This window comes from Triturus cristatus, chromosome 3_1, assembly GCF_964204655.1.
Source record: "Triturus cristatus chromosome 3_1, aTriCri1.1, whole genome shotgun sequence".
Classification (NCBI taxonomy): Eukaryota; Metazoa; Chordata; class Amphibia; order Caudata; family Salamandridae; genus Triturus; species Triturus cristatus.
The window spans coordinates 1007027446-1007604161 of record NC_140583.1 but is presented as its reverse complement, the minus strand read 5'-3'; positions in this window follow the sequence as shown (position 1 = coordinate 1007604161).

Sequence of the window (576716 nt, the reverse complement as noted above, 5' to 3'; positions counted from 1 at the left end):
GCCTGCAACTAAGAGAAAATAAGATAAAGACATATATATTTTCATCTTGTCTTCCATAATTTTTACGGTGTAGTGTCGTTTTTGGAACGGATGAGCGCATGGTTATTGTGAGGGTGTGACGTACGCTTAACACGGTGCCTGACCCCCAACCGCTCGAGCCAAGCTACCACTGTGCTGGGAACCTGGTGACTGCTAATCCGGTTGCCCGGTTTCCAACAGGCATTAAGTTGGATTTAATGCCATGATTCGTTTTATACCTTGAACTACCCATTTTAGTCATCCCTTACACAAGTGAGCTGGGCTGAGTGGTCAGCCAGTAACTCTGTGTTAGCCCATGGGGCTTGTAACTATTTCACAGCAAAACGACAAGTTGGATGTTTTGATTTTGGACATGTAAATAAATACATGTCCTACACAATAATATGCAGCTCACTGCTTTAGGACTCAGTCTGCCTTCTTTAAGGGGAGACTTACATCAGTGGCATAACAAAACATAAGGGGGCTCCTCTGCAAAGAAAATGGCGGGCCCCCCTTCGATTTCAGCCCAGTCAGGAGCTTTCAGTCCCACCTGTGCATAGTGCTAGAGGTGTCCCCCCAAAGCTCAGGCTCCATGGACCACAGGGGCTAGCTATTTAAAGACTGCCCTTTCAGTCTGCAGTGGTAGGCTGGGAGCCAATATGTACTTTGGCACACACAGGGTGACACAATCAGCACAACAGACTGGGGGGGAACACTCTGCTTTGGATGCCCTAAGTACCCTGGGTACCATATACTAGGGGCTTATAAGTAAGTCGGGCTCAGCCAATTGGGGATAGCTAATTCGACATAAACTAAGAAAGGGATTAGAACACTGACACTGAGGTCTGGTTAGCAGGCCTCAGTGCAGTCTTAGAGTGGAGAAACCAGCAGCTTCCGTCCAAAATTGTGAGGGTGAACATGCAATAAGGAGCATTTCCTTACAGATTAGTCTCTGTGTCCTGGTTGTATGTGATTTCACAGGAAAACGATTTCACGGAATACCATTACTGAGAAACCATTTACTTTACATATTTAATGGAAATTTTTGGAATGAATGATAATTGCTTTTTTTGATAGTAATCAATTCATAGAATATCTTTTTGATTGAAACTGGCTTTTGAATGCTTTTATTTTTAAGTGAAATTCAATAGTTTCAGGTCTTACTTTCAGAAACAGTTTTGTCAGAGATATTTAGTTCAGTGCTTTAATTCAGGGACAGGATTTCATATTTATATATTATACATTGTCAAACAATTACTTTGGATTCTTTTGTTATACTGACTCCCCCCATAAACACCATCAACCCCTGCCCCCTAAAACACATCAGCACACCAAAACTACATTCATCACTGAGGCCTAAAAGCCCTTTCTACCCCAAAAATCCACCATCCCTGTACCATAAACTGACTGACAGCCCCAAACTCCACCCATTCCTGAACCCTAAATCCCCTTTTATGCCTAAACATCCACCCATCCCATACCCATTAAAACGCCTCAGCACACCCAAACTCTACCCATCCCTGAACCCCAAAAAACCCTCACTTCCCTTGAACACTGACAATCCATGAACAACCATAACTCCTCATCACCCTAAACTACTCATCCATGAACTCTGAAAGCCCCTTTCTACATATAAAGTCTACCAATCACTGAATTCTTAAAAGCCCTCACCACCCTAAACTCCTACCCATCCTGAAACCTAAAACCTCTTCACCACCCCAAACCCCTACCCATAATGAACCATAAAAACCCTTCACCAGCCCATCCAAGATCCCCAAAAAAAACCCTTACACTCCATCCCTGAAACCTAAAAAGACCTTACAACCGCAAAACACCACTCATCCATGAACCCTAAAAACCCCTCAAGACCCCTACACTCCACCTATCTCTGAAACCTAAAATATCCTGTACATGCAGAAATCCAATTATTCCTGACCCCTAAAAATCCTTCAGCATCCTAAACCCATCCCTGAGCCCAAAAACCCCACAGTAGTCCTCAAACCCACCCAGGTTTATTGTAATTTTGGATTTTTCCTTACAATGATCATTCCTTTCAAAAAGTTTCCTTTACTTTTTTTTAAACTATTTCTTTGTATTTCTGGATTGTAATTTGTATTGTCTTTCCTTAAAATTGATTTGGTTTCCTCCATTGGGTTTTCTCAGCTTTCATTTTCCATTAATTCACACACATCACTGTGTCCAACCTTTCCTCTTGGCTACTGGCATGGGCAACAAGAATTGTGACATCAGAACTCCGCTGTAATTTATTAAAGGTTAAATGAATTTGAGATGGGCTTTTATACAGGGTATGATAATCCCCATGTATTATGGTACGCCCAAAGCAAAGTACCAACACTGGAATGCTGCAAATTGCACCTTAAGCTAGGTATGGTAATGGTATTACATTCGAGCTTTTTGCACAAGGGTTCTCTGTAAAATTCAAGATAAAATGAAGATAATGAGGCTCCAGATATTAAAATGAAGATGTAGTTTAATCCAGTAAAGTGATCCCATCCATCAAGCATGAGAAGTCAGGTGCAACTGACAGCATGAAGCAGAAGCATCACCACACCAGGTTCTATTACCATGGTGCTCTTTTAAACATAAGCATAACATGTGCACAGACTACAATAATAAACCTATATGTGAATTAAGTAACTCTAAGTAACTCAAGGATATTACATTCTCCTCACAAGTTTCACAACCATCACTGGGAGCATGTATGTCATGTCAGCCATCACGCCTGCCCAACTGTTATACACTCAAATTCTTAGCACAAGAGGTATTTGCACAAGCTACCATTAACAGCAACTTTACTATACCAGCCATCATGTCAGCCCTTCTGTTAGGCGCTTCCACTGCAGCTGTTTGCACAGTGTCCTCACAGCCAATACCTTCTAGCTCAAGTAATATGCCAGCTATCATGCTATGCACCCAAGCGTCTTGCATAAATAATATTCCCACAGCCCATCACCCACACTATGCCACCCATCTGGCCTGCCCTACTCTTGAAATCTAGAGCATTGAACCTACCTAAGTGCTCTGCCACTGCCATGGCGGTGGGATATGTAGACCACATTCAGGAACTTTATTCAGCGAGCATTTCCCCCCAGTGTTAAACGGCTTCCTTTTGCTTTCCTAATCTTATTCCACTGCAGGCAGCTTTAAACTTCACTTGCTCTTTCACTTTTTAATTTTTTTCCCCAATCACTGTCATCCCCGAGACCTTCATCCTCACCTCCACAGAGGGTTTCACGACTAAATCAGATTTCGAAATATTTCATCAAAATGATATAGGAGGGCAGCTGATCCCAGCGCTGTTGTCCTCCTGGCTGCGACTATTTTATTTTTTCTGCCCTTCCATCTGCACGCCTGGATACTGGTGGAGTCCAAGTTTAACAATGCAAAATCCAATTACAATTGGTCAGCTGGTGAAAGGCAGGCACAGAGTAGGACAACAGGCCACTGCCGAGGGCCTACATCACGCGTTAGTGGCAACAGAGCTGAGAGGGTGAGATTCACCCTGCAGAAGTCCCACCAACTAGAGAAAAAAAAATCCTCTCAGGAGTCCCTTTATAATCAACATGAACAAACATTTAGGTTTCACTATCATTTGCTGCGAATCACACGACAGGTCTCTTGTGTTTTTGTTGGGTCCAATAAACATGGAAGCGTTTCAATGTAGTGGTGCAAATATTTACCTATGTACACTACAATAGAGACCTTTTAAATGGGCTATATTAAAACATTATTCCGAAGCCCCAGCCTTGCTTCCAGGTAGATTTTTCCATTTGGCATCTGAGATCTGATTTTCAAAAAATTGGTGTGTTTGCAGAATTGTGGAAAGATTACTCTATATTTAGATCAATATAAGGCCACTAGCATCCAGTGTCACTATTTCTAATGATCGCATTCTGCACATGCTGAAGAAAGTAACGAAAACTATTACCATCTGGCCTTATTCTAGAAGCCCATGATAATGGATTTAAATGTGTGTGTTATCAGTCACTCTTCTAACCTGGGAGCCGCAGGGAGAATTCTAACCAATGTATGTGTGATCCCATTTTATAATAAAGTTTTAGGTTTTCCGGTTAATAATAGGTATAGTTCCTTGGATGAGGTGGAATGACTAAGGACGCAAGGTAATTATCATCTACCTTCCATTTCTCCTGTTGTTGAGAATAGTGATAATGGTGGTCATGGAGTCCCAATGGTGATTTCACCTATGGGTATAGAACCATTGGACGCTGGGGTTACTTCATCTACTGGCGTAAGCATTAGGAGGGATGACTCCATCCAACCTCCTGATTGGGTGGATACACCCAATAATCTACCTGTAATTATTGATATTCTACCCACCCAGATCAACTCTGCAAACAACTTGTCCTGTCATGATAGAACGCTTAAAATTCTTAGTTGGAACATCGCGGGCCTGGCTACCAATATCGACAACCCAGAGTGGTGTTCCTTTATGGACCTCTTTGGGATCTGTTTATTACAGGAAACGTGGACAGTGGAACCCACACATAGATTGGGGTGCACTACCTTTATGCAACCAGCCCTAAAAGGTCCAAAAGGCAGACCCTCGGGGGGTTTGTGTGTTTGGGTGGGCACTCACCTTGGCTTCAAGATCAAAAGGGTTGAAACCAATAGCAGAGACTTAATATGTATTCTTTTGTCCCACAGGAGGACCCCTAAGATTGCACTTATTAATGTTTATTCGCATCCCACTTGTCGGGGTGGTATATCATCTACTCTCGAGTCTTTGTCATCTCTTTTGGAATCTCTCCCAGATGATGTCGTCTTGATGATTGGAGGTGATTTCAATTGCCACTTCGAGCCCCTGAGTGGAGAAACCCCAATTTCACATGAGGAAGATGAGGTTAGATCTATTCCACCCACCAGTATGTATACAGTTAAACGCTGGACTCCCCTGGTCCTCCAACTCACCTCTCTCACCTACTCATTCTCCTTGAGAGCATGTAATGGCCGTTTCAACGGGGATACGCCGGGGCAGCCAACTTATAGGGGAATGGGACATGAATCTGTAATTGATTATTTTTTGGTTAGCCTAGATTTGTGGCCCAAAGTGCTGGATTTTAAAATAATTAGGCGCATGGAGAGTGACCACGATCCCCTGATAGTAGATCTGAATTTCCAACTGTTGAACGCAGGGCCAGACAAAGATACTCTCCCAGTAGGGAATACAAGAGTCATCCAAGGGGGGAAGCGGATACGCTGGCTTACTGTAAAACAGTCTGACTCAGTCATTGCCAGTATGTACCAAAATATTCTTTCTCTACTTGAAAGGGTGTTTAAAATGGAAGCTAATAACCCTGTGACTGGAAGAACTATGGATTTGGCTAAAACTCATCAGGATCTTGTTAATATACTGTGTGGTTTTTTTTACAAAGTAGGTACAGTAAACCCAAAGAAGCAAGGGAATACAAACCCGTGGTTCACAAAGGGCTGTAGGGTAGTTAAACAGCAACTATTACAGGCCATCAAGGCAGGCAATCGCCAACATATTCTGGAAGTAAGGAGGGCCTATAGAAAGATAATCCTTAGTGCCAAATCTGAGTGGGAAGAGGGAAGATGGGTTGCTATTAGAACAGCCCTTATGGTAAAAGATTCAAGGTCCTTTTGGAACCTTGTTCACACTGGGAAATCGGAAGGTAAAACCACGATTGACCCCAATGTTTCCGAAGATGCATGGGCATCGCATTTCAAAAAACTCTACTCCAATAACACAACTAGGAGAGATGATCCCCCTGCAATTTTAATGACCCTGGATCCATCCTGGGATGCTCCTCCATGGACGATAATGGAAGTGGATTTGGCACTGGACAATCTTCAACCAAATAAAGCCCCTGGGCTAGATAGGATTCCTGGGGACCTTTATAGAGAGGAAAGGATAGTTTGGGCACCCTACTTCCTAATTCTCTTCAATGCTATTCTGCTGGGCTTACCGGTTCCATCTACCTGGTTGGATGCGGAAATTATCCCAATTTTTAAAAAGGAATCCCCCCTCGACCCGGGTAACTATAGGCCTATAAGCCTTATAGATGTGAGTCAGAAAATGTATTCGAGACTTCTCCTGCAACGGTTGCAGAATTGGATGGAGGAGAATAACATCTTAACCCCACTTCAAGCGGGATTTAGGTCCAAAATATCAACTATGGACCAACTATTTAGGCTCCAGATCCTCTACTGGAAACACGTTGTATTAGAGGGGGGCAGTCTATATCTGACCTTCGTGGATTTGAAATCTGCATTTGACATGGTGGACCGCAATCAGCTTTGGAATTTATTGCTAGCTATGGGGGTTCCACCTTATCTATGCTACCAGTTGAAGATTCTCCACGAAGGGACATATGCCAGAGTTCGCTATGGGAAACATGGTCACCTGACCGGCCCTTTTCCAGTAGAGAAGGGTGTGCGCCAGGGCTGTGTCCTTGCCCCAACCCTATTTTCACTTTTTCTCAACGGGCTCATTGATGAACTTTTGGGAACTGTAGACATTGATGCCCCAAAATTGGCCTCTCGAAGATATCCTGCACTTATGTTTGCAGACGACACCTTGCTGTTGTCAAAATCGCCGATGGGCATGCAGCGGGTGTTGAACCAGTTTACCAACTTCTGCAACAAAAGGAATCTGGTGGTCAACATAGATAAAACAAAATATATGGCCTTTAACGTAAAACCTTCCAACTATCCACACCCCATGATGGAAGGTATCCCTTTGGATCGGGTTTCTACTTTTGAGTACCTAGGTCTGACCTTGAATGATAAAATGGGATGGTCCCCTCAAAAGCTTAAAGCAAACCTAAAACTCAACCAGGCCATAGGGGGCATCCTTAAAGTTCATAAAAAATGTAGCTTAAAAATCATAAGTGCCCCCCTCGAAATTTACACTGTGCAATCCAGGTCCTCGACACTCTATGGGGCTGAATTATGGGGCCATACTCCTACAAATGATATGGTCAGTACCGAAAACAATTTTATTAGGAAACTCTTAACCCTTCCAAATAATACGCCGCTCATGCCATTGAGGTTGGATCTAAATATTCGCCTCATTTCAGAGGTTGCTGCTTCAAGGCCTTTGATGTATTGGAGGAGGATTTGGAGCACAACCGAGTTGGCATGCTATAGAGACGAACTGAAAGTAATCCTGGGTATACTAGGAGCCGATAAGATCCCCTGGCTCCAGTATGTTAGGCAGATACTTAATCAGATTGGTCTTGCACACCTCTGGGACAATCCAGAGGATTCAATCTCAGGCATTACCAAGAAATATCTTGCCACAACACTCAAAGATTATTTTTTAATGAAAGCTTACAGCTCGGCTAAACTATCAAGTTTGACTGATGCTTTCCTTGATGTTAAGCCATATTATGCCTTTGTACCTGAACTTGATATTATCCAGCCAACCTTAGCAAAGAAGCTATATGTACAATTCAGATATGGAACCCTCCCCTTATATTCATTTACAGATCGATGGGCGGTTGGATTACATCATGCATGCCCTGGTTGTTCAATTGAACAGGAATCCATGATTCATGTTGTGCTTTTTTGTCCGGCTTATGCTGGTATCCGGAAAAAATGGATTATACAGTTATGCTTAAATCTGGGCGTTAGGAGCTACCTTGATTTTTTCAGGATTCTGAGAAGCGACAAACCCACTTATTGTGGTTTCAGTCTCCAAGTTTTTGTTTTCAATGTGGTCAATTCGCAGGAAATTAACTAGCAATATTATCCACTGATATCTTGGTATCAAGCGTGGCTAGCATACTGCCAAACCACATTGTTATTTCATTATTATTCACTGACATTAGTACCTTCAAATTGACTGGAATATGTATTTATTATGAAAATTGTGATATTAAGACTGTACTTTTATGATTTTAAACAATCGCAATAAAGTTTTTGAATGAATGAATACAATTTGCGGACACTACCCAAAAACTCAGATTACTTAAGTTTTCTTTCACAGAGAGCACTTACAAAATCTTTGGGTTTGTGACTGCAAAATGGCTTTTTCTGAAATGTACAAAACCCATTTTATGATGTCCTCCTGCTCATGTAGGGATCTTGCTGTATCTTTGATATCCCCCGTCTTTGGAAGCCTTCCGTTGCATTTAGATATTTGCTTGATAAAGAAGGTATCTTTGAAAGATGGCCTGTTCATGAACCACCAATATTTGAGTCTTTCTAGCTTTGATTACCAGAGCCAAAACTGAAAATATATTGGAAATGTACCATGTCAGAACTCAATATGAGCCATGAGCTCCAGTATACTAATGTACTGTGATGCATTTTGTTCTAGTGGGGTTAGCTCATTTGGACTTCTACTAATGAGAAGCTGTGTTGTGCTGTAGAAGATAAAACTATGGCGTGTGTTCGGAAATTCAGTTCATGGTCCATGTGTACGTCTCTGTATGCCCAAACCTAGGGACATATGTACAAGCCCCTATCGCCATCACAATCTCACTTTCAGTGATGTTGTGGTGGCGATAGGGACCTTGCCTTATTTACGAGGCAGCGTTAAGCCGCTTAACATGGCTTAATGCTGCCTTGTAAGTAAAGCATCCTTTCACGCTATACATAGCGTGTAAGGGGTGGGCAGTGGGTGTTGCGGAGGGCATTCCACCGCAACACCCATTGATTTTGATGCTGCCCCCTACTTACAAGGGCAGCGTAAATATGAGGCAGCACCAAAGTTATGCCCAGGGAATACCTGGTCTTACATTGGTGAAACAAGGCGAAATGCTTTATTTCTCCTCATTTTTGCTATTTCCATGTGTGCTGCCTTGTGCAGTACACATGGCAAAAGCAAAAAGCCTTGAATTATTTATGCATAGGAAGTTCCCCTTTCCTGCACATAAACAATCTTTGAAAATGACATTTTGTGACTTTCATGTGTACTGCATTAAGCAGCACAAATAGAAGTGACAAAATGGCATTTAAAGATTGTTTATGTACAGGAGGGGGGAACTTCCTGTACATAAACAATCTTTCCCCTGCACGCAGACACCCTTGCACTTGGTGCAAGGGTGCCTGCGTGGGCGCTACACTGCTAAGTGTAGCACCAGCGCAGGGGGAAACACAAGGCTGCACCACATTCTCGGAAATATGGTACAGCCTTGCTTTTCTGCAGTGGCGGAGTGAGGAGTTAAGCCATGACGGCCAATGCCTCACTCCACCACTTCAGTTGTAAATATCTCCCTTAGTGGGCAATGCTCTCTATGGGCGTGTGGCCCACTACCAACAATAAGGTGTATTCCCTTGATCAAATACCATGAGTGCTTAGCCAAGGAAAGATGCAGCCGACAGAACTGAGGGTCAAATATCTTTAGAATTTGTGCAGTCCAAGGCTTTGCCAACCACCTTAGTGGCCTTAAGGGACTCATTAAAGGACAGGTCAGTGCTTAATTTGAGCCGGTGGTTTCCAGCGCTTTCACCGCCACTTAATCGGTTTCTGGAGCTCGGCACCGGCACTTAGTTGTCAACACTGCACTTATGACAGTCTGTCACATGGTGGCGCTGCTCATCTAATGTAGAGATGAGGAGAGCAACAGGTCTTTATGAATACAATACACATAAAAAACTTCATATACCTGCCTCCCAGCCATTACTTTAGCTTTGGGGACCTGGAATAAACTAAACTGTCGCACTTGCAGGCGAGAGAGATGTTCACAGCGATGACAGGGGCAATGGGTGGTGCAAGCTGCATTGGGCTCCTGGTCAGAACCCTGGCACTTATTATTTTACAAATTAAGCACTGGACAGTGGGTAGCGTTTCCATGTCAGTAGCAGTAAGAACAAGGGCTTGAAAAATGTATGGTGCAGATCTCAAAATAAAGTATGATCAATTAAAACATGAGCAACTGTACATTTCATATTCAAAGGGCAGAACCTGAGTCTTCCCCTATCTATAATCTTACCTGCCTCACAAAAGAACCTAAATATGGGGTTACATCCTCATCTAAACTTTCACAAATGTTGGCAAAGTGCAGCGTCTGGCAGACAAAAAAATATGGAGACACATTGGTATAATCACAGCAAAGTTAACCTAATCCAGGGTTTTTGGGATAAACAAGGCATATCCTTTTGTAAAGACAGTATTAATACTCTGTCACTTAGAGATGTTTTGATGTGAAAACAGGCCCCAACCATCAAATGCCCCTCGTGAAAAAATTATTTTTCTTAATAACATTCGCATTTTTCAAAAGAGCCATGTTCATTTATGCTCACTCCATTGTCCTTCCAGTCAGCAGATCTGGGATAATTTAGTTACTCTACCATCTGATGAGAGTTTATTTAAAAATGTTTTAAAACATATATTGTATATGAACACGATAATAATTTCACTTCACTGGTATTCTTTGGGCCATTGGGCCCTTTGGTAGCTTTCATACCTTTAAAACAATTGCTCTAAACAGGGCCTAAAATATCACTTCCTTCTTTACAGAATATTTCCGATCCATAAAGTGACAGCAGTTGGATTTTGTGAAAAAAATGCTTTCTGAAGCAGTGTGAGTGACAGCACTCTATAAATGTAGTTGAATGAAATTCACAAGGGAACTTTTCTATAAAATTGATCTATATTTAATAGTTTTTATGTACTCATTACAATTGAAATCTGTGGAGAACAGCAGTCCAAAATATTGATATAGTCTAGCTTTTTTAGACCTATCTTAAAACCAACTAAAATGGGATACCAATTTCCCAAAAACTAACACTTTTGTTTTCCCAGATTTATCTTTAAAACAATTACTGTACAGTAATCTGTTAAGATGTCAAGTTTCTTCTGAAGACCCCTTGGTGTTTAATTTAATTTAACAAGATCATCAGCATCTATTAAACATATGGGCAAGTCCTATTTTTGGTGAAAAGGAGTTTGTAGTATTTAGTGAAGCAGGTAAACATGTAAACTAACATGAATCAGAGCTAAAATTCACCGTTGATGCAGTGCACGTTGTTTATGTCAATATTTTTAATAAGGCGACCAGGGAAATCCATTTCTACTCTAATCCAATTCCATGTATGTTATGCTTGTACTAAGGTCAATAGGCTCCGTGGAACGTTCCAGGATAGCATTTTTTCCATAACCTCCCACTGTCAACAGTATCAAATGTTGTATACAAGTCAACGAAACACCAGCATAGCCTATGATTCATCTCAATGGACTTCTTCGCAATTGCGCACAGGGCAAAGCAGTGATCGACTGTGGAATGGCCGCTCCTAAGCATCTATCTTATGTGAGTAAACAATTCATTAGGAGACCCATTCCTCGTGCTTAGAAAGCAAAACGTTTGAAAACATGATCTCAAAAACATCTAAAAGGCTGATTAGCCTCTGATGTTTCGGGCATGCTTCCTTCTCCTTCTTCAATAGAAGTTTAATATTGGACCCCCTCCAAGATTCAGGTATCTTTCTCATTTATTCTATCCACTGGAATAAAAATGTAAGGTTTTCCACCCACCAGTCAGTGTTAATTTTTATTGTGACTGCAGGAATACTGTCAGGCTCAGTTGCCCTACTCAGTTTAAAAATGTTATTTGATCTTTTATATGTTTCAGGAAGAATAAGTCATTTATCTCTTTATCCATTGTACACTTATGTTCTGGTGCATTTAAATGGGAGGATCACTTAAATTTGTATATGTGAAGTCCAGTCTTCCTCGGTTATCATGTGTGTTGAAGACATTCCATGTGTACCAAATGTTATTTACCAATCACCAAACATTTTTCTGATCCCCCAACTGTGTCACCTTCTATATTTCATTCTATTTTTTTTTTAATAAAAAAGGGGCTCTTTCTTAGTTCTAAAAATGTTCTTAGACTGCCTTTTCAGGTCCTGCATTTCACCTAGATTTACAGTCCTGGAGACTCTCCTGTGAACAAGCTGTGTTTTTCGGAGTGCTTTCTTACATTCCATACTTGCAGTCTTGGTCAAACCACCCCAGAAATCGAGTTCTGGGCTGGACAATCGTCTAGGTACTTACAGCTCATGTCTTTGTTTGTAAACATGCAAGCACGTCATCAGTAATGGAGGACACCTAGGCAAATTTAACTTAGTAAGTGGATAATTTCTTAAATGGGTCATAGACCTATTGGAGTTCATTCAAAACCTGGGGCTGTCTTGAAGCAAGTTGTGTTCCTAAGCTTCTTAGAAAGTCAATTTCTATTAATAGTTCGTTATCAACTGCATCTGCTTCTTGCAGGATATGTGCACCTTTTAGTACCTATAATCACTACCTTCATGTTTCTCCACATTAAAACCATGAAGCAGTTCATAAACCTCATATGAAACAGAACAATTCAGACCCAGACTAAAAGGTTTCTCCTGTCAGTCAAAAATGAATATTTTGGCTACTAAATCCATTTCTGCCTACCCAGAGATACATAAGACATGCATCATTTGAAGACGCTCTATAAGGAAAACTGCATTTGGGTTATTATATTCAAGAATTTCCTTTAACCCGTCACCTACTTCCCTCCAATCAATTTCCAAACTGAAGTCACCCGCAATGTGAAAAATGCCATTCAACAGTTTCATTGCCTTTCTCTTTTTGTGTTTCGTATAAACACCAGGGTATAATGGCTCCATCCGAGTGGAACTTGTTTAGGAGTTTTCATTGAGAGTGAACTATTGAGTACTTTGATTCTGATTGCTTTCCTTGGGGTTTTTGGATTTTGTAGCAATTTTTTATCAGCTTATTATTTGATGCATTTTGTCCATGCGTATTCTCACTAGCACTATTGGACATTCTGTACCCATTCTCTTCCTACTTATGCTTTTCGCTGTACTATTGTACCTTGTCCAAATCACCTTTTAACATTTATGAGTTAGGGCTTTAGTAGGCACTGCTATGTATTTCAATTTCCAAAATACTTGCTGACGTTGGCTCTTCCAAAAAGCGTCCACACTTGAAGTGTACTCAAGAACAGGCAGACCCAGCTAAACTCACAAGATCTTTATTTAGATTGAACCAGCAGAGTCCTCTGGAATTTTCTCCTAGCCCTACGCGTTTCGAAGCTTCAATGCTTCTTGTTCATGGGCTGTGAAAAGGCGGCAGAAACGAGCACCAGGTGTTATGATGTTTTTACCTCCCACTGGTCGGGAAGTTGCACCGCCACCGAAATGAAATGTGGTCTGCCGATCGCGGATACACGAAATCGGAATCGGCCCCTTAGTATCCAAATCGTTCATATACTCCACCATAAATGGTTTAAAGTGCACATTGCTACAACATGATAATAATTTTTTTATATAAATGCGATAAAATGGAGTAAAAAACAATGTTTCTATAAATTCGTTATTTAAAAAAAAAAACATTGTAAATGCATCTTAATAATCTATATTGTTTGAATGCAAAAAACTCCTAGATTTGATTGTTAAAAAACATGTTTGTCAACAAAGATAAAACCATAAAAGTTCATATTATTTATGGCAGAAATCTTGCATACAAATGCATATCTTTATAGAAAAAAACAATTATGCTTATCCTTTTCTTACTAATAACTAACAGATAGCTCACTGGTTATTCTATGAGCCAAATGCAAAATAAACATGTGCAAACCATCGCATGACATGAAGTAAATTTTTAACAAATGCAAATAATATGCTATGTTAATTCCATATCCAGATAGTATTATCACTGCATAAATGCAGCTATTGTTGGGTTAATCCATACTCAACCGAACTTCACCTATATATTGATGTAGTTCTCTATTATTGGCATAGTGAAAACATCTCATGATACATTAAAGTGCTATGTGCTAAAGTGCTACCCTTTATCACTATTAAACTAATAAAGTGCAAGTGCTGAAAATTCAAAAAATACCATCATTAAAATATTTAATATCAAAAAAGAATGTGCATAATGCAAGCCTAAAGAATTGGAAAGTCCGCAGTGGGAACTACCTAATATTTAGAAAAATCTAATATACAAAATCATCAAAGAGAACTCCCTTACTAATCACTGGGGTGAACTCTGCTTACTTTGTCCTACTTGATTAACTTATAACAGAAAATGATGCAAGTCCTCTGTGTTATTGAGGCCATATGGAAACTTCCTGTCCAACTCTAAAATCATTTTGGACTCCATCTGTCTTAGCATTTTTTCTCTGTCTCCCCCTCTATGATGTTTGGGAATGGCTGCCACTACAAAGTATCTCAAGCAGTTAAGATTGTTATTATGTTCTTGCTTGAAATGGCGAGCCACCGGATAAGTAGAATCATTATTCACGATGGCTCACAAGTGCTGCAAATTTCTAACATGCACCTGCAGCTTGGTGCTACCCACATATCTTAAGCCACAGGTGCATGTCAGAATATAGATTGCAAACTCAGTCCTGCAACTGAAATTCCCCTGAATCGCAATTCTGTCAGGGCTGAATGGGGTAGAGTAGTGTGTGGTATTTTCCCAAAACTTGCACACTCTGCAAGTAGAACATTTTGGGAATCCTTGCTTTGGTTGTAGCCACATTTTGTCTGTCGACAACTCAGGACTGGTTTTAACAACTTGTGTGCTAATGGAGGGACCTTTTCTGTAAGTGACGACCGGTTGTGTTGGTAGTCTGGGAGACAATACACCATCTGTGAGGACAATGGGCCAATTGCGTCTAATAATGGACCGAATCTTTCTCTCTTGTTTACTGTAGGTGGTTATTAACCTGGGAGTATTGCTAACTTCATTAAATGTTTCCTTGTCCGTATTAGTGGCAAACAAGGATTCCCTGGTTCTCTCACTCATTTTCCTTACTAGCTCTCTTTGAGGATGCCTTTGCTATACCCTTTTTTCCAAAATCTACAAAGTGCCTCTTCTATACAACTTTTAAGATGATCTTCTGTACTACAAATCCTTTTTAAGTAATATTCCTTATGAGGTGTTTGGGGTGTGCACTGCTGGCATGGAGTGTCAGATTCCCAGTAGTGGCTTTTCCATATAGTTTAGTCGCCCTTTGCCCCTCTTTTATGTAAATTCTTACATCCAAGAATTCAATGCAGTTCTTGTTGATTTATGAGGTGAATTTAAGATTAGCAGTATTGGTTTAAATCTGATGGATAAAATCAGTGGCACTTTTTTCGTCACCTCGCCATACAATAAAAACATAATCTATGTATCTTAATCAGTATAAAACATGATTATTGTATTCAATGCCATGAGTGCTTTTGAGGACCTGCTCCTCCCACCAACCCACATGCAAGCATGCGTAACTGGGGGAGAAGCAAGCCCCCATAGCCACCCCTCTTTTTTGCAAAAAAATGTTGTTTCCAAATGTAAAATAGTTATTGCGAAAACACCTTAAGACTAGACTTAAAAGCATCTTATTATGATTGTAACAATCTATAGCCCTAGAATTAAGAAAATATTTTACTGCATTTAACCCAGTAGTGTGGTCAATACTGGTGTATAATGATTCGATGTCCAAAGTAATGAACAACAAATCATCTGACCATTTAATGGTTTGTACTTTTTTAAGGAAGTCACCAGTATCTTTTACATTACTTGGCAGTTGTTTTACATAGTCCTGCAGAAATAAGTCTACACACTGTGTTATTTTCTCCCCCACACTGTTGATGGCCGATATAATGGGCCTGCCCGGAATGGGTGTTGTTTTTTGGAGACTTTTGGGATAAGGTATACTCTTGTCAATACTGGATGCTCAACGTTTAAAAATGTGAACTCTTCCGGGGAAATCACGCCTTCTCGTTTCCACCCGAGTAGATCTTTTTTCATATTTTCTTTGGTCAAATTGTATTGCTTGTGGTTGGTCCTTTCATAACATTTGAGGTCATTTAAATGCCTATGTGCTTCAATTAAGTAATCTTTTTGTGGCGAGATCACCATATTCCCGCCTTTGTCAGACTTAGACACAATGATCTCATGATTGTTGCTGAGCTTCTTTATCAATTTTGTATACTCCATTTCGCATTTTTTTTTTATACCGTTTCCTGTGTTTTGTTTGGTGATGCAACTTTTTTATACCTTCTGTAACTACCTCATGAAAGATATTGATTGCATCTTTCGGCATTGCTGGAATAAATTTGGACTTAGGTTTAAAAGGACTCATACCAGCTCCTTGTTGTCTTATATTAGCTTCTTGCAACCTCACTTGTGTGGACTGTTCCTCGGTGTAATCCTGTTCACCCATTCTGTCATAGTTGTTGAGATCATGTAGAGTGAGCCAAGTAGGCACATCTGATGCTCGTAATTCAGTGTTGGGCTTGCTCACAATGCAGTTATTGGATTCGGCCTCTTTTAGTCCCTCCATATTGGCAAAGAACTTGCGGAGGTTCAACTTGCGAATAAAACAGAAAACATCGGGGCAGATTTATGTTAACTGGCGCATCCCTGCATATCAGCAGGGATGCGCCAATTATTATGCGCCACAGCTGCGCCACCATGGATGCGCCGCATTTATAATGCGGCGCACCATGGGGCAAAAACGGCACAGATGCGTGACGCATCTGTGCCGTAAAAGCGGCGCATTGCTGGAGTTGCGTCGCAAGCGCGACACAGCTCCAGCAATGTTCTGGGGGGCCCTATCTGTATAATGCTGCGTCAATCCTTACGTCTGCTTCAAGCAGGCGCAGGGTTTTGACGCAGCATGGGCCTAAAAGTGACTGAGTGAAATCTTGTAGATTTCACTCAGCTACTTTTAGGAGGCGTTCCTGCGCCGGAACGCCCCCACCTGCCCTGGAACGCCTACATGTGGCGCAGGGCTTTACAACGTGACGCATCTCCCAGATGCGTCACGTTGTAAATACCCCGCACCATGGCGCAGGATTTGCGCCGCTGCTGCGTCACAAAAATGACGCAACGGCGGCACAAAAGTGGCGCAAGTGCAACATAAATCTGCCCCATCAACCCTAGTGCGAGCGTAATTAAAATCATTCACAGGACAGAAAGTCAGTCCCAAAGACAATAATTGCTTTTCTGCTTCCGAAAGTACCGTCGTAGAATGGTTAATAATGGTGTTATCGTCTGCCATTACTTTCTGCGCCAATATGTTTTTTACGGTTTCGTGTTTCCGTTTCATGCGCCTTTCCCTTCTTCTTGCGTTTTTTCTGGTTCTGTTTTCCTTTTTTGATTCCTCGGTCTTAAGGTTCGGCGACGGTCGAACGCTAAAAAATCAAACTCCTCGACTAAATCTAAGATTTTTGTTTGTCGGAATTCACGTAAACTGCTCGTGCTCCCACTATCTGATGATAAATCGCTTGTGAGAGAATCGCCATCCACAGCTGTACCAGTTTCGTTTTCCCCAGTGTTAGACTTTCCTGCAGTTGCTGTTCTAGTCAACGGTTTTTTACTCAGTTTTGCTTTCTTAGCGTTTTCATATTTTCGAGCAAAGGTGAAAATACGACCTTGTTCATAGTCCCACTTATCTCTGGAAAACTTGTAAGCTTTGCGGGTCTTAATTTTGTACTCTTGTTTAGTTAGCCTTTCCTGTATATCTATATATACTTGCTCCTTTCTGTTTTCCTGAATGGCAACATGATGCCTGTATTGAAATCTCTGTCTTGGGCGAGTTCACATTCAGCTATCACGTTATCCCTGGTGCCCAGGGCCATTTTCTCCAGGCCAGCTTACTGGTCTTACTCATATGGGTAAACAAGTAGTCGCTTTTTTATCTCCCCTGTTATACTCTACAGTAGGTTTAAATGGATTTATTTTTGTTTACCATGATTAAGGCCTCCAAGATATCTTTGAGGGTCCCTTACATCAGCAATAATGCTTTGAGTCAGGCTGTCAACATTGTATAATTTGTAATAGTTGTTGATAATGACGGTGGCCATCAAGGATCGAATGAGCTCTATTTTCAACGCCCCCTTTCGAAAACAGTTGCCGATTTGTCGTGCAAGGGCTGTCTCCAGCTGTGATTTAAGTATACCCTATAGTATTATCTAAAGTTATACTCTGAAAGCATGGGGACGATGATAATCTGGGCCCCATTAATCCATTAGTCAAGCTTGATGATATTGAGACATCCATATCACACATTTCTCCCAACTCTAGACTCTCATTGCTGGCATGGGTATTGCAAACAGCTACTTCTGAACAGTTGTCTAATGTAAGATGACCATTTTACGTTTTACTCCCATTTACAGAAAATAAATGCCACAAATTTTCAGATTCTCAGATGGCCTCTGTTATCCATTTCCTTTAATGATCGACTTTTCTTCTCCTTTTGATCCTCTCTGTTTACCGATGGGGCTTCTGACCCCTTTACTTGCTGCTTCACAGTTTTTCCCTTTACTTTAAGGTCAGGGTGGGCTTTACTTGACCTAAGCATGCAAGTTTTGTTTTTCCATTTGTGGTGCTTAGAGAATATGGGAAGCAGTAAATTGAGTTCTGGTCATGGGATGGAGTTCCCAAAATGAGCAGATCCAAGGTGGAGTTTCTTGAGATAGTGGCAAGCTGCACTGGAGGTGACTTGACTGGCGGTGGACCATTCGCAAAGACTACCGAGAAAGCTGACTTCCTACCTCACCGTTTCCGACCAAATCACGTCGGCAACTTAACCAATGGAGCTATCAAGGAGGCGCAGTGTGTACTAAGCTTGCTAACTGGGAGAAGCGGCAGCCTTAACCTCCAGGGGCGTGAGCATTCTGGCTGCTTCCACCGGGTTCTATACCTCCTCAGTCCTCTCTCTTCGATAACACCTCACCAGCACGGAGGTCACCTCCAGAGGGCTTCTTCACTCCAAAGTTCACGGATGTGCCAATGCCTTTGTTCACTCCCAAGAACGAATCTGATTGGAAAGAGGATAATGGTGGACAAGCTCAATTCCTTGTGATGCTCTCCCTGTTTGAAGTTAACATGAAATCAATGGCACTTTCAGGGCTGCCAAACTTTTGTTGTACTGGAATTTACAGAAGTAAAGGTTTTGAGTTAGTGGCTTGCCCTGTGCTGCAGATAGTTCAAGAAGACACAAAGGAGTGGATTATTTGAAGAGGGTGTGCCAATAACAAAGAAGTGGGGTGATGCTTTGTAGGTGTTTTAGGAGTGCTTTATAGGTTGCCACAGACTTCATTAATTACCACTTATGCCTACATCACCTCCATAATCACAACAGGCAGTGGACAGGATTCAACAGCAGAGATCCACCATCTGAGGCAACACGGGAAGAATGGAGAATAGAGGGTCAAAGAGGCTAAGAAACAGGAATCACTGACTGTGGCAGAACTAGCCGCAGCCCATGCACCCCTTTGCTTCACCAGATCTACCTTTCATGTACCACCTCATGATGAATCTTTTGCCCCCGAAAACTGCAACGGCGATGACGACAGATGAAGACAGTGACAAAGCGGAATGGATGGTGGACCACCAGCAGAGAGCAGTTACAACTAGAGGAAAAGGATTCTCCCATACCTTTCATCCGGATTCATCACAGCCAAACTACGACCGAAAGGTGAACACGCCTGTAGCCACAATCAGCCTACCATCCTCCACAACAAGCATGGCACGATCTTGTGGCAGAGGTGCAGAGGGGTGACCCTTCCGGGAACCTGTGTAACAAGAAGGATTACGTCCCTTTTCAGAATAGAAAGGCAGCACTCTCAAAATGGGGGGGGGGAGTTAAGAGTGCCAGCATGGTATTTACTGACTTAGACATAAATATCAAGTTATCATCAGTAAATAAATCTGTTTGCATTGTTATCTGAAGAATGTATGTTCTTATGACGCATTATTTTTCCCCGCAGGGAACCACAACGCGGTCGTTACAATGACCGCGTTGTGACTCCGCATACCATTACTCCGCAAGTCGGAACAGTGACTTGCGGAGGGGGGGGCGCTGGATGTTGGAATAGAATAATTTACTATTCCAACTCCAGTCTGTGCGGACAATAGGGAAGGTGTTGGATTTTAAATCCAACACCCCCCCCCCCCGCAAGTCGTTGTGCCGACTTGCGGAGTAATGGTATGCGGAATCACACCACGGTCGTTGTAACAACCTTGTTGTGATTCCCTGCGGGGAAAAATATTTGTGGTAAACGTTGTTTACCTTATCTGAACAGCATTGTACTATGAATATCAATTATACCGGTAATTAAATTTGTGTGGGGCTCCAGAACCAGGTCAATTAATGAGGGTCAAAGCAGACATCTCTTGCTAGTCTGACAGATGAAAATAAATCTGGTTGAAGCACATCAGTCACACCACTGGCTTTAGACCTATTGTAGCCTTTTCCTACCAACAAACAATAAAATCCACATAAGTTAAAGCCAAAGTTCCTTCATCATTTGAGCATGTTCTTCTCACTAACCCTACTTAAAGGCCCTTCCAACATTGGAATAAAGAGTTGCCACTAGTTCAGGAGCTACTGAATATTTGGAATCCGTGTAATATTTCTCGCACCCTTCTTTATGGCACCCATCTGATATTGACCTATCAGAGTTGGTGAGACACTTTCTAACCTACTGGCAGCAATATTGGCAAACAAGAATTTATTTGAATACCGGACTATAATTGAAACAGTCTGCAGCAGAAGGATGCCTTTAGGACTCAATGTAGCCACATCTTTGAGGACCTCAGTCATGCAGACACCCTGTAGTAATTCTCTCATCACATTCCAGACATAGAATACCCACAAGAAAGTGAAAAAAGAAAAGAGCCTACAACCCAACTAGGAATCCATCCCTAAGGGCAGACTTCCCCTTTCATTTTACCAATCAAACTCGAGATAGTCTCTTTCTGCTGCTAATTCAGTATTTTAGTTATTAAAAAGAAATCAAAATCTTCTTGCTCTGCTGGTATTGGCTGAGGGTTGAAGGTCGGAGGTCAGAGTTAGTTGCAGTGTTTGGGACACTGGTCAATAAACTGCACACATAAAATGATGAATAAGCCACCTGAAAATGTGAAATGTAACTTATTTATTTATGCCTTTATACAACTTGAGGTGGAGGCAAATGGGAATTGAAGTGGGAATTGAAGCGAGCTCATTACAGCAGCATTTATATCAGAGCATACACCTAAGTGACATTAATTACCAAAGCCCTGTGTTTTTTAGAAGGTGACTTAACAGAGGAGCAGCTCCTTCACGCATCCAGCAGCTCAGAGCCTAAAATAGAGATGGAAGAAACAGAAGCATGCTAATCAGCAGCTAATGCTAATAGATATTTATGAAGAGCATGTTCAAAGCATAATTAGCTAAAGCTGAAGGAGAAAACAGAGTTAGCAATCTGTATTTAGGGAGCAGTGAAAGGATGAGGGGATGGCATGCCTCAAATGCTGTCCAGCCAGAGAGGCCGGGATTGATAGCCTTCAAGCAAATACAAGTATTGGCAAAGCCTGTAGGTTTGGCTAGTGCATAGTGAAAAGTTGTTGATAATGTACTAGTGTTTGTGGCTTTGTGAAGCTGCATAAATATATTACAGTCACCAGGGGTGGTTGTAGACACATTACAGTCACCAAGGTTAGTTGTAGACAATAGCTCAAGAGTTGTGCAAAGTTGCAAAGGGCTCTATTATGAGTTTTATGGTCCACAGATCGCCAGACTCGTGGGGTCCCGGCGGTGGCAGTCCTGCGACCGCCCTATTTCAATTAAAGTGGTAGAACCGCCATTGCCTCGCCACAGCCGCCAGGGAACCGTCATTCCCTGGTCGTGTTGCGGCAGTCAGGAGGCCGCAATATGCTTGGCTGAACGGCGGCAGTCCCACTAAGCATATTACAAGTTTCTTCACTGTCACGGTTTCCATGGTGGTTTTGCTGCCATGAAAACTGTGGCAGAGAGGAAACAAAAAGGGCCCTACAGGTCCCTTGGTGCCTGACGCCATGTAGATGCACACAGGGGGGCATAACATGTGCTCGTCTTATACAGAGTTCACAGTCCATGCTGTGCAGGAACTGTTTTGGCCGTTCCCATTGCGGTGTCCATTTTCAGGGCACCACCGTGAGAACATAAAAAAAAAAGCGCACCAGACACGAGAAATACTCGTAAGCTGGCGGGTGGCCCGATCACAAATTTGACGATGCAACAGCGGGCGGACCCAGCTCCACACGCCATTCTTGTAATCAGGTCCTAAGTTAGATTACCAACAACTTTACAATTCTTTGCATTCCTTGAGGGCTTCACGAAGTGCAAAACTACCATGGGTGAAAAAAGGAGGACCGCTTTTGCCCCTTAGAAGCAGCACGTGGACTGGTGCCTCTTGTCAGGTGTGCTCTCCTCCAGACGACATCTACGGTAAAAGTATGGCGTCCTGTCGCTGCCTGGCAGTGTCCCCATCGGATCCCCGGAACTGTCCCCAATCAGTGCATCATAAAGGGTAGGTACGTAAGTCTGGAAAGAGGAGAAAGACGAGTTTTTTCTGTTGGAACACTGCGGACGCAATAAAGCCTGTAGCTTTACCTTTGGTTTTGTAGTAGGCACCCAAGGCCCAGAATGAGAGAGAAAAAGTGCTGCTTGGCTAGAAATAGGTGGAAGTCCTGCGGCCAACAGTGGCTGTCATAATTCAAGGGGACACAGGTGTCCCTCTAAGCAGTGCATCTCGCGCATTTAGCCTTCAATGTGTACTGTCTTCTGTCAGTTCAGAATGTTTATTAAGCCAGGGATATGCTTGAATTTTGTATTATGCAATAATTCAAAAATATTCTGAGAATTTCACAGGTGCGAATTTTCTCACAATTGTGAGCACATACAGTGAGTGGTTTGAGCAGAAAATGTCTGTTGGGAGACTTTCTCCTCAAACCAGTCCCCTAGCTTGTATCTCGCTTTTGAATGTGATGTACGCTCACGCATTCAATTTTCACTTACTGTAACCGTGAACATTTCTTTCCGTGAAATTTCCTGAAACAAAATGTTTCAATTTCACACAGGCCTAGTTTCTATTTCCCCTTACTCTGCTGAAAACTCTTAAATATAATTTGGCAAGTCACAAGAACATTTGTTCTCGGTGGAAGCTGTTCCCGCTCAAATTGACATTTATTTCATCTGTGCTACTATTGCCTGATCTAAAACAACTTTTTCTGTCTGGCGCACGAGCCTCCCATAGGATTATTAAATAACCTTTGAATTTCACATCCCTTTAAAGATTGCATGGAGATCTATTTTTATGTTAAATGGTTGTGTCTCACCAAAGGTTTAAATGATAAGCCATGTCTGAGTCTGACAATTCAATATGTCATGCAGTATTGTTTGAAATATGTTCATACACAGTTTCCTTGCACACCATCTCATGTACCTGTGTTATTGTGATTAAAGCAAACACAAGGGGATGAGGGACGGAGCGCTGAAACTTTTCAGACACTCACCCCCAGTCACAGATCTGGGTTGAATCCATCATCGTTCTTTAGCTCACTTCGCCACCCCAGTTGATTGCCATAGCTCCCTCTGGGTCCACTGTGATCATATTGTGTACGGAGAGGGCTTGATGCCCAGCGGCAAAGTGTGGCCAGATAATGATGATGGTCAAAATTAGTAGGTAGAGATGGCGGTCTTTAGTATGTGCCATCTCACAGCAGGAAGGACGGGTAATGAATCAGAAGGCAAGGTGATGGAGGGATGGCAATTGGAAAGGATGAAAATGAACGAGAAAGTAATGAGGGACAGAGAGAGGGCAAGGACAGGAGAATGTTTGCAGAGAGTGAGTGGGAAAGATAACTGAAATGTCTTGTAAAGCATGTGAAACAGAAAGCATAGGCCATGGGACAGGATATCTGGGAAAAAAGTTTGTAAGATAAAGAAGGGGGACCTGAACCAGAGGAGGGTGGAATATGGCAGGAAGTGAACGAATCAGCTGGCATGAAGTTAAGGGTTCATTGGTCATGAAGGGTAGGACTTTACAGACAGGAAAAGTTTGAGTCTAGAGACTGGTATGATAGGATTCGGAAGAGAGGAAGGAGAATATTCAAAAGAGAGGGAACTGCAGAAAAGGGTGCGAATGGAGAAAAAGGAAAAAAAAAGAAATATCAGGATTGTAGATGATGAGGAATCACAAGTTAACTGGGGGAGAGGTTGTGTTTAGGAACACGAGGAATCGGTAGATATAAACTGGCACACAGGAAGGCACAGGAACCCGCAAAGAGAAGAGCAGGATCAGCAGACAGAGAGGCCACTTGGCAGTTTCTGAGAGGTGATAAAGATCTCTTCATGACCTGGTGCTTTTCAGATCCATCCACTTGCGTGATTTTCCTGATTCTTTCTAATGCCACGATGATCGTCTATGATCCCATTCCATCACATTAACTGAGAGGTAAAAAAACACAGTAACGTGGGTGAGATTCTGTCTTGTTCTGGGAATGTCCAGCTTTTGACTAACTCTACCCTATCATTTGGACCTATTTGAATATTTCTTCCCCATCATTTTGTCTTCCTTTGACTGATTCCCCCCCAACATTTTTATCTCTTTTCTCTGACTCTTCCACATACATTTAACCTATTTTGGCTGACAATACCCTCTTTTGACCAACTCTTTCCCATAATTTTGACCTCTTTTGACTGACACTTCCCCATCATTTTAACATCGAAAAAGTCACCACCTGTTAGGAAATTCCTCGATTTCACCGCAGGCCAGTCTGCCCCTGGATTAATTTCATAACCATTTATTGCGGCACCTGCAGTTTTAAATGCAGACATTAAAGTGAACTGTAAGGGCCACAATAAGCTTAATAAAATACACATGACCCTTTTGGCAATGTGTGCACTTCTTTGGCCACAAGGGACCAGATGTACGATCATTCATTCTTGTGAATCGCAAATTGCGTCAAACTGTGACTTACAATTTGTGACTTGCAAAAAAGAATGTACAACAGTGTCTCGGACACTGTTTGAGATTCCCAATGGGGTCACAAATTGCATGCCTCATTATTATTCATGAGGCTGTCCCAATTTGCGACCCCATTGGGAAAGGCTCGCACTCACAGGGATGGTGGCCTGCTGGGGTCAGCAGACCACCATGTCAGTGACTGCTTTTAAAAAAAAGCAGTTTTTTTAAATGCAGCCCGTTTTCCTTAAAGGAAAACAGGATGCATTTTAAAAATAAAAATGAAACTTATCAGTTTCATTTTTTAAGGGCAGGCAGCAGTCTTAAAAAATATTTGCAAACCCATTCACAAAGAGGAAGGGGTCCCCCGGTCGGAAAACAATCATACATAAGTTTGTGACTCGCCATTAGGAAGGTATGCCCTTGGCACGCCCCTTCCGAATAGCGAGTCGCAAACCATATTTTGCGAGTTGCTAATAGGTTTGCGAGTCACAAAATATGGTTAGTACATTGGGCAGACCTATTTTGCGGTTGCAAATGGGCAAAATGCCGGTTTGCGACTGCAAAAAAACGGTCTTATATCTTGCCCAAGGTTCCTTTTTGACAAGGAGTTTTCTGCCTTTGTGTTAGTAATGCACATTATGTACGTCTCTCATGGTGAGCCTCGATCATTTTTTCAGTTTCTGAATCTCATAATGCATTGCTATGACATAGCAACAGTTGAAACAAAACATTTTACCCACTGTTGTGATGTCATAAAGGCCTTCCAGCGGTACAAAAGGGGGTGGTGATGGACGGAGCATCAGAACCAATCAAACACTCACACCCAGTCAACAGATCCGGGTTTGATCCATCACCGTTCTTTAGCCCACTCTGCCACCCCAGTTCAGACATGGCCATATGCAAATCAGTCTGACCCTGTGCCTCATGGGAACAGTCCAGCCCGAACTGCCAAGCCATGCCTTCCCTGGACCGGAAACAAGCTTCCTAGGACCGGTTTCTGGCATTTCAGCCTTCTTCAGCCAGACTTGCTTGAATCCAGTGGCAAAGTGAGCAAGGGACTCACGTCTGAGCATACCCTGCCAACTTGTGGCGAACAAAGCGGTACAAAAGGGGGTGGTGATGGACGGAGCATCAGAACCAATCAAACACTCACACCCAGTCAACAGATCCGGGTTTGATCCATCACCGTTCTTTAGCCCACTCTGCCACCCCAGTTCAGACATGGCCATATGCAAATCAGTCTGACCCTGTGCCTCATGGGAACAGTCCAGCCCGAACTGCCAAGCCATGCCTTCCCTGGACCGGAAACAAGCTTCCTAGGACCGGTTTCTGGCATTTCAGCCTTCTTCAGCCAGGCTTGCTTGAATCCAGTGCCAAAGTGAGCAAGGGACTCACGTCTGAGCATACCCTGCCAACTTGTGGCGAACAAAGCGGTACAAAAGGGGGTGGTGATGGACGGAGCATCAGAACCAATCAAACACTCACACCCAGTCAACAGATCCGGGTTTGATCTATCACCGTTCTTTAGCCCACTCTGCCACCCCAGTTCAGACATGGCCATATGCAAATCAGTCTGACCCTGTGCCTCATGGGAACAGTCCAGCCCGAACTGCCAAGCCATGCCTTCCCTGGACCGGAAACAAGCTTCCTAGGACCGGTTTCTGGCATTTCAGCCTTCTTCAGCCAGGCTTGCTTGAATCCAGTGGCAAAGTGAGCAAGGGACTCACGTCTGAGCATACCCTGCCAACTTGTGGCAAACAAAGCGGTACAAAAGGGGGTGGTGATGGACGGAGCATCAGAACCAAACACTCACACCCAGTCAACAGATCCGGGTTTGATCCATCACCGTTCTTTAGCCCACTCTGCCACCCCAGTTCAGACATGGCCATATGCAAATCAGTCTGACCCTGTGCCTCATGGGAACAGTCCAGCCCGAACTGCCAAGCCATGCCTTCCCTGGACCGGAAACAAGCTTCCTAGGACCGGTTTCTGGCATTTCAGCCTTCTTCAGCCAGGCTTGCTTGAATCCAGTGGCAAAGGGAGCAAGGGACTCACGTCTGGGCATACCCTGCCAACTTATGGCGAACAAAGCGGTACAAAAGGGGGTGGTGGTGGACGGAGCATCAGAACCAATCAAACACTCACACCCAGTCAACAGATCCGAGTTTGATCCATCACCGTTCTTAAGCCCACTCTGCCACCCCAGTTCAGACATGGCCATATGCAAATCAGTCTGACCCTGTGCCTCATGGGAACAGTCTAGCCCGAACTGCCAAGCCATGCCTTCCCTGGACCGGAAGCAAGCTTCCTAGGACCGGTTTCTGGCATTTCAGCCTACTTCAGCCAGGCTTGCTTGAATCCAGTGGCAAAGTGAGCAAGGGACTCACATCTGAGCATACCCTGCCAACTTATGGCGAACAAAGCGGTACAAAAGGGGGTGGTGATGGACGGAGCGTCAGAACCAATCAAACACTCACACCCAGTCAACAGATCCGGGTTTGATCCATCACCGTTCTTAAGCCCACTCTGCCACCCCAGTTCAGACATGGCCATATGCAAATCAGTCTGACCCTGTGCCTCATGGGAACAGTCCAGCCCGAACTGCAAAGCCATGCCTTCCCTGGACCGGAAACAAGCTTCCTAGGACCGGTTTCTGGCATTTCAGCCTTCTTCAGCCAGGCTTGCTTGAATCCAGTGGCAAAGTGAGCAAGGGACACACGTCTGAGCATACTCTGCCAACTTATGGCGAACAAAGCGGTACAAAAGGGGGTGGTGATGGACGGAGCATCAGAACCAATCAAACACTCACACCCAGTCAACAGATCCGGGTTTGATCCATCACCGTTCTTAAGCCCACTCTGCCACCCCAGTTCAGACATGGCCATATGCAAATCAGTCTGACCCTGTGCCTCATGGGAACAGTCCAGCCCGAACTGCCAAGCCATGCCTTCCCTGGACCGGAAACAAGCTTCCTAGGACCGGTTTCTGACATTTCAGCCTTCTTGAGCCAGGCTTGCTTGAATCCAGTGGCAAAGTGAGCAAGGGACTCACGTCTGAGCATACCCTGCCAACTTATGGCGAACAAAGCGGTACAAAAGAGGGTGGTGATGGACGGAGCATCAGAACCAATCAAACACTCACACCCAGTCAACAGATCCGGGTTTGATCCATCACCGTTCTTTAGCCCACTCTGCCACCCCAGGTCAGACATGGCCATATGCAAATCAGCCTGACCCTGTGCCTCATGGGAACAGTCCAGCCCGAACTGCAAAGCCATGCCTTCCCTGGACCGGAAACAAGCTTCCTAGGACCGGTTTCTGGCATTTCAGCCTTCTTCAGCCAGGCTTGCTTGAATCCAGTGCCAAAGTGAGCAAGGGACTCACGTCTGAGCATACCCTGCCAACTTGTGGCGAACAAAGCGGTACAAAAGGGGGTGGTGATGGACGGAGCATCAGAACCAATCAAACACTCACACCCAGTCAACAGATCCGGGTTTGATCTATCACCGTTCTTTAGCCCACTCTGCCACCCCAGTTCAGACATGGCCATATGCAAATCAGTCTGACCCTGTGCCTCATGGGAACAGTCCAGCCCGAACTGCCAAGCCATGCCTTCCCTGGACCGGAAACAAGCTTCCTAGGACCGGTTTCTGGCATTTCAGCCTTCTTCAGCCAGGCTTGCTTGAATCCAGTGGCAAAGTGAGCAAGGGACTCACGTCTGAGCATACCCTGCCAACTTGTGGCAAACAAAGCGGTACAAAAGGGGGTGGTGATGGACGGAGCATCAGAACCAAACACTCACACCCAGTCAACAGATCCGGGTTTGATCCATCACCGTTCTTTAGCCCACTCTGCCACCCCAGTTCAGACATGGCCATATGCAAATCAGTCTGACCCTGTGCCTCATGGGAACAGTCCAGCCCGAACTGCCAAGCCATGCCTTCCCTGGACCGGAAACAAGCTTCCTAGGACCGGTTTCTGGCATTTCAGCCTTCTTCAGCCAGGCTTGCTTGAATCCAGTGGCAAAGTGAGCAAGGGACTCACGTCTGGGCATACCCTGCCAACTTATGGCGAACAAAGCGGTACAAAAGGGGGTGGTGGTGGACGGAGCATCAGAACCAATCAAACACTCACACCCAGTCAACAGATCCGAGTTTGATCCATCACCGTTCTTAAGCCCACTCTGCCACCCCAGTTCAGACATGGCCATATGCAAATGAGTCTGACCCTGTGCCTCATGGGAACAGTCCAGCCCGAACTGCCAAGCCATGCCTTCCCTGGACCGGAAGCAAGCTTCCTAGGACCGGTTTCTGGCATTTCAGCCTTCTTCAGCCAGGCTTGCTTGAATCCAGTGGCAAAGTGAGCAAGGGACTCACATCTGAGCATACCCTGCCAACTTATGGCGAACAAAGCGGTACAAAAGGGGGTGGTGATGGACGGAGCGTCACAACCAATCAAACACTCACACCCAGTCAACAGATCCGGGTTTGATCCATCACCGTTCTTAAGCCCACTCTGCCACCCCAGTTCAGACATGGCCATATGCAAATCAGTCTGGCCCTGTGCCTCATGGGAACAGTCCAGCCCGAACTGCAAAGCCATGCCTTCCCTGGACCGGAAACAAGCTTCCTAGGATCGGTTTCTGGCATTTCAGCCTTCTTCAGCCAGGCTTGCTTGAATCCAGTGGCAAAGTGAGCAAGGGACACACGTCTGAGCATACTCTGCCAACTTATGGCGAACAAAGCGGTACAAAAGGGGGTGGTGATGGACGGAGCATCAGAACCAATCAAACACTCACACCCAGTCAACAGATCCGGGTTTGATCCATCACCGTTCTTAAGCCCACTCTGCCACCCCAGTTCAGACATGGCCATATGCAAATCAGTCTGACCCTGTGCCTCATGGGAACAGTCCAGCCCGAACTGCCAAGCCATGCCTTCCCTGGACCGGAAACAAGCTTCCTAGGACCGGTTTCTGACATTTCAGCCTTCTTCAGCCAGGCTTGCTTGAATCCAGTGGCAAAGTGAGCAAGGGACTCACGTCTGAGCATACCCTGCCAACTTATGGCGAACAAAGCGGTACAAAAGAGGGTGGTGATGGACGGAGCATCAGAACCAATCAAACACTCACACCCAGTCAACAGATCCGGGTTTGATCCATCACCGTTCTTTAGCCCACTCTGCCACCCCAGTTCAGACATGGCCATATGCAAATCAGCCTGACCCTGTGCCTCATGGGAACAGTCCAGCCCGAACTGCAAAGCCATGCCTTCCCTGGACCGGAAACAAGCTTCCTAGGACCGGTTTCTGGCATTTCAGCCTTCTTCAGCCAGGCTTGCTTGAATCCAGTGGCAAAGTGAGCAAGGGACACACGTCTGAGCATACCCTACCAACTTATGGCAAACAAAGCGGTACAAAAGGGGGTGGTGATGGACGGAGCATCAGAACCAATCAAACACTCACACCCAGTCAACAGATCCGGGTTTGATCCATCACCGTTCTTAAGCCCACTCTGCCACCCCAGTTCAGACATGGCCATATGCAAATCAGTCTGACCCTGTGCCTCATGGGAACAGTCCAACCCGAACTGCCAAGCCATGCCTTCCCTGGACCGGAAACAAGCTTCCTAGGACCGGTTTCTGGCATTTCAGCCGTCTTCAGCCAGGCTTGCTTGAATCCAGTGGCAAAGTGAGCAAGGGACTCACGTCTGAGCATACCCTGCCAACTTATGGCGAACAAAGCGGTACAAAAGGGGGTGGTGATGGACGGAGCATCAGAACCAATCAAACACTCACACCCAGTCAACAGATCCGGGTTTGATCCATCACCGTTCTTTAGCCCACTCTGCCACCCCAGTTCAGACATGGCCATATGCAAATCAGCCTGACCCTGTGCCTCATGGGAACAGTCCAGCCCGAACTGCCAAGCCATGCCTTCCCTGGACCGGAAACAAGCTTCCTAGGACCGGTTTCTGGCATTTCAGCCTTCTTCAGCCAGGCTTGCTTGAATCCAGTGGCAAATGTGAACTGGGGTGGCAGAGTGGGCTAAAGAATGGTGATGGATCAAACCCAGATCTGTTGACTGGGTGTGAGTGTTTGATTGGTTCTGATGCTCCGTCCATCACCACCCCCTTTTGTACTGATAAAGGCCTTCCAGGCCAGGCTGACAGGCCTCGGTGAGAGCCTGTTAGGGCAGCTCTGCTTGTTTGCTTTGAAAGATAGAAGAATGTGCAGCTGCAGGAGGGGGAAGGAAGGGAGGAAAGGTGTTGGGGGCCGGTCAAGGATGGCAGGAAAGTTTCTTTTTTTTTTTTACCTGTGGGACAGGAAACATAACAGAGCCCATTTTATGTATGGCTCCACCATTATTCCTCTGCCACTGTGTAGCAGTTGAAAGCAGGGGCAGTTCTTAAATAAAACTGTATAATAATTAAATCTCCCTAATCCAATCTTCTTCTTTAGCGCCCCTCAGATCTTAAAGGCAGCTATCAGCGTCTTAAATTTTGTCCGCTTGTAATAGCTAGGCTTTGTGAATTTGAGGAAACAATTCTCAGCATTTTCGCCCATTAATAATTTATAGACATCCGGGAGGTCGCCTTCCCCTTCTCTTTCCCCGGGACACGACCCTACCAATATCCCCATATATTGCAAGGCTGCCGCCCAATAATAACTATGAAAATCAGGAACCGAGAAACCATCTTTTCCCCGTGGTAAATACATAAACCGAAGAGCCCGCCAAGTTTTCCCGTGTGCCCAGATAAAACGATTAATTAAGCCTTCTAAAATAAGAAACCAAGATTTTTGAAATTCTAAAGGGATTGCGCTAAACAAATACAATACTTTCGGTAAAAACATCATCTTAATGACGTTACATCGTCCCACAAGAGAAAGATGGAGGTTATTCAATCTATCAAGATCTACCCTCGCCTTCCTGATTACTGGTTCCATATTTGCAGCCACCAGTTTCCCTAAATCTGAAGTAAATCGTATACCCAGATATACTGTTGAATCAATGACGCGGGATCTTCAAAATTAATAAATCGATTCTTTATAACTTGAGTCTTGGATTTATTTAGTGCATACCCAGTAAAGATACCAAACTCATATGACATTGACTCAACCGTTTCCAATGCCAATTGTGGATCTGTGGTGATAATAGCTACATCGTCGGCATAGGCAAGGACTTTAGATTCGACCCCCTGACACACAACTGGGCAAATTCCGTTGTTAGCCTGAAATAATCGTATCAGGGGGTCCATATAGATGGCAAAAAATAGCGGAGAGGAAGGGCAGCCCTGCTGGGTCCCCCTCTGTATATTAAAAGGAGATGTATAGTGCCATTAATCTTCAAGCGAGCTGTAGGGGCCGCGTATAGCACTTGAACAGATTTAATAAATCCCTCCCCTAGCCCAAACCACCTCATGGCTTCCCAGAGAAAATCCCAGGAGACCCTATCAAATGCCTTTTCAGCATCTAATAACAATACGGCCATAGGGTCTCCTGAGATCTCCATCGCATCAAAAAGGGTGATCACCCGCCGTATATGTTGTGTTGTCCACAGCCCATGATAAACCCATGTTTGCACAGGTGAATAGTTTTTTTTAAGATACCATTTAATCTCGTAGCCAAGATTTTAGAATTTTTTTTAACATCACTGTTTATTAGGGTAATTGGACGGTAAGAGCCGGGTACTTTAGCTGGTTTATCTTTTTTCAAAAAAACAACAACATCTGCCCCCGCCCATGAATCAGGGGCGGGATCACCCCTTTGTGCTGACAACATAACCTCTATAAAATCCTGTCTTATTGAGTCTTTAACATTTTTATAGAATTCCAGCGGGATCTGGTCGGGGCCAACGGCTTTACCAGAAGGCAGATCTTGTAAAGCACCCATTATTTCTTCTTCGGAAACACCCTCTCGAGTTCCTCCTTGTCTATAGGATCAACCTTCTGGGTAGATACTTTATCTAAATATTCACAGATACCCCCAAGTGTAACGGCTGGTCCGCCAGTGTATAGTTGCTGATAAAAAAGCCTGAAGGCCTCCCGAATACCTGCTGTGTTTGTGATGACCTTCCGACTAGCATCATATATTTTAGATATCTCCCCAGCTGAGACTTTTTGCCTAACTCTGACAGCCAGAGTATATCCTACACGCTCATTAAATTCATAACAGTGTTGCTTTTTAGACAAGTAGATCTCCGCTGCTTTTTTAGCCAGATGGTCACCTACCTCGGCCTTTTTAATAGCCAACTGCAGAAGTATTGTATCTATCACTTCTCCTGTGCTGATGGCAGTAGCTAATATTCCCTCAAGATTATTTATCTCCCGTTCCCTAAGTCGCTCCATCTTTTGACGACGCAAACTGAAACTTATAGTCTCCCCTCTGACCCCCGCCTTAAAAGCGTCCCAAACAATTCCGACCCCTGTGCTCCCCCAATTAAAATCCCAGAATTCTTTAGCCCATCCCTTCATTTAAACAATATAGTCAGGATCATATAATAACCTTCTTTCAAAGGTCCAACCAACATTCTTTTTTTCCATTGACATAAAATTAACCGTCAAAACGAATGGGTTGTGATCTGAGATAATACGCGGGTGCTTCTCGATACCTAAATTAGTAATAAATTAATTGGATACAAAAAAAGAATCCAGGCGGGAGACAACTTTATGCGGAGCAGAAAAAAAGGTACTACCTGAGTCTGTAGGTTTCAAATGAGCCCATGCCTCAGTCAGACCATTATTACAAACTAAATTAGATAAGGCAATACTAACTTTTCTTTTTTTCCTAAATAATTATTTCCCTGGGTACCCCATTTTACCCCCAAACCATTAATATTAATATCCCCACATAGGATTGCGGGAGCAGGCCACAACGCCAAGCTAGAATCTAATTTCTCTAACAATTCCGGGTCATCACAGGTTGAGCCGTACACCGAACAGAGTGTGAATTAAAAAATTATTAAGCAAGCATTCAATCATTACCCACCGACCCCATTGATCAACAGACTTTCGAAGAACCCTCACATCATTTCTCCGAGTACGAATTGCCACCCCGAGTTTGGGAGCCCTGTATGGTATATGCCAGCAATCTAAAACCAAGCTGTTCCATTATATAAGCTCTGTTGCCCTCTATATGTGTTTCTTGAATACATAATAAGTCTACACGTAAGGATTTCAACCAAATTGCTGCCTTATTCCTCTTATTCTGGTCGTTCAGCCCACATATATTCACTGTCAAAACCCGTAGATTCATGTCTTAAATTTTTTTTTCCCCTTTAGTTTCTTACAATAGACCCATTTTGCTGCTAATCCATCAAACCCTACCTTGCCATTCATGCTCATTATTCGAGCCTCCTGAAGTAACCTAACCAGGTCATCTTGATTACAGTTCTGATGTCCCTTTACTTGCCTCACAAATTGAAACACCTTAACCTTTTCTGATCCCCCCTCACCCCGAATGACCTGAGCCCCAAGCCTCCCAGCCCCCACCCCCACCCCCTTTACCTCCCTTACAGGCAATTAGGTCAGCTGAGACCTAAATATGGCCGAGACAACTCCTGCAAAGGCAGCGCCAGTGCCCTCCCCCCCTCCCCCAAATAACCCCAAGACCAACCACTTCGAATACTTCAGCAGAGAATATCCCTTCTCAAAACTAACAAACAGTAATGTACATCACCCCCAGACCAAGCCCCATCATTTTAACAAGAAAAATCATCATATTTTATCAACATTTTTGAAAAGACACATAAGTCCTTCCCTGGATCACCCTTATCCCTTTCGGCTGTGTTGGCCAGTGCCCTCACCCCTCGTAATTCTGTTAGATCGGTGAGAAACTCTTGGGCTTTTATCTCCGAAAAAAAGATTCTAACCCTGCCCTTATGGATAACCTTGAGCCGTGCATGAAACAGCAGAAAGGCATCACAGCCTGCCCCTTCGAATGGGGTAATCATCTGACATAGCCTCCATCTCCGCTCGACCGTAGTATGGCAAAAATCCGGCCGAGCGAAGAAGGTATGCCCCACTACTGTTCTCTGGGAATCAGGTCTAGCTCGGTCGAGAATTGCCTGTCTCAACAAAAAATTACCAATGAAAATAAGAATCGCTCTGGGACAATCTCCCTGATTATTGGGCTGGGTTTTCCTAAACATTGGAAAGCGGTGTGCCCTCTGCACTTCTGTCTCCCAGTTCCAGTGGGCCAGGTCTGGAAAAGCCGCCTTCAGTAGCTTCACCACAAACGCCAAAAAGTTTTTCCCCCCCACTTTTTCCTCAAGGCCAAGTAGCCGGACATTATTTCGGCGCTGCCGATTTTCAAAATCCTCAAGTTTCCAGTCCACATCCTGTGAACATTTTTCCTGAACAGCTTTAAATATATGCAGTTTCTCAACTTCTTCCTCCACGGCAACAGTTCGTGCTTCTACATGGGTTATCTGCTCAGACATGTCAGAGCATAGCTTATTCGTCTTACGAATTTCCCCTTGAAGCTTATTGGTAGAGAGTTGCGATCTCTTGCTCTCCTACCGGGCCTCACCCTGCATCTGTTTTAAAGTTGTATAAAGTAACTCCAATGTTGGCGGTTGAGGCACGCTACCTGGATCGTTGGTTCCACTCGTACCATTGTCTCCCCCAAGCCCGCTACCCGAGCAAGCTGTCAGAGTTGAAGTGGAGTAATCCCATTCAAGCCGTCTGCTAGTTGAATCTGAGGATTGGCCTTTGGTCCTAGCCCGACACCTTGGAGTCTTGGACTTAGACTGGGTGTGGTATTGCTTCTGCACTGCCCGAGGCTCTTCTCTCCTATGACGAATCCAGCTCACTATTCTGAGATGTGTCAGAATCATCATTCAGCGAAAAAAACGTATTGCCCTCCGGTGAGAGCAAAGGCACACATGGCCGGGCAGAGCCAGACCCTTGGTTGTCTAGCTCGTAGGAAGTGTTATTCATATTTCCAGGCTCGAGGTCAGAAGGTCCCCCATTGCGATAAATCTGAATGGATGTAGAAAGTTTATCATGGATTATCTGGGGGAGTGACACCGCAGCCTCGCATACGCCTTCTATGCTCGTGTCACCTATCAAGATATTATTGTGACATCCGTTTAAATCCTTATTTAACGTCTCCCCATTGCCACTGCCCTGGATGTTATTGTAAGCGCTCGTGTCATGGGGCCTTAGCAAAGGATTCTCTCCCTCCAGCGTCAGCGCTGTGTGCGAACCAGCTAATCCAGGTGGCCCGTCAACCCCTGCACCCACATGCTGCCTCATACTACTGGGCTCCGAATCAGTATTATCAAAATTGTTGCCCCACTGGGGGAGAGAAACAACAGAGGAACTACCGGTCCCACAATGCACTAGAGCGGCAGTAGGTATAGCCAGCTTGCCCATTGATGGAACCGAATTAAACCTCTGTGGAGTAATTTCAGATCGCAGGGATACAGTCAAAGCAGGGGGGCAAACAGATAAACTCATATTAGTCCCAGGGGATGCCGCTGTCATACTTGATATACCAAATGCCTCAATTACTGATGGCTGACGGAGAGCGCCCTCGCTAGCATTAGTCGTCCGTAATCTTGTCCCAGCTGCTACTCCAGCTGCACCATCATCAGCCACTCTGCCCACCTCACCTTTCTTTTTAGGACTGCCATATTGTGTCTGTCCTTGGTTTATCCCAGAGTCCATAGCCGCCCCCCCTGGTCGCTCTCTCCTCAGTTCCCTCTGACTTTTAGATCCTCCGGCAGCTTCTTGTGACTGAAGATTCACGGCACCCTGCTCTTTAAGGTTTTTTGCTGTCTTTGGAGCCATTCTCACCAGCAGCCAGTGTTGAAGAAATACTGCAGTATGCTGCACCAGCCCAATGCTTCCAGAGATATTTTCGGATGAGATCATGGCCGGATGGGCTACTAAGGGTGTCCGCCAGGCTGGGGATGTAATTGGAAAGCAAGGGTTCCGCCAATTTAAAGATATAGAGAAGGATTTTGGGCTGGAAAGAGGCAATTTTTTCAAATATTTACAGCTTCGTAGCTTTTTCTGTAAAAAAATTGGTGGGGCTTGCAGGTTCGCCAGTAATATAATAATTGACATCATGCAAGGCAGGACCAAGGGGGCGATTAAGTTGATCTATGCAGAACTGATTAATCTGAAACAAGACGATTTAATTAAACACAAGGTTAAATGGGCTGAGCGTGTGGGGGCTGCCCCTGGAATTCTCTTGAAATCCTTAGAGATGGGTCAGATGGTTCTATTTTTGGCTGGGCTTCAGGCACAACATTTTAAAACTGTTTTTTCTTTATATTACACGCCGGCCAGATTAGCACAGTGGGGTGGCTCAACAGCAGCAGCGGTCCGTGGAGAGAGTTCCATGGGGCGGAAAGGCAGGGCGGGGTAGGGGCAGGGTGGGGGGTACTAAACACCGGAATATGGATAATTGGAGGTAAGTAAACAATTAAATAAATAAAACGAATTGCGTAGCGCGCGCTGCACCGCATTTTGTGATGAAAGGCGCGCTACGAAATTCGTTTTAGTTATTTAATTGTTTACTTACCTCCAATTATCCATGGTCCAGTGTTTAGTACCCCCACCCTGCTCCTCCCCCACCCCGAATTTCCGCCCCACGAAACTCCCTCCACGGACCGCTGCTGCTCAACAGGCACTACATGCCCTCGGTGTGGGGGATTGGAAGCAGATCTGGTGCATATGTTTGCTTCCTGCCCTCGTTTGCAGGTACTGTTGGATCTAATTATGGAATATTTAGATTATGTACTTGGGCTAAAAATAACATTAACCCCTGAATTAATCCTGTTAGGAATAAGTGGTATAAATCCAAACGAGATTGCCTACCAATTTCTTTTAATCGCTATGGCTGTCTTAAGGATTAATATCGCCTCTGCTTGGTTAGACCCCCTCCCCCCCACCTTTCAGCAATGGTTGGCTCGCCTACTTTCCATATATACAATGGAGAGAGCAATCTATGAAAGAAAGGGAAAGAAGGCGATATTACTGGGCAGACATATCTGGGCACCCTTAATAAAATGGATGGAATCTGTATAATTTAAGGTAATCGGTGTGGAAAGCTATTTGTTGTTGTTAAGAATCGATAAACAGGGTTTCGACAAATGGCTCAGCGGAGATTCACGGTATCTGCTGCTAATCCTATTCAATTTTTCTGTTTATTTTCCTAAACTGATTGTATATTTCTTTGTCTTCAGACATCTGCTTTCTGCCTCAAGTACTATAATTTTGTGGTTTTTGTTTGTTCTTTGTTGATATTATGTATCTGTGCTGATTCCTCTGCAGGGAAAAAATGGGGAAAAATCTCAATAAAGATATTAAAAAAAAAAATGAAAGCAGGGGCAGGTGATTTTGGGGAGCAATACATAACATAAAATTATAGATCAGTAAAAAGTGAATTAACAGGAATATTTTTCAACTCGGGGTTTTGAGTGACATCATGGACAACTCGAACTTTGCTCTCGTTTTCTATTTCATGTCACTCAGAACGCCTCTGTGAAAAACATCCTGGTAATTCATTGTTACCCATTTAATCATATTCCATATTTTATTGCACGAAAAGCCTTTAAAGACAAAGGAAACATTTTAGAACAATGAAGGGAGATATGAAGATTCTTTGTTTATTTAAAAAAACAAAAGAATACTGTGCATAATATATATTCCACATTCAATCCTTTAGAAGCAGGTAAAATGAGTTCACATTTTGCAAGAACCGGGGGGCGGAAGACAGATTCTGAGAGAAAAAAGCAGGATTGTTTGGAACTCAGCCTGGGAACACAACCTGTCACTTTGGTTCAGTTTCCCTTCTTTGAGTGATGTTCGCAGGAGAGTACATCTCTAAAATCCTCTAGCATTTGCATAAAAAACACCTACACAGCATTAACCTTTCCTTTTTAATTACCTCAGTCATTTTGCTCAAATTGCTTCTCATGTTGCAAAAAAAGGATCAGAGTGAGCTCCATTTTTCCACACTACTAGTTTTTTTCACCGCTTGGTTTTGTGTTTGCAGTATCCTTGTGTGCTGGCAAGCTATTTGAAGGCCTCTGTGACTGCATCTCCCCTAGAAGCTAATCCTGTTTTTTATAGTAACCAAAGATCACTGACAGAAAGTTGAGAACATAAATATCCAGTGGCCAGAATATCGTGTCAAAAATATCGAGGACCAAAATATTGAGAAGGTAAGTGCAATGAGGTAAGTATAGATTTACTGTTCTTAACTTCACAACTACATACCTGGAAGATATATGCATTGTCAAGGTACATCTACGTGGAGCTAAGAGAACTAAAACGTTCCTTTCCCATAGAATCTTACCTGCACGATGTTCTTGTCCTCAATATTCTTGACACAATATTTTGTCCACACAATGGGGCAGATTTACAATAACTGGGGCCTCCCTGCATATCAGCAGGGATGCGCCAGTTATTGTGCATCACGGCTCTGTCACCATGGATGCGCCGCATTTACAATGCGGCGCACCATGGGGCTAAAATGGACAGATGCGTGACGCATCTGCTGCCGTAAAGGCGGCGCATTGCTGGAGTTGCATAGCAAGCGCGACGCAGCTCCAGCAAGGCTCGGGGGTACCCTATCTTTAAAACGCTGCATCAATCCTTACGCCTGCTTCAAGCAGGCACAGGGTTTTGAAGCAGCGTGGCCTTAAAAGTGGCTGAGTGAAATCTTGTAGATTTCACTCAGCCACTTTTAGGAGGCATTCCTGCGCCGGAACGCCCCCCCCCCCCTGCTCCGGAACGCCTACATGTGGCGCAGGGCTTTACAACGTGACGCATCTCCCAGATGCGTCACGTTGTAAGTACCCCGCACCATGGCGCTGGCTTTGCACCGCAGCTGCGTCACAAAAGTGACGCAACGGTGGCGAAAAAGAGGCACAGGGGGCTTGTAAATCTGCCCCAATATTTGGACTCATTATTTTGCCCAAACATAGTAACTACTTGAAAATGAGCCCCATTGCTTCACTTTACCTTTCACCTGCAGCCCACACATCTCATTACTCTCCCCCAAATATCTCATGATGTCTGGTACGACACTGTTGTGCCTCAGCACTTCCTGTCACATGTTGTCACTGCCTATCACTTTTCATGCCTAGCGGTTGCTGCCCTACTCCTCAAACTTTCTTATCGTCCCCTTGCTTCACATCACTTGACATATTTTGCCACCCCTTCATACACCTTCCCAACCCTTCCTCTTACTTTCCATTGCTTCACAGTGCTTCTTATGTCTTCAATTTGTTTTTACCACTTTACAACTCATCCCACTGCATAGAAGCTTGTTGAGCTAGTAGGCACTATACAACCCACTCATTTATTTCAGTGTTGTATTTTGCACCAATATGCAACGTTTCAGTCACTTAAGAGTATCATGAATTAAAATGCATCTCAGTGGTAAGTATAACATGGCATCCTAATGTTAAGAGTTATGGGTAGTAAGTCTGGTAGCTAATAGTTATCCACAGTGCTCATCCATAAATAAAATAGAAAAAGATGAGGGTCTTTGGAAGATGGCTTCGGGGTCCACTGTGCATAGAGTGTGAATTTGCAGGCCAGGTACATTTCCGCCATTGGTATGAATCCATCAGTTTTTCTTGATAGATGGTCTTACTTTCTCACCAGACTTCCCATGATAGTTCATAGGCTCATTCAAGAATGTCAATCTAAACTTCAGAAATGAGGCCAGGAGATGACTCACAATTCGAATGGTAGCCTCCTGGTGAGATCAGCACCAAATGTCTGACCCATAAATGAGGTTGAAGAGATCTGCTGGAGTCCACCAGTCAGGGTCAAATTTATAGAAATTAGAGAGGACAGCATCATTTTAAAGACTTCAGTCATGTTGTCTTGACTGTACCCGTTCTGTAAGTGTCAGAGAAATAATGGTGTGCCTGTTTTGTGTGTAAGAAACACTTGCACTTGGGCTGTACCAGCCATCTGTGTGAGAAAACTTACTGCTGCCGATTTTCTTGCACCTGTCATGTACATGTAAGAGAAACTTGTCCTGCTGCTGTCTGCTCTACCTGTTCCATGGGGTGAGGTGTACATCCTCAATGCTACTACTGCCTATGCTGCACTGCTTATCGACGCCATATTTATTAGAGACACTTGGATTGATTTTTGGCTGTGCTATACCTGATGTGAGTGTGTGTCATCCTATAATTATATGAATACATTTAGGCGTCTGCAGGGTAGACCTCGTGAACCATTGCCCTCCTTTCACCCATAATGTTTGCAGATTTGGGTAGGAAAAAACAAAGTAGCAGAGCAGGTGAGAAGATTCTGTATTGTGCATATATTGGTGGGCCCTGAGCCTACCACTTATGCAGATCTTTTTGTGACTTCCATAAAGGCCAACTAGAGGACCTGAACCTAGGGGTAACAAATATTCCCTGGCATTCCTAAGAAGGTGACAAAATATAAATCTTCTGATACCTTGGCAAGCAGCTGGAGAGAAAGAGTTGGCCCCATCCCCTGAATATATTTTACAACTCCACCTTTTGTCCAAGTTTTGGTGGTTAATTTACAGCCACTCTGGCCTTGGTTACGTGCCATGGAGGGGTGTGCCCACATCGTATGCTTTACCATGTGCTAGCGGGTACTAAGATAAAATCAGGAGCCTCTCACGGCTGATCCGATGGTTTTTATGCCACCCCCTGTTGTGTATGGGGATTTGTTACACCCTTAAACCTTGTCCACAAGACTGAAAATAAATGCCACCCCTTATTATCTTACTGTTGGTAAGAGCATTATTTACACCAGTCACATGCATAAGGCCATTGACTAAATAACAGTCTGCCCTACATCTGCCATGTGAAATTTCGGGGACAATCTGTTCAACCCTCCCGCCCCTACCCCCTGCCTTTTCCCAGGGTAGGCTAAGTATATTGTGAGAAGTTGGCCTGGTATATGCTGTCCACTAGTTAAAGGGGGCACCTTGCACCAGTCCAAACAACACTTATTGATGATTAGGTTAAAGACAACCTTTATTGAAAGCTACCCTAGTAGTAGCTATGGAAAGCAGCCTTCAGGCAAAGTCTCGAAGGAATGTAAAGCAGCTTGGTTTACCAGATTATAACCTCCTGAATGACCAATTGAAAGGTGAACCACACAAAGAATATATAAAATATATGTATTTATTACTAAACACTCTCTACTAACCTCTTTATAAGATTAGAGAACAAGGCACACAAAATTAAAGCACTAGAACAACAGTAAATAGCACAATACACAGCGGGCTCCAGGGGGAAACCGAACCATATACTAAGAAACGGGTATCACAACCACGACTTGACTAGACACAGTGCCTAGAGCACGTAGAATCGCTGGGACCCCAAGGAACCACCCAAGGTAGTGACACAGGGGACCCACGGAGGCTGGGTGCAGTGTGAGAACACAACCGCGAGCTCCGTACAACTCTATGGGAAAGTCGCGGTTGGAATTTTAAAGATTAAGGACACTTAGGAGAGGACTTCAAGCAAACCCTTTGGAACATAGAAGGTTCTAAGGCCAGCACCCTTGAGAGTACCGAGGTGCGCACAGGGGTCAAGTGGTGTCGGAAACGCTTGAGAAGTGTCCGGTGTGATCCTAGCCTTTATCAGAGCTGAGAAGAACCTGAAAGCAGAGGGGACAGAGTCTGTGTCACTTCATAGTGACGAGGGGCACGATAGACGATTGCCACCGATGTCGGGTGTTTCAGGTGAGAAGAGGTGAACCTTGACTCTGCAGCCACGGGGACCAGGAGACGTTGACAATGACCAAAGTCCGGAAGTGAGCTGTCCCACGAAGGATTTTGAGTGCTGGGAGTCAGTGTCCGGATTGAACACCAACAAGCCTTGGCAACTGCAACCCACGTGGTCAGAGGAAAGATGCTTCAGTGAGGACCAGCAAGGCCCTGGGGACTCTCCATGCTATGGAGAGTCAGGGCACGTCTGGAGCAACCAGGAAAGCCCACTGAAAGTTAAGGATACCTTCCACAGGGACCCACAGGTCGACGGACCAGGAATCGCAAAGGGATCTCGAGAGGAATCACACAATACCAGCTCACGGAACACTCGTGGAGTGTAGGCCGGAAATCTTCAGTGGAAATACTGCTCGGGTCAGGACTACAAGTAGCCCAAAGCACAGCCTCAGGGGTTGCCAAAATGCATATGCTGCTGCAAATGGATACGGTGCACAGGGGTACAGGTTGCACGGTTCCCACGAGGACTGCCGGTCTCAGGATTGCTGAGAGCAATCTTCGGAGTCCTCAGGAGCTCGGGAGATGCAAACTGGTCAGATGCATTTAAGGTGCCTGCCTTGCAGGGGAGTAACTCCTTCACTCCAAGGAAGATTCTTCAGTCTTCCAGCGTAGGGTAGATAGTCAAAGTACTTTTCTGTAGCAGAGTTTCGTCCAGCTAAATCCAAAGTCCTTTATACCCAAGGAAGGGGTGGGTCAAACTCTGGGGACCCACCTATGGGAGGGTCAGGACAGAGGGGTGGCTACACCCATGTCCTTTGTCCAGTTTCGCGCCAGAGCAGGAGCAAATGGCTCCTGCAACCGCTTTGAGCTGGACTATGCACAGGGACAACAAATGTACCCCCAGTGCAGACATCAAAGCACTCTCAGAGTGCACCCACCCAGCCCCAATACACTAAAGCCTGTCTGGGAGGTGGTCACACCTCCCTGTGACACGAAACCTATTGTCCAGCCTTTCCCTGCCAGAGTTTCGTCCAGCAGCAGGAGGGCAGACTCGTGTCTGTGGCTGGCAGCATCCATCTTGTGATGCCAGGGTCAAGAAAGCTGGTAACAGGTGTACCGGTGTTGTCATATTTCTCCCTCTAGGAGGGTGGAATCATACCTCCCACATCAGTTACTGGTGGGGAGGTATGATTCCAAGGTGTTTGACACCAAACACGGCATGTTTCCAGCCGTTTTAAAGTTAGCATTTACCGCGAGTTTATAATGCACTTAAGAGTATATGGTTGGCTGCATCACAAACAACCCCGGAATAGAGGTTCTGAAGGCTGAAGAGGGGATCTGCTCATGCATGAGCACCCTCTCACATAAAACTCAGCACCCTGCCTTCAGGATTTATAAGGCGTGCTATTGGGGTGACTGATAGGTTTATACGTGCAGTGATATGGAGTAGATATAGTGAACCTATATCTAAGTAAGGGGTGCATGCACCACCCTACACAGGCTGCTGTAGCAGACCTGTTGTGTTATTTTGAATGGTCTCCCAGGGGTGGCATAAAACATATTGCAGCCCCTGAGAGGCCTCTGGGGTACCTATGCCCTGGGTACATAGTATACCATATACTAGGGACTGATAAGGGTACCCCAGTATCCAATCTGGAGTGTACCTAAAGTACATGCAATCAATTTAGAGGAGAAAGCAGCTAGGCTGGTGTCCTGGATAGCAGGATGCCAGCCAGACTAAGTCGAAAACAGTGAAACATCAGCAAAAAGTGGGGGTAACTATAAGAAGCAGATCCTACTTTCCTACATATATCACAAAAAAAACCTAGCCTGCCTTTGTGATAGATACATGAAGAGGGCAATAAAGTCAACTACCAAAGTGTGGCGTCATAAACTGGAGCTGCCTCCACTGTTTCTGCCCGAGGCCATCTGTGCTTTCTTAGTGAGTAGTGGTGCTCATGCTACAAACAAAATAAGCAGTTCTTTATTTTTAAAAATATATATATTTTTCAAAGTGTCTAGAGCCTGCAACTATCTCTCTCAGCAGCCCTAATATCAGCTATATGCAGTCAGCCTGGAGACTGAGCAGCATGAATACCAGCTGCGAGAAAAAGCATTAGACCTAATTTCATTTCCATTGTGGTTCAATGAACGGGCTGCCAAAGCGCTACAAGGGTGAAATATTGCACTTGCGGCTGCTCCTGTGAAGCAGTAGTTAGGCGGGGAGGGGGCAAGGGGGTAGAAGGGCGAGGGGGGAGAAAAATAAGTTAAAAAGAATCACTCACCTGTCAGTCGGCTGGCTGGCAGGCTGCCTCCTCTCTTCCATCCTCTCCGTCCTATCTGAACAGGAAGCAGGATAGGCTTCCCTAAGTCAACCACAACACTGCAATGCAGCATTGTGATTGGTCTGAGCAACGTGGTTCGGTGCACAGATGAGGAATGGGAGCCTGGGCATGTTCTCTACCTAGGCTGTAATGCAGCCTGGGTGGAGAACATTCATGGGCACTCAGGAGGGTACCACCACACCTCCCCTCTGTGCAGCCTAGCCCCGCCCCTCAAAACTGCCCCAACATACCATAGAACAGATCATTCAGGTGGTAAAAACATCAGGCCCCTGTACTTACAAAATATTGCACTTGATCCCCACAATTTCTAGTGAACAACTAGGTGTAGTTTGCAACGGGATAATTCACTCAGGCACCTTCCCTGAAAATAGCATCAATCTTCCACCTTTTTAAAAAAAAACAATTTCAATCCAGCAGATCCTAGCAGTTATCAACCCATCTCCAGACTACCGTTTCCGGCTAAGGTACTGGAGAAAAAATTAAATGCACAGCTCACAGCATTCATCTCTTCCACGGACCTCCTAGATCCCTCACAATACGGGTTCCGGGAGGGGCATGGATATGAAACAGCTCTGGTCATGGCGGCAGAAGAATTAAGAGCAATTCGGGACACTGGGGGTAAGGCCGCCCTGATTTTGTTAGAGCTATTGGTGGCCTTTGACACAGTAAACCACACAATATTAGCCAACAGGTTATCTGAGCTAGGGATCAGAGGCACTGCTCTTATGCTGCTGACATAATTTCTCTCCAATTGGACTCTTTCAGTAGAGACCGGAGCTTTTTCATCTGAGTACCTCAATCTCCCCTGTGGCGTGCCACAGGGATCGTTCCTGAGCCCCATGCTTTTAAATCTATATGTCACCCCGCTGGCTACAATCGTTAGACAGTTCGGCTTCTCAGCTGTCTCATATGCTGATGACACCCAGTCAGTGGTGTCAGTTTGAAGTAACATTGATGAGACAGCTGATGGTTTTAATAGCTGCATGACGCAGGTAAACCGGTCTAACTGCCTAAAATTGAATGGCGTAAAGATGGAGTTTCTGTTGCTTGGTTCTGACACATCCTTCTGGTCACCTAGATGGTGGCCCCCCAGCTTGGGTGAGTTCCCAGTTCCAGTGCAAAAGGTTAAAAACCTAGGGTTCATTTTTTATGACAAACAGACATTCAAAAATCAGATCAGTACCCTCACTTAAACAATTTTTTTCATCCTAAAAATAATCGGGAAAATTTGCCCTTTTATCCCGCCAGATTCCCTAAAATCACTGATTACAGCATTAACCTTGTCCAGACTGGACTAGGGTAACACTTTGTACATGGGTATCCAATCACAGCATCTACAGAGGTTGCAGCATCATCAGATCTCTGCAGCTAGATTACTACTGGTATTCCTGGGTTCCAGACTGTGTCCCACTGTCTAAGAGCCCTGCACTGGCTCCCAGTGGACAAGAGGAACAAGTTTAAATCCCAATGCCTAGTGTTCAATGCACTGCACGGTAACGGTCCTCAATTCTTGAAGACACATCTGAACTGGTACGTGCCTTCTAGAAGTCTAAGATCTGCACATATTAAACTTCTACAAATGCCTAGGTTCAAGATAGTTCGCTGGGGCGGAAGTAGCTTTCTGTTAGGGAATGTCAAGATATGGAACTTGATCCCGGTCGGCATGAAGAATATACCTGCTATATTTCAGGAAAGCACTAAAAACGTGGCTCTTCATTAACTAACATGTCATCTACAGTTACACCGGCACCTTACTTGACTCTCAGGTATCAGCGCCTAGACGCCCCAAGGCATTTGTGCGCTTTATAAATGCACAAATCAAATCAAATAAAAAATAAAATGATAATAATATTGCGTTATTATCATTTTTATTTTTCCTTTTTTGCCGTTTTGAATGGCAATGGGGTGACGTTCCTCCGCCTTAGCAGAAGAGCCGCTCCTGAAAGATTGTATTGGCTTCTGTTTCTTTGCTCACTGGAAAAAAGGAAGGACTAATTTGCTGCCCCTTGCTTCTTAGACAGGGACCAGATTAGTGCAAGAGGTGCCAAAGAGTCCCATTAGCCTGAGATAAGTTTCATTGGTGCTCACCAGCAATCACAGGCACAAATTGATTGCTAAATGGAAGGCCCTGCATGACTTTTGTGAGATGGGTCAAAGAGAAGCTTCTGGTAGTCCAGAGTGCTCCTTGTCCCTTTTTAAAAAAAAGCTCTCTATGGCTCACATTACAAGCCAGAAGCAAATAACAAAGGGAATTGGGGAATGCAAAAAGTGGCAAAGATACAGAATCCTTCAGTGAGTACTACTTCAGAAAATGTTAAAACACTCCCCATCCATCATACAACAACCTAAAACTCTACTGTATCTGGGATGAATTTGGCTCTTTGTAAACTTATATCTCATTTCTGAAATTCCGACTGTCTGTACTAATAAAACTGCTTTACCAGTCAGAGCATCCCTTGTTTGCAACTTTAGCATAACAAAAGATTGAAAAAAATACAATTTGGTTCTAAACCTATGCCTTCCAGTTTGCATTCTGCTCTTTGATGCAGGTTCCTAGCTCACTGTGCCATATTAGAATGACTGTAACTTATGAACTGGAAGTATCCAAAGGATCTTTGTGCAAAAGCAATAATACACAGAACTATAAAGATAAAATAAAAATCTGAGATCAGCATGGGCTATTCGTGGAAGGGGTGGAATCTTCACTCAAAAAATAAACAGAATCCTAGTCAGGGTGAACCACAAAACTCACTAAATAAACATATGTTTAATCATCTGGTAGCTTGGCACAAAGCATTCAGGCTTAACTTAGTGGCAATGTATAAAGTAGGGATGCACTCAAATAGTAACTAAGTAAAAACACAACACAAGAAAATCCTTAAACAACTTAAAAAAATAGAGCAAAATGTATTTAATAAAATTACACAGACAACAAAAATCCAATCACTAGAACCGGATATATGGCTCTTTAAAGTTTTAGGTGCAAATAGCGACAACAAGTGCTAAGCAGTCCCCACAGCTATCTGGTCGCACTGGACCTGGGAAAGTCACAAGTTCAGGTGACTGTGGTGGAGCATGGATTGGATACAGTGACCAGGTTCATCCTTCTGAAGAATTAAATTCTCAAGTCTTCAAAGAGTGCTGTTCACTTTGGCAGTGGCTGCAAGGATGTTGTTGTTGACATGAGGAACAGGTTGGACATTGTGGGCTGTCATTGCCATAGCAAGAAGAGATGGTTGCTGATGGCCCTTTGAAGTGTTATCAGGGCAAGGCACAATTCCTTTCAGTCATCCTGTGAGGAAGCCCCTCTCCCATCTCACCTATGACCCTTTTGGATCAAGATTGGAAAAGAATGCACAACTCACAACAGAAGAGCCATTCACAGTCATGTGGCCCAGAACACTGTCAGAAAGGCACATCTAATATAGGCAGAAAAATACCAATATTCTAAAACTGGCATTTTTAGAATAGTAACTATAAAAATCCAACTTTACCATTAAATTGAATATTAAATTACAATTCGTTTGGGTGGAAGAAGACTTTCTCTATTTGTTCTGAATCTGAAGTTACCACTTATTACAAGCCCCTTGCACCACCAGAGCATCACTTTTTTTGATGCTCCGGTGGCCACTCAAAGTCACGCTGTGTGCTTCTTTTTAAAGCCTTGGAAATATGGCCCCCTTTCACACATCACTCTGCCATGGGTGTTGCTGTGAGTGTTCCCATGTAACATCCATCAAGTCTGATGCATTTGGAGATTTACAAAGTTTTGTAAACCTTGTAATGCGTCCGATTCTAATGCCTCCCTAGGGGTGGGGTAAAAGTGGCTCAACAGCGAAAAATACCTTTATTTTCTATCCGTGCTGTATTCTGGAGCACAGATAGAAGGAGAAAAATACCCTCGATGATTGCTTTTGTGCAGAAAGGTGTCCCTTTATGCACAAAAACAATCATCCCTGTAATAATGGGTTTTGAGTAGAAAAGTGACCTACACCCACCGGATGTGGTCACTTCAGGTGCGGTTTAGCCACAGGACTAGTAGCCCATTGGCTACTAGCCATCACTCCCCTAAACACCCCCAAAATCCAGGATTTAAGGGGCACCCTTGGCACCAGAACGCCAGATCTGCTCTGAAGAAGAAGGAGAAAGAAGAGCCTCATGTCTGCACAAGGCAGGACTCAGCAAAGAGAAGGCATGAAGCTCTGCACCTGTGGCAGGCCCCTTGCACTCACTGGACTACGACTCTTTCTGGACCAGAGACCAGTCCCAAAAGTAAAGTGAACCCCTCTGCAACCGAAAGACTTCACCAGGACTCCCTAGTGCTGGAAGCACTAGTACCCTGCAGTCGGCAGCCACAAACCACACTTCCAAGACCAAAGAAGGACTGTCCGTTGTGCTCCGCTGTGGACCAGCCCAAAATTAACCAGCCAGGTGCCTTCTGGGAAGCGTAGTCCTTAACCGCACAAAGTCTCAGCCCTCTACAGCATTCCCAGGACCTCTGGAAAAACATGTGCTGCATTACTGCATTTGTCATGGCCATGGTTTGTTGGTGGTCTGGCTGACTACTGACTGCTTTACTTGACGCTCCAAGAAGAGGAAAAGCACCTGCATTGTTGACCCTCAACTTTTGTGGTACAGTTGATGACTAATTTCATCCCAAACCTGTCTTTATTGGCAGGTCTGATAAAGTCAGCCCCTGCAGCTCCCATTTAGCTCCAAGGATAGCCAGGTACACCTCTGAACTCGAGAAGCCCGAGCTGGGTAGAGCTTTTTTGCTTGGTGAATCCTGGTCCTGGGTCCCCTCTAAGCTTTTCCTACAAGGGGCTCCCCTGAACTCAACCTGCATGTGACCAATTGTCATTTGTGTTTTGACAGCTTATGCAACTCACCGTGTAGCACCAAGTACAGCCACGTCACCTCTGCAGCCGGATTCCCTGGGCAAGGTGAAATTGTTCTGCCTGCTGAGTCTTCATCTCTTTAACTCGAAGTAGGTTCCATTGAAGTCACCCTGCAAGTGATCGAGTGTCACATAGTGTTTTCTCCATTGAGAACAAGGGTAAAGTTTGACAGCTCTACAAAGTACTGATTTACTGAACACTTCAAAATCAATAACTCCAGTTATACACTTTGTATTGATTTTGTTATGGTGCCTAAATTTATATAAAAATAAGCTCTATTTTTATAAATTGGTGTTGGATTGCTCTCAAGTCATGTAAATTACTTATCGTCCATGTTGGTGCTCTAAAATGCTTAACACGTTCCTCTAAGTAAGCCTGACTGCTTTTTCCCACTCTATCAGGACACAACTAAGGATTACTAATGTGAATCTGAGGTCCACTTTTGGGTATTGTATTAATATCACATAGCAAGGCTCCCCAGGCATTCCACATAATATTTCCATGTTTCTACAGTAGATACCTCAGATCTTTATATCTGGGATAGCAGCTTTGTAGAGATTACTGAATCACGAAATTCCCAGAATTTGAGTTGTTCTGCTGATCAAACAAAAAGCAGCATCACCACTGGGGGTGCAATTGATCAACTGCACCCAAACTCTTTTGAGATCAACTTGATCAAAAGGAAAATTAAATATTGAGTGATTTTACCAAAAGGAGTAACAAGAAAGAGCTACACCAGAAGAAATGTATCATGATTCCCATTGCCAACTAGAGACTATAGAAAAATGAATGAAACCTCAAACTCAATATTATGAGTGAAAGGTACCTGCCACCACCAGGGGTGGCAATTCCTGGCCTCACAAGCAACAACAAAAAAGGCTACATGTTGAGATAGCATTTCAACATTATCATTGTAAAAAGTAACGTCAACATACTGAATTATTACTAAAATAAGAAAAAAAAAATGAAAACCTTCTGCAGAAATTCTACAAAACAAGGAAGAAAGCTTCTGAGTATAAATATGTGGTACAATAGCTGCACACTGGTGAACAGGGTCATAAGCCATATAGTAAAAGATATGTGGCTTTACTTCAACAAGCGCTGGCAAAGCTAATAGATCTCGCCTTTTGGAGCTACTGGTTTTGCCAATCATGTTTGATGATACTGTGCATCACCAGCAAAAATATTTTTTTTCCCAATCCAAGATAAATGAGTAAATAAAAATCATTAAATTTGACTAGAGCGAAATTGCTTTTCTAAGCTGTTCTGTTGATAAACAAACACGCAGCATCACCAATGGGGGTGAAAATGAACAACTTAGTCCATACTCATTAGAGATCAACTTGATCACAAAATATCAGCATCTCTGGCTTTCTCTGCGAGCGTTTTCTTACCAGATGTTCCCACTGGGAGCCCTGATGAGGAAACCACTGAAGTTTTGGGACAGCAGCAGCACAACATTTGCCTGACCTTATTTCAATATTTTCGAGACAGCAGACAACGGCATCTCATTTAATCTATATCCAATTTACCGCACCCCGGATGTGGGTATTTCCCTTGCCATCCAATTCTGTGGCTTCTCCTGCTCAAGAGCACATTTTGTTCCTATTCTAGGTCATATTGGAGAGATCTCTCATCAAATATGTATCTTTGTGCTTGTTTCAAAGACTCCCTCTGCTGTGTCTCAAGAGATGGGGAAGGCGCGGCAGACAAGGAGCAGGTGAATTATTTATTGAAATGCAGCTGTAGTTTGTAGATTGTCACAGGTAATGACAGAGCAGCTGTTCTGGCCTGCTTTGATAATCCACCTGCAGTTTTTCATGCTTTTGTTTTCATTGACAGAAAATTGCTACAAGCCTCGGCAATCATGTTACCTGTCCCCTGACAAGAAGGGTCATGCTGTGCCTGCTGCTGACGGAGCAGGCACACTAAACAGGAAGAAATCGGGCTCCTGTGCATTTTAAGAGATACACCTCATTCATGACAAGCAAAAGTTCCACACTTTGAGTAGTGGGTGTTGATACAGCTGCAGCAATACACCTAGGGGCAGATTTACTAAGCCCTTCCGTCACACACAGCAACACAAGGAAATGCAAGGGCTTAAGTGGGATGCACTAAGCCACGCCAATGCCAACTCGCTTAGCTTTGCTTAGCTTAGTAAATCCAGAGTAACGCAAGGTAGAGTAAATCACTGTCTTGTGCTACTATACACTGGGAAGGTGTTTCATGGGTGGAGCATGGGTGTTTCCATGCATCCACCCATGGATTTTGATGCAATCCCGGATTTACTAAGGGTAGTTAACCGGGGATTGCATTAAAATGGTATGCCTGCCTAACACAGGAGTAACAAGGAGAAATATCGTAATTCCTCTTTCTATGTTTGCTGCATTCTGCACCACACTTAGAAAAAGGAAAATGCCTCTAAGGATTGTTTTTGTGCAGGATGGCGCAAGCACCCGACACCATGGCGCAAGGGTTTACCTGTGTTGGCACTAAGCAGCACTCAGTGTGCCAGCACAGGGATGGAGCAAGAATACATCACATCTTAGTAGATATGGTGCATTCCTGCTCTCTCCCTGTCACGCAGCTCAGCACATCAGGTGGTCTAGCTGTGTTTTGCTTTGCATGACTGATTAGTAAAACTGGGCACAAATTCAGAACTACCATGTCCTCCTCCTTCTAAAATAACGGGGCCCTTGCGTGGCTCCGCCAAGACACCTCCAGTTTGACCCAACCGCATCTAGGGTTTCCTCTCTTGTGTTGAGCCTTATTTTTTCATTGGAAAGCTAAAAAAGTTCACTCAACACTGTCTTATTTTGTAAAAGACCGACAGTGAACAGGGCGCTGGTCTTCTCTTGTGAAAGGACATGAGGAGGGAGGCATTCATCTAAAACACATGTGCAATGCGACTGCTAACGAAAGTGCACGTCCAAGATACAAAGACACAAAGACACAACTGCAAGATAACTAGTCATGAGGTTTATTTACATTTTTTGTTGCGGTAGCACGATCCTTACCCCAGCTGGTGAGACAGAATCATGGGAATCAGACAGTATGTATCAAACGTGATTAACAGAACTATTTGTCTGTTGACTGCTACAAATTTTACATCCTATTTTGTAAGATATAATCAATGTTTAGACTTCAAAAATGTTTAGGAAAGCATTCTGATCAAGAGAGGCCAATGAAAGCTAAAAGCAAAGGCTAGAGGCATGTATGTGTGTGAGAGAGAGAAAGTGTGTGAGGGTTTTTGTGTGTGTGTTTGTGTGTGTGTGTGTTATGAAGAGTTCACATGTAATCAGTGAGCTGTGACAATATATTTTTGTCCATAAGAAGCGTCCGATGCCAGGCCATATTTAATAGTAGCTGTTATAGTAAGTGATAAAATAGCTTTGATTAACGGAAGCCAGTGTCTTATGCGCTGCAAAGCACCAAAATGCTGACAACAAGGAGGAACTTGCATAAAAAAAAATCAGTGAATTGAAAGAGAGATGTCAAACTTCTATTGTACCTTATATTTGGAGTACACATTTATTTCCTTAATTCCATTGTCTAACACTCGTGTCTGGAATCTGTGAGAGGTGTGGAAAAGGCAGCATAGTTTCAGTGAATGAGCAAATCCTCAAATCATCTCACGCTCAACTTTATAACAGATCACTTTAGTTCATATGGCGAACTGCAGGATAAAGGTGCGTATGCAGATACGGCAGACCTCATACATTACTTGGGATCTTGTTATCCATCCATGCTCTAATCACTCGAACTGTACGATGTATACTACACTACCCCAATAAAGAAATGTGCAGTATTGTAAAAGATACAATTAAGAGGCGGAAAACAGAACAAATCAAACATTCACCCCCAGTCAAGAGATCTGGGTTAAATCCATCATTCTTTTGCTCACCATGCCACCCCAGCTTAGACCTGGCCATCTGCAAATCAGTCTTGACCCTGTGCCTCATGGGAACAGTCCAGCCGAACTGCCAAGCCAGGTCCTCCCTGGACCGGAATCAAGCATCCTAGGACCGGTTTCGGGGTTTCACCCCTCTTCAGCCAGGATAGCTTGATTCCAGTGGCATGGAGAGCAAGGGACCCACGTCTGGGCATACCTGGCGCACTTAGGGCGAGAAAGCAAAAGACACACAATTTATGGACGGAATCCAGATCAAATCAAAACATTCACCCCCAGTCAAGAGATCTGGGTTAAATCCATCATTCTTTTGCTCACCATGCCACCCCAGTTTAGACCTGGCCATATGCAAATCAGTCTTGACCCTACTCCTCATGGAAACAGTCCAGCCCAAACTGCCAGGCCAGGTCCTCCCCGGACTGGACCAGAACCACGTATCTTGGTATGGTTTCAGGGTATCACCCTCATCAGCCAGGCTAGCTTAAATCCAGTGGCACAGTAAGCCAGGGCCCACATCTGGGCATACCCAGCACACTTAGGGCGAGAAAATAAAAGACACGAAATTGATGGACGGAATGCAGAACAAATCAAACCGAACAAATCACACATTCACACCCAGTCAAGAGATCTGGGTTAAATCCATCATTCTTTTGCTCACCACGCCACCCTGGTTTAGACCCAGCCATATGCAAATCTGTCTTGACCCTGCTCCTCGTATTGAAGCACGGCCTGCTTTTGATCTCTCTCTGGCTAAAACAAACACTTGTACATAAGAAGACAGTGATTAGTTGTCCTGGTAATGAATAGGCTACGTTAAAAAGGGGGTCATTACAACAACCTTGTTGTTACATCGCATAGCATTACATTGCAAGTCATTACAATGACTTGCTGTAGGGGGGCGGTAGATGTTGGAATAGTATAATTTACTATTCCAATTCCAGTCTGTGCAACAGTAGATAAGGTGTTGGATTTAAAATCCAACACCTTCTGCACCCTACAGCAAGTTGTGTTACGGGCTTGCATTGTAAAGGCATGTGATGTATCAATGCGGTCGTTGTGACTGCCTTGTAATGGAATGCGTTGTTTCACATGCGGGGTAAATGATGTTTCCTCCTGGCAATGCATTGGTTAAAGGTGGTCCTAAAGGCAATATTTCCAATTGTGTTCTTTTGCAGACTCTCTAAATACACAGCACATCTCCCTGCCCTGATTCGTCCTGAATGCTAACAATATCTTTGTTGGTTTCTGTTTGAGACCCACACTGCAGTGCAGACAGGCTCCCAGGCAGTGGACAGGAGTGCACATTTCCACTCTGCGGAGGCTGAATTGAATTCTTAATGCCTGTTTGAAGCTGGTAGGCAGAAGTCAGAGAGGTCCTGTTGGGTGTCCGGGTGGAATAGAAAATAAGAATAACAATTCTAAAAGGGTGTGCAGGAGGCGACAGGATGGATCCTCAGCCCATACCTATTTGACCTTGAACCCCTTCCACATTTTAATGCGATTTAAGCCGAGAGTTTTTAAGAGCATGTTAAAGTCGTACCTGCCAAATAAAGCTCTTGATGGCAGTGAAGATCTCCTGAACAATTGTGAAGAAACGGACAAGTGATACTCGTTGTGATTGGCAGATGTTGTATTGTGTGTTCAGTTTTTGATGTCGAGTAGACGTGAAGGTTTGAATAAAATTACGCACCTTCCTGAAGGTTGCATTATCTTTGCTTTGCTGCATCTGCATGAAAAGCATGTCCTTTGCGACAATATAGGTTGCAAACATCCCAATTTAACACTGCACCATTACTCTGCAGGAGCAGTGCTTTGTTCTCATTCTATCGGCTGCAGGAATAGGGGCCCTTATTTACAACAAAATGACGCAGCGCAGCAAGCCATTTTGCTGCACCCAGCCACGTCATTTTAAAAACACTGGGATGCGTTGTATTTACAACAATATGATGCATTCATGTGCTTTCTCCAGCGCTGGTGCACTATTGTCTGTCAGACACCAATTCAGGCACCCTAGCACTATGGTTCAAAGGTGCCTGCATGTGGGGATAATTCATTGTGTGCAAGAAGGGACAACGTCTTGCACAACAACAACTATTTATGGTGTTTTCCTCTTTCTATGTGTGCTACAGAATACTACATGCATTTCTCCCAGCTGCACCTTAAAAGGCGTAGGATTCTTATGCATTCCCAGGTTTACAAAATGTTATAAATCTGGAAATGTGGCAGAATCCATGGGTGTTGCGTGGGAACACCCAAAGCAACACCCATGCTAAGCCTCTTTCATGCAAAGTGATGCATGAAAGAGGCCGTATTTACAAGGCATTGAAAAGCCACACAGGGTGGCTTTGCTTGACCTTGGAAATATGGGCAGGCACACTGCGCCACCGGAGTGACGCACCGACAGCAAAAGGGGTTTGTTAAAAAGCCCCTACATGTTGGATTGATGGATTACTCAAAATGCTACACAATGCCACAACATAATCCTGTCCTCAAACACATTTAGCGGTATTGAGCAGTAAACAGTATGTCCCTCAATATATAGCCTGGCCATGTACATGTGGGTCCCGTGCTCTCCATGTCACTGGAGTCAAGCTATCGTGGCTGATGAGGGGTGAAACCCTGAACCCGGTCCTAGGATGCTTGTTTTCAGTCCAGGGAGGACCTGGCCTGGCAGTTCAAGCTGGACTGTTCCCATTGGGCGCAGGGTCAAGACGGATTTGCATGTGGCTGGGTTCAAACTGGAATGGCATTGGGAACAAAAAACAATGGGTTTAGGCCCAGATCTCTGTACTGGGGTGAATGTATGACATTGTTCTGCATTCTGGCCATCGATCGTTCTTTTTGCATTTGTCATACCTAGTGGGACGGGTATGCCCAGACGGGGGTCCCGTGATCTCCATGCTACTTCAGTCAGACTATGCTGGCTGATGAGGGGTGAAACCCTGGAATGGGTCCTAGGATGCTTGTTCCCAGTCCAGGGAGGATCTGGCCTGGCAGTTCAGGCTGGACTGTTACCATTGGGCGCAGGGTCAAGACTGATTTGCATATGGCTGGGTTCAAACTGGAATGACGTGGGGAGCAATAAAATGATCGATTTAGACCCAGATCTCTGTACCGGGGTGAATGAATGACATTGTTCTGCATTCTGTCCATCAATCGTTCTTTTTGCATTTGTCACCCCGAGTGGGGCGGGTATGCCCAGACGGGTGTCCCGTGCTCTCTAAGAACTGGAGACAAGCTATCTTGGCTGATAAGGGGTGAAACTCTGAACCCGGTCGTAGGATGTTTGTTTCCAGTCCAGGGAGGACCTGGCCCGGCAGGTCGGGCTGGACTGTTCTCATTGGGGGCAGGTTCAAGACTGATTTGCATATGCCTGGCTTCAAACTGGAATGGCATGGGGAGCAAAAAATGATGGATTTAGGCAGAGATCTCAGTACTGGGGTGAATGTATGACATTGTTCTGCATTCTGTCCATCAATCATTCTTTTTGCATTGGCCATGTACATGCGGCATAACAACCAGCATGTAAAATCACTTCCACAATATATGACCCTCAGACATAAATCTAGTGGTCTGAAAAAGTGGACAGTATCGTTCTGCATAGCAATTGCAAAGTTCTAGGGAAATCTTTGTCACTTCATGAAGGTGTAACCTTTTACTCTTCGCATGCACATTGCGATTTTTGCAATAATTTATGTAAACTTGCTGAGAAAAACTGTGCATACATCCCCCATTGTGCACAAAAAAATCTGGAAATGTTAAACTTACAGAGAAAAAGTATGCTTCCATTTTCCGTCCGGGTTCATTATTTGAATAGAGTGAAAATGATCCTGCAATGCAGTCCACGTTGTCAACCTATGACCATAAAAACTTTTCATTGTCAAAGTAAAACTTAAATGTGGAGACTGAAAACAATCACAAAAGGCAAAATATGGGAAGGTTGCAAACTTTAATTGGGGGTAAAGACAACCTTGTATACTCTTACATAAAGTAATCAGCGACGGTCAGCACAGGTAAGCTCGGTGAGGCGGGGCAGGGGTGGCGGGGTGGAGCGGGGCTGGGCGCGGCAAGGGGGAAGCTGATAGAAGACGGAATAGGTCTTATTTATTTATTTAATCATACCCATTCCATCGTCTGTCAACTTCCTCCCTCTCCCACCCCGCCACACCCCAACCACGCCACACCGCTGCACTGCATTCACCTGTGCCAGCCGTCACTGAAAGTAATGTGTCTCTCAAAATAAGGCAAGCTCCCCTCATGAAGCCTGATCCCGCAGTCAATGCTAATACTTTGCTTGAACCCTAAACTCTTAGGGCCATATTATCAAGAACACAAACAACAGTTTGATGGACAGAATGCAGAACAATGTCATACATTCACCCCAGTACAGAGATCTAGGCCTAAATACATCGTTTTTTTGCTCACCATGCCGTTCCTGTTTGAACCCAGCCATATGCAAATCAGTCTTGACCCTGCGCCTCATGGGAACAGTCCAGCTCGAACTACCAAGCCAGGTCCTCTATGGACTGGAAACAAGCATCCTAGGACCGGTTTCGGGGTTTCACCCCTCTTCAGCCAGGAGAGCTTGGTTCCAGTGGCATGGAGAGCATGGGCAGTTCGGGCTGGACTGTTCCCATGAGGCACAGGGTCAGACTGATTTGCATATGGCCATGTCTGAACTGGGGTGGCGGAGTGAGTTAAAGAATGATGATGGATTAAACCCAGATCAGTTGACTGGGGGTGAGTGCTTGCAATGTTCAACACTCCGTCCATCATCCCCTTTGGTTTTGCCTTGTTCGCCCTAAGTTGGCAGGGTATGCCCAGACGTGGGTCCCTTGCTCACTTTGCCACTGGATTCAAGCTAGCCTGGCTGATGACGGCTGATTAGTCAGAAACCGGTCCCAGGATGCTTGTTTCCGGTCCAGGGAAGACATGGCTTGGCAGTTCGGGCTGGACTGTTCCCATGAGGCACAGGGTCAGACTGATTTGCATATGGCCATGTCTGAACTGGGGTGGCGGAGTGAGCTAAAGAATGATGATGGATTAAACCCAGATCAGTTGACTGGGGGTGAGTGCTTGCAATGTTCAACACTCCGTCCATCATCCCCTTTGGTTTTGCTATATTATCAAGAACGGCACAAACATTATCGCCACTTTAGCGGCAGGAAACTGCCGCTAAAGCAGCGATAAGGGGCATGATAATATGCCGTAGAGAATTCCAATAGAAGCCCAGGTTTGATGTCCTTGGCACCAGAACCTGGGCTTCTATTGGATTTCTAAAGGGCATATTATCAAGCCCCTTATCGCCGCATTAGCAGCAGTTTCCTGCCACTGAAGCAGCGATAATGTTTGCGCCGTTCTTGATAATATGGCCCTTAGCTTGTGGAATGACTCTACAGGAAGGCAGGTATCTCAGTCTGTTTATGCATGATGGACATCATTCACAATTGCCTCAAAAATTATCACTAATTATCAACGTATAGAAATAGAAAGAAAACGCTCATCCCTCCTTTAGCTAACACCCAATCACAATAAACATAGCAATACCTGGAAACACAAATATGGGTCTGATTTCCTTTCTGTCTCACTCCATCCCTGCCCTTCACACCCCATCATCTCTCATCGGCCGGTGCCATGTTTGACTATCGAAACATTTCAGATCAAGCCTTGGAGGCAGGGCCAAGTCTGTTGAATCTTTAATAAGTTCCTGCTGGAGATGGTTGGCGTGTGTGGTGAGGGCTATAATCACACAGAGGAGAAGGAACGGTCATGGACAGAATTTGCTTGATAATTTTGCCGCAGCTCATTAATTCAGCACATTTCAGAAAACCAGCGGGGGACCTCAGAGGAAAAAAAATAACAAAATCGCAGATTCTAGCATATTTTCATGTCAAAACCATGTTTTTATTGCATTTATTCATTTTCTTATTTCGGGTGCAAAAATGGTTTTCACTAATGAGTGCAATTAAAGAGCACATTAGCCAGGCATGTTGGTAGATGAACATGTGATGTATGGATGTACTTACATACCGCAGATATATTTATTTTATGATGAGCCTCATTAAGAGAGCAAAGGGGAACAGAGCCAGACAGAGAGAGAGAGAGAGAGAGAGAGAGAGAGAGAGAGAGAGAGAGAGTAAGAGAGAGACGAGGTCGTAGGGAGGGAGAGAAAAAGCAGGAAAAACAGAAAGAGATAGAGAGGCAAGAGAGGGGAAAAGTGGGGGATAGAGAAACCGAGCAAGAGGGAGTGAGAAAGAGACAAGAAAGCGAGAGAGAGGATGAGATGGGCAGAGAAAGAGACAGAGAGAGGGGGCAACACGGAGATGAGGGGTAGGGAGCAAAAGAAAGAGAGTTGGAAAAACAGAGAGATGGCGTAGAAAGAGAGATGCGCTGAGAAAGTGGAAGAGAAGGAGTGAGTTAGAATGAGAGAGAGAAAGAAACAGAGGGAGATGGACAGAGAAATGGAGCTGAACAGAGAGAGAGAGAGAGAGAGAGAGAGAGAAAGAGAGAGAGAGAATTTGAGACCAAGAAATTGTAATTGTAATATTTCCAGAGTGTGTAAAACCAGAAGGCATCTAAGTGCTGAGCTGAATGGGACAGTGTGACGGGTGAAGACCCATAGCAGAGAGAAGCAAAACAATCTGCCGAATCTGAGGGAGAGCTAGTTTGAGAATAAGCAAGTTTTTACCTGTCTAGGAAATATTAGGAACATATTTAAACTCCTGGTGCATTCCGGGAGGGAATTCCACAGCCTGGCGGTCGCCATTGTGAATGCCAGTTCCCCCCCTAGCTTTCCTGCATCCTAGGAACAAGCACCTTCCATCGCCTCACAGATCTCAGGAACCTCTTAGGGGCATACCAATTAAAGGCCGTCCTGAGGTAAGATGGCCCCTGCCAGTAGAGAGCCTTGTAAACCGAACAAAGAGCTTTAAAAAACACCCACTTCTGAACTGGCAGCCAGAGTAGAGACCTCAATCCCTCCCTGACTGAACTAAACGAGCAGCCACATTCTGGATAGTTTGAAGCATGTATAGGGAGAACTGGATAACATTTAGATACAGGGCATTGCAGTAGTCTAAGTGAGAGGTGATAATGCAGTGGCCTCTGACTCCCTAAGCTCTTTCAGAAGAAACGGCTGATTAGGTCTCGCTGAGACAGCGAAAGCTGTCTCTTTGATTAGGTCTCGCTGAGACAGCGAAAGCTGTCTCTTTGAGATATTTTGTATGTGGGTTTTTAAAGTGCTTCCCGTGGCATAGAGCTACAGTGCACGAGGCGTGCACGCGCGCAAAGCAGCCATATGGCTTTACGTCGCTCTCCCTCGTAGCCCCTCTCCGCCCCCTTCCCTGCTGCTATTTCACACTCCCGCTTCTCTCCCCCCACCCCCCCCCACCATCGCGTCTCGCGCGTCCAATGCTTGTTAGTCCGGCCTCACGCCGAATCGCCGACAGCTGCTCTTGGTTCAGCTCCCTATGCCACCGGTCACGCCCTCCAAAGTTTCCCAGTCACTTCCTCGCAGTCTCCCTACTGAAGTTCCTCGGCCCCCAAGCCCTCTGTGAGCGCTTGTTTACCAAGCTCGGTTACCGTTTCTGAGCTTGGTTGCAGTTCTTGAGATGGCTGTGGCTCGTGTACTGCCGGCTTAGAATGCTTTGCTGCAGTTGATGTGCTCTTAAAACCCCCACTGCGTTTGTAAACTGCATGTTTTAAACCAGCCTTTGTGTGCTTTGTGTTACTGGTACTCGGTTACACAGAGTGTTGGCAGTAATCTTCCTGTAACCTGCGTAGAAGTGCAGATTTGTATGCATGCTTCCAAGGTCCCCCTTAGTTCTTGTGCTTCGCAGCTCGACTCCTACGCGCTTTAAAGCCCAGCGACTTCAGTTTGTGTGCTTAGAAACTGCTGCGGTGTATGTTTAGAAACCTGCTTACAGTCAAAATGTAGATCAGAGAAAATGTGTGCACATTATAGAAGAGCTCAATTCAAGCTGATTTGATGGTTCTGAACAGTTTAAAGCAGACAGCCACACGCAGCTGATGCCAGCCCTGCCATATTTTGTAGTTTCTTTCTTAACCTTTTTCAGCCCACAGTGGAAGGCTGGCTACAGACCCACCCAGAAAATCAAATACAGCAAAGCTGTTTCAAGAAGCACAAAATGAAAAATGCCGTTCCTCACTCACAAGTTGCAATTCCAGTACCAAGTAGAATTTACTTAAAAGTGCAAATAGTGCTTTTGGTTTTAAAAAAAAATGTACAAAGTCGGAGGAACAGTGCATGCATTGGTCACTAGTAGAAGGTGCGGTTAATGTACTTGCCAACTGTTTGATTAGCAACATGGGAAGTTTCTGCACGATTATTTCGGGCGTCAGGTACCAGTAAACTAGCCTCTTAAAAATAATACATTAGGTTGATTTTTTTTCAATTGCTTGCTTTTTTTTTTTGCATTACACGTTAATCTCAGAAGTGTAGTCTGTATGGCCAGGACTCAGAGTTGATATTTTTTTTTCATCTGTAGAAAATACGATATGACTCGTGTGTTTGCCACATTTGAATAATCCACCGCCTTCCCTACCAAGCATTATCTTTACGGGAGCAAATGGGCTGGGCAAATTAATAGATAGAGGACCTAGAAACCGGCAGGAGAGGGTGTAACTTGTCATCCCCTGCCGACCCCTTTTCCCACCGGCATTAGCTGGTAAAGTGTCTTTTCTGGCTCCACTCATTACTTTTAAATGCTGGGTTCACCATAGCCTTCCTGACAGATTACTTACTCATCGAGGTTCAATCTTCGGGCGTTTACCTCACCCTCACTGCTTTAAACTCGGCATTACAGCTAATTTTAGAGTAATTTATAATGTTGCAGCATGGGTAGTCCAGTGGGTAATATTACAGAGCGCCATTCGTTGTGGTGGTAAACAGCCAGGCGTGGTCCCCTGCCCGCTTCTTTCGAACTAGAGGTGTGCTGCCTTGTGCTGTCTTCCAGCCCGGTTGTTTATCTGTACACACATTTCAGCTGGCAGAGAGGCAGTCCTGATTTTGTGTCCGGAAACGTGTAGTTTGGGGCACTGTGGGCACGGCTTTAATTAAATTAAAAAAGTGTGTGGGTGGAGGGGGGTACCTAAAAAGATCGGGTCTTATGAAGCAAAACTCGGAATCCTTTCCTATAGGTCAGACCTAAGTAATTAAGAGCATGACTTTAAACGTGTACATTAAAAACCTGTGCTTCCCATTGCAGCCATCTGACGAGTATTTATTGTGTCTCTGTGAGCTTTCTGTTATTACCTCCGGACATATAATTTACAACAACTGACATAGGCTTAAAATACGCTGGATCTATTGGCTTTGTCAATGCTTATTCACTGTATAACATAAATAAGTAACAATGATTTTATTGTGACTAATTAGAATTACACATTTTTGAATTTTGAAGTTTGAGTGTGTGAATTAAACATTACTGAGGTCTGTGTAAGGGGTAGAGGTCTTCGGAGTCTTAATCGTTCCCGGTCTTCACTTCACACCTCTTTCCTTTACGGTTTCTCTATTAAAACACTTTATGCCCCTTTTCTCTCCCCATCTTTCTAAAACCCTCCGCCTGCATATCTCACACAGCAGTTTCTTTCCACTGACTCTCTCCTGCACATACTTCCAGGCATCTCCTTCACTTCACCATTGCCCTGCACACACCCATCAACCTGTAAGCAATCCCTTTTCACCTTTTCTTTTACTTTCGCAAAATGCAGGACTCTAAAAGCAGTTCACACTGTACAACGGCATTTATTCATAGTGTCTACAGACAGCAACAAGCATTTACAATGCAATTGGTCTCGCATTTACGCAAGTTTGAGCTATTGGCATTGTAAATGACAATGCCTTTTCTTTATGTTTTTGTTTGTAAAACATAAATAAAAGGCATTGTCATTTACAATGCCAAATAGCTCAAACTCGCTTAAATGCGAGACCTATTGCATTGTAAATGCTTGTTTTTCTTTAAGATCTTGATGTTTCAGAAGCAGGATGATAGCTTGATGATAGGGCAGGGCAGACTCAGCCATTATATACACCTTCCATTGGATATCATGGCTAAGTCAAACTAAAAGCAGGTGTAAGGAAAGTAGCGATAACTAAGGTTAGCGCTACTTTTCTTATCGCTATGCTTGTTAGCGTGCCCATTGATAATTGGAGAAATGTCGGTTAGCGACATTTCTCCAGTTATTTTGGGATTAGAGATGCAAAGGTGGGCGTTACGGGAAAGGGCGCTAAGGCAAGGATTCACGCAATAGCGTGAACTTGCTGATAAAGCGATAAAATAAATATCGCCGCTTTTCGTCCGAAAATAGCCGCAAAAGCGGCAATAATTTTATAGCGCTGCCTTGCTGATATGCCCCGAAAATCTCAGATTTCTCCCCATTCATTTTGAGCCAGTTCTCCCTCATCCACCTGCTGATCTCCATCATGCAAGCTCTGAATCTGTCAGCTAACAGAAAGAAAACTCAAGAAAAGAGGCTTAGTACATCCTACACTATCTACTGCAAAGGAATGATACATAAATACAACATGGAAAAGTAGCTCAAATAAGATAACATGGATCCTATCAGGGTCAGTGGCAGCTCAAAAATGATTAATCATTTTCCCAAATCCCAATTTGAGATTAAGAAATTACTCTCTCATCAACACACAATACAGTCTTTTCAAATGCACAGGGCTGAGAACTTTTAGTGAACATATGCAATATAGAACACGCCTTGCACACACAGACATACAATATCTTAACAAGAAGTGGTGACAGAGCAAGGCCTGGAACCCTACGTGATTTTACCAAAAGAAAGCACAAGAAAGTGCTACACAAGAAATTCAGCAGAATCCCCATTGCAGACTATAGAAAAAAAATGAATGAAAACCCTAAACTCAAAAGTATGAATGAAAGTTACCAACAACCACCAGGAGTGGCAATCCACAGCCTTACAAGTAACAACAAAAAGGCTTCTAGTTGAGATAACGTTTCAATATTATACATTAAACAAGAAACATCAACATAATGAATTAACAAAAATAATGAAAATAAATTAAACTCTCTGCAGAAACTCCACAAAACATAACAAGGAAGAAAACAGTGGAGTATAAACATCTAGTACAAAACATGCACACTGGGGAACATAGCCATTAGCCATATAGTATGATGTATGTGGCTTTACTTCAACAAGCACTTGAAAAGTCACAAGGTCTCACCTTATGGTTCTAATGATCTTGACAATCATATTCACCGATAGTGTGCAGCATCGATATAAAAAACATTTTTTGGTGATGCTGTGCAGCATTGGCCCAAATAAAATGGATAAAATGGCATGCATGCATCACCACACAAGCACATCTATAAAATTACTTTTTATTGCCAAATCAAGGATATATGAATGAATACAAATCTTAAAATTTGACTAGAGCGAAAGTGCTTTTTGTAACGTGGAGTTATCTAGAACCACTTTCCTGCGAGTTTCTCTTTAAAAAATTAAATCAAAAAAAGACCATGGGGGTGTGGCAACCAAGCAGCAGGTGGGGGAACTAACAGAGAGGGGGCTAAGTAAGCAATGAAGGTCTTAGGACTGGGCTGAGGGAGCCCCACATTAAAAAAAAGACAGGGGTGAGGAAAGTAATGGGCTAGCTTGGGGAGGGAATAGGGAGATACATGGAGTATGTGGGGGAGGGCAAGACATTTTGGGAGAAGCAAGCAGTCCCCAAGGGAGAGAGCTATAAAACACATGTACTCCCATGGGGTACCAAAAGGAAAAATGTAGTTTCCTAAATGTGAGCACTGAAAGATACAAGTCACTGAATCAAAAGTATTGGACTCTTCATGGGAGGGACAAACACAAGATGGAAAAGGAAGGTCATCAATTAAAAAGCAAGCAAATAAGAGTGACAACAAAGGCAACCAATGGTAAGCTATGGTTTGAGTCTACGCTCATTTTACGTTTTTGGTATATTCGATGGCTTTCACCTACAGCCAACTAACCACTCTTTGGTTGGCAAAACCTAAAAAGAAACAGTACTTTATCTGTGTTTATGACAGAGATTCCCAGCAGCTGCATTCCCTATTAGAACAAGGAACATTTGCACATCAAAGTGAGAAAAAAAAATCACATTTTCCAAGCCAGTGGAAAAAGTGCCAGCATAAGGATTTTTCAAGGCACCAGTGTAAACATTTAATTTGGAATTCATTCTCTAGAAAACTTTGAATGTGATCCTCATTTCAGATAATTCAAGCACCTTTTTGCCTAAACAATATTAATTACTATACTAAACAATCATAAATAGGGCCATTTAAAACAGCCAAAATCTCAAACTGCATGGTGTTCTTCAGCAACATAGTTCCAAAATAAAGCTTGGACAAACATTGACAAAGCCAAATATTTGGGTCTTTGCTTACGCATACCGATTTGTTTTGCCCTGCAACAGCAATTTATTTAAGGAATTAAGGGCATATTTACATGGACTTAATGCCACCGTAGCATCAATTCCTTGACGGTACGGTAGCTTGTTTTTATTCCCTTATTTACAAGTTGCCACTAACTGCAGTTAGCAGCACTTTCCCAGCATAAACGTGAATTTTCAATATCTCCACTTCTGTTGGCGGGACTTAACGAAAATGAGATGCAAGGCAGGCGTTCCCATGTAAAAACTGCAGCTAACCACACTTCGGTATATATACAAGAAATTCCTTGTACGGTGCAAAACCATAAAAAAAGACTCTAAGTCTAGTTACAGCAGTTTTTTAAGACCAAAAAATAGCTGGTCTTAAAATTGGTGCAAACACTTGAGTTTCTGGACAGCGCTGCAAGGAATATTGCTACTTTGCGCTGCGCCAAAACCAAAGATCAGAAATGCACCCTATCAATAAGATAGGGCGCATCCCTGGTCCTCATTCATGAAAAGTTTTGCATCACTGCAACAAAACAGCGTTGCAACACTTTTTACTGTGCCCTCCTTGCGACACCATGGATGCGCTGTATTTATTGTACGGCATTCCATGTCGCAATCAATGACAGATACATCTGGAATCCTGATATACCTGTCAGTGCTAAAATCATGCATTGCTGCAGTTGTGTCGCAAGCATGACGTAAGTCCAGCAATGCATGGGACAGGAATATCCCTATGGCACTGCGTCACCCTTACGCCCGCCATGAGGCAGACGTAAGGTTTTGATGCAGTGGCGTCCTAGAATTGTCGCAGTGAAATCAAATAGATTTCACTGCGCCACTCCTATGAGGCATTGTTGTGTGGGAATTCCCACCCTGCATACATTATACCTGATGTAGGTAAAATATAGCGCATGGCTTTACAAGGTCTCGCATATGCCTAGGTGTGTAACTTTGTAAATATGGCACAACATGGAGCAAAATTGACACTGCAAGTAAGTCAAGAAAATGACTCACCAGCAGCTTTAAACTGTCTGAAGGGGCTCATGAATAAGCTCCCCTGTATTTTTCTCCAACTTTGATGCACAAAGGCTGCCATGCGCCAACACAGGCACCCTTGCGCCATGATGATACGGAGTTTAATGATGTTGTGCAGGAAGGGACGCCTACCTGCACAAAACCTATCAATCCAGGGTATTTCCTCTTCCTCTGAGTAGATTGTAGTCGGTGGATGGGAGAGCCTGATGTGCGATGAGGTCTATGATGGCATCAGTGAATGGGGGTTCATGGGCCAGGGGGCCTGTAGACGAGGGTGCCATGGTTGTGTTGGGGTTGATCCAGATCTGGAAGTGGAGATGTACCATGGTTGCCGTTGGTCCATTAGAGTGCGTGGTCAGTCAGAGTGTGCTTTTGTGATGATGGCAATGCCTCCTACTGGAAGGTTGGGGTGGTCCTGGTGGGTTATTTTGTAGCCGTCGGGGATGGTGATGGTGATGTCTGGTCTGGAACAGAGGTTGGTCCAGGTTTCCATGATGAAAGCGATGTTTGAAGAGGTGGCATTGAGGAGCTCCCAGATTTCTGTGGCGTATTTGTGGAGGGACCACACTTTGAGGAGAATGCAGTTGAGCCGGTCAGGTGCTCTGTTGGTCCGCTGGACTGCAAGAGGCGCTCGTGTGCTGATGTGGCAGAAGGTGTGTTTGCGGTTTTGACAGGCACAGGGTCTAAGGGTATTCTTTGGTGATGCTGGATGGCAGGCGGCGTGGTGTCCAGGGTTGAGGTCGAGGAGGGTTCTGGTGTTGTAGCGGTGGAGTGTCCAAGAGGCAGGGTCCCTGTTGCTGGGCGCAGTACAGAGGCAGATGGATGCAGACAGGCTTGCCTTTAGCTTGCTTTCCACACACCAGCGGCAAGACCCCTGCACATGGCCGTACAGTGTCCGCCCTTAAGTAGTGCTGCGGGGGGCTGGACAGCTGGGAGGAGGGAAACGCCGGAATGGACACTGGAGGGGGCAGGGATGCAGGGGATTGCAGCAGCAATGAGGCAGAGGACAGGGAAAATGGAACTAAAAAAAGCACAGGAAAAATAAAGCCAAACAAAGCTAAGATACTAAGATAAAAAAAATACAAAGGTAGAAAAGCAACGGAAAACAGCGGAAGGTTGGATTGGAACAGCAGAAAAGAGGGCTAGGAGGGCAGTCAAGCTACAGAGCAGTGACGCTCTACCACTGGACCTCCAGGATGAGTAGCAGGCAGGAGCCTGCGGGTGGAGGAGGGTCTCAAACACCTGACCTTTGGGTCAGAGGAGCCAGCAGCAGCAGATGGGGACAGCAGCAGCAACCAGACGGCGCAGCGCTGTGGGAAGAGGAAGTTCACTAAGGGATAGTCCCCCGTACACCTAAAAACAAACTAACAGGGAGCAAGGAAAGGCGGCACCACCCGGTTGCCTCTTCCAATCTAACAGTGGTGACCAGATTCCGTGTTCCCCAGTGAGTAGCGGTGGATCAAGCTGCATACCCAAGGGCCTAGACCCGATACGGCCCCCGTACACCTGGCACCCACTGCAACCAATTGCCGATCTCAGCAACTTGAGCCAGTTAGTGAAGTTCCCCACCCATCTTGTGCGGTGCCCTCAGTGATGTAGGTCAGCCACAGCGCAGGGATTGCTCAGGGCACGGTGTGCGTCACCCAGAGGGGCTAGTCCTGGGCCTGACTCAACCCCTGGGCCTTCTCCGCTACACGTCTCACCTTCTCCTCACCAGACACCGGGGCTCAATGCACTGCACTCTCTCCAAATTTGTGACTCAGCCAGCAGCAGCCTCAGCCAGATGGGATTTAACAAGCGTGGGTACAGCAGTCACTACCATGTCTGCTGGGAAACAGCCTGATGCAAGTGATGCAACAGGGCCCCCTTAGGCATGAAGTTGCTGCGCTCCCGCCACACAAGTTCAACACAGCTCAGGGGCCTCACCTTCCAGAGCGTTCGGCCAGCGCAACATCCCCTGGCCTGTGATGCAGAGAGGCGCGGCCCACCATTGGTTATCACCTCCATGCACCCCAGTGTAGTGGTGGCATGTGGTATGCGATGCAGACCTCCCTACATTGGTGCGCAGGAGCGCCTCTACCATTTACAGCTCCAAGGGGCACCAGGCGGTCTCCTCACACAGGTCACCAAAGTGTCTTCATGCGACCTGCCAGACTTCACCACAAGGTAAGGGTGATCACCAACGCCTCAATGTCTACCGCCATGGCCCAGCAACTCCACAGCACCTCTGCCTCCCACTCCAGGACACAGACGCAGGCCCAATGAGGCCTCCAGGCCTTGGGGACTATCCGCGCTTTCAAGGTTTTGGCTTCCATTGTGTTGCAAGGAGGGCGCTATGAAAAGTGATGCATCTCTCGTTTTTCCCAGCGATGTGCCTCTTTTCATAAATGTAGCCCTGGATCTAAATTTCCTCTGCCCCTGGGACTCTGGCTGGTCATCCTGGCTGTTGGGGAGTTTGGGGGGGGATTGTTGATCTGTGCTGCCCTTGGTCCTGGCTGCTCCATTCTGCATTCCATTGTTTTTATTTTCTTTTTTTCATTGGAGGTGGACTTATAGGCTATTTTTGCCTCTACAGGCAAAAAAAGTGACGTTGGGCTGACTAACGTGAGCTTTTTTGCCGCTATTTGCCATTATCTCACTTTTGTCTCGGTAACGCCCAAAAATGTTATCGCCTTGACGCTAGTGTTAGTGGCAGTTTTCACCGTGGCTAGCTGATACTATCGCTATGTAGTGACGTGTTGTAAATATATCACCAACAGGGCGATAGTTTTCGGTAATAGGCTGCGTTAAGAAAACTGCAGCTAGCTAATGCTAATGCTAGTTAGCTGCAGTTCTTGTAAATATCCCCCTCAGTGTCTAGCCCAGCTGTTCCTTCCATTATAGAAAAGACACAGAAAAGGTGATTTGGTTCCATTGGATGTTCAGAGGACCATACATCTAATAAGAATAAGACATATGCACTTAACCCTTCAACTTATATATTAAATTGGTAGATATCCATAATCATAAATAAAAACCTCTTCACAATTGAACTACTTAGTGCAACAATACTCCTGGATTTTCACCTTTTCATTCTATGAAATATGTGAATGTTCTCTCTGCCTTGTCATTTCCCTCCTTTTAATATGTGTACACTTCTCTGGTTAGACAATGATTCAGTGTGTATATGGAGAAAGGAGGAAGAGGATTAGAAACAGGAGATGGACAGAAATGTGAAAAGAACGGAGTCGGGAGAAAGGTGCAGTTGGCAGAAAAGCGAGGCAGATATACCAGTCAGTTAGGGAGTGGTATAGGGTAAAGAGAAAAAAGTGAAATAATTAAAAAGAAAGGTACAAATAGGTAGGAAGAGGAAGAGGTAGGTGAAGAAAACAAGGTAGAGAGATAGGTGGTGATTTAAAATGAGGAAGATGGAGCTGGGGTGATAATTAATTGAAAAGGGATGGAAAGGGCGTGAGACAGAGAGAGAGAGATGGTGGAGAATGAGAAGTGAGTTATTATGAGGTAGAGATCAAGAAAAGCATGGGTAGACTGGTAGAGAGGTGACTTAGTGAGAGAAGTATAAAGAGATGCAAGGTAGAAGAAAGTGGTGGGGTAGACAGAGAAGTAAAATGTGAAGAGGTATAGAAAGACAGGTTAGGAAATGAGAGTATTATAGCAGAAGCTAAGGTAGAAATAAAGGGCTGAAGGCTAGAAAGAGAAATGAAGTGAAATAGAGGGACAGAGGATAGGTAGAGATGTCTGTTTAATTCAGAAATAGAGATAGTGAGGTAGATAGAGTTGTGGTGTAGAGGGAGTGAGTTGAAATACGGAAGGGGATGCAGAAAGTGATGAGAAAGTTAGAGAAGATATAGAAAGAGAGGTAGAGAAAAAGGTGCAAGTTATCGCCAGTGGTGAGGTAGATGGAACACTAATAGAAATGCTGAAAGGAAGGGTGGAGGTGTGGAGAGTGATGTAGTAAGCAAGTGCTCATGTAATCTTAGAGATGAGGTAGTGTGTGAGAGAGAGGTGGAGCAAGAGGGATGAGTTAGTGAGAAGTATTGAGGTAGAGAGGGTAATGACAGAGAGAGAGGAAATAGAGGGCTGAGAGAGCAGTAAAAAGAGGTGAGTTTGAGAGTGAGCAGAAGTAGAGGTAGGAGAGATACACAAAAATGAAAACAGTGTACTAAGTTGACAAAGAGAGAACATTTTCACTCATAATTGGCAAATATCCAAAAGTTGCAAATATACCACAAAATGTAAAAATAAATCTATATTTATGTGAATAGGGCCTCCCTTATTTCAAACAACAATCTTATATAAATGTGTGCATTATTCACAGTCTTCAACCCATTCCATGGAAGAACCCCAGTTCTACTAGATAGTCAAGGAAATTAGTTCAGCGTTCACAGCTGGAGTCTGAATGCAGGTATATGCAGACCACTAGAAAGTTTCCATATCCCATCAATTTCAAATGCTGTCCCATCACATTGGCCAAGAGCCACTTCATTTCAAGTATATCCACATTTGTGACTATCAGAAGAACAAGGAGTATGAGTTGTTCATCCACCGTTGCGCTAGCACCAATTTTGCATCCCTAATAATTTCTAGATCAGTGTGCAATCTGCAAATTATTCTGGAGGCCTAGTATCAAAGTGTCCGGTTATTTGGCATGAGCTGTCGATCCCATTATTCTTTGACTTGCTCCCCTAATATCCTTCCAAAATGATTTAGCTTGAGGCAGTTTCACCAGGAAGGCTCAGCATTAGCGCTTTGGGCATCCCCCATTTCCAACTTGAAATTTGCTTTGGGGTAATGTATGGCAGATCTTGTCTGGTATAAAATGCTGATTAAACATAAATTTGTAATGCGGCCTTGCTTCCCATGCACATCAAGATTTGCCTATATCCAGCTATTGGTTGCCCACTCTTTGTCAGAGATCTTGGTCTTCAGCATGCATTTCCATTTATCCATATCTGTGCTGTGGTGTGGAGCTTTAATATCTTGAAGTATTTTATAGCAATTAGAAATAATCCCTTTGCCAGATGTGATTTGCGACAAAAGTTATTCAAACATAATTTTATCTCTGGTGGTCTCCTTCCGCATGAGTGGAGTCATCAACCATTGTCAGATCTGTGCTTAATGCATACGCTCTGGTTCCACTAGGCCAAAATTTAATTTTCATAGTGAAAAATACTTAACAGAGGTCTTCAGGAGCATGTCAACTATCACTGTGCACCTACTTCCCTCCATAAAGTGATTGAACTAGCAAGGATTGCCGTGGAATATTTTGGCTTCAAGTCAATTGGCAGGTAAGAAGATGAACAGCTCTGACACCCTGTTCTGTGGCTGTGTTGTTGCAGACAATGATCACAGTCAGAAATGATTTGGGAGGTCTCAGGTCCATAAGCAGCCAGATTGCATCCCAAACGGGAAAGACTATGGCTGCTCTATTCGCATGGCACCCTATTTTGTTCATCATCTCTTTTAACCATTCAGTCACCAGTTTCAGATGTGCAGCTTGGAAATGTGTTGTCAGGGTAGGCTGAGCCACCATGTCTTGCTCCTTCTTACCCATCTGTATCCACTTAGAGAAGCTTGGCTTGGCATCCTTTCATATAAACTTACAGATCGATATTGCAGCCACCGGCGTGAAATTGTGCCTACGTCTCGGTCACCTGCAAACTGTTGCTTATAAAATCCGCTGTTCTAGGCATTTTCTTTTGCCTTTAAACTTTGAAAAATGTATACCTTGGTTTCTTCTTATCCTATTTTAATGAACTTGGGATCTGTTTCCACATTACACTTTTGTCTATTCTTCCAAATAATTTTGGACATTTTATTGGGTAATGATCTGTTACAATCCTCTTCCTTTTCCCTTCCTTTCCCCATTCTTCGACATTGCAGGCCCTTTCAATCATATAATGCATGTTTTGCACTTGTGATGGTTGATTACCAATCTAAATGGCCAGAGGTAAAATTTGTGGCAAGTGCCACTACTCAAGTCAATTTCGTTTTTGAGGCCATTGTATTCCTAGTGAATGTGAATTTTATTTTTATTGTTTTTAAGCATTTAACAGTTTATACATGTGCATAGTTGCTTACTCTATAAATTATATAGCAACATATAGCTATTTAGCATATCACATGGTTCATTTCCGGATTTTTATTTAATTTCTACTTAATATTAGTTAACTGACATTTTGCTTAACAGACTGAAAACATCAAGAAAAACCACAAACACACATTGAGCTCATTTCAGACATAAACAGAAAGGGGTCAAACACTCAGGACACATACATTTAACCCACAGAAACACACATTGTAACCCACAGATCAACACTTAAGACAGAAACAAAGGACAGCCCACAGATTGTACTTAAACCAAACCATTTGTAAATACTAGTTGCAAGTCATATTTACAAGAAACGCTTCTTAATAGTGTTCCAAAAGACTGCAAAAAAAAACCAGCCCAACAGACTGCTATATGTCCAAGAAGCCAAAATACACTCCATTCATAAAATTGCGCAGAACAAAGGATCCTTGTATGTATTATGTCCATATTTTAATTCCCTGGGGATACAGAATCACCAAGGAAGAAATATGTTTTTATACCTAAACCTATTTAGGTATTCCCTCAAGGGAGCCGGCTAATTTAATTCACATAGTTCCAACCGGAGGAATTGGACAAGAGTCCTCCAGCCGGGAATCCCTATCACAACCAAAACAACAAAACTTTCTAAACTTACTCAGACCAGGCATCGTTATTTCACTGGACTGTTCACAAACATCAAGGGGTTAAATCAAATAACACAGCACAAATGTACTCACCCCTCGGCTTCGGCTTTTGCAATAGCCGAATCAAAACCCAAATCAAACAAAATTGTGGGAGCTACCCACCAATACTTAACAAAGTGTCTTCTTACGCCAACAGAGGCCCGTCTAACGTCTCGCATTACCATACATCACCAAAAAGGGCCAAAGCAAGGCGGCAGTCAGGGCAGCAGTCAGCAGCCGTCAGGAAGGAGAACCGCGCTGAAAAAGACCTTCGGACCACTTTGACATACAGGGGTCGCTTGACGTGGTTCGCGATTCCTCCAGAATTTTCTTGCGGGTTCCTCACGACCTTCAGGCAAAACCGCTACCTCTGAAGCCGCCTCACAGAGGGCACCATTTGAAGAACCAGACCTAACGGGCCTGGCGGCGCAGGGAAACGCCTTAATCTCCTGAGTTCACCTGCTTTGTTGAACATAGACATAGGACACTCTGTTAAGCGTAGAAGATCAGGTTTATTAGCTGCAGCTAAGTACAGTTGTCCCAGAAGTACACCCGGTATGTTCTTAGGAGACTGCCACTTTACTCCCTGACGCACAATCTTTTATAGCACATAGATTTACCAAGAACACACCCAATGCATACATGTTTAGCCAATGGAAAGAGTTTGAAAACAAGATATAACCAATGAGAAAAGTTTGAAAACAAGATATCAAGTAACCCAAATAAACCTCTCTTCCAACTGTTTTTGTCACCCCTCCCCACAGGTTAATCAGTAGTCGTCTCTACAACTCAACTTGCAGGTGGCAGGACACTTGTATGCTTTGGAGGACAGTTGTGAAATGAGAGAATACAAGTAGAGAATAGCGAAGGCCAGAAGATAAGATACGGCATGAGAAAAATACTAAAGGCTAACAGATAGTTGATATAGAGATTAGGTAGTCCAGACAAGGATTAGATTAGGCCGGCTGGTGTCTGCGATGGGTTTCAAGACAAGGACGGAGGGGTTTTTTGACACGTTGCAGTCCAAGGGGCAGAGACACTTTGTGAATCGAGCAGCCTGTGTAAAGGCAACACAAAATGGCGGTGAATGTAAAATGGAGTCGAAATTAAAGAACCTCACTACCCATGATTTGTGTGTCAATGATGGCCGTGCCTTCATCAGCTCAACATTGTCAAGTAGATCAATGTTCAAAAGTGCAGCAACGTCCCAGCAGATGGTGAAGTTGCAGGGTTACTGTTTTAGTCAAACTCAATGCCGAAAGGAAATTTCCATGTGCACTGTATGCCGTTGCTGCACAAATTCCCAGGTACACATTTGATGTATGTCCTCTTCTTTAGTTTTACCACTTAGACATGCTAAAATACTTGGCATGTACGATGATGAAAGGAGGCCACTCCTTTGCTCCTTATTAGTCTAAGAATCCCCTCATTCTTTTGAGAAATAGAAAAACTAGGCCAAAATGTATTTTCCTCTGTGAGCATGAGATGCTCCTCAATGTCCCACTCTGTATACTCTATTGAGTCTCACTACCTCCTGATCATGACATCAAATCGTGGAGAGCATATCAGCTACAAAGGCCTCCATGTCTGGGCCTTCAACTCATTCGGCTAGGCCTGAATTTTGACTTTCTTTCTCTAGGACTTGTCCTCCACGTCCTAAACGTTTGCTAGTGCCAACTCTGTTGTAGTTTGCAGCATCCTCATCTACCTGAATGTGTCACATTCTGACACTACGTGTTGCTCAAATTTAGTTGTATACTCAGTTAAGCCTTACAACCAATGAGTCAACATCCTTTCCAATGGAGTTTTGGGCCAGGATTATGCCATTGTTCCTGGATCTCCTTAGCCATCTCAGCCTTGAGATTTTCCTTTAGTAATTTATTGAAGGAAGCTGGTCCTCCATAAAGACAGATTTGGAGAGTATTATGGGGTCAGCTGAGCAGTCTGTGCATGCCATCAATTCCCAACATGTGGAAAACCCACTGGACATGCCTCGGGGTGCCTCACTTGCAAAGAAGGCCAGTAGTTCCTGTTGATTCTGATCCTTAGGCGGCTTTTAAAGTGGGCGTGGGTTACGCTGCCTCTCACACTCCTCACATTTATACTGTACTTCTTGCCCTCATTGTCATTTTCTATTGAATGATCACATTTTGAGGGTTACACAGTCACTTAAGGCTGGTTACTTCTCACCAGGCATACGTCTTTATATTTAATTTGTGATGGCCCCAAGTTCTCCTTCTGGTCAATCTGACACACCATTCTTATCCCAATATTAGCATCCCTCCCACCTCCTCAGTATCACCTGGACAAGGAGGACTTGGGCGGTTCAATTTCAACTGCCAGAGGTTATGTCTTGGTGAGTCCCTATCATCTTTCTCGTTAGTGAGACCTTTAAACAATACCTGGTTTCAAATTCCTCAATGGGGCTCCCTTTCCACTGACCAGCATGCATTCAAGTATCAGCCACCCTAAGCAGTGCACCCTCAATGTCTTTCACAATCCCAGGCATTTACCTTGGGACTCTAGCGTTAGGCCTCCATCTGGAAGTGCCCTTACTTATTTACACAGCCGACATGAATCGCTTCTTCAAGGGCCTCTGCTGGCCTGCACAGATTCATCCACCATCTTGGGCTGTACCTCAGCAAGGACAGGCATCTCTAGTGCAATGAGAAATCTCAGATGTACATGGGTTCAGCTGTGGTAGTCAGGGCCTCCTTGTTGGCTGATACTTCAGGGAGGCATAGCTATAGCCTGGACTCTCTTTCTTGGTGGAGTAGTCCAGTCTCTTTATGGTCTGGCATGGAGCAGCAGGAGAACATGTCCTCTCAGCTCAGAGTCATGCCCTGCATGTGCTTTAAAGAATGGTTCTTTACATTTTTCAATGGCAACAAACACTTTCGGAAACTTCAATCATGAATTTGCAAATTTAAAATACATACTGTTGAATTTCATATCAGATATAAGTATGCTAAATACGTTGCAACATTTGTTTTATTCAAAGAAGTTGATTCACCATGATTCGCCATGACTTCCCCTCTTCTGGCCTTCCCTCCCCACTCTTTTCTACTTGACTTCTTATCTACTGATTCCATCAACTGGATCACTACTCCTGTGCTTGTTTGACTACTAGGTTCCCCTGCTCCCCAGCTCTGTTTGTTGTACCCTGCACAACTTTTTTACGCTTTCTAGGCATTTCATGACAGAGCTTACAAGCTACTTCTGTAGGTGGCACAATCAGTGCTGCAAGCCCACCAGCAGATTTGATTTACAGGCCCTGGGCACTCATGGTGCACTGTACGAGGGTCTGACAAGTAAATCAAATAATCCAATCATGAAATCACTAATCCATACAACAATTGTCAAAGAGAGCACTTGCACTTTGGCACTGAACAGAAGTGGCAAAGTGCCCAAAGCATCTAGACCAGCCAAAACAGATGAGGCAGCAGCAAAACAAATAGAAGGATACCCATGCCAATGGTGCCAAGTCTAACACGTTGCATTATTTGATTTATTCAAAGAAGTTGATCCACCATGATTCACCATGACTTACCCTCTTCTACTGATTCCTTCAACTGGATGACTTATGTGCTTGTTTGACTACTAGGTTCCCCTGCTCCTCAGCTCTGTTTGTTGTACCCTGCACAACTTTCATGACAGAGCTTTAGGTTTCTGCCCGACCATATTGTTAGGGTTGTATGGGGATTTCATTGTTCTACTGGACAGTTCCATTGTAAAAAGCATATCAGATTCCACAGTTACAAGAAGCCAGAAGTAGGAGCATGGAAACCATGTAAGCCCATAACCCGTTACAGGCGAAATCTGATGTATTTGCAAGTAGTTAGTTCCCTTCCCATTTCACTAGAGCACCTGCTTCTCAATCCAAGATGACATAAGTAAGTACTTCCAGGTGGGAGTGTGGCAAAGTCAAAATGGCCGATTTGATGTATGAGGATGTGTTCCTGCTCCATCTGCTGAAATCCTGCTGCTGAGCATGTGGCAAGTGCTCCAGAAGACAACTAACTGGCCCTAAATTGAGAAGAGATCTTACAGGCAGACACCAGCTGCACCAAAGTAGAAAAAATGACACCACCATGTGCGACCATGCCTTGTATAGAGTGCCTGATGGTAGAGTGATTCCCTGTAGTGGTCATGCTCTAAAGGCCTTGCAAGTGATCTGAGTATGCCCTGGGTGGTGGGGGGGGGAGGTGTCTGGTGCGGGGGACTTTTCAAGTGGTGGGCCTGCTGGTTTGGAGGAGCTGAATGGTTGCCTCACCAGGAAGGCCTGGCCGGTGCACTGGAGTGCAGTCGGTTCAGTGTGGGAGAACACATGCAAAGTAAGTGTTGCAGGTGTCGGGGTGGCGCTCGGTAGAGCAGACCCCGGAGGCCTGGTGATGTGTGGTGAAACAAAAGAAGCTCTTGACGGCTGTGGTGCCCTCCTTCTTCCTCTGAATCCAAAGGCAGGACGTTAGACCATACGGGACTGGGACCTGGGGACAGTGGTCCCTTCCCCTTACTACAAACTGTGCCACTCTGGATCCCAAATTAATATGTCATAATACCACAAACACAAGGTCTTGTGAATGTATATCTGGCTCTCAACATCAGACATACTAAGTCTCACTTGTTAAGACCCCTGAGATATATAACTAGATCAGTGCCTGAACGTATATGTGATTGTTGCTTGGTACCTGCAGGCGCCAGTCCATAGACACAAACACAGGGAATTTTGCATGCCCTGGTGAGCCCCATACTGTGCGCGCAACGGATTCCACATCACTGGCAATATGATGGGACACTGGTGTGTCTGCTAATGCGGACAAACTTGAACTGTATGCACATCATAGTCAACGTTGTGAACGGCTGCAAATCTACAGATCACGAGGGGAGGACATGCTTTTCAGACAACTCGGGCTGGGCTGTTCCCATGAGGCACAGGTTCAAGACTGATTTGCAGATAGCTGAGTCTGAACTGGTGTGGCAAAGTGAGCTCAAGAACAATGATGGAGTCAACCCAAGTCAGTGACTGGCGGTGAGTGTCTGAAAAGTTTCAGCACTCCAGCCATCATCTCCTTGTGTTTGCTTTGTTCACCTTAAGTTGGCAGGGTATGCAGACTTAAGCTACTGGATTCAAGCTAGCCTGGCTGATGAGGGCTGTTACCCTGGAACCGGGTCCAGGATGCTTGTTTCCGGTCCCGGGAAGACGTGGCAGTTCCGGCTGGACTGTTCCCATGAGGCACAGGTTCAAGACTGATTTGCTTATAGCTGGCTCTGAAGTGGGGTGGCGAAGTGAGATAAAGAATGGTGATGGATTCATCCCAGATCTGTGACAGTGCTCAGTAGGGCCTTGTCTCAGCAGGGGGTTTACCTCATGAATATGAGCAGAGCAAAATTCAAGTCACTGCCGGCCTATTTCCTAAATCAGGCAATAACTGTATTGGTCCCCAAGGCGGGACATAATGGGGTGTATTTACAAGGAAATGGCAGAGAGCAGAAATGCGTCAAAATTTGCAGTGTCGCACTCCACCATTTCCAAAATGCAGGAATGCGCCGTATTTACAACAATACGGCACACCACTGTGTTTTCCGTAGCACTGGCACTAAAATTATCTGCCTAGCACCAACATAGACACCCTTGCGTCATAATGCAAGGGTGCCAGTTTTTCAGGGGGATTATTGTTGATGTGCAGGAAGGTGTGCCTTCCTGCACATAAACAATCAATAATGACGATTTGATACTTCTTTTTGTGCTGCATTCTGCAGTACACAAAGAAGTAGCAAGTCATCTATATTTAATGACTGTTTATGTGCAGGAAGGGACACCTTCCTGCAAATGAACAATCATTAATGAAATTGTGCTCTTTCTATGTGTGCTGCAGAATGCAGCATGCATAGAAAAAGCAAAAACAAGGAGAAATAAAAGTATTTCTCCTTGTTTCGCCATTCTAACACCTGCTCTTGCATGGCATTAGTTTTTGGCACTGCCTCAGATTTACAGATCATTGTTACTCTGGGGCAGCGTCAAAAAGCAATGGGTGTTGGAGTGGAATGCCATAACAGCACCAATTGCACATCCTTTTCACACAGTTAACTGCGTAAAAGGGTTCCATATTTACAAAGCGGTGTTGAGCCACAACAAGCATCTTAACGTCACTTTGTAAATATGGAGCAGGGCATTGTGTCACAGAAACTTTGGTAAAAGTGACCTTCCTGCGGCGCAATCCCCTTATAAATATGCCCCATGATCTGTTAAAGCCTGGGGCATATCATCCCTTATCGATGCACTGTCTGGACTTTAAAGTCCTACCCAAAGTACTAGCCAACTGAATAGTCCCCTAGATGTCCGCTCTTGTCCACACTAACCAGACAGGTTTTGTACATTCAACAGATGTACAACTATGAACGAATGGCATTTTATACATGTAATGGATGAATGACCACTGGAGGAGATGCACGCAGTGGTATTGTAAATAGGCATAGAGAAAACATTGGACTCCTTGAAATGAGAGTGTCTCTTCAAAGGGCTGTGGAAGATGGGATTTGAAAGGGAAATGATGAGCTGCATTTGCCTAGTTTAGGGTGGCCAACAGCCCGGGTTAAAACAGGAAAGGTGATATCTGTGGCACGGAGGAACCTGGCTGTAGTGCTGGCCAAGCGTCAGATAGCAGTTTGTGGGAAATCAGATGACTCTCCACCTCTTAAGAGGTTGTACTTGCAACTACGCAAATAGTGTCAGGCAGAGATTGCAACACTGGCCATGCTGCCTGGGGTGTGACAAATATGCAGAGATGTGACTAATGGTACTGATATCAGGCAAATCTGGAAGACAGGGAAGACACAAGGCCCCCCGTAAACAACCCCAATCAATGAATGTAACACAAGATCAAGAGACGCTGATTGAAAGCCATAACGGAATATAGCAACCCAGGAACAACCTGAGCAGGTGGTGCTTCCCAAAATGAAAGTATGACATATGTTGGGATTCTTGGTCATACCACAGGAGAATGCGTACTACACTATGTATCACATGGTGGATTGCTGGAGATTCAGATTTTGTAAGCTGTACACATCCAGCTAGTAATGTCTCTAGACTGAACACTGGAGGTCATAATATATTATTTGTTATGCCACCATAAGCTGAAAGTGCTAAATACTGCATACTGATTTGAAGGTACTACTACAACTGTTTTATAAAAAAAATAATTAAAAAGTCAGTAATTCAACGTCAAGTGAGGAAGATATAATATTTAACCTAGGGCAGTTAACAAGACCTTGCCTGGTAATCAATCAATCAATCAATCATAGTATTTGTAAAGCGCGCTACTCACCCGTGAGGGTCTCAAGGCGCTGAGAGGGGGGGGGGTGTTTTGCTACTGCTCGAAGAGCTAGGTCTTGAGGAGTCTTCTGAAGGCGAGTAGGTCTTCGGTCTGCCGTAGGTGGGAAGGTAGGGTGTTCCAGGTCTTGGCGGCGAGGTAGGAGAAGGATCTGCCACCAGAGGTTGTTCGTTGGATGCGGGGGATGGTGGCGAGGGTGAGGCTGATGGAGCAGAGCTGGCGGGTGGGGGTGTGGAAGCTGAGTCTGCTGTTCAGGTAGGCTGGTCCGGTGTCGTGGAGTGCTTTGTGTGCGTGGGTGAGGAGTTTGAAGGTGATCCTCTTGTCGACGGGGAGCCAGTGTAGGTTTGTCAGGTGGGGGGGTGATGTGGCTGCAGCAGGGGGACGTTGACAATCAGTCGGGCGGAGGTATTTTGGATGCGCTGTAGTCATCGTAGGTGTTTGGCTGGGATTCCGGCGTAGAGTGCATTGCCGTAGTCCAGCCTGCTGCTGATGAGGGCATGTGTCACCGTTCTTCTTGTTTCGTTCGGAATCCACTTGTAGATCCTGCGAAGCATGCGGAGGGTGTTGTAGCAGGAGGAGGAGAAGGCGTTGACCTGTTTGGACATGGAGAGGGAGGAGTCGAGGATGAATCCTAGATTGCGTGTGTGGTCGGTGGGTGCCGGTGCTGTCCCCAGAGTGGTCGGCCACCAGGAGTCGTCCCAGGCTGAGGGGTTGGGTCCGAGGATGAGGACCTTCGTCTTGTCCGAGTTCAGTTTCAGCCGGCTGCTCCTCATCCAGTCGGCGATGGCCTTCATTCCGTCGTGGATGTTGGTTTTGGCGGTGCGTGGGTCCTTGGTGAGGGAGAGGATGAGCTGAGTGTCGTCAGCATAGGAGATGATGTTGAGGTTGTGGTGGCGGGCCACTTGTGCGAGGGGGGCCATGTAGATGTTGAACAGCGTTGGGCTGTGGGAGGAGCCCTGGGGGACGCCGCAGATGATGTCGGTGGCTTTGCATCGGAAGGGTGGTAGGCGGATGCTCTGGGATCTGCCGGAGAGGAAGGATGTGGTCCAGTCGAGGGCCTTCTCTTGGATACCGGCTTCTTGGAGGTGTGTTTTTAGAGTGCGATGGCAGACCGTGTCGAAGGCGGCTGAGAGGTCCAGGAGGATGAGGGCTGATGTTTTGCCGTTGTCTAATTGGAGCCTGATGTCATCTGTGGCTGCGATGAGGGCAGTCTCGGTGCTGTGGTTTCGTCTGAATCCGGATTGGGACGGGTCCAGGATGTTGTTGTCTTCGAGGTGGCGGGTCAGTTGCATGTTGACGATTTTCTCGATGACCTCCGCTGGGAACGGGAGCAGGGAGATGGGCCGGAAGTTCTTGAGGTCCTTGGGGTCCGCCTTGGGCTTCTTGAGGAGGGCGCTGATTTCGGCGTGCTTCCAGCTTTCCGGGAATTTCGCTGTTTCGAAGGAGATGTTGATGACCTTCCGTAGTTGGGGGGCGATGGCTGCGTCTGCCTTGTTGAATATGTGGTGTGTTATTATTATGAAAAATAATGGGGTGACCCTGTGTCCCTCAGAACCTGGGTATTTGTATTATATGGCTACAATGGTTCTGTCGGGGAAATACAATTGCTTTGGGACGTTCACAATATAAATACATTACATGTAACATGTATCCATGATTCAGGAAGAGAAAAGAACAACACCCAAGCGAAAGTACAATCAATATTTTAAGAAGTAACAAATAAATTGGGCTACAATAGTACAATTGAAAGAATTGTGAAAGAGGGGTGACATGTAGAAGTAAATACAGACAATACACTTAGTACACTTAGTATAACAAATAAAGGAATAGTTGGGAAAGTGTGATTTTTGGTAAAGTCCACATGATTGATCGCATACGCCTCCTGTTCATATGTGAATAGGCTTTTGAACTGAGACGTTGCGTAGACTCTTAGTATGCATCGACGTTTCGACCCTATGTAAGGCGCAAAGATTTTTAATAAGCGTCACGGCGGGTCTTCTTCGGGACGGAGGAGTGTATGTAGCCCTGTGCAAGAGTCATTAATCACTGCACGTGTATTATGCTTCTATTTACAAAAAACGGGGTCGATTTATGTTTGACCTCACAAGAGACACGAGTCAAAGAGGTTTGGCAAAAGTCCAAGTAGTTAATTCTTTCAGTCAGTCGGGTGATTTACACGATCTGCTGAAAATGACATCTCTCCAGCTCTCAGTGCGAAACGTCGACGTTAAAATATTGATTGAAACTTTCGCTTGGGTGTTGTTCTTTTCTCTTCCTGAATCATGGATACATGTTACATGTAATGTATTTATATTGTGAACATCCCAAAGCAATTGTATTTCCCCGACAGAATATGTGGTGTGGGCACGGGTCTGTCGGAGATCCTGAGTGGATGGAGTTCATGACCTTGCGTGTCTCGTCGTCGCTGACGTTGGACCAGGAGGTAAGGCGGTTGGCGTTGTTGGTGTTTGGAGGAGTGGTGGAGTCTGGCGTGGTCGGGTCGGTCGTGGTGTTGAAACTGTCGTGGATGTCAGCGATCTTGCGGTGGAAGAAGATGGCCAGTGAGTCGCACAGTTCCTGTGAGGGCGGGATGTCGTTGGTGTTGGCGCTGGGATTGGAGAGTTCTTTAATGATGCAGAAGAGCTCTTTGCTGTCGTGTGCTTTGTTATCCAGGCGGTCTTTGAAGGAGGACCTCTTGGCTGATCTGATGAGGTGGTGGTGTCTGCGGGTGGCGTCCTTGTGGGCTGCGTGGTTGTCCGGTGTACGTTCGTGGAGCCATTTCTTCTCCAGTTTCCGGCATGCGCGCTTGGAGGCCAGGAGCTCGTCGGTGAACCAGGTGGCTCTCTTGCTGTCGTGGCTGTTGGAGGGTTTCTTCAGTGGGGCGAGGGTGTTGGCACAGTCGTTGATCCACTGTCTGAGGTTGCGGCTGCGGCGTCTGGGTTGGTGTGGTCGGTGGGTGAGTTCTGGGAGAGGGTGGTGAGCAGCTGATCTTCGGTGACTTTGCTCCAGCCGCGGCGAGGCAGCTGTTGGGTGCGTGGTTGGTTTTTTGAAGGTGAAGTGAATGCAGCGGTGGTCGGTCCAGTGGGGTTTGGTGGTGTGGTCGAAGGTGACATGGGTGCTTGTGGAGAAGACGGCGTCCAGCGTGTGGCCTGTGGCATGGGTGGGTGCAGTGACGAGTTGTCTGAGGCCGAGGTTGGCGAGTTTGCCGATCAGCGTGGTGGAGTTGACGTCGTTGTTGTTCTCGAGGTGGAAGTTCAGGTCCCCGAGGAGGATGTAGTCCGTGGAGGCGAGTGCGTGGGTGCTGGTGAGGTCAGTGATGGAGTCGCTGAACTGGGCCCGGGGTCCGGGGGTCTGTAGACGAGCGTTCCTCTGACGGTGGTGTTGGGGTCGGTGTGGATCCGGAAGTGCAGGTGTTCGGCGGTGTTGAGGGTGTCGTCTGCCTGGGTGGTGACCTTGAGGGTGGACTTGTGGACGATGACAATTCCTCCTCCGATGCCGTTGGCACGGTCCCTGCGGGTGATCTTGTAGCCGTCTGGGATGGCAATGGCGATGTCTGGCAGAGGAGTCGTTCCACCACATCTCGGTCAGGAAGGCTACGTCCGGGGCAGTGGCGTCGAGCAGGTCCCAGAGCTCGATGGCGTGTCTGCGTGCGGAGCAGGTGTTGAGGAGTATGCAGCGGAGGTGGCTGGGGCTGGTCCTTGATGGTTTGGTGGTTCTGTCGCAGGTGAAGCTGCAGCTGCGGCAGGAAAAGGGTCCGTGGGTGCGTTTCAGGGCGGCCTGGTTGCAGCATTGGTCTCGGCCGGTGTTGAGAGCGTGGAGAGAGTCGGCGTCATAGCTGAGTTTGGGTATGGTGCGGTGGGGTGCATGGGGTCCAGGGGTTGTGGCGCGGGCGCAGTCCAGGTGCCGATGGGCTTGCCTCTGGTGCGCCGCCGGCGCGTTTGCGGCGCGGCCGCGCGGCGTCCTGCATTAAGAAGGGGTGGAGGGAGAGAGGAGCAGCTGGGAGGAGGGTGGCGTGAAGCTAATGGGAGAGGAGGGGGCGGGACCGCAGGGGACGTAGCGGCGGGAAAGGAATGCAGGGAGTGCGGGGAGCGGGACGGCGAAGAACTTAAGGCACAGCAGAAAGGAAACAGGCAACAGTTATTTAAGCAGCGCACAGAAAAGCAGGCAACAAATACAGGCAACAGTGACTAAAGCAGCGCACAGAGAAAACAGGCAACAAATACAATGCAAATACAGGAAACAGGCAGCAGATCAGACCGAATACTTACCACCCACCACTGGGCCACCAGGGATGAGGCGCAGGTGGGAGCCTGCGGGTGGAGGAGGGCCTCGATCTCCCAGCAGCAGCGAGGGGCAGCAGACAGAGGACACAGCACCAGCAGGGAATGCTGGAGCGGTGGGGGGAGCGTCCTGGCCTGAGAACAGGTCAAGGTTCAAGGTAAGAGTGCATTTTGTTAGGTTTCTACACTCTAATTAGTTCACTCCTAGCTCACCCTCTTTATGCACCGTTGTTGTTTTAGTTGCTGCTTTCGCTTATCTTCTGACGATATCCTGCCTTACCTTTATACATCAGTATATCAGTTCTCTATTGTTCTCTCAGGAGTCTGCTCCTGAAGCCCTGCTGCACTCTCTTCTTGCTCTCCTCTAAGCACGCGGAGTGGAATGAGGTGACGCTTTACCCTTAGCATCAATAAAGCCATTTAGAGGTTGCCAGGGGTCGCAGCTGCGACCCCTGGCTTGCCCCTTACGAGCCCTGGCACTGTGTTTGAGACCCCTGGCCTCAAAGGTGGCAAAATCACTGCCAGGAACACAGTGGCAGCTCGTTCTCATGGACGTCAGTTGAGGCTGCACTCTCTTTGTTGTCTGGAGGTAATAAGTTGGGTAGTTGGCCCCCAAGGACATCCTTGGGGGCCAACTACCCTTCCTGTTACCTCCAGTAGGTCCCACACAGTAGGATTGCTGAGTACTCCACCACTCTGCAAGTGTGCCTCCCGGCGCACTACTAGTTGGAGGATAAAGTCCCCTTGGCTCCAGAGGAACCTTGGGCACCAAGGAGCCCTCCTGGTACATCCTGTGAGCCCTACGTAGAGGAATTCCTGAGAGCTGGTTTGAGACCCAGCCCCCTTTCTCCACCACTCTGCAAACCTGACTACTAGTTAAAAAACCTTAGAAATTCACTACAAAAAACAAAGGTTACAGGGACGTTACAGCTAAGAATTTGCATTTAAAAAACCTTAGAAATTCACTGAAAAAAACAAAGCTTTCAGGGATGTTGTAGTTAGGAATTAACATTTAAAAAAAGCTTAGAAATTCACTGAAGGGGCGTGGTCTGGCCACGAACAAAGATGGCCGCCTGAATGTGAGGCTCCACTGCGAGAAGGACCCTTGATGGAGACGGTGCACTTTACACCTCAGCTAGGATCATCCCTGTGACAGCTATGCCTTCCTACAGCAGTGCTTTTACTTGTGGCTGAATTTCAGAGTCGAACAACCCTTCTTAGGGTTAAATATGACTGAAATACTTTCTGCTCCGGCAAGCACGTCCTAGGCCTCAGAAGCCTCGGCTCTTGCGTAACCGGAGAGCTCCTCTGGCTGCATTCCTGAGAGGGTTTTATTACCGGGAAAAGGCTCTGTTCGTTCAGCCGGTAAGAAGTATCTTTGCCTTCTGCTTCTGTGATTAATTCCTGCAATGACATGACCCTTTTCAAGGTTATCTCTGACTGAAACAATTATTCTTTCACCAAATACTTCTGAAGAATCGGAACTCATCTGTTCTATTGAAACTTCACACACAACCTTTTGCGCTTCGATTAATGTGTGAAATGTTAAAGTTCTTCACTGTTTTTTCTTTTTTTTATATTCTCCAACCTTAGTATGCCAACACCTGCAGAGAGTAAAATTCAAGAATGGAGTTCACAGGTCAACTAATACTTTTTTCTTTCCTGTGACATTCATTTCTAACATGCTTTCAGATAGACTGTTACTCTTCATTTCAAAGCACCCTTTCATGTTGGTAATGCGCAATATCTTGACTTAATACCACCTCACTGTCCAGTGGAAATATCTTTCTGCCTATGAAGTATTATTTATGAGGAATTTCTATGGCATATTATGCGTTTTTTCGCTTAATGATGTGAACACACTGTCAGCCTTATATTGCATGTTATGAAGGTCTAATGATTTTACACACAATGCAGTAGAAGATTGAGCTCTTTTTTCTTATAATTTGTATCTTACTAGTTTCTTATGCTGATGTTGTTTTTCAGTGACAAACACTAAATATTTTATGTCATAGGATGCCATACATTGTCATGTGTGACTGATTATTTTTGTCATTATTATCGGTAAGAGACTAAAATATTTATTTACGTGAGCCTACAGGATTAAGTGTGATAAATTTACTCTTTCACCCTCATATTAACCCCTACGTGCTCTAATTGTTTGCATCTGATTGTTACTCGCTTCATTTGTGTCTGGTTTTTTCAACACTCTGCGGACACATTTTACAGATGTCTAATCACAAAAATTACAACCAAAATTCTAAACTGTCTCCTCCTGTAGACACACATAAGCAACTGCGCACTATGCCTACTAAAGGTTCACCCCCATCACCACCTACTTCATCTTTGGTCAACTCAACAGCTGAGTCAGCAGCAACTATGAATCGTATTTTGCAGGAAATTTCAACTATTAGTTGCCGTCTGACAGAAATGGATAATAACATTTCCTCCCTCACGACAGAAACCAAATCCATTAGAGCGAATATTGCGCAATTTCATCAAAAAACTGATGGGCTGGATCGGCGATTAACTGTATTGGAAAACAGGCTTGGCTCAGTACAAAACAGGGACCAGGATTTTCTACTTCTTCGCAGTAAGCTTGTTGACTTGGAAGATTGCAATAGAAGAGACAATGTTCGCTTCTTTGGATTTCCGGAGAAAATTGAAGGCCAAAATGCTCGGTTATTTCTATGTAAAATTCTTCCCAAATTACTTGGTACTACTTTTGACCCACCATTGGAAATTTAACGTGCTCATCGTATTGGTTCTCCACGACCAAACCTGGATTCTCGACCACGCCCTCTAATTGCTTGTTTGCTGAGACATGAGCAAGTCAGACAGATACTAATATCAGCTCGCACGCAAAGATCTTACATCTATGATGGTCATCAAATACATATGGCAGCTGACTTCTCGAGAGAAACCAACGAAAGAAGGAAACTTTTCTTAGCTATGCGACCACAACTGCGGAAGTTGGATATCAAGTATGGCCTGTTTGACCCAGCTCGCTTCCGCCTTACTAAAAATGGTGAATCACAAGACTTTTACAACCCTGAAGACTTACAGCAGTTTCTAGACAGTTTAACAATTCAGGATATGGATGTACAACATATTTCTCATGAGCAGTCTGGTCAAAGTTCTACACAACCTCAACTGTCGACAGGTAAAAGGCGTCGCAACCATGGGGATGTGCGTCCTCGAGGTAGAGAAACATAGCGACCTTTTTCGTACACACAAGGATCAAGCGTTCGCCTTGCAGACTGTAATTACTACCACACAAGATCAACGTAGAGATAAGTCTAGATCTCCCTTAAAATCTGCTCCAGATGGAGAATGAGTTGAGTCCCTATTTATTATCCTCATAGTTACGGTCTTAGTTAATATCATTTTATCAACTTACCTGACTCTTTAAGTTCAGTTAGCTTACTCCTTGTGTTTACCTACATCTTACTCTTCAGCCAGAAAGATGAAAAAGTTCTACTTATATTTATTATAGATGATTATAATATATTATATTATATATTATATATTATATGACGGGGGTGGCGTCGCGGTCATTGCCCGTTCTGATCTTCCATTTCAACTGCTCTCTCTCCCCGATATTGCCACCACAGAGTATCTTGCTATTCGAACCACGTCCACATCCCCCCCTCTCACCTGTCTTCTCATTTATCGACCTCCCCAGTCGCCTCTACGATTTCTCCCTGATTTCCAGGAGGTGTTAGCCACCCTCTCTGTCAATAACTCTTCAGTGTTATTACTGGGTGATTTTAATTTCTGGCCCTCCGACCCAGCAGAGTGTTCATCTTCTAGAGAGTTTTCAGACACACTTTTATCTCTTAATTTTGTTTCTCACGTATCTTCCCCAACTCACGTCAAGGGGCATATCTTGGACCAGATTTGGTCCTTGAACTGCCCTGTCGACTCCCTTCTTATCTCTCCTTGCACTTGGTCTGATCATCACCTGATTTCTTTTGTTCTTCCTATCAGTTCTTCAGTTAGGGCCCCCCTTCCTAATAATGTCTGGGTCCGCTCGTGGAGTAGAGTTGACCCGGCGAACTTATCAGCTCTTTTAAGTGCTTCCTATCCCGTCTTACACGGGCTTTCCACCTCGGCTCAGGTTAATAGCATTGAACAATGGCTCTCCTCAGCCAGTGAGTCCATTGCCCCCTTGAAACGTCTGACTTCCAAGCGAGAGTAAGATGCCAACCTGTGGTTTACCGATGACTTGAAAACCATCAAATTATCGGTACGCCGTGCTGAGAGGGCCTGGAGGAGAAACTATTGTCCCATCTTAAGAGCTGATTTTACCACCCTTTTAGCTCAATATAAGAATGCCATCTTGGCCGCTAAAACGGCCTATTTCTCCTCCAAGATCCTCACAGCCGAGAACCAATCTAGGGAAATTTTCTCGATTGTTCAGAACCTAGCCTTTTCAGATCGTACCTCTCTTAAGCCCTCTCCTTCCCTTGCCCTTTGTCACTCTCTGAACAGCTTTTTCATTGACAAAATTGCTGCCATTAAAGCTAATATCCCTGCACCTTCCCCGTCTTTTGTTGATCCTCAGTGCCCTCCTTCCCAAGGACAATTAAACTCTCTCCCTCTTCTGACCAAGGAATCCTTCACATCCTTAATCCCCCTTGTAAAATCTGGCTCTCCCCTTGACACCTGTCCCGCTCAAATACTTCGTCACCTTTACATTTCTTGCCCTGATCCTCCCCTTCACTTACTAAACAGTTCACTCTCTCAGGGGGTTGTTCCCAACCCCTTGAAATCAGCTATCATTTTACCCATTTTAAAAAAACCTGGCGCAGACCCCTCGATCCCAGCCAACTTTCGCCCCATTTCTCTCCTACCATTTTTGGCTAAGGTGCTCGAGCGCCATGTCACCAGGTCTCTGAGCACCTTTGTGGAAGAAAATGGGGTATTGGCTGCCCGCCAGGCTGGTTTTCGCCCCGCACACTCTACGGAGTCCGTAGTTCTTTCGGTCCTTGACAACCTCAGGGAGGGGAGGGACACCAATCAATTCCAGGCACTGGTCCTCCTCGATCTCTCTGCCGCCTTCGACACGGTGGATCATACCATCTTACTTTCCCGTGTCGCGGCGGCGGGGATCGGGGGTACGGCCCTGGTTTGGTTGTCCTCCTTCCTGAGGGACCGCACCCAGGCAGTTCGCCTGGGTGACTTCACTGCGGACTTTCGGAAAGTTCTGGGCAGGGTCCCCCAAGGCTCCTCCCTTTCACCTCTTCTGTTTAATCTTTACATTTCTCCCCTCATTTTTTCTTTACAACAAATGGAGGTCTCCGTATACAACTATGCGGATGACCTCCATCTTGTCTTTAATCTGTCCTCTTCTTCTGCCTCTATCTCTAATTTCCAGTCCACTATGATTTTCATCAGGGACTGGATGGATTTCAACCACCTGAAACTCAACCCTGATAAGACCGAGTTGGTGTTGACGGGTGGTTGTTCCAGTCCCTGGTCTTCACTCTTTTGGCCCCCTTCCCTTGGTCCCTCTCCGGTCCCCTCTACTTCGGTCAAAACCCTTGGTATTAAACTCAACTCTCACCTTACCCTTCACTCCCAGGTTAGTTTTGTGGTTTCTTCCTCTTTTCTGTCTCTTCGCACCATCCGCAGGGTCTCTCGATTTTTCACCTTTGAGGCCTTGAAGTTGATCGTCCTTGCGATGGTCATCTCCCGCCTGGATTATGGCAACGCCCTATATGCAGGTATACCTGCATATAGTCTCAGGCGGTTGCAGATGATCCAAAACCAGGCGGCTCGGCTGGTCTTTAACCTTCCTAAACCCTCACATGTCACCCCCCTTCTGAAACTTTTACATTGGCTTCCGGTTCGGGAACGTATCCAATTCAAGCTTGCATCTATCACTTACCAGGCTCGATTGGGTACGGCCCCTGCATTCATTTCTTCGGAGATTATCCCCTACTTGCCAACTAGGGAGCTCCGATCTTCTTCCCAATCCCTTCTGATAGGTCCCCGGTTTCGCCGGAAAAAGTGGGGGGGCTCAAAATTTGCGACCCTTGCCCCAACCCTTTGGAACTCATTACCCCTTGATCTCAGATCCCTAACCCCATATTCCCAGTTTCGAAAGAAACTTAAAGCCTACTTCTTCAGCAAAATTTTCATTTAATCCTCTGTTACCCGTCCTCCCTTCCTTGCCTATTGAGGAGATCTGCCAGTTACAGCGCCATGAAACCGCTGGTGTAAGAGCGCTATATAAGAATTTTTAAACTCAAACTCAAACTCATTACTGAGTGTTTTTCCTTATGGATATACTTACCATGTATTTTAATATGTATCTTATTTCAGTCCATTTATCAAAAGAATTTTATTCTAAACATCATTTATAATTTTATTTCACATTGGTCATATGTTATACGCTATGATATGTGCTTTTAATGTATTACTCTCTCACTTTTTAAGAACAGGCTCTTTATCCATCTTTACAATGCAGACATTCTTTCTTAAATAATACCAACGTTTTTTCTTATAGTTATTTATGAATTTAAGTTATCAAATGTCGTTTATAATGTAAATATTATGAGAATTGTATTTATGAATGATAATTTTAATAGTTTACTTTAACTTCTGGTATTCATTCTCATTCATTTATTGCTTTTAGACCCGTTTAATGCTTATCTATGTTTCTTAATTAAATGTGCTTATCCTCCTAACGCATACTATTATATGTATTTGGGTCACAGGAGTTTTCACTCTCTTTACAGCTTTTCTAATGTATTGTCCTGGCTGATATTCATTTTAATTGTCCACCCTCCTTAAGGTGTCTGTACTCGTAGTGGTGCTCCAGTGAGCCCAGACCCGCGGTTAAAAGTTAAAAGTTGTAGGTAACAAATCTATATCAATGTTTTTGATTCTCTTTTATATTTTAACAGCCAAAAATATACTGATTACATAGAACATGTTGATCCCTCTAATATATATCAATAAGAACCTTCTTTTACATTTTCTTATATCTTTCTCTATTGTTCTATACAATACTTTAATATATTCTTTATTTGCTTCTTTATCACGTTTGTCCACCATAAGTCTTTTTCTTTTCTTCTCTTTTTCTTTTTCTTTTCATATACTAAACTTTCTTAACCTGTAAAACTCTTATTTTCTTACACTTTTCTATTTCTTATCAACCAGAGTACTCTCCATTCCCATACAGCCCTATTCCCTCCCATTGTATTCCTACCTCTTATTTTTCCCATTTTTGGCTAATACATTGATTCCCAATCCCTTTTGATTGTTTCCCATCATGGCTAATATTCATCCTTTATCTACCATTACTTGAAATGTCCATGGCCTCACTCATTACATTAAACGGAAGAAGGTACTTTCTTATTTACAGTCCAAACATGTAGACATAGCTTTATTACAAGAAACGCACCTCGATGAGATTGAATCTAACAAACCTTGCATAGATTGGGTGGGGAAGGTCATTCACAGCAGCATTCACAAAAATTACCCCACAGATACTAATCCTGTCCGCAAATGTGGAGTTGTAATTCTTATCCGCAGATCACTTCCAGTCACGATCTCCAAGTCTTGGTCAGATCCTGACGGTCGATATGTATTTGCCAAATTACGTATCAGGATTTCTTACATCTGTCTTGGGTCTATTTATGCTCCGATTGGCACTAAAAAGTATTTTTTCCTTTCAATTGAATCGCCTCCTCACAGAAATTGATGCCTCGCAATACCTCAATGGTGGGGATTGGAATTTGGTACAAGATCCTATTTTAGATAAAACTGGTTCGTTTGATAAGGCCAATGCAGCGGATAGAGTGGAATTAAATGACATATTTTCGGATAACGGTTTGGTTGATCATTGGCATCTTAGTTATCCACAAGACAAAGAATATACGTTCTTCTCATCCTCAATTGGTACATTTTCCCGCTTAGACTATTTTATGATATCGCACAAAGCGGTTCAATTAGTCACGGAATCACGTATCCTAGAAGCAGCCTTGTCTGATCATTCTCCTGTCCTTTTATCTTTAGATTTAGGTCTATCCCGGCCAGGGCGTAAACCAAGGCGTATGAGCATTCAAAGACACAGGACGCCCAAGGGTAAACTTCAGTTACAATCCCATCTACAGGACTATCTCTCTATTAACCAGGGTTCTGTCACCTCCAGCAGAACTCTTTGGGCAGCGGCTAAAGCCACTATTAGAGGGCAACTAATGCGCGATGCAGCACTTGCCAATAAGAATAATATTGCAAAGCAGACAGAATTAGAACGAGATATTCAACTCCATTCCCGTTTATATACGTCGGATCCTACCTTACATAATCGCAAGTTATTGGAGCAAGCACGTATGTCTCTTAATAGTCTCTTTACATCCAAAGCTGAATTTGCTTTACAAAGGATGAAAGGAAGACATTACGAGCAAGGGGAGAAGGCCGGGAGGTTGTTAGTTGCACAATTACGTCAAAGGGAAGCAGCAATGGCTATTCCAGCTATTCAATCGACTCAAGGTGACATACTTACAAGGCCCCAAGAGATAGTTAATGAATTTGCCTCCTTTTATCAATCCTTATATACTCCAGGTAGTCAAATAGACCTAGGTAAGATGTCCTCTTTTTTAGAGAAGGTGAGTCTTCCGCGTCTTTCTGATGATGGTAGAGCTCTGCTTGATGGTGAAATCACAAGAGATGAGATCTCTAAAGCCATTACTGCTCTGCCTTATCATAAAGCTCCTGGGGAAGATGGCTTCCCTGCTGAATTTTATAGATGGGCAGGTCATAGTATGATTGATACGTTACATGCTGCATTTCTTGAGGCTGATAAAGAATCATCATTGGGCCCTCTCTCTAATAAAGCAGTTATAGGTGTACTACCTAAACCTGGCAAAGACCCTCTTTTGTGCGGTAGCTATCGTCCCATTTCTTTATTAAATTGTGATATTAAAATCTAGGCTAGCATCTTGGTGTCTCGACTCCACAAAGTACTGCCTTCTTTAATACATTTCACTCAAGTAGGTTTTGTACCAGGGCGTTCTTCTCTGAACCATCTCCGCACCCTGGCCCACACCTTGTGGTCTGCTAACCATCTTTCAGAAGATACCTTGGCCCTTTCGCTTGATGCAGAAAAAGCGTTTGACTGCATTAAGTGGGAATACCTTTTTACCATTATGCATAGATTTGGTTTGGGTGATCAATTCATCAATAAAGTGCGTTTATTATATGACAATCCCTCAGCTCAGGTTAATTGCGGTGGTTTTTTGTCCAATGCATTTCCAATACGGAGGGGAACACGTCAGGGTTGCCCGTTGTACCCCTTCTTTTTCTTTTAGCTATGGAACCACTTGCTGCTGCTATCCGTCAATCTGATGATATTATAGGTGTGCCTCTCCCAATTGGACATTTTAAAATCTATTTATATGCAGATGATATTCTTCTTACTCTTACTAATCTTCCTCGATCTCTTCCATCCCTTCTTCAAATTATTAATGATTTCTCCTCTTTTTCGGGTTATAAAATAAATTGGGACAAAAGTGAAGCGTTACCCATTTCTATTGGCACTACAAGGGCAGTGATTCATGGATTCCCTTTTCATTGGCAGTCCTCACATCTTAAATATCTAGGAATTTTGGTCAACAAAGGTTTGGAAGATATGGTTGCAGATAACTTAGCTCCTTTACTTTCTCAAATGCAGAGGGATTTTGATAAGTGGAAATTTCTGGGTTTATCTCTTTGGGGTAGAATACAAGCTATCAAAATGGTCACCTTTCCTCGTTTCATCTATGTTTTAGGTATGCTTCCCCTCCAGATTCCTTTAGCTACCCTTCGATTAATAGATTCTAATATTAAGATTTTTATATGGGGCTCAGCTAAACCACGTCTAGCTATAACAAAATTAAAAGCCCATCAGTTATGTGGAGGTATGGGTCTTCCATCCATTGAACACATTTCCCTTGCTCTACACATCTCCCAATTTTCTTATTTTTTGCCAGGAACTAAAGATGTCCCACAATGGGTTTCCATTGAGCGTCATCTTTTATCCAAGAACTCAGATCTTTCTCTTTTATATGGTAGTGGCACTAGTTCTTCTGATCCCAAGAATCTGATCTTATCAGTCATGCACAAATCTTGGCAAAGGGGGCATCGTATACTAGGCTCAAACGCGCGTATTCATGTTAAGGCTCCTCTTTGGAACAATTCATCTATCCGTATCAATGGTCGCAATTTATCCTGGCCTTTATGGCAAGCAGCTGGTATTTACTCCCCAGATCAACTTCTTCATGATGGAGATTTTAAATCATTTTCTCAATTATGTGAGGAATTTAATCTTCCTATACAACACTCCTCTAGATACTCTCAACTTCAACAATGTCTGAGGAAACACTTGGGATCTCCCCCTTGGGTGTTGCAGGTGTCCCCAATACTATCTTACCTAAATCTGTGGGGAAAGTTTAGAGGAGTGACCTCTGGTCTTTATAAAACCTTTATGTCTCCTTTATTTTCACAATCTCTCTCGTATGCTCTCCAAAATAAATGGCAATCTCTATTTCATATACGGCTTCTGAATGGGACAAGATACTGGAGGGATTACATAAAGGCGTTTGTGAAGCAAGGCTTAAATTTTGTATATTTAAAATCCTTCATGAATGGCACTGGTCACCAACTAAGTTACATAAAGCTGGATTGCTTTCACACACTGTTAGATCTGGGGGTCTCTAGTTGGCAGGGTAGGTACCACTGTCCAAGTAGGGACCCTTGCTTCTAGTCAGGGAAAGGGGGATACACTGTTAAGATAACCCCTGCTCACCCTCTAGGTAGCTTGGCCTGAGCAGTCTAGGCTATCAAAGGCAATGTGTAAAGTATTTGTACCAACACTCACAGTAACACAGTGAAAACACCACAGATTTACTCCACACCAGTTTTAGAAAAATAATGTATCTTTACTAAAAACTTCACAAGACCAAATACTACAGACAAACCAACATATAATTCCAAAAGGTTACTTTAAAGATAGTTCAAGAGTTTGCAGAAAGTACTCCAGGATGTAAAAGTCAGTGTCCTGCACAATGCGACTCTCAATGCACAAAATGCGACACTCTCGTGCCCAACAGTACCTGAATTTGCGATAAGGTTCCCAAAAGCTATAACAAGGAAGATGGCAAAGGCGATGCGATACTCCTGAGATCTTGGGGAGGCTTTGCAGCAGCCCTGCTTCACGCAGCAGAGGTGGATGCGCCGGCTCCGATCTGTAGGGGGAGGATGCGATGATTTTGGCTTTCGTTGCGTAGGTTTCTTAGGGGGAAGCTTCACGCACAGGTTCAATGCGACACTCTTCGATGTGGCACGATGCGCGGCGCAGCGTTGACTTACGGCGCCGCAACTCTCGATGCGCCACGGAACGGGACTCTGCGTCGACGCACGCAGCGACTGGATACTTTCACGCACCGGCAGTGGTGCGGCCCGCAAACTGGTTCTGCGACGACCCTCGCAGCGTCAGGAATCTTCTCGCACCGGGACGATGCTCGACGCACTCGGCGATGCGGGGACTCCGGGTGCTGCGATGACGCCGCGATGAAATTCTCCTCGCACTCTCGTTCTTGCGACACGCAATCGGATGATGCGTTGGGTATCAGTTACTCTTTTTCACGCTTCTGCTTCCCAGCTCCCAAAACACAGCAAAACGACCTCCTGAGGCCCCAAGACAGGGCAAGCACTCCAAGGCAGGTCAGAACTCCTTCAGCAGAGTGCCAGGGGAGCTGGTGGTGAAGTCCTTTTGTTCCTGGGACTTCTTAACAGGGAGCCAGCTCTTCTCAGGCCCTTGGAGATCAGATTCAAAAGAAGGGGACAAAGCAAAGTCCTTCCCCTCTCCTTGGCAGCAAAGCAAAACAGCAAGCAGGCAGTCTTCTCCTCTTCAGTCCTTTTCAGCTTTCTCCTTGGCAGAGGTTTCTTCTTAGTTCCAAAGTGATCTAAAGTTTAGGTGTCTGGGGTCTTCTTCTTATACCCCTCCAAGTCTTTGTCTCTCTTTGTTCCAGTGGGGGGATTCCCCTGCTCAAACCGGTTCCTGGGTGTGCTCTGCTCTGGAGCACCTAGTTCCTTTCAGAGTGAGGGGCAGGGTCGTTAGACGCTCAGCAGGAGGTGGAGCCTTCTTTGTGCTGGCAGAGGCAGAGTCCTCAGCCTGGCCAGCAGGGGGTGGAGCCAGCATTGTGCTGGCAGAGGCAGCCCTATTCAAACCCGTGGGCTACTCCTCCCACCCATCGAAAGCAGATCTCCCTATTCACCCTGCTGCTGACTCATCCAGACTCCTGGAGCCACCTAGCCCATCACATGACACCAGTCAGCCAACCAGCACACAGGCACACAGGAAGGTTAAACAGGAGAATAGCTACTTTCTAAAAAGTGCTATTCTCACACAGAGAATGTAAAAACCATCTTGCTAAAAAGATGCATAATTAAATTCTGAACACAAAGATACCAAACTTGGATTTTCTATCTTGTCCTGATGGGAAGATAGGCATGTAAACAGCCTCCCCCATTCTGTCCTATGGGCAAGATAGCATCTCAGCAGTGAAAAACGAAAATGTCTGTAATTCACTACCAGGGCATGTTACACACCTCAGTACATGCCCTACCTTTCAGATACACTGCACCCAGCCCAGGGGGGTACCTAGGGCCACCATAGGGATGCCTGACATGTACAGAAAGGGAAGGATAAGGCCTGGTCAGTGGGTGCACTGGCCAGGTCGACATGGCAGTCCTGGACTGCACATAGGCACCGCAAGCAGGCCTAAGACATCATTTTAGGGCTACTCCTGTGGGTGGAACAATCAGTGCTGCAGCCCACTAGTAGCATTTGAATCACCAGCCCTGGCACACCCAGTGCCCTTTACTAGGGGCTAACAGGTGAAACAAATATGCCAATCATGTATAACAAATCAATATAACAATTTATACAGAGAGCATATGCACTTTAGCACTGATCAGCAGTGGTAAAGTGCCCAGAGTCCTATGGCCAACAACCACGGGTCAGAAAAAATAAAGGAGGAAGAAGCAAAAAGTTTGGGGATAACCCTGCAAAAAGGGCCGTTTCCAACACACACTAATTGCTGGAGATGTTTCACCTCTGGTTGTGACATAGTTCATATCATTTGCGATTGCCCAGCAACAAGGTCCTTTTGGTCCTTTGTTGGCAAGACTTTACATTCCACAATGCCATTATCCTTACCATTTACACCTGCCATAATCCTTCTACATGATTTTCGACACTTCCAAAACTTTCTAAATCACAAATACGTCTTCTACACACTGCATTGGCTACAGCTAAAATCTGTATTTTGCGTCATTGGAAGTCTCCTTCTCCACCCTCTCAGGAAGAAAGGCTGGTGGCAATGATGCAAACAGCCCTACATGAGCGCATACTTTATAACCTTCAAGATCAAGTTGATGTTTTTCTCCAGACCTGGTCTTCTTTTTTAAAAACTGAAATGCAAACACTTGAATTAACTAATTCATTATTTTATATTTTGTGTATTTCTTTTCTTTTTCCCTTTCCTTTATCCTTCATCAATTTATTTCCCCCACTCCCGTCCTTCTTCTCCTCCCTCCCTTCCTCTGGCTCTATTATCTCTCACTGTTCTCTTATTCTCTTATTCACAGTTTATCTCTTTTCTCTTCTTTTCTTCTTTCTTCCACTTTTCATATCAATTTTCTCCTCCCTTTTTAATTTTTGTGCTCTGATCTAATTATTTTAATTTTCTTGTACAAAGTCACTCTCTTTTATATTTAGATTTATTCATATTTTATATATTATAATATGTATAATATTCAGTTCTTATTCATGTTCTTTATACCATATATCTACTCACTGATTTATTCATTTTAATATTTATATATAATATGATTTCTTATTTATTCATTCATATTTATCATCAACATATGTATTTAATATTATCAATAATTCATTGTTTTAGTATTTCTGTGTTACTCTGTATTTCATGATAAAATTCAATAAAAAATTTCAACACGAGAAATTCACTGAAAAAACCAAAGGTTTCAGAAACGTCATAGTTAGGCTGACATTTCAAAATCAGAGAAATTCAGCCGTTGTAGTTACCTGAGTTAACTATAACTTGCACCCCCGCAATGCACTGCTTATGACCTCACTTATGTCACTCATGACATGTTCAGTGACATCACTGATGACATCTCAAATGTCATCACTGATGACATCATCGACAAAATTATTAACACACCCACTCACACCCCATAGAACCTTTCACCTGCTCCTACTCCTACACAGTCATTCACAAACCCATTCACAGTCCCAAACCAGTACTTACTACTCACTCAGTGATTCATAAATCTACACACACATCCACTCACTGACCATACAGCAACTCATACAACCACTCACTCATTAATTCAGCCACTGACATACCCACTCATACAGCCACTCACACACGTAGTCAGTCACCCATAGAGCTACTCACACACCTACTCACTCACCCAAACAGTCAATCACACAAGCTACTTTCTCACCCATACAGTTAGACACCCCCACTTACTTACTTGTACAGATACTAACACATACTCCCTCACCTATACAGTCACTGACACAAGCATGCACTCACCCATACAGCCACTCTCACATTCACTTGCTTACCCAGTCGCTCAAATACTCCATCACTCACCTATACTGCCGTTCACATACCCAGTTACTCACCCATATACAACTGACACATCCACTCACCCACATAGCCACAAACATACTCACTCACCCATACAGCCCCTCATACATGCAATCACTAACCCATACAGCCACTGACTCTCCCACTCACTCATCCATATAGGCAGTCACACACACCCTCACCCACCCACACCCTCACCCACCCACACAGACACTCAGACACCCATACAGGTACTCAGACAATCAATCAATCACCAATACAGCCACTTACATATCCTAACACACACCCATACAGCCACTTAGACACCAGCTGACAGACTGATACAAACATTCATACAACCTGTCACTCACCCATATATTCACTGATACACCTAATAACCCACTTATACAGTCAGTCACGCACCCACTGAATCATCCATACAGGCATTCACACACCCACTGATTTATTTTTTATTTATTTTAGAGGTTTTATATAGCGCTGGCTGGACCAGAGGTATCCGAGTGCTTTACATGAGTATAGGATAGTTACAGTAAAAAGAACACAAATCAACAAAAATCAACACAAATCAACAAAAATCAACACAAATCAACAAAAATCAACACAAATCAACAAAAATCAACACAAATCAACAAAAATCAACACAAATCAACAAAAATCAACAGCAGGGAATTAGAACAGGTTACAAAGAGAAACGGTTTGTAATTATACTAAAACAGATATAAGAGCAAGAGCTATATACAAATGTACCAAGTAAGATTGGAAAATGGGTTCAGGTTAAGACCCCCAATATTTACTGAGGAGGTGCACTTTGAGAACCTTTTTAAAGCCGAAATAGGAAGTGTTGCATCGCAGGTTTTTGGGGAGGGCATTCCAGGTGATTGGGGCATTACCGGAGAAGGAGCGGGATTGTGTGGATTTCTTTTTTAGCAGGGGTGGGACAAGAAGGAGAGCGTTAGTACTTCTCAGAGGTCAGGAACTGCCCGCTATGCAGAGTTTGTTGGCGAGGTATGGCGCAGTGTTTTGGTGGAGGGCTTTGTGTGTAATACAAGCATTTTTGTAGGCAGACCTGCCTTCGATGGGGAGCCATTTAAGAGTTTTGAGGTCTGGGGAGATGTGGTCGAAACGTTTGAAGTCGGTGATGAGTCTGGCTGTAAGGTCGAGTACAGATTTGAGTGGAGCTAGGTGGACCTTAGGGATTCCGGTGAGGATGGCATTGCCGCAATCAATTCGCGAGAGGACCAGGGATTGAACTACTAATTTAAAGTCTTCTCACGGAATGAAGGGATTGATTTTTTGGAGATGGCGGAGAGTGAAGAGGGCTCCTTTTGCCGAATGTTTGATGTGAGCATTGAGATTAAGTTTATTGTCAATGGAGATACCAAGAGATTTGACGCGCTTTGAAAACCCTCGATTCAGCAACACTCACCCTGACATTTTGCCGTGAGGGGAACGGCCTGTAAGGGGGCGTATTCAGACTCTTACCAGCAATCACCCAGCCCGCCGTGAGGGGAACGGCCGCTCGGGACAACATCTACCAGGAATCCAGTGCTCAGCCCAGGCGCCTGCCTTAGACGTCATCAGGCAGCGCCAGGGGGAGCATAAAAGCCCTGATAGCTCTCCGCAGCACGGGACGGGCGCGGGACGTGCGCGGGCAGCGCCCGGGCAAAGCCCGGGCCAAGGGCGGGCCCGTCCTTGCCCGTCGGTGACCGGAGGAGGCCGGGCAGGGCCAGGACTTTTGGCTGCATCCTACTGAACTGCCTGTGTTAAGGTATTGTGCCCCCAAATGGCGCTGTAAAAGTGTAAGGACCCCAACGAACTCTGTTGTTCGAGGAGGTGTATTCCTTGACTCAGGAGTTATAAAATTATACATGGTTATCATAGAGTTAGGGTATTGGTGTGGTCAGTAAGAACCCTCGCCGTGTCTTAGTCATCTGTAAGCAAGGGACTTATACTGATTCATACTGGTTTTTTGAGACGTTGGGAAGGAAATATAAATTTGAAACATCATGGGGAAGAGGAAAACATCTTCTATTGCATCCTCTAATGCAAACAAGAAAAAACAGAGTAAAGAAGAGGGAGGGCCTTGCCTGTCATTATTGACTTATTTGACAGGTGCTATGGTCGCAATATAAAAACAAATTTTAATGGTAGAAGAAGCAATGAAACCTGATAAACCTGATAAACCTGATAAAACTGCTCTTGATGAGGGCATGGTCCGATCTTACTGGGTAGTGACAAAGGAGTAACTGACCCCCCCGGTGGACCCATTAATGGACAAGCTCAATGGGATAGGTAGAAATAATGGTTGCATGGTGAACACTTCCGACCATATTATTGATAGTGATCCAAAGAGTGACCCTCAACCACCCTCAAAACGCCCTAGAAATCCTGACTCTATATTTAAAAAGAGTAAGGAAATTGGAATAAAGAATAAGACAAATATGGGCTTCATACAAAAAAGGTCTTCAAAAAAGGTCAAGGCAACCACGGTGAACAAACAAATTGGGGGTGAGATAGCGACAAACAGCGTTGGTGATTTTATGCAGAGTGAAGTACTAGATTTGAAAAACAAGTTCAATGCCCTAGACAACTTTTTAAGGGATTCTTTAACTGACTTAATAAGAAGGGTGGGGGAAATGGAAAAAGTATTGTCAAAACGTCATAAATGTGAGCTCCTACCTGAATCTAAGGATATTCAGAACAACAGTAAAACAAACACTAATCCTGTCACTCAGTCAAATATCTCCACTTTGAGAGAACATACGCTAGCTGGTGAAAATGTTACTAGGATGCATTATAATCTAACTGACCAATGCAGGCTTAAAACTGATCCTAAGGAGGGGCTTACGGAGAGGGACAAAAGGGGTCCCGTGGCTGATGTGGTAAATGAGAACTTGAACACAAATATAGATCTACCCCCAGCATCAACACCGTATACAATAATACTAGCTAATGTCCCCAGATTGCAACAGGGAATGAGTGAAACTTGTGAGAGTCTAAGAAATAAATCGATATCTTGGCTGTGGAGCAGGACTGGGCTAACCGAGAGACTTTTTCAAGAGTTCAAAAAGGCAAGAAGGGTGAGGTGGGTAGGCAGGGGGACTAAGGATCTGGCAGGTGACTGCGTTATATTAAATTTTTAAAAACCCCAATTAATTGATTTAATCCTAAATAGGGTTGGAAGTAATGAGATCTCTGCACATTATATCAATATTGTACCATTAGGTTTTTTCTACAAACCCAGTTACCATGGCCATAATGGACAAGGTATGGACGTTACACTGGTGACACAGAATTTAATGACTGGTGTAAGCACATATAATCGCTTTCAGGCTCTAACAAATTTGGAAGAAGTGGATTGACCGAAGGAACTTGGTACTAGTATAGATAGGCCCAAACCCAAAAGTAGTGAGGATGAATTAAGTATGGACAGAGAAGCTCCTGATTTTATTACTGGGAATAATAAAATTAGGAATTTTAGAGATGAGAATATTGCAGGTGGTAGTGACATACTGGGCCCACATGAATATATGGGGCAAAGGGATATATCGAATTTAATTATTACAAATACTCCTAATGAAATTGTTTCTTTAGCAGCCTGTGCAAAAACGCCAATTTTATCTCTAGTATTAGGCGAAGATGCCCCAATACCACGTTCAACACAGGGGGATAGACAGCCGTTACTCAACAGGGAGGAGAGCTTAGATGATATTGAAAATAACTCTGACACTGATAGCTGTAACTTCTTGTTCTGGAATGTAGCAGGTCTAAAATCAAAAGCAAGGAACGTGGAATGGAATAATTTTGTACAGAGGTTTGAATTCATCTGCCGGCAGGAAACTTGGATAGTGGAGCCGATACATATAAATGGCTACAAAACCATACATACGTCAGCAATAACCTCACCACATGGTAGAGCTAAAGGGGGCCTATGTACCTATGTTTCGAATTTGCTGAATCTTGGTAATATTTGTACGGTAGCGGAGGACTCATTCTATCATATTATTAGTCTATCTGTGGAAAAAACTCGCATAGTAATATTAGTGAACTATTACAATAATGCGCCCCATGACCAAATAGAAAGGATTATTAAAGACATATCTTGCCATCTTCATAAAATACAGGAATCCGTAAGTAGGAACGTACTGATAGTTTGGGGAGGGGATTTTAATTCCGGGCTATGTCACCATTCAGAAACTGGGAATTGTGGCATGGTTTACGAGCTGGAAACAACATTCCCTCACTTCCCTCACTCAAGGTACGGTGAGAGTCTAAATGATATAGCGTCCGATTTTGATTTGGGTTTTGCGAATACCTTGTATTCTCCTTCTGTTGCATTTGGTCCAACTTTTAACGGCCGTGGAATTTTCTCAACAATTGATTTTATCTTGGTCTCCAATAGGTATTGCTTGAGAATTTCTAGTTTTCATACACATAAGATCGCTAAAAGCGACCATTTCCCCCAGAGTGTAGGTATTTTATTGTCTAGAAATAAAGGTTTGAGATCTAAAAGCCCTAATCCCATATTGGGGGATATTTGTCTTTTGAGGCTAAATCGTTTTGCATTAAGATGGGATAAAATAGATCCAAATGATGTAATGAATAAGGTCCTATTGAAATGTAACGATAAGATAATGGCCTGCCTGGATGAGAACTCCACAAGCAATGAAATCATTAATGGTTTTATGGTAATCACAAATCAAATTAAGGAGGAGCTCACTGGTAAAATCAACAGTAAGAATGGTAATCAGAAGAAAGAAGGTTGGTTTGATTCTAACTGTACAAGGGCCTTTAGAAATCTTAAAAACGTCCTTCATATGGAAAATAAAAACAAGGTTAGGATCAGAGAGGCTCGCAAAGAGTATAATTGTGCTCTTAACCCCTTCCCCGCTCATGACGGAACCGCTCCGTCATGAGCCACGGTTGCCGTGTGCTCATGACGGAACGGTTCCGTCATGACACGACCGTTGGCGGCCGCTCCGCCCACGCGGCGCTGTTTCCCCGCCTGTGCGGGGGGACAACGCAACTGGGCGGAGTCATGACGGAACCGTTCCGTCATGAGCACAGCTCAACTGTGGCTCATGACGGAGCGGCTCCGTCATGAGCACCGGGCCACCGCGCTGCCCCCCCGCACCCCCCAGCGCCGCGGCGGAATTCCCGCCGCGGCGAAGGGGTTAAAGAAAGAAAAAAGGCTTTAAGATCGGAAGCATGGTCGGCTTTACGCGAAGCCTCTCAAAGCAGAGACTCTAGCGCCTTTTGGAAGGCTGTTAATGCCCCTTTCTTGATTTCAAAAGATACGGCTACAATAGAGGTGGCAATAAGTGAGCAGGTGTGGATTGAGCATTTCTCTGCTCTGTATAATGATCCTAATGTAGGACCTCAGACTATTCTCGAACATGAGAGAGATCAGCTAAACATAGGGGGCCAGGGTTTACAATTGCACTTTGAACTCAGTGAGGTAAACCTTGCCATTGCCAAAAGCCTGGGGGGAAAGGCCGCCGGCCCAGACGGTGTTCCGGTTGATATTTTTAAATTTAGTATGGAAGTATGGGCCCCATTGCTGACCCAAGTTTTTAATGCCTGTGGCTCCGCAGGTTTCCCTTCTACATGGTATGAATCCATCTTGGTACCTATTTTTAAAAAAGGCGACAGGTCTGACCCGGTCTGTTATCGGCCAATATCCTTGTTGGATTCTACCGTAAAAATTGTGGGTCGAGTAATCCTGAACAGATTACAGGATTGGGCGGAGGAACAAGCAGTGATAAGTGACCTGCAATACGGTTTTCGTAAAAAGCTAGGCACGATTGAGCAGGGCCTCAATCTTAACATTTTAATGAATAAGTATATTAAAGCCAAAAAGGGTCCCCTATACATGGCATTCGTTGACTTATCGTCAGCGTTTGACTGTGTAATTCATAATAAACTATGGCTTATACTTGAGGAGATGGGTGTGGATGCGGTCCTGATTTCCTATCTAAGGCAGCTATATCAAGGGGCTAAGGCGCAGGTTCGCTATGGGGTAAGGGGGGAATGCACTAGACACTTTAAAGTGAGGCGTGGCGTGAGACAAGGCTGCGTCCTTGCACCATTTCTTTTTACATTATATATAAACAGTTTGGATAAGGTTTTAATACAGGAATGCAGGGATTTACCAGTAGCTGATAAACGATTTATCCCTGCATTATTATATGCTGACGATGCGGTTCTGATGGCACGTACCTCACAGGGTTTACAAAGGGTTGTAAATAGTTTCGCAAATTTTATGTCTGAGAGGGGCTTAACCATTAATTCATCTAAAACACTTATAATGAATTGTGGGACAAGATGTATAAAGCCCCGGACTATTTTTATTGATAAAAAGCGGATTGAAAGCACTAAGACTTTCTCCTACCTTGGAATTTTATTTGAACGTACGGGATCCTGGGTGGAGGCAGTCAAAACAAGAAGATTACTGCTTACAAGAACCCAGACTGCCCTATCTAACTTTAGTAGGAAATTGGGCAGACGCCCGACGGTGGAGCTATTAAATATATATCAAGCTAAATGTGTCACCGTAGCCACATATGGAGCAGGTGTATGGGGGCATGTGGATGTTAACTCCATCCAGGTAGCTGAAAATATCTTTTTAAGGTTTTTATTAATGGTCCCAAACAGCACTTCCTCTTTTATCTGCCACACAGAACTAGGGTTGACATATTTGGAAGATATTATAAAGATTCAACCGGTTCTGTTGTGGCATAGGGTTTGGACAATAGAGGAGATGAAGCTTAATCGCCTGATCATCACAGACTGTTTGGGTTTAGACGGAGTGAAACAAGTTAGATGGTTGCTCTATGTTAAAACATTTTTATATAATTTGGGCCATCAAGATTTTTATGATGAACCTTCTTCTATGCTCAGGATAACAAGGAAGGACCTCAAGAAAGAGCGAACAGAGGTTATGTATAAAAATGAATAAAATAACGGTCCAGGCGCATAACCTAATTTTAACATCTTTCAAATTGCAACCATACCTAGACCTGATAGCATGTGATTATGATAAATTTCTTTTAATGCGATTTCGTCTACGTGTTCTACATAGATCAATAAGCTTCCCTAATGCCAATGATTGGTCAAAAAAATTGTGTAACTGCCCATGTGATGACATTTCAGGACAATCAACCATTCACGTGATGTTCTTTTGTAGATTTTATTCAGTACAGAGGAAATTGTGGATCATCCCTGTGTTAAAATCACTTGGTAGGAGGCAATGCCGCCCAGCTTTTATGGTTTTACAACAGCTAGAGACAGTATTTGTGATAGCCTCTGTAACAACCTTTTTAAAAAATGTTTTTAAGTGTAGGAAATCGATTCAGATGTAAGAAGAAATTAAATAATGTCTTTTTAACTGGCTAATTGTTTTAATTAGTAATGTAAATATATGAATTTAATAATTTTGATCTGTACCTTTAGAGATGTGACACTTTGCACTTTTTTGCCATAATTTTGCACATCTACGCATTAGCACTTTCCCCCCAAAGATGGTCGTAATGCTCCTCGAATAGTTTATAATGTATTATTGTACTTAGTGTAATAGGGGGTATAATGGCCTCCTTATTTTAACTATTCTAAAAACATACTCCATAAATTCCTTTTCTGTATTCATATGAATCAGTGATGCATATGAATATATAGAAATGTTTTTTGTGTGTATTCTTTTATGGTGAGATTTGTTCCCACCGAATAAAGATGATTTTGATTTGATTTGATTTTTGATTTGACTGAGTTATTTATTTATTTATTTGTGGGTTTGTATAGCGCTAGAATCGACTCCAGCTGGAGTATCTCTGCGCTTTCTGGAGCCGGTAGAAACAGAGGAATAATAGGAGCTAGATCTCGTTTCTGAACAACACAGTCTTCAGGAGTTTCCTGAAAGTGAGATATTCTTTGCACTGTCTCAGATGAAGAGGAAGTCTATTCCATAGGGTAGGGCCTACGATAGATAACGCTTTACCACCGTGTCTAGATTTCTTTGCACGGGGAATCACCAGAAGAAGACAGTTACTGGACCTAAGTGAACGACTTGGAACATAAGGAACAAGTTAGAAAAGGAGAGTGAGTAATTGAGGGCATTGAGGTCGGAGATCCAGGTTTGGATAGCGAGAGGGTTAGTTTTAGGGGAGAAGAGAATGATCTCAGTTTTTTTAGTGTTCACTTTGAGATGATTTAATTGGAACCAGGATTGGATCTTAGCGAGGGTGTTGTTAAGGTGTAGGATGTCAGCGTGGGTTTTGATCTTATAGTAAAGTTGAGTATCATTGGCATAGAGGTTGTAGTTGATTCCAGCTTGTTTAAGAATAAGAGTGTGGGGTTCCATAAAGAGGTAAAAGAGAGATGGCGAGAGAATAGATCCCTGGGAGACTCCTAGGGATACCGGAGTGGGATTAGATAGACAGTTGTGAATTTTGATTTGCTATGTTTGATGTTGTAGGTAGGAGACAACCCATTTATGGGTAGTACCATTAAGGCCAAAGCGATCTCTGAGCACATATAGGTGCCGATTACGATCCTGGAAAAAAATTCCCCGTACGACTCGTATCCGGTCTTTTTACCGTACGAATCGTACAAGTGCCGTACAAACTGCCAATCACGATTCGCATGGTAAAAAGTCCATACGAATCGCATTGGGAATTATTCCCCACACGTCCTTGGGTCGGAAAATGTGTCCGACACGTCCCCGGACGATTTACCGTACAAATGTGAAAAGTGAAGTCCGACCGCGGAATCACGATCCATCCCGTGCGTCCGATGTCACAACCGTATGGAAAAAACACCATCCGCACCGAACTCCCATAGCAACCATGGAGACATGTTCCCGCATACGCGCCCAACACCCCCCCAGCCCTCCTATGTATGTGTCGAATCCCCACCCGTGAATGTACACCCGTGTATGTACGAGACGTACCCCCACCTGTGAATGTATGGAGCGTACCCCCACCCCAACCGTGTATGTATGACCCGTACCCTCACCCGCGTACGTATGGAGCGTACCCCCACCCCAACAGTGTATGTACGACCCTTACCCTCACCCGCATATGTACGGACCGTACCCCCACCCCAACCGTGTATGTACGACCCGTACCCCCACCCGCGTATGCATGGAGCGTACCCCCACCCCAACCTTGTATGTACGACCCGTACCCCCACCCGCGTATGCATGGAGCGTACCCCCACCCCACCTCGTACCAAGCCAGACACAAGGACAGCACTGTACAACTAAATTCCCCAAGTACACACCGTACACACGCTAAAAACGCACGTACACAACCAGGACCAAGCAAAACAACACAAGAATACACCATTCGAATGGCACAAAGCCACAAAACATGTCCAACAAGCACAAAAACAACACATTCACTGTCCTGCAACTGCCAAAATCCCAAACAGAGGCCCAAAACACAACCACTCCTTATAACACACCCACCCAAACTTCAAACACAGCCACACCCACCAATGGACCTATAAAAAGGGCACACACACACAAACCATGAGCCTTTGCAACAGACTCACTGCTGCCAGACCCCACAGACAACCTACAGCACCATACTAGAACCTTTACTACACCTTACATTTGCACACCTTCAGAAACACCCCCTCATCACATTCACACACACACCTGCACAACCACACCCACACACCCACAACCATCCACAGCCCCCCCCACCATCCACACCCACACCCCTCACCATGCCCACTAACAAGAATCCAAAGTTCACTTGCTGAGAGTTGGAGGTCCTTGTCGATGAAATCCTCAGAGTCGAGCCACACCTCTTTGGAACATTGGTCAGACAGACCAGCATTTCAGAAAAAACAGCCATGTGGCAGACGATTGTCGATGCTGTGAATGCTGTTGCGGACACCAGAAGGACCAGGCATGAATGCCAAGCCAGGTGGTACGATCTGCGGAGGAGGGTCCGAGCCAAAATGACCGACGAACACAACCAGGCCAACGTCACTGGAGGAGGGCCGCCCCGCAGACGCGTAGAATACCATCCCTGGGAGGAGAGGTCGATGGCCATACTGCCGGTGGTGGCAGTGGACGGATTAGAAGGACTCTGAGACCCGGGTGAGTACACAAACAACTCACCTCACATGGGGGAACGTCATCCACAACCAAACTCACAAACAGGCACGCAACCACCCCAAGCTATCGCATGACTCAACCACACTCCATGAACACTGGCGCCACCATGCCCCATTCACCCAGCTGGACAATGCCAAGTCACAGGCCACAGAAAACACCAACACAAGACACGGTAAGCCAGATGGCGGGAGTGTGGGCCCCAAAAATCACATAGTGCAACTCAGAAGCAGACAACAATGCCCCCTGCCCATATGGCCTAGGTCACAGCCAGACAAACAGTGTGTCCCCACACAGGAAAGACTTGCCAGCAAATGGCGGACGCCTTGCATTAACACATGGGGGTGACCGCACGTTCTTGCACATGACAGCAGCTAATGAACAGCCATCACTGTGAAAGAGTGGCAGCACACACCACCACAGCAGCAGCGCAGACACAGACACTACACCCAATGGGTGCCTGGAGATCAGAAACAAACTCACATCAACAATCCAAGGGCCATTCAAAGATATGCTAACAGTGTGTGCCCAGGAAGCTGGGCTGAGGTGACAGAGGGTGACACACAGAGGGAGGGAGAGGGGGACAGAGAGGGAGGGAGACACAGGGAGACGGACAGAGGGAGGAGGCTGACACACAGAGGGAGGGAGAGGGGGACAGAGAGGGAGCGAGAAAGGGACACACAGGGAGAGCAATTCAGCCTTGTGGGTGTGGGAATGTCTGCTCATCAGCAGGTGGACTGCGTGCATGTAGACAAGGGAGGCCAGTGCCAGAACCCCCCCTCTTCTCCATGGCAAAACACAGGGCCATGTCACAACCTGTGCACGAGCACAACGACAGCTACCTGCATTATCTAAGTGTGTGGAACCACTCCATGTGCCCACGTACAGTGCAACACGGAAGGCGCCAATGCATGGCTCGCCACACCTGCCCACTCCACTGCTGACTGCAGTCACAATTGACGCAGCAAGTAAGACTGTGCCACACATAGGTAAAGTCGCAAAAGCTGTGGCCAAGGGACATACCCATACACAAGTACACTGTGAGTGGAATGCAAGACATATCCGAATTCCAAGAGGAAATGTGCCAACATAGAAACCAATGAAACATGGATGTTGCATGGAACAAAATTAACATTGTCTCTCTCACACACAGGTCAACGTCGTGGATCACCCCCCAACACTGGGGGGGAAGACTCACAGGACCCGGCTCGGCGGGATGACGGAGCCACCGGCAGCGACGACTCTCACCACTCTGTGGACCAACCCGACCCCGACCAACCTGGCCCCTCTGGTGTCCAACGACCTGCAGCACCTGCGTCAGGTACAACTGGGCCAACCACCACCCCCACTCCTGCCACATCCCAGGAGGCACCCAGGATCCCTGCCCCACCACCACAATGCAGCCAGGCTGGCCAGGAGGGACACGGTGTACCGGGCACCCGACAATGCCAATGCCACCCCTCAGGGGTCCCGGAGACCAGATGTGCCCACAAGGGCAGGCCAGGTGCAAGTGGGCAGGGGTGGTGGGAGTGGAGGACGGCGGAGGCACGAGCCTGACCAGTTGGCTGCAGAACCGGTATATTCCCATGTCCGAAACATCCTGGACACATACCGGCAGGACACCACGGGCATGGCCCAGGTGGTGTCCACCCTCAACGAGATGAAGGGGACCCTCGATGAGATCAAGACCCAGCAGGCCCAGCAACATGCGGAGCAACATGCCTGTCTACTGCGACACCAAGGGCGGATGGAGGACAGACAGGCTGAGCTCGTGACGGTGTTCACAGGAATTCACAGTACACTCCGTCAGATAGCCGACAACATGGGCAACCCTCCCTGTGCCACCAGGCGTAGAACATCACCACCCACAGGGAGGGATCAGGAGGAGGAGGAGTCATCCGACGGAGCATCCCAAACATCGTCACGGCCTGCTTCTGAGGGTCCCCGCAGGAGGGCGGGTCGTCCACGGAAAAGACCGTGAGGGTCGGCGCAACAGCACCATCTCCCAGGACACCTGGCCTGGCACCTGGCCCACTGGACCAACAGCAGCACAGCAGCAAAAGACATTCTCTGCCACATGGACTTGCTGGTCACTGTCTGACCAATGTTGACAAAGACTGTGGCATGGACTCTGAGGATTTTCAATGGCAAGGACACCAACTCCCCTAGTGAACTTTGGATTACATACACCCGGAAAGCCCCTCATGTCATACCCCCCCCCCCACGTACCCCAAACAAAATAAAAAGTTACACGATAAAGAGATGATGCCTACATTTTGCATTATTACCTTACATGTGTCTTGTAAAGTCTAACCATGCCTGAGTTCTCATTTGACTTCAACCATCCACACACTGGGGCCTGAGTCTGGCACAGGACACACATGGGTCACAATGTATTAGGCAAGACGGACATGGAGCACCATACACACCCGTGATGGGCCCAACCAGCTGAGGGGGTGGCCGCACAACCGTTCCGACAGACATATTGAGTACAGCGACAGCCATGCGCAGTGGTCAGGGATCATGTGGAGTGTCCTGGGGGCCCCCAGGTATGTGTGGACAGGTGGCAGAACCATGTCCTGCAAGCTTGAGTCAGGTGGATGCAGAGAATGGTGGCCTGGCCAACGTTGGATGCATGGGGATGGCACATGTCACAATACCCACACAGTCATGGACATCATGCACAATACACAGTCTAATCCCACACAAACAGCATGCATCTTGCTACTCGACACATAGACACATAGCCACTATCACGGAAAACCATGCCAGACATGCCTAATGCACTGTGGCAACACACCAGCATTGACTGAAAATAGGCACCTTGGAGGCATAGGGACACCTTTATTATTCATGTATGTGGGAATGCAGAGGCAACTCGGAGTACACATGAACAGGTCATGTGGAGTAACATGTGGGTCCAACACTGGAACCCCCCTTCTGCAGCACAAATGCGTGATAGCCATGGAACTGGCACACAAGTGTCGGCTAACAGCTAAACACTCCCTGCTGCTCACGGAGAGGCTGCCATACACCATTGATCCTCTGATGTGGAAGTCCCACACCATGTCAAGCCAATGCAAACCGTATGTGTCCGAGGGCAGTGTAACACACATTGATGCCATCATCACAATCCACAATCCCATCACTGATGACTGTCAACAAGTCTGACCATCTATTCAGGTGTACCCAGCTGCATGTCATGTGTCCCATGGTGATGCGACATGTCTGCAGAGGAACCAAACATCGACAGGGGCAGTGTGCACACATCGTAAACAACAGCCACACCCAATACACCCCTGATGCATCCCTTACCCTAAGGAGACTTCCAAACTTGTCCGTGCGTGTAACGCTGAGTCAGCACACGATGACGTGTCCATGAGGAATAGCAGTGCCACAACAATGCAACCAGCAGACGGCATGCACAAGTACCTGGGGATGAGAGACACACATGAAGTCAGCCACAAAAAGCACAGCCACTTGCATGTGCATGTACTCGACACTTGTAAGGATGACAACATGCTAGGTCACTATTATGACTGGGGAAATACACTCATCACTGGCACCATCACTCCAGTGACACATCCACACACACCTCTGACTCACGTGGCATACATGCAGATGGACACACACATGGCAACACATGCCACACGGGGACCAATGCGTGCACACACAGACACTGGTACTCACCACTAAGCAAAGAAGTCGCGTATGAGCCGACTCCGGATGTCCTCTTGCGGAACCACATCCTCCACATCACTAGCCCCATTGCCAAGACCTTGGTCCTCCACGGGTGGATGGTCCTGATCATCTTGATCCAGGATGAGTGGCACAGCTTTCTCAACTGCCATGTTGTGCAGCATGCAGCAGACCATGAAGATTTTGCAGACCTTCGCCGGGGCATATGGGAGGGCGCCGCCGGTCTTGTGGAGGCATCTGAATCAGCTCTTCAGGAGGCCAAATGTCCTCTCTATCACTCGCCTTGTTCGGCCATGGGCGGTGTTGTAGCGGAGCTGGGCAGGCGCGATGGGGTTGCGGAGAGGTGTGATCAGCCATGGCATGTTGGGATAGCCAGCGTCCCCTACATGGAAAGCACATGGACATAAGTAGGACAGGAGAAGCGGTCGTGCTGGGAGTCTACGCAAAATACAGGACTGACAGAGTGTACCCACCAACAACACATGCTCGTTCGTTGCGCAGCTGCGTCATCATTTCAGGCACCCTGCTACGCCTCATGATGTAGGCATCGTGTGCTGATCCTGGAAAACGAGCACAGACATGTGAAATCACCATGTTGGACAGACACACCACAAGGGCATTGATGGAGTGGTAGTGCTTGCGATTCCTGTACGCTACCTCCTGTGCCTGTGGTGGTACCAAAGCCACATGTGTCCCATCTATGGACCCAATGACATGGGGCATCCCTCCCAGGGCATAGAATCCACGCTTGACCCCAGTCAACATTTCAGGGGTTGGGAAATGGATGAACTCATCCAGGTGAAGCAACATGGCCTCTAAGAAATCCTGCAGCACACGGCAGAACATGCTCTGGGACATGCCACCAACATGAGCTATGGTATTTTGAAAGGTACCTGTGGCAAGAAAATGTAGGGCTGCCATTACCTTCAGCTTGGGTGTCAGTGCCGTAGGATACCTGTGCAGCGGTTGCAGGTGTGGTGCCAGCCTCGCCGTCAACTCCTCAATCAACGGTTGGGGGAAGCGGTAGCACCGGATACAGTCATTCTCCCGCATGTCAGCCAAGTCCGGAATTGCTCGGGGAAGAGGTGGCGCTCTGCAGTAATTTGGAAGTGACAAGGAAGAGTGAGTGCACTACAACAACAATTTTGTGGTGCTGAGCACATGTTAATCTGTCAATACACATATGCGACATACGGAGTCAGGTATGTGCCACATGCCCTGGACACGTATGGCTGCCAGGTGACACTCCTACCAAGACCCAGCCACACACGGAGATTGTGAACCTCCACATGCCATGGCATGGGATTAGCTGTGTCCCAGTGTAAGTGAACAGCCAGACGCAACACAGGAGGGACATACGCAAGCACACCCATCGTGATAGTGAGCGTACAGGCGTGTGTACGGTCCGTACCACTATGGGTACACATACGCGAGAACACCCATAGTGAAAGTGAGCGTACGCAGGCGTGTATGGTCCGTATCACTATGGGAGTTCTCGCGTATGCGTACTCATAGTGGTACGGACCGTACACACGCCTGTACGCTCACTTTCACTATGGGTGTTCTCGCGTATGCGTACTCATAGTGGTACGGACTGTACACGCGTGGGTACGCTCACTTTCACTATGGGTACGCATACACGAGAACACCCATCGTGATAGTGAGCATACAGGCGTGTGTACGGTCCGTACCACTATGAGTACGCATACGCGAGAACACCCATAGTGATACGGACCGTACACGCGTGCGTACGCTCACTATCACTATGGGTGTTCTCGCGTATGCGTACTCATAGTGGTACGGACCGTACACACGCCTGTACGCTCACTATCACTATGGGTGTGCTTGCGTATGCGTACCCATAGTGAAAGTGAGCGTACGCACGCGTGTACGGTCCGTACCACTATGAGTACGCATACGCGAGAACACCCATAGTGATAGTGAGCGTACGCACGCGTGTACGGTCCGTATCACTATGGGTGTGCTTGCGTATGCGTACCCATAGTGAAAGTGAGCGTACGCACGCGTGTACGGTCCGTATCACTATGGGTGTTCTCGCGTATGTGTACCCATAGTGGTACGGACCGTACACGCGTGCGTACGCTCACTTTCATTATGGGTACGCATACGCCAGCACACCCATAGTGATACGGACCGTACACACGCCTGTACGGGCCGTTGCTATGCATTTGTGGTGCCCTAGGGCCCCGGGACGCACCGTACCTGTGTGTGAAACTCCAAATTACATAGGGGACACATGAGGGACAAGTAGAAAGGCCTACATGCATGCTGATTGTCATGGAGACCAAGTTTAAAGTTTGAATTTTTTTCTGCAGGTGCACAGCAGTAGTCAGTTTGAATGAATCTACTTTGTTGCAATGTGGTTCTGGAGTTGACATCATACTCAAGAAAAAAACACAATAAGAACCCACTGACTGTGCTAGGTTTGAAGGGATTGGAGGAAACATAGGATGCAAATGTGAGTGACCAATCACTCTGTACTCCTGTGCATGAAACAGGCCAGCAAGGCAGATATAAGGCAGCCAGGTCCCATGAGGGAGCACTTGCCTGCACATCTTAGGATTCGACGACCCAGCTGCTGCTACTGATTCCCTGGAACCATGTCAAGGTCTGTGGAGAGGTCACAGCCTTTCACCCTGGAGGAGAACCTGGCTTTGCTGGATGTGATCCTCCCACAGTACCCCCTGCTGTATGGGCGACCAGGGTATCAGGTGAGTGCAGAGTCTACTAGCACAGACTGTGTCCCTTGTTTGTGACTGTGACTTCTGGCATTGTGTCCAGGTGTGACACACATGCTATGTACTGTAGGGGGGGTCCCAGGGTGGGGAATGCCTGATGTCTCCCAGCCAGTGCATGCTGTGGTGCATGTCTGCCGTCCTCACTTGCATTGTGTTTACTGTGACAATCACTGCATGGTGCATGCCACATTCTGCCTGTCTTGTCCTCCTGGGAATGTAGCCTCTACAGTCCTCATTTAATTATGTGGTCAGCCCAGTGTGACAGGTGACTGTACCCACAGATGTGTGTTAGTTCTGTGTACCTGTGCTGAGAGTGTCCACATGATTTGTTCGTACCCTGGACATCGGTGTGTGTGTGTAAGTCCCCTGTCATGTGGGTGGGTGCATATGTGGAGTGTGGCCCCCGGCCTGCATGAGGGATGGATATACCCTGCCCATGTGATGTGAGCAGGGAGCAGTGCTGTGTGTCTGACGTGCAGAGCCAGCCCCACACCTGTGAGCCCCCCCTGTCTAGTGGCACATGTGCAGAGTGAGGTTTGTCGCTGCATTTGGCAATGGCAGGTGGATGTCCTGTGCCTGTGTGTGTCTGTGTACTCTGCTGCGGTAGCGTCAGTGGCCTGTGGCATGTGACTGCTTAGAGGTGCTGCACATTATCCTGGTGTACCTTCTGATGCACAGTGTGAGCATGGATCATTGATTGTGTCGTTGCCCTCATTCCACCTGTGTACTTTCAATGGCACGTACTGCTTTTGCCCTTCCCCAGAGGATCATGTCCCTATGACAAAGGTGCAATGCGTTGGATGCATACTATGCCTTGTTGTAAACAGCTAATTTGTTCTAATATGTCTCTCTGTGACATGTGCCTGGTGTATTGATGTAGTGTCACTTGTTCATCCTCACAGGTAGGCGCCTCTGCCAAGGAGCAGATATGGATGAACGCCGTCAGTGCCGTGAGGAGGACGGAGGGTCGCAAGCGGCGCCTGGCCCAGGTGAGGAAACGCTGGCAGGATATCCGGTGCTGGACGCGGAGGATCGCACGGGTCCTGCTGGGGGACTCACCTGAGACCCATAAGAACCGCGGGCGCCGCCGTCTGACCCACATCCACAAGAGTGTGCTGGCGTTGGTATTTCCAGACTTGGACAGGCGCTTACAGGAGAAGCAGCAGCAGGAAGGGGGTAGGTACATGTGTGTTTGTTGTGTGTCACCAGCATTTGTAAGTGCACAGTTGCATGGATACACTGCCAGGGTTTAAGGGTGCTGTGCAGATCCAGTTACCCACAGTATAGCGGTGCTCTCCTGCCTCCCTTCCCCTCCTTGCAATGTGTTCCCTGGTCTGTGTGTAGTCACTCCTTCACAAGGTAATGTAGGCTGGCGCTTTCTCCACGTGAACTATGCCTGTAGCATCATGTGTGGGGGTGGTGTGTAACAGGTTTTGGGACCTTGCCTGTGCCCTGTCCAGTTCAGTACATGTGGGTTCCATGTCAGTTGGCACTGATGCTGAGTCCAGACATGGGAGTTAGTCTCTCAAGTGTCATGCCTTACAGCACGCATGTCCTATGTTGTGGCCTGTGACATGATGTGCATGAGTGTGCGATACGCATAGTGCAGGGGTGGTGGCGTGTGTTGCAGTCATTCCCATTCAGGACCATGGAGTTGTGTGGCCACTACTGTCCCCTGGGGCATATTTTCCTAGGTGTCATGTGTGTCATCACAAAACGTGGACACCCTCAGTGTCTACAGCATAGGTTGTGCTCTGTGCCATTGTCCCCTGGCACCATGTATATTGACGTAAAATGTAGTACAAGTGTCCACTGTACAGCCTGACCTGATTTTCCTTCTCCATACTCACGGGGGCCAGTGCCTGTGTGTCTTGTTACAATAATCTGATGCTGCCCATTTGTACATGATTATTTGGACAGGCGCACCTTGGGTATTTGGCGTCCAATCTTGCATTTATGCAGCCCCTGTGTATTTCACCCAGACTAAGAGATGTAAGTGCTTCCTGTGTCTCAACAAATTGTCTCATGCAGGGGGGGGGGGGGTTGGTGCGGGCAAAGCCTACATGTCAAAACCTGAAATCTCCTTGCTAGGTCTGGCCAGTGTGTGATGTTTGTCTGGACATACACTCAAGGTGCAGTGTGCCAGTCATGGTGGGCATGTTTTCAGTATTACCTATGCTGCATGTGCCTCAAGTTCATGGATATGGTCCCTGCTCATCCCTATTTTCGGCAACGCTGTGTGGTGCAGATGCAGTGCTGGATTGTCCCCAGGGCCTGGCTCCTCTGTCAAACTCCATTTCATGTCATTTGCTATTGTGTCATGCTCTCCATGGTTTTTCAGTGGCATGGTGGGTCAACCAACTGTGTGTTGCATGCCCTACATCTGTACCTTGTTTTGTAGATGTTACTGATCTTTCTTTTCAGGCTATGCACTGTAACCTATGTAGATTGGACTCATGTGACATATGTATACAGGTGTATGATTAATTGCTGTCTCTTCACCTTGCCCACAGCATCGTCGGGGGACACGGAGGGAGACATGAGCACAGACGGAGCGGAGGGACCGAGCACCAGTGCCAGCGTTGACATCATGGCTGGCACATTGAGTGGAACTGAGGCGGAGGAGAGTGAGGCCGAGGACCTGTCCACTGGCACGACAGAATATGAAGCTGACGGGTCCGAGGATGATCTCTCCGAGTGGGCGGAGGCTGCACCAGCAGCTGACAGCGGCACAACATCTCAGCCCGCCCCTTCCATTGCCATCAGCCGCCTCCCACTTGCTCGTGTCCCTTCCCAGCGTGCCCGGTCACCACATGTCTCCTTCCTGCCAGGCACCGCACCCCCTGCCCCTGTCTCCACTGCTGCCGCCAATGCTGAGTCTGTGGACATCCAGCGGCAGTTGCAGGTTGGTCAGGCTGCGATGCTTAATGTCCTCCATGGCCACAGCCAAGTGCTGAACAACATGGAGGCATACTTGGAGGGCATTTTTTCATCACAGGCTGACCAACGCAACTTGCTGAGGTCCATTGACTCGACACTGACTGCAGCAGTGGGTCTCCTGCAGTGCTACGTCCAACCCCCTACCCCTGACCCATCCACACTTCCCACTCCCATGCCTGTCCCACGTACACCCAGACGTCAGCATGCACCCACCACAACAGACACAGGCACCACACCAGCAGGGAAGGTCATACGCACACCTCCTGGCACGCACACACAGGGTGAAGTAGGCACACCCACTGGGTCGGGGGGCAAACGTAAGTCACGCAGCCAGAGTGGGAGTCCGCATTCCACCAAATCCACTCCCTCCAAATCCCCTCCCCTCAGCTCTCCTGGCCACATATCCGGCAAAGACTCCTTCATGGCCGCTCTGTCCCTGAGCCCCACTGTGACACCACCCCGCAAGCGGTCAAGGGAGTCCCCGGTCAGGGTGGTTGAGTCCCCCCCTCTGTCCACACCCTCCCCCTGTGGCGCTGCGACCCATCCCTCCGCCCCCCCCTCCGTGGGGCCTGTGGTTCCTTCGGGTGCAGGGGAGTCGCTGGAGGCCTTTGGCCCTGACCCACCCCCTGTGGTGGAGTCCTCCATCCCTGCACCCATGATGCCTACCCTTCGCCCTCATGTCCCTGCGGTGCCTGGTCCTTCTCCCCCACATGGTGCCCTCCCCGCTCTGGAAGACGAAGGAGTCTGACTGTGCAGGCAAGCCTGGGGACACGCGTCCCACTGTGTCCCCCACCTGGATTGGAACTTTGGTTTGCCCTATGGGCATTGTACTTTTTGAACTTTGAAGGGACAAACATATTTTTGGATGCTGATTAAAGCCATTTATTTTTCCTTAGTACACTACTGTCTGTCTGGTATTGCTGTTGGTCGACCTGCCCCATTATTTTGGGTGGTGATTATGTGTTGGGTGTGTGGGAATTGTCGTCTTGTGCTGGTCATAGGGTGGATCCTGGTATCTGTGTGCCATCACAAGCTGTTGGCTACATAACTTTGTTCATGTAAGCAGTTACTGCATGGTGACATCGTCCCAAGGTGTGTTCCTTCCTCTGTGTAACCTGACTTCTTCCCTGCAGGGTCTTTCCAATATGTGGGGCTGAGGTGTGTGACGGACTCGTTAGACTTGGCCCATGCATGCTGAGCGATGTCTCCACCTGCATCATTCGTGGCATCCTTGGTGGTCACTGTACTTGTGTATGTAGACTGTTGCCATGACTTCATGGGTACATGTATTCTTTTAGGCGCTATGCATATGTATACTTCCAGCCTCGCACACATGTGGTACATGTACTGCAGGATCTTTGTGCACCTGACTGACATTTGTGGGCATTGGATCTGTGGGTACTCCACCCTTTTCTTTGCAGGGGCACTGCTGTGAGTGTTAGGCACCCACCCCTCCTGTGTCTGGGCACTGCTGGGAGGACTCTGCACCCACCCCTCCTGTGTCTGGACACTGCTGTGAGTGTTAGGCACCCACCCCTCCTGTCTCTGGGCACTGCTGGGAGGACTCTGCACCCACCCCTCCTGCATCTGGGCACTGCTGGGAGGACTCTACACCCACCCCTCCTGTCTCTGGGCACTGCTGGGAGGACTCTGCACCCACCCCTTCTGTCTCTGGGCACTGCTGGGAGGACTCTGCACACACCCCTCCTGTCTCTGGGCACTGCTGGGAGGACTCTGCACACACCCCTCCTGTGTCTGGGCACTGCTGGGAGGACTCTGCACCCACCCCTCCTGTGTCTGGGCACTGCTGTGAGTGTTAGGCACCCACCCCTCCTGTCTCTGGGCACTGCTGGGAGGACTCTGCACCCACCCCTCCTGTCTCTGGGCACTGCTGGGAGGACTCTGCACCCACCCCTCCTATCTCTGGGCACTGCTGTGAGTGTTAGGCACCCACCCCTCCTGTCTCTGGGCACTGCTGGGAGGACTCTGCACCCACCCCTCCTGTCTCTGGGAACTGCTGGGAGGACTCTGTACCCACCCCTCCTGTATCTGGGCACTGCTGGGAGGACTCTGCACCCACCCCTCCTGTCTCTGGGCACTGCTGGGAGGACTCTGCACCCACCCCTCCTGCTTCTGGGCACTGCTGGGAGGACTCTACACCCACCCCTCCTGTCTCTGGGCACTGCTGGGAGGACTCTGCACCCACGCCTCCTGTCTCTGGGCACTGCTGGGAGGACTTTGCACACACCCCTCCTGTCTCTGGGCACTGCTGGGAGGACTCTGCACACACCCCTCCTGTGTCTGGGCACTGCTGGGAGGACTCTGCACCCACCCCTCCTGTGTCTGGGCACTACTGTAAGTGTTAGGCACCCACCCCTCCTGTCTCTGGGCACTGCTGGGAGGACTCTGCACCCACCCCTCCTGTGTCTGGGCACTGCTGGGAGGACTCTACACCCACCCCTCCTGTCTCTGGGCACTGCTGGGAGGACTCTGCACCCACCCCTCCGCACCCACCCCTCCTGTCTCTGGGCACAGCTGGGAGGACTCTGCACACACCCCTCCTGTCTCTGGGCACTGCTGGGAGGACTCTGCACCCACCCCTCCTGTGTCTGGGCACTGCTGTGAGTGTTAGGCACCCACCCCTCCTGTCTCTGGGCACTGCTGGGAGGACTCTGCACCCACCCCTCCTGTCTCTGGGCACTGCTGGGAGGACTCTGCACACACCTCTCTTGTCTCTGGGCACTGCTGGGAGGACTCTGCACCCACCCCTCCTGCATCTGGGCACTGCTGGGAGGACTCTACACCCACCCCTCCTGTCTGGGCACTGCTGGGAGGACTCTGCACCCACCCCTCCTGTGTCTGGGCACTGCTGTGAGTGTTAGGCACCCACCCCTCCTGTCTCTGGGCACTGCTGGGAGGACTCTGCACCCACCCCTCCTGCATCTGGGCACTGCTGGGAGGACTCTATACCCACCCCTCCTGTCTCTGGGCACTGCTGGGAGGACTCTGCACCCACCCCTCCTATTTCAGGATATGTACGCTTAGAACATACACGGGTGTGGGTTCGCTACATGCATACGAGGTGGGGGTACGGTCCGTACATACACGGTTGGGGTGGGGGTACGCTCCATACATACGCGGGTGAGGGTACGGGTCGTTCTTACACTGTTGGGGTGGGGGGTACGCTCCATACGTACGGCGGGTGTGGGTACGGGTCGTACTTACACTGTTGGGGTGGGGGGGTACGCTCCATACGTACGCGGGTGTGGGTACGGGTCGTACTTACACTGTTGGGGTGGGGGGTACGCTCCATACGTACGCGGGTGAGGGTACGGGTCGTACCTACACTGTTGGGGTGGGGGTACGCTCCATACGTACGTGGGTGAGGGTACGGGTCGTACTTACACTGCTGGGGAGGGGGTACGCTCCATACGTACGAGGGTGAGGGTACGGGTCGTACTTACACTGTTGGGGTTGGGGGTACGCTCCATACGTACGCGGGTGTGGGTACGGGTCGTACTTACACTGTTGGGGTGGGGGGTACGCTCCATCCGTACGCGGGTGAAGGTACGGGTCGTACTTACACTGTTGGGGTGGGGGTACGCTCCATACGTACGCGGGTGAGGGTACGGGTCATACTTACACTGCTGGGGAGGGGGTACGCTCCATACGTACGAGGGTGAGGGTACGGGTCATACTTACACTGTTGGGGTGGGGGTACGCTCCATACGTACGCGGGTGAGGGTACGGGTCGTACTTGCACTGTTGGGGAGGGGGTACTCTCCATACATACGGGGGTGGGGGTACGGTCCGTACATATCCGTCCCCACGCTATGTGATGCTTGTGCGGGCCGTACCCAGGCCTTTGCCACGTGGGTACAGCCGTCCCGCCATTGTTGGGATGACGTAGGTGTGGGCGTGGTACGACTCGTACCCACGCTCTTAAGGCGTGGGTACGGGACGTACCTGTATTGTTGTGTTGCCGGTTTGCGTCGTCAAGCACTTCCGTTGTGGCGGACGCTGGCTTTGCTGGACACGCCCCCACCCCCTCGTAGTGACCAGGGCCTGGGGGTCAGGTATGTCCAGGTCATGTGTGCTGTGTGAGTTTGGTGGGGGGTTTGTGGCCTGGCCCTGGTCCTGCCCCCCCCCTTGCCCCCCCCTTTGTTGTTCTGACCTTCTGCGGCGTCTGCGTCGTAACCTGTAGAGGTGGTCGACTGCTATGAGGGCCGGGATGACACGTAGGTTCGGGTCCATGTCTGTCCGTCGCGTGCAGGTACTCCTTGTTCGCGTCGTCCTGATTTTCCGGCAGTTTTTGGCTGCCGGAAAATATTCACCGTGCGGGATGACGTCGGTGCGAATCGTAATTCCTGGTTCGTGAATGGCAGGCTGCGTGCGTCCCGACGTCACGTCGGCGCTTTCCCGGATCACATTTGTATGTTTATTTTCGTCAGTCGGGGTTTTGTACGATTCGTACGGAAATGGGATTTCCGTGCGAATCGTAATTCCATGTTTGTATATTTTTTCGACCGGGTACGCGTCGGACGGAGAATATGCTCCGTCCGACGGTTCGTACCCGGTTTTTACAGGATCGTGATCAGCACCTAAGTAGGGCTGAGTGGTTGACAGTATCAAACGCTGCGGAGAGATCAAGTAGGATGAGAGGACACGTCTCGCCATTATCAAGAGAGTGATGGATGTCATCAACAATATTGAGCTATGCAGTTTCTGTGCTGCAGCTTTTTCTGAAGCCTGATTGTAGGGGGTCAAGTAGGTTAAAAATGTTCAATGTGTTTGTCTAATTGGAGCAAGACATATTTTTCGAGGGCTTTAGAAAGAAGGGGGAAGTTAGAGATTGGGCGGAGATTGTTTAGGTAATTGGGGTCGGTATTAGAGTTTTTAACAATGGGGGAGATTTGACCAAGTTGAAGTGAGATAGGGACACATCCTGTGGCAAGGGAGGTGTTGATTGTAGTCCAAGATGGTGCAATTATGTGTTTTAATTCCTGGATAAGATTTGAGGGGAGGGGGTCTTTGGTATGGGAGGATGGTTTACGTTTAGTGATGATGTTGAGAACTTCGTGTTCTGTAACAGGGAGGAAATTATGCCAGGATGCTTTGTTTTTTAGTTGTGAGTTAGGGTGGTTGGGAACAAGAGGAGAAGTTGTGGGTAGGATAGGGGAGTAATTCTGGGGGGTTTAGCAGTGGGTGTGTATGTGGGGGTAAGGAGAGGTGGAGAAGCGGGCAGGTGTGAGGGGGTCAGGGGTGTGGAGAGAGAGGTGAAAAGTTTAGAGGTGATGTCAGGAGTAGGAAGGGGGCTGGTTGGAATCAGAGTTGAAGGAAAGGATTGATCAATTGTGGCAATTTTTTCCGAGAAGAAGTGGGAATTTCTTCACATCTAGCAGGTGAGGACATCATGTTGGGCAGTGCAGAGGAGGTTTGGTTACGAATAATGTTGAACAGTACCCTGGGTCTATTTTTGGCCCGATCGAGTAGAGTACGGAAGAAGGATGCCTTTTCGTTAAAAATGTGTTTCTTGTATGTAGATCTAGCTTCTCTAAGGAGTGTCATATTTGCAGGAGAGGGATGTTGTCTCCATGTTATTTCCATCAGTTGAAGCAAATGTCTTTCATTATTGAGCTCCAAGTTAAACCAAGATTTGGAAAGGATATTCCTTTGATTTTTACGTTTGGTCGGGGCAAGTTGGCCAAGGACATCAGTGACGTCTTTGTTAAAATGAAAGCATTTTGTGAGAGAGGAGTGAGGAGCAGTTGGGCTTGGAGTTTGGACTCAAGGACACCAGAGGGGATCTGTTTAAGATTTCTGGTCAATTTCTTGGGTTTAATGGATTGAGTCTGGGGGAGGAGACGTGGTAGTAATGGTGAACAGTATGAGGTGGTCGTCAGATCAGTCAATTGGGATGATATTGGTCAGGAAGGCAAGGTCCTTATTGGAAATATTGGCGTCTAGGATGGCTCTTTTGGTGTGTGTAGGGGTCTGGCAAAGTTGCTTGAGGTCATTGATCTCGAGAAGATGGGTGAGGAGGGTGGTTGTGGGATCTTTGGAGTCGTTTAAATGGAGGTTGAGGTCTCCAAGGAAAATAATTTTAGAGTTAGATATTGAGGATTGGGTGAGAAGGTCAGATAGTTTATCAATGAAGGGATGAGGATCCACCAGGAGGGTGGTAGATGTTATGCAGACGAATTGGGTGGGAACCTTGAATTTTGAGTTCAGCTTCAAGGTATTCGAAGGTGGAGTGGCCAGAGCTGTTAACAAGGGAGAGTTGAAGTTCATTTTTGAAGATTATGGCTAAGCCACCTCCTGTTCTGTCGGGTCTGTCTTTCCTGAGGATAGAGTATCCGGGGGTGGAGAGTAGGTCGAGCATGCTCGTAGAGTAGTCATTGAGCCAGGTTTCTGTGAGGAACGCAATGTCAATAGATTCGCTTAGGGTGGATTCAGAAATTTCGATGGCGTGTGGGACGGCAGATCAGCAGTTCACCAGCATGCAGGAGAGGGGTTTGGGATAGGTTTTTTGGGGGAGGCAGGAGTGTATAGTGGTGAGTTGAGGAGGGGGTCTAGGGGAAGCGGGAGAGGAGGGGATTCTGTTGGTCCCAAGGATAACGGGGATGTTAGAGTAGTGGGGTGGGGGATTATAGATTGCTAAGCTGGGCAGGTATGAGTTGCATAGGTCAGAAAGGTCGGAAGGGGAGAGCTGGTTCGAAGTGCGGTGAGGCCTTTGCAAATGGCAGCGGAGAGGGGTAGTATTCCGAGGAAGATTATAGTTAGGGGGTGTTTTCGGTTGGGGAAGGAGGACCTTGCACGGATGAGTGGAGAACTAGAGGTGAGGGAATTGAAATCTTCTGTAAGTCGAGAGAGTTTGTTCATTAACTTAGAGAGATCGCGTTCAATGTTGCTTAGAGTCTGGGTTATAGGAGTGAGGGGGAAAAAGTTGGGGGGTGGGAGGGGAATATGGGATGCTTTATGTTTGCGCTGGAGGGAGATCTGTTGTGTTTTGGGTGTGTGGGGCCAGTGAGGGAGGGATGAGCAGTGATTAGGCTGTGGAGTGAGAGGGGAGGCAGGAAAGGGGACAGGAGATTAACAACCTCGGGGTATGAAGATAGAGATGTTATAAGGGCATGAAGAGCATGGAGAAGGGTTGCGTCTGGGGTTAACTGTAGTGTGAATGTGGGTGGGTGGGATGAGGCATTCAGAGAGGCTGATGGAGGGTCCTGGGAGGCATGGACAGGGAGCCAGGGGGAGGGTAAGGAAGTAAGTTGCGTTGGAAAGGATGGAGGAAAGGGGTTAGGAATATTATTAGGGGATGGGGGACAGGTCATTGTAGTACGTGAATGATTGGGAGAGGTGGTGTGCAGTGGGGATGTCAGGAGGTGGGGGGACTCTAGGGGGAGGGGATGATTGGGAGAAGGTGATTGGGTGATAGGATTGGCACTGGAAGAAACAGCGGAGAGGGAGGGGGGTGACAGTGGTTGGAGTATGGTAGTGGTTGGAGGAATGATAGGGGGGAGAAAGGAGTTGTAGGTAAGGGGGAGAAGGGAAGGGGGTTGAGCTGATGGGTGGATGGCGGATTAGGAATAGTTTTGCCTAGGTAGAGTGTTGGACCCGGCCTCGTGGCGTGGTCCTGGCCCCCTTTTCAGGCCGACCGGGGACCCCTTCACCCTTCGGGGTCCCCCCTGGATTGTACACATCCACCCACACCAGCCAACATGACCCGGCCTCCCCCCTGCCGCGGCCCCAGCGAAACCCCGACATCGAGGCACCAAGATCCAGCCAGGGGGCACCACGTGACCAATCCCCTGATCCTGGAGGAGGGGAGTGTCGATGGGACCCCCTACCATCCCCCAACGCCTGGGTGCAACCGCTCTCCGGCCTCCCTGGGCACTGGCGCCTCTCCCGCTGGGCGTCTGGCCTCTCCCATCCCGGCCTCTCCGCCCCCTCCGGACGCAAGGGTCCGGACATCAAAGGGCTCCAGACCTATATCTGGGGCGAACCCGCACCAGGACAGTAGTTGTATCCTGGAGTCGAGAGCCCTGCTGATCGGATCGCGGCTGACCCTACGGAGAAAAGACTCTTATCTGGACCTGTACCTCGAGCCCTGCTGACTGCGTCGCGGCTCCACCTTGCTGAGAACAAGACCCTCACGGAAACATCGGAGCCCTGCTGACGCCGTCGCGGCCCAACCTCGCTGAACGACCATCGGAACCCTGCTGACGCCGTCGCGGCCCAACCTCGCTGAACGACCATCGGAGCCCTGCTGACTTCGTCGCGGCTCGAGCTAGTGGAACTGACCCGCCGAGCCCTGCTGACTCCCTCGCGGCTCAACCTCTTCGAGCTGCCCTTGTGTCCGGCACCCGACGCTCCAACTCCCGGAGCCCCTCCCAGCTTGAGGCTTAATACCTGGGCGCAGGGTACCACCGTACCAGGCTGAAACTGAGACTGTCCCGCTACCCCTTCCCCACAAAGACATTGAGACTCTCTTGCGGATCCCTCGATCCACCTGTACATATTGCCAAAGAAACCTACGATAATTACTGATAAAGATATATGAGAACTGATACTCGTGTCGAGTCCTGTGTGGTGGTGTTACTGGGCTAGTACGATTATAAGGGAAGGACCTCTCCTCGGAGGCTTCTCAGCGGCGCTCGGCTACTTCCTTGCAGTAAGGAGGCCCACTGGGTGGTCCAGCCGACTCCCCAGCGGTCCGCCTTCTAACATAGAGAGACATGGTGCAGAAGTGGTGTTAAAAAACCGGAGAGGTGGGATTCGGTAGCTTGAATGAGGATGTTGCTAGTTTTGAAAATGGAGATGTCAACTTCCCCTGGGAAAACTGGAGAGGGAGTGGTGGATAGTTTATATCCGTAAGGAATTTTAGTTAAGTTAATGACTGGGAGATGTTGAAGAAGATGCTTTTCCATTTGGAGGGGCGTTTAGAATAGAAGATGTAGTTAGTTTTAATGGGGGTAGTGAGGCTGAGGTAGTTATTAACAGTAAGTGTTTCAGGGTTTCGGATTAGTAGTTTGTGTTTGAAGTTTTTCTTAACGTTTTTAGATAGATTGGGTGGGTACAGTATGGTCTAGGAGTTGGGGATTCCCCAATATACCTTGGAATATATATTTAACACTCATAAACTTTTTTAAAACACTCACAGTCACTGGACGATGTCATCAGTGATGTCATTTGAGATGTCATCAATGATGTCACTGACCATGTCATGAGTGATGTAATATGTGAGGTCATAAGCAGTGCATTGAGGGGGTGCAATTTATAGTTAACTAGGTAACTATAACGGCTGAATTTCTCTGGTTTTGTACGGGTGAAATGTCAGCCAACTATAATGTTCCTGAAACCTTTGTTTTTTGTTGCGAATATATATAAATATATATATATATATATTTATCTATATGTATTTTTATATATATATATCATATTTTTATTTTTGTTTTTTTCACTATTAGTGTTGTAAAAATCGAGTTCAATTAGCTGAAATAGGACCCTCTCCGGCAGCTGAGGTAGATAAAAAATGCTTTTAAATGTACATTGTGTGGATGCTTGTCGGTGACAGTGTGTTTAAGTGAGATTGAGTGTGTGTAAGTGTGAATGTGTATGTATATGTAAGCATGTGTGAGTGAGTGAAAGTGAAGGTCAAAGGGCATGTGATGTCACTTCTGCTACCCCTAGTATTTTAGTGAATTGACTTTGCGTGCTTAGCCTACAGTGGTGAAGGAAAACTACAGAGAGTGTGGAGGTCCTAAGAAGTATGCAAGCTGCTTCACTTTATTCCCATACCTTACCCTTCTTCCCTGGTTCCCATAGAGTCTTAAATGTAGTGCTTGTTTTATTAAGTACTTGGAGTCAGGTTCCTAGCGAGGCATGGGGTTGGCATCCATACTACAGAGTCCCAACACTAAAATACTCTGTACAAAGATACAGACAGAGGCAATGGGGCAGAACTCTTAAGACATTTCTTTTTGCCAGTGCCATTCACAATTTGTATCAGTCCAACAGTACCGCGATTGGGAATTTTAACTGTCAGTTATGGTGAATGGTTGACTATATGTGTAAGTCTATACTGGGAAGAACACTTCCCAGAGGAGTTTGTCTTCTACAGTTTCCTGGCCCTGTCCATACTGGCCCTCCATGGAGAAGTGAGGCTGGTGTGTGGAGAGCCCTTTGGTAGTGAGGCCTGACAAGGCCCTTGCACACTAACAGTAACGAAGAAGACAGTGGATCCAGGTCCTTTACTGCTCCAGAATAGACCTTTCCGCTGCTCCAGAAGTCATTCCTAAGCTGATGGAGCTTCAGTAGCTGCACTTGCTGAAATCTGGTGCACCTAAAGGCAATCCTAGGCCACACAGGAAACGATGCTCAATGCGGTGCCTGCTGTGTCAGATGAGTTTATTTGTGGGGTTTTCACCGGGGCTGCATCCAGGTGACTCTAGTGAAGCAAGAGGGAGAAAATCCATTAAGGTAGAATGGAACTGAAGCAAGGGGCTCAGACCATGTTTGACAAGCATTCCATCTCACAGTGTGTGCCTTCACTCGACCCACTGTGAAGGCCCAAAATGTATTGATAATATTTCAATACTGGTGCTGCGGGTCCTATGGACCACTGCCTTCTCTTGAAAAATTAAACTCACACTTTTTTTAATGCATTCCATTTTCCATTAAGGAAAACAGGATGCATTTAAATAAAAATATTGCTTTATTTGCAATCACAGACGTGGTGGTCTGCAGAACGAAGCTGGTCCACCATCGCTATGATGGTTAACATTCCTAACGGTTTGCAAACTGCAACCTACCTTATTAATATGCATGGGGTAGGATGATTTGTGGCCCACTGGAAATTGCTAGTTTAAATGTATCACTTTCATGCATAGGAAATGTGATTTCCAAATAGTTATTCTGTAAAAATCACAATTTAGAAATCCCAATCCCCAGAATTTGCCCACCTGGCCCAGAGTTGGGTGTTCTGGTTCTCTCCAAGCCGCTCAGTAGTGATTCTTCACCTTCTAAATGCAATTTGTTTCTCTACTTACTGTTAGAGATAAACCAGCTGAGCACCATTCTCCTGTTCTGGCTGCTTGGTGATTCACCACAACGCTAAGAGCTTGTATTTGAATTTGAGCCCAACACTGCACATATGTTCTTTCACATTGTTTCAAACATTTTATTTTATTTTGTGAATTTCAAGTTTCTACAGAAGATGCTTCGAGGGTGCAGTCTTGGTGCACATTTACTTTGTTGTAATGCTTCAGGTGACAATAAAACTCGCTAGAGTGAGATGTTTTTGTCCTGTAAGAGTCCATGGGACCACTGCCTAGTCTTAAAAAATAATTGTATCAACTTTCACAAAGGGTTCCTTTGGGGACTCCTACCCATTTGTGAAAGGGGTTACGATTACTTTTGTTCCAAATCACTATTTGGAAGGGACGCTCTTAACACACCCCTAACCAATACATATTTGGCAGGTGTCTGCAACCCAAATTGATATTCAATAAGATGTTCCGGAATCACAATTTTTGTTTGGTAACACCAAAGGCCATTTTGCGGTGACAAACGGTCCACATTTGCGAATTAGATCCTTTTTGACAAAAAAAGTCCTTATTATATTTACCAGGATAAAACCAAGGTATTAAGTGCAATTTAAAAATTATGGTAACAGTCCTGATTGAGTCCAGCCATCATTTGGACTAGATTGGAAATGGGTGTTCTGGGGGGCAGTGGTTAGCAGAAATTAAGTTTTAGAGTATTCCAATTGGTGGAAGGACAAACAGTACTGTACATTTTCAAGAATCAAATTCAAGGGTGAGATGCAGTTTTAAGAGTTTTTTTGTCAAAATATGGAAAACAAAAATGTTGACTTTTTATATAAGCTATGTAAAAAAATATATATAAACAAGAGAAACACTATCATTTAAATTATTGCCAGGGATGGCATCCTGCCAGCCAGTAATATGTTTGAGTGTGGGCCAGAGCATGTGGAAACAGATGACGTAGCCTTAAATGCTGTGACTGCTGGGCGTGACTCTGGACACTGAGCTGAGCATGAATCTCATTGGTCTCTTGGTTGGGGCCATGGTGGTGAAGCCTCTGCTGTGGGGCTGCATCTATCACTGACCCAAGTTGGATACGTGTTTCTGTATTTCCAGTTGGACTGCCTGCTGTTAGACTGGCTTTCTTGAAGTACTCACCTGCCCGTTGCAGCTGCTGAAGTGGAGCTCTGCCCAATCAAAGCCAAAAGGCAGTGTCACCTTCTGGACATCTATCCTGACTCTTGTTTACCTCGGGGTTGGTATTACGTCACTGTCTCACTTTTTTGGGGCTGACAGTGCTGCTCTCTCAATGTTTTATTAAGAGTATTGTTATTATAATAATATCCACATACTACATTTCTTCGATTGTTCTCGGTGGTCCATGGAGAGCTTATTATCCAACCGATACCAAGGATTTGCACAACTTCCTTAGGAGGTGAGTGAGGGCTTGGAGAGTTGGGTGACCAATTTAAGGACCACAGGTTGGGCTGGTTACCAGCAACCATAACTTCAGTGTTTTCACCGTTCAGTTTAAGGCCATCTTACCCCTGCTAGGAGGCAGTTTCGGAAATTAGTAGAATTAGTAGGGGATTCCTGGGTGAGTGAAACACTTAGCTGGGTGTCACAGCATATGCAAGGAGGCTGAAGCCAAAGGACTGTATGATTCCTGCCAGAAAGCATGGGGCTCAGAAATGAACTTTGTAAGACTCCACATAAGGGGTTAGTGGAGGAAGAAAAAGGTTTTAAAGAAACTTTAAAAGACTGATCTTGCAGAAAGGATAAAAAACATTTTACCACATTACTGCAGATCCCTATCTCCCTCAATGAGAAAGGTAAAGTATGGTGAGAAGCAGTATCGATAACTGCCAAGGAATCTAAAAGAATGAGGGTAACAGAGGCACATCATGATGTAAAGCTAAGCGCAAGCCCACTGTGACAGTGAGAAGGGTGGACTCAGTGCTGTGCTTTGGGCAAAAGCCTGACTGAGAGGGTCCAAAAGCTCATAGGGGTCTCGATAGTGTGATAGTTGTCTATTTATGAGCTTCTCCACAATTTTTGCTGGAAATAGGAGGAGAGAAATGGGGCAATACTTTTCTAGTGCCCGGAGATCTAGTGTATGTATGTATGTGTGTAGGGAATTTGTAAAGCTCAGGAATCACCCCCACAGGGGTATCTCTGCGCTAGCATAGAAAACAGAGCAGACTGGGATAAATTTCCATAACTCAGGCCTTGAATAATTCCGTCTTCAGGGGTTTTCTGAAGCACGTGAACCTAGAACATTTACGAAGCTCCTCTGGTAGGGAATTCCAATATTTTGGGGCCAGGAAGGCAACTGTTTTACCTCCAGTTCGAATTTTCTTAAAATGTGGGTCCGCCAGCAGCCCTTTACTTTCTGATCTAAGACACCGGTTCCGGCGATACAATTTAAGCTTGTTCGCCATATAGCTCGGGCATTTGCCAAAAACAGCTCTATGGGCAAAGCAGCAGAGCTTAAACTTTAATCTCTGGCGAATAGGAAGCCAATGCAGAGACTTCAATAGTGTCCCGGAGGAGGTACGAGGTGGCTTGTTAAGGACTAAGCGTCCGAACACATTTTGAACGATCTGCTAAGAAGGGCCTCATTCGCAGAGGCCTGTAGGGCATTACAATAGTCGAGGCGACCTATAATCAGAGCCTGAACTAGGGTTCTACGTACTGCAAGGTGCAGCCAAATGTACACTCTGCGCAAAAGGCTCAGGGTGCGATAGCAGGTCCCAGCGGTGGTCATTCTTTGGTCTTTCATTGATAGCCGTGCATCCAGCTGGACTCCTAGATTTTTTGCCACCAAGGTAGGAGAAGGGGTGGGGCCTAGCACAGTCGGCCACCATGCAGGCGACCAGGAGGTAAGTGCAGGACCAAAGAGCAAGATTTCGGTTTTGCCCGCATTTAACTGCAAGAAATGATCAGTCATCCAATCAGCTAGGGCAGACATGTCTTTAGCAAAACGCTGATCAACTGACTCCATATCCTTATCAAAGGATACGAGTAATTGAGTGTCTGCGTAAGAGAATGGCATGGAGCCATACTTTCGGATGACTTTAGCAAGGGGGGCCACATAGATATTGAAAAAGGTCGGACTCAAGCAAGAGCCCTGGGGCACCCCCTTACTAAGCTTCACAGTTCGAGAGCGGAGAGAGGCCAGATTGAAAGTTTGCGTTCGCTGGTCCAGAAAACTAACAAGCATTTTATGCGCCAGCTCCTGCAGACCGTTCTCTCTTAGTCGGAGTATCAATTTCTGATGAGAGACCGTGTCAAAGGCTGCGGTTAGGTCCAACAGGACCAGCATCACTCCTTTATTGTCATCTAAGGCCGTTTTAATATAGTCCGTGACCCTAATGAGGGTTGTCTCCGTAGAGTAGTTAGATCTAAATCCGGACTGTGAAGGGTCAATGATGCCGTTAATCTCAAAGTAATCCATTAACTGCGTGTTAACATGGCTCTCCGCCGTCTTACCCATTAAAGGAAGAAGCGAAATGGGGCGGTAGTTGGAGAGCACTTCGGCGGACAGCTGATCGTTCTTCTTAATGGGTATATTTACTTCCAGTCTAAAGGAACACTGCCTTCATATAGTGATGAGGTTAAGATCTCAGCAATGGGGGCAGCCAGAAAAGGGGCTAAAAGGGCAAACCTATGTGCAGGCATAATATCCAAGGGAGATCCAGCTTTTTTAGCATGGCTTCTAGTCTAGTCAAATTAGTTCAAAAAATGGGCTAACCTAGAACTAATTGCAATACAATTTCTGTGAGTGGATTGTTATTGAAATTTTTCCGTAGAAAACGATGGTGAAAAGTCTACCACTCTATCAAGATGCTTTAATCCAATATGGCGGATTTTTCAAAATGGCTGCCCATTATTTGAGATATAGGGTATAACTGTTTATATGCCCATGTGTGGTATTATTTTATATGTTTTTAGGGACGGGAAAGTCAAAAATAACATCAAAAATTGTTTCTGATGACCATAATATCAAATTGGAATTAATACAATAAACAACGATAATTATATGTTAATATGCCAAACATAGTTTTGACATTATTTTTTATTTATATTTTTTTAACATCATTTGAAAAGGATAAACACATTTCAACTAGATAATATAGCACTTCTCAATATGACACTGACAAATGAAAATTGTTAAAGAGATAAAGTTAAACAACACTCCTCAGTATAAGAATAGTATGATTTCAATCGTCGTCCATGTCCACTTCCATGGAATTGCAACAGCTTATTCCTCGACAATCCGTGCACGCATCTGTGCACACTATTCCCTGTCTTTTGCATATACATTGCAGAGTCGCACATTGACTCTTGCCACAGCCACATTTCACAAATTTTAATAAATGATCTGGTGCTGGTGCTTGACTCATTCTAATGGGAGCTGATCTTCCATCTTTCACTTCAAATCCCCACTGTAATGGATCCATATGAATACCCATCCACTGCTGCACCTGATGATATACTCTGAGTGAATGAAATTTGCAGGCATCCTCTGTAGGAGGCAAGATTTACGGTTTCACATGTATTGTTGATTTTGTTGCCTTTGAAGTGAAAGTTCGAAGTCTCATATCATGTAGTGTGCTGTCTCCTGTTATTCCTCCATACAACTCTATAATAGCATTAAGACCAGCATTTTCAATTTCTTCTGTTGATTTTTGTGAAGTTTGGAATACGGCAGCACTTTCTTTGAAGCTGCCTGATTTTCTTAGCAACTTTATGGAGTCACATTTTTCTAATCCAAATGGTTTGGAGGTGGTGTCACATCCTAATATGGCGTAAGCAAATAAGATGTGAGAGCAGACGTCATTACCTAAAACTTTTGCTAATTTCCTATTATCATACACAGTTATGTTTTTGGAAGATTTCTTAGGTTCTGGGCAAAGGAAAATATCAAATTGGTTTTCTTGAAAATGATGAAGGAGTAGTATGAGAAGATCGGTGTCCTCGCCAACAATGGCTGTAGGATGAGTTTTGGCTGACTCAATAGCCTCCAAAACGACCATGAAGTCTGCATCACTATGAGCTTGCCTTGTTTTACACCCAGCTTCTTGTAACTTTTGCGATAATTGATCAATGAAGGCTTGTTTATTTTCATTATTACTCAGAAATAATTGTTTCTGGATGGCGATGGAGGTAGAAGTTATGAAATTTACTTTAGGTCCAACAATATCTCTGTTTCTTTTTAGATGGGCTTCTGATTTTGTTGAAAACGTATCTCCATGTCCGTTGAATACTATTATTGCCTGGCCATACTTTGTTAGCACATATCTCTCATAGGCACAAAGCAGCTCATGGAATGTCTGATTCGGACTCCAAGGAAGGCGATGTAGTAACCACCCACCATCAATGACGAACTGCATATTTTCGGGCATGTTAGCAACGGCTGGTACTTGCTAACTTGCCCGATGCCTGGTCAACTGCATATTGAACGAATTTCGGAGGACTTTCAGAAGGTTCCACAAGGACAGGTATAGTATTTCCTGCTGCAGCTGAACATTCAAAATGAAGAACTTCTGAATAGGAGCTGCAGAATCCCATATGATTTACTGCTTCAACTACAAATCTCGAGCTTGTGTTGTTATGTAAATGAACTGCCAGCCCTAACTGCAACGGTGCAACTAAGACTCGTGGGCGCACAGCTTGCATAATTGCCTGTCCTATAGAAGCTACTTTTCTCTCTCTGTTGGTTTTATCAGTAACAAAAACTGATAATAAGAGCCTTAACGAATCAGGAATATAGCTCACATTATAGTCAACACTACTCATGTTTTCAATGGGTGGATATGTTTCTGGTTCTACAGGGATGTCTTTAATATAATTTCTTATTATTTCAGCAGCTGCCATAAGGAGATTGTTTCGATCCTCTTCAACATCTTCATGGCTATGACTGTGGTACTCTTGCAATACATGAGCAGCTGTACTTTTAAGAGTAACGACATCAGCAGTCCCTGCAACTGTTCGGATGAAGATTTCATCTTCAAAATGCTCTTTGAGTTTTTGTTTCATATACTTCGAACTGTATGGTTCGCTATCTTCTGGCAGTAATTCTCGCATTTTATTAACAAGTTCTTTAACAGTAGTTTGTTCTTCATCATTTGCCGCCATATATTAAACTACTTGAAGAAAAGTTTCCTGGCAAACTGAGTCCTCTGGTCGACCAGAAGATACTGGAGGGTTATCAGTGAACTGCCCAGGAATTAATTATCCAGTATAAAAATTGACGTAACACTGTTTGTGGTAGCGTGCATCTACAGCATGTAAATCAGACACATTTTGGATACGTCTCTTAACTTTGTCTGCCCATTCATCATTGCGTTCGTTGCATTTTTGTAAAACTGATGATTTGAATTCAACTGTTTGTGCATTAAACCACGCATTTTTTTTCCTCTCCCTGAAGTATAAACTTAACTCAGTACCACAGAAAAAACTATTTTTTCTTAAAATCAAACGGGGTTTCACATGACCGTAGAACACGAGAAGTTGTGAGATCTGATTCTTTCTCCTGGAACTGAGTTTTCAAGTTAACAAAACGCGCTCTACATTTCTTGTGAACTTTCTGCCCAACACAAACGTGAAATTTAGATATTTTTCTCTCCTTGCATGTTTTTTGAATTCCAGTCACTCCTCTTTCAGTGAGTACAGATACATCGTCATCTTCTTGAAACACCACATCACAAATGAAACACTTTTCTACATCCATTTTCACTGTATCTCACAGCAACGTGCAAGAACCTGTAACACATAAATGAATCATTTTTGATTAACAAAAAAACAAACAATAACAACAAAGTTACAAAACAAAACACAAACAATAGCAAACTTTTTATTTCAACAGTTAATTGTAATATTTACGTTCCTTCCCACTTTGTCATATAAGTCAACGAAAAAATTATACAAACATTGTCAATCTGACATATTCCGCGATTATTTGATATTATGGTTATCAGAAACGGTAAATGGACATAATATCGAAGTTAAAATATCGAGATGACATTATATCGAGTTCATAATATCGAATGTACCAAAATATCGTTAGTCAGTATATCGAATGGCAAAATATCGTTATTTTTTTTTATTTTAAATATCGAATGTCAAAATATCGAGTATAAAATATCGAAAGGACAAAATATAGTTATTTAGTTAAGGTAAGTAATATCGAAAATGATAATGTCGAATTATAGCAAAAATTAGAATTAGAAAAAATTAACATTTTACTAATGTTTTAGTAATAAATACTAAATAGTATATATAATAATAGATTGAAAATATGTATAAAAGTCTTTGTATTATAAATTTTAGGAGCGGGATGTTGGGTTATTAGGAGATAAGGGTGGGGAGTATTTTAAAAAAATATATATAAATAATATGTTAATTATAAATTGTAATTCTTGAGAGTAAATATATATTTATGAGATAATAATAATATATTAATTATTTAGAAAGGTTATTTATAATATAAATAGTAGGAGTGGGATGTTGGGTTATTAGGGGATAAGGGTGGGGAGTGTTTTAAAAATATATATATAAATAATATGTAAATTAGAATTTGTAATTGTTGAGAGTAAATATATATTTATGATATAATAATAATATATACAATTTTTAGAAAGGTTATTTATAATATAAATAATAGGAGTGGGATGTTGGGTTATTAGGGGATAAGGGTGGGGAGTGTTTTAAAAATATATATATAAATAATATGTAAATTATAATTTGTAATTGTTGAGAGTAAATATATATTTATGAGATAATAATATAATAATTTTTTAGAAAGGTTATTTATAATATAAATAATTCGAGTGGGATGTTGGGTAATTAGGGGTAAGGGTGGGGAGTTTTTTTAAATATATTTTTTTATTATATGTTAATATAAATTATTTATTGTTGAGAGTCAATATATATTTATGAGATTAATATATTTTTAATATATAAATATATTATGAGTTATGGAAATTTTAGGAGTGTGATGTTGTGTTATTAGTGGGTAAGGGTGTGTACTGTTTTCAAAACTTATAAATTTCTAATATGTTAGTAATAAGTAATATTTGTTTAGAGTTTATAAAATATATTTTAATGTTAATAAATATTTTACTATCTTTATAATTTTGAATATTACAACTTTTCAACATTGATAGACAATTAGTATATTTAGTTTTTTTTTTGTTAATTTTTCTTGGTTGCTTGTGTTGTGGTGTTTTACATAAATGTTCTATGATTCATATTGTTATGTCTAATTTTGTAGTGGTTTGTTGTGTTGTAAAGGTATAAAGCTGGCCATGGTAAAATTATAGACAAAATATTACATTATTTACTAATAATTAAATATTTGGAAATTAAAAGATATATTTACACATAAAATAAATGACTGGTGAAATAATTAAAAGTTTTAGAAATATAATCAATGTTTATTTAGATAAAATTACTCATAATGGACATTTATAACTTTTCAGTTTCTATATGTAAATAAAATATTTAGAATTTTGATATGTTAGAATATTTGATAGTAAATTGTTATATTAGAATGTAGTGGGAATAGATATATAACATATTTACTATTATTTTAATTAAAATTCATACAGACATATGTTTTTTAATTATACAGAATATTGTGTCATTTAAAAGTGAGTGGAGCGGGAATAGTAAATTATATTTAGTTACTATCCAGCACCTTTCCGGATTTTATATTTATTGGAGTTGGAATAGTCAATTATATTTATTTACTATCCAGCACCTTCCCTAAATTAATACTGACTGGAGTTGGAATAGTAAATTAGATTTATTTACTATCCAGCACCTTCCCAGATTTAATATTTATTGGAGTTGGAATAGTACATTATATTTATTTACTATCCAGCACGCTCCCTAAATTAATATTGACTGGAGTTGGAATAGTAAATTATATTTATTTACTATCCAGCACCTTCCCTTATTTAATCTTGATTGGAGTTGGAGTAGTAAATTATATTTATTTACTATCCAGCACTTTATTTGATTTAATACTGAGTGGAGTTGGAATAGTAAATTATATTTATTTACTATCCAGCACCTTCCATGATTTAATATTGATTGGAGTTGGAATAGTAAATTATATTTATTTACTATCCAGCACCTTCTCTAAATTAATACTGACTGGAGTTGGAATAGTCAATTATATTTATTTACTATCCAGCACCTTCCCTAAATTAATACTGACTGGAGTTGGAATAGTAAATTATATTTATTTACTATCCAGCACCTTCCCTAAATTAATACTGACTGGAGTTGGAATAGTAAATCATATTTATTTACTATCCAGCACCTTCCCTGATTTTATCTCGATTGGAGTTGGAGTAGTAAATTATAGTTATTTACTATCCAGCACTTTATTTGATTTAATACTGAGTGGAGTTGGAATAGTCAATTATATTTATTTACTATCCAGCAGCTTCCATGATTTAATATTGATTGGAGTTGGAATAGTAAACTATATTTATTTACTATCCAGCACCTTCTCTAAATTAATACTGAGTGGAGTTGGAATAGTCAATTAAATATTTATTTACTATCCAGCACCTTACCTAAATTAATACTGACTGGAGTTGGAATAGTAAATTATATGTATTTACTATCCAGCACCTTCTCTTATTTAATACTGACTGGAGTTGGAATAGTAAATTATTTAGATTTACTATCCAGTACCTTCCATGATTTAATACTGAGTGGAGTTGGAATAGTATTGATTAATACAATATAGCATTTTTATATAGTAGTTTAGAAAATGATCATATTATCATCTAACATTTAAATATATATATAATTAATAGAGTATTAATATTATTTATAAGTGTATTATTAATAGTATTAATAAATAATTTGGTTATATTTTCATTATTGTTGTAAAAGTAATATGGCATTTTCATTTAATTGCACTTAACAAAACATAATATAATTTAATTGGATATATTTTTATATATAGTAGATATGTTGAATTAATATTATTAATATTTTTTTTAATAATAATAATATCTACATTATTTAAATGTTTAGTATTTTGGTGTCAACTTATGTATTTATTTTATATTTTGATATGTAGAGTTCATAATCCTATTGATTTTTAATAATAAAAATGAATATATGTGTTCTATTATTTATTATTAATGTTGTACTAGTTTTACTAAATTTTGGGAAATTAATCCTTTTTTTTAACCTTTTAGAAAATATTTTGGTAAAAGTTTTGGTAAGTGTACTGTATGTTTTATTATATTTAAGTGTAACCTTTTTATTTATTCAATCCTTTTTGTTGAAGGGGACTAATTTTGTAACCGCTTAGTGTCGTTTATGGGTTATTTCGCCGGGATGAGATCGCGGTAGGGAGCTGTGTCGCTTGGAGGCAGGTAAGAGGTATTTATTATTGTTTAAATTAGGTTTAAAGGTAATTTGGATGTAGTTTGTTGGTTTGTAGTGTATTTAGAGTTTGGTGGTTGTGTTTCTGCTGTAATTTAGGTGTGTGTTACGTAGTGGGAATTTTCGAGTAGGTTACGTGTTTTAGGACTCGTGTTTCTGTAGTAGTGTTTGTAGATATTTTCATGTGTATTGTTATTAAATGTTATTAAACCTTTTTAGAAGTTGTGTTTATGTATTTTTGTGTGGGTGGGTATGTTTTTTTTTGTTTTACAGGTTTCTCTTTGACGACGTCACTTTTTGGAGAATATTGCCGTTTTTTTTTTAAGACGTGTGTATTAGTTTAGTGAACTCATGTTTATTAAACACACTCTTAATTTTTCGCGTTTTCATAGAGTGTTTTTTACTTTGTAAGCGTTTTCTGGTTTTTGAAGGGTTTGCCAATTGGATTTATCGCCAAATGATGTTTTTTTGGATCAGTTGCTGTTTTTTTTTGGAGAAGGCGTGTGTTCGTTTTGTAAGCTAATCATTATTTAACACACTCTTTATTTTTGCCATTTTCTTGGAGCGTTTTTTACGTTTTATATTTTTTCGGGTTTTTTATGCCATTTAAAGGTGGAATCATCCATTCGAGGAATTGTTTTTGGACATGTTTGCATTTTTGCATTTTTTTGGGGCTTATTTAACGTTGTTTGGGATACATTGACACCTGGATGGACTTTGACCTTCTCTTTCATTGGATTTGGTGCTACAACAACTGTAAGTAATTGTTTTAACGGTATGTGGGAGGGAAATGTCATTTATTTCTGTTCTGCTATGTATTGTATTTTGTTAATTATTATTATTTTGTCAATATATTTTTAATATTTTATAAATTGTATATATTTGACAAATTAATTATGTTTCATGAAAATATGAAGTATTTTATTCATGCATATGTTGTGATGTATATGACAATGTTTTCAGTTATGTTTAAATTGGAATTAAAGGATGCTTTTTGCAATTAGTGATAAGTATTCTAAGCCTCGAGTTGTAGGATAGAGTGTAACTTGGCTTTGGAGAAGTTCATACATTTTGGTGCCGATTACGATCCTGTAAAAAAATTCCCCGTACGACTCGTATCCGGTCTTTTTACCGTACGAATCGTACAAGTGCCATCCAAACTGCCAAGTACGATTCGCATGGGAAAAAGTCCGTACGAATCGCATTGGGAATAATTCCCCACACGTCCTCGGGTCGTAAAATGTGTCCGACACATCCTCGGACGATTTACCGTACAAACGTGAAAATTGAAGTCCGACCGCGCAAGTACGATCCATCCCGTGCGTCCGATGTCACAACCGTATGGAAAAAACACCGTCCGCACCGAACTCCCATTGCAACTGTGGAGACATGTGCCCACATACGCGCCAAACCCCCCCAGCCCCTGTAAGTACGCGCCGAACCCCCGTGTATGTATACCCGTGTACGTGTCGAACCCCCCGTGTATGTACACCCGTGTACGTGTCGAACCCCCTGTGTATGTACACAACCGTGTACGTGTCGAACCCCCCGTGTATATACACCCGTGAGTATGTGTCGAACCCCCCGTGTGTGTACACTCATGTACGTGTCGAACCCCCCGTGTATGTACCCCCCGTGTATGTACACCCGTGTACGTGTCGAACCCCCCGTGTATGTACACCCGTGAGTACGTGTCGATCCCCCCGTGTATGTACACCCGTGTACGTGTCGAACCCCCCGTGTATGTACACCCGTGTACGTTCGAGTCGTACCCCCACCCGTGTATGTACGGTGCGTACCCCCAGCGCGACACGTACACGGGTGTACATACATGGGTGGTACGACACGTACACGGGTGTACATACACGGGGGGTTCGACACGTACACGGGTATACATACACGGGGGTACGACACGTACACGGGTGTACATACACGGGGGGTTCGACACGTACACGGGTGTACATACACGGGGTGTTCGACACATACACGGGTGTACATACACGGGGGTTCGACACGTACACGGGGGGTTCGACACGTACACGGGTGTACATACACGGGGGTACGACACGTACACGGGTGTACATACACGGGGGGTTCGACACGTACACGGGTGTACATACACGGGGGGTTTAACATGTACACGGGTGTACATACACGGGGGGTGGACACGTACGTACGGGGGCTGGGGGGGTACGACTCGAACGTACAGGGGCTGGGGGGTTCGGCGCCTACATACGGGGGCTGGGGGGGGTCGGCGCGTACATACGGGCGCTGGGGGGGGCGGCGCGTACATACGGGGGCTGGGGGGAGTGTTGGGCGCGTATGCGGGCACATGTCTCCATGGTTGCTATGGGAGTTCGGTGCGGACTGTGTTTTTTCCATCCGGTTGTAACATCGGACGCACGGGATGGATCGTAATTCCGCGGTCGGACTTCACTTTTCACATTTGTACGGTAAATCGTCCGTGGACGTGTCGGACACATTTTCCGACCCGAGGACGTGTGGGGAATAATTCCCAATGCGGTTCATATGGACTTTTTCCCATGCAAATCGTAATTAGCAGTTTGTACGGCACTTGTACGATTCGTACGGTAAAAAGACCGGATACGAGTCGTACGGGGAATTTTTTACCGGATCGTAATCGGCACCTCAGTGTTGACTTTTGGAGAAATCTCCAGAGGCATTGATTAAAATGATAGTAGCATCCTTGTATAGATGTATGGGGGTATGTTTTTAAAATTGCATGAATCATGGCTATTTCAAAATCCATCATTATTTTATGTGGGAAGTAATTTGGAATTTCTGATTTTATTTTGTTGAGAATTTCTAGATAGGTACTTTGAGTTTTATTTGGGAGTAAGCAGTAGATGAAGGGAATGTTAGTGTTTTGGTACATAGCGTGTACTGTGTACAGTTGATAAAATGGCTTAGGACATATTTTAAATGTGCCATCTATCATCCAGGTGTTGCATTGTTGGAGTTTAGTTAAGTTATTTGCAGTGGCAAACATTATAATATGCTTTTCACTGTTTTTATTGTCAAAGAAAATAATTGGCTCTTTATTATGGGTAATGCTTAGTTCTTGTGGGATGTTTACTTCTTGGAAAGTTTTAGGGATAGGTATGGGAGCTGTGGTTATCTTTTTTTGTCTAATGATCATTTTTTTTAATGCATCAATGGATGGTAATTGTCCAGATGCATGTTGGGGTATTTGTAGTAGCTGTTCTTTTAATATTTCACTAGTGGGTTTTTCTGTGCTAGTGCTTGCTTCTTTGATATTTTCTATTGCTCCTCTAATTTCTATTTCAGTAATATTTGGGGGGTGGTTGTGCTCATTGACAGATAATACAGTAGTTTCTTGAGTTGTGGCTCTTCCGTAGCATTTGTTAGAATAGTACTTGCTACATTTCCAGAAGACTTTTAAATCTTTCTGTTTTTCTTGCGTATAGACATAACCCATGTAACATAGGAGCATTTTTCCTTTTTGTGATTGGATGAATTCTGCGCCTTCAGTCATGGTGATGTCTTTATTTCTAAAGAAAATGTAGATTTAATTAAGTTAATATCATGTTATGAAATAATGTGTTACAAAGATATATATTTGTTGACATATACTTACAATTTCGATATAGATGTGGAAAAGATTTTTCTTTTGGTGGTTGTTGGCTGTTAATTTTCATATAGAGTTGGTATATCTGTTGATAAATAAAATGTAATGTTAATACATTTTACATTATTTGTTGTAGGTGATAGGGGAATTGGGAAAAGGTTTGTTTTAATTAGTGATAATATCCATTTATTTTAAAGTCATTAATTGAAATACTTACTTTTTGATTAGCTTTATTTTTTCTGTTGTTGTAGATAATTTTGGAGATTGCTGGAAGTGTCTGTAGTGGAGATATAAATACATGAAAGCATTTAGTAGTTTAATTTAATTTGATAGTATTTCTTACGAATTTTTTCCATTATTAATGTTTTATAAACAAAAAATTACTTACTTTTTGATTAGCTGACTTTCTTTATTTGTAGAGGAATTTTCTTGTGTTTGGAAGTATCTGTAGTGGAGATATAAGTAAATGAAAGTGTATTTTAGTTACATATAAATGGAATGCTTTTTTTACAAATAGTTAGTACAATTAACATTTTACCAAACATTATTTACTTACTTGTTTCTGTTAGAGGTTTTGTTTCTTTAGTATATCTTGTTGTTAGGAACGAATCTGGTAGCGTTTTTCTTTAGTTTTCTTGTAGTTCTGAAGTGGAGAAGAGTAAATCATTTTTTTTTTATACTGTTGTATTAATTGGTTACTTCGTTTGATTGGTTGGTTTAGTTAGTCTTCCACTCTGATTTGTTGTTGTGTTCAGTTTGAATTTTTTTTTCTTGGTGTTTCCATATATGGAAGATGCGAATTAAGTAGTAGTCATGTATTTTAAGTATATTTCTTTGTTAGAATGTTTGTTATAATTAATTTGATGTTTTGTATGCTGGTGTTTGTTTAGTTTAGTCTATCTATTTATAATTTTATGAGTGGTTTTAGTAAAAGGTATTTTATTTGGTTTTCATGTGTTTGTAAAATGGATTTATATTAATTAATTGTATTATGTATGTTTATGTTGGGAAAAAGTCAGCTTTATATGCATTTACATGTTGTAATTCGTTTTATAATTAGTCGATATTATGGTAGGGTCGATATTGTAGGCAGTCTATATATTGATTTTCGATATTATGATGCTTTGTTAGTTAATTGTATGTATATCGATATTTGTAAGATCGATTTTTGGGGTTTCGATAATGTTAGAAACGATATTTTGTTTAGTCGATATAGTGGGTTCGATATTTTGGTGTATTATTAATTAAGTATTGGAGGTCGATATTGTGGTATACGATATTTTGTCGTCGATATTGTGTGTAGTCGATATTCTGTCTCTCGATATTAAGTCACTGATCCATCAGAAACAATTTTTGATGTTATTTTTGACTTTCCCGACCCTAAAAACATATAAAATGATACCACACCTGGGCATGTAAACAGTTATACCCTATATCTCAAATAATGGGCAGCCATTTTGAAAAATCCGCCATATTGGATTAACGTGTCATGATAGAGTGGTAGACTTTTCACCATCTTTTTCTATGGAAAAATTTCAATAACAATCCACTCACAGAAATTGTATTGCAATTAGTTCTAGGTTAGCCCATTTTTTTAAATAATTTGACTAGACTAGAAGCCATGCTAAAAAGGCTAAATCTGGATCTCCCTTGGATATTATGCCTGCACATAGGTTTGCCCTTTTAGCCCCTTTTCTGGCTGCCCCCATTGCTGAGATCTTAACCTCATCACTATATGAAGGCAGTGTTCCTTTTGACTGGAAGTAAATATACCCATTAAGAAGAACGATCAGGTGTCCGCTGAAGCGCTCTCCAACTACCGCCCCATTTCGCTTCTTCCTTTAATGGGTAAGACGGCGGAGAGCCATGTTAACACGCAGTTAATGGATTACTTTGAGATTAACTGCATCATTGACCCTTCACAGTCCGGATTTAGATCTAACTATTCTACGGAGACAACCCTCATTGGGGTCACGGACTATATTAAAACGTCCTTAGATGACAATAAAGGAGTGATGCTGGTCCTGTTGGACCTAACCGCAGACTTTTACACAGTCTCTCATCGGAAATTGATACTCCCACTGAGAGAGAACGGTCTGCAGGAGCTGGCGCATAAAAAGCTTGTTCGTTTTATGGACCAGCGAACGCAAAATGTCAATCTGGCCTCTCTCCGCTCTCGAACTGTGAAGCTTAGTAAGGGGGTGCCCCAGGGCTCTTGCTTGAGTCCGACCTTATTCAATATCTATGTGGCCCCCCTTGCTAAAGTCATCCGAAAGTATGGCTTCATGCCATTCTCTTACGCAGACACTCAATTACTCCTATCCTTTGATAAGGATATGGAGTCAGTTGATCAGCGTTTTGCTAAAGGCATGTCTGCCATAGCTGATTGGATGACTGATCATTTCTTGCAGTTAAATGCGGCCAAAACCGAAATCTTGCTCTTTGGTCCTGCACTTACCTCCTGATCGCCTGCTTGGTGGCCGACGGTGCTAGGCCCCACCCCTTCTCCTACTTTGGTGGCAAAAAATCTAGGAGTCCAGCTGGATCCACGGCTATCAATGAAAGACCAAAGAATTACCACCGCTGGGACCTGCTATCGCACCCTGAGCCTTTTGCACAGAGTGTTCATTTGTCTGCACCTCGCAGTACGTAGAACCCTAGTTCAGGCTCTGATTATAGGTCGCCTCGACTATTGTAATGCACCATCGTTTTCTATGGAAAAATTTCAATAACAATCCACTTACAGAAATTGTATTGCAATTAGTTCTAGGTTCTGCAACAAATTGACTAGTCTATTCCACTTGTGAAACATCAATATGTTTGAACTGTTTCATACCATCTCCTTAGTCCAATCTCAATACTAATTCTAAATTGACAGGTAGCCCCTGGTCCATTTTTTGGGGACATTTTTTATAGATCAAATTGATTTTGTCATCAAAATATGTAGCTAGATTGTCACAAAGACCCTGCGAATGGGTGCTCAACTGCACACATGCAGTAGGATGGGTAAGGGTTTTAAGAATTTTATAAAGGTCTTTTGATGTATAGCCTGCCTGGTCGAGTTTGGTTATAAAATTGTCTTTATGTGCCTTTTTTAGTGAAGGCTTCTTAAGAAGTAGAATTACAACCACATGTTTCCAGTCCCAAAATATGGTGGTAGAAACATTGGAAAGGGTGAGAAACGTACTGACCATGCAATTAATGCAGTGGCAGCTGGCACGAATGGGGGGTGGCACTGGGGGGTTTGGGAGGGGGAAGGGAATGTAAAAAATTAAAACAAAAAAAAACACTTACCTTATCTCTGTGTCCCACGCCTCTGCTCAATCTCTCCTCGGTCAGACTTAGGCTAGGAACAGGGTCTAGAACCAGGAAGCACAACAACGCTCCCCTGACCAATCTCAACACTGCTATGGAGTGCTGTGATTGGTAAGCACACAGACTCCCCTGACCAATCACAGTACTGCAATGCAGCGTTGTGATTGATCTGAGCGCTGCAGTTCGATGCTGAGATGAGGACTGGGTGCCTGGCTTGTTGTCCACGGAGGCTGTAATGCAGCCGGCGTGGAGAACATGCAATGTGCGCATGACTGTTTGGCCAGACCAGAAAGGCGGCCAAGCATTCATGTGCACTTGGAATCGGCAAACCACTCCTCTGCTGCCCTTCTCTGAGAGCAGAGCAGCCCCACCCACCCTCCCTCAAAGCAGCTGGAAACAATAAAATGATGATAACATTGAGTTATTATCATTTTATATTTCCTTTATTTGCGCTGCTTAAAAGCAGTGGAGTGACGCACCTCCACCTTAGCGGAGGAGCCACATCTGGATTGATGATCAAGGCACCTAGGATCAAAGTATGAGGGGCGGGGTCGTCTGTAAAAACAAATTTGATGGAACTGGTGATGCTAGCTAAAGAACGTGCATCTATTGGGGTAAAGTCTGCTAAGAACAGACCTACGGGGTTGAGAGAAACAAAAGAGATGGGACACACAGCAGTGTGGGTGTCAGGAGGGAAGGTCACATAGATATTACTAGTTTTTTAAGAGAAAAAGGTCGCAAGCTTATTACACACATCTCTGAGGGCGAGATGATGGAAGTGCTGGCTGCCATGTCCATGAGTGATTTGTCTATAGAGGAAATTTATTTGGGAAAATCAAGGATGCCTTGATCTTAGCTGCATAAAAATCAGAGCGAACAGTACTAATGGCTTTGTGCTAGACCTTAACAGCCTGTTTATGCTCCAATTTATTCTTAGAGTCATGGTGTTTTCTCCATGCACATTGGAGGGCTTTCGTTTTTTTAAAGAGAACTACACATAAAGGGGGAGGGGGGAATCAGGGGCCAAGAGGATTCAGGGCTTTATTTATGAGGCCCGACGCTGTGGCAGTGCAATAAATGCACCATATTCACAAAGTGAGTAGTCTAGGCAGAATCGTCACTTTGTAAACCCCTCTGCTAAAATTATACCTGCGACAGGTATAATGTATGCAGGGTGAGTGTTCCCACGCAGAAAAGGCTTGTAGAAATGTTGCAGTGAAATCTAGTGGATTTCACTGCGCCACTTCTACAGACTCACTGCATCAAATCCTTACGCCTGCTTCTCCTTAAGCCTGCTTGAAGCAGGCATAAGGGGTGAAGCAGGCCTTTTCACATGGGGCTTGCCCCATGTGAAATGACACATTGCTGGAGTTGAGTCTGTTTCCAGACACACTCCAACAAAGCGCCATTTTTGCGCCCACAGATACGTCAGGACTCCTGACGTATCTGTAAATCCTTGCAACATGGAGCACCGTACAGTAAATACGGCACATCCGTGGTATCGCAAGGAGGGCGCACTGAAAAGTGTTACATCACTGTTTTAGCGATGCAACACTTTCCATAAAGGAGGCCCTCATTGATTGTGTTGCTGGCCTGTGTGATGTCAGAAGGCAGCATGGATACCAAATTACAAAAGAAGCACAGAACATCGAAAGTGCGAATTTCGACCAATGACGCGAGGGAATAGCATTGGCCTCTAATGCGGGAAGGGCAGTGTCCAAGAAGAGGTGCGCAGGTACAACATGCTGGACTGAACACATAAGTGAAAAAGGTCGATCAACACTAAGATCGTGAAGATTTGTATATAGAGGGTCCAAAATGTGACCGTCTTTATGGGTGGTTCATTAATCAACTGGGAGAGCCCCCAAATTGCCAATGAGAGTAATGGCAGTTATGCTACTGGGGTTACCTAAATGGAAGTTTAGATCGCCCATGATGGTAAAGTTGGCGAGCATTAACATATGTGGTGCAATGGCCTCTCTGAGATTTGGGGTAAAGTTATGCTCTGTCTCTTGGGACAGTAAACAAGTGATTCAGAGAATGAGAAGGGGAGAGATAGTTTCAGAGAAAAGATTGGGCATTTGCTTGGCGGAATGTACAATTCAGAATTGAAACAATAAAACGCAGTTGAAAAATACACACAAATTTAAAGCATCTTCATATTTTCGATAATGATTGGATCAGTGACTGAGAATGCACACTTGGTCTATTCGAAGGCCAGGTGCCCCCTAAATATATTTATATTGTGGTTCTGCGGACTCTTTTCATTCGAAAAGTTTAAATTAGGTCCCGTTATGTATGTTTTTTAAATGTAAACATGCGGGCATATATTTGATAGAGGAATCCCTTGTCTCTAGCCATGTTTTAGGGGAGGATGCCCGTCGTAAAAACTGAGGAATATGGGTAAACTAACAGCACGTGATAAAGGGGGCCTGCAGGGCCCGACGGGTCACGACTAAAGGAAACCGGAAGTGCAGTAGTCGCCGACCAGACCTCACCAAGAGCACCGGGTACCAAAACAGCGGCGACATCTAGAGAACAAGGGATGAATGACTTGGGGCAGCTACGGACATGGAGCAGGGTTTAAACTACAGACCTCTGGACACTGGACTCAAATATTCGCCCCCTCTCTTAACTGGATTAAATAATCTTAGTTTGAGAACTGGTATATTTATCTTTCCTAAAACCTTGACCTCATTCATATGGGCACTTCGATTAAGAAGAGAGGGGGGTTACAGGAGAATACTAGAGGGGAGCAGGGCAGACAACCAGAAGCGAATGTGGCACTGTGAGAATTCTTTAATACATAATTTGAAGTGAGCAAACAGGTTCTGAGGATGGTATTCTGAGGATGGTATTATTTTGAATATATCACTTATTTTTAACGACAACTGAGAAAATGATTATTATAGTAATTCGTTTGAAGGCGCCCGTGGCTTCACAGCAGCGCCCGAAGCAGTATCCTGGGATTGGAACATTCGAGATCTCAGAGGCCCTGCAGTGTGACGTCACGAGGGTCCGAGTACATGCAGAGGGGAGGCCTCCTCTGCAGCAGAGAGAAAGGGAGTGACCACTGTTGAGGAAGTATGTCAGAAGCATGAGGTCTTCTTTTCAAGTCATGATGTCGGGATCATTTTTAGTGACAATGGACTGACCTCGTCAAGAAATCGGATTGTGTCCATGCTTGCCCTGCTGCCCCCGCTAACAAGAGATATGTGGCCTCGCCCACGGTGGTGGTATGAAAACGTATTCAAAGGTCTGTATTGTGACGTGTCTTCGGTATAAAAGGCTGGTAACCAGGGAGCTGAAGCATTGAACACAATGGCGCCAGACGTGGAGGACATCTGCTGGTAATTGGAGCTTGGGACGATGAGAGGCCAAAAGCTGCAGGGTCCGAGGAGGCTCCAAAAAGGACAGATAGGGGGTGGGGGCAAAGAAACAAGGCAAGTGAATGAACCATGAAAAACCAAACTGAAATCTGAACTCGAAACCAAACCAAAACTGACTTGAAATCCCAATTGTTTTCTTAATTCTTATTTCTTCAACCCTGTTCTTCCAAATCCCAGACCATCCAACCAAATCCTTACCTTCTCAACTTAATCAGTCTCTGTTACAATTGATTTCCTTATTTTCTCTCATGCCCCTTTCTCTACACTCTCATCTCTACTTTTCTCTGTCCAACCCTACCCCGTTTTGATTTTCCTTTCCAGCTCCTGTCCTTCTCTCCCAACCACACACATTCCTCTAAGGCCTTTCAGTCTCTTCCTCCCATATCCTTTCTTTTCCCTCTCCTTTTAATTCACTTAATGTGCCTTTCCTTTTCTTGCAGTCCTCTACAATCACTTGAAGTTTGCTCACCTGCTCTTTCACTACCTCTTCCTCATTCATCTCAATTTTTCCTTTCTCTACTCTATTTGCTTCCCTCCCATTCTTTCATAACACCTTCTATTTCCCCTCTATTCTCCCATTCCCTTCCACCCTCTTCCAACCTCACGTTTGACATTGCTCCCCTTCTCTCTCTACCTTACCCTCTTTCCTCCAACCACTTCCAATTTAATTTGTCGGCCCTTCGGTACCTAACCCATCCATTCAACTTCTCACCTCCCTTTTCTTCACTTTGAATTCCAGTTCTTGCCTTATCCAATATCAATTTCTTCTCACTCGTCACTTGTCCTACCCCCTTGAACCTCCCTCCCTACACTTTCTACTTGCGTTCCTTCCCCTACTCTCTTTCACCATTCTATTTCCCTTTCCCTTCTCTTCCTTCTCCCCTCCTCACCTTCACTGTTCCATTTTCTTTTGCATCCACTTCTTTCTCCTTTCCCCTTCTGTCTATGGCAATACACCCTGACTTTCCCTTTACCGCTCCATCACTTCCATGCTCAACCTCTGTGTCTCTCAACTTCCCAACAATCCTTTCCTTGACATACCCGAGCCATCCATTCCTTACCATTTCACCACCCCAAATCCCTTCATCTTCCCTCCCCTTCCCCTCCCTTCTATAACCTACCCCCTGCCATATCCTCTGCTATAAATTCCCTTACCTTTGCTACTCCTCCCTCCTTTACCTTCCCTTATCCACTCTTCTTTCTCTCATCTTTATCACCTATAACCTACCTCCATCCATCTTTCCCTCATACTTTAACCCCCCACAACTTCACTTCACCTCACCTCTCTTTTCCTCACTTCCCTTCCTCTCTCTCCTTCCCTTCCCTTCCTTTGTTTTTTCTTGTCTTTCCTTGCCCTGCCCCATCCCCTTCCGCTTCCACATCCCAGTCCCGGTTTCTCCTCTCCTCTCTCTTCATCACCTCACCTGCTATCCCTCTACATGTACCTCTCCTCTCATGCCCGCCCCTGCTATTCCCCTCCACATACCTCTCCTCTCCTGCCTTCCCCTGCTATCCCCCTTCATGTACATCTCCTCTCCTGCCCTTCCCTGCTATCCCCCTCCAAGTACCTCTCCTCAACTGCCCTCCCCTGCTATCCTCCTCCACGTACCTCTCCTTTCCTCTCCTACCGTCCCCTGCTTCCCCCTCCACATAACTCTCCTCTTGTACCTTCCCCTGCTATATCCCCTCCACATACCTCTCCTCTCCTGCCCTCCCCTGGTATACACCCTCCATGTACCTCTACTCCCCTGCCCTCCTCTGCTATCCCCACTCCACGTACCTCTCCTCTCCTGCCCTCCCCTGCTATCCCGCCTCAACTTACCTCTCCTCTCCTCTCCTGCCCTCCCCTGGTATACACCCTCCATGTACCTCTCCTCTCCTGCTCTCCCCTGCTATCCCTCCTCCACGTACCTCTCCTCTCCTGCCCTCCCCTGCTATCCCTCCTCCACGTACCTCTCCTCTCTTGCCCTCCCCTGCTATCCCCACTCCACGTACCTCTCCTCTCGTGCCCTCCCCTGCTATCCCTCCTCAACTTACCTCTCCTCTCCTGCCCTTCCCTGCTATGCCCCTCCACATACCTCTCCTCTTCTGCCCTCCACTGCTATCGCCCTCCACGTACCTCTCCTCTTCTGCCCGCCCCTGCTATACCCCCTCCACGTACCTCTCCTCTCCTCCCTTGCTATACACCCTCCACGTTCCTCTCCTCTCCTGCCCTACCCTGGTATACCCCCTCCACGTACCTCTCCTCTCCTGCCCTCCATTGTTACACCCCCTCCATTTACCTCTCCTCTCCTGCCCTCCCCTGCTATCCCCACTCCATGTACCTCTCCTCTCCTGCCCCCCAGCTATTTCCCCTCCAGGTGCCTCTCCTCTCCTGCCCTCCCCTGGTATACCCCCTCCACGTACCGCTCCTCTCCTGCCCTCCACTGCTATACCCCCTCCATTTACCTCTCCTCTCCTGTCCTCCCCTGCTATCCCCTCTCCATGTACCTCTTCTCTCCTACCCTACCCTGCTATCCCCACTCCACGTACCTCTCCAGCCCTCCCCTGGTATCCCCCTCCACGTGCCTCTCCTCTCCGGCCCACCCCTGCTATCGCCCCTCCACGTACCTCTCCTCTCCTGCTATCCACCTCCATTTACCACTCCTTTCCTCTCCTGCCCTCCCCTGCTCCCCCTCCAAGTATCTCTCCTCTCCTGCCCCGCGAACCCCACTCCATGTACCTCTCCTCTCCTGCCCCCCCTGCTATCCCCCTCCACGTACCTCTCCTCTCCTGCTATCCACCTCCATTTACCACTCCTTTCCTCTCCTGCCCTCCCCTGCTATCCCCCCTCAACGTACCTCTCCTCTCCTACCCTCTTCTGCTATACCTCCTCCATGTACCTCTCCTCTCCTGCCCTCCCATGGTATCACGACCGTACTGGCTGTAGCGGGTACCGGCCAATCCCCGGTGCGCCGCATGGGTGGGGGCCAGTTTTGGGACCCTGGGGCCGTTTTTGTTACAAGGCCGTTTTTGCAGCACAGCTGCAAAATCTGCCCTGTCACAAAATCGGCCGAAAACTGGCCCTGGCAAAGAGCTCGGTGGCACCCGCCTCCCCCCTTGGGGGGGAGAGGCGAGGGGGAGCAGCTGAGCACTTTGCCAGGGCCGGTTGTCAGTCCCAGTTTGCCCCTGCATGGTATACACCCTCCATGTACCTCTCCTCCCCTCCCCTGCTATCCCCCCTCAACGTACCTCTCCTCTCCGGCCCTCCCCTGCTTTTCCCCCTCCACGTACCTCTCCTGCCCTCCCCTGCTATTCCCACTCCACGTACCTCTCCTGCACTCCCCTGCTATCTCCCTCCACGTACCTCTCCTCTCCTGCCATTCCCTGCTATCCACCTTCACGTACCTCCCCCATCTGCTGGCCACTCCTCCACCATTTTTTCCATTTGCCTTTCATTTTCCTTTCCCTCAACCTTATATTCAATTCCGCTCATCTTCTCATGTCCCTTTCCTTTCTAAACATTCATTTCTATTGTCATGAAATGAAATAATATATTTGTAAAGCGCACAGATACTCACACGGAGTGTCCCGGCGCTAATCTCGTAACAGTAGACCTTAGACCATACTCCCCTCGCCCATCGTTACTGTTGGAATAAGCACGTTTTCAGTTGTTTCCTGAAAGACAACCCTTCCCAAACAGCTTTGTCTTTCTCTTACCTACCCCATCCATTTTCTTCTTTACCAAAATCTATTGTCTCCCAAGCAGATTCGATTCCTCTCCTCTCCTCCCCTCTCATTCCTTTTCCTTTTTATCCTTCCCACTCCCTCTCCTGCACCCTTTTCTGTTTTCACTTTTTCCTTTCCCTCCTTTTTCTTTTTCTTTTTCCCTTCTTTCCTTTGCCCTTTCACTCCTTTCCCTTTCCTCGCTTTCCCGTTTTCATTTTCTTCCTTTCCTTTTCCCTCCTTTCACTTTCCTCCCTTTCCCTCTCCTCCCTTTCTCTTCTCCCTTTTCTATTTCCTTTCCAACATCCTTACATTAAATTTCTCTCCCTTCTGTCCTGTCCCTTTCCTTTCCAAACATACCTTCCATTGTCTTCCTTTGGCGCCCCTTCCCAACCAACTTTGTCTTTATTTTCCTCTTCCTCTATCTTCTCCTCTCCTCTACTGTTCCCTTCTTTTCCTTCCTTCTCCCTCTCCCCCTCCCTCTGTGTCTCCTGTTGCCTCTCCTTTTCCCTTTCCCTTTACCCTTTCTCCTTTTTCCTTTTCTTTTCCCTCCGTTTCCCTTTCCATTCCAAACACCTTTCCATTCAATTCTTCACACTTCTCTAGTGCCCTTTTCCTTTACAAGTATACTGTGCATTCTCTTCCATTGTCTCCCCTTCCCAACCAGCTTCATCTTGATTTCCCTTACCTATCTCATACATTTATTTCTTCCCAGTCCCATTCCCAGTCAGTTAACAAATCTCTTAAGCACTTATCTTATGTGTAAGACAAATTGACACTTTTGTGGTTTTAAGAAAGAAACTCTGGGCTTGATCTAGAGTTTCCTTCCTGGTCCATCATTGCTCCATCATTTTAGCTTTGATCTGTCCTTCAGATTACCTGATATCCATCCTTTGTATTTAGGGTTTGGCTTGTTGGATCTCCATCCGTCATATGGAAGAAGGTCTGTCGGCTAATTCAGTCCTCCATCGTCAGCTTATCCGTCTACCATCAACAGACACCACTCCATCAACATTGTTATGGCACATCTGTCCTCCATACTTGAAGTCGTGCGTCTTCAGAGTGGGATGGAGGGACCATCATGTTGAAGGGCCGCAATGGAGCACAGTTTTTCTCACAGCATACTCATCTGTCAACACACACCTGAACAAAATCTATTCAACAACTGCAGCTCCCTTTCCAAGAAACAATCTTCAGACCACATGAATCCTTTACCACTCAAAACAAAAACCCATCAGCATCAGAGTGACTTCTTCGTTATTGGGTAAAATGTCTGCAAGAATACAACCCATATTCTCTGAAAATGACTTCAGTGTGATGGCAGATGAGATACTTATGGCTGAGCCCCAGTTGTTTGGCACACTGACCTAGACAACAACAATGAGCCAGAGAAGAGAAATGTGGCCCTGAATCAAGGCTAAGGTGAGTGCTGTCTCCAACACCAGAAGCTCACAGCAGGACATTCACAAGAGGTAGAACAGCCTGAGCCCCAGGCAACTGCTGATGGATCTCGCAGGGACCTCAACCTCATTCTCTAGCAGGAGAAGATGTTGTATATATTCCAAATTGAAGGCATTGTGGAAATTGCTGGCAGAGTGGAGACTGGTAGTTACAAAAATTAGCTCTATCACAATAACTAATTCACCCTCTATGGACGCTTGCACCCTTAATCCAGAATGCAAAAATACTTGAATGACAACCTATTTGCACATGTAGGCTACCTGATGTCTCTCACAAATACCTACATTCTGTGTTTATTAATACTCCACCATTTATTCACTCTGGCCCAACATTCTTCTTAAGCCAACTCATGTAGGAAACTTGATCAATTTCGATAACAAATCACCCCCCTTTGTTGCAAGAACATCGATCAGGTTATTTATAACAATATAAGGTTTATCCACTCTTATAATATTCACATAACACTTACTATCCCTCTTGAGCTGACACAATATCATATTTAATTTGCAGTAATACAAGTTAGAACAGATAAATTCATGTCACCTGGGCAAAAATGTTCCCAGTTTGTTTTTTGAATTTTAAGAGTTTATTTGTATTCAATTATTTTTACTCTTGAATACAAATGCATTATTCAAATCACAGATTAAAGCTAGAGAATGTAAAAGTAGAGATAGTGTTTTCTCATTTTGACAATTAAGTAACTTGGGGGCATATCAACAACAACCGGCGATAATTATCGCTAAGCGCACTTAGCGCTAGGATAATTATCGCCGGCTAGCGTTGATTTTTATCGCTGAGATAGCGTGCTATTAGCAACGCTTATCTCAATGGCGATAAAAATCCTCACGCTAAGTGGCTAACGTGAGATTATCGCTGGAAACCCAGCGATAATCTCACGTTAGCTTGTTGATAGGGACAGACAAACTTAGCCATGATATCCTCCTTCCATAGGATATCATGGCTAAGTCAGAAAAATACCAGACGTAAAATAGCAGCGTTAACCACGGTTAGCGCTGCTTTTTTTGTCTCTAACAGGGTTAGCGATATTCTTGATAATAGGAGAAATGTCACTTAGCGACATTTCTCCTATTATTTTACTCTGGAACGCCCCCTTTGCATCTCATTAGAGATGCAAGGGGAAGCGTAGAGTAAATGGGTGCTAACATGCAAATTTGCATGTTAGCACCCTGTTGTTGATAGGGTGCTAGTTTTATCTCTGCTTTTTTGGCTTTTAAAGCCAAAAAAGCAGAGATAAAGCCCTTGTTGATATGCCCCACACTTCTTTAACAAACATTATCCTCACACATAATATTGAGTAGATTGGGTCTTAAAAAGTTCAAATCCACTAATTTTTATTTTAAAAACAAACACACAACCATCAGCACATCTTCATTGAAGTAGCAATATAGTGATGTATTTATGTGTCACTCAAAAACCCTGCTGACGAGAGGGGCTCAGCTGTCTCAACTGTTATACAACATACCTCTGCTACCAACAAATTATCATTGGATGGGACATTGCTGCTAGCTGATAATCAGAGATTGTTTGTCAGGCTGCAGGAAATATTCGCAGAATCTGCCCCTTTGCCACCGGTATTTTTGCTTTTCGTATGCGTCACCCCAAATGCAAAAATCGCAATTTAAGTAATCGCTAAAATGGTGATTACTTAAATTGTGATTGCATTTAGGGAATCGCAAATTGCGATTTCCTAAATGCAATGCATGATGCAATCGCAAATAGCGATTTTGCTATTAGGGGTCACAAATTACCATCAATTTGAAATGATGGTAATTTTCAAACACTTTGAAGAATGCACTAAAGTGCATTTTTCAAAGTTCCATGCTACACACACATGTCGCGCAACATCTACACACATGCATATTTCAGGGGTGCAACAGGGTGTCCTTTTGGCACCCTTGCACCCTTGAAATTGCATGCGCAATTTTCAAGTACCTATTGGGTACTCGCAAATTTCACATGCAATTCCCATGGGCCTATAGGCCCATAGGAATGCATGGGAAGCCATTCCTTAATTGCGACTCGCAAAGTGTAGGAACCGCTGTTTTTTAGCGATTCCTACAGGCATAGGCTTTTGCGATTCCATAATTGTGATTCCTTAATAATCGCAATTAAGGAATCGCAAAAGCCTACCTTGATGTATGTGCCCCTAAGAGCTGAGATTTAGTGTGGCACCTGCTATGTGTATCTAGCTAAAAGACCCAATTCTACAAACGGGTGCTGGTTAAGTTACGGGGAATTAGGTAATCTAGTTGTCTGTTTATGACACCTGCACATTGTCTGTCAGAAAACTTTAGAGGTTTTATTGCTTTATAAATAATACAATATAGCTGTGGTGTTGGTTTAAAAAGCAGAAGAAATCACAGTGAAGCTACATATTTTAAATGGTTTCTAGTTCGAATGGTGGAATCAGAGTGTGTTGTATGTCCACAGTAACTTCCATAAGAAATCTTAAATTGTTCAACATTACTAATACTGACAGTCAAGTGTTTGTGGGTTTCTACTTTGCACTTTTTGTTACTAAGGCGCAGTAGGATGAACAGGAGAGCCAAACAACCCTAGGTTTCACAACTCACACACATTAGGCTAGCCCTGCCTGTCAATCACTAAATAACTTCACTCTTTATCAATCTTTCTCGCAATAATTATTTGTTACATGTCATCATTTCTATTAAATGCCCAAAAATTAAAGAATATATTATCAACTATCATTGTAAATTTTTAATTGTATTTTTTAAGATGTTTTTATAAGTTGGCGCAGCAAGATCTCACTCCATAGTCTTAACTGTTTTTGTCACTCTGCCTGAGAAAAGACAGTCACAAGCTTTGAGTAGGAACATCATTCCTGATGATGAAGATGATCTTCAAGACCAGCCTGGCCCATCACGTTTGTGTGGCCAGTACCGTATGCCTCTCTCTCTCACCCTAAGGACACCAGATCTACTATAATCAGCAGATTCCTGCCCCCATTACCTATATCAGTGCCCCCACAACTTCCCATGGCCTCAACCCCCATGGCTACTCTTGCCATGGTTCTGCAAAACCACAGCTATAACACCTGCAGTTCTGCTAGGACACACTACACCTGTGGCCACCTAGTCAAGGTCACATGCTAGTGGGAAACTGCTCGGGCAGGACCTCCTGTGGGGACAGAAGCCCATGGAGCCATCACTAATGTCACCACCGTAAGTAGAGACCTCATGGGTGCAGCTATATAGCAGGAGGCTCAGTTGGGCCAGAATATTGCTTCCTTTGGGCCTCAAACCTTCTCATGAGGGCCTAGAATCAGATACAGAGATCCAAAATAGATGTCTTAGAGCATCACCTGAGTGTCCAAACTTTATATTCAAAGGTGGTGCATGATGATTTCATAACTAAGGGCCAGATGCATGACCATGACATTTTGAACCTGGAAAATTGCGCTTGATTGCGAGTTGCAAAATGCCATGTACAACCGTGTTCGAGACACTGTTTGCGATTCCCAATGGGGTCGCAAATTGCATGCCTCATAAATATTCATGAGGCACTTGCAATTTGCGACCCCATTGGGAATGGCTGGCCTTCCCAGGGATGGTGCCCTGCTGGTCTCAGCAGACCTCCATGTCTGGGACTGCTTTTAAATAAAGCAGGTTTTTTTTAAAATGAGGCCTGTTTTCCTTAAAGGAAAATGGGATGCATTTAAAAAAAGAAAATGAAACGTTTTCGTTTCATTTTTTAAGGGCAAGTTGTGGTCCCTGGGACCACTGCCTGCCCCTAAAAAATATTTTCCTCCGCATTTGCAAAGGGGAAGGGGTCCTCTGGGGACTCCTTCACATTTGCGAGTGCATTACCACCCTCTTGAAGAGGGGGGTAAATTGCGAGTCTCATTCATACATGGGTTAGAGAGACGCTATTAGGATGGGATGCCCTTGAAACGCCCCTTCTTAAAAGCGAGTCGCAATTCCTATTTAGCGAGTCACAAATAAATTGTGACTCGCTAATTAGGAATTGTACATGGCCCTATTCGTTTTTGCATGCGCAAACGGGTCGCTAACCCGTTTGCGCACGCAGTTTAGGGTCGTTCATCTGGCTCTTTGTCTGCAGCAGTGTCTGATTTAGCTACTTTCCATGGCCAAGCACCTATTGCTGCCAGTTTGGTCCCAGGAATAGCTACAGCTTGCAGCTCTTTAGAAAGCTGGATAATGTTGTACATGGATAGACCTGCAACTCCCCACAGTTGACACTGCTTCAGTGGCCCTCAGGAGAGGTCGTTCATCTGACCCGGTTGAGGACAATACCAAGGGACCAACTACAAAGAGACACTTAAAGTGCCTCCGGACTAATCTCTTTACCTACCGAATGGCCACATATTTCCCATCTGCTTATTGACTTTCTGGGAAGGGACTCTAAGCAACTGTTGGTTCATCATTAATATCTCATTCAACAATCAAGTTAATTTATTTTCAGAAGATCTGAAGGGTGTCAAAATTATTTTTTTACATTATACATTTATAAAATAATGAACAAATATAATTTTACAAAATAATACTTTCTCTTATAATTATCAAGCATTCACATTGTTTTGTTATCAAACTTTACATACTTCACTTTTAATTTGACATATTTGCCACTCAGTCTGCAAAAACAATTCTAATTTTATTAAAATGCAAAATGAAAATTAATAAAATCTCGGTATGTACAAGAACAGAAATTGTGGTTAGACATTCAAAAACCCATCAAGGAAGGAGGACATGTCATCAATGTGTAGAAACGTTTGTCTACATACAAACCATGGCAAGAAGAAACAACATTCCATACAAACTGAAACATAAAAGTTGTATAAGGCACAATGACAATGAAAACATGATTTTACAAGACAAGGTGTACAATGAGCCCACCTATTTTGAAGATATAAATTCAATGTTACAGTTTGGTACCCACTGGTCCTCTAAATACATTAGCGATACAAATGCTAATATTCTGCCACACATTGATCTGTTCTGATGTTTTACACAAACATTATGCTCAGACGCATTTATAAACTACTCCAAATTTCCACAGATACCTACAGCTGTCACCAAATCAGAGGTCTAGACCTTGATATACACACAGCATGTTATGGAATGGTGCACAAAAGATCTTTATTTGTTCTCTTGATATCAAGATAATGAGTCCAACAAGGTATCTAATTTTATCATCCGTTTTATTCAATAAGCATAAAAAAGCATCAGCCAGTCAACGCGTTTTGTTCAGATTGGTTACTTGAACTTCATCAGGGCTAATTGTCAATGATCCGTGGGTGCGATATCCAATGCAGTCTTTGGCTTCCTACCAGGAGAAACCATGCACCAGGAAGATAAACTGGAGCATTGCAGAGGTCAATGACGTGTGTATATTGGTAGTGAGCAAATGGCCACACAGAAAGTTTTCAAAAAGCTTTGTGAAAACTTTCTGGAGTTACTTCTCCAGTGGGTAAAAAAATAAATGTACAGTTTATCAAACCAGTGGCCTTATTGTGTGAGCCTTATGTTTACACACTATTTTCCAACTTCTAAAGCAGTTATCAAACTTTAAATTAATTTCTCATTCAATATTAATATCGAATATTTGATTCACCAATAATAAAATTAAAATAAAATATAGAGAAGCAGAATTAACAACTCAAATAATATCATTAAATCCTTACATCAGCCATACCTTTCTGTATATATTTTGAGTAAACCAAGGAGACTGATCTCTAATGTATCAGGATACAAAAGCACAACACCGGTGAAAATTGACATAATGTGGTAATTCCATATCATTGGTTCTTACTACCCAGTGGAAAGGGTAATATTACTCTGTCAACTCTACTTAAACGACATCACCAAATTACTTAGTCTAACATAGTAGATCATTCAATTGCATGGATCCGTTTTCCTATCCTCCCCGGTTGTAATTCGGTGAAATTTTTTTAGAAAACATAGCAGTCCATATTTAAAAACCAGCTACAAACAATGGCGGCATTACAAGTGTATATACATCTCTTATCTCGCTGAAACGCATTGCTGCTGTGAACCTGTACTTTTGCACTTTGCACACATTAAAAGATTTGAGCAGCTTCTGGAGTCCAGTGCTCTTTCTTTGGATGTCGGGGAGAATAGAAGCGATTTAGGTCAGCACAAGTCTGAGAGCAACACCGGCATTCTGGAGCCGGTTGGCAAATGCCTGACATTTGATAGAAGATATATATTTGTAGTTCACAACGATCTGCTGCCTGAAATATTAATCTGGGCCTGGTTTATATTTTTTTAACCATAGTACATCGAGATTTGGTACGGAATGTACTTCACAACCATTATTAATTTCAAAACAAACTCAAACCTTAATTGGGAGCTACAGAACTTAACCAGCCAGGTATGTATTTATTTATTTATTCATTTATTTATTTCATTTATATAGCGCACAAATCACCCCATAAGGGTATCTTAGTGCTGGAGCCACATAAGTGAACGAGGAGACTGGGAAATTAGAGAGATCTTCAGCATTTTCCTGAAAGCCAGGTAATCAGTGCATTGTCGCATGCGGAGAGGAAGATCATTCCATAGGCGCGGGGCAAGATGGTAGAAGGCCTTCCCGCCCTGGCGAGCCTTTTTAACACGAGGGACCGTGATAAGGGCTTTGTCTCCTGAGCGAAGGGGCTAGGAGGAACATAGTTGACAAATTTGGCATTAAGATAGCTTGGGCCTAATCTGTTTATGGCTTTGAATGCCAAGCAGCATATCTTGAAGTGGATCCTTTTACGAATGGGTAGCCAATGTAATTTCTGCAGCAAGGGGAGGGAGGCTGTTCTAGGTGGGGCATTGTCAACTAAACGGGCCGCTGTGTTTTGGATAACCTGTGTTCAATTGTGATCAAAATCAAATCTGTGAGTCATTAGTCAGGGCATGCAGACACTCCCTTTGCACTGGAGAATCTGTTTGATCCACCAGTTAAGCAACAATCAGAGGGACAAATTGAATGATGCACATTTCCCTTGAATGTGTTTTTAATAACATTACTGATTTAAAACATGGCTCTAGCTGAGTCAATGGTGGTCCTGGCTGTGGACGATACAGTTACAACAGACAAGCCAATGGTGGTCATGTCTTATAATATTTAGCAGTGCACTTGACTCTAAAGATTGATAATGTTGTTTTTGTGCAGAGGGTACTCCTGTCATTTGGAATGGAGTACAATCTAGGTCAAACCCAAAGGCCCTGAGTTTCTGTGTGCCATTAATGTTATCCCATCACAATGTGACATATATCCCATACAGGACGTGGCAGCCTTTTTTGTGAATTGCAGGTCTCGGTCCCCTATGGATCCCATACCCCCCACATCTTGAAATCCATTTAGAATATCATTACTCCAATATATCAGGACCTATTTTACATTTTCCTCCCGTCAGGTGACTGGAAGAGAGCCAACGTGATTCCTCTACCTAAAAAGGCTAATGCCGGTCCTGAATCCTTAGCTAATTTTACACCAGTCTCACTGCTTCCAGTAGTCTGAAAGGTGTTGGAAAAGTTGGCAATCCAACAACTCACCACCTTTCTGACTGAGAACAGCCCACTTGACCCCTTTCAATCAGCGTTCAGAGCCTGCCACAGCATCAAGACCATTAGAGAATTCTTAGTCCATTAAGTTTAGCTTGGATTCTGGCATAAATGTGGCTCTGATGCCTTTGGACCTGTCAGCAGTATTTGATACTGTTAATAATAACATCCTGCTGCACAGGTTAGAACAGCTGGGAATTACAGTCTCCTTCCTTGAGGGATGTGAGCAGGCGGTCTGGATGAAGCTGTATGCTTTAGAAGCAAAAGAGTTGAAGTGGGGAGTGCTGCAAAGTTCCTCCCTGATTCCCACACGCTTCAACATTTACATGTCTCCTCTGGCATATTTGGATGAATCCTATATAATCAAGATAATCTCAAATGCAAATAATACCCAACTCCTGCTCATGTACGATGGAGATCCAACAAAGGCAATGGTCGCATTTGTCCACTGTATGTTGGTACTGCTCGATTGGCTGAAGGTCAATAGATTGCAGTGCAAACCAGACAAGATGATTATCGCAATGTCTGGGCAAAATCCCCTTCCAGGCTGGGTTGGTGCCTGGCCCAATCGTGTTACCCCACCCCCCACCTCCTCCAACTGCAGGGTGGGCGAAACTTGCGTAGTCGTGCTACGCAAAGGTCCGCGAAACGGTAAAAAATCTCCGTGAACATGCAGAAATTCCGCGAACATGCAGAATTGCTTGTTCGTGATGCTATTTTCCTGTTCGCGATCGCTGTTTACGTGCTCGGGGGAAAATATCTTGTGAACACGCATTTTGAGAACGCGAACAAGCAAAAAATTCCGTGAAGCCGCGGAACACAGAATTTTGGGCAATTCCGCGTTCTCCGCGGAACGCGAAATTACCCAAATTCCGCAAATTCCGCGAGCGGAACGGAATTTACCGCCCAGGCCTATCTGCTGTTTGACTCCCAGCTCTTGTTTAGGGCACAGGTGTCAGCTGTGGTGAAAGCCTGTTTCTGGATTCTTTGCATGCTGAAGAAGTTCCTTCACTTGCTTCCTCATGAAGCCCAAGTTACAGTGGTGAAGGTACTGATCTAAACTAGGTTGGAGGTATGCCAATGTCCTGAACGTAGGTCTCTAGGAATACCTGACTCAGTAGTTACAAGTTATGTAGAACATGGTAATTCAAACATTAAATTCAGAAATGTACTTCAGTATCAATATTTAGGTAAAGACTTCATTGGCTGTCAGTGTAACAACGCATAATGTATAAGTCTCTGACCATAACGCACCAAGCCCTCCATAATAGGAGGTCCTTCGTACTTTAATGAATGCATTAAGGATTACAGACTTGGTAGGAACTTGAGTTCTAGCACTGCTGGACTTATTGTGGTTCCCGATTTTCAGAGACATCAGAGGGGAGGATCTTCCTTTACTGTCAAAGCAGCAGGATTGTGGAAACCTGAGTTTCATCTTGGATGAAGCTAAATTAAAAATAGAACTGAAAAAACTCCTTTTTAGACTTTAGTGGTGGTTGGGGGCTGGCGGTTCTCTGCTCTACTCCCAATGGGTGCCTAAAAGCACCGGGACACTATTTCAAGTAGTCTTGCACTATAGAGGAATCCTTTATTCATTCATTATTACATAATTACAAGTCAATGCTATATTAATATATGATGCACTTATAATAAGGTGGACGTCCTATGTATCACATCGTCACTGAGTCACTTGTCCAAGAAACTAATAAATCATCCCTGGTGTATGGTACTTAATGACATCACATAACATTGAGTGATAGCCAAAGTAAAACAAAGATGTTGTGTTTTAAGATGATTGTTAAAAGTGTATGTTGTTAGAATGCAAACAAAACTGGGAAATTTCAACCACATGAATTAGTACGCATACTGAAAGGAAAAGTGTCTTTCCTTCAGTTAGATTTCATCAAAAACATCAACACTCGTGGAATACAACACAAATTTGAGGGCCCTTTAGTAGTTTTAGTTAATGGAGTATCTATAAAAAAAACAAAGTTTGGTAAGCATTATTAAGTATCCAAAAACTTCAAAAAGCTATATCTTACATTCAGAAAAGCAACATATACTATAAAGCTTTGGAGATTGATAAATGTATCTCTTCTACATACTTAGCATTCATAAATGAAAGGGCTACTGGACAATTTTAGAAGATCAATAATGAGAAAACTGAAGAATTATATGCACAATACAATATCCACCCATTACATTCTTGAGGTATGATGGGTGATTCTTTAGAAGGCTATCAAATAAGGGAAGCTAAGGGAAAGCCAATTAATGTGTGGGGAAAAACTCAAGAAGCAAGATATTATCTGCATTTGTTATCCACTTGCAAAGGTGGGCAATATGATTTTCATCCAGTACAAATTTCTGCATCGGAGAACCGAGCAACAAGAGTATACCCAGAGGATCCACGCTCTCATCAAGACATTCCTTACATCTTCACACTATTATATGAAAGTAAACTTTCAGTCACTTCTTATGATGTTGTGCATTTTTTGTGAACTGAATTCACTAGCATAACAGCAAAATATTTTGTTCAAGAGGTGCAAAGAAAATATTCAACTTGATCAACATTATGGCATGTCAGCAAGAAACAAATGAATATTGGCTACAAAGACATGGGAAATTGAAATGTATACTCAGAAACTTAAGTCAGTCTACTTGGTTTATTACTCTAAACTGTGCTAAGTACCTGTGGGACAACTTATATACATTTCTACTTGAAGCAAATGCTGATATTCCAGACATTGCCTGCAAGACAGCAGGTGAATTATGTTCTTTGGATCCTGCTAATGTTTGCAGATATATTATTCCCAAATTTCAAACTATGCTTAACAAGCAAAAAGAAAAATCCAGTTGGAGAAGTACTTGAATTCTTTTAGAAAAAAGAGTCTCAAGCAAGAGGTGCACCACACATTCATGTGCTTTCGTGGATTAAAGATGCACCTAAGTTTGGAGACATCTCTGATGAATCCCATGAGGACGGATGACTTCCCAAACCTGACACCTCGGTGGGAGAACAATATAGGTAGATCCTTTTGGGGTAAGTAATCGACACGTATTCTCGAGCATACCTACTCCACCACGCGTAACAACAGATTTAAATACATACAGTTTAATTACTTGTGCTGCACTTGTATCGCTTCTCACAGACTCAATATTATGCTGCATATAGCAGACCTGAGGTGTCGCCAGGGATCTAGAGCGCACCCTCAACTGTGAGCATTTGTATACATGAGAAATTTGTCTTGTTGGTTTACACAAATGGCGACCTATGCAAAAAGTGAACAATAGATTTCTGGATCTGGCACTGGGGTAACACTAAGTAATATTGCCCATAATTGGTAGTCCCCTCATGGGCCCCCTCATAGCAGATGGCAGACTAAGGTGCAAAGCTGGGCGATGGCAGAGGGGAAAAAGCTACTAGCTGAAAACTACAGAGGGTTGTGTAGGCGGGCTGCTAGTGGATTTGTCGGGTGATATGGTCGCCAGCTTCATAGAGCTTGAGCAGCAGTGATGGCTTTGCTCAAAGAGTGCGGCCCTGTTTACCAGTGAATTGCATACCGTAATCAGATTGAGAGGAAACCTAGCAGCTCTACGTGACAGGGATGAAATGTAGAAAAAGGAAATGGGTTTGTGAAGATTCGCCCAATTATGCCATAGTTATTACCTATCAAAAATCAGAGGAATTCCTGTCTCCCAAAATCCTAACTTTAACTACAGAGTGGCTACGGCCACTCTGTAATACATATTGCTACGATCAGGGTCTTAGGTGTGTACTTCTGGCAGACATTTCCACTCCACTTTGTGTGCTACATACATACAGACACACACACCAGTGTAACACCTGTCTCTTTCTCTTGCTTTTAACTTCATCAACACACCCTGATCAAATGGCTTTTCCTTCATATGTTGTGAAGAGATCAGCAGATTTAAATACTTGACTTCATTATGTTTGATTTGCGTACCGCCCGCTTTCTATGAATCTGTCTCATAAGCTTGTGGAAAGGTTGTTTCACTAGAAAAATTATAAATACATTGCTTAGTATTGTATTGTAATCACATTTATTCATTATTTAGTAGCTCTGATGAGGTATTGAAGTGCTTTAGGTAAGGAGCTTGCTTCTCAGTAATGTTAACCCAGTGATTTCAGTTATTGTTGTAAATCAATGTATTAATTGATTAGTCTTGTGCTGTGAGGAAACTATGAAAGTTTCTTCCAGTTTCTGATGGTGGATTAACTTAATAGGAGTTAGGTTGGAATATAAGAGTGAGTTCATGTAAGTGGGCAATGAAGGAGGTTAGGTATTGTGAAATAACAAGGAATGGCTACACAAAAGGAGACATTGTGATACATGAGAGTGTGATGAATAGATAAGCTAGAAAAGAGACCGTATTTTAGAAGTGGTTTCTCAGATGGAGAGTTTATGATTTGTAAGGAGGGATATAGTTAGTTTACTGATGTATTTTAAAGAGTGGGCAGGGAAGCATGTGATAGAGTAGGGTACACTCACAAGCCGGAAGAACTAAGGCCAACAGAGGATGGTGTGTAAGAAGAGTGTCATTCAAATACAAAGGCAGGAGGGAGAATAATCCCTAGTTACAGAATAGATTAACATTTGAAGAGTAGAATGACAGGTTAAAAGTTGATTACCCTTAGGCAGGTGGTACATGTTGTATCTGTGATTGTTCTTTTTGGCTGTTGACGGTGTAGATAGAGTCTGTTCATTTTTTACATAGCTATAGAGCATTATTGAAATTGTTTGACATTTTTTAATATGAGGTACTGAGTCATGAGGTATGTGTGGATTGCAGGCCCTATAGGTTTCTCTAGTAAGATTTTGAGGAGTGGGTAATCCATGGAATTTGCATTGATCAGTTTGGTATGCAGTTTCTTAACCCCTTCCATGCTCATGACGGAACGATTCCGTCATGAGCATCGGTTGAGCTGTGCTCATGACGGAACCATTCCGTCATGGCCCCGCCCGCGCTCGAACCCTTCAGCACCGCGGGGGAATCCGCGCAGCGCTGAAGGGGTTATACAGATGCATTGATGGTATGTTTTTAGGGGGGTGGTTTCCCTTATATTAGGGTTGCTTGAAATAGATTCTGCTGATTTAGCTCTTCCTTGATATCAGGAAAGAGTTTTGCTTTCTGTAGCACGCCAACAGCATCAGGCAGCCAAGCAGAGATTCTGAAGTGGTACCAGGGGAGGCTCATTTCCATCTGAAACTTGGAAGCCGTGACCCTGCTCCGCAGGGTTTGGTCTTTCTGACACTTCCTGGCCCTCAAGGAGTCATCTGCTGATATCTGGGTTGTTGGGTGCAGCGAGAAATCGATAAACTACTGCCCTGTGCTCCTGACTTCCTGCCACCTCCTCCAAAAACAGGACAATACAAGGAATTATGCATCCCAAGGCAGGGACGTTTTGCTGCTGTGCCATACTCCTCTTGCATTGTGCATAGTGACCTGCTAATGCGAAGCATGAGTGAATACATAGGGGCAGATTTATGTTAGACTTGCGCCACTTTTACGCCGCCGTTGCGTCACTTTTGTGACGCAGCGGCGGCGTAAACCCTGCGCCACGTTGCGCCCCATTTACATCGTGACGCATCTATGGAGATGAGTCACGGTGTAAAGCCCTGCGCCACATTAAACCTGCGTCAGGTTTAATGTATGCAGGGTGGGCGTTCCATCGGAAAAAGCCTCAGAAAAGTGACGCAGTGAAATCTACAAGATTTCACTCAGTCACTTTTCCGACGCTGCTGCGTCAAAACCGTGCGCCTGCTTGAAGCAGGCGTAAGGCATGATGCAGCATGTTAGGTATGGGCAGCCCCTAAACATTGCTGGAGTTGCGTCGTGCTTGCGACACGACTCCAGCAATGCGCCGCCCTTACGCCATCAGATGCGTCACGCAACTGTTTATTCTTGCGCCTAGATGCGCTGCATTGTAAATGCGGCGCATCTGTGGTGGCGCAAGGGTAAACTTGCGTGACGCATCTTTACTGGCGCATCACTGCTGATTTGCAGGGATGCACCAGGAAACATAAATCTGCCCCATAGTGCATGAACTCCACGCACAGTCACGTAAATGGGTCTGTACTGCTCTTGAGCATAGGGCGTGGGAGGGCAGAGAGCTACACACAGAGCTCCACTGCCCTGCCTTCTGTGGCTCCTAGTGAAATATATAGCTAGTAGCTTGCTGCCACGCCTGCATGATCCACTGGCAATCTGAGTTACAGCATTTTCTGATCTTGCCATACAAGTAAAGATCAGTTTTTCCTTAAGACCCTTGCACTGTGAAGCAGTCCACTAAGATGCCGGTGAGATGGAATCCTGGAAGGCAGAGCATGCACTTTAGCTCAATAGTTTCAAACCAGAACTCCTCCATCATCTTTAGTGTTGAGTTAAAATCTTCTCTATCCAGCTTATCCCATCCAGAAAGCTGTGGGCAAAAATAACAGTTGCAGAAAGCGTCAAAGATATAGGAGTCACTTTTTTGATTTTGACTTTTTTTTCCAGTAAATAAATCCATCCTGTTGTTAGCACCTGCTGCCACCAACTGAACAAATTAAGATGCATTCTGTATTGCTTTGTATTTGTACTGGGTGCTTGTGGTGGGAGTGGCTGTTAAACTCGTGTCAGGATTAATGCATTATTCGCTGGTCTTCTGCTTTTTAGTTTCACAATATACAGAGAGTTCAACACGTGGCTGTCTGCTAAATCCAGAGACTCTTGAGAAAGTATGCCATCACAATAACCCGGAAAACTCCACAGCGACTCTAAGTGAAATTAAAATTTCCATTTAAAGTAGTTCATTAACTTGCAAGTTAGTCCCGGATGAATTTTGTGTAATTTATTTTGTGTGAACTACGTGCAATGTCCCAAGTAATTATGTGAAATTATGCGCTATTACTATAGATACAACCTGGTATTTAGAACAAATTGTAGTGCGAAATAATTTCTGACGTCTATTTTGGATGTGACATGAAGAACAGTCCCTCAGCTTCGATTCATTCACATTGTTACTGTGCTCCCGTGATACGAAATCTCATTTTATGCGAAGTGCAGTGCTTTAAATGCGAAAACATAAGTGCAGGTACTCATTAAATAGAGCTAGGGGCATGGCTAGTGGGCGGGGTTAGAGGCACAGTGAGGCATGATGGTACAAAAACACTTCCATTGAGTATTCATTTTGCCCTGGATAGCGGTCTCAAACTTTCCATACATGCAGATTAACAACTAAAACACCTGAATGAGTCAAACCATCAACAGTACTTTTAGGACTTTCAGGCTAATAATCAATGTGCTCTAGGGTGAGAGAGACTTTGGCACTTACATCAGTTGCGGGACAGAACAAAACATGTGAGAAATGTATCAACCTAAACTAATAGTCAGATTTACAACTTTTGGCGTATCTCTGCAAATCAGCAGGGATGCGCCAGAACAGATGTGTCACGTAATCCCCCCCTTGTGCCACCACAGATTCGTCGCATTTACAATGCGGCGCACCATGGTGCAAGGAGGGGAAGATGTTTGAAGCAAAAGTGACGCAACGGTGGCGTAAAAGTATCGCAAGGGGCTTGTAAATCTGCCCCTAAATGTGTTAACTTGTTACACAAAATGAAGGCCAAACACCAAATGTTCATGTTTCCTTATTTTGTAATATTTGCAGCTTCTTACTATCATAATAATTCTAATGTTCCTACTTGCACACACACAAATAAGCATTCCTCACATTTCTTTTAAAATACATCCTCACCTTGACGAAAGGGTGACTACAGGGAGCCGTCCTCACTCCCTTGCCAGTTCGAACAAGAGTACAAATTAAACACGGATATTTTCCACAGAATGAGTTACGATACCTTCACGACCAGAGCATTTATACAGGCTGTGACAACTTTCTACTACTCAAGGTAGGAGATAGAGAAAGTTTCTACGGGATCTTGTTTGTTTGTCCTGATGAAAGCTGGGGAAGACGCAGTAGCTGGCAGAAACATGTCGACATTTAGCAGAGTGGAGGGGTTGTGGGCTCATTATAGATCAGCATACCACCATCCACAGGGTGATTAGAACATTCTTAACATAACCAGGGAGTCCACTAATAAAGGGAAGATTGGATATCCTTGTGTTAGTTTTAACATTGTTATTTCTGCACCTTTTCTCTGATCCCACATTTTTTCTTTATGTTTGTCTTGTCTCCCCCACCCTATTGCTCCACCTCTGTCGTTGGCTTGAGCGGAGGTGTCATAGCAGCCCTATGATGAAGCATTCCACAAATATTTGTGGGTGAGGGCAGTTTTAACAACGTGTGTGTTTTGTCTAATCACCTCTCTCGATGAGCGACATACCTTTTTTCGCCCCTCTTCTCTTTGTGTGGAGAGTCTTGCTATAGGAGGTCAAACTGGGGTGCTCTTCCTACCCCTTATTACTGTGTGTGAAAAAACATCCCCTAGCATGCCAACAGTGTTCAGACAACCTTGAAAGCTTCTTGTCCCCAGAATCAAGAGAGCTAGAAGTGGTGGCAGGTCTTTTGCTTACCTTGTACCCCAGCTTTGGAACTCTCTGCCTACCAGCCTCCAAATGGAGGACAATTTTGCGAGGTTTATAAAAAAAACTTAAGACATATGTTTCTTCATAAGTCTGTTTTATTCTTTTTAACTCACTCACTTCACTCAGTCAGACAGCACTGGGAAGCCTGATTTCTGGTAGCTATGCTCTCTACAAGTTCTGAAGAGTAGAATAGGGTATTTTTCAAAATGTCTTCTTTTTTAACACACTAGCTTACATTTGGAAGTCACAAATGCAATGAAATCCAATAAGTAATAACAAATGTTCTACTATTTTATGCTCCCCATGTGTTCTGGTAAAAATGTTTCCTAACTTGTGTGGGTAGGCCTAGTGTCCCAAAATGCAACATGGACACAACACATTTTTCCACTGAAAACTGACCATTTTTTCCATTGTGGGTAGCCATGGATTTTGGGCCCTAGCTCAGCAGGCACTCACGGAAACGTAGTAAACCTGACATTCTTTTTAAAACTAGTCACCTGGGGGAATACAGGGCCAGGAGAATTGTGTGGCTCTCACCAGGATTTACACCCCGAATTCCTTGCTCACCTCAAACTTTGACTAAAAAAGCACATTTTCCTCAAATTTCTGTGATGCACGGTTCTGGAATATGTAGGAAGCCACAAACTCCCTTTTGGAACAGATAAAACCAAGGTCAATAGCAGCCATTGCAAGGGAACATGAATTCCCATTCATGTTGCTTGCACTAGGCCCAGCCACACAAGTCAAGTGGCACAGTGTTCTTATTGGTGCGAGAGAGTAACACTGTGTGCAAGCAAAATTGGTGATTTTAGGCAAAATTTGAGGTTTGAAGGGCATTGTAGGTAAGAAAGCTTTATGGGATCTGTGCATAGCACACCACCCTGGACTCCACTTGATATCTAGTTTACAAATTGTCTGGGTCTGTTAGATTTCTCCAGGATGCGGCCTACCCAAATCCAAAAGTGCAGCCATTCGCCATTTCAAGTGGGAAGACATTGGAATGTAGCCCCACTCTCCTTGTGTATATGGAAAAACAACACCCAAAATAATAAAATGTCCTCTCTCTTGCTTGTGGGATGTCATAGTCCTCAGGAGGCAAGAAAGGCTGTTAAGTCTTTAGGGGTGGAGTGAGGCCTGATGTTAGGATGGGCCAGACCAACCCATTTCTTTCATTAAAAAACATAGTCCTGTCATCCACTGGGCTTTCTGCTCCTGGGAACAAATTGGAGGCACATTGCTAGACAAAGTGAGCGGGAGGGGCAGGAAGATTGGGTCCCCCCTTTTGGGTTGGGGGTGAGGCCTATACCAGAGTGCAATGCCACACCTCTTTATTTTGCTCCAAATGCAAAATGCCCGGGAACTAGTGGGCTTTCTCTCCACCTGAGGAGGCAGATTTGGGGAAACCTCCCCAATTGGCACAAACTTTGCATCAGCCCCATGTTTTGTGACAGAAACACTCTATTGTCCCTTTAGAAGCAGGGGAATGGTTCAGTGCCAGGGTAGGCCGCCAACTACTTTTGTTTGTTTTGGCTCCTTTTTAAATCTCTGTGTTTATTGTGATTTCTGCCTCCCGGGGGGGCATATTTGAAGTGAATATCCCTATCCTTCCCCTGAAATGGCAGAAGGTCTATTGGGCCCTGGGGTGGGGGGAGCACAAGCCCACACCCTAAGGGGACCCTCCCTCCAAACAATACCGCATAAATGCAGTCCCTCTTATCTAGTGGGCTTTCTGCCCGCCCGGAGAAGCAAATTGGAGGATATTGTCCCATCTACCTCCAAGGAGTGGCAGAAACATGATTGAGCCCTTTATTGAGGTATGGGGTGTCACCCCACCCCTATGTTTTTCCCTGCTGTCTAGTGGACTTTTTCCCCCTAATGGGGAGCACAATGAGGGTAATCACTCCCACCCACCACTCAGGAGGGGATGAAAGACTGTCTGTGCCCTTCCTGTTGTCGGGTATGACCATCTCCATGGTTAGCAGCCTCCACCCCATGTTTTTTTTTAAAGAAATTACCCTGGTGTCTAGTGGGTGTCCTGCCTTCCCCCACCAAGGGGGCAGATTGGGAATAATCACCCCATTTTCGGCCTGGGGGCAGAAAGACTGTCCCATATACATTGTGGATGGGGGCATGGCCATGTCCTAGTAGGCACCCTCAGGGGGAGGTCAGATAGAGGGTAATCACCCATCTACCCCATTAGAGAGCAGAAAGACTGTTCCATATATATTATGGGTAGGAGCATGTCCATGCCCTGGTGGGCAGCCCCCACCCCTATATTTGTATTACAAAATAAATACCTGGAGACCTATTAGGATGGCGGGCGGACTTTCATCTGCCCGCCAACCTGGCGGTGCTGAGACCGGCCGCTAGTGGTGCGGTGGACCCGCACTGGCAATTAGGATGACACCGCTACCATTGCGGTGGCATCCTCTATTCCCATCATTGTGGCAGGCGGTGTTCAGAGCACCGTCCGCCGCAGTGCTGGGAATGCATGTTGTGCATTGTCATGCACAAGGTGACAGGCACCGCGCGGTGCCTGCCACCTTGTCTGTGAAAATGTAGGGGAGTACCATGGGTACCCCCCATGTGCACCCCCTACCCCACCAATACCCTGGGGGCCCGCAATGGGCCCCCGTATGCAGAATCTGCACGGCTTTCCATGGCGGGGTCTCCGCCATGGAAAGCCCTGCACCGTTGCCCATGCTAATATGGATGGCAGTGTCTAGCAGACACCGCCACCATATGCAGCTCCTTTTCTGCCCGGTCGACTGGTCGACCAGCTGATAACCGGCAGACGGTCTTTCCGTCCGCCGGGGTCCCCCGCCATATTAGTAATGGGTGGCGGGTGGGGTATGATGTAGGGCGGATCGCCACCACCATGTGGACAGTGTCGATCAGCCCTACATCATAATAGACCCCCTGGTGTCTAGTGGGCCTTCATTGCTTGGGGAAGCGGTGAGATATACCCCCTAGGAATGACTCAGTGAAAGTGAAACAAGACGTTTGGCGTGTTTTACTTTCACTTTAGAAATGCACTGACATCATTGCGCTCTCCTCAGCAGCCCGAGCCTGGGGGAAAAAAGGGAAGATCTTTCTAACCCACCTCAATGGCTGACAGATAAACTGGGGAGTGGTCTACCTGTATGCAAGCTGTGGGATCAGAAGACCTATTTAGTTTGCAAATTTTTGCAATTCACTTCCATGATGTGTTAAAAAACTCCTGCAAATAATTCTGGTTTCTAAGTCAGATGAAGGCAGTTATATTAACATTAAAAAATACTCTAACTTTTCTCGTGCTTTTCTTTTTTACTTAAAATACTTCTTGTCTAGTAGTGGTTTAACATGTGAATCATGTCCATTACTGTTAAATAGGAGAGAGAAAGAGATATCAGTGGGTGACCTGCACAGAGAGTGATTGGAAATCCTGGACTCAAATCCTAGCCCACCCACTTAACTACATAGTGTGATCCTTGGCAAACGATTCAACTTCTTTGCATATCATAATTGGAGTATCAAATTTTAGAGCATTGTGAATTAATTCAGTTCAGGATGTGTGCAATACAAAAACCCTCACTTTTTATAGTTAAACAGACCATAATGTTAATCAATGTATAATAATATTTTGCATACAGTTCACATGACAAACATTGTCAGGACACAGAGAGGTCATGATTTTTGTAAATACATGTTAAACTATTACCTTTTAAATTTCATTCTGCCAGAACCCCTTCCAGAGGGCCAAGGCACACGCAGGGGTTACTGGGCCTAACTGTGGGGTTTGAGGCCTTTTACTCCTGATGTCCTGGGGACCGACTTACCATGGATTCTGAGCAACTGGGCCAAGTACCCCTTCTGCGTTTGACTCTCAGGTTAAGCGTGGCCAGAGCAGTCGAAAAGCTTGCTTGATGGGGAGAGGGTTTGGGTACAGGGGAGGGAACACAAGCTCACAACTCAAAATGCATGCAGCTGAAGTAAATCAGCATCCAGCCAAATACTCACTTTTATGAGAAAAGAGAAGTATATTGTATTTCTATCCGCTACCCACACAAAGGAAAAATACAGCATTCATAAATGATTACACAATCTCCTTGAGGTCAGGGCTCTAGTGTTTTCTTAGTGGTTCCTTGTCGTACTTCCTCCTCACATTAGCAATAGTGGTGATTTCCGATTTTCTATTGGCAACATCCAGGATATGCCCACTAGTAGTCCGGGTCTCAAGAGCCCACTACAACTCTATTCTTCAAGTCAACAATGTTCCAGCACTAATTAGCAGTACGTTCTTCTATAACCGAATAGCTAGTAATCAGCCTTACCCACACCATGCAGGATCACAGTAACCGGAGTCCCTGAGTATGCCCCTTCTGCGGGTGCTGGAGTGGCAGTAGTTGGTTCAGATGAGTTTGCTGCACGTGGCTTCAAGCACGTTACATTCAGCAGTCAGCGAATCTTTACTTGTGGTTGCGCCTCTGTAGTGACCCGGAGGTTCTCAACCGCTCCTCTTCATCGGGCCTCTGGTTCCTCCAGCAATGGGTGGAGTGATGATACATAACTTCTGGTGCGCATCCTTCATCCTGGGAAGATGTGCAGGGTCTACAGCAGTCTCACTCTTCTTATCTCAGACCAGGTCACACGACTTGCTGGTCCCTGTAACCACTTCTGGCATAGTCACCGTAATCTCACAGTACACAGCTCTGGTCTGACCAGCAGAGAGAAGTCCTTAGCAGTAGCCCCTCCTGTCCTGGAATACGGGGTCATAACTTACTACAGAGCATGGACGAAGACCCCCACTGCACAGCAGTCTTCTCACAGTTGCCCTTCCTGACACATAGTGTCACCACTTTCCCACTATGCATGGCGCCTGCCCAATCGACGCAGCTCAATTCATGGCAGACCTCCTCTGGCATATAGGGGTCACCAACTTCAGTTTGCACACAGGCAATGATCATATCGGTGAAGCAGTCACCTCCTGACACCTTGCAGATGGAGTCCACTCAACAGGGCTCCTAACTAGATCTCAAACTTTCCAATGCTCTCCTCTTCCTCACAGGCCACACTGGTCTTGGCAAGCAGGCAGGAGCTGGTGCTCCAGGATCCAGGGCAGGTGATTTTGGATTCCCTGGGGGATGTCCCTACACCCAGCAGGGTGACTATCAGGCATTGGACTTCAGTCCTGGTAACAGGCAGACGTTTTGCAGAGCTTCCCCTCCTCACACAGCCCGTGTGGCTGCTTGGCACATGATAGTTTTAAAACCTCAAACTCCCCTTTTTTTAGCTCATTTACAGACACCAAATAAGATTATGGTCTGAGTCTTTGAAGTGTTAATGGTGGGCCGGTTCTTTTAAAGTGCCTACTCCTCTGCCCTCTTCAACCTCCTTGAAAGCAGTCTTCCAGATCAAGGGTTACTCCAAACCTGAGAGCCCCACAACACAAGCTATGAGAGTGACTGGAGTTCCTACCTGAGCGTCAGCCATAGTGAAATGTGTATCACATGGTTATTCCAGTGCCAATAGCCCTACTCTTTGGTATTCTGTTATCAGCCTTGTTGGAAATGACCCTTTTGCAGGGTTATCCCCAAAAATGTTGCTTCTTCCTCCTATTTTTTCCTGACCTGTGTTTGTTGGCTATATGACTCTGGGCACTTTAACACTGCTGATCAGTGCTAATGGGCATATGCTCTGTGTGTAAATTGGTATAGTGATTGGTTCTCCCTGATTGGCATGTTTGTTTTACCAGTAGGTCCCTAGTAAAGTGCACTGAGTGTGCCAGGGCTGGTAAATTAAATGCTACTAGTGGGCTTACAGCACTGATTGTGCCACCCACATGAGTAGCCCTGAAAAGAGGTCTCAGGCCTGCCACCGCAGTGCCTGTGCGCAGTTTGTTAACTGCCGTGTCGATTTGGCAAGTGCACCCACTTGCCAGGCCCTACCCTTCCCTTCTCTTACCCATTGGACACCCCTATGGTAGGCCCAGGGTACCCCCCTGGGCAGGGTGCAGTGTATGTGAAAGGTAGGACATATACTGGTGTGTGTAAAATGTGCTGATAGTGAAATACAGCCAATTTCGCTTTTCACTATTGAAAGGCTATCTTGCCCCATAGGACAGAATGGAGAATGCTTTGTAACATTTTACAAGCATATCTTCCCATAGGGATAAGATCGAAAAATGGAGTTTGGTATCCCCGAACTCAGGATTTAATAAGACATCTTTTAGTAAAGATGTTTTTTATATTGTGTGTTTGAAAATACCACTTTTAGAAAGTGGCTATTTTCTTGTCAACCTTCCTGTGAACCTCTGCCTGTTTGGGGATTGACTGGCTTTGGAGTGACAGGCGCTGGGGAGGTGCAGTTAATCCAGGAGTCTGGATGAGTCAGCACTAGGCTGAACAGGCCTGATCTGCATTTGGAGTGGTGGGAGGAGTAGCACCTGTACCTGAATAGGGCTGTGCCTGCCTTCCACAATGCTGGCTCCGCCCCCCTGTGATGTGTCTGGAGCCAAAGCTCACACTGACAAAAGATGTAGTTGTGGACTTGCAGATTGCCCCCCAGATCTGGTTTGAACTGGGTTCAGAGCCCCTTGCAAAAAGAGAACAAAGACATTTTGGGGTTTCATTATTAGACCTAAAACCGCTGAACTTTAGATCATTCCTGGAATTCAAGAGGAACCTTTGCCAAGGAGAAGAGCTGGAGAGACTGAGGAGAAGTACTGCCGTTGATGTGTGTCTGGGGTTGGCCTGCAGTTGCTGTTTCAGCCAAGGAAAGGAGAAGGACTTTGCTGTGTGCTGTGTCTCCTGCTTAAAGGAGATCTCCAAGGGCCTGAAGTGAGCTGGTCTCCTGTTCAGAAGTCTCAGGGACACAAAGACTTCAACCCCAGCTCCCCTGAACTCTGCTGTTGTGGGTTCCGACCTGCCTTGAGATGCCTGTGCCAGTTTTGAGCCTCTGGAGGTTGTTGCTGCTGTTTGGTAGCTGGAAGAGAGAAGAAACTAAAAAAACTACAGAAATCGATGCATCGCTCTTCTTGTGGCTGTTTTCCGACACATCTTCACGGCGCGAGAAGAATTTCCACGCATTGCTGCGCCGCTGCGAAATCTGTCGCAGCGCCTGTCGTCACTGCAAGAATCGGCGCATTGAGGCTTCGCGGCTGAAGAGGACCGATGCAGTGCCGTGCAACACCGCCGCATCGATTGCCAATGCATCCTGGATTTCCACGCATCGTACCTGTGCGACAGGTTTTTCCGATGCATCACCTGCGTGCCGGAACCGGCACGAAGAATCGACGCATCACCCCCCATACAGACCAGAATTTACGTAACCCTTGCTCTGCGTGCAGTGGGACTGTCGCATCGCCTCCACAAGGTCTCAGGAGTGTTGCATCTCTTTGTTTTCAGATGCTGTGGCTGTTTGGCTTGGTGAACTTTGACGCAACTACAGATACTTTGGTGAAAAGTCACGCATCCATAGTTTTCCATGGTACAAGTTCTTGAAACCTTTTGAAAGTCATATTTTTAACAGTGTATGTTAGATTTTTGTTGTATTGGTCTTGTTTAGTTCAGATAAAGATATTTTATTTTTTTAAACAGGTTTGGTGTCCTTTTGTGGTGTTTTCACTGTTTTACTATGAGTGTTAGTGCTAATACTTTACACATTGCCTTTGGGATGAGCCTTTCTGCTTGTGCCAAGCTACCTAGGGGGTGAGCAGAGGTTATATAAAGTGTGTATCCCCTTACCCTGAATAGAAGCAAAATCCCTATTTGGACAAACATACCTACCTCTGGCAACTAGAGACCCCCATTTCTAACAAGCCTCATCTCCTTCCTCAGGCTCCTTCTTTCTGACATCTCACTGAACCAAAGAGCACCATTTGAAGTGTGCAGGAGATATCTGGCTCTCCCCTCTCCAGTGTGTGTCCCACCAGGTCTACAGGAATGCATAAATACACACATCTGTCTGGAAGGTTTTCCTATCTCTCACATTCCGGGCCTGGGTCTCCCAAACTGGAACTCAGGGCTCTCCATGTTTTTTACCATCCACAGACATGCATAAAACCAGTGCAGGCACACAGCCTACACACACTGCACAGCACTGTATCCTTTATGTACTGTATCACTCATAGGCACACATATATGCATGCAGCCCACACATTTAAAATGCACAAACTGCACAGACCGCCATTGTTCATGTGCTGTACCACTCATATGCACCCTTATCCAGCACATACACTTACCAGGCATGCATAGCACTGCATCGTCCATGTATTATACCATCCATAGGCACACATGCACCCAGCACATGCATTCACCATGCATGCACTGCTCAGAACTGTACTACCCCTGTATTCTACCCTTCCTACGCATACATACACCCAGCGGAGATACACCACTCCTGCTCTGCGCACCAATTCACATCAAACCAGTGTAGGCCAAGGGTGAGTTAAGCACACAGCAGTGGAAATCAGGTTAAAACTGACCTTTTCACTCCACCGTACTCATGTTGCTTGAATCATGGTGAAGGAAGTAGCCTCTCACCACTATGAGTGTTGAGCTTTGGGTGCCCTTCCTGTCCCAACAAGACCTAAAACCTTGAGACAGGCATATGTCATGGCAGGCATGCATGATCCGTGTTTGCCTATGACACCAAAAATCAGCATGAGGGATCCAGACATCAGTTCATTTGGGCACTCAGGGTGTAGGTGTGTGTCCATCACCATGCAGAGGACTTTTCCATCCCAACACATTCAATGTAGTGGTATGACCTAATGTGCCCCATTGAAACAAAAATCTTAAAGAAATTAACATTTTTTTAATGTCAATTTAAAATGATTGAAGTACATGCCAATTATCGTGATGGCTCAGCTCATACTTTGGCTTTTCATGCCAATCTAGACCCAAAGCTTGCCTCCAACTGGGTTCTCTCACTATTAATTGGCTCACACGTCTGCCTCTGTTAGAGCCATAGTCCAACTCATCTACTGAGTTTGCAATATTGCTCCACAAATGTCCATATTACTTCAATAATGTCCATATTTCCTTCATTCCCCATTCCTAGGCTCCAAGTGGTCTTAGGTGACAAAACGCTGGTGTCAAGTTCCTTTGTGAGTGTTGTAGAGGCAGCCTTTGGAATGTAGGTGGGGCTCCACCACGCCCATTCTCCCCAAACCTAGTCCTCTTTGTTTCACTCTTTGGAAGGAATAAACAAATGTGGCACAGGACACAGGCGGTAGCCACCAAATTGTTAGGACAGGAAAATTCCAACTATCTCATTTTCAGAATTGTGACTTAAAATACGATTTTAATGAGCATGACATTTCCACAAAATTGCACATATGACACTGGAGGCTTCACACAGCAATATAAAGAGAGAAAGCCCTTTCAGCCTGACAATGGGTGCGGAAAGCACCATGTAATTACTAAAACAATAAAATATACAGAGCCAACAGGTTCACTGTTTGAAAATGTTAGATTGACCTCACCTTGATTGTGTGTCTTCTGTCAGCACAGGTCTGTTTCCCTCATATTTTCCAACTCTATCTTTGTAATCCCTATCCCATGCTCTATGTTCTTTTAGAATGCAAGTACTTAAATACCAAATTAATATTGCTGGCAAAGATTTCTGACCTCAATGCTTTAAAAAAAGCATACATTTGTATTCATTTTTGTTTCTTGTCATTCATTTATTTTAGGCCTGGGCGAAGCACTACGCTACGCTCGCGTAGTTTGCGAAGTTCGCGCTACTTCGCACTACGCAAACTGCACGTAGCACAGTGCGAACACGCGTAGCGTAGTGTTGCGTAGTGCTGCGGTCATTTTTTGCTTGCTCGCGGTCCTCAACGTCAAGTTGGCGACCGCGAGCAAGCAAAATGACTTCCCGGCGAGACTTTTTCCTTGTTCGCGATCAGCAACTGCAAGTTGGCGATCGCGAGCATGGAAAATAAACCTCCCGGCGAGATTCCCAACGCGAGGAGGTCAGGTTTCTCATTGCGAGTGGTCGCGTATGCTCGCGACCGCTCGCGATGAGAAACTACCAGTTCGCGTTGAGAAAGCTGAAGCTCGAGTAAAAATCTACTCGAGCAGCAGAAAACTACAGCTCGCACTGTGCAAGGTGCCATTTTCAATGATTGCACAGTGCCGGTTGCTTGTCCGCACTGTGCAATCATTGAAAACAACATCTTGCACAGTGCGAACATGTTACTACGCAGTTCGCGAAGTGCTACGCGTAGCTCGCGTAGTGCGAACTTCACTTTGCGTAGCTTCGCGAAGTGCTACTTCGCGAACTACGCCCACCCTTAATTTATTTCAACCAAGCATACTTCCGAGCAATTAGCATCCTACTTTGCCAACTGCAAACTATTTTTAGCTAGTCTGGAGGACAGTTTCAGAATGTACCGTGCTGTTTAACTATGATGTAATGGCACATTTCTGCATGTCTTTAACTTTTTCCCCCCTTACATCTACATTTTAAAATCTCTAGACTTTGAGAGCGAATGCCTTAGTAGGAAAGCATTTATGAGGGAAATAGTGAGCAAAATAGAATGTAAATTACAAAGTGAATAAGAGTAAATGAGTAAGAGCGCAGTGGCAGGAGTGAATGTATAAAAGCTGTTATGCCAGAAAGCAAGCAAGGCAGACTTCCAAGAAGTAAAGGAGTGACTTTGGGAGGGGTTGCCTCTGTGACATAGAAAACATGTCTGGGAGTGTGAAAGAACAGTCAGCTTTCAACAAAAGTATCAACAACTTTAAACATGAGCAACAGCATTGCCACACATGCACCAAAGACAGGGTCCCCACCCTGGAGGTGGGTGCCTAAAAGGACTTGTGAGGAGGGAGTAGAAGAACTGGACTTTACACATAGTGCACACAAGACTAACTTTACATTTGGAGGTGACTGCGTCTGGGGGTAAAAGATGTAATGCATGGACACAGAAATCTGATCACTTTAGTCCGATTCCTCCTAGGATCCTCTGTTTGGCCATCAGCTTGAGCCATTTACCAACAATTTCCATTACCTGTACCAATGGAACAAGTGCAGCACGGTTAGACCTGCCAGCCCTTTGGCTGTCCCCTCCTCATTTTTCTTCCTTTACCCTCTAATTTTTCTGTCCACTAGTTTTTTTTTGGTGTTGACTGTCTCTGGGGGCCCCATTATCACTAATTGATGGTGTGGCGCAAGGTACTTCCCTAAAATGGAGGGAGAGTGAGAGCTCCTCTACAAAATGGTGGCCTAAACTATCACCTCAGAGACTGGGCCATAGGCTGACATGAGGAGTTCCAGAACCTTCTGGGCCACTCTGGACAGTCAGGACCCAGGCTATATATAGAGGTGAGGTGCGTCGGCCATTTTGGTGTGAAGTGAGGTAGTCAGGAGTAAGGCACCTGAGTGGGGAGGTAGGTGCGCTGGTGGGGGAAACTGACTGTTCTTAGGGCCTGCTTTCTTCCCCCCTCGGTTGACACTGCCCCCTACCTCGTGACCTAGCCCTGCCGTCAGCCTCTGACCCTGGGATCACGTTAACCTTTCTGTGCTACCCGCCTAGCCAGGACCCCTGAAGAGAACCGGGGAAAGGAGTTAACACCTACGACCTTATCTTCTACTTCCCTGACTGGGCCTGGGCCCCCCCTATTTTGATCTGCCTCTGGCGTGTGGACTGCCACCTCCCAACCCACCTGCCCTGAGCCAGGGCATCGCTGTGAGGAAGAAGGGAGCGCTAGGCGCTGAGAACATCGCCACCCCTTAATTTGTGTGAGGAAGAAGGGAGCGCTAGGCGCTGAGAATATCGCCACCCCTTAATCTGTGTGAGGAAGAAGGGAGCGCTAGGCGCTGAGAACATCGCCACCCCTTAATTTGTGTGAGGAAGAAGGGAGCGCTAGGCGCTGAGAACATCGTCACCCCTTAAATTGTGCCACCCCCGTTGGGGCTGCCCCAGAGGGTAACTTAACGCCGTGGCCCTGGGCCTTGTCGCCTGTTCCTGCCATCCCTGGGCCCGCGGGGAGGACCGGGGCCCCGCCGCTGCCGTCGCAGCCTCATTGACGCGGCTCTCTGTGAGGAGAGGGCCGCCGGAGTTCAAAGAAGGCCGCGTAGGCCTGAAGCCGTGATCCACCGTCACGTGACGGGGCGGACAGCGCGACGCCGCCCCCGCCGTTGCAGGATTCAATCTGTGAGCCGCGCCCCCGCAGTCCGCACTGCCATTGGCGGCTGCGGGCGCGCCTCTGCCGGATCCCTCCCCGATGCGGAGCTGACGGGGAGATCTGCCGGAGTCCCCGCAACGCGGGACTCCCAGCTGACATCTGTGGGCCCGGGCCCGAAGCCTTAGAGACCGGCGCAAGGGCCTGAAAAAGGCCGAAGACACAGGTAATCTCCGGGGAGGAGGGCGGGAGGCCCACGAGGCCCGGAGCACGCCCCTCTCTGGGGAGATCCAACGTGAGGCCCCCTTCAACCCCAGAGCGTGACTGAACTGGACCACGGTCCCCCTTCACGAGGTGCCCCACGGGGAGAAGGGTCCAGCAGGTGCCTCAAAGACTTGCCATGTGTTAAAGCGCTATTGATTCCTGGATCACTACGTTATGCTGTAGGGCCACATCTGACGTGTTATTGATTACATAATTGAAGTGCGAATGTTCTGCCAGATGCAGCGCTATGTGCGGCACTAAGTCTAATAGCTCTATTTAAGGTGCTATGAAATCGCTATGTGCAGCGCTAAGTTTAATAACTCTATTTAAGGTGCTATGAAATCGCTATGTGCAGCGCTAAGTTTAATAACTCTATTTAAGGTGCTATGAAATCGCTATGTGCAGCGCTAAGTTTAATAACTCTATTTAAGGTGCTATGAAATCGCTACGTGCAGCGCTATGTTTAATAACTCTATTTGAGGTGCTATGAAATCGCTATGTGCAGCGCTATGTTTAATAACTCTATTTAAAGCGCTATGGAATTTGCTGTGCTGTGTTTGACCACCAGATGGTGCGCTTGATTTCATACCAGATCTAAGATATTTATGCAATGCCAATCTAGTCACGATGAAATGTTTTGACCCTAACGTGATGTAGATAAAAACTGATTGGTTTCATTTGAAGGAAAAGAAAAACATGATAGATCCAAAGATAAAGCTTTTCTAATTTTTCTGATTTCTCTGGTGTAGTGTCGTTTTTAGTGGTGGTACGCTGGAGTGCTGAGGTGAGTGGGATGCAAGCACGACATGTTACTCTGGAATGAGGCCTTTCCACTTGAGCCAAGCTACCCTAGGACTTTAGGTCCAACAAGTTGGTGTTCAGCGGTGGGATACTGAGCTTGTGCTTGCGTCCACTCATCAGCAATTCAGTGTGCGCCACGCACCCTACACCTGATTTTTGTTTTTATTGGAGTTTTCTCCAGGATGTCTCCCTGATTGGATTCTTTTTGATTTTCCAAAATTATCCCTGTCCTGTGGTGTGGCTTTCTTTTGAAAAAAAGGTTCCTCTTACCTTGAGAGTTCCTTTCCGCATTGTTAGGGCCCCACCTGGCAGGATGGAGTTTGAGCTGGGTAGTCTAGAAGAGTACACTATAACTCAGCTAAAGGAATTCTGCCAGGAGAGGGGGGTATTTTTCAAGCGGGGAGCAAAAAGAGAGGAGCTCCAGACTAGCTTGAGAGCCTGGGTGATGGCCCACCCTAGCGGGGGACGGGAGGAGGAGGGACCAGGGGACGGGAGGAGGAGGGACTGGGACCAGACACCACGGAAGGGGCAGAGTCACTTCTTCCCACTGAGAGCAGCAATAGGGTTGCAGGACCCAGGGCGCCTTCAAGCGCCGGTAGTAGCGCTTCAGTGGGAAGCCTTTCTTCGGCTGACTTAGCCGACAGGAGGGAGGAGAGGCAGTTCAGGATGGAATTAGCCCGCTTGGAGAAGGAGAGGGAAGAGCGGAGGTTCCTTCATGAGCTCCATTTAAAAGAATTGGATCTCAAGGCCCTTCAGTTAGGGACCCCCAGTAGTCCTGTTGGTGGCAGCGTACAGAAAGAAGTTCCCAGGGAGCCTAGACCCCACTTACCAAAGGACGTAGTTGCCAGCTATGGTGTTGGGGACGACATCGCCAAGTGGTTGGCTGCCTATGAGCCCATGGGATCCCGGAAGCTCAGTGGGGGGGTGGTCTGTACAGGTACATGCCTCCGATGGGGAGGGATGCCTTTTTAGCCCTAGAACAACGGGAGCAGACCAATTACCCCATCATGAGGGTCGACTTGATTAGGAAATTTGGGCTGACCCCTGAGAAGTACAGGCAGAGATTCCGGGGTAGCCAAAAGCTGGCCGCCCAGAATTGGGTGGACTTCCTGGACTACGCCAAAAAGGCTTTGGAGGGCTGGGTGCAGGGCAGTGAGGTGAAAGACTACGAGGGGTTGTAGAACCTATTTTTGAGGGAGCACCTCCTCGAGAAAAGTTTTCCGGAGCTGCGTCAACACCTGGTGGACAGCAAGCTGACTAATCCTAGGAAGCTTGCAGAGGAGGCGGACATCTGGGCTAGTACCCGGGTGTCTTCAAAAGGAACAGGGGGGGATTCCCAAAGGACTGGACAGGGCGCTCCCCAGAAGAAAGAGGGGGGAGACAAAAAGAAGGAGTTCCCTAAAGGCCCCCAAAAGAGTTCGCAGGGAAAGGGATCAGGTTTCCCTCCTAAGGTTGGCCCCCACAAACCCCCTTATCCTGACCGTGGTCAGCAGCCTAGGGTTGTCCGTTGCTATGAGTGTGGCAAGATTGGGCACTACAAGGGGGATACCAAGTGTCCCAAGAGACCACACCCTCCCACTGCAGGAAAGACCTCCTGGGGTGGGGAGTGTAGTGCTCGGGGAGGAGTTGCTCCTAGATAAGGGAGGTGAGTGGGCAGGGCTAACATTAGAGTCCCTGGGAGACTGCGAGATGGTTCCTAAGACCCATGTGCCCTCAAATACTAGCAAGTACAGGCAATGGGTCACCATCAATGCCCAGAGGGTGGAGGCTCTGAGGGACACAAGAGCCAGCATGACTATGGTAAGGAGTCAGCTGGTGTCCCTAGAGCAGGTGGTTCCCAACGTAGTCCACCCAGTTGTGATGGCTGACAACCGAGAGGGTCACTATCCGGTGGCCCAGATTCCCTTTGAGTGGGGAGGCGTTGCGGGTCCTCTTCGAGTTGCGGTAAGCCCTGCCATGCCGGTCGACTGTCTGTTGGGAAATGACCTTGAACATACGGCCTGGAAGGAGGTTGAGTTCAAGGCTCATATAGAGATGTTGGGGTCGCCTGAGTGGACCTGTGCCAACACGCGGTACGTGACTGCCCGGAGGGGGAGTTCACAGAGGTTGGAGCCTGGGACAAAGGCCCAACCAGCTGCCAAAAAGGGTAGACGGGGACAGGGGAAGCCTGCCCCGGCATCTGCACCTCGTAAGATGGATGGGGCAACTGAGGTTGTCCCGGAGTCCACAGAGGGGGATGTGACTTCCCTGGAGGGCTTACCTACCCCTGCAGAATGGCAGGTGGAGGGAGGACCTACCAGGGAGGAGTTTTGTTGGGCCCAGAAGGAGTGCCCCACCCTTGAGGGCTTACGGCGACAGGCCGAAGCCCAGGCAGCGGGTAACGATCCGGGGAACTTCCACATATATTGGGAAGATGGTCTCCTCTATAGCGAACCCAAGGCTCCGGTGCATGGATCATCCCGGGCCTTGGTGGTTCCCCAGCGTTACCGAGCCTTCCTTTTGGAATTGGCTCACGAGATACCCTTGGCAGGACACTTGGGACAGGACAAGACCTTTGCTTGGATTGTCCCTCACTTCTACTGGCCTCAGATGAGGATTACGTCCGACACTTTTTATAGGACATGTGTCACCTGCCAAGCTAGTGGGAAAACAGGGGTGGAACCACTGCCTGTCGTTGGCACTCCCTTTGAGAGGGTGGGCATCGACATTGTTGGGCCATTGGATCCACCAACGTCTGCCGGTCACAGGTTTATCCTGGTTCTGGTGGATCATGCCACCCGGTACCCAGAGGCTATTCCTCTGAGGACCATTACTGCACCTGCGGTGGCACGGGCCCTGATGGGGATTTTCACCCGGATGGGGTTCCCCAAGGAAGTTGTGTCTGACAGAGGTACCAACTTCATGTCAGCATACATGCGGGCTATGTGGAAGGAGTGTGGAGTTACCTACCGGTTCTCCACCCCTTATCACCCTCAGACCAATGGTCTGGTGGAGAGGTTTAATAAAACCTTGAAGGGCATGATCAGGAGTCTGCCCGAGAGCCTGCGGAGGAAATGGGACGTCCTCCTGCCTTGTATACTGTTCTCCTACAGGGAGGTACCGCAGAAGGGAGTGGACTTCAGCCCCTTTGAGCTGTTGTACGGGCACCCTGTACGAGGACCCCTCAGCCTGGTGAAGGATGGATGGGAAAAGACTCCCAAAAAACTTCCTCCGCATGTGGTGAGCTACATGCTGGCCTTTCGTAGCCAAATGGCTAGGTTGTGGAAGCAAGCTTCTGAAAACCTAGAAGCCAGCCAGACGGTCATGAAGGAGTGGTATGACCAAAATGCTCACCCGGTGGAGCTGGAGCCTGGCCAGAAAGTGTGGGTCATGGAGCCTGGAGAGCTTAGCACCCTCCAGGATCGCTGGTCAGGCCCCTTTGAGGTGATTGAGAAGAAGGGCAAGGTCACCTATGTGGTGGATCTTAAGACCCCCAGGCAGCCCCATCGGGTGCTCCATGTCAACCGCCTCAAGCCCCACCAAGAGAGATCAGAGGTCACTTTGATGATGGTGACTGATGGGTCAGAGGAAGAGGAAAGTGAACCTCTCCCTGATCTTTTCACGTCCCAAGAGAAGGATGAGTCGGTAGAGGGAGTGATCCTCTCACCATCTCTAACTCCTGAACAGCGGAGAGACTGCCGCCAGGTTCTGGAGCAGTACGCTTCACTGTTCTCACTTATCCCGGGAAGGACTCATCTGTGTACCCATGATGTGGACAAAGGGGACAGCCCACCTGTGAAGTCCAAGTCCTACCGCTTGTCGGATAAGGTGAAGGCTAGCATCCATGGTGAAGTCACTAAGATGCTTGAGCTGGGAGTAATTGAACCTTCAAGCAGTCCCTGGTCCAGTCCGGTGGTACTGGTACCCAAAGCTGCCCTGCCGGGCACTACCCCAGAATTCAGGTTCTGTGTGGATTACCGGGGACTGAACTCTGTGACGAAGACCGATGCTCATCCTATCCCGAGGGCGGATGAGCTCATTGACCGGTTGGGAGCTGCCCAATATCTGAGTACCTTTGACCTTACATCCGGGTACTGGCAGATCTCCCTGACAGATGGAGCAAAGGAAAGGTCAGCCTTCTCCACACCTGAGGGTCACTACCAGTTCTGCGTGATGCCCTTTGGGCTCAAGAACGCCCCCACCACTTTTCAGCGGCTGGTGAACCAGGTCCTCTCCGGGATGGAGGCTTTCTCGGTTGCTTACCTGGATGACATCGCCGTCTTCAGCAGCAGCTGGGAGGACCATTTGGGTCACCTTCAGGCTGTCCTTCAGTTCCTGCAGCAGGCAGGCCTGACGATCAAGGCCAGCAAGTGCCAGATCGGGCAGGGGTCGGTAGTGTACCTTGGTCACTTGGTGGGTCGGGGCAGGGTGCAACCCCTCCAGGCCAAGATTGAAACCATCATGGCCCGGTGAACTCCCCAAGACTCAGACGAAGGTACGAGCCTTTCTGGGCCTCACCGGTTACTACCGACGCTTCGTCAAGGGGTATGGTACTATCGTGGCTCCCTTGACTGAGCTTACATCAAAGAAGCACCCTCATCGGGTAATCTGGACCGAGGTGTGTCAACGAGCCTTTGACACCTTGAAACAAGCAATGTGTGCGGCGCCTGTCCTCAGGGCCCCTGACTTCTCCAAGGAGTTCATCGTCCAAACGGATGCATCGGAGCATGGCATCGGGGCAGTACTGTCGCAGCTCAATTAAGAGGGTCTGGACCAACCTGTGGTTTTCCTATCCAGGAGACTACTCCCCCGGAAACAGAGGTGGAGTGCGATCGAACGGGAGGCTTTTGCGGTGGTGTGGGCTCTGAAGAAGTTGCGGCCATACCTGTTTGGCTCGCACTTCCTGGTTCAGACCGACCACCGGCCCCTCAGGTGGCTGATGCAAATGAGGGGCGAGAATCCTAAGTTGTTGAGGTGGTCCATCTCCCTACAGGGAATGGACTTTAGGGTGGAACATCGCCAGGAGTGGACTACGCCAATGCTGACGGTCTCTCCAGGTATTTCCGCCTTAGTGAAGAGAACTCCCAAGGATTGGGTAGCTCTCCCCACTTTCAGCTGGGGGGGACGCGTGTTAGACCTGCCAGCCCTTTGGCTGTCCCCTCCTCATTTTTCTCATTGAAAATGTTAGATTGACCTCACCTTGATTGTGTGTCTTCTGTCAGCACAGGTCTGTTTCCCTCATATTTTCCAACTCTATCTTTGTAATCCCTATCCCATGCTTTATGTTCTTTTAGAATGCAAGTACTTAAATACCAAATTAATATTTCTGGCAAAGATTTCTGACCTCAATGCTTTAGAAAAAAACATACATTTGTATTCATTTTTGTTTCTTGTCATTCATTTATTTCAACCAAGCATACTTCCGAGCAATTAGCATCCTACTTTGCCAACTGCAAACTATTTTTAGCTAGTCTGGAGGACAGTTTCAGAATGTAAAGTGCTGTTTAACTATGATGTAATGGCACATTTCTGCATGTCTTTAACTTTTTCCCCCCTTACATCTACATTTTAAAATCTCTAGACTTTGAGAGCGAATGCGTTAGTTGGAAAGCATTTATGAGGGAAATAGTGGGCAAAATAGAATGTAAATTACAAAGTGAATAAGAGTAAATGAGTAAGAGGGCAGTGGCAGGAGTGAATGTATAAAAGCTGTTATGCCAGAAAGCAAGCAAGGCAGACTTCCAAGAAGTAAAGGAGTGACTTTGGGAGGGGTTGCCTCTGTGACATAGAAAACATGTCTGGGAGTGTGAAAGAACAGTCAGCTTTCAACAAAAGTATCAACAACTTTAAACATGAGCAACAGCATTGCCACACATGCACCAAAGACAGGGTCCCCACCCTGGAGGTGGGTGCCTAAAAGGACTTGTGAAGAGGGAGTAGTAGAACTGGACTTTACACATAGTGCACACAAGACTAACTTTACATTTGGAGGTGACTGCGTCTGGGGGTAAAAGATGTAATGCATGGACACAGAAATCTGATCACTTTAGTCCGATTCCTCCTAGGATCCTCTGTTTGGCCATCAGCTTGAGCCATTTACCAACAATTTCCATTACCTGTACCAATGGAACAAGTGCAGCACTGTTAGACCTGCCAGCCCTTTGGCTGTCCCCTCCTCATTTTTCTTCTTTTACCCTCTAATTTTTCTGTCCACTAGTTTTTTTTTGGTGTTGACTTAGAGGCTCTGGGTGCCCCATTATCACTAATTGATGGTGTGGCGCAAGGTACTTCCCTAAAATGGAGGGAGAGTGAGAGCTCCTCTACAAAATGGTGGCCTAAACTATCACCTCAGAGACTGGGCCATAGGCTGACATAAGGAGTTCCAGAACCTTCTGGGCCACTCTGGACAGTCAGGACCCAGGCTATATATAGAGGTGAGGTGCGTCGGCCATTTTGGTGTGAAGTGAGGTAGTCAGGAGTAAGGCACCTGAGTGGGGAGGTAGGTGCGCTGGTGGGGGAAACTGACTGTTCTTAGGGCCTGCTTTCTTCCCCCTCGGTTGACACTGCCCCCTACCTCGTGACCTAGCCCTGCCGTCAGCCTCTGACCCTGGGATCACGTTAACCTTTCTGTGCTCCCCGCCTAGCCAGGACCCCTGAAGAGAACCAGGGAAAGGAGTTAACACCTACGACCTTATCTTCTACTTCCCTGACTGGGCCTGGTCCCCCTATCTTGATCTGCCTCTGGCGTGTCGACTGCCACCTCCCAACCCACCTGCCCTGAGCCAGGGCATCGCTGTGAGGAAGAAGGGAGCGCTAGGCGTTGAGAACATCACCACCCCTTAATTTGTGTGAGGAAGAAGGGAGCGCTAGGCGCTGAGAACATCGCCACCCCTTAATCTGTGTGAGGAAGAAGGCAGCGCTAGGCGCTGATAACATCGCCACCCCTTAATTTGTGTGAGGAAGAAGGGAGCGCTATGCGCTGAGAACATCGTCACCCCTTAAATTGTGCCACCCCCGTCGGGGCTGCCCCAGAGGGTAACTTACAGCCGTGGCCCTGGGCTGTGTCGCCTGTTCCTGCCATCCCTGGGCCCGCGGAGAGGACCGGGGCCCCGCCGCTGCCGTCGCAGCCTCATCGACGCGGCTCTCTGTGAGGAGAGGGCCGCCGGAGTTCAAAGAAGGCCGCGTAGGCCTGAAGCCGTGATCCACCGTCACGTGACAGGGGCGGACTGCGCGACGCCGCCCCCGCCGCTGCAGGATTCAATCTGTGAGCCGCTCCCCCGCAGGCCGCACTGCTATTGGCGGCTGCGGGCGCACCTCAGCCGGATCCCTCCCTGATGCGGAGCTGATGGGGAGATCTGCCGGAGTCCCCGCAACGCGGGACTCCCAGCCGACATCTGTGGGCCCGGGCCCGAAGCCTTAGAGACCGGCGCAAGGGCCTGAAAAAGGCCGAAGACACAGGTAATCTCCGAGGAGGAGGGCGGGAGGCCCACGAGGCCCGGAGCACGCCCCTCCCCCGGGGAGTTCCAACGTGAGGCCCCCTTCGACCCCAGAGCGTGACTGAACTGGACCACGGTCCCCCTTCACGAGGTGCCCCACGGGGAGAAGGGTCCAGCAGGTGCCTCAAAGACTTGCCATGTGTTAAAGCGCTATTGATTCCTGGATCACTACGTTATGCTGGAGGGCCACATCTGACGTGTTATTGATTCCATAATTGAAGTGCGAATGTTCTGCCAGATGCAGCGCTATGTGCGGCACTAAGTCTAATAACTCTATTTAAGGTGCTATGAAATCGCTATGTGCAGCGCTAAGTTTAATAACTCTATTTAAGGTGCTATGAAATCGCTATGTGCAGCGCTAAGTTTAATAACTATATTTAAGGTGCTATGAAATCTCTATGTGCAGCGCTAAGTTCAATAACTCTATTTAAGGTGCTATGAAATTGCTATGTGCAGCGCTATGTTTAATAACTCTAAGGTGCTATGAAATCGCTATGAGCAGCGCTATGTTTAATAACTCTATTTAAAGCGCTATGGAATTTACTGTGCTGTGTTTGAGCACCAGATGGTGCGCTTGATTTCATACCAGGTCTAAGATATTTATGCAATGCCAATCTAGTCACGATGAAATGTTTTGACCCTAACGTGATGTAGATAAAAGCTGATTGGTTTCATTTGAAGGAAAAGAAAAAACATGATAGAAGGAAAGATAAAGCTTTTCTAATTTTTCTAAATTCTCTGGTGTAGTGTCGTTTTTAGTGGTGGTACGCTGGAGTGCTGAGGTGAGTGGGATGCAAGCACGACATGTTACTCTGGAATGAGGCCTTTCCACTTGAGCCAAGCTACCCTAGGACTTTAGGTCCAACAAGCACATTCTGCACTAGAGGTGCTAATGCATAGCCGCGTCAAGAACAATATGATAGAGATTCTGGTAGATGAGAGTGAGTAAATGATGATGTGTAGCATTATTTTCTGGCTCACCATCTTCCTTCCTGAGGCATAGTAAATGCAGGAATCCTGTGGAGCAGTATCTGAAAGCATCTGAATGACCATCACAGTAACTTGAGTTCATGTTCTTTGGGCATGTTTATCTTATTAGTTGTTTTTAGTTAACTATGGTCCATGCACTGTTCTCAGTGGATAGTAGCGCTAACACTCTTACTGTTGTAGTGATCTGTGTTATGGCTTCATTGCCCACACCACTGTGAATAGTGTCTACACAAACTACATTGCTGCACACTGTTAGACCTGACAGTCTTTGGTGTGGTCTTCCCTCAAACATGTTGCCTTCTCCCCTCCTGTTTCCTGAAACTCATTTATCGAAGCGTTAGGACTCAGTACTTTACCACTGCTAACCAGTGCTAAAGTGCTCTCTCCTTTAGACATGGCTTTCCCCCAATTAGCACATTTACTTTACTTATAAGACCCTTGCAAAGTGGTACCACATGAACCCAGTGCCTGTGAAATTAATGCTGCTGGTGGGCCTGCAACACTTATTGTGTCACCACTTAAGTATCCCATTAAAATACGTCTCAGGCTCACCATTGCAGCTGTTTGCAGTTTGCAAATTTGATCTGCGAAAATAAACCTTTTGCCAGGCCAAAACTTACACTTATAATACAAATTCCATGCCACTAGATACCCAGAAGCAATAGCCCTCAAAACGGTCACTGCTCCCACAGTGGCCAGAGCCTATAGAATACTTCCCCTATCTAGTTGCCACAATCTGATTGCCAGGGTTCCTCGTAAACCCCCAAGGTAGCACTCACCTGTCATAGGTTTTTATATTTGGAAGGGCAAGCAGCAACCTGGAGGCCAGCCAAGAGCTTATTAATCTCTGGTATGACCAGAAGGCTACTATGCCTGAGTACCATCCAGAAAAAACAACAACAGATGCTAATACTGATAATCAACTCCTAAAAGATTTAAACACAGCGCAAAAGCTCCAAGTCAATGTACACGTCACTATTCAATAGTATTTATTCATAGAACCACATTTTAGTTCATTTTTGTACAAAACACCCAAAAGACTGTATAGAGAGAACGAATTTAGAGAAAAGTTGTGAACCAATCATACAATGACCTGCCAAAATTTGGCTTATTTTACCATTCCCATTCATATCTCATCAACCATACAACATTCCCCATTCACCAACAACTTTCATAATCCACACAATCACATTCCACAACCTTGGTAAAGCAGAAGATAGTTTTTCTTCAAAATTTATACAACAAGGGTCAGAGACCAAACAAAGCAAAGAAGCTCAAAATCCAACTTAGTTGTGCATACCAAAAAATCCAATCTATTTAATCGATTAGACAGTACTTAGAAATGCACAATTCTACTGACACTTTAAAAAAAATATATATATATATGTACAATTGTTTGGCAAATAACAGATGGTCAAGTACCATCCAGGACAGTTGGTGTGGGTGTTGCAGCCTATGTCTCCCAGTGACTTCCAGGACAAGTGGACTGGGCCCTACCCCATTCTTGAGAAAAAGGGTGGGGTCACCTATTTGGTGGACCCTAACACACCCACGGGGTACTCCATGTCAAAAATTGTTGAGGTGGTCCATTTCCCTACAAGGGATGACTTCACAGTAGAACACAAACCAGGGACTGCCCATGCCAATGTGGATGGACTTTCCAGAATTTTCCACTTAGATGATGAGGACTACTAGAGTGTAGGTTAGTTGCCCATCGCCTTTTGTCTGGAGGGGGGCATGTAGAAAAATCATCCCTTTTGCCCTGATTGCCTCATTTTTCTTACTTATGCTGGTGGTTGGTGGGCTCTGCTAACCAGGCTAAGAGCCTGTGCTCTGTGCTCCTTAGGTATATGGTAATTGGAATAATTCTAATTTGCAAAGACAACCGACCTGAAAGTCCCTAATATCTTGTAGGGCATGTAGGTTTAGAGTACAGAGTGAACGTAATGCACTTAAGTGTGTACTGCTGTGGTGTCTGATGTCATTTCAAAAGCCTTGTATTTTGGGTAAAAAATATGCCACACTTCGCAGGAAGTGGTCATAGCAGAGGGAGGCACCCCCTCCCTTTTGCCATCCCAGAATGGCAGATAAATATAGGAGAGCTACAGGGGCTCCTCAGAATAATGCCTGAAACATCAGAAGAACTGCCCGGCTAGACCATTGGACTGCACCAAAAAAGGCTTGAACTCAGAAAGTCTGCACCTGCTGCACTCTCAGGTCTTCACAAAGAAAGGACTATGCCTGACTCAAAGGAAAAGGAGAAATAGGCAAATGGGCTTACCTAGCTATAATTAAGGTGGGGGGACCTCTTTTAGAGTTCTAGGTTTGAAACAGATACAGATATTCTTTATTATTTGATTACTTAGGTGGCAATTACGATCCGGTAAAAAAATTCCCCGTGCGACTCGTATCCGGTCTTTTTACCGTACGAATCGTACAAGTGCCGTACGAACTGGCAATCATGATTCGCATGGTAAAAAGTCCATACGAACCGCATCGGGAATGATTTCCCACACGTCCTCGGGTCGGAAAATGTGTCCGACACGTCCTCGGACGATTTACCGTACAAATGTGAAAGGTGAAGTCCGACCGAGGAATCACGATCCATCCCGTGCGTCCGATGTTACAACCGTATGGAAAAAACACCGTCCGCACCGAACTCCCATAGCAACCATGGAGACATGTGCCCGCATACTCGCCCAACACTCCCCCCCGCCCCCGTACGTCCGAGACGTACCCCCCGTGTATGTACACCCCCACCCGTGTATGTACACCCCAGTACGTTCGAGTCAAACCCCCACCCGTGTACGTGTCGTACCACCGTCAATGTACACCCCAGTACGTTCGAGTCGAACCCCCACCCCTGTACGTGTCCGACCCCCATGTATGTACACCCCAGTACGTTCGAGTCGAACCCCCACCCCTGTACGTGTCGTACCACCGTCAATGTACACCCCAGTACATTCGAGTCGAACCCCCACCCCTGTACGTGTCGTACCACCGTCTATGTACACCCCAGTACGTTCGAGTCGTACCCCCACCCCTGTACGTGTCCGACCCCCATGTATGTACACCCCAGTACGTTCGAGTCGAACCCCCACCCCTGTACGTGTCGTACCACCGTCAATGTACACCCCAGTACGTTCGAGTCGTACCCCCACCCCTGTACGTGTCGTACCACCGTCTATGTACACCCCAGTACGTTCGAGTCGAACCCCCACCCCTGTACGTGTCGTACCACCGTCTATGTACACCCCACTACGTTCGAGTCGAACCCCCACCCCTGTACGTGTCCGACCCCCATGTATGTACACCCCAGTACGTTCGAGTCATACCCCCACCCCTGTACGTGTCGTACCACCGTCAATGTACACCCCAGTACGTTCGAGTCGAACCCCCACCCCTGTACGTGTCCGACCCCCATGTATGTACACCCCAGTACGTTCGAGTCGTACCCCCCACCCCTGTACGTGTCGTACCACCGTCTATGTACACCCCAGTACGTTCGAGTCATACCCCCACCCCTGTACGTGTCGTACCACCGTCTATGTACACCCCAGTACGTTCGAGTCGAACCCCCACCCCTGTACGTGTCGTACCACCGTCAATGTACACCCCAGTACGTTCGAGTCGAACCCCCACCCCTGTACGTGTCGTACCACCGTCTATGTACACCCCAGTACGTTCGAGTCGTACCCCCACCCCTGTACGTGTCGTACCACCGTCTATGTACACCCCAGTACGTTCGAGTCGAACCCCCACCCCTGTACGTGTCGTACCACCGTCTATGTACACCCCAGTACGTTTGAGTCGAACCCCCACCCCTGTACGTGTCCGACCCCATGTATGTACACCCCAGTACGTTCGAGTCGTACCCCCACCCCTGTAAGTGTCGTACCACCGTCAATGTACACCCCAGTACGTTCGAGTCGAACCCCCACCCCTGTACGTGTCCGACCCCCATGTATGTACACCCCAGTACGTTCGAGTCGTACCCCCACCCCTGTACGTGTCGTACCACCGTCTATGTACACCCCAGTACGTTCGAGTCGTACCCCCACCCCTGTACGTGTCGTACCATCGTCTATGTACACCCCAGTACGTTCGAGTCGAACCCCCACCCCTGTACGTGTCGTACCACCGTCAATGTATACCCCAGTACGTTCGAGTCGAACCCCCACCCCTGTACGTGTCGTACCACCGTCTATGTACACCCCAGTACGTTCGAGTCGAACCCCCACCCCTGTACGTGTCGTACCACCGTCAATGTACACCCCAGTACATTCGAGTCGAACCCCCACCCCTGTACGTGTCCGACCCCCATGTATGTACACCCCAGTACGTTCGAGTCGTACCCCCACCCCTGTACGTGTCGTACCACCGTCTATGTACACCCCGTACGTTCGAGTCGAACCCCCACCCCTGTACGTGTCCGACCCCCATGTATGTACACCCCAGTACGTTCGAGTCGTACCCCCACCCCTGTACGTGTTGTACCACCGTCTATGTACACCCCAGTACGTTCGAGTCGAACCCCCACCCCTGTACGTGTCCGACCCCCATGTATGTACACCCCAGTACGTTCGAGTCGTACCCCCACCCCTGTACGTGTCGTACCACCGTCAATGTACACCCCAGTACGTTCGAGTCGAACCCCCACCCCTGTACGTGTCGTACCACCGTCTATGTACACCCCAGTACGTTCGAGTTGAACCCCCACCCCTGTACGTGTTGTACCACCGTCAATGTACACCCCAGTACGTTCGAGTCGTACCCCCACCCCTGTACGTGTCGTACCACCGTCTATGTACACCCCAGTACGTTCCCGTCGCACCCCCAACACAACCTCCTAAGTACGGAGCGCACCCCAGGCCCCAACATCACAACCGCATGTACGAGTCGTACCAAGCCACACACAAGGACAGCACCGTACAACCAAATGGCCCATGTACACACCGTACACACGCTCAAAACGCACGTACACAACCAGGACAAAACAAAACAACACAAGAATACACTATACGAATGGCACAAAGCCACTAAACATGGCCAACAAACACTACAAAAACACCTTCACTGACCTGCAACTGCCAAAAGCAAACAGAGGCCCAAAACACCACCACTCCTTATAACACACCCACCCAAACTTCAAACACAGCCACACCCACCAATGGACCAATAAAAAGGGCCCACACACACAAACCATGAGCCTTTGCAACAGACTCACTGCTGCCAGACACCACAGAACAATACTACAAGCTTCACCACACCTTACACTTGCACACCTTCACACAACCACCTTCACAAACACCCCCTCATCACATTCACACACACACACACCTGCACAACCACACCCACACACCCACAACCATCCACACACCCCCCCCACCATCCACACCCACACCCCTCACCATGCCCACTAACAAGAATCCAAAGTTCAGTAACCGAGAGTTGGAGGTCCTTGTCGATGAAATCCTCAGAGTCGAGCCACAGCTCTTTGGAACATTGGTCAGACAGACCAGCCTTGCAGCCAAAACAGCCATGTGGCAGACCATCGTCGATGCTGTGAATGCTGTTGCGGACACCAGAAGGAACAAGCAGGAATGCCAAGCCAGGTGGTACGATCTGCGGAGGAGGGTCCGAGCAAAGATGACGGATGAACACAACCAGGCCAACGTCACTGGAGGAGGGCCCTCCCGCAGACCCGTACACTACCATCCCTGGGAGGAGAGGGTGATGGCCATACTGCCGGTGGCATGACTCACCCACACTCCATGAACACGCACATGCCACTGCCACCACCATGCCCCATGCACCCAGCTGGACAATGTCAAGTCACAAGCCACAGCAGACACCAACACATGACACGATAACCCGGATGGCGGGAGGGTGAGCCCCAAAAATCACATAGTGCAACTCAGAAGCAGACAACAATGCCCACTGCCCATATGGCCTAGGTCACAGCCAGACAAACAGTGTGTCCCCACACAGGAAAGACTCGCCAGCAAATGGCGGACGCCTTGCATCAACACATGGGGGTGAAGGCACTGTTTTGCACATGACAGCAGCTAATGAACAGCCAACACTGTGAAAGAGTGGCAGCACACACAACCACAGCAGCAGCGCACACACAGACACTACACCCAATGGGTGCCTGGAGATCAGAAACAAACTCACAGCAACAAGCCAAGGGCCATTCAAAGAACTGGAAAAAGTGTGTGTCTAGGAAGCTGGGCTGAGGTGACAGAGGGTGACACACAGAGGGAGGGAGAGGGGGACAGAGAGGGAGGGAGAGGGGGACAGAGAGGGAGGGAGAGGGGGACAGAGAGGGAGGGAGAGGGGGACAGAGAGGGAGGGAGACACAGGGACACGGACAGAGGGAAGAGGCTGACACACGGAGGGAGGGAGAGGGGGACAGAGAGGGAGGGAGACACAGGGACACGGACAGAGGGAGGAGGCAGACACACGGAGGGAGGGAGAGGGGGACAGAGAGGGAGGGAGAGGGGGACAGAGAGGGAGGGAGACACAGGAACACGGACAGAGGGAGGAGGCTGACACACGGAGGGAGGGAGAGGGGGACAGAGAGGGAGGGAGACACAGGGACACGGACAGAGGGAGGAGGCAGACACACGGAGGGAGAGGGGGACAGAGAGGGAGGGAGAGGGGGACAGAGAGGGAGGGAGACACAGGAACACGGACAGAGGGAGGAGGCTGACACACAGAGGGAGGGAGAGGGGGACAGAGAGGGAGGGACTGATGAAACATGGATGTTGCATGGACCAAAATTAACATTGTCTCTCTCACACACAGGTCAACGTCGTGGTTCACCCCCCAACACTGGGGGGAAGACTCACAGGACCCGGATCTGCGGGAGCCCGATCCCACCGGCAGCGACGACTCTCACCACTCTGTGGACGACCCCGACCGACCTGGCACCTCTGGTGTCCAACCACCTGCAGCACCTGCGTCAGGTACAACTGTGCCAACCACCACCCCCACTCCTGCCACATCCCAGGAGACACCCAGGATCCCTGCCCCACCACCACAATGCAGCCAGGCCGGCCAGGAGGGACACGGTGTCCCGGGCACCCAGGAGGAGGCAGGTGACAACGCCAATGCCACCCCTCAGGGGTCCCGGAGACCCGATGTACCCACAAGGGCAGGCCAGGTGCAAGTGGGCAGGGGTGGTGGGAGTGGAGGACGGCGGAGGCGCGAGCCTGACCAGTTGGCTGGGGAACCGGTATATTCCCATGTCCGTAACATCCTGGACACATACCGGCAGGACACCACGGGCCTGGCCCAGGTTGTGTCTGTCCTCGAGGGGATCAAGACCCAGCAGGCCCAGCAACATGCGGAGCTACATGCCTGTCTACTGCAACACCAACGGAGGATGGAGGACGGACAGGCTGAGCTCGTGACGGCGTACACGGGAATTCACGATACACTCCGTCGGATGGCCGACAACATGGCCGACCCTCCCTGTGCCAGAAGGCGGAGAACATCACCACCCACAGGGAGGGAGCAGGAGGAGGAGGAGGAAACATCCGATGGAGCATCCCAGACGTCGTCACGGCCTGCTTCTGAGGGTCCCTGCAGGAGGGCGGGTCGTCCACGGAAAAGACCGTGAGGGTCGGCGCAACATCACCATCTCCCAGGACACCTGGCCTGGCACCTGGCCCACTGGAGCAACAGCATCACAGCATCAAGAGACATTCTCTGCCACATGGCCCTGCTGGTGACTGTCTGACCAATGTTGACAAAGACTGTGGCATGGACTCTGAGGATTTCAAATGGCAAGGACACCAACTCCCCTACTGAACTTTGGATTCCAAACTCCCGGAAAGCCCCTCACTTTATCCCCCCCCCCCCCCAAAATAAAAATTCACACCATGAAGAGAAGATGCCTGCTGGTTGCATTATTACCTTACATGTGTGTTGTAAAGTCTAAACATGCCTGAGCTCTCTTTTGACTCCAACCATCCACTCCCTGGGGCCTGAGTCTGGCACAGGACACACGGGTCACAATGTATTAGTCAAGACAGACATGGAGCACCATACACACCCGTGATGGGCCCAACCAGCTGAGGGGGTGGCCGCACAACCGTGCTGACAGACACATTGAGTACAGCAACAGTCATGCGCAGAGGTCAGGGATCATGTCCAGGGTCCTGGGGGGCACCCAGGTATGTGTAGACAGGTGGCAGAACCATGTCCTGCAAGCTTGAGTCCGGTGGATGCAGAGAATGGGGGCCTGGCCAACGTTGGATGCATGGGGATGGCACATGTCACAATACCCACACAGTCATGGACATCATGCCCAATACACAGTCTCAGCCCACACACACAGCTTGCATCTTGCTACTCGACACATCGACACATAGCCACTATCAGGGAAAACCATGCCAGACATGCTGGATGCACCGTGGCAACACACCAGCATTGATGGAGAAGAGGCACCTTGGAGGCATAGGGACACCTTTATTAGTCATGTTTTCGGGATTGCAGAGGCAACTTGAAGTACACATGAACACATCTTGTGGAGTAACATGTGGGTCCAACACTGGCACCCCCCTTCTGCAGCACAAATGCGTGTTAGCCATGGAACTGGCACACAATTGTCGGCTAACAGCTAAACACCCACAGCTGCTCACGGAGAGACTGCCATACACCATTGATCCGCTGATGTGGAAGTCCCACACCATGTCAAGCCAATGCCAACCGTATGTGTCCGAGGGCAGTGTCACACACATTGATGCCATCATCACAATCCACTATCCCATCACTGATGACTGTCAACCAGGCAGACCATCTAGTCAGGTGTACACAGCTGCATGTCGTGTCCCATGGTGATGCTACATGGCTGCAGAGGAACCAAACATCGACAGGGGCAGTGTGCATACATCGTGAACAACTGCCACACCCAATACACCCCTGATGCATCCCTTACCCTATGGAGACTTCCAAACGTGTCCGTGCCTGTAACGCTGAGTCAGCCCACGATGACGTGTCCATGAGGAATAGCAGTGCCACAACAATGCAAGCAGCAGACGGCATGCGCAAGTACCTGGGGAAGAGAGACACACAAGAAGTCAGCCACAAAAAGCACAGCCACTTGCATGTGCATTTACTCGACACATGTATGGATGACAACATGCTAGGTCACAATTATGACTGGGGAAATACAACCATCACTGCCACCATCACTCCAGTGACACACCCACACACACCTCTGACTCACGCGCCATACATGCAGGTGGAGACACACATCACAACACATGCCACACGGGGACCAATGCGTGCACACTCAGACACTGGTACTCACCACTAAGCAAAGAAGTCGCGTATGAGCCGAGTCCGGATGTCCTCTTGCGGCTCCACATCCTCCACATCACTAGCCCCATTGCCAAGCCCTTCGTCCTCCACGGGTGGATGGTCCTCGTCATGTTGATCCAGGATGAGTGGCACAGCTCTCTCAACTGCCATGTTGTGCAGCATGCAGCAGACCATGAAGATTTTGCAGACCTTCGCAGGGGCATATGGGAGCGCGCCGCCGGTCTTGTGGAGGCACCGAAATCGGCTCTTCAGCAGGCCAAACGTCCTCTCTATCACTCGCCTTGTCCGGCCATGGGCGGTGTTGTAGCGGAGCTGGGCCGGCGTGATGGGGTTGCGGAGAGGTGTGAGCGGCCATGGCATGTTGGGATAGCCAGCGTCCCCTACATGGGAAGCACATGGACATCGTTAGAAGTGGTGAAGCGGTCGTGCTGGTAGGCTATGCAAAATACAGGACAGACAGACTGTACCCACCAACAACACATGCTCTTTCGTTGCGCAGCTGCATCATCATTTCAGGCATCCTGCTACGCCTCATGATGTAGGCATCGTGTGCTGATCCTGGAAAACGAGCACAGACATGTGAAATCACCATGTTGGACTGACACACCACAAGGGCATTGATGGAGTGGTAGTGCTTCCGATTGCGGTACGCCACCTCCCGTGCGTGTGGTGGTACCAAAGCTACATGTGTCCCATCTATGGACCCAATGACATGGGGCATCCCTCCCAGGGCATAGAATCCACGCTTGACCGCAGTCAACTGTTGAGGGGTTGGGAACTTGATGAAGTCATCCAGGTGAATCAACATGGCCTCTAAGAAATCATGCAGCACACGGCAGAACATGCTCTGGGACATGCCACCAACATGAGCTATGGTATTTTGAAAGGTACCCGTGGCAAGAAAATGTAGGGCAGCCATTACCTTCAGCTGGGGTGTCAGTGCCGTAGGATACCTGTGCTGCGGTTGCAGGTGTGGTGCCAGTCTCGCCGTCAACTCCAGAATCAACGGTTGGGGGAAGCGGTAGAGCCGGATGCTGTCATTCTCCCGCATGGCAGCCAAGTCCGGAATTGGTCGGGCAAGAGGCGGCGCTCTGCAGTAATTTGGAAGTGACAAGGAAGAGTGAGTGCACTACGACAACAATTCATATGTACTGAGCACATGTTAATCTGTCAATACACATATGCTACATAGGGAGTCAGGTATGTGCTACATGCCCAGGACACGTATGGATGCAAAGTGACACTCCTACCAAGACCCAGCTACACACGGAGATTGAGAACCTCCCCATGCCATGCCATGGGAATAGCTGTGTCCCAGTGCAAGTGAACAGCCAGACGCAAGACAGGAGTGACATACGCCCACACATCAGCAGAAGTAGGATGCCGATTGCAGAGACTGGTAGCGGAACACTAGAGCCACAGGTCACATGACATTACACTAGGACAGCCCACACACCTTGCCATGAAGGTGCACATGTCATGACTCACCACACATTCATTGTGAGGATGCAGACATGTCCTTGTCACGCTACTCTGTGTCCCATGCATACATGTGCACCTCACATCCGATACCACATGTGGCATGGTGTGCGGAACAGTGTGCAATGTCAATCTACACACAGACACATGTTGGTTGCTGCAACGGCTGCAGCTTTTGAGGGTGCTCCAACATCAACCTGATGGGAAGCCCCCACACATACATGACATAGTCACATTGTGCACCGTGGGTAGTGACAAGTCAGGTGTGGTAACCCCTGTACCGGGCATCAGGGGACACTTCCGTGTGTTGGTGTCCGTGCCATGCCAGTGACGCTCACCCCAAGTGTGCAGTACGACATGCACACATGTCAAAGGAGTCAAGGGCATGCCTGGCACACATTGCACCATCACACAGTACATCTGTAGACATCTCATCATACATCTGGTGCCTTCTCAACTCAGGAGTAATGTTCCACATCACAGGCCGTCACACCTGTGCCCCACACATGTAGTAATGCACAGACGATACCTTGATGTCAATTAATGGACAATTATGTCTATTCATGGACAAGTATGTCCATCCATGGACAAGTATGTCCATCCATGGACAAGTATGTCCATCCATGGACAAGTATGTCCGCCCTATCCCTACCTGTGTGCCGCCTGTCACCACTGTGATGTGTGAAAACCGCTGTACTGCTGCGAAGAGGGCCTGTGTACGTTCCCATATCACTATGGGAGTGCTGCCGTATGTGTACCCATCGTGATGGCGAGCGTACAGGCATGTGTACGGCCCGTACCACTACGAGTACGCATACGCAAGAACACCCATAGTGGTAGGGCCGTACGCACCGTACACACGCCTGTATGCTCCCTATCACTATGGGTGGCCTCGCGTATGCGTACTCGTAGTGGTACGGGCCGTACACACGCCTGTACGCTCCCTATCACTATGGGTGGCCTCGCGTATGCGTACTCGTAGTGGTACGGGCCGTACACACGCCTGTACGCTCCCTATCACTATGGGTGGCCTCGCGTATGCGTACTCGTAGTGGTACGGGCCGTACACACGCCTGTACGCTCACTATCACAACGTGTACGCATACGCGAGGCCACCCATAGTGATAGTGAGCGTACAGGCGTGTGTACGGCCCGTACCACTACGAGTACGCATACGCGAGGACACCCATAGTGATAGTGAGCGTACAGGCGTGTGTACGGCCCGTACCACTACGAGTACGCATACACGAGGACACCCATAGTGATAGTGAGCGTACAGGCGTGTGTACGGCCCGTACCACTACGAGTACGCATATGCGAGGACACCCATAGTGATAGTGAACGTAGGCACGCGTGTACGGGTCGTTGCAATGCATTTGGGGTGCCCTAGGGCCCCGTAACGCACCGTACCTGTGTGTGAAGCTCCAAATTACATAGGGGACACATGAGGGACAAGTATTAAGGCCTACATGCATGCTGGTTGTCATGGAGACCAAGTTCAAATTTTAATTTGTTCTGGAAGGTGCACAGCAGAAGTCAGTTGGAATTAATCTACTTTGTTGCAATGTGTTTGTGGGGCTGACATCATGCAGGAGAATGAAACCGATAGAGAACACACAGACTGCTAGGTTTGAAGGGATTGGAGGAAACATAGGATGCAAATGTGAGTGACCAATCACTCTGTACTCCTGTGCATGAGATGGGCCAGCAAGGCAGATATAAGGCAGCCAGGTCCCATGAGGGAGCACTTGCCTGCACATCTTTGTATTCCACGACCCAGCTGCTGCTACTGATTCCCTGGAACCATGTCAAGGGCTGTGGAGAGGTCACAGCCATTCACCCTGGAGGAGAACATGGCTTTGGTGGATGTGATCCTCCCACGGTACCCCATGCTGTATGGGCGACCAGGTTATCAGGTGAGTTCAGTGTCCACTGGCACAGACTGTGTCCCTTTTTAGTGACTGCGACTTCTGCCATTGTGTCCAGGTGTGACACACATGCTATGTACTGTAGGGGGGATCCCAGGGGGGGGAATGCCTGATGTCTCCCAGCAGTGCCCTGAGACAGGAGGGGTGGGGGCCTATCACTCCCAGCAGTGCCCTGAGACAGGAGGGGTGGGGGCCTATCACTCCCAGCAGTGCCCTGAGACAGGAGGGGCGGGGGCCTATCACTCCCAGCAGTTACCTGAGACAGGAGGGGTGGGGGCCTATCACTCCCAGCAGTGCCCTGAGACAGGAGGGGTGGGGGCCTATCACTCCCAGCAGTGCCCTGAGACAGGAGGGGTGGGGGCCTATCACTCCCAGCAGTGCCCTGAGACAGGAGGGGTGTGTGCAGAGTCCTCCCAGCAGTGCCCTGAGACAGGAGGGGTGGGTGCCTATCACTCCCAGCAGTGCCCTGAGACAGGAGGGGTGGGGGCCTATCACTCCCAGCAGTGCCCTGAGACAGGAGGGGTGGGGGCCTATCACTCCCAGCAGTGCCCTGAGACAGGAGGGGTGGGTGTGATGCACAGTGTGAGCCTGGATCATTGATTGTGTAGTTGCCCTTATTCCACCTGTGTCCTTTCAATGGCACGTACTGCTTTTGGCCTTCCCCACAGGATCATGTCCCTATGACAAAGGTGCAATGCGTTGGATGCATACTATGCCTTGTTGTAAACAGCAAATGTGTTCTAATCTGTGTCCCCGTGACATGTGCAAGGTGTATTGATGTAGTGTCACTTGTTCATCCTCACAGGTAGACGCCTCTGCCAAGGAGCAGATATGGCTGGACGCCGTCAGCGCCGTGAGGAGTGCGGATGGTCGGAGGCGGCACCTATCCCAGGTGAGGAAACGCTGGCAGGATATCCGGTGCTGGACGCGGAGGATCGCACGGCTCCTGCTGGGGGACTCACCTGAGAGCCACAAGAACCGCGGGCGCCGCCGTCTCTCCCACATCCAGAAACGTGTGCTGGCGGTGGTCTTTCCTGACTTGGACAGGCGTCTACAGGACATGCAGCAGCCGGAAGGGGGTAGGTACATGTGTGTGTTTGTTGTGTTTCACCAGCATTTGTAAGTGCACTGTTCCATGGATACACTTCCAGGGTTTATGGTGCTGTGCAGATCCTGTTACCCACAGTGTTGCAGGCCTCTCCTGCCTCCCTTCCCCACCTTGCAATGTGTTCCCTGGTCTCTGTGTAGTCACTCCATCACAAAGTTATGTAGCCTGACACCTTCTCCAAGTGTACAATGCCTGCAGCATCATGTGTGGGGGTGGTGTGTAACAGGTTTAGTGACCTTGCCTGTGCCCTGTCCAGTTCTGGACTTGTGGGTTCCATGTCAGTTGGCACTAATGCTGATTTCAGACATGGGAGTTAATCTCTTAAGTACGAGGCCTTCCAGCAGGCATGTCCCATGTGGTGGCCTGTGACATGATGTGCATGAGTGTGCGTTACGCATAGTGCAGGGATGTTAGCGTGTGTTGCAGTCATTCCCATTCAGGAGCATGGAGTTGTGTGGCCACTGCTGTCCCCAGGGGCATCTTTTCCTAGGTATCATGTGTGTAATCCGAGAATGTCGACAATCTCTGTGTCTACAGCATAGGTTGTGCTCTGTGCCATTGTCCCCTGGCACCATGTTTCTTGACGTGAGATGTATTACAAGTGTCCACTGTCCAGCCTGACCTGATTTTCCAAGTACATACTCACGGTGGCCATTGCCTGTGTGTCTTGTAGCAATCATCTGATGATGCCCATTTGTACATGATTATTTGGACAGGCGCACCTTGGGAATTTGGTGTGCAATCTTGAATTATTGCATCCCATGTGTATTTCACCCAGACTAAGAGATGTAAGTGCTTCCTGTGTCTCCACAGATTTGTCTCATGTAGGGGGTGGGTGGGGCGGCCATGGCCTACATGTCAAGACCTGTCATCTCCTTGCTCGGACTGGCCAGTGGGTGATGTTTGTCTGGACATACACTCAAGGTGCAGCGTGCCAGTCAGGGTGGGCATGTTCTCAGTATTACCTATGCTGCATGTGCCTCTAGTTCCTGGATTTGGTCCCTGCTCATCCCAATTTCCTGCCACGCTGTGTGGTGCAGATGCAGTGCTGTATTGTCCCCAGGGCCTTGCTCCTCAGTCAGAATACCATGTCATCTCATTTGCTATTGTTTCATGCTCTCCATAGTTTTTCCATGGCATGGTGGGTCACACAACTGTGTCTTGCAGGGCCTACGTATGTACCTTGTTTTGTAGTTGTAACTCATCCTTTGTTTCTGGCTATGCACTGTAACCTACGTAGATTGTACTTATGTGACATATGTATACAGGTGTATGATTACTTTCTGTCTTTTCACCCTGCCCACAGCATCGTCGTGGGACACGGAGGGAGACATGGACACAGACGGCGCGGAGGGACCAAGCACCAGTGCCAGCGGTGACATCGGGGCTGGCACTTCGAGTGGGACTGAGGCGGAGGAGAGTGAACCCGGGGACCTGTCGACTGGCACAACAGAGTATGAAGCTGACGGGTCCGAGGATGATCTCTCCGAGTGGGCGGTGGCTGCACCACCATCTGACAGCAGCCCTACATCTGGCACCGCCCCCTCCATTGGCATCAGCCGTCTCCCACGTGCTCGTGTCCCTTCCCAACGTGCCCGGTCACCACATGTCTCCTTCCTGCCAGGCACCGCACCCCCTGCCCCTGTCTCCACTGCTGCCGCCAATGCTGAGTCTGTGGACATCCAGCGGCAGTTGCAGATTGGTCAGACTGCGATCCTTAATGTCCTCCATGGCCACAGCCAGGTCCTCAACAACATGGAGGCATACTTGGAGGGCATTCATTCATCGCAGGCTGACCAACGCAACTTGCTGAGGTCCATAGACTCCACACTGACTGCAGCAGTGGGTCTCCTGCAGCGCTACGTCCCACCCCCTACCCCTGCTCCTTCCACAATTCCCACTCCCATGCCTGTCCCACATACACCCAGACGTAAGCATGCACCCACCACAACAGACACAGGCACCACACCAGCAGGGAAGGTCCGCCGCACACCTCCTGACACGCACACACAGGGTGCAGTAGGCACACCCACTGGGTCGGGGGGCAAACGTGTGACACGCAGCCAGAGTGGGAGTCCGCATTCCACCCTATCCACTCCCTCCAAATCCCCTCCCCTCAGCTCTCCTGGCCACATCTCCCCCAAAGACTCCTTCATGGCCGCTCTGTCCCTGAGCCCCACAGTGACACCACCCCGCAAGCGGTCAAGGAGGTCCCCGGTCAGGGTGCTTGAGTCCCCCCCCTGTCCACACCCTCCCCCAGTGGCGCTGCGACCCATCCCTCTGACCCCCCCCCCCCTCCTTGGGGCCTGTGGTTCCTTCGGGTGCAGGGGAGTCCCTGGAGGACCTTGCTAAGGTGTGCAGCGAGATCCTGGCCTCCGCCTTTGGCCCTGCCCCACCCCCTGTGGTGGAGTCCTCCATCCCTGCACCCACGACGCCTACCGTTCACCCTCCTGTCCCTGCGGTGCCTGTTTCTTCCCCCCCACATGATGCCCTGACCCCTGTGGAAGACAACGGATTGTAACTGTGCAGGCAAGCTAGGGGACACGCATCCCACTGTGTCCCCCATCCAGCTGGGACTCCTGGACTGCCCTATGGCCTTTGTTAATATTGGACTTACGTCATACTAGTTTTTTGCTCATGCTGAATAAAGCTATTTATTTTTTGCCCTTGGAACACTCCTGCATTGCTGGCATTGCTGTTGGTGGGGCTGCTACATGGTTGTGGGTGTTGGTCATGTGTTGGGTGTGTGGGAAATGTAGTAGTGTGCTGCTCATAGGGGGGACCCTGGGATCTGTGTGCCATCACACGGTGTTAGCTGCCTTTCTCCATTCATGTAAGCAGTTGTTGCATGTTGCGATTGTCCCAAGGTGTATTCCTTCCTCTGTGTACCCTGACTTCTTCCCTGCAGGGTGTCCCCTGACTTTGGCACAGAGCTGTGTGTCCATTAGCTGGGTGTGTGACGTAGTCCTTCACCTTTGCACATGCATGCTGAGCGATGTCTCCACCTGCATCATTCGTGGCATCCTTGGTAGTCATTGTACTTGTGTATGTAGCCTATTGACATGACTTCATGTGTACATGTTTTCTTTTCTGCGCTATGCATGCGTATACTCCCAGCCTCGCACACATGTGGTACATGTACTGCAGGGTCTTTGTGCACCTGACTGACATTTGTGGGCATGGTATCTGTGACTACTCCACCCTTTGCGTTCCATGGGCACTGCTGGGAGTGATGGGCACCCACCCCTCCTGTCTCAGGGCACTGCTGGGAGGACTCTGCACCCACCCCTCCTGTCTCAGGGCACTGCTGGGAGTGATAGGCCCCCACCCCTCATGTCTCAGGGCACTGCTGGGAGTGATAGACACCCACCCCTCCTGTCTCAGGGCACTGCTGTGAGGACTCTGCACCCACCCCTCCTGTCTCAGGGCACTGCTGGGAGTGATAGGCCCCCACCCCTCATGTCTCAGGGCACTGCTGGGAGTGATAGGCACCCACCCCTCCTGTCTCAGGGCACTGCTGGGAGGACTCTGCACACACCCCTCCTGTGTCTGGGCACTGCTGGGAGGACTCTGCACCCACCCCTCCTGTCTCAGGGCACTGCTGGGAGGACTCTGCACACACCCCTCCTGTGCCTGGGCACTGCTGGGAGGACTCTGCACCCACCCCTCCTGTCTCAGGGCACTGCTGGGAGTGATATGCCCCCACCCCTCCTGTCTCAGGGCACTGCTGGGAGTGATAGGCCCCCACCCCTCCTGTCTCAGGGCACTGCTGGGAGTGATAGGCCCCCACCCCTCCTGTCTCAGGGCACTGCTGGGAGGACTCTGCACCCACCCCTCCTGTCTCAGGGCACTGCTGGGAGGACTCTGCACCCACCCCTCCTGTCTCAGGGCACTGCTGGGAGGACTCTGCACCCACCCCTCCTGTCTCAGGGCACTGCTGGGAGGACTCTGCACACACCCCTCCTGCGTCTGGGCACTGCTGGGAGGACTCTGCACCCACCCCTCCTGTCTCAGGGCACTGCTGGGAGTGATAGGCACCCACCCCTCATGTCTAAGGGCACTGCTGGGAGTGAGAGGCCCCCACCCCTCATGTCTCAGGGCACTGCTGGGAGTGATAGGCACCCACCCCTCATGTCTCAGGGCACTGCTGGGAGTGATAGGCACCCACCCCTCCTGTCTCAGGGCACTGCTGAGAGTGATAGGCCCCCACCCCTCCTGTGTCTGGGCACTGCTGGGAGGACTCTGCACCCACCCCTCCTGTCTCAGGGCACTGCTGGGAGTGATAGGCCCCCACCCCTCCTGTGTCTGGGCACTGCTGGGAGGACTCTGCACCCACCCCTCCTGTCTCAGGGCACTGCTGGGAGGACTCTGCACCCACCTCTCCAATTTCACAATATGTACGCTCATGACATACACGGATGTGGGTACGCTCCATGCATTCGAGGTGGGGGTACGTGTCGTACTTACACTGTTGGGGTGGGGCTACGCTCCATGCATTCGAGGTGAGGGTACGTGTCTTACTTACACTGTTGGGGTGGGGGTATGCTCCATATGTACGCGGGTGTGGGTACGGGTCGTACTTACACTGTTGGGGTGGGGGTACGCTGCATACGTACGCGGGTGGGGGTACGGGTCGTACTTACACTGTTGGGGTGGGGGTACGCTCCATATGTACGCGGGTGGGGGTACGGGTCGTACTTACACTGTTGGGGTGGGGGTACGCTCCATACGTACGCGGGTGTGGGTACGGGTGGTACTTACACTGTTGGGGTGGGGGTACGCTCCATACGTACGCGGGTGGGGGTACGGGTCGTACTTACACTGTTGAGGTGGGGGTACGCTCCATACGTACGTGGGTGGGGGTACGAGTCGTACTTACACTGTTGGGGTGGGGGTACGCTCCATACGTACGCGGGTGTGGGTACGGGTCGTACTTACACTGTTGGGGTGGGGGTACGCTCCATACGTACGCGGGTGGGGGTACGGGTCGTACTTACACTGTTGGGGTGGGGGTACGCTCCATACGTACGCGGGTGGGGGTACGAGTTGTACTTACACTGTTGGGGTGGGGGTACGCTCCATACGTACGCGGGTGTGGGTACGGGTCGTACTTACACTGTTGGGGTGGGGGTACGCTCCATACGTACGCGGGTGGGGGTACGAGTCGTACTTACACTGTTGGGGTGGGGGTACGCTCCATACGTACGCGGGTGTGGGTACGGGTCGTACTTACACTGTTGGGGTGGGGGTATGCTCCATACGTACGCGGGTGTGGGTACGGGTCATACTTACACTGTTGGGGTGGGGGTACGCTCCATACGTACGCGGGTGTGGGTACGGGTCGTACTTACACTGTTGGGGTGGGGGTAGGCTCCATGCATACGGGGGGGGGTAGGGTCCGTACATATCCGTCCCCACGCTATGTGATGCTTGTGCGGGCCGTACCCAGGCCTTTGCCACGTGGGTACGGGCCGTCCCGCCATTGTTGGGGTGACGTGGGTGTGGGCGTGGTACGACTCGTACCCACGCTCTTCAGGCGTGGGTACGGGACGTACCGGTCTGGTTGTGTTGCCGGTTCGCGTCGTGACGGACTTCCGTTGTGGCGGTCGCTGGCTTAGCTGGACACGCCCCCACCCCCTCGTAGTGACCAGGGCATGGGAGTCAGGTATGTCCTGGGCATGTGTGCTGTGTGACATTGGTGGGGGGTTTGTGGCCTGCCCTGGTCCTGCCACCCCCACCCCACCCCACTTTCCCCCCTCCCTTAGTTGTTCTGACCTTCTGTGGCGTCTGCGTCCGAACCTGTAGAGGAGGTCGACTGCTATGAGGGCCGGGATGACACGTAGGTTCGGGTCCATGTCTGTCCGTCGCGTACGGGTCCTCCTTTTTCGCGTCGTCCTGTCTGTCCGTCGCGTACTGGTCCTCCTTGATCGCGTCGTCCTGTCTGTCCGTCGCGTACTGGTACTCCTTGTTCGCGTCGTCCTGTCGCGTACTGGTCCTCCTTGTTCGCGTCGTCCTGTCTGTCCGTCGCGTACTGGTGGTCCTTGTTCGCGTCGTCCTGATTTCCCGGCAGTTTTTGGCAGCCGGAAAATATTCACCGTGCGGGATGACGTCGGTGCGAATCGTAATTCCTGGTTCGTGAATGGCAGGCTGCGAGCGTCCCGACGTCAGGTCGGTGCTTTCACGGATCGCATTTGTATGTTTATTTTGTTCGGTCGGGGTTTTTTGCGATTCGTACGGAAATGGTGTTCCCGTGCGAATCGTAATTCCATGTTTGTAAATTTTGACGACCGGGTACGCGTCGGACGGAGAATATGCTCCGTCCGACGGTTCGTACCCGGTTTTTACAGGATCGTAATTGGCACCTTAAAGTCTTACAATGGGGCATTATACATACAATATAAAACAGTTAAAATAAGAATAAAAGTGCAATATATTGTTTGTTTTAAGCCAGTTGCAATTGATAAAATTCATTTTATAGTATATTTTTTAAATATTCATTTCATATTATATTTTTAGAATATTTCATACAGTGCTAATAGATTTTTGATTGTGTTCTTCTAATTTAGCTTTACAAAAGCAGAATTCATAATTATATCATCAGATTGCAGACACATTATCAAAGCTTGCCTACATGTCCTTACTCCTCGAGCATTGAGAAGAGTCTTGAGTATGGTTTTTCTATCAGTTTTCAGTTCAGGGCAGAGACATAGTAGGTGAATAAAATTCTCCTCTCCTGTTTTACATAATCTACATAATGTGTCCTCTTCTGACTTTATCCACGGTGGGAGATGGCATAGTCCAGTGAAATACACCAAATTGTGCTTTTGTAAAGATTTGTTTATTTTTCAATGGTGTTTCTAAATATGCTTGAATCTTCTTTTTTGAAAACCCACTCATTATTGGCCATGCATGTTTTCTTTTTGCTAATAAATCTTTATCTATTACGATCGATAGATGATTTGTTATTTTATTAATTGCTTTTTTAAATGATTCCCGGGTTTTTGTAGTTCTCCAGATTGATATCACATCAAATTCTTCTAGCGCTGTATTTAAATATTTCCAGGCCTGTAATTTTCTGTTTTCATTTATTTCCTGCCATAATAGTTGAGACATTTGATTTTCATGATCATTTTTTATTCTGTTCCATATTTTAATAAATTGGCCTTTTCTTGCGTACACACAAGGAGATGATTAACGGAGCCCTGAAACTTTTCAGACACTCACCACCAGTCACAGATCCAGGTTGAATCCATCATGGTTCTTCAGCTCACTTTGCAACCCCAGTTCAGACACAGCTATCTGCAAATCAGTCTTGACCCTGTGTCTCATGGGAACAGTCCAGCCCAAACTGCCAAGCCATGTCTTCCCTGGACCAGAAACAAGCATCCTGCGACCGGTTTCGGGCTAACAGCCCTCATCAGCCAGGCTAGCTTGATTCCAGTGGCAAAGTGAGCAAGCGACCCACGTCTGGGCATACCCTGCCAACTTAGGGTGAACAAAGCAACCACAAGGAGATGATGGACGGAGCCCTGAAACTTTTCAGACACTCACCCCCAGTCACAGATCTGGGTTGAATCCATCATCATTCTGTAGCTCACTTTGTCACCCCAGTTCAAACACAGCTATCTGCAAATCAGTCTTGACCCTGTGCCTCATGGGAACAGTCCTGCCCGAACTGCCAAGCCAGGGAAGACCTGGCTTGGCAGTTCGGGCTGGACTGTTCCCATGAGGCACAGGGTCAAGACTGATTTGCATATGGCTGGGTTCAAACTGGAATGGCATGGTGAGCAAACAAACGATGGATTTTAGGCCTAGATCTCTGAACTGGGATGAATGTATGACATTGTTCTGAATTCTGTCCATCAACTGTTGTTTTTGCTTTTCATGCGTACAACTTGTTTTTTAGACCAAACTCCAACCTTATTTGTGCTGGTGATGCGTTATTAGGTAGGTGAAAAAGGGATTTAAAAGTTTTTGATCATTATTGGCCAGGCATGTTTTATTTTTGCTAATAAATCTTTATCTCTTACGATCGATAGATGAATAAATCTTTATCTCTTACGATCGATAGATCTAGATTTGAATCCCCTCAGTCTCTGTTTCTGGGTAAAACCCTGTACAGTGAGTAGTATGTTTTTATGTATGCTCAAATAAGAGCAATACAAGCTGACATTAACGGGGTGGAAATAGAATTTTTTAAGAATATAGTAAAGGATCTGTTTAGGGGTGATGGGGTTAATCTATCAGCTAGATTTCGGTACAAGGCTCTAGCCCCAGACTCTGCACTGCTAATAGAAGTAGCAAGAAGCAAATGGATGCAGCATGCTGGGATCGATATTAGTGAGCAACAATGCAAGAGGTACTTCAGTTAGAGTTTCACTTGTCTCAGGGGCGCAAACTTTTAGTGTATAGATTTAACAGGTGGATGCTTTAATTTATGCCTCATGCACTGAATAAGTTCCTTCCCTCAATTGCTTATAGGTGGTGAAGAAGCAATTCCGTGGGAGATTGTCTCAACATGTTTTTGTCCTGTAGAGCCCTTAAACTTTTTTGGGTGAGTGTATTCAATGCTGTAAGCTGGACCATTCAAGAAAATATTCATCCCTCACCAAGAGTGGCCCTGTAGGGTCTGACCAATCGCTACTCTTTTAAAACCCTGAAAGCAATTTTATTTTCATAGCAACATTGCTTGCGCAGTCATTAATTACTACCCTTTGGAAAGCCTCTACACGTCCTAGCTTTGAGCAATGGGAGCCCTATATGAGGAAAGTCAGCCAATCGGAAGCTTGGTACTATGCTAGAATGAATAGGTATAGTATTTATAAAGGAAATCGGAGAGGCTGTGCCAGCAAAGTATAGAAGAATTAAGGGCAGTTAGGGGTACTTAAGGGAAAAATGCAGATTTTCCCATTATGATCAGAGAAGGCCCAGCAGGGCCGAGGGCTTCTACCAGAAGGTGTTGTGTTTAGTATGCACAGTTACTTTAGGGGGGAAGGGCAGGGGCAGGGTGGTGTAGGAGATGAGAGAGTATCTGGTTTTTGGTAGGGTGAGAATAGTTTTCATTCTTCATCTGTCGAAGTTATTGGGGTGTTGTGCTATGGTTTTAGGGGGTGGAGGAGGACCAGTGTGGGGGATGGGGCGAAAGACCTTAGGAAGATTTTTACCAGGGAAGGGAGTTATTTATGCGATGAACTTGATATGTTTTCCCTCTGATTTGTTTGATTTCTTTTTAATACTGTGGATTGTTATTGTTTCTGAGTACCACCTGAAATATATATATATATATGTATAAAAAGGTAAGCAGTGGACTCCCTGATCAGCAACAGATACATAGCTGAAAGAAGTCCTCTGCAAGACCAAAGAGAGGATCACCCCATCTGACCAGTTGCAACAGAATTTTTCCTGGACTGTGCTGGTGCATTGCAGAAAATTGAGTCATAACCCCCATGAGGCAATCCATAGTCTCTGAACTCTTGGACTGAACTAGTGAACACATATTTTCCCCAAAGGAACTCAGAAACCAATAGATCTCAAAGTTTGCAAACTTTCTGCAACGTTTTGATGAAAAGCTCCATTAGGGGAACGGCTCGACATCAAGGGTCATCGAATCACGAACAGACCGGATCGCACTGGTTTGTCCCACAGAATGCTCCGGAGCTCCTCTCCATCGACTTTGAGGACAAATACTTCCAGAGGCTCACCGAAGCATCATGCTGCAGCAGGCTGCTGTCGTTGATTTGAACTTTGGATCCAAGAAGCCAGAGGATCCACCGACGAGCCCGTTGATAAGAGAAGAGCTCCAAGAAACAGACTGAGTCCGAAGGTACACTTTTGACCAGGAACTAGCCCTCATCCTATCTGACAAGCCCTCCATAGCAGTCAGCCTAAAACTTTGACTTTGTCCCAGTCCACCGTGACCAGACAGCACCGAGTGTTGCTTTAACCTTTTTGGTACTAGAATGCACAAATTTAAATGTAATCTTTAAACATTCATATCTCTGGTTACCCACATTGGATTTTTGTCGTTTTGGTACTATTTTGAAGATAAAATATTCCCTATTGTTATGAATTGGTGTTGTATTTATATTGTGTTTTGTCTATTACTTATTTACTGTTTTGGTGATATTAAATGCTTTACACATACTTGTCTCCTAAGTTAAGACTGACCACTCATTATCCAAGCCACCAAGGGGTTGAGCAAGGATTCATTTACTGTCACTTCACACAAACGTGGGTCAGCACTCAACTTCCCAATCAATTGTGGATGTAACAGATTTTTTAACCTATAGTATACATATGAGGACAATGAGCAATTGTTTTTTAACCCCTTCGGTGCTCATGACGGAACGGTTCCGTCATGAGCCACGGTTGAGCTGTGCTCATGACGGAACCGTTCCGTCATGACCACGCCCGCGCAAGATTCCGTCAGCACAGCGGCGGAATTTGCGCAGCATGGAAGGGGTTAAAGCAACCAATATGAGTCGTTTCTTATTTGGAAGAAAAATATTTTTTTCCTTTATTCATTGTTCTTTTCGTAAAAGACTCCATGCAATTGGTAGATGACGGTTTTCGTCCACCTGGGACTTCTTCATGGCTGCAACAGATAAAAACATAAACTAAATTTACAAAATGTACAAAAGATAAAAGCTAGACATATGTACACTGTACACAGACCCAGACATTACACAGTATGTCAATATAAGTCTACAGAATCCATATGTTCCTTTATTACAATAATTATAACCCTCAGATTCTATACAAGGGTATCTAACAACAGGTAGCAATGATTATGTGCGTATTTATGCAGGGAGAAAAAAACAAACTCAAGTATGTTAAATAACATTATTGTTTACAATCAATCCATATCATATTGGAATATAGGATTAATTTATACTCCATAATTCCTGAGCAAAGATGCCTCAACATAACAAGTAAAAAGAGGGCTCTATACATACTGAACACATTAAAAGGATGCAATCACTACTTTGAACGTTGTGCAAGACTCATAGTGTATTATCATACCTTAGCATGCAAGGGATGTTCTTGCATGTTCCTCAGTGTGCCTTCCAGTGGAGAAACAATGGTGTAGTTCATGTATCTGTGAGAATATTAAAATAAGGATCATGCTGATTATAAATGTAACTTGTTAGCTTTAATCACTATGGGTGAACATATTGGATGGCAGGTTCCCGGACATTTGTATCATATCCAGAGGTACTAGAATAATTGCACTACTACGGGCATAGTGATCGTAGTCCCTTATTCTCAAGAAAACATGTCATTCATAAGCTGACATGTTTGAAAAATATTTGGGATCCTTTCCATTTTTTTCACTATTCATGAACCCTGGTGATTTGTAGACACACCAGATTTGATTTCTATGGGTCCGATTCACAGAACTAACTTAAGACAAAATCCTAAACTTACTACCATTTTGGTATTCACAGAAGGCACTTACTCATTTTGGTATTCACAGAAGGCACTTACTCATTTTGGTATTCACAGAAATTAGAAATCCTAACTTTAGGACTCCTAAATGCCTTCTGTGAATACCAAAAGTCTTACATTTAGGATTTTTCTCAGTTTAGGAGTAGTAAAGTTAGGACTCCTAACTTTAGGACTCATAAATGCCTTCTGTGAATACCGAAAGTCTCAAAATTAGGATTTTTCTCAGTTTAGTAGTCCTAAATTTAGGACTCCTAAGTTTAGGACTCCTAAATGCCGTCTGTGAATACCGAAAGCCTTAAAATTAGGATTTTTCTCAGTTTAGGAGTCCTAAGGTTAGGACTCCTAACTTTACGACTACTAAACTGAGAAAAATCCTAATTTTAAGGCTTTCGGTATTCACAGAAGGCATTTAGGAGTCCTAAAGTTAGGAGTCCTAAATTTAGGACTACTAAATTGAGAAAAATCCTAATTTTAAGACTTTCAGTATTCACAGAAGGCATTTAGGAGTCCTAAAGTTAGGAGTCCTAACTATACTACTACTAAACTGAGATAAATCCTAATTTTAAGGCTTTCGGTATTCACAGAAGGCATTTAGGAGTCCTAAAGTTAGGAGTCCTAAATTTAGGACTACTAAATTGAGAAAAATCCTAATTTTAAGACTTTCGGTATTCACAGAAGGCATTTAGGAGTCCCAAAGTTAGGAGTCCTAACTATACTACTACTAAACTGAGAAAAATCCTAATTTTAAGACTTTCGGTATTCACAGAAGGCATTTAGGAGTCCTAAAGTTAGGACTCCTAACTTCTGTGAATACCGAAATGAGTAAGTGCCTTCTGTGAATACCAAAATGAGTAAGTGCCTTCTGTGAATACCAAAATGGTAGTAAGTTTAGGATTTTGTCTTAAGTTAGTTCTGTGAATCGGGCCCTATGAGTCTTGTACAACGTTCAACATAGTGATTGCATCATTTTGATGTGTTCAGTATGTATAGAGCCTCTTTTTACTTGTTATGTTGAGGCATCTTTGCTCAGGAATTATGAGCTATTAGTTAACCCTATATTCCAATATGATAAGGATTGATTGTAAACAGTAATATTATTTAACATACTAGAGCTTGTTTTTTTCTCCCTGTATAAATACGTACATAATGATTGTTAACTGTTGTTAGATACACCTGTATAGAATCTGAGGGTTGTAATTATTGTAATAAAGGAATATATAGATTCTGTAGACTTATATTGACATACTGTGTAATGACTGGTTCTGTGTACAGTGTAAATATATCTGGCTTTTAACTTTTGTACATTTGGTCAATTTAGTTTATGTTTTGTATATGTTGTAGCCCTGAAGAAGTCCCAGGTGGAAGAAATGCGTAGGCTACCAATTGCATGCTGTCTTTTCAGAAAAGAACAATGAATAAAGAATAAAGAATAAAATATTTTTTTTCCAAAGAAGAAACAACTCATATCGGTTGCTTGAAAAGATATTGATCCGTTGTCCTCATATGTATACTATAAATTACAAAATCTGTTAAAAAGCCACAATTGATTGTGAAGTTGAGTGCTGAACCACTATTGTGTGTCTTGTCTTGGGAATGTCTTTTCCCTGTATGGAGACATAGAGGGATAGTGTCTCTGGTGCATTGCACCCACCACTGTATAGCTCTTCTTTTTTTACTCTCATCACAATGTGTTGTTGATTGCAGGACTTGTGTGTCTTGACCCTTCATCTTCTTGTTGTTACTCATTTATTGACCCTTGACTGGACCTATTAGTGATTGTGGCATTATTACTAGCTGAAGGTGAATACACCCACCTAATAATAGTCCACTTTCCTACAGTTTCCTTATTAAATTCAATGCGCTAACCTTAGACTGGTAACAGGTAGAAATGTCATGTTTGGCCTCAAAATATTTTAAAGTCTAATTTTAAGTCACATTTCTAAAAATGCCACTTTTAGAAAGTTTAAATGTTCTTGTTCTATCCACTTGGTTCCGGCAGTCTGTGTCCTGGGTCTATGTCTGTGAATAGGTAGTGGTTGGCCTTTGCGTATTCCTGCCAGACAGTGAGACAAAAGGGACTAGGTGTTGGGAGGATGGACCATCGGGTGGGGGCAGAGTTGTTCCCTGCCCCACTTACATTTCAAAGGGCTGCCTCCAACTCACTGACAAAGGAACTTGACACCAGCCTTTTGTCACCCCAGAACACTTGGAGCCTGGTAAGTGGGGAAGGTAGGAAATTCTCAGAACTATATGAAGGAAAAGCCTAGAGGTTTCTCCCGCTCAATATGATGGCACCATGTATGTATATTGGGCCCTAAGACCAACTCTTCAGTACAATCATGTACCTGCGGAGGACCCCCAAAAGCGCTGCCTTGTCTTTCAGAGGACCGTCCTTTTTAAGGCCAGCTTTGTACCACAGAGAACTGCCCTGCTACTACCAGAGGACTGCCCTGCTGTTTAAAGCCTGCCTTATGCCCTCAGAGGTCTCTCCTTCTCCTTCAGACCTCCCTTGCTGCTTGTTCCCGGGACTACCAGAGTGACTTCAATTGCTAGTCTGCTGGTCTCCTGTGTGGTCTATATGGACATAAAAAGCTCCAGAGACCTTGAACCCAAGAGCTGGCCTCTGCCTGGAGTGAGTCTTGATCCCCAAAAGGTGTCCAAACAGTCCTCGACCCTTGGATGTGGTACTAAAGGTGCTTTTCCAGCCAAAACCTGAAACTTGGGGCTTGGAAATATTTTCCGCAAAAACTTACAGATCCGTCCAAAGTGCATTGCTCATCGGCCTGACTACACAGAACCTCCTATTACAGTTCTTCTTCGGAGCAGAAAATCCTCTTCAGTGAGAGCTCTAGGAAGAGGTATTCATCCTTGTTGAGCCTACAACTGTTTTCCGCTGATGATTTTTGACTTTCAAAAAAGTGACCAAATCCGAATGTAGAAATCTTCAGCATGACTTCCTCTACCGACTCCTCTAAAAAAGGGCATTTTCTTGTTGGACACTGCCAGCTGCCTTGCCTCTCTGAACTTCTCCTTCTCAGGAAATTTTCTTCAAAATTTCTTCTACATCCAAAGGTAAGCCAACAAGGACCAATCCACTTTGTGTGGTCAAACTGCACTCCATTGCGGTCGGTCTTTAGTTTTGACTTTGACCCGGTCTAGTTCCATCAGATACCTGCATAGGTGCTTTGATCTGTTAGGCCCTACATTTCACTTAAACCTTTTTTTTAAATCATAACTCCAGTTCTACTGATTGAATTTGATTTGGTTTGATGTCATTTTATTTATTTTATGTATTAAATTAAAACTTTCTCTATTTTCCAAAATTAGTGCAGGATTTTTCTGGTGTCGTGTTTTCACTTTATTACCTTTTGTGTCCTTTAATAATAGTTAACACAGTGCCTCTAAATTAAGCCTGACTACTTTTGTGCCATGCTACCAGAGGGTGTAGCACAGGTTAATTATGTGCCTTTTGTGGCTCACCCTGAAAAGGATTGTGGTTGTTGCTTAAGAAGGATTTCACTCAACAAATCAAAAAACCCTAAGTGGGAAGGGTATGCCCAGATGTGGGTCCCGTGCTCACTAGACCACTGGATTCAAGCTAGCCTGGCTGTTGAAGGGTGATGCTCTGAAACCGGTCCCAGGATGCTTGTTTCCGGTCCAGGGAGGACCTGGCTTGTCAGTTCGGGCTGGACTGTTCCCATAAGGAACAAGGTCAAGACTGATTTGCATATGGCTGGGTCCCAACTGGGGTGGTGTGGTGAGCAAAAAAATTATGGATTAAACTCATATCCTTGTGACTGGGGGTGAATTTTGCACTGTCCAGCATTCCGTCCATCAATTGTTTCTTGTGCATACGTCCCCCTAAGTGGGAAGGGTGTGCCCAAACATGGGTCCCGTGCACACTACACCACTGGATTAAAGCTAGTTTGGCTGATGAAGGGTGATGCTTTGAAACCTGTCCCAGGATGCTTGTTTCTTGTCCGAGGAGGACCTGGCTTGGCTTTTTGGGCTGGACTGTTCGCATAAGGAACAGGGTCAAGAGTGATTTGCATATGGCTGGGTCCAAACTGGGGTGGTGTGGTGAGCAAAAGAATGATGGATTAAACCCTGATCCTTGTGACTGGGGGTAAATGTTTGCATTGTCCCGCATTCTGTCCATCAATTGTTTCTTTTGCATATCTTTGTTGGCTGTGCCTGTTCTGTATTTGATGAAAAATTATACTGGTTCTCCTGTGCTCGACACATTTTATACGTAATGGTGTTAGACGTCTGTTGCCTATGATGTACTCTTCTTTGCCTAATGAAAGCTTGCCCTGCTTCAGCTTGTGTTTTGCTTTTCTTTTAGTTATGGAAGTTTCCACTGCTCTTGTCTGTGGTGTAGTGTTAGTTGTATGATGGAAACTTGGACTTACGCTTCCTATGCTGTGCCAGTTATGTTTAAGTGAAGCTTGAAATTCTGTTGCCGGTACTGTGTTGTTATATGTGTGGAGGAATCTTGCAGTACACTTACCTGTAAAGTCCTTTCTCTGTACTTAAATGAAGCCTGCTCTGATGCTGCCTATATAGTGCATGTCTTGCGTGGGAGCACCTTTCTTTTACTTCTGTCTTGGTTCTACAGTTCGTTAACATGTCAACTAATGCTGCTGTTGTTCTGTAACTGTGCGTGCATTGCTGCTGCCTGTGCTGTACTTGATCTGCGGGGCTGAAGCTTGCTTTTCTTCTGTCTCTTTCAGAACTAACATGCAACATTGCCTGTGCTCTGGTACACTTATGAAGACTGCTTGCACTGTTGCTGCATATTATGGGCTTGATTCACAAAGGTAAACTCACACTTATGTCTACGTTTACACTTTTTTTTGGTATTTGCGAATTATGAGAGAGTCAACACCCTTACTGCGGAATCTCTACAGCTGTAAATTTACTAATAACTCGTACTTTGCGAATACTACAAAAAGTAAAGTTACACCAAAGTGTAAGTTTACCTTTTTGAATCAGACCCAACATACCTGCTCCATGTGAAGGAAGCTTGCACCGTGCCTTCGTTTCTGTTTTAAATATATGTTCTGTACGCTGGAACCATGCACTGCTCCTGCTTTGAGGTTTGCGTTGGTTGCTAAGGAAAGCTTCCACGATTAGTGCCTATGCTGGAGGGATATTTATGTGACGTGAACCCGATTTATCTAAAAGTATGTTGTGATGTTATCGTGTACAATCCTCACACAGATCTCTCTTTCATTTGTAAGTGCAACCGCTTTAATATTGTCATCTGTTGTTTATTTTGACAGGACTAGTTTACAGCATGTGATCTATTTTTATTTTCTCTCTCTCTCTCTCTCTCTCTGTTTTTCTCACAGGACAGATACTGATACACGCACATTCCGAATGCTACAAATGCACACAGTTGCACATGCCTTCACCTCACGCCTTTACATACACACACATACACCACAACACACACACGCCTTAAAGTACGCATTTACACTCGCTCTCGGGCAATCGCCACAGCAAAAACACACAGGCAGACACACTCATCAGCATAACAAGATATATACAGACACGCAGAATGGCGCACACCCGTAAACACGCAGATCGTAGATGCATATGAAACTGTCACATTTGAGCATATCCGCCCTCCGAAGGAAACTGGGAAAATCACCGCCAATTAGGCGGATTTACATTAATATAATCGCTTTGCCTCGGTTAAAGCTCTGGCGATGCGCACATCAGTTCATCCCTCGGCGCGTCCACGCTCCAGAAGAAGAATGAGGTGGCCCTGGCGCTTTAAGTTAATCATGAAATTGAGGTCGGTTTTTCTCCTTTTTTCCAAGCCTCTCAGTAAATGACGTCTAATTAGAGCAAGTAATATGTATTTCATCTTTAAATGCTAAACAAATAGGGCCTGGCGAAGGCTTGCTGAGAATGTCATATTCAGGGGGCACTGAGGGGAGAAATCGTGCTGTCCTAATTAGTCCAGCTTTGATATCTGTACGATAGTCAGTGCCTGTCCTCACTGCCACGCGCCATCATCCACCTGAGATTCTACGCATTGTGCACTCAGAGGGGAAGTCCTTATTATAGAGTCCCTAGGGCGCATGGGAAACCTAAGGCAAAATGGAAGCAGCGATGCTCGAAAGGCTTGTTGTTTTAACTTTTATGTATTAATTGCAGTATTACATACATTGGGTTAGATCTCCTGAGCCTTCCAACTGCCTGAAGAGGGCTGATAAATGTCACTAGTGGCCTTTCAGAAGAGCCAATCTTTCACTTACGTCAGGGGACGTGAGCACAAAAAAAATTGGGCCTCATTTATAAGGCCCTACCAGCACTATTGCGCCACCGGAGCGTCACTCTTTTGACGTCCCGGTGACGCAATGTGCCAATTGCATATTTATAAGGGCTCGTAAAGCCACATTACATGGCTTTTCATGGCCTCATAAATATGTGCCCCTTTCACGCAGATAACTGCATGAAAGGGGCATTCCATGGGTGTTGCTGGGGACGTTCACACCAACGTACATGGCTTTTTGACACTGCCCCAGATTTACAAGAAGTCGTAAATCTGAGGTAGCGCCAAAGATTTATGCCTCCCCAGAGGAGGTGTAAGTGAGGCACAACGAGGAGAAATATCTTGATTTCTCCTCGTTTTACCTCTTTTTATGTGTGCTGCATTCCACAGCACACAAAGAAAGAGGGAAAAGCCTCTTCTAATTGTTTCTGTGCAGGAAGGTTACCCTTCCTGCACAAAAAGTAATCATCCCTGCACTGCAGGCAACCTTGCAACATGATGCAAAGGTAAATGTAAATTTGATACTTGTATAGCACACTACTCACCCGCAAGGGTCTCAAGGAGTTTGTACGAATACCGCTGTGGAACCCATCCTGGCTTTCCCTGTGAGGCATCCACTCCTGGGCACCCCCAAGGTAGAGGCCAGGCATCCTTAGCGTTGTGGGGGCCGTTGTGGAGATTAAGCAAGCTATTGCCCAGAGTTGCAGAGTGGGACTCAATGATTGGAACAGGCACCGAGGCGAGAATTATCAGGTCCGTGGAATTTTTGAGCCCAAGACCTGCCAAGGCGGGGAATTGAACCCTGGTTCCGGGCTAGACCTCTGCATCAGGGTCTGCCGCTCTAATCATTGAGCCACACTTTACATTGCAAGTCATTAGAATGACTTGCTGTAGGGGGCACAAAGGTATTGGATATAAAATCCAACACCTTCCCTTCTGTTGCGCAAACTGGAGTAGGAATAGTAAATAATAATATTCCTAAGTCCAGCGCGCCCCCTACAGCAAGTCGTTGTAATGACTTGCAATGTAAGGGTATTGCGTACTAATAACACGGTCATTGTAACAACCGCGTTGTAAAAGCACACTTTGTGATAGTATGCGATGTAACACGCTATATTCGTTCCAATGCATTCTGAATGACTTTTCTTTTAATGATTGCAGAGCATGGAATTGTTATCACCTGACCAGACAAGGTGAAAACCATTTGCAGAGAGGAAGCATCCAATATTTCACTGCTTACACCATGCACTTGACATCTGCAGGCCCCCTGAGAGGTGCAGACAGTGTTGCTGTGGACCAAAGTATGCGCTCCCCGGTGTTGAATGTTTGTAATGTTACGACACTGAGACCAAACAAGGGCAGGGTCACATTACAGGAGCATTACAAATGTGAATGCACTGAGGAGGTCTTCTGTCCCATAAGGACAACCCTGCCAACATTTGATACCTTGCACAAGGAGTCACAGGCCAATTCCTGCCCTAGTAATGGGCATGAGTTGGACGGTCTGTAAATAGTGTGGAAGGATATCACAAGGTCTCCTTCATTCACTCTAAATATTGTCATTGTTACACACCAACACAAAATGCGCACATTGTCAAGTTCTATGTGAAAAAATAGAGAAAGCTAAGAAAAAGCATGTAAGAACAGAATTACACGCACGTATGCTGACTGAATACTTGAAGGCAGGGATAATCCCCCAAGGATTGGTAGTTAGAAACATCCCTGGCATTTTTCGTGACGATCCTAAATTTAAAGGTGGTTTCAGTGGAATTTCCACAACCTGCTCCCGCCATTGGATGGTGTTGGGGGTGGAAACGGCACTTGATCATGCTAAGACTGAGTTGAAAGAAATTGAGGAATTGGAGAAAGAACTATTGGGCGATAATCTGGAAGAAACTAAGAATATTTTAGATAAGATCAATAAATCAATAGACGAATTCAATTCATTTGAAATAAAGAAAAAAGCTGATAAAGTGTCTAAAGACATTAAAAGCTTTTCAAAAGAAAGGATTTATCCTTATTTGAAAGAGGATTACTACAGTACGACTGGTACCCTTAATAGGCAGAATACTTGGGGTAGGTTTAGAAGGAATCAACCAATTAACTTCTCGGAATCCTCTGGAGGATCTAGTGATTCCGACGTACAACCTGGCCCTAGTCGTATTGATAATCACCCTGGTCAGCCTTTTTTAGATCGAGGCAACAAGAGGAGAGGAAGAGGGAGAACATGGCATCAATATGCAGGAGAACGTCAGACCCGCAACAAACACTATCAATGGGGACCTCAACCCTATTAGTGGATACATGGGCAGAGAGTATTCCCATCTTTAACTTGTCTCACCACCTCCTATCTTCTTCAGAAATCTCACTATTAAGTAAGGGACTATCTTTTGTAATCACAGAACGTACTAACTTTTTCAATTTGAAAACAGAGTTCTACCAGTTCTTCAGAAAGATTCGTTTAAAATTATTTTTTGCAGGGAAGGATATCCCCATGAAGTATTCTAGCACAAGCCTCAAACCACCATCAACCTTCTATCCCAGTAATGGGATGATGCCACCTGAGTTGTTGACTTTCGAAAAAGTAATTCTAACAGGGATCGATAAATTGAAAGAGAGTACAAAATTCATTCCATATAACATCAGCCTAGATGAGCGTAAAGCCTTATTGGCACTAAAAAATGACAAGTCAATCGTATTGAAACCTGCTGATAAAGGCGGCGGGATTGTTGTACAGAACAGGGACGACTATGACATCGAAATCAGGAAACAGATAGGAGAAGAAAAACACTACAAAATATTGGATATGAATCCCCTTGCGGATATTAAGAAAGAGATATTAAGAATAACGACAGAGGGCCTTGAAGAAGGTTTTTTAAGTAAGAAAGAATTTAAATATCTCAATATCGATTGTCCTAGAACTCCTGTTCTGTACACTCTCCCGAAAATACATAAGAGCATTACTCATCCTCCAGGCCGTCCTATACTATCAGGATGTGGTTCAGTCCTTGAACCCATCGGTCAATTCATAGACTTTTTTATCAAAGACTATGTTCCTCTTCAAGAGACCTTTGTGAGAGACTCGATGCACATGATCAATCTATTAGAAGATCGACCATATGACATCACTAAAGATCGACTAGCGACCCTGGATATCACCTCACTATATACAAATATACCACAGCAGGAATGTATACAGGTGATCCACAATTTACTTGAAACCAGACCAAAACCTCATCGGGTCCCTACTTCTTTTATTATTACACTCCTACAGATTGCATTGACACACAACTATTTTATGTCAGAGGGCAAATATTATCAACAATGCTCCGGGACCAGCATGGGTGCAATTTTTGCGCCGAATCTGGCAAATATCTTTATGGATAACCTAGAGCACAAATTTGTCCTCAATGACGAAAACGTATACCACTCAAAAATTACCTGTTGGAAAAGATATATCGACGACATTTTTTTTATTTGGTCTGACACTATTCCTGAGTTTAATAATTTTGTTTCTTATTTAAATTCAGTTCAACCACATCTGAAGTTCACATCCACCATACATGATTCATGCATTGCTTTTTTAGATCTTAACATCTCACATGATGATGGGAAACTCTATACCTCATTGCACAGGAAACCAACTGAGCGTAATACGTTACTCGCTTATAACAGTCATCACTCTCGTGCCCTCAGAGATGGATTGCCTCATGGACAATTCTTGCGAATACGTCGCAATTGTACCAAAAAAGATGACTATATGAGAGAGGCATACATTCTGCGAGACAAATTGTTATCTAGGGGTTACCCCAAAAAATTAGTGAAGAACTCTCTGAAAAGAGCTTGGTTTTGCCCCAGAGAGACACTACTCATTCCTAAAGTGAAAACTAAGGTAGACAAATTAATCTGTGTCACCACGTTTGGTATACATACGAATGCTATTCGAAAATTGGTCACAAAAAATTGGCACATTATTCAAAACATAGACTCCAGCATTGATACACCGATGTTTGCCTTTAAAAGAGGCAAACATATTAAGGATCACCTTGTAAGATCATCAATGGAGAGTCCATGCCAAAATATGAGATCATTGGAATCGACCTGGGGCCTACCAGATGTAAAAGGTCACTATAAGTGTGGCAACTGTGTCGCCTGTGAATTTACAGCAAATACCAAAAAATTCTCTCATGGAAAAGTCGATCAACAACTAGATTTTTTTGCCAACTGCAATACAAAAAATGTGGTATACTGTATACTGTGTCCTTGTGGGCTACCATATATTGGACAAACCCAACAAATTGTTAAAGCACGCATAGGGCAACATCGTAGTAGGATTAGGAATTCTGTTCTTAATGCCCCACTTGTTAATCACTTTGAAGAGAAAGGCCACACGGCAAATGACATCCGCTGGCAAGTAATAGATAAAGTGATCGCTCCGAAAAGAGGTGGAGACATATCGCAGATATTACAACGACTAGAGTGTCGTTGGATTGAACGTACTAACTCCATAATGCAAGGATTGAATTCAGCTGAGGAATGGCGTGGGTTCATTACCACCCTCACCTAATCAGTGTTGCTTGCGCATCTAGTATGTCTCTCAATACACCTTTTTCAGTACAGCTTTAACTAAAATTTCAAAGATGATCCTTCGTGTTTCCACATGATTGGCCCAAGTAGTATATGTGTAACAATAGGTTATGTATAATCTGTAGGATTAGAGATCTACTGACATATGGGTCCCACAGATATGAAAAAAGCGAATATTTTGTAAAAATGTACAGTAATATAACGTTTTTTATCGAAGATTTAACCACTGTTGGAGGCACAGATTTTCTTTGATAAGAAATTTAAATTAAGCCTTCTTGTAGTATATGTCATGCATTTTCATTATTGTTTTATCTTTTCAAAATGGTTAGTAACATATTCTTACTATTGTTTTGGCTTTGGACTTTTACGAGATTTGTAGGTGCTCACTGTATATTGTCCATAAAAACGAGGTAATTGATACCGATATGTGTCATAACTGGTGAACGAACGAGAAACCTGATATTAGTAACCATTGTATTTCCTGTATCTATTGGTCATGAAATCATGCTCATTGATCTAAGCCCCGCTAGTCCATTGACATAACACAACTGATCACCCAGCGTTGTAGGACGTAGTGCTGCTCTTACTTAATTCAATGATTCTGAACACAAATAACTTTATTGACAACCCTTGAAATCACGTTATTTAGACCGATAGTAGTTGCAGGTTACTAGGCAACGTCACGCGCCTTCCCCCACCGGCACATTATTGTTTGAAACCTCAGATTGGTCGTTCACCAGCGAATCGTGTTTAAGTATCACCTTAACCCTACCAATCGCTGTGATCGTACCAAGCAGACAGGACTTCGTTCGCCTGCTGCAGTACTTCTCGGGACATTCGTAAACCCGGAAGCAAGGAAAAGAGGTAGGAGGAGCGTTTTCGTTTTCAGTATAGGTCACCTTTATAAATGATAGGTTATTTTTACCCCGTGAGCCGACTATATCACCTTCCTCTTTTATATATTTTTTTGGAATAGTTGACTGGACTCTTGAATACGACGCGACAGCTATTCAGCAGTTTGGAGCCTCCGTGGGTGTTGTATATTAATAGACCCTCGCATCGAGCTAAGTCAAGAGCATACATACAAATAGTGGGCAACTGCCTCCTTGTGAGTCCTTTCTCACAGGGGTAAGTAAAAAACATGCGTATCTTCATGATAATAACTAATGGATAATGGTTGTGACAATAATGGTTTTTCTTGTTCTCACGCAGCACCCGGCTGGGTACCTGTGAGTATTTTATTTTTCACCTTGAGCACGGTGTCACCGTACACTTAAACGCTAGACCTGTCCCGGACGATAAGGTAGATAGGCTCAATATCTATATTCCTCCAACAATCCCTTTCTCTGAGACTATAGATCTCCTTTTTGACAAATATTTTCCTTATCCCCTTCTTTAGGTGTCCCTATATTAGACTGTCCTGACGAGACCCTTTAAATTGGAATAGGGTCGAAACGCCGTTGACGTGAAAGGCAAATCATTAAATCAACACTTAGAATGCTTGAGTGTTGCTAATTTGAATTATTAATTGTTTGTGATTGCCTTTGTAAAGAAAAATGGAAACCTTTTTTGTATGTTGCACTTTATGTTATTTGTCTGTTTAGGTTTATTTGTTTCATTGGGGCACTATTTTGTAAATCGTATGTATAATGTCAATCTGTATTGTGCATTTATGTCCACTTCCTATGAAAATATTCTTGTAATATAAAAGAAAAACATTCTTTACAAAAAGACCTAATGTGTATGGCTTTGCCTTTTCTTCTGACATCTCTCTTAACCCTTTTTTTTGATCATTATTATAGAGTATATACTGTATTGATAAATATTAATCCACACGAGCTATTGTTTCCTCACAACACAGCTCTAATCATTGAGCCACACTTTACATTGCAAGTCATTAGAATGACTTGCTGTAGGGGGCACAAAGGTATTGGATATAAAATCCAACACCTTCCCTTCTGTTGCGCAAACTGGAGTAGGAATAGTAAATAATAATATTCCTAAGTCCAGCGCGCCCCCTACAGCAAGTCGTTGTAATGACTTGCAATGTAAGGGTATTGCGTACTAATAACACTGTCATTGTAACAACCGCGTTGTAAAAGCACACTTTGTGATAGTATGCGATGTAACACGCTATATTCGTTCCAATGCATTCTGAATGACTTTTCTTTTAATGATTGCAGAGCATGGAATTGTTATCACCTGACCAGACAAGGTGAAAACCATTTGCAGAGAGGAAGCATCCAATATTTCACTGCTTACACCATGCACTTGACATCTGCAGGCCCCCTGAGAGGTGCAGACAGTGTTGCTGTGGACCAAAGTATGCGCTCCCCGGTGTTGAATGTTTGTAATGTTACGACACTGAGACCAAACAAGGGCAGGGTCACATTACAGGAGCATTACAAATGTGAATGCACTGAGGAGGTCTTCTGTCCCATAAGGACAACCCTGCCAACATTTGATACCTTGCACAAGGAGTCACAGGCCAATTCCTGCCCTAGTAATGGGCATGAGTTGGACGGTCTGTAAATAGTGTGGAAGGATATCACAAGGTCTCCTTCATTCACTCTAAATATTGTCATTGTTACACACCAACACAAAATGCGCACATTGTCAGCAGTTTAAGACCTGTACTAGCTTCCCAAACCCAGCAGAGAGAGGGTTAACATCTTGGGTATATTGTACAGCAGTGACCTCCCATGCAACACCTATTCTTCCCTCTGAAATCCTTGGCCACTGTGTGAGTCAATGCAAAAACATCAGGGAGGTCAGTTTCAGGGCCATGTCTTCCTGGCCTTCCCTCCTCTAACCCTAGAGCTGCTTTGGTATGGATTGAAAGGACAGTGACAAGAAGCAAGATTTTCCCATGAGCTAAGAAAAAATACTTCCAAAATCTAAGCCTGGGCAGTGAACTCCGCTCCGTTTCCAACCTTTTTCACACTTTGCGCTCTGCAGAGCTCGTGGAGTTCTAAAAAACTCTGCTCTGCATAGCGGAGCAGAGTTTTTTCCTCGCTTGTGCTCACCAACAGTAAGTTGGCTAGCAAGTGCAAGCAAAATCCAATACCAGACCACTTCCCAGCGAGATTTCTCAACACGGGCAGTTGCGGATGGTTGCTACCGCTCGCGCTGAGAAACTTTCGGTTTGTGTTGAGGAAGCTGCCGCTCGAGTAGAACTTCTTTTTGAGTGACAGAAAGAAGCAGCATCCTCTTGAACTGTGCGAGATGTCGTTCGCGCTGAATTGACAGCATAGAACAAACACCCAGCACAAAAAATCTGTGTGAACGGCATGAGGTAACCCACTCCACCACTCGCGGAACTCTGCGTAGCTTGATGGAGTATTTTTTCTTCACTTTGCGGGAGTTCCACGAACTCCGCCCAGGCTTATCAAAAACCCTTGGTCTGCGGGTCAGCTGTGGGAAACACATCCTGCATGAGGTCAGCTTTCTCGGTCACGCCAGTGTCATCTGCTCTGGATCATGAGCATGAGGGCTGGGACAGCAGAGAAGATCTTACCTGCTCATGTGTACCAAGGCATGTACACTTACTATATGTTTATTGGTGTCTCAATTTCCTGACATGCAACACTGTACCTTGACATATTATCAGAGCATCTGGGCTTAATTGTGAGGCTGGGACTGTCCTTATGGTGATGTATCAGGCATATCAATAGGATCATTTTATCTGGCTATATGTAGCTGTAGCTGGGTTTATGTTGGGTCTATCTGGCTATATGTTGGCTGTATCTGGACATATAAGACTATAAAATATCTATACATGTCTCTGTAAGGCTGATTTTCGAAATCCTATGTCAGAATATGGGCAGAAGTGGCTGTATCTCCCCTTATTATGCAGTATGTGGAAATATTATATTGGTACATAATAGTGGAAACAGGAGCCTAGGCTCCCACTCACCTGGACTGTTCCACCGACCAGACAAGGCCATTTTGGACACAGCTGCTGTGCTCTCGCTCTGTTCTTCCCTGGACTGCCTCTCTTCTGTTCTTTGGTTCTCCTTTCACCCTTTGTCATCTGATCCTTTTTATGGCCTCTCTCTGTCTTTTGCTCCACTTTACTTCAGATCCTCTGACCTCCTCTGGGCTTGCCTGCTGCCCTGCTCTCACCCTCTCCCATTTCTGGTCTCTCATATTTTGCTTGTGCTTTTGGACCTGCATTGTGCCCTCTCACTCCCACTGCCACTCTCACCCTTCTCACTCTCGCTTGTTCCCATTTTCTGGTCCCTTTCACATTTTGCTTGTGTCCTTTGGGCTTGCCTATTGCCAGCTTTCACTCTTCCGGGTTGCCTTTTGCCCCGCTCTCACTCTACTCACTCTCGCTAACACCCATTCTGGTTTTCTCATTACTGCTCTTCTTTTCTATTTCTTTTCCATTTCTGCTGTTCTTTCTCCATTTCTGCTCTCTTCACCCTCCTGCCTCCTCCCTTTTTCTGCTCCCGCTCACACCAGTTCTCCCAATCTCATTCTCTCCTGCTCCTCATCGACACTCCTGAATGTCTTCCAGCCTCTTCTTGCCGCTGTTTGCTGGCCCGCCCGCTCCCTTGCACCACTCCCACCTCCCAGGACCAACTTAATGGTGGTCGCAGCGCATTCACGCCACTGGAGCTCTGAAGGTGTACCAAATGCAAGCCCGTCTGCACCTGGACCATGCCCTGCACCAGAAAACACAGCTCTCTGCTCCCCTGCAACTACACCACTGCTGAACTCCACGACTCAAACCCCGGGCACCTTAGCAGGTTCCTTCACCTGCACCCACTGCACCTTCACCTGCAAAAGAACATTCACCAGCATGCTGCCAAGCACCAGTCAGACCATTCACCACGCCGTACCAGCACCACACCACCAGCTTGTATTCATACTTATCAATATGCATTCGCTGTGCAAGCGAGCTACCGAGGTATGGGACCTCATCATTACCCTCACACCCAATACTGTCTTCCTCACCGATACCTGGCTTAGCCCTTAGTCTGCCCCCAGCATTGCCACAGCAATACTCGACAAACACAAGATCACCCACCAGGACCGCATCAACATGCCCAGAAGAGGAATCACTATCATCCATAAAAATACCATCCAATGCACCACCACAATGGGCAACACCACCCCAGCCATAAGACACCTCAACTTTAAGGTCCAAACAGATGACAAGCTGACCATCAAGGCACCCACCCATACCAAAAGCTGGGATTGCACCCCTGCTTCTGCAACATCATTGTCAACTTTATCGCCCCCATCGCTATAGACTCCAATGACTACATATTCACCAGCGACCTTAGTTTCCACATCAATAACCACAATGACACCACCAACTTCCTCAACAGCATGGACATCGGGCTCAACCAACTCATCCATGATCCCACTCACACCATAGAACACTTGTTGGACCCTATCCTCATCTTCAGCAACTGCTTCAAGTACAGCCACATAATAAAATTCACCTGGACGGACCACTCCATCATCCACTTCAGCATCACCAGTCCACATACCACCACTCCCACACTGCCTAAAGCGCATTTCCACAGCTGGAGCAAAGTATTGGAGACCCAATGGACCAACGCTCTTTACACCTCCAACCCAGATGCTGCAACAAACCTGGACCAGGGTGTCAAGAACTTCAACACCTGGATCACCAACTGCACTGACGAACGCCAGACATTTCCTACAGACACTTGCCCACACCACATCTTCAACCTCAGAAGCCACAGGATCAGCCTTCGAACTCACCACCGTGCTCAACCCCACAATAACCACAGCCACTTTCTCTGAAAACTCAAAACCTGCCGAGGTCAAACCACTTCTCAAGAAGTCATCTTCCGACCCCATCAAACTCAAGATCTACCAGCCCATTTCCCTGCTCCCTTGCCTGACCAAGGTCCTGAAGAAGACCATCAACAAACAACTCACAAAACACCTTGAGCAGAACCTTCTTCTCGACATCTCCCAGTATGGACTCTGTAACGATCACAGCACCAAGACCACCCTGATATCAGCCACCGATGACATCTGAGCCCTCCTCGACCGGGGAAAGATGGTGACACTGATCATCCTTGACCTCTTGGTGGTATTTGATTCTGTATCACACCACACGTGGATAACAAGGTTGCATCCAAGGAAACGTGCTCAGAGTTCCTCCTCCTTCACCACTAGAAGGACACAGCAGGTCCGCCTACCACCATTCATCTCTGAACCCAAGGAAATCATCTGCAGAGTTCCCCAATGATCTTTCTTCAGCCCCACCTCTTTAACACATACATGATCCTCTTGGTCAAGACCCTCAGACCCGATGAACTCAACATCACATCCTGCTCAGGTGACAGTCCACTTATCCTCTCCCTCTCCGAAGACCCACCACAACCAGAACTAACTTTCGCAGGTGTATGTTGAGTGTTGTTGACTAGATGTGGAACAACTGCCTGAAGCTCAACATGGACAAAGCTGAAATACTGATTTCCAAATACCCCACTCCCTGGAATGCTACCTGGTGGCCTTTGAAGCTGGGACCCCTACCCACTCCAAACAACCATGCCAGAAACCTCAGCATCATCCTGGACAGCAAACTAAGCACAAAGTCAAAGATCAACTCAGTCTCCACTGCCTGCTTCTTCACTCTACGCATGCTACAAAAAATCTTCAAATGGCTTCCCCAGAACACAAGACTCACCATCACACAGGCCCTCATCACAAGCCGACTGCTCTTTCTACTTAAGGATCGCCACATAGCTCCTACAGAGATTTCAGACCATAAACAATGCTGCAGACAGACTCGTCCTCAACCTACCTTGATAAACCCACATCATCCCCACCTCAGAGAACTCCACTGGCTCCCAATGCAGAAGAGATGCCAATTCAAGCTGCTGACCCACACATACAAGGTCCAACACAACCAAGAACCCTGCTACATCAACCACCGACTGAACTTCGACCATCCAGCCAGAATCTACTCTCTGCATCCCTCTCACTCTCCCTCACTCCCCACACCCACCGGAGCATAAGTGAAGGATGCTCTTTCTTCTACCTTACAATGAAGACATGAAATGACCTACCCCTGCAGCTCTGAACCTCCACTTCTCTGACAAAATTGTGAAAGGCGCTCATGACCTGGCTGTTCGACTAGTCCCTCGGGAGAAGCAAGAGCTTGGATACCCTCACAGCTGATAAGCAACACAATATAAATCAGCTGCTTGATTGTTTGTATATTGGCATATATTGGATGTATCTATGTATATGATGCCATGTGTGGATATATGATTTTGTCACTGGGTATACACCGGTAGCATCCAGTGATATAATGGCAGTATTAGGTCACAGAACGCCAAAATGTAGATGTAATCTGACTGCACTTGGGCATATACCAGCAGTAATTGGATATGTGAACCAGTACATGGACCAATAATTAAAGTATATACACATAGTGTGGCTGCTCTGGGGTGTGCTGCTCTACATATGAAAATAACGACAGTATCTAAGCACACTACCATTACACCTGTTAATGGGCACATAAAGTAATCAACATGAGAGAGGCTTCATGTGCTTCCCTCAGCACCATTGATAGGGGGGCATATTTATGAGATCCTTCCATCAGGTTTGCGCCAAGCAAAGTAGTACATGCCTGACGCAAGGCTCTGAGTCAGATTTATGAAGCCACACAAAGCCACATCGTGTGGCTTTAAGTGGCCACATAAATCTTGAGTAACACAACCCAGCGCAAAACACTAAATCGCTTTACTTTGTGCAAGGGAGGCATTCCATGAGCATTGCACTGGTGTTCCCATGCAACTCCCATGCGTTTTGATACATTTCCAGATGCACAAAGACTTGTAAACCTGGGTATGAGTCAAAATCCTATGCCTCCGAGGACCGGTGTAACGAGGAGAAATAGCTTTATTTCTCCTCATTTTTCCCTCTTTCTGCAGCACAGAGAGAAGAAGGAAAACGCCTCTATGGAAAGTTTTTGTGCAGGAAGATGCCCTTTCCCAGGCACCCTTGCACCCTGTCTGCACAGGGGTAAAGGACAGGAATTTAATAAATATGGTGCATTCCTGTCCTTTCACTTTGACATGGGACACAGCAGCAAGGTGACTTATTGTGCTGCCCTGTGCCAAACCATCTCCCATAAATGAGGCCCCAGGACTTTTTATTGCCAACAGTGGTATGGTTTGTGTTTTTATACAAACATCATAGGAAGGTACATGTCATCCCTGCTGGATCTGGAGTACTTCCTGCAGGCCCATAAAAAGAGTATGTCTGCTTCCTGGCCCACGATTAACATGTGGCCATACTGCTGCATAAGATATACAACATATGTCTACTGAGCATCAATAACATAGCTGGTGTCTTTGCTATATGCTCATTTACAGGGTTTGTTTACACGTGCGACCTCATGGTCAAGGACATCGTGCAACAGGTATCGACATAAGTATAGCACAGATGCCTCTGACATTGCCATCCGCCAAGGACTCCTCCTGCAGCAACATATACAGTGTGTGATTCCTGATCACACTGAATGGCGATGCAAATTAATGCTTCAGTACCATGGCAGGGCGTGGTCTAATCCTGCATGGCATGGGCGCGTGGCTTTCTGAAGATTAATTAACAGGGCAAAGGGTTTACCACTCACCAAAGAAGGCGAGTGCGTTGTGCTTCGATCAGCACCCTAAGAGGGGCACGTGTAATTACATTCACAGTATTGCTTTCGCTAGTGACAGGGCACACGTGCATGCATCAGCGCTATAGATAAAACGGGGGTTCTACCTGCAGGACCATAAACATTGCAAAACGTGCATAGCACCGTAAATAGGGAACACGTATTCCCTACAGGGCCATAAATAAAAAACGCGTGCTTCCTACAAAACAGGGGGAGAGCGGGGCTGCTTCCCATTGACCATCAAAAGGAAGCTTGTGCTTCCCAGAGCAGCGGTGACCTGTCCCACTGGCCATGCGCTGGGCTAGACTGGCACTTCTAATTGCCCCATGGCTTGGATACATGCGGTCCCTACAGGGCCATCATTAGGGCACTTGTGACTGCCACTGTCCGTGGACCGGGTTTTGTGCTTCCTGCTGCCCTATTGGTGGGCGAAAGTGAGGCTCCAGTAGAACCATGGACAGACCGTAGGCTTAAAACCCTGGATAAGGCATATGGCTTCCGGCAGCACCAAGGATAGGTTTGTTTGCGCGCTTTGTGCAGCGTCTTATTGGTAACGCGGGCACGAGGGGCCGGTGACCTAGTTTCAGCTGTGGCTTTTTTTGAGCAGTCTGGTGGGGTGATGTGCATGGTTTCTGCATTGTTCCGGATACTGCCAGCGGCCCAGTGGGTGTCTAAGTGGCCTTTCTGGAGGCAGATGGGCCACATTTAGGAACGGGCAGAGGTGTCACTTCCTTTCTCTCGCTGGGCCTGCCCATGTATGCAGATTGAGCGGGGGGGGCCTGAGCAGAAGTGGCCTCACTTCAGGTGTGTTTCACCAGTGTAAACTAATCAGTTATTTTTTATTACCCCCATCCCTTTTTTAAATACAATTTCGCCACAACAGTGTTTTGAGGAAAGGCAATATTGCAATGTGGAAATGTGGGCCACTTATTTTTAGCGTGCCCGGGCCGATTTTTAATCCCAATCCAACCATGGCTATGTGCGGTCTCTTGATAGGAGCTTCCTGCAGTGGTATAGATATTATGAGATTCTGCAGTATAATGGATGGTGCACGGAAACTTCGAAATCAGCCTCATGGCAATGGCACCTTTGTATTCTGCAGCACAAGAACAGGGCACTTGCCTCTTTAACCACCCTAAACAGAGCGCGCTTTTTAGGCAGCACCTTGGACAGCACCTGTAAACCCCTCATTGCAGTATAGACTGGAACTGTCCTTCACGCAGCACCGCGGACAGGGCGTGCGTTTCATGCACCACTGTGGCCAGGTAAAGCTTGATCTTTTCCAGCACTGTAGACAGGACCTGTTTCTCATGCAGCATCACGGACAGGGCATTTGTTTCATGTACCTCTCTGGACATGGCAAGTGCGCTCCTTGCAGCACCGAGAACTGATCACATGGTCAGTGACTGGCTACCGCCCTCCCCCTATGACCTCACCACCCCCGGACACAGAACATAGACGTGGTATCTTTGGAAGGCGGGAGGTCGCGAGACCCCCCGGCCGTATTTATTAAGTTAAAAAAACAATAAATTTTATAATTTGCATGATAAACAGTTATACAAAAATCAGCAGGACATTAGATACAATATTGTCAACAGGTGTAAGTGACTATCCTTAACAAAGACTCTAATACAGATTGTTTCCTAACCGAGTCTAACATCCTCCTCTGCATTTTTGTATACTAACATTTCTGGGCCATATGGCAAGGTCGCTAACCGGTGTCAGGTCCTACTAGCTGCGCCTCCCCTACAGGTGTGCGCATGCGCAGCCGGGCCCGGTAATTACCCGGTCCACGCCGTGAACTTCATTTACCCACTAAAGGAGGGCCCTTACTCTGCGCCATCCGGTGACGTCATGAGTATGCGCGCGCGGGGTGGCTACCAGCCTAAGGAAAGCGTGACTCCCCAACCCGCGCCCCTTTGAAGCACCAGTTACCTTGCCCCTGAAGTTCTAGGAGGGGCCAATGGCCCCTCCCCCTGGGCGGGCACCTCCGTAGGATGATGCCCGCCCCCTCAGACCTTCAAATAGTTGCTCACCGGTCATGACCTTACCGCATGCCCCATACCTAATAAATACGACGACCTATGGGAGAAAATTCTAAAGGACAACTACACTGACTAAAATCACACATCATGTATAACACCATAAAGCTACAAGGGAAAGAAAGGCCTAAACACGACTGCACCAGTTACACATCATACAGTATCATTCACTACTTTGGAGAAAAAGGCCTACGAGAAAGCATAAACAAGAACATAACCTCACGATACAATATTGATCACTACAATGGGAGAAAAAGTCCTAAAAGAAAACCTCATCAGAAACTAACATTTCAGAACAGTTTGCTGCGCCAAATGCCCGCTAGTCGGACTATTAACGCATCAACCGCGTACTCCAGGGATGGTGGGTGGGGAAAATTAAAGCCCCGAACGCCGGGGCACGTCCGATATGGGGGAGCGTCCAGGCAACAAGGGGGTCACCTAGGCGCTCCCCGCCTCTTTATCCCCCCAGTGGCCCGCCCCCCCTCCCCTCCGACCCGGACGTCGATTAACGACATCCGGGTCACGGTGGCAGCCAATCGGTGGCAGGGCGCGCCCCAGTGGACACGCCCCACCACCGAGAGATCCGGAAGGACGGGGGAGGTCGCCGCACCGCCATGCAGGCGGGGGGGCCAAGAGCCCCCCCTTTTCACATGGTCAGTGACTGGCTACCGCCCTCCCCCTATGACCTCACCACCCCCGGACACAGAACATAGACGTGGTATCTTTGGAAGGCGGGAGGTCGCGAGACCCCCCGGCCGTATTTATTAAGTTAAAAAAACAATAAATTTTATAATTTGCATGATAAACAGTTATACAAAAATCAGCAGGACATTAGATACATTATTGTCAACAGGTGTAAGTGACTATCCTTAACAAAGACTCTAATACAGATTGTTTCCTAACCGAGTCTAACATCCTCCTCTGCATTTTTGTATACTAACATTTCTGGGCCATATGGCAAGGTCGCTAACCGGTGTCAGGTCCTACTAGCTGCGCCTCCCCTACAGGTGTGCGCATGCGCAGCCGGGCCCGGTAATTACCCGGTCCACGCCGTGAACTTCATTTACCCACTAAAGGAGGGCCCTTACTCTGCGCCATCCGGTGACGTCATGAGTATGTGCGCGCGGGGTGGCTACCAGCCTAAGGAAAGCATGACTCCCCAACCCGCGCCCCTTTGAAGCACCAGTTACCTTGCCCCTGAAGTTCTAGGAGGGGCCAATGGCCCCTCCCCCTGGGCGGGCACCTCCGTAGGATGATGCCCGCCCCCTCAGACCTTCAAATAGTTGCTCACCGGTCATGACCTTACCGCCACAGGCCAGCATTGTTAACCGACGATCTGGCCACCCCCTTTACCTAGACCTAAACCAGGAGCGCGCTTACTTTGCAAATCCCTCCAACCAAGCCCAGACATTATTAGACCACAAGACGTTCGCTGCCTCAGTCAAGTGCACCCCGTCCCTCAAGTAAAAATGCTCGCCCCAGATACACCCATGTGGAATCGTCTGCAACTGGGGGGTCCGAAATAATTTGTCCAACTGTGTGTTGACCCTCCGTACCGAGTGATTCAACGCCCTGACCGAGACCCCCCCTGGCCACTGCCACCGAGGGATAAGTTGAGACCAAACTACTGTGGAACCCGGGCAAGCCCTGGCCACCCACCCCGCAGTGGAAATGATCTCCTCAATAAAGCACGCGCCTCCCCAATTTTGCCAAATCATTCTCCCCCAGGTGAAGTATCACCACTGACGGGGGGGGCCGCTGCTGAGCTAAGAGTCCCTGGAAAAAATTCCGAAACTGGCTGAGGCATAAACCCCCCCTCCCGAAAAATGAGATATCAAACCCCTTTTGCGCTGCACTCGTCCTACGGCCTCCTGAAAGAAAAACATGTTCCGCACGCCTAACATAAGAGTGGCCCACAATCCAAGTCACCAATTTCTTGTGTCCTCCGTGCTGTGCCGATGTCGGTCGTTGGCGCCCGGTGGCGAGTTCCTCCCCTGCGTGACAGGTTTGAGAAACTGCAAAAAACCAGAAACATACCGGGCGTGAGCACCATCCTGTCACAACATGTCAATTCGTACATAACTCTTGTAACGTTCGGACGACCATCTCCCCAGTTTCTTCACATTCTCCACTGAGAGACCCCTCGCCACTGCCTCAGTTGCTGCCCCAATCCTAAATGAGTGGGTGCCGAATTCCCTTGGATCGAAACCTGCCAGTCTGACCGTTAGCTCCAAGACTCGCCTAAACTGGTACCTGGTCAATGGTGTACCATCGGCGTGACACAGCAGTGTGTCCCCCGCCATGCCCTCCCGCTGCCTGCAGAAAGCCTCCACGTGAGAAACCGGGCAGCAAGGGTTGGCCCGCGCCCGGTGGAGCACTATGGTGTGACGCCGAGAGTCCTGATCAGTTTTCGATCTCTGAATTGTTATTCTCATAACGTCCTCCCTGATCTCCACACCGGCCCACCGTATTCCGCCCACTCTATCAGCTTTTGACCCAGCAACTAACTCCCCAACCCTCAAAGCCCCATAGAAGGCCAGGGAAAATGCCGCCTTGAACAAAATAACCTCCCACTGGGAGCTACAGACACTGTGCAGCGCCCCCAATAAGGCCGTCAGCCGTGCCAGTCCAATGGGCCTTCTCCTATCGCCCCGGTAACCCTGTAAACGGCGCCACCCCCTCAAGGCCTTGCGCACCAGAAAGGTGTTAGTGGGATCTCACATACCCTTACCCTGCGCAAAGAAGGAGACCGCCGCCCTATGTCTATTCGCAGTCGCAACTGAGCGCCCTTCCCTGTGCATCGATTCTAAGTAAGCTGCAAAGCTGTCCTCCTGGGCCCACCTAGCCTCCCATTCCTGCCCCAAAAAAGCCCGGTAAGACAAAAACGCCCCTTCGTAAGCTGTCTTGGTCCTGGGGGCTAAGCTAGCAACCACGAGGTCCTGTAATCTGGGGCACCAATCTGCCAAAGTACTGCCGGGAATTGCGCCGGCTGGGGATCTGCTGCAGGAAGATGTTCCCTGAAAACCTGCATTTTAAAGCGAGAAAGGGAGTCAGCTGCATTGTTGAGGATGCCAGGGACATGCTTGGCTCTGAAAACCACATTCCATTTTAAGCATTGCAACACAATCTCCTTCAGTAAGCGGAGTATGAATGGACAGCGTGCCCCCTGCTGGTTTATGCATTCCACAACCGTCATGTTATCCGACCAGAACACCACGGATTGATTGCATAAGTGTTCCGGCCAGACCATCAATGCTACCCATATCGGGAAGAGCTCCAGAAAGCCAATATTGGTGGTCAGTCCCCGTGTCCTCCATTCTGCTGGCCACCGCTGGGCGACCCACCTGGTACCCAGGATGGCGCCAAAGCCGGTACTCCCAGCAACGTCCGTCCATAAGCCCAATTCCGCTGATGTGGAGGGAGGACCTGCCCACACTACTCTGCCATTAAAATCCTCCAGGAATGCCATCCAAATAAGCATATCCTGGCGAACCTCAGATGACAACCTCGTGCGGTGATGTTTCTCCCGTAGCCCTTTCATAGCTTGGGCAATAGAGCGTGAAAAAGGGCGTGCCATTGGGATGACCCGAAGCGCAAAATTCAATTGCCCCACCACCTCCTGTAGCTGTTGCAATGTAACCTTGTCTTTGCGTAGGCATTGACGTAGGGCTGCTCTAAAGCTAGATACCTTAGCCATGGGTAACCTGAAGCATCCTTCCACTGAATCAATTTCGATACCAAGGAATTCCAAACAGGTGGACGGGCCAACCGTCTTCCCCGGCGCTAGCGGGACCCCAAAAGCCCGCATGAGCACACAAAATTCCTGCAACGCCCAAGCACACTCCTGAGATCCCGCCGCACCTAGGAAAAGGAAATCGTCCAGATAATGCATAACCTGCCGGTGGCCCGTCACCTCTCTCATGACCCATTCCAAAAATGAGTTAAAAGCCTCAAAGTAAGCACATGAGATGGAACAGCCCATGGGCATACATTTATCCATATAGAACTTGCCATCAAAAGTAAAACCTAAGAGATGGTGGTCCAGAGGATGGACTGGGAGGAGGCGGAAGGCAGATTCTATGTCTGATTTTGCCATCAATGCCCCTGGCCCCAGCGCCCGCAATAAGTCAACTGCCTGGTCAAATGAGGCATACTTTACACTACAAATCCCCTCATCAATCGCATCATTCAGTGACGCACCTCTAGGTGCCGACAGGTTGTGGATCAATCTGAACTCCCCCTTCTCTTTTTTGGGTACTACCCCTAGTGGAGAACACACAAAATCGGGGACAGGCACCTTCTGGAAAGGGCCAGCTATCCTACCCAGGGACAGTTCCTTGCTAATCTTAGCAGCCACCACTGCGGGGTTATGTTGCACCGACAGTTGATTCCTGCAATGCGCGCTACCTGTGTACCCCCCTGCCGGGATCCTAAAACCCTGAGAAAAACCTTCCTGCAGTAGAGTGGCCGCTGTGTGATTCGGGTACCTATTCAACCAAGGGATCATTGCCAAAACATCTATAGGGGTTGGGATATCCAGAATATCTGAACTACACTGGCTTCCCCCTCCCCCTCTGACTGTGGTTGCCCTGCTTAGACCTGCAAGATGACTCGGGGTGGGAGGGGTGACCGCAGACTGAACATGCATGTCTGAATTTACAGGTGCCAGGGGCCCTCGTGCAGGCGCGCTTATTAAAATCCCAACACACCCCTTTTCTCTCAGACCCCCCCCCCTACCCCTACCCGGGATCTCGCTCCCCTGTGCCGCCCGAAAGGGGTGTTGAGGTCTGGTGGAGTACCCCCTGACCGCACTGAAGGACTGCAGTGGGGCAGAGCTCCCTGAGAACTGCCTATGCCATGACACAGAGTCAACCTTGTCCCATGTCAATGATGTGTCAAATTCCTTAGCTTTCCTGAAATTGACATCATACTCCTTCCAGGCATCCCCCGGGTACTGCTCGCTCCACCCCACAATCCTACTCTGGTAGCAAGCCAATGGCGCCTGCACATTAGGAGGCCGTTCGGCCATGATGGTCGTGAATACTGCGAAAGCCCTAACCCAATTGAGCAAAGTTTCCTCTACCCTAAATCTAGCACACTGTGCCCTCCATTCACTTGGATACATCCACTCCTTTAGTGTCTTTGCCTGTTCCATTTCCCTGTGATCCAGTAGCAATGAAAAAATGTAAATATATTTTCCCGCCCAAATCAATTCTTTCGTTGCCTGGGACACATGTTGTGCCAAATTCTCACTCCTAGAGGGCAATGACCCATCACCCAAGAGAGGCAGGGCCACCTCCTTACCATTTTCTTGCGCCCGGGCCGGTTGACCACCATCTGCCTTCGGTAGGGCGGGGCTGGAACCTGTAAGTGAAGGAGAGGGGGAAACCGCAGCTCTATCAGCCGCCGCTGCTGATTTAATCTTTTCTACCAACTGCGCTGCTTCTGCAGCATGATCTGATGACGCTGGTAACACGCCCCCCTTTTGTAGCCACGGCAATAAAGCCGCTATTTGGGATACCAATTCAGGCGGGACCGAGTCCGGGTTATCTGCTGGGACTACGGGCGCCCCAGGGGGCATGGCCGGTGGCACTGGTATGGCAGGCAACGGAGTGACCGGCGGCGGCAGGCCCGGCACTGGGATCGGTACCACGGGCGGGGAAGCAGGCCCCACAGGAAGTAGCGCCGGCGGCATGGCAGGAGCCGGTGTAACGGGCGCTGGGACTACCGGCACAGGTATAAGGGCTACCGGAACCGCGGGTGCGGGTGGAATCGAAACCGGTACTACTGGTGCTGGGGCACTGCACCTGCGCTTCTTGGCCTTAGACGTCTTGTGCGGGCTAGCAAAATCCCCTCTTGGCAAGGGTGCCTTCCGCTGCCGCGCGGGCCTGCCTGAAGGGACTGGGGGATCAGTAAACCTTTCATTCATGCGGGCCTCCAATTCATCCACTCTACTCAATCTCCTATTAATGCTGTTCATCTCCTGCATCATGGCCTGCATCATAGCCTCCATCCTGGACCCCCCTTCACCACCCATCGACCCCGGCATGACTTGGGTGCACCGCCCTACACTAATACCCTAATACAGGCGTAAGTACGCTTATTACCTTCACCAGATGGAGGATATACAGGGGGCTGTAAGCACCATGCAACCGTAACCGCAACGCCCCGGCTTATCCGGTTTGTCAGGGGTGAGTAAACTCTAACGTAGACCCACCCGGCGGCTACCAGAAGCAATGCAATGCGAGCCCCCCGCTCTCCTCTTACCGTTCAAGATCCGGCGCACTCTCAGCCGGAATTTCGCCCGCAACCACACTGATGTCCACCACTCTGCTCGCTACGTGAAATACAGGAATGCAGCGTTAACGTGCCTAAAATAGAGAATGCATTAATACATGCTAGTGTTAAATACAAACAGCCGGTGAAAGCGGACTGCACCACGTTTAGACAAGGTATGTAGCTTAAACTTTAACACCCCCCCCGCTGTCCTTGGCTGTTGCCCCCACCCAGCAATCTCACAAGCAGTTGGTGAAAGCAAACTGTATAATATTAAAAACGTATGTGCAAGCTTGGACCTTCTTTAACCACCCCTCCACTGCCCTTAGCTGTTCCCCCCACCGTAGCAGTCACACAACTTATGATAGCGTGGCTTTCTGTTGTGAGTCAAGGCACCTGTTCCCTGCCTAACAAAATAAAACAATTGCTATAGATTTTGCCCTTCAGAGATGACCTTGCCTCCACTGCTGGGGATTGAACCCTTGCCTCTTAGGGACCTGCAATACCAAAGGCTGACAACACTGCCGCTGAGCTACGGCTCCTGCCTTCAAATACAGAATGCCCGCGCTTTTCTTCGTTTTTTTTTTTTTTTTTTACTACCGTATTGTCCACTGCACACGAGCGTGCTTCACCACGTGGTTCAGACCCCCCCCAAGAGCTCCCCCGAGAGTGTGCGGGAAATCCGCTCTGCTGGCGCTGGCAGCCGCCTAAACCCGCTGCCTCGATAGTACCTCTGTCCCTATTATTCGATTCGTCCGAGCCGGATTAGCAATCTGCGCCACTACCGTCCTCCGCTCTACCCACCGCGGGATTGGAAGCTCCGAAGCCTCACCGCGCCATCCGTGCTCGCCGCACCTGCAAGGGGGGAAAAAACAAAGAGAAAATTAAAGCCCCGAACACCGGGGCACGTCCGATATGGGGGAGCGTCCAGGCAACAAGGGGGTCACCTGGGCGCTCCCCGCCTCTTTATCCCCCCAGTAGCCCGCCCCCCCTCCCCTCCGACCCGGACGTCGATTAACGACATCCGGGTCACGGTGGCAGCCAATCGTGGCAGGGCGCGCCCCAGTGGACACGCCCCACCACCGAGAGATCCGGAAGGACGGGGGAGGTCGCCGCACCGCCATGCAGGCGGGGGGGGCCAAGAGCCCCCCCTTTTCATTTTACTCCCTTCAGCACTCTGGCCAAGAAACGTACACGTTTTATGACATGCCTGCTTCCCTGCAGCAGGAATAGGTCCATGTACTCCTTTAGAATTACAGACATGATCTTTTCATGGTCTCAACAAGAAGTAAAAGTGCCCTGTTGGTAAAAGGGAGGTAACAGAAGCCCATCTGCCACCAGAAAGGCCACTCAGGCCCCCACTGGGCCGGTGGTGGCATCTGAACAGCACAGACAACCCAAATCAGTCACAACTCAGATATCGGCCGATGGCCAATTGCCCGAGTGCCCGCCCTATCAATCCAACCCTGTCCACAGGTCTGGAAGACACATGTATGCCTCGTCATAGCTCTGCTGGAAGAAAGTACTACCTATTTACCACGCTGAATGAAACAGACGCGCACTGTCCCTTGGAATGCGGGACAAACGTGCACTGTGCTTGGTACATAGTGCTAAATAAAGAACATATGTTGGATGGTGGAGATGGCAGTCTTCTTACCCTTCTTGATTTATTATTGGCATTCGATATTAGTGTCCACCACAGGTTTCTCTGGGTCCTGGAGGCTTGTATTCTCATTAGGAGAGGGGTGCTGAGATCGTTTGAATCTTTCCTGTTTAACCGTAACTAACTTGTCAAGTCAGGGAGTTTCTCTTCAACTCTACTGTCAGTTATTTGTGGCGATCTCCTGGGACTGACTCTCACCCGTTCCTGCACAATAGCCACTAAGGCTACCGATGGAGAAAGAAGGGGTTGCCATACATCAAGATACAGACAGCAGTCATGCAAACTGAATATCACCTTGATCAAAGACAGGCGTGCCTATCACATCAACTAGACTGGACATCAACAAACCTTTTAAAACAATCTAGAGAAAAACAGAATAACTCTTGATCAGTCGTCAACAGGACACTAACATTAACATAAATGGCTTGATGAACTTCTGACAGAAAAAGTATCTTCTTTTTTGACCAATACAGTTAAACCAATACGCATTTAGATAAATACGTATATCTGACTATTGTTTATAAAAATTATCAAGGAGATTCTAAAGCCAAGGCCACTTTGGATGCTATTAAAAAAATTAAATCCTTCCATTACTACAATGTCTTACGCCAGGCTGCAAGGAAATATCTCTTTTTGCACGTTCACCCCACATTTTAGACTGATGGTGCTGCTTTATCGACTTTGTGATTGCACTTAGGCCTGCTATTCAGACTACAGTGCCAGTGTTCTAACCCATTACAAAGTGTATGTAGAATTGACTATCCCCAAATGGTAAAGACTGACTTACTTATACGGTAAACAGACATAATATCGAATTCAAAATATCGACAGGACAGAATATCGAGTTTTTAATATAGAATGGACAGAATATCGAATTGCCAAAATATAGTGGTGAAGAATATCGAAAATCAGATAAGAAATAAAATATTGATTTAAATAATATAGAAGTAAGTAATATCGACAGTCATAATATAGTTGTTAAAAATATCGATTTTTTTTATAGTGTTTTAAGTGTTAGTATATGTGTTAAAAGTATATATAAATTTTGGAATGTATGTTTGAATATTTTTAAAGTAATTAATTTTATGTTATTTAATTTTTGTGTTATTTAATTCCATAGCGGGTGGTGGGTTTATAGGGGATTAGGGTGGGAAGTAATATAATTATAGTACATTAAATAATAATTTTTAGGAATTATTTATTATTTTTAATTTAATTTTGCGTTTTACTTCTGTAGCGGGTTGTGGGTTTATAGGGGAATAGGGTGGGAAGTAATTTAATTGTTATTAGGTAATTATTAATTGGTATTGAAAATTAATTGGTTGTTGATTAATTATTAATTGGTAAATAATTTGTATTAATTGGTAATTAATTGTTTAATTGATAATTATGTTAATTATATTAATTTATTATTTGTAGTAGGTTTTGGGTTTATAGGGGAATATGGTGGGAATTAATTTAATTGTAAATAATTAATTATTGAAATAATTTTTGTATATTGCTAATTAATTTATTCTTAAGTAATTATCAATTGGCATTAATTTTATTAATTAACTTTTGCTATTGAAAATGAATTGGTTGTTAATTAATTATTAATAGGCTATTAATAAAAAAAAACATTGGTATTTATAATAAACTAATTATTAAATATTGTTTGATGAGTAATTAATTTTAATATTTTTATTTGGTATTAATAATTTATTTATTTTTAATAAAATATTAAATTAATATTTTCCCTACTATTGCACTCACTGGAGTGGGAATAGTGATTTTTACCCCTACGCTATCCAACGCTTTCCCTACTATTGCACTCACTGGAGTGGGAATAATAATTTTTACCCCTACGGTATCCAACGCTTACCCTAGAGTTGCACTCACTGGAGTGGGAATAGTAAATTTTACCCTCCCGCTATCCAACGCTTTCCCTACTGTTGCACTCTCTGGAGTGGGAATAGTAATTTGTACCCCTATGCTATCCAACGCTTTCCCTACTGTTGCACTCTTTGGAGTGGGAATAGTAATTTTTACCCCTACGCTATCCAACGCTTTCCCTACTGTTGCATTCTTTGGAGTGGGAATAGTAGTTTTTACCCTCCCGCTATCCAACGCTTTCCCTACTGTTGCACTCTCTGGAGTGGGAATAGTAATTTTTACCCCTACGCTATCCAACGCTTACCCTACAGTTGCACTCACTGGAGTGGGAATAGTAATTTTTACCCCTACGCTATCCAACGCTTTCCCTACTGTTGCACTCTTTGGAGTGGGAATAGTAATTTTTTACTCCCTACGCTATCCAACGCTTTCCCTACTGTTGCACTCTCTGGAGTGGGAATAGTAATTTTTACCCCTACGCTATCCAACGCTTTCCCTACTGTTGCACTCTTTGGAGTGGGAATAGTAATTTTTACCCCTATGCCATCTGAGGTTTTCCCTACTGTTGCACTCACTGGAGTGGGAATAGTACATTTTGCCCTCCCGCTATCCAACGCTTTCCCTTGTAGGATCAAAATTATTTATTCTGTTTGTTCGTACAATGTAATGTTAGCACAATGTATCTATGACAGTATTTCGGTCATATAAAGCGCCGTCTGATGGGATCTAGAATTCGATATAGGTGGCATTGGTGTAATGTATCCAATATATGGGTTAGCATGATGTACTTATCCATTCTTTTACTAGACATATATATATCTATATATATCTTTGCCTTAATGTGTTTAACCAATATGAAGTTGCAGCTTGTTATTCATGTGCTGCAACCCACTGAGCTATCTTTGTAATGTGCAAGCTTCAGGTGTATAGAATTGTTTCTGTAATGTGGAAGCTTCTATCCTATTCTTTCCTTCTCAGTAAGAGACCTGTTATGCTACATTGCTTTCCTCCAGTTAAGTCTATAATATGGATGCTTCTGTATGTTTCTGTTATAAGAAATAGAGGCTTGTTAATGGCAGAAAGATCTCTGATGCAGACTCTTGTTCTGTAGCTCCGTGCATGGCACAACCCCCCCTCCCTCTTGGAGTTTGATTTACTGAAAGCAGCTGAAAGTGAACTGTCTTTCCTTTCTATCTGAGGCCCAAGGCCGTGCCGGGCCCTGGGCCTATGATAAGCACATTCTTGCAGTTTCTGTTCCTATACTCCCATGCCTGAGATAGAAAGGGAGGCACCTTCATGACCTTCCCCAGCTCTGAGCTAATTATGTGTGCCATATATGGACTTTCCTCTCTCTCTGAGCCAACTTGTAGATTTCCATGTGCTGACTTCATGTGTTCACTGAAAGTATATCTGTCTGGTTTTGACTGTAAGTGGTCAGTCTTCCTCGGCGCACCTGATGGGTGAGGGTCGATGAGGCTCCTCTATATAGAGTTCTGTCTGGCCAATAAACGCTTGAACCTTCTACGTTGCCAACTGCTCATTATTTGACTTACATTGCGGGCCACTGGTAAGTGTGGCCCTTGAGATGAAATGTTGGATACAACAGTTGGCAACCACGAAGGGACCCCGTGATAGGGCCTTCTAGTGGCCCTTCACCGGGGTTCTACGAGCTTAATTCAGGAGCTGACCGTGTTGGTTTTGAGAAGTTGGCGGCGGAGAACGGACATTCGTCCCTGGGTGCACCCGGTGAGTAATTTGTTTGTTTGAAGCACGCGCTGTTGAGCGGTGCATTTGTTTGAAACACGCGCTGTTGAGCGGTGCATTTGGAACAGTTAACTGTATTTGATTTGAGGGGTCATGAGGACCCTAGGAGAATTACGGAGGTATTGCAGGATGGTCCATTAGGGACTGACTGTAGGGACTCCGCGGATCTTTTGTGATTTGGAGACACTGATCAGATGCCTAGTTGTTACTTGTGTGTAACACACGGCCGGATTGCACTCGGAAAAGCCTGTGGCTGTAACTGGGTAGCCATGAGACATATCTGAGGTGCGGCTTGAACCACATCAGAACAGTCTCAGTGGTGAACCAGGGAGGCAATGGGATGGTCCGTAGTCCAGTTCGTGGTTACCCCTGTCTGACAGCCTCTTGCCAGTCTGTTGGAAGACTGCTTGTTGTGATTTTGTCGGTCCATTTTGAATAATTCTCCACGAACGGGAGTCGACGGGCTCGGTTCGTTTGTTTGGATGCATCAAGCTTGGATAGGTTGAACTGCAGAAAACGTTGTGTAGGAAAATGTACATGTCATTTTGGTATTTGAAATTGACACCTATTTTGCATTTTGTTTTGGTTAAAGCGCCGGCTATTTTCATGCTTTCAATCACGTGTTTGAAAATATGTGTGAGTGGCGAATATATGCCTGCAGTATAAAATAAGGGAGTGTGTGTAACATGGCCATGTAGATATGAGATTGTATGTTGGTAAGATTGCTCATTTGAATGTAAGTAAGCTACTAGTGAATAGGAATGTTGTTGTATGGTCAATTGTGTTTTAGATGTTGCTAGCGCTGGAAAAAGTGTGTGATTGAATGACTGTGAATATGTGAAAAGAATTCTGAGAAGTGAGATTGTTAAGGAGTAAGTTTAATTTGGTCTCATCACCGTCAATGCGTCGCAAAAGGAAATTGAGAGGGGTGTAGCTAGAGAAAGAGCAACCCCTGTGATTTGATGACACCCTGAATGTACAAAAGGATTAATGAAAAGTAATTAGGGACCGGGTAAAAGTTTAGCTTGAGACAAAAAATTGTGGGTATTTCGAATTTGCAAATTGTTCCTATACAGCTTTGTGTTCTTGGTGGTTCAGTGAGCCAATGTGCTGGGTCCAGACGGTTGTAGGTTCTGATTCAAGCTGAACCTGCAGAGACACCCACCTATTAGAGGTTGATAAAATAAGTACCATTGTGTGAAGTAATAACCAATATCTGCTCTGTGCTAGTATGTTATGTGCTGTACATTATTCACAGTGAGCGTTTCACTAATCTGAGATTGGAAAAATAAGATCATGATCCCCTGAAAAGGAAATGTATCAAAAACAACTTTTCAATGGGGCAAATTATTGCAGTTTATATGGAATTGGGAAGACTTTTTGTCTTTGACAGCCTCAGAGTGAGGAGAAGGTGGGGGCTAAAGAGCGCAGCAGAATGCGATGCAGGAATCGAAGGCAGATTCTGACCTTGAAGCCTGTAAGGTGGGGGCTAGGAGCGAGTAAACCGGGAGGTGAAATCACTGCTTAGAAAGCTTCTCTGACATAGAATCTGTGTAATGCCCGCAGCCGGGGAACCTTGGAAGGAGGTGGGGGCCGGGAGTAGATAGAGAACAGATGGCTAGCAGCCCAGGCTCAAGCCAGCGCTGAGGGGCTATTTTTAGCTTCTCTGATAAGACAGGGCAGCTGAGAAACGAAACTCCAGAAGCCTTCCTTTGTTCTATTCTGTGCAAGACCAGTGTCCCGAGGAAATGTCTATGGAAGACTGTTGTTTTTATTTCTTGCATTGATTCTAGACAAAAAAAAAGTAAAATGATGCTCTTGCTTGAAATTTTGAGGGCTATAGGCCTATATAAAAACGATTTTTCTAATTCAGACAATTTTCACAGTGGAAATTGTGGCCCAAAAGGCTGTCACCAGCTGACTGGCAAATTGATAACAGTTAAGTAATGGAGAGTTATTTTTGTGCATTATGTTTTGTCTTTTGATTAAAAGTTATAAGTGTTATTTTATTTGTTATGAGATATGTTTTTCTTTTGTGTGTGCTGTATTTCTCTCTTCTGTCCACAGATTATCCATGGATTGTTCTGGGTGGTTTTAAGGCTGACAAGACACGTGAGTTGGATTGGTAAAATGATCAAAAGTTTATAACTATGAGAGGAAACATGAGATATGCGCCTTCAAATAGGAAATCAGGGTACATTGTATTGAAATAAACGTATTTTTGTCATAACACCTTTTCAAAAAGAAATGTTCGTGTGCTTTTCATTCTTGATTATTCTTGCTGGTCCTGTGTGTCAGAAACGACACAGTCAGTTCAGCTGACAGCTGGTCATCATTAAGATGACCTGCTGTCAGATGGGGTAAGTAGGGCAGAAAAAGCAGTTATTGATTTTAAGCCTGACAAATTAAGCAGGCCAGAATGTTCGACTCTGAGCTGTAGGTACAGTAATTGGGCATCACTGCTCATTTATATATGCTATTGTAGTTTGTCTATGCTTTCTGTGCTTGGTATACTCATGGTTTGGCATATCTAATTTTTATTTTATATGTTTTGTTTTTGTGTCGTATTGACAATTCTGTTTTAACACTAATACAAGTTCTCCTGTGCGGTACAGAGATGGTCGTGACGACGTCAATCTTTGCGCAGCGCTTGGCTGGAACTTGTTCACAATTACTAAATTCCACAGACATGATATTATCATTATCATGCTGTCAAAATAGTAGACAACACGTTATCAGTGTATGTCTAATTGGTATTCGAAATGAATAAAACAAAAAGGTTATGTAAGACTAAAATATGTGACACATGACTGCCCTTCTCTTATAGACAGGCAGCCTCGGTCATATGTTTCCAGATTGGACATTGTGGAACCATTATGATCTATACACTCGCATCTTAACACTTGAAATGCCTGTTTTAAATAGGACTGCCACCAGAAGCGCCTTTACTGCTGATGAGCAAAACAGCTGTTGCTGTTGCCACAAATGGAACAGGAATGTTTATTTAGCTAAGACTCCCTCAGAGTGACAACTCTGCACTTTATAATGCTGTCTTGGGTTTCCACAAATGAGGCTCAGTATTTTGGGTAATGAGAAAATATCTGACAGGATTTCCTTTTCTTAGCGTTTTCTTTTTATAAGCTCATTCTTGTAAATGGTGGCGGAAAAAAAAGGTTGTCATGTTTTTAAAGTAGGCTATTGGGCTTGGGCTTCTGAAGAGAGATGTTTGAATATAAAAGGCGAGGGATGCAGCTTGTTTATAGGTGGAAATTATAGCAAAACATATTATGGCCTCCTAGCATTAAGATTGACTTCAGGTTCGTGTAGTATCACCCAATAGGGACATTTGTATATGAGATGTCACTTGGCCAGCCTATAAGCTAAGACAATGAGATCTGTACATTTGCTAGAAGGATTTCTCGCCGTTTCAAAAGTGCTATGTATCTCCTATAAATTTGCTTATGCCCAGTTGCTACACACAGGGATTGATAGTGTTGATAGACACAGGGTTTGATAGTGTTTGACAGCATTGAAATATGTTTCAGATTTCCTTCTGTCAAACAGGGGGGAGACAGGAGGGGGTTGGCTTCCTGCTGGCCCCTTAGAAATTAGGGAGGAGGAGGTTAGCTTCCCGCTAACCCCCTTAGAAATTAAGCCTAGGTAATATGTATGTTGCTCTTCCTTTTCTCTCATGTTTTATTGTGATCTTTAAGGGGAATTAGTTGTGGGTAATTTTTGTTCTACTAAGCTTAGGCGAAATGACTAGTTCTTCATTAACTAGTCTGTGTGAATACACTCACAGTCTTTACTAGGAGCTGATGTTGAGTAATTTGGATTAGGAAAAAACAGGTTTGTCTTCTTGCAACCCTTGGTACATTGTTCAAGTACGCATTCCCAGGCTATGTACCATGGACCCCCATATCATGTCAGCATGTGAAGTTAGCATGATGTATCTTGGTTTGTATCCATACTTTATATACACGAAATATGCTTTGTAGGATGGCCTATTCCTCTCTATGTTCCTTACACAATAGAAAGAGCTGAAGAACTATACTGAAGCCATCTTGGATCATGACCAGTCGCGCCACAGGCCACGTGGTTCCTTTTGCCCACCATCAGCATGATTTAGCTCGTACCAGCCAAGAGACAGGTTGAATTGTATTTACGGCTAAGGCCCAAGGTCACATCTGCCATGGGGAGTATCGAGCGAATTCCTCTAGGCCTGGGACGAGAAGGGAGTCACCCTGTCGACCTTCTCTGTAAAGATAGCAACCCCTTTGTGTGCAGCTGTAATTAAATATGGTATGAGCTCAAGAGTAGTCTCATGGCATATGCCAACTCCCTCAAAGATTGCAGGCCGCCTGCTTTCAGTCACCTTGTTAAACACTAGGAACTGTTTTTCTGTACTTGGAAGAAAATTAACAACTATGTTACATTTCCTGCATCACTAGGTTCTGCGGGATCTTCCAGAGTAAAAAGGAAGAATGATACCCTGCAGAACGGTGATAAAGATGAGTCCTAATTTCCCATCAGTGCCAGCTACAGATAAGGGCTACATGTCCTGGCCCTACAGTCTCAGCACCCAGAAAGTAAGAAAATTGGACCGTGATTGCCAATGCTTCATCAACTGCAGCATCGTGCTTGCTTCATTGGATAACGTCGGACATCAGAGAAGGAGGAGGCCCGTTGGCCACAGAACTTCAGTGAAAAAGTACAAAGGAGAGGGATCCCTGTTGTTGATGGCAGGGCCGTCGTTCAGTTTCTTCAGTATTCTACCTGTCATGTGCTAGTAACCTCTGACAGCGTGCGGTCCCCTGATCCCCTTGGCCTGAGTTTTGACTACCCCCCTTTTTCCTTTGTATCAACGGAAAGGCAGTGCCCCATAGAATCTACGAGTGGCAGAAGGCACTATATTGTGGTACCCATGAAACAGCAGCCCAAATGTCCTCTGACACTGAATGACGAGTGTTGGAGCCTGAAGGTGTAGCTGAACTTGAAACTCTCTGCACGATATGATCTGTGTCCATGATTGTGCCTGCCAAAGGAAAGATGTTGGTGCACTGCCTAGAAAACATTGAGACTTTCGAGTGAGCTGTGAGTGTTTGCCAGGAGGGCACTCCCACGAATACTACGAAGAACTAATTTCATGGAGGGCCTGATCAAGAGGCCAAATATGACAATGGAAGCAGACTTGATGAACAATAGAAGCCTGCCAGAGAGGCTTCGAACGGACTCTGGGCATAGTTGTATTTGCACGAGCAGTTGGGTGTTATGAGACTGATTCTTACTGTTTTTGCTGGCACTGTTTTAGAATAGTATTCTGATTAGTGGAAGTAGTGTCAAATTCATCCTATGATGAAACGTACCCCCCCCCCCTTTTTTCTCACCTGAAAGTAGTAATGAGGAATGTCACTGTCTCACTGGAGTATGTCTGTGACTTGTTTGATCCCACGCAAAGACTGACACAGATGGAGTAATGATAGTATCTATTAGTTGTAGGGTCCACGGATCGCTTCCCACTCTGTCTAGTAAAGGATGATCTGGTTTTGTCCCTATTCTTGTTATAAGTGTATAGGTAGATGGGCCTAATTATGGTAATATAAATATTTATCGCGCTCCAAAGTGAAGTAAAATTGGGTTATGAAGATGTCCTGAGGTACAGTGTATTGCATCGGAGATAGATCTTGAGAGAACAGTAACAAGGTATTATGCATCTAAATACCTGTCCAAAATGTAATGAGGGAAGCATGAATTTTCCTTAAACAGATATGAAAATGAAGTGTAGGATTCCAATGGTTCAACCTCACTGAGTATGCTGGTTCTTTCCCTTGAGCAGAATGTTTTCTTTGAGCAAGGCCGTGATTTTGTGTAACAATGTGTGCATTCAGTTGAATCAGTTAGATGTATATAATGTAAAAATGTCATTATTAGAAAATGTATCTGAGTACCTGTATATAATAATGCAGAACATATCATTCCATATCTGTCATCCAAGAGTATAGGCTGACCTAGGCTTTAGGTCTCAATTTGAATTTTCCTCATGCCATCTCTTTGGCTTTCAGAGACATGATTAATTAAATGAATGTTGGTTTAGTGCACAGTAGTGGTGGTCTCACCCTCTTCTGACAATGGTATGTCAGATTCTTAGTTTCAGTGGCCCTTACAGATGAGGGAGTGTTCTCTGTTTAGTTTTTGTTTGAATATTGGCTACATCACGTCAAAAGGGCCGATCCCATTCAAAGGCTGCACCGATTAGCATCTGAAATTCATGCAGATACAGGTACCTGGTCCATTTCTGGTTAGTTTTGGGGTCTCCTTTCCACTTGGGGATGGAAAATATTCATGATTCTCTTAGGAATAACAGGTTTCCTTTTTCACCTGTTGTGTCTGCATACAATGTGGACCTGCCTGCTGTTCTTATTGTGCTGATCAAATTCGTCTTGCCCTCTCTGAACCTAAAATAAACCCAGCAAAGATAGGTACTCAATTAGCACAGAAGGAAATATACAACATGATGCAGATAGATGAAGACACCTTTGAAGATTAATTTGGTATGTTAGCTACATTGTGCTAAAAGGGCCGTTCTGTAGGATCAAAATTATTTATTCTGTTTGTTCGTACAATGTAATGTTAGCACAATGTATCTATGACAGTATTTCGGTCATATAAAGCGCCGTCTGATGAGATCTAGAATTCAATATAGGTGGCATTGGTGTAATGTATCCAATATATGGGATAGCATGATGTACTTATCCATTCTTTTACTAGACATATATATCTATATATATATCTTTGCCTTAATGTGTTTAACCAATATGAAGTTGCAGCTTGTTATTCATGTGCTGCAACCCACTGAGCTATCTTTGTAATGTGCAAGCTTCAGGTGTATAGAATTGTTTCTGTAATGTGGAAGCTTCTATCTTATTCTTGCCTTCTCAGTAAGAGACCTGTTATGCTACATTGCTTTCCTCCAGTTAAGTCTATAATATGGATGCTTCTGTATGTTTCTGTTATAAGAAATAGAGGCTTGTTAATGGCAGAAAGATCTCTGATGCAGACACTTGTCCTGTAGCTCCATGCATGGCACAACCCCCCCTCCCTCTTGGAGTTTGATTTACTGAAAGCAGCTGAAAGTGAACTGTCTTTCCTTTCTATCTGAGGCCCAAGGCCGTGCCGGGCCCTGGGCCTATGATAAGCACATTCTTGCAGTTTCTGTTCCTATACTCCAATGCCTGAGATAGAAAGGGAGGCACCTTCATGACCTTCCCCAGCTCTGAGCTAATTATGTGTGCCATATATGGACTTTCCTCTCTCTCTGAGCCAACTTGTAGATTTCCATGTGCTGACTTCATGTGTTCACTGAAAGTATATCTGTCTGGTTTTGACTGTAAGTGGTCAGTCTTCCTCGGCGCACCTGATGGGTGAGGGTCGATGAGGCTCCTCTATATAGAGTTCTGTCTGGCCAATAAACGCTTGAACCTTCTACGTTGCCAACGGCTCATTATTTGACTTACATTACGGGCCACTGGTAAGTGTGGCCCTTGAGATGAAATTTTGGATACAACACCCTACTGTTGCACTCTCTGAAGTGGGAATAGTAATTTTTACCCCTACGCTATCCAACGCTTTCCCTACTGTTGCACTCTCAGGAGTGGGAATAGTAATTTTTAGCCCTACTCTATCCAACACTTTCCCTACTGTTGCACTCTTTGGAGTGGGAATAGTAATTTTTACCCCTACGCTATCCAATGCTTTCCCTACTGTTGAACTCACTGGAGTGGGAATAGTAAAGTTTACCCTCCCGCTATCCAACGCTTTCCCTACTGTTGCACTCTCTGGAGTGTGAATATTAATTTTTACCCCTACGCTATCCCATGCTTTCCCTATTATTTCACTGTCTAGAGTGGGAATACTAACTTTTACCCTCCCGCTATCCAACGCTTTCCCTACTGTTGCACTCTCTGGAGTGGGAATAGTAATTTTTACCCCCCCCCCCCCCGCTATCCAACGTTTTCCCTACTATTGCACTTACTGGAGTGGTAATAGTAAATTTTACCCGCCCTCTATCCTACGCAATTTTTTTTAATTAATATTACGTTAATATATATGTATTATTATTATTTTTTTACTTACATTAATTATTTATTAATTTTAAGGTAATTTAAGTATGTTTAAGTATGTTTCAGTTAATTACATGTTTTCTTTCATTAATTTTACATTAATTTTAAGACATTTACAATAATTCGATATTGTGACTAACTATATTTTTTACAACGATATTTTGGATTCTATATTTTTGTACTTACCTGTTTGGAGATAGGGCTTCGATATTTTGGCATTCTATATTTTTCCTTCGATATTTTGGCAATTCGATATTCTTCTTCTCGATATTTCGTCAGTGATCCACTTATACGTCTCTAGTATATGGTACCCATGATACCTAGGACATGTAAGGGGAATGTCCACCCAAGGCTGCGGCAATGCTTGTGCCACCCGGTGTCTAACAATGTACAAAATGGCTCCCAGGCTGCCACCACAAACTGGAAGCGCAGTGGTAAATCTGGGAGCTCGAATTTTCCATTTAAACTAATGGCAAAGCCTCCACTTCCCTTAGCAATATATGTAAGAGTCCCCCGAAGGAATGCCTAAAGAACCCCATGGTACGGAGCTGTATATTATTAAGCAGGACATGTATTTTTATACATGTCTTAAGAGCAAAACTTCCAAATTTGCATTTGGCTGTGGAAGGGCTAGTAGCCCCACTGGCTATTGCAGGATTACTCGTTGATCTCTTAGCCCTGCTAACTTCTGAATCATACTACCTAGCTGGGTACTGTAAGGTAACAAGTTAATTGTGGCATTAAACCTGCTTTGATGCCCAGGTTGAATTTAGTGTCACTATTGAAAAATTGTAACTTTTAGAACGTTGCCACTCTGTGACACAGTTTTTCCAGTGGCATCTCATGCTTGCTGACCAACAGACAGCGTTCTGCCCACCTGGGGAGTTGTGTGAATGACTCCCAGGCTTTGGAACAATAGCAGCCTGCTACAGGGTGAGATGTTACCTTCCATTTGCAGGAAGCTACTCAGGATGATAGCCTGAAAGGCAACCTTCAAGAGAGAAGCTGCCTTCGGTGGTTAAATGGCATTCACACTCCTGAGGGGCTGGCCATTGTTCAGGTAGACATGCTGGAGACAGGGAAAAAGATGGAAGACCAGTGCCCAAACAGTTTTTTTCATTGGAGCTTAGCCCCCAGATAGCGACATCTCTAAGGTGGGATGCCAAGTTCCTGACATTCGAGGAAGGGTCCTGACATCTAAGGAGGGGGTAGAATATTGCACTCTGGAATTGCTCAAACCAACATATAGCTGGGAAGTCATCACCAAGAGCAAGGACACCTGGTTGCCCCTTTGCTAGTAACTGCATCATCTCCCCAAGGCACTGTCTGGGAATAAATAAGGCACCCCTGGCACACTGAACCTCAGATCACGTTGGAACTGGAATAAGGACTGAAGAAGACTGTACTGCTGCCACCTGGACTGTACAAAGAGAGGTTCCACCATCTGCTGGACTGTATCTGCTGCAGCTTGGGCTAGCAAAGATAGGACTGTGCCTGTGGCTCCTGGCTCGGGGAAAAGTCATGCCCCGGCCCCAGAACAAACAAGAGACTCAAGAGAACAGTGGACTGACCCCCTGGAACCCACTTCAGCGTTAGAACAACTGAATTAGCTTAAAGTAGCAAGTTGGTAGCCACTAAGGAAGATTTGCTACTGCTGCCACTGGACATCCCAAGAGAATGATCCTCAGTAGCCAAAAGTTGCACCTGAGTCAGCCAGACCCAGGAGTGCCAGCTGAGTCCTGATTGGTCACCCAAGAGGGACACCAGCCTTTACCAAAGGATATTACTGAGTCTATTCTACATGGACAGCAGTAGTCAAGTCGATCTGGCCTTCTAGGGTCTCAGAGATGACTTTGAGGGACTCCAACCTCTGTTGCCAAAGTCACCCCTCTTGAACGGTTGACAAAGGAATAACCACAAGGCAACCCCGTCCACCGCACAGCACCCGGAGCACCCTTAAGCATCTTCATCTCCTGCATTCGCAGCATTAGGACCACTCCATTAAATTCTATGAAGTCATGCAGCAAAGTTGGAATGGGACTGAAAAACACTCTTGTGGCCAGGTAACTGTCCAAATCTAGCCCATTGGTCCCCCAGATCTTCTCTCTGTTGGATTCGGTCACCCAAGCTAGGCCAGAGTAGTCGAACCAACTTTTACAATCTTTTCAAACGTTTACAAACTTTATGGTTGCCAATGCTTGTTTGCGGCTGGATTAAAGATTAAGATTTTCTTAAAAATCTGCATCTGACTGGACCCAAGACAGTTTTTGTGAGCGTATATCACTGTAAGGCTGCACAACCATACCATATAATGCACCCAAATTCTCACACAGGTGGTAGGGGAATTGGTTTCATCCATAACTGATTATTGAAACTGAATTCTGTTGGCACTCCTATTACCTTACTTACTTGTTTGAAGGCATGTGTATACTCTGCAGCAAAAGTTACCTTTGGTCAAACTATAAAACCACATTACCCGAGTGGCCAAATATCTGCATTAACTCTCATTGTATGCAAGAACTACATGTGAACTCACATCAATTACATACAAAGCACTCCAGTTTATCAATCAGAATACCTCAATTCAGCAAGCAAACAATCTGGTACAATCAATAACTTAAGGAGTGTACAGCATCTAACTTTGGAAATCAAAAAATCAACACATACAAGGCTGAAACCTATGCCTCCTTGGGGTTGCGTCTGGTGTGTGGGATGTTTTATCATTCCAAAACAAATTTGTTAAGTCCCTTCTGGTCTTCAGGGCAAAAGTGAATACCTACCTCGTTAAATTGTACATACATTTTCTTGTATTCTATCGTACACCTTATATCCGAGTTTTCTTTCATCTGCAGTTCTATTTTTCATTTACTTTCAACTCAACCTTCACTTCAATTCTGCTTTCACTTTACTTCACCCCAATCCCTCTTTTCACACCTACCCTTCTACATTCTCCTTTTTTTCTTTCGTTTCTCCATCGGGAATGTTATATTCTGTGACAAATTTGACATGGTAAATTTATTTAAGATAGTATCTGTATCAATATAAGTGATGCTGGACATCTGCCGATGCAGAGCAGAACGCGCAGCAGACGCACGCAGAGGGCGCGCCGGTGGCACGCCGGCGGCGCGCCAAAGGCAAGCTTGTCTGCGCCCCTCCACAGCCGGCAGGGGCTAGGGGCCACAAACTCTTCCCGTCTCTCATCCCGCAGAAGGTTCTATAGCTCCTCCACCCTCCTCAAACTTAGAGGAACAATCCCCGCCAGATGCCACCTTCCCTGGAACCCTGCCGACCTGCACACATTGTGCCCACACTGCGGTTTCCAACTCCACCCGGCCCCTCCAACCAAAAAGACCCAGAAAACCATGTACCTCTTGAATTGCAGGTCATTACCTAAACACTCCACGGAAATCTCCTTGCTATTAGAAGAGCTCCACCCAGACGTCCTATACCTTACAGAGACCTGGCTTAACCCTGATTCAGAGCCCAACCTTGTTCGGGCTCTCCCCCATGGATACCTAATTTCACAGGAAGACCGGAAAATAGGCAAAGGCCTAGCGGTTATTTATAGAGACTGTTACAAGTGCCGCAGCACCCCCAACCCAATACTTGATTGTGAAAGTCTTTCCTTTGCCATTGACTTTTCCCCCACCAGCACGTTTTCCGGTATACTCATATACCGCCCACCCGGTACGTTAGGACAATTCAACAATAACTTTCCCCCATCATAGCCAGCCTAGTCTGTAGCCCATCTAACTTCACACTTTTAGGGGACCTCAACATCCATTTTGATAACATCTTGGATCACACCGCCTCTGAATTAACATCAAGTCTCTCCGCACTACAAATGATACAACTAGTATCAAAACCAACCCACATCAAGGGTCATCTACTCAACCCCGTGTTTAGCAACAGTGAAGACCTCACTGCAGGAATCCCCTCTCCTCTCTCCTAATCGGATAACTTCCTGATCCCCCTTTTCTGGGCCACTGCTGACTCCCACCTTCCCACCAACACTGAGACACGTAGAGATCGTAATTGGTCTACACTTCCCTTAGAAAACTGGCAGGCAGTCCTGGAAACCTTCAGACCTCCCTATAAATCTGACCCCACCATAGCCAACGAGAACTATAATAAGTGGATCTCAGGAACACTAGACTCTGTGCTCCCCATGAAAGGTACCAAAATGAAGCGCAGTACAAAAACCGCTCCTTGGTACTCCCCCGGACTGCGGGACCTGAAATGCCTATGCAAAAAACTAGAAAGGCAATGGCGGCTGGACTATTCTCCGTCCAGGAAAACTGCCTACAAACAAGCGATCAGGACCCACAAAAACGAGATTAAAACCACTCAATCTACCTTCTTTGAAGAAACAATTAAGGCAGCAGCCTCTCAACTCAAAAAAATCTATCGCATTGCGAAAACCCTTCTCAAACTCCCGGACAAACCTTCTAATGCCATTAATACACAAAATCGTTGTAACGATCTGGCTGAGTTCGTTCACCAAAAAATTCAAACTATCTAAACCTCCTTTTCCTCCACTCTGATCTGCCCAACACTGACCATACCTTCCGAGCTAGGAACCCAGTCCCGGCCCACTCTTGATTCCTTTTCCCCTCTTAATCTCACCACGCTACAACCCATTTTGCGCCTGGTAAAATGCGGCTCCCCCAATGACCCAGCACCTCCACCCACCTTGCTGACAGCTACTAGCAACGTCCTCCCCACCATACTTAACCTACTCAATGCTTCCCTATTTACTGGCTGCGTCCCGCTTCCCTGGAAGCGTGCTATGGTCAAGGCCCTCCTTAAAAAACCTAATCTAGACCCAGACAACCCCAGTAATTATCGCCCGATAACCCTGCTGCCATGGCTGAGTAAAATCTTGGGAAAATATGCCAATACAATACTGGCCAAATTCCTCGAGACTAACCATCTACTCGACCTCTCCCAGACAGGATTCCGGCCCATGCACGGGACCGAAACCGCTCTGGTCGCAGTAACGGAGGAAGCCAGAAAGATCCTGGACCAGGGAGGATCGGCGGCAATCATCCATCTCGACCTAAGTGCCGCCTTCGACACTGTTAACCATAATATCCTTCTACATCGACTCACCAGTGTAGGAGTCGCCTGAATAGCAATGGATTGGCTTGAATCCTTTCTTTCTGACCACTCCTTCCAGGTCTTCGAGGGCGATTTTACCTCCCCTGATAAGCCCCTCGGCTGCGTTGTGCCTCAAGGCTCCTCCTTAAGCCCCACCCTATTTAATATATACATGAGCCCCCTTGCTGAGATCGTCCGCCCTTTTGGAATAAATATCATTACCTACGTCGACGACACTCAGCTAGTGGTGGCTCTCAATCAATCTTCCACCCCACGCAACAGCATGAGGGACTGCCTCGAGGAGGTGACCAAATGGCTGACCTCATCGTGCCTCAAACTCAATGGGGACAAAACCGAGTTGATGCTCCTAGGCAACCCCTCCACGCTCCTCATCAACCCATCATGGCCGACCTCTCTTGGCCCTGCCCCCATTCCTAAGGATACAATCAAGAGCCTGGGCATCTGGCTGGACAAGTCCCTCAATTTCAACCACCAAGTAGCAAAACTGTCAGCCATCTGCTTTGGCCAACTCAGGCTCCTGCGGAAGATTCTTCCCTTATTGCCGCCCCAAGCATGACAGATTATGGTTCAGGGTCTCTTTCTGTCTCGGCTAGATTTTGGGAACGCCCTCTATTTAGGGGCCCCTCAAACCACCCTGCGCAAGCTTCAAATTTACAAAAGTGCACCGCCCGAACTTTGCTTCTAATACCCCGTATATTCTCTGCCAAACCCGGCCTAAGGAACCTTCACTGGCTCCTGGTCAGGGAAAGGATCGAATTTAAGGCCCTATGCATCGCTCAACGAGCCTTCTGGAAAACAGGGGCTGTCATCAACTACCCACTGATCACACCCTACAATCCCACCAGACAGCTTAAATCAGCCTCCTCTTTCCTTGCCATGGTACCCAGGATTAAGAGGACCAGGTGTGGGGGCCGGTCCTTCTCTTATAACGTGGCCATACTACGAAACTCCCTTCCCCTTCCCCTTCACTCTGAGCCCAACCTTTTTGCTATTTCGTAAGCAACTAAAAACCCTGCTTTTTAATAGATCTGAATAAACCCCTAACTCCACTACCTATATGCTTGGTCCGTAGTGCTAGGACGCCTCAGGGTAGCTATCGTGCTCAATAAATGGTCTTTTCATTTCATTCATTGTTCTTTGTAGAGCACGCTGACACTTTGGGGTGGTGAGCACTATATAAAAATACAAAATTGTTGGACCTGGCCCTTTCCACGGGGTTATACCCAAACCTTTTGTCTTCTTCCTCCTATTTTTTCAGACCTGTTTTTGTTGGCTTTAGGACTCTAGACACTGTTAACCGGTCCTAAGTGCATATGCTCTCTGTTTAAATTGCATTGATGATTGGTTTATCCATGATTGGCATATTTCGATTTACTAGAAAGTCCCTAGCAACATGCACCAGGGATTCCTAGGGTCTGTAAATCAAATGTTACTAGTGGGCCTGCAGCACTGATTGTGCCACCCACACGAGTAGCCTTGCAAACATGCCTCAGACCTGCCACTGCAGTGTCTGTGTGTGTCGTTTTAAACTACCATTTTGAACTGACAAGTGCACCCACTTCCCAGGCATAAACCTTAGATTTTATTACATGTAAGTCACCCCTAAGTTAGGCTCTAGGTAGCCCTGTGGGCAGGGTGCAGTATATTTTAAAGGAAGGACATGTGCTGGTGTGTTTTACATGTCATAACAGTGAAATACTGCTAATTTTGTTTCTCACTATTGCAAGGATTGTCTCTCCCATAGGGTAACTCAGACGGAATGCTAGACTAAGTAAAAAACGTAAGCAGGAACAACATGGTTACCTTAACACTATTAGACTCACTATTCAGTAATAAGTGAGTGCATTTGCCTGAAAAGGTAAGGACATGACTACAGGGACCAAAGGAGACTCATATCAATGCTCATTGCTTATATCCTTACAAAACGCGCAGTATGGTTTAAAAAGACCACGTCCGTGAACACAGAGCCGTGGTACACATTTTGTTTACCAATCCACCCATCAATCAAACATTGCAGTACCTCCAGGATTGGTGCACTTCCCCACATGTTGAAAACAATGCTGTTCAAAGAAAGACAAGAAAACAACAGTAGCGCTTCACTGGTAAACTCAGTAAAGTGGCGCTAATATGTTTGGGAGTGAATAAAATCAATCTGGCCACTTTGCGACCACTCTGTCTTGCTTTACATAGTTTTTCATTTATTTTTCATATTTTGAACCTCTTTATTCACGAGGCTGCATTGTGGACAAGAAAAAGAAACAACAAAAGTTTTTACTTTTTGGATTAATTTCTACGGGGAACAAATAAACGAAAGGAGGAAAGAGAGGGTGAGAACCATTTCTTGAAGTCACGGTTTTCAGTAAGTGAGGAGGAGCTAGCCAAAAAGAGAGGTAATCAGAGGAAGAACGAGAGGTGGGGCAGGGGCCAGTGGAAGAGCAGAAGTGGAAACTATCCTTGTCTTCTTAGGTAAAGAAGTGGGCAAGAAGGAAAATAGTCCTTTTCCTTCTCTGCCCGCCACGCCTTTCTCTGAACTGTCACAAACGCCGAGCCTTCTCTGCAGGCCTCCGCTATTTCTGCATTCCTGAGACGAATGTTTAAAATAAAAAAGTAGGGGAACAGAATCTATTGAATAAAAGAAGTAGGGGCATGCTGTGTCCTGCCGATCCCGCCCACGTCGACCACTTATCACAAGTAATATGGTGTTGCTATAGTGAAGTCGTCTCCACATATTGCAATCTCCACAATGTCATTTTTTGTCTTATGCAGGTGTGGCCAAGTTTAGCTACACATTACATGTAATATTGTGTTGTTATAGCTCAGATTTTCACTATGCAATCGGTGAATCAACCTCCTCCTTTTTTGGACTCTACAGGTGAACCACCGATTTAGTAGAAAACCTGTAATAGGCCATTCGCAAAGTATTTAGGAGCTATAGGTAGTAATCAATATTACCCTGAGAGAAAAAGGTTTCTTCTTGAGCATAATTTGGGTTTTGAGGGGCAAACTATGTTTGAACATCTCCCTCCGATGAAACATGCGTCAGATGATGATGAGGAACAGGATGAATTTCAAGAGACAGTTCACACCCATGACCGACCACATCAATATTGTTTAATACGCATAATTTTTGTTAAAAGTGCCTGTTTTACATGAAATATGCTTGGGTGGTTAGAATCACAGGCAAGTTAGGTATCAATGCTGTCACACACCTCAGGAGTTTCGACTGGTGCAGGTGTGTGTTTTAACCCTACTGGAGTGTATATCCAATGTCTCCCCGTCCTCTTTCTCGCTGAAGTAACCTCTCACTGAGCCCATTGCCCAACAGTGAGAAGAAGACGCATGCATTGCTTTGTAAAAAGATCAAGGGGCATATCATCAAGGACGGCGTAAAAATTATCGCCGGTTTAGCGGCAGAAAGCTGTCACTAAAGCGGCAATAACAGGCTTGATAATTTGCCCTGGAGAATTCCAATAGAAGCCCATGTTCACACCAGAACACGGGCTTCTATTGGAATTCTCAAGGGCATATTATCAAGCCCATTATCGCCGCTTTAGCGGCAGTTTCCTGCCGCTAAGCCGGCGATAATGTTTAACGCCGTCCTTGATAATATACCCCCAAATATTTTTGCCTTAAATTCCTCTGCTATTGCTGATACTCTGGCTGTACTTATGTGAGTATCACAGCTTTAATTTGATATATCAATCATATGTTCCTAACTTTAGGTCCACGCGCTGATACAAGCACCAAGAAGCTTGTGGGTCATTTAGACCCACAGTTTAGGGCTGAATTAGGTGCTAATAGCATTGTTGCCAATGTTAGCACTTGCTCCAATCTGGAACTATGAACAAGTTGCACTCCTGTTTTCTTGCAAAGTTGTAGTTGGTGATATTTACCAGTGCAAACCCATATGCAATGGATATTAATTAGTTCAAAAAATGGGTGTAAAAACATTTGTTCTCCTTGCATGAAGTTATATAACATTGAGGCCATAATATGCACGACAATGGTCGGCTCTCTTATTTGGACAAGTGCTTTTGCATCTATAATTACTTCAAGGAAGTAAATGACTCCTTAACAGTAGGTTTCAAGAGTTTGCTTTAAAGACCAGCGTGTGAATCTTGGCAGGTTCTCATCCTTTCTTCCGGTGTTCGAGCTCTGCAGATCAGAGGCAAATCTAACATCCATCAATAAAGAAAACCTATGGAAGTGAGAGCTGTGTAAACAGTGCATTATTGTTTGAGGCAGTGCCTGGGAGCACCCTGCACTGCAGAATGAAGGATCTTAAATCCAACCAATGCTTCTTCCACACCACCCTGCCCCCTGAAACCAGACCGAATCCCTCAACTGCTTCTTTCATTAAAGACGCTAAAGTATTACTCATGAACAAATGTATGCCCTAGATCCTAGGATCTCCTCTCCCCCTACCACTCTTGACTTATCAATTATTCCCTTATCACTGCTGGCTGTTATTGTTTTGTTTTACCTATGGTTTTTGTTTTTGTACTACTGTATCCATTTGTTTCTATATTTCGTGCTCATATGTCTCTGCTTTCTGAACATGTGTAAAATGCTCTGATACCCGCATGGGTCATGTTCGCGCTATATAAAACTATTTAAATAAATTAAATAAATAACTACAATACAAGACGAATGGCATCAGGGTTTGCATTGCACATCTGATAATCAGCGATTCCACCAAAACCCGGGGTGCGCGCTTCAAGGGATGAGGATTCCCATCTTTTGGAATTTCCACACACTCCTCCATGATTGGATGTTTTAATCTCCCTAATGAGGCTGAGGGGCTCTGCATGAGAATTTAAAGAGTTAAAGAGTTAAAGCAGGCATGGGATACCTCTTGCGAAAGGGTGCATGTGTGTTGGAAGGAACAACTGTCCAGAGGGTGGGCTTTGGGAGAGGGTCCTAAGTCCAGAAGGGGCTCTTAGTTTCATGCAGCGGAGAATCACCACGTATCTGTGACCATGCATTGTACAATCACGAGCGCCATGGCTTTGGGGATGAAGAATGGTCTTTACTGCCTTAGAAGGAGAGGCAGGTTTTTCTTTCAGTGCAGATGTCTTCCATCCATGGTACTGAGAGTCATGAAGAGTCTGTTCTTTCTATCTACGAACAGGAATCCATTGGTTCCCACAGCTACTGAGTGAGATGTCATCACACAAAACGTTTCAGAGCACAGGTTTGGTTGTGTTTTCTTTAGAATCTTGAGTTCCCTCTCAGTACGCTCATGCATGCCCAGTTTCAGCTGTAGAGCAGTGCCAGACTGGCCGTAGCAGGCACCAGGCATTTCCCTAGTGTGCCGGAGGGGACGAGGCCGGTTTTGTGCCCGTGCGGGCTGGTTTTATCGCTGAGGGCCAGTTTTGCAGCAGCGCAGCAATATGGGCCCCCTGTGACAAAAGCAAGAGAGTGCTTCGTGCTAGCACTCCCATACCCTCACCCCCCTACTCCCAGGGCTGGTCGGCAATCTGCCAGGGGAGTTGCTGTTCCCAATCCGGCCCTGCTGGAAAGGGCACTCTCTGAAGTGAAGAAGAGAGGACAGTGCACGTTTTATGGTGCAAATCATCAGGACCTCCCTTACCAAGGATACATTCTGGGTGCCACTGCACTGTAGACAAAGCCCCGCCGCCATTATAAAAGATTGCGTAAACCTTATAGCAGCAGTTGAGCCTGAAGAACCCTATGGAGCAGTTTCAACATAGAGTGCACTGTAGTGTCCTGCAGGACACGTTCTAATGTTGGCAGGCTTTAGTATTTCCCAGCCACTCCCTTGAGGGCTGGACCCACTTATACCCCCATCCATCCATCACGGGTGTCACGAGTGACGCGGCCCGTCAATAAAAGGGCCCGGGTGCACGTGCTCGTGGCCAGTTTACTATACTGCACAACAAGGTGTCCGTGTAACTTATTTCCCGTCATGTAGGCCTGAGGCCCGGCACCACAGGCACCTCATCCTGGTCAGTCTGCAGAGTGGGTGTAGATCGTCAAACACCTGAGATGCAACCCTTGGAGACGTGAATTGACTTTTTGTATGCAGCTAAAATGAAAACTGCTGACCAGTTATTGGAATAAACATGTAAATGTTAATAAAATGGATAACTTTCTGTAAAAAAGAAAAAGAAGTAAACCAAAAGACACTCAGCAGAAGGAAGTGACATTTAAGCTGGGCGGCTGCTTTCTGCAAACCGAGGCTTTTGCCCAATATAACGAGATTCTAAATCAAATCAGTTTCCGCACTCACTGCCAACAGATACAAAAAAATACAAAGTCCCACTAAAGCTCCCAAACAAATCAATTCCCATGCACATATTGGATTAGAATTGTATTGTTCTCTTAAGTAGAACTTTATTTCCTCTATTCCTGGCAACTCTGTGATCTTTATTCCACCAGGGAAGTTTCATTTGTTAGATCAAAATATAAGTTTGCTCCTAATGGTAAAGTGATCGGCGGGGAGTTTATGCTTACGTCTGTAGATACTGGAGATCATGTATATTTATGACTCTATACCAAGATAGATAGAATTTATTTAGCACAATTAATTAAAATCATTGCAGAAGTAACTTTAGAATAATAACACTGAGAAAACTTAAGATTATGACAGTAAGAAACAATCTGCACTGATCAGTCAGGAACTGCTGCTGCAGGAAGCCCTAGGCAGCAATTCAGTGCAGCTAACAAGAGAAGATGGATAAAATGATGCATCAAAAACAATATAATTCTTAAGAAATCAGAGCTCGTAATTAATAAAAAGCATTAAAAGCTCCGCATTTATCAAATGAGTGACCTCATTATCTGCGATCAACAGTGGCTGGAAGTCCGCTTCCTTTCTAAGCTGTGCTGTGTGGGTTTCTGCATCTAAAACGTGACTTCTGCTTAAAATATGGTGGTGAGATCATGGTAAGAGCACTCAAAAAGAAAGGGGCTAAAATTTGTTAAGAAGACTTTAAAAATGGTATAAAATGTTAAAGTCAGATTTAAAATTGAGTGCAAGGCACCATCGGGTTAAAGTTCATGTGCATCCTTTACAATGATAGGACCTGACAGGGACAAAAACACGAGGACATAATTACAAGCCCCTTGCCCCACCAATGCATGATTTTTTATGAGATTCTGGCTGTACAGAGTGCAGACCCAAAACTTACCAGGCTTGCTAAGCAACTTTGCGCGGTTTCTCATGGCCTCGCAGATATGGTGTAAGGCAATGCGCTGCATTCAGGTGGGCGTTCCATGGGCATTGGGCTTTCCCACACAACGTCCAAGGGGTTTTGACACTTTTCCAGATTTACAAGGATCTGTAAACCTGGGAATGCATCAGAACTGGACGAGTAGAAATATCTTTATTTCTCCTCATGTTTTCCTCTTTCCATGTGTGCTACATTCTGCATTCATAGAAGGAGGAAAAAACTTCTATGGAACAAAAACAATCCTGCCAACAACGCAAACACACTTCCACTATGGTGCAGGGGTGCCTGCCTTGGTGGTAGGCCCTAAATTATGCACCGGCGCAGGTAAAAAGGACAGGAATGCACTTGTAAATATGTTGCATTCTTGCCCTTTCGAATTGGCATAGGGCAGCACAGCAAAAAGACTTGCAGTGCTGCCCTACGCCAATGCATTGTAAATGAGGCTCCCATTGCCATTAGATGTATGGTTTTGTGGTAATGGAGTGGAGTCCAAGTCCACTAATCGAATTTGGCGGATGGGTGTCTCACAAATACCAACAGTCGAGGTGTGGCAGACAACGCCGCACTAAATAGAAGCCTGAGTAGGTCATACATAATATTAATTGTCGCCGAGGCCTAAGATGGTTGTGACTGCCTTCAGAAACTTCAGCAATCTCAACGAGAACTGTGTAGACTCTCCCTTTAAGCAGGCTTCCACCACCTCACTGCAGGAGGACCCACTGTTGAAATTTCTTAACATCTGCCACAGCCAAAATTTTCTGTGAGGGGAAAGCTTTCCACAGATACAGACAATGTGGGCTGATGGTTCCTTTGGGTAGTTACATAGGCGGCAGGCAGGCTCTGAAGATCCCTTCAATCTACCCTATCTAAAGCTTTGTAGTAGGACCAAGCTAAATTGAAGTCACATTAAATGGTGTTGCTGAGGCTTTGAGAAAGGTAATGTTAAATATGTAGGCAGTTACAGGGGATCGTAAAGTTAAGCGCCCAGCTCCCATGTTAGGGCCTCATTTTTTGGGCTTCGCCGTAGGGCAGCGCAGCAGGTCTTCCTTCTGCACTGCCCTACAGCAAAAGAAAACGGAAGGAATGCGCCGTATCTATGAGATACGGCGCGTTCCTGTCCTTTTCCACTGCGCTGGCGCAGAATAGACTGCTGTGCTCCACCGCAGACCCCTTTGCACCATGGTGCAAGGATACCTGCGTTGAGGGGTTGATTATTTTTGTACAAAAAGGGAAACCTTTCTGTACAAAAATAATCACAAGAGTCTTTTTCCTCTTTCCATGTGTGGCGTAGAATTCAGCACACAGAGAAAAAGGAAAAAGGAAGCGAAATAAAGATACTTCTCTTCGTTGTGCCTCTCTTATGCCTCCCCGGGGGAGTCGTAAGTTTTTGGCACTGCCACAGATTTACAATTTCTCGTAAATCTGGGGCAGTGTCAAAAGGCCATGGATGTTGCTGGGAGCGCCCCTAGCAACACCCATTGCACGCCTTGTTAACGCAGAAAACTGCAATAAAGGGACCGATATTTATCCGGCAGCATTAAGCTGAAAAAAGTGGATTAGCGCCGCCTGATAAATATCACACGGGCTTCTGTGCCACTGAACGTCACAAAAAGTGGCGTTCTGAAGGCGCAAGGAGTCTCATAAATGAGGCCCATAGTGTTTTGTCAGCCTGTGAGGAACTTCGATTTTTGATCACGATCGAATTGACCCGCCATTTTGTGCTCCGCCGCCATTTTGTGTTGCCATCACTCAGGCAGCACGGCGAACAAAGTCTATTCTGCTTTTTCTGCAGCCTGGTGTCGAAATACGCTTTCTGCCTCTATTTACAAAGCTGGTGTTAGAACTAGCCGACCCAAATCGTTTTTAACCACACTCAGTGTGGGAGGGTATGCTCAGACGTGAGTCCCTTGCTCATTGCACCATCAGGATTCAGGCAAGCCGGTAGTTTGGTTTGCCCTGTTCCCATCATGCACTGGGACAGGTACAGACTAATTTGCATGTAGCCGGGTTCTGAGCTGGGATGGTGCAGTGAGCTAAAAAACGGTGATGGATTAAAACCATGATCTCTTGACTTGGTAAGAGTATTCTGCATCATTCAGAAACTCTGTCCATCACCACCCCCTTTTTCCCAAATGGTTTTTAACCACACTCAGTGTGGGAGGGTATGCTCAGACGTGAGTCCCTTGCTCATTGCACCATCAGGATTCAGGCAAGCCGGGCCGACGAAGGCTGTGATGCCAGAAACCGGTCCCCGGAAGCTTGTTTCCTTCCCAGTATAAGAATTGGCTTGGTAGTTTGGTTTGCCCTGTTCCCATCATGCACTGGGACAGGTACAGACTAATTTGCATGTAGCCAGGTTCTGAGCTGGGATGGTGCAGTGAGCTAAAAAATGGTGATGGATTAAAACCATGATCTCTTGACTTGGTAAGAGTATTCTGCATCATTCAGAAACTCTGTCCATCACCACCCCCTTTTTCCCAAATCGTTAGAACTAGCCGACTACACTAATCCCTGTCTGGCTTTCCTAATTCCCGTCTCAACTATCTGTTGGTTCACACTATTCTTTCCTGACCTTATCTTATCGTCTGGCCTTCACTGTCTCCTGCTAGCATTCTCTCGTTTCACAACTGTCCTCCAACACACACAAACGTATCTCGCCACCTGCAAGTTAGTTACAAATCCGTTAATAAATTAACTTGAGGGAGGGGTGACAAACATAGTTTGAGAAGAGGTTTCTTCGAGTCATCTGACACTTCTGTTTTCAAACCTTTCCTATTGGTTCTGTCTTGTTTTCGAACTTTCCTTATTGGCTCTTTCTTATGTACTCTGGGTGTGTAGTTGGTTAATGTATATTTTACATATGGGATATATAAGATTGTGAGCCACAGAGTGAAGTGGCAGTCTCCTGAGAACCTACTTTGTGTACTTCTAGGATAACTGTACTAGCTGCAGCTAAATAAATCTGATCTTCTAACACCGACAGAGTGTCCCGTGTCTCTGTGTAGCTAAGCAGGAGAACTCCTGAGACTTGGGTGTACCCTGCGCTGCTAGGCCCAAAAGGTTCTGGTTCTTCACCCGGGCAACTCTACATCAGCCTGGGCTGATGATTTTCGCCTATTTGATGAATTAACCTGGCTAGTTGTTCTCACCAAACATATTGAAATTCTTCAAATGAATAAAAAAGACCTTTCACAAATTTTTTTAATTGATTTTGGCAAAAATCCCACAATGTTGTACAACTGTAGTCGTGGAAAAATATCCAGGAGGAGCCAGGCTGTCTTATGTTCCCGTCTAGCGTTTTTTTAAAAAAAGCTTTATTTTGGGGATTTTCAAAAAAGCAATACAACAAAGAAAGCATTCAGTGCAGATCAACTGTGCAGTTCAATAACCCTCCAATCAGATACCCCTCACCCAGCTCTGCTCAGGAAGTAAAAATATTCCCTACACCAAGCCTGCAAGCAAGAATATCGTATACAAATTAATCATCCACACTAGGTGACCCCCACCAACAGTTCCGGTATGTCTGTCCCGATGAGAGCACAGCAATTTCTAACCAGAGTCTGAATCCAGAGTCCCACTTGTATTAAAGTTATCCCTTAATTGTCTCCAGGACTCAGGGCCTTTCTCATCAATGCAGGAAATTAGTATATGATGTTCCTCAGCAGTTCCCCATTTAAAAACTTCACATACCCACAACTCTACACTCTGTATGTACCATCCTCTCCATCCAACCATCAGCAACTCTGTGGTTCGCTTTGAGCAGCAGTGTACATTTTTAAGCAGTGTACATTTTTAAGTTTGGTCTATAGATAGCTTTAGCTTTCTTGATAGTCAAAAAAAACACAAATTAAAATGCAAACATATACACATACAAAGTGGAGTTGTTTTAGCCCTTTTCATCCAAATGTCTGTTCAGTGAGACATCCCCACTTCAGCCATTGTCTCTCCTTCACTGTGAAAAAAAGCATTTTCTGTATCACATGTGCATATTCACCAAAATGTAGTGCACGCCAGAGTCCAGGCATTTGGGTCAATCTCTCCTCTTATGTTTTCTTTTTTTAAATGTATACTTTTAATGTATATTGCATATGCTTGCAAAATTAAAGAAATGAAAACAAAATGGACACTTGCCAAGGTCAGAACCTTCTTTAATTTGGGGCTGTTTCCTGCTCCAAAAAGTTTGCCACCTAAACTTGGAAAAGTGTCCAAAATCTTGCACTCGCCAAATGTGAAGATATTTGCTCTTGGCTTGACATGGACGTTTGTAAATTTAGAGAATTTCACACGCTTAATAAAAATTCGCTCACACCTAATTTCTTATGAGGATATTTTTTGCTTTTCTTTGTGTTTTCCTAAGTTGCTTCTAGGGTTTGCCAACAACCCACATTTTTTAAACAGTATTTTCCATGTTGTTTTTCAGCAAATGTGTTCTTTAACACACTTGGAAGGATTTGACTCAGACCACATTTTGAGAGTGCAGAATACATTTTAAAGTATGCTACACTTGTACATAGATTGCAGTGCCTGGTGAGGTTTAACAGTATCAATTCACAATTACAGCTGCAATACTGAAAATGATAAGCCACAGAAAGGTTCAGCAATAGAAAAATGAACACATGCATGTTCAGTGATGGTGACAGACAGTACTCTTCGTACAAAAGTACACATTTAGGGCCATATTATCAAGGAACGGCGATAACATTATCGCTGCTTTAGAGGCAGGAAACTGCCGCCAAAGCGGCGATAATGGGCTTGATAGTATTCCCTTGTGAATTCCCATAGAAGCCCAGGTTCTGGTGTGAACATGGGCTTCTATGGGAATTCACAAGGGCATATTATCAAGCCCATTATCGCCGCTTTAACTGCAGTTTACTGCCGCTAAAGCGGCGATAATGTTATCGCCGTTCCTTGATAATATGGCCCCTAGGGCGGTGGAGCAGGTGGGGAGTAAGAAAGATTGCTCGCCTTCAGAAGGATTTTTAATTGGCCTCTCAACCATTCCTTCAATATCTTTGGGAGACAGGCGTTTGCAAGGATGCCGTCTCCACTCCCGTCAATAGTGTATTTACAAGGCCTCTGCAAGGGTCATTAAGCTGTTGTTAGCTGAACTGACTGGCGGTGACAGCGGATTAATATCAGCCCTGACCCTGCCTCGCCTATTGAAAAAGCAGGATTGATTTCAGAGGAAGTTTTTTTCAAAGCTGGACTTCAGTGCACCCTGGAGGGCTCAGCGGGGCATCAATCTTCGCTATTATTGGATCATATTCGGCAGCCATGGCTACTGGAGAGTACTCTCCTCATGCACATCAGGCTCAGTGCTCCTCAAGCTCTGTCTGAAGTTATACTACATTAAAGTGGACGTTGTGTAGGCAAGGTCAGAGAGGAAACGGCCTATGGTTAGGCTAGTTGCTAGGGATGCAGTGGCGGCTTCCCTGCGAAGGCGGAGGAGCTTCGCCCCACTGCATGGCAGCAGTCAAAGAAAGTAAAAGTAAAATGATAATAACGATGTTATTATCATTTTATTTGTTCCATCCTGCTGAGGCAGCATGGAGGTGGGGCAGGACTGCTCTGCTCACGGAGAAGGGGAGGAGTAGTGGGCACACTGAATTGCGCATGACGCGTTGGCTGGCCGTCCAAACAGTCATGCTCACTTAGCATGTTCTCCGCAGCCTGGGTGGAGAACATGCCCAGGCACCCTGTCCCCGTCTGAGCGCCGAATTGCGGTGCTCAGAATCATCACAACGCTGCAGTGCAGCTTTCTGATTTGCTTAGGGGAGCCAATCACAACTCTGTAGTGCACAGTTGTGATTGGCTCAGTGGAGTATGGCTGCTTCCTGGTCGGCAGACTGAGGAGAGACACGCAAGAGATGAGCGGCGAGGAGGTAAGTCATTTTTTTTTTTTTTACATCTCATTACCCCCTCTCCCCCACCTCACCACCCAGATCCATGCCGGCTGCCACTGTAGGGATGTGCAAAATCATATTATTTCACTTCCGCAAAACAGATAGAATTCTACAGATAAATTTATAGGCTTTATGATGTTAGACATTTCCGGACTCCAAAAATGTTATACACCAAATTGTTTCTAGGGCATTCAAATGTGGATATGTCATGTTTAGACACGCAAAAAACAAGCAATCACTTTCCTGAACAAACAGCAGATCCTATATTTCTTTCAAGAATTCTATGCTCATCTGTTTAAATGTATTTATAGAAAAGGGATATGAAAACCATTGTTGCAGAATACACTAAGGGCTTAATTCAGCTCAGTTGCAAAAGTGGGTGCAAATTGTACACTCACACCAGTTATACGTGGGCAATTTCCGCAGATTCCAAGTTGAAAATAGGCCCCAGTGAAATTTTAAATATACTGGTGAAATTTCCAAAATGATCCCCTTATGCAGCGTCACATTATTACACTATCATTTATGGTAAAATTATAGCGCAGGAAATCAGGAACATTGCAAATGACCGGAATGCAAGTTGTTTTTCATGGCAATTTTGCTTTTGAATTTTTGTTAGTACAAAATGAACCCTCTCATCCAAAGTTGATGTAAGGACATTTTCGAGCTAACATATAGCGCAAAATGATGAGTATGAATGTTTTGGGTGAAATTACATGTAATTTTGCAGAATTTTCCTCCCCCCTTCCCTAGTCCAATTATGGCCCAGGAGACCCAATTCCTTGGGGCCCTGTGCACTTTGAAAGTGGAGGGGTGCACAGTCCCCCTCCCTGAGCTACGAATGGGCCCTGGGACCCCATACCCCGGGGCTAATATGTAACGATAGAAGAGAGAGGCACACGGCCCTTCCCAGCACCTTAAATTGTCACAGGTACCCCATTCCACAGGGCTGGCTGACACACTGTGTCCTGGGAAGCCCCCTCTCGGGACCCAGTAGTTTCCCTGCCTGCAGGAGCATGGGCAGGGAAGGCAAGTCTGCTCTCACCAGGCGGGAGCTTTAAAATACCCCTGACAAATGGGAGCAGACTTCTGTTTGCCTACCCATGCTCTTGCAGGCAGGGAAACTCCAATTTCTCCCACCAAGCGGGAGCAAGCACAAATAGCTGCTCACGCTGGTAGTGAGCAATGCCAGCTCCCACAGCACCCGGGATGGGTGCATGTGGGGAGCTTACAGGGTCGCAGTTTCTCTGGGGCTCCCCCCACGGCCTCCAGTGTACTGTTCACTGGGTGCCCCGGGTGGGCACCGTGGAACCCACCCTGGAGCACCTAAGGCCTTAGGTATGGGGTCCCTGGGCCTACTATTGGCTTGGGTAGGGGGGACGTGCCCACCTCTCATTAATAAAAAAGTGAAAGCTCCATGGCATGGGGTTCCCAGGGCCCCTAGATGATCAGGTACAGGGACCAAGAGCCCCCTCCCCTTAATAATAAACAAAGGCACCAGGAGATTGGTCCCCAGGGCCCATAGTGACTTTGTGAAGAAGGCCACGTCACCCCCTCCCCCATAAAAAAAGGAAAGGACCTGGGGCATGGGGTCCTGAGGACCATGAAGGCTTGAGGAGGGGAAGTGCACACCCCTCCTCTTAATAAAAAAATACAGCTGCAGGAGATGGGATCTCCAGGGCCTTTAGTGGCTCGGGAAGGTGACTACGTACCCTCTCTCCTAATTAAATAAAAAGGCCCAAGGAATGGGGTCCCCAGGGCCTGCAAATGCTCAGAAAGCAGGGTTGCATGCCCCTCCTTTTTTTGACAAATTGGCTGTGGGGGATGGGGTCTATCTAAGTGTGGCCTTGGTCTGTGACTCCAACTGCACACTGCGCATGCCAGAAGGTTGTGGGTGACATGCAGTGGATGCTCGCAATGGGTTGAACACAGGGCCTGGCTAGCGGCCAGGCCCTATGGCCAAGCCCACACCATGCACAGCCTTCAGCTTGCATGCAAGGGGTTAGTGCACATGGCCTTCGTGTTGGCTTTATGTATGATAATAAAATATGACTTTAGTTTTTTTTTAAACTAGAAATTCAATGAAAAAATGAAAGGTTAAAGTGACATTAGGCTGGTGTGGTGTAGGCACAGTGGGAGAGCCGGTACAAAGCTAAGACCAAGATACAGGGGTGCTATAGTGCAGTGCAGTGTGGCACTGAGGAGACGCCGGATACCGCTGTGGTAGCAATAAGGCGCGGCTAGAGGCGCGGTCAGGAAACACAGGAGAGAGCTCAAACGCAACCATAAGCCACACAACTTATTGCACAACTTATTGCACATCTTGCTATGTACACCCAGCTGTTGGTTTGCTCTCCCAGCACGGGCGTTGACAAAAGCCGGGACCAAGCCAAGACCAGCCAGGACCAGCCGGGATTCATTTGGGACTGGGATTGCAACAGGCGGTCGCTGGCTGAGCGCGGAAGCACATTTGCACGACAGTACGACCGTAAATACAGCTAAACACAGCTAAATACAGCTAAGCCTCAACTCAGAACTTGAAAAAATTCAAATAAATCTTAAACCCAGTCAGTCACCCATGGAGGATGAGATCGGGCAAGGTTAGGTGGACCCCAAAGCAGCCTCAAAACACACAAAATGCGAGGAAAACTACTAGTGCCAACAAAGGGGACAAAAAAAAAAAACTACAACCATAACATAACCCAGACAAAAAAGGGGATAGTAACAACCTTACAGAGCCCACTAATCTCTCCAATCACAACCCTGTTCAGGAACCAGGAGGGGAGAGGCACAACGGAGGTAAACAAGGTCTTCGTTTTCTTGAAAAATCCTGGGGCCATACTCTTTTCAACTCCACGAGCCCTGCCAGGTCTGCCTACCCCTCTAACCCCTCAAAGGGCGACCCAAACCAAAGGATCAGACATCACTCCAACTTCTCAGACATCCTTGGGACTAATAGTTCCCTTGTTGGACCAAGTGGACCCAAGTGGACAAGACCCAAATGAGGTCTCTAGTAAAAACCAGCTATATAAAGAAGAGAACAACCAGATGAAAGAAACTGGTAGGGGCTGGCACAGGGGAAATAACAGCACCAGCCAACGAGCTAGAGACACCAGCAGAGGGCCGTTGTGAATTGAAGGCAACAGCCATGACTCCTCCCGTCAAAGACATCAAGTGGGTTAATGCAGGGGAGAAGCAAGGAGTAATGTCCACCACACCAGCATCATACGCGACTCCGAAAACCACTTCAAGTACCACCTTAAAACCCACATCCCCCGGCACACTTATAAAGCCACCTGCGCCTAAACCGGCACTGAGAACTGAAGTCCAGATACACAGGACAAGTGCAGCTGAAGCTAACAACCTGAATGACTCTGAAAACTCATGGTTGAAGTTCCTAAGCCCCACATTGAGCCCACCATCAAACAAGGAGACTTCACAAGAGTTAACCAAATCCAAAACAGCAGTAGCCAACAAACTCCCCAAGCTTAACGAAGGGGAGCTGACCATCCGGGGGTAAAATCGGGATAAAAATCTGGATTAAATTGGAACAGTAATGACATCAACCCTGAACACCAGTAATAGCTTGTCATTTCAAGATCAGAACTCGGGGACCAGTCATACATCACAGCAAGAGAATGGATATAGAGCTGTTACAATTCATCCGGAGCTTCTCACGTCCGTATTAGAAACACTCCAGTCCTCTGCAAAGGCACTTAATTGGCAATCGGACAAACTGGACATTGAAATAGACCTAATGAACATTAAAGCCCTCCATAAAGCAGGGATGGACACTAAACTGAACAAACTGAATAGCTAATAACAACAGCACAATCAAAATACACACTAGAACAAAGTCCCTGCGCCTGCAGCCCAATTATAGACAAACTGAGCCTCCTTCCAAATCTTTTAGAACAAATTAAAGCGCTCAGACAATCATGTCCACCACATTCCAAGTCCAAAGAAGCCGAAAGTAAAACACATCCAGCCTCCCCCAAACAGGCGGACAAGGAAAAACAAAAAACGACAAACATGGAAAAGGCAGGCCCCATGCTAAACTTGCCTGTCTCACTTAATCCAACCAAACTAACAAGAAGACAAAAAAACGTGAAAGGAAAGCAAGGAACAAACTATCATTAGGGAACATGGAGCATGGACCCAAAGTGTTCCCTATATTTGCTACAACTAGAAAAGTAGATTACACATCAAACACTACAAGATCATCAGAGGGCCCAACAGACACATCAACTGAGGCCCCAAAAAAGTGGTCCACATTAAAATCAGAAAGGAAGGAACAAATACCCGAGGAACAAAGAGTCTCTAATGCAGATAGCATATTAGAGCCCGTGCAAGACGGAAAGGAAAAAGCAGCAAGGACCAAGAAGAGCGTAGACCTTGTAGTGCAGAAAAAAATAAAATCAAGTGTACAGATAAGTATTTACATAGAGAGTGAAGAGGAATCAAGCTCATTTAAAGGCAATATAGGAAACCATCAAAAAAGTGCATACCACGACTGTCCACAACCTACTGGGAAAAGGCAACAAGAAAAAAATGAGGGGCCAAATTAAAAACTCACGCCGCATGGCCTCAATCCCTGCACCAAACAGGAGAAGCGGATGGAAGGGACAAAAAGTACATTACCTGTAAAAGAGACAGTAAATTCACAACAAAGCAAGAAACAAAGTGAGGGACCGGGGTACAATGACTGGTGCCAGTCCGAATGTACAGGGAAAAGCCTAGAGGAAACTTCGAATATTATACAAAGTCGGAATGACTTTGCCGGAAAAATCCTACAAGGTAAGGCTAACAAGACACCCCCAAATAAGATCGCCAAGAGCCCACCTTCTATCTCAGCCACAAAGACAGTCCTACCACACAGAGGCGCGAGAGTAAACACAAACAACAAGGGAGAAGCCGCCCTCTGGGAGGGTGTACATGCGACCCCCACAAGGGCAACAGCCTTTGGAAAGGAACTAACACCCCAAAGTAACTCCTTCGAAGTATCCGGCGAAGAGAACAGCCAGGCCAGTAGGCCACCACTAATAATCACACTACAAGATGCCGAAAGGAGTAATAAGCCTGACGCCGAAAAGCGCAGATTACAAATATCTACCCTGTCAGAAGCAGACAAAGAAGTCAGCTCCAGCAGCCATACAGGGAAGGACGGACATCATCTACAACAATTGTTATTAACACCAGAGTACGAATTCCAGGGGTTGCACGACAAACTAAATAGGGGTAACATACTCAAACTGATTGCCACTATCCCAGGGCTAAAACATCTAAACTCAGCCCATTTACTTTCAGTGGAATTCTGCAAGGCAGGACACAACAAGACCCCGGAGCAAACACTCACGACATGGCAAACGGAGGAGATCATTCAGCTAATCATGACTTTCAAACAACAATTTGACACATAGGGCATAAGACTCTCAAGACCCACAAAACCACGGTACCCAGGCCCACTTAGGGAGACATCGTGGTGAAGGGAAAAGCGGGGATCACCCCGGAGACAAAGGATCAGGTTCATTCAGTCCTCCGGAATACAAGGGGGCACAGCCCGCCAACAGCAAGATGTAGCGTGGATAAATCCAGGGAGCGAGAAAATACTGAAGGCATCATGGATCACTGGAGCTTGCTAGCAGGTACGCTGAATAAAGGGAAAGCCAATTGACCCTTACACAAACAGACAACAAACAACGGCCAAGACATCTTTCACCTCATCTCATGGAACATAGCGGGTGCCAGGAAATGGCTAGAAGACAGCTGGCACCTTCAAAATTGGGCATCATGCGATATAATCGCCTTACAGGAGAGTTGGGCACTAGAGGAGCTGTCGCTCATTGGGTATACATACTTCAGCATAGCAGCAGAAAAAGACAGCAGGTATGGCCGCCCAGAAGAGGGGTTCTCAGTCTACGCCGCGACTGACATTAACATCAGATCTGAGCAAATAGCTCCTTTTGGATCAATCATGCAACTAATAAAATTGTCTTTTCCGGGAGAGAGGCACCTGTATTAGCCAATATTTACATACATCCATCTGTGAAAGAGAAAAAAAGCTCAGATACACCAGCTAATAACCAGAATTAATTAATGCCATACGAAACAGCAACCCCTTCTGGGAAATCATCTTAACAGGTGACTTTAACGCAAATGTAATCCATACTCCAGAAGAGGACGACAAGCTAGCAGTAGACAATGAGTTCTGGAACGTACAACCCCAATACCAGCTCAATTCAGAGCGCCCTGACCTAGTAAGACAGCAACTGGTAACAACCCTGGAATACCTGGGTCTGAGGTTCCTAAACGGTAGAACACCAGAAGACTACCCTCCAAAGTACACCCATATCGGAGGGACCTCGCGATCTAGGCTTGACTACACAGCAGAATCACTTCCGTTACTGCCTTTCCTCAAGCAGTTCTTAATTGAATTTATGACTAAAAGTGACCACTCATACCAGCATATCTATTTCAATCGAAAGATCCCTAAGAATCAAAATAGTATGATAATTACAGACAGCTCGCTCTCAACCGACTTGAAACAACTGAAATGGACAACCGACAACATTGGAGACCTTCAAGTGAAAGTTCAGAGAATTAAAATGGAAAGTGAAACAAGTCTACACAACCAGATAAAAGACTGGGAAAGTTTCACCGACAAGTTACCAAGTTGCTGGGAACAGGGACGAATGTTCCATATAATGTTAAGTACGGCACATTACTTCCCTTTCCCTATCACCCAGGAAGGTGACTTGCTGCGCTGCGTGATATAATGATAAATATGGCCCTAAATCTGGTCAATTAGTGCAAATTTGCATAGTGTCAAACACTTACAGGGGAAAACCTTGGAGGCAAGACAGTCCCCACGCAATTCCTGCAGCTCCATAGGGAGAGCAGAAAACGCTTTGCCGCATCAACACCAAACCTGACCGGGTCTTTCATAAATAGGAGACTTGGATCCACCACTATCCCTGCACCTAAATCCTGAAAGTTAGTAACCAAGGCCTAAGTATGGTGGGAATTTCTTTCCCATATCAATCCGGAAAGACATTTTGTAGCAAACACTGATGGAAAATACACCCTCAAGCCTCTAAACCAGGTCCCTAATATGCGTGCTGAGAGGGCGGACGGCGACTAGGCTGAAAACCCACTGCCAGGTGACCCTATCCATGCTGCCACCTGCTACTGGTCAAGGGCTTGATAAAGGAGACATTGACCAATGCCCCGCGTACTTGTATGTCTGGATTTCAGCTGTCCTAAGTCTCCCTGTAAAAATAAGCCCTTGAACATTCCTCAGCTTTAAAAGTATGCTAACCAGACAGCTCCACACACTTCCCTGATTTTTACTGTTTGTGAATTAAGATTGTTCTTTTTCACACAATACATGACATGTCTCTCCAAGCCCCTCCCACCCCTGCTCATACGTCTAGGCTGCCTCACTTTCAAGTGCTAATGACCCTAATATACACAGGCTGAGAAGAGCTGAGGATTGCTTGGTGTCCTTGACTGGAAGAGCTTTCATCTCCAGCCTTCAATGGGATCATCAGACTCATTCATTCTATTCGCTGTCCAGAATCCACTCCCTGCTGATCCTTGCCTCTGACTGTAATCGCTCTGCTGGGGCTAGTGTGAGCTTTCATTCGTTCTACATGCTGACTGGGCATAGCATGTGCTGAAGATAAAGTCTTTGGTGGAGCAAGCAGATTTATCCAAAATGAGTGTGTTATTGTAAAGAAAACGGAGACCACAATAAATAAACAGTTTCCAGTATTATAGACAATATGCTAGAGGTGTACAACGTTCCAAATATTTTTGTGACGTGCACAACATTCGATGGTAAACTTTTTACCTTTGTGAAGGTTGACATTTTTTTCACTTTGCTATTTTCACCCAAAAATCATCCCTTTTATGAAAATTTTGGAGAAATGCATCCTCCTTATTTTACACCAATCTATTCATTTCCCAATTCTTCACTCTGCATGTATAAGCAAGAATCCGGCATGCTGCATCTGATATGCATATACTCTTAATCTCTTCCCCAGGCTGAGCATAATGTCACTTTCACATGAGATTGTATGTCATATGGGAGCACATTATGCAATTAGAAAACGACTATTTTGCCCCACCATTCATGTACATATGTTTTTAAGCTCTGCATGTTAAACATCTCTTATTAACAGGACCTGTTCTCATCTTTTTGTGGTGCACTTAAAATGCAATGTGCACCTGATACTTTGTTGAAGTATGTATTATCCTCTTTAGGTGTTCTTTCTTCTTTCTTCCACTGTCCTGAAGAGGCTCTGAACCATAAAGGGCCGAAACGCGTCAACACCACAGGTTGAAGGAGTCTTTTTTCACATTATGAAACCTTCTAAAAATATAGCTATGGACGCTCACTATGAAACAGAGGGCAAAATTGTCCTCCGGGCATGCACATGTTACAGACGACCCCCTTTATGGACTATGCAAGAAATAAGGAGCACAACCATTTTACACAAGATCAACTGGAAGAGTGAAGAAAGTTTCTAGTTGTTACATGAATTGTAACTAGCTCTTCATTCACAATTTGCAACTCATGGAATTGGCTAATATTTTTCATTGTTCCTTTTCTTCTTTTTCTTTTTGTTATATATGTATAATTGCATTGTCAAGATTCCTTTATTATGCACACCTCAGGTACCTGTACCCGAAGTAAAGATTACTATGCTGGTCAGAAAAAAGTCAGAATAAATTATGCTTTGTATAATCTAATACATCACCAGTGATTAGTTTAAATTTTCATGGTGAAAATTACATTTGCAAGACTTCATTCTACAATATACCTATTTTGTTTGTTTATAGAGCTTGTTAATCTGTCTGCAATCAGAAAATTGGACAATCCTCATTTGCTAACACCATGGATGAGTGTCTTATTAATGAGATCCCCCACCCCCCTGGATATTACAGATGGGGTGTCACTGGACACTGAAGTCTTACTCTTTTTAGAAGATTTCTGAGAGTTGATGAACAAAAATGTCATGAAACCAAGAGAGATTTTTTCTTGGATGTTTTGAGGGCCCTACTCAAGGGAAAGGAGCTTGCAGAGGGGGAAAGTAATTGGGTGGCCATGAAGATAGAGATAATTCAAGAAAGAAATAGGCAGATTTTCCTTAGGTAAGGAACCATACCTCACCAAAAAGAAAAGCATTGGATCCAAAGCTGTGAAATGTCAGAGTGCAAAGAGAGGAAAAAAATGTGAGAACCCAAAGGGATATATAGAACTCAATGCCATTCTTGTCCATGTATGTGGTCAAGCTGAGCAGAGGAACCGAGGATCAAGCACATACAAATATGTTCACAAAACATGCGCCCCCTATAGCTGCTGGACTGGCAGAATAGTTGTCACTGACTTCATAGCATTTCCACATTTTAGTGAGCAACATTGACAGTAAAATTTTGAAAGCTATGATGCAAATACAGAACACTGAAATATAATAATGAGATTTTATGATGTGGAGATGACAATACAACAGGGTAGGTGGGCAGGAAATTGATGGTGGGAGACTAGGAAAGTGGACAGAATGTTTTTTAAAAAGAGGTCTGGAGCTGGTCTGTAAGGGAGGCAGGGACAGATAGACATCTGGGGTCCTATTACATACGGGGCACACTGCCCCTCATTGCACCATGGCACACCTTCAAATAGGTGCACCGAGTGCAAACAGGGAAGGTGCACCCTATTATGTTGAATCCTCTGCCCTCAGGGCAGGCATGAACTTGTACTGATCTGGTGGCAGTCCATTCAAGTGAAATATGCTTTAAAGCAGCCGCTCCATGTTTAACTATGCAATTGTCAACCCACCTGCAATCTTGAGAGGGGAAAGAAATCCCCTTGCAGGCGAGTGCAGTAACTAACTGCACCCGCCTACAAGGGAATATCTGGGAGGTCCATAGGACCCCCTTGACCACCTTCAGAGGGTGCACCGACAGTGAGACAACTTTTTGTGGTGCACTGCCAGTGCGCTGCCTGATATATTTTTTGCCTTTGCGCCATCAACCATAATTTGGTGCAGGCACAGAGGTAGAGAGATTCCCTCATTTGCGTGGGGTCACACCCCCATGCAAATGAGTGAACGCCCTCTTGAGATAGCGCTGGCACTACATGTTCACTAGTGCTATCTGTATTAGGCACAAGCACCTGCAGCCCCTTCTGTAATACCAATGTGCCTCAAGGGTGCACAAAGAGGGCGCCCACACCCGTTGCGCCCCCGGTGCACTTTCTATAATAAGGTCCTTAGTGGAGAAAATATTCTGGGAGATGCAACGAGAGTTTGGCGGGCAGGGTACTCTGTTACGTTTGTGATGGAGAACCCTGTCCACCAAAATGTAAATCTGACCCATATTCCAAATTTGCCAGGTAGTAACACCAGGACGTGTTTTGTTCTGTGTCTCTGTGTCCTCTATGTGGACATTACTGTGCACAGTTAAAGCACTCCAGTCAAGGGTCCCTTCAAAGTCCCCCACAATGGGATTTGTACTGAATAAAAACAGCTACAGGATTTTACAGGAAAAAGCAGAAGGCGAAAAGTGGATTAATATAGATTTCTCTCTTGACTGTAAATAGGTTTCTTCACATTATCTTCAAAATCAGGATACAGCAAAGGAACTGGAAATACACACACACCATAAAATGACACGATTGCTCACCACAGCCTTGGGCTACATATGCAGCAGAGCTGAATCTTTAAAATGAAATGTAAACTTTTTAATCATTCAGCCACAGAGTGTGCAGATAGTTAAAGACTCACTAAAGCCATTTGACTAATAACTGCACCGAGCAACAGATAGGTTTAAAAGAGTAAGGGGCATATTTACAAGCTGGCGATAAAAAATTATCGCTGTTTGCGGTCGTTTTCGGTCGAAAAGCGGCGATAATTTTATCGCCTAATTAGCAAGGCCACGCTAACGCGGTAAACCTTGCTTTAGCGTGGGGATTCCTAATGCCCAGCTTTGCATCTCTAATGAGATGCAAAGTGGGCGTTCCTGACCTAACATGACAGGAGAAATGTCGCTAAGCGACATTTCTCCTATCATCAAGCCCCACGCTACGAAGCACAGCGGCAGGAAAAGTAGAGATAACCCCTGTTATCGCTACTTTCCTTACGCCTGCTTCAGGACTGACTTAGCCATGATATCCTATGGAAGGTGGATATCATGGCTAAGTTTGTGAGTCCCTATCAGCAAGCTAACGCCACACTACGTGAGATTATCGCTGGGTTTCCAGCGATAATCTCATGTTAGGCAGTTAGCGTGAGGATTTTTATCGCTGAGGAGATAAGCGTTGCAAATAGCGCGCTATCTCAGCGATAAAAATCCACATTACCCGGCGATAATTATCCTCACGCTAAGAGCGCTGAGCGATAATTATCGCCCGGTGTTGCTCTGCTGGCTGCAGATCAGAACACAAATCAAAGTAACATGACTAAGGAATGATGGGGCATATTATCAAGACAAGCGATAAAATTATAGCCGCTTTAGCGGCAGAAAACTGCCGCTAAAACGGCGATAATGGGCTTGATAATATGCTCTATCAAATTCCAATTGAAGCCCATGTCAGATGTGAAGGACATCTAACCTGAGCTTCAATTGGAATTCCATAGAGCATATTATCAAGCCCATTATCGCCGTTTTAGCGGCAGTTTTTTGCCGCTAAAGCGGCGATAATTTTATCGCCTGGCTTGATAATATGCCCCCTAATGAGGCGGTGTGTTACTGTAAAAGATCCACCGGTTTTTCGAAAACATACATTAAAATAGCCATTGTAACATCGCAGGCCACTTTACATGTCAGGACCACTGCGGTGTCTGTTCGAAACGAGAAGCTTACGTGAGCAATATGAGTGAGGCTACAAAACGTGAAAGACAAAACTTGCTCCAAATTACAGGGGGCCTGCACTCCGCAGACAGACATATTATAAAGTACTCAGCTCATCGTCAAAGTTATAAGTGCTGATTTGCTGAAAGGCCATCTCTGTGCCAGCAGTCGTGTGTTCCCCTGCAGGAGAATATATCCTCATAAAAAGAGTCCCCTGAGATCACTGCTCAATCCTTTGCTAACAAAAAGGCTGCTCCAAAGACTAATGGGGGCATGTGGGGCCAGCAGTGTGGCCAGCCCAGGGTGTCTGATGTATTCACGGAAAGTACAGAGGAACATATAAATTCCGAATTATGACTCCTTAAATCAATTCTGACTGACCATGCCCTGCCAGCTGCTGTCAAGCTGCTCCACTTGATTCAATTCAGTGGCAGGGCCTCGGGCTCCTCTGGAGACTAAACTGAAGAACAGGACATTTTGTCCTCCCTTTTTCCCCCCTCTTTTCCTATTTATCTGACCGAGAGGTTCATATGAAAGCAACAGTACCCGGTTATATGAAAAATCAGCGCTTTCCCAAGTACCGAGGGGGCGTTCTTTCTTTAAAAAAAAGTAAATTGGCAATTACAAGAAGAAACGCATTGATGACAAACTTGTCTATAGACAGCGTTCTATGCAGAAAGCGGCCGAATCACGGAAATTGCTCTTTCCAAGTGGCATGTACTTGTATTAACCCATTAAGGACCACTGTTTGCTTTCTAGTGATGAACAGACACATCACTGCTTAGGGTGTGCAAGCAAACAACCCATAAGAAACAAAATGGAAAGAGCCTTGGGCCATAGTCTTAGAACATTGGTTGGTCACTTCGGATGTGACAATATTAAACCCTGGTGAAGGCCAGACAGAGCACTATAGCATTCACATATAACACACTTAGCTACGGTATCACAAGCCAGACTACCTGCGGCTCAAATAAGTCATTTTAAGGTAGAGGTGCCTCTGGACCACCAACATCTGGATAACAACACACAAGAGATACATAGCTGCATTAGCCAGCATCAGTGAAAGATACTATGCTGGACCCAGGATGGGCACCTAGTACAACATTACCTAGATAAAAAAAGCTTTGAAGGTGACTAACTTATCTAGCGTCATCAGTAAAGTGTCATCTAGTATTCCAAAGGTTGGAAGCATTGATAAAGTGTGAATGATCAAAGATACTAGATAAATCCATAATATAAACACCTACATCAAAGGACTGAACAATAATATATAATGGTAGGCTTTGGGAATATTATGAGCCATCATTATTTGTTGATTTGTCCTGACAACTTTTTTGAAAACTGTAAAATGTATGGAACACTCTTTACCTTTACTGTGCCAAGTAAGTCAAAGAAGTTTTCTTTGCTGTCCATGACTGAATTGATGTACCTCCCTTATGTCAATGGACACTGGCAGAATCTTTTCTCCCTTTTTATCAAAATATTTTTTGTCAACATTTGAGCTTAATATATGTGAGGCTAAAAAATATGACTTATCTAATCAAAATAATTTTATGTTTATTATACATGAAAAAAAGATTATGAACAATGTTTAAGTTGTTATGCCCAGAGGAGTTTAAAGGCATGAGCAAAGTGGGCAACTGCTCAGAGCCCACACCTTCTAGGAGGCCCCCTGGTAAACAGATTTGGACAGTCAGATGCCTGGGGATAGTAACAGAGGGCATAAAAAACAAAGGGGCAAATTTATCATTATTTGAAACAGCGTAGCAACTCACCTTGAAGCATGAAAGGGAAAGGGCAGGAATGCACCCTATTTAACACCATACAGTGCATTTCTGTCATTTTTTTGTACTGGCGCACAATGTACTGCCTAGCGTCAACGCAGGCACCCTTGAGCAGTGGTGCAAGGTTGCCTGCGTTACAGATATTAATGTTTTTGTGCAGGAAGAGATGCATTCCTGCACCAAAATAATCCTCTGACACATTTTCCTCTTACTATGTGACCTGCTGAATGCGGCTCACATAGAAAGAGGAAAAAACGAGGAGACAATAAGATACTTCTCCTCATTACACCTCATCTGGGGAGGCGTAGCATTTTGATGCATTGCCAGGTCTACCAGTAATGGTAACTCTGTAAACACATCAAAATCCATGGGTGGATGCGTGGGAACAGCTACGCTCCACCCACGGAATGGATCCCTGGGGCAGAGAAATGCAATGTAGCGTTTTGCGGTGTGTTGTGTTATTCTAGATTAATCGAGCCATGCAGGTTCATGCAAGCAAGCCGTGCATGGCTTGATACATCTGACTTTATTGTTGCTTCGCCCTTCCACCTAGTTGTGAGGGGCAAGGGTGATTCAACACTCTGATAAATTGGCCCCTATGTCTTAGAAACCTAGAGTGCAGGGGCTGCTAGACAGCCCAACCATAAACCTGGCAATTTCAGGCAGCTGGAAGCAATTTAAAAACATCTTTCTATCTCAGGTTTTCTAGTCACTTCCCCACACCTCTTCTACCCCATCCCTGTCTTTACAGCTCTCTCTATATCTACATCTCTATGTATCTGCTCCCCTTTTCTCCATCTCAATACCTCATCTATGTCAACCTCAATTATGTTTCAATACAGATATTTTCCCACCACCTCTCCCACTAACATACCTCTCTCTGCAACTCTTTGTGTCTACCACTGCATCGCTACATCTCTACCTCACTACTCCATCTCTGTACCTCAGCTCTGTGTCTCCACCTCACTCCTCTCACTAAGCTTCACTGCTCAGTTTCTATCTCACCTCACTGACTGAATCCTCTCTATCAACCTCTTTTCTGTTTATCTTATTTCTCTATTTGTCTTGTCATCTCTTGTTAATTCCTTCCTCTCTACCTGACCCTCAGTCCTCTCCATGTCTCACCATATTCTAGCTCTCATCCCTGTCTAAACCACATATCTCTTAATATCTTGATTTCTCCACATTACCTCTCTCCCTCACACTACCTAATTGCTCAATTTACCTCATCATTCATTCCTTCCCTAATATCACTCACAACTTTACTCCCTTCTCCTTTCGATTCTTTCTACTTCCTTATCTCGATCATTATATCTCGTCCCTGTACACCCCTACACTATTTCAACACACCCTCACCACCTCACTTCCCTCTTTCTACTTTTCTTCCTTTATACATCTCTCTACCTTATCTCTTCCCCAATTCTACCCTCTATCTTTAAATCTGTTCCAACCTCACAACTCTTTCTCTGTCTTATCTACCTCTTTACATCAACTCTTTTATCTCTACACTTCTCTCTTTCTCACCTTTGCCTCTCTCTTATCTTTCGAGCAGCTCCACTACTCTGTTTGTCCGATCTCTCTATTTGTAACTTTTCTCATTTTCTCCATCTAACTCATTGTTCTTTCTACCTTGCATCTCCCGATTATTCTCTCAATACCTCAGCTTTCAACCTGTCTACCTCTAGCTCTCTTTGCCTCTACCTCTCTAAATGACCTCATCTTCTACCTTATCTCTCTATCCCCACCCCCAATGTTCCCCACCTCTCTCCCTCTTGTTACTTTTCCTGACCTCTATCTCTCTTTTGATTTGTACATCATTCTAAAACCTAACCTATTTCTATAACTCCCTCTAGCTACCTCTTCATCTGTCTACCTCATTGTACCTTTTTCCTGACTATCTCACCTTTCTCGGTTTAACTTATGTCTCTTTTTACTTCACCTATCTCTCTACCTCATTGCTAGCTCTTTTCACTTTTTCCATCTAAGTCACCTCTTTCACAATCCTGTTCCTATTACCTCTCTGGCCATTCCTGTCTCCTGATGCCTCCCAAATCTGTTACTCAACAAAGTCAGGGGTCACAGTCGAGCAAAAGAAGTTTAGGCCTGGGAGGAGTTTGCCGAGTTCAGCAAAAGTTGCTGAACTACGTACAGTTCTGCAAGCGGCGGAATGTGTTACGTCACTCGGTTCACGCTGATTTTTAGTGCCGGGTGTTTGTCCCGCACTGTAAAATCAGCGTGAACTGCACCACACGCTGCGCAAAAGGGTGCTGCTTATTCTGCCGCTCAAGTAGATGTTCTACTCAAGTGGCAGCTTCCTTAATGTGAACTGAAGGTTTCTCAATGTGAGGGGAAGCGACCATCCACGACCACCCGCGTTGAGAATTCTCGTCAGGAGGTGGTCTGGAGGAAGACTTTCCTCTCTCACGCTCACCAACTTAGCGTTGGTGAGAGCAAGCGAGGAAAATCCTCGCTGCAAGGAGTTTTGGGGAACTCCACACGCTACGAGGAGCATGAAAAACTCCACAAACTCCGCTAGAGGAGTGGACTTTCACGGCCAGGCCTATAGCAGTGTAGACATAGAAAAAGGAGGGAAAAGACATATCAGAGGAAGAAAATGAAGGCGACAAGTATCAAAATGGTGAAAATCCTCCTAGCAGCGCTTTGACGTTCATAGTTACTGCAGATTGCCAGTTGTTTAAGGGCATTTATTTGTGATTACATATATTTGGCAACTAAAGCTACAGTTCCAAAGTGCTATGTGCATACATCTTATTAAAATATAATGAGCTAGTCCACTAAACATTCATCAAGCTACCCTTACCAATTTTTTCGTACAGTGGGTGTTAAAAGGGTGTTTGGACCCTGAATTTTACGTAAAATGTTGTTGTAATATTTAAAAAAACAGTACATTCAGGAGAAAAAAGAAATGGTTTTACCAATGCCTGCTGAAGCTTTCTTTTGGTGCAATTTGGACTTGATCTTTCACCTGTTTTGTATGCCTCAGTTTCAGAAAGTTTATATGTAAATATTCTTTGTTGTCTCACGGGCTTGAATGGATAATAAAATTGCTCGGAGAATGGGCTGCAAAGTATGTCTTTCCCAGGGCCCCAACAATCCTTAAGATGACAATGGTTATAATTACATGCACTATGTCAAAATCTTCTATTAAAACCTCACTCAGAAAATGAAAAGAGGTGGCTCAGAGTTCATTTCTGAATCACTGTAGGCGTTAGATATGGTTCCAAGCAGTTACCTGCAGACTACGCAACTAAGCCACCGATGCATTAGACTAGTATGCCTTTGTAGTCCTTGGACCTTTTTTCACTATCCTACTGGACATGCGGTATTTAACATATCTTATTTTAATTTTGAATGTCTTTCTAATAAATACACTGTAACAAAATCATTGCATGGACTGAGGGGCACACAAGGTGAAGCATGTGGCTTGACCCTATTGTGACATCAGTTTCGTAGCCTTTTTCATGATTGAAAGTACATTTTAATGCTACAAGTGAATACTTGAAAGAATGTATCTCTTCCAGCCCCTGACTGTAGTTCACGAGCCCTATTGTTAAATAAAATTTCAAGCCAAAATAAGGACTAGGGAGACCATTTGTGTTTCCTTATAACTTTCTTAATATCACCTCAAAATGTGTAGGGCTTCTAAACTCACTCATATTAAAAGTAGTTAGTGAATTAATAATAATAATACTTTGTTCCTGATTATGATGTCAGTCGGATCGCAACCAAGGTCCTGTGGGTTGCAATCCGGCCGACATCTGCCCCTGTGTTCCACCCGCTGCATTAAGAAGTGGCGGTCGGAGGTAGCATGTGGAGGGACTGACCGCTGATGTTCCGACAGGTCAAAGAAGCCCATCGGCCCATCGGTTTTAATGTAATCCCTACAATAAGGGTGGTGCCTTCTCAGGCACCGTCGTAGGGATTACGATGTCCCTTTTGGTCTGGCTTTCTATGGCAGTCTGACCGAAAGGCAGACAGAAACGGACTTTGGAGGCCCCTTGCAGTGCTGCCCTTCCTCTGCGGCCTCCGCTATAGTGTCTGGGGGGCACCTATAGTTCCTCCCTAAACATACCTGCACCATGTGACAGGCACTGCATGGTGTCTGCCACACGGTGCATGGATGCTTTAAATTAGTATTTCTTCTATTAAAGCTGGTGCTGTAACCTGCAACACAAGCATGAATAGGAAACATACACTTTCTGACCGCTGTAAAGGCGGTCACATTATAATAGTGGAAGAGGGACCGCCGACTCTTTGAAGGGCGGTCCTGTTTCCAAGTCTGTCCAATATCGTAATTAGGGTCTTTATTGTTTATGGCTATTCACTAACCTTTACAATATTAGAAAAGCAGTTACAAATTCCTGCAAGTGACAGAAAATATAATTTAAACATGTTCAATTATGCGTAAAAAAAAGTAGCACAAATATTCTGTACAGTACAAGTGTTTTAGAGCAATTCATTTGCAATTACACTCGATCAAGATTGTTTAGACAGTATTAGGTAGGCGCAACGGGTTAATCCTTGGTTACTGCAGCATGGATAAAATACAAAGGGGCATATTATCAAGGACGGCGTTAAAATTATCGCCGGTTTAACGGCAGAAAACTGCTGCTAAAGCAGCGATAATGGGCTTGATAATATGCCTTGGAGAATTCCAATAGAAGCCCAGGTTCACACCAGAACATGGGCTTCTATTGGAATTCTCTGCAGCATATTATCAAGCCCATTATCGCCGCTCTAGCGGCAGTTTTCTGCCGCTAAACCAGCAATAATTTTTAACGCCGTCCTTGATAATATGCCCCAAAATTCTTTAAATGACTGCTTTTGGTAATTACAGTTATGAAAAGGGATCTAAAAGTTCACTCCAGGGTGCAGGAGATAGATAAAAATGTAAGTGCAATATAATGGCAGCCTAATCTGGCATGTTATTAAATTATAAGTAAACAGCAAGGAGGTTCTGAATCATATGAGCATGTGATTTCAGTAAAGTGTATATACTATAGTGTAGCCTGGTTTATCACAATATTCAGTTATAAATAAAAACAGCAGGGACATCCTGAATTATAGAGCATGTGAGTTTGTTAAGAGGCAGATAATATAAAATGGCTAGTTTTTACAGTTAGTCTACTAAAAGACTAAGAGAAGGTCTGCATACGTTTTCAATAAAGTGCAGGTGATATGGTGTAGCCTAGTCTATCACGTCATTCAATTGTAGGTGAAAGCAGTAGGGTGATCCTTAGTTGTAGCAGCATAACGTATGAGTGAAGTGCAAATACTTTAAAACAACTGATTTTTACAGGTAGTTAGTCTCTTAAACACAAACTGAAAGTATCCTAAACTGGGAATACAGACAACAGCATTTTACACCCCAGCCTTGTACCTGACAGCGGCAGGGTGGTTTTTAGTTATAACAGCATAAGATGTCAGTAAAGTGCAAATAGTATGAGACAACTAGTTTTGCTAGGCCAGGGTTACAGAAAACAACATTTTAAACCCCTTGCCCGCTGAACTTATTGGCTGCAATGGTGACAAACCTGGTCAACAGTATATTCAGCACCGTGTTGACGGGGTTCAAAGAGCCAATGATAGCCTGTCAGCATGAACGAACACCCATTATGTTTCACTCTCTTCGTAAACTGGCCTGTGTTCTTTAAGCAATGCTGGGCAAAGGCAGATTATGTGTCTGAGTGATTCCTCGCTGGTTCCACAACCCTTGCAGGTTGTGCTCTCACTGAGGCAGGCTTCTAAATACCGGCAATGTGTTTGACCTGGCTGGCTACAGTTAATTTCAAGCCATAGCAATGTATCCAGACTGCCATCCCTTGCCCTTGGTAACTTATTGCCCAGATTAAGATAAGCACTGTTCCCCTTCCACCCGTTGGTCTGAGAGGCCAAATTAGTCTGACCTTGGCAGGGGATGAGGATTTCGGTGGTCGGAATACTTGCTTATAATTTTTGCAATGAGTTTGTTCAGCAAGCTGTAATCTGTTTCCTAGCATGATTTGCCAGCCATAAGTTAAAAAGGGGAGAATTTTAGCCCTCAAGGCTGTTGTAAATGGAGACAAGCTTGGGACCAATAACCATTTTGCTCGTTTTGATAGCATCACCTGTACCATCAGAGCTTTTGCTCTGACATCTTGGTTTTGTTTCACAAAGGAAAATCTGGTGTCAATGTGGACCCCTAGGTATATGTAAGACTGTTCCGTTGTGATACTTTTGCCACAGCAGGACCATCCTCCTCCTTGATATTTTCTCTGCCTGTATGTTACAACCTTGGTTTTGGTCAAATTCACCTCCAGCTTATTGGGAGTTGTATAAATACACAGTTGGTCAAGAAGACTTTGAAGGCCTACTCTTGCGTAGCTGAACAGAGCTCGATCATCGGCATATAGCAGGTTGCTTAACCAGGTGGCAAAAGTTTTTGAGGCGGGACTGTGATAAATCTGCAATAAATAAATTAAAAGGCAGGGGGCCAACACGCACCCCTGTTTCACACCTTGGTAGTTAGTTGTTATATCCTGGCTTTGATGTTATTCATGCAATCTCTTGCTCTTCCAGTGGAATCTTCATTGGATGATGTGTTTCAGAATGTTGGGAGCCAGAGAGTCAGTTGAGAAGGGCTGAGCAGCATGCTGGCTGCTCCTAGTGGGGTCTTGTACTGGTCTTGTATCGGATTTAACTGGATGACTTGTAACTATCTACAAATAAACATCTAAAGATCCTCTACACGTCTGGACTAAGTTACTACAACTTTTGGGGACGATCTTCAAATAGAACCTACAACTTTCACCTTTCCAAACTACATTCAACTTCAACTACAGACTTAACAGTAAATGAAGCTAAGTTTCTACCTTCAACTGGCACCCTTGACCCCACCAGTGACCTCCCAGCAGTCGCCCTCAACGCAAAGTGCCAGTTCCAGTCTACGCAGCACAGTCTGTTCGACTTAAAGAGCTGTTCATCTTCTAAAGGCTGTCTACTCTCCTGAGTGCATCTCTAAGTTTCGGACAAAGCCTACTTCTATTGGTGCTAAGCCTTCTGTGAGGGAAAGCCTAAGTCTGCACACTGTCTGGTGAAGAAGTGTGTGTGCTCAGGTATGTGCCATTTTCTACTGCTTTTGCTGTGAGAGTGGAGAAGATGTGTACCATTGTACCTGTGCACCAGCCATTGATCTCAACGACTGTATCACTGCGCCCTCATTTGGATGCCTGAACACAGTCTTGTGTCTCTGCCAACCTTCACCTGGAGAGTTCTGCCACAAATTTGATACTGCCAAATACTTTATTGCTGCCTATCCACTACATGCCAGTTCCTGTCTTTGTGGTAGTGCTTGCTAGTGCTGACCTGCTGTGGTTACACCCTTTGCCACTCTGAACTTTGATGCATGCCTCCACCTTTAAATTGTTTGTTATGGAGAAGTCTCTCTCACAAGTTTAAACCCAGTCTTGTGCACACTTGAGGAAACCCCTGCAGTTTTGTTTTTGTGCTGTGGTACTGCTCCACCTGTTCTTTTCAGCGATTCTTTGTCGGGGTACATTTTATTGTCTGTACATTATTTTACTGTGCCATATAAAAAAAAAGTCACTTTCTCACAACCCCTGTTTGTATTCAGCGCGAGCGTTACCATTTTAAATTGGCCTCACAATTGTTTTCTTCTTCTCCTCCTCGAGTCTCTGTGATGCTTCCTTCACGTCAACACGGCTGCCTGGAAGCGTTCCCTGCATGTTGATGCCGGAAGCCATCCGGCGCAGCGTCACCAGTGCTTGCCGCCATCTTGGGATTGGCTTCATTCCTTCATTTTGCCAATCGCGGCTGTTCCTCTTCATTTTCAATCTTGCTCCTCCTGCGGTGATTTGCGCGTTTCCATGCCCTCAAACTCTGCATTTTGTGGAAATAATATCTATTGGATATGACATATTGTAGGTTTCTCTTTTCCTGATTTGTGCCTCGCGGTGGGTACTGCCAGCATGTGTGGTGATTGCAACAGTTCTACTGTTTCTGGAGAACGAAATCTTCAACCAAGGTACTAATTAATTTCTTTTCATTACTTTTCACCGAAGCTCAGCACAGTTCTTCAGCTGTTTCCAGACCACGGTGACCACGTCATTTATTTTATTTTATTATTTTCTTGGGACATTGCCACACTTCATCTAGCGGGGTGTCACTAAGTGCTTATGTTCCATGCACTGTACATCTTGTTGTACTGCAATTTTCATTCATGCTCAAAATGTGTACTTCATGGTGTTTTTACAATTATATTCTTTTCCTTTGCTGGTGAAAGAGAGGGGCTTCAGGGGTATGTTGCAAGGGTGTTACAGTTGTGTGCATTTATTTATCAGTGTTTAGAGTTTTCCTGAAGGATCTAGGAGTGTCTTATCTAGCACCCGGGCCTCGCGATGCCTCCAAGCAGCTTTGGAATCCTCGAATGATTTGTATACCTCAGAAGCATTTTGTGCCCTATTTGCTATGCGCTTTGCATATGTCTTTTCTTCTTTCACAGAAGCATGATTGCTCGGGCAGAGTTTTAAATGCAACGTTTGCCTTTTTGCCAAAATATCTACTGCGCCTTCCATTATGCCCACATCTTTGCCATATTCCGTGATTCCTGGTATGGATGCTGAATCAATTAATCTGAATCAATAAACACAGTCCTGTCATCGTGGCACAGTATAGTCGTGCTGAGGCATAACTTTTTTTTTTAAAGCTATTTACTGTGGTAGTGTGCAGTTTATAGTATTATACGGTGCACAGTGTTTCTACCTCTTCTCAGAGTGTCTTACATGGGTCACAGTCCCATTTTCTACTAGTGCACAACACTGACTTCTCCACGAGGTGTCTTACATGGGTCACAGTCCCATTTTCTACTAGTGCACAACACTGACCTCTCCACGAGGTGTCTCAAATGGGTTAGAGTCTCATCTCTACGGTGCACAACATGTTTGCCTCTACACGAGGTGTCTCACATGGGTTACATTCCCATCCTCTACGGTGCACCACATTTTTTTTGTCTCTCAGGAGATGTCTCACGTGGGTTATTCCCAATCTCTACGGTGCACAACATTTTTGCCTCCACACGGGGTGTCACATGGGTTACAGTCCCATCTATTCTGTGCACAGGAAATGACCTCCAGGGTATTTCCTTCTCAATAGTGCACAACAATGTTATGTTTTACCCTACTTAGGGTGTGTTGTTTGGGTCTTAGTCCCTTCACAACAGTGCACAATGTTTTAACATGGTGTGTTTAATGTTTTTTTTTCTCATCTATTCAGTGCACAGTGTGCACCCGTTCACCACATGTTTATTACAATATTACCCTCACACAGGGTATTTGTTCTGAATACCAATTGGCGTTTATCTCAATTTTAATGTGTTTTGTTTACAGCTTTCAATTGGTATTCAACTTCATCATTTATTATATTCATATTTTAAGTTAATGGGAAGTATGAGCGATTTATTTTAATTGTCTCTCTATTTCCTGTTACAGCTCAGTTTTCCTTGTGATATCTCTTCTTGGTGTCATCTGTGGATACGGGTTTCTTTTCTTCTATGTTCTTCTCTGTTTTTCTCTTACTGTTGTGTTCTTTTGTTCTTTGGAGGTTTTCTTCTTCTTCTTTTTGTCAGCGTCTGGTATGATTTGTCTCTTTTTATTAATGCCTGGCCAGCAAGTATATGTTGAGGTAGTCGTTGGTGTTTTCTCTTTTCGTTTCTGTTGTTGTGGTACAAGGGAGGATGGCATTCTCACCTTTTGTCTTTCTTCTCTGTTTTCTTCACTCGTATTTTCGCATCTTCTTTTGGTTGCTTTTCTTTCTCATTGGTTTGCGATGTTTCTGATTTATCCTTTGTCTTTCCTCTGACTTGGTTTTCTTTCTGTCTTCATCCATTATTTTTTTTATAAGGAAGAAAAGGGGATATGTTATATCCTGGCTTTGATGTTATTCATGCAATCTCTTGCTCTGCCAGTGGAATGTTCATTGGATGATGTGTTTCAGAATGTTGGGAGCCAGAGAGTCAGTTGAGAAGGGCTGAGCAGCATGCTGGCTGCTCCTGGTGGGGTCTTGAACTGGTCTTGTATTGGATTTAAGTGGATGACTTGTAACTATCTACAAATAAACATCTAAAGATCCTCTACACGTCTGGACTAAGTTACTACATTAGTGAATTACTTTGCGTAATAAAGTTGGTAATTAACATACAGCTGTTTGATATTTGTGAGAAATTGGGTTGTTAGTTGAGTAGGGTATTAACCCTGCTCAAGCAACAACCACAATTCCTGTTGGGGTGAACCACTGAAAACACTAAATTAACCTGTGCTTAATACTCTGTTAGCTTAGCACAACAGCAATCAGGCTAAACTTGACAATGTCTAAAGTACTTATGCAGCAAAAAAACAGGGACAAAGTGAAAACACAACACAAGAAAAGACTCAAACCAATTTAGAATTTTTTTATAAAATATTTGATCCCTAAACAACAAAAATCTTATCAGTAGAACTGGGGTTATACATTTTTAAATGTTAGGGAAAAACTTGCGCCTAAAGATCAAAGCGCCAACTTCGGACATCTAGTTGCCCGAGACTGGGTCAAAATCATAAAATATGGCTGACCGCAATGGAACACGGTTAAATACAAGATGTGGATTGGGACCGGTCGGCGCGTATCTTCTAATTTAGAAAACATTCAGTGAAAAAGTGTTTGAGAAGGTAGAAGGTCAGTGGAAAAAACCTGTAGTAGTGTCTGAGGAGGAGGAGAAGTCATAGTAGAGCCATTGGATGAAATCATGGTGAAGGTTTCTGCATTTGGACTTAGTCTCATTTTTGAAAGTCGAAAATCTCATTCAGGACTCATTCAGGTGAGGCCCAGGTGTGGTTTCAAGTTGTAGGTAGCCTCTTCTGTCCCAGAGGCCCTGATCAGGAGGCCAGTCAACTAGCCCTTGCAGTCACTCTGGTAGTCCTGGGTTCAAAACGTGGATCAGGGCTCAAGCAGCAAGGCAGGCATCTGAGGGTTCAAGGCAGGCTTCAGGCAGCAAAGCAGTCCAAGGGCAGCAAAGCAGTTTTCTGAAGTATACAGCAGGTGACAGCAGCAGGCAGTCTGAGAGTCCTTCCACGGGTTCAGAAAGTAAACTGGGGTGGCCCCTTCCTGCAGCACTCTTGATCAAAGAGTTCTCAACCACACCACCTGGCAGTGGTTCGCTGCTTGGGTACCCCACAAGCCTAGACGTGTTCCACTTACAGCCAGTGTGAACTGTTTCCAAATTTTCCTTGAAGGAGATAATGGGGAGAGGGCCCATATACTCAGTTACACCCTTTCTTTCCAACCTTGGTTTCTTTACCAAGATCAGATCCCCATCATTCCACTGCTTGCTCTTCACTGAGTTTTTCTCATCAAACCTTTGTTTTTACCTTTGCTGTTAAGACCTGACCCCGTCACCCACCTTAATGTAATCCACTTTGGCAGTACCTCTCATGGGTAACAACTTGAGACTGAGCTTGGAATTCGCTAGTCTACCCCTCAGAGACTCAAAAGGGGATCTCTGAGTTATGCAGTTGGGAGTAGTACAATGTGCCCACATGGCTCGAAGCACACCTTTGAGTGGTACTCTGGTCTCTACAGCTCTCTGCGCACATGCCTTTACCATCCTGTTCATGCGCTCAGTAAGTCCATTGGCCTGTGGCACATTGAAACCTGTTTTCTGGTGTGTTATCCCAAACTGACTCAGAAATTCTTGAATTTCTCACAAGGTAAACTGCACCCATTATCTGTCACCAGATATTTGGGAGCACCCTCCCCTGTAAACTCATCTTTAAGAAACGCCAAGACTGTCCTGGTGCACACATTACTCACACCTGGTGGAAACCAATTTGGATGTGTAATCCACCAATAGCAATACAAACCTTTCTATAGGCTGTAGCAACTCAAAAGTAGGCCTGAGCAGTAAACTCCGCTACACTGGCGGAGTTCACAGAGTTGTGCCATTCCCCATTTGGAGCACGGAGTTTGGCAAAAAAATCCCACCTCCACTGCGTGGTGGCATTTAACCCCAGGCACAATTGAAAATAAAGAAGAGGCCAGCTTGTGTTGAAGACTGGGAGATACAACTGCCCCTTTCATATCATGATTTTCTCTCTAACAAAGCATACACATGCAAGGTTGATATTTGTGACTGCGACAGCACCACAGCCTCTGTACCTGTGAAAGCACTCTAACTACATTCGGTTGTGAGTGCAAAGCCATTTCTGCCATAACAATCAGGCCCTCCTGCAGGGTCAGAGTGTTAACAAGCACTTCCTTGCACTATCACACCAGGCCTCAGTTATTGTTTTGTGATCACAGCTTTCACAAGCTTGATCTCCCCATTCCCATGCACCATCTTTATCACTTTGTCACACCCCTTGCTTTCCCTCTTCTCTTATTTTTTGCCCTTCTTCCTCTTTGACTCTCTTTATCCATGTTTCTCCAGTCACTATTTTGTAAGCTCTCTTGTTCCCTAAATAAGGATGTTATCCTGGAAGAATAAGATGTTAAGTAACTATCCTAGGATCATCTTCATTATCCTCTGAAAACAGGTGGCAGCCGAGGCCAGCCCAAACAGCATCCTAATGAATCTGTATGCTCCCAAAAGTATTACAAATGAGGCGAGGTGCCTTGAGTCCTGGTGCAACTGTGTCTGATGAAAGGCCAAAGAAAGGTATAGGATTGAGAAGATGTTAGCACCCTTAAGCATGGTCAGTAATCCACCCAGATCCATTCTTAAGGTCCCTGAAGTCCACACACATCCTTACGGATCTCCGAGCATCCTTGGGTGCCAAAACCACAGGCGCCAACCAATCAGATGATTCTATCTCCTCAATGATCCTAGAGTTCAATAATCTTAGGCATGTTGCACAGTTTATGCATGCAAGGTTTAGCACCCTTTTTTTAACACAATACAATTCTCAAAATCTTCAAGCAACCCCAATTCTTCCTTACATACTTGAGGGAATTTATGAAAGAAATCTCCTCCACTTGTCACACTCAATCAACTTCACCTGGTCCTACGCATTGGGATTTAGTATGATCCCCATATTTGGTTGAAAAAGTCTTTTATGTCCCTGAGACTTCAGTTCAGGAGGCAAGCCAGCAAGCCCTTGGAGTCATTTTGGGTTCAAGAGATGTAGGTCCAGTCTTCTCAAGCAGACCAGATGGGCTGCAGCCAGCAGGTCAGCACAGCAAGAAAAAAGTTTTTCCAGAGCAGCAGTCCAGCAGAGTGGCAGTCCTTCAGGAGCACAGCAGTCATTCTTCACAGGTCCAAAAGTGTGAAGTTATGGTGTCTGAGGTCCAGTACTTATACCCAGTGGTGCCTTTGAAGCAGCAAGACTTCCAAGATAGGTATTTGAACTGCACATATGCCCTCCCTTACTGCCCTGGCTCCAGACTCCCTACAGGGGGGTATGCAGCTCTTTGGTGGGAACAGGACTCTGCCTATTCAGATGTAAATGAGGTTGGGTACAGCTCCCCCATCCTATCCTCCCAGGATGGTCCATCCAGTCTAACCTAAGCTCCCATTGTGTGTGGCTGTCTAGGGAAATACACAAAACCCAGCTATCACCCTCCCCAGACGTGTTTCAGAGCAGCAGGCACCAAATGGCTAAAGCCAATAAATGCCAACTTTCTAAAAGTGAAAAATAAGACTGGAGCGGAAGCCCCAGACAGGAACTGCACTACCATAAAACACTCAAAATTGAGTAGGAAACATTATGTACATCACTTTAAAGTTAGAGAAATCTATGCACAATGGAAACAATGGTATTCAGTTGCAACTTTGTAGTGGATGGTACAATCCAAATAGAAAACAAACTCCTTCTTGCTGAAGTAATGTTTTAATCACAGTACTTCTGGGGGTTCCGGAGATTCAAAACAGTTCAAAGTCATCCAATTCATATCTCAAAACAATATGCTGAACCTTGAGATACATTCCCAATGCATTTTGGGTGAATCTATCACCCTTCTTCAGGGGGTATCTACAAACAAAATGAAATCAATTTATTCACTATACATATCCTTCTAGTGAAAACAAAGAGATGATTAGAAATCTAGGGGGGGCTAGGTGCCACAGAGGAATAGAGAATACTGCGATGCCAGATGAGGAATGAGGACTCATAACTAGTAATTAGAAAACAGAAGGTGGGAGCGTGGCCGTACAGAAAAGCGTGGGAAGCTGGAAAACTTCAAGTCACCATGATGTGAAATAACCCAATCACCATAAGTGCTATGTTTACCAAAACTACTCTACCTCAAAATAAGCGAAAAAAAGGATGTCAGTCTGGATGATCAACCAAATAAAAAGTGCAAATATCTGTGAATAAACCATAAAATAAGTCTCCAGGTCTTAGAAGAATTATACCATGTACACTGACGGGGTAATCTAACTAAAATATAACAACTCACCGGGCGTATTATTACGCTGTGTTACTCAACGGACAGTTAGAACGGCGTGCGTTGAAAACGCTAATCATGTGTGTCAAGGTGCACAACAAACTGGAGGGATGGTGGATGATAGCCTATAACCGAAAATAAACACTGAGTAAGGTGTTTGTCTACAAACATGTAAAAGTGTGTATCTGCAAACGTATAAAAATACGTGTGAAAAAGCCTAAAATCACACTAGTCGATGCAGTCAAATGCTGAAGCATTTACCTGTGCACTCAAACTGCCAGTGGACGCGGTTCTACCGGAAATGTATTAGCGAGCGTGGAAGACATGCCGCTGTTTTAAATGTGCAACCAACGATACTAACGAGCCCTTGCTGGCGACATAAACAACGAAAAGGGACTAGTGTTGAAATCAGAGCGGCCATCTTGCAATAGTGAAATATGTTAGTGAAATGGTGATTAAAACATTACTTCAGCAAGAAGGAGTTTGTTTTCTATTTGGATTGTACCGTCCACTACAAAGTTGCAACTGAATAACATTGTTTCCATTGTGCATAGATTTCTCTAACTTTAAAGTGATGTACATAATGTTTACTACTCAATTTTGAGTGTTTTATGGTAGTGCAGTTCCTGTCTGGGGCATTCCGCTCCAGTCTTATTTTTCACTTTGAATTTGGTGGGAGGGTGGAACCACCTCAGGCACAGCACACCAAGTCTCTATCATTCTTTGTTTACAGTGTTTACACGACAAATTTGGCAAACTCAAGTGCACGCCAGCTGTTTTTCTTTACCAACTTTCTAAAAGTGGCATTTTCAGAATTACAATTTAAAAATGTAACTTCATAAGTTCGGATTTTATAAAATTGCGATTCCGGAGAAGGCAAACTTGAATAGTCTAACACTTATAAAATGTAATAAGATAATCTCAATGTTATCCTATAGGAGAGATAGGCCTTGCAGCAGTGAAAAACACATTTAAGAGTTTTTCACTAGCAAGACATGTAAAACTTGAAAGTGCATATCCTACTTTTTAAATACACTGCATCCTGACCTTGGGCTGTCCAGGGCCTACCCTAGGGTGATATATGTATTGAAAAGTAAAGCTTGGGCCTGGCAAGACGTTTAACTTGCCAGGTCGACATAGCAGTTTAAACTTCACACACAGGCTCTGCAATGGCAGGCCTGAGATATGTTTAAAGGGCTACTTAATTTGAAGTAGTATTTAATTGATAGGCCCTGGGCACAGGTAGAGCATATTACTAGGGACTTATAGGTATATTAACTATGCCAATTATGGATAAGCCGACGTTAATACGTCATAAGAAGAAAGTGCAAACACTTTAGCACTGGTCTGCAGTCCTAAAGACAACAAAAACGAATCCAGCAAAAAGGGGAGGAGGAAGGCAAAAGGTTTGGGGATGTAACTGCAGAAAGGGTGGTTTTCCAACATCTAGTTTTTAAGACATATCATCGAAAAACACCTTTCCTTCATCGCCAGCTAGGAAACACTTTGCATAGCTTGTGCTGCACACCTGCAGCTTTTTATTCAAGGGTATTTTATATGCTTGTATAGGTGGAAATGGACTTGATGCATATCACATCAAATCATGCACTCTAGGATTCTTATCAATGGCTGATTGATGCCTCACAGGGTTTGCATAGCCAGAGAAATTGCTACAGGAGCGAGGTGGCTAGAAAGAGTACAGTAAATACACCAGGTAAGCACTTAGTTCAAAATAAAATATAGAGGCAGACTGAAAGAGTGATTCGAAAAAAGAAAGCATCTCAGTCCCTTCTGCTGGAAGTCTAATGCATTGCCACTGCTAAATATGACATTTTAACAAGTCTGGTGCACAAGACACAGCGGACTACATTCTATGCTTTTGCATTTGAGGTCGGGGTATAGTGATGCAGATGTGTAGCATTTTCATCGAATTCCAAGGGCAAAATCCACAGCTGCTAGTGGTTTGATAAGCTCAAGTGTGGTAAATAACAGCTTTACTACAGGAAGTCAGAACTTCAAACAGCCAAAGACATAGTTGTGGTATTGGTCGATCTGGAAAGGGTGAGTAAAGTACACAGCATTACAAGAGGATCACTGGAGTACAGAATTAGGGAGTGAGCATAACCTTTTTCCTGCATTGCACATATCATTCTTGAAAGAACTGCAGGTTTGTCGGGAACTACATATGGGGAGCAATCCATTTGACAAATGGGACTTTTGTAATATTGTTGTAATTCTACTTTTCACTGAAAAAAAACATTTTTGCCATACGCTTGTGTTGGAAATGATTATCTTTTGCATGGTATTCCCCCAGATTTTTTACTTCAATACCCTACTTTTGATGAATCCATTTGGTTTGGCTTTTAGGATTCTGACCACCTCACTCCTGCTAACCAGTGGTAAAGTGCTTCTGCTCTCCCTTCCAAACATGGCAAAATTGGTATAAAACTAATTGGTACAATTAGTTTAATTATAATTCCTTATTAAATGTACCAGATGTACCCAGGGCATGTAAATTAGATGCTACGAGTGGGCTGCAGCACTCATTGTGACGCCCACTAAAGTAGCACTGTAAAACAAGTCTCAGGGCTGCTACTGCAGCCTGTAGTGCGATTCTGAAACTGGCATTTTGACTTGGCAAAATAAGCTTTTTGCCATGTCTAAACTTTCCTTTTTAATACTTGTAAGTCATCTCTAAGTTACACCCTAAAGGCTCATAGGGCAGGATGCATGGTAATTAAAAAGTAGGACATGTCCGCTTATGTGTTACCAGTCCTGGCAGTGAACAACCCCCAAAGGTTAGCCTCCCATAAACTAACACCGGGTTACACTATTACATTTAATAAGTGATAACTTCAGTTTGAGAACAGCTGGAGAAATACTTCATTCACTCATTTGAATTGTAATTTAAAACACTATTTAATAGGAAAGTCAGATTTTAAATTACTATTTTGAAAATGCCAGTTTTAGAGAGTTTGGTAAAGAAAACAGCTGGGCGTGCACTCAAATTCAACTATTTTACCATGTAAACACAATAATCATAAACAGTTCGAGGCTTGGTGTGCTGTTCCTGAGGTGGTTCCACCCTACCACCGAATTCAAAATGAAAAGAAGACTGGAGCGGAGTGCCCCAGACAGGGAACGCACTACCAGAAACACTCAAAAGTGAGTGTAAAACATTATGTACATCATTAGTAAGAGATTGAAGATGGCTGTGCTAAATAGAAAACAATTTTATCCAATTGCAACTGAAATAAACATGACAATCCAAAGTGAGAACAGACGCATTCTTCCTGAAGTAGTGTTTTAATCATAATACTTCTGAGGGCTCCAAAGTTCAAAATAGTACAAAATGATCCAAATGATATATCAAAACAATGTGTTGAGGCTTGAGATGCGTTCCCAATGCATCTCAGGTGAATCTATCACCCTTCTTCGGGGGAAATCTACGACCAAAATGTAATGCATTTTTCAGTATACATGTCATTCAAGTATCAACATGAAGATAAATAGAAGAATGGAGGGGCTTAGTGCCACAGAGGGATTAAAAATACTGCGAAATAAGGTGGATTAATGAAAGATGCAGGCTAGTAACCAGTGATAAAGGAAACAGATAATGGGAGAATAGCCATACAAGCCAATGCGTAGGAAGCTAAAAGATTTTAGATCACCCTTATGTGAGGTAACCCGAACACCGTGAATACTGTGTAATCAAAACCTGCTCTACCTCAAAATGAACAGAAAGGTGTCAGCATGAGAAGCCAGATGATTTAAAATGGTCAGAACTGCCTGTGAAATAAATGAAAAAGTACGTTTCCAGATGTTATCAGAATTGTACCGCGTAGGCTGCCGGCCTAATCTGACAAAAATAAAATAAAGTAAAATAAAGCAACTCACCAGGCGTGATACAACGCTGTATTACTCAACTAACGGTAAAGTCGCGTGCTCTGAAGATACTCATCGTGAATGCAGTGGTGTACGGCAAAACAGAATAATTGATGGTGGCTGTGGGGTTGCCTGAAAGAAACAGAAAATGCACACAGAACTGTATCTGTGATTCTCTAAAGTATGGGTCTGCAAGCGTTAAAATTAAAATGAAAGTTATGTGAGAATTTTAGAGAGTTGCCATTTTTCTGTCTCATCCAAAAGTGCCTTTCTGTCAGTGTCCAGGTTCACGGTACTATTAATGGTGTTCCTGTTGTGTGATGTGTGTTCCTTCCACATAGGAGACAAAAGCACCTTGAGTGTAAGGAAGTGCTAGCAGGATGACCTGAGGACTGTACCAAGCACCTTCTTGACTTCAGAAGATGCCTACTCTGTCACTGGCAAAATGAGCCACACCTGGGCCTACGTGCCCTTTGTTTCACTAGACAGACTGGAGTCAAACCCAGGGGAAAGGGACGAACTGACTATAACCAGTTTTAGGGTTAGACAAATTGGTGTCCCACACCCACAACCTCAGTGTAGGTATAAACGTGGCACCCTCAAAATCTGAAATCAGAATACTCCTGAGAAGCCTTAATGCAGCCAGACGTAGTACACAATAGTTGACAAGCCCTGTGCAGTTGAGGATCCTTTAGACCCATAGCCCTGTTGAGGTGCACCCTGGCTATTAGCAACCGATGCAATAGAAATTGCCCTCTCAGGATCTCAAAAATGGTTGAAAAACATTCCAATGTTAAAAGCTCTCCACCCCTATAAATATCTCATATCCGATAAACCCCATGGTATGCCCATTCTGCCAAAGCTCTTAATCTTCCTCCCGTATTAATTTGTTCCAAACTTATTAGCGGAACATCTGAAGAATAGAGGATGGATTTCATGGCAAATGCATCAGATCCATAACTATGCGAAAAATGCAGCTGCTGCACAATTGCATGATTCCAGTGGCCCTGGAAAAGCCTGTCTGCTTTGTGCCAAGGTACTGGAGGGTACAGCACAAGTTTATTTAGTTCACCCAATCAAGGGTTGTGATTGTCACATAAGTGGAGATCTAACCTATCTCAATTAATAACCTAATTTCATACAGCTTGCATAAAAAAAATATCTTGATTACCTCAACCATGTCTGTCCATTGTCACAATGCATTTCATCCAAAACTAACTCTCCCACCAGAGAAAGCTATATGTTGGTCTAAGCTGAAAGAAGAGAAACTTACAAGTGTTGTGGATAGCCAAATAATTAAGATGTAGGCAAGATTATTTATATTCCAGTGATAAAAATTACACATAGGCCTATACTGGATAGCAAGAGTCCAAAGTCACGGATCTGGACTTTAGAACAGTGGTAAAGGCTGTGCCAAATGCAGCATCAGACTTAGATACGAACTTTGCCACATATTCTAATTCACAATAGGAACTGTAGAGTAGGATATGTCAATTATAGAGTGTGAATATGGAATGAAAGAATGTCTAACACACAGTGGGACAGATTTATAATAACTGGCGCATCCCTGCATATCAGCAGGGATGCGCCAGTTATTTTACGCCCCAGCTCCGCCGCATTTATAATGCGGCGCACCATGGGGCAAAAACGGTACAGATGCGTCACGCATCTGTGCCGTAAAAGTGGCGCATTGCTGGAGTTGCGTCGCAAGCGCGATGCAGCTCCAGCAATGCTCTGGGGGGCCCTATCTGCACAATGCTGCGTCAATCCTTACGCCTGCTTCAAGCAGGCGCAGGGTTTTGACGCAGCATGGGCTCAAAAGTGACTGAGTGAAATCTTGTAGATTTCACTCAGTCACTTTTAGGAGGCGTTCCTGTGCCGGAACGCCCCCACCTGCCCTGGAACGCCTACATGTGGCGCAGGGCTTTACAAAGTGACGCATCTCCCAGATGCGTCACGTTGTAAATTCCCCGCACCATGGCGCAGGATTTGCGCCGCTGCTGCGTCACAAAAGTGACGCAACGGCGGCGCAAAAGTGGCGCAAGTGCAACATAAATCTGCCCCAGTATGTCTAATACACAGTGTCACCATGTGGAACCTCGACCAATGTGTACGATATAATCAACACTTATAAAGAGATTTCCCTCTTTAGGTAAAGGGGACAGAGTAATATGACTAGTCCCAGGCGAAATTTCAATTAAGCCACCACAGTTCACATGATTTATACCATTATGCCATATTGTGTAATTAGGCGGCATTCATTGTAAAATTATAGCATGGGAGTTTGCCAATAGTGCAAACTACCAGAAGGTGGGCAGCTGTCATTTGTGGTGCTTGTGCTTTTGCTGCTTTTTTTGTGCAAATTGCACCCTCACAGACAAATTTTGTGCTAAATGTAGAATTTGCTGTGGGCGTGATTTCGCGTAATTTTTACCCTTACTGAATTACGCAAGATACCACAAAAGCAAATTACGCAGATTGCTTCCACCCTTAAATATGACTAAACAATATATTACAACTTTCACAGCTTAACATTATTAACGAATATACTCCACATGTAGAGATCCATAATAACATAAAATTGCTCGTATTGAAAAAATATGTTATTTATTCTCAGTGATAGTATTGAAAAACTTCACAATATTATTTTCCTTTACAAACATCATATATTTAGTATTAGTCGAGGAAACTTCCTGTTGCACCCTACCCTCTGTCGTTGTTGATGTGCTCCTTTAAACCTTGTTTAGCGTGCTTCCTGGGACCTTGTTTAGCGTGTTTCCTGGGAGCACCCTCTCTGTTCCTGAGTGCTACATGTACATATTGCCAAACTGCCAGTCCTCAAACTAACAATCCCACAAATGCACGGCTATGATCCAGCCAAAGCTCTTGGTCACATTCACACCACTTTATTTTTTATTTTTTTTACACAACTTTCTTTATTGAAAATAAAGGTGTGTTAAGTTGTCCACATTGTTTTACATCACCAAACATTAATGAAGACGTTTCAATTTTCAAATTGGTCATCATTTTATAATGTAAATGATTCTTCATATTCCACGCTATCCTCAATGGAGTTCGGACAACAGTCCTTCATCAGAGGGTGTACTTTGTATCAACTTGGCTTGCCCCGCACAATGCATCAGGGGGTGTACTTTGTATTACCTTGGCTTCCCCAGCACACGGCATCAGGGGGTGTACTTTGTATTAACTTGGCTTCCCCAGCACAATTCATCAGGGAGTGTACTTTGCTTTATCTTGGCTTCCCCCGTACAATTCATCAGGGGGTGTACTTTGCTTTATCTTGGCTTCCCCCGTACAATTCATCAGGGGGTGCCCTTTGTATTATCTTGGCTTTCCCCGCACAATTCATCAGGGGGTGTACTTTGTATTATCTTTGCTTCCCCCGTACAATTCATCAGGGGGTGCACTTTGTATTATCTTGGCTTCCCCCGCACAATGCCTCAGGGGGTGTATTTTGTATTATCTTGGTTTCCTCCGCACGATAAACTGCTTTACAACTTTGTATTCTGGGATGGCATTCTTGAATATCTAACAAAGAATGCCTTGTTAAACAAACAACAAAACGACCTCATACAATTCAGCCAGAAAATCAGTAATATAAAAATACATTTTTTGATGTTCTGGTGTACTTGAGAGTGAAGTTATCAATGAGGTCTTCCACAAGGCCACATGCAAAAATAATTTGCTTCATTTTCAGAGTCGCCGCACTGATCCACTGAAAATACATCTACCTTATTTGCAATTCACACATCTAAACAAATTACTTCTGAGCCAGAGAGTTCCAAGCACATTGAAATTGAATATGCAAAGAGATTTCAAAAGGTAGGTTACCCTGAAGATATTATCTCAGATGCCATTAACCGAGTGAAAAGAATACAAGAACTAATCTACTACGACGCCAAACAGCCAAAGTCACGTCTCACATTTGTTTCCAGGTTTTCAACAAACAGTATTGTTATTAAAAGGAAAATCAACAACAGATGGGGAATATTGTAGATAGAACAAGATTTCGGCACACTGTACTTGGAAAGACCTTTGTATACCAACGATCTATGAACATCAAAGAGATGTTTACCAAGAAACAAACAACTAATTTGCTAGAAATGATCGCACAGGAGCTGTTCCTTGCAGTAACTATGTACACTGCAATAACGCAATTTCAGGAATATTTGCTTCTCATCTCATAATGGTAGCAAAATCAAATTAAGATGTAGACGGTATTGCAACACAAATATTGCATTTACTCTTTGAAATGTCCATGCAGCCTTCTGTCCGTAGTCAAAAGAGAGGGAACACTCAAGCTATGAAGCATGGAACAGGAAATGGAGCTTTCCGAAGAAAAATATTTAATCCATAATAGCTGAGCACTTCCCTTAATTTGAACACAATGTCACATAACTCAGATTTCAAATATTGAAAACCGTTGACTTTGTGCCAGGCAAGGACATAAAAAAAAAATTTACAACTGGATATTTTTGGGATAAAACTACTAGACACTGTACATACAAAAGATCTTAACGACAGAGCAGAAATTACAGACTATCTATGAAATATAGGGTACTGTGCAATGCAATGTACACTTTACGGCATATTTACAATGAAATCGCCCAGCGCTGTGCTGCAAGCAATTTAGCTAGCAGCTCTATTTAAAAAAAAACTGTATGTGCCATATTTGCAAGAATACGGTGCACCCCTGTGTTTTCCCTTGCATCGTACAGCTAAAGAAGAAAGCTGCCTATCAGCAGCGCAGGCACACTTGTACCATGATGCAAGGTGCCTGTGTTACAGGGATGATTGTGTTTCTGCTGGAATGGACAACTTCCAGCACAAACACAATAATTAATGGTGTTTTGCTCCTTCAATGTGTGCTGCAGATTTCAGCACAATTAGAAAAGCAAAAAACAAGGAGAAATAAATATTTCTACTCGTTGCGCAACTCTAACGCCTCCTTTTGAATGGCGTTAGTTTTTGGAGCTGCCTCAGATTTACAGATCCTTGTAAATCAGGGGCAGTGTCAAAAAGCATTCAGTGTTGCGGGGGAATGCCCACATCAACACCCATTGTATGCCGCTTTGCTGCAGAAAACTGCGCCGAGGAGGGACATATTTACAAGGCGGTGTTAAACCACGCAAAGTGGCTTTGCTCCGCATTGTAAATATGGTGCAGCATTACACCACCGGAGGTTCGGAAAAAGTGACGCTCCAGTGGCACAATGCCCTTGTGTTAGAATCCGGGTTCTCTGGTTGGCACAGGTAGGTACTTGTGACAAGCAGGGAACCTTTCCTCTAGTCAGGGTAAGGGGTTACACTCCTAAAATAACCCCTGCTCACCCTCTAGGTAGCTTGGTGCGAGCAGACAAGGCTTATCTCAGAGCGTTATGGGAGATGCGACGACAACAGATCCGGCGGCGGCACGCTTCTCCTTCTTGAGTCGCGCTTCCAGCTCCTTGCGACACGCAGTCCCTCAGAAGGCCCAACAACAGCAGCAGGCACTTCCAAAGAACTCTGGGGAGCTGGGGGGTGAAGTCCACTGGTCCTGGGACTTTGTTCAGGGGACAAGCTCAGCACAAGCCCTTGGAGATCTTTTAAGCACAAGTTGAAATAAAGTCTTTGTAGTCTTTCTCCTCTCCTTCCAGCAGCAAGGCAACCACTGCAGGCCAATCCCCCAGGTCAGGGACAGTACTCCTCCTTACAGCTTTCCCAGTTCCTTCTCCTCAGACAGAGGTTCTTCTTGTCAAGCAGGATCTAATTTCTTGGGAGCAGGGTCCCAATACTTATACCCCTAATTCCTTTGTTCCTCTGGGGTAGAGGGGCCTTTGCCCAGTCCAAACCAGTTCTTGAGCACTTTGTTGACATGACTCTGCCTTTCTATTCAGGGTGCAGGGCAGAGACATCAGCCGCTCCACAGGAGGTGGAGCCAGCATTGTGGTGGCAGAGCACAGCCCTATTCAGAGTCCAGGTGCACTCCTCACACCCATCTGGATGTCAATCTCTCTATTCACCACCAGGCTACCTAGTCCTGCCCCTCTGGGTTTCCCTAGCCCTGTCACTCACACAAACCAGACAGGCAGATACACATCATAGCAGAGGCGGGCTGAAATGGTTAGACAAGCAAATACCAACTTTCTAAAAGTGGTATTTGCAAACACAGAATATTAAAATAAACTTTACTAAAAAATGTATTTTATTATTCTGAGTTCAGGCATACTAAACTCTATTTTCTACCATGTTCCCTGGGTCTGTTAGGATCATAGGATGTAACAATTCTAACAGCCCATTCTGGCCTATGGAGAACAGGTAGCCTTACAATAGTGAAAAACGAAAATGGCTGTAATTCACTATTAGGACATGCCACACACATCAGGGCGTGTCCTACCTTATGCCTACAATGCACCCTGCCCTTGGGCCTACCATAGGGGTGACTAATATGAAGATAAGGGAAGGTTTAGGGACTGGGAAGTGGGTGCACTTGCCCAGTCAGCATGACAGTACCAGACTGCACGCAGGTTCTGCAATGGCAGACGTTAGACAAATTTTACTAGGCCGCTTCTGTGGGTGGCACAACCAGTGCTGCAAGCCCATCAGCAGCATTTGTATTTACAAGCCCTGGGCACTCCTGGTGCCCTTTACTGGGGTCTGACGGTAAACCAAATAAGCCAATCATGGAATCCAACCAACATATACATTTTAAATAGGGAGCACTTTCACTGTGGCACTGGTTGGCAGTGGCACGGTGCTCTGAGCAGCTAACACCAGCAAAACACATGAGGCACAGCGACAAAAAGTGGAAGGGAGACTCACGCCAAGGACCCAGGTCTAACATGTGTCCCCTCCAGCTGAAAAGTGGGGAGAACTACCTCACCCCAGGGAGTTCCTCATCACTAAGGCGGGAAAATCTGGACAGACCGTCAGCATTGGCGTGATCTGTACCAGGGCGATGTTCCACCTTGAAATCCATACCCTGTAGGGAAATGGACCACCTCAACAGCTTTGGATTCTCACCCCTCATATGCATCAACCATCTGAGGGGCCTGTGGTCTATCTGAACCCGGAAGTGAGACCCAAACAGGTAGGGTCTTAGCTTCTTCAGCACCCAGACCACAGCAAATGCCTCACGCTCAATAGCACTCCATCTATGTTCCCGTGGTAGTAACCTGCTAATAAAAGAAGGCAGGTTGATCTATGCCCTCTTCATTAATCTGTGAAAGAACAGCCCCCACACCATGCTCTGAAGCGTCTGTCTGAACGATAAACTCTTTGGAGAAGTTGGGAGCCAAAAGCACGGGCGCCGTGCACATAGCAGCTTTCAGGGCCTTAAAAGATTTCTGACAGGTGTCAGTCCAAATCACATTCCTGGGCTGCTTCCTTGAAGTCAGCGCTGTCAAGGGGGCAACAATGTTGCCATACCCCTTGACAAACCTCCTGTAGTACCCGGTGAGACCTAGAAAGGCTCTCACCTCTGTCTGGGTTATGGGCAACTCCCAATTCAGGATGGTTTCTATCTTGGGTTGAAGGGGTGCCACCTGGCCACTCCCAACCTGGTGCCCCAAGTACACCACTGAACCCTGCCCGATCTGGCACTTACTCGCCTTGATCGTGAGGCCTGCCCTCCGCAGCGCCATCAACACTTCCCAGAGGTGGCGCAGGTGTTCCTCCCACGTGGAGCTGAACACTGCGATGTCATCCAGGTAGGCGGCACTGAACGAATCCAGCCCAACCAACACCTGGTTGACCAACCTCTGGAAGGTGGCAGGGGCATTCTTCATCCCAAAGGGCATAACCCGGAACTGGTAATGCCCATATGGGGTGGAAAATGCTGACCTCTCTTTGGCCCCATCGGTCAAGGCGATCTGCCAATACCCAGACGTCAAATCAAATGTGCTGAGGTAGTTGGCAGCTCCTAGCCGATCTATGAGCTCATCAGCTCTGGTGATGGGGTGTGCGTCAGTCCTGGTGACTGAATTGAGTCCTCTGTAGTCCACACAGAACCGGAGTTCGGGTGTGGCTCCCGGTGCTGCAGCCTTTGGGACCAAGACCACTGGGGTGGCCCAAGGACTGCTTGAGAACTCAATTACCCCAAGGGCAAACATCTTGGAGACCTCCTCCTTGATGCAGGCCCTTACCCTGTCAGTCACCCTGTAGGCCTTGTGCCGCACAGGTGTACTATCCCCAGTGTCCACATCATGGACACACCAATCAGTGACACTGGGAATCAGGGAAAACAGGTCAGAGAATTGTCCCAGTAACTGGTGACAATCGTTCTGTTGCTCAGGGGTCAGGGTGGAAGAGAGGATGACACCATCCACTGACCCATCTTGCTCCTTGGCTGACAGGAGGTCAGGAAGAGGCTCGGTCTCCTCCTCCATCCCAGCATCTGTCGCTAAGAGCATGCCCACTTGGGACCTCTCCAAGTGGGGCTTGAGGCGGTTGACATGAAGGACCCTCAAGGGGTTCCTTGGAGACCACAAGTTCACCAAATAGGTGACAGGGCTCTTGCGCTCCACAACCTCAAAGGGACCGGTCCACTTATCCTGGAGCACACAGGGCTCCACTGGGGCCAAGACCCATACCTTCTATCCAGGCTGAAGCTCTACCAGAGTGGCATTCTGGTCGTACCACCGCTTCATCGCCTCCTGGCTGGTTTCCAGGTTTGCCTCAGCAAGTTCCCTGAAACGCCTAGTCTGGTTCCTGAAGGCCAGCATGTAGCTATAAACATTCTGGGGAGGTTTCCTGGGAGATTGCTCCCAGACTTCCTTGACCAGACTTAGAGGTCCTCTCACTGGGTTTCCGTACAGAAGCTCAAAGGGGCTGAACCCTAGAGACTTCTGTGGCACCTCTCTGTAAGCAAAGAGAAGGCATGGTAAGAGGATGTCCCACTTACACCTCATGGGTTCCTCAAGACACATTATCATGCCCTTTAGGGTTCGGTTGAATCTCTCAACCAACCCGTTTCCTTGGGGTGGTAAGGTGTGGTGAACTTGTAGGTTACACCACACTCTTGCCAAAGGGATTTCATATATGTAGATATGAAATTGGTACCCCGGTCAGACACCACCTCTAGAGGGAATCAAACTCGGGAGAAAATTCCCATCAGCGCACGTCCCACCACGGGGCCGTCACTGTCCTCAGAGGGATGGCTTCCGGGTACCGGGTGGCAGGGTCCTCTAGGACCAGGATGAACCTATTGCCCATCGCTGTCCTGGGGTCCAGTGGCCCTACAATGTCAATCCCCACTCGCTGGAATGGGGTACTGACCACAGGGAATGGCTGGAGTGGAGCCTTCTGCTTCCTTCCACTCTTCCCACTTGCCTGGCAAGTCTGGCAGGTCCTGCAGTGAGTGTCTGAACTACTGCGCATTTGAGGCCAAAAGAAGTTAGTGACAAGCCTTTCAAAGGTCTTGTCCTGCCCCAAATGTCCTGCTAATGGCACATCGTGAGCCAGCCCCAGTAGGAAGGCTCTGAAGCGCTGGGGTACCACCAGCACAAGGGCTGACCCAGGCTCAGCAACCTTAGGCTCAAAATACAGGAGGTCGTTCTCCCAGTAAATGAAATGTGTTCCAGACTGATCACCGTTGGCCTGGTCTGCAGCCTGCTGCCCCATACCCACGAGAGAAGGGCACTCTTTCTCCTCCCTGCAGAATTCCTCCCTGGAGGGTCCTCCTTCTTGCTGCCAATGGGTCAGCTCAGGCAGGTCCCCCAGTTCAGCTATCTGTTCCCCTGTAGGTTCCAGGGCATCCCCCTCAAGGTCTGCTTCCTCCTGGACCGTGGGAACTTCAGGGGCCGGTTTCCCGCGCCCCCTTCCTCTTCTCCCTAAGGCCGGTTCCTGGGCCTCCCTCTAAGGCTCCAGGTCCTCTTGAGCACCTCTACTCGCTGTCATGGACCGTGTGGTGACACACGCTCAATCTGGCATACCCAACATCTCCAGGTGAGCACTCCGCTCCACCTTAGCCCAAGGTGAGCTCTCCAGATCGTTCCCTAACAGACAGTTTACAGGCATGGCGGGCCTCACAGCTACCTGAAGAGTACCAGAGACCCCCCCCCCCCACTCAAAGGGAACCTGAGCCACCGGGCAGTGACTCTCGGTGTTGTCGGTGGCAACAACCGGATAGAATGCTCCTGGGACAACCTGCTCCTGAGACACCAGGTGGCGCTTGACAGCCGTCACACTGGCTCCTGTGTCTCTGAGAGCTTCCACCCTATGGCTATTTATGGTCACCCACTGCCTGTATTTTTTAGTGTTCTCAGGCAGCTGGGTTTTGGGGACCAATTCACGGTCTCCTAATGAGACCAGGGACATTTCTACTGAACCCCACCCACCTTGGACACCCATCTCTCCACCCAGGGCTATACTAGCCGTCTGCCGGGGGGTTGCACCAGGGGGTGCTGGTTTACCAAACTGGGGACACTTGGGATCATTGGCAAAATGACCCAGCTCACCACATCTGTAACAGGTTAGGGGCCCTCTTTGAACAGGGGTACCTGTCGGGGCACCAGTCGGTTTCTGGGGTGAAGAGGCTGAGAACCTCTCCCTTGGTTCCCTTGGGGATTACCTTGGGGCCTCCTCTGGAACTCCCTCTGTTTACCCTTGTCCCCCCCGCTCTTCTGCTGGGGACCCTGCCCACCTTTGGCGGAGTCTTCCAGGGACCCTTGTGGACCCTGGTACTGACCCAGCGGTCCGCCTCCTCAGCAAGCTTCCTAGGGTTAGTCAGCCTACTATCAATCAGGTGCCGGCGTAGCACAGGAAAACAAATACTGGACAAGTGCTCCCATGCAATTAAATCAAGAAGCCCTTGAAAATTATCAACCTTGCTACCCTTCACCCAACCATCCAGTGCTCTGCAAAAAAAAGTCACATACTCCACATACGTACTATTGGGAATCTTAGTGCAACCCCTGAACCTCTATCTATACATTTCATGGGTTAACCCATACCTAGCCATTAAAGCATCATTCATATGGGGGTAAGAGTTATACACTTCTGAGGGCAAATCTAGCAGTGTGTCCCGGCCTTCACTCAAGAACCGCCCCCACAACCCCGCTCCCCAATCCTTCTCAGGGACCCGGTGGGAGGACATGGCTACTTCGTAGACTTTGAACCTCTGCCCTATGTCATCATTTTTTTAAAATTCTTTCACTACATCTTTGGGTATGTACACTCTGGACTCTACTTGCACTGGGGGTGTGCTGCCACCAGAGGAAGTGCTTCCCAAGCCCTGGGCTTTCAACTCCAGCTCCCTCATTTTCATCTCATGCTCCATTTGGCTTTTTCTCTCTTCCATTTCCAGCCTTTTTTGTTCCATTGCCAGTTGTCCATTTAGTTTCGCCATCTCTATCTCATGAGCTCTGGTTTCCTTCCTGTCTGCCAACTCCTCTGGAGATAAACTTTTACTAGAAATACTGCTACCTGCAGGGGAAGGGGTTCTCCTTCCTCTTGGACCCACTGGCCCATCCAGCTGCTCCTCTGCATTGTTATCATCAGCGGCATTCCTTGCGTCTACCCAGGCCCTCAGCGCCTTGTAGAACTCTACATCCAGTTGTAGAAACATTACATTTCTTGCACAAGAATTTCAGCTGCTTGGCAGTGTAGCTATCCAATTTCTCTTCTTCCCATTCAAATTCAGTATTAACAGAGACTATGGATGCTGCTTTCTCCACCATGGTTAAGCTTGGCAGTGCTCAAAAATAGACAGTCCCAACAAGAAATCTACCAACAAGTATTGGTTGCGTTAAGGTCTGCAATCACTAAGTAGTATTCACCAATCACTGTACATGAGTCACAAATGCAATTCCAGAATCACACCGCTGCCACCAATGTTAGAAACCAGGTTCTCTGGTTGGCACAGGTAGGTACTTGTGACAAGCAGGGAACCTTTCCTCTAGTCAGGGTAAGGGGTTACACTCCTAAAATAACCCCTGCTCACCCTCTAGGTAGCTTGGCGCGAGCAGACAAGGCTTATCTCAGAGCGTTATAGGTTAAGCATTTGTGAACACATACAGTAACCAAGTGACAACACTACAAATGGACACCACACAGGTTTTTATATTAAAAATAAGGATTCTTTATATAGAGTTACCACAAGACCATTAAACGACAAAAATACACAATACTGTTACTTAGATGGTAGAAGTTTGCTTAGTTCTCTTAAGTTCTTAAATGCGACACTTTAAGTCAATGTACCTTAGATGCGACACGCAGGGCAACGAAAGTGTTGCAACGATGCTGATGCGATGAAGTTTTTGGTGCAAAGAAATAAAGACGTGAAGATCTTCCAGATGCGTTACGCTTCTCCGATGTTGCGAGAAGACTCGTCTCGATGCGTCGGCTGCAGTGGCGTCACCCCTTTACGCGATGCGATGACAGCAGCCTTGGCAGCTGCACTCTTCTCCGACGTTTGCGAGACGCTTCCGCTCGATGCGATGCTGCAGCGGCGACACCCCTTTACGCGATGCGACGATAACAGCTCCGACGGCGGCACGCTTCTCCGTGGATGCGAGGCGCTTCTCTTGATGCGGTGCAATGCGACAACTACGACGGCTGCAATGGCGACACGCTTCTTCCTCGATGCGAGACTCTTCTCTTGATGCGGTGCAATGCGTCAGCTACGATGGCTGCGATGGCGACACGCTTCTTCGGCGTTGCGAGACACTTCCGGAATGATGCGAGACGCTTCCGCTCGATGCGATGCTGCAGCGGCAACATCCTTTGCGAGATGCGATGACAACAGCTCCGACAGCGGTACGCTTCTCCTTCTTGAGTCGCGCTTCCAGCTCCTTGCGACACGCATCCCTCAGAAGGCCCAACAACAGCAGCAGGCACTTCCAAAGAACTCTGGGGAGCTGGGGGGTGAAGTCCACTGGTCCTGGGACTTCGTTCAGGGGGCAAGCTCAGCACAAGCCCTTGGAGATTTTTTAAGCACAAGTTGAAATAAAGTCTTTGTAGTCTTTCTCCTCTCCTTCCAGCAGCAAGGCAACCACTGCAGGCCAATCCCCCAGGTCAGGGACAGTACTCCTCCTTACAGCTTTCCCAGTTCCTTCTCCTCAGGCAGAGGTTCTTCTTGTCAAGCAGGATCTAATTTCTTGGGAGCAGGGTCTTAATACTTATACCCCTAATTCCTTTGTTCCTCTGGGGTAGAGGGGCATTTGTCCAGTCCAAACCAGTTCTTGAGCACTTTGTTGACATGACTCTGCCTTTCTATTCAGGGTGCAGGGCAGAGACATCAGCCGCTCCACAGGAGGTGGAGCCAGCATTGTGGTGGCAGAGCACAGCCCTATTCAGAGTCCAGGTGCACTCCTCACACCCATCTGGATGTCAATCTCTCTATTCACCACCAGGCTACCTAGTCCTGCCCCTCTGGGTTTCCCCAGCCCTGTCACTCACACAAACCAGACAGGCAGATACACATCATAGCAGAGGCGGGCTGAAATGGTTAGGCAAGCAAATACCAACTTTCTAAAAGTGGTATTTGCAAACACAGAATATTAAAATAAACTTTACTAAAAGATGTATTTTATTATTCTGAGTTCAGGCACACTAAACTCGATTTTCTACCATGTTCCCTGGGTCTGTTAGGATCATAGAATGTAACAATTCTAACAGCCCATTCTGGCCAATGGAGAACAAGTAGCCTTACAATAGTGAAAAATGAAAATGGCTGTAATTCACTATTAGGACATGCCACACACATCAGGGCTTGTCCTACCTTATGCTTACAATGCACCCTGCCCTTGGGCCTACCATAGGGGTGACTAATATGAAGTTAAGGGAAGGTTTAGGGACTGGGAACTGGGTGCACTTGCCCAGTCAGCATAACAGTACCAGACTGCACGTAGGTTCTACAATGGCAGACCTTAGACACATTTCACTAGGCCGCTTCTTTGGGTGGCATAACCAGTGCTGTATAACATAAGACATGTCCAAGTCGTTATGTGTAAGTCGATTTATTCTGTAAAACCCAGCAGAAGCGAGGAGGACAGTGTGGACACTCCTCTTCCAACATCGGTCGGCCAGCAAGTGATCTCACCGGATTCCACAGCTACAGAATGTGCTAGTTGGAACCCAATGAGGTCACCTTGCCTCAAGCACAAACACAACACTTCCCCTTTCTTATACAAATTTCAAAACATATATAACAATAAAGCTTGAATGAAACATTGTAAATAAATTTGTATGTGATAACATGCTCATTCACGAAGAACAAATATGTGTAATGTAATCCTTTAAATACAGCGGTTTTACACAAACCCGACCAGCTCTGGTAACATCATAATTAGGAATGGTACACTCTTCAGACTCTTCAGACAGGGCGTTTGATAAGGCGTTTGTGTCATCAACACTCTCTTCCCCTTCTATAGCAGAAGAAGACTGTTCAGGATTACATGAATGTACATTGTGGGTGATAATTTCAGCAGTGCAAGAAGATGAATCAATTTCAGAGGGACAATCCTCAATCCAATCATATTCAATGGGCCGAGTATTTTTCTCATCTGTGAAAGAATCATCTACATCACCCCTGAATTTGGCAATCTTGCTAGCATGCCACACCTTTCCGTCGCTTAACAATGCAGCATTGCATAACACTTTAATTACCCTTAAAGGAGTTGAAAATTTGCTTTCTCCTTTACGCACCAACCTTCCTTTTTTTACTTTAACAATGTCATTCACACAAAGTTGTACTTTTTTAACGTTATGCATGTGATCAAAGTAATTTTTTTGTTTCTGTTGATTATCTACTAAAGTTTTCCTTACCACCTCAGGAGACCAGGCTGCAGATCTGGTATTTCTTAACCAACCCATGTTATCTTTTGTGCGTGGTAATCTACCTCTCATTAATTCAAACGGGGCATAACCTGAAGACTCACAACGAGTTACTCTATATGCATTCACAGTTTTCCGTAGTTCATCTATCCAGTCTAGATGATTACTGCCCGAGAGTTCGATAATACCTTTGATTACTCTATTAAAGCGTTCCACACAACCATTTCCCTCTGGATGGTACAGTGAGGTGGTTCTATGATTGATACCTGCTTCTTTAACAAATTTTTTAAATGATTCGCTGACAAATTGTCCACCATTGTCGGAAATAATATCCTTGGGAAGACCTTCACGACCAAATATATCAGCTAGGAATAACAATATAGCTTCAGTGTCAGCTTTGTCTACAATCTTATATTCAGGCCATTTTGAAAAATGATCGACAATGACGATAATGTATTTCGCAAAATTATGGTTATGCTGAACCGGGCCAAAAATATCGATGCCAATTCTTTCCCATGACATATGGGGAACAACAATGGGATGTAAAGGAGTTTTGTGAGTAACTAAACTCTTGTCCGAATTAGAACATTGGACACAATTTCTTATCTCCCTCTCAATATCCTTATCTAGACCAGGCCACCAATATGACTGTTTTACCCTGGCCTTGCACTTTACGATTCCTAAATGACCTTCATGACAAAGGTTAATGATTTTGTTGCGAAAGTCTAAGGGAGGAATTAATCTTCCACTTCTAAGTAATAAATCTTCTTCCACTGAAAGGTCATTCCTAACCTCCCAAAAGGCAATTAGACTATTGTGTATAAGTGCCTTTGCTGGCCATCCTTTTTGAACATACTCAACTACTAATGTCAAGTTTGAATCCTTTCTCAAGCTTTGTGTCCACTCAGAATAGGAAATACTTTGTAACTCATTACCAAACACAGAGGCAACCATCCACTCGTCACTTTCACTCTTATCCTCACTAATATAGTGAAGTGGACATCTGCTTAAAAAATCAGCAATTCTATTCTTTACACCTGGGACATACACTACATTGTAGACGTAGTCTAATAGTTGAATTGACATTCGTGAAATTCTGGGTGACACATTGCTCAAACCTTTTGAAGTAAGGACTTTAGTTAAAGGTTTGTGATCTGTCCTAAGCGTTACACACGTACCCCAAATATACTGTCTGAAATTCTTTAAAGCCCAAATACAGCCTAAAGCCTCTCTTTCAATCACTGAGTATTTTTCTTCTGTCTCAGTGAGAGCTCTAGAAGCAAATGCGACAACAGACTCACTCCCATTATCCTGGATCTGTGACAACACTGCGCCTAAACCTTTCCCACTGGCGTCTGTGGTGATTATACTCTCTAAATCTGGGGAGAAGCCTTTGAGCGCTGGTCTAGAGCATATATCCTTTTTTATGCTCTCAAAACTTTTCTGACATTCGGGGGACCAAAAGAATGTACACCCTTTCTTCATTAGTTGTCTAATACTGTACATTTTTCCTGAGAAGTTTTGTACAAATTTAGAATAAAATTCGGCTAAACCTAAAAAAGATCTAACTTCATCTTTGTTCTGGGGAACTGGAGCATTTATAATAGCATTCACTAGTTCCGATTTCGGGAAAATTCCTTTACTACTTATTTCATGCCCTAAGTAGGTAACATTACTTCTTGCTAGTTTACATTTAGACTCTTCAGCAGTTAATCCTTTGAGCTCCAGAACTTCAAGAACTTTGATCAAAGTATTATCATGCTCAGTTTTGTTCGAACCCATGACCAAAATGTCATCCTGAAAGAAAACAATGTTTTCCAAATCTTTGAAAATTCTATACATCAACCGCTGAAACATGGCTGCAGCTGATGCCAAACCAAAAGGTACTCGTTTAAATTGAAAAAGGCCAATAGGAGTAATGAACGCTGTTAGGTGTCTGCTTTCTTTATGAAGTGGAACCTGATGGTATGCAGAGGTTAGGTCAATGGTGGAAAATAATTGTTTGTTTCTGGTGGCAGAAAGTAATTCTGAAATTCTTGGTAGTGGAAACATATCAACAAAAATATTCTTATTGAGTTCTCTTAAATCCACACAGAGGCGGACGCGGCCGTTGGCCTTGCGTGCAACTACCAAGGGGGCGACCCAATCTGATGATTCAATATGTTCAATTAAACCATTCTGCACCAATTTGTCTAATTCTTTGATAACCTCATCTTTGATACTCATTGGAATGTTCCTGACCTTATGAATACACGGACGGGCATCACTCTTCAGAATAATCTTATGAGAAAATCCTTTTAGTTCTCATACTTCCCCTGAAAAGACTTTAGGAAATCTTGCCGTGATTGTGTCATACTGTTTCTTGTTGAAATCAACAATACTTAGCACTGGGTCTGCGCTATTAGGATCCAATAATATTCTTAATTCACCCTGGTCCCACCATCCTAGGACACAAGGTCCTGACTTAGAAACATAAAGTTTGCACTCAGCATTCCTGCCTTTATATTCGAACGGTAGTTTCTTAAATCCTATAAGGTCAATGGGTTCGCCTGTATAACTTACAGGATGCACATCAGGAACCTCAAATTTGTTACCCAATTTTTCTCTAAAAATTTCGTTCCATGTATTACGATTAATAATCGTGTATGGTGAGCCAGAATCAGCCATAAGTGAGACTGAGATATCTTTGATGAGAATATTACAAACTGGTTTCTTCCGGACGATTTTTCCCAAAACCTCAGGTTCTTGAATGATACAAATAACATCATCAGTGTCTGAACCTTCACCCTCACCTGCGTATTCATCAACTATGCATTTTACAGATCTTGATCTTTTTTGACACACTTTTGAAAAATGACCCAAAACTTTGCAATTAGTACATCTTTGTCCCAATGCAGGACATTTTCTGTCATGAGCAAGGTGGGATGTGCTCCCACACCTATAACATTTTCCTCTTAGGTCACTTATTCGTTCATTCTGGTAACTTTTAAAACTTTTTTTTTCTCTAATTGTAACATCTTTATCATTTTTTTTTTTTGTTTGTTCATCTGAACGAATACGAGTCCTAACAATTTTTATGACTTCATCACTTTGTGTACTATTACTATTGCTAGATGCAATTACTGTTTTTGCACATCTGGAAGTGAGTTCAGCCTTGGAAATAATAGTAGTTATTTCTCTTAGGCTGGAATCACCATTCATCCATAACTTATCCTGTAAATGCGTATTGTTGCAATGCATCACCAATTGATCTCGGATCAATTCTTCTTCTATTGTTCCAAATTTAGCTGGTAACGCCAAGTTTTTTAATGCTGCAATATAGTCTCCCACTTTTTCATTAGACCCTTGTTTGCGCTGATAGAAATTATAGCGATGTACTGCTTTGCAGACTGTGGGAGCAAAATAAGAATCCAGATCAGCTAATGCGTGTGAAAAGACGTCTCCTTCATCTCCACTTCTAGTCTTTTTATCCATCCTTTTGTAGATACTTAATCCACCAGAACCTAAACAGTGCAAAAGTATTTTTTTTTCCTTTGTGGTGATAACTCCTCATTGTCAAAAGCTTCTAAATAATTTATAAAATGATCTTTCCATACTTCCCACTCCAAACTAGTCACTTCACATTCTTTAACCATAAAAGATTGGGGGGCTGGTAAGTTCATTGTTGTTGTCATAGTGTATTCTTTGCTCCTTTCTCCTGTGCTAATAGCAGTTTTTAAATGCACAAGACTAATGGAAAGGTACAAGGAATAAAAGAAAGACAAGAGAAAAAAAAAAAATAATAATATCTTTAACTTGATACACGGTGTGTGTATCACCGTAGGAAGACGACCTTTTGTTTAGGTTTTTCCTGTGAACTATTGTGGCTGAACGCGTGTTAAACGCGAGATTGTTCTCCGTGTATCAGTTGCTAAGATACACTCTGATGCTCCCTAACTCCGTAGCGTGATGACGATTGCCTGTGTGCAGGCGTCGTGTTGCCAGGATACAGCGCGTGAACAGCGTTAATCTCAGTAATCTGCGTGTGACGTGTGAATTGTTACGCACGTCACAGCGCAAGGAAACTGAAAATGGCAGCGCGGACCTTGCGGATTCAAATCACGCTTAACGGAGGTTTCCAACGATGCTGTATACACAACGTTACACTGACCTTGCTGATTTGCCGATTTGCCGATCTTCACTGGTGAGGATGCAAAACACTTCCGTATAAAAGTAACGATGCGTTTAAAGTCCGATTTTTTTATCTTTAGGAAGAACGAAGCGTTTCTATTCTTTTTGTCCTTTGATGTGGGTCCGTTGTTGCTGGGTTTAGTCGCTCGTCGCCATTATAACATAAGACATGTCCAAGTCGTTATGTGTAAGTCGATTTATTCTGTAAAACCCAGCAGAAGCGAGGAGGACAGTGTGGACACTCCTCTTCCAACATCGGTCGGCCAGCAAGTGATCTCACCAGATTCCACAGCTACAGAATGTGCTAGTTGGAACCCAATGAGGTCACCTTGCCTCAAGCACAAACACAACATGCTGCAAGCCCACCAGCAGCATTTGTATTTACAAGCCCTGGGCACTCCTGGTGCACTTTACTGGGGTCTGACAGAAAACCAAATAAGCCAATCATGGAATCCAACCAACATATACATTTTAGATAGGGAGCACTTGCACTGTGGCACTGGTTGGCAGTGGCATAGTGCTCTGAGTAGCTAACACCAGCAAAACACATGAGGCACAGCGACAAAAAGTGGAAGGGAGACTCCCGCCAAGGTGCCAGGTCTAACACCTTGTAAATATGCCCTTTTGTTTTTGGATTTATACACTTTCAGTTTCACACAGAAGCCATTTCCCTTCACAGTACTTAGAACTTGCTTTGGCGTTCATGATTTAAGACTTTAAGACCATCATAGATATGGGATAGTAGCCTTTCGTTTCATGGTTCAGATACAATGGTAAAAGTTTATGACATGCTCAGATTTGTATGGTTGCTACATCCATATGACCTAATTGTCTTACTATTTTCACAACATCACATGATTCTCAGACGATGGAGACCAGTAGGGCCAGCTCACTTGCCAGGTGCAAGCAACAGTTGCACCGCACACCTAACGTGTCCCTGCAGTTTGGAACCTGAGAAAGTTTTCTGCTTTACACTAGGACTGAGGATTTCTAGCCACAGTCACATTTCAGCAACACACAGTTAACATCTTGTCCAGAAGTTCTTAACCTTTGACTTCGGTGGATCCCCACTGAATAATTGCTGGTATCTGGTGACTCCACAAAGTCATCATTGGAAGTCGGGGACCCTGACCTCCTCCATTTCTATGATTTGAACCTCAAAGCAATACAGAAAGATACAGAGACAAGTATACATAAAAAAATAAAAATATACAAATATTGGTATATTTTATTTAATTCCCAATCAAATATAGAAAAATCGAAATTTTTATGTTAATGCAAAGGTTGGAGCTTTTCTATTTTTTAATTTACTTAAAGATGAAGTGATATGCTAAACTCTAGCATATCACTTTGCCCGTTTTGATCATAATGCATGGTCCTTTTTTGTTGTTGCATTAATAGAGGCCATCTGTTCTTATGCTGCTCTAAACAAACAAAGAATACCAACTTATTTTTAAAACCAAATTTCAAATTCCTTCATATTTACACACCATTTTAAAGTTTTCAATTTTCATTTTGCTTCTTTATTTGTATATACTTTATTTAACTTTATTTAACTTACCATTTAATTTTGTAAAGAGCTGGGGACCCCTGAAAAGGCATCGCAGACTGCCAGACGTACACTGACCACAAGTAAAGAACTACTGATTCAGGTTATTGTATGTAAAGATAAGGATTTTATAAGAGGTAGTCTTTGAGTTTTCTACTCATATAGGTACACTCATAGTCATCTGTTTTATAGCTGTGATGTATCGATATAAGATGATTAAGAGCGTGACAATAACGCCTGCAAATGATTGATTCCCTGATTTTACCATGTGCTGTTACACATGAAAAGAAGGCTGCCACAATAATGGTTCTCTGCTTTCAATGCACACTCTGAATCTTTATATTTTGAGTACAGTCCCCAGTACGGATAGCTTGCTATGCAGGGTGAAACCACTACAGCATTGATAGTCGAACTGCAACTTCACTGGTCAGATGAAGAAATATGCTTTATAAAGGCATTAAATATAGTTAGATGCTAGTAACAATCCAGTTACCGGTACATTATCGTATTGCACACGTAACAAAATTTCAGTTTTAAGTATTATATCTGATTGAACTTAGCATGCAGTATAATCCATTATTAATCACATGGGTATGCACAAGTACAGAGAAATAGATATAGCATGTGAGATAATGATACATAATATTTTATGACTACATTAGGTCATTAGAATTGGTTGCAGTATAGTCTGCATAATACACTATGACTACAGCATTGAGTGTTGTGTTTTTTTTAATTGTAATGATGTCCATCAACAATGAATCCTTATGTAAGATAATTCAAAGAAGTTGAAAACATTCTTATATGCTTAACAAGGAACAGAATGTATGACTTTGAAAGAATTGTTGTTTGTTATACGAATTGTTTAGTTGATTATTAGGAGTGGTCATTGATATATGCACATATTTCAATTCTCGGCAGATCATTTCCACATATAGATGCCCAGAAAATACAAAAGTATACCTGAAGGACTTATGTCTGAAATGCATGGGGATAGTGTGGGATATGAATAATTGATATCATAAAAAGATATTCAATTTGAAAATTGATACAATCAAATAGCAACATTAATATTTGGTGATTTTCAAGAACAGAGAGAATTTAACATACTACGAAAGTTATTTTCAATAATGAAAGTTTAGTAACATAGCAAAGAAAAATTAAACTTGAGTGACTGTGACTCATTGGGTTCGCTATATCATACCTGTGTATTTGTGGGTCTGTCTGTTTGATGGCACACAGATTGACAATTTATACAATCAATAATAACAAATTGGTGACACAAATCAAAAGAAATCATTTCAGTCTAGTCACACCATACATCAACATAATACACTTAGTCCTGTAGATTCTATTTACCACATCAGTACATCATTGTGAACATATGACTAACTGTGCTTTATGTGAACAGTTATTTCTTTAAAATGTATTGACTCAGCATTTTGGTGGTGTAGTAGAAGAGGACTCTACTACTGAAATGCTATGTCAATGAATTTTAAGGAGATTACGGCTTACGCAATGTATAGCTATTTGATGAAGCAAATGCTCAAAATGATACATTGAAGTTGTTTGACAAAGTGAATAGAAATTAGTGATTGTATTTGATGTTTACCTTGGTGAGTGAGAAATAATTTATTCTGATGTTTGTTCCCTTAATGTCGCTATTGATTGCATGACATTTTTAAGAAAACATAATTGTTAAGAATGTTTTAATATCATCAATTATTGTCCCTGCAAATAAATCATGTATACTATTTTAGTACTCTTTTTATTGCGTTTTTGATATTAGGCCACAATAAAGATAAATCAGAAATTCATAAAACCAAGAATACAGGGCCATATTTATGAAAGGGCTGTGTCTGTTCTGCATCAATCAACAGGGTGCATGCACGATACAACACTTAAATGCCATTTATCAAGTCACTCAAGGCCACCTTGCGTAACCCTGAGTGGCTAGATAAATCCAGAGTAACGCAATGCAGCACAAATCTCTGCATTGTGTTACTCTGCCCCAGGGAGGTGTTCCTTGGCTGGTGCTGGGATATTCCTATGCAAAACCCATGGATTTTAATGCATTCCCAGATTTACCATAAGGGGTGGACCTGGGAATGTACTGAAACTGCTAAGCATTCCCAGCTGAGGCGTAACAGGGGGAAATATCTTGATTTCTCCTAATTTTTTCCTCTTTCTGCAGCACACATAGAATGAGGAAAATGCCTCAGGCGATTGTTTTTGCTTTGTTTTGCCACTTCCTGCACACAAACAATTCTGCTAGCAATGCAGGTACACTTGTACCATGGTGCGAGGGTGCCTGTGTTAGCGCTAGGCAGCACATTGTATACCAGCGCTGAAATAAAAGGCAGAAATGCACCTTATTGGGTAAAATACAAGGAAGGAAGGAAGGAAGGAAGGAAGGAAATGCCAACTAAGGGCCTCATTTATGAAAACTGTTGCATCACTGCGTGAAAACACTGATGCACGAGTTTTTACTGGGCGCTCCTTGCGACATGATGGATGCGTCATATTTACTGTATGTATGCATCAAGTCGCAAGGAATGACAGATACATCAGTATTACTGATGTATCTGCTGGCGCAAAAGTAACGCCTTGCTGGGGTGTGTCTGCAAACAGGCGCAACTCCAGCAATGTGTCCTTTCACGTAGGGCAAGCCCCATGTGAAGGGGCCTGCGTCAGTCTTATGCCTGCTGTGAGGCAGGTGTAAGATATTGATGCAGTAGCGTCATTGAAGCGGCACTGTGAAATCTGATAGATTTCACGGTGCCACTTCTACGAGGATTCTCGCGTGATAACGCCCACCCTGCATACATTATACCTGGCGCAGGTATAATGTAGCACAGGACTTTAAAAAGTGACGCATCTGCTTAGATGCATCACTTTGTAAATAGGGCGCAATGTGGCCCATTTTTTACACCGCAGGGGTATCACAAAAAATGGCGCAACAGTGGCGTAAAAGTGTTGCAAGGCCTCACAAATAAGGCCCTAAATGCGGAGGGCATGTGCATCAATGTAATCAATAATTGTTATTTCATCTTAGACCAGTAAAAAATGATAGAGTATGCTAAAACCCAATTCAAGATGCTGGCATGGTTTAAATTTTGCAGCCGAGATGCCTGGTATTCTGCATAAGAAAGTTGTGGTCCAGTAGCAATGGCATTAGAGCTGCTGGAATACTCTTACTACTCATTTAGCACCAGTCTGCAGCTGCAGGGGAGGTTCTGGGTTTGAATTAAAGGAAATATCCCCATATGTTTTACTCCAATGATGCAGAGTAACACAGAGTAAGTAGGCAACAATTTGTTACTCAGACTATCTGACATCCGAAAGACCAGTCATTGTCTACTAAACAGAGCCAAACATTGGCAACAAAGGGAATGACTGAAGAGGGCTGATCCGCTGCCCAGTTGTATGCATGCTGTGCTAAAGGCTGAACCAATATGTGAATGACACTCTGATGAATAACTGAAGTAAACATACCCAAAGCTCATTTTCTTTAAGCAAGATTATCAATAAATATTTGAGACAATGTGAGTCTGATGAGACAGCCAAAATAGTATTTTGGTCAGATCTAAACCACACAGAACTAAATACAGCACATGGAGCAGGAGCACAGCGGGTCCTGGGCTCACACACATAAGACATATAGCACTGGTCAACAGCATCCCAATTTTCCCTAAAAGATATGGAACAAGTGCGGTACTGCAGGACCAGTGCAAATTTCCTTCAAAGACTTTAATCAAGTGTGGTACTTCAGAGCTGGCCATTGCAAGCTTCCTTCAAAGACAAGGGGGAAGCGTGCTACAGCAGGTCCAGCATGTGCAAGTTTCCTTCAAAGACTTGGAACACACGTGCTACTGCTGGGCCAGTGCAATCTTCATTATAAGACATGAAGCAAATGTGACACTGCATGGCCAGTGCAAGCTTCCTTCAAAGTCATGGAACAAGTGTAATACTACAGGACCAGTGTAAGCTTGCTTTAAGGACATGGAATAGGTGTGGAAGGGCAGGGCCAACAAGTGCAAACTTCCTTCAAAGACATGGAACAAGTGTGGCTCAGCACAGCCAATACAAGCTTTCTTCAAAGACATGGATTTAGTGTGGCACTGGGCAGCACCATATAATGCCTCCCGTAGATGCAACAAATAAGCACCATTTGAGATTTTATAGAAGTATAACAAACAGAACTAGGGTGTATGAGTCAAGCTGGACTCAGATTCATAGCAACTTTTCCACGGACAAAACAGTTAAATCACCTGAAAGAAGTACAAGCTTCCCTCACACCCATACAACACATACCATTCTGGACAGAATCAATGCAAACTTCCATTGCCAGCAGCAATCCAAGCCTGGGTGTAAGCACACACACACAATAAACAGCCTTTGGCAGCAGTGTGAGCTCTCTTCACACACAGCAGAGATAAAAAAAAAAAAATGGTCAGCAGCAGTCCAAGCTAATATACCAAAGAGGAGCCAGAAAGGATACCAATATACTAGCTGAATTGTACAATGTCAAAATAGAAATCTAGGATCAATCCCTGCTTGCCATTTAATAAAATTGTGTGATCCAAGGCAATTATTTTATCTTGCCTCCAAATTTTTTCATTATTGCATATGAGAAAACTTCGAAATAAGTGAGTATTTGTGCTGTACAAAAACCTCTCTTGTACTCGACGTAATGGACTGTAATGGTGCTCTGTGTAAATTAAAAATATAGCCCACATATAGGGTTCACATGAACACTGACTTGCCTCTCAGTTCACGAATGGTATTGTTGTCTCGTTGGACAGTGGGGGCATGAATGTTTCTAAGTTATTGTCTAAAAACTATCCCTTTTAATAAATGCCTCTCAATGCTGTAATATATTTGAACGTACTAAGGTGAAACTTGTTAAAGAAATTTACTTTTTGCATTATTAAGACCCTTTATCGTGTATTTTCATAATATTTGTTGCACAGTTTCCGTGTCAAATACTACCATGGTTCAGCTTGTGCCTGATCTCTTAGAGCCAAGTTGGGCTCTTGCAGCCAAGACAGACTCTTGGCTCAATTAAACTTATTCATTTGTTGATTAGCTCATCCCTACTACAGTGCTGTGTATAACAGTTACTTGAGTTGCAATGGTATCAGAAGGATAACCATTCCTACTTCTGTTTTTTTAATAAAGAAAACTTGTGCATTGTCTATGCCAAGAAGTTGTTACCTATGCAATGTGTTAGGAGAAATAACACAAACAATATAAATGTTCAATTTCCCCAGTTTCAGCACTCTGCCCTAAGTAAGGCTATATTCTTCTATTAACCACCGTCATCTGCCCACCTCCCATCAAGTTGAACGCAGTGATTACTGAGACTGTCTTTGCTGCAGAGGTCATGCAGCAGTATGAGCATACTTTCTTCCGTGACCTGTTCTAGAAGCAGACAGCCATAGCAGAATGGCCCACTTTGCATTTACAAAAGTGAGCATGCGCACAGCTTGGTATTTAGTTTGCAAGTATTGAGGCCTTTGCAGTGCCACCATTGGTGCTTCAGTGGATTATGCGGCTGGGAATCTGACTCCTGTAGCTGATGGAACTGGCTGAAGCTCACATGTGGCCCTACTAGGCAGTGGAGCTGGAGCTTTCTTCAAACTATGTTTACTGCCATCAATCTCACATCATTGAAGCTTTCAATTCAAGCATCACACAACGAACAAGTGTTGCAAATGAGCCACACCTCTTCAGCAGGAAAGTGGAAGGGTGTATCATCTAGCTGGCTTTGCATTTAGGGTCACACTATCACAAATATATCACTAAATCATAGTGTGGTAGCACACTGTCATTTACAGGTAGCACATTTTCCATTGAATTGACCACTAAATGTGTACAGATACACAGTTTTGTGAACAGACATACTATGATAAAACTATGTGACATGTAAACAGTAGTATGTGGAAACTGGGGCTCAGGGAATATGTATCATTTGCTCATCACCAATTAAGGTGTCTTGATTTATTTTGATTTATTGAAATCTTTAGAATTAGAAAAAACAGGATTCATTTCTGCTTTATAACAGTCTATTTATTTTTAAATATGTATGTAGTTAGTCAGAAGAAAATGACATCCCACAGCCTTCCCTTGTCCTTTCACACCAGCACGATTGTCACATAGTTCACTTGACAAAATCCTCACACTTTGCAGTTAGACAAAGAAAAGTAAACGCTAGTCTCCATGCTAAAAGAATAATCAACAATTGGTCTATACTGACATTTGATTTCTGTCTTTGAATGCACAGCAAATGTGCCAACACAAAAACAAAATTTAAGGTTATCTTTATTGGTCACTCATGTTCCGAACTCCAGCATTGTTATGTTGGTGGTACTTCCAGCTACCTAGTTGCCGTATCAGGGCTCAAAGTCCTGTTGTAGTTGAGCCCCTTCGCAAACAGCTGCATTACTGGTAGCTATGACCTGAGAGTGCCTCCCTCTTTCCTTTTTCCGACCTTTCCTCCTTCTTCTTCTTCTAAGAACTGCATGCCCCTCTGTGCTTGCTGCAATAATATTGAGAGAGCCAGAGAGTCTTTTTTAAGGACCAGCAACAAACCTGTGCCCTAGTGATTAGGACGTCAGCCTCTCACTGAAGGGTTCAAGTCCTGGCAACTCAATGGTCAGTCAGTTATTTGGCTTGTGTAGTGAAAGGACATCTCCTTCTTTTTAATAGCAATTTCCCTTTCTTTTGGCTTTATCTAAAATATCTCTGTTTATGTATATCATACCCAAAAGCCTAAAAAAAAGTCTCTTGCTCTCTCCCTTTGTTTCTCTCTCTCCGCACTCTCTGTCTCGTCCATCCCAATCTGTAAATGATGTAGCTGTCAGTGTACTCTCAAATATGGCACTGCATTGACTTGGAACTTTTGTTCGAATGTCAGAGTGATGTTTTGCTTGGTTACTGTCTAGAGTCACTTGAGCCACAGTGAATAGGGTCCTAGACTCTTACTGAGTAGTCTAAAGGTTCAAGTCCTAGCAGCTTAATGGTAAGTCAATTATTGAACATTCATAGTGAAAGAATATCACCATCATTTCAAAATCAATTTATTTGTATTTTAGCTTCATCTAAAAATACCTCTTTCTAAGTATATCATGCCCAATGCTTAAAACAATCTACTCTTGCACTCTCTCTCTCTCTCTCTCTCTTTCCATGCCATTCTGCAAATGAGATATATGTTAGTGTATATTCACCTATATTCCCACACTGACTGGTATTTTGGACTGAATATCAAAGTCATGTTTTGATCCAGCATAATAAAGGGTTGCTTGTGGCCTAGTCATAAGGTCTTAAACTCTCACTTTGCAGGTCAAGTGTTCTCTACTAAGTTTTTGAATGGCTGTCTTTTTGTCAAACATACATAGATAAATAAATTCTCATTCTTTTTAACATAATTTTTGTCTTTTCATTTTGTGTAAAATTACTTTTTTAAAGTACATAATGTCCCACAGCTTAAAACAAATGTATCTTTCTCTCTTTCTCCTTCCTTGCTGTTCTGTAAATGCAGTAAGTGTTAGTTCATGCTCACCTATGCTCCCACATTGACTGGTATTTTGTGATCACATGTCATAGTTTTGTTTTGATCAAGCACAGTAAAGAATAAAAAAAAATTCTAGCTAACCCATAAAGAATCTTCAATTCTATTAAGGACACGGTGGTGAGGATTATGCTTTTCTATCGTTACTGAGAATTTCACAGCAGCCAATCAAAAGACTTAAAACTTTAAACTGCATATCTCATGATCCCCAATAGCCCCCTCTCCCATCCAATCATAGGGATCATTCTCCCTATATATTGATATGTTCTTAGTCTTTCCTCTTTCTTTGCAAACGCCTATATTAGGCCTCAAAACCTGAGTCCTACATGAAATTGCAATTGAACCAACATGCCCAGACCACAAACGGAACGGAATCCAACAGGCGAAGACAAACTCCTTTTGCAGCAAGGTTCAACCACCAGCCACCGATAGTCAGCTTCAAGCCAATTTAACATCCGTACCTCAGATAAAAATACCAAACGTTATAGTAATCCCACAAAGATATTTCAATCTACCACAGGTAGGAAAAATTAGGTACAGTAACAGCAAGAAACAATGCATCACAGAAAGCAAGATAACATGTTAAAACATCATTTTTAATTAACATTTAAAATGAATAATCCCCATTTAAAGATATTTCAATGTCCTCGGGTGAAATAATCCTCACTTCCATGTCATTAATAGAATTGAAAATTCTTGACAAGTTAGCTAGAAAAACTTTTATTCTATAGCAAGACAGAAGGCTTCAGACTATGCTAGTTTAAAGTTCAGCCACCATAATTGATGCAACATCCACAATAGGGTTTTGATAAAAGACCTTAAAGGTGGAATCCACCATAGCCACAACGTCCTCTAAACGAGAACTTGCAGAAAAATCATTAGAGGTCATGGCTTCACTCACAGAATGAGCTCCAAAAAGGGTTTATCAGTACCAGCTTCAGCAAACAACTATTTAACCCATCTGACCAAGGTTGCCGAAAAGACCAGGCAGAAAGGTTTCTGTAAAGAAATAAGAATCCACAATCTGCTCCCCACACCAACATACCCATCAGTGCCAAGCCACCCCATACTGCTTGTGCGTAGAGGGAGCCCAAGTTTGCGACAAGAAGAACATAGCGTCCTACGAAACTCCTGGCACTTGCCAGCATTGCCTGAAAGTCTCCTTGCCATGAGGGACAAGAGCCCCTGAGATACCAACGGGAACGGAAGACCCATCAAGTCACAGAGGAGATATGGAAAGGAAAGAATCTGCACTGGCTTTGCGCAAGACAGCAACATCGCTAGAGGAAACCAAGACTGATCCTTGCAACAAGGAGTCACTAAGACCACTTCCGCCGTCTGCCGAATCACCTGTGAGAATATCCTCTGGATCCTCGAGAAGGGGGGAAACGCTCTCAGAAGACCCGGTTTCCAGGACTGGAGAAAGGCATCGGAGGCGGTCGCCAGAGGGTCCGGCCCCCAAGAGTAAAAGATTGGGAGATGCGTATTCAGGAAGGATGCAAATAAATTGATAGAGCACCAGCCCCAAAACTGATTCAGCTCATGAAAAACCTGTGGATGGAATCGTCAATCGCTGGATTTGAGAAGGAAGCAATAGTTCCAGTCTGCGATCACATTGGGCTGTCCCTTAATATATTCCACTAACACCAAGATTTGGTGTTGGAGAAAATAATGCCAGAAGACCTTGGCAGTCTCCACCAAAAAACAGGATCTCATCATGCCCAGACGGTTGATTTAAAGTTCCGCTGACATGTTGTCCATTCTGAGAAGAATGAACAACTTGTCTGGTACGGGGGATAGAGTGCGAACTGCAAAAGACCCCACCAAGAGTACCAGACAATTGAAATGGAGTTGAAACTCATCTGGGGACCACCTGCCTCCTGTTTCCACCGGGCCACACTGGGCCCCTCCAGCCCATTCAGCTGGCATCAGATTCTATTCTCACCTCCGGAACCAATGAAAAGATCGCTTTGCTGTTCCAGGTATCCATGTGATTCAGCCACCAGGCCATCCCCATCCTGGCTTCTTCCAATAACACCATTTGCTCTAAATTGGAAAATCTTTAAAAATATGTAATATCTTCAATCTCTGAGGGGCTTGATAATGCTGGTGACCCAGAAATGTTGCTTGGATGGAAGACGCTAATAGGCCCATAAGGTGAGCCAGGATCCTCAAAGATGTTGCCTGTGAGGCAAGCGCTCTCCTAATGCTATCTTGATAGACATCCTTGTCTTCAACGGTAACGGGTGTTGGGCCTTGACAGAATCCACTTGAAAACCCAATATTTCTAGAGTCTGAGAAGGAACTATGACCGACTTCTCCCTGCTCTACGCCATGAAGAGAATGTCATCTAGATAAATAATCAATCGCACTCCCCGCTCCTGGAGATACTGGACCAGCAGTCGAGGTACCTTTGCTGAAACTCCAGAGAGCCAAGGACAGAACAAAGGGCATGGTGATGAACTTGTACCAAATATGACACTACCGAAATTGGAGAAAACTCCAACGGGGGCAAAGATGGGGACCACCAACTAAGCATCCTTGAGGTCTAACTGGACCATCCCATCTCTGTTCTCAGAACAGGGGTATGCCCTCCATCTTGAAATGGCGATACACTATCCAAGAGTTGAACTGCTTGAGGTTCAGGACCAGCTGAAATCTGTGGTCCTTTTTCTGAACCACGAAGATTGTACTGACAAAGCCCTGTAGATGAGGAATGGTCTGCACTGTAGCCCTTGTTGACAGGAGCGCTCAAATGTCTTTGTCTATGATATTGCTCACTGCTTGGGGCACAAGAAGAGGAATTGGATGCCTCCCCTGCTGGGGGGTGGAGTAAAACTTCAACCTGATCCCTGAACACTCTGGAACACCCATGGATCCTGAGTGATAACCCCCCAATTGTGCGGGTACAACTGTAGCCTTCCCCCACCAATGCTTCCGAGGGCAGAATAACTCTTACCTGCATAAGTGGTGCTGGTGGCATTATTACCATCCACCTTGCTGGGCACAGCCATGACCTCTTCTATTATGGGTGTGGTCAAATTGGTGGATCCAGAGAAGAGCATCCCTTCTCTTCTGATAGTAACTTCTTGAAGCCTGATTTAATCCATGGGCTGGCACTTGGACCTTGAAAGCATCCTGGCAAAAAAGGACTCTGTGGGTCACCTTCTCCGTGGGTCATGTACAAGGCAGAGAATATGCTGACATACTTCCTTAGGTCTTTAACAAATTTGTCTCCAAATCACATGCCATTCAAAATACTGCCCGCATCCATAGAGGCCAAATCGACCGGTTACGGATAAATTCTCATTTGAAACGATTTCTGACAATTAGTGGACATAGCCCAGTTAACATTGCCGAGAAGGCAGAACGTCATTTGGGCCCATTCAAGGATCTCTCCTGGATCCAATTGGGGACTTGCTACCTTTGTCTGAACAGCCAATTCTAGAATTTTAGTGTGTCGGCCACAAAGGTCAAGCAACTTATCTTGGCATCCATGCCGTGCCCTGTCTAGACCTTTTTTGGGGTCCTTCGCTAACTTTTTAAGGAGGGTAGCCATGTTGGGACCTAATTCTGGTGTTTTCACCACTTTGGCACAGAGAGATAGTCCAGGGCATTCCAACCTTAGGGTGTTGCTCACTTCACACTCAAAGCCTTTGTGCAGCCTGTCTTAAACATAGTGCACCACCTACATACAGGGCACCCATTCTGTTGAGTGAAGGTGAACAATATTTTCAGGTTCAAACAGCAGGTTTTTATGAACTACCAGAGGTAAATCTTCAGTGGCATGGTGCTTCTTGTGTTTGTGTTTTGACACCAGCTGTGGATCATCCTGGGGGACGTCCAAATCTGATGGCGGGGAAGAGGATGTAGAAGACAAGTTTGACAGGTGGGGCGTTGATTCCACCGAGATCCCGAAAGGACCCGGGGGTGGATCACTCCCATACTCATGGTCCAGGTCGAAGCCCACATCATTGGACACAACATTGCTGGAGAAGGAATCCCCCCAAATCCTGCCACCCATAATGGACCAAGGGGTTGCATAAAAGGCCTACAAGCCCTAGTTAGGGTCAGGATAACTGAATCCTGTGCATGAGTATCCAGTGCTTCCACCAACCATACTTCCACCTGGTGCTTACAAGGCACTTCTGTGCACACCATATATCTTTCATCCATTCAGCGTAGTACACCATGCTACTTTAGGGAAAATGTAGCAAGGGGCTAGAAGAGGTTCAGGAGGGATATGAGACCCAAAGCAGGTGTAGCAGAGCCAAACAGGTCACAAACAGGGCAAAAATTTGATGTGGAAGGAGCCATGTACACTTATCCCTAGGGCAGAGCCGTTAATCAGCATTTATTCACCCCATCGGGCATTCTCGGCTTTGCGCACGTGCGCGAGAGCAACAGCAGAAAGAGGACTGACTGCGCCAACTCTTCTCTCCCGCACAGGCTTGTAAGGTGACGGGGCAATGTCTATACAAGGAGCCCCTAAGAGCAGAGTCCGCTCAGTCACCACCACATAAAGCACAAAATCACAGGCAATTATAGTGTTGCAATAATATAACTCACGTACAAATGACAATAGAAATAAAGTCACTTAGAACGACCGCTGCAGCAGCAATGAAAGAGGAAGGACTAAATTCACATTGACATATATATATGACATATATATAGGGAGGCATGACCCCTATGATTGGATGGGACAGTGGGCTGTTGGGGCTCATGGGATATGCAGTTTAAAGTTTTAAGTGTTTTGATTGGCTGCTGTGAAGTTCTCAATGAAAAACGAGGAAGCTTATTCCAAAGCCTCCGTTCCTGCTATAGAATCATTTGGGACCTAATGGCAAGGTGTTGTTCTTTTCAACATAATTTTTAAAATTTTCACTTTGACATAAATTACCTCTTTTAATTACATAATATTCCAAACCTTCAAACAATCTTCTCTTCCTCTCTTCTTCTCCTTCCGTGTCATTCTGTACATGAGGTAGGAGTCTGTGTATACTCGCCTATTTTCCCACATTGCCTGGTTGTTTGGACTGAGTGTCATAGTGATTGTTAGACCTGTCAGCCTAAGTGTGTTCTTCACCCAAACATGTTGCTTTTGCCTTCCACCTTTTACTGAAATTCGTTTTTCTGGCCATAGGACTCTGTTCACTTCAACGCTGCTAACCAGTGCTACAGTGCTTGTGCTCACTTGCTAAAACATAGCAACATTTGTTTATACCTAATTGGCATATTTAATTTACATAGAAGTTCCTTGTAGAGTGGTATACCATATACCCAGCAACTATAAATTAAATGCTACTGTGCCACCCACTTAAGTAGCCCCTTAAAACATGTCCCAGCCCTGGCATTGCAGCCTGAATGAAATTCGATTTAGCAATATAACCCCCTTGTCAAGCTTTAAACTCCCCTTTTATTGCATTTGTCAACCCTATGATACACACTATGTGGCACTTGGGGCAGAATGCTTTGTACTTAAAAGGCTGGGCATGCACTTTTATGTTTTACATGTCCTGATAGTAAAAAAGTCCTAAATTAATTTTTACCTACTGTGAAACTTACCTCTCCCATAGGAGTACATTGTGCTGCCTTATTACATTTAATAAGTGCTACCTTTTGAATGGGAACAGGTAAACATTTCATGTTTGGTGTCTGAGAAATTGTAATAAAAAATCATTTGTAAGCCTGGGCAAAGCACTACGCTATGCTCGCGTAGTTTGCGAAGTTTGCACTACTTCGCGAATTGCACATAGCACAGTGCAAACACACGTAGCGTAGCGTACTGCAGTGGTCATTTTTTGCTTGCTTGCGGTCCTCAACATCAAGTTGGCGACCACGAGCAAGCAAAATGACATCCCGGCAAGACTTTTTCCTAGTTCGCGATCAGCAACATCAAGTTGCCAATCGCGAGCGCAGAAAATAAACCTCCCGGCGAGCTTCTCAACGCGGGGAGGTCAGGTTTCTCATTGCGAGTGGTCGCGTATGCTCGCGACCGCTCACGATGAGAAACTACCAGTCCGCGTTGAGAAAGCTGCCGCTCGTGTAGAAATCTACTTGAGCGGCAGAAAATGACCGCTTGCACTGTGCAATCAGTGCGAACAGCATCTTGCACAGTGCACTACGCAGTTTGAAAAGCTACGCGTAGCTCGCATAGTGCGAAGTGCACTTCACGTAGCTATGCGTAGCGCTACTATGCGAACTACGCCCAGGGTTATTATTTTGTTATATAATGGTAAAGGCAGATTTTAACTTAGTTCTAATTTTGTAAATGCCACTTTCACAAAAAGGTGTTTGTCCTAACAGGGAGTGATTCAGTTTTGGTAGAAAGGAGCTAGGATTAAACTTGTGCACTAAAAATATGCATACTCTCTGCACCGTAAATGTATCTTCCTTTGCGATATCAGAGATCACATTACTTTTTCATGTCTCATTCGTCAGTGATGATTGCTTATTATTTCATGTATTTTTACCTGCTGACCTTCACTTACCTATGCCAATAATCTTTCATAAAAAACAGTAATTTTTCACTCTGCGTGTACATTGGAAAAGGCATATATGTACCCCAAGCACACAAAGATGATGATTACTCATATAACTTTTCTTTGGGTATCTTTACTTCAGAAGTCACCATGATTTAATAGAACAACGTGAGACCATACAGATAATGCAAAATGATGAGACATTTTACATGAACATGAACCAAGCCCTGGACTCCAGACTAGGCAACAACAACTGCTGCTGCACCTATCAACGATCATTGATAGGAATTTTTTCCTACTGGCACTACCTCTTCTCCTGCAACACAGGAGCACCCACATGCACGACAACCACTACCAAGCTGACCATGACCACTTCAGAACAACTCCACTGCCTCCTGTTCAACGCACGTTCTCTGTGCAATTATGCCCCCGAGATTTGGAATACTATCTCTTCCCTCTCCCCAATGTCATCTTCCTCACTAAGATCTGGCACAACCCTGCATCCACGTCCAACATCGTCTCAGCAGCGTCCGACGGCTACAAGATAGCTCACCGAAACCGCATCAACAAAGGCAGAGGTAGAATCACCATCATCAACAAAGAAACCATCCGCTCCACCACCACCACAGACAACACCACCCGAACATTTAACAGCTCAACTTCCAACTCCGAACTGAACCATCAGAGGTATCCTCGCCTACCGACATCCAGGACCTTGGCCCCAACTTCTGCGATGCCATGTCAAAATTCATCGCCCGCTCGTCATTGACTCCAAACACTACATCTTCCTCGGAGACCTCAACTTTCACCTTGTCGACCTTAACGACACCAACACCGCCAAAGGCCTCGAAAGCAGGGCCAACTGGTCATTTACCCTACACATATTGCAGGACACACACTCAACCCAATCTTCTCAGCCAGCAACAGAGTCAAGTATAGCTATGTCACTGAGCTCACCTGGAAAGGTGGGTGCGACTGAGGTAATTAGAGACTGCAGACCACCTTCTTCATAGGAAGTGGTTTGCTGCGTGAGGGAAGTCAAGAGAGCACATCAAGGGAATCTTGTTGCTCAAAAAAAAAAACAAATTAAGGAAAAACCTCACCGTCGGGTCCCTGCGACCTACGGATATGCCCGCTGAAAACCAAAAGCAGCAAAAATCTACTCAGCTACGTCAAAATCATTGACATCCAGCAAGTATGTGACAGAGCTCACAGGGCAGCGGCCATCTAGGAGCACAGATTACTGACTCTTGTAGCTCAATGTGAAATCCCTTGAGTCTCTAACTCCTCACACACTCTTGACTTTCACTATTTTGCACCTGAGGCTTGACAATGTAAATTGTTATTCTTTAATATTTTTAATATCTTTGCGATTGTTTTGTGCATGCTTCTCTCTTGCTGTATGGCACTGACTGCACTGAAACAGTGAAGCCCCTTGCATTCTGAAGTCACAAACAGGATACGATTTCCCCTGCTTATTGCCAGCCTCTACATTATGTTATCTGTTTGGGCAGTGTTAGAAATGGGGGTCCCTAGTTGGCCATTGCTGGCGCTAATGTCCAAATAGGGACCCTTCTTCCTAAGTCAGGGCAAGTGGGCTACCCCCTTTGATAACCCCTGCTCAACCCTGTGGTAACGAAGCACGAGCAGTTAGGCCTATCTCAGAGGCAGTGTGTGAATCGTTTATGGCCACGTACAATAAGGCAGTAACGACACCACAAAAGGACACAACTCAGGTAGATATAGGAAAGTAATATATTTATCCAACAGTTTAACTCAAAGACTCTCAAAGCATTTCAACAACTACAATTCACGTCAACCCGTAGGGACTAAAAGAGACAACAGCGTATTCACCCAAAGCGGGACACGGGCTGAGTTCAGAGCCGGGGCCTACGCGACCCATTGCGCACTAGGTACCTGTCATTGAAAGGGACTTCAGCACGCTGCTTCTGGAAGAAGCAGAGACGGTGACAGGTGGACTCCCAGCGACCACAGGTCTTGGAGGCTGAGGTCCGCAGCGTGCACTCACAGTGGTTCAGGCACTCAGGGGCAGGCGGGCGCTCAGTGGCAGCAGCGTGCGGCTGCGGCGGGCCGGGCTGGTGGTTGCGATGACTCTCGTCGTGCAGCTCCGTGGTGGGCTCACAGCGACAGCAGCTCTCTCTCTTAGCTGCGGCAGCCCACAGAACAAATCCCAAGGATGCAAAGTTGTCAATGGTGCGGGCGCTCAGCGGCCTCAGCTCTCTCTTAGCTGCGGCGGCCCACAGAACAAATCCTAAGGATGCAAAGTTGTCAATGGTGCGGACACCCAGCGGCCACAGCTCTCTTTTAGCTGCGGCAGCCTACGGGTCAAATTACGAGGATGAAAAATAGCACCAGGGGTGGGCAATCAGCAGCTACAGCTCTCTCTTGGCTGCGGCGGCCCACTGAACAAATCACAATGATGCACAGTAGCAAAAGGGTGCGGGCACTCAGCGGCAGTAGCTCTCTCTTGGCTGCGGAGGCTCATGGGACGAATCACGATGGTGCACAGTAGCAAAGGGTGTGGGCACTCAGCGGCAGCAGCTCTCTCTTTGCTGCGGCAGCCCAGGGGATGAATCACGATGGTGCACAGTAGCAACGGGTGCGGGCACTCAGCGGCAGCAGCTCTCTCTTGGCTCTGGCGGCCCACTGGACAGATCACAATGGTGCATCGTAGCAAAAGGTGTGGGCACTGAGCAGCAGCAGCTCTCTCTTAGCTGCAGCGGCCCACAGGACAATTTAAGGTCTCGACCAGGCGCCACCACGGTGGACGCTCAGCAGCCACAGCGCTCTCTCGACTGCAGCGGTCCACGCAGATTCAGCGAAAGGTCCGAAGGTGCTGATTCAGGCGGGCTCTCAGCAGTGGCAGCTCTCTCTTAGCTGCAGCGGCCCGCACAGCTTTAGCAAAAGCTCAGAAGCGCCCAGTCCACGGTCCTCACAGTAGAACTAGAGGCTCCGGAGGGAGGTCTCACCAGCAAGCAGAACTCACACAGGAATTCCTACGGCGGACAGGGTGAAGTCTAATGTCTCTGAGACTTCTGCAGGAGGCGCTCTCGATTGAAGCCCTTGGGTAGTTTCTTCGGCAAGCTTGATGAAAGTTGCAAAGTCTTTTCCTCTGTTCAATCGGACAGAGTTTCATCTTGACATCCAGAAGGAACACACTTGGCCAAAGTTCCAGCGCAGCATTTTATACCTGAAAAGTCTTTGTTCTCTAAGGTTGCAAATCACTGACTCCAGTCAGAACCAGTTCGGTGGGGTCGGGGAGCACTTGATTTATGAGGTGAAATCCTGCCCTTTCATAATGTTGGGGTCTGCTATCAGACACCCAGTGGGAGGTAGTGCCATCATTCACCTTGCCAGGCACGGCCCTGCTCGGATCAAAGAGTCACCCTTCCCCATGCTCTGAATACTGATCTCTTCTCTCTCCAGCCAGGTCTGACCCAGCTGGCCCTGCTGCTCCAAAACCAGACGGCCAGTACACATACGTGCAACAGCCTACAGTAAAGCTTAGGCAAGAGACTACCACGTTTTCAGAAAAGGTATTTCAACACATGCATTATATAAAAGGTCCTTACTAAAAGGTGGCCCTCAATGTCCTGAGCATATACGTATCAAACTTGAGGGTCCTATCAGGTTCCTAGGACCCGATAGGATGATAGAAAGCAATCTTTAACCTGCCCATCCTGGCCTGTGAGAATGGTTTCGCAGTAGCGACAGGGAAATGGAAGGTAACTCACTACTGAAACTACAGCGATGTAGGTATTATAGTTATCCTAATTCATACAGTCAGTCAATCAGTCAAGATAGCTTTATTCGATTTCAAATTTAAAATCATAAAAGCAACACACAAATACATACATGTTAAAAAAATAAGATGTAAATCGAAATAGATAACAGCACAAGTACAACATAGTCGGGGTAACCAAGATAAAAACAAACTCTGGACTTAATTCATCGACAATCTGCAGCGAATGGCAAATTTTAAAAAATTGGATAAGGCAATGATAGTTATTTCATCTTGTAATAAAAGCAGTTTTAAAAAAGCAGGTCTACACTGCCTTAGACCCCAGGTCTTTAGGAGGGGAATCAAGTATTTCCTTCTTCCCCAAATTTACAAAAAAGGACACAATGTATTTGCGATTGCATTGCAAGATCATCACATGGGCAATTAATTAGATTTTGGGACCAATCATTTCTATCAGGGAAAGTTATCAATCGGTAATAGGTCCCAACTCTCAAACGAGCTAACAACATTCTGTCGTAGCTGGAGTGATCAGGAGATAAATATAGCTGTAGGCCAGGGGCCTGTAAAAGTAAATTGTGTTGGGATACAGATATCTTACTTTTCTCTTCACACCATCGTCGACTTTCCAGGAAGTCAAGACAACATTTTTTAAAAGCCTTCCTGGAAATCGAGGTTAGGGAACAAGGATTATCAAAAAAGGTTGAATGTCCCATGTTGATCATAAACTCTTTCACATAGCCAATCCAGGGGATGTCCTTGCATCTCTCTAATTTAAAGCAATCAATCAAAACAGTTCTATTAAAAACAGTTTCCTCTGTAGTCCATATCTTGTGCCATAGCAATAAGGGACTAACTTTGATTAGATCAGAAATGTAAACCAAATCTAATTCCTTATGGCAAATAAATGTGGAGGTCGAATTGGGAACTGCTAACAAATAACGCAGGAAAGAATTTTCTTTTACTTGAATGTCCTGACAGTCAGCGATACCCCATATGCCACAACCATATAATGCAGTTGAAACACATTTTGAATTATAAATATCCATTAAGATACGGACAGGCCTACCCCCCAACTTATTGGCGAACTGTTTTATTGCACCTAATGCACGAGCAAAAGCAAGGTTCCTACTCCTAGTCGCTGCTTTCCAGGTACCTTTTTCGTTAAAAACAATCCCCAAGTATGAAAAAGTACTTGTAAGTCCTAACTTAGACTTTTCAATAAAAATGTTAAAAGGAAGTTTTTTCTTCGCAGAGCAGCACATAGAAAATGTTTTCCCTATGTTTATTTTTAGGCCTCTAGAACTCATAAAAGATGAGAAACAAGTTAAAGCTTTTTGGAGGCCCATTTGGGTTCTAGCCATGATGACTGCGTCATCCGCATAAAGTAAAATGGGAACCGCCGTGCCATCAATTTGAGGGTAATCTAATTTTTGTGTGATTAAAAATTCCGCCACACCATTTATATATAAATTAAAAAGGAATGGTGCCAGGATGCAACCCTGTCGGACCCCTTTCATTATTGGGAACTTATTAGAGCACTCTCCTTTTTTACCAAAACTAACTTTTGCCCCTGCCCCCCTGTAGAATTCTTTAATAAAATTAAGAATGTTTGAGTCGATACCCAAGCCTATCAAAGTATTCCATAATACCTCATGGTTCAAACAATCAAAAGCTGAACTTAAATCAATGAACGTCATAAAAAGGTTTCCCTTTTTTGCGGTCATATATTTACCAATAATTAAAGCTAGATTTAATCCTTGTTCGATTGTACCTAAACCTGCCTTAAAACCATATTGGAACTTAGAGAGAACATTGTTTTCCTCAGCCCAGGAGTGTAATCTATTTAAAATAACTCTACCTGCCACTTTCATCAGAGAATCAAGTAGGGAGATAGGCCTATAACATTTGGGATCATTTTGATCTCCCTTTTTAAAAATAGGCACGACTATGGCTTCCTGCCAAGTCGATGGAAATCCCATGATATCAAAACTGTTGAACACATTGGTCAGCAAAGGGGTCCATAGAGAAATTGTATCTTTATATATGTCTATAGGGACTCCATCAGGACCGGGAGCTTTATTCCTTGAACTTTCGAGTAAGGCTAATTCTACTTCGGAGAAAGAGAAAGAGATGCTCAAAGGAAATAAAGTGGGAGAAGAAGACTCAGTAAGAAGCTGGCAATTTTGAAGGTTTAAGTCTGTAATAGGCAAAACATCTACTTTATAAAGCTCAGTAAAATGTTCCACCCAAGTTGGTCCTTCAATTGCAAAATCTACCTTATCAATTTTTCTATCTACAAAAAAGGGAGCATTTACTGCTTTCCAGAAAGCAGTACTATCTCTCAACAAGCTAGCTTTTACTAGAGTATCCCACGCATTCTCCTTCAACTCCTGTTTCCGTTTGCTCAGGGAAGTTTTGTAGGCTGCTCTCGCAGCTCTAACTGCTAGCAGATCTTTCGGTGTTTTCTTTAAGATCTGTTTTAGGTAGGAGTATGCTTTGGTACAATCTGAATTAAACCATCCCTCAGCTTTTTCTCTCGCCCCTGCTCGACGTGTTCCTGTCAGCTTTTCCCCAATATACAATGCAATCTGGTAAAAAGCATTAACGATCATACCCGAATCAGGATTTTCCTCTAGGCAGATCTTAAGATTATTGTATTGATTCTCAATTAAACTCTGGAGAAAATTTGTAGTGTCAACTTTGTTCCATTTTATGGCATAGCCGTTTTGTCTCGCCAATGAACAAGCATGGCGATACAAATTTTCAGCTACATTGGTGCCTGATCTAATACTCGTCTCAATATCAAAGGTTGTGCAGATCGGAAAATGATCGCTCAACACGGTATCCAATGTTTTGAACGACAGGACATTATGATGATAAAAAGTAGAAGCCAGGGTATAGTCTATAACTGACTGGAGGCCACGCCCGTTAAAAGTAGTTTGAAATAGAACTGGGGGGCTGGAGAGTTCATTTACGAAACCCAAGTTCCAGTCAGAAGTTAAATTATTAAACAAATTTCCCAAGGAAGTATGCTCAAAATGTGTACATGGTTCACCGATTTCGTTAACCATACCACATAAGCCCAAGTTACTATGAGGGCATAGGTGGCAATTAAAATCACCCGTCAAGATGATGCAAATGTCATTATGTCTTGGATTAATGCTAGAAGAACAAATACAGTTGTTTAAATCTTCAAAGACTTTGTAATGTTCTTCCTTTGGGATATTGTTATACAAGTTAACTAAAATAATGAGTCGATTTCCTCCTGCTGTCAGACTAAAAACCTGGAAACTATTATGCCCCCATGTAGTCTGTTGCTTTATAGACAAGTTGACTGTATTAGAAATATAAGTGCAAAGGCCCCCAGAGCTCCTGCCTCTCCTTGACTGGGTAGCAGGAGTAAAATATGTCCGATATCCTGCAAGATGAATCTCGGTCTGTTCCCAACACTCCTGAAGACAGATAATATCATTTTTCTCAATTAATTCACAAAAAATAGGGTCATTCACCTTGTTTGATAAGCCCGCTATATTCCATGATAAAAGAGTCAACTCCCCCCTTTCGGCTACTCCTCGGTATTTTAAATCATAGGAAAAGTCAACACGATGATCTGTTTCAATCGTTGGAGAAATACTTTCGATTTCTCTCGCCATAATAATTTGAGAATGTCGTAAGTTTATTGCACTTTCCAGTTCCAAAACGGGATGTATTACCTGCTCTGGTTTATCTGAACTTCCATTAAAAAATGGAGTAACTATTGGAGTTACTAATGAGATTACTGATGGCTGATTGGCCCTGCCCTCATCAATATCCCCTAAAGAGCCAATAGCCCAATGGTTTGAACTATTATACAATTTATTTGGACTAGTATTCGTTAGAACTCCAATCATTCCGATAGAGTCAATCCACCATCTCCAAGCTATTAAATCTATTGGAGGTTGGTATTCCTCTCCAGGTATCCCTGGGTATTTGATCCCTAATGGGTTGCCTTTCCCAAAACCTTTTGGCCGCTCCACTAACTTGAGTGCCAACAGTCACCCAATTTTCGTCATAATAGAATGGATGAGGATAAAATCTAGGTGGATAAAAAAAAGAAAGTCGTTTAGTTTCAATGCCCACATCATTTGATTGGGTATCCCAAGAGCAGATATAATCAACCGTGACTGGATCATCAAAATTGACCAGAACACAGTCACCTTGTTTTAGTTTTCTTTCTGACCCCACCCAGGGTACCCTACGGACCATTAAAAGCTTACTACTCCTATTAGGAGGGAGAGGTCGATTAATATTTAACCAGTGTTGAACCTTGTTTTTTAGTGATCCAGTGGATTCTTCTTTATTCTCCTGCAATTTAGGAACCCCAGTCAGGATTACCATATAAGGCGATGCTTCTGGGGGCAAATTAATAATTGGATTCTCTGGTTTGGATCCCCAGGTACAATCTTTACGAGTATTAACCTCCTGTACGGTGTTAGTGGTGGGATTTTTAATTTCTTCCCTAGTTATTTTCTCAGTCATGGTGGATATCGATTTGTTTACCTTTTTTACGGGGTCTTTTGATTTAACAGTCAAGGAGCTCACTAATGGTATTTTTGTACAGCTTAATGTCCCACTCCCGGCCTTTGTTACCTCAGAGGTTATCGAGGTCTTAGAGAGAACGATCAGATCCGTTAGCTGTACCTCAATCCGCTTTAACCTAGTTTCTAAGGGAGAGAGATGGGTTTTAAAGAGCTCCTTTAGATACTTGTATAAATTATTATCAGACTCAATAATTTTACAATTTATATCAGTAGCGGGAGAAGCCTCAGCGCCAGTCAGATCCAATATAGCAGTAGTTTCAGATGGGCAGTTTCGTGTGGAAACAACCTTTAACTGTTGTTCTATTGGAGCTGCTGACCTGAGGGAGCGTTTACTTTCCCCTTTATCCGCAAGTACAGTAATTTTTTGTGGCTTCCTAGTCTCTTCGGCATTATTTTCGGTTTTCTTTTTCCTGGGGTTTTTAGATGTTTTTGTTATTTTTATACTAACTCCCTCACTCGCTCCTCTCGTCTGGCCATTCGTTAGATCTTGTGGCGGTGATTCAATACCCGAAAGTTCTGAAGCAAGGAGCGGGGACCTCTCTAGTTGTGTAAGGGATATAGAATCCGTTATTGACAGTGACAAATCCACTACATTTGGAATGCTATGTATATCCACATGTGTTAAGTTCGAAGCTACCTTATTACTGTGTGGTACGGGAGTTTTAGCTGTTGCAATGTGGCCCATCGATGAGCGCCTTGCTAAAAGTAAATCTTGTGACACTCTCCGTTCCATAATTGCAATCCCTTGGTCAATGACTGAGTTGGCTCTAACAATAAAATTATCAAGTGGGCCAGTAATAGTAGATACATCCGTATTTAACCTGCTCCTACTCCCTCGCGTAGTCGCCATTTATAACAGCAGTAAATGAAACTATCTGCAGTAATGCAATTAAACGGCGAAATATTATATTCTCCTACTGGAAAACTAACAGACTAGAACGTTAGAGGGGGAGCCCGGTCCGGTCTTACTCGGTCTGGAACGGGCTGAAACGGGCCCGCCCTTGGCCCGGGCTTCGCCCGGCGCGCGTCCCGTGCCGCGTTATGCGGCTCAGAGTTAATAGGTAACAGTTGCTAATTGGGGGAGTGTCCGGGAAGAGGCTGCAGCTGGTTTTAACGCTGCGAGCCTCGCAGTCCCTCACACCCGAAACAAACACTGAATCCGCTGGCAATGTTCCTCAAACACGAACGGTGCCCGCGGAGCGGGGGCCGTGAGTCGTCTTTTAAAGGCAGGCAGGCAGGCAAGGGGGAGTGTCCGGGAAGAGGCCGCAGCTGTTGCTGGTTTTAACGCTGCGAGCCTTGCAGTCCCTCACACCCGAAACAAACACTGAATCTGCTGGCAATGTTCCTCAAACACGAACGGCTCCCGCGGAGCGGGGGCCGTGAGTCGTCTTTTAAAGGCAGGCAGGCAGGCAAGGGGGAGTGTCCGGGAAGAGGCCGCAGCTGTTGCTGGTTTTAACGCTGCGAGCCTTGCAGTCCCTCACACCCGAAACAAACACTGAATCCGCTGGCAATGTTCCTCAAACACGAATGGTGCCCGCGGAGCGGGGGCCGTGAGTCGTCTTTTAAAGGTAGGCAGGCAGGCAAGGGGGAGTGTCCGGGAAGAGGCCGCAGCTGTTGCTGGTTTTAACGCTGCGAGCCTCGCAGTCCCTCACACCCGAAACAAACACTGAATCCGCTGGCAATGTTCCTCAAACACGAACGGCGCCCGCAGAGCGGGGGCCGTGAGTCGTCTTTTAAAGGCAGGCAGGCAGGCAAGGGGGAGTGTCCGGGAAGAGGCCGCAGCTGTTGCTGGTTTTAACGCTGCGAGCCTCGCAGTCCCTCACACCCGAAACAAACACTGAACCCGCTCGCAATGTTCCTCAAACACGAACGGCACCCAGTCATTTATAAACCGGGAGCATTTGCGCTGTGGCACTGAGTAGCAGTGGCACGGCGCCCAGAACATCTAAATCCAGCCAATATAAATGATAGGGAGAGTAGAGAGGAAGGGAGACCCACGCCAATGATGCCAGGTCTAACAGGCATTGACCAAAGATTTTAGACAACGGCAGGTTTATTTCCCTGCTTTAATGCTATAAAATGAATGAATTTAGAGATTTTGTTTTGTTTTTTGCAAAACTTAAAGTGAGATTTTGGGTCACTTGGTTGTCCTCTTAGTGTACTTTAGTGACACTTTAATATTTATGGTAAGGAGTCGGACCTACTACGGCAATGACAGGTTAATTAAAGAGAATTAGTGCTGGGAATGAACTGCCAGGTTTATATCTATGAATGTGAGCGAGGCACTTGGTACTAACATGTTCATCACTGGATGTTAAATGACAGTAAAAGAGTCAGGGGGGAAAAAGCAATGACCATTAGTCATCAGTATGGTCAATTAGCATAAACAGTCTCCCAGCATGCTCAATCCTACTCAGTCCTACCTATATAATGAATGTGCATGGCTTCTGCAAATAAGATTTAATTGAATATCATTGCCAGATAAACTATATATGGAGAGGGTTTCTAATAGCACAGCCCACAGTGGATTACACTGTAGCTACTCGGTTTCTCCTGTTTGTAAAGCTGCAAAAACAAATGTCTACACATTCTTTGCCACATTTTGGGTGCGCAATGTTTGAAAGCTGATGAAACCTGTTAGAAGGGTTGTGAAGGAAATCGATGCTGTCGGTGTAATTGAAAGAAAACTTCTTCAGTTTAGCAAAGGACAGAATCATTAACTTTATTTAGGTCTGTGTACTGGAAAACCCATGCTAAAACATGTAAGGCCCTCAGAGTCACATGATGAGAAATGATGGGCAAGTATCTATATTTGATGCCATTTTTTAATACTCTCCTTTGTCAAGTTGTTGAGTTCCCAGGTACATTGAGGTCCCTTCCTTTCATTCATGTTCAACTGAACAAATCTTTCTGAATTTCATCATCATCTTGTATTCATTCTTTTGGACTTGACATATAAAATCTTCTGATGCAAGATGTATAATGGGAAGCCAGGGAAAAAAGGTCTTTTGGGAATGCAAAATTGTCACCATTAAAAAAATTCACACTTTGGGGGCGATTCCGATCCGGGTCGGAAAGCACTCCAACCGAGTCGGATCTGGAGTGTTTTCCAACCGAGCCGGACCCCTACAGTCCGACCGAGCGAGTACGATGCGCACGTATGCTGTCGGACTCGGTTCGGTCGGACTCCCATAGAAGTCAATGGGAGCCAGTTGTACGACGCGTACATGCGCTCCCATTGACTGAATGGGTACGTCTCGAACAAGTGCACCCCCTACAGTGGGTACGCGTCGGTGCCATCCGCGCCATACATGCCTGTGTGGGGGAGACCCATGGGTCTCCCCCTGTGTGTGAGTTGTACGGCTGCGGGTGTCGAGGGTCCGATGCGGATCTCCGAAGTCCGACTCTGGGAGCTTTTGCGAGCCGGACACTCCGGCTCGTACAGGCTGTCCGACGCGTGCATCGTACTGGCTCGGTCGTGAATCGCATCCATTGCACGCCACGGTTAGCTTACAACCGAGACATACGGAGCAGTTCGGACCCGGACACGACTCGGTCGGTGAATTTCATGTAGCTCGCATCATACTGGCTCGCTCGTACAGCTGTGCGAGTCAGGTGGAAAACTCGCGTACGGCTCGTAGTTTTTCCGGCCAGATCGCGGTGCCCTTCCGACCCAGATCGGAATCGACCCCTTTGTATGCAAACTATATTTGGGCAGTCACGGTTTAAATTATATACGGCATATGTCCTCGGGCAGAAAAGTCATGTGCGAAATCTGCTCAATGTTTTAACTTTACAGTTTTAAAAATGTAAAGGGGAGAACATGGTGAGTGCAGGACATGCTAATGAGGTATGCGTCCAGGCTCATAGTTCCTTCCAGGCATTTCATGCTTGAACCAGTCTCCTGAGGGTGGAAATTACACAAGGTGGTGTAAGGGGAGAAAAGAATTTGCACAAAATATGCACAATCCAACAATTAAAATTTATGATAGCCTGAATACATCGTATAAATACAAGATCACTTCATAATTGTTCACGCTTCTATTTTTACTCTTTTATGTACCTTTCTTATTTATTCAAGTGCCCTACAGGGTCTTTGTGTTAGAAAGTATTCTTGGATCCTCTATGAATGAACCTAAAATAAGAAAACATGTTCTGATTTTTGCCAGCGCAAGAAAAGATAATATCCAGAGTTTACCCAAAACAGCATATGTAGAACAGAAAAGCAGAATATGTGATACAATTCAAAATTTTCATTGTGAAACTTGATGCAAATTAAATGTTTCTTCGTAAGATCCAGAACAGTGGCATAGGAAGGGGGGTGCGGTGAGTGTGGGCCACTCCGGGTGTCATCACTGAGGTGGGTGACAAAATGGCAAAAATATGTGTTTTAAACACATATTTTTGCCATTTTGTCAAGCTAGGGATGACAAGAAAATTTCCGCACCGGGTACCCCCTGACCTTGATTTGTCACTGATCCAGAATCCGCACTCACTCTTTATCGACAGAAACGGGTGTGAGGCAGGTTCATCACAATCGTCATTCTGGATGTGTCCCCTTCAATTAATTAAATTTACTATTTGACACTATATATATATATACATATATATTAATGTATTGGTGTTATGGCTGGCTTTTTAAAGAACATAATGAAAGTAAGGAAGATCTTAAATAGTTACATTTCTCAGTATATAGTTCTGCATGAACCGATTACTCTGGTTTTTATTATGTCCTAAAAAGCATTCCCCCGAATATTAATGTGCCTGGGTTAATTATTCTATTATATAATGAACTGTCCAATAAGTCTATTTTTGTACTGTACACTTGTTCTAAATCTACTGTTTTTATGAACTGTTTCTATCTGTCTGCTTTTGTGATTTTAAATGACTAAAATCGAATAAAGCATATTTTTGATTTGATTTGATATATATATATATATATATATATATATGGCTGTGCTTGTGAGCAGACAATAAAGCAAGATATTAAGCACAAAATTGTGGTCCGAGCTCCTACCTGCAGCGGCAAAACGAGTGCTAGAAGAGGAGTTGAAGTAATATATATATATATATGTATGTGTATATATATATTGCCAATACCTCCTCCTCACGGACAGAGCAGAGGCCACACAAGGGTAAGCCAGGGAAAACGCTTTATTGCGGCGAATGCATTTCAGCCAGTCGGCCTTCTTCAGTGCCATAAACAATGTTCAGGAGGTTTAAATGCACCACTAGATGTAAGTCCTGCTTCGTTGTCATAGGTCAACACCAGCTCCACCCCCAAACAAGTGTATCTGCTCGCCGAATAGCAGTTCACGTACTTCTTCTGAACTGCAAGTCCCAGAATGCAGTGTGGTTCCAGGGAGGTAGTGCAGGGGGGTATTATGAAGCCAAATGGTAGTGCCGGGTGCAGGACAGTCCGTAGTGCTTCTAAAACCAATATCCTGTTATGATGTGCAAGAAGCACTTCTTTGGGTCCCCAAACCACGTCAACCCCCGAGTCCAGAAATCCATCCGGCGGGGGCAGGAATGACCGTGCATCCCACCCAGCATGAAATGTAATCACCTCACGACCGCCCCATCTCAATCCGGAACTCAGAGGTGGGCCCAGACGTTTCAATCCCTTGAAAATCGCCGCACAGCTGCTGAAACAGAAGCCAGTAAAGTTTGGGCCAACTTGTAATGTGGGGGCCTCCGAAACGCGTCTCTGGCTGACGCGTGAAACATCGCCAATACCTCCTCCTCACGGACAGAACACAGGCCACACAGGGGTAAGCCAGGGAAAACGCTTTATTGCAGCGAATCCATTTCGGCCAGTCGGCCTTCTTCAGCGCCATAAACAATGTTCAGGAGGTTTAAATGCACCACTAGATGTAGGTCCTGCTTCGTTGTCATAGGTCAACACCAGCTCCACCCCCAAACAAGTGTATCTGCTCACTCAATTGCAGTTCACGTACTTCTTCTGAACTGCAAGTCCCAGAATGCAGTGTGGTTCCAGGTAGGTAGTGCAGGGGGGTATTATGAAGCCAAATGGTAGTGCCGGGTGCAGGACAGTCCGTAGTGCTTCTAAAACCAATATCCTGTTGTGATGTGCAAGAAGCGCTTCCTTGGGTCCCCAAACCACGTCAACCCCCGAGTCCAGAAATCCATCCAGTGGGGGCAGGAATGACCGTGCATCCCGCCCAGAGTGAAATGTAATCACCTCACGACTGCCCCATCTCAATCCGGAACTCAGAGGTGGGCCCAGACGTTTCAATCCCTTGAAAATCACCGCACAGCTGCCGAAACAGAAGCCAGTAAAGTTTGGGTCAACTTGTAACATGGGGCCTCCGAAACGCGTCTCTGGCTGACGCGTGAAACATCGCCAATACCTCCTCCTCACGGATAGAGCAGAGGCCACACAGGGGTAAGCCAGGGAAAACGCTTTATTGCGGCGAATGCATTTCCGCCAGTCGGCCTTCTTCAGCGCCATAAACTATGTTCAGGAGGTTTAAATGCAGCACTAGATGTAGGTCCCGCTTCATTGTCATAGGTCAACACCAGCTCCACCCCCAAACAAGTGTATCTGCTCACCCAATTGCAGTTCACGTACTTCTTCTGAACTGCAAATCCCAGAATGCAGTGTGGTTCCAGGTAGGTAGTGCAGGGGGGTATTATGAAGCCAAATGGTAGTGCCGGGTGCAGGACAGTCTGTAGTGCTTCTAAAACCAATATCCTGTTGTGATGTGCAAGAAGCGCTTCCTTGGGTCCCCAAACCACGTCAACCCCCGAGTCCAGAAATCCATCCAGTGGGGGCAGGAATGACCGTGCATCCCGCCCAGAGTGAAATGTAATCACCTCACGACTGCCCCATCTCAATCCGAAACTCAGAGGTGGGCCCAGACTTTTCAATCCCTTGAAAATCGCTGCACAGCTGCCGAAACAGAAGCCAGTAAAGTTTGGGTCAACTTGTAACATGGGGCCTCCAAAACACTTCTCTGGCTGACGCGTGAAACATCGCCAATACCTCCTCCTCACGGATAGAGCAGAGGCCACACAGGGGTAAGCCAGGGAAAACGCTTTATTGCAGCGAATGCATTTCCGCCAGTCGGCCTTCTTCAGCGCCATAAACTATGTTCAGGAGGTTTAAATGCAGCACTAGATGTAGGTCCCGCTTCATTGTCATAGGTCAACACCAGCTCCACCCCCAAACAAGTGTATCTGCTCACCCAATTGCAGTTCACGTACTTCTTCTGAACTGCAAATCCCAGAATGCAGTGTGGTTCCAGGTAGGTAGTGCAGGGGGGTATTATGAAGCCAAATGGTAGTGCCGGGTGCAGGACAGTCCGTAGTGCTTCTAAAACCAATATCCTGTATACATATATATAGTGGGTTTTTTATAGAAAAAAACAAAGGTTAGAGGGACGTTATAGTTAGTCTGACATTTCACTCGTACAAAACCAGAGAAATTCAGCCGTTATAGTTAGCTGAGGTAACTATAACTAGCACCCCCACAATGCACTTCTTATGACATCAGATATAACATCACTCATGATATGATCAGTGACATCACTGATGACATCTCAAATGATGGCTTCATCCAGTGACTGTTTTTTAAAAGTTTATGAGTGTTAAATATATATACCAAGAGGTATTGGTGAATCAGTGGGTTTATGAGTGACTGTATGGATGACTCAGTGGGTGCGTAACTCACGGTGTAAGTGATTGACCAGGTGTCTCAGTGAATGTATGGGTGAGTGATTGGTTGTGTCAATGTGTGTATCTGTCTGGCAGTTAATGTCTGAGTGGGTGTATCAGTGTGTTAGTGGGTATGTGTATTGCTATATGGTTGATTGATTGGTTGTCTGACTATGTCTATGGTTGTCTGGGCGTCTGTGTTTGTGGGTGAGGAGTTGTTTGACTGCCTGTATGGATCAGTGAGTCAGTGGCTGTATGGGGTACTGTTGTGTGTGTGAAAAGTTGTATGAGTGAGTGAGTGTCTGTATGGCTGTGTCAGTGATTGAGTGCATGTGTCAGTATGGGTGAATAACTGAGTATGTGAAAGGCACTATACGTGAGTGAGGGGTATATGAGGGAGTGTATGCATGAGTGAGTGAATGTAAGAGTGGCTATATAGATGAGTGCATGCTTCTGTCAGTGACTGTATAGCTGAGTAAGTACGTGTTCTTATTTGTATGATTAAGTAAGTGGGTTGGAGTATAACTGTTTGGGTGAATAAGTGGCTGCTTGATTGACTGTATGGGTGAGTGTTGAGGTGTGTGAGTAGTTCTATGGGTGACTCACTAAGAGTGGATATATCAATGGCTTTATTAGTGAGTGATTGGGTCTAAAACCATCAGCATTGTTACAATACCATAGAAAATGAAGGGAGAAATCATATTACAAATGATAGTGGAATACAACCACCCTCCCTTCGCTAGTAAGCTAGTATTATTAAACTAATAGAAGGTCTCTAGGTTTGAATGGGGAACCCCATACCGTAAATATCAGCTTAGGTGAATCACATCACAGGATCAGCTTTGCTCTGTGCCTGGAAAAGTTCTTCTCCAGAATTTGTGTCTAATGCATGCAAACTGCAATATTAAAGGTGCTCGAGTTTCAGATATTTGCAGCTGTGTGCGTGTTATGGCTAGAGCGTGGGCCGATCAACCTGAATTCAAAAGCATACATTGTTTGTTGGCCCTGACTGTTCCTGCACACAATGTTCAGACCAAGGTTGTGGTGCACGTCTAGGGATGTGAACAACAGACAGTTCTCATGTGAAGAAAAGGCAGGCAAGCACTTTTCATATAAAAACATTGATCTGCAGTGTCGTGTGCAAAAGCAGCAAAAGTGGCAAGAAGGTGTTTCTAACATCTAAGACGCTTATGCTAACATAGCAATGTGTGCATCTAAATCTCCATCTCCACTACACCCTCCCTTGATCGGACCACGGACAAAATGGGGACACAAATCAGGAACGCAGAGTTCAAGGACGGCAGAGACAGAACCAAGTGCATGTATTGGAAATCCAAATAAATGGGAGTGAAAGTGCGAAAAACCAGTGTTAAAAATGAAAAAGAAAGAGAGAAAAAAAGAAAAAAGATACGGCACATTTTGCAGAGGGTCAACAGAGCCTAAATGTCGAATCAAACAAAAAAACAAATGTGTAGTTCGTACAAGGAAAGTTGGACGACATCCAAGTTAATCCATCAATGTGTAAGCACAATAAGTAGCAACAGCCTCCAAGAGGAAGTCATTAGAATGTTTTGTAAAAGTTTCCACCATCCAATCTAATAAGGTAAACGAACATACATGTTCCTCGATAACTGGAGCCTCTAGAACAATCAGAGGACAACTGGCATGTTCTTCAAGATAACTTCCCGCCAAGAAGTCATACGCTGCCGTACCGATGTCCCAATTCCCTAGGACTCCATGTGCTGCTCCACAGGCCATAATCCTGATACTAGAATAGTCCAACTCATGAGCCACTAAGGGACTCATCAGTCGATCATAATCCGGGGCAGATGACACCGGGTTCGACAAGCACAAATCCAGAGCCCATTCGAAAGGACAATATAGGCAATAAAAAACAGGTTGTACGCAAGTAGGAAAACCGGAAGGACAATCCATAGGCAATGCTTAAAGTGGCCAGTGGTAATGTTCCATAATATTCAAGCATCCGGTTACGAAGATGGAGCAGCCGTGACAGGCTGTTGTGTGACACAAATTGTGCAGCCATTGCGCAGTAAGCAGACCAACAGCAGCACACCAGCCATGAGGGCGAAAATCAACGGGAGCCCGCCAAAGATGCTGGAAAAAATAGAATGAAAAAATGCCGGTATCACACCAAAAATAGTTTGGAAGGAGGTCACGAGGCCGGAGCCCACAACTTTAAAAAAATGTACCAAGCCAGTTGTTGACGTGGCATTAAATATAGTGTGAATCAGAGCACCGAAATGAAGGGGGAGTTCAGTATTTAAAAGCGCATGCACCTCGGTGCGGGTGTTTGCTACGTGAAGGACAAATGTTTCACGGGAGGAAGTCAGAGCGACTTCTTTTTGAGACAATAGAGCCCTTATTCTGCTCATCTTGTTGAACTCTGCTTTCAAGGTTGGGATGGAAGGCCAGATGGAGACATCCAGCTGCCCATGCGGGGGTGGGAAAAGGACATTTTTACAGCAGACTACTCGTTGTGATACAGTCACAATGTAGGGAATTCCCATTAGCATCCCGCAGCAAGCCTCGTTATTTAAAATCAAATAACTACCGTTAGCTAACAACGTGAAAGAGGGTGTAATAGCTGGCACTGGAATCCCCTTCAGGATGCAAGCTAAATTCGGTGCTTGAACGCTGCATGCACCATGCAATTGGATGTGGCTACAGACTACTGAGTGATCAGGTGTGGAAGTGCATTCCTCGCCTTTCAAATAAACTTCTTTACCTTCTCTCATGCACCTGTATGTAAATGGGAGTGACCAAACTTCATGCAGGAAACCAGTACCCAACGGTTCATATCTGCCTAGGGCATAATGTTTCATGCATGAACTGAACTTAAATAAAGGAAATGGTAATGTGATTAACCCGTGGATAAGCCACACAGCGGAGTTCAATTTGGTCACAGAGAAAGGCAAAGGTTCTAACTTTTCAATACGCAGTAATGAATATGTTGCATCTTTCATGGACATGAACTGTTGTTTCGCAGTCAAATTAAATGGAAGGAATAAAGACGATGTATTCATGTAGTCCCAGGGAACTTTCCCAGCCTTCAATGTCTGCAAGGTCCATGCAAACTGCATTATAGAACGCAATTGATTTTGACCATGATACAACACAGACAGATTATCCTGCACAATATCCACAACAGATGAAACAATATTATCCAATGTGTACATCCTGGAAGAAAGGGTGTTAATGCTATTATCGATAACAGCTAGTACTTTTTCCAAATTGGCCTGATCAATGGCTCTCAATCTGGAAGCAGCTTCAATTTGCGACAATTTCCAAACCTCGTTATAAACAGCATACACCCACCTTTTGGACCTGCCACCCACAGGACCCTTAAAAAAATCATTCAAATCTATTTTGTCATGTAATTTTGATAAATGAAGTTTAACAGATGCCAAGGTGTAATGTTGCAGCCAGTTCTGACATAACTTCCCTACAGAGTAGGTAGTAACTGAATGGGAGGATTGAAAGCGGGGGTCCACTCAAACCTGTGTATATCCAGGTTGCAGACCCAAAAAATGATGTTGACAGGAATCCGAGCTCATCTGCCATATCAACCATCCTTCATGATCCAAGTCTGAAATGTTGAAGGACGTATTAGTAATTAATGACTGTAAGGTATCACGGGACAGATCTGTGTGAGTGTCCCATTGTGGATAAGCACCCAGATCTGGAATAGAGGGGGAATTAAGCTTTTTAGAAGTAGCCAATCCAAAGCAGGTGGTTTGAAAAATGGTAGAATTCAAAAATAACATGTGGTTTGGGATGAGGCAGGCACGATGCAGGGCTTCTGTTCCCTGTACCTGCCATGTCTTAGAACCCCAAACCGATTTAAGATCAATAGTATCTTTCCACAGCACATAACCCCCGATAGTCAATTCATCCATAAAGGACTTGGAATACAATAATTTAGTGTGGGTCAGCCTAACCTTCGAAGCAGACTCTGCCGTGACTTTAAAATAAAAGGCATTAGGCTTGGAAACACTGAAATCAGTAAAATATGCAAATTTGTTGACTAATGTGCTGGAGCTGCCTTTCATTGGTGCCGGACAATGTTCCCATTTTGTATAATTTACAAAATTTCTAAACGTATTGGCTTTATGTAGGAAATGATTGCCATAGTGTTGGTAGCAAAATAATTCCCCATAATTAGCAGTGTCTAAATACAAATCTTCAGCATCAAAGGCAGCATAATATTTTAAATCAGAAAATAGAGCCTCTATGGCCTAAACGTCCCAATCATCAGAGCGGATGTTTTGTTTCACAACATCACCCATAGAAACACGAAGTACATTGGGGACATTAATAACCTCTGTGGGTCCATGAATCTGAAATGTTACCTCATCCCACACAATCCCATCCAACACAGGCCAGGCAGTAATGTTCACAAAAGTCTGGTCCCTTTTCATGATGTGTGATGAAGAGTGGGGGGCCAAAGTTCCATCTCTCGTTGAGATAGTGTCCATTCACAAAACGAAAAAATAACACCACAAATCCACTGGATATAAACAAAAAAATACTTATGAGCATCAGCCAAATGTAAGTCCAAAGGGGAATTAAAAAATGTCTCTTAAACCAAACAGCAAAAATAGAAATATTCGAAGGGGCATTCGAAATCATAGAGTTAGTGTCAAATGAAAAACGTGACTGGTCAACTGCAGTGGGATAAGTATACTCAGTATCTTCAGGTGGACCATCAGCCGGTGGTGGCAACAAAGGATTAGTAACTGTATGCATCTCTATGGCAATATCAGGCCTGGTGGTAGAAGCCGGAGCCAAAACAGAATTTCTCAGCATCGCAGGGCAAGAGACCGCTGGATTCATACTGAGAAGAATTGGGCACTCGCTGTAGTTTGATATTGTAAATGGAGATGTACCTTTTATCCTTGCGACCATGAAGTGGAGGTAAAATGACTGTTCTTGTACCCTGCACGACAAGCACTGGTACTGGTGCACGATAAGAGGGGCCGAACTCCTTCTTGTTCTCCACCTTCTCACGGACCAGGTCACCGACACGAGGTAGCCAGCCGACTACCGGAATCTGAAGTGCAGCATCAGTTGTGGAGGGCAAGTGTTCCTTTGCAAGACTGACTCTGGTCTCTTGTAGATTCTGTAATACAGCACAGTGATCATCTAGGTCAAAGGGTGCAGCTGACGCCGCCATGTCTAGACCATCAAGGTCCGGGACAAACATTTTTATGCCAAAGAGCATTTCGTATGGGGTCCACCCACCCAGAGACCTTCTAGGGAGATTATTAAGTGCACGTTGTACATTATACAGATGGGCTAACCAATTCCTGCCAGTGCCTAAAACCCTAGCTGTCAGGGATTGCTTTAAGTCACGGTTCATTCGTTCCACAACACAATTACCCTCAGGCCGGTACGGAGACAAAAATTCGACTTGGACCCCCAAAGATCTCATGGCTTCTTTGTACGCCTTAGAGGCGAACGCAGGGCCTTGGTCAGAATGAAGGGTACCACATGCGAAAATTCCCACAAAGACACGCAGATCCCTGATGAGAGTTCGAGCATCAGCACTCCTTTGTGGCCAGACCCAAAGAAAACGTGTGCACGAATCCACTGCAACTAAGATGTACTTGTACGCAGTATCAGAGGAGAAAGGACCGACTGAGTTTGTGGTGGGCGCGCAGCAGTCAAAGGTTTAATCTGCTGGCAAATGTCACAATCAAGAACATAAGTACGAGTCTGTTTGTACAATCCGCGCCACCAGTAACGTTGTTGTAAGGGAGTAACAGTCGCTGAAACGCCGGCATGGGCAGAGGCCATACCTTTGTGAGCCGCTGTTATCAAGGAAGGTCTGCAGTTCGCGTTGGGAATCAATCTGTCACCAACGTCGTTAATTCTCACATAGGGGACTTTATCAGAACTTAAATGATAAGAGTACCGAGAAGGGAAACCTCTAGGGTAATTACCTCACTTCTCTGTTACAGCAATAGCTGCCAAGATGCCATCATCAGTCTTACTTTTGGATCTTGTAACTGCTGCTACTAGATACGTTGCCACTGCTGTTTTCGCTGCTTCATCAGCTAAGCTGTTCCAGACAGTGTGGACACCAACCCGCTGGTGCCCAAGAGTGTGAATTACATTCACGAGAGGTAGATACTGTTTAAGTTCTGCCACCCGAACCCAAAGCATTTTATGCTTGATTGTGCTACTTTTGGAATCGCGATATTCATTCTGAGACCAAAAGAATAAATTGTCATTAAAAGACTGAACACAGTAAAACGGGTCACTCACTATAAGAGTAGTAACACGAGGATCAGCAAACTCCAGTGCAAGCACTAGAGCACGTAGCTCTGCCAACTGTGCGGTACAATCACCCAATGACTGCGTATGCACGACATCAGACTTGAATTCACCATTCACGAAAGTACCCGCTACAATTGCGCAGGCGGCTGAATAAGCATGCTTCGATTCCGTCGCCGGTTGTGACGAACCGTTAGTGTAAATGACACAATGGTAATCTTCGAGCGGGCGCAAAGACAGAGGAGCTGGATGAACAAATTCATACTGCAAGAACTCCTGAGTCTGTAATGAGGCATCAAAGATATAGGTGACATCCGGTGATGTCAAGGAAGTGGCCCATTGTATCCAACGCGGATGCAAAGCTTTAGAATTAGGTACACTGGCCTTCGTCACTGCCTCTAGAGCAGGATACGGTGTGACAACCAACATGCGTTTCCCCTGTGACAGCGCTCGCTCTTTAAGAATCGGCATCTGCACAGCAGTCAAAACTTTTTCGACCATGGAAAAACGCATTTCTGCCGAAGTGTACAGGTGTGATTTGTAAGCAATGGGGACTGTGTCGCCCTCATTGAACGTTAAGTACGTGAAACCCACTGCGCCAGGCACAATTCTTATCACCAGGTTAGTGTGGTTATCACGTGTCAGTAAGTATTTCGAATCAAGAAGATCAGCCTGCCAAGATTGCAAGATAGCTGAATGCTCTGGCAGCCAGCTCGATTTGGAAAAAGTAGGTTGTACCAAGGCATATAGTGGCTTGATACGCTGGGCATAATCAGGAATGTAAGTACGCCCGAAATTCAGAAAACCCAGCAAAGACTAATTTTTTCAGCGTTGTCGGAGCACACAAACATGCGCACTTCTCCAAGAAGTGAGGGGCCAAACCTCGACCTTCATTGTTGAGCTCGTAGCCCAAAAACAACACTGTATACTCTGCGATGTGTGACTTCGCAAAGTTGAATTTGTAACCGAAGTCCACAAACATAACAATGATGCGATCAATGCGACACAGATGCGGCTATAATTCGTCGTCTGTGAGATAGATATCGTCAACATACGAGTATGCATCAGGGTCAATGCTCTCTAACAGAGAGACTACACGTGCGGCAAAGACGCCAGGGCTGATTTTATAGCCCATGGCCAATCTCTTAAACTGTTTTTGTTTGCCGCCAGAAGTAAACGCTGTCCACTGACTACTAATAGAGGACAGATTATGGCTGAAAAAGCCATTGGATATGTCAAGTGTGGTCTTAAACTTTTTTCTCACGAGACTATCAACGAGGGCAGAACTGTGGGTATTCTGTACAGCACAAGTCCGACAATGAGAGTTCAAATGCCCTTAATCCAAAACTATGCGGTACGACCCATCAGGTTTAGTTGCAGTAAATAGAGGATTATTCATTGGTGACACACAAGTTTCAATTACACCCTGATATTCCAATTGCTCAAGGATTTCTGCGACGTGAGATCTAGCTTCGCGGCGCATGGGATATTGGGGCTAAACCCAACCTGTGTACGGTACAGAGCCGGAGCAAGCACCTGGGCCCACTCTTCTGCAAATCTTTGAGCGTGATCCTTTGGCACTGTGTGCGCGAAGGACGGGAGGATTACCTCCTCCCCTGTAGGAGAAGCCAAAATGAAAGCTGAGGGCCAGTCCGCCTCTGCTAATAGAATATCATAGGTAGAGGTCAGATTATCCCAAAAATTCCCTTGTATTGTACGTTGTATGTCACCTTCAATCAAAAGGACTATGTCATACAGTTATGTTATGTTATGTTAATAACACTTCTATAGCGCACAGCTGCCCCAGCCAAGGGGCGTCCCGGCGCTTAGAGAGAGGTCCAAAACACAACACAGCTGTACAAGGGCAGAAGCGCGCAGATCAAAGTACTAAGATGAATGAGGGAACAAATGCGTTTTAATAGCCCTTCTAAACTTCAAAAGCTCATCCATTTCACGAATGTGGGACGGAAGAGAATTCCACAGTTTTGCAGCCAAAACCCGGAAGGACCGGCCTCCGGCCCTGCATAGCCTGAACCGTGGGACCACCACCAAATTTTGACCCAGGGATCTCAAAGAACGCGAGGGCACGTAAGGCACCAAAAGATTATCAAGAATCTGGGGAGAGGCCCACTTGAGGATCTTAAAAGAAAGACACAAGGTCTTAAAATGGATCCTCTGTGCCATGGGCAGCCAGTGCAGAGAACGGATGGTACTGTCCGCAGAGCAGAACCTCGGTAAACCTACCAGGGCTCTTGCTGCGGCGTTCTGAACACGTTGCATCCGGGCAATTTCAGCCTGATTGGCCCCCACCAGGAGCGAACTGGTGTAGTCAAGCCGAGATAGTATGGATGCCTGTATGACCAACTGCCTGGTAGGAGCATCAAAGAATCTCAAGATAGGTCTCAACCCTCGTAAAATGCCGAAACAGGTGGCCGCCACTTTTTTTTGTGTCGCCACTAAAACTGAGGGCAGGATCTATCCACACCCCCAAGTTTTTTACCTCTGCAACTGGAATAGGAGTTACACCCAGCTCAGGAGGCCACCACATGTCACCCCAAAGATCCGTCCGCTTGCCCACAATCATGACCTCAGTTTTTTTAGCATTAAGCTGAAGACAGTTGGCATTCATCCAGCTAGCTACCGCCAGGAGTCAATCAATCAATCAATAGAGACTTAATTCGGTTATATTTCACACCATAAAAGTGCACATATATACAAAACGATAAAAAACATTATTCATACTATTACAATAATTTATAGTCACATACAAGAATCATATTACACGTAGCCCATTGCCAATAACTTGATCCAGATACATGGTAAAGTGCAGATAGTAAGTACAACATCATTGGTCTAGGCAATTCCTTAATTTGACAGTTAATTTTAAAAATTCTTTGACCTGTAAGACACTATCGCTGTACAAAAACTGCAAATAGAAAAAGGCAGGTTTGATTTGGTTAAAATTAAGTTTCCTTAAGAGTGCAACAAGATAACGTTTGCGGGGATATTCATAAAACCTACATAAAACATAAAATGCTGCATATCCTGAGGAGACTTCCCGTCGCAGCCACAGGGTGCTGTAACCTTATTAAAAATGTCTGACTTCGGTCGAATTAAAAGATGATGGAAGATGTCAAATCTAAACCTAGTCAACAAGAATTTCTCATGAGAGGTGAAATTACTCATTAAATATGGCCCCATGCTTTCACAAGTTTTTAACATCACATATTTCCTAATTCTTGGTTTCATAAGCTCCTCATTTTCCCTTTGAGCCAACTTGTCCTTATAGAAGGCTTGTTTGATTGCTGTTATATCCCCCTTTACAATTCCGCTAGGATTTTCAAACAAATTCAGGCGGCCTAGCCTGGAAAAGCAGGTTTTCAGATATTTTAACCAGGGGACACGCATGTGTTTGTCCTGAGATACAAGATCTCTTACAATCAAATGGGTAAGAGGTATGTCCTGATTTATCCACAGTTTCACCCAACAAATCAGAGGCCTTAAGGAAAAAATATCACTTAGATACTGGATTCCCAGTTCTTCATGTACTGTCAGGTTGGGTGTACTGGTGGGGACACAAAGTAGACGTTTTAGGAAATTGTTTTCGACAACCTGCAACTGTTCTCCAGCCACATATCCCCAAAGTTCGCTACCATATGCAGCTGTAGCAACAGATTTGGCATTGTAAAGCTTAATCATTGCGTTAGTTGGCTTCTTACCCAGTTTTGTCGCAAAGTTAAAAACAGAAGCATTAGCCCTTGTCAGTTCACCTTTCTTTTTGGCCAGGTGTGGACCCCAGTTAAGCTTGGTATCAAACAGGACACCAAGATATGAGAATGTTTCTGTGACTGGTATTGGGACATCATCCAATTTAAAAATAAAATTATTTTTGGGTTTATGGCCAATATGCATTATGTATGATTTGGAGTTGTTGACCAATAGATTTCGGTCAGACATAAAAATGTTAAAAGCATTTAAAAGCGCCTGGAGTCCCTTCTCCGTTCTTGAAATTAAAACCGCATCATCTGCGTATAAAAGAACTGGAATAGCCCGCCTGCCGACTCTAGGGCAGTCTGCCTGTACATTCTGTAGATAATCATCTAAATCATTAATATACAAATTAAAAAGGAAGGGGGCAAGAATGCAACCCTGACGCACTCCCTTCTTTATGTCAAAAATACCAGTGGTGTCCCCGTTTATAGAATATCTGACGTTAGCACTGGTATTACTGTGCATATCCACCAGAAAATCGACTTTCCCTGGATCCACACCTTTCTCCCTCATGGACCTCCACAGCCCCCCCCTGTTAACATAGTCGAAGGCTGAAGAAAGGTCCATGAAGGCAAGATGGACAGTTCCCCTCTGTACAGTGGTATATTTGCTCAATACAAGGAAAAGGTTAAGGCACTGGGTTATGGTGGAGCGCCCCCCACAGAAACCATACTGAGAAATCGACATGATGTTATTTTCAATCGCCCAGCATGTTATTCTCTGTAGTAGAATTCTCCCCATAATTTTGACCATGGAGTCAATTAGTGAGATTGGCCGATAGCAGTGAGGACTGCCCTTATCTCCTTTTTTAAAAACGGGAACAATCGTTGATAGTCCCCAGGAGATAGGACAGCCCACTTTGGCAGCTGATTAAATACTGCAGCCAGGATGGGCGCCCAAAAGTGTGGATCAGACTTATACAAGTCTGGGGGGATCCCATCAGGCCCTGGGGCTTTTCTAGCAGTAAGTCCTTCAATGGCCACCATAACTTCACCATTAGTAAATCTCATAGCACCTCCCCTAGCATCAAGCAATTTCTCAGTTGTAACAGGTAACCCAGAAGAGTATAATTGTTTGAAGTGAAGTTCCCACTCTTCCTTGGTAATACAACAGTCCAGACCCTTACCTGGGTCTTCTACCAGGAATGGTTTTTTAATTATTGTCCAAAATCTGGTGCTGGATTTTAAGGTAGAGGAATCAAGTAACTCATTCCACGCTTCTACTCTTAGCGACTCCTTATGGGATTTAAGAATGGATTTATATTCTCTATGGCACAGTTTGACATTTTCCTGCACTCTCGGAATAGCTGCCAGTGCTAGCCTGAGGTTACGAGCAGCTTTGGAGCAATCATGATTGAACCATCTTGGCCCACATTTTTCCACACTCATCTTTGCTGAAACCAACATCAGTTCTGACACCTTCTCCGACAGATTTTGATAAGCAGTGAGAACCCGTCGTGGGTCTGCCTCCACCTGAGTGCAGTTCACAATATCCTCAGTACATGTGTCTACAATGTTTTTATACAGTAAATCTGGAGTCACCATTGACCATTTAAGTCGCCGCCTTTCCATCTGTGGTGCCCAGCCTCCCGGAGTTACATATCTGTCTTTCCTTAGTAAACCAAGGTCCCTTCAGATGGATTGTTAAAGGATTATGGTCACTGAATTCGCTTGAGACAATATCAAACGAATCTAAAAAAGGCAGCAGTGTCGCTGACAACAGCATGTGATCAATAAAGGTGCCCCTCCCATGCCCCTTAAAGGTGGGAGTATCAAAACATTTAAATGGATCCCTGAGTGTCATGGCCAGGGAGAGGTCCAGGTTATCAAGGAGAGCATTGCATAGTTCCCCAGCCATTGTGTGATCCAGGTGAAGTCCCTCCATACGCTCACAACTTAAATCATTTATGCATTTGTGCAGAGGGTCTCCACACAAGTGGACGCCAGGAGTCCATCCCGGAATCTGGGGGTGTCGAGGTCGGAGTCACCACTCAGGGCGACCGCCAGCTGCGTGTCGTCAGCATAAGAGACCATAGTCATGCCCCAATGTTTGACGACAGCCGCTAGCGGTCTCACATAAAGGTTGAATAATGTGGGACTCAACGACGAACCCTGAGGCACACCCAGCTCCAGAGGATAGGACTTGGACTCAAAAGGCGGGGTAGCAACCTTGAAGGTCCGATCAGCAAGAACCAGTTGAGTGCAGTGTCCGTAATACCCGCCTCTCTGAGACATTGAAGTAGGATCCTGTGCGAGACCGTATCAAACGCGGCACTAAGATCAAGTAATACCAGTGCCGCAGTCTGACCAGAGTCAAGCACAGATCGAAGATGTTCCGTCATTGAGAGCAAGGCTGTCTCGGTGCTGTGACCAGCATGAAAGCCATTCTGGGAAGAGTCCAGAATGCTTGCCCTCACAAGATGTTCAGACAGCACCCCGTTCACATAGGCCTCAGCAACTTTCGCTGCCCAGGGAAGGAGAGAGATCGGGCGATAGCTCTCGAGTTTAAGGGGGTCCATTGTAGACTTTTTCAATATGGGTGTCACAACAGGGTGTTTCCATTTAATTGGAACAACACCCGAGGCGAGAGAAAGATTTATGAGGTGGCGCAGTGGAGGAAGACAAATATCAGCAGAATCTCTGAACTGGGCTGGCCTCACAGGATCCGCTGGCGAGCCAGATTTTATCTTATATGCCAACTTATGAAATGTCTCCATCGACAAACTAGGAAGTGAGGCCAAGGCCTCACATATAGCCGGTGTAGGGCTAGTAGGCTCAGCTACCGGCTCAGTGATGGGGAAGGCACGATAAATAGCTTGGACCTTTTCAAGGAGAAAGAGGCCAGATCTTCGCAATGGGCCACTGAACAAATTTCCGTCGCAGAAGCTCTTTTAGCCGTCAGGTCCTTTAGGACCTTAAAAATTAGCTTGGGCGGATTGGGGCTCGTTCTAAATTCCTGGGAGTAATAGGCTGAACGGGCTCTACACACAGCTCTATGATAAGTTTTAATTTTAGAAAAATATAGAGTTTTTTTCCCAGCCTCATAGGATTTCCGCCAGTCCCTTTCTGCCTGTTTACAGGCTTTTTTTAACGGCACCAGGGAACTGTCGTACCATGGGCTGGGTTCTCTGGGACGACAATTCGTCCAGACCGCAGGGATCAATACATCCAAGGCCCGAGAAACCCAATCACACAAAAGGTCATACCCAGAATCTACATTAAGAAAAGGGCCTAGTGGGTTGACCTCCAGGAGATGGTGAAAATCCTCCAGTTTGAGTTTCTTCCAGTGGCGTTTATGCACTACTCTATCCAGGGGCTTGAATGGATGTTCTTTGATCAAAAGAAGAATTTTCACTAAAAAGTGGTCGGACCAGGCAACTGGGCTAGGCCTAGCCACCTTGGCCCCTGTCAAGTTTGTAAACAAAAGGATCAAGAATGTGGCCCCCCACGTGAGTGGGGGAGGTAACCAGCTGATTTAGCTGAAGGGCCTCCAAATCCGCCAAAGTACTACTAATGGCAGAGATATGACAGCAATCAAAATGGAGATTAAGGTCTCCAAGGATGCTGAAGTTTGCACAGCCCATTGCCAAAGAGCTGACACATTCCGGGAGAGCCTTTCTAAAAGCAGTGTCGCACCCGGGAGGACGGTAAATTAGGAGGCCAGACAAAGTAAAATGATGGCTAATAGAAATTCTGAATCCTGAATCCTACCAAATTCACTACCCTCCAGTCACAAGGGTAGCAGGATTTTACAACCACGGCGATGCCACCTCCCCTAGATGCCCGATTGTGAGTGAAGATGGAGTACTCTGGAGGGAGTGCAAGATTCACGCCTGCCGTGTCCACTTCCTGAAGCCATGTTTCCGTCATGAAGAACACGTCAGTTGTCTCATCCCTTATAAGATCATGAAGTTCTGAGTGGTGCTTCAAAAGGGACCTGATGTTGAGATTCCAAACAGTAATATCTCGAGAGACCTGTGGTCTACTGCGAGAGGACTTAACCGGAGAGGACTCCGTCAGAACAGAGATCGAATAAGGGGCATTAAGCGACCAAATTCCACAGGCACACTTATACGGGCCACAGAGGGGGCTAACAGGCCCATGTACACAACATGGGACCGACTGCCCGATACCCAACAACTCATCCCTGGAATGTCCACTCACCGAGGACATAACCTTAGAATGTTACAGACTCCCATGAGCAGAGTACCGCCACGCCTCGCGCCTCCTTAGCGCTGACGGGCGCAGACGGGCAGGACTCTGGCACGACTCAGGCGCAATGAAGGCACGCCCGCTGCGCGTTACCGCTGCGCGCTTGAGGACTGGTTTAAATAGGGTGACCGCGTGTCTGCAACACCACTAGACCGCTCAAAATGGCGCCCAGAAAACGTCACCACCACTCCCAAGATGGGGGCCGATTCTCCACAGTATCGGAACCCCCAGAACCGGACCCGCTAAAGCAGGTGTCAGGGGGAGCCACTCTAGTATCTGCAGTTTCTACAGTAATGAACGTGTCAGTTGCTGTCGCCTCCAGATATGGACGCAGTGCTTGCCGCACTACTGTAACCTCCACTGTGCTGTCGAGCAGTGTTAGTGCCCATGTCATGTTCCGAAGCTGCGTTCTCACTACCTGTGGCATTCCTCGCTGTTAGCGCAGCAACCTTCTTCTTTTGAAACGGGGGACGTTGACGTGCAAATTTGTCCTGCTTGCTCTTACCGTCAGACTGACGGGGTTGCTCACGTCCTTGTTGGGCACCCCGACCTTTGCCACGTTCTCAGCCACCGAACTGTGAGGCCGATGTTTCCTGTGAAGAACGAGGAGAACATTGTTCAGTAACCTGAAATCTGTCAGGTGACCTAATCCTAGTGCGATCGCGCAAATCATATGTGCGTTCACTAGACGCCTGTACCGGTGACGCAGGACGAGACCCCTGTTTCTGTTGCTGCTTTCCTTGTTTCTTAGTTCTCCAATTCTGTTTAGGAAAAGCTGGACGATCGTCTTTGACAGACGAACTCGCCTTAGTTTGCTGTTGTACATCTGGAATGACAATAGTAGGTTTAATCCCCAAACTACTGCGGCCAATAGTTCTATAATCCTCCGCAATAATTTTAGGCATCTCTCGGGGCTTATCGAGTTCGTCAACGAGGGCTAAACCATTCGCCACTTGAAAGTGAACCGCATCTCTCTTGAGGTTACCAAGGATGAGAGTGGCAACTACGTCAAACACACCGACAAGCCTCATCCCCAACTCGACCGCCGCCTCTGGACCGTGTTGATCTTGAACACGTTTGATGACGGAGGGAAGTACGGCCATAGATGGGGTGCCGAAGCACTTTGAGTAGACCGCTGCAAAAACTTTACCCCAGTTGTCACAATCGGCCACCTCTGGGACTAAGTCTTTCTGCAAACTAATGGTGAGTATCCTGTGTTTCTCCACAGGAGTAGAGTGCGGAAACACTGCTTCCAGATGGTCAAATTTCTCAGCAAGCCAATAAGGCAAATCGTCCTTATTCTGGGGGCGCTTGCCCATTACCGACTTAACCATGACGGACTAATGACAATCACAGCCGGGCCAGCTGGCTGCCCCGCAAAAACAGGTGCCCCCACTTGCACGTTGCGTGAAACGTATTGCACTAAAGCCCGATGTACTGTAATCAGGGCTGTATGGAGGACATGTAACTCATCCACCGTAGCATTCAAATAACGGGGATGAGGTGTAAATCCGGCCAGTACCGGCTAAGTGGCCCCTGGAATTGACAAAGGGCCCAAACGAACCGGTGTAACCGTATGGGAAAGGGCGCCATTAAACCAAATGCGATGCTGCCAAGCCAAAATATGAATCTCCTGCGTCCTATATGGCGTATAATTCGCTGGGACCCGTGTGGGAGTATAGGAGTGAAACGTACTGTCGTCCGCGTTCACCGCTGGCATAGTAACCCAAAAGTAAAACAACTCATAGGGATATGATGCATCGGCACTCACCACAAAAATAACAGCCATCCTATCGTCCGGTACCCCGAAATGTGTCAAATGACGACGGAGATGTGCACGGCTATGTGCCGCAATATCGACCGCAGCCATAAGGACACAGAGAAGAAAAACAATCTATATTATAGTAGCACAAGCGTTCAAACATATAAAAACCTTTTTAATTGACAAGCTTGACTGAACCTATTGAACTAATAGGTAGGATAAAACCGTCACTCCCGCTATCCGGAAACAAGAGTGAGGGCATTGTGGACTAATATAAGCACTACTAAGGCGTCTCAAATCATAAGACCAAACGTTGCAGGGATTCTGTTCATGCACAGAACTAGGCGCAGGAAACCAGGACCTCAGTGAATTGCGGTGTACCAAAAACTCACCTCAGTACCCAGAACCCCTTATCCGACTAGCATCAGTGTCTCATTCGCTCTTCGTATCATCTCGAAGCTACCAATCATTAGACAACCCAGAACATGCTACTTAGAGTACTCTCAGGATTGGTGGGAAACAGAAATACCTGTTTGTTATTATTCTCATATCAGTCCACAACAAGAGTAATCAGAGACACCGTAAAGTTTAAAACGTTTATTTTATAACCTACGTGTCCTAAGATGCAGTACTTTGGCCAACATAAGCAGACAAATGATTAAAACTAAAACCATCAGAATTGTTACAATACCATAGAAAATGAAGGGAGAAATCATATTACAAATGATAGTGGAATACAACCACCCTCCCTTCGCTAGTAAGCTAGTATTATTAGACTAATAGAAGGTCTCTAGGTTTGAATGGGGAACCCCATACCATAAATATCAGCTTAGGTGAATCACATCACAGGATCAGCTTTGCTCTGTGCCTGGAAAAGTTATTCTCCAGAATGTGTGTCTAATGCATGCAAACTGCAATATTAAAGGCGCTCGAGTTTCAGACATTTGCAGCTGTGTGCATGTTATGGCTAGAGCGTGGGCCGATCAACCTGAATTCAAAAGCATACATTGTTTGTTGGCCCTGACTGTTCCTGCACACAATGTTCAGACCAAGGTCGCAGTGCACGTCTAGGGATGTGAACAACAGACAGTTCTCATGTGAAGAAAAGGCAGGCAAGCAGTTTTAATATAAAAACATTGATCTGCAGTGTCGTGTGCAAAAGCAGCAAAAGTGGCAAGATGGCGTTTCTAACTTCTAAGACGCTTATGCTAATATAGCAATGCGTGCATCTAAATCTCCGTCTCCACTACAGCAGTATGGGTGAGCTAATGGATGTGTGTATAGATCAATGAATCAGTGAGTGGGTGTGTAAGTACTGATATGGCTCTGTGAATGGGTTCATGAATGGTTGTGAGGGTGTATAAATGATTCTACAGGGGTGTGAGTGGGTGCGTCAGAGATGCTGTGGATGATGTCATCACTAATGTCATCAGTGATGTCAATTGAGATGTCATCAGTGATGTCATCAGTGATGTCACTGACCATGTCATGAGTGATGTAATATGTGAGGTCATAAGCAGGGCTAACCATAACGGATGAATTTATCTGGTTTTGTACAAGTGAAATGTCAGACTAACTATAACGTCCCTCTAACTTTTGGTTTTTTCTTTGAATCTCTAAGGTTTTTAAAATGCTAATTTCTAACTATAACGTCCCTGAAACCTGTGGCTTTTTCAGTGACTTTCTAAGGTTTTTTAAATGCTAATTTCTGACTATAATGACCATGGAACCTGTGGGTTTTTTTCAGAGAATTTCATTGTTTTTTTTTAACGAGCAGTCACATTTGTAGAGTGGTGGAGAAAGGGGGCTGGGCCTCCAACCAGTGCTCAGGAATTCTGCTGCGTAGGACTTACAGGAGGTACCAGGAGGGCTTTTTGGCCCCAAGGTCCCTCAGGATTAAAGTGGACTTCATCCCCCAACCAGTAGTGCGCCACAAGACACGTTTTCAGAGTAGTGGAGACAGGGGGCGTGGCCTCTGAAAACCTCTTAGCAATCCCAGTGTAGGGGACTTACTGGAGGTAACAGGAGGGGTAATTGGCCCCTAAGGATGTCGTTGACTTCCAGTAAGTCCCACACAGCAGTATTTCTGAGTTTTGATACCAGGCCGCACCCCTTTGACCCCCACTGCAAACACACCTCTTGGCGCACTCTTGGTTGGAGGATGAAGTCCCCTTCACTGCTGGGGTCCTCAGGGGCTAACTAGCCTACCTGTTATCTCCAGTAAGCCCCACATGGTGGGATTGCTGAGAGGTGGTCACAGGTCACGCCCCCTTTCTCCACCACTCTGCAAACGTGCCTCCTGGCTCGCTCTTTGTTGGGGGACCGTGGGGGAAACCCTAGACCCCCGCAGTTCCTGCAGGTTCCCCGCCTCCTGCGGTAGCCGGCATTGCTTTTGGACAGAGGGATCTGTTAGCATGCAGCTCCCTCTGCCCAAAAGCAGTTCTGCATCACTTCATGGAAGCAAGAGCATTTTCAATACTCTCACTTCCATGAAGCAAAGCAGTGTTTGCTATGGCATGGTGGGAGCAGTGCTCCCGCCATGCCATAGCAAACAGCAATGTTCCAGGGGTGAGCACCCAAGGATATTGCTGGAGCCGGTCCTGGGGGGTGGCGGTCCCCTGGGCCATGGAGGGCTCCTGGAACGGGTCTTGGAGGCCACCCTCCCATCTTCTGTATAGCCCCAGGGAGGTGGTGGTCGACAACGGACCTCCGCATTTTACTTAATTTGTGCCCTGGGGAGGTGGCGGTCCCCGGGGCTGCTGGGGGGGCAGGAGCCCCCATGCATTTTTTTTTAAAAGCCACTCAGAGGTGGCGTCCCGGGGGCTGCGGGGGCCTGTGTGCCCCCCGTATTTAATGATCAGAGCCCCAGGAAGGTGGAGGTCTCCGCATCATTATTTGTAATTGCCCACAGGACCTGGCCCACCTGGGGGCTTAAAGAAAATGAAGCGCAGGAGACCGTGCCTCGTTTGTTTAAATTATCAGCAGGAATCACAGGCCCAACGTGACTACCGCCTACTTTTCCTGATTTTTAACCTTTTTTCACCTTTTTTCTTCTGACTCTGTTCTACACTGCCTGGTTTGAAGTGCTGGCAGCCAATCAGATCACAAGCTCCAGATATATGGATATCTGACAAATGTTTAAACTTCTCAGGAACTACTGAATGGATTTACACCATTTACCAAAAAGAATGCTTTCTGAACTAAGAGCTACCTTTTTGCCAAATTTGACGTAGTTCCGTTCAGCAGTTTAGGCTGTAGCCTTGTCTACAGACTCCCATGGAAATTAACATGGAGAAAGCATGTTTTAGGAACCCCCCCCCTTTTGCTCAGCCCCCGATTAATGAATAACCCCAAAATTTTCCACACAGCAGCTGAAGTGAGTGGGCCTTTAGTTTTGAAAATTTTGCAAAGATTTGTCAAACAGTGCCAAACATATTGGCAAAAAAAACATGCTTTTTTAATAGAAACAAGGTCCTAAATATTAACTACCTTTTGGCGACCGCCAGTAGGTGATATATATATATTTATATTTACCATTCCTCTCTCCTTCTTCCTTTACCCAAAGTATATATATAAATGTATATATGTTCACCATTCCTCTCACCTTCTTCTTTTGCCAAACAGCCATCTGGCTCTCTCAGGTTTCTCTTCCCTTTTCTGTTTTTCGACCTCTTCCGGCTGACATCACCCAAAGAAAAACATCTGGGCAAACAAAGGAACAGGGAAAGCAACTAAGTTGGTGAAGGAGACCATATGGAGGGCTGTGTAAAAAGAGAAGGTAAGAAAGTGGCAGAATTAAAGTGAATCCTGCCCTTAAAATTGGATTTCGCCTATCCAACAATCCCTTGGACAGATCAATGTGAAAAGCACTCCACTCTTGTTCAGACATTTATTTTCCTTTTTTTCTGGAAAATAACAGCACAAATATTATCTTGGTAATGGGATTTGTGTCAGAGTACATGTGTGCCCTAAATTTTTAATTCTCAGAGCTCGGAGAGCTGGAATGGCCTCAGGAAATTAAAGCACTAAATACTGTGCGGTACCAGAGATCTGGCAGAAATGTATCGCTCACTCACCTGAAGGGACTGCCTCTTCTCCACCTCGGGCGTCCTTTTATAATTTGCCAGACTTGGCTAAGCTCTTTGCTCTGACCTCGAAAGGATCAAGCTGATCTAGAGTGTGCATCCTTCAACTGCAGCATGTCATCTTAAGTAACCCTGGGCGGACAACTACCCTACGCTCACGAAGTTTGTGTAGTTTGTGCAACTATGTGCTACGCGAAATGCATGTATCACAGTTCAAAATTGTGTAGCGTAGCGTAGTCTCCATTTTTTGCTCGCTCGCAGTCCTCAACGTAAGGTTGGCGACCGCGAGCGAGCAAAATTACATCCCGGCGAGGCTTTTTCCAGCGTGGAAACTAAACCTCCCAGCGAGATTCTCAATGCGGGGAGGTCAGATTTCTCATTGCGAATGGTCGCGTATGCTCGCGACCGCTCACGATGAGAAACTAGGAGTCCGCGTTGAGAAAGCTGCTGCTCGAGTAAAAATCTACTCGAGTGGCAGAAAACGACCACTTGCACTGCGCAAGATGCCATTTGCAATGATTGCACAGTGCGGAAAAGCATCCGGCACTGTGCAATCATCGCAAACAGCATACTACGCAGTTCGCGTAGTGCTACGTGTACCTCGCGTAGTGCGAAGAGCACTTCGCGTAGCTCCACGCAGCGCTACTATGCGAACTACGCCCAGGGTTATTATTTTGTTACAAATATGGCTCTTCTAAAAGGGATATCAGCATTATTCACTCAAAGCAAGCACTGGGTATGGCAAATACTGATGCTGCTCCCTAACAAAAGTTAAGAAAATAAAAAACTAAAATCCTGTTTGTAATAGAGCTCTATCTAGTGCTTAATTTGCAAAATAAAATAAGTGCCAGGGCTCTTGTCAGGAGGCTACTGCGGCTTGCACCAAACATTGCTTTTGACATTCTGCCAATGACAGTAACAACACTACTACTAACCATCACACTCTTACAAGTGTTACAATTCAGACTATTTCAGCCCCCCAAAGCTAGGAGAAGGCCTTGGGCTGCATGTAATAGTCATTTTTAATGTATATTGAATTAATAATTAATTGTGCTGTGGTCAGCGCCACCTTGTGGCAGACTGTCTCAAGCACTGGTGTTGTCAATTAAGTGCTGGTGCCTAGCACCTGAAACAGTCGCTCAAATTACGCACTCTATCTTTGCGGACTATGGACCACATGCATCATGCATTTTACCGGTCGCAAATGGGACGATTTGCAAAATTGGCCCGTTTGCGACCGGTAAAATGCTATTTGCAATACATCAAGCCTAAAGGCATTCGCAAAACAGGTAATCGCAATTTTTGCGATTACCTATTTTGCGAATGCAGTTAGGGAATCGCAGATTGCGATTCCCTAATTGCGATGCATTATGCATTTGCAAATTGCGATTTTGCAAATTGGAATCGCAAATTACCATTAATTTAAAGTTCATGGTAAGTTGCACTTCCTTTGAGAAATGCACAAAAATGCATTTTTCAAAGTGCAACGTGGTGCTCACATATGCCCTTAGGGCATGTGTGTGCACCACATGTGCATACTTACCTTTGTTGAGGGTGCATCAGGGTGGGGTTTGGCCCCCTTGCACCCATGCGCAATTTGCGATTACCTATTTGGTAATCGCAGATTGTGAATACCTTCCCATTCATTCCTATGGACCTCCAGGCCCATAGGAATGAATGGGAAGGCAACCCTTATTTGCGAATCGCAATTTGTGATTCGCAATTAAGGAATGAGTAGAAATCGCTAATATTTTAGCGAAACCTACATGCATAAGGAATAGCGATTCCTTAATAGCGATTCCTTAAGAATAGCTATTAAGGACTCGCTATTACGTAGCTTAATGCATGTGGTCCTCAGTATTCAAACACAGTGGGCCTTATTCACAAAGCAAACTACACTTTTTGAGTAAGTTAACACTTTTGAGAAAGGTATCACTTTTCAGTATTCACAAACTCGGAGTGTAAGATACTATTAAAAAAAAAAAAAAAGTAGTTGGTCTAGCACTACACCTGACCAACCCTGGTACTGCAACACACTTTCATAATAAATAATGGAGGTAGGGACTAAAATAAAACCACATTACATTTTTTTTATATATTGTATTCAATTATGTAAAATAGGTAAAAATGTATATAAATTCATGTTAACAATTAGCTTTAGTTATAAAAAAAAAGCATAAGATAGTATAATAGTATAGTAAAAATAGTACGGCTCATAACAGGGGCAAGCACAATTTGTTTGAGCCATTGTAGGCCAACTGTTGATTGTGCACTAAAACTGTTCCCTTTTGCAGTTTGGTTTGCATTTTTGTATGTCAGAAAATCAAGTGAAAAAATATCATCCTACAAAACTTGGGGGCATATCAACAATAACCGGCGATAATTATCGCTAAGCGCACTTAGCGCTAGGATAATTATTGCCGGCTAGCGTTGATTTTTATCGCTGAGATAGCGTGCTATTAGCAACGCTTATCTCAATAGCGATAATAATCCTAACGCTAAGTGGCTAACGTGAGATTATCGCTGGAAACCCAGCGATAATCTCACGTTAGCTTGTTGATAGGGACAGACAAACTTAGCCATGATATCCTCCTTCCATAGGATATCATGGCTAAGTCAGAAAAATACCAGACGTAAAAAAGCTGCGTTAACCGCGGTTAGCACTGCTTTTTTTGTCTCTAACAGGGTTAGCGATATTCTTGATAATAGGAGAAATGTCGCTTAGCGACATTTCTCCTATTATTTTACTCTGGAACGCCCCCTTTGCATGTCATTAGAGATGCAAGGGGAAGCGTAGAGTAAAAGGGTGCTAACATGGAAATTTGCATGTTAGCACCCTGTTGTTGATAGGGTGCTAGTTTTATCTCTGCTTTTTTGGCTTTTAAAGCCAAAAAAGCAGAGATAAGGCCCTTGTTGATATGCCCCTTGGTAACAGAATTTCGACTGCCACAATATCGTGTACTCCTAACTCCATGCCTACCTACCTTGATGATAGATCGATCATCATGCAAATTAGATGCAGAATAACGAATCCTAAATCTGTATTGATATATTTATCATAGTGATGTAGTTGATGTATATTGGCTATGATATTTTTATAGGATTATGTTGCAAGCTCAATATTTAGGTGGAATACCATTCCGGCGCCTCCACTTGTAGGTTTAGCCGTGTAAAAACAGGAGTCTCCCCCGCCTCAGGGTTGGATGCGTTACAGAATTCCAGGGCTGTATGCTGTAATTCAGCCCGTCCAGCCAATAGAGGGCGCAGTGGACCTGCCACATACTTCCTGTAATTCAATTTACAGTAATCTTCCCTGGCGGAGCGCCACCAATGTAAAAAATGCAGATTTTTTAGGCTTGAGGCAAATTGATACAAATAAGAACATGTGTAGCTCCGTTAAACAAATTAAGTCGCCATCTTCTGTTCTAATCATAATTTGAGTTGAAATATTTATATAGAGCTGCAAATGCAGAGATCTGGAGGAGCGCTGGGTGCATAAAGCATAGTTAATTACACCAGCACCTGGAGGCCTTGTTACGTATGACGTGCACGTGCTAAATGTGTGCCGCGGCTCGCGATTAATTGGTTACAACTGCTGCAGATCACCAATAGCAAAAATAAGCACTTCCCTGTGCAGACTTGAAGTCAAGGTTCCGCCGGAACATGGCCCTTACTGCAGATGGTGATCTGGAGGGATACTTCTTAAAAGAAAAGGGGCTTCAGAAGAGGATCTATACAGGGAACTCAGGTTAATCCCACAACAGAACGCAAGTTTGACCTAGTTAAAAAGGCACACGTTTATTTGCAATACGAATATACATGTGGACTTGTTTTCCGTGTTGCTGCAGCATTGTATACATTTTTCACGATCAGTTTGACTTTGGAAAATTGAAAGGTCATTGCTCTTAAAATGGGTTTCTTGGGCATTCATGCTAGACAAAATGGTGAACCATATTTTGAGCAGGATTGCCAAATTTGTTGATACATGTTGCATAGCAATGGAAAACTCCTTTTTATTAAGGTATGTTAAACATAAATATGTACAGATCAGACTGTCACAGAATATGATGCATAACTAGCATAGTTCACACAATTTGCCGCATAATTTGCCTTTCCTTGTCAATGGACTTGCCTTTCATTTGACCCAAAGTGTAGTTCACTCTGCCAAATAATGTGGTCTCTATTCCCACATAATTCGAGATACCCTGAATATATTTTTTATAATGGATAGGCTTGGGAGTAATTATCTTTCCTCTAAGCTCAGCTCCAACCCAAAGCCCCGAGAAGCGTAAAAAAACTGCCCAGCTAGGGAAATCGATGCATAATAAGGATTATCACAAAACAAACTGCACTGGCATGAGACCCTGTGAGTCAGCCGTACAAACGTGGGGCCTCATTTATGAAAAGTGACGCATCACTGCGTGAAAACAGTGATGCGCCACTTTTCACAGCGCCCTCCCTGCGACTCCAGTGATGCGTCATATTTACAGTATGACGCATCATGTCGCAAGGAGTCACAGATACGTCAGTATTTCTGACGTATCTGTAGGCGCAAAAGTGACGCATCGCTGGAGTGTGTCACGAAAGTGACGCAACTCCAGCAATGTGTCCTTTCACATGGGGCAAGCCCCATGTGAAAGGGCCTGCATCAGTCTTACGCCTGCTGTGAGGCAGGCGCAAGAAATTGACGCATTTGCACACTAAAAGTGGCGCAGTGAAATCTCGTAGATTTCACTGCGTCACTTCTACGACCCTGTCTTGCGTCAAAACGCCCCCTTGCATACATTGGGGCAGATTTATGTTCCCTGGCGCATCCCTGCAAATCAGCATGGATGCGCCAGGGAAGATGCGTCACGCAAGTTTACCCTTGCGCCACAATAGATGCGCCGCATTTACAATGCAGCGCATCGTGGCACAAGGATAAACAGATGCGTGACGCATCTGATGGCGGAAGGGCGGCGCATTGCTGGAGTTGCGTCGCAAGCGCGACGCATCTCCAGCAAGGCTCGGGGGTGCCCTATCAGTACAATGCTGCGTCAAATCTTATGCCTGCTTCAAGCAGGCGCAGGGATTTGACGCAGCATGGCCGGAAAAGTGACTGAGTGAAATTTTGTAGATTTCACTCAGCCACTTTTCGGAGGCGTTCCTGCGCCGGAACGCCCCTCCCTGTGAAGGTACGCCCACATGTGGTGCAAGCTTTACAACGTGACGCATCTCCCTAGATGCGTCACGTTGTAAATCTGCCGCAGCATGGCGCTGGCTTTGCGCCGCCGCTGCGTCACAAAAGTGACGCAACGGTGGCGCAAAAGTGACGCACAGGGCTTATAAATCTGCCCCATTATACCTGGCGCAGGTATAATGTGGCGCAGGAGTTTACAAAGTGACGCATCTACCTAGATGCGTCACTTTGTAAATATGGCGCACCATGGCGCATGTTTTATGCCACTGGTGCGTCACAAAAAGTGACGCACCGGCGGCGCAAAAGTGACGCAGGGGCTCATAAATGAGCCCCGTGGACTTTATAGAAAGACACTCAACACGGAAAGCAAAGTACAAGAAAGAGAATGAGAAACTAGGAAAAGGGATAGATATTCAAAGGAAATAGATGTTGTAAGATAGACAAAGCAGAGCACCTCACAATATCACAATTCATGGATTCCATAGCAAATAATGATCAGCTCACCAGGCATATTTGTTTCCTATTAGAACATTTCCAGCCCTTCTATTCACACCTGTCCACACTCACCGCATATCCCATTTCCTCTTACTTATAATTTGGTAACTTGTTTAGCAACACACTCATCCATCTCACTCAAGTTTCCAATCAATCGCAACCACTCAATTTTTACCACCAGTGCATCACAACAGAGGCCATCGCTCATCTCCTCAAGAAGACCCCAACAAATATAATCATTCCCCTCACTTCCACACTGTGCCACATTTGCCCTCTTTTGATTAAAATCTGGAACAGCTGTTGCTCCAGTGGCCCACAATGTCCCTTTTCACCCATAACCTACTGGGCCTCTCCTGCGTCTCAAGTTAAGTGTTCTCTTGGTTCATCACACCTGCACAACACAACCACTGGCCGATACTCGATATACAAAGGGTCCATTACTCTTTGAAGCGTAATTGTCAGTAATAAGGCTATTACGTCTGGTCATGTAATTAAGAGTGTTAGAAATGGGATCTCTGGTTGGCTAAGGCTTGCGCCAAAGCCAGGCAGAGACCACCACTCTAGTCAGGGCAAGGGAGTTACATGCCAAAGATAACCCCTGCTCACCCCCTTGGTAGCTTGGCATGAGCAGTCAGGCTTATCCCGGAGGCAATGTGTAAAGCGTTTACACAACACGCACACAGCAACAACATACTAGTTATATCAAAAATAGCCTTTGTATTATCATAAAACACATTAGAATAGTAATCACAGAATATACACTGTGCCAACTGGCACTGGGCAATATTTTCAGGGAATAATATACGCATGACAGGGCCAATTGGGCCACTGTCAGAACCATCACTTAATAAAGATAGTAAATGTAGAACATATAATAAACGTAGAACACAACCAGTAATTACTGCCAAACACTGTACTCAGCATCATCCTGTAACATAAATCATATTATGCACAGTATCACATTTTAGGCGTGAAATACATTCTGCGCCAACCTTACCAGCATAAACACATTATGCAATCATCTCATAAGTCTAAACGCATTAGACCATAACCTCCTAAGCGTAACTCACATTAGGGGTATAACTCACAGTAGGGAATAATCTCTCTAGCATAAACCACAGTATGCAAATAACCTCATACATAAACCATATTTAGAGGCATAACTCACAGTAGAGAATAAACTCAAACATAAACACAGTATGCAAAAACCCCATAATCATAAAACCACATTAGAGGCATACATCAGGGTGCGTAAATCATAGTGCATGAATCACATTCCCTAGCACCACATCAAACACATTAGAGCTTGGCGCCCTACAAACCTATCAGTCCCCCTGGCCAAGTGGCCTTCTCAGAGGGGGCTCAAATGCCCTATGTCCAAATGTCAGGGCGTGCTGCCAATGCAGCTATATCCAAAAGCTCGTAATTGCGCGGGAGCAAAGGAGTGCATCTCTCTCCTATCTTACTAAAAATGCCCCCAAAGAAATGCCTAAACGTTGCAGCTGACGCTAATTGCTGTGCAGCTGTGAATGAAACATGGGCATTGGCACCTCTGTGCCCTTGGGGTCTCCACCGGGACTCTCCAAAACCAATGTGGCAAAATGTGGCAGCTGCCCACTGTCAGGCAGGGCAGCTGGGGCAGAAGCACGAGCACCGACAATGTGCTCCGATCGGGAGCCCCCACTGGGCTCTGTGTAATTAGGAAAAAAACTGCCCCCACTCGTTGGAGCGGCCCGCTACGGTGGGTCTGCTCAGCTATGGGCACTACCTCATGGAGCCCCCACAGGGCTTTTAAGTAACTTTGTCCCCATGATGCAGAAACCAAGAGTATGGCCCCTCTGAGCCCTCGTAACACAAAGAGGCCCCCCTCCTTGGAGCAGCCTGCAATGGCAGGGCCACTCAAGTACCCACACTGTACACTGTGCCAGATCGAGCCCTTACTCACCGGGCTCTCCGAGGCTTCCCCAGGCTCTCCTCTCGCTGCGGGAAATTCCACATTGGGAGCCCTCGAGGCTTCGGTCAGGCCTCTCCGCCCAGGGCTCTTCCTGGACCGATGCGAGGCAAGCTTGGCTTCCGGCTTCTCTTCTTCCGTCCGCAAGACCCCGCCCACAACCAGGAAGGCCGTGGCGGTGATTTAGTTTCCCTTCGTGGCTGCAATCAGGGCTGGGCTCCCTCTAACAAACAATGCGAGGTGGGCACCCGCAATCAATAAAGCACATAAGCGGGGTGGGCACTCGCCATTCTCAAATATCCATAAAGCAGGGTAGGTTCCCGCTGGGCAGGCAAAATGCGGGCTTGGCTGCCGCTTCGATCTGCACCACGGGGGAATCCCTCACGCCGGGATTTCCTCCCAAAGGGGCTGCAGCAAAGCGCTGCGCAGCCCACACGCCCTTCTGGGGAAAAGTAAGAATAAAGCGCTCACAGGGCGCAAGATGCTGCACAAAGCCCTGAAGGATAAAAAATGAAGCAAAAGGTCCCTGGGCCATTGCTGGGCCCCAACAAATATAATCATTCCCCTCACATCCACACTGTGCCACATTTGCCCTCTTTTGATTAAAATCTGGAACAGCTGCTGCTCCAGTGGCCCACAATGTCCCTTTTCACCCAAAACCTACTGGGCCTCTCCTGGGTCTCAAGTTAAGTGTTCTCTTGGTTCATCACACCTGCACAACACAACCACTGGCCGATACTCGATATACAAAGGGCCCATTACTCTTTGAAGCGGAATTGTCAGTAATAAGGCTATTACGTCTGGTCACGTAATTAAGAGTGTTAGAAATGGGAGGGTGGCACAGTGTACAGTGTGGGTACTTAAGTGGCCCCGCCATTGCAGGCTTATCCCTGGGCCATAGCTGGGACCAGGGAGGCAGCCCTCATGGCAGTTCCTCCTGGGCCCCAGCAGCAGCACACCCCAGCAGGATCAGGAACAAGCACAAGAAGAACATTTTCATGGGGTCACAGCCCCTATATTTATATCACAGATTATCTTTGTTTGCTGTACAGGGAATGGGGGAACCAGATGCAACTGGTTCATGGGGGATTTGGAGCACTTTGTTTTGCAAGCTCCTCTTCCCCTTTGTCAGGTGGGGGCTAGGTGATCAGACACACCACAGGGGGCAGAGCCAGCATTCACTAGGGCAGCCACCATCCTATTCAGAGTCAGGGGATTACTCCTCCCACTACTCCCAGCCCAGATGTCCTATTCAGCCCAGCGCTGACTCACCCTGCCCCTCCTGGATCCACACACACCTCCCAGCCCCTGTCACCCACTAGTCAGACATGCAATTCACATCAGGCAGGCAGACACATAGCACACAGAAATGCCAACTTCTAAAAGTGGCATTTCTAAAATAAACACAATAAATCTGCGCACATCATTGCGCAGCATGTATTCTCACAATTTCATACATACTGGACTTGACCACAATGCTCCTCTCATAACAGGAATTACCACTGACACACACTGATCAGGGAATCCTCAATGCATTCCTATGGGAGGGCAGGCCAACCTTACAAATGTAACACAGAGAGCGCACGCACTTTACACTTGACCACAGTGCTAAAGTGCCCAGAGGCCTAAAACCACCAGTACCATGTCAGAGAAAAGGCAAAAAGTTTAGGGGTGAACCTGCCCAAAAGGGCCAAGTCCAACAAAGAGTAATTTTGGGAGTGGGGGGAATCCTACCACAATTGCACATTTAGCGAGCAGCTGATCACGCTCCTGTTCATGTTCAGTTGCAATTAGCGCTATTTTCTTAGTGCGAAATGCTTCTTCACCTCCATTTTGGATGGGAGGGTGGATTTTGCATTAAGAAGCTAACACTAAAACCTGTGGGTGATTTGAGAGAAAATCCTAACCCAAGAGCACATTTGCTCACTCTTCATGCTCTGTTGCATTTAGTGCCATTACTTAGCACAAACTGCATCCTTGTGTCTATTTTGGACACAAGGGGGTATTTTATTTAGTTCAAGAGTTTGTTTAAAAGAATTTAAAGACATAGGTACAATATATGTCAATTCATCTACAACAAGAAGCATTAAATAAGCAATTGAATATATGATTTGGCCGAATAACTAATACAATAAAACAAGATGAAGGAAAAATATGCCAAAAGGGGGAACATAGTAAGAAAAAATATGTACCTAAAAATCAAATAGCATTTTACATTTTCTAATTTTAGGTAAGGAGAGGGATTAAATAACAGGGAATAAAAATAAAATAAAAAGAAAATAGAAAGAATAGGAAAGATAAAGAAGACAGAGAAGAAGTAAAAGAAAAGAAAGAACCAGAAAATGAGAAAGAGAGAAAAGAAATCAGAGGTGTATTAATAACGATAACTTTATTATATTAAAATATACATCGTCAAATAAACATTGGTTTCCAAAGTGGAGTGATGACTGTATAAATAATATAATGTGAAACAATAAATAAAAAGAGGAAAGGAGTAAAATACTCATGGTGGTTGAAAAACAAAGGAAGTGTCTTGATTTTGCAGTGCCGACGCCGATAAGTGATTAGTAAGTTGAGACCAGAGGCCTCTTTACGAATAAGTTGCTGAGAGGTGTGGCAGAAGCACGATCCAGTCTGTGATGATAACATAGAAGGTTCCACCAGGCAGAAAATGAAACCTTGTAGGCGCCTTTCCAATTAGAAGTAATTACCTGAAAAGCAATAGCTATTAACAAGTCCACAAATATGCCCAGCTTACGTGATCCGAACCAAACTGCAGAGTTGCTTCCCAAAAAAATGGAAAATATATCAAAAGGAAAATAAATGTTACAAATAGAGGAAATTGATTCACATACTTTAGTCCAAAATCGAAGCTATATTGGGGCAAAGGAAAAAGGAGTGCAGAAAGGAACTGTGAGTAGAAGGGCATACCCAACAATTCGGGGATAAATTGGAAACATATTTGGAGATTGATAAAGGGGTTAAAAATAATCTATGATAAGAATAATAAAGAGTCTGTGTGGTACTAGAATTGCATGAGGTGTGAAGTATGCGTGCCCAGATGGAGTTCCATATATGAACAGAAAGGGTACATTGTAAATCAGATTCCCATATGAGTTCAACTTTACTTTTAGGACGACTAGGGAGAGAGAAATGTAGATTCTTGTAAATTTGGGAGGCTTTAATGAAAGGAGAAGTGGGTTCTGTAGGGCGCCCAGGATTACACAGAACAAGCATAGAGAGAGGTTCTGTGTAAAGCCTTTTCCATTTAGATACAGTGATTCCCAGATGGGGCTAATCGAGAGGAGGCCACGAGATTTAATTTAATAGCTCTGAAATATCTAATGGCAAATGAGGACAAAAAAAAAAAAGAAAGGAGAAGTGGGTAAAGGCTCTATCGGGGGATTTTCAGAGGAAGAAGACGCTTCAGAAAGTAAGGAAAGCTGTTCCGTTAAGAACAAACATAGAGATTCATATCTTAATAAAGAGGACGCAGATAAGCCGAAAGTAGATTGAACATTCCTGTAAGGAGAGTGTTGGAAACGGCCCTTTTTGCAGGGTTATCCCCAAACTTTTTGCTTCTTCCTCCTTTATTTGTTCTGACCCGTGGTTGTTGGCAATAGGACTCTGGGCACTTTACCACTGCTGATCAGTGCTAAAGTGCATATGCTCTCCGTATAAATTGTTATATTGATTGGTTATCCATGATTGGCATATTTGTTTCACCTGTTAGCCCCTAGTAAAGTGCACTGCATGTGCCAGGGCTGGTGATTCAAATGCTACTAGTGGGCTGCAGCACTGATTGTGCCACCCACAGGAGTAGCGCTAAAATGATGTCTTAGGCCTGCTTGCAGTGCCTATGTGCAGTCCAGGACTGCCATGTCGACCTGGTCAGTGCACCCACTGACCAGGCCTTATCCTTCCCTTTCTGTACATGTCAGGCATCCCTATGGTGGCCCTAGGTACCCCCCTGGGCTGGGTGCAGTGTATCTGAAAGGTAGGGCATGTACTGAGGTGTGTAACATGCCCTGGTAGTGAATTACAGCCATTTTCGTTTTTCACTGCTGAGAGGCTATCTTGCCCATAGGATAGAATGGGGAAGGCTGTTTACATGCCTATCTTCCCATAGGGGCAAGATAGAAAATCCAAGTTTGGTATCTCTGTGTTCAGAATTTAATTATACATCTTTTTAGCAAGATGGTTTTTAAATTCACTGTGTGGGAATAGCACTTTTTAGAAAGTAGCTATTCTCCTGTTTAACCTTCCTGTGTGCCTGTGTGCTGGTTGGCTGACTGGTGTCAGGTGATGTGCTAGGTGGCTCCAGGAGCCTGGATGAGTCAGCAGCAGGGTGAATAGGGAGATCTGCTTTAGATGGGTGGGAGGAGTAGTCCCTGGGTCTGAATAGGGCTGCCCCTGACAAACACAAAGCTGGCTCCACCCCCTGCTGGCCAGGCTGAGGACTCTGCCTCTGCTGGCACAAAGAAGGCTCCACCTCCTGCTGAGCGTCTAACGACCCTGCCCCTCACTCTGAAAGGAACCAGGTGCTCCAGAGCAGAGCACACCCAGGAACCGGTTTGAGCAGGGGAATCCCCCCACTGGAACAAAGAGAGACAAAGACTTGGAGGGGTATAAGAAGAGGACCCCAGACACCTAAAACTTTAGATCACTTTGGAACTAAGAAGAAACCTCTGCCAAGGAGAAAGCTGAAAAGAACTGAAGAGGAGAAGACTGCCTGCTTGCTGTTTTGCTTTGCTGCCAAGGAGAGGGGAAGGACTTTGCTGTGTCCCCTTCTTTTGATTCTGATCTCCAAGGGCCTGAGAAGAGCTGGCTCCCTGTTAAGAAGTCCCAGGAACAAAAGGACTTCACCACCAGCTCCCCTGGAACTCTGCTGAAGGAGTTCTGACCTGCCTTGGAGTGCTTGCCCAGTCTTGGGGCTTCAGGAGGTCGTTTTGCTGTGTTTGGGAGCTGGGAAGCAGAAGCGTGAACAAGAGTGACTGGTACCCAACGCATCATCCGATTGCGTGTCGCAAGACGAGAGTGCGTGGAAAATTTCATCGCGGCACCATCGCAACACGCAGGGTCTCCGCATCGCCGAGTGCGTCGAGCATCGTCCCGAAGCGTGAAGCTTCCTGCCATTGCGAGGGTTGTCGCAGAACCAGTTTGCGGGCCGCACCACTGCCGGTGCGTGAAAAGTCTCCAATCGCTGCGTGCGTCGACGCAGAGTCCCGTTCCGTGGCGCATCGAGAGTTGCGGCGCCGGAAGTCAACGCTGCGCCACGCATCGCACCACATCGAAGAGTGTCGCATCGAACCTGTGCGTGAAGCTTCCCCCTAAGAAACCTACGCAACGAAAGCCAAAGGTATCGCATCCTCCCCCTACAGATCGGAGCCGGCGCATCCACCTCTGCTGCGTGAAGCAGGGCTGCTGCAAAGCCTCCCCAGGATCTCAGGAGCATCGCATCGCCTTTGCCATCTTCCTTGTTATAGCTTTTGGGAACCTTATCGCAACTACAGGTACTGTTGGGCACGAGAGTGTCGCATTTTGTGCATTGAGAGTCGCACTGTGCAGGACACTGATTTTGACATCCTGGAGTACTTTCTGCAAACTCTTGAACTATCTTTAAAGTAACCTTTTGAAGTATATGTTGGTTTGTCTGTAATATTTGGTCTTGTGAAGTTTTTAGTAAAGATACCTTATTTTTCTAAAACTGGTGTGGAGTAAATCTGTGGTGTCTTCACTGTGTTACTGTGAGTGTTGGTACAAATACTTTACACATTGCCTTTGATAGCCTAGACTGCTCAGGCCAAGCTACCTAGAGGGTGAGCAGGGGTTATCTTAACAGTGTATCCCCCTTTCCCTGACTAGAAGCAAGGGTCCCTACTTGGACAGTGGTACCTTAAACTTGACAGACCTCCTGAGGCGGAAGCCGGGAGTGCGAACGGCTGCTAATTGCTTTATATGTTTGATTGCTGTTTGTTTTAATCCCACTATCCCTCCCCCTTCCCTCACAACTTCAGGGCTCTCACCTGTCGGTGGAGACGACGCGCAGTTGAGATCTCAGCTGGCGCGGTCTAAACACCTCAGGGAATCTTGACGCTACTGTTTGCTCGATCGCGGAGGCCACGCCCACCTTGAGGCGACGCCCACCCCGACTCCAGCATTTAAGACGCTGACGACCAGCGCTTTCATCTTAAACTTGACAGACCTCCTGAGGCGGAAGCCGGGAGTGCGAACGGCTGCTAATTGCTTTATATGTTTGATTGCTGTTTGTTTTAATCCCACTATCCCTCCCCCTTCCCTCACAACTTCAGGGCTCTTACCTGTCGGTGGAGACGACGCGCAGTTGAGATCTCAGCTGGCGCGGTCTAAACACCTCAGGGAATCTTGACGCTACTGTTTGCTCGATCGCAGAGGCCACGCCCACCTTGAGGCGACGCCCACCCCGACTCCAGCATTTAAGACGCTGACGACCAGCGCTTTCATCTTAAACTTGACAGACCTCCTGAGGCGGAAGCCGGGAGTGCGAACGGCTGCTAATTGCTTTATATGTTTGATTGCTGTTTGTTTTAATCCCACTATCCCTCCCCCTTCCCTCACAACTTCAGGGCTCTTACCTGTCGGTGGAGACGACGCGCAGTTGAGATCTCAGCTGGCGCGGTCTAAACACCTCAGGGAATCTTGACGCTACTGTTTGCTCGATCGCGGAGGCCACGCCCACCTTGAGGCGACGCCCACTCCTCGCACATTGGTCACTGCCCTATAAAATATGTGCCTTCCTTGGAAGCGCAGCGGACGAGCGCAGCGGGCGCGACGATGGCGCGCCGAAGGCGCGCCTAAGGCAAGCCCGTCTGCGCCCGTCCGCGCCAAGGTAGGGCCTTGGGCCCCTCATGCTGCCGGTTTTGACCCTTTATACCAGGCTCCGCTTCCAACTGGGCCTCCCTATTCCAGAGAGGAACTCATTCAAATAGGTATTCTGGGTGCCAACAAAGGAACACTGTCCCTCTTACCCTCCTCCCTCACCCGAGCTGATGTACTAAGTGACGATGTTTTTCACTGTGGGCTACTAAACGTCAGGTCTCTGCCCAAACACTACACAGAGATCCAACTCCTGATTGATTCTCATGAGCTTGACATCCTCTTCATGACAGAAACCTGGACACGTCCTGACTGCTTGGTTGATCCGGGATTTGCTTGCCCTCCAGGGTTTAAATGTCTCCACCTCCCTAGGTCTACTGGTAGAGGCGGAGGTGTGGGAGTCATTTTCAGAGCCTCTTGCAGCATTAAAATCCTTACTCTTGACCCTATTTTGGGCACTGAGTTATTAGGACTTTCAATTCAGACCCCCACTGGAAACAGCATTACAGGGATTTTGTGCTATCGCCCACCTGGAGCTTTCAGCCTTCAGCAGCAACAAGCTTTAATTAACACCTTAACCAATATCGCCTTATCTCATCAGAAACTGTTTATACTCGGCGATTTCAATCTATGGCAGAACGGTATCCTTGACGTAGCTTTTAAGAATTTACTTTCTACCTGCGACAGCTTTGGCCTCTCTCAGCTGACCTTCAAGGCTACCCATAAATCCGGTCATCTGCTTGATTTGATCTTTGCGGCACCTGACTTAGTGGTAATGGGAGAAATTCTTCCAATGGATTGGACTGACCACTCATTGGTTAAATTCTGTCTTCATAAGACGACTGACCCTTACAAAGTACCGGCACCGATTAAGGTAATTAAATGCAGAGATTGGAGGGCTCTCTCACGTGCTTATTCTTTGGGCGAAATGTTCCATTTGCAACAAATCTTTGACGCAAACAAAAGCACAATCGACAACTACAATTCCCTTGCCTCTAATATTTCTAGGGTGGTCGACACCCACGCCCCCCTCAAAATCCGGACTTGTAGGGGCAAAGACTCAGCTCCCTGGTTTAATTCTGGCCTAAAACAACTAAAACTTGAATGTAAACAAGCTGAGAGAAGGTGGAGACGTGAGTATAATATAACTTGTAAAGACACGTGGAAAACCAAGGTCCACGCGTACAAAACTCTCATTAAAAAGTCGAAAGCCGACTACTACTCCTCCTTGATCTGTAATACTACTAAAAATTCCAGGAGTATTTTCAGCATCTTAAATAGCGTCACCAACCCGGAGTCTTGTAAAAACCTGATCGTCCCTTCCCAGGACCTCTGTGACAATTTGGCCTTCTTCTTCAAGGAGAAAATTGAACTTATCCTTAACGAGCTGGATATTTCTCCTAGTGCAGGTAAACCCTTCTCCATGAACACCGGTACTCTGGAGAATCAAGCACCAGTCATGCATCGGTCCCCAGAAGAACTCCTATGCAGGTTTCCACCGCTAACTTTTGAACTCTTCACCAAGATAGCTAGAGGGATTGTGTCTGGGTCCCCATTGGACCCAGTACCCCCTAAAATCTGGAAAGAATGTGAAGCAGAACTTTTCCCCCCGCTCCATTTAATCTGTCAGCAATCTCTGCTGACTGGCAGTGTCCCTGCCCTCTGGAAACAAGCTTTAGTCTCCCCGTTGCTGAAAAAGCCCTCCCTTGACCCTGACTGTTCAAAAAACTACAGGCCCATCTCACTACTGCCGTTCCCTGCTAAGATAGTGGAACGGGTGGTCAGTAACACCCTTTCCTACCACCTGGAGCATCATCTATTACTGGACAGAGACCAATTTGGATTCCGGCCTGCGCACGGAACCGAAACAGCCCTTATTATCGCCATGAACGAACTACAAAGGCGAGCAGACAGAAGTCAGGCATCATTTCTGATACTGCTCGATATGTCTGCCGCCTTTGACACGGTGAATCATGAGATCTTACTGAGACGCTTATGGGAGGCAGGAGTGAGGGATACGGCACTGCAGTGGTTCCACTCTTTTTTGCAGGACAGGCAACAAGCAGTATCTCTACCTCCTTTTCAATCTGCTTTCTCTCCGGTAGCGCACGGTGTCCCACAGGGCTCTGCTATCAGCCCAATACTTTTTAATGTCTACCTTAGGCCACTAATTCTTTTGATCAAAAGCTTCGGCATTAAAACCATCAACTACGCAGATGACACGCAGATGATCCTCTCTCTGGAAGGAGAAGACTCTATCTCCATAGAGACCTTCCACAACTGCCTGCGGGAGACCTCAAGATGGCTGAAGAATAATTCTCTTCAGTTTAATGCAGGGAAAACTGAGGTGCTTTTTAATAGTGGCTCGAGGATTCCCTGTTCGTTTCCTAGCAACTTCTGGCCCCCGGAAACAGCCTCTAATGTACAGCCTGTAGACTCGGTCCGTAACTTGGGGGTCATGCTTGATCACAAGCTCAGCATGGAGACACATGTCCAGAAAACCTCTGCCTGCTGCTTTGCCATCCTGCGCTCTCTAAGGAAAGTTCTGCCCCTCTTGCCCACCCAGGCGCGCGCCCAAATAGTTAGATGCACCATCTTGAGCAGGTTGGACTACTGCAATGCCCTCCTGTTAGGGGCCCCGGAGTACCTATTAGACAGGCTCCAAAGAGTCCAATCTGCGGCTGCAAAACTAGCCCTGGGGCTTCCGAGGAGATCCCATGGACCATCCGCCTTGGCACAATTGCACTGGCTCCCTCTTAGACAGAGAGTGCAATTTAAGGCCCTCTGTATTGTTTTTAGGGCCCTCCATGGCTCTGGCCCAGTCCCTCTTCAATCTAAATTTACGTGGTACGTACCTACTAGACTACTCCGATCTTCGGATGCCAAACTGGTGGTCATTCCCAGTTTCAAGAAGGTCAGATCCGGAGGCAGATCTTTTGAGGTCTCCGCTGCTAGACTCTGGAACACCCTTCCCAATGAGATCAGACACACCGATGAACTTTTGCCTTTTAGAAAAAAGGTAAAAACGTGGCTGTTCCCTGGCTAGCCTTTCGTCCTCTGTGGTCTTCTTTCCTCCTCAGACTCTGTCAGCGCCAGGATGCCTGTAATTGGCGACAGTTCGCGCTCTACAAGTTCCTAAATAAATAAATAAATACCTACCCTGCCAACTAGAGACCCCCAGATCTAACATTGGTGGTCAGCGGTGAGGATTGAACTTGTATTTGTACTTGACCCACAGTAATTGGTGTACATCACTAGGAGTGCAGACCAATAGACAACCACATGCTGTATGTTTGATTCTATTTTGGAGTAACTCTTCAAGAGCATCATGTCTCAGGTGGCAACAAGTGAGAGGGCAGAATTGGAGTTTTCCATGGAGGATCTGTATTCGTACAAGGTTGAGGAGCTCAAGTAATTCTGCAAAGACCTTGGTTGCCCTGTGAAAAGCGGATCTAGAAGGTATGTGCTACAAAGAGTCTTGAAGGCCTGGTGGGAGGCCCAAGAAGAGGATGATTCAGATGAAGAGGATGGTTTTGTTTCCCAAGCTCTGCCCGTGGTCGGACCAGTCTCAAGGGCTGGCAGCTCCCATTCCAGTAGGAGTCTCACTCCAGAGGAGTTGGAGGAGAATCAAAGGGCTAGAGATCATGAGTTAGAAGTCATGAGGCTTGAGTTGAAGCTGATGGAAATGGAAACCCAAAACAAAATAGAAGAGAGCAAGAAGATGTATGCCTTGGAAGAATTGAAATTGACCTTGGCACATGAATTAAGAATGAGGGAGCTTGATATGGAGCTCGAGAGGCTTGAGGCCATGAGTGTCTCAGCTGAAGAAGAAAGGTTAGCTCAGGAAGTGAGCTTTGCTGAGTTGGAGGTGGAGTCCAGCTCAGATGGTGGCAGCACGATTGTAGTTTCTAGTGCTGAGAAAAAGGTACAAACACCCAGAGATGTGGCGCCTAACTTGAGGGAGGGGGTTGACATACACCAGGGGGTTCAGGTTTATGATGTAGTTCCAGTGGAGTGCAGTGTCCCTGAAGTGGATTGGGGAACTGGCACAGGGGACCATATTCCTAGTGGTGGGAGGGACACTCTACTGACCCTAGATGAGAGGTACAGGGAGAGGGGTTCCCCCATGGTAGAAACCTTGGTGTGTGAGTGTGAAGACCGCCCAGAAGAGTGTGAGTTGTGTGACAGAGACAGTCAGGTACTGTCTTGCCAATCTCAGGAGAGTGGTGTGGGGTACTTGTGTGAGGCACTGGAGGGTGAGGCAAACGGTAGCTTGGTTAACAACTGTGGGGGGCTGTGTGATTCATTTGTTGGAGAGCATATTTTAAGTCCCTGTTTTCCAGAGCTATGCCAACACCCGGTGGAGTGTGAGTTCTCTGGTTCCAGAGAGCTTGCGTTGGAGGCAGACCTTTGGTTGGATGTCAAAAGGTCTGGAGAGGCATTGGGGAGTGATCCCAAAAGGAGTGGCCCGGATATCTTCCAGACCTGTGAGGTGGAAGAGGTTCAGTGTAGCCCGGTTAGGTCCCAGTGTAGTGGGAGGGGTGTAGGGGCTCACGTCCTGTCTCAGTGGAGAAGGGGTGAGTGTGGGACTGTGGGTCCCAAGGTGCCCGAAACCCCGTCTCAGGGCCTGGAGGGTTCCTTAAGAGAACGCCAGGTTGGGGCCCTAGACAGTGCCAGTAGGCCATTTGAGGAGGATCTCCTAGTGTCAGGAGAACCTGGAGCCTCTGTAAACAGAGCTCCAGTGGTTCTGGTGTCTGGCGGTACCGCTCCAGTTGGGAGGGTGCAGAAGTCCAGACTGAGGGGTGAGAGGGGGATGTGTTCCCCAGTGGGAGAACCAGTGGGTCAGGGACCAGCCAGAAGGGCTGAGTAGCCTAGGAGTGACCATGGTGACACCACTTCTGTCCTGGGGGATCTTCGCGCACTGTCAGGTGGACAGGGGCCGGGAGATCTGCGCCAGGCAGACTGTCACGAGACACATGAGTCATGTGTCACCCTCGGGGAGATACTGTGTGAGTCCCCAGAAGTCCTGGCATGCCAGGCAGGTGTGCAACCGCAGGGTTTAGTCCCTGGGATGGGAGGCCAGGTTCAGGATCTGCCTGACCTGGGGGGAAGGACATCTGTAAGCTGTGTCCTGACCGGTTTGGCTTCCAGGGGTACCCCTCCAGTGGGGAGGGTGCAGCTCTCTGGAAGGGGGTGCAGAGGGAGGGAGTCCTCGCCTCTGACCCCGGTGCAACCTGAGGGTTTAGACCCTAGGTTGGGAGACCAGTTGCTGGAGAGAGGTCCTGAACTGGAGGGAGGGACATCTGTAAGCAGTGTCTCTACCAGTTTGTCTTTGAGGTGTACCGCTCCGAGTAGGAGGGTGCAGAATTCTGGAAGAGGGTGCAGAGGGAGGGAGTCCTCGCCTCTGACCCCGGTTTACCTGGAGGGTTTAGACCCTAGGTGGGAGGGCCAGGTCCGGGGTGTCCCCCCTGACCTGGAATCCCAGTTGCAGGATAGAACCCCTGAACTGGTGGGTGAATGGTGCAGGACACCTGCCACAGGTGCCCTGACTATTCTAGAAGGGGGTACCGCTCCAGGTGGGAGGGTACAAAGCCCCAAGGAAGAGGAGGACTGGGTATGGAAAAGCCTACCCCAGCCTCCTGTCCAGCCACCGGATACAGGCCCGGAGCTGGTCGGTCAGTGCTAGGTTGTCAGACCCGACCTGACAGGGAAGGGAGTGGACAAAGGGTGCCAAGCACCTGGGGCTACCGCCCCCCACCCTCTGACGCCACAAGGGTTTGAGGGCACTGAGAGGAATAAGTCCTGGGTCTCATCCCTGACCACTGTCAGTGGTCACTGTGGCTTGCTGTCTGTCTGTTGGGACACATCTGTGAGCAAGTTAAGGCTAGGTGCTGCACAGGTGGTGTCCACAGGTGAGGAGAAGGGTTCCACATGGGTTGGCGTGGTGGACCCTGAGAGTATGGATGGAGAGATCCAACCGGGTTCAGGAAGGCATAGAACAGGAATAGTGCCCTGCTGTTTGGGCCAGTTTCCGCGTTCTATCGCCCTAAGCAGGGAATCCCATCGAGGTATCGTTTGGTCTACCCTGGCTTTAGGCTGGAAGGGGGTTGTGTTGGAAACGGCCCTTTTTGCAGGGTTATCCCCAAACTTTTTGCTTCTTCCTCCTTTATTTGTTCTGACCCGTGGTTGTTGGCAATAGGACTCTGGGCACTTTACCACTGCTGATCAGTGCTAAAGTGCATATGCTCTCCGTATAAATTGTTATATTGATTGGTTATCCATGATTGGCATATTTGTTTCACCTGTTAGCCCCTAGTAAAGTGCACTGCATGTGCCAGGGCTGGTGATTCAAATGCTACTAGTGGGCTGCAGCACTGATTGTGCCACCCACAGGAGTAGCGCTAAAATGATGTCTTAGGCCTGCTTGCAGTGCCTATGTGCAGTCCAGGACTGCCATGTCGACCTGGTCAGTGCACCCACTGACCAGGCCTTATCCTTCCCTTTCTGTACATGTCAGGCATCCCTATGGTGGCCCTAGGTACCCCCCTGGGCTGGGTGCAGTGTATCTGAAAGGTAGGGCATGTACTGAGGTGTGTAACATGCCCTGGTAGTGAATTACAGCCATTTTCGTTTTTCACTGCTGAGAGGCTATCTTGCCCATAGGATAGAATGGGGAAGGCTGTTTACATGCCTATCTTCCCATAGGGGCAAGATAGAAAATCCAAGTTTGGTATCTCTGTGTTCAGAATTTAATTATACATCTTTTTAGCAAGATGGTTTTTAAATTCACTGTGTGGGAATAGCACTTTTTAGAAAGTAGCTATTCTCCTGTTTAACCTTCCTGTGTGCCTGTGTGCTGGTTGGCTGACTGGTGTCAGGTGATGTGCTAGGTGGCTCCAGGAGCCTGGATGAGTCAGCAGCAGGGTGAATAGGGAGATCTGCTTTAGATGGGTGGGAGGAGTAGTCCCTGGGTCTGAATAGGGCTGCCCCTGACAAACACAAAGCTGGCTCCACCCCCTGCTGGCCAGGCTGAGGACTCTGCCTCTGCTGGCACAAAGAAGGCTCCACCTCCTGCTGAGCGTCTAACGACCCTGCCCCTCACTCTGAAAGGAACCAGGTGCTCCAGAGCAGAGCACACCCAGGAACCGGTTTGAGCAGGGGAATCCCCCCACTGGAACAAAGAGAGACAAAGACTTGGAGGGGTATAAGAAGAGGACCCCAGACACCTAAAACTTTAGATCACTTTGGAACTAAGAAGAAACCTCTGCCAAGGAGAAAGCTGAAAAGAACTGAAGAGGAGAAGACTGCCTGCTTGCTGTTTTGCTTTGCTGCCAAGGAGAGGGGAAGGACTTTGCTGTGTCCCCTTCTTTTGATTCTGATCTCCAAGGGCCTGAGAAGAGCTGGCTCCCTGTTAAGGAGTCCCAGGAACAAAAGGACTTCACCACCAGCTCCCCTGGAACTCTGCTGAAGGAGTTCTGACCTGCCTTGGAGTGCTTGCCCAGTCTTGGGGCTTCAGGAGGTCGTTTTGCTGTGTTTGGGAGCTGGGAAGCAGAAGCGTGAACAAGAGTGACTGGTACCCAACGCATCATCCGATTGCGTGTCGCAAGACGAGAGTGCGTGGAAAATTTCATCGCGGCACCATCGCAACACGCAGGGTCTCCGCATCGCCGAGTGCGTCGAGCATCGTCCCGAAGCGTGAAGCTTCCTGCCATTGCGAGGGTTGTCGCAGAACCAGTTTGCGGGCCGCACCACTGCCGGTGCGTGAAAAGTCTCCAATCGCTGCGTGCGTCGACGCAGAGTCCCGTTCCGTGGCGCATCGAGAGTTGCGGCGCCGGAAGTCAACGCTGCGCCACGCATCGCACCACATCGAAGAGTGTCGCATCGAACCTGTGCGTGAAGCTTCCCCCTAAGAAACCTACGCAACGAAAGCCAAAGGTATCGCATCCTCCCCCTACAGATCGGAGCCGGCGCATCCACCTCTGCTGCGTGAAGCAGGGCTGCTGCAAAGCCTCCCCAGGATCTCAGGAGCATCGCATCGCCTTTGCCATCTTCCTTGTTATAGCTTTTGGGAACCTTATCGCAACTACAGGTACTGTTGGGCACGAGAGTGTCGCATTTTGTGCATTGAGAGTCGCACTGTGCAGGACACTGATTTTGACATCCTGGAGTACTTTCTGCAAACTCTTGAACTATCTTTAAAGTAACCTTTTGAAGTATATGTTGGTTTGTCTGTAATATTTGGTCTTGTGAAGTTTTTAGTAAAGATACCTTATTTTTCTAAAACTGGTGTGGAGTAAATCTGTGGTGTCTTCACTGTGTTACTGTGAGTGTTGGTACAAATACTTTACACATTGCCTTTGATAGCCTAGACTGCTCAGGCCAAGCTACCTAGAGGGTGAGCAGGGGTTATCTTAACAGTGTATCCCCCTTTCCCTGACTAGAAGCAAGGGTCCCTACTTGGACAGTGGTACCTACCCTGCCAACTAGAGACCCCCAGATCTAACAGAGAGACATAGAGAATCCCGTATTAATTGTTTAACCTTAAAAATGCCTTTGGCGGCCCATGTCTTCCAAAAATACTACGGTTAGATAATGTAATTCTTTTGTTATGCCAAAGAGGTGAATCTAAAAATATCTGTAAAGGACTTTGAGATTTACAATTGATAGAATGAAAAGTTGAAATAAATGTTGAGATCGTTGGACAATTAAAAGATCGGGGAGGATGAGTGAAACCTTATAGAAGAGAAAAGAGGAAATCAGAGATTTCTCTAATCTGTGCCGGATTGAGATGATAGGTGCTTCCACCGCTGATATATATGGTAGCATTTGGCGTAGTAAAAAAGAAGAATTATATTGTCGAATGTTAGGAAACTGAACACCGCCTGATCTTTAGGAGCAGAGAGAAGGGCCAAAGAAATGCGAGCTTTCCGACCATTCCAAAGAAATTTACTCAAAATGCTATTGAGGGTCTTAAAAAATTTCAAAGGTATTTTAACAGGTAACATAGATAAATAAAAATTAATAACTGGGAGGAACATCATTTTGATGGTGTCTAATCTACCCCACCATGACAAAAAAAAGAGGAGACCATACTTTCAACTTTAGATAAGACCTCTTCCAAATTAACTTGAATCGTTTTTGCATAGGTAGAAGAATATTTAATCCCTGAGCAGGTAATGCTATTTGTATTCCATTTAAAATAGATGCCCTCAAACATACTTTTTAGAAAATATTTATTTAAAGGGAGCACTTCAGATTTAGAAAAATTCAACTTATATCCTGACATGGCAGCGTAAGATGAGAGCATATCGGTAAATGCAGGCAAAGAAGTAGAGGGATCGGAGACATATAACATAATATCGTCTGCATAAGCAGTACATTTTATTTCTACAGATTTGTGTATAAAACCACGAAAGGAGGGGGAGTGTCGTTGAGAATAAAGAAAGGGCTCAAGAGAAAGCGCAAAAAGTAAAGGAGAAAGGGGGCATCCCTGACAGGTGCCTCTTTGTAAAGGGAAATAAGAAGATTGGGAGCCATTAACAAAAACTAAGGTAGTCGGAGAGGAATATAGCAAGTTAATGAAGGAAAGAATAGAAGGGCCAAAACCATGCCATTTGAGAGCACGCAACATGAAAAGCCAGTGAACACGGTCAAAGGCTTTTTACGCATCTAAGGTTACTGCGGCTATAAGAGAGGTACTCTTAGAGGCAAGATTAATTATATTAAGGAAAGATCTGGAATTATCAGAAATAATCCGTCCTTTAACATACCCTGTTTGTTCAAAACCAATTAAGTCCAGAAGGACTTGATTTATACGGTGGGCTAATATCTTAGCAAAGAGCTTACAATCAAGATTAATCAAAGATATAGGACCATAATTGGCACATCTGGAGGGAACTTTATCTTTTTTAGGAATGAGATAGATCATAGCTTCAAGAAAAGAACCTCTAGCCTCTCCATTTAGAACAATGTATTGAAAAAGAGATAAAATATGGGGCAGAAGAACAGACGAAAAACAGGAATAAAACTCAGCAGTAAGACCATCAGGACCAGTAGCCTTATCTTTAGGTAGCATGGACAAGGCAGATTTAACCTCAGATATAGAAATATCTCCTTCTAACATAGAGCAATCAGGAAGAGGGGAAGAGCGGGGAGGTAATGATTAAAAAAAGGAGTCCAAATTTGCGTCAGAAGGGGAAGATTCTTATAGAAATCTGTAAAACAGGTTAATATTTCTTCATCTTTGAAATGGGGGATGTCATGGTCGTCAATAATTTTAACAACTCTAGATCTTTGATATTTCACCTTCAAATAATTCGCCAACAGCTTACCAGCTCGGTTACGACCACCATAGAATTTAGAATTAATTTTTAGCAATATCCCTGAAGCCTCTTCTGTGGATTTCCTATTAAAATCTAGTTTAGCTTAAATCAAGGATTTAAGGGAGTCAGTATTCTTAGATGAGTAATACACATATTCTAATTTTTTAATAGAAGAAAGTAAGGAGACTGATTCTTTGCAAAACAGTTTCTTTTTTGTAGCCACATAATCTATAATGAATCCTCTAGCTGTAGCTTTGAAGGAATCCCAGACAATCTGAAACAGCATATCTGGAGTAATATTGAGATGAAAGAATTCAGAGACAAAATCTTTAAATCGGCTAAGAAAGGTGGGATCTTTAAGAAGATAATTATTAAAACGCCAACGGTGAGATTTGTGAGACGAAGAGGGAAGATCTAAGCTAATTAAGACGGGAGCGTGATCCGAGATAAGAATAGGGCCAATCTCTGCATGTATGAGGTGTGAAAGAAGGTGTGGGCTTAAAAATATATAATCAATTCTAGAAGTGGAGTTATGAGTAGGTGAATAAAAAGTGTATTCTAAATTATCAGGGTTGAATATTCTCCATGCATCTACCAGACCCCTTGCAGAAATGGTCCTAACAAAGGTTTTTTGCATTTTATTGGGGATGTACTTAGAGGAGGATTTCCTGTCTGTGAAGGGGATCATAACTTGATTACAATAACCACTTACTATGAGGTAAGGGATCGTGCATGCATGTAAAGTGTGGGACATGGATTGCCAGAATTGTGAATCAATGCCTGTGGGGCCATAAATGTTAAGTAGGGGAACCTGGGAACCATTAATAGTAGTATGAAGAAGGAGCCAGCGACCATCCTCGTCTTTTTCTTCTTTTTCTATCTTGAGAGATAAAGATTTGTGAAAAAGTATTGCAACGCCATTTTTTCTGTCTTTAGAGGGAGAACAATAAACATGACCTACCCATTGCTTTTTAAGGGAATTAACATCACTCTCATTAAGGTGGGTTTCTTGTAACATAGCAATTTTGCATTGGAGTCTAGATAAATGGGTAAGTACCCATTGCTTTTTAATAGGATTGCGCAAACCTTTTACATTCCATGAGATAATCCGAACATTATCAGCCAATACCATTCAAATAAATTAGTGATAGTATTAATAGTAATAAACAATTCAGCCAAATTATATATTCATTGTAGAGAAAGCCAAGAACAAAACCATGAATTCATTTGAAAATGAGCAATTGGACGTGGAAATATAGATAACTGCAACATGATGATGAAATATGAACTAGAGAAAGAAGGTAATAAGGGAGAAGAATCAGGAAAAAATTAGGAAAAGGGAGAAAAGAGATAGGAGAGGAAAATACGAAAATAAAGAGATATGATCGAAGATTGAGAAGAAGAAAAGGAATGGAAACAAAGTAAAGGAAAGAGAAGAGAAACAAAAAAGAACGTACAAGAAGCAAGTGATAAAGAAAGAGAAGTTGACTAGAAGTTGAGAGACTTCAGTCAAGAGAGATGAAATAAATATCCATACTGAAGAAATTAACATGAAGGGACGGGGAGCTGCGAGAGAAGACAGACGACAGAACCGGCACAACATCGAGATCCATCAAGACTATTAAATAGGAGAGTTGAAAAGAAAAAGGAAATCCGACATAGTTAAAAAGTTAGGGGAGACCAATAAAAATAAAATGTAATGAAATACAATTATTAGATAGCAACGACCTAGATAACAATAGGATACTCAAAACTTACCAGATATAAGAGACATCTGTAAACCTAAGGTTGAAGGGCAGGGAGGAGGGAGACATCTGGAAGAAGGATCGAAACAAGAGGAGGAGCAGCTACGAGGAAAAACAGTGAAATAAAACACAATGTGAGTTAACACTGAAAAATGGCCACTAGACCATAAAGAACAAGAAGACAGCAACTTCAGGGCATAAGCTACAACAACATAAAAGAGGAGACTGGTCAGAACATTAGAATGAAGATACTAATCTCAGAAAAACAGACATAACAAAACTAACCGTGGGCGTAGTTCGCGAAGTAGCACTTTGCGAAGCTGCGCAAAGTGCAGTTCGCACTACGCGAGCTACGCGTAGCACTTCGCGAACTGCGTTGTACCTTGTTCGCACTGTGCCAGATGTCGTTTTCAATGATTGCACAGTGCGGACAAGCAACTGGCACTGTGCAATCATTGAAAATGGCATCTTGCACAGTGCGAGCTGTAGTTTTCCGCTGCTCAAGTAGATTTTTACTCGAGCGGCAGCTTTCTCAACGCGAACTGGTAGTTTCTCATCGCGAGCATACGCGACCACTCGCAATGAGAAACCTGACCTCCTCGCGTTGGGAATCTCGCCGGGAGGTTTATTTTGCATGCTCGCGATCGCCAACTTGATGTTGCTGATCCCGAACAAGGAAAAAGTCTTGCCGGGATGTCATTTTGCTTGCTCGCGGTCGCCAACTTGACGTTGAGGACCGCGAGCAAGCAAAAAATGACCGCAGCACTACGCAACACTACGCTACGCGTGTTCGCACTGTGCTACATGCAATTCGCGTAGTGTGAAGTAGCGCGAACTTCGCAAACTACGCGAGCGTAGCGTAGTGCATTGCCCAGGCTTAAACAAAACAACAATATGATTCAAGGTCCTCCAAATTCCATATCATCTCCACTGTGGCGTGATATGAATTTTCGTAGATCTTCAGGGCGGTCAAAGGAATAAGATCTGTCCTTATAAGTAACTTTGAAAAAACAGGGGTGAACAAGTCCATATCTAGCGTTCATGGATCGAAGAGCCGGGCGAAGAGAAAGGAAGTCTTTATGTCGAGTAGCAGTGGCACGGGCCACATCCTGGGAGAAGAAAACATTTTGACCGGACCACAACATCTGCTTCCTCGAGTTTGCTGCTGAAAGGACCATTAACAACTCCATGTATTCCAAAAACAAAACAATTATCCCTCAAGGACGATGTACAGATAATGACGAAGAATCAGCAGGTTTGGACCCGATGCGATGAGCACGTTGTAAGTTGAGAGTGGTGCCATCCTTGAGACCAACAATCTTTGGAATGTGTAATTTTAGCAAAGCCAGCATGTCAGACCCTTCTTCACCCTCAGGAATAAGAAAAATTCTAAGGTTATTGTGCCTATTTCGATTTTCTAAGTCTTCTGTTTGCGTCTTGAGAAAAGCAATTTCTTTGGACAAGGCCGCTACTTGAGGTACCAAATCCTGAGCATCACTAATTCTCTGTTCCATCACAAACGTGAATCCAAATTTGACCACTTCTCGTCTAGCATCTGAAGGGTAGCATTAGTGTCAATAACAAATGGTTTCAACAACTTAATCTCCTCCATAAGGTCTTCCATAGTAATGGGTAATGGTGACTTGGTGGGCGAATTAGGCTCTTTCTTATGTCTTTTAGGAGGAGCAGCCAAGTTAGGGTCTTTGCGAGATGAAGACATGTTTGTTGAATTTGATTTCTGACTAGGCGAGGGAGATGGCTCCATATATAAAAATTATTGAGCCTGTAAGACCTTCAGAACTATGCAGCACAAAAGTGAAATTATATACCTACAGCAGCGTTCGAATTTCCGTACCTTGCACAACCTAGCTATGGCGAGCGGTATATTGGAACGTGGATTCTGGCATAGAACAGACTGTAGGAAGGACCTTCACCAAATAGAAGTACATCAGTCAGGAAATTGTAAAAGCGGAGCAATATTCACCATTTGGCTTGGTAATATAGAGATAAAACCTTTATAAACAGTTGAGAAATGTTATTGAAGCAAAAACAAAGAAAAAGAAACCTCCTCAGAAGGCAAAACACTATGAGGAGAGAACCTTCACCTGAATGAAGAGGGTTAGTGGCACACAAAATGGCGGTCGCGATGTTTAATTGAGGAATTCCACCTCATATTAAAGTTGATTTGCAGGCTGTTTAAAGGTGGAGGCATTAAAAACTGAATAGCAACTGTCCAGCACATGAGAAGCACAGAAAACGGCGTACCTACATGATGCCCGCTTGTGAGCCAGAACGGAGCCGCAAAATGCACAAAATGGCAGCCGCGAACCTCTCAGGGAATGCGCCGCATTTCTGGAATAAATTACGGGTGATATCGGGATCCAAGTAGCAAGGAAGGAGGTTCCTTGTGTTCGGCGGACACTCCGACTTCCGCGCCTGGCGTCAAAAAACGCTGTGAAGTGATGCCTCCCTTCATCGTTAGGGTGATCTTTATGCGGAGCAAGGTCAGTCTGCCTCCATTCCTGTCGGCGCCCAAGCCACGCCCCCATGAGGGGGTATTTTTGCACTACAAAAATAGAGCTAAATGCAGAATTTTTCTTCTTACGTAATTCCACATAATTTCGAGGTAATTCTGCGTGATTATGCCACACAGAATAACACAAGTTATGGTCACCCCTGACTTTGATGGCCATTGTACAGAAATTCCTGTCAATGTGCTATGCTCTTGGAAATAAGTACATATTATGCAGGTTACTAAAATGTATGATATATAGAGCGAAATGAATTCCCTCAGACACAGAGAGGGATACGTCCTTGCTCAAGCCAAGCTGCTTGATGGGTGTAAGGAGTAAGAATATAACAAATTGTGAAGTTAAAGGTTTAGTAAATTTGTAATTTTTTTAATGTTTAACTGCAATGTGGTGCATTAGTCTGACCAATTTTTGTAAAAAAAAAACAGTATGCAGAGGAGCCATGTGTGACGGCAGGAAAACATCTCCACTACAATACAGTGCCGGAAGTCCTGCTAACAGCCATTTCTCATCCCAGCTCCTGCTCGGCCTTCATTCCCTGGGCTAAGCTGCTGTCCTCTCTGCCCACAGGGAGTCCTGCGCCTTACAGTGGGAGTTTCAGAGATGGGGCATGTATGGTGCATATATAATAGAGTGATGTCCCACTACTATTCACCGCTATGGGGAGCACCGAGTGGTAGGGCTAAAACTTTGAAGGTAATTCCTTGTAGGCTGTTGTCCCTCTGGTCTATGGCGGGGGATACTTCACCTGATATTGAAGACAAAGTTTAAACTGCGAAAGCCACAGCTGAAAAAGCTCAGTGGTTAAGTTTAAGGAAGTCATAGAGCAGACCTCAAAACTCCCAGAGGAAGAAAAGAGGTAAGATACATTTTTTAAATTGGTGTTACTAGATCGGGAGATTTTTTCCTAGGCACCTCACTTAACATAATTCTTTGATCTTGGGCAAATTGCTTTATCATATTGACAATAAAGCCACACAAAAAAAAGATACATATTGAACGATTATTAAGTGTGCTGCCTTATTAAATTAAAAACGACCATACAGAAGAGAAAGCCAAGTTGGTTGAGTGCTTGCTGCAGCTTAAAAAAATATTAAATAATCCTTTCATTCTTCCGAGGTTGATAACCGAGCTCCAGTGACTTTGGGAGCAATCACATGTGGTAACAAGGCAATTCAGTTTGGAGTGGAGCCTCTCTGGAAATGCTCCCCTTGATTGCCACCTAACCCATTTCTTCATCATTCACACTCATCCTCGTCCCATTGGCTCTTCCTGTAATGCCGGCAGAGCAGCTTTATTCAGATTTAGCACACAAACTGTAAGTGGAAGAGTATAAAAGCAACAATTGCCTTTATTAAGATTCTACCATGCAGCCGCCTCATTACAGCTGCCTGGAAGATCTATAGACTATTAGTGACTTCTGCAGAGGAAGCCATAAAGAGGGCATTTAAAGGCTATAGCTTCCGAATTAAACGAAATAGCTTTTCATGGTACCATTTCATAGCACGTTTATTATAGCGCCGGTGAGGGATGGGTGAGGCCTGGAAAAGAGACAAGTCCACCAAGAGTGCGGCTGGATGTAGAGAGCTCCATTCCCCAGTGACTGGACACTTTACACCCCTTGAATATCCCTCACAATGAGCCAATCCTAACTTATAATTCGCAGATAAGAACCTGAGCTACAGAATGAGGCATCAACCCGCCTAAGGTCACACAGAGCATCAGTAAGGTGTAGGAAATAAAGTTGTAAACTTTGGACTCAAATGCCAGGATCTTAAACTTTGCACCCAGCCTGCATCTAGAAGGTGCCACAGACACACATGTTAAACATGTGTTCATTGCTTTTGGCATGTGGGAGAGTGAAGAGCACGTGGGCCCAGATGTACAACTGTTTTATGCGATGGCAAAACGGAAATCAACCTGTTTTCAGCCGCAAAAAACGGTGGTGGTATGTACAAACACTATTTTGTGAGTACCTGACTCGCAAAAAAGTGTTTGCGACTCGCTATTAGGAAGGGGCGTGCAAAGGGTGTCCCTTTCTTATAGCGACTCTAACACCAATGTACTATTGTTTTACAACCGCATTTACGGTCGCAAAACACTCGCAGTTTAACACCTACTTCAAGTAGGTGGTAAACTACTCGCAAACGGGAAGGGGTCCCAATGGGACCCCTTCCCCTTTGTAAATACGTGGGTAAATATTTTTTAAGAGCAGGCAGTGGTCCCAGGGACCACTGTCTGCCCTTAAAAAATGAAACTGAAAAGTTTCATATTTCTTTTTTAAATGTATCCTGTTTTCCTTTGAGGACAACGGGCTGCATTTTTTTTTTAAACTTTTTTTTGAAAGGCAGTCATAGGAATGGTGGTCTGTTGACCCCAGCAGACCACCATCCCTGTGAGTACTAGCCATTCTCAATGGTATGGCAAATTGGGCTTGCCTCATGAATATTGATGAGGCATGCAATTTGCGACCCCATTGGGGATCGTAAACAATGACTGAGTCACTGTGTACATTCAGTTTAGTGAGTCACAAATTGAGAGTCACAATTCTGCACAATTTGCGACTTGCTAACCTGAATGGTCGTATATCTGGCCCCTAAAGTATTAAGGGGCCATGACAAATGGCCTGGACATTGCCAAGAATTAGAATTATCTCTCTTCTGTGCACCAGTAACTCCAGGGAACGGAATTACTCCTCGAAACATGTTTGTGGAAAATAACATGTTGGAATGAGTGTTTCAGCACCGATTCCAGCAAGGTTTTGCCCAGTACTTCACCTGGGCCCATGTTGTTGCCATGGGACTTGTAATCCAGATTGGGCCAGACACTCGGGCACTGGTCCCATCAGGAGCACTGGCCCACGAGTAATGAGGCCTAGGACGTTGAGTAGCAGTTTAGCCTCAAGAGCAAGTGCGGGTGAAAGACTTTTTGCTCACATTATGTCTCAGTGTTTAACCGCATGCTTCCAATCATGTAGAAAAACACACCACCTACTCAGCATTAGTTTTATTTGGAGCTAAATGAATCCAAATCCAAGAGCAGTATACTTGAAAATTCAGATTTTTGTCTGCTCATTGAGCTGTCCTCAAGAACGTTTGCTTGAATTAACCATTTTTTTGCTCGTTCTTTGTATGTAATGGTCGAAGTCTCTTAGACTCACAAACATTGAACAGTGTGTGAGCTGTTTTATTTTAGATTCGTTTTTTTAAATTAATTTTTGTATTGTGGGGCGAGGACCAGGGTATGCTGAGCTCTATTAGCCAGTCTGTGGTCTCCAAACTAAGAAACAGAGATTCCTTCCCTGCTGGACCTGGGAGTAACCTTACTTTCTCTATGGGAACGGAGAGCAGACAGGCGTGGCGCCTCCACTATGAAGGAGTGTCACCCCACTACCAAAACGCAGCAGTAATAATAATAATAAAATGACAATATTATTTCTACTTCCAGCTCGTCGAGTCGGTAGCGGGACGGGGTAAGCAGCAGCATCAGACAGCACGGGAGTGGTGGTAGGCAGGCACTAAAAGTGCGCATGTGGGTTTTGCCTGCCATCCACGGCCGGCCAAACCCACATGCGCACTTGGATATCTCCAGGCGGTTCCCTTGGAGATATGCTGGTGCTCAGGGACATAGGCTCTAAGACCCTGCTGGAGCGCAAAACAGCCCCCCTCCACCCAATCCCAGCGTTTCTCTCATGCTGGGATTGTTATTTTTTTTCATCCCCCCGCCTCAGATTGACAGCAGCTGCCCCTGAGAACAGAGAAGCTCTTGAACTGATTCCCAGCTCTGTTATGGGTAAGCATGAAATGATGTTCATTGCTACTCGGTCATGTTTTTTGCTGAATTAGACCTGTTGTTGATAAAAAAAAATGCATACGGTACTGTGATAGGCAGGATCTTTCAGCCACTTGCATGCACAAATTGGTGCTCAGTTCTGCGTTTAATTAACTGCATGTGTCACAATACTGTTTATGGACCTAACTGCCTTTGTCCGAGTGGGTAGAGCAATATCAGAGATCTTCCCAATAAGTAGGGGAACGAGGCAGGGCTCTCCACTCTTACCGCTCCTCTTCACCATTGCAATAAAACCCCTTGCAGACTGGCTCTTTATTGATGCAGAGCTGAGGGGTTTCAGGAGGACAGAATTTCAGACAAATTGGCTTTGTATGCTGATGAAGTGTTGATCTTCCTGACAGACCCAGAAACATCATGTCCATGGATACTCCAAATCCTAATTTGGGGAAATGTCAGGTCTTTTACAGAACTTCCATATGGATTTGCGCCCCCTCTTTCACAAGATGAACTCAATGATCCGGAGTTTCATGTGGAACGAGGGTTTCCCATGCATCGCTCTAAAGAAATGCTTCAAGTCCACCTTTGATAGTGTATTGAGGCATCAGGCACAGACTCATATTACAGGGTGTTCCAGTTGGTGATTGTCAACTTGTGGTGGTATGACACCCAAGGAAGTCCAACTTAAGACACGGAAAACAGGGTCCTCCAAGGCTCGCCAGTCCAACACTTGCTATACAGAGGCAGAGTGCAATTGATGCTCCCACTGGCCAGCTGAGTGGTAATCCAGATATGGAGGTCTACCCTGAGATGCATGAGGTGACAAAACTCATTGACAGAACAGACCCTGCTGTGGGTGAGTGACATGCTGTGACAAGTGCTTCTGCTAAAAAGACTTAGGAGATGGGATGCCATTGGCATCTCTATTCTTGGAGACATAATAAAGGGCACGGGCATGATACTCAAATCCTACGAGACCTTTGTTAGAAATGGGGTCTCTAGTTGGCAGAGGTAGGTACCTTTGTCGAAACAAGGACCCTTGCTTCTAGTCAGGGTAAGGGGGATACACACTTTAGATAACCCCTGCTCACCCCCTGGGTAACTTGGCTCAAGCAGACAGGCTTAGCCCAAAGGCAATGTGTAAAGTATCTGTACTCAAAACACACCGTAATACAGTGATAACAATACATATGGACACCACAACAGTTTAGAAAAATAAAGTATCTTTATCTAAACTTAACAAGACCAAAACGCCAAAAACTCCAACAGATAAGTATTAAGAAAAATGACTTTTCAAAAGGTTTTAGCAACTGGGCCCATATAAAACTATGCGTGCGTGAATTCTTGCAAAGTACCTGTCGTTGCGAAAAAATTCACCATGCCAAACAGCGCAGCGATGGGAAGCTTTGAAAAACAAAGAGATGCGTTGTTTCCTGAGATCTTCGTGGATGCGACGTGACAGTTCCGCTGGGCACAGGGGAGCGGTGCGTTGGGTCCGGTCTGCAGGTGGAAGCGATGCATTGATTTTGAGACGACTCCAATCTGTGGGTGATGCGTCGTGGAAAACTTGCCACACAGGGACAATACGTGGAAATCTGGGATGCATTGGTGAACGTTGCAGCGGTGTCGAGCTGTGCTGCGTCAACTTCTTCAGCCATGATCCCTTGATGCGTCGATTCTTGCAGCGGAGACAGGTGCTGTGGCCGTTTCAGCAGCGGTGATGCATGGAGATTCTTCTCGCACCACGGTGTTGCGTCGGAAAACTGTTGCAAGAAGAGCGATTCATCAATTTTCTTGTTGTTGCGTTGCTTTCCAGCTCCCAGCAGCAGAAACAACCTCCAGAGGGCCCACACAGTCACAGGCACTTCTTTGCAGGTCAGAACTCCCAGCAAGGACGTTTGAGGAGCTGGGGGTGAAGTCTTTGTGTTCCTGAGACTTCAAAACAGGAGGCAAGCTCTACTCAAGCCCTTGGAGACTTTCCTCAAGCAGGGGACCCAGCACACAGCAAAGTCCTTCTCCTTTCCTTGGTAGAAACAGCAACTGCAGGCCAACCCCAGATACACAGCAAGGGCAGTACTTCTCCTCAGTTTCTCCAGCTCTTCTCCTTGGCAAAGTTCCTCTTGATTCCAGAAGTAGTCTAAAGTTCTGGTGTCTGAGACCCTCTTTTTACACAGTAAATATCTTTGTTCTTTGAAGGCAGAGAGTGTTTGTGCCCAGCGAAAACCAGTTCTGTCCTCTCTGGTGCAGTTGCCCGGCAGGAGGTGGAGACAGCATTGTAGAAGGCAGACCATGCCTATTCAGGTAAAAGGAAATCTCCTCCCCTACTCTAAATGTAGCCCAGGTCTTTTCAGCCCACCGCTGACTCATCCAGACTCTCTGGAGCCATTGCACCTCCCCAGCCCCAGTCACTCCACAGCCAGACAGTCAATACACATCCTAGCAGAGGCACACTGGATGGCTAAGCAAGAAAATACCCACTTTCTAAAAGTCGTATTTTCAAACACAGAATGTAAAAATCCCCCTCACTAAAAGATGCATCTTAACATTCTGAGTTCAGGCATATCAAATTGTAGTTTCCTATCTTGTTCCTAGAGGTAGTTATGGTTATAAAATGTTATAAGCAAACTCAATAGTGAAAAATAAATTTGGCAGTCTTTCAACATCAGGACATGCCACACACACAAGGGCTTGTCCTACCTTTCACATACACCGCACCCTGCTCATAGGGTTACCTTGGGCCCACCTTAGGGGTGACTGACATGTAAGAAAAGGGTAGGTTAGGGTCTGGCAAGTAGGTGCACTTGCCAGGTCAACATGGCAGTTAACAAAATGCGCACAGGCACTGAAGTGGCAGGCCCGAGAGGTCTCTTCAGGGCTACTCATGTGGGTGGCACAATCAGTGCTGCAGGCCCACTAGCAGCATTTGACCTAGTAGTGAATCAAATATGCCAATCAAAGAGAACCAATCATATCGCAGGATATTCAACCATACTTAACCCTGCGGTTGACGGAACATGAAAAGTTCCTGCTGATACGTTTTAGACTTGGGTTTCTTTTTAGGTCTGTGAGTTTTCCTGTAAAGAATGATTGGTCAGCTGGAATTATTAAATGCCCCTGTGATAATATTTCCTCCCAATCGGACATTCATATTCTATTCTTTTGTAAATATTATGTTATACCTAGGGAAAGGTGGATTAAGCCAATCATTCAATATTTAAATCTTAGACAATGCCGACCTGCCTTCTTGATTATACGAAAACTTGAGGATATATTCACGGTTGCCTCGGTTTCTGTATTTCTAAGAAATGTTTTCCATTTAAGAAAATCGATACTGTTTTAAATGTATTTTAGAGCCCATGTGCCTTTTAACACTCATTTTATTTTACTACTATTGACTTGAAATTATCTGAAGTATGAATTGCTTAAACTTGAAATTTGAATTTTGGATTATGAATTGTGATATAATATGTCTTTTTATGTACTTTTATGGTTATCATTGTTTTATAACCGAATAAAGTCTTAATGAATGAATGAATGAGAACCAATCATAACAACAATTTACACAGGGAGCCCTTGCGCTTTGACCTTGGTTAGCAGTGGCAAAGTGCCCAAAGTATCTAAGCCAGCAAAAATGAAATCCAGCACATCATCAAAAATACAGGAGGTACAGGCAAAAATTCAGGAGAAACCATGCCAAAGATACCAAGTCTAACAACCTTACAAAGGGAATTCAACTCACACCACAGCCAGTTTCATTGCAATTGACAACCCAGGCATTCTCTGACACCATACATTTCAGACCTAGAAGATCTTCCCAAGTTTAGCCCCCTAGAGATGAAGCTGCTTATGGGTACACTGAGCGGCCATAGAGTGACGTAAACATACTGCACATTGATCAATCACTTAAGAGATCCTTTTGAGGTTTTTCACTCTGCCAGGGAGTGGGACATGGACAATGCCAGAACATTCAGGCTCCACCTAATATAACTGAAATATTTACACAGGTAGTGCTTAATTTGAGCTGGTGGTTTCTGGTGCTCGGCACCAGCACATAAATGTCAGCCCTGGTGCTTGTGATAGCCTGCCATAAGGTGGCACTGTCTGGCTATTTTAGAAATGACCTGCCGTCCAAAGCCATTTCTGTGGCTTTGGGGGCCTGACATAGTCAGATTTGTATCAAAGAACAACCTGAACTAGTCAAGTAAAAGAACCTAACCTAGGGGGATGGTAGGTATCAGAAAACAAATTGATTCTGAAATACCAAATATAGAAAAAGGAAAAAATTGTCCTTTTCTTGAGTCCCCTCACTCACCAGGGTTTCCCCACGGTGACATGCTTCATCATTGGGGTCCTCCCAGTCCTCTACGGACTGAGGCGTGCTGCGACTTGCGAATTACGTAGGAGCACTAAAAAATCAGACTATGTGTAGTGCAAGTGAAAAAGTGGAGTGGAGTTTAAAATTAAAATTAATCAGCTAGTGGGCCAAATAAACTTTATTAATGCTCTAAGCTGAAAAAATTAAAAATGGGGTGATATACTAAGGTCCCTAGTTATAATGAATAGGTGTACCTAGCATATGATCTGGTCAACTAGTTTCGAGCTTCCCCAGCTCTTCGTCAGGACAACACCGGGACCAGCCCAGTGAGACAGTGCCACTCCTAGTTAACCTTAATAAGGTGCAAAATGAAAAACGCTGCAACTGTGAGGCATGCGTAACTTATGATACATACGTAATGTACGTCAGGCGAAATTTTTTAAAAGACATTAATATGCCTCATGGTCAACGGAGGGGCAATGGCGGTCTAGTACATTTGTACACGGACAGCCACGCTTCGGAACACCTACTTGGGCCAACACCTACCGGACCGCAGCTTTGAGCATTAATAAAGTTTATTTGGCCCACTAGCTGATTAATTTTAATTTTAAACTCCACTCCACTTTTTTTGGCAACCCTTGGAGGTGCCCCTGCCCCCTCAATAATTACACTAATTTTTAATTTATGTTTTAGGGTCGCCCCTTCCACCCTCTGTCCTGAGGAAGATCCGCATGGCTGAGGTGTAATTTACCCCTCTTTGCCGTCAAGTCCGATCGAAACGTCGACGAAATCCCCCCATTGTATTGTATAAGGTTTTTTGTATAGCGCGGCTGCCACCCAGCGGGTATCCTGGCGCTAAGAGACCGTAGTAACATGAGGCATACAGAACGTGTGTACCTGGACCACAATTTCCTGTCACCCCCATTTCAACCAAGAAAAAATCTTCTGGTTTTTGATGTAAATTGCCAAACTTTATCTTCTGATTGGCGAGGCTACAACAAACTGTTTATTCAGTATCAGTTCTATGTACAGTCTTTAAAACTCTATGTCCCCCTATACTTTGAATGAATTTTTTGACACCCTTGAGCACTCCTTTACACGTTCCCCTTGGAACAACCTTTCTTCCTTTTACGACCCTCTCCATTTTTCTGAACCATGTTGTGCCTTTTATCAATTGAATAAATATTAACTGTTTTGTCAATTGGATGTTGCACATATTCTATATTTTTGCAAATCCAAATGGTTGAATATAAACTGTGAGCTGACAATTGCTAGCTCTGAAATGTTTAAACTGATTATTGTGTTAAACAAAATAAGGCCCTCTTGAATTATTGGTCAAGGACCATTATTCTCTGTATAAATCAATACCCAGGTCCAAGGACTTAATCGGGTTACCCCATTGTATAAAATGGTTACTTCGATGCACGGCGGAGGAGGGACCCATTTTTCGGACATCCTGGAGCTTCTCTAAGCTGATGCCATGTTGGAGTCAGGTGCTCTCCCACTTGGGCCAGGTCCTAGGATGGAATATACTGTTAGATCTCAATTTAGTCCTTTTACGCATCAATTATGACTTTGACGAAATCCGCCATAAATTGATGTTCTTTTGGCTGTGTTTAATCGTGACGAAACTAGATTTTGCTCGGCACTGGAAAGATGAACATCCCCCTTCTCTCCAGGGGTTAGATCATTGCATGAGCATGAACAACCAGGTTTATGAAGCCAGGGCTGTCCCCAAAAACACATGCAAATATGGGGGAGGTGGGCAGACTATTAGGGAATTACCATCACCCTGGGGAAAACCCAGGGTGCAACACATTGTGACGGAAATACGACTTTACGAGGGATATCTGCTTGAAGTCCTGAGCAAAACTGAGGCAGGTTGTATCTTGCATCAGGGGTGGGAAATGGTGTGAGAGGGGGTGGGCTTTGGGAATATGCGTCTCGGTTCTTTTTCTTGGACTTCGGTCTCGACACTGTTAGAATGTGTTCTGCACCTGTATTTTGAGTTACATAATCCAACAAAATATGTTATTAAAAAACTAGGTGAGGCAAGCAAAGAAATAGAGAGGCACAGACAGTTTGATTGGAACAGACAGTATTAGATAGGTTGGTAGTAGATAGATAAATAGATATATGGATAGACAGACAGGCAGGCAGGCAGGTAGGAAGATGAATGGATGGACAGATAGATAGATAGATAGATAGATAGATAGATAGATAGATAGATAGATAGATAGATAGATAGATAGATAGATAGATAGATAGATAGATAGATAGATAGATAGATAGATAGATAGATAGATAGATAGATAGATAGATAGATAGATAGATAGACAGACAGATAGACAGATAGACAGATAGACAGACAGACAGACAGACAGACAGACAGACAGACAGACAGACAGACAGACAGATAGATAGATAGATAGATAGATAGATAGATAGATAGATAGATAGATAGATAGATAGATAGATAGATAGATAGATAGATAGATAGATAGATAGATAGATAGATAGATAGATAGATAGATAGATAGATAGATAGATAGATAGATAGATAGATAGATAGATAGATAGATAGATAGATAGATAGATAAAGGGGGCCTCGAAACAGGTCTCTATTGGACTCTGTTTTGTGCCCTGGCACAGGCGGCCCATTTTTTCCCGGACTGCAGTGACAGCAGGCACATCGATGTGCTCTACTCACACTGCTTACTTCTCACTAGTGGTCAAGTTACGGCATGACGTCATGCCATGTGAGTGTTACAGGGGAAAGGAAAGTCTTTGAAGAGAGTAATTTACTCTCTGCATTTTCCTTCTCTTTTTGAAAGCAGGAGCAGAAACATCGTTGTCGAGTCAACAGGGCTTTAAGTGGAACCTTTTTCAATATTATATACAAGCCATAGTTGCTGCTGATTTATCTTGTGCAACTAACAACTATTGACAAAGCAAATAGTCCTAACTTGTTGTAGGTATGATGTTACTTGTTGTATCATATATCTAGATGCAATGACAGAAACAGCAAAATACAAGTTGGGCGGCACACTATGCTAAACACAGATTTATTGCTTCTTTGTTTTAAGCCACGCCCTTAATTACACTGGCCACGCCCCTTTGAGAGACCCACTAGTTGTTTCATACCACTTAAAGCCATAGATAGATAGATAGATAGATAGATAGATAGATAGATAGATAGATAGATAGATAGATAGATAGATAGATAGATAGATAGATAGATAGATAGATAGATAGATAGATAGATAGATAGATAGATAGATAGATAGATAGATAGATAGATAGATAGATAGATAGATAGATAGACAGACGGACGGACGGACGGACGGACGGATGGATAGATAGAGACTGGGCAGTCAGAGAGAGAGTAGATAAAGACAGGTAGAGATATAAACAGAGTGAGAGAGAGTGACAGATCATTGGAGACTGATAGGGAGAGTTATAAAGACAGAGATATGCAGAAACAGATAATGACATAAAAACAAACAGTGGCAGGCAGACATGGATAGATAGACACAAATAGAGATAACGAGAGTGGGACAGATAAACAGAGACAAATAAATAGATACAGGTATTTAGAGATAGATAGACAGGTAAACTTTGAGACAGATGACATGTGAGAGAGACAGAGAAACCAAAATATCCAGCAGCTAAAAGTGGCCGCTGAGTGGACGTGCATTGTAAGAAAATGCTTTTTAAATTACTGACAGAATACACTCTCAAAAAAGACAATCAGTCTAAACATATGAGCAGATAGGCTTATAGTAGCAACTTTCTAGCACAAAGATTTGAATACAGGCTGAAAACAAAATACACTTCACAAAAAAAACACAAAATCAAGCAGGTCTAGAGCTCACAGGCAAGAACACCTTTCACCAGCCAATGAAACACAGCTCTCATAGGTAATGGCAAAACAGTGTAACTTATCTCAACTAACAAGAAACATACCTAATGATTGGCATATTAACAAAGCAGAAATTATGCTGACATTGCCCCTGAGACCAATGGCTGAGAGCTAACTTATCCAACATTCTATCTATAGCATTCCAGACTAACCCAACTTCTGTTTTAATTGACTTTGAAACGAATGGCCAAATTAGTTTGACCCAAAGCCTATTTTCTCTATACATGATTACATACTATGTATTTCTTTAGAAAACAATAGGTTACAGGCAGCTAAATGTGTCTTTAGGCCAAGCCTAAAAGGAAGTTCACAGGTTTCAGTATCTCCACTTTAGGTGATCTTGAAGGGGAACAAATGATGACTGTGAATGTGTCTGCCCACCAAGTTTGGAGTTTATGGATTGATCTTTGTGACACTAGCCAGAAAGGGGAGCATGGAGTGCCCATCTTATGCCAGGAGGACCTATTTTAATTGAGAGTGAGGATACGTTTTCCCATTGTAGAAAGATTCTCTGTGTGATGCGACATCTGTGGCTTAATAAGTGTAACGAGTTCATTCTGTACAGTGAGAACAGGGATCTCCCTATGTAATGGGTCCCTCTGGTGATGGGTAGGCCATGGCCTCTCGTTACTTGTAGTCTCTGTGTTCAGAAGCTAATGCAATGACTTTTCATTGTAAGTTGTTGTTGTTAGTGTGGCTTATCTTGGAGAGCCTTTTTTGATTTTGTAAGTAGACTTTTGGCCATTGGTTGGGTACTGCTGTTCCTCTTTTCCTGACATATTTAAGGAACTGATCTGATTTATCCTATGTTACTCAGAGTCTCAAACTTTGCTCTCTGAAGTCAGTATAATGCCTGGTGGTTCCGTTTGAAACAGGGGTTCAGCCTAATTTACCACATTGTACCAGATCGGCCATTGAAGATCCACCTTCGTTCTTGAGTTGTGCGAATGATTCAGTTACAAAATAAGAGTAACTCTTTCTTTCCACTTACCATTGAAACACCTACATGGAAGAGACTTTATAAGGTCACATTTGGTTTTCATTTTATATGGCCTCTCAGGTACATCTCTTGGTTTTATTATTGGTCTGTCCTCTTTGGACTTATGGGAGGACAGACTTAACAGTCTACCATTGCTTGTTTTAGAGCTGAGTATTTGAGGTGAATGGAGAATCGTCCTAGTGAGCACAGCAGGTTGCAACCATCAAGTACTGGTCACTGTTGTTATGGCGGGTGTAGCACGGAGTGGATTATTTGTCCCAATGATGCGCGACATCTGATAGTACAGCTGCAGTTTCTCCGAGGTGCTGCTTCCAGGTTTGACTTCAGATGATTACCTTGGAATCAGATAACTTGAAAGATATAAAAAGGGCACTTAGTGCATCCCAATGGTGGGGACGCCTTTCATGCTTCATAACGGTATTATCAGCGCTTAGCAGAAATGGGGCAGAGGGACCTTTCATCAGAAGAGAGACAAAGGCAAATCTTGGAAAGATTAAACAATCTTTGGAGTGGAGAAAAAGGTGACCAGAGTACAAACAAGCATGGTAAATGCATTAGATTTCACCTATGTGATTAATAATAACGTTTTTTCCTAAGTTGTAGCTTTGTGCGCAGTTGTGCAATATAAGTTAATGCAACTTCGTAAAAGTGTTCTGACTTGTTTACTGAGAAAGCCACTATATTGGTAATACTTCTTAAGAGCAGTAATTCTAAAACACAGCTTATATACCATTTACATTTCAGATATTTGTAGCCCAGCAGAGCGGTGGCAAAGACATTTTTTGCCTTAACTACAGAGAGAATTCAACTTGGTACATCATGAGGAGACGGGGTCCAGCGTCTCCATTGAGAGGTGGATCTTTGTGACCTTCTAGCTCTGAGAAGAGGCAGTTCTAAAAAGACATGGTTTAGGGGCTAAGCTGCCAACTCAGGAACTGGGTTCTAATCCCAGGGCTACTGTTTTGACTGTAAAGCATTTGATCCTGGACAAATCACGCATTCTCCTTCTGCCTAAAATTGTAATACGTTAAATGTTTTCAATAAGATCACCACCAAGGGGGGCGCTAGAGGGCGCACAGCGGAATGGCTGCCTCTTGAGACAGCTCTGCCGGACGGGGAACGAAAATGGCGAGAAAAGCATGACCGGGGCTGTTTTGAAGCCAGGAAATGCCGCTGCACTGATCGGAAGCTGCCCGCAACAGAAGGGGAGCATGAGAACAGCCCAGCTGCCCTGCAACCCCTAAAAACACGGGCTAAAGTGATCCGGGATGCGTGATACTAACGGCTCCCAAGATGGCGGCGCCCGCTGAAACGAAGACGCGATCGAGCAGGTAGCGGCCCAGCCACTGACGAGCGCTCCTTGTGGGCGATGCGGCCACGGAATTACCCTCGGATCACATTTGCTGCCGAGTCGCGGTGGCCCTGAAAGTTCGGACGGCGACCGGAGAGCGCTGCGGAGGCCGCACTTAGACGCGGTGACGCTGCGGACGGACGCTGCCCTGGACGGAGTGACATGCTGCCCGGAGAGCCGGAGTGGACGAGTGCTACAAATTGCCTGCATAATATCGTGAAGCCCGGACACTGGTGGGGCTGGGGCGACGCTGCTGCCGCGACCATCAAACGGAGCGCGCCCTGGGGGGTGCCGACTACGCAGGCCTGCCGGTGTGCCGGTGAGAGCTGGGCCACGTGGCGGTTGTGGGGGTGCTGACGGACGGCGCTGGATCCCAGAGTGGCATAAAGAGGTGAGAGCCTGAACAGCGGCCATAATACCACGACACCCCCTAACCCCGCCCGACGGAGAGAAGGTGCTACTAGGTGACTGTGTCGGCCGGACCCCCGAGGTCCAAGAGCGCCAGTGAGCACAATGGGGAAACCAGAGAAGACCCAGTCAAAGCTTCCATTTGAAACTAAGCGCCAGACTAAAGGCCCTGTAATGCCACCAGATGAAGTACCGGGTGCTGAGGACTCGACACCACAGGGCATGGCGGAGACGCTGAGGGCCATCCAGAGAAGCCTACAAGATGTCCATGGCAAACTAGACACCATCACGCTGCGCGTTGACAACATGGCGGCGAAACTGGACGCGCACGGGGAACGCCTGACAGAAGCAGAGACCCGAATTGGGGCGCTGGAGGACGTTTCGCAAACCACGACTAAAAAGTTCACGGAGGCTGAGAGACTGATGGAGGTGCTAAAAAACAAGGCAGAAGATTTGGAGGCGCGCTCGCGACGCAACAACGTGAGAATCACGGGGGTTCCGGAGTCTACCAACACTGGACGGATGGAGACGTATGTCGAAGAGCTAATTAAGGAAATTGTGGGCGCGGAGCACCTTTCCCCGATGTTCCTCATTGAGCGGGCCCACAGATCACTGGCCCCGCGGCCGAAGCCCGGGGCGCCACCGCGGCCTATAATCGCTAGAGTCCTCAACTACAGGGATCGCGATGTTGTCCTCCGCATAGCGCGTGAAAAGCAACAGATCACGCACCAAGGGAACACTCTGGCGTTCTATCCGGACTTTACAATTGCAGTTCAACAAGCACGGAAAGAGTTTAATCCGGTAAAAAAGAAACTTCGTGAGATGGGGGTCGATTATGCCATGCTGTATCCCGCCCGGCTTCGAATAACACATGAGGGACATGCGGCGCTGTGCCATTCGCCACGGGAGGTGCATGACCTGATCAAAAAAATCGGTGCTAAGCGAAAGGAGAAGAGGAGAATTGAGCCACACGAGGACGCTGACTGACCGCCTGCGCAAAGAAATGCCAGAAGAACGACTAAGCGACTCCATACCGTGGGCTGCGCCTATGGCCCTGACGGACTGGGCTGCGAAGGGCAAAATGGCAGGTAGGACGACTTCTGGCACGGCACAGACGGCGACTGCACATGCTGCGCACATACACGCTGGGGACTGGGAGGAACGGATGGACGATGGCGGGGCCGCTATGTCCGTCTTGGTGATACAGACCTACCTATTGCCTGCGGACCACCGGTGGTGGGACGCCATTGCCGGGCGGGACCTGCGTGGCGTGGGGAACAACCGATCCCTGCGGGGAGAGCATGGGGGAGTTTACTGGGACTGCGGACGGCCCACCAGAGGAGCAGCAACAGCGACAATACCTGCCTCCCAGGACTAGGTCATAAATACATAGGTAAGCTGCGGGAGGAGGGACACCCTAAAGACTGGCGAGAACTCGTTGGCCAGCAGGACAGTAAAACTGTAACTGGGATGTTATGAACACTGCTGCAGCCGCGATGGGCCCTGAGGAGAGTCACTCGGATGCTTACACGGAGATGGGACCCACTGGGGTCTGATCAAGTAGTTGTCCCTGTCCACATCCATTGAGTTGGATGGAGTGGTGTGTTCTCGGCGGTCCCCCCAAACGAAGGGAGATCCCCGAATTCAGTTACTCTAATGTTTAAACTTAGTTATGGGGTGTGTCTTTGGCATGGTTGGGGTGCTGAAGTGGGTGGGGGGAAGGGGGGTATGGTTGGGAAGTTGAAATGTTGGTCACGGTACATGAGGCGCACTGTTGAAATCCAAGTACGTTTGCTGAGAAACCGAAAAAAAAAAAAAAAAGAAGGTCATTACCCGCTACGCCAGTGATAGGGGCGCGCACTGGAGATGGGGGTACATGGGACATACATGCTGACACGGGGGAATGACTGATACAGGTCTGAGGGCGGGATATATTCGATTATTAACATGGAATGTCCGGGGACTTGGTAACCCCAAAAAAATAAGGCACACGCTGGCATATTTGGACAGGCAGCGCGTAGATATTGCACTACTGCAGGAAACCCACTGCGCACCGTCACGACGAATACCTGTGGGCCGTCGATGGGCTGAATCAGTGCACTATTCCTCTTACTCCTCATATGCGCGGGGGGTGATGGTGCTCGTCAGAAAAGGACTTAAATACACAATTGAGAAAGTAGAGAGGGATGACGTGGGGCGGTATGTCATTCTGACTGGTCTCCTGCGGGGGCAACGGCTGGCTGTGGTAAATGTGTATGGGCCCAATGTAGACGATCCGCAATTCTACCAAATATTGTGGAACAAATTGCGCGACCTGCAGACTTCGCACGTGGCGTGGGGGGGAGACTTTAATCTCGCGCTCTGCGACGACACTGACCGATCAGGGGCGACTACAGAACCACATAGGCGCGCACTCCATGTCCTCCAGGACATAATGGCAGATAGAGCACTCACTGATATTTGGAGGAGTAGACACCCGGCTGAGCTGGCCGCCACTCATGTGACTACATCGCGAGGTAGTTGGTCCCGTATTGACTACTGGCTGGTCTCAGGGGAGGTTGCACTATGGACGAGGGAGATTTGTCACCTGCCTAGAACACTTTCCGATCACAACCCGGTGCTCCTCGCCTTGGAGCTCCCAAACTACACACCACCCCCATTCAGCTGGAGATTTAATGCTAAGGCACTCATAGACCCCCTATATGCTGATACCATAGGGCAGGCGATACAGGACTACTTTGAAAATAATGCATCCACTGCGACCGACTCGGGAGTGTTATGGGAGGCCTGCAAGGCCACTATACGTGGCGTCTGCATCAGCACTAACGCGGGCATCCTTAAAGATATTCAAAAGCAAATCGGAGCCAAGGAGGATGAGCTCCGAGCACTGGAGCGTGAATACGAAAGTACTCAAAATGCTCGGACATTGGGGGACATTCGGACAGCGCTGTCCGAGTTTCAAAAGCTTGCGGACGATGAAATTAAGTATACCATGAAACGACAGATGGCGAGGGCATACGGGGAGGGCGGCAGGCCTGGTAGGCGGTTGGCGACTAACATATGCGAGGGACGTGCGCCGCAGAACATACAGGTGATACGCGGACAACTAGGAGAGAGGAAATATGGTGAGCGAGAAATATTAGGTGAATTCATGACTGCATACGGTGAGTTGTACACCTCCAGGCCTACAGCCTCCGAGGCTGAAGTCGGGGAGTACCTCGAGGATGTGGCGATAGCGTGGCTTTCGGACGCACATCGTGAATACCTATCCCAACCCGTCACAGTGGAGGAGGTCACAGAAATAATTAAGTCGCTGCCGAATGGTAAGGCTCCGGGCCCTGATGGCTTCACGTGCGAATTTTATAAGGCGTTTGTTGACCAGCTGGCCCCTCGGTTGGTGGAAATGTATGGTAATGCCCATGAACAACAGCGCCTGCCGCCAACCCTACGCGAAGCATTACTGTTAGCACTCCCCAAGCCACAGAAGGACCCGGAGCTCTGCGACTCATATAGACCGCTGTCCCTCATAAACGTAGACAACAAAATATTGGCCAAGTTACTAGCTGCCCGGCTGAACCCGCTGATGCCCAGACTGGTCCTACCTGACCAGTCTGGATTCATACTCGAGCGCTCCACGGCGCACAATACACGAACGCTGTTTGCACTTTCCCATTATTTGACACCAGAGACGAAGGCAGCGGCGGTCTTTTTAGACGCGGCCAAAGCCTTTGACTCGTTAGAATGGACATATATGACTAAGGTACTGAGAAGGATGGGCTTCCCGCTCATGTTTCTCCAGTGGATCCATCTATTGTATGATGCACCTGTGGCGAGGATCAAGGTAAATAATTATATCTCAGACACCATAGATATCCGGAGGGGAACGAGGCAGGGATGCCCGCTATCCCCACTCTTGTTCGCATTGGCACTGGAACCTCTTGCCTGCAGGATAAGGCAGGGACATCACTATTCGGCCCTGCAGTTTCCGCAAAGGCCATTGCACATATCATTATATGCAGACGATATGCTGCTCTATGTGAGGGATCCGCAGACCAATCTGAACCCGCTACTGAGGGAATACATAAAATTCGCGCGGCAGTCTGGAGTCACTATAAACTGGGCCAAATCACTGATTATTCCCTTGACCGACACCACGCACCCACACCACATAGATTACCCGTTGGAGTGGAAAACGGACCCGGTAAAATATTTGGGTGTATGGTTTCATAGGGACCCGGAAGTTGTGATCAGGGCTAACTACGGGACGGGGATTGACACGCTGGAGGAGAAAGTGGGGCGATGGATTCAACTGCCTTTATCACTGGCAGATCGTATTGCTATAGTAAAGATGGTGGTACTGCCGAAGTTACTCTACTTATTCGCTAACATCCCCATACACCCCCCACGGGAGGTATTCCGCAGGATTGTTTCGTTGGTCCACAGGCTTGTCTGGGCGGGAAAAACAGCTAGGGTGGAGATGCGGACGCTCACATTACCGTATAGTCGGGGAGGGTTCGGGGTCCCAGACCTCTATCTCTACTACCTTTGTGCGCAGGCGCAATACGCACATTACTGGTACCACAGGATTCCATTTCTCACCCACACTGCGATTGAGGAGGGAGATGCATTGCCAATCCCACTTGAAGCGATCATTACTCACCGTAGGCCCCCTTTGCACACGCGAGACATAAATACTGTTGACGCCACAAACAAAGCATGGCATGCCATGGGCAGATTGGCCAATAAACTACCGCTGTATGCCCCGGCGCTCAGGCTTCATTGGCATCCGTCCATCTCGGTAACGCAAGAAAAGATGGGATTGGACCTATTGCGCCAAGTAGGCATCGACACTATAGGAGACTTGTACGAGGAGGGGACATTTAAAACACTTGCACAATTAACGTACATTAGTAATATGTCTACACTTTTTCGTTTTAACTATCATAGGATACAAAAAGCTGTAAAGCAGCTGTATCCAACGTACCCCCTAGAACCGCCGGCATTAACAGCGCTGCAATGGCTGATAACCACACCTGCAAAAAAGCACCTGGTATCAACACTATATATAAAAATGCAAGAGGACATGGCGGGAAACACACACGTTTCCATGGGAAAATGGAACAGCTGCCTAGACACGCAGTTAACGGAGGAGGAGTGGACAACGGCCTGCACACTGACGGGGATGCTGACGCCCAACGGCAACCTCCGCATATTACATTTCAAATACCTACACCAGACGTACTACACGCCGGCTAGACTACAACGGTATGGGCTGCGTGGGGACTCTAGATGTGATCGCTGTGGGTCTGAAGGGGCTGATTTCCTGCATCTGGCGTGGTCTTGCGCAGCAGTGGGAGAATACTGGGTGCAGGTGACGAAAATACTGGGGGCCATGGTGGGTGGTGAGGTGCGCTGCGAGGTCAAAACCTGTTTGCTGGGACTGCTGCCCGACTTCCGGGCCCTAAAGCGCAGATTCTGTATGGTTGCGTTACTAATGGCCAAACGAAGGGTCTCGCTATGCTGGAATGGGAGGAGAAGCCCGAAACCGAGGGACTGGCTTGTGGACTTAACGTACTGTAGAGATACCCTGAAAACTTACGAAGAGGAACTCCCTGCGGGATCGACGCCCAGAGACTACTGGGTATACCTAACCCAATATCTGCAAACTGTTTCAACAGAGTCCGCGAACAAGTAGTACGCAAGGGGTAGGACGATGTGTATAACAGACCTCTGACTAGGACATGAAAAGGTAACATGGATGTAGGGTGCTGTTGTGCTGTGACCGCAATGTTTGGTTGTTGTTTGATTGTAAATTATAACAAATGCCAATAAAAAAATTAAAAAAATAAGATCACCACCAAGGTGATGTGAAGCCTGTTAGGCAGAGGCACCAATCTGTCTCAGTATCTGTTTAGACAGGAACTCTGGTTATGACAATCACAGTGACCGAAGGGAATTATCTCTACAAAAGGACCAGAGCAGAAGATAGACAATCTTGCTCCCTTGGTGGAATTTTGAGTTTTAATGTGGAATTTCTTGATTATTATTAAGGGAAGCTTATAAAGCGCTTGGTTACGCCAAAGCGTGTCCCCGCGCTGCAACTGAAGAACTCTGAGCGAGGTGGAGACTAGTGATCCGTTATCTGGAGAACAGGTGTGTTTTTAGGTTCTTGCGGAAGCTGGATTCGGATGGATCCAGACGGAGATGGAGAGGGAGGGAATTCCAGCTTTTCGCTGCCAGATAGCGGAAGGAACGTCCGCCCATACGGGCTCTTTTAACCCTAGGAACCTTAAGTAGGCCCTCATATGAGGAGCGCAGCTCGCGTGCAGGTGTATACCTTGTCACTAAGTTCTGGAGTGGAATAGGAGATTTCTTAGCCAGGATGCGGTGGCATGTACAGAGGGCTTTGAATTCCACTCTGCTTTTTACTGGCAACCAGTGGAGGGTTTTGAGAGCGGCTTTAGTATCTGATCGTTTAGGGATTTTTAGGATGAGACGGGCTGCCGCGTTCTGTATTACCTGGAGGCGATTCATGGCTTTGCAGGTGGTACCTAGGTAAAGTAGGTTGCCATAGTCTAGGCGTGAAGTCACAAGGGCGTGTACCAGTGTTTTCCGTGCTGACATAGGAAGGAGGTCAAGAACCTTCCTTAGGGTTTTTAGGACACCAAAACAGACGCCTGCAACTCGGTCTATTTGGGGTCCAAAAGATAGGTCAGCATCGAGCCATACGCCTAGGTTTTTTACTCCCTGGCGGGGTATGGGAGCTTCATCCAGACATGGAGGCCACCACGCCGACGACCAGACAGATGGGTTCCCCCCCACAACGAGCACCTCGGTCTTGTTGCCGTTTAACTTGAGGCAGTTGGTGGACATCCAGGCTGCAAGTTCTTGCATGCAGTTCCTGAAACTGTCCATCGCAAGACCGGGTGCACGCGATAGGGAGATAGCCAGCTGCGTGTCGTCGGCGTAAGACACGATGCTCAATCCGTGACTCACGGCAATTGAAGCCACTGGAGAGACATACAGATTAAACAAGGTTGGGCTCAAGGACGAACCCTGGGGGACGCCCTGACCCAAACCTATGTCTCTCGAGTAGTGGTCGCCCTGGCGAACCTGGAAGCTTCTCCCTGTCAGGAAGGATTGTAACCATCGGAGTGCAGCTTTGGATATACCTCCGTTGTTCAGACACTGTAGCAAGTTGTCGTGCGCCACAGTGTCGAACGCTGCACTCAGGTCCAATAGGATGAGGGCCATGGTGTGTCCCTCATCTACCCCCTGACGTAGGGTCTCAACTGCAGTAAGCAGTGCGGACTCTGTAGAGTGACGGGGCGGAATCCGAATTGGGTGTCGTGCAATAGGACAGCCTTTTCCACGAAGTCCATTAGTTGTTTATTGACCGTTTTTTCGGCCACCTTGGCTAGATAGGGCAGGAGTGAAATTGGGCGGAGATTGTCAAGTTTCTCAAAACTGATGGTAGGTTTCTTCCTGAGGGGCAGAACCACCGCCTTTTTCCACTCCCTTGGTACTGTCTTGGTGGTAAAAGATACATCGAGTACATGTCTAATGTATGGTTCTAGTACCCTTAGACTATCCGTCAGGCGTTTGGGTGTGGTAGGGTCTCTCGGAGAGCCCGACTTCACCGACCTGCAGATTTTTAGAAGATCTTCCGTGGGAGGGGTAGTAAAGTTGGTAAGTCTAGGTTTATCTCCCCACTCCCTTGGGCCGTCAGCATAGTCAGCCCCGATTTTGGACTGCATAGGGAATGCTGAGTAGATTTTTGTTATTTTATCTGAGAAAAAATCTGCGATTTTGTCACACAGTTCTGGTGAACAGTCAGCGGGGGCAATAGCTGGGTTTCCGCTTGAAAGAGTTTTGTAAAGTGAAAACAGCTCTTTCGTCGAGTTACCAGCCTCACTGATCCTATTCGTAAAATATGCTGTTTTTGTCTTTCTGATTAGTCCATGGTAGGTTCGTCTTTCGATTAGATAATTCTTTCTGATTTCTTCAGAGAGAGTCTTGCGCCATTCTCTTTCAGTTCTTTTCAGTGCAGTTTTCTGAACTCTTAGTTCAGCGTTGAACCACGGGGCAGTTTTGTTTATGCGTCCCCCAGATTTGGTTTTTAGCAAAGGGGCTGTGCAGTCTAGTGCCTGATTAATGCGTGTGCAGAGGTTAGCATTGGCTGTGTCAGCATCCTTCCCTCCTGGGCTTCCTCCTTTTGTTAATTCTGCACAAAATTTGGACTGAGAGAATGTAGCCCATTTCCGTTTGAGGTGGTACATAACTGGTGGCTGTGGGGATCTGCTTCCCGGGATTCGTATTGAAAAAGGGACCAAATAGTGGTCCGACCATGGGACGGGAATTGGGGTCATAGCTTCCGCTTCCCCCCAGTTGACAAATATGGGGTCCAGCAGATGACCCTGTTGATGGGTATGGCCTCTAACAATTTGGGTGAGTTGGAGGGCTTTCAGTGCCTGGCCAAAATTCTTACTGGCGTGATCTGAGGGGTTATCAAGATGAAGATTGAGATCCCCGAGTACCATAAACTTGTCAGTGCACAGTGCGGTTTCCATGATTCCTTCAACCAAACTCTCCTCGAACCTGGCTATGGGGCCCGGGGGTCTGTAAATTAGTAAGCCCTTTAGCGTATAGTTATTATTCACTTTGACAGCGAAGCTCCCTGCTTCACTGTCCAGGATGGGAGAGCTATCTAGCTGGCATCGTAGGTTTTCGCGGGCTATAATTGCGATTCCGCCTCCTCTGCCTGTGGGTCTATCCAGTCTATGTATTGTATACCCTCCTGGAATTGCCTCAAGGGCGAAGGGTGTAGACTCATTATCTAGCCATGTCTCTGTTAGAAACGCAAGATCCCATTGGTTCTCAGTAAGTAGATCGTATAGGTCTAGCCTATGTTTCCTCAGTGAGCGTACATTAAGCAGTCCGCATTGTATGGTATAGTTCATGTTGGTTGTATTCTTACCAAGGTCGAATGAAAAGTGACAGTGTTCGCAACCCATATCGTATTCCACGCATAGACTATGTTTGCAGGAATCGTTGATTTTGTGGCAAGATTTCAGTAGGTCCTGCTTGCTCCACCGTATGTGGCCATCTGGAGGAGCAGGGGTTGTGGCCCTGGACCGCGTACGACCGCGGACGGGCGCAGACGGGCTTGCCTTAGGCGCGCCTTCGGCGCGCAGACGGCGCTCCCGCTGCGCTCGTCCGCTGCGCTTGCGTGGGAAGCACATTTAAGGAGAGGGAGGGTGGGCGTGGCCTAACGGGTGGGCGTGGCCTCGCGCTCGCGATGGCGGCCGTGAAGTCCGGTGCAAGGAACAGCGCTAAAATCCGCTGTAAGTGCTTGCAGGACTTTCCAAATGCAAAGTAGGTTACTCAGTGGACACAGAGTTTAAACAAATGTTAATTAAACAGAGAATAAGCAGTTTTAAAATCGCGAGTTACACCACCTCCGGCTTCCGCCTCAGAGGTCTTCAATTTCAATGTCAATAGGCGCGCTTGTAATCAGCGCTTTTAATAGGCTGGGAGGGTGGGCGTGGCCTAACGGGTGGGCGTGGCCTCGCGCTCGCGATGGCGGCCGTGAAGTCCGATGCAAGGAACAGCGCTAAAATCCGCTGTAAGTGCTTGCAGGACTTTCCAAATGCAAAGTAGGTTACTCAGTGGACACAGAGTTTAAACAAATGTTAATTAAACAGAGAATAAGCAGTTTTAAAATCGCGAGTTACACCACCTCCGGCTTCCGCCTCAGAGGTCTTCAATTTCAATGTCAATAGGCGCGCTTGTAATCAGCGCTTTTAATAGGCTGGGAGGGTGGGCGTGGCCTAACGGGTGGGCGTGGCCTCGCGCTCGCGATGGCGGCCGTGAAGTCCGGTGCAAGGAACAGCGCTAAAATCCGCTGTAAGTGCTTGCAGGACTTTCCAAATGCAAAGTAGGTTACTCAGTGGACACAGAGTTTAAACAAATGTTAATTAAACAGAGAATAAGCAGTTTTAAAATCGCGAGTTACACCACCTCCGGCTTCCGCCTCAGAGGTCTTCAATTTCAATGTCAATTACTTAGAGAACTTCAATATTGAGAGACATCTCCACCCTCAAAGTCCAAGATGGGCAACTCCATATATGCCCGGATTGTAGAAATCCCAGCTCATTAGGGATGCAATGGTTTCTGCACATCATTTTCTATTCCTCTTGTATAACATCCAGTATTTTTTTCCTTTATGTGGAGTGAGGCACAAAGTCAACTGCAAAGCCAACACAGTCAGAAGAGTTTTTCAATGGGAACTTCCCTCATTTGTTCTCTGTTATGTCCCTTTCCCATTTTGTGATCTTAGCCTAAAATGATCCAGTTCCTTTTTGTCCAGGTCCTGTTCAAATCTTCTCTTTAGAGTGGTTAAGTGCATGGTCTTTCTTATTCTGCCCAGAAGATGTCACTTGATCAGTTCTTACTTTGGAGGATATTAAGACTTTTTGGGGGATTTTTTCTTCGAATGGAGACTCATCTGAGGAGACAACAGCTGCTTTCATATATAATCCCCCGACCCTGGGATGGTTGCAGCCAGGCCTCCATCAAGGTTCATCCTGAGGAGGCTGGGGAGCAACCAGATGGTGGAGAGGGTGACTTGGTCTTAACAGACCTGAGACAGAAGATGGTGCATCCAAAAGGGGTGAAACAGTCTCACAAAGGAGGTGCCCGTGCCCCAAATGAGGAAAAGGGAGAGTAAATTCAGGAATATATTGATCGGAGCCTGGAGGCCCACACAGCAGTGATCCTGGCTGCCATAAAAGACTCAAAGTTGTAATTAGAGCTCAAAATTGATACGTGGACGAGGAGGTGGGTATTCTGGTGGAGAGGGTTGACAAAACTGAATACGCCATGGCCATGATAAAACCCACAGTCACTAAAAGGAATGATAAATTACATGCCCTATAGTAGGTGATCAGCTTTCTTACCAACAAATTGGACAATGTGGAGAGGCACTCCTGGCGCAACAATGTGCGACTGGTGGGGGTTTCATGAATGAGCCAAGAAATCGAGCGTGGAACTATTTCTCGAGGACTGTTTAGGATCCATAGTCTTAGGGGAAAAGACCTCCAAACTGTTCATGATGGAACAGGCTTATGTAAGGTAACTGTGAATCATTGATCAAGATGGTTTGTGGTTCTTTACATCAGCCCCTGAGGTGTTGGAGTGGCTGGCGGCACCTGAGCACTCAATTTCTGCTTGCCACAAAAGGGGTTTATCGAGGGGGTGGCAGGACCAGAGGTCAAAATGCAAGAAATGCTGATGGTTTACCACGGCTCCCACAAGGGACAAGGCAGTGTCCGAGAGAGCGAAGGTTGTGGCGGAGATGCAGCACCAATGGGCTCTAGTCACGACAAATAGGTGGGAAGCACTGGAAGGAGACAATGAGGACGAGGAGGAAGGTACAAGCTCTTGGAGTGAGATAGATTACTCAGCCCCACTGGTAATAAGCATGAGGATGTTGGACACCAATATTTAACTGGATGGTTAAGATGACTGGCTGGATCCTCATCTCAGTCAGCTGGGATTGCTTAATGAGGAGTGGTGCTATGACTGTCTGGGTTGTTACATTTGTCCTTTGCGGGGCCTCGCCCCGCCAGTAACAGTGAGAAGTTCATTCAACTTCTTTCCATTTCAAAATAGATGTGCCATATGGAGAGGCAACATATGTTTGTGGGAAATTTGTTGCCAGAGGTTATGGAGACTGGAGGTTGGATCAAGGGAGGGAGTTGATGCTTAACATTCCACACATTGTCTGCAACAAGGGATTCTGAGGGAGGGTGACGATATACCAGGCAATCACATGGCTGGTTCTACTACACACCATGGGATGGATGGCTTGACCCTATGCATACTAAGTGTACTGCGCCAAAACTTCCCCCTGCTCCTGAAATCCACACGAAAAACTCTGATACAAGCGCTGGTCACTAGTCGCCTGGACTACTGCAATGCACTGTTGATTTCAGCCAAGGAATCTTCTTTAAACAGACTGCAAGTGGTCCAGAACACGGCAACGCAATTAGTGACCAACACCCTCCCTAGAACAGCTTCACTTCCCCTTCTCCGCAAACTGCACTGGCTCCCTATTCGCAAAAGGATCAGATTTAAAATCTGCTGCATGGTCTACAATGTCCTTAACAACTTGGAACCAAGGTATATTGCTGACAAACTCAATCAATCAATCAATCAGTGACACTTGTAAAGCGCGCTACATACCCGTAGGGTCTCAAGGCGCTGGGGGGGGGAGGGGGGGTGCCGCTACTGCTCAAACAGCCAGGTCTTCAGCTTCTTCCTGAAGGAGAGGTGGTCTTGGGTCAGGCGCAGGTCGGTAGGGAGGGAGTTCCAGGTCTTGGCGGCCAGGTAGGAGAAGGACCTTCCTCCTGTAGTCGCTCTTCGGATGCGGGGGACGGCGGCGAGGGCGTGGTTGGCTGATCGGAGGTGGCGTTTGGGAGCGTGGAAGTTGACTCGGCTGTTGAGGTAGCTCGGGCCTTGGTCGTGTAGGGCTTTGTGTGCGTGGGTGAGGAGGCGGAAGGTGATTCTTTTGTTGACGGGGAGCCAGTGAAGGTCTCTCAGATGTCCGGAGATGTGGCTGGTTCGTGGGATGTCGAGGATGAGTCTGGCTGAGGCGTTCTGGATCCGCTGGAGTCTCTTCTGGAGCTTGGCGGTGGTACCGGCGTAGAGGGCGTTGCCGTAGTCCAGTCGGCTGGTGACGAGGGCCTGGGTGACGGTCTTCCTGGTCTCGGTGGGGATCCACCAGAAGATCTTCCGTAGCATGCGTAGGATGTTGAAGCACGCCGAGGAGACGTTGTTGACTTGCCTGGTCATGGAGAGGGAGGAGTCCAGGAGGAAGCCCAGGTTGCGTGCATGGTCTGTCGGTTTGGGTGCGGTGCCCAGGGCGGGAGGCCACCAGGAGTCGTCCCAGGCGGAGGGTGAGGAGCCCAGGATGAGGACCTCCGTCTTGTCCGAGTTCAGTTTCAGGCGGCTGGTCGTCATCCACTCGGCTACCTCTTTCATCCCTTCGTGCAGGTTGGATCTGGCGGCGGCGGGGTCGTTGGTCAGGGAGAGGATCAGTTGGGTGTCGTCGGCGTAGGAGATTATGCTGAGGTTGTGTTTGCGTATGATGGCCGCGAGGGGGCTCATGTAGACGTTGAAGAGGGTGGGGCTCAGAGATGATCCTTGAGGGACGCCGCAGGTGACTTCGGAGGCCTCTGACTTGTACGGTGGTAGGCGGACTCTCTGTGTTCTTCCGTCGAGGAAGGAGATGATCCAGTCCAGCGCCTTGTCCTGGATTCCGATGTTGCTGAGGCGCCGTACTAGGGTGCGGTGGCAGACCGTGTCGAATGCCGCAGAGAGGTCTAGGAGGATGAGGGCCGCTGTTTCTCCATTGTCCATCAGGGCTCGGATGTCATCGGTGGCGGCGATGAGGGCGGTCTCGGTGCTGTGATTGGCTCGGAAGCCGGACTGTGAGGGGTCGAGGGATCCGTTTGTCTCGAGGAAGGCGGCCATCTGCTGGTACGATATACCCCCTCAAGGACCCTACGTTCAGGATCCAAAGGCCTTCTAATGCCTTGCATTAAACAGGCTAGGTTGGGGGGGAAATCCTTCTCTTATCGAGCCCCACTACATTGGAATCAACTGTCTATCCACCTTCAACACTGCATCAACTACACATCCTTCAGAAAGCTGTTAAAAACCGCACTATTCTGATCCCCCTGTTTTGATAGCCAAGGGCCGTTGCAGCGCGGAGACACCCTGGTTGGGGTGATTCAGGCGCTTTACAAATGACATAAATAAAAAAATAAAAAAAAATACTTTCCTAGAATGTTAACGCCCTCTGCAATAGAATGAAATGGGGGATAGTGGTCACATTTTCAACTAAACATGACCCAGACATTATCTTGCTGCAGGGAACTGAGCTGGTGGGCAACAAATGGGGGTTTCACTGGGTTCTCCACAGCCTTCAGGTGCGTCAACATTCTGGTCTGTCCCCTTGAATGTCCCTAAAGTGTGGGAGGCACCTGATGGGCGCTACATGGTGGTGACCGGGTGCAGGAATGGGATAAACGTGATGATCACCTTGCAGAACTTCTCTCTGGGTCTACTGAAGGTGGTTTGTAAAGGATCGGGGACTGGATATTGAAAATCCTGAATGCCCACTTAATAGTGGGAGGAGGTCTCTACCTGAAGGCACAGAGCAATCTTGACAGGGTGAGTCTGTTGGGTGGACCACCTAAAATGGACACACGTCTGAGTGCCTTTATAGAGGTGGTGGGAATGGTGGGCTTGTGGAGGATGGAACACCCAGCACAGTGTCACTAGCCACACACCTCTATCTCTATGAGGTCACTGTCTAGTCTAGACTACCTCTTGAATAATATCAGATGATTGCACCCTGGTCAGAACCCTTTAGACAGTTCTTAGGCACAAACAGGCGAAATGGAGGTTGGACCACTGGGGGGGTGATAGACTGGGACTCAGGGAAGTCTGACACTGAAGCTTCCGGCCACAAATTTAAAGACAACAAGGGCTTGGTGGAGTCTGGGATAGATCTGTGAGAAGCATAGAAGCAATGATGCTGGGCACCTGATCACTTGTGTCACTGGTCAAAAGGAGAGGGAAAAAGAATGTCTCAAAAGGGAGTCCAAGCTGGGACATGGACTAGGTAGCCTCACCCACACCTGAGCTAGCATTACACATAGAAAAGGCATGAGAAGAGTATAGACTAGTGGCACAACAGGAGGTGAGGGCACAGTAGTGGGTACAACAGGAGAGGCTGTACGAGGTGGGCAACAAGGCAGGTAAACTGTTGGCTTGACTGGCATGTCATGAGGAGGGGCAAAGGAGGACAAGTAGGCTCCATAGATGAAGTCTTAGTCCAGAGGTCGACAGACATTGCACAGGCCTTTGTTGATATCTGGAAGGTCTGCACCGGTCTTGTCCTGGGGTGGACCTGAGTGACACGCAGAGGTTTATCGGAGACATCCCGGTCCTGCTTCTCTGAGAAGAAGCCCACAACTCTTGTAAAGCAGACATTACTGTAACTGAGATCATTAAATATTTGTCCCAGATGAAGAACAGAAAGTCTCTGGGCCCAAATGGGCTTCTCCCCAAATGTTTTAAATGTGTATGCTCACTAATAGTCCAGTCTCCGAAACTATATTCAATGAAGCCAGAGAAAGTGGAGTCCTGCTGTGGGATCTATGCCAGGGCACCAGAGTACTTGTCTACAAGAAAGGGAAACCACCTCGGTTTGGCCAATATCACTCCTCAACATGGAGACAAAAGGGTTGGGCGAACCGTGTGATTCAGATTGTTGACTCCCTTGTGGTCCCTTAACAATCAGACTTCAGGCCCCATAGGGTCATGAGATATAATCTCTGTCATCTATTCGATGTCTAACACAAATAGACTGTACAGAGGAATTGGCATATATTACTGACCCTGGACACTGAAAAGGCTCTTGGTAAAAGTACCTTGTTGGTATGAACCACAACTGCCGAAAGCACAGTATTGTGTTTGGGAGGTCTGTTTCTCCACCAAGGATTCCATTGCACCCTCAATTTATGTGTGTGAAGTATATGCTGGAATTGTAAACATTGTGAGATTTGATAACTTCAGTGGACATTCAGGCTTAAGTATTACCTCAGCAACTTTGAATTTTACTAGAGGACCGAAGCACCAGCTACTCAACTTGTGCCTCCTATGCCACCATCTGTCCCCAATCTGCTCCTTCCTAGTAAGCAGTGTACCTGCGTGTGACCAGTGTGCTGTGTGAGTGCAGGATAGTCACCATGTTTTGGGAGTTCATAGGGAGAGGTGTGCCCGTGTGAATTCAGGATCAGTATTGTCTTTTGTGAGTGCAGGGTAAGAGGTCTAAAAGTTGAAAATGTTGCCTGTGTGAGTGCAGAGTGAAGCATATGCCTGTGTGAGTGCAGCATGAGGGAGATGCCTATATCAGGGCTGTAGTGTGAGAATGGGGTCCCTGCATATTATGTCTTTGTGTGCATGTACTTTACAAGGGCCAGACCTATTGGCTTTGGCAATGCTTTTAAAGGCTTATGTCTTTGACATGCAGAAACGCTGTTTAGGGAGTAGAAATGCAATAGTGTGTACGAGAATGGTAGTGAGTTTTAACATGGCAGATGCAGGCTGCGTCGAAGGAGTTTGAGGAATGTCACTGGCAGCTGACACACTGATATATCACTCTAGTGAAGGGGGCCTGGTTACTTTGATAGAAGTAGGGCCTATGGCAACCTAGCTACACCATTGCGGGCTCTGGGTTCGTTTGAACATTTTGTATGGACTGATTTTGGTTTCCTGTACGGCTGTGCCAGTGGGAGGCAGTATCAGGGTTGACACACACATACATTTCTATTTTATTTTCAGTAAATCGAGTTTGGAATATCTGCTGATTATTTTCTCTTTAAGGCAACATTTTATTAATATTTAAATAAAGCATCTACTATTTTTCACATGTATATGGTGCAGTTTGGTTTGTGTAGGATTAAAAGCAACTCTGTAGGAGTACAGTAACATGCAATATGCAAAAGAGGATCCACTGTCCTCACATCCAGTGGCTAAATCCTATATTTAGAGTTGTGTCAATTGTGTGTGTCACACCAGCAGAAACACCACTTGATCTGCCATGTGTGGCGCTAATTTTGCCAAAGAAGCGGTGGTTCTGCCTTTCCTTTTATAATATGAGCTATTTGGTGGAAATAGCCCTGAAAAATACTGCCTTGGAAAGGATGATGTATTTTCATAAAAAACTTGCTGTAGTCAACCTAGTTTGCTGGAAATTACCTGCAGCATGTTGGAGAGACAGGATGTGTTCCCCACGCCTGTTCAGATATACATTTCCAGCTGCATCATTGATGGCAGAAATTCCAACGTCAAACAATTGCAAGAGGTTCCTTCTTTGGCCCTTTGGAAGAAAAAGCTCCTGTGCCAGGACAGAGAACGCACAACTTCACACAACTTAGAAGAAGTGTCACTGCCAATATCGAGGAGGTCATACATCTGTCAAATGTGCAGGTGGAAATCAGAACAGCTAAACTCTACAGCTAGGTATAACCATATATTCCATTAAATGCAATTTTCAGCTCACTAACTTCATGGATTTGTGAATAAAAATCCCCAGAGCAAAAAAGTTTCAATTTCGTGAAATTGACATACTTACCTTTAGAGCTTTGCATAGTTTTGCAGAAACGATGTCTCATCATTTTACACCCCTATGAGTCCAGAGATAAAGCTGAACATGTTTTAAGAATTCATTACGAAGTCACTTTCTCCTGTGAGTTTTAAGATCCATTGTATATTCCGAAGGATGCCGCTCAAAGTATCTGGAATGTCCCTACTGCTCAGTATCAGACCCTTCTCCCCCCCTCCCCCCCCCTGCACGTGAGCACCATTCATCACGAGATTCGAATTCATAAAAAAGCCCTTCTAGGTGCAAGATGGCGCCCACTTTCCACATCAAGGGTGAAGCTGTCGGCTGTGATAGATGTTAGAGCCTGCAGCCAACAGCTGGCTGCTGAAGCGTCCAAGAACACAATACAATCTGTTCAGCGAAAGGAAAAAATTAAAATGCAAATTCGCGGTTGTATTTTACGCATTTTATTTGTAAAACACTTCAGATGAAAATACAACATATTTCACAATCATGATCAACTGAGAGTAGAATAAATTGTTCTTTCAGATTAACCTTGCGCTCTGGAGTACATTCCCTCTCATACCAGTGATATTTCAGTTACTGACATTTACATTCCACTCAATGGGTTTCTGCAAAACTGTTGCACGCCCTGTTGCCCATTTTGTTAACAGTCGAGTGCATTTTTGTAAGGCTGTCTCCAATGTCAAATAAATATCAGAGTAAACAATTTGTGTTAGTCCTTCACAATAAATATATCTCAAAATAGTCCTGGTGAATTCACTGTGTCATGGTCGGAGATTCTATTCCGTGAAATGTATGTTTTTTTCTTTGCTCTACATGCATGGATGAGAAACTCCCTGACTCCATTAAGCTGTTTGGTTTTTCGTGTGTCAACTATAGCATTACAGCCCACAGTCACTTTTAATAGGCTGAGGCATAGGTGAGGGCCTATGGAGAGGGAAACAGCCTTTAACACCTGGGGACATATTTACAATAAAGTGGAGAAGCGTGTCGGTAAGCCAAGAAAGCTAACGGCACACTTCGCCACTTTAGAAACACAGGGCTGCACCATATTTACTAGAATATGGTGCAGCTCTGCGTTCCCCCCTGCACTGGCGCCAACTTTAGCTGCCTAGCAACAACGCAGGCACCCTTGCACCATAGTGCAAGGGTGCCTGTGTTGAGGGGAAGATTGTTTATGCGCAGGAAGGTCCCCCTTGTTGCACATAAACAATCTTTAATGCAGTTTTGTAACTTCTATGTGTGCTGCTTTATGCAGCATGCATAGGAGTTACAAGACAGCATTTTTATAACAAGCATTTGCAATGCAATAGGTCTCGCATTTGTTGCAGTTGGAGCTACTGGCATTGTAAATGGCAGTGTTTTTTATCAATGTTTTTATTTGCAGTGATTATTTAAAAATTACACACTATACCATATTATAAGCTATTCTAGCAACTGTACAGTAAAGCTATGGCTATTTTAACGTAAAGGAGTGTGAATGGATGAATAAAAATACAAAAAACAGGATCTAAAAATTTACGATGGAATGTATAGCAGGGGACAGGGACTACCGATCACAACAAATGTACTTGAAGTGATTGGGGCATCATATGCAATAAAAAAATCGGTAGTACGGGGTGTCAGCGACGCTTGTGCAAATGTTGTTCAGCTGGTGAAGTGGTCAGCTCTGTTTGCAGATGCAAAGTGGTGAAAGGTGAAGTATTCAGCTCTGTTTGCAGGCACAAAGGGATGAATGGTGAAGTGGTCACTCTCTTCAGCGGTGAACATGCTCTTTACTGTTGCTCATGGGTATCAAGAGACTCTGCCACGTCTAAGGCATTCCAGAGACCTTATATGATGGCTGGGGTTTGTAAATGAACCTACATTAAACACCACTAAGAGATGAAGCGATTTCTGCAACATCACATGATTTTTCTCCAAAATTTGTTTTTTCAGTTTTAATTTTTGGATTCCTGGGATGCTCTGGCATAAGATTCCCGGTTCCACCATGATTCATTTGGTACAGTAAATAAACACAATAACCAAAAATACTCTCAAACTGCAGTTTAACGGAGACGTGGTTTTCTGTGTGACAGACAAACGCCTGACCATGGTCCCAGCAGGGGCACGTGCCACCTAATCTAGAGACACTTCTCTCACAGGAGTTTTGCCAACTCACCGGCAGCCAAAGCTATGGGTCACGGGAAAATGGGATGGAGAGTAAAGGGGGTACAGGGAGAGAGAGAAAGGGGGCACAGGGAGATAGAAATGGGGGCATGGAGAGAAATGGCGGACCGAGAGAGAACGGGGGAAGAGAGGTTGGAAGGGTGAAAACGAAAGGGAGAGAGGGCACTAGTGAGGGGGGTACCGGAAGGGGAAGGAGGTGGACAGGTGATATACATTTTAAAAAGCAGGTCTTTGGCAGTAGGTGATGACTGCTGGCAAGGGCCAACACCCGGAAAGGAGGTTTGACATCCGAGCCCCCACTATTATAATGTGAAAATATCATGCAACTACAAATCACAAAAAGGTGCTAGTTTTCCAAAGACACATGACCCACCTGATGTACACACTACAAGATTTTTATAAGTCCCAAGAACATAAAGACAAATTCATCTGGCACATTGGAAAAAAAATTATACTTTTCAAATAGCTCTCCGTATTAAATTTGTTCCATTTCTACGCTCGGTTAACAGATATAACTACTACCCAATCAATGGTATTCACTTGATCCACCTCGGAAGAATGAAGGCTGAGGCAGACTTGCCGGGAGTGTAACCTCTGCCCCTTACAAGTGCACGTCTCACTGAGCCCTTCTGCCGGTATTGTGTTGGACAGCTGGTTACAATTCGATCAGTTGAGCCCCTTATGTGTAGCCTTTAAACAGAAACACAGCAAAGCCCGCTTTTGTATTCGCCAGATAACTAGGAAAACCAGCTATACACGAGGCGCGAGCAGCAACCGGAGTCACAGAGGTAGAGAGACCAGCCTTGGCTCCGCCGGTTATGAATAACTTAATATCCACATACCTACCAAACGTGAATGTGTCCTTCTATAATGGATGTGGTATACATGTAAAGTGCTCCAATACCTACGGATTGAGTTTGCGCTAAATAAAAAAAACTAAAAAATAAATACAAACACCTAACAGATCTGTTCCAGGTCAGGCAGCGGAGTCATAGTTCGCCCGACCCTTGTGAAGACAGAGCAGCCATCCCTGAAAATCAGCAGGGCAAGGGCGAGGATGTGGTCCGTCGGCTAAACTGCCGACTTTGGTGCTGGAAACCAGAGTTTGAGCCCCGAGGTCGCATCAACATCCTGTGATTCTGGGCAACTCACTTAATCTCCCCGTGCCTGAATGTGTAATGTAAATACGGTGCTCGTGTAAAGCGCTCCAATAAACTTCGGGTCGAGTTCGTGCTATATATATATATGCAAAAAAAAACAAGTGCAAAGGCAAGTAACAGTACAAGGACATGTCGCCAGCTAGTCACATGCACTCATAACCACACCTACAGGCGACGCAACAGCACAGTGAACCCATCAGCCCAACACCGGACATTTTGCAACTTGCTTTTATATGGTGTACGCATAATTATACATTTGCCACATTTGCCTCATACCATCATCTCCTGCATATTTTTCCTATTCTCGCATAATTTAGCCAACCCTGCCAGTTATACTATAATAAAGTAAACAAACTAAGCAGTTCACAGAACTTACCCCAGTAAAACAAGCGTCTTCAAATAGGTCGTGTCTCCAATGAATGTCGCTGATTCGCCTTCTTTGAAAATGTTCAGTGCTGCACGTTTAAATAGAGCATTGGATGCACGAAAGATATCACTAATAGCACTAAGTAAACAAAGTAATTGCTAAAAATGTCCTAAACATGCCGCCCTAATTATCGCTTGCCATGCAGCTTTTATGACTAATGAAGGCGTGGCGGTGGCGCCAGTAATACGCCTGCTCCCGATCACAACACAGAAAGTGAGAATTATCACAGCATGAGACCCCACAGTAATCATTAGCACAGCATGTCGACAGGCACCCCAGGATGCTGGAGCACTCAACTATAATTAATGCACAGCACGTCTTCCGGAGACGAGCACTCAACTGGAATTAACGCGCACAAGCTGTTCCACTGTGAAGCGCGTTCACAGACCAGAATCGGCTCATGCCCAGACCAGAATCGGCGCAGCACGTCTTCCGGAGAAAAGCACTCAACTGGAATTAACACACACAAGCTGTTCCACTGTGAAGCGCGTTCACAGACCAGAATCGGCTTGTGCCCAGACCAGAATCGGCTCGTGCCCTGGTCTGTCTCCCTTGGGAGTAAACACGGCAACAATAGTCTCGTTGGCGGCAGCGCTTCACGCTGCAACGCCAGCGAGACCTAAAAAATGATTGTTTATGTGCACAAAGGGGGAACTTCCTGCACAGAAACTATCATAGGCAATTTGCTGTTTCCATGTGTGCTGCATAAGGCAGCACACATGGAAACAGCAAAAAAGAAGAGAAATAAAGCATTTCTCCTCGTTTCGCCTGTTTAAGACCAAAATAATAATAAACTTTATTGCTTGGTTAAAAAAAAAAACCTTTGCAATTCACTACATTATGAGATGACATATGTCCAAGTAGATAAGCAGCACATTTTGTGAAAAAGAAAGATTTGATTAAATACGTTAAAAAGTTACAATATTACCATAAGACTGTATAGGTTCTAAAAATGGCATCCAGTTCAATCAGTAAAGTGCATTGAGTAACATAGAAAAAATACAGCCTATCAGGTTTGGAGTCCATTCTCCATTCAATATTACTAAAACAAATATACATTTCTATAAAGTTGATTTTAAAAAGTCTTGGTATGGGCTGATTTCAGGTTCATTTAACCTCACCACTCAGGGGCAGCATCCCAACTAGGTCTCTGATCAAGTATACAGTTTTTTGTCACTTTCGTTAATCTTTTGCCGGCCTGATCCATGAACCTTACTAAGGCATAATTTAGCTCAGGATTGTGTGAGTTGAAACTTGCTAAAACTGCGGCTCTGCAGGATCTAATTTCCATTTTGTTCCAAATTTTCCTTAGGAGGGACCTTCTTTCCTGCATCAGGCTTGTACATAGACAAAGAATATGGATTATGTCTTCCCTGTGTTTTCCACAAAGGCGACATTGTTGCTGAGTTTGGTCTCTTTTCCACTTCGGCAGGTGACAAAGCAGGTTGGATACTCTTAGTCTTAATTTTAAAAAATCAGAGTTTAGTATGAGCAGAGAATGGTAAAGTTAGGTACCCCTGGGGAGACAGATTGGAGTATGTGTTGAGAGTTAGCCAACCGTGTGACCTTTTTGCGAGGCATGATTTGTCCTCTACTACAGAGAGTTTTTTCATACTTATTTTTGCTAGTCTTTTAAATTCGCCTTGGCTAATTTGCAAATCCCATGCTTCTTTTAAGTTCAAAGTTGCAGGCCTTTGGCCCAGTATGCGTGTCCCGAATGCCATTGGTTTGTAGATATATTAGACCAAAGATATTTTGCCAGGCTTCCGACTTTTGATGACCTTAGTTTGTGGCAGTTTATTAAAAAACTCATTAGTCTCGCCAGAGATTGATTGCTGATGCCCAATTCAAGCCTGATCTGTGCTGATGAGGTGTTTTTTGGAAGCTTAAGCACTGTTCTAAAGATTTTTGCAATAATTGTATTTAAGTTGCCGCTGTCCCGCCCTTTTAGAACCTCGCTTCTGTATGATAGGGTGGGAATAACTTTCGCCTGGGCTGTCTGCAGAATAGGGGTAAATGTTGGTCCGAACAGTTTCTTATAGCTGGAGCTGAGAGCAAAAGAGAGTGCTACTCCCTTCTTTTTTTGCTCTTCTAACTAAGTTTTGTAGCCGCCGTTGTTATTAAAAAAGACACCTAAATATTTTTGACAAGGTGCTTCTTCAATTCTCTCCATGTTTAAAAACCAAACCGTTTTCCGGGACCTACCAGGACGCACCGCCAAGGTTTGCCCTGGTCTTAATTTTGGCACTACCTTCTATGTACGCCACCTTTGTAGCCCACCGCAACACCCATTACCCTACCCGTTCACGCTAAATACAGCGTGAAAGTGTGCCTTATTTACAAGGCAGCGTTAAACCTTGTGAAAGTGACTTTGTGGTGGTGATAGGGGCTTGTAAATATGCTCCCTGGTAGTCCCCAGACAGAATAGCTATAATGCTATTGAATCACTCTACCTTCAGAGAGTAAAATAGTCTAAATTAAAAAGAGATGCACATATAGACAAACATCGAGATTTTGGAGCAAAATGCCAATACCAGACATGATTGGCCCAGAGACAGGCAATGGCTTCCACATGAGTATCCTATATTTTTGGTTCTTTGTGAAGCCATTTAGTGATCCATTCGTCTTTCCGTCCACCTACCTAGGAAAGATTCATTCGGGAAATGCACTGTCTGATCACACACTTTTGTCACCATGTCCAATATCATACTATCACCTACCTGAGATATTTGAGGTTACACCCAGTAGATGTCCCGAAACCGAAAAGGAGATGATGCCTCTTCAGAGGAAAGGAAAGGGGATGTGTTGTATCTCAATTCCTCAAGTGCATCTTCTCCTTAGCTGCTCAGCCAAGTTAAATGGGATGTCTGCGTGGAATGTTGGAATGCTTGATGAGAGAGAGACTGGAATGTTGGTGTGCCTGCTTGTGTGGTGAGAGTGGCAGTTGGAGAGAGTGGGCTGAGCGGCAAAGATGCTGCTCCTGGTGGGACCTGTAACATACTTCTACTAAACCAACTGGTCTGTTGAAAAAGGGGCGGCCGCGGTTTATGGGGCCCTTTGTCATTAAGGAGGTCAGGAAGAATGTGGTTGTTTTGGACTCTGGTGAAGTGTGGAGCATGTCCAGGTTGGTCAAGTGGGAACCTGGGGTTGATGTTCGTGAATCTGACCCGACATGTGAATCTGTTTCCAAACCAGCCCACAGCAATGCCACTTCCCAGCGGCAAAGATGCTGCTCCTGGTGGGACCTGTAACATACTTCTACTAAACCAACCAATAAACCTTCTACTTCTGTTATACTTCCTGGCTACCTCTGGTCATCATTGGATTTAACAAATATTAACATTGCAACAAAAGCTATCAATTGTCTCTCCCATCATCCAAAGTAAGCAGTCAGACAAATCTGCTGGAGAATCTCTTACATCTTCAGGTGATGTAGCCCAGCCCAACCTTGAGCCTCAGAATGAGTACCCACATCAAATAATTGCATTTCATAAAACATTAGAAGTGATGATGTGCTACTCTGTGGCAGCCGGCATGATGGGGCTGGCAGATAGGCTTAAGGGTGGTGTGGGGGGTGGGGCACGGGATTCTGCATTGGAGAAAAAATTATACACTTACCCTGCTGCCGGGTCCCGCGTCTCTGCTCCTTGCTCCTGCTCTCCTCATGGGACAGAAAGCCAGGAAGAGCAGCCAGGCTCCCCTGACCAATCACAATGCTGCAATGCAGCATTGTGATTGGTAAGCACCCAGGCTCTCCTGACCAATCACAGCGTTGTGATTGGTTTTGAGTGTTCTGGTTTGGCGTTCAACCAGGGAATGCGGCCTGGGTTTGTACTCCACGCAGGCTGTAATGCAGCCTGCACGAAGACTGGGGAAAGTGCACATGACTGGTTTGGGGGACCCGAGAGTGCTGACCAAACAGTTATTGTGCGCCATTATCCATTGTCCCTTATCCCTGTTTCGGTTGGACCAACAAAAAGGGGCCAAAGTTTTCACTAAATTAGACCTACGTGGAGCATACTATTTAGTGAGAGTCAAACAGGGCGATGAATAGAAGGTAGCTTTTCGAACAAAGTTCGGGTTGTTTCAATACCAAGTGATGCCCTTTGGATTATACAATGCACCTGCTGTGTTGCAGTATTTTATGGATGAGGTGCTTCGGGGCTTCCTGGAGGTGTTCTGCATAATCTACATCGACAATGTTTTAATCTATTCATCGAGTCAGCAGGAACATGTTTCCCATGTAAAAGCCATATTGGATAGACTCCAACAACATTCCCTGTATGCCAAACTGGAAAAATGTCTATTTCATGCAAAGGAGATCAGCTTCCTGGGATATGTGATCAATGCAAATGGGTTCAAGATAGACAGTGGGAAAGTTACAGCTATCACTCAGTGGAAATCCGAGCACAACGTCAAAACTTTGCAGAGCTTTTGAGGGTTTGCTAACTTTTACTGGTGATTCATCAACTATTCCAGGAAACTCACTCCATGTGAGATAAACAATAACATCGCGGACAAAGAGTTGTTAGTCATCAAGAGAGCATGTGAAGAATGGTGACATTGTCTATTAGGATCTAATCACACCATCGAGATTTATGCAGATCATAGGAATTTGTTATTTTTGAAAACTGCCAGAGCTCTCACGCTGCGACAATTGAGATGGTCTCGCCTCTTTTCAGATTATGACTTTGTCATTAAGTATCGACCCGGCCCTCAAAACGGGAAGGTAGACGCACTTTCCAGAACCAAAACCACAGGGGAAAACACCAATGAACCTGCTAGCAACCCTCCCAGTATTCTCCTGATGGTGTCGTTTGAGGACAGTGACATAGCCTTAATCACTTCAACTGAATTCCTGGAGGTATCTCTAGCTAACATCGATGGACAAGCCTGGAAACAAGAAGACCCTGAACATAGGTCTGAGAGGGATGACTTGTTATATCATTACCATGCATTATATGTACCAGAAAAACCTCTACAACTTCAAGTATTTACGTGGGCCCATGATTAGATGTTAGGTGGACACATTGGGGAATATCAGACCATTGCAACGGTGGAACGTTCCTTTTGGTGGCCTACGTTTTGACAAGATGTTAAGGAATATGTGAAGAACTGCGCTGCCTGTCAGTCACACAAAACCTGTGGGGCTCTTTCATCCTATTCTGATCCCTCCCAGGCCTTGGCACACTGTGTCAATGAATTTCATCATGAAAATGCCTCCCAGTGAAGGACGTACTGCAATCTTGGTTGTGATCGACCACCTTACAAAAATGGGTCATTTCATTCCTTTGAAGAAGTTATATCTTCTGAACTGGCCAACAACTTCCTACAGCATATAGTGCATGCTCATGGAATACCTTGTGTCCTTATAACTGATAGAGGATCACAGTTCACCTCAGGCTTCAGGAGAGCCTTATAAGAATCCATGAAAGTGGAGGCCCGATTGTCTACCAGTTATCACCCACAAACAGATGGGAAAACCGAACATCTAAACCAGACATTGGAACAATAATTACAATGTTTTACTGTGCAATACGCCACAGAATGGTACGCCTTGCTTTGGAGGGCTGAGATCACCTACAACACTGGGATGCTCTCCTTTCTATTGCTTATATGGGCATCACCCTAATATGCTTCATTTAGAATGGTCTATTATTTCTAATCACCCCTCCATACACGAACACCATGCTCATCTTCGTGCAGTATTTTTAAATGTCAAACACCACTTAACTGAAGCACAATAATCAGGAAAACACTATCCAGACAGAAAAAGATCTCAAGAACCCGCATACCAGGTGGGGGACAAGGTGTGGCTAGCTACAAAGAATCTACATCTAAAAGGGGTCAACAGACTGAAACCTAGATATATAGACCCTTGCAGTATTGAAAAGGTAGTGAACCCTGTAACCATGAGACTGCCTCTACCTCTATCCTGGTACATACATCCTGTGTTCTATGTTTCCTTGCTCCGTCCCTGTCCTCTACACACTAGGCTGCAGGTTAGACCACTCCCCATTGAAGTAGAGGGGGAACTGGAATACGAAGTGCAGAATATTTTGGATTTCAAAATGGTGAGAAGGCGAGTGTACTATCTGGTGGATTGAAAGGGTTTGGGACCAGAGGATAGAACATGGGGACCAGTACACAATGTCCGCTGCCCCATCCTGGTAGACCGCTTCCATGCGCAGAACACCGCGAAGCCTGGTCAACCGCCGAGGCGTCGGTCGTTGAGAGGGGTACTGTCATGGTCGTCCAGCGTAGGCTAGAGGTGGATAGTATCCATGCACAGACACATATGGCTTTTCTACCCTTTCTCTATCATTGTGTGACTGGGGAGAGACTGATGCCAGAAAACCAGATCATCGAGTGTAGAAAATGAAACTACAAGTCCCAGAAGCCATTGGGACGCATAGAAGAAAGGAAAACCTGACAACGAAGAGGTCGAGGCTTGACAATCTACATCCTGTATATTTACTGCCATTACTTTGTGAATCTGTTAGCCCGTGTCCTTTCCGTTCCTGTTAGGATTCTGGACTGAGTCCTTGTGCATTTACTTTGGAGGGCAGCTCTTCCGTCCGATTCTCGTGGATGCTGGTTTACCAGCACTGTTCCAGCTCTCCTTGCCGTTCTCCCAGAGAGCTCCGGGAGTCAGAGGTATTTTCCTTAGCAGATGCGGGGGGTGCAAAGGATTGCGTCTCCCTTAACATTCACTCGCTTCGCTGTGACTTTACAACAGTGAGCCAGTTCTGGATTGTTTGTTAATTGCCTTCACGATTGGTGGGGGCACGAAGGATCGCAGCTCCCGTATAACTATCTCGGCTCACTGTGAATTCTACAGTAAGCGAGTTCAGGATTGTGTGGATATTGCCTTGCTGTGAATCATACTACAAGATACAGGTACCAGAGTGTTGGAAGAATACAACACTCAGTTGATCTCGTAGGGTGGAGACAATGTGTCTTCTTTTTACTTATTTACTGTGGTAGTATTTTGGTTATCTATGCTATTGTGCTTTGGTGAGAAATGATCCACAATGTCTTCGTATATCTCCCACTTGGATGTCCTATTGTTGATTTCTTCTGGATAAGACCTTATTGCTGCTTGCATAACTGTGAGTATGCTTGTGAGTTAAAGCATCCCTCTGTTTTCACTCACTTGTGTATGACTAGAAGGTGATTTTTTTCACATTTCTTTCTCCTTTCTTGCATACAGAGCATTCCCTCTGGGTGGTGTTTTTTCTGAAGCGGTGCTTATCTGCTTGTCCAGTGATAGGTTAGAAGAGGACACCAGTCCTAGCAACATCTTTATTTGTTTTATCCATTCCCCTTTTCCCCTGTGTGTTTTCTACCAAAACAGTGGTTGTTTCGCTCTTTGGGGGTTTATGCAGAGGGGAGTGGGGGGACTTACTCATCGGACCATCGTCCCCGCTGCTTGGCTCCTGAAGGTCAGTGGCATTTTACAGTCTGACAGAACCTGACACCTGCTTCACTGGATGGAGGTACAGGGGCACATGGGGGCCTCGTGTTCACTGTTCAGTGGGCCAGGATGCAATTTGCCCCTTCCTGTGGCCTCTTTACTGCTTTGTTCCTTTCCCTGTTCAGGAATTCTCCTTTGAAGTTCCTGAGTGTCTGAATGGGGTTAGCAGCCTGCAGTGGTGGATAGACTCTTCCAATCTCTCCCACGGCATATAGTTGCATCTTTCTCTGCCAGTAGTTCTGATGACAGAGGCCAGTGCATTGGGTTGGGGTGCGACTCTGGGTCAGTGGACCATGCAGGCTCATTGGCAGGCATTGGAATCATGCCAGTCGTCCGAGTGGATGGGAATATCTGCTGTGGAACGAACCCTTCGGTACTTCCAACATTCTCTGTTGGGTTGCAATGTTCTGGTGAGATGCGACAACACTGTGACTGTGGCTTACGTGAATCTTCAGGGCAGTAATCACAGTCAGTCTTTGAATCATGTGGCATGTGCTATTGCAGGTTGGGCGGAGCTTCATCTTGAGGCCATTTTGGCTCAGCACATCCAGGGTTTTGACAACGTGGTGGCAGATGCCCTAAGTCGCAGGTTTCTGTCCTCTCTGATGTTGTGTCTCTCTCCCAGAGTGTTCTGTTTGATTTGCTGGAGGTTTGGGACTCCCAAGAAGGACTTGTTTGCTTCAAGGACCAATGCTCTCCTGCCCCTCTTTTGTTTCCTGATTCTAGAGCATGGCATGGGGTGTGGAGGCCTTGTCCCTCACGTGGCCCCTTTGATTGCTGTACACCTTCCCTCCCTTTCCCCTCATCCCTACATTCCTGTTGAAAATCCAGTGGGTGGGGGCTCAGGTGGTGGCTATGTTGCCCCACTGGCCCGGAGGTCTTGGTTCCCGTTGCTGTTGAGTCTGGCGGTGGGTCCTCCTTGGATCTTGTGGAGATGCCAGTCTCCTCTGAGGACTTTCACTCCTCTCCTGCTGGTCCCTCGCACCTTAGCGGTCTGGAGGTTGAACGTCAGTCGCTAGGTGGCCGGGGTTTGACTGACCACATTATTTCTGTGATGCCAGCCTCGCATTGAAGGTCCACTTTGTCTTCTTATACTAAGCATTAGTCTTCTTTCGACACCTGGTGTTCTGATCATGGTCTGTCCTCTACTTCTTGTTCTGTCTCTGAGATTCTGCAGTTCTTTTTGGACGGGTTCCATAAGGATTTTGCTCTGTCTACCTTGAAGGGCCATTGGGCGGCTATCCGGGCTTTCCAGGGCCTGGAATCTTGGTCCTCTTCGGAAGGGCTGTTGGTGTCCTGGTTGTTGCAGAGCTTTTCTCTAACCTCTCCTGTTGTCCGTTCTTTGGTGCCTGCCCGGGGACTTTCACTGGGCCTGCATGCTCTGCAGTCCTTTCCTTTTGAGCCTTTGTTGTTTGTTGATGTTGAATTCTTGTCTTTTAAGGTGGCTTACCTGGTGGCCATCACCTTGGCTCGGTGGTTGGGGTAATTTTCTGTGTTGCACTGTTCTCCACCTTTTTTGAGGTTTGTGAAGGATGCTGGAATGTTGTGTTTGGATCCTGGTTTTCTGCCAAAAAAACATTCTACGTTTCATTCATCTCAGGAGTCGGGTTGCCTTCTTTCTACCCTTCCCCTTCTTCTCCTGAAGATCACCTGTTGCACACTCTTTAGGTGAAGCATGCTTTGACCGTGTATGCCGACAGGTTGGCTGCTTTTCGCTCGTCTGAGAGTCTGTTTGTGACTTTTGGGCTGGCTGGCCGTGGGAAGGCTACCACTTGGCTTACCCTGGGTTGTTGGATCAAGTCTACTATTTCCTTGGCTCATCAGGACTCTGGTTTGCCGTGTCCTTCGGGTGTGCAGACCCAGTCCATGAGGGGTGTCTTGACTTCCTGCGCTGCCTTTCATGGGGTGTCTTTGGATGAGATCTGTTGTGCAGGGACTTGGGTAACCGAGTCAACCTTTATTAAGCATTACAGGTTGAATTGTGCTCTGAATGACCTTTTGAATTTTGGGTGTGGTGTTTTGCGTGCTGTTGAGCCTGATGCTCCTTGTTGATTCTTTCATGTCATTAAAGATTTCACTGTGGTGTGCTTCTCTCCTGTGTGTTGTCTGGTATGTTTTCTGCCAGTGTTGCAAAGGCCTTTGCTTTGTGGTGGGTGCTTTGGTATGCCTCATGTGTAGTGACTGGGTCGAGGACGAGTGACGTAAAGGTAATGCTCAGATTACTTAACGGTAATCCTCATTACTCTTAGTCCTACTTGTCCGTGTTTCCTGTCAGTGAAATATACCTCATGTGTAATGACTGGGTCGAGGACGAGTAGGACTAACAGTAATGAGGATTACCGGTAAGTCATCTGGACATTACTAAAGCCCGGAAGCCTTCCCTGCTGCTGTCACATAAAGGCTGGAACTGTGAAGCCAAGGAAGCGTTTGTGGCTGCTGTCATTCAAGGCTGCATTCATGAAACCCAGGAAGTGTATTCTGCGGCTTCCACATGAATACTGCACTGCTGAAGCGCAGAAAGTCAGTCCTGCTGTTGTCATACTGAGACTGCAGTACTGAAGCACACAAAATCTTCACAGCAGCTTTCAAGTAAAGGCTGCAGTGCTGAAACCAAGAAAGCCTGTGTTTATCAATTCAACAATATGCCAAAGGTAGCAGAAGTGACATCACACACCCTTTGACCTCAATGACATCATAGGAAGGGGCATCATGAACTCTGATGCTGAATCTTCCCGAGAAGTGATGTCAAATGACCTAACCCCTTAGAACATCACAATAACTGACATTGGTAAAGTTCCAGAATAACAGAATGAGTAATATGATAACACAATTCAGTTAAATGCGTATTGTAGATATCCCTTGTATTATAATTAAGGTGCTTACATGCTATACCAACGGAATATTAATAATTTCTCTTTGTGTTTCATGAAAAATAATGCATTGGTTTGAAGAGGAAGATAAAGTGCCACAAATGACAGAACAACGCTGGGAACCTCTATTATTTATACCACAAATTATCATGATTAATGTTTCTCTCAATGAGAATGTAATGATAAGTCATAAGGGAGAGCTGAATAAATGGATTTTTAAAAACACATTAGTTATTGCCACCTATGTTAATTGATATTGACTGCAAAGGTAAATTCAGTTCTAAACATCAGCTTATGAGAGAATGTGCCTTACTTAACACCTGCCAGAAATTCATCAAAGGATTCCTAGCAGACATAAGCCCTTTTACAGGTGTGGAGATCTCTGCCATGAATAGACGGCATTCCTTGATGTTCCAAGGTGTGGTGCTTTGAATGTTTGTGAGCACCCACAAATCAGTACTTTTCTGGGACTTCACAAACTCCTATTATTCCTCTCCAGTCTAGAGAGAGTCATATTTTCACTCCAGCAAAGTGCCACATGCTGGTGTAAATCACATTCCAGGTTGGGAAGAGGAATGGATCACTGCACATTTGATTGGGGTTTAGGGAAAAGCGTTTCTCAATGGGGAAAATATTTGCCCTGCAGAGAAAAATTAAACATAAAAGTGGGATTTGCACAGGGGAAACAATGTCTTCTGCTCAGAGTTCTCCCCAACAGTGGAAATGAATTCCCAACTTCGAAATACTGGGCCTCATTTATGAAAAGTGACGCATCGCTGCGAGAAAAGAGCGATGAGTCACTTTTCATTGCGCCCTCCTTGCGACACCAATGATGCGTCATTTTTACAGTATGACGCATCATGTCACAAGGAGTTACAGATACATCAGCATTTCTGACGTATCTGTAGCCGCAAAAATGACGCATTGCTGGAGTGTGTCACAAAAGTGATGCAACTCCAGCAATGGGTCATTACACATGGGCAAGTACCATGTGAAATGTGCCTGCGTCAGTCTTACGCCTGCCATGAGTCAGGCATAAGATATTGACGCATTTGCGTCCTAAAAGTGGTGCAGTGAAATCTTATAGATTTCACTGCGTCACTTCTACGACCCTTTCTTGCGTCGGAACGCCCCGCCCTGCATATATTATACCTGGCGCAGGTATAATGTAGTGTAGGAGTTTACAAAGTGACACATCTACCTAGATGCGTCACTTTGTAAATATGACGCAACATGGCGCATTTATTACACTGCTGGTGCGTCACAAAAAGTGACGCACCAACGACGTAAAACTGACGCATGGGCTCATAAATAAGCCCTACTGGGGCAGATTTATGTTTCCTGGCGCATCCCTGCAAATCAGCAGGGATGCGTCAGGAAAGATGCGTCACGCAAGTTTACCCTTGCGCCACCACAGATGCGCCCCATTTACAATGCAGTGCATCGTGGCGCAAGGATAAGCAGATGCGTGACGCATCTGATGGCATAAGGCCGGCGCATTGCTGGAGTCGTGTCGCAAGCAAGACACAACTCCAGCAATGCTCAGGGACTGCCCCTACCTAACATGCTGCGTCATGCCTTACGCCTGCTTCAAGCCTGCGCAGGGTTTTGACGCAGCAGCGTCGGAAAAGTGACTCAGTGAAATCTTGTAGATTTCACTGCGTCACTTTTCCGAGGCTTTTTCCGACAGAACGCCCACCCTGCATACATTAAACCTGACGCAGGTTTATTGTAGGGCAGGGCTTTACAACGTGACGCATCTCCCTAGATGCATTACGTTGTAAATAAGGGGCAACATGGCGCATGGTTTACGCCGCCGCTGCGTCACAGAAGTGACGCAACGGCGGCCTAAATGTCTCACAAGGGGCTTGTAAATCTGCCCCACTGTGTTTACTCAAGGAATCTGCATGGAAACCTGTGCCAGGTGCCGGTTTCCATGACAATTCCAATCGGAATTCATGAATTCCATAAATTAGTAAAACAACATTTTGTGGCCCTTGGTCTCTCACCCTTTTCTCTGTATTTCTGAGGTGCTCTCTCTGCCTTCTAATTCTGCTCTTTCCTCTCCCCTTCTATCTTTGACCTGCTCTCTCTTCCCTCTACACTCTATCATCTGGCACTCTTGACCACTCTCTCCACTTAATTCCCCCTGTGCACTTTTTCTTCTGTAGCTACATCTCTGCTTTCTCTCTTTTACACAATGCTATTTCTTCCCTCCATCCCACCCTGTTTTCTTTTATCCCTCGCCCTGTCTCTCCTTTCACCTCTCTCCCTCCAATCCTGCTCTCTCGTTAATCGCTTTAACGCATGCTCTGTCTCACACCTACATGTATCTGCTCTGCTGAACTCTGCATATTCACATATTGATTGTGAACCCTGAGGTCAGAATAAATGCATTTAAATCAAACATTTCCACAGAGAGCAATCAAAACACATTTACCACAAATGAACGCGGCAAAATGAGTTTTTGTGCATGTTGTTCAGTTCAATGTTTTTGAACTGATCAGTTGATGCAAATGATGGTGTAAACTTTCTATAATCTGGCCCAATAAACATTCTTTGTCCTGATCACTCATTTAGAGGAAATACATTAAACCACCCCCTGCAAAAGGTGGTCTGTGCCTGTGCTCTGGGATACCTTAGCATCTACCATCTGTGTAAATATTTGTAAAGGTATGGAGCGGTCGATTTCTCTCAGGTTGTGAATTTTCTATCCATGTGACAAGCACTCAATTCATATTACACTTCCATCGTTTCGAAATAACGTGTTATCAAGTTTAATAAGATTCCATTGGCAATCTTTGGAAAGATGGAAGGTGACGTCAAATTTATAATAGTCATTTCACTACAAAGAATGCATTACAGAAATCCATTTAAATGATTCCAAAAAACGCAAAACATAAAAAATCATGTTGAGAATACTACGATTTTTTTTTTTAAAGAAACATTACATATACATAATTTCGTTAAAAGATTTATTGTAAAAAGATTTTAAAGTAAAAAAAAAAGAAAGAGAAAAATGAGCGCAACAATTTTAAACATCTCTCCTTTTTTTCTCTCACCTTCGGGGGTACCAGTAATTGAATAGGATGTTTTGTACCAAATGTTTTTAGCATGTATTGTGGTACTCAAATATTAAGATTGCACTACACAAAGAAAACTGTAATTGAAAAAGTGCTTGGGAGGGTAAGGTTTAAAGCAATACATATTGTTACCTGCTTTCAAAAATACAGCTGGTCTGAATGTCTTAGATCACACTATGAAACAGTCAGGAAACAGACACAGTTTTAAGATAAACGCCGTTATTGAATGGAATGGTTCAAATTTGACTCTGCGAAACATGACTTAAAGGCGAGCACTGAGGACTGTGTCGCTGTTCTCAGGACTTTGGGAAATGTGTGTGTCGCTGTCAAGAGGGAATGTTATCGGAATGGCCACATCAGAAGCAAATGGGCATTAGATTGAATCTCATGGCAGGCCCTCCTGTTTGTACTTCAACCGTCTGAGGCTTTCTGCCCGACATCGTTGGTTTCAGTCCGGCCACCATATTAGGGTGATGGTGGTTGGAGTGGAACCTGTGGGTGGATTCCAATGCGCTTGTGAACGTCGGAGGCCACCATAATCCCCTAATGATGGCGGAGCCAGGTTCGGCTCTGCTGTCGGGATTATGAGCGCACTTTCCGACAGCCTTTTCATGTCAGCCTTTCCAACATGGAAAAGCTGTCAAAAAGTCTCTTTGGGGGCCCCTAGCAGGCCCCCTTCACCCCTGACCCTCTGCTATGGGGCCTGGGGGGCAATCGCTTTTCTTCTAGCACATCCTATTTGTATAATACCTTCTCAAAGCTGGAAAGCATTCTCCCCTCATGCCTTTTGAACTCTCTCATTTTACATCCAAAGTGCACTTCGTCACTCAGCGTGTTTCTGAAAAAATAAAATCTTTCACCTTCTCTTGAGTTCTCTACTTCATTGATTAGTGGTTTAGCACCAAGAGAACTTTCTGTTGTGCCTCATAAGTGTGTTATAACATAGCACAGGCTTCCCCAACAAGTAACCCGTAAGCTACTAGCAGCTCTCCAGCTACCTGTAAGTAGCTAACCTGTGTGTGGCCTAGTCTAATAAATTAGCTTTGTTTGGTTGAATTAATATATAAATCCCGAAATTGAAAGTGTATTTGAGATGAAGGTGTATGTTTTCAGAACTCATAAAATAATGTTTGGAGAAAAATGGTTGAATTTGAAAAATATATATAAAGCTGATACTTGAGTGTGGTGCTGGGGAGACATATTACCTTAGTCTCAGGGACATTGCAGCTATGGCTGTCATTTATTAACCATGTGGAGGCATTCCAAATTGATAATGCCTTTTTTGCATTAGGGCAGGCAGCTCTGCCTGATGTGCTGAGCTGATCACTGCTTATCATCTGGCCACTAATATAATCTTGTCTGATTTGGTCACTATAACAACATTAATAATATTAGTACCTCTGCATAAATTTCATTGAACATAAGAAGCTCCTATTACAGAAAATTTGGAGACCCCTGACATAACATAACATGCCTGCAAAGGGGGAAAAGAAAAACACAGTAAGAATTGAAGTGATCAAATAGGATACCACTAGACCAACAAAAACCATGTCTAGGCTGAAACTGAATTTTAGAAGCGATATTAAGTTATTATGTGTATATAATACTTACATTTAAAGTCATAAATGTAGCTTTCATGTACACTTCATAAGTATACCTATAATATTTCATCCATGCAATTTATTGTTCTCTTAATACACTATTGGATGACTACGAGTGAGGCAGAGTGGTATCCCTGGTTCATGGGTGTGACACCACACTGTTGCATTACTACTGGCCCAGTGTTTCCACACACTGTCTTCCAGGGTGCAGAAACACAAACCCCGATTTTAACAGCGGGCACAATTTCATGAGGCTTTGGCTACAACAGCAGCCAAGGCTCTATCCCCATAACTCAATGAAAACGTATTTTCAGCAAGTGGGAAGCATGCCATGATTCCTCCTACCAGGGTGCTAATTTCCCCTTTCCTCCATTATTTTTACAATGCCCTCCCTCCCATCCCTGCCCAACATCTGCCTCTCTAGTTCACATTTACCACCTGACTAATGCTGGTAGTAAATGTGAGTGTTAACCCTTAAAAATGATCTCCGGCAAAGTGCTCCTTTGTGGGGCCCGTTGGGCATTGCAGTACCAGCCCAACAAGACGCAGGCCCGATGACACTTTTGGGTATGTGTGGGCACTTGCTTCTAAGAGCAGACACTCCCAGTGACCACTACCAGGTCTCTTGTAGGTAACCTGGATAGGTACCATAGTTTTGAAGAAAGGGGGCTCAATAGAAGTAGAAAGAAGTTTATTTTAAGATAGATACAGCAACCCCCAACAGCTGCCACAGCTGTCCTGTCTCCATGACTCCACAGACTGGCCTCACGTAGTAGAACAACTGTTGCCAGGCTACAGCTGCTGGGCGACCATGTGGTGACATCACCAAATAGGAATACATAGGATCACAACATATCCTCTTTCCATAACAATTAATAACACTAAAAACCTAAATTCAAAAACAAATATAATCTCGTAATTTCTCTGGAGTAGTTGTCCTCCTTGTGCTATGCCTTAAGCTTCTATAAGTTTTATCACAGTAATTGTTGTGTTTGTTCATTACACCTCCTCTGGGGTTAGATGCAGTTGTGCCTCCAGGTGCTGAACACACACTCCCTTCCACTTTGTTCCCTTTCAACCATTCACAAACCTCAGTCTCATTGCATTTGGCTACCCGATTAACATTCCACCACTTACCATCTGAGAGTTTCAGAAAAACCCCATTAACTACCAGAACCTTTTTTGGATCGGATAATTTTGAATCTCCCTTTCCATGAAAAGAATCAGATTTTACAATCACATACATACCCACACAGAATAATCTTGGTTTCTTGAGCAGATTATCATTATGTTTCCGTTCACAGGAGTCTTGATATTTCTCAATTTTTGTTTTAACTTCATGCTCATTTATTACCCTCCTGCCACCTCTACCCATCCATGCAGGAACAGAAATGGAGCATTGTGTCCTGCCCTTCAATAAACAAAAAGGGGTTTCACCCGTTACAGAATGAGGTGTTATTCTGTAATTCCATAACATGTTTTTTACATCACTCTTCCAACACCCGTTGTTTTGGAAAGTCATCTGGATACATTCACCAATCACACGATTAAAGCGTTCAATTAAACCGTTTCCCCTGGGATGATAGACAGGAGTTTTAGAGTGTCTTATACCCCATCTTTTGAGAAACTCAAAAAACTCACCAGATGTGAATTGTGAACCATTATCTGTGAGAATCTCCGCAGGGCAACCTTCCCTTCGAAATATCTCTTCACAAAATTCAATTATATTAGTGGCTTTAACTTCTCTGACAAATGTTACTTCCGGCCATTTAGAAAAGTAATCCATCAATACAATAGCATATCTGTTACCAATTCCCAATATTTCAAATGGACCGCAAATATCCATAGCTAAGCTTTCCCACGCACGTTCCGGCCACTTAGAATGGTGGATGGGACTTTCTTGAACTGTATGAGTTTTATCACTACGTGAACACGCCACGCAATCTCTTACAAATCTTTCAATTTGTCTATCCATTCCTGGCCACCAGAAATCATTCCTTGCTTTCCTCTTCATTGCAGTCATTCCACCATGCCCTTCATGCAATAGATCAATCAACTTTGGTCTAAGGGAACTGGGAACTACCAACTTGTCACTCCTCCTCAGTGTACCATTCACGACAGCTAATTCATTCCAAAACTTCCATATACTGTAACAAATTATCTTGAAGTTTCCACCCTTCTACACTGGGTAAGCATTCAACTAGTTTTTTCATGACAATCTTCTAACATGGCTTCTCTCCATTCATCCTCGCTGATAGCTTGACACACATCTGATAATTTAGCAACAACCCAATCATCCATCTCACGATCAATTTCATCGTTGTCTGGTTTGTTTACAGGATAAACAATCAGCATTAATGTTCCTTACACCAGGAACATACTTCAAAATAAAATTAAATTACTGCAAACGATAAATCCATTTTGCTATGCGGGGTGAGGCTTTTCCAGCACCAGATGTGGAAAACAAATCGATTAATGGTTTATGATCTGTGTGCAATTCGAAACTTGTTCCCCAAACAAAATTCCGAAAATGTTGTACTCCCCACCAACACGCTAATGCTTCCTTCTCTATTGCGAAATAAGTGCTTTCCGCACCCTTCAGTGTGCGTGACGCGAAAGCTATCACCCGCTCTTTGCCATCATGCATTTGCATTAAAACCGTTCCTATTCCATAACCACTAGCGTCTGTTACTATTATACTCTTGTCCTTAGAATTAAAAGGCTTTAAGGCAACAGCATTTGTGATCTTCAAATGCCCGCTGACAATTTTCAGACCACTCAAAACTTATTCTTTTCTTCATGAGTTCTCGCAAAGGAGAGACACATGTAGAAAAGTTGTGAATAAATCTTGAGTAATACTCTGCTAACCCTAGAAATGATCTTAGTTGATCTTTGTCACATGGGACGGGAGCATTTTCTAGGTCTTCAACAAGTTTGAATTTAGGTTTGACTCCCTCCGGTGACAACGTGTGACCAAGATATTCTACATCCGTTTTACAAAATTTGCACTTCTGTAGACTTATAGTTAATCCTGCTTGTTCTAATTTGCTTAATACATTCTCTAAGATTTTGACGTGATCACATTTATTTCCACTCCAAACCAATATATAATCCTGAAAAACTAATACATTTGGATTGTCACCTAGTATGTTTTGCATGACCCTTTGAAATACTGCCAATGCCGAGGCTAATCCAAAAGGCATACGCACAAATTGAAATGCTCCTTCCGGTGTAATGAAGGATGTTAGATGCTTGGACTCAGATTGCAACAATATTTGATGGTATGCACTCGACAAATCCAATGTGGAGAACATTTTACCAATTTCAATAGTTGATAGCATTTCGTTTATGTGTGGTAAAGGGTGACGATCTACCCATATGCACTGATTTATATCTCTTAAGTCCACACACATGCGGATACTGCCATTGGGTTTGCGTGCGATAACAATTGGACTTAACCACTCTGAGGCTTCAATAGGTTTGATGATCCCTTCTTTACATAACCTGTTCAGCTCCTCTTTAAGAGGACCTCTTAGTGCCAATGGAACATTCTTTACCTTATGTACTCTAGGAATGGTTCCCTCTTTAAGAATAATGCGATGTCTAAATTTTTAAAATAAATTTGGGAATTTAGATTTCCAAACTTCGGTATCAAATGATTCAGTTAACAAAACTTGGGCCGGATGGTTGGGATTTAGAATAATATCCAACTTTTTCTGCTCCCTCCACCCTAATAAGGATTTTCCTTTCTCTACTACATATATTTTGGCTTCTGTTTCCCTGTCCTGAAATTTGATTTTAGAAGAAAAATATCCTAAAACTGGTAACCTCTGACCACAATATCCTACTGGATTAACATCAGTAGGTAATAGTGTTTTGGAACCTAACTTTTCTCAAACTTGCTTGTCGATCAAAGTGAAAGGGGAACATGAATCTGCCCATATAGGAATCATTGTGTTATCTATTGTGAGGTTACATTTTGGTGGAATGTAACTGTCACCACTTTTTGCGCCAACATCGTTAACTTCACCTATGACATATATTTCTACCTCACTTTCATCGGAACTTTCAGCAGAAATATCTCTAATTACATTCACCTTTGTATTGGGGTGAAAATTATTAGACGCTTTACATACTTTAGAAAAATGGCCTATTTTCCTACAGTTATAACACCTAGTCTTCGCAGCCGGACAATAAATGGCATCCGCAGAATGTCTGTTGCTTCCACACCTATAACATATTTTGTTTGAATAAAAAGGTTGTTTCTTTTTGTCATTTTTGTTTTCTAGACTTTTGCTACTTTTGTTTCCTGCGACTACTTCACAAACCTTCGAGTCATTTACTTCACTTTGTGTGGAACTGGAATTTGTTAATTCTTTAACATATTGTGATGTGTTTTCAATGCGTTTTGCAATTTGTATAGCTTTGTCCAAAGTGGGATCCGTTAAGTCTAATAGTTTTTCTTGTATCTTTTTATTGCACGTAGCATTGATTAATTGGTCTCTTATAATCTCGTCACGTAGATCTTTAAATTGACAGGAAATGGCTAATTTTCTTAGTGCGGCTACATATTGTTCAATTTTTTCTCCTTGTGCTTGTTTACGTGAAAAAAATGTATGTCTTTCAACCACAATGCTCAATTTTTTTCCGTAATTTTCCTCTAACATAGCTATAGCAATTTCATAGACGTCTTCATCTTCCTCATCGTCGGAGTTAACATTGCCTCTTTCAATAATAGACAAAGGTTTTGGAAGAGTTTTTAGAACATTCCTCCCTTCGACCCCAAGATGATGCTTTAAAATTGCTAATTTCCTGCTAGCCACATAAACTTCTGCGCCAATAGCTTCCAGATACGTGATGAAGGATTCCTTCCAATCCTCCCAAGTCATACAAGGTGCACCAGGTTCTTGTAGAAAGGTAGGGGGAGGCACAATAGTTTGATTTGCCATGTTACTGGTTCACTATACAAAGTCAGAATAGTAACTAACTGTAGTTGTTTAAATATTGTGAATTTATTTTCTATTTTTCTTTTGTTCTTCAATTTAAAAGAATAATGCTTGGATAAGAGGCTCACCTTTTCTGTCTTCGTTTTCCTGAGAAATCCGCTATCGTAGCGTTTTTCTTTGTGTAGTTCCGATGATTTAGTAGCTAGGTAACACCTAAAATGGCGGCACGCACAACGTGACCTTACGCAAGGTCACGTTTCATTCGCGCACTACACGCATGCGCTTTGGGTGATGCACAATGCCGTTCTAGGAAATCTTCGTGAAGAAACAGAAATGGTCGCGCGTCCTATCAACTGGCAACCGATGTTTCACAACACGCAATCAACGGTAACTCTGAGACGATGTTTACTTACGAAGTTCTCCTATCTTCCGATGCAAAATTTGTACTGTTGTTGGTTTTTTTGGTTTTTTATGAATTAGTGGACCATTTTCACCAACATAGCAGTCGCGACGCGTAGATCATACGACGATACCGATAATAACATTAAAACGCGTGCACCTCGTTTTGTGCACGATTACTGTCCAATTCCAATTGTTTCCTCCTTCGCTGGTAAACACTTAGAAGTAGCTTCGGCAAAAGTGCACCGGCAGACCAAGTCTCACTGAAATGCCAGAAACTGGTCCTAGGAAGCTTGTTTCCGGTCCAGGGAAGGCATGGCTTGGCAGTTCGGGCTGGACTGTTCCCATGAGGCACAGGGTCAGACTGATTTGCATATGGCCGTGTCTGAACTGGGGTGGCAGAGTGGGCTAAAGAACGGTGATGGATCAAGCCCAGATCTCTTGACTGGGTGTGAGTGTTTGATTGGTTCTGATGCTCCGTCCATCACCACCCCCTTTTGGACCGCTTTGTTCGCCATGAGTTGGCAGGGTATGCTCAGACGTGAGTCCCTTGCTCACTTTGCCACTGGATTCAAGCAAGCCTGGCTGAAGACGGCTGAAATGCCAGAAACCGGTCCTAGGAAGCTTGTGTCCGGTCCAGGGAAGGCATGGCTTGGCAGTTCGGGCTGGACTGTTCCCATGAGGCACAGGGTCAGACTGATTTGCATATGACCATGTCTGAACTGGGGTGGCTGAGTGGGCTAAAGAACGGTGATGGATCAAACCCAGATCTGTTGACTGGGTGTGAGTGTTTGATTGGTTCTGATGCTCCGTCCATCACCACCCCCTTTTGTACCGCTTGGAGTGATAGTGAGCAGCTGAAATTGTTTTGACATTTAATTTGAGTCTAGTGTTTTCAACTCGGGGTAACCACTTGGCGGTATCATTTGGCGAATTGGATTAAGCATACAGACATGGCAAATGCAGTCCAAACTAGGTCGTCAAAACTCACTAAGGGCCATATGTAGGTACCTGAATACCGGTCAGTAACTGCCGAAAATCAGTAAATATCCCGTTACCGACCGGTATTTAGGCAATTGAGATGTAGGTGGCAGGATTTCAGGATTCGGTAATTTACCAAATCGGAATTTTAAGAAATCTGTAAAATACCGATTCGGTAAATTACCGATTCCTGAAATCCTATGTAGGGGGCACTCAAGGGAGTGCATTTTTTGTTTCTGGATTCGTTATTTACCACCAACTACAAGTTGATGGTAATTGACGAATACCTTTGAAAAAGCAAGTTTGTGCTGTTTGGAAAGTGCCATGTGGCAGACATACATGCCCTAAGGGCATGTATGTGCGCCACATGTGCACACATGCACGATTCAGGGGTGCAACAGGGTGTCAATGTGACACCCTGCCACCCATGATTATGCTCCCCCTATTACCGATTCGGTATTTACCGAATCGGTAATAGTGAATGGCTTCCCATTCATTCCTATGGGCCTCCAGGCCCATAGGAATGAATGGGAAGGGATGCACTATTACCGAATCGGTAATTACCGATTCATAAATACTGAATATTACCGATTCGGTAATAATTACCGAATGTTTACCTACATTCTATTCACCGATTCATAAATACCGAATCGGTAAAATTCGGTATTTATGAATCGGTAAATAGAAATTATCTACATATGGCCCTAAGTGTATAGCCCCGGATATATTATAAAGCAGTAAATTAAAAGGAATGCCCACTTTGAATCGTGAAAAACCAACCGCCATCGACAGAATGCTAGGTAAAGTATTAGGGGAAGTAGCATCTGCGATTGAGCGTACGGAGAGACGTCCCTCACTAACCCCCCAACCTGTTTCATCAAACCAGGAGCAGGACTTAGATGCCCAAATATTAGCATTGGCATCCCCTGACTGCGGGACATTTGATATCCCATGTGCTCAAGGGGGGACCTCAGTGGCACAGGACATAACATCAAGGGGGGGATCACCACCAAAGGGTAAGATTAGAAATACTAACGGAAACAAGTCTAGGCGCAAGAGGGTTAACACGAACAAGGGCGTACTAGACACCTGCTCTACAGAAGCAAGGTCTCCTGGAGAGGACGATTTAAATACACAATCGCCCCCAATGTGGGTATCCCAAATAATATCTAACCTACAGATCCATCTTGAGCAACTTGTTGCTAACCAAACCAAAGTGATCCTCAGTAGGTTGGATAAAATAATAACTCTGGTTAAGACAAAGGGGTCGGTTGGCGGTAGCAATCCCCCCTCCCTGGTTAATAACGCAATGGGGGAGGGTATTAGCAGTGGCATAGAAACATCAACCACAAATAGGACCCGAAATGATCAAACCAACACAACCACACATCCCTTGACCCCATCGAACACACAATCTGTAGGCTTGACACAGGCCCCCCGAGTTTGTCCATCATTAGCAGGGAAGCTCCCCAGGGAGTACCAAAAGGCATACACAGGGTGATGGCCCATAGAGAAGCTTCATCCCCCCCGCTAGTCGGGGACAATTAGAGAATTGCGTCACGAAGGGGCACTTAAACACGTCAGTAACTCTCAATCTACCCCCTGACGCAGCCCCTTATGTGATTATACTTAAAGGAGTCCCAGTGCTGAGACGAGACCAGTTGGAGACCTATGATGAGCTCAAAAACAAAAGTATGTTTTGGTTAAATAAGCATAGGCCCCTAGTAGGCATGGAACAAGGGGAAATATTAATGGTTAGAAGGGTGAATTGGGTGGGAACTAGGCCCAAGGATAACATTGGGGATTGTGTGGTTGTGAATTTTAGAAATACGCAGATTGTTGACCAGATATTAAGGTGGGGCCCAACCACGGATTCGAGTAACATTTGGTCTATGCCCCTTAGCTTTTTTGACCCGAAGGGGGCCTACAACGGGGGGCATGCTACGGATGGTCTAAGAGGCAGGGAGTGGAACATGGTTGGGCACAATCGTAGACCTCTCTCTGTAGCCATGAGGAACCAGGATGGGATTAATCTTCAGAATAGATTTAAACCCCTGATGAATTTAGAAGAACAGGATTGACTAGGGACAGATATAAACCCCAGGCAGAACCAAGATAGGGATAAGAGTCCAGAACAGTATAAGGTACCCCGATGGAAACATTGAGATATGATTTAAGTCAGAGAGGGGAAGATAAGAGGGTAACTATTGCAGAGAGATTACAACCATCCATTATAGTAGAGATCGAGATAATGGGGCCTGATAGTGGTGCTTTAGACACCCATTCAAAACACCTACATACTTTAGCCCACCAAAATGAAACTCTTATAATGGAGGGAAATGTGGGTACTCACCCCCCCCCATGGCTGGGGCAAGAAATCCTGTCAAGCAGGACGGATTAAAACTAGTATCCTGGAACGTAGCAGGACTTGCTGCCAAATATGAGGATCAGGAATGGAGGCAATACATCACCAGGTTTCATGTTATATGTCTTCAGGAGACCTGGTTGATTGATTGTAACCGTTTCTCCCTGGATGGGTTCAAGTGCTTCGCAGTCCCCGCACAAAGGTCAGCTTCAGGGAGAGCCATGGGAGGGTTGATTATATACGTAGATCTTCTTATCGAAGGGGTTTGGTCTAACCTAAATTGGGCATCATACAACATGCAGGCTGCAGGTCTCCGCTCAAAAGGGGTAAACATTACCCTAGTTAACTGGTATAATGTGGTGGGAGCAAATGGGAAGGAAAGTATAACAAAAGAATTGGACTCTCGCCTAAATGCCCAGCTGTCGGTTGTGAAGTCGGGAGCAGTTCCATCCGTAGTTCTCGTAGGTGATTTCAATTGTCATCTGTGCGCGAACCTAAGACCACTTACGAAGGACTGTTCACAGTGCACAGTGGAGAAAGGGCCACACTTTTTGCATTCACTGGACGGGGCGCATTTAGACAAGGTGTTGAAAGGCCGCAATCTAGTCCATACCATGGACCTGGTAGGAATGGGCAGAGGTGGGGAGCCTAATCCCACCTTTAAGGGTAGAGGATGTCGATCTTATATCGACTACATTATGGTTTCACCCATACTTAAAACCTGGGTCAGTAGGGCAGACATAGAAAGGAGCATTTTCAGTGACCACAACCGTCTGGTGTTAGAGCTAAAAGGACCAATCATTAAATACATATCACGAGGGGTAGGTGCCGTGGAGACGATATCAGACCAAGGGAGGAGGCTTAGATGGTCTAAAATAGACGGAGATAGCTTTTACAAAAGCTTAATAACCAGAGGGGAAGACGCATTTCATGTATGCCTCGACCCCAACATTGAGGGGGCCGCGGTAGTAACCGCTTTTGAAAAGATGGCGTACCTCATTGATGGATTATTAAAGACCACCAAGACGAGGACATTACCTACCACACCCAGATGGTTTGATAGAGATTGCTCAAAAGCACATAAAGAGCTTAAGTCTAGCCTAAAACTTCTGCCCAGGGATAATTCGTACATAGCCCAATGTAGGCTGATATATAAAAAGGCACAAAAAAAACGTAAGACTAGTCTCCAAATGCAGGCCTGGGAGGACTTAAGGGAGGCGGCGGATAGAAGAGACTTGACTGAGTTCTGGAAAATTATAAACACACCATGTTTTCAGGACTCCAATGCCCCACAGATTTTAAATATTATTTTGCCGGAGCAGTGGCATTCCCATTTCAAAAATCTATATAATCACACTGGTGAAATTAATAACGATGAAGGGCAGAGGATAAAACTGACTGCAAGGCCTGATATCACCGTGGTAGAAGTGGAGGGGGCCATCCTGGGCCTAACAAAAAATAAGGCGCCTGGCCCGGATGGGATTCCTCCAGACCTTTATCTCGGAAAAGTGGAGTTTTGGGCACCCATTCTCACGAGGGTCCTGAACGCAGCCGTGGTGGCAGGTCTTCCGCGTTCTTGGTCCTCGGCAACAATAGTTCCAGTATTTAAAAAAGGAAATAGGGATGACCCACAATGTTATCGCCCGATATCCTTGATCGATGTTACGGCGAAGGTGCTGGGTCGTGTTGTCCTAAATCGTCTAACGGATTGGACAGACACCCACCAGTTAATAACGGACACCCAATATGGGTTTAGAGAAGGAAGGTCAACCACGGACCAGTGCCTGAACCTCTATTTGCTGGTCGCCAAGTACACTATAGCCAGTAAGGAGGCGGTTTATTTGGGGTTCATGGACCTTTCCGCGGCCTTTGATCACGTGAATAGGGAAAAGCTATGGGCCCTGATGACAGGTCTTGGGGCGGACCAGGACCTAGTCAATATTCTCAAGGCACTGCACTGGAATACAACTGTGTCTGTTCGTTTTAATCAAGACGGAAGCAAGACTCCATCATTCCCATGCACTAGTGGAGTGCGGCAGGGCTGCATCCTCGCTCCCTTTTTGTTTTCACTTTACATAAATAACTTAGATAGTGAACTGTGTAAACTCGGAGTGGATTCTCCTCAGGTAGGCACTCGCCCAGTCCCTGTCCTGCTCTATGCGGACGACGCGGTGCTCCTAGCACGGACTCCGCGGGGATTACAGAGGCTGATTGATGGATTTGTAACTTTTATGTCCTCACTTGATCTATCAGCAAACCTAGATAAATCGTATATCATGCTTGCGGGGGCCAGACCAGACAACATTTTTTTTTATAAGATAGGAACTCACAAAATTGGTCGGGTCCAGTCCTTTTCCTACCTAGGAGTATTGTTTGACGGGCTTCTAAAGTTTAGATCTTTGGTGGACAAACACTGCTCAAAATTGGTGGCCTCATCTGGGGCTATAATGGGTTATGGGAGAAGGCTGGGAAGATGGTCCCCCGAGAAAGTGATGAATTTGTATAGATCAATATGCTGCGCTAAGGCAGTTTATGGGGCTGAAGTTTGGGGCATTGCGAATATACATCAGGTCCAGATAGAGGAAAATACATTTTTTAGAAGGATACTGAAAGTCCCGCACAGTACATCAGCCTACATGATACATGAAGAACTGGGAGAACTGTATATTGAAGATCAAATCAAGGTCAGGCCGCTTCTGGCCTGGGTGAGGATTTGGTCTAACCCCGAGGCAGGCCTCAGTAGACAAATTATTATAGATTGTCTGAATCGAGACAAAGGGAGCTCTATCCCATGGCTAAACTATGTAAAGTGTACTTTGGAGGCCATTGGTTGTAAGAACCTCTTCACCGAGCCTGAAGCCCTCACTGCCCAGAATAAAACGTTAGTCAAGAAAAAGTTTGGGGAATGGACAACTACAAGCATGGCGGCCACTGAGGAGTGTAAATCTACAGTTGTGGACTATAGATTACTGAAATGGGAGAGTGGAAGGGAGCCTTATCTTTCATTGATTCATAATGCACAAGACAGATTTTATATGACCCGCTTTAGGTTCAACCTCTTGCATCATTTATTATCTGATCCTCTTGGTTTTACCTTAACGGTGGAGCAGAAGGGTACCTGCGGCTGCGACAATAAGTCTCCGCAGGATACCCTTCATTTTGTTTTGTTATGCTCATTTTATACATCACCTAGGCGTAAGTTCCTGGTGGGAATTTTGAAATGCTAAGATTGCCTTATTGTTTTTGCAAAAGGCTAATGATGCATATACCTTGTCCTGTATTATGAGTTTTATTAAAATGGCGGTAAGGATAAGGCACTCGAGAGAGATGGGTTGATTGCAATGCCCTGTATATAGAGATCTGGGAAAATGAAAAGAAATGCCATGATTTGAACTGTCTTTTTAATGTTTTTTAATGCGTTTTAACTGTTTTATGAACTTTTATGGTATCTTTATAAGTGCCAAATAAAGAAATATTGATTGATTGATTGATTGAGATGCAAAGTGGGCATTCCTGACCGGACATGACTGGAGAAATGTCGCTAAGCAACATTTCTCCTATCATCAAACCCCACGCTATGAAGCATAGCGGCAGGAAAAGTAGCGATAACCCCTATTATCGCTACTTTCCTTTACGCCTGCTTCAGAACTGACTTAGCAATGATATCCTATGGAAGGTGGATATCATGGCTAAGTATGTGAGTCCCTGTCATCAAGCTAACGCCACATTGCATGAGATTATCGCTGGGTTTCCAGCGATAATCTCACGTTTGGCAGTTAGCGCTAGGATTTTTATCACTTTTGAGATAAGCGTTGCTAATAGCACGCTATCTCAGCGATATAAATCCACGCTAGCCGGCGATAATTATCCTAGCGCTAAGTGCGCTTAGCGATAATTATCGCCGGTTGTTGCTGATATGCCCCTTAGGGCTTTAAAAAAAGACTCTTACCCACAAGTCCTTTGTGGCATGCGTCATCATTGACTCATTGTCCGGAATGTGATAGAGGGAGCTCTTTTGAAAGTGATCTTGACAAAGGATCTATGAGGCTACTCAATAAAATTACCCAAACAAATACCCAATATCTAGTATTTTATTCTGAAGGTCCTTTGTCAAGGATAAAAACAATTCATAGATGCTAGTGAGTCAATTACTTCTCCCACATCTAAGTCTGTGGTGTACAAGCTCCAGTGGTTACGTGTATACCCATCAGGGTCATCTTTCTTTCATCAGGTCCGAATAAGATCCATGTTACACTCTTTTCATCAATGAAACACTGTTCGTAAATTATTACTACTAATGATTTGTAACTCAATATCCATTCATTCACTCATGCACTCATATAAAGCACTCTGGGATTTCTAGGTTCGCATCTGATGGTGCAGGAAAACGAATTAAGAAGAAGTTCTTGTATTATAGATACGAACAGCAGTTTTCTGCAATTCCAGTGGTCACTCTGTGCTCCACGGTAGAACTTTACTTTAGTGCAGTTTTTTGCCACACAATAAAACACCATGTAATATGTAGGTCTCAGCACACATTACCACTCTTATGGCTCAGTCAGCTAGAGAACGCCATGCACTTTTATGTTGTGTACTTCTGTGTGCACTCATGCATGCACAACAGATGCGATTTAACATCTCTGGGAACATCATAAAGATGAAAGGAGCATCCATCTGGGCGCATGCTTGAGGGGATTTCCTAGTGTCAGCGTAATTTCTGTGATGCATTGAAAAACTGCTTTAGACTGACTCTTTCATGCCAGATCTATAATTTATCCAGCTAAATTGCTAGCAGTAAAATAAAGAACTTTAGAATCATATTACTGGCAGTGTGTCTGTGTTTGTCCCAGTCCAGCCTAGGACATTATCTAAATTGAAATTAACACTCAGTGTAGAGTTAAGAAAACCTAAGCGATTACCTCAAAAGTGACTAATGGTGGCTATGCTAGAAACTTGTGAGAAATGTTTACTTCTAATTCCACGAACACAGGAGACGTTTTTGAGGTTGGGACCTCCTGCTTACTTTGAGGGCCCTGTTTGGACTTTCTTCTTTTGCTGAGGATTGTTTTCCTGAATTTCGTTGACTTGCTGGACACCTGCTTGGTCTGCAGCCTTCTTTCTGTTGGATTTGTTTGCACCCCCTCTATGCTCGGTTTGTAAGGGGCCGTGGAGTTCTTTCCACTATTTGGTCTGCCATCCCACAGCTTTTTTCTAGACTTGTGGCTGTAGTGGTTGCTTTTCTGGATGTTGCCGTCAGCCTCCATCAATGGATGTGGAGTCCCCCCCCCCCCCGTTCCACAATGGTATCGTTTCTAGGTTTGGGCCTTTCTAGGTATGTGCTCCCAGCTGGGCATGGGCTCCCCAAATGCTCCATTGCAGCCTGGGGGCTTGCGATGTCTTGGGTTGTTTTCAAGTTTACTCTGGTGTTCAGATATGGATGGTCTCATACTTCGTGCATAACTTGTTTTTTTGTTGTTGGTATACTAGTGTTTAACCTGCCTTTCAATGGATCAAAGATGTTAGTTTGACCTTTTGTAGTTGAAAATGGATGCCCTAGCCTCACCCAGGATTGAGAGGCTTGATGTTGGTTTTCACTGTCTGTGCTCCTTGCTGGACTTGTGGCTAAGCTGTTCCTGATTGTCAGATTCCAATTCACTAGAGGATAGATGAAGTACCCTGTCTGTTTTTTTCTTTTTAGGGTAGCGGGCTGCGCTTCAGATTTCCACTCTGCTCCCTGCCGATATTGCGGGATATTCACTGTATTGTTACCTCTTGCTAGCTATTGTTTGTTCTAGTCCCCTGCTTGGCCTATGAGAGTCTGTATAATGCTCTTATGATGTTTAGCCTTCTATTCAGTACTTTGTAATGGTTTGGGAGCCAGTGTTGGGCTCATCCTGTCTGGAGAGCCTGTGAACCTCTGGTTTACTATGTACTCCTTCCCCTGGAATTGGAGGATGGGCATGGGTTCTTCCCATGTGCCTCCCCCAAGCTTCTCAAGGTTGGGTATGGTGTGATCATGCCCTGCACGCTGCCTGGGATCCTTACATTGATAGGTAAGCAAGTGCCTGCTTTTATCCTGTTACGCAAGCCAGTTTTAGGCCTTCCGCTTAGCTCCACACTGTGCTCAGAGCTTGAGGGATATGTGCCCTTGATACATTATCAGGACTTTTTACTGAGCACAACCCAATTTACTCTCCCTGGCCATACAGCAAGCACAGGTATACCAACTTACCGGCTGAGAAGAGAAAAAGAACAAGATATGGCCCACATATCTCTCTGAACTTACCTGGAGAGCATGCATCTAACAAACCCTAGCACATACCTTCTGGCATTTTGATGTATAGTTGTGAGTTATAGGCACCTTTCTGCCCTAAGTCTTACATATTAGAAATCCACCATATTCTTTTTAAGGCTTTATTTAAAGCCCAGTTTAGTGCAGAATAAATGTGTTAACTGAAATACTATTATCACAACTCTCAGAACAATAGGAGCAAACATGAACAGAATGTAGAAAATATGAAAGCACGAAACAAAGTGTGTGAGAAGGTAGTTCTGACCATCCAATCTGCCTAGATTGTTTGCTTTTTGCTCACCTTGTTGTTGACATTTTACTGTGAGGGAGCCTCATAACCTGTGAATCACACACGGTAAACTTGTATTAAAACGGACTATACTGTTGACCTCCAGTGTCTGCCTTTCAAGATTAGGCTGCTACGATGCAGCAATGGTAAGAGGCACTTGGCTGGCTACATGTGAACACGTGTGTACACGTGTGAGGGCTGCATGCGGGAGACTCCTGTTGTACGCAGTCCATGAACTACACACAGGTAGCCTGGTGCAGAAGGGACTCTGCAGGGTTGAGTATTGACCTGGGATAGGCCTTATCATGATGATGCACTGAGATAAGGAAGGTCAGTGTGCTTTATTGTCTGATCTGCATGGGTACTCCATTATACACTATGGGGAGGTCAGCATTAGAGTGCATATCTGCTACCCTTTGGTCTTAGGACACCAGAGTCATACCAATGTACAGTGTACCAGTCTGAAAAGAACAGGGCTGTAAATTCCAAAGTCATATCTGTACAGCGCATGGGTCATACAGGAAGGTCATGTTTCTCTGGTTTAGCTCAGGATCAGAGCCAAGGCCTTTAGTCACCTCCCCCCCACAAAGAGAACAATTAACCTTGATTAGGTCAGCTTCTCAGAAGGAAGGGGTGCAGTGGTTTGCTCTGAATCAATCGGCCAGCTGTCATCCTGTGCTAGTGAGAGGGCAGGTCCAAGCCCACCAAGCAAAGGGAGGGAGCCCAAACCAGGAGGGAGGCTCCTTTGAGGTTTTGCTGTGGAAAGCCCTGGCAGTGATGGCCAGAGGTACAGCCCTGCTGGACACTCCGGCTCTCTCTTGGATGTGCTTTTCTGATGATCACTGGGACTGGAGGCTGACACCATCGACGAGTGGAAGGAAAAAACCCCTGACTGTCATCTGGACTAAGGACTCTGCCTCTGATTGACTCCAGGACCAGGGACGCTGGTCCCAATACATACCCTGAGGACCTGTTGGGGAAAAGCCTGGGCTTCTGTCCAAGGAGGATGAGAGGAACAAACAAAAACAAAGTGAAAGGGTGGTGCAGAGAGCCTGTGAAACCATCTCCCTGCCAAGGCTGTCACCCTTTGAGGCCAGAAGCCCTGCAGAAAGAGCTCCAGTTGTCTAGGGTTCACCACCAGCAGCGAAATGAGACAAGGATTGTTGAAATCGGCCAAATGGTGCCCTAGTTATGGCTTCTCAAAGTTTTGGCAACCTTTGACTCCCTAACGGACCAGCATGAGCATATAGAGCTCCACTGCCAGAAGATTATTTTCCTCTGAGGGGGATGGGGGGGGGGAGGCAGGTCCCCAGAGAGCTTCAAAATAACTGAAAAGTCCACATTCTCAGTTTAGGAGGACTCAAAAAAGATAACCCCTCCAGGGTTTTCAAGCATTCCCTAGGCTAGAGCTTTTGCTCTACAGCTGGTAGTGTTGCGCCTTCTAGAGGCAAAGACTATGGATGCACTCCTGGTGTCCTGAACTGTTCAATGCAAAAATCATGTTGTGTAAACTCTTTCTAGGGGTGAAGATTGCTAAATGTGCGTTGGTGCAATTGCAAAAAGGATTTCCTTTAGGGGCTATGTTTAAAGTGCAGCATGTTAATAAAGATATACGTTGCAAACACCCACTAAGAGTCAGTCTATAATTGCATAGTGTTGTAATTATAAATGTGATGCCTTTTAGGGACTGCGGCTAATTGAATATTTCATGCCTAAAGTGATTGTGATAGCACAAATCAATCAGACATGCTGATACATTTTACATGCAACTGTTTCATGAAATAATGAAGCTGATAGCCACTCGTGATCAAAGTGTGCATGCTTTATTGCCAGTAGTAAGTGTTTGCTCTCACCCAAAGTTATGTTCAGGTATTGCAGTTGCATACAAGTTTTGAAAATTGCACAATCTGTCACGTAAGCACTTTTTAAAACCTCTGCTACGCAAATTAGGTTTTCAACGGTGTACAGTAGCTTTGCTCTATTTACAGTTTTTAAGTTTGCCTGAAATTTGCTCGGAGTCTGTACAGTTAAGAATTCAGCTATTAGGGAAAGAAAAACAAAGTTATGGTAACTGCACACTGGTTCTGCACTGCCCCACAACTTTTTACTGTGTTTTCGTAAGATACTACACATATTAGGCATCAGGAAGTTTTTAAGCATATGTATGAACTCAATGTATTATTTTATCTATATTCAAGTTATATGCATTTGTATTATCTTATAGTGTTTTCTTCTTCTATATATAGGTTGAACATAGATTTTGAATTTGAATTGTTAAGGGTGACATAGTGGACCCTTAACAAGATCACTTCTTTGGACTTTTTCCTAAGGTTTTAGTTCCTAGGTTTTTTTTTTGGTTTTAATTCCGTGGTAGTACTTTGGCAATAGATGCATTCTGATGTATTGTGTTATGTTATGTTGATACAAGCTGTGATTTGTATTTTTCATGTTTTTAAAGTACTTATAAATCTTTTTGCACTATGTACTTTGATGGTTCATCAAACTGAAATAAAGTTACGTAGTAACAATAATACAAGTGAATGTTTTTGACACATAATTTGTTGGTCTAATTCTCCTTTTGGGAGGGACCAATCAATCAATCAGGGGGTTTAAAGCGCTCTGCTCACCTGTGAGGGTCTCAAGGCACGGGGGGGGGGGGAGGAGCAGGGGCTGCAGCTCCAAATCATCAGAAAAGCCAGGTCCTAAGGCTCTTCCTGAAGGTGTGCAGAGTAGGGGAGAGGGGAGTGTCTGATGTTGACTGGGAGCTCGTTCCAGGCTTTGGCTGTGATGTAGGTGAAAGCTCTTACACCCGCTCTGGTCCTGCAGATGCGCACGGTTTCTGCCAGGGCGAGGTCGGCAGAGTGGAGGTTCCTTTTGGGTATGTGGAAGGAGACTCTTTTGTTGAAGTATTTGGGTCCGATGTTGTGGAGGGATTTGTAGGTGCGGGTGAGTAGCTTGAAGGGTACTCTCTTCTCGACGGGGAGCCAATGGAGGTCTCACAGGTACTCATGCCGTGGGATGTCGAGGACGAATCTGGCCGCGGTGTTCTTGATGGTCTGGAGTTAGCATAGCAGGGATTTTTTGATTCCAGCATAGAGGGAGTTTCCATAGTCCAGTTTGCTTGTTGTGAGTGTGTGGATGATGGCCTTTTTGGCTTCAGGGGGATCCACTTGAAGGTCTTGCGGAGGATGCAGAGGGTGTTGAAGCAGGTGGAGGAGATGGCGTTGATCTGTCGGGTCATGGTGAGGGAGGAGTTGAGTATGATGGCAAGGTTCCGGGCATGGTCCGAGGTAGTGGGGGGGCACTGAGGGCAGAGGCCCACCAGGAATTGTCCCACACTGAGGGGGAGGGTCCGAGGACTATAACTTCTGTTTTCTCCAAGTTGAGTTTCAGACAGCTGCTGCTCATCCAGGTTGCGACGTCTTTCATTCCTTCCTGGAAGCTGAGTCTAATGGTTTCGGGGTCCTTCATGAGGGAGAAGATGAGCTGGGTGTCGTCAGTGTAAGATATAATGCTGAGACCATTCTGTCGAACCATGGCGGCGAGGGGGGCCATGTAGATGTTGAAGAGCGTGGGACCGAGTGATGATCCTTGTGATACTCCACAGTTGATCTTTGTGGGTTCAAAGAGGAAAGGGGGAGTGTGATCCTTTTGGTTCTGCCGGCGAGAAATGAGTGGAGCCAAGGGCGATTCCCTGTATTCTGGCGTTGTGGAGTCTGGCTGCGAGTGTGCAGTGGGAGACGGTGTCAAAAGCTACGGAGAGGTTGAGTAGGATGAGGGCTGCGGTGTGGCCTTGATCGAGGAGCATTCGGATATCGTCTGTGGCGGCGAGGAGGGCGGTCTTGGTGCTGTGGTTGCTGCGGAATCTGGATTGGGAGGGGTCGAGGAAAGAGTTCTCTTCGATGAAGTTTGACAGCTGGGCATTGACGATCTTCTTGGTGACTTTGGCTGCGAAGGGAAGTAGAGAGATGGGTCAGTAATTCTTCAGGTCTGTCGGGTCTGTCGGTGGTGCGGAGGGATGCGAGCTGCTCTGCACAGTTGATGAGCTAGTGGTGTAGTTCCTTGGCTGCAGAGTTGGCATCGGTCGAGGCGGGGAGGGTGGCGGCTGAGGGTGGAGTTGAGGTGCTCCTCTATGACCTTGCTCCAGTTCCTTCGCGGAGGTCGAGGAGAGGGTTTGAGAGTGGTGGTGGTGTTGAAAGAGAAGTGTACGCAGTGGTGGTCTGTCCTGAGGGGCTGCGTGGTGTAGCTGAAGCGGAAGTGGTGGGGGTGGTGACGAGCTGTTTCAGTCCGATGTTGGAGAGGGTGTCCAGGAGGGTGGGGGAGTTGGGGTCACTGAGGTTGTCGAGGTGGATGTTCAGATCTCCGATGAGTATGTAGTCCATGGCGGCGATGGCTTGGGGTTCGAAGAGGTCAGCAATAGTAGTGGCAAACGAAGCGTGGGATCCAGGGGTCTTTAGGCGAGGGTGCAGCGAAGAGTGGTTTTAGGGCTGGTCTGGATCTGGAAGTGAAGGTGTTCAGTGGTGGCGGACGAGTCGCTCACGGTGGAGGTGGAGAGTCGGAGGGAGCTCTTGTGTGCGATTGCGAATCCTCCTCCTGGGTGGTTGGATCAGTCCTTCCTCTGGATCTTGTAGCCGTCGGGAATGGTGGTGGCAATGTCGGAGGAGGCACCGGACCAGGTTTCTGTGAGAAAGGCAACGTCTGGCAAGTGAGTGTTGAGGAGGTCCCAGATTTCTATGGCATGTCTGTGCAGGGAGCACACGTTGAGGAGGCTGCACTTCAGGGCTTCGGTGGTGTTGGTGACCGGTGTGGGGGCAGCAGCCGTGGCTGTGCGGAGGGTGGTGAGGTTCGGCGGCAGTGGCCGCAGGAGAACCGTCCATGGGTGGGGTTCGGCATGGACAACTGGCAATTGTTCCTTCTGGGGTTGAGTACATGAAGGGCAGTTGAGTCGTAGCGGGGGGTGGGCAGAGATCTAGGGTCCCTGGCGCTTGCCGCGGTCAGGTCGCAGATGGGCTTGCCTTTGGCGCGCCTTCGGTGTACCAACAGCACGGCCGCTATTGGGTGGAAAGAGGGGAAGGAAGTTCAGCTTGGAGGTGGGAGCGAGAGCGGCAGGGGCCGCGTGGGAGCAGCGTCGGGAAAAGGGCGTCAAGGAACGGGCATGGAAGAAAAACAAGGGCACAAGCAAACAGGCTTGAATATATTTGTAAATTGCTGTATAGTATTGAATAGTGTGTGTGTAATAAATGTACTTTTTCCCTTTTTCCAATGAAAAAGCACAGACTTGACAACCATTTATTGAATGTTATTATTGTGTATCTGTGAAGGTTGATTGCTAGCCCACACCAACTCTCTTCAGTAGGCCTTGGTCTGCTCTGCAACGCTACCCTATGAGAGTCAGGTACTACAATAGGGTGTTTGGATCCCATTGGAGGACAAATATAAACCCATTGCTTGTGCATCCCACACAACTGATGACTCATTTTCTAACATAGTGCACAGTTCATTTGAAGGAGACCTAAACATATTAATCTAGCGAATAAAAATATTACTGTTCTATCTATTTTAGGACACCCTTATTCCTCACTCCTCATCTCTACTTCTGATCCCTATTTCTCTATTTCCCATCCATCAACCCTAATTCTCTTCCATCATCCCTACTTAAGTTCTTATCCCTCATCCCTACTTCTAATCCATCATCCCTACTGCTCAACCATCATCTCTACTTCCCATCCCTACTTTTGATCCCTACTTCTCATCCATCATCCCTACTTCTCAGCCATCATCCCTGCTTCTCACCCCTACTTCTCTTCCATCATACCCAATTCTCATCCATCACACCTACTTCTCATTCATCATCCCTGCTTCTCATCTTACTTCTCTTCCATCATCCCTACTTCTCATTCATCATCCCTATTTCGCTTTCAACATCACTGCTTATAATCTCTACTTCTCATCCATCATCCCCCTTTCTCATCCCTACGACTCATCCATCATTCTTACTTCTCATCCCTATTTCTCATACATAATCCCTACTTCTCACCAATAATCCTTACTACTCATTCCTACTTCTCTTTCATCATCTCTACTCATCATCCATCATCCCTACATTTCATCCACCATCCCTACTATCTCATCATTCATCCTTGCTTCTCATTCCTACTTCTCATCCATCATCCTTTTTTCTCATCCATCACCCCTGCCTCTCACATTCATCATCCCTACTTCTCATCATCCATACTTCGCACCCCTCATTCCCTTCTTATCCCTACTTCTCATTCATCACCCATACTTCTCATCCCTATTACTCATTCATCATTCTTACCACTCACCCATCAACCCCTACTGCTCATCTCTCATCCCTGCTTCTCATCCCTACTGCTCACCCATCATCCCTACTTCTCATCCATCACCCTTGCTTCTCATCTCTACTTCTCATCTATCATCCCCATTACTCATCCCTAATACTCATCCATCTTTCTTACTTCTCATCCCTATTTCTCATACATAATCCCTATTTCTCACCAATCATCCTTACTTCTTATCCCTATGTTTCATCCATCATACATCATACCTTCTTCTCATCCATTATCCCTACTTCTCATTATTCATCTTTGCTTCTCTTCCCTACTTCTCATCTATCACCCCTGCTTCTCACATTCATCATCCCTACTTCTCATCCATAATTCCTATTTCTCATCCCTCATCCCTACTTTGTATACATAATGCCTACTTCTTACCCATCATCCTTACTTCTCATTCATTATCCATACTTCTCATCCATCTTTCTTACTTCACATGCACCATCCATTATGCCTCCTTCTCATGAATCCTTCATCAGCCCTACTTCTCATCCATCACCCCTACTTCTCCTTCCTACTTCTCATCCATCTTCCTTACTTCTCATCCATCCTCTAAACTTCTCATCCTTACTACTTTTTGGGGGGGAGTTTTATATAGCGCGTACTTGACCCGGTATCGGGTATCAGAGCGCTTTACATAGCACCAGTTACGTTACATGAGGGCACATTCATTTTTGTTAGGCACGGGGAGATTTAAGTGATTTGCCCAGAATGACAGGATGTTGTGCGTTCTTGCCGAGACTCGAACCCGGTTCCCCAGATTCGAGGTCGACCACCATTAGGCCAACTCCTCTGCTCATCCATCAACCCTATTTCCTATTCCTAATTCTCATGAACAATCAATCAACACTACTTCTCATCCATCACCCATCATCCCTACTTCTAATACTTCATTCATCCTCCCTACTTGTTATTTCTCATCTCTCAGTCATACCAACACACTTTCAGTTTTGTCATGCACACATTCACTCTGATTGGTTGGCAACAGCCACACACAGTTAAATAAGAGAACTGCATTCTCTTGGTCTAGACACTGACCATTGAACACTATGCAGTTTGCTTCCAGTAAATCCAAAGCAGTACAGCATTTCATTTCATTTAAGTGCTTTTTCTATTTAGACAGGCCTGTGCTGAAAACTCAGATGGGTTGGGGAAGACAGGAGGCCTCCCAGCTTGGGCCATAAATTAACACTTCAGACATACACTTCATCAGAACCCTTTTCTGGTTTCTTTTATTTGTAACAAATAAAATGCTTTAGTCTGAAGCTACCTTTAGCTCTGAGAGTTCCCGTTTTTCTTTGCAGTTTGCAGATCTTTGGGGCTGGGCTTCATTTGGGTAGGAAACCAGAAAGAGCAAGACCTGGGCAGAGTTGTTACAAATTAAACTAAAAACTGAAAAGGATTTCTAATGAGCTGTATAGAGTTCTTTCTCCAAATGTTGATTTATGTCCCAGCTGGGAGGTCTCTTCTCCTCTCCAAGCTATATGATCTTTCCACAGAGGCCTGTGCAAATAGAAAAAACACTTGCTTAAATTAAATTAAATGCTGTACAGACTTGGATTCACTGGAAGCAAATGCCAGGTGAATTTCTTCTCCTCTGTTTTCAACCAGCATATACAATGCGAAGGCTTTGTCAATGACTAGACCAATAGAATGCAGCCCTCTCTCTTAACTCTGATTGGTTGTTGCCAGCCTATCAGTGTGAAGCGGTGTTTCACAACATTGAAAATGTGTTGATATGACTGAGGGATGAGGAATGAGAAGTAGAGATGATGGAAGAGACAGAGGGATGAGAAGTAGAGATGATGGTTGAGAAGTAAGGATGATGGATGAGAAGTAGGATTGATAGATATGAAGTAGGGGTGAGAATTAGGGATGAGGGATGATAAGTAAGGATGATGATGAGAAGTAGGGGTGAGAAGTAGAGATGAGGAATGAGAAATAGGGATAATGGATGAGAAGAAGGGATGCAAAGTAAGGGTGATGGATGGAAAGTATGGATGATGGGTGAAAAGTAGGTATTATGGATGAAAAGTAGGGATGATGGGAATGAGAAGTAGGGATGATGGACAAGAAGCAAGGATGATGGATGAGAAGTAGGGATGATAGATGAGAAATACGGATGATGGATGAGACATATGGATGAGAAGCAGGCATGAGGGTAAAAAGTAGGCATGATGAAAGAAAAATAGGGATGATAAATGAAAAGTAGGGAGGATGGATGAGAAGTAGGGATGAGAAGCAGGGATGAGAAGTAGAGATATGAAGTAAGAGAAGGGATAATGGATGAGAAGTAGGAATGAGAAGTAGGAATGATAGAATCTATCTAGGGAAGAGAAGTAGGGGTAATGGATAAGAAGTATGGACGATGGATGAGAAATACGGTTGAGACGTAGGGCTGATGAGTGAGGAATGAGGGTGTCCTAAACAGGATGTTCTAATGAGGGTTGAGTATTGAGATGTTGGCATGCATACTTGCCCTTCATTTACAGTGCTCTGTCTGACTTTGAAAACAAGCCAGAACTGCGCTTCTGTGGTCAAGTTTGTTTTACATTGGGAACTACTCTGCTCTTTTCTTTTTAAGAGGGCTATGGACATTTATTTTATACTAGCCATATCTTTTAGTTTAGGAAAAATCAAACTTATGTTTCATGATGTAAGGTGAGAAGTAAAGCGTGAGAACTGACTTGCATATTCACGTCATAACCACTAGGTCTGGGCGGTAAATTTCGTTTTTGGGTAATTTTGCGTTCCGCGGAGAACGCGGAATAGCCAAAAATTCCGCGATCCGCGGCTTTGCGAAATGTTTTGCTTGTTCTCGCTTTCAAAATGCGTGTTCGGGAGATATTTCCCCCCCCCGAGCACGCAAACAGCGTTCGCAAACAGGAGAAAGCATCGTGGACGGGCGGAACAAGCAATTCCGCGTGTTCATGGAACTGTGCGAGCTCGCAGAGATTTTTTACTGTTTCGCTGAGCTTTGCGTAGCGCGACTATGCAAATTCCGCCCATCCCTAATAACCACTATGTGTTTCTCTGTGAATCAAACAGTGTAATGAATATAGAAATATCTGAATTAAAAGCATATGAGAGTGTGTGATAAATACAGCCACATTATTACATGATAATAAACCAAAATACACGAGTTAGTTGATGACTGCAAAATAATAATTGCATATTGGTCCTGCCTCTCCGATAGACTTTTTGCGGGCCGAGTTATACTGGTACTTAGATTTGACCTGCACCTCTCTGGCTCACCTCTGTATTCGGGACTAGAGTATGCCTGCTCAGTGTAGAATATTGGGCCCTCTTTTACCGGTGAACAGGTCTCTGCACCCTGCTACCCTTTTTGTTGTTGGGTTGTGAGCTGGTCTCCATTCTCTTTTGTGTCTGGACTTTGACCTTTCTGACCAGCTTTTTTGCTGAGCTTTCGATGCCAGACCTGCCTAGTATATGGAAGAAAAATCGAAGCAGTATAATTACTGGAAAGTAAGCAAAGCACTAAACATTCAGAAGAATGGCTGGCTACATTTCCGAAAAAATGGATGTAGACCATCACTGATGAACTGCATGAATAATCTATTCTGAAATGTGCTACATGGACCAGATGGCGGCTTCATGTTACGGCTAGAAGCAAGGGAGATCTAATTAGTGGCAAAAAGGCTAAATTATATACTTTTTTTTTTTTAAAGTAGCCCTGTCAGATAGAACAATGTATCTGGAAAAGCATGTCAGGTAGAACTTAGGATAGTTTTAGGTGGCTGTAGGATCCATAAGTTGCTCAATTTGCAATAATGAGGACATTTTATTTTAAGGACATTGGTGTCCCGAATACATATTTACCACGCTTTCGAGGTCCATGAATGAATAGTTGCTCCAGTCCATGTATTTATGTTGCATTAGGCTATTTGTAGCCCTTGTTTTTATTATTAGGCAAATAAGACAGGACAGTAATAATAATTTACTTAAGCAAAGATGGTCACCCACCTTTATCTACATGGCTGACAACGTATACTTGAATGACAATAAGATTACTATAAGCACACATGAGAAAAATTATTTTTGGAGGTTTTTAAGTATGTCGCAGGGTAACTTAACAATGAAGAAAAAGGCAGACTCCTGATGGCAATGTAAAAACAGTTCTTTACTTTTGCGGCAGAGAGAGTGACCGAGCTCACACAAGTAAGCAGCTGGTCCAAACAAGCTGCTTCGCAGGCAGTTATTTTTATACACAGTTAAACAATGCTAGTTACAAACAATGAATTACTAGGCAGTTACACATTAGTACACATTAGTTATTGAAAAACATGAGATCAGATGTAACCCTAGAATTCAGTTTAATTCTTCACACATCCTTTATTGTAGTCTCTAACAATGCTTAACAAGCTAAGTATTCTTAGACTTTTGTATGCATGTGTATTGGGTTGAATACATGTTTATTTGTGGGTACTCTATCATTGTGCTCCTAAGATCTCTTATCAGAGGTGTCTTCTTTGCTAATTCAGTCTCCTGCTCCCACTGTCTAATCATTTTTTGAATCTATTAAAAACACAGAAGTGCTGGTGTGCCTGTGTGCTAAAGCAATACATTCCTTTAAGCTTGCTAAACATTTTTTTTCTTTAACTATGACCTTACAGGGCAATCACTCTGTAAGGTAAACTCTTCACCTCTTTTTCATAGTAGTAGAATTAATTGTCTTCTCCATACATGATAGCTCATCTTTAATGTCCTGTCTAGATAAGAATATATAAAACTTCTGCTGAAGAGTCATATTTTGTGTAATTTACTAAAAAAGTGCTACTTTAAAATGTGCTTACAGCATTTGGGCCTTAATCCTACACAGGTAGAGAAGCAATGGACATAGAGCTGTGATTAGAGGTGTACTTCTTTAGTTGAATGTGGTCTATCTGATCCTGTGGCATGAGGATTTAGAGAGCAGACGAAACATGAATCATTGGCACTTTCTGAACCTATTTCTGACATAAGCTGATACCACATATTAACTGATAGTAACTTTATGGGACACATTAGCATGAATACAAAGTTCTCTTTGTAGGTGTGTAAGGTTAGAGCTCGAAGATATGTTGCTATGAAAGAGCAACAATAGAAAAGATAGTGTTAAGAGAAAAAAGAGAAAATGGAGAAAAAAATACATATCTATCATGCCATTGGCCTGATATTGGATACAGACAAATATTGGTAAGAAGGAACAAAGTCTTCCTGCCATCTGCCTTGAGGGCAGTGGGGGTCACCATGGTCACCGTGAATGGTCCTTCACATCTTGCCTCTCCATTTCCAGACAAATTTGCGGACAAAAACCTTTTCACCTATGTGCACATCTAGAGTTTGACTTCGGCAGGTACTTTCATGTTCATGGGTCTTCCTGTCACTATAGGATGGTCTGTCAGGTGATGGTCAGAGGCACGTAATCAATGCCAGTGGTAGGCAAGACAACCACTTCTTGTGCAATGTGGCACATAGCTTGCTGATTTTATTCTTTAGCAGGCCATTTAGGTGTTCTTCTATGCCATTGCTTTGGAGATGGTAAACAGAGGTAGTTTATGTTTTATCCCTAACATTGCTGTAAGATTTGTAAAGATTGCATCAAGAAAGTATGTGCCGATGTTATATTTAAACCTGCTGAAATTACAGAGTGTGGAGTCACCACACAAAATAGAAATATAGCAGCTGACTTAGCATCACAATGAATGCACGGTCCTGCTTCAATCGATCAGAGAAAAAGGGCAAAGTACAACTATAAGATACCAATAGTTATTATACCTATCTAACATGTTTACAACATCAATATGGAGGGCTTTAAAAGGACCTTGTGGTAGTGAAATAGTAGAATTTATCATGTTGAATGTGGGATGAGGAACAATTGTTGGTAGACAGTTCAAATGTGAAGGTACATGGTAAGCATGTCATGCAAATTGGGAAACAGGGAGACAGTTTTCTTGCATTTGTATAGACAAATGATCTTTTGAGACATTAGCTGCTGGTAAATGCAACTAATCAAAATGTATCATAAGTAAGGCCTGAGGAATCACTGGCTTACCTGTGGATATTTGTCTATATATTAGGTAAATCCCTGACTGGGAATATCGTCTAGTCTCCCATAACTGTTTCTCAAAGTGTGGAGCAGCCCCCTGCAGCTCTTGAAAATGTTAACATGCTGTCTCAGAATAATGAGGCGTGACAGTGTCTGTGGTAGGTTAGACTCAGATTCAGGTGGATAGGCAGTCTGTGTCAGGGAAAAACGTTTGCACTTTCCCAGGAGCAATGAAAGAAACACAATAACTAGCTGTTGCTCGAGAACAAAATGGTCGTTTCAGCATAATCCACCCCCAATGGTAAGTATAGCTAAGTTAGGATTTTAGCAGATGTTAGTTTTGGGCGAAATCCTGAGGGCCACCTTGTAAATATCGCGAAGGCCCGTTAGTGATATTTTACAATGCAGTTTTACGTGGCACACCTACCTTGCATCTCATCAGCGATGCAAGGCTAGGTGGAAAGAAACTGGGCACTAGGGCAAGGAAACACGTGCTAGCGTGTCCTTGCTAATAGAGTGATAAAATTATCGCCGCTTTTCACCCAAAAACGGATGCTAAAGCGGCGATAATTTTATCGTGGCCCCTTGAAGATATGCCCCCTAGTCTGCTTCCTCCCCGAGTGACTGGCCTTCGGCCAATATATACAATACAGTAATGGAGCCTCAGCCGAACCAGAAAAGGGCACAGTGTCAAACATGGGCAACAGACAAATGCAAGAGAGTCACCGTTTCCAATATAATGCAGACATGCAGTGTAGGCAGAAATGAATAACCTAATGAGCAAACTAACGTGGAAGTCAGGCAAAGCAAAGTAATCTCTAAGTAGGCTCTGAACAGATAGTGTAGATGAAAACTGGAACTAAGTATGATATCTATGTAGTGCAAACATATGAAAATATATACTTCATCCAACAATCTTCTATTTAGGATATTTATATCCTACAACAGTGTTATAAACATATATATATGAAAATTAGGGGTTGCCAATGTCACATTTCTGAGTTCGCTGCACATGATCCGTCATTTATTATAGACCTGCCGTACCGATAATGGCTCCAAACTAATGTCACCTCAGAGCCGATTCTGTATGCGGTGGTGTGTCTCCACAGCTGGACCAGCTGTTAAATTTATGCAAAAAAAGGACTGCCCTCGAAAGAAGACGCACTGCCAGGTAGGTTTCACCTCTTTAATGAAGACTGTAGCAAGGCCAGTAGCAGACATAAGATCATTTCAGAAACTGCCTAACGTGTTTCGAGCTACACCGCCCTTGTTCACAGGCCAATACTGAGCATGCAGCAACATATTGCAGTTACCTGATGTAACTTAAATCATAGTTCCTCCCACAGTGGGCCTTCCTGTGAGTAAAAAGCATTCTGGTAGTGGTGGTTCAGCTCAAACATCTTTACTCCAGTGGGTTTGCTGCTGCATCCAAATTTAATAACATTTCATCTCCCCAGAGGGTTGATACCGATGTCACATTCCTGAGCTTGCTGCACATGATCGGTCATTCATTATAGACCTTCCATTCCGATTATGGCTCCAAACGAATATCACCTCAGATCCACTTCTGTATGTGGTGGTGCATCTCCACGGCTGGACCCTCTGTTAAATGTATGCAAAAAGGGGGTTGCCCTCGAAAGAAGATGCACTCCTAGGTAGGTTTCACCTCTGACATGATGGCCTATTGGGGAGAGACTCTATTTAAAAGGTATTCAGGTCCCTGCAATCATGCTGCTGCCCCTCTGTGCATTGCCTGTGAAAAAGAACTGCTTTGTCCGAAACGCGTTAGGCTGATGAATTTAAGGCAATGTAAGTTCCTGTTAGTGCTGTGTGAATAAAGGCAAGCCTTTTGGGAGTGAGTCTTCATCAAGAGCACCTCTTTTTTTGCATATATATATATATATATATATATATATATATATATATATATTTTTTTTTTATTTCAAAGGACCACCGTTTTAAAGACGCACTCACAAGCGGCATGATTTCGGCACCCAGCGCTTCCTTTTTTACAGATAGCCTTACGCGTTTCAAAGCATAGCGGCTCCTTGATCACAGGCAGTTCAGCATGGAGGAGCAGAAGAGTCAAAGGAGGCGTCGCCCAGCATGTGTTTTGTAACGCCCTCCATTAGGCAGCAGGTGTTAGCAGCTTGTATAGCATGCTGGTACTTGAAGTTGTAGTACATTCCTTTAGTAGGTTATGTGCCTCCTTTTGTCACCATTGATTCCTTATAGTAAGGTTCGCTGCTCCATGAATTGACTGAAATTGTTCATAGCCCTCCAGTGGGCTTTGGATTAAAAGAACGCCGTATTGCGGTGTAAGCCATTCGCCGCTTAAGCCAACGGGAGACTGCCAGATTCTGTGTCTCCAAGGTCCCCTTAATTTTCCACGAGGCGGTGCAGTCTTCGCGGCTCGGTCTGCCGCATATAACATTTTATTTCAAAGGACCACCGTTTTAAAGACGCACTCACAAGCGGCATGATTTCGGCACCCAGCGCTTCCTTTATTCAATTTTTACAGATAGCCTTACGCGTTTCAGAGCATAGCGGCTCCTTGATCACAGGCAGTTCAGCATGGAGGAGCAGAAGAGTCAAAGGAGGCGTCGCCCAGCATGTGTTTTGTAACGCCCTCCATTAGGCAGCAGGTGTTAGCAGCTTGTATAGCATGCTGGTACTTGAAGTTGTAGTACATTCCTTTAGTAGGTTATGTGCCTCCTTTTGTCACCATTGATTCCTTATAGTAAGGTTCGCTGCTCCATGAATTGACTGAAATTGTTCATAGCCCTCCAGTGGGCTTTGGATTAAAAGAACGCCGTATTGCGGTGTAAGCCATTCGCCACTTGAGCCAACGGGAGACTGCCAGATTCTGTGTCTCCAAGGTCCCCTTAATTTTCCACGGGGCGGTGCAGTCTTCGCGGCTCGGTCTGCCGCATATAACATTTTATTTCAAAGGACCACCGTTTTAAAGACGCACTCACAAGCGGCATGATTTCGGCACCCAGCGCTTCCTTTATTCAATTTTTACAGATAGCCTTATGCGTTTCAGAGCATAGCGGCTCCTTGATCACAGGCAGTTCAGCATGGAGGAGCAGAAGAGTCAAAGGAGGCGTCGCCCAGCATGTGTTTTGTAACGCCCTCCATTAGGCAGCAGGTGTTAGCAGCTTGTATAGCATGCTGCCGCTATGCTCTGAAACGCGTAAGGCTATCTGTAAAAATTGAATAAAGGAAGCGCTGGGTGCCGAAATCATGCCGCTTGTGAGTGCGTCTTTAAAACGGTGGTCCTTTGAAATAAAATATATATATATATATATATATATATATATATATATATATATATATATATATGCAAAAAAGAGGTGCTTATATATATGAAACCAACTCCAGCTTTTCAAAAGTCTCAAAGTATAATGAAGCTTTTCAAGTAGGAAACGGACACCAGTTCTTTGGTGCTATTGCTATTGATTTGATGCAAAAAATGCCGCCATTACGCGTTTCAGGCTCGCAAGCCCTTGATCACATGACATGCCATTTACTTTTTTTTCCCCTTTTGAAGTGCTAGTGCGATAAACGACCATGAAGACAGACTATTATGTCTGTCTTCCAACATATCAATTCACGGCATAATGCAAATACAAAAACTGTTTTTACATCACAATGAGGTTATGAGCAATTCCAATTACTGTATAAATACGGCAAAATGTACAATGTTATTGTTCTGCTAGTACCAAGCCCATCTAACATGCTTATTGCCATTGTTGAGATTTTTTTAAAAGTCAACCATAAAAAAAGTTTAAAAAGCTTTTCATATGTTGATAAAACAAGGACATGTAGTACATTGGATAGCGAGAGAGAATATACAATTATGGGCATTAGATAACAATTATGCATAAAACGCTCGATTTCTTTCTCTTTCTTAATAAATTTCATTATCCCATAACCATAAATCAGCAGGATAATTCCGAGGTCGTTATGTTATAAAGTGCTTGAAGTGTGTGCAACACTTGAATAAAGAAAGTGCATAAGTGCTAAAAACTGTTTTAGAATTTAAAACATTTAAAATTCGGTGCTTAACAAAACATGTTCCTTTTGTAACCAGAAAAGGAAAAAATGAAATTTAAAAATTTGAGGGATCATCTTGGATGCAAAGAATTACCTAATATGAGAATGGAGTGGAGTTTAGGAACCCACTAATTTTATTACTAGTGCGAACTTATAGTTGGTAAACTCCCTTTAATGTACATTGCAATTTTAGAGCCAAGTATGTAGGTCTTCCGTTGTATTTAAACCATTCGGATTCTTACTATCGAACTCCAAAATGTATTTTGTCTCCAATTTCCTCAATTGAGCCTCTCTGTTTCCCCCTCTCCTCAATGGCGGTATGGAGTCCACAACATAATATTTAAGGTCTTGTACAAGACTATTGTGGACTTTTTTTATGTGGCGGGCCACAGGATAGCTTGGATCTGAATTTGCAATAGCTCTGGTGTGTTGCAGAATTCGCTTGTGGACTTGTAGCTTCATGCTACCGATGTATTTCAATCCACAAGCACATTCTAACACATAAATTGCATACTCTGATTTACATGTTAACGATTTGGAGATTGTGGTAGGAGCTGTTTTGAAGGGGGTTGTGAAGGTGTTCTTGTTTAAACCCAATTTGCAGGCTTTACATGTGGACCATTTCTTGATCCACAGGTAGCAGCCTTCCCTTATGCCATACGCATTTCAAGTATTACACTCTTGGTCACTGGCTGGCTGAACACAGAAGGCGGAATTGAAGAACAAATTTATTTAAATGATAAGCCCCGCCCCAGCCAGCCAGTCACCAAGAGTGTAATACTTGAAACACGTATGGCATAAGGGAAGGCTGCTACCTGTTCTGAAGCTCTGCAACCTGTGATGTTAGTGCGGATATCTCTCCGTGTGTGGCGATTCCTTTTGGGGCGACTCGTGTGTTTTATATATGTATATATATATATTCACTGAAAAAACCATAGGTTTCACACATGTTATAGTTAGCGGAAATTTTACTGATAAAAAACCAATGAAATTCCCCCGTTATAGTTAGTGCAGGCAACTATAACTCACGCGACCGCAATCCTCTGCTGATGCTAATACTGTATTTAGACACTTATTTGCCCATGTCTTCTTCCATACATTTTTAGCTATACATATATTACAAATATTTTTTTTTCATAAAGACACATATGTCATCAGCAGAAGATTGCGGTCGCGTGAGTTATAGTTGCCTGCACTAACTATAACGGGGGAATTTCATTGGTTTTTTATCAGTAAAATTTCCGCTAACTATAACATGTGTGAAACCTATGGTTTTTTCAGTGAATTTGCAAGGTTTTTTAAATGCTAATTCCTAACTATAACGTGTGTGAAACCTATGGTTTTTTCAGTGAATTTGTACGGTTTTTTAAATGCTAAGTTACTTTACGCCATTCGTGGCGTGCGCGCCCACTTAACGCAGTTCGTTCCGTGCGCGCACGGTGCGCTTCGCGCACCGTGCGCGCACAGTGAGCACGCGGTGCGCTTCGCGCACCGCGTGCCCACTTTACGCAGTTAGTGCCGTGCACGCACGGTGGGCACGAGGTGCGATGACAAAGCAAGAAAGCACGTCAACAAATCTGTACTTACTTGTAGGTACCACTAAAAAATCATTAATAAACACAACGGCTCTTTTTAGAGCCCCCTAATATCTAAACACTTAAATCTGATTTTCATTTTTTTTTTTTTTTTTTTCTACCGTACGCTTACCGTAAGCTTACCGTACGCGTACCCCGTGATTTTTTTTAAAATCAATAAATGTTTTCTTTGTACTTTACAGTCCTTCTTTGACCCCCTCACAAATGTAAGGGGGTCTGTAACTCTCCTCATTGCCCCCTTTCCTTGTTTTCACTCTTTTTTTTCAGAGTGAAATACACAAAATGGCGGCCGCCGCTTCCTGGTTTCGGCCGATTCGAATGTTTACTAAGATCTAAGAGCCAATCAGAATCGCGCTCGCGCACGCCACCGTACGCTTACCGTAAGCGTACGGTAAGCGTACCGTAAGCGGGCTCAGATATATATATTGATTTAAAGGCTATTTTCTCAGAATCTACTGAACAGATTTACACCAAACCTACAAAAGGCACTTCCTTGACCTAGGGACTACCTCTCTGCCAAATTTTGAGTAATTCTGTTCAGCCGTTCGGGCTGTAGCTCGTTCTAAAGGTCCTATGGAAAAATGCATGGGAAAAACGCGTTTTGGGACCCCCCTTTTATCTCAGCCCCCGCTTGACGGATCCCCCCGAGACTTTCAGGGTAGGAGCGGAGCATAGCGCCCCACCTATTTTGAGAAATTCGCGAGGATTCGTCGACCGGCGCCAAAGTTATTCAAAATAGAATGTTGAGGTTTTCCTATGGAAACGTGGTCCTAACTATAACTACCTACTGGCGACCGCCAGTAGGTAATATATATATATATATATATATATATATATATATATATATATATATATATATATCAACCAAGTATACTCTCCAAAGTTCCACTTCACTTTTACTCCAAGTGGAAAAAAGACAGACGGACCCCCACGGCTCTGGCAGGAAGATATTTATTCAGTAAACTCCCCTCTGCGACGCGTTTCGAGCACTGAGTGCCCTTGATCACACAAAGAACGTCACGCCCGCCATTATTTTTAAATATAACATCGTGAATCATATGACCTTCACCAACAGACATAGAAGAAATACTCCGCTAAATGGAACATTCGTTATTTTGAGAATATATATATATATATATATTCACAGAAAAAAACATAGGTTTCAGGGGTCTTATAGTTAGCTGGCCATTTCACTCGTACAAAACCATAGAAATTCCTCCGTTATAGTTAGTTCTGCTAACTATAACTCGCGCGCCCGCAATGCACTGCTGATGATGTCACATATTGCATCATTCATGACATGGTCAGTGACATCACTGATGACATAATTGATTACATAATTGATCAACAGTGCATTGCGGGCGCGCAAGTTATAGTTAGCAGAATTAACTAGAATGGAGGAATTTCTATGGTTTTGTACGAGGGAAATGGCCAGCAAACTATAACACCCCTGAAACCTATGTTTTTTTCTGTGAATTTCTAAGGTTTTTAAATGCTAATTTCTAACTATAACGTCTCTGAATCCTATGGTTTTTTCAGTGAATATATATATATATACATACATATATAATCTGCATATCTATATAAATACAAATATAAATGCATGCATACATATATATATATATATATATATGCATACATATGCACGTTATGTACAGGAAAGTTTGAAAAACACTAATAAAAGCAAAGCTAAAAAGCCACCTAATTACAAACAGAATTGCTTTAACTTAAACAAGGGTGAGACCAATTGCATTTTCAATGCTTGTTTACTTTGGTTCCATCAAGATGGCATTTAGATGTGTCACACATTTGCCATAAATTCTAAATGTTAGCACTCTAGTTGCTCATTAGCTCACTGTAGTAATGCTACTGCTCACCAGGGAAGTCTGCTGCTGGTATTCAAAGTGCATGTTTCAGTCTGCATGTCAGAATTTTTTAATGAAATAGAAGAGGATTTGAGAAGTCACTCCAAATGTGCCCTAATTTTTCTTTCTGCAGTACTAATCATAATTTCTATGGCAAAATGAACCCCCTCATTTTGTTCCTTTGCAAATCAAATGTTTTAAGTGTTACCACTTTATTCCAATCAAGATGGCTTCAGGTGTGCCATACGTTTGTCATAAGTAGGACTGTTAGCGCTCTAGTTGTTCTTTAGAACACTCTGGGAAGCTGCAGTAGAACACAAAGGAATCAACTGACAGTCTCTGCCCTTGTTGGATGTACATGTTTTACTGAGAATGTCAGACTTCATTCTCACATGACTGAGAAAGATAATGTGAATTTACAGAAAATATGCTCTCAGTTTAGCTTATAGATCACCTTCCAAACCTCTGTGGGAAAAGCATGAGAAAATAGTTTTCTCTCAAACATGTTTCATGATATCCCAGCAGAAGGCTTTTTCATATGGTAAAATCACCTTAGAGCACACCACAATTCCTAAAATGTGTATGGTACCATCAACAAATGATTTATAATGGAACTAATGTCTTAAAACCTTCTATTAACTGCAATGCTTTTAAATGAGGTGCTATCATGTATATTGGTCCAAGATGGCTTCCAACACTTCTTGGATGAAGTGCTGACAGCCAATCAGATCTCATGATGAGATGTGTGGTTAGGCTCCGCCCAGATATATCTATGATTTTACTTTTTATTTTCTCAGCAACTACTGAACGGATTTACACCACTTAACCAAAAGGCTCGAGTGTGAACCAAAGTCTACCTCTTTGCCAAATTTCGTGTAATTCCGTTCAGCAGTTCGGGCTGCAGCTGCGATTAACGGTTCCTATGGAAAATTGCATGGGAAAAACAAGTTTTGGGACCCCCCTTTTTTCTCGGCCCCCGCTTGACGAATCACCCCGAGACTTTCAGGATAGGAGCGGACCGAAGCGTACCTCCAGTTTTGAAAATTTTGTGAAGATTCGTCAACCCGCGGCAAAGTTATTCCAAATAGAATGTTGCGGATTTCCTATGGATAATAGGTTCTAACTATAACTACCTGTAGTACTCCTTGTGTTAAAGATAGGGTCTCTGACACAAAAGGTATTTCTGCAATTTGGAAAGTGCAATCTAATCGGAAGGCGGCTATCCAGAGTAGTGCACTGCCTCTGACACCGCACACCTCCAGCCTCTGGATCAGAATCCTGTGGGATACGGTGTTGTCTGTGCTAAGATCCAGCAGTATCAAAGCTGTGGTTTGACCTTCATCTATATATATATATATATACATATACCCGTGAGAAAGGAGTGCTGTTAACTCCGAAACGCGTCGGGTTGCTGGTGTTGCCTAAATAAACACGCTTAATTAAAATTGTGTCCGCGGTTCTGGTGTTCTTCTGCTTTGCACTGGGATTTTCACCGCAGGAGTGTGGAATATAGTAACCAGAAAAGAACAGGATATAAAACTTATGAATGAGACTTCTTTGATTGAAAAACAACCCATTAGACTTATCACAACATTTTGTAAACAGGATAAGATTATTCGCAAAATAGTGTACAAGCACTGGCCTATTGTCCTTACTGATCTAACTTTACATTTTCTGTTACCTGATCTCCCTGCCATTACATTTAGAAGGGCCCCCTCTATGAGGGATACCCTGGTGTGATCCAGTCCTGAACTAACTACTCACACCACTTGGTTATCCAAATCTGGCTTTTTTAAATTTGCTTCTTGTCGGGCATGTAAGTTTGGGATTAATGTATCCGAGTATTATACAGCATTTTGTGACATTCTGGTTCCAATTAAAGTGCACTACACATGCCGGACGGAATTTGCGGTGTACGCGCTTGAATGTACATGCCATCTGAAGTACATAGGCAGCACAAAATTGCCTGTTTTTAATCGAATATTGCAACACTTACGGGCAATTGTTAACTCGGATCCGAACTACCCAGTTGCCCGATATTTTAAAGCAATTCATGCCAACAAAGTCAGTGATTTGAAGTACTTTGTAATCGGGGCAGTCCCTCCGTCCATTCGGGGCGGCAATAGGGAGAGACAGTTGCGTCAGTTAGAATCATTATTTATTTCAACTATAGACACTAGAATGCCTAACGGCTTGAATACCAGTGAGGGCCTTCACAATTTTTTGTAAATATTAGATCATGAAGGCCTTTTTGTGAATCATGTGACACTGTTCTGCTTTATACTATCTAGCATTTGCACGATCAATAGCACTTTATTGCTCTTTCAGAACAGGTTCCTATGGTATTCATACAACATATCTATGGGTTTATTTAGAGTAAGTTTCCCCATTCTCTGTTTTTCATTAGTTACTTGCTCTGAAAAATCATTGTACTGTACTTTTGAGGTTAACTGGAATTTAAATATTGGAACTTTAGTGGCAAAATATGACAATATCAGCCATCTCCTGCATTTGCCTTACCTCTGTTTTTATCTGTGTGTTTTTATTAATTATTATTGTGGGTTTTTCAAGCACTGAATTGCACAAAATGTTTGCACATGTTTTTATAGGGAGCGTCCATTTTTTAGTCTCATTTAGCGCCCGGAGGCCCCCCTTTTTTTTACGATTGTACATTTATATTACATCTATATCTATGATGCCTATTTATTAGTACTATTTTAACAATTTGATGTTCAGTACAGTATTTCATTTTTGAATATGTTTATTCAAGTATTGATAACCTTTTGGGTTAAGGTACTTGCCATCATTTTTAGCCCACTAGTGGCACACTCCACATCACTACACATATAGATGTGATCGTTGGATTCAGTACCTGACATATATGTTTAAATATAGGATTAATTAGGCACTGTTTTACTATGTATTTAATCGTTTTGGCCCATATATTCTATTTGGGTTTTACACCTATCAAGTTTATTACAAACATTATGAACTTCTAACCAAGTTAAAGTATATCCTCTATAGGGTTCTTTTTCTAGTTCACGCTCCCTTTATAGTATTTCTTCTATGTTTACCCTTTACTAAGACCAATCAATGCGTTGATTGGGCACACTGTATTCAAAAGTGGTGGTCCAGCACCGGCGCACCAAGTGAGCAAGATAGCGGAGGCGATCGAAACGTGTCTGGGGCGGACACTTGTCTGCATTATTTATGGAATAATAAAATCTGCTATACATCCGTGAGCCCGCTTACCTGGATTTTGTTGAAGTGTGTGCCTGTTCGTGGTCCGGACCTGTGGTTTATCCCCTCCTAGAACTTTGAGGAGCAGGACTATAGACACGGCTACAGCCCGAACTGCTGAACGGAATTACACCAAATTTGGCAAAAAGGTAGCCCTTGGTTCAGAAAGAGCCCTTTTTTGTTAAACAGTGTAAATCTGTTCAGTAGTTCCTGAGAAATTAAAAAATAGAGGTCAGAAAATCAATTTCCCATAGGAAACTTTAGCCAAGGCTAGAGCCCGAACTGCTGAACGGAATTACACCAAATATGGCAAAAAAGTAGTGCTTGGTTCAGAAAGCGTCCTTTTTTTAGTTTCGATATCTAGGGACGCGGTGGATTCGCGACCCCTCCAGACCATGAGCTACCCTGTGATTGGCTGCCAACACTCCAAACCAGGAAGTGTTGGCAGCCATCTTGTCACAAGCATAAAGTAAAATAAAGTTGAAAAACAAGAAAAGGGGGCAGGGTAGAAACACCCTGACCCCCTAGGCCTACTCAGGGGGTCCCAAAAGGACACCCAGGTCCAAAAAAAGCATTTAAAAAAAAAGACATTTAGGTGAAATTCGCAGTGGGGTCGCGAATCCCGCCGACATTTTTTTTAAAAAACATGAAGATCGGGCTCCCGCACTTCATTTATTTGAGGCCCCCGGGTGGGCCAGGTCCCGGGGGCATTGCCAAAAAATATATTATACACATGCCCTCCCGCAGCCACAGGGTCCGCCACCCCCTGGAGCTTGTTTAATTTGTGGGGGCCTCCAAGGCCACGCCGAGCCCCGGGGACCGCCACCCCTGGGGCTTTTCTCAAATAATCATGGGGAAACATGGCCCCCCCGCAGCCCCGGGGACTGCCACCCCCGGGGCTACTTTTTTAAATTAAAATTAAACTGTGTGGGGGGCTCAAGCCCACATGCCCGGGGACCGCCACCTCCCTTGGGCTGTGCACCAGTTGATGGCCTTGGGGACCGCCACCCCCCAGGGCTGGCTCCTGCAGTGTCCTGGGGTGCCCATCCCCAGGACACTACTGTTTGCAATGATAGGGAGGGAGCCGTGTGGCTCCCGCCCTGTCATTGCAAACTCTGGTTTGGATTTTGGCAGTAAAACTGCTCTCGCTTCCAAAATCAAAAGCAGATTGCTTTTCCACACGGGTAGCTGTATGTCAGCAGCTCCCCGTGTGGAAGAGCAATGCCGGCTCTCGCAGGAGGCGGGGAGCCGGGAGGACCGTGGGGGCATTGGAGCTCCCCCGTGGTCCCCAAACAGATAGGGCCGGCCCCACGGGATGGGGTCCCCGGGACTAGACGTGGCCCGGGAGGGGGGCCACAGGGCCCTCCTCCCCCAAAAATATAAAGGCTGGCCCAGGGGAATGGGGTCCCACTGCAGAAAGAGCAGGTCCTGTGCCCGTAATCTTAGGGTGCGATGGAACGCCGTGGCTGTATTGGTATGACATAAGTGAAGCAGCAGCTGAGTCTTCCTGTCACCACCCATTTTTGCTATTTTCCTGTTACCGCAAAGGATTCTGGTTATGGTAGTCCACTTTGAATAAAACTTTTAAGAGCTAAAAGTGCAATTTGTGCTGATGTGCAAATCATGCAATTCTAAAGTGCCTATTATTGTGGCTTCTATGGATAAGTGAGCAGCAGTGTTGAGAGGCTGATTAGATGAGTCAGTGGGTGTGTGACTTTGTAGGTAAATAAGTGGATGCGTAAGAAGCTGTTTGGGTCTGTGTGTGGTTATATGGCAGGCTGTATGGGTGAGTAACTGGTTGTATGAGTAACTAGATGGGTGAGTGAATTGTTGTGTGTGGGTGTACAAGTGAGGAGTGGGTGTGTGAGTGGATCTATGGACGACTGAGTGGGTGTGTGAGTACTGGTATAGGTCTGTGAATGGGTATGTCAATGGTTGTATGGGTGTGTGAGTGGATGTACTAGAGTTTTTATGAGGTTGTGGGTAGGTGTGTGAGTGGTTCTGTGCATAATGTCATCAGTGATGTCATTTGAGATGTCATGAGTGATGTCATGAGTGATGTCACTGACCATGTCATGAGTGATGTATTATGTAAGGTCATAAGCAGTGCATTGCGGGGGCGTAAGCTATAGTTAGCTAAGCTAACTATAACTGCTGAATTTCTCTGGTTTTATGAGAGTGAAATTTGACCCTAACTATACCTCCCTGTAACCTTTGGTGTTTTTTCACTGTATTTCTAAGGTTCTTTAATGGTTAATTTCTTACAATAATGTTCCCGCAACCTTTGTTTTTTTCATTGAATTTCTATGTTTTTTTTTTAACTAGTAATTGTGTTTGCTGAGTGGTGGAGAAAGGGGGCTGGGCCTCCAACCAGCTCTCAGGACTTACAGGAGGTACCAGGAGGGCTTCTTGGCCCCCAAGGTCCCTCAGGAGTAAAGTGGACTTCATCCCCCAAACAGTACTGCACCACGAACTGAGCCACATTTACAGAGTGGTGGAGAAAGGTGGCGTGGCCTCCAAAGACCTTTTAGCATTCCCGCTATGTGGAACTTTCTGGAGGTAACAGGAGGGGTAGTTGGCCCTCAAGGACGTCCTTGGGGCATAAATACCCCTCCTACCGCCTCCAGTAACACCCACACAGCTGGATTGCTGAGAAGCTGTCAGAGGCCACACACCCTTTCTCCACCACTCTGCAAATGTGCCTCCTGACTCACTACTGGTTGGGGGAAGTAGCCCACTTTAGTACTGAGGCCCTCAGAAGTAAAGTGGAATTAATTCCCTAACCAGAAGCGAGCCAAGAGGCGCATTTGCAAAGTGGTGGTGAAGGGAGCATGGCCTCTTTGGCGACTTGCCAAAGGTTTTTTTTGTAATTAATTTGGTTTTTTTAGGGCAGTGTGCTGTCCCTTCCCTTGGCTGATTTCGGCCCCCGGGCACCCCATCACCCTGGGCCAGTCTTTTTTCTTAAATGGGGAGGGGGCCACGTGGCCCCCTTCCACGGACCAATTATGCTCCCGAGTACCCCATCCCCCAGGGCCCAGCCTTTTCCTTGACAAATTTTTTTTTACAGTAAGGAAGGGGGACAAAAATAAGCTCTTGCTTCTATGAAGCAGAGCAGTTCTTGCTATGGCTTGGCAGGAGTGATGCTCCCACCATGCCACAGCAAACTGCAATGTCCTGGGGTGGGCAGCCTGGGACAATGCTGGAGCCGGCCCTGGGGGATGGCGATCCCCAGGGCCATCTACGGCTCTACTAAGAGGGCTGCATGGCCCCCCTCCAACATTAATTAAGTGATGGGGAGGTAGTGGTCCCTGGGGATGTGGTGCGTATGTAAATAAATCTTGTTGACCCAGGGAGCTGGCCATCCCGGGGGCTTCATGGGAGGCTGGATCCCCCACACATTATAATATAGCCCTGTGGAGGTAGCTGTCCCCGTGGCTAAGGGTGGGGCTCGAGACCATTCGCATTATTTTTTAACATAGCCCTGGGGAGGTGGTGGTCCCCGGGGCTTCATGGGGAGGGCTGGAGCCCCCTTCCATTATTTTTTAATATAGCCCGGGGAGGTGGCAGTCCCCAGGGCTGCATGTGGGCCACATGGCCCCCTGCATTTCCTTTGTCTTCAGCCCCAGGGAGGGGGCAGTCCTTAAGGCTGCGGGAGCCCGTTTGGGCTTCCCCATCATTATTTTTTAATGTCCCAGGGAGCTGGCCCACCTGGGGGCCTAAATTAAACAAAGAGCGAAGCCCACAAATTGTTTTCCTTAGATTTTTGGCAGGATTCACAAAACCAACGTGACTACCGATGAATTTTCTGTAAAAAAAGAAAATTTGGGGCACTGGGGGCTCTTGTGGGACCCCCTCCAAGATGCATAGGGGGTCAGTGTGTTTCTACCCTTCCCCATTTCTTTTTTAAAAATCTTTTTTCTTTTGACTCAGGCACGAGTTTGGGAGGGCTCGCAGATCCATCGTGGCCACAGTTGTATATCTGGGAAAACTTTAAATTACACCATATAACAAAAAGAGTGCTTTCTGGACCAAGAGGTACCTTTTTGCCAAATTTGGTGTAAGTCCGTTCAGTAGTTGGGGCTGTAGCTGTGTCAGAATTTTCGTATTGAAATTAGCATAGAGAAAAATGCGTTTTGGGACCCCTCTTTTTCTCAGCCCCCACTTGACGGATCACTCGAAAACTTTCAAGAAAGCAGCTGAAGAGACTGCCTTATTAGTTTTGAAAAATTCGAGAGGATATATAATTGTTTTTTAACTGTGTTACCTGATGTGGAAATATCTTAATGTGGCCAGGAATTTGAGAAGACACATGCCAGTTGAGCCTAAACACTGAATGTGAGGGTGGGAGCTTTAAATTATGTATAAATGTCATTCAAGGGCAGGAGCCAATCAATTGTACATGACTACATCAGAACACATTAGATACACTATTTAGTAACCACAGTGAGATGTAAAACATTCTTCCTCCAGAGGTACAGAAATGTAAAATTGTTCATTTGGTTACATTTGTATGTGAAGCAAAGTATATAATGATGCACAAGTATTCTCATACAGGCAGTAGTTAAAATACCTACCTTTATTTTTTTATAACATGATTAATTTATGTGCTGGGATAACAAACGTAACCTGACCTGTGACCAAGGAGCCGTAGCTCCGAAACACGTCAGCCATTTTTGCTGCTTATGTGCTGCATTCAAATTGAGCCCTGCCTGTTTCTCTTTTTTGGGAGTAGAATTGAACGTCAAAAGTGGCGTTGGTGTACTGTGGGGGCCACTACCCCTCCGTGGACTCGCTGCATCTATCAATCAATATCAATAAAGTACATATCTTTGGCAGGCATTGCATAGTGCTTAAATTAAATGCATCTATCGTCACATAGATACACACTGAAGAGATTATCATTATTAAAACATAGACAAAATGATATCCTAGTATTCAATGCATTTATATGCTATAGGTCAATAGCCATTAATTCAAATAATTCTTTATGTTCTACCTCTACTTCCTGTTGTATTTTGATATCAGCTGATGGTCTTAATGCAGGCAGCACACAAATAATTAGGTGCAAACATTGTTATGCAATGCATATTGCTACAGTGCATTTCAGTCACCCAGTTCCAGGGCACATTCTCCTAGTGTGAGTAATATAAAGGCACACAGTGTGCTGTTATCTTGTTCTCCTCCAGGTCCACAGTCATCAGGAGCGGTTTCATTGACCTGCCCTACATTGTCATTTTCGGTCTATTTTTCTGCAGGTGCAAACTACCAACTTTCTTCTAGACTTCATTGTGTGCTTCACTCAACAGCATCAGTTGGTGCCCCCATCCCTGTAACACTCGACGAGGGGCACTCAGCATGGCTCTTAGGAATGGTCGCATCTGTCTTCTCCTTGTCTGGTATGTTGCACAGCTCCTCTGGTGGCAGATATTTATGAATTTTTGGTACCTCAGTCTCAGGTGTTGGTAGTGCAGCTCTGCAACTTCTTCCATTAATGCATTCAGGGCGTCAGTTCACCATCTATGGTTAAGTCTACCTAGAACTAAGAGGAACATCTTTTATTTTTCTCACCATAACCATGTCTCCAGAGTTGCTTTAGATGGCATCGTCCTTATGATGTGCAGCACCAAAGGCAGAGCATCAGGCCATTACCGGAGTGCTGCAGCAGTTGTCTTTACTAATCTATTATTTATAATTGTGGAGTTCATCCTCTACACCTACCCTGAGCTTTGTGGGTTGTATGGAGCATGCAGTTTCTATTCTATTTCCAAAACATGCATACATCTTTTTTACAACTGCAGCCACCAAAGTCTTCCCATGTGTTGCTATTTATGTCCTGGGGGACCCTAAACCTGAGTATGATATATTTTCATCAAGTATTGCTCAACCGTTGCTGCATCATTCTTCTTTGCTGGAAATGCATCCATCCATTTAGAAAACTCATCAACACACACACAAGCAATTATTTCAATCCATTCCCTGGGAAGAAACATTTATCTGCAAGGTGGTAAAGGGACACTGTGGTACGGGCAAGTGATCATGTGTAGAAGGGGGCCAACCTTTAGAATGTTGGGTATAGGCAAGACATTGGGAGCAAATTGTCAACAACGGTGTCTACTCAAATTGTCAACAACGGTGTCTACTGTTGTAACAGCATACCCTACTGTGTAATCAGGCCCTTCTTTACAAGAGGCCCGCACCACCGGAGCTCCACTTTTAATGACACTCCGGTGACACAGACCTCTCAATCATATCTACGAACCCACAAAAAGCCACACTGTTTGGCTTTTCATAGCCTCGTAGATATGCTCTAAGGCAATTGATCGCAAGTTGCTGCATTGCCTTACACTGCTTTGGAGAGTCATGCCATGGGCATTGCACTGGGTGTTCCTACTCAACGCCCATGGTTTTTGACACATTGCCAGATTTACAACATAGCGTGAATCTGGGAATGCATCAAAATTGTGCTCCTCCCCAGGGGTGGTGGCATCATGGTTGTATCTGTGCAGGAAGGTGTCCCTTCCTGCACAAAAACAACTTCATTTCAATGCACGCACCCTTGCACTGTGGTGCAAGGGTGCCTACATAGGTGCTAGGCAGCCATGTGTGTGCCAGTGCAGTGTAAAAGGACAGGATGTCTTCGTATCTCATAGATACAGTACATTCCTTTTGGTGCAGTGCAGCAAATTGTCGCGCAGTGCTGACCTGCATCAAATTGTTGTAAATAATCCCGTTAGTGTCTATCAGTCTGCTGGAGGAACCATCAGTGTACCACTCTTAGTGTGCCTTTTCTAATGGTGTCTGCTGTTAACCCCCTGTGTGCACATGACGGAACCACGCCTTCATGAGCCACGGGCGGCGTGTGCTCATGACGGCGTGGTTCCGTCATGCTGCGGCCATTGGCGGCCGCTCCTCCCACGCGGCACTAATTCCCCGCCTGTGCGGGTGAAATAGAGAGTGGGCTGAGTCGTGACGGAACCACGCCATCATGAGCACAGCTCGCCCGTGACTCATGACGACATGGTTCCGTCATGAGCATGGCGGTACCGCGCTCACCCCTCACCCCCCCAGCGCTGCGGCGGAATTCGCGCCGCAGCGAAGGGGTTAATCAGCTCTTGCTATCGTGCAATTTTCTACAGTTTCAACACAATCATGCATAGGGGTCTCATATAAATCACCTATTGCAGGTAATAATGTTGCTAAATTAGCAGGTGGGTATCTTTTAATTGTGATATTAGTGTTAGACACCTCATAACCTGTGTGCCTGGCAGCCAAAAATGTTTATGTTTCTGCACATGACAACAATAACAGTGCCAAATGTGACACCTAAACAATACATGCATAGTCCAACACAATGGGAACCGTCCTCTCTACCATCACAGCTGCCAATGCCCAGTCTCTGCTGAAGGCATAAATCACATAGTAGTATGCCACTGGTCTTTTCCCAGCTGTATCAGCACACCATTTGCAATGCCATTTTGCTGTGACACATAGATATGGAAGTGCAGTTCGTTATCAGGCAGCCCCTATGTTGGCGCAGTACACAATGTCTCTTTCAGTTTCTTGAAACAGTCTTCAAGTTCATCGGTCCATACAATGTTGTTGGCTGCATATTTTAGCATACATTGTCTCAAAATGCATCATAGGATCGGCACTCAGGGATCTCCTGGCGGCAGTAGTTCATCATACCCAGGAAGGATAACATTCCTTTCTTGGTGGACAGGGCTGCACACTCTGACTCAATTTTACTCTGTCGGGTGATATGAGGCGCATACCTTGGAAAACCACTTGACCCAGGTAAGTAATCTCTTTTTAGAAGCAGTGACATTTTGACAAAGAGGCTTTGTGTCCTCTCTCCTGGAGATTGTTCAGCAGCGCTATAGTGTCCTTTTCACAGGCCTCAAGTGATGGAGATGTCACAAGATGATGCTACCACCTTTCACGTGTAGGCAGTCCAAGTCCAAGTCTCTCTTTACTGCCTGTGCATAGATGGTGGGACTTTCAGTGAATCCTTGAGCTAGTTGTGTGGACTGGGTATTTTCTAGGGTAAAGGCAGAGAGCACCTCACTCTCTGGATGAACTTTAATGCTGAAAATCGCTGAGGAGAGTAAAATTCTCATCCTCTACATGTATAGAATATATTATGGTATTGGTGTTAGGCACAACAGGCACTAAGGGAACCATATGTTTCTTAATTTTGCTTAAATCATATATGTCCTGTATTGCCTTTGGTAATTGGAATAATAGGACTATTACAGGGGTGTGACAGTCTGTACTGACGTACATAAGGTAACTCAGCATTCTCCTTCAGTGTCACTTTATGGGGAGGGCATGTTTTTCAATAATCCTGCCTCATTTTTGTGTTTTGCCCAAACGTCTGAGTTCACTATTTTTAGAACCTTGTTTGTAGGCATCTGTAAAGCCATATTCCCTTCAAGTTTATTAAAACTACTGTACAGCACCATCCTTCACCATCTCTCAACATAGACACAAGTCCCAATATAAATGTAATATCTTTGGTTCTTTGTAAATCCTGAAGGCTTTTGACCATGAGGCCCAAATGCGTAGGGTAAAACCTGGTCCTTCAGCTATAGACATATGTTGTTCTGAAGCTTGCACTAAAATAACCTCTCTTACTTTGGTCCTAGCTCAATGCGTACTGCTGCAGTTAGTGATCTATTAGCCAATTCTTACCGGTCCTCAGGTAATTGTAGGTAAATCCCATTTAGTGCAAATATTTGCAGAGGAGGTATCTCCCCAGCAAATTGGTGGGCGCATCGGGCATCAAAGAAACAGACAGGCACTCAATCTCTTCTTCTGGATGTCTGTCTGCATCAGTGATGCTGGTGGCTTGAATTCATGGCTGTCATCCATTTCATTCCTATCATGTTTATTTTTTTTGCAGAGTTTTATATAGCACAAACTTGACCTGATTCGCGCTTTGCATAGCACCAGCTACATTACATGAGGACACAAATTCATTTTATTTTTTGTTAGGCATGGGGAGATTAAGTGATTTGCCCAGAATCACAGGTTGTTCAACGTGATTACCGAGACTCGAACCCAGTTCCCCCGGTCCGAGGTCGAGCGCCCTAGCCTGTTAGGCCAACTCCTCTCCCAAATGTTCCTCATTTAACAATAAAATGTCCTTCTCAGTTTATATTCTCCCCTCTATTTACTCACCATGTGACCCGTCTCCTAGTTTGACATAAACACCTTGGGGCAGATTTATGAGCCCCTTGCGCCACTTTTGCGTCACTTTTCCCATGTTAAAAGTGACGCAAAAGTGGCGCAAGAGGCTCATAAATCTGCCCCCTTGATGTTTGGCTGCACTGAATATGCACTTGTCTATGCGTCCAAAGCAGAGTGTTATATGTGCCTGGCTATTTGATTTCATAGAACAGTTATGCTTGCAGCTAGGTCCTCTCAAATTATTTGGATAAAATCATTTTTGGCAGTGAACTGCTGCCAAACTAGTGTAAAATAGGGGCTGTGAACATTTTCTTTCTTTTTATTTTAAACGTGACATGGCGTGCACCCCCTCCATTGTTTTTAAACTCAATGTGTACGCCACACAGCCTGCACATTTGCTACTTTAGTAATCGCTATCCTCTCCCTTTCAAAATGCAAGACTAGGAAATTGCTTTCCACTCCCTTTCAAAGTGCAAGTCTAGGCAGGGGATGTAGCCGTTGTACTGCCAAGCTCTGTCCGGCCTTAAGAGATGTGAAGGAGTTGCTGTGTAAATAGTTACATGTATGTTAAATACACGCAGCTTTTATATTTGGGGTCCCTCAATTCCCATTCCTTGGCATGAAGAGTTAACATTTCTGCTGACTTCCGGTCTTGAAGCAAGTAATCTTTCCCAACATCGGATATACACGCAAGAGCTGGGATGAAATTATGGAACCAACCACAAAGGTGTTTGGCACCATTTCCATTTCAATTTCTATCCTGAAATTTTAAGTTAAATCTATCAATCTTTGTGCTTTAGAGATAATTAAGCTGCCATGAATGTGTTTGGCTTTATCATCATGGATTGCCTTCTGCAAGTAAACTATACTTAGCTATTCAAGTAAACCTTTTCCTCAAAGTGCTTTTTTTAAAGTGACCCGCATGTTGTCAATCCGCATGAACTTGTACTACGATGCCTGAAGGAGGCCTAGTCTTCTTTTAACGCATGTACTCAACTTAAGAAGATGGTTGTTTAATTTTCATATTTAATGCAGTCATGGTTTTTTGCTTGTTTTGCTGCAGTCTCTGGTCGGATTGTTCTTTAATGAAGTCTACATGTCTCCAGAACTACTCACTTATTTGCATAACTTTGGATAAAAATAGAAGGGGCATATTAACAACGGCCAGCGATAATTATCGCTGGCCGTGCTTAGCGATGATTATATTATCGCAGGCTATCTCTGGTATTTATCGCCCTGGTAGCGCATTATTAACAACGCGTTACTCCAGGGCAATAAAAATTCCAGAGATAGCGAGGTTATCGCCCTTTTGCAGGGAACATCGCTGGTTTTCCAGCGATGTTCCCTGCAAAAGGGCGATAACCTTGCTGATACGACCCAGAGGGTCGTATCAGCATAATCCACCCCCTATGTTATGGATGGGTAAGTCAGGATTTTAGCAGACGTTAGATTTTGGCGAAAACTGCCGTTTTCGCCAAAATATAGTGTGTGCTAAAATCATGTGGGCTGCCATGTAAATATCGCGATGTAAACATCAGCGATATTTGCAAGTTAGTCCATCTTGGGTACGCCCAGTAACACCCACTTTGCATCTCATTGGAGATGCAAAGTGAAGCGTTGGGAAAAAGGGTGCTGATATGCGCGTATGCATGTTAGCACCCTCGTAAATAGGGCGCTGGTTTTATCTCTGCTTTTTTGGCTTTGTAAGCCAAAAAAGCGGAGATAAAGCCCTTGTAAATATGCCCCGAAATTCTTAAAGCTACCACGATGCCAGTTTGGTAACAGCAGTGCTAGTGCGCACTAAACACAGAACTCGGCCTCTGACACATACAGTTAACATAAACTCACGTTCCCTGTCTCAGCACAGTTATCCCATGACTTTTAGTGTGCGTTTAGATTTCCCCTGTCTTGTGTTTAAGCTATTTCAAAGTCCCATCCGAACTCTGCATGGCCAGAAGCATGACTGAGAGCTGATGATGTCTCTGCGCCGACATTTGCACTACTCCGGAAAAGTAGGAAACTTTCATGGTGGGCTGCAACAAGTGTCTGAATATCCGGGTACTCGGGACGCGCTGCAGCCACTAGGCGCTAGGACACACTGAAGCTAAAACTCGCATTTTAATTTTAGTCACTAAGAAGCAGGAATATTGGCACCTTATTGCATGTACACCTTTCAATCTTTTCACTCAGCATAGTTGTGTTATGGAATTGGTAACTACTTATTTTGGAAATTACTGTACAGGATCTACTCATAGAATCAATCATATATTTATCATTTTGGGCAAGCAAAATAATGTGTATGTATCTGTCTGTCTGTCGATGGATCGTTGGATCTATCTATCTATCTATCTATCTATCTATCTATCTATCTATCTATCTATCTATCTATCTATCTATCTATCTATCTATCTATCTATCTAGCCACACACACAACCACGCGCACGCACATACACATATATGTGGGTGTGTGTATATATATATATATATATATAGAGAGAGAGAGATAGATATACACGTGCATGCACATACACAGACACACTGAACTGAACAGTAAGGCACACAATGCATTGTTCATAAAAGACTGAGGTGTGTGTACGTTTCAGTTTTATGACTTGGGTGATGGGCTCAACTTCTAACACTGGCAATACAGTGTCAACCTGTGATGCAGATAATGTTGGCTTGTAAAAACAAGTGCAGAACACTTACAAAAGATGTCTTTTGAAACTAAGCACAAACAAGAATTGTCACTACTAAGTAAGGTTGATTGTTTTCAAGCCAAATATTATGTCTACTTAGGCTTTTATTTCGTGTCTTCAAGCTGTAGCTTTACGATGGAATTTGTCTTTATTGAGAATTTACATTGCATGTTGCTGTCTTGATTGCTGTGACATGAACCTCAACTGAAACGTGGGAAAGCTTATTTTACTCGTTAGAAATAAGGAATTATTTACCTTCAACCCTCATTAAGCCTCTAGTTGTTGGGAAGGTCAGCTAGCATGGTACATTTCAGGAAATGAGCTAAACAATATTTATAAACTTTCAAAACTTGTGGCCTTTAATGCAAGTGTGTACGTTTTGCTGGTATATGCCATTTCGTTTTAACTGATAACCGTGTTGAGACAGATTTGAAGAGGGGCTGCAGCTCAGGACTTCCTGTTCCAAGGCTGTAGTCTATTTACACTCCTGCTCATGGACTCATAAATCTTGCCCTGCAATAAATGACACAGCCATTTTTTCCTTAAATTGGAGAGTATAGACAGGACAGAAAATACGATGCTCCCTAGTACACAGGAAGCACCTTCTACTGTTGGCAAGTGGCTTTTAGGATTGTCGTTTTAATTACATGTCCCGTTTGGGAAGAAGTTGACGTGGGCACAGTGTCTCTTTATTAGGATGAGGGCCAGTTCTTGAGAGATATATTCAGGCCTTCAGTTGGAAAGCGTGGGGCTTCCTGTTATTTGCATTGTTGTTAGGGTAAAAGTGAATTTATGTGGAGGTTAGCTGGGGAGAATACATCTTGTAAAAGTTCTCCTCTGCTTTATCATTATCAAAGTCCCCCATAATCTACATGCTTAGAAGGTTCTCCCTCCGCTCAGTGGTACGCCTGGGACAAGGCAGTTTGCATCCCAGTGCACAGTCTACTGAGATACCAGGCCTGAAACAAAACTGCCACTGCATGTCCTAAACCAAATGGGTACTTTAAAGAGAAGTAAAGTGAACGAAATTGCTGGAGTTGCCATGGCGTGGGTGGATTTCTTGATGTACTTTGTATCAACTCTTGCTTCTAGCTTTACACCCCTTATGCTAATTGTAATTGCCCCTGCTTGATGGTGCACTGAAAAGGTCGCAAGAATACACCTTGTTGAATAAAAGTTATTGGATGGCAGGGCCGGACTGGGAACGAAAACCGGCCCTGGCAAACTGGGGGGAGAGTGGGGGTGCGGCCGAGCTGTTTGCCAGGGCCGGTTTCGGCCGATTTTGTCACAGGGGAGCAAAATTGCCAGCCCCCGGTTACAAAAACGGATCCCAGGGGCCCAAAACCAATCACCACCCTGGCAGCCCACCGGGGAAACACCCGGTGCTGCTGCCGCCAGTCCGGCCCTGGTGGCGCTCAGCAGATAATTATGAACTCAGTTCATTCTATTTAAAACCACGCACTCCACACCAGTCAAAATCTACCATTTGCAGTGCGATAAAAGAAGGGCTCTCTTTTCAGCAGTTGAACCCCACTGAAGCAAACAATCACTCAAATAGCGTGCATCCTATGAATATTTAATATCATCCATCTAAGGAGAAGCAATATCTATGCCACCTCTTGCTCCCTTTCCTATTTTAAGTAATAATTTTACATGGAGTATACACAAGTGACATATTTAGTTGACTTGTAAGTCCATTATAATGTGGTATACCATATGCTCAGGGCCTGTAAATTAAATGCCACTAATGGGTTGCAGCACCGGTTGTGCCACCCTCAGAAGTAGCCTTTCAAGCCTGTCTCATGCCTGCCATTGTAGGGCCTGTTTGGGCAGTTTACTGCTACTTTGACTTGGCATTTTAAAAAACTTGCCAAGCCTTAAACTTCCCTTTGCTACATATAAATCACCCCTAAGGTAGGTGCTAGGTAGCTAATGGGGCACAGTGCTGTATAAAAAAAGGATTGGGGCATGTACTTTTAAGTTTTACATGTCCTGGTATTGTCACAAATTTGTTTTTCACTACTGTGAGGCCTACTCCTCAAATATTGAGTGACTCTTTACTGGTAAATTAGTTTTAACATTACTATTTTATAAACGTTACTTCTAGAACGTAAGAATTTCTCTGCTCTGACAGCTCTATGTACATGCAGCCTGTCTCCAATACTTATCCAGGATGGATGTCAATTACACTTTGTGCCTTCCCTCTCTCTGTAAACACTAGTGCACTAGCTGTTTTACATATTTTAAACAATTCATATCCTCCATACCTTAAGCTGCAGGGCTATCTGATGATAATTTTATAACCTTTCTCTCCTACCAGCTGTTTAAGCAACTTTCTAGTGGGCTTACTCCCTTCTCGTTTCCTCAGATATCCATTCCTGTGAAATGTGCTTCTTACTCACAATATGCACTTACACTCTGAAAGCTAAGCACAACAAAAGGTCTCCTGAAAGGAAAAAATGTTAGGCAGTGTACCGAGAGAGGGAGAGAGAAAGAAATCAACAGCTGTTGACACTTTTACGTATTACTCAAAGAACCACTGCCCTATGCAAAAATGCACCAAAACATCACCATCTTTCAACATATAATAAAAAAAACAGCTATTGATCAATAACTTGCTACATTTGTGCACAGTTCAAAACCATTTCCCTTTGTTCTGGGACAACCCGCCAATCAGATGTTCCCTCACTATACGCCGGGAGGATTTGCTACTGGAGTTCCCTAAAAAAAGGAAATCTTCACTGGATAATGATCCTTGTGAGGATCAGGCACTATGATCTAAATTAATGATACGGAGAACTCACAGTTAGCTCCTCAGTCCCCTGTTCAATTTCGGGCTATATTGTAAGGGTTGAAGGGCCACGGCAGCAAGGTACACAATTATACTTCATGCTATCCGAATCCTGGCCACCATTTTGTCAGGGAAAAACCTCTGCACCCTCGCTGGAGAAATGAAAGAAACACACAATACACAGCAGTTGCTCAGGAACAAAATAAATTGTATATGTTGATACCAATGCTTGTTGGCCAGCAAGGAAGAAGTCAGTGCACACAATGGTGCTCTCAATCTGCTTCTTCCCTCAGTGACTGGTCTTTGGGCATATATACAATATAGTAATGCAACCTCAGCAGAACCAGAAAAGGACAAGGTGCCAAACATTTGCAACAGAGAAATGCAAGACTTGCACCTTGGCAAATATAATACAGACATACAGTGTAGTCAGGGAACGCAAAATGACCTCTAAGTGGGCTCTGAACAGCTGTTGAAGCTTGCCCAGGCAAGGTCAGATTGGAATCCTCTGCAGGTCCGAGCAGCTTGTTACAGAGAGAAGTGAAATAGTTCATTAGATTTGAGATAGTGTGGGTAAAAACTAGAACTCGGTATGATATCTATGTAGTGCATACATATGTATATATAGATATATTTCATCCTACAGGCTGGGCCACCAAAACAAGAACATGTTGGCAACCCAATGGCACATGTGATGGGGAGGGGGTGCGCCTAGCTGCATCTTTAGCAGCCCAATCTGCTAATGCATTACCCTCTGATACAAAATCCTGTCTTTTTGTATGTGCTGCACATTTCACAACTGCCACTGCCTAGAGCCTCCAAGAGATCCCTATGCATAACAGGACTCCCATCTGACCTGAGGAAACCTCTCCTACACCATCTCACAATGCTGGAATGTAAGGTGGCAGTCACATAAGCTTAATCGGAATAAATCACGATGACTTTTCCTGCTCCTTACTTATGAGCCACTATCAAGGCTATCAATTTTGCTGCTTGTGCAGAACGATGTGCTGGTAGTGTTAACTGTTCTACTATGTGGAGTGTGTCAGAAGAGTCATGCTTTTGTGCTCTGACTACTGCTGCACCTGTGTGTCTTACTCCTTTATCCTGGTCAATAGTAGAAGAACCATCAACAAAATAGCCAATGCTACCTGGTATAGGGTCCTCTGTTGCTTGACTTGATTCATTAGGAATGTGCATCATCCTCTGAATCCAATATAGAATGAGCAAAGAATGTCATAGGATTCACTGTTCCCTTCACAACCCTAAAAGATGGTAGTGACGGTACCACCCCATATGTACTCAGAGTAGTCTTAGCCTTCTGAATGAAAGCAAACACTGCATGCGCTGCACAGAACATTAAAGGTGCCCCATAACAATGGGGTTGCTCTTCTGTACTGCAAAGCTGCAGTGGCGAGAGCCTGCTCACAAGGCTAATTTATCTTATCACTGAATCCAACAGTCCACCAAAATATGCAGTGGGTTTGTGCCCTAAAGGATATTTCTGTGTAAGGACAGCTGTCATCACGTGACCATTGCAATGACAAAAGAGATAAAACTCCTTGGTATAATCAGGAGTGCGCAAAACTGGGGCATTTGTTATTTCAGTCTTCAATTTCTGAAAAGTCTCCCTCATTTCTGGTGTCCATGTTATCTTGTCATTCCTGCCTTTTGCTTCTGTGATAAAAGATAGCAAAGGCATTGTTAGGGTACTGTAATTAAAAACCCATTGTCACACATAATTATAGAGACCAAGAAATATTCTGCATTCCTTTAACAGCTTCTGGCTCCTTCATTTGACTAATGGGTGCTGCTTTTTCAGGGGTTACTCTTCCACCAGAAGCTGACAGTAATTGCCCTAGATAATGGACTTATTCCTGGCAGTACTGGACTTTGTCTCTTTCTACCTTGAATCCTCTGCGAGAGTAACCAACGGAGATATGGTATCTTTCCTACTCTGCTGTTCTGTAGGACTACAAATTAGTATGTAATTGACTTACTTCAACAATACTGAAAGTTTGACAGATCATTTTTCACCACTCTGTTGAAAATGTTAGGGGACTCACAATAACGTTGGGGTAAACAATAATACAAATAATGAGTCCCGCGATAGCAGAACACTGTCTAATAATGGCTGTCTGGATGGAGATGGATGCTTAAAAAGGCATTTTTCAGATCTATAACAGAGAAATATTTAGCATCCTGAGGTATATTTGTCAGAATAATGGAGGGGTCAAGAAGAATTGGAAATTCTGGTACCACTACACTGTTAAGGGGGTGCAGGTCTTGAATCATATTACCCTTAGACTTCTTAACTGGGTAAATCAGGGTGTTACAAGGAGATACTCCAGGGTAAATCACTCTTTGCTCTACCAACATCTGTACAGTGGAGGCAATACCCGCATGTGCTTCCCTAGAAAGAGGATACTGTCTCACTCTAGGTAAGATAGCACCTTCCTTTTAATGTAATATTGAATGGTGAGGCACTACGATTTAGGGCTACATCCTGGGGACCCTTAGTCCACAAGGTATCTGGTACTTGGGGCAGATTTCCTTCCCTAACAGAACCAAATAATCTACCTTGTTTGGGCATCCTTACTTCTAATACTGTCCTCAACGGTATGTCATCCTGAAAGACTACACTGTTTTCTTAGACTCATCAACAAACAGCTGACCATCCAGTAATTCCCTAACCATTTTATCTGTCTGAATGAATATTAAACATGTACATAAAATGTGGATATGGTCACTGGCTATCACAGCACCATAGGTTGATGTTACATCTAAGGCCTCTATTTACAATAATAATTCAGTGTCAGGCATCTAAGAATTTTGCCCTTGTCAAAGCAAAAGTAATTCTTTGGGTCACTGGACTTCTCTTCCTAGTAACTCTGGTGTCTCTGCTATGACAGTATACACAGCTGTGGCAAATGCTTCCACATCAGTTCGTCATGCTCTGATTTGATCTCCAGTAGAGGAATTTACTGTCACTGCCATAATCCTGGAAGGTGGAACTCCAGGGGTGGAACAAATCTTAGTACCATCAGACTCAAAATGAATGATCATATTTAACTTGGCCATAGGATCCCCCTAACAGATTAGCTGGGGCAGCCTCCTATTTCCATCTCCACTGGTTTAGTAAATGGAAGCGTCATTACTTCCAAAGGGAATCCTTCTGTGTCTATTGAACTATTAGAGATTGGAAAGTCTCCCTCTCTTATAAAACATCGGGCTGCTCCTGTATCTACGAGGAATGCATACCTCTTGTTATTGAGAGCTATCATCATATTGGGTTCCTAATCTGGCCTATGCATCACTGACAATATTGGACACATAGAAATACTATTTTGGCACCTTCAATGCATGTATTTTCCCACATGTCTTGAGAGGATTCCCTCCTCCACAATCACACATCCCTGTCCACTTTGAGGTGAAGTCAGCATTGGGGGGTACTCAGTAACTTTTCTGTTGTAGCGCTTGTTGTGCTTGAGGCATAACTGATTGCCGCACCTTTTGCTATGGAGTCTGTCCTTGCATTTTGTTCATCTCATCTCTTAGTTCTGAAATCTCTGATGAAATGTACATATCTGTGATAGTAATGACACACTTGGTCCATCCTCTGGGGACCTGTTCTGCCTCTTCCTGTACCTCCTCTTCATCCTCTTCTTCTTCCTTGTGCCGTTACATTATCCTGCTGTTTTAGGTACTGTGGTTGGGTAGTCCCTAGGACAGATCCCACAGACATTGCAATCATCTGAGTGGGGCCTGCTACTACAGCTCCTTCCACTACTCCTTCCACTGTTCCTTTTTTTGCCAACATTTCCTGCCCCAACTTAGCTCCTGCTTTCTCTGTCACTTCCTGCTTGTTTCTGTCTTTCTCTTGCTTTTTCTTAGAAAAATTAATTATAGGTGCCCGTTTCTCTGTCTAAGGCTTGACTTCCAATGCCACAATAATATCAAGGTTCTCCTGTACATAAGAGGGTAACCCTTTTTTTACTGTGTCGTAAAATAACACATAATTTTATCCTGTTCCTTCCCAACCTTGACCTACTTCTTGAATCAACTTTTTTTCATCCTGCTAAGAAACTGAGTGGGGTCCTCATTTGGCTGCATTGATTGAGCCACGAGTGACCCAATGCCTGGCCCGTCAGAATACATTTTATCCAGCTGATTTCAAACTACTGTCTTAACTAAGTTGAATGGAGATCCACCATATTAAATCTCAGTGAGAGTAACATTTCTCACTCCTGCTTTCTGCAAAACAGTGTCTGTTTCATCTCCTATAAGAGAGCTAAGCAAATTTGTTATGTCTCCTACTGCCAAGGTGATACGTGCAGTTCGCTTTTCAAAAGCTCTAATCCATTTGGTTGCTCCCTCTGTAAATGGTGCTAATAATTTCTTAAGATTCTTCTTGTCCATCTGTGGCCAAGGAACATGATGGGATGCCCCATGGCCTTTGCGTATCTGGGGCATCAAATATACAGGGCTGGCAGAATGTTGGGGATTGTGCTGCCTGGCATATTTTTGCCATACACACAAACATTTCCACATGTAGAGGTAATCCCAGTCTGGATCTCCCTCACCATAAAGAATGCAGTCCTTAGCATTTGCCATGTTATGTGGATCAAAGGACCCTTCTTGTGGCCATGGACACATCTGTGGAGCTAACCTTTCAGTCCATTCTGCCACATTATCAAAATATGGCACAACACTGTACCAACTATTCTCTCCTTCTGCAACTATCTCATTAGGGGTGAGATCTGCACTGCACACAACTGATTGAACACTCATCTCCTGCATTGGCCTTTAATGTAGTGTCAATCCTCCCTTAGCCTCACAAGATCCCATCTTGGGGTCTGGCTGGCAATGTGTTCCTTGAAACTGCAACTACAAGCAGAGTTGCTCGAAATGTTGTAGCTTTAGAAAACATATATTGCTCTCCTTCTCTAGTATCAATGCAATTAGGCCATCCCCTTGCACCCTTTGGGTGATCTGAATAAAAATGGGGCCTTTCTTGAGTGCTAATATCATAAGTGGAGTGCCTAACCTTTGGGGATCTAAGTATTTCATCCATATAATCGACACACCTATGTATTGACTCTATTCTATATTTGATATCCTCCCAAAACTTCCCTGAACTTGTCCTGAAAGGTTATCCCAATATCCTTCTCTCCTCACTTCTCTCACATTTCTCCTACCCTTGCTTTTTGACAACCATTCTTGAACACTCTCTGGTGAAACTATGATGTTCCCTTTCTTCTTCTGCCAAAGTGGTAGATTGTCTTCAGTCCCATTTCTTTCGTGGGATACTGGTCATTGCGCCATACTAGCAGCCCTATTCACATAGTCACTCTATCTAGCATCATCTGCATCTCTTCGCTGTGGGGTGGACGTTCGTTCCCTAACCATTCTTCCTTTCGTGATTCTTTTCTGCAGTAAACGCGATGTGGCTGATGAAACTTGTGTCTAGACATAACTGTCTCCTGCTGTGGGTTTGAACGGGAAGAACCCCCTGTTGATGAAATATTAATAGAACCACTTGCCCCCTCCACAGCCCTTTGCTTACCCATAATTGGATAAAAAGGATGTAATCAATATGGAGACTCCTCTAGCGCATATGAAATTGACCTTTCCAAATGAAAATTGCAAAAATATTGTTTAGAATGGTTCAGAAACACTTTGAACATAAAATATTAGAGCGTATTAGCACGTTTCTTAGAAGCAGAGCTGTTTTCTTGAAGAAATTAAACCAAACCCGATTTGGGGCGCAAACAAATCGGATCCAAACGGGGGTCTGGTGTGCTAAGCATAAAAGTTATTAACATGTGACTGTACACTGGCCTGGGTAGTAGGCGTGTTAGTGCCTTTGATCACTAACAGTTGGTTTAAGGTGCTTGGCAAATTACAAATAATAGCTTTCAGTTCCCCCACCTCAGCCTTCAGCTCCATGATCAAAGAGGTACAACTAGCTATGTCAACACATAGTAAACCCATTGGAGGAACTGTAGGAACAGAACTCACAGGGGTACGAGAAGGTAGTTGTTTGTCAGGCAATTCAGGTAATGGCAGATACCAATTACTACAGGGAAGGGCATCCTCCCTAGGAGACAAGCAGGGAGAGGGGATTACGGCCTGATCAGAAGGTCTATATAAGACTTCAGCTAATGTAACAGATACAGACTGATTATGCAATGTATCAAACATACTAGGAATTTGTATGTGCTGTGGGTTTGAATGGGAAGAACCCACTGTTGATGAAACAGGGAAGGGCTGTGTTGTTTCGGAGTTAAGCAGCAGTCTTCACACACGACCAAAAGATCATCCATCTGATCAACCACACAATTACTCCCCCCTGCTTTGGGGACTTTTTTGGTTTTCTTTATTTTAATAGAACCACTTGCCCCCGCCACAGCCTATTCGCTTACCCATAATTGGACAAATAGGATGCAATCAAAATGCAAACAGAAATAATGTTCCTCAGTCAAAGGAGGCCAATCTTTGAAAGCTCTGAGTAGATAAAATGAATTATCACCTGGCAAAGCAAACAAGTCTGTAATTAAGACATTTTCTGGGACACAAACAATAAAACCACCAGCTAAGCGTTCCACAACCACTATTAAGTCACAAGATTGCAATGTAAAATGAAATGGGCCACTGTTAAAGGATCAACTCATCAATATAAGACAGTGCATGGGAGTTCCTTAAATAGTCACTGTGATTAAAAGACAGAAATAGTACCTTCAACCAAGTGAAAAACATTGGAGGGGTGGCCCAGCCCAGCCTCTTTCGGGCTCCGATGACGTGGACGGGCCCGCCCTTGCGGGATTGCAGCGCTCCTAATATTGTGCTGGCAGAACAAGGCATATGTGTGATGGTGCAGGTAATTGTGGGACCAGAAGTCCCCATCGGCAGCAGGAACCTCCATGGCGGCTTAGCCCAGCAGAATCCTTTAGCCAAATTGCAGCAGGGCTATGAAGATCAAGAGAAACTCCACGTAGTAGTTGTGTGAAGGCAGGCAGAGCAACCATTTTCACACTGGTAAACAGCTGGTCTCAATTTGCTGCTTCACATGCAGCTATTTTATACGGTAAACAGCCATTAGTATGCGACTTGTAGTTTGCATACCATTACAACACAAGCGTAACAACGCATGCGCTGTAACAACGCGTAGCCTTTACTACGCATGTTATTACTTCACATGCACTGTACAACACATGCATTGTAATGCGCGTATGGCTGTGCCTGGAATTGGAGTGACGAGGAGGCAGCGATGACAGCAGTAGGGCGGAGGCGGCCTCAGCTGTGGGGCAAACAGGCGCCATAGAGGGGTCTCAATCCAGGAGTGAGGGCAGGGTCTGAAGCCCCATGTCCCCACAGCTCTCACTTCTGATCCCCCCCTCCCTCAACCCCTGAAAATAAATAATTCCACGGATGGAGATGCGTAGAGCCCCTGCAGTGCTATCCAAAACCTTTGTCCCCCTGTGATGTCCTCCACCAGGCGAACACTGGAAGTGATGCCTGGCCAGCAAGACGGCATGGTAGAAGGCGACCTGGTGACCACAGCATCGAAGCAGGGGCATGAGGGGCTCTGGGCACCCCCACACTTATCTCAGCACCCCGTAATTCAGAGCACCCTCGTCAAAAAGCAGCTGATCTCACAGGCGCCAAGAGGCAAAGCCGGCTGCAGACAGGGCGTGCCAGGGGCGGATCTGCAGGCTCCTGTGCGCTGGCTGGGGGCTTTTTGTGCACTTCTGCTGTCCTTTGATTGACAACGCTTGCAGCTGAGGACAAGGGACAAGGGACGTGCACCGAGGAGAGAGAGGTAAGATGGACTGTGTATTTTTAAAGGGTTAATGTTTGAGAAGTAGTGTTTTTGGTTTTAGCGTAGTGTTGTGGGTCGTGCAGGGTAGTGTTTGTGAGTAGGGACTGGGGGTAGAGGCAGGGTCATGCTTGGGGTAGTGTTTTAGGGTTTAGGGTAGTGTAGTAGTGTTTGTGTAGTGTAGGGTAGTGTTTTAGAGTAGTGTTGTGGGTCATGAAGGGTAGTCTTTCAGTGTAGGGAGCGGACTGGGGGTAGGGGCAGGGTCGTGCTTGGGTTAGTGTTTTAGGGTTTAGGGTAGTGTTGTAGTGTTTGCGTAGTGTAGGGTAGGGTTTTAGGGTAGTGCCAAGGGTCTTGCAGGGTAGTGTTTCAGTGTAGGGAGTGGACTGGGGGTAGGGTCAGGGTCGTGCTTGGGGTAGTGTTTCAGGTTTTAGGGTAGGGTTGTAGTGTTTGTGTAGTGTAGGGTAGCATTTTAGGGTTTAGGGTAGTGTCGGGGGGTCGTGCAGGACAGTGTTTGAGTGTAGGGACTGAAATGGGGGAAGGTGGAGGATTGTGTAGGGGATAGTGTTTTAGGGTTTAGGGTAGTGTAGTGTTGTGTAGTGTAGGGTAGTGTTTTAGGGTAGTGTTGTGGAGTATGTGTTATGTAGGGTACTGTATATGGATGTAGAAATTAGCGTAGTGTTGGGGGGTTATTTAAAAAATGCATTGTAAATCTATGCGGGGAATTGGGATCCGTTATAAAGACTTTGAGTGACAAGGAGGCAGCGACGACACCAGTACGGCGGAGGCGGCCTCAGCTGTGGGGCAAACAGGTGCCATAGAGGGGTCTCAATCCAGGAGTGAGGGCAGGGTCTGAAGCCCCATGTCCCCACAGCTCTCACTTCTGATCCTCCCCTCCCTAAACCCCTGAAAATAAATAATTCCATGGATGGAGATGCGTAGAGCCCCTGCAGTGCTATCCAAAACCTTTGTCCCCCTGTGATGTCCTCCACCAGGCGAACACCGGAAGTGATGCCCAGCCCGCAAGACGGCGTGGTAGAAGGCGACCTGGTGACCACAGCATCAAAGCAGGGGCACGAGGGGCTCCGGGCACCCCCACACTTATCTCAGCACCCCCATAATTCAGAGCACCCTCGTCAAAAAGCAGCTGATCTCACAGGCGCCAAGAGGCAAAGCCGGCTGCAGACAGAGGGCGTGCCCGGGGCGGATTTGCAGGCTCCTGTGCGCTGGCTGTGGGCTTTTTGGGCACTTGAGCTGTCCTTTGATTGACAACGCTTGCAGCTGAGGACAAGGGACAAGGTACAAGGGACATGCACCGAGGAGAGAGAGGTAAGATTGGCTGTGTATTTTTAAAGCGTTTATGTTTGAGGAGTAGTGTTTTTGGTTTTAGTGTAGTGTTGTGGGTCGTGCAGGGTAGTGTTTGTGAGTAGGGACTGGGGGTAGAGGCAGGGTCGTGTTTGGGGTAGTGTTTTAGGGTTTAGGGTAGTGTTGTAGTGTTTGTGTAGTGTAGGGTAGTGTTTTAGGGTTTAGGGTAGTGTCGGGGGGTCGTGCAGGGTAGTGTTTCAGTGTAGGGAGCGGACTGGGTAGAGGGGCAGGGTCGTGCTTGGGGTAGTGTTTTAGGGTTTAGGGTAGTGTTGTAGTGTTTGTGTAGTGTAGGGTAGTGTTTTAGGGTTTAGGGTAGTGTTGTGGGTCATGCAGGGTAGTGTTTCAGTGTCGGGAGCGGACTGGGGGTGGGGGCAGGGTCGTGCTTGGGCTAGTGTTTTAGGGTTTAGGGTAGGGTAGTGTTGGGGGGTCGTGCAGGACAGTGTTTGAGTGTAGGGACTGGAATGGGGGAAGGGGGAGGGTTGTGTAGGGGGTAGTGTTTTAGGGTTTAGGGTAGTGTAGTGTTGTGTAGTGTAGGGTAGTGTTTTAGGGTAGTGTTTTGGAGTATGTGTTATGTAGGGTAGTGTATATGGATGTAGAAATTAGCGTAGTGTTGGGGGGTTATTTAAAAAAATGCGTTGTAAATCTATGCGGGGAATTGGGATTCGTTGTAAAGACATTTCATATGCATTTTTAAGTAAATGCAAAGTAATGGTATGCGTTATAGAAAAAATGTGTTGTAATGGTACTTGCGAACTAAAATCAACGTTGTAAAAGAATGCGTTGTTTTAGTTTGCGAAGTTACCAAAAGTTAAAAAGATTAATTTCTATTCAGTTACACACTGGTACGCGTTAGTTATAGAAAAAATGAGGGCAGCTGTGACCCTAGACTTTAATCTAATTCTCTACTCATCCTTTAATGTAGTTCTAACAATGCTTAACAAAATAAGTATTCTTCTAATTTTGATTGTATGGGTATTTTGGGGTTGAATGAATATCTATTTGTGTGTGTGCTCTATCATTGTGCTCCTAAGACCTCTTGGTACTTGGCTAATTCAATCTCCTGCTCCCATTGTCTAATCATTTTCCCAGTCTAGTGAAAACACAGAATACATGACAGTGTCCCTGTGTGCTAAGGTCATAAATTCCTTTAAGCTCGCTAAACACGCGTTTCCGTTTTCCTTCAACTACGACCTTACAGGTCATGCACTCTTTTCTCAAGTAAACCCTTCACCTCTTTTTCATCAGCACAAGTTTTTGGCCTGCACTGCTCTTTCACCATGTCTGGTTGTATGACACTCTCTGCTGTTGTCTGCTGTTACACCGTGTTTGCATATTTTATATCTTCCATAATAATTACAAAATGTGTCCTTTATTCAGGAAAGGAAAGACAAAGAGCAGTTTAAGTAATATTATAGAGTGTTAATTTGCCACAAATATTCAGGGGAAATTGTTGCAACAGCCAGGCAGAGAATTAATTGGAAAGAAAAGGGATATGTCTGCTCTGACCTGGAGAAGCTTGTTGTGGTAGCTGTAGAGGTGAAAGATCAGAGCTGTGAACTTTGAAGTGATCATAGGGACTCATTTAAAAAATTTCTGTATTAAATCACAGAAGGTATGTATCTACTGAATCATCTGATTAATTTATGTTTTCACCTGACAACACTTCTGGATCTGCTTCTATCAGAGCGTGGTGGTTGTCTCATCTGAGTATCCTTCTTTTTTCCCTTTTCACAGCTGTTGAGGAGTCCACTGTGGAGGCTCATGTTTATCTTTTATTTAGTAATCTGTTTAATGGCCATGTTATATCATATTATGTTATGTTACATTACACTATGCTATGTTAAGTTATGGTCTTTCTATTTGTGGGTGCACTCATCACCTTGGAGGGTATCCTGGTGAATGTGAACGGGGGTAAACTGGCCTGTCTTGGGGTGTATTGGAATGACCAGGTTTTTAATTTCTTTAGGAAAGCAGCTCTGCTGTGGTAGGGGAGTTCATTCCAGGCTTTGGGGGACAGCTAGGAAAAGCTTGACCTCAGGCTCTCATCCAACAGATGGGTGGGACGTGGGTGTGTATGCAATAATTGTGCTTAGTACTTAGTAGTGTCTCTTTACAATTAAGAAGTAAACAATACCATATACCTTATTTTGATGGAGGAAAGAATACACATTCAACTCTAATAGAGCAATAACCTACTATAGCAGCCCCTCATTAATGATTTTTAAGGTGACGTTTGGGCCCTGATAATGGTCTATGGCAACCTGATGAGTGTTTATTCTTCATTGTATCGGAGCTCAGAAATCCCAGCATGCCAAAGAAGGTAAGGAACAAGGGCACTTGAGAGAAGGAAGACCTTGTGATAATCTCCCAGTCTGCTCTATAATTATCTTTAATGTCTTTGGTTGTGTTTCACAGTAGCTCATTTGCATTTTGCACAAGGGATAGGCCTGGCTGTAAAATGCCCAATGTGTTTAATATGATTCCCCCCTAAAGAGGTTACATATTCTACATGTTCTTTTATAGCCTGTGGTATAGCAGAGCTGGTATCTTCTTGAATTAATATCAAGAGAATAAAAAGTTGTGACAGGATAATGGCTCTTGCTGCAGTCTAAATACAGTTAAAGGTCCACTTAATGATTACCCTGTCAAATTTCAGGAAGGATCCGCAGAACCATTACCATGCCACCCAGCATCCACGCAGCTTTGTCTTCCAATATCTGCAAACGATATATAATGGCAAAAATAAGCTAGGTCTGACTGCAAAATCGTACCAAGGGGTAGGTGGAAAACCATAGAGGCAAAGACCTCAATAGCATATAGAAAAGCAAGTATTTACAACTTTATGAGTACACAAGGACTCGGTGTCAATTCTTCTTGCTGAGAGAAAGGAACCAGCCTTTGCTGCTAGGAAACTTAACCGTACGAGTAAAGCAACCACCACAACACTCTGCTGCATGAGATACTACACTGCACATTACACAAAACCACCATAGGTTTCTACTGAAAGAGATATTTTACGGCATTGAAGAAAATACCCCCCTAGTTCTCTGCTACTGGAGATGTGACCTCCATACCTGTCTGCTTCATGGAAAATGTCAACCACCCATTAGAAAATCAACCCATTGTCTCATCTGCAGATATACTAATCAACATCAAAAATACACTCATGCTAACTAAAGAATGGAACTACTTTAACTTTCTGTAACAGAGGATAGGGAATGCTTACAGAATACAACTACTGTAGACATCTCTTATTCAGAATTGTACAGTAGCATTTCTGTAGCACTTCATACCTCTGAGGAAGCCTATGGGCAGTCAGGTAAGATACTACCTCATTTGTTTTGAGTGGGTGGTGGAAAAGCATACAGTCTGACCAATGTGGAAGAACTGAGGGCCATATGTACAAAGAAGTGGTGGAGTGAGGCGTCATGGCTTAATGCCTCACTCCGCCACTTCAGAAACGTTAAACCATGTTAAGTGGCTTGACGCTGCCTTGTAAATAAGGTGAAGCCTCTATCGCCAGAGGAACATCAGAAAACGTGACATTCTCGTGGCAAAAGGGGCTTGTACAAATGCCCCTGAATGTCATGTGTTAAGGTTGAATGGGTGATCCAGTCCTGCCAGGGTAAGCTGGTGGAAGCACTTAAGCATGGGTTGAAGGATCAAAATGAAAGATCGATAGAGTCACACTTGCAGAAAATTACCATTTTAGGGTGATTTGATTGGAGGTTAATCCATTTGTTGTACTGTAGTTGTTGAGTATGCTTTTCTGGGACAGCCTTTCTGGGAAGCATTTAGTGTCATGCATAAGGTCAGGATGGGTGCTTCGATCATGTTGCAGCAAAAGTTCAGCTGTGCTTACTCATGAATTGAGGCAGAAAGGTGTTTGGTAGAAAGAGTCAGCCCTTCAGTTACATATCATCATTCATATTTGGCCTGTTCACGAACTGATATCTTGTTTGAGAACAGACAAGTATTTCCTGCTTGTCACAATCATGGTAGTCGTGGAATTTCCTCAATTTTATTGTGCGTAACTCCCAGAGTTCAGGAACTGGAACTGACAAGGGGATCAGTAAATGCAATACTTTATTACATTGAGGATGATCGGGAGGTTCACCAGATTGGATTAAATCATCCTTTTTTTTTAGGAATGTACAAGGTTTTAGTTGTAGAATGATAGGTTGGATACCATGGATGGGTCTGATGGTGAGGCAAAAAGGTGTGACTGAAATGTGCCTGACCGCATCCAGCCAGTGAAACAATCCCAGAACTTGAGAGATGTGATCGTGCTTCAGCACGAGGATCTGTCTGGTGGTGCATTATACACTATTTGGAGTCTGCAGAGGAGGAAGAGAAATACCCAGAGATGTGGTATATTGGTGTGGTCTACATGTGACAGGACTAAGGTTGTAGCGGTCTTCACCCATAAGGAAATCCTGGGTGTGGGAAGATGCCATGTTTGCATGGTGTAGAAAGCACCTTCATCACTTGATTAGACTACAGGAAAAGCTATAGGTTAGACTACAGGTTTACTCCTTTGTTCCACACCTCAGATGAGGATGTGGGTGACTAACAAAGGTCTTGTGGAATCTGGAGATGGGCAGTGCTTTGTCCAGGTTCCATACGAGCATCCCGGTTTTGATTAATTTCAACTTGAGGTGGTTGAGATACATCCCAGGAGATTGCTGATAGGAGGCATGAGGCTAGGTAGTTGAATTCTAACTCTAGAAGGTTTTTGGAGTTCAGGTTGATAAACATTGTTGTCTACATGATTGTAGCAGATATGGTTGAAAGATGTGAAATTAAAGTTAGTGAGCTGCTAAAAGGGGATATGTTTTAGGTGTCTTGTTGAAAGGGAAAAGAAGCAGGGAATGACTCACAGGTAGAAGATGCAAGCAGTATGCTCTTGCATGTAAAAAGTAAGGGAATTAGCAGCTGACATGGTAAAATGGAAGGAGTTAACTGTTTAAGAGGGAAGTTGCAACAGGGCACAAGAAATAAAGGAAGGCGCAGGGACTAAGCTGACATTGAGCACACATTAGGACAGACCTGACCAGAGCATAGTGCCCTGTTTGTTTATAGATTTTGTTGGTTTCTTCATATCATCCTTTTAACGAGTTCGCAAGGGTCAATAAATAATGAACAAGCTTTACCACCCCAGAGGTGAGATCACTCCATCTCAAAAGCGGTGTGGAAGATTCATGTAATTCCTTGTTGCTTAATTATGCAAAATGTTGGAAAAATTAAGTGAACGTGCATGTAATTATGGGAAATGCAAATCTGGCATGTTACACTATATTTAATGTGCAATGCAGCCTCGTATCAATTTTAAACACGAAGAAGGCACTTTACGCTTACAATAAGCACAAAAGTAGCATTATTCTAGTGGTCTCATGGCAGGAGTTGTATCTGAGTGACCCTCAATTATGTCAAGTGGCATAATGGCATTATTTTGTGGAATTTCACGTAAACAGCATAGCACAAAATGCTGGAAATTACACAAATTATAATTTTATTTCCCCAGGCCTCCATTTCACATTAACTCAGTCACATGACCTTGAGCACCACCACCCAACTCCCCTGTGGACTTCAGAGATAACACAACTTAATTTACAAGTCCCTTGCGACATGTTTCCGACACCGTTGCATCACTTCTGTGACGCTGCGGCGTCGTAAACAATGCACCACCATGCAACAGATTTTAAACCAGACGCATCTAGTGAGATGTGTCATGTTGTAAAGCCCTGCACTACATTATACCTGTGTCAGGTATAATGTATGCAGGGTGGGTGTTCCGTCGCATGGAAGCCCCATAAAAGTGACGCAGTGAAATCTACAAGATTTCACTGAGTCACTTTTACGCCCATGCTGCGTCAAAACCATACGCCTGATTGAAGCAGGAGTAAGGAGTGACGCAGCATGTTAGGCATAGGGCGCCACTGAGCACTGCTCGAGTTGCTTTGCGCTTCCGACACGACTCCAGCAATGCGCTGCCCTTACACTAGAAGATGCGACACGCATCTGACTATCTTTGCGCCACGGTGCATCGCATTTTAAATGCAACACATCCGTGGTGGCGCAAGGGTATTCCTGCATGTCACATCTTTACTGGCGCATCCCTGCTAATATGCAGGGATGCACCAGTCCTGGTAAATCTGCCCCACAGTGTCAGTGGCCAGGAGAGGAATCCTACATACAATTACTTCTAGGTATCAGGGTTAAGAACCTACTAACCTGTCACCACAAAGCCACCAACCAAATTGAGCTGAGCGTGGAAGGGCAATACTGGGAAAGAGAGACCCAGTCAGAATAGTATAGTAAGTGGTCCTGCTGCCAACACCCCCCTGCACGGCTCTAATCCAGACGGTCCGTCAACTAACCCCTGTTAATAATTCCGGTCCTAGTAGCTTGGGTCTAAGCTCTAATGCAGGGTCCATATTTTACAACTTCTTTTAGTGATCCACATTTTAATGTGGAGCGTCTAATATGTCATCCCTCAGGTCCCGCACCTTTATCAGTTTGTTTCTGTCTCTACCAGTCAGAAGTAATTGCCCTTCGTCCAAAAGGCCAGTGACTTGAAATAAATTAAAATATGAAAGATCTGTCTGTGTGTCTGAGACGGATCCTCCTGAAATATGAAATTTACATCTCAGCGCGGACAGTCCTGCTGACCTAACCTGGGTGAGCCAAATCCTCCTTGGATAATTGAACATCATTATTTATCAGTTGGAAAAACTGTATGACGGTGCAAAGTGCCTTGACGTTTTCAAAAACACTACAGGTGTTTTAGTTCTCCCCACACCACACCACAAGATGAAGTCGTGCAAGTTTGCTGGCCAGGAAGACCACCCTCCCCCCAGTTACAATGCTGCACCGTAACTGCAAAGAAAGTGGATCTAAGCTAAACACTGAGCATGACCTGTGAAGAATTTTAAGGGCATCCAGCAAAGAATGAGCAATAATGCCCACCAATGAATGAACGATGAAACCCACCATAGATGGAACGGATTGTTTTAGAAGGCTGTCCTCTGTTCTACACCTAATTAACCCTGAGCAAGGTTGTTATTCCTTTGGTGTACTAAAAACGAAAATATCCAATACAAAAGATGTTCAGCCAGATTACTGCCCGCCTGTTAATGCTGCAGGGCCATTTAATGAATAAAAAAAAAACTCTCCGCACCCACGTTAGATGTGTGACCACACTTGCGTCTCATCACCACTGATGCCAACTCTGAATGCTCTATCATTTCAAATCCCCAGAAGACCAACTCCCAGCTCAAAAATGGAAAGTTGCTCTGTCTCCGCCTACTGAAACATCAAATCCCATCCAATTTCTCCACAATGCTGCTGGTAGATAGGTTGTTTAAAAGAACCACTGGGGAAAGTCATCTTATCAATTGCAAAGTCGTTATTCTTACAACCAATGCATCAGAGCCTTCAGTCTGATCAAAAAATGTCTCACTGTGACGCAAAATAGTCCAGCAACAAAAACTTCCCTGCTGGATGCTATCTGCACTCTGCTTCCCAAAGTCTTCTGTAGTATGGGTGTTGATAAGGCTTGGGGCAGATATTCTTGTATCTGTTTGAAATATGCCATTCTTGTGTAAAGTTATTTTCCTCCCCTGTGATTTTGGAAGTCTGGTTACCTGATTATTTACCTGTGCGAAATTGGATTATTGATTGAGGGGGGATGTAACCCTTCTCAAGCAGCAACCATAATTCTTTTCAGGGTGAAGTCGCAAGCAAACTCTAACTTAACCTGTGCTCAACCCTTATGTAGCTTAGCACAGAGCAGTCAGGCTTACTCTGAAGCAATATGTAAAATATTTGTGCAACACTTCAAATAGTAACGCAATGAAAACACACCACAAATGCAGCCCACAACAGAGCTAGAAATATAGAGTATCTCTTATTAAATTAAACAAGACCAAAATGACAAAAGTCCAGTTAGTAGAACCGTAGATTTACATTTTTAAGATTTTAGTGAAATATTGCACCAAAAGACGTGGAGCGCCAACTGTGGATATTTGATCGCACCAGACTGGGATAAAATCACAAGTTCAGGTAGACCATGATGGAGTGCTGGCCAGCTACAGTGACCCAGTTAGCCCCGCTGAACAAAATACCTTATATTCTGGTTAGCGGAGCTTCACATGGATCTACGACGAAGATGCGTTGCACAGTCGAGGCGATGCATCGGTTCCAAGCTGTGGCAAGACTGCGATGAGAGGGCCTGCCTCATTAGCAAGGAGTCTGTTGATGGGGCTTGTGGTGCGATGTCCGGCGTTGAGGATTCGGCATGCAGTCCGGTGATGCATCTGTTATGGAGAGATGTGCGGCTGTGTTGCAGAGTCTGGCGTCGTCACCGAGGCTGCTGTCGACAAGAGACATGAGTGTTGGAGCCATGGATGCATCACACAGTGGCGGTTCTGAAGGCGGGCTGAGGAGGCAATGCGAGTCTTTATTATGAGTCCAATGCACACAAAAGCAGAGCTGTATCAGTTCTCATCAGGGATGTGGTGCATACCTTAGGCCCACTTCCAAGGGGCCAGGACTGGGGATGGCACCACTTGGCAGGAAAGACTCACAGATACCAGAGTCCCAGTGCAGATGCAAGGTTGGTGGAAGCCTGTTGTGTCACTGAGGCTCAAATCGGGACGCCAGCCAAATAGCCCTTGGAGTCACTCTGGGTTCTGGGTTCAAGAGATGCAAGCCAAGTCCTTCTCACCCAAGCAAGAGGGCAGCCTTCAGCAAGTCAGCACAGCAGGGCAGCAGTTTCTTTAGAGCAGCAGTCAAGCAGGGTGGCAATCCTGGTAGTGGCACAGCTGTTCTTTGTCCTGGCAAAGTATCCACAGGCCCAGCAGTGTCCTGAAGTGGTGGTGTCTGAGGTCCAGTACTTGTACCCAATTGTGCCTTTGATATGGGGAGAAGCTTGAAGTCCAAAGTCATCCTGCCTCCCTTTCCTAGTTTCAGACTAATTACAGGAAGTATGCAGCCTTTGTGTGGAGGCAGGACACAGCCTAATCGGGAGCAAGTGGGGCAATGCCCAGTTCTTAACTCCCATCCTGCCAGTAATGGCCCATCCAGTCACACCTAAGCTCCTTACTGTGTGTGGCTGTCTAGAAGGAATACACAAAGCCCAACTGTCAGCTACACCCAGTCACGTGACCAGAGATAGGCTACAGGCATTAAATGGCTAAGGCAGGAAAATGATAACTTTCTAAAAGTGACATTTTCAAAACTGTAATTCAAAATCCAACTTCACCATAAGTTAGGATTTTAATTTAGGTTTCTAGAGACAGCAAACATGAATTGATTACCTATTCCCATTAGGTAGGCCTTGCAGTAGTGAAAAATAAATTTTCCATTACCATGCAATATAAAACTTAAAAGTACATGCCACACTTTTTTAATACACTACATCCTGCCCTCTGGGCTGTCCAGGGCCTACCCTAGTGGTGATTTATATGTATAAAAAAGGAAGGTTTGGGTCTGGCAAAAGGTTTACTTTGCTATGTCAAAATGGTAGTTTAAAGCTGGCCTGAGATATGAACAAAGCGCTACTAAAGTGGGTGGCACAATCAGTGCTGCAGGCCCACTAGTAGCATTTAATTTACAGGCCCTTGTAACCTGTGCCGCTTTACTAGTACTTACAGATAAATTAAATATGTCAGCTGGGGGTTAGCCAATGTTACCATGTTTTAAGGAGTGAGCACTTGCACTTTAAGACTGGTTAGCAATAGTAAAGTGGGCAGTCTTAAGGTCTGCAAAATTAAGATCAGCAAAAATGGAAGAGGAGGGCAAAAGGTTTGGGTGAAGACCACCCTAAGGCTGACAGGGGTAACATAAAGTTTCTGAAGAAACCACTTATTTTGATGTTGCCTGGGTGTAGTGGCTGAATGTTACTGTTATCAAATAGTGAATTGTTATCGGGTAAAAAATAAATATATTCAATGTTATAGATTGCTGAGCGTTGTATCTACCAGCTCTGTAAAAAATAGTACAGATGTTTCTTTAACTTAGTATTGCTCAATTTTCAGCCTTGGGAGGATAAATAGCCATGTCTTGTCAGTAATATACATAGTAATCATGGTATGTGCATGTAATATCTAAATGTCAACACCTACATCACCTTAAAACCACTGGAAGTCTTTTTTTTAGGCTTACTTTGTACACAGTTCTCAACCAGATAAAGCACCTTGGAAAGAACCAAATTGTAGAGCTCTGTGATGTCAGTCTTGCTGTTCGTTCACAATAGTTGGGCAAATAGTTATAACACACAGTCTCTGGTAAATGCGAAATCCTGCCTGAAATGATTCTTACAACCTTTCGGAAATCAAGTTACATCAAGTTCTAAGTGTGATGTGTCTATGCTTATAAAATGTTTTTTACATAATTTATTTTTAATCTTTTGACCGACAGTTCACCATTAAATATGTAAAGTCCCATCATCTGGCGTTGTTAGAAAATATTGAGCTATGATATATGATTTTCTGTTGTATAGGATCTGGCTAGAGTCTTCTGATGATGTCCTAAAAGACCAAGATAGAACTTCAAGAATGCATTTGGAGACCAGATGGGAATGTTAGCTCTTTGAGCTCATAAAAGAATAGGAACTGATTGTGTTTCAGAACCCAGGAGAGAATATGAGCTGCATGTGTCTTGAGTCCGCAAGGGAATGTGAGCTGCAGATGTTTTGGTGCCAAGGAGGGAATGTGAACTTAAAACGTTTTGAAGGACACAAGTGAATGTGACCAGCACTGGTCTTTATTGCAGGAGGGAATTGTGAACCACATATGTCTTGGGGACCAAAAGGGAATGTGAGCTACATATGTCTTGTGGGCCAGAGGGAATGTGCCTAGGGTTACAGGAGGGATAGAGAGCTTTATTTTCTATTGATCCAAGGAGGGAATATGAGCTGTAGGCGTCTTTAAATTCTGAAGAAATGCAAACTGTAGATTTCTTGGATTCTTGGAGGGAGTGAGAACTATATGTGTCTTGGATCTGGGACAGAGTGTGACTTGTGTGTGACTTGTAGCTCAGGAAGGAGTGTGTACTGTACGTGTCTTGAAGCTCATGGAATATGCACCTCCACGAGTCATGAAGCTAGAAGGTATGCAAAGTATATGTACCTTGGACCTCAGGAGAGAATGGGAGCTACAAGTGCCTTTGCGCCCAGGTAGATGGGGGTCTCAGCTATTCGTGTTTTGGACCCCAGGAGGGAATGTTAACTCTATGTGCCTTTGGGTATGGAAGGGAACATGAGCTGTATGTGTCAAGGAGCCAGGAAAGAATTTGAGTTATGTACCTTGGATTACAGTAGGGAATGTGTCCTGTATGATCATTGGGCCCAAGGCCTTGGATTGTTCACGTCTTGGAGTCCTTGGGCAATGTCACTTGTGTGCAATATGCACAGGGTGAATGCCTCACTTCAGGTCATCACTGACATTGCATCCAGACATGACCTATTGACCTACAAAACATTAGACCTGATTCACAAAGGGCCTCAGCACTCGTGGCGGAGTCTCTGCACTCGGGCGGAATCTCTGCAATTCTCAGTGCAGAGATTCCCTGAGTTCAGAGACTTCCCCTGACTGCAGGGCCTCTTCCATGATTGTGGAAGCCCTTTGTGAATGAGGCCCAAAATCTGTTTGTGCATTTCTCTAATTTGTTCAATGAAAGCAAAACAAAACTGAGAATACGTTAGTTATCACAAGGAAGTAAGGAAGCGATGGTCCAAGTGACCAGGATAGAGGTGGTCGCATTATCTTGCATTTACGTTTCCTTAAATCAGGCACATGACTGGCTTCTGAAGTGAGAGGTTCTAGGAGCTGCTGTCTCTCCATCAGATAATTCATGATGTATCATGTGCAACATCATACTTCTTGTCTGTATTTTACTGGTTATTGAAGATAGTGCTCAATCATATATATACAAAGAAGGGCTTCAAAGACATCACAGCTTCAAAAGTTTAAACAATTGTTGTTTAAAAACCATGATTCTGGATGCTTTGGCCTTAAAAGAAAAACCAAAGCGGACTTTAGATACTCTTCAAGTTGCATAGAACGAGGGGGCGCAATCCAGATCATTATATCATGTAACAATCATGTCACAAGCACAAAGCACACATTGTACTTCCCTAAACTACGCAGGAGGCATCTCAAATTGAATTGGGCGAAAATAAAAGATGCATCTGGACCACAAGCAAGAAGGAAATATCTATATGACCTATAAAGACCCCAAATGAAAGCATTGCAGAATTCCATCAAGAGATACTGGGTGTCCAGAAACACTGGTAATGGTCAGAGGGCCGGATGTACGACCTCGGAACGCCCCTTCCTAATAGCGAGTTGCTAACCCTATTTTGTGAGTCGCAAATTAATTAGCGACTCACAAAAAAGGGATAGTACATGGGCCACGGGTTTTTTGCATGCACAAACGGGTCTAAAACCCATTTGCGCATGCAAAAATCTGTCATACATCTGGCCCAGAATCTCTAAATGGAATTCCTGCAAAAAAATTCACCCTTCACAGCATGGGGAATATCCGTGCAGAATTGGATTTAGCAGCCATTATTCAACACACATTCTCAATTCCATATGGATTACCACAGACATTTACCACCTGTTTTGAGCTGTTGGCAAATGTCTTCAAAGGGACTACAACAGTGGCATAACAAAACTTGAGGAGGCCCCCCTACAAGTTACATGGACGCCCCCCAATGATCCAGACCCTTTCAAGCCTGGTGCCCATACACAGGGCTGTAGGGGTGCCCCCTAGAGCTCAGGCTCCCTATCTGTGGGGCTATTGTTATCTCACTGGACTACAATGGTGAACGGATGGAGGTTGGCGAGAAGCGTTGGGCAGGGGGTATGTCGCACAGCAGGCGCAGCATTACATGCTCACCTCTGGCCTCATTTACTATAAAATGATGCAGCACGGCACTGCAAGCCATTTTGCTGTGACGTTCTGTGTCATTTTAAAAGTGCAGGGATGCGTCGTATTAACAACAGTACAACACATCTGTGTGCTTTCCGCTGCGCTGGTGCACAATTGGCTGCCATGTGCCAGCACAGGCACCCTTGTGTCATGTTGCAAGGTGCCTGTGCTGTGGGGATGATTGTTTTTGTGCAGAAATGGATACCTTCCTGCACAAAAACAATTATTGATAGCTTTTTCCTCTTTCTATGCATGCTGCAGGATGCAGCAAATATACAAAGAGGAAAAAACGAGGAGAAATAAAAGTATTTCTCTTTGTTGCGCCACTCTACGTCTCCCCTTTGGAGGCAGAGCATTCTGATGCTTTCCCAAGTTTACAACACTTTGTAAATCTGGGAATGTGTCGGGTTCCAGGTAGGTAGCATGGGAACACCGACAGCAGCACCCATGGAATGCCTCTTTCACACAGAGTAATTCGTAAAAGGGGCCCATATTTACCGGGCCATGAAGAGTCACTCAGGGTGACTTTACGTGGCCTTGTAAATATGGGCAGGCATACTGTGTTGCTAGTGCATCAAAAAAAGTGACTCACCAGTGGCGCAATGGCCTTGTAAATAAGGCCCCTCATATCAAGAAGCGTCAAGTGGGAAGGTGGAGAATAAAGAGGTCCAGGCTGTGATGCAGCTTTGTCTGCAGTGTGATTTTACTCCCTCTTTCCTCTGCCTGCTGCTCTAAAGAAATCCTGGAGTGGGAACACTGAACAACTGATAATTGTGCTGAGCGAAATTCCACCAAGAAATTCCATTTTGCACAACTTGTCATGAGGACCCTAATTGTATTTCATAAATTATGATTAGTGGGTTTTCACCTTCCCTGCTTATTTCAAAATCAGTAAAAAAAGGTGGCGAAGGTATTATTCGTTTTATCCCTTGCCATTTATTTTTGCTGGTTGATTACGTCGTTTTGGACTCCCTTGCTTCAACTTTCACCCCTTTTTCTCTTTACTATTCACATTTGCCTGTGCATCTGACAGGTGTACATTTCATCGTCGGCCTCTGGAGCTTTCTGCAGTCCTGCGCACATGTTTCACTTCACTCTTTAAAAGTGGAAACTAGAAAGCCGCCAGCTAAATTCATTGACTCACAGAGCTCATTAAATGAAGACATGCACTTTGAGATCATCAGAGAACGTGTAGGTGTTTTTAAACCACATCTGTGGCGTTCTTCAATTATAGGAAAGCTGAACAAAACCGGGGAAAAGACCAAAGCCGATTTCTGTGCTCTGATTCTGTGGTGATGACTCGCACTCAGGTTTACTGGAAACACAGCTTTATTCAAGCAAGGACACAGCACAGAGAGCGTGGTCCCTCAATACAAACTGCCGTTGGTGGAACCCACGCACGCAGTTAACAATGAGAAGGAACACTGAGCATGTAACGAACAAGAAACTAAGAAGCACTGCTAAAAGCAAGAGCCACATTACAACAGATTCCCACATGAAAGTGACAAAGTCAGTTCTCAAACTGAAATACATAAAAACATTGCGAGGTGTGGGCAGGGCAAGAATGACCCCGCCCATGCATAGTGCGAGCTGGTACTAGCATAGAAAAATATAAGTATGCAGTCGAGAAAGATTTAGGTTAAAAGATTTAGGTTAAAAAAAAAGTCTCTTCATGGCCACGCATTGTAAATAGCAAAAATTGAAGAAAGATATAATGTCCTCAAAACTGCATGCTAAAATACAAAGTAACGTTGTGATCCTGACGTTCACAGACAAAACCCAGAGAAAGCTGTAGAATTAAGGGATAATAAAGAATTTAAGATTTACCATGCTCACCCCTAGTGTCACATCCAGAACATTGTGACCAGGATATTGAAAAAAACAATTTCATGGACAAAAGTGAAACATTTACGGTGAGGATTTTTTATTCTTAATTCCACATCTATATACCTTGAAGATATATATATGACCAAGGCACACATGAGAAGGTAGGTATAAAAATCTATACCAACTTACCTTTCAATATAATTTGTCATTTGATATTTCTGTCTCCGTATTCTATCCTGTCGATATTCTGCTTTGATATTCACAACATACACCTTGCAGTAGATACAAATACATCAATTTAGAAAGTGTTGTGTTTTACTTATTCTGTCCTCGCGACTTGCCTCGCGCTGCCTTCTGCCTCGAGCCTTCGCCCAAGGTTCCATGACGTTTACCCGTTCTATTATGGAACCTTGGGCGAGGGTGACGGTTGGAAGGACAGTTGAGTTTTGCCAGTTAGAGTGTCAGACGCCTCTTGGTGTCAGGGCTTTACCGGAATAAACTTTATCATTATATCCTTACCTGATTCCGGATTTCATCATTACAAATTGGCGACGAGTGCCCTGACGCCACTGCGGACCTGCGTGTAAGTTCGTATCCTTCACGACCCTCGTCCAGACGGCGTCGAATTCTGCCTCGTTGGTGCTGGAGACGACCTTCGTGGACCATCGGGACGGCGTTTAATTCAGCTGTTCAAATTACGGTGAGATCCATGCCGACTGGTGTTGTGGCGCTCTCCCGCTTCGACATTGGATTTTAGGGCATTGACTGTTGTGTTTCCGTGCGCTTGATTCGCCCCACGCCTTGCTTCACAACGAACGTTGCCTCTTCCTGGCAGTTTCCTGTGTTCAATCTAAGGCGCTTCACCTCAGGGTTTCAGCGAGTGCGCACTCTCCGCGTCACTGGAACGCATTGGCGGACATTTTGGATTGGGCTCCATTCTAACCTCAGCGGCCATTTTAGGAGCGTTTTGTACGCATTTACACGTTTCTAATCTTCATTTCTTCACAGTGATGCGCTCACTCAAGTTTAATTGAAATTAATTGATGCGCACTCTGTCTGCTACCATCCCTATCATTTTGGATGGTTTTGATCAACAATTATTACATAGTGTATTTCATGGTAACTGCTACCACTGCGAAATTGAATTTTTTTTTTTCGCATTACTTCACCATTATTACTACAGTTGGCTCTTCAGTGATGCACACACTGCCTTGTGCGTCTTCATGATATTACTTTAGCTTTCTCACGTTGTGTATCTTTTCCTTTGTTTCTCATTTTTATCTCTATTTTCCTTATTCCTTCTTATTCTGTTCTTGCACTCTTCTTATTTATTTATTTCCTCATTCTCTTTCTTCCTGTGTTTTCTTTCTTCCTTTCGTCCTTTCCACTTTGTCATGGCTTCAGGCAATATTTGGAACCTTTCTCCACCCCAACCCTTCATTCCTGCGCCAGGTGATTCGTCTCTTAAATGGGAAGATTGGCGTGAATACTTCGAGAATTATATCTCTACTTTTGATGAAGAAGGTGAGGAACTTACTCCAGAAAGGAAGAAGAAAATTTTGCTGCACTGCGTGGGAGCGAAAACTATGAAGATTTATAATAGCATTAATAAGAAAGTGAGAGCTGCAGGGGATGACGACGTTTATGCTCATGCCTTAGAGGATCTTACTAATTACTTCAAACCTAATGTTTTCGTGTCAGTCCACAGGTACAAGTTCTTTCATCGCAAGCAAAATTCAGAGGAGTCCATTGAAGATTTTGTCTCCGCACTTAAAAACTTGGCTCTAACCTGCAGATTTGGTGGGCTTCATGATGAATTCATTCGTGACCAGATAATTATGCGTTCTGCGAATCGTGAGATCCAGGAGAAACTGTGGGCTAAAGGAGAAGCTCCTCTCCAAGAGATCATTGACATGGTCAAGAGAACAGAATTAACTGGTAGATGCGCCAAGGCTGTTCTTTCCGAAAAGAAAAGTCAACATTCTGAGGAGGATCAGACTATTGTGGCCAAAGTGAAACACTCTAGAAATACTACCAAGACGTTTTCTCATGAACCTAAAACTAGGAATGAATCTTCGTCGAAAGTCATGTTGTCTGGTAACAAAAGATGTTTTAGATGTGGAAGCAAATTCCATTTGGCGAACGACAAAAACTGCTCTGCCCTTAAACAGAAGTGTACCAAGTGTGGAATTGTTGGGCACTTTGCAAAAATGTGTCATAGCAAGCAAAGGAAGAATTCTAACGTGAAAGTAGTCGTACCTGATGGATATGACATGTCGGATTCCTCTGATGAGGATGACATGAATCTTTTTGTGCTACTGGTTGATGATGACGTTCTGAATGTGAAGGGCAAAAGCAAAAAACCTGTCTGCCATATGGAGATTGGTGGAGTGAACATTGCCATAGTAGCTGATTCGGGTTCACCCTATACAATTGTTAACAGAGGTGACTGGGAGGAAAAATTCATTCCTGTGATAGGCCGTAAGCTTGCCAGTCATGACATTTCACCTAAGACTTTCACAGGAGAACCTATTGATATTTTGGGTTACAGGGAACTGCCTTTCTTGTTTAAAGACAGACAAACAGTTAGCAAATTGTACATTTCTGCCGTTGGTCCTTCTGTACTGGGGTGGAGGGACCAAGGTAAGCTGGGCATATTCCTATATCCCAACAGCCCTGATCCCGTCTTGTCTGTGCAATCAGAGGATGCATATACAACGAATATCAAAGAGGAATTTCGAACTGTGTTTTCTGGTAAAATAGGGAAGCTTAAAGGATTTCATCATAAAATTGAGCGGAAAAAAGATGCCGTTCCGTGTATCCACAAATGCAGGAACATCCCTTTCTCAATCAGGGATGAAGTAAAATCAGAACTCGTTAAGCTACAAAAAGGTGGTATCATCGAACCCGTGGAGTCTGCAGAATGGGTCGCACCTTTGGTTTGCGCTAAAAAATCCAACGGCAAGCTCCGTTTATGTGTGGACCTCAGGGACCTTAATAAGAATATCCTTATTGATCAATACCCTTTGCCTAGAATCAGTGAGATGTTTTTCGTACTAATGGAATTAAATGGTTCTCGACTGTTGACCTTACTGCAGCGTACCACCAGGTTGCATTACATCCTGACAGCAGAAGCCTCACTACATTTGTGACTCCATTTGGATGTTTTAGGTTTAAGAGAGTCCCTTTTGGACTTGCCTCTGCTGCAGCTATGTTTCAGAGGCTCATGCATATGCTATTCAAAGATGAGCCCAACTTATTAATTTTTCAGGATGACATTATGATCATGGGTACCACCAGGGAGGAACATGATGAGAATTTGTTTAGAGTTCTTAAGACTTTGGAACAGTATGGTCTTACCGCTGACATTCTGAAGTGCAAATTTGCTGAGACCAGTGTTACCTATTTAGGTCATGAAATTTGCGGTGAAGGCATCAAACCAAAAAAAGAGTTGTTGTCAGCCATCAAGGATGCCCCTTCCCCAAAGAACAAAGACGAAGTGAAGGCTTTTTTGGGGTTGTCTGAATTTTATGCTAAGTTTGTAAAGGACTTTTCTTCTAAGACCTTCCCTCTTAGACAGCTTGTTAAACAAGGATGCAAATTCGTGTGGTCTGATGAGTGTGAGAGGGCTTTTGGGGATATAAAAGATGACATTTGGAGAGCCCCACCTTTACAAGGTTTTAATCCCTCATTACATTCCATTGTCACCACTGATGCCAGCGGGAAAGGTTTGGGGGCGGTTTTGAGCCAAATTGACAGCCTGGGAGTTGAGAGGACTATTGCTTTTGCCTCACGCTCCATTACACCTACTGAGGAAAGATACTCCGTTATAGAGCGTGAGGCTTTAGCATGTGCATGGGGTTTGGGACATTTTCGGCAGTATGTCTGGGGATTTAACATTACCCTGAGAAGTGACCATAAACCCCTGGTCAAAGTACTTACTACTAAAGGTTTACAAACTGCCTCTCCCCGACTTGCGCGGATTTCGGTGAGAATGTTGGATTATAATTACAATGTACAATATGTTCCTGGATCTAAAAATGTGGTTGCTGACTGTTTGAGTCGGTTACCTTTGCCTTGTACAGATGACTCCGTTGGAGAAATCGAATCTTTTTGTGTTGCTAAAATTCTGGATGACATTTCTTGTATTTCGCAACATGAATGGTTATCAGCACAAGCTGGAGACACTACTTTGTGCCAGATTGGAAAGTATATTGTTGAGGGCTGGCCCATAAAGAAAGACTTACCCCACAGTTTACGTACTTTCTGGGAATTGAGGCACGAGTTGTCATTGGAAGATGGTCTTATCCTCAGAAATGGCAGAGTCATACCCCCTACTTCCCTTCGATCCAAATTGCTCGATATCTGTCATGAGGGGCATCTGGGTATTGGGAAAATTAAGAGTAGGGTTAAAACCTCTTACTGGTGGCCGGGGTTGGACCTGGAAATTGAAAGGAGAGTGAGAAACTGTCTGGCTTGTGAAAACTCTGATAAGTCACAGCATACCTTGAAACCACCCCTTCAACCACTGTCAAATCCTTGTATGCCATGGACGAGACTAGGAGTTGACATTTTTGGGCCTATTTGGGAAAATGGTGAGCAGGTTTATCTCATTGTCTTAGTGGATCATTTCTCTAAATGGCCAGAAGTGGAAATTGTACAATCTGCTGATGCTAAAGCTGTCATCAAGTTTTTAAAAAGTGTGTTCACGAGGGAAGGGTTGCCAAAGTGTATTGTAACCGACAATGGCCCACAGTTCGTTTCTGACAGCTTTCAGCGGTTTGTCAATGACAATGGCATTTCTCACAAGACTACTTCCCTGTACCACCCTGCTGGTAATGGTGCAGTGGAGAGGTTTAACCGTGTTGTGAAGGGGATTGTGCAATTGGCCAATCATAATGATCTCTCGTGGAGGAAGGAATTGACTCACAACTTGTGGGCTTTCTGTGTGACACCCTGCGAGTCTACTGGCTCTAGTCCTTTTGTGTTATTAAGAGGCAGGACACCTATCACTAAAGACTGTATTGGGTGGTCATTCCCTAAGAAAGTTGACTGGTCTGTGGAATCGGTTAATAACAAGATTACACGTACCCAGCAAAGGAGTAGAGACCATTATGACTCTAAGCATGCATGCAAACATGTCAATATTCATGTAGGACAGTGGGTTAGAGTAAAGAGTAGTGGTTTTGTCAAAAAAGGATTTAGCCGCTATTCGCAACCCCTTATGGTCAAGGAAATCTTTTGCAATTCTGCACGTTTGAGTGATGGGAACGTGTGGCATTTGTCGTCCCTGTCATTGTGCCGGGGAGATGGCACCTTGCCCCCACAGTACTCTGATCCAGGAAGGAGGAGTGGTTGCACCTCTTCTAGATATGATTGGATTCTTGACGACGACATCCACCAGGGATATTCCCATGTAGGTAGCGAGGTTCCACCTTCAAACGATCCTGGGGAGGGCACCAGTGGTTGTTCTGTCTTGAGGGGGAATTCCACCAGTCTTAGTGACTCTAGTGTTGTTTCCAATGATCAACCTATTCCTGAGAGTTCCGCTGGGGAGATCATTGTTCGCACGTCATTTGATTCCACTACTCGCAGTGCTGACGATACTCCCCAAGTTGGAATTCCTGATACGCCACAAGATGGTTTTCCTCCTCATGAGCTTGACGTTGGTGTTTCCAATGTTAAAGAGTCCACCGTTAGTAGACATGGGAGAGAGATAATTCCTCCTAAAAAGTTACAAGATTTTGTATGTGATTAATTACATATTGTTTCACCTCTTGCCTTTGATTTTCCTGTAACCATATTTTCCCTATAGCTCTTTCACTACTTTGTGGTTCCACTTATCCTGTTTAATTTTATTCTGTAAATGAGGAGATGTGTTGTGCTTTACTTATTCTGTCCTCGCGACTTGCCTCGCGCTGCCTTCTGCCTCGAGCCTTCGCCCAAGGTTCCATGACGTTTACCCGTTCTATTATGGAACCTTGGGCGAGGGTGACGGTTGGAAGGACAGTTGAGTTTTGCCAGTTAGAGTGTCAGACGCCTCTTGGTGTCAGGGCTTTACCGGAATAAACATTATCATTATATCCTTACCTGATTCCGGATTTCATCATTACAGAAAGATGTAAAAGTCTTTATGCTGAGGATATGTGGTCACTGATTATTCACCCCTACTTTTGAATGTATAACCTCCATCCATTTTCTGGTTGAAATTCCACAAGCGGTGATATAGATTGATTGAGTGTATATATATATATATATATATATATATATATATATATAACATTACGTTTCTCGTCAATATTGACAAAAAGATGCTCCAGCCCAATTCCATACAAGCAAAAAGATTTATTCTGTTATGGCATGTAGCAAGTCAAACACCCGACGCATTTCGGTGCAGCCACACCTTGATCACGGGTCAAAGGTTTGTTTGTGAAAATCACATACATATACTGCACTTTCAAAACAACATCAAAATAGAAGTAGGACTACATACCCCAAATGCTCTGATACAGTGGAAGCAAACTGTCGGCCATATTAGAATGGTGACAACCAATAGAAAGTATATTGTTAATAACGGATTACTTAGACAGTGTAAAAACAAGTGCAAATAAATTCATGAGATTATCCATACATTTATACTCTAGGGCTGATAAATAACTCAGCACTAGACAAAAACACAATTGATGATTCCGCCCGAGTGGGCAATTATTTGTATCTACATTGCTCATGTGGAAAAATAGTCCAACTGTAAGTCCACAATTACGCCCCAGTGGGCAACTTGATAACCTTATAAATCCGTTTTGGGCTTATAGATAGTCACAGTTTACGATTTTTGCCTAATTAGGCAACCTTTTTAACCACAGTACTGATGTTGCGAAATAGTCCATCAATCTATCCACAATTCTGCCGCAGTGGGCCTATAATCAAACTTGTAAGTCACGGTTTTACAGCATGTAATCAAAGGCAAACCTGGTTTCCCAATGAATTCCCTTCATCACAATAAGATACACTCTTTACAGTCAGTAATCCACAATTCGATATTTTAGCTCTCTTGTATTTCTGCACAAAGCAACCTGATATCTTCGTCTCCTACAACAAAATATAAAAACAGTGTCATTAATAAATTTAGTGATGATTAAAATCAAAAATGGCTTATACTGATATACTTTTTCGGAAGTGGACAAGAAACCTAAAAGCAAAAAATCTTATCCTAAATGAACTGATAACTCTTCATCTTTGTTCAGTCCTATAGGAAATCCCGTTCCAAATGTTAGAATCATTTTAGACTCAAGCCGTCTAAGTTGCCCCACTCTATTTCCTCCTCTTTCAGTTACTGAAACTCTGTCTAAAGCACAAAACTGCAGGAGACCACTATTTTTATTATGGAACTCCTTAAAACGTCTTGCGACAGGGTAGTTTTTGTCTTCATTGTTAATGGCTTGCATGTGTTCTAAAATGCGTTTCTTAACTTGATGTACCGTGCTCCCAATGTATACTAGGCAGCAGGGACAACAGAGAGCATACACACAATACTCAGATTTGCATGTTAAGTGTTTTGAGATGTGAAAAGGTTTTTGTATTTGAGAAAGTTTCATATCTTTACGATTAGTGCTGCCTTTGCAAGCCTTACATGAACCACAAACATAAAATCCTTGTATAGGATTCAAGACCATATCAGTAGGTAGGGTACTGCTACATAGTAAGTCACTTAATGCCCTACATTTTCTGAAAGTAATTTGGGGATTGGCTCCTACAAATTTCTTCAAAGTTTCATCTGTGTTGAGCACATGCCAATACTTTTTCAAGCATTTCCTCACTTCCCACGATTGACTACAATAGGCTGTTATAAACCTGATGAGTTCTTCTGCAGCCACATCCTTAGTGGCTATTTTTAATGTGTCTGCTCTCTCAACTGTCATAACTGTCTTATCTGAATAACCGCTCCAATATGGCCGACAGTTTGCTTCCACTGTATCAGAGCATTTGGGGTATGTAGTCCTACTTCTATTTTGATATTGTTTTGAAAGTGCACTATATGTATGTGATTTTCACAAACAAACCTTTGACCCGTGATCAAGGTGCGTCTGCACTGAAAGGCGTCGGGCGTTTGACTTGCTACATGCCATAACAGAATAAATCTTTTTGCATGTATGGAATTGGGCTGGAGCATCTTTTTGTCAATATCGACGAGAAACTTAATGTTATTGTTGAGGATTCGCGCCCTCGCTCCAGCCCGCCGCCATAAGTGGCAGAGACACTAGCGAAAAAGTTACTGAAATATATATATATATATATATATATATATATATATATATATATATATTATCTACTGGCGGTCGCCAGTAGATAGTTATAGTTAGGACCGTGTTTCCATAGGAAATCTGAAAATTCTATTTTGAATAACTTTGGGGCCGGTTGACGAATCTTCGCGAAATTTTCAAAACTAATGGGGCGCTCCGCTCAGCTCCTACCCTGAAAGTCTCGGGGGGTTCGTCAAGCGGGGGCCAAGAAAAAAGGGGGGTCCCAAAACGCGGTTTCCCCATGCATTTTTCCATAGGACCTTTAGTCGAAGGTACAGCCCGAACGGCTGAACAGAATTACTTGAAATTTGGCAGAGAGGTAGTCCTCAGGTCAGGGAAGTGCCTTTTGCATATATGGAGTCAATCTGTTCAGTAGTTCCTGAGAAAATAGCATTTAAAAGCATATACATATCTATAAGCGCGCACCGTGCGCGCACCGTGCGCGCTCCGTGCGCGCACCGTGCAAGCACCCTAACGTGCGCAAGCGTAATTCTGATTGGTGGTTACATGTTAGTCAACGTTCGAATCGATCAAAATCAGGAAGTGTCGGCCGCCATTTTGCTTGTTTTCAGTGCGAGAGTGAAAAAGGAAGGTGGCGAACGTGAAAAGGGGGCAGGGTAGAGAGTTCCTGACCCCCTAGCCTTTGTCAGGGGGTCCCTGAAGGACCCCAAAGGCAGAACATTTTTAAAAAAAAAAAAAAAAAAAGAAATTGCGGGGGTGCGCGCACCGTGCGCGCACGGTGAAAAACCAAAAAAAAAATAATAATCATTTATACGTAGTTTATTGTAAAATAAATATAGAAAAATAATAATAATACATACATAACTTAGCTTTTAAAAAAAAACGTACAAATTCACTGAAAAAACCATAGGTTTCACACACGTTATAGTTAGGAATTAGCATTTAAAAAACCTTGCAAATTCACTTAAAAAACCATAGGTTTCACACATGTTATAGTTAGGTGGATATTTCATTCGTAAAAAACCAATGAAATTCCCCCGTTATAGTTAGTTCAGATAACTATAACTCGCACGACCGCCACGCTATCACAAGGATGATGTCATCAGTGATGTCATGAGTGATGCCACTGACCATGTCATGAGTGATGTAATATGTGACGTCATGAGCAGGATTGCGGGCGCGCGAGTTATAGTTATCTGAACTAACTATAACGGGGGAATTTCATTGTTTTTTTACGAGTGAAATATCCACCTAACTATAACATGTGTGAAACCTATGGTTTTTTAAGTGAATTTGCAAGGTTTTTTAAATGCTAATTCCTAACTATAACGTGTGTGAAACCTATGGTTTTTTCAGTAAATATATATATATATATATATATATATGTGAAGAAAAAGGTTGCCCCTAGTTGAGCAGCACTCCCAAAAGGTAAGGTAGAGATCAGGGGAAGCCAAGTTGTGCTCCTTGCGTCCAACAGTCCTGACGCGTTTCGAGCATGCGCTCTTCATCAGAGGACACCTGCAAAGAACCACCAGCAAACGTTATTCCAGAGTCTTCCCTTTATTTAAATTTCAAACAGGCTCAGGTGAGTATTTCGCTAAGCATTTTGGGTCTGGAAGTCCATTCACATATTAACCCCAGTGGGCTGCTGGCAGGTTGCAGTCGTGGCTAAAACAATCCGGTGCACACACAAGCACTGCCCCCAGTGCTAACGATCACCTTCTGTTCCGTTTAACGCTGTAAGAAATCACAGCACGGATCCGCATTCTCAGCGGCGGTGCAAGCTCGCGACCAGGCGGGCCGCAAATATGTGAAGAAAAAGGTTGCCCCTAGTTGAGCAGCACTCCCAAAAGGTAAGGTAGAGATCAGGGGAAGCCAAGTTGTGCTCCTTGCGTCCAACAGTCCTGACGCGTTTCGAGCATGCGCTCTTCATCAGAGGACACCTGCAAAGAACCACCAGCAAACGTTATTCCAGAGTCTTCCCTTTATTTAAATTTCAAACAGGCTCAGGTGAGTATTTCGCTAAGCATTTTGGGTCTGGAAGTCCATTCACATATTAACCCCAGTGGGCTGCTGGCAGGTTGCAGTCGTGGCTAAAACAATCCGGTGCACACACAAGCACTGCCCCCAGTGCTAACGATCACCTTCTGTTCCGTTTAACGCTGTAAGAAATCACAGCACGGATCCGCATTCTCAGCGGCGGTGCAAGGTCGCGACCAGGCGGGCCGCAAATATGTGAAGAAAAAGGTTGCCCCTAGTTGAGCAGCACTCCCAAAAGGTAAGGTAGAGATCAGGGGAAGCCAAGTTGTGCTCCTTGCGTCCAACAGTCCTGACGCGTTTCGAGCATGCGCTCTTCATCAGAGGACACCTGCAAAGAACCACCAGCAAACGTTATTCCAGAGTCTTCCCTTTATTTAAATTTCAAACAGGCTCAGGTGAGTATTTCGCTAAGCATTTTGGGTCTGGAAGTCCATTCACATATTAACCCCAGTGGGCTGCTGGCAGGTTGCAGTCGTGGCTAAAACAATCCGGTGCACACACAAGCACTGCCCCCAGTGCTAACGATCACCTTCTGTTCCGTTTAACGCTGTAAGAAATCACAGCACGGATCCGCATTCTCAGCGGCGGTGCAAGCTCGCGACCAGGCGGGCCGCAAATATGTGAAGAAAAAGGTTGCCCCTAGTTGAGCAGCACTCCCAAAAGGTAAGGTAGAGATCAGGGGAAGCCAAGTTGTGCTCCTTGCGTCCAACAGTCCTGACGCGTTTCGAGCATGCGCTCTTCATCAGAGGACACCTGCAAAGAACCACCAGCAAACGTTATTCCAGAGTCTTCCCTTTATTTAAATTTCAAACAGGCTCAGGTGAGTATTTCGCTAAGCATTTTGGGTCTGGAAGTCCATTCACATATTAACCCCAGTGGGCTGCTGGCAGGTTGCAGTCGTGGCTAAAACAATCCGGTGCACACACAAGCACTGCCCCCAGTGCTAACGATCACCTTCTGTTCCGTTTAACGCTGTAAGAAATCACAGCACGGATCCGCATTCTCAGCGGCGGTGCAAGCTCGCGACCAGGCGGGCCGCAAATATGTGAAGAAAAAGGTTGCCCCTAGTTGAGCAGCACTCCCAAAAGGTAAGGTAGAGATCAGGGGAAGCCAAGTTGTGCTCCTTGCGTCCAACAGTCCTGACGCATTTCGAGCATGCGCTCTTCATCAGAGGACACCTGCAAAGAACCACCAGCAAACGTTATTCCAGAGTCTTCCCTTTATTTAAATTTCAAACAGGCTCAGGTGAGTATTTCGCTAAGCAGTTTGGGTCTGGAAGTCCATTCACATATTAACCCCAGTGGGCTGCTGGCAGGTTGCAGTCGTGGCTAAAACAATCCGGTGCACACACAAGCACTGCCCCCAGTGCTAACGATCACCTTCTGTTCCGTTTAACGCTGTAAGAAATCACAGCACGGATCCGCATTCTCAGCGGCGGTGCAAGCTCGCGACCAGGCGGGCCGCAAATATGTGAAGAAAAAGGTTGCCCCTAGTTGAGCAGCACTCCCAAAAGGTAAGGTAGAGATCAGGGGAAGCCAAGTTGTGCTCCTTGCGTCCAACAGTCCTGACGCGTTTCGAGCATGCGCTCTTCATCAGAGGACACCTGCAAAGAACCACCAGCAAACGTTATTCCAGAGTCTTCCCTTTATTTAAATTTCAAACAGGCTCAGGTGAGTATTTCGCTAAGCATTTTGGGTCTGGAAGTCCATTCACATATTAACCCCAGTGGGCTGCTGGCAGGTTGCAGTCGTGGCTAAAACAATCCGGTGCACACACAAGCACTGCCCCCAGTGCTAACGATCACCTTCTGTTCCGTTTAACGCTGTAAGAAATCACAGCACGGATCCGCATTCTCAGCGGCGGTGCAAGGTCGCGACCAGGCGGGCCGCAAATATGTGAAGAAAAAGGTTGCCCCTAGTTGAGCAGCACTCCCAAAAGGTAAGGTAGAGATCAGGGGAAGCCAAGTTGTGCTCCTTGCGTCCAACAGTCCTGACGCGTTTCGAGCATGCGCTCTTCATCAGAGGACACCTGCAAAGAACCACCAGCAAACGTTATTCCAGAGTCTTCCCTTTATTTAAATTTCAAACAGGCTCAGGTGAGTATTTCGCTAAGCATTTTGGGTCTGGAAGTCCATTCACATATTAACCCCAGTGGGCTGCTGGCAGGTTGCAGTCGTGGCTAAAACAATCCGGTGCACACACAAGCACTGCCCCCAGTGCTAACGATCACCTTCTGTTCCGTTTAACGCTGTAAGAAATCACAGCACGGATCCGCATTCTCAGCGGCGGTGCAGGGAACGGCTGAGACGCGGTGTGTTGCTGGGACTTCCCTTGATCTTTACATGCCTCCTGGGAGTGCGGTTCAACTAGGGGCAACTCCTTTCTTCTCATTAATACGGCCTGCCCGGTCGGGAACTGACACCACCGCCGAAGGAAAGGCGGGTCCGCCGCTGTCTTTGACAGTGCAACGGAGCAGGAGGACGATTGTTGGCACTGAGGGAGGTACCTGGGCTCCACGCCGGGATTTGCAGTGAACTTTGCGATGCCTAATTCACCAACAGCCCACATGGGTTTTACTTTGAACTTCCAGTCCCATAATGCCGCTGAAATTCTACACCTGAGCATAATCAAATTAAAGAAATAAAAGAGGGAATATACTGGTCGAGTCATTGTTGGTGAGCCAGGGGTACAGCCTACAACCTTTGATAAAGAGCGTCTGCTTGAAACGCGTCAGGGAACGGCTGAGACGCGGTGTGTTGCTGGGACTTCCCTTGATCTTTACATGCCTCCTGGGAGTGCGGTTCAACTAGGGGCAACTCCTTTCTTCTCATTAATACGGCCTGCCCGGTCGGGAACTGACACCACCGCCGAAGGAAAGGCGGGTCCGCCGCTGTCTTTGACAGTGCAACGGAGCAGGAGGACGATTGTTGGCACTGAGGGAGGTACCTGGGCTCCACGCCGGGATTTGCAGTGAACTTTGCGATGCCTAATTCACCAACAGCCCACATGGGTTTTACTTTGAACTTCCAGTCCCATAATGCCGCTGAAATTCTACACCTGAGCATAATCAAATTAAAGAAATAAAAGAGGGAATATACTGGTCGAGTCATTGTTGGTGAGCCAGGGGTACAGCCTACAACCTTTGATAAAGAGCGTCTGCTTGAAACGCGTCAGGGAACGGCTGAGACGCGGTGTGTTGCTGGGACTTCCCTTGATCTTTACATGCCTCCTGGGAGTGCGGTTCAACTAGGGGCAACTCCTTTCTTCATATATATATATATATATATATATATATATATATTCACTGAAAAAACCATGGGTTTCACACACGTTATAGTTAGGAATTAGCATTTAAAAAACCTTTGAAATTCAGTGAAAAAACCATAGGTTTCACACACGTTATAGTTAGGAATTAGCATTTAAAAAATCTTAGAAATTCAGTGAAAAAACCATAGGTTTCACACATGTTATAGTTAGCTGGACATTTTACTCGTAAAAAACCAATGAAATTGCCCCGTTATAGTTAGTTCAGCTAACTATAACTCGCGCGCCCGCAATGCACTGCTGATGACGTCACATATTACATCACTCATGACATGGTCAGTGACATCACTCATGACATCACTGATGACATCTCAAATGACATCACTGATGACATCACTGATGACATCATCCAGTGAATGTGGGTTTTTCTGAAAATTAAATATGTTTTATATATGTATATCTCAAGGTCGATGGAAGAATAAATGGGTATATAAGTGTCTAAATGGATGATTTGTTTTTGAAAAATTGATTGTTTAACTGACTGATTAAGTGTATCATAGTGAATACATGTTTTAGTGAGTAATGTTTAAATATGTATATATCTGTATCAGTCTCTCACTTTGTGTATAAGTGGCTGCATGGGTTGGTGAGTAGCTACATGGGTGTCTATATAGGTTATTAGTTGGTTTTTTGAGTATCAGTCTGAGTGTCTGCATGGTTCGGTGGGGGGTATTACGTAGTGCATAGGTGTATGAATGAGTGACTCACTGTTTGTATGTGTTGAACACAGCATGTGTGCAGGACTGTATGGGTGGATGAGTGTGTGCATGGATGTGTTATTGAGTGAATGACTGTCTCAATAGTGTCTTTATGAGTAACTACATATGTTTTAAACTAGTATATGTGACTATTGGTGTATATATGTGAGTATATGTGAGAGTGAGAGATTGAAAGAGTTCTTGTATGAATAAGTATGTGTTTCTATAAGTGATTGTTTAAAAGACTAAGTATGTGTAAGTTTCCGTAGAAGTAAGTGTGGTGGTGTGTGTATAACTGTATATGCAAGTAAATGTATGTTTGATTCTTTGTTAGTATGAGTGACTATGTGTGTGAGTAACTCTATGGATGAGTGGCATTGTGTAACAGGATGTATAGGTGTATGAGTACATATGATGAGTGAGTACATGTATGAGTGACTGAATTGGACTGTTGGTGAATGAGTGGATGTGTATGTGGATCTTAGAATTACTGAATAGGTTGTTTTAACTGGTATTGGTATGTCCATTGTTTTGAACATTGTAGTTTCTATTTTTGAATGTGTGTGTCAAAGGTTATATTAGGGGAAGAGGAGGTCTGCCACTCTATCACAAGGATAATGTCATCAGTGATGTCATCAGTGATGTCATTTGAGATGTCATCAGTGATGTCATGAGTGATGTCACTGACCATGTCATGAGTGATGTAATATGTGACGTCATCAGCAGTGCATTGCGGGCGCGCGAGTTATAGTTAGCTGAACTAACTATAACGGGGCAATTTCATTGGTTTTTTACGAGTAAAATGTCCAGCTAACTATAACATGTGTGAAACCTATGGTTTTTTCACTGAATTTCTAAGGTTTTTTAAATGCTAATTCCTAACTATAACGTGTGTGAAACCTATGGTTTTTTCACTGAATTTCAAAGGTTTTTTAAATGCTAATTCCTAACTATAACGTGTGTGAAACCCATGTTTTTTTCAGTGAATTTGCAAGGTTTTTTAAATGCTAATTTTTTTTTTATTCTTCAATTTTTTCAAACATATTTTTAATTTAATTTTCTTACCTTTTATAAAGACTATGCTTAAATTTTTATAATCCTTAAATATTTTTTTTTAATATATTTTTTTAAATAAACATGTAAAATTTATTTCCAGTTCTTTTTTATTTTTTTTATTTTTTTTTAGTACGCGTACCGTAAGCTCACGGTAAGCGTACGGTTTACGCAACGTCCGTAATCTATCTACGCTGCTTGCGTATAGTTACGCACTTTGCGTAGCCGCGCGTACTGCGCGTGGGACGCGTGCGCGCTTACGCCACACGCGCACGTTACGCGGAAGTGCCGGGGAGTGACTGTTATGCGCATGCGCGCAAGCGCGTGTCTTTTTTACGCGCACGCGTACTTTTTGCCGTAAGCGTACCGTAAGCGTACCGTAAGCGTACGGTAGGTCATGTGATCTTGAAACACAACTTTTGATTGGTTGAAACTACTTTCAGTTCTAGAACTCTCCTACACCACACCCATTCCCCTCATTTCTGCTTGTGATCCCTTGGGAGAAGGAGCTGGTTTGTCTTTAGGATACGATGGCAGAACAGCAGAGCTCTTCTGAGAGTGAGGCTAGCACTAGCAGCACTGTCTTGAGGCAGAGATCGAGGAAACAAAAGCCTTCTTATGTTTGGGATTATTTTACTTTTCCAGAAGGCCAGCAAAAGGTGAATGCACCCTTAGTTACTTGCAGGCTGTGTAAGCGTGTACTTTCTAGAGGTAATCCTGACAGGAAGTATTCCTTTGGGAATCACACCATGAAGAGACACCTCCAGGATGTACACAGAAGGACACATGGTCATCTTTTTGGAGGTAACTCTTCAGAAAGACGAGCCAGTACATCCACAGCAGCTCAGCCTGGACCATCACCTGCAGGGCTTACTCCTTCTTCTGCAGGTCAGGTGAGCCCTTCATCTGTGGGGGGAGAATCTCCTTTTGCTGGCCCTCTGGAAATGAACCCTCGATTTCGGAAGGTTGATATTCATTGCACATTTTGTAAAGATCTAATTTGCCATAGGGAGACCAGTGTTTCCCTAGTGAACAACAAAATAGATCAGCACATTTGTCGCTTTGAATAATTTTCCCATGCTTCCTTTCCTCTGTCCCTGCATGAACACAACAGTTCTTTTAAGAGCCAACCTTATCTTTCATCTTTTTTTTACATATGTTTTTAAAAACTTTTTTTTATTTTTTTTTACCGTACGCGTACGGTGCGCGTACTTTTTTTTAATTTTTTAAAAAAAACACTAAAAATCATTTATCACATTACATTGTCCTTGAGAGACTACAATTATTATTATTGACTTACCATACTCACTGAAAAAATATTTATTCATTTCTTTTTTTTAAAAATAGTTTTAAAAATGTTTGTAGTTTTTTCACATTAGTCCCAAAACGAAATTTCTTTGCCATTTTGAAAGCACACTTACTGCTCTTTTTTTTTCGGGCCAAGTGAAAATCACTTTTTACAATTGGAAATCACTTTTACAGACTGACACATTATGAAACCACTTTTTTTGATTTATTTAAATGCACATGTCCAAGCTGTTTTTTCAGACCACCACCATGTGTATTCTCTGTGACTGCCTACACTCCAGCAAGGGCAACCAGCCTTAGTGATGCTGAATGTATTTGCATTACAGACTTAAACCTGAAAACCCCACTCGCTTCTAAATACTGTGCATGACTATACATGGCAAGCACATGGGTGTGTGCTAAGACTCTGCTTCTTCCCCCAAAAATTCGCTCCCCCTTTCCATCTAATGCAACTGTGAAATCACCAGAGCAAGACGCAATAAATCTCTGCCTATAATTCCTCTATGCACACAGAGTCATGTTTTCACATTAGTCCCAAAACGAAATTTCTTTGCCATTTTTAAAGCACACTTACTGCTCTTTTTTTTTTCGGGGCAAGTGAAAATCACTTTTACAGACTGACACATTATAAAACCACTTTTTTTGATTTATTTAAATGCACATGTCCAAGCTGTTTTTTCAGACCACCACCATGTGTATTCTCTGTGACTGCCTACACTCCAGCAAGGGCAACCAGCCTTAGTGATGCTGAATGTATTTGCATTACAGACTTAAACCTGAAAACCCCACTCGCTTCTAAATACTGTGCATGACTATACATGGCAAGCACATGGGTGTGTGCTAAGACTCTGCTTCTTCCCCCAAAAATTCGCTCCCCCTTTCCATCTAATGCAACTGTGAAATCACCAGAGCAAGACGCAATAAATCTCTGCCTATAATTCCTCTATGCACACAGAGTCATGTTTTCACATTAGTCCCAAAACGAAATTTCTTTGCCATTTTGAAAGCACACTTACTGCTCTTTTTTTTTCGGGCCAAGTGAAAATCACTTTTTACAATTGGAAATCACTTTTACAGACTGACACATTATGAAACCACTTTTTTTGATTTATTTAAATGCACATGTCCAAGCTGTTTTTTCAGACCACCACCATGTGTATTCTCTGTGACTGCCTACACTCCAGCAAGGGCAACCAGCCTTAGTGATGCTGAATGTATTTGCATTACAGACTTAAACCTGAAAACCCCACTCGCTTCTAAATACTGTGCATGACTATACATGGCAAGCACATAGGTGTGTGCTAAGACTCTGCTTCTTCCCCCAAAAATTCGCTCCCCCTTTCCATCTAATGCAACTGTGAAATCACCAGAGCAAGACGCAATAAATCTCTGCCTATAATTCCTCTATGCACACAGAGTCATGTTTTCACATTAGTCCCAAAACGAAATTTCTTTGCCATTTTTAAAGCACACTTACTGCTCTTTTTTTTTTCGGGGCAAGTCAAAATCACTTTTACAGACTGACACATTATAAAACCACTTTTTTTGATTTATTTAAATGCACATGTCCAAGCTGTTTTTTCAGACCACCACCATGTGTATTCTCTGTGACTGCCTACACTCCAGCAAGGGCAACCAGCCTTAGTGATGCTGAATGTATTTGCATTACAGACTTAAACCTGAAAACCCCACTCGCTTCTAAATACTGTGCATGACTATACATGGCAAGCACATGGGTGTGTGCTAAGACTCTGCTTCTTCCCCCAAAAATTCGCTCCCCCTTTCCATCTAATGCAACTGTGAAATCACCAGAGCAAGACGCAATAAATCTCTGCCTATAATTCCTCTATGCACACAGAGTCATGTTTTCACATTAGTCCCAAAACGAAATTTCTTTGCCATTTTGAAAGCACACTTACTGCTCTTTTTTTTTCGGGCCAAGTGAAAATCACTTTTTACAATTGGAAATCACTTTTACAGACTGACACATTATGAAACCACTTTTTTTGATTTATTTAAATGCACATGTCCAAGCTGTTTTTTCAGACCACCACCATGTGTATTCTCTGTGACTGCCTACACTCCAGCAAGGGCAACCAGCCTTAGTGATGCTGAATGTATTTGCATTACAGACTTAAACCTGAAAACCCCACTCGCTTCTAAATACTGTGCATGACTATACATGGCAAGCACATGGGTGTGTGCTAAGACTCTGCTTCTTCCCCCAAAAATTCGCTCCCCCTTTCCATCTAATGCAACTGTGAAATAACCAGAGCAAGACGCAATAAATCTCTGCCTATAATTCCTCTATGCACACAGAGTCATGTTTTCACATTAGTCCCAAAACGAAATTTCTTTGCCATTTTTAAAGCACACTTACTGCTCTTTTTTTTTTCGGGGCAAGTGAAAATCACTTTTACAGACTGACACATTATGAAACCTTTTTTTTTAATTTATTTAATTGCACTTGTCCAAGCTGTTTTTTTCAGACCACCACCATGTGTATTCGCGGTGACTGCCTACACTCCAGCAAGGGCAACCAGCCTTAGTGATGCTGAATGTATTTGCATTACAGACTTAAACCTGAAAACCCCACTCGCTTCTAAATACTGTGCATGACTATACATGGCAAGCACATGGGTGTGTGCTAAGACTCTGCTTCTTCCCCCAAAAATTCGCTCCCCCTTTCCATCTAATGCAACTGTGAAATCACCAGAGCAAGACGCAATAAATCTCTGCCTATAATTCCTCTATGCACACAGAGTCATTTTTTCACATTAGTCCCAAAACGAAATTTCTTTGCCATTTTGAAAGCACACTTACTGCTCTTTTTTTTTCGGGCCAAGTGAAAATCACTTTTTACAATTGGAAATCACTTTTACAGACTGACACATTATAAAACCACTTTTTTTGATTTAATTAAATGCACATGTCCAAGCTGTTTTTTCAGACCACCACCATGTGTATTCTCTGTGACTGCCTACACTCCAGCAAGGGCAACCAGCCTTAGTGATGCTGAATGTATTTGCATTACAGACTTAAACCTGAAAACCCCACTCGCTTCTAAATACTGTGCATGACTATACATGGCAAGCACATGGGTGTGTGCTAAGACTCTGCTTCTTCCCCCAAAAATTCGCTCCCCCTTTCCATCTAATGCAACTGTGAAATCACCAGAGCAAGACGCAATAAATCTCTGCCTATAATTCTTCTATGCACACAGAGTCATGTTTTCACATTAGTCCCAAAACGAAATTTTTTTGCCAATTTGAAAGCACACTTACTGCTCTTTTTTTTTTCGGGGCAAGTGTAAATCACTTTTACAGACTGACACATTATGAAACCACCATGTGTAACTACAACAAAAACAATTCCCATTTCTATTATTCATTTCTTAAGTTACCACATACATCCCCTCTCAAACTGTAAACTCACCTTTAAAATTAGTTAGTTGTGAAAGAAATGTGACACTCAAACAGCAGATTATCAGAGCCAGGATCTCTGTTGTGTTCACCTCTCTCCTCTCAGCAGAACCAGATAATGGCAAACTTTCCCTCTATTTTTCCACACATATACATGTAAGTTTCAAATCTCAGTGCTTCCCCCTTTTTTTCAAATGTAATCACACATTTCTATTGGTTGAAAACCAACCCTTTTCCAAAAGTACCCTTCCCCCAACTTGACTTCTGCCTAGTACCCTTCCCCCAACTTGACTTCTGCCTGCTACCATAGCAACAGCTCATGGAACACTGCTGTGTAGAGTTAGGTCAGAAGTTCGACACACAATGTTTCAATTCCACAGAGCAAGAGTGCTTGACTTTTCAAACCTTACAGCAAATCCATAGTACTGTTCTTTGGTTACACATTTTTTTGTACCAATACAAAACATGCTTCTATTAATTTACACATACAGCCTAGTTTTTATTCTAGAATGGTATGAAACAGCCAATCAGTTCTTTTTGTTTTGAAAAAAATATGTATGCCTCCATTTCCAAACTGTCTTTCTTTTCATATTGCCATTCTACTGAAAGACACCTCCTGAGTGCATCCAGTTCTCCTTTGAAGATGTTCACAGTGTGGATTGTAGGGCACAGCTATGTCTTCTGGAGTGAAAAGTTTGCAGAGAAAACAGGTATGGTGAGAGACCTTGCTTTGCCAAATGTAGACATTAAATGGATTGGTCAGAGAGGGTTAAAGTGGCACCAATTGATGCCATTGGTGAAATCCTTCATTCAAATCCAACACCCTGACCTCATAATAGTGCACTGTGGTGGCAATGACCTAGGCACTTTGACTGGGGTAGGTCTGGAAATGCTTATGAAGGACACCTTTGCACAACTGTTTACACTTTTCCCTAAAACTGCCTTTGTGTTTTCCAACATATGCCAAAGGCAAAAATGGAACTGGTCCAATCATTTCTGTCCGCAGATTGACAAAGCAAGAAAGCACGTCAACAAATCTGTTTCTGCTTTCCTCCGTGACTATGGTATGGGTGCCATTTACCACAACAACTTGCGTTATGACATGCAAGACATTTATAGAGGAGATGGTGTGCACTTCAATGATGAAGGGAACAGAGTCTTCCTCTTGAACCTTAGACTCTGCATCGGTACTTACTTGTAGGTACCACTAAAAAAATGACTTCATAAACACAACAGCTCTTTTTAGAGCTCCCTAATTTCTAAACTCTTAAATCTGCTTTTCATTTATTTATTTTTATTTTTTTTACCGTACGCTTACCGTAAGCTTACCGTACGCGTACCCCGTGATTTTTTTTAAAATCAATAAATGTTTTTTTTGTACTTTTCTGTCCATCTTTGACCCCCTTACAAATGTTAGGGGGTCTGTAACTCTCCTCATTGCCCCCTTTCCTTGTTTTCACTCTTTTTTTTTCAGAGTGAAACACAGAAAATGGCGGCCGCCGCTTCCTGGTTTCGGCCGATTCGAATGTTTACTAAGATCTAAGAGCCAATCAGAATCGCGCTCGCGCACGCCACCGTACGCTTACCGTAAGCGTACGGTAAGCGTACCGTAAGCGGGCTCAGATATATATATTGATTTAAAGGCTATTTTCTCAGAATCTACTGAACAGATTTACACCAAACCTACAAAAGGCACTTCCTTGACCTAGGGACTACCTCTCTGCCAAATTTTGAGTAATTCTGTTCAGCCGTTCGGGCTGTAGCTCGTTCTAAAGGTCCTATGGAAAAATGCATGGGAAAAACGCGTTTTGGGACCCCCCTTTTATCTCAGCCCCCGCTTGACGGATCCCCCCGAGACTTCCAGGGTAGGAGCGGAGCGTAGCGCCCCACCTATTTTGAGAAATTCGCGAGGATTCGTCGACCGGCGCCAAAGTTATTCAAAATAGAATGTTGAGGTTTTCCTATGGAAACGTGGTCCTAACTATAACTACCTACTGGCGACCGCCAGTAGGTAATATATATATTTATATCTATATATATATATCTATATCTATATATGCATATATAGATAGATGGATATATATATCTAATATAGATAGATGGATATACTTATCTATCTATACATGTTTATATATATATATATATACATATATATATATATATATATGTGATCAAGTCCCCTGGGAGGGACGAAACGCGTAATGGCCGCTGCACTAGTTTGGGAGCAAGAATAAACATTGCAGCATAAACAAGATTTGAGCGGTCATTGCTCTTTCTTTGCGAGTTTGGAACTAGCGCAACTCTGAAGGAGTACTTGGTGGTATATATATATATATATATATATATATATATATATATATATATATATATATATATATATATATTTATATCCATGAAATAATAATCCTGAAACTCTGCACTTCCAGGCAGCTGGCGAACAGAGACACAAACCCAACGATATGAGGCCAGATGGTATTTATTGAAGAAACCTCGAACCTGATGTGTTTCGGGTATCTAGTACCCTTGCTCGCAAGGGTACTAGAGAGCAAGGGTACTAGATACCCGAAATGCGTCAGGCTCGAGGTTTCTTCAAAAAATACCATCGGGCCTCATAACGTTGGGTTTGTGTCTCTGTTCGCCAGCTGCCTGGAAGTGCAGAGTTTCAGGATTATTTCATAAAATTACGGAAGCCTGTTACTTCCATGTATGAACCCACTATATATATATATGCAGAAAATGCTCTTGCTTTCTAGAAGTGGAGCACAATTGCTTTGCTTTTACACACAGGGAGTTGCCTGTGTAAAAGCAATGCCGACTCCCGCAGGAGGCAGGGAGTCAGCACGTATCATGGGGGCCTTCAGGCTCCCCCTGCAAACCCCAACATTTAAAAGATGGGTGCCCTGGGTGTGTCCACGGCACCCACACCACAGGCTGGTCCTTGGGGGATGGGACCCCTGGGGCTTAAATTGGCCCAGGAGGTGGGCCGCACTGACCCCCTCTTCCTTTAAATAGAAAAAAAGAAAAGGCCAAGCCTATGGTACATAGGAAGCACTATCTGCCCCTTGAAGAAAAGAATCTTGGAACATCTGAGGGCGGTACAAAATGAAGACACTATGCAATTGTGAAACATCTAAAACTCCACAAAGAGAACATGAAACAGACCATAAAATACTTTGGATTAACAACAGTCCCCAAAAACGAACGTGGAGGAAACAGAACACTGAAACTAAGAAGATTGGAAAGCAAGATGATAATACGCTTTAAGACGAAGGCCCCTTTTGGCCTTAACGGCGATGAAGAGCTACACAGCCATCTATGAGCCTGTTGTACGACATGAACCAATATTGAACTAATGATTAAGGGGCAATTATATAAGATATTTATATCTGCAATCATCTGATTAAACAAATATATTATTCCCGCATGGGCACTAAGCCAAAACCCTGTGGGCAAAAATGCACTAAGCAATTATTGTAGTATCCAAGTTTGGAACAACCAAGAATTCAATGTACAACATATTAATGTCATGTAGTACAATACAATCAGACACATTATTTACACTGACACAATGTAAATATTCAGATTGCGCAGTTATAATCAAATCCCCGAATAGACATATTGAAATAACATCAACATATCGCAAACATGTTAAAATGATATATATGAACAGAAACTACAATTCCCATAATTCCTCTTAACGGCTAATATGGGTATCACTATAAATAAAGAACATTGAAAAAAGACTCACATACCGTGAGCAAGACCGATTGTGGTTGAAACGCGTTGGTGGTGGAGTTGGTGAAAATTTGCACGTAAAGAATAAAATCCTGAATCGTACAACTTCCTTGGTGTGCAGTGGTTCCTTCTTTGAGGAAATCGGTGAAAAATTGAATCGAGGACTGGCCCGTTCTCGACACTGGCACCCGCTATGCAATAGCGCGCTCTCCCTTGAGGCCGTTTGACGAGTCGACATTGTGAAGAGAGAGGCGCCCGACATTGAAAATCCAGTGAAGCGGTGACGAAATACGAGACTCGGGAAACTGTTCACGTCGAGTTTCGTAATTGATTTGGAGTCAGTGGCTGTATTGGGAATCAGTACATCTACAGCACAATCATTCAAGTCATCACACTGTGATTATACAGCGAGACGAACGCTGTGACAAACTAATAGGAGGAGTTGTTTGAAGCCTCGTCTGCGGTGTGGAGTATCCAACGGATCGGAGTCGGAGGACCCCGCTACGACGGAGAAACACTCAGGTAGGCGGCTTCTTCTTCTTTTTTTCTCCCCTATTGAACTGTGAATGTCGTAGCATGCACCGTCAGGATACTAAAACCTGAACAGATGCAAAGGAAGTTAAGGGGCAAGTGCACACCAAATAACCAGTGAACCACCGAATGAGAGTCTCGGCGGATAATTATATCAGTAACTAACATGGAAGCGAGAGCGGCAAAACGCATGCAACGAGCGGAAACCATGTTCGTAAGAGCAGGCACAACAACACAAAAAGAAATAACTAGTGACCAGGACATCAGTCAGAGCAAAAATCTCAAACAACTTTTCATTCAACTTGAGAGACTATTGAAAAAAGAAATCACTAAAAGCTGGGAAGTGATTACGTTAGAAAAATATTTTGAATACGATCGAATACCAAGAGGACTGAGAATCTTCACGCTCCCCAATCATCCTGACACCAAGCCTGAGATGCTAGAAGAATGGGGAAAGAACAGTATGCAGTGTTCAAAAAACATGGTACTTATTGTAATCAAGTACGCCAAAAAGGATATAGAGGAGCTACACGAGAATATCAGCAAACTCGAATTACAGATTACCAGTCTCAATCAAGAGGAAGAAAGCAAACAACTACGAAAAGACATGGAGAAAAATCTAGATAGACATGAAAATGAGGTAGAACAACGAAAGCAGAGGAAGTTCAGGAGAGATCAACTGGACTATGAAACAGGAGCTATTCTAACCTTTGCTCGAAGATTTGAAGTACTGAAAGAACAAATGGGGAAGAACACAAAAGCAGCACTAAACGTACCAGTAACAAGTGGATCAGAATCAGAATTAAGTGAAGAAGAAAGAACAGTAAGAACAGGACACTTCACTTTTTTAGAAGAAATGAAGTTGATGTACATCGATCAAAAGAACCCGAGGGGCCAAGGAAGAGGACGAGGCCGAGGCCGGGGTGAGAGGAAGAACTTATCATCAATCTTCAAAAGAAGGAGAAAAACGAGAAGAGGGGGCGGAACAACCAAAAAGTTACCCGCTACGCAATCGTTTGAAGAAATGAAAAAATTAACAAAGACAAAAGTGAATCTAATCGTGAATCTATCCGACTACAAACTAAACTCCCACGAAAAGAATGTACTTAACAAAGGATCAAGCTTTTGCCCAGAACAACATCATAATCATGTAGATACAAGAATCGACATCTACAAATTTGTCAGAAAACTGAAACTTGCTAAGTTCTTTAGTAGATTCTCGAATACGGAAACAGCTATTAAAAGGAAAGTGACACCTAAGACCAGTGACCTCACAATAGAAGATATACCTGTCCTGGTTACTGCGTACGAATTAATGACAAACAATGATGATGTAACGGAATCTCAAGCCCTACAACAGTTACAAACATGCACTGATAAAATAGAACCAACTGCCTTCAAATCAAAATCCAAATTCTGCCCTGTGCTTTGCCCTGGCAACAGAATAGACACTTTTCATGATCTAGTGGTTGGGGATTTAGAGACACTGACCAAAACAAATAACAACCACAAGAAGGAAAATCTGAATAAAATGAAGAGACTTGCAATTGACACCCTGATGAAAAATGATAAGATCATAATTAAACCGGCAGATAAGGGGGGCAATGTAGTCATTCAAAATAAAATTGACTACATCAAAGAGGCCAAAAGGCAACTGGATGATCATAAGAACTATGTCAAACTAACTAACAATCCACTCAATGATTTAACATTAAATCTAGAATTAAAAATCAAGAAATGGCAGGAGGAGGGATTATTGACACCAGAGGAATCCCTTTTTCTAAGCAATGACAGTCCAGTGATGCCCACGATGTATTTCTTACCAAAGATACACAAAACCTTATTTAATCACCCAGCCAGGCCTATAATGTCCAGTTGCAACTCACTTTACGAAAACATTTCAGATTATGTGGATTTTTTCTTGTCACCACTAGTTACCAATCTAACATCTTACATAAAAGACACGGGGGATTTCTTAAGAATCCTTTCTGATCTTGGCTGGCATAAAGGATACTATCTCGTAACAATCGACGTAGTATCACTATATACTTCCATTAAACACAATGTTGGACTACAAGCTGTTGGGTATTTCTTGAAACAACGCAGCATACGACAATCCAAACACACAACGATGCTCATGGAAATGATCGAGCTTTGTCTCTACAATAATATCTTCATTTTTGATGGTCAAATATACTCCCAGCAGTGTGGTACTGCTATGGGAGTTTCATTTTCTCCCAGCTACGCCAACCTCACGATGGGGTGGTGGGAGAAGCTGATAGCCTGGGAAGAGAGAAATGAAACATATACTTCCAAAACAGAACTATGGTTACGTTACATCAACGACCTTTTCCTTATTTGGAGTGGCAGTCTGAGTGAATTTGAAGAATACATGAACATCTTGAACACAAATGAAATAGGTCTACAATTCACTCATAACATTAGTGATCAAGAAATCCAGTTTTTAGATGTAACAGTATACATAGAAAATGAAGAAATCAAAACCAAACTATATAGAAAACCAACAGCAACTAACAGCATTCTACACGGTGAAAGTTTTCATCCTCCACAATTGAAGAAGAGTATTCCGTATGGAGAATTCTTGCGTAAGAGACGCAACTGCTCCGATGACTTGGAAATGGAACGAACATTCAAAGAAACAGCAATAAGATTCCAACAAAGAGGATACAATGAGAAAGACATAAAACTGGGTCAAGCAAGAGCAAGAGACTTTGAAACATGCAAAAGAACAAAAAGAAGAGAATGACGCGATTCGAGTAGTCCTAACGTACAGTAAAGAAAACTACCAAATAATAGATATCCTAAAAAAACACTGGGATATCCTGAGAAAGGATCCAGACATTGGTCCAAAAATTGGCAATTATCCGAATGTCTCATATCGGAAAGCACCCTCTTTAAAAGATAAACTGGTGAAGAGCCATATGACAACCACCATCAAATCTAAGAACTGGCTGGAGACCAAACAGACAGGCTTCGTATGTTGTAATACATGCAAAGCATGCAAACACGGCATGAACATGAAAGAAACAGTGGATTTCATGGGCAATAAATTTAACATCTCTGAAAGGATTACTTGCGAATCCACATATGTTGTGTATGTCATTGTCTGTGGATGCGGACTATGGTACATAGGAAGCACTAGCTGCCCCCTGAAGAAAAGAATCTTGGAACATCTGAGGGCGGTACAAAATGAAGACACTAATTATGCAATTGTGAAACATCTAAAAATCCACAAAGAGAACATGAAACAGACCATAAAATACTTTGGATTAACAACAGTCCCCAAAAACGAACGTGGAGGAAACAGAACACTGAAACTAAGAAGATTGGAAAGCAAGATGATAATACGCTTTAAGACGAAGGCCCCTTTTGGCCTTAACGGCGATGAAGAGTTACACAGCCATCTATGAGCCTGTTGTACGACATGAACCAATATTGAACTAATGATTAAGGGGCAATTATATAAGATATTTATATCTGCAATCATCTGATTAAACAAATATAATATTTCCGCATGGGCACTAAGCCAAAACCCTGTGGGCAAAAATGCACTAAGCAATTATTGTAGTATCCAAGTTTGGAACAACCAAGAATTCAATGTACAACATATTAATGTCATGTAGTACAATACAATCAGACACATTATTTACACTGACACAATGTAAATATTCAGATTGCGCAGTTATAATCAAACCCCCGAATAGACATATTGAAATAACATCAACATATCCCAAACATGTTAAAATGATATATATGAACAGAAACTACAATTCCCATAATTCCTCTTAACGGCTAATATGGGTATCACTATAAATAAAGAACATTGAAAAAAGACTCACATACCGTGAGCAAGACCGATTGTGGTTGAAACGCGTTGGTGGTGGAGTTGGTGACAATTTGCACGTAAAGAATAAAATCCTGAATCGTACAACTTCCTTGGTGTGCGGTGGTTCCTTCTTTGAGGAAATCGGTGAAAAAAAAAAAAAAAATATATATATATATATATATATATATATATATATATATATATATATATATATTTATATCCATGAAATAATAATCCTGAAACTCTGCACTTCCAGGCAGCTGGCGAACAGAGACACAAACCCAACGATATGAGGCCAGATGGTATTTATTGAAGAAACCTCGAACCTGATGTGTTTCGGGTATCTAGTACCCTTGCTCGCAAGGGTACTAGAGAGCAAGGGTACTAGATACCCGAAATGCGTCAGGCTCGAGGTTTCTTCAAAAAATACCATCGGGCCTCATAACGTTGGGTTTGTGTCTCTGTTCGCCAGCTGCCTGGAAGTGCAGAGTTTCAGGATTATTTCATAAAATTACGGAAGCCTGTTACTTCCGTGTATGAACCCACTATATATATATATGCAGAAAATGCTCTTGCTTACTAGAAGTGGAGCACAATTGCTTTGCTTTTACACACAGGGAGTTGCCTGTGTAAAAGCAATGCCGACTCCCGCAGGAGGCAGGGAGTCAGCACGTATTGTGGGGGCCTTCAGGCTCCCCCTGCAAACCCCAACATTTAAAAGATGGGTGCCCTGGGTGTGTCCACGGCACCCACACCACAGGCTGGTCCTTGGGGGATGGGACCCCTGGGGCTTAAATTGGCCCAAGAGGTGGGCCGCACTGACCCCCTCTTCCTTTAAATAGAAAAAAAGAAAAGGCCAAGCCCTGGGGATAGGGTTCAGGGCGCCGAAATCGGCCCAGGGAAGGGTGTCACATTACCCCCTCACCCATTGAAAAAAGGCCTGGCTCCAGGGGATGGGGTCCCCGGAGCCGAAAATGGCCTAGAAAAGGGAGGTCCCTTCCTTAAAATGTTTTTTTTAACAAGAAAAAAAACTCTGGCAAGTCGCTAGAGGCCACACCCCCTTCACCACCACTCTGCAAACGCGTCTCCTGATGCAGTGGTGGTTGGGGGATGATGTCCCCTTGGATCCTGAGGGTCCTTGGGGTCCAGCAACCCCTTTATTACCTCCATTAATTCCCAGACAGCAGAATTGCTGAGAAGACTTGAAGGCCACACCTGCTTTCTCTACCACTCTGCAAACGCACCTCCTGGCATGCTGCTGGTTGGGGAATGAATGCCACCTTACTACTGAGGGCCTCAGGACTAAAGTGGATTTCTTCCCCAACCAGTAGTGCACCAGGAGGCTCTTTTGCTGAGTGGTTGGAAAAGCAGATGTGGCCTCCAACAACCTCTTAGTCCAGCTGTGTGGGACTTACTGGAGGTAACAGGAGGGTAGTATCCAAAGGTTACAGGGACACATAATAGTTAGGCTCAGGATTGACTTGTACAAAACCAGCGCTCCCGCAATGCACTGCTTACGACCTCACCAATTACATCACTCGTGACATAGTCAGTGACATCACTCATGACATCACTGGTGACATCTCAAATGACATTATTGATCATTGATCATTAACTGAAAAAACCAAAGGTTAAAAGGACATTATAGTTAGGTTCATGTTTTTTAAGTAACTTTTAGGCCATGAGCTATAGTTTTCTAACATCACTATAAATACCACATTTCTATGGTTTTGTGTGGGTAAAACATGAACCTAACGTCACTATAACCTTCAGTTTTTTCAGTGAAAAAAAAAATATATATATTTATACATATATATATCTATATACACACACACACATACATATATATATATATTCACTTAAAAAACCATAGGTTTCACACATGTTATAGTTAGCTGTACATTTCACTCGTAAAAAAACAATGAAATTCCACGTTATAGTTAGATCAGGTAACTATAACTTGCGCGCCCACAATAAACTGCTGATGACGTCACATATTACATCACTCATGACATGGTCAGTGACATCACTCTTCACATCAATGATGTCATCTGAAATGACACATTGTGGATTGCGGTCGCGCAAGTTATAGTTACCTGATCTAACTATAACGTGGAATTTCATTGGTTTTTTACGAGTGAAATGTACAGCTAACTATAACATGTGTGAAACCTATGGTTTTTTAAGTGAATTTGCAAGGTTTTTTAAATGCTAATTCCTAACTATAACGTGTGTGAAACCTATGGTTTTTTCAGTGAATTTGTACGGTTTTTTAAATGCTAATTTATGTATTTATTTTTTATTTTTTTTTCTGGTTTTTCACCGTGCGCACACCCTGCGCGCAAGGTGCGCTTTGCGCACCGTGCACGCGCTGTGGGCACTCGGTGCGCTTCGCGCACCGAGCGCCCACGTTGCGCAGTTCATACCGTGCGCGCCTCGCCTTTTTTTACACAGTAACAATTTTTTTTTCTCTCTTGCGGGTCCTTCAATTTATTTAATAAATGTGATTGTTATTTCGCTTTTTAAAAAAAAAAAAATTTTTTGCCGTGCGCGTACGGTAAGCTTACCGTACGCGCACTCCGCGATTTAAAAAAAAAATTATTACATGTATTTTTCATACTTTTTGGTCCTTCGTGGACCCACTGACAAACGCTAGGGGGTCTGCAACTCTCTTCGTTGCCCCCTTTTCACGTTATCCACCTTTGTTTTTCAGTGCGAGAGACAGAAAATGGCGGCCAACACTTTCTGATTTCGACCGATTCGAATGTTTACAGTCATGTAACCACCAATCAGAATTGAGCTCGCGCACGGCACCAAAAGCGTACGGTAAGCTTACCGTAAGCGCACGGAGCACGCTTACAGATATATATATTGATTTTAATGCTATTTTCTCAGGACCTACTGAACAGATTTACACCAGACCTGCAAAAGGCACATCTCTGACCTGAGGACTACCTCTCTGCCAAATTTCAAGTAATTCTGTTCAGCCGTTCGGGCTGTAGCTCGGACTAAAGGTCCTATGGGAAAATGCATGGGGAAAACGTGTTTTGGGACCCCCCTTTTTTCTCAGCCCCCGCTTGACGAATCCCCCCGAGACTTTCAGGGTAGGAGCGGAGCGCCCCACCTATTTTGAAAATTTCGCGAGGATTCGTCAACCGGCGCCAAAGTTATTCCAAATAGAATGTTGCGGATTTCCTATGGAAACACGGTCCTAACTATAACTATCTACTGGCGACCGCCAGTAGATAATATATATATATATATATATATATATATATATATAGATATATATACATATGTAATATATATATATATATATATTGGACAGGTCAGTGGTGACATGATTTGAAAGCCATGATGCAGGCTAGCATGGTCTCTATTTGTTCTTTGAATGTTGTTGAGGGTATTGTATATTTAACATAAATATGCTGCCCTGAAATCAGATTTCAACATTATCATGAATTTGTCTTTGTATGCATAACTGCCCCATCTTCTATTCATGTTACTTCAGCTATAAAGGAGAGTTTTCCATTGCTGTATCATCAACATAATGGCTGTGGCTTCAACGGTTTCTACATGATGACCATGTACACTTTCATTTAGTGTAGCTCGAAAGTAACAATGGGCAGAAGCTTCTGCCTTTCCTAAGGCTTGCAATGGGAGCATTGTTTTCTGCCAAGTGCTTTGAAGGCAGGCTCCAAATTAGTTCCATGTGAAAAGACTCCCATCTACATAAAACAACTAAGGATAAACTTCACCCATATTTAGGAGGGGCATGGAGAAAGACTGGTTGCAGGGATAAAGGTACACTGATTTGAAGACCTTCTGGTTAACGGATATGTTTCGGTAATATATGGCTCGGCAGTAAGATAAATGCTAATTATCAAATGATACAATGCCTCTATGAAGTATATAAACTTATTGTTTAGGGAAGTGTGATGTACAATATGTGTGGCGTATGTCAAATCTACCCTTAAGTTACTTTTTATTGCTCAGGTCTTTATTATAATGGTGATAGTTTTTACTCATAGGATTTGCCAAATATTAGCACACAATCAATATTAATCATTATAAAGTCAAAACGTTGGTGTATGGACTTATTTTGTGGGTGTTGTCCCTTTATCGATCACCTGCAGGTGTACGGTATTCTGTAACAGGTATGCCACATTTCAAACATAGTTTCATTCCTGTAAGTACAACTCAGAGAAAGACTTGAGAAATGTTTCTCCATTTCCTTTTCTCCACAAAGGTCACAGTTTGCTTGGGGAGCTGCAACAGTATACTTGGGTGTAACCCTCAGTGAAGTAGGGTTCTCATGACAAAGGAAAGAAAGTGTTGAAATATGTGAGGGTAAGTGAGTTAAGGGATGCTCTTTTTACTTTATCCCACGCCACATGTAACCACATAGTATTATCTATTTAGTCCTTCGTTTGTGTTCTGTCAATTCCCAGCATACTTCAAAGGCATATATCTTACATTTACATCTATAAGAATTTAGCACCACATTTTAGGAGGATAGTTCAATTGCAATTCCTGCAAAAGGCAGTGTAGCAAATCCTTTCAAATCTAGGAATGGTGAAGTGTCATGCACAGACCCACTGACTAACTTTTGTATACATGTAATGCAAACATTGCTTAATGCTCATCGAGCGATTTAAAGCAATGTTCCAAACAGAAAATGTTAAAGGCACCATGTTTGTGATCAGAGACTGCAGACTCCAAATGCACAGGAAAAGGTAGTCTATTGAATAATGAAGGGAAGCTTGTGAGCTTGGGGATCTGTCAGGGATTACGTTGGATTCAAGGCTTTTTGAAAATGATTTCCCCTCAGTATATTACCATATCATGCAAGTAGCATGCAAAGGTATGATCACTAACGAGCAGAATGTGAGATTAGAACTCTTTGCCCACGAGAATGTGCCTACTCATTGCAAGAGCTTAGCTTCCTTTTATGGGAAATGCACATTATTATCTCCCACCTTGAAGAAACAACACAGCAGATGCCTGAGGAAGGCAGGTGGATTAAAATTACAATGATAACATAGCTCCTCTTTTGGAGGGATATGAGATAAACTGACAGAGATCAAGGAAAATCAAAGCGATATAATGCAAAGCATCTGTATGAAGAAGAACAAATATCAGAAGTCGCTTTTTTCAAGAAGCAAGTAAAGAATTTTCACATAGCAGTGGAAGGACTCTGTATGTTCTATTGAGTTAAATGTACAATTTTAGTATCAGAATAAGAGGGAAAAGACTATCCTTACAAATAATCGTGTTTTTGAAAGAAGGTGCTTATAGAAGGCCTTCCTGTTATCCAGTTCTGGAGCACTCATTTTATCAATCCTATGAAAGTATCAAAGGTTGTAATATCCCCCATGAATTGAACCCTTTACCAGAAGGTTACACAAAGAAAGGCATATTTACTAGGAAGTGACAGAGCGCGGCTTAACGTCACGCTCTGCCACTTCCAAAACGCAGCGCTGCACCGTATTTACAAGGATACGGTGCAGCCCTGCGTTTCCCCCTACGCTGGCGCTAATTTTAGCTACCTAGCGCCAACGCAGACAAGGATGCCTGCGTTGTAGGGGAAGATTGTTTATGTGCAGGAAGGTGTCCCTTCATGCACATAAACAATCTGAAATGGCACTTTGAAACTTCTATGTGTGCTGCTTAATGAAGCACATAAGCAGCACACATAGAAGGTGCAAAACGCGATTTTTTAAAACTGATTATTTATGTGCAGGAAGTGTCACCTTCCTGCACATAAACAAACAAACGCCTTTTGCTGTTTCTATGTGTGCTGCACAACACAGCACACATAGAAACAACAAAAGTGAGAAGAAATGAAACATTTCTCCTCATTGTACCTGTTTAAGACCAGGTTTTCCCTGGACTTAATTTTGGTGCTGCCCCATATTTAGGCTGCCCTTGTAAATATGGAGCAGCTTCAAAATCAATGGGTGTTGCGGTGGAACGCCCACTACAACACCCAGTGTCCACACTTTTCACGCTAAGTATAATATGAAAGGGGCCCTTGTTTACAAGGCAGCGTTAAGCCATGTGACATTCCTGTGGTGATAAGGGCTTGTAAATATGCCCCAGAAGTTGCTAAAAATGTCAGACCAACCATAGATTCCCGCAACAGATGTCAAAGAGCTATTTGGGCGGTTACCGTAATGCGGGAGGTGTGGCTGGAGGCAGCGAGTGCACCTTTTGTTGTATAGAGCAGGACATGGAGCCATATAGGTTTTGCATTTTAAAACCATCCTCAGTCTGGGAAAGTGTCAAAATCTATACCCACCTTACACCTAAAGAAACACTAGAGGTCAACTACAGTTGAATGAAGACTCTTAAACTGAACTAGAAGTAAAAATAGGCACTGGTGCAAGACAACACTTAACCCCTTGTGTGCCCATGACGTGCTGGACACGTCATGGAGCACAGTCGCACTGTGCCCATGACGTGTCCAGCATGTCATGAGGCATTCCCTAGGGCACCAGAGGGATTCCCTTTCTGCCAAAATAGCCTCGGGAGCTGGGAAAGAGCTTCCCCAGCTCCCGAGCCCCCCCCCCCTCCCTTTTACTGTAATGACGATCGGCGCGCACGGCGCGGCGACGTTATTACAGTGAAAGTGAAAGTGAAATGAGCCAAGAGGCTCATTTCAGTTTCACTTTCTACGTGCTCAGGGGGCTATCTCAGCCCCCTGAGCACGTAGAAAGACGGGAGAGGTATTGTTGGAAAGGGGAGAATCTCCCCTTTCCAATGGTACCCCTCCCCAGTGGATCCCTGCTTGGGGATTGCCACAGGAGGGCTATCCCCAAGCAGGGATCCACCCACTAGACACCAGGGAGGGGGGAGCGGCCCCTTGGGCAAGGGCCTTTGCTCCCCCCAGTTTATTTTGGGCATTATTTAGTCTTTTACCCCCCCTGGGGGGCAAAAAGCCCACTAGACACCATGAAAATTTATTAAAAAAAACAATAGGGTGGGGGCTGCCCAAAACGGGCAGGCCCATGCCCCCACCCCACCCCCAATACTCACAGTCTTTCTGCTCCCCCCGGGGGGCAGATGGGGCATTGGCCCCTAATCTGACCCTTCGGGGGAGGCAGAAAGCCCACTATACACCAGGGATTTGTTTTCTGGGGTCTTTTTAGGGTGGGGGCTGACTGAAACGGGCACGCCAATTCCCCCACCCACCCGCCACCATTACAGCCTTTCTGCCTCCCCTGGGGGGCAGATGGGGCATTGGCCCCCAATCTGACCCCCCGGGGGGCAAAAAGACCACTAGACACCAGGGAATTGTAAAAAAAAAAGAAATAGGGGTGGGGGCTGCCCAAAACGGGCAGGCCCATGCCCCCACCCCAATGGTACCCCTCCCCAGTGGATCCCTGCTTGGGCATTGCCACAGGAGGGCGATCCCCAAGCAGGGGTCCACCCACTAGACACCAGGGAGGGGGGAGAGGCCCCTTGGGCAAGGGCCTTTGCTCCCCCCAGTTTATTTTGGGCATTATTTAGTCTTTAGCAGTAGCCCCCAATCTGCCCCCCCCGGGAGGGGGGGGGGGCAAAAAGCCCACTAGACACCAGGAAAATTTATAAAAAAAACAATAGGGTGGGGGCTGCCCAAAAAGGGCAGGCCCATGCCCCCACCCCACCCCCCAATACTCACAGTCTTTCTGCTCCCCCCGGGGGGCAGATGGGGCATTGGCCCCCAATCTGACCCCCCGGGGGGGCAAAAAGACCACTAGACACCAGGGAATTGTAAAAAAAAAAGAAATAGGGGTGGGGGCTGCCCAAAACGGGCACGCCAATGCCCCCACTCTCCCCCCCCCACAAAAATGACAGTCTTTCTGCCCCCCAGGAGGCAGATGGGAGCTGTATCCCCCAATCTGGCCCCCCCCTGGGGGCGCAGAATGCCCACTAGAAACCATGGATTTTTTTGTTTTATTAGAGTAGGGGCTCCCCAAAATGGGCATGACAATACCCCACCCCACCCCCAGAGAAATTCCAGTCTTTCTGCACCCCCCGGGAGGGCAGATGGTGGCAGTGGCCCCTGATGTGCCCCCTGGGGGGGCAGAAAGCCCAGTAGGCGCCAGCGAGTATGCAGGCATTTTTTATGCATGGGGGTGGGGGCTGCCCAAAATGGTCATACCAATGCCCCCTCCCCACAAAAAATAGCCACAGTCTTTCTGCCACTTTAGAGGCATATCAGGATGAAACCCCCTTCCCCGATTCCCCCCCCAGGGCGGCAGAAAGCCCACTGGGCTCCGATTTTTTTTTAGCAATGTGCATACCTGTGGATTTTTGGCCCTAGCGCAGTTGGCACGTAGGCAAACCTAGCAAACCTGTACATTCTTTAAAACTAGACACCGAGGGGAATCCTGGATGGGGTGACTTCACTGGCTCTCACCAGGTTCTGTTACCCAGAATCCGTTGCAAACCTAAAAATGTGTTCAAAATAACACATTTTCCTCACATTTCTTTGTCGGAAAGTTCTGGAATCTGCGTGGGTCCACAAAATTCCACCCACCCTGCGTTCCTCAAAGTCTTCAGAGAAAAATGGTACCTCACTTGCGTGGGTAGGCCTAGGGCCTAGGGCCTCAATACGTTTTGGGCCCTTGCCTGTCGCGGGTACTTGGGTCTCCCACACGAGTGAGGCACCATTTTTATCGGGAGACCCGGGGGAACACTGGGTGGTAGGAAATTTGTGTCAGCCCGATGATGCCTCATCTTTCCCACACAAAAATGTGTGAAAAAGGTGATTTTTTCAGCAAAATTTGAGGTTTGCAGGGCATTCTGGGTAAGGAAACGTTGGGGGATCCACGCAAGCCATACCTCCCTGGAATCCCCCGGGTGTCTAGTTTTCAGAAATGTGTGGGTTTGGTAGGTTCCCCTAGGTGGCCGCCGAGCACCGGGCCAAAAACCCAGGTGACCCCCCTTGCAAAACCAGGTCGTTTTGAGGTAGGCAATTTTCATGTCGCCTCAATACGTTTTGGGCCCTTGCCTGTCGCGGATACTTGGGCCTCCCACTCGAGTGAGGCACCGTTTTTATCGGGAGACCCGGGGGAACGCTGGGTGGTAGGAAATTTGTGTCAGCCCGGTGATGCCTCAATTTTCCCACACAAAAATGTGTGAAAAAGGTGATTTTTTCAGCTAAATTTGAGGTTTGCAGGGCATTCTGGGTAAGGAAACGTTGGGGGATCCATGCAAGCCATGCCTCCCTGGAAGCACACGGGTGTCTAGTTTTCAAAAATGTATAGGTTTGCTAGGTTTCCCAAGGTGCCCGCAGAGCTAGGGTTCAAAAACTACAGCTAGACATTTTGCCAAAAAGGGTCATTTTTCACTGCGAAATTGAGGTGTGACCACGTTGTGTTTTGCGCCGTTTCCTGTTGCGGGCACTAGGCCGACCCACACAAGTGAGGTACCGTTTTTCTCGTAAGACTTTGGGGAACGCGGGGTGGGTGGAAATTTGTGGATCCATGCAGATTCCGGAACTTTCCACCACAGAAATGTGGGGAAAATGTGTTTTTTTTGACAATTTTTTAGGTTTGCAAGGGATTCTGGGTAACAGACCCTGGTGGGAGGCAGTCAAGTCACCCCATCCTGGATTCCTCTGGGTGTCTAGTTTTCAAAAATGTATAGGTTTGCTAGGTTTCCCAAGGTGGCACAGAGCTAGGGTTCAAAAACTAGAGCTAGGCACTTTGCCAAAAAAGGGTAAATTTTCACTGCGATATTGAGTTGTGACCACGTTGCGTTTTGCGCCGTTTCCTGTCGCGGTCACTATGCCTACCCACACAAGTGAGGTACCATTTTTATCGGGAGACTTAGGGTAATTCAGATTTGTAAAGGAACTGTTATTATCTATTGACT